Below are 576,716 nucleotides of genomic sequence, written 5' to 3' on the forward strand. Positions count from 1 at the left end.
GTCAATCCGCCATGAGGACGATTGGATAACTTATGGCCATTGCTCAATAGATTCTGAAATGAAATCAATAGATAATACACTTAACCCATATGATTAAATAAATGATCCAATTTTTTCCCCACAATGTAGTGTGGATCATTACAACCACGTCGACAGTTTTAATGATCCTAGTGGATCTGATAAACTGAACTGTCTCCTCACTGGGAAATCCAGTGGGCATTAATTACCTCCTCCAGAATTAACCAAAAAGAAAACTAAGGATCAAATCCATGGCAACCTCAGCACACAAAGGATCGTGTTTAACAGAGGTACAGAACTGCAGTGAGGTTTACCTCTTCCACTCAATCGAAACAAAAATATTGCTTTTAAAAATCACAATTCTGGGATGAACTGTGATGTATGAGGATAACATTGCCAAGTGATTGGCTTGAAATTGCTTTTGTATTTTCACCGGCTGCAAAATAGTCCAGTTCCCACACCACCCATAAAGTTCACTTGGTTATTCTCTACATTTAAACAAAATATCATTACTCTTTGTAACAATACCAGATGGCACCTCTTTAAGGAGACATTGAGGTGTGGTTGTGATTGCAGCAAATTTTCACTTCATGGACATTTCAGTGGCTTAAAGATTGACAAGGAAACTTCACTGGGCAATTCTCCAGCGTCTGGAACTTGTTCCACGATTGGAGATCCCTGAGCTTTCCCATTCACTTCAAGGTAAAAGTTGTTCAAGAAAGGTTAGAGGATTGAAGGTCTGTTCAAAGTTCTGAGTAACAAGTGAACTGAATTCCTGACTCAACCACTCACACCTCCAACTATACCCTGCACCAACCTCTTACAGCCTACACCTAGTGAAATGGCCCCACTACAATACCAAAAAGAAATGCAATTGCTGGAAATCTGAAACAAAACATAAATTACTGGAAAAGCTCAGCAGGTCTGGTGGCATCTGTGCAGCGAAATCAGGATTAAATTTTCATATCCAGTGACCCTCCTCAAAAGGTCAGTGGGTAGGAATACTCCTACACGTAACTCACCTTCTGAATCCCCAACTCCTGTCCAACATCTACAAGGCACAATTCAAGAGAGTGATGGAATGTTTCCCACTTGCCTGGATGGAGGCAGCTCCAGCAACGCTCAAAGGCAAAGCAGCCTGCTTGATTGGCACCATACTCACAAACCTCTACCCCCTTCACCACCATCACTCAGTAGCAGCTATTTTCAAGATGAATTGCTGAAATTCACCAAATATCCTTTGGCAACACTTTGCAAACCCATGACCACTTCCATCTAGAAAGATAAAGGCCGCAGAGATAGAGGAACACCACTTGCAAGTTTCCCTCCAAGTCACCTGTCATCCTGACTTAGAAATATATTACTGTCTCTTCAGTGTTGCAGGTCAAAGTCCTGGAAATGCCTCATTTAATGGCATCGTGAGTCAACTTACAGCATGTGGACTGCTGAGGTTCAAGAAGGCAGCTCAGCATCTTGTCAAGGGCAACTTGGGATAGGCAATAAATGCTGGTCAGCCAGTGATACTCACGTCCAATGAGTGGTAGATTTAGATAAGGAATAATGGCAGGAAAATCAACTGGAGGCTAAACACCAGCATAGACTATTGGGCGGAATCATTCACATGTGGGCAGTCAACTAAAACAAATAGATGAAGAACCAAGGATATAAGAAATCTTTGCTGTGAAAGTGGTCAGTACTGTTGATTTGGCTGATTAAGTAACTTACAACATCTGGTAGAAAAAAGCAAAATGGATTTCGCAACTACCTAAAATTTCAAATTGAGTTGCAGAACAGGTGTTGTCTTACCTCCAGCAGCAGGTGGCAATAGGGAGTTAGAGCACTGAGTAAAGGAGATTGAAAAGCCCAGTGACCTTAGTGGACAAAGGTGTCAGAAAGCAACTTCATAGAGAAAGGGAGAGACGAATAAAAGATTTCCTCAGCAAGACGTGAACCATAGGGTTAATTCCATGCAAGTACTCCTAGTTGAATGTTAATGTTCCTCTTGTTTGTAAAGACCTGATACCTAGTGGAATAGAATCCCTGCTTCACAATCTTCAGGCCATCTATATGGTGCTTATGTTACATGGAGGAGGCTGTTCAGTCTGTCATGTCTATTCTGGCTTTCTGCAAGAGCAACTCAGCTGGTATTATTTCCCAATCCTCCCAATCAAATTCTGTTCCCTCTAGTGTTTATCTAATTCCCCTTCGAAAGACTATTGAGCCTGATTTCATACAGTAGGATTTTGCAGGGTTCAGTAGAAATGCTTTTCTTGATACGTATTATTGACCTAGTTTAGCTTAAAGAAAAAGGTATCTCCTCATGATTTCTCTCCACTGATGCTGCCAAACTTGCTGACCTTTTCCAATGATTTGTCTTTATATCCTCATAGTCTTATTGGTTCCTGTGTCATTCAACTTTTATTGGTGTCCTTAAGTTCTAGACTCTTCCACTAGTGGGAACAGCTCCTCTCTATCCAGACCCCGCAGGATTTTGAATACCTCTATCAAATCTCCTTTAAACATTCTTTTCTCTAAGGATAGCAACCCTGTCTTTTTCAATCTGTCCACGTAAATGAAGTCCCTCGTCACTGAAACAATTTATCCATTTTTCGTGTACCATCTCAAAGTCATTCACATTCACATCTTTCCTCCAGTATTGTGCATGGAACTAGACACAATGTTCCACATAATATGGAGCAGTGTTCTATAAAGGTTCATCATAGCTTCCTTGCTTTTGTACTCTGTGCCTTTATTTATAAAACTAAGGATCCCCTGTGTCTTTTCTCAGACTGCCCTGCCACCTTCAATGATTTGTACATTTTCACCTCAAATTTTTTTGTTCCTGCACCTCTTTTGGATTTGTACTTTGTATTGCCTTCGCTCCTTCTTCCTCCCAGAATTTGTCACTTTTCACTTCTGGCCATTAAATGTTATCTCCCTCATATCCGTCTATTCCACCTACATTTCCATATCCTTTTAATGTCAATCACTATCTTTCTCACAGATCACAACTTCCAAATTTTGTGTCAAATTCCGAAATTGTGCCCTGTCTATATCAATGATCTGTGTCAAGCGTATCAGTGATCCCAGTACTGCCCCAGTGAACCCCACAGTACAGTTTCTTGGAGTCGGAAAAACAGCTAATCCCACTACTTCATTCAACTAACTTCATATCCAAGCTGCCACAAATCAACTATGTTAACCTAATCAAACCCCCTTGTTATCTTATCAGAAACCTCAATTAAGTTAGATAAATACAATTTGCCTCTAATAGATTTGTGCTGACTTTTCTTAATTAACTGACAATTGTCCAAGTGATTATTAAGTTTGGTACCTGATTATCATTGCTAAAAGCTTTTTGGTCACTCAGGTTTAACTGTGGTTGGTTTTGTAGTTATGCTCTTTTTTTAAAACAATAGCATAAGTGCACAGTATTGTGATTCCACATCATTTACATTTTTAAAAAACCCAATAGATTATAAGATAGCAAATGTGGAACCAGCTAAATCCAAAATTACAGTTTATGGTAGTTCAAGTCTCCCCTTTAGAGGACAGTACAAACCCTGGCCCTAAATAGTGACTGTAAGTTTATTGCTAGTGAGACATGGGAACGAACAGCCCTTTCATGTTCAGAGCCATTCAGCACTTAATCTCACCATAACCTTGGCTGAAACATGGACAAAAGAGCTGAACACTAGTGTTGAATTGACAGTATTGCCCTTAACACCAAGAAAGTATTTGACTAATGGTGGTATTAAGAACCCCAAGCAAAACAGGAGTCAATGGGAATTGGAGGAAAACTACATCAGTTGGTGTAATTCTTGGCACAGTGCAAGATTGTTGTTTGTGGTCCATGTCAGTTATTTCAGCTCCAGGACATCTGTGCATAGTCAACGATAGTGATTCAATTATTTTTTGAAGGTCGCAACTGAAACTGCTCCCACCACACACTCTTCAGTACTCTCCTGATGCTAACTACTCACTGTATTGAAAAAAAATCCTCACAGAACACTTAATCAGAGATAGTAATAACTGTCAATGCTTGAGTCTGAGGTAACACAGTGTGGAGCTGGAGGAACACAGCAGGCCAGGCAGCATCAGAGGAATAAGAAAGCTGACATTTCGGTTTAGGATCCTTCTTCAGGACCATATTGAAACAATATGACAAGAAAATAAAGTCAACTAGGAGCTCAGCCCCTTTGTGAATTATCATTGTTAACTCTTTAAATGTTAGTTTCATTGTTACAAAGAGTATAATGTAATACGAAACGTGTAAAGTAAACAGAGAACTTGCAGGAGTGTCCATTTCCACAGGCAGGAAAAGATGAATGAAATCACATTCTAACCACAATGATAATCATGTAGGTGCCACATGTGAAAAATATGTGCACATGCATGATGAAAGGTGTGCGATTTACACATGCCAATATCAAATCTTTTAGACTTTGGATTTTAAACAAGTATCAGTTCAGATGTCGTTCTGTATTTTAAAGGGGTTAAATAAAGTTTTGTAGTTCTTTCTAAACCATGGTTTTAAACAATGATGTGTTAGAATGTAGGTCTCTGGTGCCCTTGGCTATTAATAGAAATTTGCATTTATTAAGGGGCTTTATGACAGGAGAGAGAGGGCACTGAAGTACACCTGGGTTTAAAATAATGGAGAATTTATTTTAGCTTAGAAAAACCCGGAGATTAGGAAGCTTTTGGGCAGTTTGAAGGAGACACAACTAGATTCAGGAACAGGTTTACTTCTTCTCAGAAAAACAGATTACAGAACAGCAACTGTGAGACAACAAAGGTAGCGCTGTCTAAGGAGCCTTAATGAATTTCTGTGGTATTTCTTAAGATAGTGCATGCTGCTGCTACAGCATGTCAATAAGTGAGGAGAAGTCAGTTTTGTGGATGTGGTGCCAGTCAAGTGGGTTGCTTTGTCTTGATGATATCAAGCTTCTTGAGTGCTTTTGGATCGCATTGTGGATGGTTGCCAAGTTTGGCGAGGCAGGGGATGTGTTGCTGCCTGTAGGATTCCTAGCCCTTCTCTTGTAGCCATAGTATTTATATGCCTAATCCAGTTCCATTTCTGTTCAATGGCAATGCCCATTTAGCAATGATATACATTGATGGTCAAGGGATGAGGTTTAGATTCTGTCTTGTCAGAGATGGCCTATTCCCAGAACCTGTCTGGTGCAAATATTACTTGACATCAATCATCCCAAGATGCCTTTTAAATGTTGTAATTGTAATAGTCTCTGCCACTTCCTCTGGCAGTTCATTCTATACACACACTGCACTTCTGCATGAAAACAATTGCCTCTTCAGTCCCTTTTAAATATTACCTCTCTCATCTTAAACCTATGCCCTCTGGTTTTGGACTCATCTATCCTGGGGAAAAGACCTTGACTATTCATGCTATTCATGGCCCTCACGATTTTATGAACTTCTACAAGGTCACCCCTCAGCCTCCAATGCACCAGGAAAATAGCCCCAGTCTATTCAGCCTCTCTCTATAACTATTTGTGAGCTTTAATTGGAATCACCAACAATATTTGTACACAACTGATGGTACAAGCTAAAATAAACAGAATGAATATTCAATAAACCTAAGTATTGTGAAGTGAAAGGCAGAACACTGCTGTATGGCATCAGGTCTGAAAGGATTAATATTGAGGAATGCCTTAAGCACCACCCACTGAGATGATGTCATACAGATTTCTTTAGGGGCTTTCGATCTCAAAGGAGTAAGATCTATCAAGCATTTATGAAATATTCTTCGAAAGGAAAATATACCATTGCTGGTATTCTATCATCCCATTAATGGTGACTTTGAATTAATGCAGATATACTGCAATTTTACATGCTAGTTATTAATCTTAGGTCCCTGCAGTGTGAATATGTGTCCAGCTAGGGAAAATTGGAATGTGTTAAATGTTGTAATATAACATACTAGTTCTGATGAAAGATTAAAACCCAAAGTTGAAGCATTGAGATTTATACAAAAAGAAAAGAAAGACTTGCATTTATATTCTGTCTTTCACAAACAAGCAATTTCTCTAAATGCTTTAGAGCCAATGAAGTATTTTGAAGTGAAGTTGCCATCATGGTGTAAGAAATATTGCAGTCAATTTACACACAGCAAGCTTCCACAAATTACAATACAAAGTTGATTAGATCATCATTTTCTTTTTTGTGGTCTAGTTAAGGAACAAATATTGGCCAGGGCTGCTGTTTAACAAGTATCATTGGACTTTTTTACATCTGCCTAAAGCAGAAGATAGATTTAAATACTCAGTTCTCAAGGCAACACTGGAATGCCAGCTTTTTTGTTAGCATAAATCCTGGAGTGGGTTTTGAATCTAGAAACTTCTAACTGAAGATAAACATACTAACCACTCCATCAAAACTGACCTTGCAGACCTCTGTTATTGCTATTCCATCCATATCAGGCACTGCAATTTGTTTTGGCATTTGTGCACAAGATGTTGCTCTCAGTGTTGAGGAAGTTTTTTTTCCTGTTAATTTTAGGTGAGACTAGAAATTGAAGCCTGAACTTCACTTTCAGGAGGAAGTAAAAGACCCAATGGTATTATACTGAAGAAGAAGAGGAGAGTTACCACCATCGTACTGAAAAATAATCACAATCAACATTGCAAAAAGAAAACTGGTCATTATCGCATTGTTGTTTGTGATTGCTTACAGGGCTGAAGTTGGCTACTGTGCTTCTGACAGTAGTGATTATACTTCAAAAGATGTTCATTAGCTGTAAAGTTCTTTGAGATGTCCAGAGGCATGAAATTTTTATTTTATTCATTTGTGGGATGTGGGCGTCGCTGGCTGGCCAGCATTTCTTGCCCATCCTAGTTGCCCTTGAGAAGGTGGTGGTGAGTTGCCTTTTTGAACGGCTGCAATCCTCCTGCTGTGGGTTGACCTACAATGCTATTCAGGAGGGAATTCCAGATTTTTGACTCAGCGACAGTGAAGGAATGGCGATATATTTCCAAGACAGTATGGTGAGTGACTTGGAGAGGAACTTGGAGGTGATGGTGTTCCCATGTCATATGTAAGTACGAGTCTCTCTTTCTTTCTTTCTTTCGTCCTTCCATTCCATTATAATCACATATTTTGGCACAATGTTTTGACTAAGCATTGCTGTATCCATGATGTTGTGCTCAGGAGGTGGCAAATTGTGCTAGAAAATAACATGTATGTTCTGTTCATAAAGCGGGAAAGGACAGTTTATCTGAAATGGCATACATTGTATTTCACGGTATAATAATTGTCCAGTATATAATATTATATAGTAATTATGGAGTATTCATTGTGAAGTGCCGGTACCTAGTGTCTATTCCCAAAATATTACTCAAATTAAGTCTTCCTTTTGCCTGATTTCAATGGGTATTAAATACGACCAGAATATGACGCAAGCAATACAAAATTTTTACCTTATAATGAGTTCTAGATGTATTATAATGGATAGTGGAAAGATTATCATTTTAGAACTGTTAGTTTATTCCGAACATTTTGCTAGCTGTTTCGTTTGAGTTAAAATTTTACAGTTTGCATTAATACTGTAGCAAATTAAATTATGGGTCCAATACGAGAAAATCTTGGAAATTTGGAGTTAAAAATGAAAAGAGAACAAACAGTACAATGGTATACTTAGGACCCAAAAATGAAAGGTTGGCATCTCTCATTGATGGGTTTGATGAAAAGTCTCACCTGAAACACAACCTGAACTTACGCTCCAAGAAACTGCTTGGCTGGTTTATTTACTGTATCATTATGCCATAGAATAATTATTTAGTTGTTAGTTGTTGCAATGGAAAAAAATTCATGTCAAACCTGCAGGACTCTAGCGAATGCATATATTCTTAGATAGCAAATAATCAAGCACCTAGCTCTACAGCTTCTTTTGAATTGGATAAATACTCCAGGAAGGATTTCCATTCAAAGGTTTTTAGAAAAATATATAACCATTTCTAAGGAAAGAAATGCATTTTATTCATATAATACCTTATTATATTAACTGGATTCTCAAATTACATTGTACAACACAAATACTTTTTTTGGAAGAAGTAACAGCACATCTCTAGATCCTTTCATGACTTTAAGGCATTACAAAACATTTTACGTCCATGAGGCAATAGTTACAGATACTATCATGTGGATTAATGCAATATCTGACTTTTTCACAGTGAGGTCCTGCCAACAGCCAATGATCAATATAATCTCTTTTTAACCACACTACTCCATTGAATAATGACTCAGTGCCTTCATCAGAGTGGTATGGGCAGCAAGTAAAAATAGATAAGTTTTATTTAGTGGATGCCAGTCAAAAATCACAATTCATGTTCTTGAAACTGATGGCACATTCCACAAAATGGTACATCTGCAGATCTGCACTCTGTTAGACAGCCCAAACCCAACTTAGGTAAATGTTGAACTAAAATATGTATATATGAAGAACTGTTAATAAACTTGATGAATTTACATAATCACTCAGCTTGTGACCATGAGCACTATTTAGAAATAAAGGGGGGATGGTGATGACACTGCATTTGCATTCAGGGACTCGAGGCCCAGACAAATACTGTAGAACCATGAGTTCAAATTTCACCATGACAGTTGATGAAATTTAAATTCAGTTAATAATTCTGGGATATAAAGCTGGTCTCAGTAATGATAACGTAAGTCTATCACCAATTATCATGCAAAACCATGTGGTTGGGGAAGGAGATTTGCCATTTTTATTTGATCTGACCTATGTCTGATTCCAAACCTTCAGCAACATGTTTCTGCTCTGAACTTGTCCCTCAAGTCACTCAGTTTAAGAGAAATTAGAGGCAGGAAGAATTACTGTCCTTGCTAGTGATGCCGACGTCATATGAAAGGGTTAAAATGTTTTGCAAAAATTCACCAAGCTCCAATCCATAATCTCTACCATCGTGAAGAACACGGGCAGCTAATGCAATGGAAGATCAACCGAAGCTCACCTCTCAACCACACACCATCCAGATTTGGAACTGTATCGCTGTTCCTTCAGTATTCCTGCGCTACTCCCAAACAGATTTATGAGTATAGAGATGTCATGTGGATTTGAGTTGTTCAAGAAGGCAGCCCATCACCACCTTTTTAAGGACAATCAAGATGGGCAATAAATGCTGGCCTGGCTAGTGGTGCCGACATCCCAGGAATAAATTTAAAATGTTGCCACTTGTCTCATCACCTTAATTTGCTGCACTGAAGCAGTTGGATTGACTGTAGTTCCCTTTCGTGTCTAGCAAAGTTTGACTGGGGAAACTGTGAATGAAACATACAGTGGAAGAGCACCGTAGAGAACAACAAACAAGAACACATAGAGATAGCAAGAAAGTAAGAGACAAGCCAGAGCCAAGAAAATGAACAGGAATCATTTTAAGGTCAGAAAAGATTCAAGAAAAAAGATTCAGAAAATAAAAACCTCGACAAGGAACTTAAAAGAACAAAACAAATAGTTTAATAGATAACATGGTGTGAAGCTGGATGAACACAGCAAGTCAAGCAGCATCAGAAGAGCAGGAAAGTTTGACGGTTTGGGTCGAGACCCTTCTTCAGAAACGGGGGAGGGGAAGGGGATTCTAAAATAAATAGGGAGATGGGGGAGGCGGATAGAAGATGGATAAAGGAGAAGATAGTGTGAGAGGAGACAGACAGGTCAAAGAGGCCGGGTTAGAGTCAGTGAAGGTGAATGTAGGTGGGGAGTTAGGGAGGGGATAGGTCAGTCCAGGGAGGATGGACAGGTCAGGGGGCAGGATGAGGTTAGTGGGTAGGAGATGGGGTTGGGGCTTGAGGAGGGAGGAATGGTTAGGTAGGGAGGGACTAGCTGGGCTGGTATTGGGATGTGGCTGGGGGAGGGGAGATTTTGAAGCTTGTGAAGTCCACATTGATACCCTTAGGTTGCAGGGTTCCCAAGCAGAATATGAGATGCTGTTCCTGCATCTTTCAGGTGGCGTCATTGAGGCAGTGCAGGAGGCCCAGGATGGACATGTTATCCGAGGAGTTGGGGGTGGTGGGGACCTTGAAATGGTTTGCAACTGGGAGGTGTAGTTGTTTGTTGCGAACTGAGCGTAGGTGTACCACAAAGTGGTCCTGAAGCCTCCGTTTGGTTTCCCCGATATAGAGGAGGCCACAATGGGAACAGTGGATCCAGTATACCTCACTAGCAGATGTGCAAGTGAACATCTGTTTGATGTGGAAAGTCTTCTTAGGGACTTTTTGCTGCAACCAAAGCAAGTGCTACACCCACCCCTATACCTCCCCCTTTGCCCCCATCCCAGGCCCTAAGCACGCCAGTATTTGGCCCATATCCTTCTCAACCCTTCCTATTTATATACCCATCCAGATGCCTTATAAAAGTAGCGATGTGCTTCTGAGGCTTTATAAAGCTCTAGTTAAGGCCCATTTAGAACATTGTGTCCAATTTTGGGCCCCACACCTCAGGAAGGACATACTAGCCCTGGAACGTGTCCAGCAGAGATTCACATGGATGACCCCTGGAATGGTAGGTTTAACGTATGATGAATGGCTAAGGATCCTGGGATTGTACTCATTAGATTTTAGAAGTTTGAGGGGAGATCTAATAGAAACTTACAAGATAATGCATGGCTTAGAAGGGGTGGATGCCAGGAAGTTGTTTCCGTTAGGTGGAGAGACTAGAACCCATGGGCACAGCCTTAGAATTAGAGGGGGTAACTTTAAAACTGAAATGAGATGACATTTCTTCAGCCAGAGAGTGGTGGGCCTGTGGAATTCATTGCCACGGAGTGCAGTGGAGGCCGGGATGTTGGATACCTTCAAGGCAGAGATCAACAAATTCTTGATCTCAGAAGGAATCAAGGGCTGCGGGGAGAGTGCAGGGAAGTGGAGTTGAAATGCCCATCAGCCATGATTTAAATGGCCGAGTGGACTTGATGGGCCGAATGGCCTTACTTCCACTCCTATGTTTTAAATGTTGTAATTGTACCAGCCTCTACAATTTCCTCTGGTGGTTTATTCCATAAATGCAAACCCCTCAGCATTTTTAAATCTTTCCGCTCTCATCTTAAATCAATGCCCTCTAGCTTTTGACTCCACCACTCCAGGGAAAAGACCTTGTTTATTTACCTTATCCATGCCTCTCATGAGCATGAGTGAAGGCTGTAGGAAACATGTAGCAATCCTCCAGCAGTATAACAAAATGGCTAAATGAACTCAGAAAGAGAATATGTGTGAACTGTTCAATCATGGCACTGAACATACCTCCGACCTCAGAATCTGGTCTCATCTTTATCCGATACTTCTCCAGTAGATTTTTCTGCACAATGATAGGAACAAAGTGAAAGAGATCAATTACAATCTCCAATAATGCTTCAATGAAATTGTTGACAAATCGATTCAAGATCTAATCTGTTCTCTCTTCTATCTGTGTTTATCTTTCAAGATCATTTTGCTTTGTTGGCCAATGTTGTCTGTGCTATGCCTACTTTGCTTTTACAATCCTTTAGTTTAGGTATTCACAATTGTGGGGTTTCATGAGTCATGATTCTGCTGTAAGCTCTAAGGCAGCAATGGCTATCATAGAGATTGGACTAAATAGCAGCTGTGAGACCTCTTTGAACTCTCACCATTCTTTATGAGCTGCACTGACCAATCTTTGAGACCTGATAGCTGCTCCATAAATCCAAATGAGAGAGTGAACTTTTTTTTGAAGGTGAAACACTTTGCCTCCCCACTCATACATTTTCCTCCTCCCCCCTTCCCCAGCTTTTACAGATGCAATTTTCAAGCGTCATAATGGACTCCCAGTGAGAAAGAGACTGGGAATCATGATATATTTTGCAGAACCATCTGAGATGCCTTACGTATTATTACTGCCACCGATTCTTCTTATTAATATTAGTCTATGATACTGAATAGGACAAGGATATCCCCATGTAGTCCTTGACAGAAGAGAGTTGTTGAATGGAGTTGCTTTATCACAGGGTTAATATAAAGCTCAAAGATGGACATAAAATCATGCAAAATGACTACATTTTACAATTTCTAGCCTCATATACAAGATTGCTCATCTGGAGGTAGATGTCTGTAAATCTTCATCCTCAACTGCAGATCTGGAAGTCAAAGGTTGAGGATTGTGAGATGTTGCTTTGGAACTGACGAATTGAGTATCATCAAGGATGATAAGTTTTTAACATCATATTCAGCTCTATTGAGACTGGCAACAGCCAAATTGAGCTAAATGTGCAGGGATGTACCATGCAGTGCTGATGTTTGGTGCACATTTATTACTCTTTGCTGCAGGCCCACATTATTGGAATCATGGGTTGTAAAATAGAAACTGGATTTACAGTTCGCGTGTAGCACAGGGGTAGTGCCCCTATCTGTGGGCTAGGAGACCTGGGTTCAAGTCCCACCTGCTCCACAGATGTGTCATAACATGTCTGGGCTGCTTGATTAAAATATCTAGAAACCAGGTTACAGTGAAACTGCATTAACTGACAGAGCATTGATTGAGGACTACCTGCATAGGGCCAGTGGAGGAGAAAAAAGGCTATTCAATTGGATCGTGGTTGCTCAGTACCTTGTACTCCTTTATTATCATGAATGAACAACAGCTAGAGATTCTAATTACCAGTGCTCATGCAATCAAGGCAGAAACAGAAGAGCAAGTTATAAGAATGGTGAAAATAAACAGACTGAGCTGGATCATCGAGTCATACAGCACAGAATAGACCATCAAGTCTGTGCTGATCTATCTACTCAAATCTTACTTACCAGCACTTGGCCCATAACCTTGAATGTTCTGACATTTCACAATGCTTTTTTCTTGAAGTGTCAGATTTTTTTTAAGCTTTTTGTACGGTTTTTCACCCTGATGTCGAGCAAGTATTCTGACTGTTTCATCCCAAACTTTCCTCAATAACTATCTAGCCTGCCCTAATGATATCCCTCAGAGATAATGGGAACTGCAGATGCTGGAGAATCCAAGATAACAGAGTGTGGCGCTGGATGAACACAGCAGGCCAAGCAGCATCTTAGGAGCACAGAAGCTTTTTGAAGTTTCGGGCCTAGACCCTTCATCAGAAAAGGGGGATGGGGAGACGATTCTGAAATAGATAGGGAGAGAGGGGGAGGCGGACTGAAGATGGATAGAGGAGAAGGTAGGTGCAGAGGTGAGTATGGGTCGGGAGGTAGGGAGGGGATAGGTCAGTTCAGGGAGGACAGACCGGTCAAGGGGGTGAGAAGAGGTTAATAGGTAGGAAATGGAGGTGCAGCTTGAGGTGGGAGGAGGGGATAGGTGAGAGGAAGAACAGGTTAGGCAGGCAGGGATGAGCTGGGCTAGTTTTGGGATGCAGTGGAGGGAGGGGAGATTTTGAAGCTGGAGAAATCCACATTGATATCATTGGGCTGGAGGGTTCCCAAGCAGAATATGAGTTGCTGTTCCTGCAACCTACGGGTGGCATCTTTATGGCTCTGCAGGAGGCTCAGGATGGACATGTCATCTAAGGAATGGGAGGGGGAGTTGAAATGATTCGCGACTGGGAGGTGCAGTTGTTTACTGCCAACCGAGCGTAAGTGTTCTTCAAAGTGGTCCCCAAGCCTCCACTTGGTTTCCCCAATGTAGAGGAAGCCACACCGTGTACAGCGGATGCAGTATACCCCATTGGCGGATGTGCAGGTGAACATCTGCTTGATGTGGAAAGTCTCTTGTGATCATAAGAGGCTGCTTGGCCTGCTGTGTTCATCTAGCCCCACACTTTGTTATCTAATGATATCACTATTGCCTGATTCTAGCCTCATCTTTCTATGCCCTGTTTCCAGATCGACTTGTCATTCAGTGGAGATCCACTAAAGAAGTGGCATTCCTTATGCCAAGTGCCAGCTGGATGCCTGGATCTCGGTACCTTGGTGCGCAGGCCTTTTAAAGGATTTTTTTAAAGTTCATTTGTGGGATGTGGGTATCACTGGCTAGCCAGCATTTATTGCCCATCCCTGGTTACCACTTTCTCAAGGGCAACTAGAGACGAGCAATAAATCACAAATGATTAAAACAAACCTTTAAAAGGCCACTGTGTACCTAGACAAGCATTTGTAATCTGCCATTGCCAAGCTTTGCCCTTCAGTGGCAAGGCAATGACACAGCAGCCACAAAGTCATGCTGATAAGTTCTCGCATATGCAAACCCATACTCTCACCTTAGTCGCTTTATTACCAACAAACCGCACAGTTTACCTGTCCTTATTTATATTCTGTTTATACACTCTCTCTACTTCACTGTGACTCTGTCCCCAGTCTCCACAGTAGACCCACATTTTCTCATTATCCAGGAGGGAAGCATTACATATAGGCAAACAATTGGACAATTCACCTGGTTATCAGAAGGATATTATCAAGCTGGAGAGGGTTCAGAAGAAATTTACCAGGATGTTGCTGGGTATGGAAGGTTTGGGTTATAAAGAAAGGCTGGATGGGCTGGCACTTGTTTCATTGGAATGTAGGGGTTGGAGAGGTGACTTTATATAAGTTTATAAAATAAGAAGGGGTACATAAAGAATTAATAGTAATTCTCTTTTCCATAGGATAGAGGATTTCAAGACTAGAGGGCACATTTTTAAGGTGATGAGAAAGGTTTAAAAAACACACGAGGGGCAAATTTTTTTCACAGAGGGTGGTTCGCATGTGGAATGAACTTCCTGAGGAAGTGGTGAATGTGGGCACAATTAAAAAGTTTAGGAGATATTCGGATTAATACACAAATAAGAAAGGTTTGGACAGATATGGGCTGGGACCAGCAAGGTGGGGTTAGTTTAGTTTGGGATTATGTTCAGCATGAACAGGTTGGACCAAAGGGTCCGTTTCTGTGCTGTATGACGCTATGAGCTGATAGCCAGTAAAAATAAACAAAAACGAAAGCAAAATAGAGTCTGAAGTTTGCCTCCACAGTGAAAACCAAATGGTAGCAAAATGATGAATGACGATTTTACATCCCATTGATGGTCTGTTGAGTGAAGATCTTACTTAATGGAAGCAGATGTCAATGGAGTTCTGTCTGGCTTGTCGCACCCACCGGTGCTGAAGTCTGTCAGGCACAAGGAGAGCTTCTTACTCCCCGACATCCTTGTCTCCCTCCTCCTCCTTGGAGGACTTCTGCTATTTTCCCAGCTCCTCAGCGCCTGCCACACCAATTCAGTTGTGCAGAGCACAATGCTCCAAGATGATTTGGACTTGCTGTCTGGACTATAGTATAAAGCCCCCTCAGACCAATCCAAGCAGGAGAACTGTATCATCAGCAGTTCTACTGTCTACTCTATCGTAGACCTAATCAAAGCAGCAACGTACCTGTGCTCCACGTCAGTCATGGTGCTTTTAATGGTTTTGTTACCCATAGTCGCAGTGAGTTACCGTGCTCCAGTAACCAAGCCTGAAAGGCACTTGGACCCTCAAACACACCAGGTACATGATATGGATATGCTGATGTTGGACTGGGTTGGAGGTCACTACACTAGGTACATGAGTGTACTCCAGAATTTAGGAATCCTGGCAACTGCCAAGGTAACAGACATGATCCATCAAGAAAGAGTAGTGGCAATCACTGGACATTAATTGAATGGAACCCACTGTTATTGGTGAATTCAACAACGTTGTGATATGGCCCCCTCCATGTATGTGTGGAGTTAATGGCACACTGTACCCATCGGAACCCATATATGTTTCTGAATCCTATTGCCCAGGATGCAGGACTGACTTCATTATCAGGAAACAAAAAAAACTGCTATGATCTTACACAGATGGCATCAGTCACTATCACGATTTACTTATGGGTATTTTACCGAGGTATCCCACACAGTTCACCTGCGAGAAGGTGCCAACCACACAGAAGATCAATGGGGTTGTTACATTCACAGCCACCAGGAGAGGAAGAATGTACACTCTTGTCACCCTAGGGTCCTGCTCCAGCCTTTATCAACACTGTTCCTCACTCATCCTGAGAAAATAGAGCTGGGGGTGAGAAAGTTTTGTCTTTCTGTGGATCCCATACATCCTGACACCACTAGGTACAACACTGGAGCCTCCATGTTCTGTTTTATTTCACACTATGCCCCAAACAGCCCATTTCCACCTATCCTCCCCATGTGGACATCTATTACATTGAACTTCATCTTCAGATGTACATCTGCCCTCTGAACCCTGGCATTACATCTTCATGGTGCCACCCCTGTTCTCAGCAGGAAGCTACTGCCAATAGCACGCTCCCCTGTAGTCTATCATGCTGTCAGGCAGTCAGTCTCCATTTGCGCTATAGTCATCATTTCCCCATCCTCAATGATTAATGCATAGATTCCCAAGGACTGTATTCTCCCTAGACCTGGACTGATTTCAGTGAGAAGCCCCTAGGCGTGACTGATCAGATCCCCGACTGCTGCCCTTACAGCTCCCCATTGACGATATGCAACTCCTGACCCTATTGGTGCTGGTGCTATAGGACTGACTGTTACCCACTTCCTGGACGTCGAGACAGAAATAACCCTGGACTGTAACTGGACTGGGCAGATGACTGACCGTAGCTAAGCCCCTGGATTGTGCACAGGCAGTATTGGAACGGTCTGACTGATCTTGGCCCGGCCCCTATGACTGGCCGAAGGACTGGCCACCACCTTTTATCTGAATACGTGTGTAGTGTGTTCATCGTGCAAGCAACTGGCACACGCAGTGGGCTTTTGATTGATATCTTGTACCACACAGCAAGATGACAAATCCCCACTGCCAAGCATGACAGGAAGCCTGCCTGTGAGTCTGTACTGATAACCTTTGGCTCAGGCTGGGGCACCAACGAGTTAATGGGTATACCAAGACGAGGCAAGGCATGGACACTGCCAATACACAGTAGACAGTGAATGAACAAGCACTAAGAGAGCAAAAGAAAGAACAAAAAACAAAGAAAAATTACAGCATAGGACCAGGCCCTTTGGTCCTCCAAGTCTGCCCCAATCCAGATCCTCTATCTCAACCTGTCACCTATTTTCCAAGGATCTGTATCCCACTGCTCCCTGCCCATTCATGTATCTGTGTAGATACATCTTAAATGACACTATTTTACCCACCTCTACCGCCTCCGCTGGCAACGCGTTCCAGGCACACACCCACCCTCTGCGTAAAAAACTTTCCACGCATACCTCCCTTAAACGTTTCCCCTCTCACCTTGAAATCATGACCCCTAGTAATTGAGACCCCAATCTGGGAAAAAGTTTCTTTCTATCCACCCTGTCTATGTTTCTCATGATTTTGTAGACCTCAATCAGATCCCCCCTCAACCTCCATCTTTCTAATGTAAATAATCCTAATCTACTCAACCACTCTTCATAGCTAGCACCCTCCATACCAGGCAACATCCTGGTGAACCTCCTCTGCATCCTCTCCAAAGCATCCACATCCTTTTGGTAATGTGGTGGCCAGAACTGTATGCAGTACTCTAAATGTGGTTGAACCAAAGTCCTATACAACTGTAACATGACCTGCCAACTCTTGTACTCAATATCCTGTCCGATGAATGAAAGCATGCCGTATACCTTCTTGACTACTCTCTTGATCTGCGTTGCCTCCTTCAGGGCACAATGGACCTGAACATCCAGATCTCTCTGTGCACATCAGCAGTCCTGAGATACAACCTGATCCAAACTGTGAGCTGTGTGTCTTTCACAATCGTTCATTTAAATCCTGCTACTTAAAAAAAGAAAAATAAAGTAAAGCATTTTTCTGAAATAACAAGGTGTAGAGCTGGATGAACTCAGCAGGCCAAGCAGCATCAGAGGAGCAGGAAAGCAGACGTTTCGGGCATAGATCCTTCTTCAGAAATCCGAAACGTCAGCTTTCCTGCTCCTCTGTTGCTGCTTGGCCTGCTGTGTTTATCCAGTTCGATACCATGTTATCTCAGATTCTCCAGCATCTGCTGTTCTTACTGTCTCTAAAATATTTGCTGAACTAGTTTTCTATTCATTGTTTAAATTAGAAGTTATCCATGATGTCTTACACATGCTGTAACATTCACAAAGGTAGGAGATCCCACTTTGATTCAGGATAACAAAGTGTGGAGCTGGATGAACACAGCAGGCCAAGCAGCATCTCAGGAGCACAAAAGCTGACATTTTGGGCCTAGACCCTTTTGTGCTCCTGAGATGCTGCTTGGCCTGCTGTGTTCATCCAGCTCCACACTTTGTTATCTTGGATTCTCCTGCATCTGCAGTTCCCATTATCACCCACTTTGATTCAGCATTGGTTTCCATTGTACAGTTACATAGAACATAGAACATAGAACATTACAGCACAGTACAGGCCCTTCAACCCTCGATGTTGTGCTGACCTGTCATACCGATCTGAAGCCCATCTAACCTACACTATTCCATGTACATCCATATGCTTGTCCAATGACGACTTAAATGTACCTAAAGTTGGCGAATCTACTACCGTTGCAGGCAAAGTGTTCCATTCCCTTACTACTCTCTGAGTAAAGAAACTACCTCTGACATCTGTCCTATATCTTTCACCCCTCAATTTAAAGCTGTCACCATCCTAGGGGAAAGGCTCTCCCTATCCACCCTATCTAACCCTCTGGTTATTTTATATGTTTCAATTAAGTCACCTCTCAACCTTCTGTCTAATGAAAACAGCCTCAAGTCCCTCAGCCTTTCCTCGTAAGACCTTCCCTCCTAGTAAATCTCCTCTGCACCCTTTCCAAAGCTTCCACATCCTTCTTATAATGCGGTGACCAGAACTGTACGCAATACTCCAAGTGCGGCTGCACCAGAGTTTTGTACAGCTGCACCATAACCTCTTGGTTCCGGAACTCGATCCCTCTATTAATAAAAGCTAAAACACTGTATGCCTTCTTAACAGCCCTGTCAACCTGGGTGGCAGCTTTCAAGGATCTGTGTACATGGGCACCAAGATCTCTCTGCTCATCTACACTACTAAGAATCTTACCATTAGCCCAGTACTTTGCCTTCCGGTTACTCCTACCAAAGTGCATCACCTCACACTTGTTCGCATTAAACTCCATTTGCCACCTCTCAGCCCAGCTCTGCAGCTTATCTATGTCTCTCTGCAACCTACAGCGTCCTTTGTCACTATCCACAACTCCACCGACCTTAGTGTCGTCTGCAAATTTACTAACCCATCCTCCTACGCCCTCATCCAGGTCATTTATGAAAATGACAAACAGCAGTGCACCCAACACCAACCCTTGTGGACACCACTAGTAACTAGTTAATTCTATTGATTTCCTAAAGTATTGGTAGATCCTAGAAAGTTCTTCTAAGATTTAAGCACAAAAGTAGTTTAAAACCATTATGCAAATGAAAAAAAAATTCACATGATACTTGGAGAAGTGATATGTAAATCAATATTTTGACCATAATGCTGAATCACTGGTCTGTGACAATTTGAGCAATACAGGCCTGATATATTCCCAAAAGAAATTGGAGGAAAGGCAACTATTAACATTTCACAGGCACTGACTTGAAACCGTCTTTATTGAGTTGCTGAGGCATTCTGCCCGATCTTCCAAAATACAGTGGATGGATTTCCTGTGAATGCTGAAGAGAAATTGAGGTATTTCATACAATTTTAAAAAACGAACTGAGGAAGACCAATTCTGGCGGAGCTATATTTTCAGCCTAAATTGCCCAAAATTGCATTTTATTGTCTGTTGTGATCAGCATTTGAATCATCATAAGATGAGAGACCAAGACCAGGCAGATATTTTTTCCCTTATAAATTAAGACTTATGAAATACACTTCCTCAGCTTTGTTTATTATGCCAGTCAGTCAGTAAGTAAAAATCATGTTGGATTTAAAATTCTGCACCTGTGTTGCTTTTTTGCAATTCAGAGTCAACTAACTAGTGCCCTCAAGTGGCTGAAAAATATACCTACTGTTTTTGTACTTTGTAATCTGGTAAGCAGTTGAGTTTGTTGATCCAAATCATTGCAGTGAAGTTGTTGCAGTATGATTTTATGTTACTTTTTGTTGAGATATTAAAGCAAAGCCTTGTCACCATTTGTTAAGTTGAAGATCTTACGAGGAAAGTTTGAGAGAGCTCAGACTTTTCTCTTTAGAACAATGAAGGATTAGAGGTGACTTGATAGAGGTGTACAAAATGATCAGAGGTATAGATAGGATAGACGGCCAGAGAGTTTTTTCCTAGGGTGAAGGTAGCTTTTACGAGGGGACACAGTTTTAAATGAGTGGAGGTAGATATCAGGGAGAGATCAGAGGTAGGTTCTCAGAGAGTAGTAGGGGCGTGGAATGCATTGCCAGAGAGGGTAGTGGAGTCAGCCTCATTAGGGGCATTTAAGCGGCTATTAGATAGTATAAGGTAGGGGTGGAGGTTAGATAGACCTTAGCTTTCGGGTAAAAGTTCAGCTCAACATCATAGGCCAAAGGGTCTGTACTGTGCTGGACAGTTCTATATTCTATGTTCTAAGATAAAGAATTCCATGACACTATTCAAATGTTAGTTAGCAAGTTATTCTAATGTCATTTTCGTTTGATCATTATCACCAAAAATTAAACTCATTCACCATCTACCCACTGCCTGTTCCACTTTGAAGTGGTCTACATACATTTTTTAATCTCAATTTATGCTTTGACTTGGGGAAATATGATTGAATTAAAATGTGCACTGTTCTTTGAATGCAACTGTTTTTAGAGTACGTTTTTAAACGGGAAAATGTATTATTGCTACTTTTCTGACAATATACTATTCATTAAGGATTACTTTCTAATACTTAATGTTTTTCATTTGAGAATAAAAAGCAAATCTAATCCCTATTCATTCAGAAACAGGTTTAAAAGTAGAACACTTTGAAAATTATTGAGACTTGGTCAGCTCGGTTGGTAAGGATGCTAGGTTAGCTCAAATCGTAGAATATGAGCTGCTTGTTGCAGGGTTGTGGGTTCTAGGCACAGCCTGTTTAGGATTAGAGATAACAAAGTGTGGAGCTGGATGAACACAGCAGGCCAAGCAGCATCTTAGGAGCACAAAAGTTGACGTTTTGGGCCTAGACCCTTCAACAGAAAAGGGGTTGGGGACAGGATTCTGAAATAACTAGGGAGAGAGGGGGAGGTGGAACAAAGATGGATAGAGGAGAAGATAGGTGGAGAGGAGAGTATGGGTGGGGAGGTAGGGAAAGGATAGGTCAGTCTGGAGAGGACGGACATGTCAAGGGGCCGGGATGAGGTTAGTATGTAGGAAATGGAGGTGCGGCTTGAGGTGGGAGGAGGGAATAGGTGAGATGAAGAACAGGTTAGGTAGGCGGGGACGAGCTGGGCTGGTAACCCTATCTTCTTCTCTATCTATCTTCGGTCCGCCTCCCCCTCTCTCCCTATTTATTTCAGAATCGTCTCCCCATCCCCTTTTCTCATGAAGGGTCTAGGCCAGAAACATCAGCTTTGTACTCCTAAGATGCTGCTTGGCCTGCTGTGTTCATCCAGCTCCACACTTTGTTATCTCAGATTCTCCAGCATCTGCAGTTCCCATTGTCTTTGTTTAGGGTTAGCACTGCTGTCTCACAAAGCCAGGGTGGATCAATTCCACCCTCAGGTGACTTTCTGTGTAGAATTTGCACGTTCTCCCCATGTCTGCATAGGTTTCCTCCAGGTGCTCCAGTTTCCACGCACAAGTCCAAAGATGGGCAGATTAGGTGGATTGGCCATGCTAAATTGCCCCATAGTATCCAAGGATGTGTAGGTCAGGTGGAAGCTATGGTAAGTACAGGTTTACAAGTTAGGGGTTGGTCTGGGTGGGATGCTGTTCAGAGGGTTGCTATAGACTCAGTGGGTTGAATAGCTGGCTTCCACACTATAGGAATTCTACCATTCTATGACTGCTATCTTGTGGTCTTGCAGTAAGAGAGCATGCATGGTCCTCAGACAGGTTTGGGTTCATTCTGTGTGGCCTACTTAGCCAGCCGGGTAAAGCATTGAAAGTGAATTAGCTGTACACTCAGGTAAGCATAAAGGGAGAAAAATGAAAATAAATATGAATGAGGAAAATTATCACAAATACTTCAAATGGTGGGCAATATGAAAAAAAAACCACCAATGCCCCATGGCAGCTCCTCAGCAAGCAATAGTATTCATTGGTAAATTGAGACTTTATTCGGCATCATCAAACAGATGAAAGGCATTCAAAATGGGCAGGCTAACAAAATTAGTGTAAGGTGCTGCTGATGCATTTAGCATATCATGCTTTATTGTGTTCGTAAAATGCACTGAAACAGGTAGGAATTACATGTCATTTTTATACCAGTGATTTCACCAATGTGACTGCAGGACTGGAGGGGAAGCATAAATGAAATCCTGCTTTGAACTGTCATCAACAGTCAGGAGCATTAAAGACTGAATCCTGCAGATGTCTCCCTGGATACCAACAACCCAGAGATGGCTTAAATAGGAAGCATTTATTACTTGGCATAGTTTTCATTTCAACTTCTATTGATTCAGACAAAGCTAACAAAACTGCCTTTTGTGGAGAAGATTTTGCTTGAATGTCAATGGGTAAGCTGTGATCTGCAATTTGAGGGCAATATGTTTGCAACTCTTCCACATTTTCAAACAAGATTGAAATTTTCGGGTACCAGCTTTGCCTACACAGGAAAATGTTGTGTGCATTTATATTTGGCTAACCAAAGAAAACTGAGGAAAGATCATCCCCTAAGTCAATATGACATCAGATGCATTGTATGTGAGAAAACATTACTTGATGAAAATCGAAAATTTATAATAACATGGGATCTCATAAATGCTGTTAATTGGAAATGAATTATAACTTGTCATCACTGACAATGATGGACAAATGGTCATTATCATCCTCAGTAAACACTCTTTACTTGTCAAAGTTAGAATAAATCTGATAGATGGAAACTTAGATATTTCAATAAATTTGTGCAGGATGTGACCCACAAGGATCTGTGTGAGGGTCTTAAGTATTCACATTATTTATTAATGACTTGGGTAATGTTGTAGAAAGTCATATTTCGAAATTTTATGATGACGTAAAGTTAGGTGGTTTTGTAGGCAGTATAGATGATAGCATAAAATTACAAAGGAATATTGGTGGACTAGGTGAATGAGAAAAACAGTTGCAGATGGAGTAAAATGTAAGCCTGTGTGCAGTTACCCATTTTAGACCAATAAAGGATAGATCAGAGATAATGGGAACTGCAGATGCTGGAGAATCCAAGATAATAAAGTGTGAGGCTGGACGAACACAGCAGGCCAAGCAGCATCTCAGGAGCACAAAAGCTGACGTTTCGGGCCTAGACCCTTCATCAGAAAACCTTTTTCTGATGAAGGATCTAGGCCCGAAACATCAGCTTTTGTGCTCCTGAGATGCTGCTGGGCCTGCTGTGTTCGTCCAGCTCCACACTTTGTTATCAAAGGATAGATTAGGGGACTTTCTGGATAGTTTGAAGTTACAGTGGGTAACAAATACAACAGCTACCCAATGAGACATAAGAGTTCAGGTGCATAGATCTTTGAAATGCCACAAACAGATGCAGAAAATAATTAAGAAAGCTAATGAAATGCTAATCTTTATACCAGGGGGATTGTAGTAAAGAATGCAGATGCAATGCTGCAGTCACATAAAACCCTGACAAGATCCTACATGAAGCACTGTGAGCAAATCTAGCACCACACCTTAGGAAGGATATATTGACCTAGAAGGCCAATTTACAAGAATGATACCAGGACTTGAGGGTTTAAATTATGAGGGGAGATTATACAAATTAGGCCTATCTTCACAGGAATTTAGAAGGTTAAAGGGTGATCTGATCAAAGTCTTCAAGATATTAACAGGAAAATGCAGGATAGATGAAGATAAACTGTTTCCACTGATTGGTGATTCTAGAGCTAAGGGGCACAGTCTAAATGTTAGGGCCAGATCATTCACAAGTTTTGTTAGGATGCACTTCTATGCGCAAAGGAGTAGAGATTTGGAACTGTCTTCTATGAATGGTAGGTCAGTTATTAATTTTAAATCTGAGATAGATAATTTTTTGTTAAGCAAAGATGTTAAGGTGTATGGGCCAAAGCAAGTACAAAGAGTTAGGCCATAGATCAGCCATGATCTCATTGAATAGTGGAGCAGATTTTAGGGGCTGATTGACTTATTCCTGTCCCCATGTTCCAGATTCAGGCAGATACGTTTCAAAGTTATTGAAGTTAGATTAAATTAAAATCATAATATGTGTGCCTTACAGGGGAAAAAATAGGGCTGAACAGTTGTGAAAGGATTCCCAGTGTGAGGTCTAGCAGATGCTTTTGCTATATCTTATCAAACTTGGTTTTATTAACCACCTACCGCTCCTAATGGCATCTGTCATCTTTTGTTCCAGTTCCATCTTGCCATATGTCAATTATGGTACTCAGTGGATATTTCAGAAATCACCGCCATCCCTTGCATCTGCACCATCTTTGAAAGGCTGCCATGTACCTGGACAACCACTGACAATCCAGAGCTGTCCTGTATGTGTCAGATTTGGCAGAAAGTAGGAAATTGGTGCTACACTTTGAGAACATAGTCCTTGAGCTCCTGCTGAACAGGGTAGTGCAGAGGTGGGATTTTCTCGTACGTCTTCACTTCCTCCTTGCTCACCATCTGAGGGCCTAGACAATCTTTTCAGGTGAAGCAGCATTTCAACTGTACCTCCTCCAACCTTGTGTATTATATTCACTGCACCCAAAGTGGCCTACTCGATATTGGAGAAACCAAACGCAGACTGGGTGGCCTATTTACCGAGCAGCTCTGGTCCATGGGCATTACTTGCATGGTGGACAATGTGGATGTGGTGTATCTGGATTCCCAGAAGGCATTTGACAAGGTGCCACACCAACGGCTGCTACATAAGATAAAGTTGCACGGTATTACAGGTCATGTATTGGCCTGGGTAGAGGATTGGTTGACCAGTAGAAAGCAAAGAGTAGGGTTAAATGGGTGTTTTTCTGGTTGGCAGTCAGTGGCTCGTGGTGTGCCTCAGGGATCAGTGTTGGGACCGAAATTGTTTACAATTTTCAAAGATGATTTGGAGTTGAGGACTAAGCATGGTATGTCAAAATTTGCTGATGACACTCAGGTGAGACGTAGAGCAAAGTGTGCAGAAGACACTGAAAGTCTGCAGAGGGATATAGATAGTCGAAGTGAGTGGGCAAAGGTCTGGCAGATGGAGTACAATGTTGATAAGTGTGTGGTCATCCATTTTGGTAGGAATAACAGCAAAATAGGACTATGTTTTAAATGGTAAAAAATTGCTGCACACTGCTGTGTCGAGGGATTTGGATGTTCTGGTGCATGAATCACTAAAAGTAGGATTGCAGGTGCAGCAGGTAATTAAAAAGGCAAATGGAATTTTGTCTGCCATTGCTCGAGGGATGGAGTTTAAAAACAGGGAGGCTATGCTGCAGCTGTGTAGGGTCCTGGTGAGGCCACAGCTGGAGTACTGTGTGCAGTTTTGGTCTCCTCACTTGAGAAGAGATCTATTAGCACTGGAAGAGGTGCAGAGGAGATTCACTCAGTTGATTCAGTTGAGAGGGTTGGATTATGAGGGGATCCTGAGTAGTCTGGGATTATACTCATTGGAATTCAGAAGAATGAGGGGAGATCTTATAGAAACATATAAGATTGTGAAGGGAATAGATAAGGTGGAGGCAGGGAGGTAGTTTCCACTAACAGGTGAAACTAGGACTAGAGGGCATCACCTCAAAATCTAGGGAAGCAGATGTAGGACTGAGGTCAGGAGGAACTTCTTCCCCTAGAGCTTTGTGAATCTGTGGAATTCCCTGCCCGGTGAAGCGGTTGAAGCCCCCTCCCAGAATGTTTTTAAGGCAAGGCTAGATAAATTTTTGAACAGTAAAGGAATTAAGTGCTATGGTGAGTGAGCAGGTAAGTAGAGCTGAGTCTCAAAAATATCAGCCGTGATCTTATTAAATAGTGGGGCAGGCTCGAGGGGCCAGATGGCCTACTCCTGCTCCTAGTTCTTATGTTCTTATGTGTGCAAGCATGACCCGACCTTCCCATATCTGGTCATTTTAATACAGCATTCTGCTTGCATGCTGACTTGTCTGCCCTCAACATGCTGCAACACTCCAGCAAATCACAGTGCAAACTGGAGGAAAAACATCTCATCTTTAGACTCGTCACTTCTGGAATTAATATTTTGTTTAACACCTTCAGATACTGAGCTTGTTTCAATCCTTCCCTTTCTTTTAGCTTTACCCATTGCTTTCTCTCTCCCCTCCCACCCACACTAGTGGGATTATCTGCTCTTCCAAGTTTGGCAGTTAGACACAATGTTGTTCTGCCATTCTCACACTTTGTTCACTTAATGTGTACTATCAGCAGCCTCTCTCCCCCAGCAATCCACCCCCCAACCTCCAACCCCTAACTACAGCATAAATGCTTTTCCCTTCACACTTCATTTCAGCTCTGATGAAGAGTCACCTGGACTCAAAACATTAGCTTGCTTTCCCTCCATGGATGCTGCCTAACCTGTTGTGATTTCCAGCATTTTTGTTTTCAGGCCTCTGCACTCTCCCAATGTATGTGCCACCATCTTCTCTCTGACCCCTCACACCTACTCTACCTCTGCTACTGTACACACCTCCCACCACCAGATCGCCATTTTCCACCAGCCTAATAGCTGCAACATCTTCCCTCAATCACTGCACACAGCCCAAATCAAACACCACTAACTCCGCAAGTTCTGTACTGTTTGCTCCCTAGCTCAAGACACTTGCCCACCAACACCAGAAGTAGAAAGCTTTCCCGTCCTGTGTTACCTGCTTCTCTCTTACTCCGGGAGAAAAACAGGCCAATAAGGCAGTAAGGGTCTAGATGGTTAGTGGGGTCTTCAACATTCAGCTCATCAACAGTAAAGTGGACCTGTCTCAGGTTGCCCCTGGCTGACTGCCAGTTTCCAAATTAAGGCTCTGGTCTGGCATCAGTGGCTGCCTTTGACTTATTGTGCCAGGTCCCACTGAGCGAAAGCTATTCCCCCTGACTTGTCTGAGGCCTACTGATGACATGACATGCTTTCTTCCTTTGGGTGGGTGCTCTAAATAGTAAGGCAATACAGAAATAATATGAGCCTTGTTATCTCCGGTTAAGGGGTCAAAGTGCAAAATTGAATGTGTCAATGTTGTGACCATCCAGGTAGGCTTAGAATGAGGGGGAACTGCAAGAGCAAGTAAACTGGCTGGAGATGTAGTCCTGGTGCAATCCATGAGCTGGATGTTTGTCTCGAGTGCACAGAGTCCTTGCTGAAGCATTACAATAAAAGTTGCTGAAGCATTCTAAAGTGCAACATTGAAATATAGAAGCATCCTTCAAATGGATCTGAAATATGCCATGTGGGTTCTTAGAGGCTGGCACATGTTGGATGCCAGTATCTGTTGCTGTTGGGTGCATGTAGATAATGCCCAAGGAGCATGCCCTGAAAATATGGAACTTCATTGGGCAAGGCCGTGAATTGAATTTGCCAAATACCCGCTCTGGTTTCCATGTAAAGTTTCCTTGACATCTAGATTGTTTGGCAATTTTGGAAAAAAGAAATTGAAAATTAATGAGATGAGTTGGACCATCAAGGGGGCAGTTAACAAGCATTGGTCACCATCAACGGGCAAGTCAGACTTTTTAACAAGAAATTCACCACACCATTTACAAAAAAAAAAGACGATGGAACAAGATACTCCTGATGCTGGGCCAAACTTCTTGTCTGATTCTGCCAGAAATCATAGCGTAAACCTTCGTCACTCAGGCCTCTGTAAGGCTCAGTACAAGTGTATATACTGTCAAACAGTAGAGCCTGCTTATTAAGGACCTGTAGGCACAGTAACACACAAAAATCTACTGAACTCCAAGGTAACAGTCAGGGAGTGCAGAAATCTCAGGTGGACACAAAAGATCCCACTGCATTATTTTAAGGAAAAGCAAGGGAGATATCCTAGTGTCCCTGCTCATATGTATCTCTTGTATAATCTTACAAAAACAGATTTTCTGCTTATTATCATATTGCTGGTTGTGGGAACTTGCTGTGTACAATGTGGCTGCTGCATTTCCTATATTACTACAGTGCCTTCACTTCATTTTTACATCAGAGTTGAAATTTCCTTTAGGACACCTTGAAATTATGAAAGGTACTACATAGATGCAGAGTTGTTCTCCTTATCTGTTTGAAATACACTAAAAATATTGACTAATTTTAATGGCATCCAGTGCATTTGAGTAATGCCGCACATTTTCTTCCGTATTTTGTCAATTGTTATGCATGCATGTCATGCATATTCGAAAGTTACAAAACAATGCAGGACATTGATTAAGACAAGAGGGCATAGCCTCAAGATTATAGAGAACAGACTTAGGACTGAATTGAGAAGGAACTTCTTCTCTCAGAGGATTGTTAATCTATGGAATTCCTTGCCCAGTGAAGTAGTTGACGCTACTTCAGTAAACATTTTTAAAGCTAAAGTAGATATTTTTTGAACAATAAAGGAATTAAGGGATACAGTGAGAGTGCAGGTAGGTGGATCTGAGTCCCCGAAAAGATCAGCCATGATCTTATAGAATGGCGGAGCAGGCTCGAAGGGCTGAATGGCCTACTCCTGCTCCTAGTTCTTATGTTCTTATGTTCTTATTATGTGATTGAGTAATTGGCTTGTTAGTTCATCTTGTGACAATATTGTTAGCAAGTTGTAATGATTGTCTTTAAAAACAAAGCTGCCTATTTCAAAGTATAGTATGTTATGTATCATATTATGAACATCGAGCTTGTCTAGAAATGCACACATTTTGTGCTTTGAATATATTAGTCATAAATGAATAAAATTACATTTATAGTATCCTAACTGTTATTTGCTTGCATGTGCAGTCTTGGAAGAAATAAAGCTGTATAGCATTTAATAGGAAGATAAACTTGAGAAGTTTAGCTTTTTTTCAATAAAAACTGAAAGAACTGCAGATGCTGTAAATCAGGAACAAAAATCAAAGTTGCTGGAAAAGCCCAAAAATCTAGCAGCATCTGTGATGGTAAAAACTGAGTTAACATTTCGGGTCCGGTGACCCTTCCTCAGAACAGTTTGTTTTATCACTTGTGGGATGTGGGTATCATTGGCTGGGCCAACATTTATTGCCCAAAACTAGATGCCCTTGGGTAAGTGGCAATGAAGAGCCTTCTTCAACTGCTGCAGCCCATGTTTGTTCGGCAGAACCACAATGCCATGCTGGAGGGAGTTCCAGGATTTTGACCCAACAACACTGAAGGAACAGCAATGTGTGACTGAGTGACTTGGAGGAGAACTTGTAAATGGTGGTGTTCCTATATATCTGCTGCCCTTGTCCTTCTAGATGAAAGTGGTCATGGGTTTAGTAGATGAAAATCCTCGGTACATTTCTGCAGTGCATTTGGTAGACAGAACACACTACTGGTACTGAGCATTGGTGGTGAAGAGATTCAATGTTTATACATGTGGTGCCAATCAAGTGGACTGCTTTGTCCTGGATGATGTCAAGCTTTTTGAGTGTTGTTGGAGCTGCACTCATCCAGGCAAGTGGAGTGTATTCCATCACACTCCTGACTCGTGCCTTGTAGATGATAGACAAGAAGTGATTTAATCAGTGCAGAATGTGTAGCTTCTGACCTGCACTTTTAAGCCACAGTATATCTATGGGAAGTCCAGTTGAGTTTCTGGGCAATGGTCACTCCCAGAATGTTGATAGTGAGGGATTCAGTGATGGTCATAGCACTGAATTTCAAGGAAAGATGGTTAGATTCTCTCATGTTGTTGCCTGGTATTTGTGTAGAGCCTGTCAAGATTTTGTCATATTTGAACATGGAATGCTTTAGTTTTTGAGGAGTTGCAAATGGCAAAGAACATTGTGCAATCTTCAACAAACATCCTTACTTCTGACTTCATGATTAAGAGAACTCATTGATGAAGCAGCAGAAGATGGTTGGGCTGGGTGAATACACTGACTAATAGGGTGAAGCACCAGCTTAATGATATTATTGCTGTACTGTTAATCCAGAGACCCAGGAATATTTTCCCACTCCAGCTCCATTTTCATTTAGTCCCTTCCCTTTCTCTCTACCTCCCCCAATGGTTTGTATTGCCCTTAACTGGCTTTGCATGTAAATAATTAATTGGCTATATGGGTGTTTTATTGGTGGGGCTCAGTATTTATGAAGGGAAAACAAAACAAGAAAGAGAATCACAATGATTTTGGTGGTAGACAAGTCACTCAACTGTATGTGGTAGCACTTTTGGGTATGAACAAACACTGAGAAATGGGGACTATGGTGTTACACAGATAATGTCCCGAGCTCTAAGCCAAGAAGCCTGGGTTTAAGTCCCAACTGCTCCAGAGGTATGTAATAACATCTCCAAACAGGTTGATTAGGAACATATGTATTCCTGAGGAAGTGCAGTGATATTTTGGAACTATAGTGACTGACTTTCAACAACGACAATCATCTTCTGATGTGCTATGTGTGAATCCAATGGCAGAGAATTTTCTGCCTGTTCCCATTGATCCTAATTTTGCTCAGGCTCTTCAATGGAACACTTGCTCAAATGCAGACTTGATATGAAGTACAGTCACTCTCACCTCACCTCTGGAATTTAGCTCCTTTGTCTATGTTTCAACCAAGGCTTTGATGAGGTTAAGGTCTGGAATGGCCCTGGTGGAAACCAAAACTAGGCATCAGTGAATAGGTTATTGCTAACCCTGTGCTGCTTGACATCACCTTTGAAAACTCCTTCCATCACTTTACTGATGATCAAGAATAGACCAACGAAGTGGTAATTGTCTGGGTTGGATTTGTCCTGCTTATTGTGGGCAGGACATAACTGGGCAGTTTTCTACATTCTTGGGTAGATGCCAGTATTGTAACTATACTAAAACAAGAGGTGACAAGATTTTCTGAAGAAGGGCCCAGACCCGAAACGTCAGCCTTCCTGCTCCTCTGATGCTGCTTGGCCTGTTGTGTTCATCCAGCTCTGCACCTTGTTGACAAGAGGTCCTGCAAGTTCTGTAGCATAAGTCTTCAGTACAATTGCCAAAACATTGTTAGGGTCCATGGCCTTTCCAGCATCCAGTGCCTCCAGAAATTTCTTGATATAGTGTATGGAGTGAGTTGAGTTAGCTGAAGACTGGCATCAGCAATGCCAGGGCCTTTGGAAGATACCAATATGGAATTGTTGAGTATAATCGAAAAGAAATTCCACTTAATTCTGTCAGATTTATACTCATATGAATTACTTCCTTCAAGACTATGATCCTCTACTGTGGAACTAATGGACACTGTCGCCGATACGTTTTAACCCAAGCAGCCATATAATAATTTTATTGCTTAGTATTTAAAAATGAAATTTACTCATGTTTACTCATCCATCTCAGATCTTTTATTTAATTAGCTCACATGTCTAGGGTCTTTAAAAAGTAACTCCAGAGATAGTGGATGCATTGATTGTAAACTTCTAAAATCCTCTAAATCTTGGAACTATTCAAGCAGAATGGAAACCTATAAATGAAGTTTCAAGAGAGGAATGGGACAGAAACAGGGAATTGTGGACTAGTTAGCGTAATGCCTGTGATTCGGTATACACTAGAATCTATTATTAAGGAGTTAGTAGCCAGACTATCAGGCTGAGTCAGAACAGTCTTATGAAAGGGAAATTAAGTTGAACTAGTTTTTCAGATTTATTTGAGGATGTAAAGGTAGGGTTGATAAAGAGGAACAAGTAGATGTAACATATTTAGATTCCTAAAGTGTATTTAATAAGGTGTCATGTAAGGGTTTACTGAACAAATTAAGGGCTAATGGTTCTGTAAGTGGGGTAAGCATGTGTAGAAGATGGGCTAATTAACAGGAAACAAAGAGTTGGATATATTTTCATTTTCAGATTGGCAAGTAGTAACCAGTGGTGTGCTGCAGAGATCGGTGCTGGGGCTTCAACTACTTACAATCTATATTAATAACTTGGATGAAGGGACTGATTACATTGTAGCCAGGCTTGCTGATGATAAGAATATAGGTAAGAAGCAAATTGTGAAGAAGACACTTAGAGTCTGCAAGGGTACATTGATAGGTTAAGTAAGTGGGCAAAAGTTTGGCAGATAGATTATGAAGTGCTAAATTATGAGGATATCCCCATTAGCAGGAGGAATGTGAAAGCAGAATTTAATTTAAATAGAGAGGTTCTATGGAATTCTACGCGCAAAGTACTCTGGATGTCCTTGTCCATGAATTGCCAAAAGTTAGCACAGACAAACAAAATGTAATTATGAAGACCAAAAGACTTTTGGTCATTATTGAAAGGAAATGGAGTTAATAAGTAGGAAAATTTTGCTATAACTACAGCATATTGGTGACAGCAAACCCAGAATACAGCGTACAATTTTGGTCACCTTACCTAAAGGGGGCATACTTATGTTAGAAGTCAGTAAAGGTTCACTTGCTTGATTCCTGGGTAAGAATTTGTGTCATGAGGAAATGTTGAGCATTTTATGCTTTTATTCATTGACATTTATGAGAATGAGAGGCAATCTTATTGAAACATAAAAGATTCTGGTTTATGGGGTAGATAAGGAGAGGAAGTGAAGCCTTGCAGCCTCATTTTAGTATTTAAATGTCAACCCAGCTTCCTGCAAGTGTCTTGGTCACCTACCCCTTATACTGCCCCTGCTATAACTGGAATTTGGTGTATACAAGTTAGGCTTGACTTTTGTTTGATACTACTTGCATTTTAACCTCTTACATAATTGAAGCCCTTTCTGTTTTTGCAACTTAAAATTCAGCTCAAAATTTGAACAAAATTTGAATAGAATTTGTGAATGACTGATATCTCCATTGGATAACACATCATAGCACTAGAATTGTTATGTATAACAATGTAAGTTAGAATGTAACAATGCAGGCTTTTATGGTAATGTGGCAACATGTATCTCTAAAGAGACTTGAAGAATTGGTTTATTCATATTGATTCTACTTCACTTTATAATACAGACCCTGTGGTCATGGAGAAATCCTTTACAGCAAATTAATGATATACTATCCCAATCCTGTGCTTTTCTTGTGGTGAAAGTGAGCAAAGACCTTGAATTTAGGTTAATACATTTGACTTTACCAACATTTACCTTTCACCAATTACTTGCAAAATGACATATCAAGCATGCTGAAATGGATATGACCCATCCTGAAATGTTGTAGCCAAAACACAATTGTGGAAAGTGCTTAACACTGTGTATTTGATATACACTAACAATAACTCAATTTAACAGTTCCTTTAAATAATTTGTTAAAACGTTTCAACATATTTTTATTTACATATACCTATTATTCTCACATGATGTATAGCTTCTGCCTAAAAACCTGGCATTAATCAATATTTATAATCCTTACAAGGAACCACTCAGGTGATTTAAAAAACCTACACAACATATGACGTGCGCAAATTGTGAAGTGCATTGAGACCATTTTAATCTGTTGATGGTAGGATGATGGCAGAACTGTTGGCCCTGTCAATCAACAGTTTTAAAATACACTTGATCAAGCATTCCCCTGTCATTAAAATACATTAAATAATCAAGTACATTTGTGAGCCAGTGTTACTGGCCTAAAAGAAAAGCAATAATTAAAACTGTTTAATACAGTCAAATTCATCTGCAGACAAACATCCTGTCATTCTATAAAATGGATCCTAAATTACATCTTTGCTAATTTCAGGAAGGTAATAATCAGTTGCATGAATATGAAAAGAGATATTATTTAAGAGATGTATTCAGGCATGAAGGTAGCAAGAACTACAGATGCCGGAGTTGGAAACAACACAATGTGGAGCTGGAGGAACACAGGAGGCCAGGCAGCAACAGAGGAGCAGGAAAGTTGATGTTTCAGTTTGGGACCCTTCTTCAGAAATGGGGAGCAGGAAGGCAGCTGGGAAATGAATTGAAAAAGGAGAGTTGAGGCTAGGGAAGATAGGTGGGATGGTGATAGTTGAGTGCAGGGAAGGAATAGTTGGGATGGGTGGGAGGAAGAGTTGGGAGAGAAGATGGATAGGTTGTGTCAAGTCAAGGAGGTGAGGATAGGAGGGAGGGTTGGACATGGGATGAGGCCAGGGGTGGAGACATTTTAAAACTGGGGAATTCTATCTTTAGGCCATCAGGGTTTAAGCTCCCAAGGCGGAATATGAGGTGTTGCTCCTCTAATTTACGGGTGGTGTCATTGCGGAGGAGGCCCAGGATGGATATATCACCCAGGGAGTGGGAGGAGGAGTTAAAATGGTTGGAGACCAGAAGGTGTTATTGTTCGTCAGAGAGCAGATGCTGTACAAAATGGTTCCTGAGTCTATACTTCGTCTCACCGATGTACAGGAGACCAAAACGAGAACAGGAGACCAAATTGATGGATGTATAGGCGAGCCCCTGTCTAATATGAAAGGTTTGTTTTGGGCCTTGAATGGAGATGAGGGGAGAGGTGTAGTGGTGGGTACAGCGCTTCCTGCGGTTGCAAGGAAAGGTGCCTGGGGTTGTGGGGTAGTGGGGAGTGTGGAGCTGGCGAGGGAGTCACGGAGAAAGTGGTCCCTATGAAAGGCAGACAAGGGTGGGGAGGGAAATATATCTTTGGTCGTGGGGTCAGATTGTAGGTGGGGGAGAATAATAGGCTGGATGTGCAGGTTGGTGGGGTGATATGTGAGGACAAGGGGGATTCTGTCTCTATTTTTGTTGGGGGGGAGGGGATGTGAGGACAGAAGTGCAGGAAATGCAAGAAATGCAGTTGATGGCATTTTTGATCATTGGACGGGGTAAATTACGGTCCTTGAAATAGGAGGACATCTATATGTTTGGGAGTGAAACGTTCCATCTTGGAAGCAGATGCAGTGGAGGTAGAGGAATTGGGAGTAGGGGGATTGCATTTTTTCAGGAGGTGGATGACAGGAGGTGTAGTCCAGGTAGCTATGAGAGTTGGTGGGCTTGAAATAGATGTCAGTTTCGAGGTGGTTACAAGAAATGGAGACAGAGAGGTCCAGGAAGGAGAGGAAGGTTTTGGAGATGGTCCAGGGGAATTGGGGTCCAGGGAGGTTGGGGTGAAAGGTATTAGTAAAGTTGATGAACTGTTCAAGCTCCTCATGAGAACACAAGGCAACGCCAAGATAGTCATCAAATGCAGAGGTGGAGGAGGTGGGGTATCATGCCAGCGTTCCACTCCTGAACATCCCAAATGTCCTCCAATTTCAAGGAATGTAAATTCCTCCCTCTAGTGATCAAAAATTCCCTCAACCGCATCCCTTGCACTTCCCGCCCTTCTGCCCTCACACCCCCTCCTCCCAACAAAAACAAAGACAGAATCTAACTAGTCCTCACATATCACCCCACCAGCCTCCGCATCCAGCATATCATTCTCCACCCTTCCACCACCTGCAATTCCAACCCCATAACCAAAGAGATATTTCCCTCCCATACCTTTCTGCCTTTCATAGGGGCAGCTCACTCCTTGACTCCCTCATCCACTTTAAATTCCCCACTAACACCACCACCCCTGGCAACTTTCCCTGCAACCGCATGAAGCGCTACACCTGCTCCTACACCTCCACCCTCACCTCCATTCAAGGCCCAAAACAAACCTTTCATACCTGACAGGGGTTCACCTGTACATCCTTCAACTTAGTCTACCATATCCGCTGCTCCCGATGTGGCCTCCTCTACATCAGCTTTGTAGTGCATCTGCACTCTGTATGCAACAAACAGTAATACCTGAGATAATGGGAACTGCAGATGCTGGAGAATTCCAAGATAATAAAATGTGAGGCTGGATGAACACAGCAGGCCAAGCAGCATCTCAGGAGCACAAAAGCTGACGTTTCATGCCTAGACCCTTCATCAGAGAGGGGGATGGGGAGAGGGAACTGGAATAAATAGGGAGAGAGGGGGAGGCGGACCGAAGATGGAGAGTAAAGAAGATAGGTGGAGAGAGTATAGGTGGGGAGGTAGGGAGGGGATAGGTCAGTCCAGGGAAGACGGACAGGTCAAGGAGGTGGGATGAGATTAGTAGGTAGATGGGGGTGCGGCTTGGGGTGGGAGGAAGGGATGGGTGAGAGGAAGAACCGGTTAGGGAGGCAGAGACAGGTTGGACTGGTTTTGGGATGCAGTGGGTGGAGGGGAAGAGCTGGGCTGGTTGTGTGGTGCAGTGGGGGGAGGGGACGAACTGGGCTGATTTTGGGATGCAGTAGGGGAAGGGGAGATTTTGAAACTGGTGAAGTCCACATTGATACCATATGGCTGCAGGGTTCCCAGGCGGAATATGAGTTGCTGTTCCTGCAACCTTCGGGTGGCATCATTGTGGCAGTGCAGGAGGCCCATGATGGACATGTCATCTAGAGAATGGGAGGGGGAGTGGAAATGGTTTGCGACTGGGAGGTGCAGTTGTTTGTTGCAAACTGAGCGGAGGTGTTCTGCAAAGCGGTCCCCAAGCCTCCGCTTGGTGTCCCCAATGTAGAGGAAGCCACACCGGGTACAGTGGATGCAGTATACCACATTGGCAGATGTACAGGTGAACCTCTGCTTAATGTGGAATGTCATCTTGGGGCCTGGGATAGGGGTGAGGGAGGAGGTGTGGGGACAAGTGTAGCATTTCCTGATTTCGGATATCCAATTGAGGTGCCATAATGTACAAAGCTGGTTAGTTCCCTTTTGGCTGGCACAAACAGAACAAACTGATTGGCCTCCTATGCTACAAATTTTCTATGTTTCTATGTAACACACAAAAATAATTGAAATGTAAGTCAGTCTGAATAAAAGTCTTTTATTTGTATAATTCTTAAATAAGTAAAATTTTAAGAAAATAACCTTATCTTTAGAGGAAGACTGTATGCTAAATATTTTTTATACACAAATGCACATATAAATTTAACCAGACGTAAAACATATTTACCTGAGAAATACAATATTCTCCATATAATACTGTGTGAAAAACAAATCTTGGTGACTTGTACATAAAAGTGAAACTTGTTCTATTATTAAATAAATAGAGAGGAGGTGTGGGTCTGGGGAAGGTACGTGTGATGGTAATAGGTGAGTGCAGGCACGGAGTGCTGGGGATTGGTCAGTGGGAAGGGTGGGACGGATAGGTGGGAGAGAACATTGGCAGGTTGTGTTAGGTCATGGAGTTGGGGATGAGAGGGAGGGTTGGATATAGAATGAGGCCAGGGGATGGGGTGATTTTAAAGGTTGAACTTGTTTAATTTGAGCTTATAATATGGCCACATTTTATCCAGACCATGATTCTGGATCAAACAATGATAGGTCCAAAAGCAAAATACTGTGGTTGTGGAAATTTGAAATAAAAACCAAATATGCTGGAAAGACTCAGCAGAACAAGCAGCGTCTGTGAAGAATGAAATAGAATTAATTCATCAGGTTGTTTTTATTTTCCAGTACTGAAAATTGTACATGATGCCAATAGTTTTTAAGCAGGTATAGAGGCAGAGAAAGGACCGGGGGAAGAACTAAAAGGAAGGTCTGTGAAAGGGTGGAAAATAGGGAGAATTAAATTGTATAGGCTTTTGACGGTTTGATAACAAAAGGAAGTGGTAATGGAATAAATAGAAAAGAAAGATGGATGTAGGCAGATATAAATTGGAGTAGCAGGATCTCTAGCAGAAATAGGGGCAGTGTGTCTGAAGTTAAGTCATTGTTCACAGTGTTCAGTCCAAAAAGCTATAAAGTGCTCAATCAAAAGATGTGGTCTCATTCCTTCTATTTACATTAAACTTCATTGCAACAACGGTATGTTAAGTTGAGGACAGAGGGATCAGAGTGGGAGAGGGGCAAAGTATTAAATGCTCAGTGAGCATGAGTGTCAGTCTTCTGGTTGGAAATGGAGGCATTTCACAAAGCAGTGAAACAACCTGTATTTAGCTTCTCCAGTGTAGACGAGATCACACTGAGAGTGCAGATATGAAACTAAAAGAGCAAATAAATTGCTGTTTCACCTGGAAGGGGATTTTGGGGCTTTGGATTTTTCGATGGGAAGATGTAGCGGACAGCTGTTTCATCTCCTGGATTTGCAAAGAAAGTGCCAAAGGAAAGGGAGAGGCTGTTTCAGTTTACGGAGTGGATCAGGGTGTCACAGAGAGAACAGCACCTTCAGAAAGCTGGAAGTGGATTCTGAGTGGAAGATATGTTTGGTGTTGGCATCAAACTGGAGGTGGAGAAAATGATGAAGAATAATTTGTTGAATGAGGATAACGATGGAGTGAAAGTATTGGTTCACATGAACCCTATCATGCTTCTGTGAGGGAGAGAAAAGGATTAGAGTAAGAATGTGAGAAATAGACAGACAAAGTTGAGGGCTCAAGTGGAGAATCCTTGTTTAAGGAAAATTGAAGGTGTATCAATAACAGAGTGGTATCGACCAATGATGGAAACTGGGTGAATGAGACACGGTCCTTAGAGGAGGAGGATTGGAAGTGGTGTTTTCAAGGTGAGTGGAAGACAGTAGATTTATAATGGTTATTGGTCTACCCCCAGAAGTGGCAATAATGCAATTGAGGAAAGGATAAAGAAAATTGGAGAGTAAACAGTGAAACATGTAAAGGTAGCCAAAGGATGGAAATTGGAAGCAAAGTGGGTTTCTTTTTTCATTTCACAAAATGGTATGTCATACAGACATGGATGGAACAGCAGGTGAAAGATCCTGAGGAAGATGAGAACAAAGAATGTTCCATCTATCATATGAAAGAAAGTCTATGTAGGGACCAAATGAGTTATTCAATGGAAAAACTACATTGTCCAGGTGTAGGAGAATGGGGACCATTCGGGCCTCTGTTCAAAGCATAAGTGGAAGCATTCAGGCTGTTCTATATAGGATGGAGTTTAGAAAGGTGGATGCACACCGAAAGGAGATAGACACAAGAAAGCAGAAACTGTTAAAGTGGCAGAGCAACAGAAAAGTTACAGATGTGGATTGGAAGAGGCTGGAAAAGGGGAGAAATGTAAAGTTTGATTTTTAAAAAAATCAATGTTATGGGGCACAGATAGGTTGAAATGATGAGTATAAAACAGTGCTGTCAAATTTGTGGATCTTGGGAAGAGTAGAAGTCAATAGGCTTGGGAAAATGTAATTGCAGGTTAGACAATGAAGATCTTCAGAGGAGCTGAAATCAGTCACAGCTATGGAAATGATGGCTTGATGTTCAGAGGTGGAGCAGAGCTCCAGAGAAGATAGGAGAAACTGTCTTGAGATTATTTCACCAAATAACAATGGTGCCATACTTGTCAACAGATTTAATGGCAATGCTAGGCTTGGAGTTGATCAAAGGAGAGATACAAGCTCATGATAAAGTAACGTAGAGTGAATAATCACCAATGTCATTGAATCTACAGCCTGTCTTCAAAGCAAATGGCTATCTTTTCCTTTATTATCTGTGCAATTGTATAAGTAACCAAAAGTGCAACATTGAGGGTAAAGTGAACCAAGGCACTTTGTGGATCCCCCCCTTTTAGCTTTGAGAATATTTTGATAAATTGGTTGGCTCTAAAATGTACAATTAACCAAGCTGCCATTAGTATAGTTGAGATATTACAAAACATTCCCTTTGAAAAATGATTCCTACCTTCAGGAGATGAGAGTCTAACAGCAAAGTTATATGTCACAATTCTCTGAAGAAGTGCATTACAAAATGAATTAAATTTCAGGTGGAACGGCAACTGCATGCAGCTGCTGTAAGACATTGCCCATTCTTCCATCATTCCCACCAACATGGTGGATAAGTCAGCTGTTATGATCAGCCATTTGTTTTGAATCTGCTGTCAAAATGAACAATTGAAAACTTTGAGAGCAGCACATAAATCTACCTAACTTTGCCCTGTTCATCCCTAACTCGGTCCCCAACTAACTTAACAGCAGCAAAATAAAATGATCAAGACTTAGACTACAGTGCTATCTTTTCATTTCCTGAAATACCTCAAACTAATTTAAGCACACATAGTGCATTTTAATATAGTGTCACTCTAAATTGGAAAATAAACTGCAGTTGACTTAAATTTAGCAATACCTTTACAATTTAGATTTGTAGCAAACAATCTTCCTTTAAAATACATTCAGATTTATTTTCATAATCTATTAATGTAAGCAACATGTTCATTGCAGACAGATATTTCCCCTGTTATTTTAGCGCTGGAGAACAGGGTCTAGGATTGGCTGCTGCAAACTGGTGCTGATGTGTTGCGAAGGCCACACTGACAGGAGACACTGTATGCCTCTGCTCAGGTTACATCATGTGGCACTGGCCTGAGCGGCACACTGCTTTAGGTTGAAGATGCTGAGGTTCACCATTCCTGTCCCTAAAAATAACTGCAAGCCAGGTGCAGCTCGGCCCACAGTGTTAGATTTCTTTGACAGCACATCCTGAATCCGAAATTCACATTGTAAACATCACGAGTAAATAGACATCCTCTTCTGGACAAATCAGAATAAAATCCTGCTTTACAATAAATAGTTCATCATGTAAACAGTGCAGTGCAGCAAATTGGTTTTGTAATTATTCACAGACAGTGCAGTAGAAGTTGTGCATCTCATCCACTCGGATGTCCTCATAAACGTCAAACAGTAAGGTGCTTTTCCCCTTCTCTAAGCTGAAAATATATATGCATGGAACAATTATGCAAGGCAAGTTCCACCAAATAACACATTTTTGAAAAAAAACTCTAAAAAATTGCGTTTCTCATTTCTCTTATTAGAAATGCTGCCAATTCTTCAAATTTGAAGAAAATCCTTTATTTGTTCTAAAGAATGCAGCTATCAAAAGTATGGAGTCAACATCGAATTTCTATTCATTTTTAGAATTAAAATTAAATGGAAGTGATTCCAAACAGAACGTTCATAGGTTTGTTAAAGAGTTGTGAAGTATACCAATAATGTGATCAGAAATCTCACCATTTTCCTTTGATTGCTAAGGCAGAAGGTGCATATCGGTCTGGGCGCTGCAGTGTTTGCATCGCTATTGCTGCCCTGCATGACAGCTCGATATTTTAAACAGGGTTGTCCGTCCAGACAATCCTCTCCCAGGAGAAGGACGTTTGCCAGATGGGAAATATAACTGGAGGCCAAACGCAAAGTCTCTATCTTCGATAGTTTGCGGTCTGCGGGCTCGGTAGGAATGAGAGTCCTGAGAGCTGTGAATGCCGTGTTTACACTGTGGGTTCTGTCCCGCTCTCTTGCATTCGCTGCTTGCCGTTGTTTGTTAATACTGGTTGAGTGGCTCTTCCTCTTCCTTTTCCCAGTGCTGCCATTCTGGCTATTCTCACTCCCACTTTCAAGTTCCTCGATATCAGAAGCACCGGATTTTGCTATACATGGTTGGAGATTGGCTGTAGACTTCATTGCGCTTCTATGAGGGGGAGAAGCTGGGAATTGGGTCAGAAAGTGCTACCATTTCCAATGTTGGAAGCACCCGGTAGTTCCAAAAGAACAGCTGACAAACTTCAAAGCTCACTTTATCTCCGAGCAGTTCAGCTGGCCATTTTCTGAATGATTACTACAAATAGGCATAACCATGTGCCTCCTGTATAAGGTAAGGAGGTGGAGCTGTTAATCTTACAGGTCATTCAGTTAAAGCTGCAGCAATTCCAAGTTAACGGAAATATTAATTTCATAAATGGGATTGTTTTGATAAACTGCAGTTTACAAATAATTCACCCGTGAAGAGAACACGGTTTTTGAAATCCTGAAATATCGACCTCCTTCGTAGTATTCTCTTATTGTTATGGCCACTATCTTGAGCAGCACAGTGTTAATATGGGAAAGGATTCCCTCTGTGTGTTACTTGTAGAAAAAATATTCAATATACAAAGGAATCCTTCCATATTATTGATGCTGATTATTCAAATCAAAATAATGTACACTCAGATGAAAGAATGAAATAATGCAAAGAAACAGCCAGCTGATTGTATCTTTGAAGGTCAGGTCTCCTTTATAGAACATAGAACATTACAGCACAGTACAGGCCCTTCGGCCCTCGATGTTGTGCCGACCTGTCATACCGATCTGAAGGCCATCTAACCTACACTATTCCATGTACGTCCTTTTGCTTGTCCAATGATGACTTAAATGTACTTAAAGTTGGTGAATCTACTACCGTTGCAGGCAAAGCATTCCATTCCCTTACTACTCTCTGAGTAAAGAAACTACCCCTGACATCTGTCCTATATCTTTCACCCCTCAATTTAAAGCTATGCCCCCTCGTGCTCGCCATCACCATCCTAGGAAAAGGACTCTCCCTATCCACCCTATCTAATTATTAGATAATTCTAATTCTGATTATTTTATATGTCTCAATTAAGTCACATCTCAACCTTCTTCTCTCTAACAAAAACAGCCTCAAGTCCCTCAGCCTTTCCTCGTAAGACCTTCCCTCCATACTAGGCAACATCCTAGTAAATCTCCTCTGCACCCTTTCCAAAGCTTCCACATCCTTCTTATAATGTGGTGACCAGAACTGTACGCAATACTCCAAGTGTGGCCGCACCAGAGTTTTGTACAGCTGCAGCATAACTTCTTGGTTCTGGAACTCGATCCCTCTATTAATAAAAGCTTTAACACTGTATGCCTTCTTAACAGCCCTGTCAACCTGGGTGGCAACTTTCAAGGATCTGTGTACATGGGCACCAAGATCTCTCTGCTCATCTACACTACTAAGAATCTTACCATTAGCCCAGTACTTTGCCTTCTGGTTACTCCTACCAAAGTGCATCACCTCACACTTGTCCGCATTAAACTCCATTTGCCACCTCTCAGCCCAGCTCTGCAGCTTATCTATGTCTCTCTGCAACCTACAGCATCCTTTGTCACTATCCACAACTCCACCAACCTTAGTGTCGTCTGCAAACTTACTAACCCATCCTTCTACGCCCTCATCCAGGTCATTTATAAAAATGACAAACAGCAGTGGACCCAACACTAACCCTTGTGGTACACCACTAGTAACTTAAGTAAGTTAATATTACAGGAAAAATGAAATGGCAATTTTACTGGGATTTTAAACTAGTCTTTGATTCGATCTTGTAATGCCATTCAAATATGAGTCCACAGTAAAGATATTTCACTTTAGTCTGTACAACATCTCTGTCCGATATGAAGGCTACGTGATCCCTATTTGCTTCCCTGCAGGAAAGCACAATAAATTAGAAAGGATTTACATCTTTTTAGGGTGTGCAGCATAGATTCACTAAAATGATACCTGGAAACCAATGATTAAATGACAAGAGGAAAATAGACAAGCTGGGATCGTATCACTTGGAATTTAGAAGATGAAAGGATTCATTGTGGTTTTCAGGATATTAAGGGTAACAGTCAGGGCAGATAGAAATCTTTTCACTGATTGAAGACTGGGGAATGTAATCTATAAGTGTTCAGAGGGATTTTGGGATAATGCACAAGAAGCATAGAAACGGAACAACAGCTACAGCTAGCAATTAGGAAGGCATTCAGGAAAGGTTCAATAGGGTAGACTCTGGGAGTTTGTTTCTCTTGGCCATGAAATCCAGAACCAAATTGCGCAGTGTCAGGATAACAGTTAGTCTGTTGGACTAATATGAGGAGAATTATCTTCACTCAGAGGATGGTGAATGTTTGGAATTATCTATTCCTGAATGTGGTGGATGCTCCATCGTTGAATATATTTAAGACTGAAATGGAAAAGTTTTTGATCTCTCAAGGATATGGGGTCCAAATGGGGAAAATGAAGTTGAAGAAATAGATCAGCTATAATTGTATTCTTTGGTAGAAGAAACATAGGAGTTGCATTGTCTTCATTTGCACATATCTTTTTATGTTCTTAAAAATTTTAGCTGGACATTTTAAGAGTCTTTAAGGAATATGAAGAAAATAACATCCAAAAGGTGAAAATCTCTCCCATGAAAAGGAGTTGACGCTAGAACAATTGTTTATTTAAAGTCCAAAATTGCTAGATTTTTGTTAACCAAAGTGAGGGAAGGATACAGGGCCAATGCTGGTAGCTTGAATTCAGTTTGTTTTGATCTCATTGAATGATGGAACAGGACTAAGGGATTAAAAGTGACATTCACATCACTTAAGAGCCAGGCAATGACCGGCTCAAACAAGAGAGAATCTCACAATCTTTTCTTGACAATCAGTAATAATATTATTTCTGAATCCATTATCATCAATTTCCTGTGACTCAATATTAACCAGAAAGTGGGAGATAGCAAGAATCAGACACTGAACTGAAATTGCTATACGATTGTTACATAGCTACAAAGCAGGTCAGAGTCTGGTCGGCATGCAATAATATCTGTCCACCTTTAACAAAGCACAAGTCAGAAGTGTGATGGTGTACTCTCCAGTTGTCTGAAGTCAAGCCCCAGCAATACTCAAGAAGTTCAACACCATGCAGGACAAAGCAGACTGCTTGATTGGCATTCACTGGGGCGGCTATGTGGCTCAGTGGTTAGCACTGCAGCCTCACAGCGTCAGGGACCCGGGTTTGATTCCAGCCTCGGGTAACTGTCTGTGTAGAGTTTGCACATTCTCCCAGTGTCTGTGTGGGCTTCATCCAGGTACTCTGGTTTCCTCCCACAGTCTAAAGATGTGCAAGCTAGGTGGATTGGCAATGCTAAATTGCCCGTAGTGTGGGTTATAGGGGGGTGCATCTGAGTGGGATGCTCCAAGAGGCGGTGTGGACTTGTTGGGCCGAAGGGCCTGTTTCCACACTGAAGGGAATCTAATTCACTCCCTCCATCAGCGACAGACAGAGTCAGCAGTGTATGCCAGGTGCAAGATGCACTGCAGCAACTCACTAAGGCACTTTGATAAACACCTTTCAAACTGATGACCCTGTTACTAAAAGGTTAAAAACCTGGAATCGTCCTCTTAATAGCAATGTGGGGATATCTATACCAGGTGGACTGCAGCATTCCAACAGTTTGACTCATCACAGCCTTCTCAACTTAATAACGGATGGATAATAAATACTCGTCTGGATTGTGAAGTCCATGTGGTGAATTTAAAGAAAAGGTGCTCTTCTGTTCACTCAGCTTTTGATGAATGTGCCAGTGTTGGCCCTTCAACTTGAGCTGTCTACATTATTTATGTTCCTTTTTAGTGAAGTATCCAATTTCCTTGAAGGGGTGTTAATATTGCACTGTTTTAATAGTACAAATTTTGGTCTATGGCATTTCAAATTTGAATTCAGAGATCCCTTCAGACTGCAGGTACATTAACAAGAATTTATTTTCTTAGGAGCTTTCAATAGGGCTTTTATGGAATGATAGAAATCTAAAGGTCCAAAGTATGCTATAAATAAGTAGTAAAGACATCTTTTGTTTTTAGTTTTAACAAGTACATTCTGCCTTCCTCAACAGCAATTGTTAAGTCAGATACAGCAAGAAACATTAATAAGGAACTGATTACAGATTTAAGATTAAAACTCTAAAAAGTGATTGTAATCCTGCAAGAAACCATTTGTGTTGTGTAAGGGCTTCAGGACCCTGGAATATCTTTGTATAAATGTAACAATATTTCAGAGCCTGGTCTATAATTATCATGTATATCAGCATTTAGTAGCAACGTATGATAAGTAGTGTTATATAAAGACTCAGCCTGAAGATAGTTCCTGATTTTACCTTCTCCTCCACTCAACTTCCTTGAACCTAAACTCATAGTGTGGCATAAAATCGCATGATGAAAGAGTTTGCAAAAGTGTGTAAGAGCTCAAAAACTATTTAATTAATCCACTGGTTTCTACTTCCATTATCTCATGCACAGTGCTTTTTAAACACTGACATTTTGACAACAACTGCAGCCATCTAGCAACCTGCCCACGCCCAGCCTGTGAATTAAATCTTAGCTTTGTTGATGGTTAGGATTTTGCAGTCATGGCTGACTTGATGATGACTTTTGTGAACTTCCAGTAGTTATATAATGTTCGTTCTTGGTATGGATGGCGGGGGCAAGTGTTCATCATTACCTTACGCAGACAGTTGACCATTTAAAAGCAATTTTCAGTTAATTTATTAAGTTATTTAAGAAGCCTCAATTTAGATACAATATATTATTTGATTGAACAAAGAAAGGAAATGTACAATCCATCACAGATGAGAATGTTTTACTGATTCTGAAGCTATTCTGTGGAGTTGTAGAGTTTCAGCTATAATGTGTTACAATTTTTGGGGATAATCTTCTCTGGTAACATTCTTTATTCTTCTCTTGGGCTGATGTCGGGGATCTGAGTTCTGAATAAGGGTCACTGGGCCTGAAACAATGATTCTGCTTTCTCTTCACAAACGCTGTCAGACCTGCTAAGTTTCTGCAGCATTTTCTGTGTTTAATTTTAATGCAGAGGAATTCCCGATCTTGTCCGAAGCAAGTGATGCCTCACTCCCCTGGACCGTCTCTCTCACTCTCTCGCTTCCCACCTACCCCTGTTGATATGATTTATTTTGGAGGTTGTAAATCTATGCTGTGTCGATCATCTGTATGAACAAGAGGAGCAAGAGAGTAATGAGGGAGAGAGTAGATCCACTCAGACAAAGGAAGGAATTTATGTATGGAACCAGAGGAAGTGGGTAAAGTTGCTAATGACTTTTCGCAATCTCTTTGCATTGGTATTTGCCAAGGAGAAGGGAAAGGATGATGATGGTAAGTTTAGAGATGAGTATGTTGATATTCTGGGGCATGTTGATATTAAGGAGGAGGAGGTGTTGGGTGTCTTGAAAACCAACAAGATAGATTCATCACTGGAGCCTGCTGAGATTTTTCCCAAAATACTGAAGGAAACAATGGTGGAGATTGCCAAGGCCTTGACAGAGATCTTTGTTTCCACTTTAGCCACAATAAGGTTCCAGAAGACTGGAGAATAGCCCGTGTTGTTCTTTGTTTAAGAAGGACAACAGGGATAATCCAGGGATAGTGGGTACTGCTGATGCTGGATAATCCCTGATATAACAAGATGTAGAGCTGGATGAACACAGCAGGCCAAGAAGCATCTTAGGAGCAGGAAAGCTGATGTTTCAAGCCTAGACCCTTCTTCAAAACATTTCTGAAGAAGGGTCCAGGCCCAAAACATCAGCCTTCCTGCTCCTCTGATGCTGCTTGGCCTGCTGTGTTCATCCAGCTCTACATCTTGTTATATCAGGGATTATCCAGGGAATTGTGGGCCAGTGAGCCTTACGTCAGTGATAGGAAAATTATTGGAGATGACTCTTAGGGATACAATTTTCTCAAATTTGGAGAAAAATGGACTTATTAGGGATAATCAGTTTTGTCTGGTGTCAGCTTGCCACATAAACTTGATTGAGAATGCGATAAAGATGATTGATGAGAGTACACAAGTTGGTGTAGTCTACACGGACTTTATTAAAGTATTTTACAAGGTTCCTCGTGGTAGGCTGGTCCAATATATTAAATTGCATGGAACCCATGGTGAGTTGGCAAGTTGGATACAAAATTAGCTTGATCACAAAAGACAGAAGTTAGTTGAGGAGGGTTATATTTTCCACTGGAGGTCTGTGACCAGTGGTATTCCACAAGGATGAAAATATAGATGGTCTGATCTGTAAGTTTGTAGATCATATGAAAATTGGTGGAGTTGTAGATGGCGAGGAAAGTTATCAAAGGATACAGCAGGGTATAGATCAGTTGGAAAGTTGGACAGAGAAATGGGAGATGGAATTTAATCTAGAGATGTGTGAGGTGATGCATTTTAGAAGGTCAAATGCAGGAGGAAAGTATACAGTAAATGGCAAGACCCTTATGACAGTTGATATACAGAGGGATCTTGGGGCCCAAGTCCTTGGCTCCCTGAAAGTGGCAACATAAGTGGATAAGGTGGAAAAGAAGGCATACAGGATACTTGCCTTCATCGGACAGAGCATTGAGTGTACAAGTTGGCAATTCATGTTGCAACTGTATAAAACTTTAATTAGGCCACGCTTGGAATATTGTATGCTGTTCTGGTCACTATAGTAAAGGAAGGATGTGGAAGCTTTGGAGAGGGTGCAAAAGTGATTTATCAGCATGTTGCCTGGATTGTTATTAGACATAAGGAGAGGTTGGATAAACTTGGATTGCTTTTGCTAGAGCCTTGGAGGCTAAGGGGCAGTCTGACAGAAAAATGTAAAATTATGAAGGTCATTGTTAGCTAAAATAGTCGGATACTTTTTCCCAGGGTAGAAATATGAAATACTAGGGGACAGGATTTAGAGATAGAAGAGATAAGTTTAAAGGAGAGGTGCAAGGGAAGGTTTTACGCAAGTGGTCATAGGTGTCTGGAATGTGCTGCCAGGGGAAGTAGTATGGTCAAAAGTGAAGAAGGCTATCTAAGATTACAAAGGTATCTCGATCAATGAGGCCAATGGGCTGACAAGTGGCAGATAGAATTTAATTTGGATAAATGTCAGGTGTTGCATTTTGCTAAAGCAAACAAGGGCAGCATTATACAGTTGAGTGTAGGACCTGGGTGGTCTTGTTAAACAGAGGGACCCAGGAGTTCAAGTACATAGTTCTTTGAAATTAGCATCACATGTAGACAGGGTAGTCAGGAAAATGTTTATGTGCACTTGCCTTCATTGCTCAGACCATTGAGTGTAGGAGTTGGGACTTCATGTTGAGGTTGTACAGGATGTTGGTGAGGCAACTTTCGGAGTACTATGTACTCTTCTGGTCACCCTACTATAGGGAGGATATTATTTAATTGGAGACAGTTCAGAAAGGATTTAACAGAATGTTGCTGTGACTAGTGGGTTTGGATTATAAGGAGAGCTGAATGGGCTAGGACTTTTTTCACTGGAGTGTAGGAGGTTGAGGGGTGACCTTGTAGAAGTTTATAAAAGCATGAAGTGTATAGATAAGGTGATAGCAAAGGTATTTCCTCAGAATGGTGTAGTTCAAAACGAGGGGGCATATTTTTATAGTGACCGGAGAAAGATTTAAAAGGGACCTGAAGGGCAACATTTTCACACAGAAGCTGGCTCATATGCAGAATAAATTCCGGACAAAGTGGTAGATGCAAGTACAGTTCAAAATTTAAAATATGTTTGGACAGATATATGAATAAGAATGGTTTAGCGGGATATGGACCAAATGCAGACAAGTGGGATTAGTTTAGAGTCACAGAGTTATACAGCTTAGAAACAGACCCTTCAATCTAACTCATCTGCGCTGAGCAGAAAGCCTAACCTAGTCCCCTTTACCAGCTTTTGGTCCATATCCCTCTAAACCCTTCTGATACATGTATTCATCCAGATGCCTTTTAAATGGCACCTCCAGCACCTCCTCTGGCAGCTCATTATATTCACACACCACCCTCCACATGAAAATGTTACCCCTGACTTTTTAATCTTTCCCCTCTCACATTAAACTTGTGCCCCCCTACCTGGGAGAAAGACCCTGGCTGCTATTCACTCTATCCATGCCCTTCATGACTTTATAAACCTCTATAAGGGCATGCACCCACCCCCACCCCAGACTCTGATGCTACAGAGAAAAAAAGTGCCAGCCAAGTCAGCCTCTTCCTACAGTTCAAACCTGCTTAATTTGGGAAACTTGGTTAGCATGGATGGGTTGGACTGAAAGGTCTGTTTCTGTGCTGCACTTATCTATGAATTTGTAGGTAGATACTTTAGAAAAATTCAAGAAGCATTTAGACAGACATGAACAGGCAGGGAATAAAAGGATATGCACCATGTGCAGGCAGATGGGCTTAGTTTGGAATGGCATCATAGAAAATTGAGGTGCCTTTAAAACTGCATTTGTCTAGTATTTAACGTGTATCATGAGGTTTAACTTAACTGTTGTTGCAGCTCTAGACATGGTTGGCCTGTTCCTGTGCTGTTACTATTCTATGTTCTCTAATCCCTTTGGCAAATCACCATGGGTAACTACTCATGAAGCCAGTATGACCATTGTCCCTCTGAAGTTTAGTTTATCATTCTTTCCAAAAGCAAAAATGTCTTATTTTCCTAAATGATACCTTGATAATGGGCACTGCATATCACCGGATAAATTGTTTATACTAATTCAATTGTGCACCATGATCTCGATGAATCTTGTGATCTCTTTTGTTTCCACATGCTAGAAATCGGGAAAGCTAGCTAGCACAGTAACAACAGTTAAGTTAAACCTCATGATACACATTGAATACCAGACAAATGCAGTTTTAAAGACACCTCAATTTTCAATACTAGTTCTCAGGAGTAGGAACCCTTCCACCCATTCCTTCCCACTGAATCTCAAAATGTTGTGGTGAATTTTAGCAACTCTGTTGTCTCTCCAGTTGAAAGGAGCTAGTACAACATGGTATAGCTTCATGTAACACTATACAGTGTACATTCTCATTGAATCATCACTATTTTATCAAAAGCTGGAATGAGAATATCTCCAGAATCTCTTGTGGATTGACTCTTACTATTTCCGAACTTGTGTATTCTTTAAAGTCTGACCCACAGAGGTATTATATTCAAAAGCAAACTATTATAATTTTTAAAAGACCAACATAAGCTAATGGGACTTTTAAGGAAAGGTCGCAGAACAGTACATGCATGCTTGTGAGTGAGCAGTGCAGGTGTATTTATTAACCATGCATGCAGTCACTTGCTTGATTCCAATATACCATGTTTAGCCCATGTTAAAAATATCCGCCTACATTTATAACACTTGTAGTGGATATAGGGTTACTTCAGCATTGGACATTGTGATGTGGCAGCACTTCACTTCAATGAAAGCCACAAAAGTTTAAGATAAATGTTTTATCTTGAGATCTAATAAGTAGACAAATTTTAACTTCCAAGAATTTAAAGTAAACATGTACATATCAAAAAAAAACTGCAAATATTTAGAGAACTAATTTCAGTGAGTATGAATCCCTCTTGGTGTATTCATCTAACTGCTATTTTGATCTGTGGCAACAGCAATTATAAGCTGAGCAATCAAGCTTGAATTTTCCCATCCAAATAATAATAGCATTGGAGAAAGGGGAATGTTAAATGACACTGAGAACCTGTGGCATTAAACAAGCTTAGAGTTAACAAAGTGGATAAACAGCAGGCCAAGCAGCATCTTAGGGGCAGAAAAGCTGATGTTTCAGCCTAGATCCTTCATCAAAAATGGGGGAGGGGTGAAATAAATAGGGGGAGAGGGGGAGGTGGATTGAAGATGGATAGAGGAGAAGATAGGTGGAGAGGAGACAGACAAGTTAAAAAGGCAGGGAGGTGAGTGTCGGTGGGGAGGTAAGGAGGGGATAGGTCAGTCCAGGGAGGATGGACAGGCCAAGGGGGTGGGATGAGGTTAGTCGGTAGGAAATGGAGGTGCGGCTTGAGGTGGGAGAAGTGGATAGCTGAGAGGAGGAACAGGTTAGGAAGGCGGGGACGAGCTGAGCTGGTTTTGGGATGCAGTAGGAGGAGGGGAGATTTTGAAGCTTGTGAAATCCACATTGTTGCCATTGGGCTGCAGGGTCCCCAAGGGGAATATGAGTTGCTGTTCCTGCAACCTTCGGGTGGCATCGTCGTAGTACTGCAGGAGGCCCAGGATGGACATGTCGTCTGAGGAACGGGAGGGGGAGTTGAAATGGTTTGTGACTGGGAGGTGCAGTTGTATATTGTGAAACAAGCGGAGGTGTTCTGCAAAGCAGTCTCCAAGCCTCCGCTTGGTTTCACCAGTGTAGTGGAGGCCACACCGGGTATAGTGGATGCAGTATGCCACATTGGCAGATTTGCAGGTGAGCATTTGCTTGATTTGGAAAGTCCTCTTGGGGCCTGGGATGGGGGTGAGGGAGGAGGTATAGGGGCAGGTGTAGCACTTCCTGCCGTTGCAGGGGAAAGTGCCAGGTGTGGTGGGGCTGGAGGGGACTGTGGAGCGGACAAGGGAGTCACGGAGAGAGTGGTCTCTCTGGAAAGCAGACAAGGGTGGGGAGGAAAAAATATCTTTGGTGGTGGGATCGGAGTGCAGATGGCGGAAGTGTCAGAGGATGATGCATTGGATCTAGAGGTTGGTGAGGTGGTATGTGAGGACGAGGGGGATTCTCTTTTGGTGGTTATTGCGGGGACAGGGTGCGAGGGATGAGTTGCGGGATAGGCGGGAGACACAGTCGAGGGCATTCTCTTATAGGGGGGTGTTGCGGTCCTTGAAAAATGAGGACATCTGAGATGTACGGGAGTGGAATGCTCATCCTGGGAGCAGATGTGGCGGAGACGAATGAATTGGGAATAGGGGATGGCATTTTTGCAGGAAGGTGGGTGGGAGGAGGTGTATTCTAGGTAGCTGTGGGAGCTGGTGGGCTGGAAATGGAAATTGGTTTCTAAGTGGTTGCCTGAGATGGAGACAGAGGGGTCCAGGAAGGTGTGGGAGGTGTTAGAGATTGTCGAGGTGAACTTGAGGTTGGGATGGAAGGTGTTGGTGAAGTGGATGAACTGTTGGAGTTTCTTGTGGGAGCCGATATGGTCAGCAATGTAACGGAGGAAGAGGTGGGGTTTAGGGCCAGTGTAGGTATGGAAGAGGGATTGTCCACGTAACTTACAAAGAGGCAGGCATAGCTTGGGCCCATGCGGGTACCCATGGCCACCCCCTTTGTCTGTAGGAAGTGGGAGGAATCAAAAGAGAAGTTGTTGAGGGTGAGGACAAGGTAGGCTAAGCAGATGAGGGTGTCAGTGGAGGGGAACTGGTCGGGCCTGCGGGACAGGAAGAAGCAGAGAGCCTTTAGCCCATGTGCATGGGGAATGTAGGTGTATAATGACTGCATGGCCATAGTAAATATGAGTTGTTGGGGACCGGGAACTTGGAAGTTCTGAAGGAGGTGGAGGGTGTGGGTGGTGTCACAGACATAGGTAAGGAGTTCCTGGACCAAGTGGGAGAAAATGGAGTTCAGATAGGTGGAGATGAGTTCAATGGGGCAGGAGCAGGTGGAGACAATGGGTCAACCAGGCTTTCCATCTTCCTATGTTTTCATATCTTCATACCAATTGTTGAAGCCCAAATGAGATTCTGTTTTCTCCATCTATTCAAAAAAGATAGTCACATGTTACAGCCATTCATGGTTTCCGTCCTCACAATTACAGAATATCCTCAACATTTTTTTATGGTTGTAACTTAAAGCTCACATGATATATCTCCAAAACTTTAATTTCATTCACTGACAACTATTAATGCTTCGTCACTGGACTATCACTGTAGCTGACAGTTTTTCTACTTACCAGCTTTTTGGGATTTCCCATGGTTCGTCCATTTTATGAATGGAGATATATGCAGATAAAGTTCTTACCTCCATTAATTATATATTGTTGTAAAGCGAGGGGTGAAAGTGAAGGGTAAGAAATTATACTTGATTGTCTGAGCTGGTATACACAACTAGATAGATCAACTGCAAACCCCTGGCTGCAGCATTTCATGTTATTTTTTGGCAAGTCGTCATACACATGTATTTGCATTCTTTGTCATTACACAGGTTTGTGAAATTGTTTTAAACTTTTTTATTACAAATCTCCCATCCTTTGCAATTTCATGAAACCTTTAATTGCTCCTTATTAATCCAATCCATGTCCCTATTTTCCCTGGCAGCCCTGTGGTTAATGATCACATTGAGACTTTTCTCCCTCTCCCACTGTTTCTGTCATTTGCATTGGGTCTGTATGAATGCTTCTCACTTCCCCTGCAACCCCTTGCCCCAGTTCATGGAAGCCTTACCTCCATTAGTACTGAACCGAGGCCCTGAATGCTCTCAGGTGCTTATAAAAGATCATATGGCTCCATAATTCCCAGTGCATGGCCAACATCTATCTCAAACACGGAAACACAGGTCGTTACTACATTGCCTTTTTTGAGAGCTTGATATGTGCCCATGGACTGTCATGACTCCTACATTAAAGCAAAAGCAATGTTTCAAAAGTACTTCATTAGTGGTAAAGCACTTTGTGATATCCAGTAGCCTTGAAAGCTTCTACATAAATAGGAGTTTTTAATTATTTATTTCTTACATCTTCTGGTTGCAAGATCTGGGCAGACAGAAATAAAAGGCCCCAACTACTGGTGGTGCTTCCCTCACTCTACTCTGAAGATGCAGGTCTGGTTTCAAGTGGAGGCAGAATTTTATGTCCACTTCTTTGGTGAAGTGCAGATGCATAGCTCTTGCCGTACGTAAAAAATTAGTGAAGTGCTCCTGAAAGCCTTGGGGTGGATAAAGCCTTTAGCTGAGATTCCTTCACATCCTCCGCCTTCTGCAGTGAGCCACTTGTATTCTTAGTTGCCTTCGCACTGCTCATGCTGCAGCCTAAAGTGTTTGTTACTCCCGTGTTGGGGAGGAAATGGGGCACCCAGATCCCTTAGAGAAACAGGCAATGCCTTTTCCATACATGCTATTAGTTCCTGCATGTGCCACCTACTCCTCCAAACACCCAGAGCTTCACAACCCTAGAATTATTGGCACTAACTAATTGGACTAACTAACCTGCAAATAATTGATTAACTCTTCAAATAACCTTGGGCCGGTGGAGGGGGTTGCAGGGTGGTGGGTAGTTGCTGTGGGTAAGGCAATGTATGTTAAGCTATAGGGTTTAAGACAGGCTAACAACTAAACTTACAAGGTTACAAACCTGATAGCAAATAATATTTCAACCAATCACCCCACTAATAGTTCTGGCACAATATGTAACAGTTAGCAGCACTAATTCCCCAGTAAAAAGACGTTCATTGCAAGCCGTGAGGAAGTGGACAGAGTCCCCTTGAATACTGTCTACCTACTAAGCAGGAACCAACCAGCTCAATTTTGTGTTCTATGTCTGTAAGTTAAAAGGGTTGGTGAGTGGAGGCATAACTTGCTGGGTAGGGATGTTTACATGGTGACCTAGCTGGAACAAAAGTCTCTCTTTATTCTGTTCTGAGGAAGAGTCACCAGACCGGAAACATTAACTCTGATTTTTCTTCACAGATGCTGCTGGACCTGCTGGGCTTTTCCAGCAAGCTCTGTTTTTGTTCCTGATTTATAGCACCTGCAGTTCTTTTGGCTTTTGTTTTTAGAACAGAAGTCTGCCTTTATTTACAAAAAAAGCTTCCTTTGCTGAGCTTTTGCTTCCAAATGGTAAAATATAAAATCATTAAAAATTGACACAGGGCACACAACAAGAATGTTAGTTTATGACATCGTGGGGTTACTAAAGTGATCTTTGGTCTGCCTCCCTTTATTCTGTTACTCTATTTTTGTTTTCCTAATCCATTGCATTAAGAAGAATCAACGTTATTTCCTTCCAATGTTAATTGGAGATGTTTCTTGTGTTCATTCAAGTAGCAGAGCTAGTGCCTGGATTAGCTTGATGCTTGGAATTCCATCCTGCTGCACATGTTCGATCTCTTTGCATTAACAGATGGCCATCATTGACTGCTGAATGTATATTGAGAGTAGAAAACTTCAATTCATTTCTGTCAGCCTTCTGATAACATTTCAAAGTCTTGTTCTTTGTATTGGTGACTATGGATAGCTCTTTAGATTGCAGGAATAACTTTCTTTCCTATTTCCTTTCTGCGATCCTATAAGGAATGAATAAATGGAGAAAATTTTGGGGGTTCAAATACACAGGACATTATATTCAGCGACTGCTAAAGGTCCTCTTGAGCTGGGTAGAAAGCACACACACTCCTTACAAGATGGAGATCGTAAGAATTGCTGATGCAGGAGTCTGAGATAACACAGTATGGAGCTGGGGGAACGCAGCAGGCCCAGAAGCATCAGAGGAGCAGGAAAGCTGTCATTTTGGGTTGGGACTCTGAAGAAGCCTGCTGTGTTCCTCCAGCTCCACACTGTGATACCTTACAAGATGGAAGTGCCCTACTATTCACATGGTTAAATTTTGGTTATATTTTGTGTTCCTGCCTTGAAACAGAGATAAGTTCAAAGTTAAGGCAGTGTAGAGAAAAAGAAGTTGTAAAAAAGAGAATAAAATGTGAGGCTGGATGACCTCCGGATACAACGCATGATCCTCCGACAGTTCCGCCATCGACAATCCGAACCCACCACCCAAGACATTTTTCCATCCCCACCCTTGTCTGCTTTCCAGAGAGACCACTCTCTCCGTGACTCCCTTGTTCGCTCCACACTGCCCTCCAACCCCACCACACCCAGCACCTTCCCGTGCAACCGCAGGAAATGCTACATTTTCCCCCACACCACCTCCCTCACCCCTATCCCAGGCCCCAAGATGACTTTCAATATTAAGCAGAGGTTCACCTGCACATCTGCCAACGTGGTATACTGCATCCATTGTACCCGGTGTGGCTTCCTCTACATTGGGGAAACCAAGCGGAGGCTTGGGGACCGCTTTGCAGAACACCTCCGCTCGGTTCACAATAAACAACTGCACCTCCCAGTCACAAACCATTTCCACTCCCCCTCCCATTCTTTAGATGACAAGTCCATCATGGGCCTCCTGCAGTGCCACAATGATGCCACCCGAAGGTTGCAGGAACAGCAACTCATATTCCGCTTGGGAACCCTGCAGCCCAATGGTATCAATGTGGAATTGACCAGCTTCAAAATCTCCCCTTCCCCCACCGCATCCCAAAACCAGCCCAGTTCGTCCCCTCCCCCCACTGCACCACACAACCAGCCCAGCTCTTCCCCTCCACCCAAGGCATCCCAAAACCAGTCCAACCTGTCTCTGCTTCCCTAACCTGTTCTTCCTCTCACCTATCCCTTCCTCCCACCCCAAGCCGCACCTCCATCTCCTATCTACTAACCTCATCCCACCTCCTTGACCTGTCCGTCTTCCCTGGACTGAGCTATCCCCTCCCTACCTCTCCACCTATACTCTCCTCTCCACCTATCTTTTTTTCTCTCCATCTTCGGTCCGCCTCCCCCTCTCTCCCTATTTATTCCAGAACCCTCACCCCATCCCCCTCTCTAGACCTGAAACGTCAGCTTTTGTGCTCCTGAGATGCTGCTTGGCCTGCTGTGTTCATCCAGCCTCACATTGTATTATCTTGGATTCTCCAGCATTTGCAGTTCCCATTATCACTTGTAAAAAAGAGAGGTGACTTATTTCTGAACATTTTTATTCTTTGCTGCATATTGTGAAAATGGAATGTTGACATACCCTGACCATAATGTCAATTTACATAGTTAGTTTTTTTTGTTAGTTAACCATGGTTATGATAAGGAGATGCAAAAATGGGGTGTAAGGATTTTGAATAGTCAAAGAGGAGGCTGGATGTACAAAGCAAGCCAAGCAGCATCTGGAAGAATGGAGAAGTCAATCTTTCGGGTATTACTCTTCTTCAGGACTACCTATTTTTCCAGCTTCCTATTTGTTTTAAGAAGTCTTAGATTCAAGCGTTCTCCCCATTTCAGAAGTTAAATTAAAAGACCTATAGCTACCTGACTTTGGTCTATCTCCTTTTTTAAACAGTGACATCACATTTGCTGTTTTTCAATCTGCTGGAACTGCCCTAGATTCCAGCAAATTACCACGAGCGAATTTGCCATTTCCTCTGCCATTTCTTTTAGTACCCTGGGATGCATTTCATCAAGGCCAGGAGACTTGTTTACCTTTAGCCCCATCAACTTGGCTGACACTATGTTTGAGTGATAATGGTTATTCCTAGGTCCTCTCCTGCCATAGCCTCCTTGTCATCAATTATTAGCAAGTTATTTGTGTCTTCCATTGCAAAGACCAACACAAAATATCGGTTCGACACCTTGACCATTTCCTCATTTCCCATTATCAAATCTCCCTTCTTGTCCTCTAAATAACCAATGTCTATCTTAACCACTCATTTTTGTTTTTTCTATTTGCAGAAACATTTGTTAATTGCTTTTATATTCTGTGCTAGTTTACTCTTATAATCTATTACCTTTTTTATAGCTTTTTGTGGCTTTCTGTTGATCTTTAAAGTTTTAGCAATCCTCTAGCTTCCCACCAATCTTTGCCAATCTGTATACATTAGCTTTCAATTTAATACCCTCCTTTATTTCCTTGGTTATCCATGCCTGATTATCCCTTTTCCTACAGTCCTTCCTTTTCACTGGTATTTACTTTGCTGAGCACTGTGAAAAATTGTTTTCCTCAATTGTCCCACCACATAATCTTTGCTCCCAGTCTACCTTACCCAAATCCTCCCTTATCCCATTGTAGTCTCCTTTGTTTAAGCGCAATTGGTGTGTAATTTCAATTCAGCCATACTGTGATTGCTCCTTCTGAGAGGATCTCTAACTATGAGATCTTTAAATATTCACGTCTCACTACATAGGGCCAGATTTAGAATAACTTGCTCCCTCAGAGGCTCCCTTACATGCTGCTCAAGGAAATTGTGATGGATACATTCTATAAACTCCTCCTCAAGGCTGCCTTGACTGATTTTGTTTTACCAATCAATATGTAAAATAAAACTCCCAAGATGATTGCTGTAACATTTTTGCATGCATCACTTAGATAGAGAGAGAGAGATGTACAGCATGAAAACAAACACTTTGGTCCAACTCATCCATGCCAACCACATATCCAAAATCAATGTCAGCTCATTCGCCAGCATTTGACCCATATGCCTCGAAACTCTTCCTATTCATATTCCCATCCAGATGCTTTTTAAATATTATGTTTGTACCAGCCTCTACCACTTTTCCTGGCAGTTCATTCCATATATGCACCACCCTCTGCATGAAAAAGTCACCCCTTAGGTCTCTTAAATCTTTCCCCTCTCGCCTTAAACCTATGCTCTCTAGTTTTGGACCCCCCTGCCCTGGGAAATAGTCTTGACTATTCACCCCATCTAAGTCTCTCATGATTTTCTAAACTTCCAAAAGGTCACCTGTCAGCCTCCTGTGCTCCAGGAAAAATAGCCCCAGCCTATTTAGTTTCTCCCAATAGCTCAAATGCACCAACCCTGGTAACATCATTTTAAATTTTCGCTGAACCCTTTCAAGTTTATTTCTTTGTTTATTGCCAACGCCACCATGATATTATTATTTGGTGGTCAATAACTTACACCTATCATTGACATTTTCCCCTTACTATTTCTAATTTCCACCCACATTGATTCAACTTTTTCCTCCATGGAACCTGTTTCTGCTCTCATTACCACCCTGATATCATCCTTCAATATAAGAGCTCCACCACCTCCTTTTCCTTCCTGTCTGTCGCTCTGAGTAGTCTGATACCCCTGGATATTTAATTCACAGTATGGCCACCCTCCAACCATGTCTCTGTAATCGTCATTGAATCATACCCATTCATGATAATTTGTGCTGTTAATTCATTATTTTGTTTTGAACGCTACGAACATTCAGGTAAAGTGCCCTTAAGCTAGTTTGTATACCTTCTTTTTGAATCCTAACACTTCTACTCGAAGAACCTTTGTTTTTAAACATTCTTTTTCAGCCACTGCCTGGTTTCCACTCATCTTAGTGTTACACTGTTCAGCCGCTGCTTGCTTTTTATTTACTGATTCTCTTTTTCCTTCAGCTCTCATCTACTCTAGGTAATGCAGAGGCTCTGCTTAGGTTCCCGTCCCCTGCCAAACTAGTTTAAAGATCACCCTACAGTGCTGGCAAAACCACCCGTTGGCTGGACTTTCCCTCTTTACATTTAACAATGTGACATGGATGGGGTGCATCCATTATGTTTTAAAATACAAGTCTTGGTCAGAATATGAGCCCCTGTCCAAGGCAGGTAAGAGCTTTTGAGATTCTAAAGTGTGATCATGTCTTTCTGATCCTGAAGGTATCTTAACTTGCAACAACAAAGATGCTGATTGGCTGGGGTCTCCACAAACAGTGTTAGGCCTACACATCCTTGGAAAATACAGGGAAATTTACCACAGCCCATCCATCTAACCTGCACATCTTCAAACTGTGGGAGGACCCATACTGGTAGTCACCTGAGGCTGGAATTGAACCAGGGTCCCTAGGTCTGTGAGGCAGCCATACTAACCATTCTGCCACCATGACATAACCTCCCATACTCTCTGACCTCATTCCCTTCTATATGCTTGACTGTGTTCTATTCCAGAAAGTTGGTTGAATGAAAGATAGAACCTGAGCCAATCTTTACATGCCATTATATTTGTTGATAGAGTTAAGCATTGCAAACGTATACTTTGGAATCTACCAAAAATGGTTATTTGTTTATGTCCACTTAATTTTCACCGCTTGCATTATGGCTTGAAATCCTGCAACAGTAAATATAAGGGCTATCTTGTGTTATTTTTATTCTTCGTATAGATCAGACTCTCTCCTATACTGACTGCCAGTACCTGCTGCAGCTAGACTACACCTTCCTGTTTCAAATTGTAGGCTGTCTTTTAGTAGTGCAAGCTACTTCTAGTTGGTCCTGGCATTACATGAACTTGGGTCATCTGCTGAGGTATGCAAATACTTAGTAGTATGCTTAAGCCAGAATAATTTAAAATTGCAAGCAGCATAAAATTTGTGTGTGGCCTGCATTACTCGGAATGGACTTGTGACACTCATGTCACCAATCCCATGCCCATTTTTGATGGCACTCAAATTTTTGCTCCTTCAATTTTGTGTTAACATTTTGATTTTGTTGCATAATGCTTCAGAAGTAAATTCACAGCCTCAAATTAAACACTGAAGTGGGTAAACGCATGCTGAGTGAAATAGAAGCTATGAAATATAATGTTTAAAAGTAAATTGTATGTGGCTGTCTTAGAAGCAGGAGCATGCAATATATTCCCTCATTTTGAAAGTGTGATCCAGGAGTGGATGTTTAATCTTTCCCCTATTCGGCTGCGTTTGTAAGGTTAAATGGCCTGACTTCATTGGTGAGCTACTGTCATGGAGTTGAAATTCTCTGTGGGTGGTGGCAAGAAATAAGTGGATCAAATTGGCTATCTGTTATTGTCCTTGAAGGATAACCAGCTTCATTGACTTCAGTAGATCTGCACATCAAGTGAGGCGTATAACAGGCAGAAGCTGAATACCACCCCCCCCCCCGCATTAGGTCTATTATTTAAGATTAATTTTTACTTGCTTGTTGTTTAAAACAAAAGGATTGAAGTTGAACTCCCTTTCTCATTGTAATCAAAATTACAATTGTAAAACTGCCAATAGCTGGAGCAAGATGAACAGCTAAAATAAATAGGATTGCAGTGCACCCCAACTGCTCGCTTCCTTTTCAGTGCTGTTTTTCCTGTTCTGATATAAATCTGCCTTAAATTATAGGAATACGGTCTCCTAGTCTTCCCTTCAAAAAGCAACAGTTTCGTAAGCTGGTGCTCTGCTTTTCAGTTAATACAGTCCCAAGATAATGAGAACTCATTTATTTTCACTTCAAGAGTAATAAAAGGTTTATTTGATCAGCCCTTGGGATGCTTGCAATGACTTGTAAAGCACTGAATTATAAGGAGTCCATTCAGAGGAGCATAGGGAACATTGAAATATGTTTTCGTAATACCCCCTTGTCTGTAGAGTGAACTCTGGCTTTCCACACAAACGCTTTAGTTTTGAGGAAATGTTGATATCCTTCAGGTCATACAATAGGAAACCACAATTGGCAGCCCAAAAGACATTTTGAAAATCTCACATGCTTTTAAAAGTGACATGTTACATCTACTATTGTGTTAACTCCATTTTCAACCTAGACCATGGCTATTAAATTATCATGGAAAATTGTTTTTATGTGTATTACAGCAATCAAACAATTATTGTTCGCATGTACCTACTGACAGAATATTGTTTTTTTAATACCACAAGATGGCAGTAAAGGCAGGCTGTTTAAAAGAGTTGTTGCATTAGTTAATTCTTGTAGATCATTAATCATGAAAACCTTGGTTTACAACAATCATTGATTTTCGTTTCTTTTCTGAACATTATACATACAATGCGTCAAAAGAGATATTCCTGATGAACATCTCCTCTCCTGGGTGAGTGATTCCGAACATTCAAACCAATTCCGTGTACAAAATTGCCGAATACAATTACGAGAACACATGTAAAGTAAATTGAATTATATATGTGATATTCCATTAATTAAACTGAGCAGTAATCGTCGATAGTCCTTTTGCAAAAATAGATGTGAATTCTGGAAGGTTTTATATGAGTAATCTGAACATATGCTGAAAAAATGCACCCACTTCAGCAGAATTGATAGAAGAAACAATGAATTAAGGCACTGGTTGCAACTTTTTAAATATTTCAAATATTTGGAAATAAGCCTAGAACTAATTCTTCTTGATTTGACATATGTGAAGAAAAATAAAGAATTATAAAAAAGCCCTAATTTCTAATCCCTAAGTTTCTGTATTCAATGAGCAGCAATCACACTGAGCAAGGTCTAGCTTTGTCATTTATCAGCTGTATTTGGACTTTACTGCAGTGCAGGCTTTTAAAAAAAGGTCTATTCCCCATTTGATTAATGTTTAGCTACAGAAATATTTTACATATTTTAAATTTAATTTTAAAGGAGCCTAAAGCTAAATCATGAATGATATTCCTTTATAACAAAATACTGTGGATGCTGGAAATATGAAATAAACCAGTCATTTCTGGTAAAAACTCTGCAGGTCCGGCAGCATAAATGGCTGAAAATGCAGAATTAACTTTTCAAGTCCAAGATGTCTTCTTTGGAATTGTTGACTGTCCAACTTCTGACTCCATCTTCTCATTGTTCAATTTTCCTTCTTTTCAGTTCAGACCTCTGTTTAAGAGCAAACTGTCAAGATTCTGTGCATTTCACTTCTTTTCTTCCAACAATTTGGGTGAGCCCCACTTCCAGTCCTCACAAGATTTGTATCTCTCCCCTTACCACTCCTCCGTTAAGACCCATTTCTTTGATTTAACTTTTGATCCATCACCACCATTCCGTTGGCAGATAATATATTTTCCTCAAGCCTCTGGGCTTTGAGTATATCTAATGATTTGTTATAAATGCAAATAATTCTCACTGATGTTCAAACAGCCCCATTATATCCCATTCTACTCAACCCAACAAAAGCTGAAGCCCCGTCCACCCACCAGCCCTACTGTTTTCATTCCATGTTTTGGTAGCTCAAAATGAAAAAAAACAAAACTCTCTGCTCAACGATATCTGAAAGCTAATTTTGATGTAGTCTGAGGACTATTTATGAAGTTGTTTACAAAGTGATACCGAGGTGTCATGTTTACCCAAGACACACTCTGTGGAAGAGCAGGTGGAAATTGCAAAGGCAATGGCAATTTTAATCTTTTCCGGATTCTGGAGTGGAATAATTGGAGAATTGCAGATTCTACACCTTTGTTCAAAAATGGTTAAAAAGATAGACTCTAGTTGTTACAGACCTGTAAGTTTAAGTTTGGTGGTGAAGAAACTTCTAAAAACAAACAGGAGATTGGAAAAACACAGCAAGTAGGGCAGCATCTGGAGGAAGATAAATCATTGTTACAGGTAATACCCTTCTCTAGGAAGTCCTGAATCAGAATCCTGATTTCTCTTCCTCCAGATGCTGCATGGCTTGCAGTATTTTTCCAGCTTTCTGTTTGTCTACCTCGGGTCCCAGCATCTGCAGTTTTCTTTTTGTTTCTAGAAACAAATCTCTGGTTTGTGAATTAATAGTCATATAGAAAACTATAGATTGATTCAGAGGAGTCAGCATGAATTTGTAAGGGAAAAATTGAGTGTAATTAACTTGCTGGAGCTTTTCGAAGAGGTAGCAGGTAGTGTCGATGAGGGAGACAGCATTGATGTGATGTACATGGGACAACAAAGAAGGCACTTCATGCACTACAACTCAAAGGACTTTTGAGAAAAATTATGGGCCACGAAATAAAAAGTGCAGTAGCAACATGAGTATAAAGCTGGCTGGGGAATAGGAAATAGGAAGTAATGGTTAATAGATATTTTTCAGACTAGCAGAAGATTTATTATGGAATTCCTAAGTCACTTGCATTGGGATCCTTGCATTTCCTTGTATATTTAAATGGTCAGTTTCTTGAAAATGCAGGGTACAGTTTCAAAGTTTATACATTACACTAAACTTGGGAGAACTGTAATCTGTGAGGAGGACAGTGTGGAATGTCAAAAGGACATTGACACATTGGTGGAGCAGGTGCCTCCCTGAAATGAGATCCCCTAAGCAATTGCCCCTGACTGGAATGAGGCTTGCTGACACTTCTGGCAAATTCCTGTGTCTGTAATGAATGACTTGGTAAGACAGTAATACTCTGAGCCTGGTATCTCTGGGTGATGGGGCAATATGCAAAAAGGCAACACATCGTAGAGATGCTGCAAGTATCTGGGTAGGCTCAGTGTTAGTGAGTACCATGACGGTAAGCAAAGAGCCCAGTGATATAGCCTGGCTCAGTCCAGGAGCTGGGTGCTCGTCCCTGAGCACACAGGGTCCTTGCTGCAACATCACAATGATAGTGCTAGTGTCTTCAAAGGTCCAGCATTGAAGCGCAGAAATGTCCTGTAAGTGTCTAAAACAGAAATTGCTGCGAAAATCTCATAAGGTCTGGCGATATCTGAGGTGAGAGGGAGCACAGTAAATGTCTTAGGCCCAGTGAGCCTTATTCAGAGTCTGCAAGTGTTAAAACCTGTCCGGTAAATGATTGGAAATATAATGCCATGAGCATTCTTAGAGGCTAGCAGATGTCTGATGCCAATTTCCATGGATCTGGGGTATGTGGGGCTAGTGCCCATAGAATGCATCTGAAGCCAGGTGTACAAAATGGATGTATTTTGGAGAAAGAAGTGAGTTGAGTATATCTCTACCTGCTCTGGTTTCCATATCGAATTTTCCCAATGTCTAGCCAAAATGGTGAATTTGGTAAGATTTCAACCTGTGCAGAGTTGGGCTGTTAAGAAGATACTTAACAAGCAATAAGGAGGGTCATTTGGGAATTTGCAGGAGGCTAGTGAGAATACTGCCACAACTCTCAGTAAAAGTGATCACAATGCAACAAGATGATCTTGATCTTGAACAGCTGGCACACCAGCAAGTTGCAGGCAGACCAAAGAGCGCCTTTCACCGCATTGATGGTCCTCCAGGCGCAGTTGATGTTGGTCTTGGTGTGGGTCCCGGGAAACAGCCCGTAGAGCACGGAGTCCCGTGTCACGGAGCTGCTCGCGACGAACCTTGACAAATACCACTGCATCCCCCTCCAGACCTCCTGCGCATAGGCACAATCCAGAAGGAGGTGATCGACAGTCTCATCCCCACCCCGCAGCCGTCTTGAGGGCAGCGTGCGTTGGCGCAGAGATTCCCGGCGTGCATAAAGGATCTCACTGGCAGAGCCCCTCTCACCACCAGCCAAGCAATGTCCTTGTGCTTGTTTGAAAGTTCTGGTGAGGAGGCATTCTGCCAAACGACTTTAGCAGTCTGCGTGGGGAACCACACGATGGGATCCACCCTCTCCTTTTCCCGAAGGGTCTCGAGGATACTATGTGCTGACTACTGCCTGACGGCCTTGTGGTCAAATGTGTTTCCTTTCAAAAATTTCTCCACGAAGGACAGGTGGTACGGGACGGTCCAACTACTTGGAGCGTTCCGCGGCAACAAGGCCAGGCCCATCCTTCGCAACACCGGGAACAGGTAGAACCTCAGTAAGTAGTGACACTTGGTGTTTGCGTACTGAGGATCTACGCACAGCTTGATGCAGCCGCACACAAAAGTAGCCATCAGGGCGTGGGTGGCGTTCGGTAGGCCCTTTCCCCCATTCCCCAGGTCTTTGTACATGTTGTCCCTGCAGACCCGGTCCATCCTCGACCCCCAAATGAAGTGGAGGATGGCCCGGGTGACCGCAGCGGCTCAGGTCCAGGGAATAGGCCAGGCCTACACCACATACAACAGTACCGAAAGCCCCTCGCACCTGACAACCAGGATGGAGAGGGACCGGAGCGTCCACCTTCCCAGCTTCTGCTTCAGTTTGGTGATATGCTCCTCCCAAGTCTTAGTGCACGCCACAACTCCACCGAACCAAACACCCAGCACCTTCAGGTAGTCTGTCCTGACGGTGAAGGGGATGAAGGAGCGGTCGTCCCAGTTCATGTAGAACATGACCTCGCTCTTACCCCTATTGACTTTGGCACCCGAGGCCAGTTCATACTGGCCGCAGATGTCCAACAGCCTACTCACCGACCGACGATCGGTGCAGAAGACGGCGACGTCGTCCATGTACAGGGAGGTCTTGACCTGAAGGCCTCCGCTGCCTGGGATAGTCACGCCTTTCAGGCTCATGTCCTTCCTGATGGATGCAGTGAAGGGATCAATACAGCACACGAACAAGGCAGGAGAGAGCGGGCAGCCCTGCCTGACTCCAGATCTGACGGGAAAACTGGCCGATTCCCACCCATTGATCGAGACTGCGCTAACGATGTTGGTGTAGAGCAGCCGGATCCAATTGCGGATGCCCTCCCCGAACCCCAATTTGGAGAGGACGTCCCTCATGTAAGCATGAGAGACCCTGTCGAAGGCCTTCTCCTGGTCCAGGCTGACGAGGCAGGTGTCCACCCGCCTGTCCTGTACGTAGGCGATCGTATCCCTGATGAGCGCGAGGCTCTCAGCGATCTTCCTGCCCGACACAGCACAGGTTTGGTCAGGGTGAATCACCGACTCCAGGACAGACCTGACCTGGTTGGCTATGACCTTGGCCAGGATTTTGTAGTCCACGTTCAATAATGAAATGGGACGCCAATTCTTAATTTCTTCCCTCTCCCCCTTCCTCTTGCAAATGAGGGTGATGATGCCCTTCCTCATGGACTTGCACATTTCCCCTGCCCGAAGCGCACTATCGTACACCTCCAGCAGGTCCTGGCCGACCAGGTCCCACAGAGCGGAATACAGCTCGACCGGTAAGCCGTCGCTCCCGGCAGTCTTATTACTCTCAAAGGACTTGAGGGCTCTGGTCAGCTTGTCCATGGATATCGGCCGGTCCAGCCACTCCCTTGTGCCGTCGTCTAAGACCTCCGTGATAGACGACAGGAACGACTCGGAGGCCGTGCTGTCCGCGGGCTTCGCATCACACAGTCCGGCATAGAAGGATCTGCAGATCCTCAAAATGTCGGGCCGAGACGACGTCACCGAGCCATCGTCCTCCTTTAGCCAGCGAAGCACAGAGGTCTCTTTGTGCACCTTCTGAAAGAAGAAACGCGAGCACGCCTTGTCCTGCTCCATGGAGCGGATCCTGGACCGGAAGATTATCCTGGAGGCCTCCGCGGTGAAGAGCCAGGCTTGCTGGCCCCTCACCTCGCGGAGGTCCTCTGTGACATCAACCCCCATCGACTGCAGAAGGAGCAGGTTCTGCATCCTTTTCTGGAGTCGCGACAGCTTTCCCCGTCTCTTTCTCGCCTTCCGAGCACCCTTGAGGACAAAGAACCTCTTGATGTTCTCCTTCACCGTCTCCCACCAGTCGCCCGGAGACTCAAAGAGGGGTTTCACGGTTCTCCAACCGGCGTACTCCCTCTTAAGCTCCTCGACGTTCTCTGGCATCAACAGAGTCGTGTTGAGCTTCCATGTCCCCTTGCCGGCCTGCTGGTCGTCCTGTAAGTGACAGTCGGCCAGCAGGAGGCAGTGGTCAGAGAAGAACACCAGCTCGACGCTGGTGGACCTGACCAAGAACGCCTATGACAAACAGAAAGTCTATCCTTGAGCGGATAGACCTGTCTGGCCGCGACAAGGTGTATCTCCGCTGCGCTCCGTCTGCAGGGGTGCTGAAGACGTCGAGCAGCTTGGCGTCCTTCACTATGCCCATCAGGAATCTGGACATGACGTCCAGTGTACTCCCCCCACCCACTGTACCCATGCCGGATCTTCCATCTGCATCGATGATGCACTTGAAGTCCCCACCTAGGATGACCGGCCTGGACGTAGCCAGCAGGGGTGGAAGCCGCTGCAGGACGGCCAACCGCTCACTCCGTACTGCTGGGGCGTACGCGTTGATCAGCCTCAGGGGAGTGTTCCTGTAGGTGGCATCAGCCAGTAGGAGGCGCCCCCCCCACACCACCTCCTGAACTTGAGACATGGTGAAGTTGCGCCCCGGCAGCAGAATAGCCAGGCCCGAGGAGCAACAGTCAATACCCCCCGACCAGATCGAAGGCTCACAGGTCCAGGTGCCCGACCATTTCCCGTGCCTGCTGAGGTGCGGTATCGCGCGCTCCTGCAGAAACAGGAGGTCTGCCTTGACGGTGGTCAGGTAGGCCAATGTGGACACACATCTTGCGGTGGACTTGACGCTGCGCACGTTAACGCTCGCAAGTCGTACCCCCATTGTGGGCAGTGACCGCAGTACCCTCCCCGAGTCTAAGGCCCAGCCCCTCCATCTGTCCCTTCACGCCCATTGCCCGGGCTAACTGCTGGACGCTCCCCTGGCTCAGGAAGCCGTCCATGCTGCCCTCCGGGTGGCATCCTCCCTTCAGGGGTACGGAGGCAGGAGAGTCCGGCTCTGGATCAGGTTGGGGGCATGTTGTTTCCTGCCTCCCGCCTGCAGGTTCCCGGGGGCCCTACAGGGCCCCAGCAGCGTGTGACTGGGTGTCGGAGGGATCCTCAGGACACCTCCTGTTCCCTGGAAGCAGGGTGCTGCTTTCCTTCTCAGTGGAAATCTTCAGCTTCTGCTTTGGATGGGGTTCCTCCGGATCTCCCTCGCCCGAGGAGCTCTTATAGCCCCTCTGTAGCTGACTCTTCCTGCCTGATGGTTGCGGTGCTGGGGCCCTCCGGCGCGCCTTCTTCCTCGCCTTCCAGACCGTCGTCCACTCCCCTGGGTCACCTGTCACCTCCTCCATTGACTCCGGGTTGTCAGGGGGGAGCGGAGTCTTCAGAGGTGCTTTGCTGGCCTCGTGTCCGTCCTGCGGGGCTGGGCCCTCCTGCACACATGTCCTTCCTGCACACTAGGGGGGTCCTTGCATGGGCCTGGTGCCTTCCTCTCCTCTGGTGGGGCTTGCCCCGCATTGCCCCCGCCGGTGACCTTGGCGTAGATGGTCCCCTGCTGTGGGCATGCCCCGTAGAGGTGGCCCGCTTCCCCGCAAAGGTTGCAGCTTTTTTCTTGTGGGCAATTCTTTGCAAGGTGTCCTTCCTCCCTGCAGTTCCTGCAGATGGTGGCTTTGCAGTCGGCCGCCATGTGACCTGACCTACCACAGGTATGGCAGACTTTGGGTTGCCCTGCGTAGGTCAGGTAGCCCTTGCTCCTGCCGATCGCGAAGCTGGATGGTGGGTGTATGATGTTCCCATCCGCGCCCGTCCTCAGCGTCACCCTGACCTGCCTCTTACTTGTCCAGATCCCGAAAGGGTCTATTATGTCGGTTAGGTCCCCTTCCACCTTCACGCACCTTCCGAGGAAGGTCAGGACATCAACTGCTGGCACATGGGGTTGTACATGTGTACAGTCACCATACGGCTCCTCTGTGCTGGCATCACAAACAGCGGGTCAGCGGTCAGTACAGAGAGGGGGCCCGCACCTCCTTTCTCCTTGAAAACCTCCAGGAAGCGCTCGCAAAGCTTGGCACTCCTGAAGGTTACATCGTAGAAACCTCCTCCAGGGAAATCCTGCAGGCAGTAAATGTCCGCAGCAGCGAATCCACAACAGTCCAACAGGACCCTCTTCACGAAGAAGGTGCGGTCCACAGGCGCACCTTCATCCACCTTCTTCACGGAAACACGGATGGTGTTCAGGACCCCCTGACCCGGGGCACGAGCACTCGCCGCAGCCATCGTTGCAGGTTGGCTGCTCCCCTGAACCAGCGTTAGGCCGAAGCCAGCATTAAGATCCACTGGTTGCAAGGGTGCACAGCCAACCCGAAGTCTTCCTTCCAGCTCCAACACAGTCGCGCTCTCCTCTTCTCAGTCCACAAAAGAGTGGGTCTTTATTTTGTTCCGGATGTAAGCTGGTTCACTGGCCTATTCCCTGGACCTGCGCCGTTGCGGCCACCCAGGCCATCTTCCACTTCATTTGGGGGTCGAGGATGGACCAGGTCCGCAGGGACACCATGTACAAAGACCTGGAAAATGGGGGAAAGGACGTACCGAACGCCACCCGCGCCCTGATGGCTACCTTTGTGTGCGGCTGCATCAAGCTGTGCGTAGATCCTCAGTATGCAAACACCAAGTGTCACTACTTACTGAGGTTCTACCTGTCCCCAGTGTTGCGAAGGATGGGCCTGACCTCGTTGCCGCAGAACGCTCCGAGTAGTTGGACCGTCCCGTACCACCTGTCCTTTGTGGAGAAATTTTTGAAAGGAAACACCTTTGACCACAAGGCTGTCAAGTAGTGGTCAGCATGTAGTATCCTCGAGACCCTTCGGGAAAAGGAGAGGGTGGATCCCGTCGTGTGGTTCCCCACGCAGACTGCCAAAGTCATTTGGCAGAATGCCTCCTCGCCAGAACTTTCAAACAAGCACAAGGACATTGCTTGGCTGGTGGTGGGAGGGGCTCTGCCAGTGAGATCCTTTATGCATGCCCAGAATCTCTGCACCACCACACGCTGCCCTCGTGGCGGCTGCGGGGGGGGCGGGGGGGGGGACGAGATTGTCGATCACCTCCTTCTGGATTGTGCCTATGCGCAGGAGGTCTGGAGGGGGATGCAGTGGTATTTGTCGAGGTTCGTCCCAAGCAGCTCCATGACATGGGACTCCGTGCTCTATGGGCTGTTTCCGGGGATGCACACCGAGACCAACATCAACTGCGCCTGGAGGTCCATCAATGCGGTGAAAGACCCTCTTTGGTCTGCCCGCAACTTGCTGGTCTTCCAGCTGAAAGAACTGACCGCGACTGAGTGTTGCAGACTGGCGCACTCCAAGGTCCAGGACTACGTGCTGAGGGACGCGCTAAAGCTTGGGGCAGCCGCCGCCAAGGCGCGGTGGGGAAAGACCACCGTATGAAACCCCTCGTCCAGAATAGAAAAAAGGGCCCTGTCTGGTAACTGGGCCCAGCTGGCACCTTTCCCAACTGGTCAGGGGGCCAACAGGGGCTGTGTGGGGAGACGACTCCCGGGGTATTTTCTTTGCTTTGTTTTTTTTCTTCTTTGTTTTGTTTTTGCCTTTAGTTGGTGTACATACCCCCTGGGTAACCTGGAGTGGCTTGCATGACTGGGTAGGTGTATAAATTTTTTTATTTTTTGTACATTCTATGAATAAAGTATATTTATTCAAATAAAAAAAGTGACAAAACATCTGAAAACGAATGTTCCAGCTCAGCGAGCAAACTTACATCCAGAACCTCAACCTGCACTACAAATCTTCTCAAAACTCACCAGATGATCTTGATGTCAGGGTAGATCTCACTAAACAGCTCATCTGATTCTACCAGGTATTTCGCCATACCCGACATTGCTCAGAGGCTGATAAAATTCCACCCTATAGTATTAGATGGTGTACTATCGTTCAAGAAATATGGTCTAGAATCAACTGCAGTGCAACCATGGCTCAGGAGGTACAGTGCTTAAATCGAAAGAATGTTGTAATAAAGACTCCAACACCAAACAGATCAGATAGTAGGGAACATATCAATTAATCTCAATCTTGAATATGAATGCATTTCCTGACCTCAGTCTTTTTAAACTTATGGAAGGAACCAAATTAGTTGAAATTAGAAAATAAATAGTCAAACAGTCAGGCACAGAATAACAGGTCAAAGGATGACCTGTAGAATTATTCATTGGGTTCACTGGACTTATAGTGGAAACTAAACAATAATCAGAGTCCGAGATAATGGGAACTGCAGATGCTGGAGATTCCAAGATAATAAAATGTGAGGCTGGATGAACACAGCAGGCCAAGCAGCATCTCAGGAGCACAAAAGCTGACGTTTCGGGCCTAGACCCTTCATCAGAGCCTCTGATGAAGGGTCTAGGCCCGAAACGTCAGCTTTTGTGCTCCTGAGACGCTGCTTGGCCTGCTGTGTTCATCCAGCCTCACATTTTATTATCAATAATCAGAGTCCATTGAGTTTTAATATGTAAACAAAACGTATTTGTTTCATGCTGTAAGAAAGTTGGAAACCTGTACTGGACTGATGGAAATCCCTACTAGCAACACACCGAATTGCAAAACGGCAAGGTTTGAGAGAAAATGCAAGGAACCAGGTAGCCAATAAGCAGCATACCCTAATTCAGATAATTAATGTGTCTTCAACCGATATTCTTCAAAGCGCAACATACCTTGGTGAGTACATAATTATGACAGGTTCAAATATAATGTCAAACACTAGAGTGATTTGGAAGGCACAAGTGTAAACAGAAAACAAAGTTTGGAGCTGGATGAACACAGCAGGCCAAGCAGCATCAGATGAAGGGTCTAGGCCCGAAACGTCAGCTTTTGTGCTCCTGAGATGCTGCTTGGCCTGTTGTGTTCATACAGCCTCACATTTTGTTATCTTGGATTCTCCAGCATCTGCAGTTCTCATTATCACTATAAACAGAAAATTTCGTTTTTATCTTCCCATTACACTCAGTCCCAATTATCCATTAATTTGATACCTGCAGATCTGCATACTTGTGAGGTTGGCCCCAAACCCAATCTTTCTTTTTCCTGAGTAAACCAACTGCACAGCAAACAGGAGAGGTACACAGGAGTGGTGTCCATGCAGCGGAGGCAAGACGGACCCGGAAGACTGCAGCTAAGGTAAAGCAGTTTATTTTTAAAATTACTTACCGGTAGCGGGCAGCGGTGTTTTTTTTTCCTCTTTCAGAGAAGGAGCGGGAGCATCAGAGGAAGTGACGAGGACCAGAGGGGCAGCCGGGAAGGAAAGCAGTGACCATATATATCAGCAAGGCGGCTTAACCCGAGACTCTACAACTGTAGTGTCTCCCATCCGCCCTCCTCCTCTAACCTAGTTAATAAGGTGAGGTTCATTCTAAACTTTCTCTATTGAACATAAGTTTGTTATTAATTTGTTATTATTACTTGAAGTGAGCTTTCTGCTTTAGTATTGAGTGGGTGTTCAGATAAGTGGGGTATGGATGCTAGGGCAGTTGCTTGCTCCTCCTGCAAAATGTGGCAGTTGGGAGATGTGGCACACGTCTCCGCTGGCTACATCTGCGGGAAGTGCACCCAGCTACAGCTCCTTGAAAACCGTGTTAGGGAAATGGAGCTGGAGCTGGATGAACTACGGATCATTCGGGAGGCAGAGGGGGTAATTGAGAGGAGTTATCGGGAGTTGGTCACTCCTAAGGCTCAGGACGAGGATAGATGGGTTACAGTTAGGGGGAGGAAAGGGGACAGACAGACAGTGCAGAGATCCCCTGTGGGCATTCCCCTCAGCAATAAGTATACCGTTTTGGATACTGCTGGGGGGGTTGACCTACCAGAGGAAAGCCATAGTAGTCAGTTCTCTGGCACTGAGCCTGACACTGTGGCAAAGAAGGGAAGGGGGCAGAATAGAAAAGTACTCGTGGTAGGGGACTCGATAGTTAGGGGAATCGACAGGAGATTTTGTGGGCAAGATCGGGATTCCCGGAAGGTATGTTGCCTCCCTGGTGCCAGGGTCCGGGACGTCTCCGATCGGGTGTATAAAGTTCTGAAAGGGGAGGGTGAACAGCCAGAAATCGTGTTACATATTGGCACAAATGATATAGCCAGAAATAGGTTTGAGGATATAAAAAGTGATTTCAGGGAGTTAGGATGGAAGCTGCAGAGCAGGACGAACAGAGTAGTGTTCTCTGGTTTACTACCGGTGCCACGAGATAGCGAGGTGAGGAACAGGGAGCAGGCGCAGCTGAACACGTGGCTACGCAGCTGGTGTAGGAGGGAGGGTTTCAGATATGTTGATAATTGGGATGCCTTCTGGGGAAGGTGGGACCTGTACAAGAAGGACGGGTTGCATCTGAACTGGAAGGGGACCAATGTCCTGGGTGGAAGGTTTGCTCGAGTAGTTCGAGAGGGTTTAAACTAGTATGGCAGGGGGGTGGGAACCTGAGCTGTATACCAGAGGTGAGCGTTGATGCAGGTGAGGCAGTAGCAAGAGGTAGACCAGCTAGTGGGAAGGATTTTCCTGGGAAGGAACCAAGGGATCGGTTAAAGTGTGTTTGCTTTAATGCAAGGAGTATCAGGAATAAAAGTGATGAACTTAGAGCATGGATCAGTACCTGGTGCTATGATGTTGTGGCCATAACAGAGACATGGGTTTCTCATGGGCTGGAATGGTTGCTGGATATTCCAGGGTTTAGAACATTTAAAAAGAATAGGGAGGGGGGAAAAAGAGGAGGGGGTGTAGCACTACTAATCAGAGAGGGTATCACAGCTACAGAAGCTTCCATTGTCGAGGAAGATCTGCCTACTGAGTCAGTATGGGTGGAAATTAGGAACAGCAAGGGAGTAGTCACCTCGTTAGGGGTTTACTACAGGCCCCCCAATAGCAGCAGGGAGATTGAAGAAAGCATAGGTCGACAGATTTTGGAAAAGTGTGCACGTAGTAGGGTTGTTGTAATGGGTGACTTTAACTTTCCTAATATTGATTGGAACCTCCTTCGAGCAGAAGATTTGAATGGAGCTGTTTTTGTAAGGTGTGTTCAGGAGGGTTTCCTAACGCAGTACGTTGACAGGCCGACGAGGGGAGAGGCCATTCTAGACTTGGTGCTCGGAAACGAGCCGGGGCAGGTATCAGATCTTGTGGTGGGAGAGCATTTTGGTGATAGTGACCATAACACTCTCTCATTCTACATAGCTATGGAGAAGGAGAGGATTAGGCAGAATGGGAGGATATTTAATTGGGGAAGAGGAAACTATGATGCGATTAGACACGAGTTAGGAAGCATGGACTGGGAGCAGTTGTTCCATGGTAAGGGAACTATAGACATGTGGAGATGGTTTAAGGAACAGTTGTTGGGAGTGATGAGTAAATATGTCCCTCTGAGACAGGCAAGACGGGGTAAGATAAAGGAACCTTGGATGACGAGAGCGGTGGAGCTTCTAGTGAAAAGGAAGAAGGTAGCTTACATAAGGTGGAGGAAGCTAGGGTCAAGTTCAGCTAGAGAGGATTACATGCAGGCAAGGAAGGAGCTCAAAAATGGTCTGAGGAGAGCCAGGAGGGGGCACGAGAAAGGCTTGGCAGAAGGAATCCGGGAAAACACAAAGGCATTTTACACTTACGTGAGGAATAAGAGAATGGTCAAAGAAAGAGTAGGGCCGATCAGGGATAGCATAGGAAACTTGTGTGTGGAGCCTGAGGAGGTAGGGGAAGCCCTAAATGAGTTTTTTTGCTTCTGTCTTTACGAAAGAAACGACCTGTGTAGTGAATGAAACCTTTGAAGAGCAGGTGTGCATGCTGGAATGGATAGAGATAGAGGAAGCTGATGTACTGAAAATTTTGTCAAACATTAAGATTGACAAGTCGCCAGGCCCGGATCAGATTTGTCCTCGGCTGCTTTGGGAAGCGAGAAATGCAATTGCTTCGCCACTTGCGAAGATCTTTGCATCCTCGCTCTCCACTGGAGTCGTACCTGAGGACTGGAGAGAGGCAAATGTAATTCCTCTCTTCAAGAAAGGAAATAGGGAAATCCCCGGCAATTATAGACCGGTAAGTCTCACGTCTGTCGTCTGCAAGGTGTTAGAAAGGATTCTGAGGGATAAGATTTATGACCATCTGGAAGAGCATGGCTTGATCAAATACAGTCAACACGGCTTTGTGAGGGGTAGGTCATGCCTTACAAACCTTATCGAGTTTTTTGAGGATGTGACTAGTAAGGTTGATGAGGGTCAAGCTGTGGATGTGGTGTATATGGACTTCAGTAAGGCATTTGATAAGGTTCCCCATGGAAGGCTCATTCAGAAGGTCAGGAGGAATGGGATACAGGGGAACTTAGCTGCTTGGATACAGAATTGGCTGGCCAACAGAAGACAGCGAGTGGTAGTAGAAGGAAAATATTCTGCCTGGAAGTCAGTGGTGAGTGGGGTTCCACAGGGCTCTGTCCTTGGGCCTCTACTGTTTGTAATTTTTATTAATGACTTGGACGAGGGAATTGAAGGATGGGTCAGCAAGTTTGCAGACGACACAAAGGTCGGAGGTGTCGTTGACAGTGTAGAGGGCTGTTGTAGGCTGCAGCGGGACATTGACAGGATGCAGAGATGGGCTGAGAGGTGGCAGATGGAGTTCAACCTGGATAAATGCGAGGTGATGCATTTTGGAAGGTCGAATTTGAAAACTGAGTACAGGATTAAGGATAGGATTCTTGGCAGCGTGGAGGAACAGAGGGATCTTGGTGTGCAGATACATAGATCCCTTAAAATGGCCACCCAAGTGGACAGGGTTGTTAAGAAAGCATATGGTGTTTTGGCTTTCATTAACAGGGGGATTGAGTTTAAGAGTCGTGAGATCTTGTTGCAGCTCTATAAAACTTTGGTTAGACCGCACTTGGAATACTGCGTCCAGTTCTGGGCGCCCTATTATAGGAAAGATGTGGATGCTTTGGAGAGGGTTCAGAGGAGGTTTACCAGGATGCTGCCTGGACTGGAGGGCTTATCTTATGAAGAGAGGTTGACTGAGCTCGGTCTCTTTTCATTGGAGAAAAGGAGGAGGAGAGGGGACCTAATTGAGGTATACAAGATAATGAGAGGCATAGATAGAGTCGATAGCCAGAGACTATTTCCCAGGGCAGAAATGGCTAGCACGAGGGGTCATAGTTTTAAGCTGGTTGGTGGAAAGTATCGAGGGGATGTCAGAGGCAGGTTCTTTACGCAGAGAGTTGTGAGAGCATGGAATGCGTTGCCAGCAGCAGTTGTGGAAGCAAGGTCATTGGGGTCATTTAAGAGACTGCTGGACATGCATATGGTCACAGAAATTTGAGGGTGTATCCATGAGGATCAATGGTCGGCACAACATTGTGGGCTGAAGGGCCTGTTCTGTGCTGTACTGTTCTATGTTCTATGTTCTATGGAGCAGGGAGGGAGAAGTTGTGACCAATTGGTACCACCTGTGTGTGATCAATTTAAATTACAACATTGAAAAGACATTTGGACAAGTATATGAATAGGAAAGTTTTAGAGGGTTCTGGACAAAGCACAGGCTAATGTGATTAATTCAGTTTAGGAACTCTGGTCAACATGGGTGAGTTGGTTTCTGTGCTGTATGACTTTATCAGGGCAATTCTACCCAGAGACTGAATAAAAACTGAAAGAACTATGGTTGCTGTAAATCAGAAACAACAACAGAAATTGTTGGAAAAGCTCAGGAGATCTGGCAGCAGTTGTGGAGAGAAATCAGAGTTAATGTGTTGGGTCAGGTGATCATTTGTCAGAATAGCAATTTCTGTTTTTGCTTCTGCCTAGAGACTGTCTTTTGATTGACTTTTCAATTGTCTCCAGTTGCGTGGGCTCACAGGAGCTCAGCATAGCAACAATCTTTAATCGAACCAGCTTCAGTCCCTTTTAACAGGGAATGAAAACAAGAGAAGACAGAAGCCTAGAGGCTTGCAGCATCCACACTTGTCCCTCAGGTTCCTTGCACTCAAAAAATATCCCTCGCCAACACTTGAACAAAGGCAAAATACAATGGATGCTGGAACCCTGAAACAACACAGAGAATGCTGGAGAACTTCAGCAGGACTGGCAGTAACTATGGAGGGAAAAGCAGCATTCATTTTTTGAATGTGGGGTGACCATTCTTTAGAACTACTTCAATTGAGATTGAATAGGGTAGAGATATTCCCCAACATTTGGCTCTTCTACCTTTGTTTGAGATTATCCTGACTCTGATTGCACCAACTGGCTCACTAACTGTTTTCCAGCCCCTTGACTGTTATCAAACACTGATCTTGGCTTAATGTGGTGGGACCCCCTGAGCAAAGGCTAGCTCCCTTGTCTTGACTGAATCCTGTTAACAAATATTACATGTTTTTTTCTCCCTTTGTGTCTGTGCTTAAATGGGAAAGTGAGATGGATGAAATAATATGAGCCTGACATTTCTGGCTGAGGGTGCATAGTGCAAAATGGCAAACATAGAAATGTGGAAAATTGGAGTAGGAGTTAGCCATTCAGCCCTTCGAGCCTGCTGTACCATTCAATATGGTCATGGCGGATCATCCAACCCAGCACCCTGTTCTTGTTTTCTCACTATGTCCTTTAGCCCTAAGAAGGGCAGTGCAAGGCAGGGAAGCTGAGTGTGTCCAGTTAGGCTCAGATTGATTGAACATGATGCCAGCAAGCAAAGAACGCAGGGGTGACTTGTTCAATGCCTGTGAATGTGGGGTGCATGCAGCCATTGCTGTGGAGTGTGCCCAGTGTCCAACATGGAGGTCTTTTGGAGCGAGCGACAAGATAATTTGCCAGGTTCGCTCTGGTTTCCAATCATGTTTTATTGATGTCTGGTTTGTTTCGGCAAATGGAAAACTGAATTTTACTGCGGTCAACAAGGTGTTTAAAAAATAATAATTTCCATTTAATTAATGAAATACCTGCTGTGTCATTTGTCAAAAGCAGGAAAGATGGAGTGAGATACTTCAAATGTCTCACCAGACCTCTCATCTGGTGCTGGCATAAAGGCTATGTTGCTCCACTCTATAAGATTCCACGCACAATATTTGTTTGTCTGCTTTTCTTCATGTGTTTGAGTGTGAGCGCTAAAAACATTAAAGCTTAAGTCACTTAAATTAGAAGTTGTAATTCTTCAATGTTCTTTTTAAAGTGATACAATCACAGATTAGCAATTAATCTGGTTTACTCTTTGTCATTTGCTTAAAAAATGTGATTACTATAAATAGTTATGTTGTTGTTATTGGGAAAAACCTGGCATGCATATTCTTACAGCTGACTTAAACAGATAGAAGTAGACAATTTGATGGTTTAATGAAACTTTCACATTTGTGAAGTCTCAGGGAATGGTGGGATTTGATTTACAGCACATTATTTTCAGTGAGTCATGATAGCATTGGTCTCATTTTCAGGTGTTAATTGGGTGTAGATCAGGTCAATTTAGCATAATATCTACACAAATGTTAGCAAAACCAGTTGGGGGCCTTTTCTTACATTGCCCAGTCTGAAGTCTAAAATAAGCATCACAACCATCAATATGCAAGTTGGAGCCAAATTTTTTTTTGAAGGACTGCTTCCTGAAATTAGTCACCCAGTATGCGAGGTAGGCAACAGGTAGAAATTCATTTACATTTTGTTGAAGATTTGAGTATAAAATTAATCACTGAGGACTGTCTTATGAGGAGCAATTAAGATTGGATCTATGTTTATTAGAATTTTGAAAAGTGAGAGGTTACCTTATTGAACATATGAGATTCTTAGGGACTTGACAGGGTTGATGCAGAAAGCTTGCTTCCATTTGTTGGAAAGTCTGTGACAAGAGAGCATAATCAGAATAAGGGCCATTTATTTAGGACAGAAATGAAGGAATTTAATCCCTCAGAGGGTAGAGAATCTATGGAATTCTTTGCCCCACAGAGATGTCGAGGCTGGGTCATTAAGTATATTGTGGGCAAAGTGATGGCCTCGAGGGCATTATCACTAGACTATTAATCCAGTGACCCAGGTGATGTTCTGGGGACCAGTTTTTAGACCCAATCTATAGCAGATGATGGAATTTGAATCCAATTTAATTAAGAGTTAAGTGATTACCATGAAACCATTGACAAGTGTCAGGAATGTCTTTTAGGAAATAACTAGTCTTGACAATGTGTGACTCCAGACCCTCAGCAAACAGTCCTCTGAGCAATTAGGGACGGGCAATGATGGCCACATTCCCTCAATGATTTTTTAAAAAAATCAAGGGTAAGATAGATTTTTAATCAACAAGAGATTCAAGGCCTTTGAGAAAAATTGCAGGAAAAATGGAGTTTAGGATGATCAATCAGCAATGATCTCATTGACTGGTAGATCAGACTGGATAATCTGAATGGCCAACTTCTCCTCCTACATTGGTCCTTTCCTCAATGATTATACAAAAGTGTTCATTAGAAATCCTAACCCTCATCACCACATTTCTTAAGATGTATATTAAGCATCCCTAGCATTGGTCTATTCTAAATAGTAATGAGGAATCATACACTTGTGCTTTTGAAGCTATTGTGGAAATTAGCTCCTGTTCTGCTGATTGCATGTGTGTGGTCTTAATAGCACAGCACTGACACCCAGATATTGGCAGAAGCAGTGATACACAAAAATAATCCCATTACGACATTACTGAAAAGTCTTTTTGCGAGCCTTTTGTCATTAATGGTTTGATAGTTTCTGAGATTGATTGATTTTATTGTCACCTGTACTGAAATAAAGTGAAAAGCTTTGTTTACAAGCGGTACAAGCAGATCACAGCAAGTAAAGGATGTTCAGATCAAAAAGACTTGGAAACAGAAAGGTTACATTGCAAGCTATATTACTTGAGGTCAGAGTCCATTCAACAGTCTGATAACAGCCAGAAAGAAGTTGTTCCTTAATCTGCTTGTGTGTGTGTTCAGGCTCCTGTATCTTCTGCCTGATGGAAGAGGTTATAGAAGGTCATTACTGGGGTGCGATGGGTCTTTGGTAATGGTGGCCACCTTTCCACGACAGGCGAGCCTTGTAAATGGAGTCTATGAATAGAGGGTTGACTTCTGTGATGGTCTGGGCTGTGCACACCACCTTTTGTAGTTTCCTATGGTCCTGCACAGAGCAATTGCCATACTAGGCCCTTATGCACCCACAGAGTGCACTGTTAGAAGCTGGTGAGGGACCTCATGCATATGCCAAATTTCCTGAGCCACCTGGCTCAGATTGTTGTGCTTTTTTGATGTTGCATTTATGTGGGAAGCCCAGGACAGGTCGTTGGTTATGGAACTTTACGCTCTTCACTCTGTCAACCTCAATTCTGTTAATATAGATGGGGGCATGTTCTCTTCCTTTCCTTCTGAAGTCAATAATCAGTTCTTTCGTATTGCTCCTGTTGTGAGACAGATTATTTTCATTGCACCACTTCACCAAGCCATCTTTCTTCATTCTGTATTTTGACTCATCATTGTTAGATATCCGTCCCACTACAGTGGTGTCATCAGTGAATTTGTAGATGGCATTCATTTGGAATTTGGCAACACAGTCATAGGTGTACAGGGAGTTCAGTAGGGGGCTGAGGACACATCCTTGGAGGGCTCCTGTGCTGAGTTATTGTGGAGGAGGTGCAGTTACCTATCCTCACTGATTACAGCCTATTGGGTCAGAAAGCTGAGCTTCCAGTTGCAGAGGGTTCAGCCGAGACCAAGGTGGAGCAATTTTGAGATCAGTCTGGAAGGGATAATGAAGGCGGAGATGTAGCCAACGAGCAGGAGTCTGACGTAGGTGTCTTTGTTGTCCGGGTGTTCCAGGTATGAGTGCAAGGCTAAGGATACGGCATTTGCTGTGGTCGCATTAAATCCGTGGCAAAGAGTGTGGAACTGTTAGGAAGGCTGCACTCGGCTACCAGATGAGGCTAGTATTCAATCAGCTTGGGAGGTGTTTTTAAAAAATGACAGGGAATGCTGCTGAGAGGTCAGGAAATGTTTAGTATCATAGAATCCCTACAGTGTGGAAGCAGGCCATTCAGCCAATCAAGTCCACACTGATACTCCAAAGAGCTTCCCACACAGACTCACCTACCCCTGTAATCTTGCATTTCCCATGGCTAATCCTAGCCTGCACGTTCCTGGATACGACAAGGCAATTTAGCATGGCCAATCCACCTAATCTGCACATCTTTGGACTATTGTTGGAAACCGGAGCACCCAAGGAAACCCATGCAGATACGGGGAGAATGTGTAAATTCCACATAGATTGTTGCCCAAACCTGGGTCCTGACACTGTGAAGTAGCAGTGCTAACCACTGAGCTGCCATACTACCCATATTGACGCTTTGGCTGCAGTACAGAAAAAGCACAGACACTATAGAAAATAGAACTGTACAGCGCAGGAATGGGTCCCTTGGCTCTCAATGTTGTGCTGACAAGGCGCTAAATTAAACTAATCCCTTCCGCCTACCACTGGTCCATATCCCTTCATTTATTGCACATTCATGTGCTTATTTAAAAAGCCCTTAAATGCCGTCATCATATTTGCCCCATCGCCACCCCTGGCAGCGTGTTCTAGACTCCTACTACTCTGTGGTCAAAAAAAACCCCTCATATCTCCTTTGAACTTTCACCCGTCACCTTAACTCCCTCTAGTTTTAGACATTACAACTCTGGGAAAAAGATTCTGCCGTCAACCTAGCAATATATCTCATAATTTCATAGACTTCTATCAAGTCTCCCCGTAGCCTCCACTGCTGTAAAGAGTTTTTCTAGTCTCTCCGTACAGCTTATATCCTCTCCTCCAGGCAGCATCCTGGTAAACCTCTTGTGCACCCTCTCCAAAATGTCCACATTCTTTGTGTAATGTGGTGACCAGAATTGGATGCAATACTGTAAGTGTGGCCTAACCAAAGTCTTATAAAGCTGCAATATGACATCCTGAAGGTGAAAAGATGTCATGAAGTAGAGAAGGGCTGACGAGACATAATAAATATAATTCAGCCTAGAGGGCCTACGTCCGAAACATCAACCTTCCTGCTTCTCTGATGCTGCTTGGCTTGCTGTGCTCATCTTGCTCTACACCTTGTTATCTTAGATTCTCCGGCATCTGCAGTTCCTACTATCTCTGAAACCATTAACCTATGCAACTCATATTCCGCCTGGGAACCCTGCAGCCATATGGTATCAATGTGGACTTCACCAGTTTCAAAATCTCCCCTTCCCCTACTGCATCCCTAAACCAGCCCAGTTCGTCCCCTCCCCACACTGCACCACACAACCAGCCCAGCTGTTCCCCCCCACCCACTGCATCCCAAAACCAGTCCAACCTGTCTCTGCCTCCCTAACCGGTTCGTCCTCTCACCCATCCCTTCCTCCCACCCCAAGCCGCACCCCCAGCTACCTACTAACCTCATCCCACCTCCTTGACCTGTCCGTCTTCCCTGGACCGACCTATCCCCTCCCCACCTCCCCACCTACACTCTCTCCACCTATCTTCTTTACTCTCCATCTTCGGTCCGCCTCCCCCTCTCTCCCTATTTATTCCAGTTCCCTCCCCCCATCCCCCTCTCTGATGAAGGGTCTAGGCCCGAAACGTCAGCTTTTGTGCTCCTGAGATGCTGCTTGGCCTGCTGTGTTCATCCAGCCTCACATTTTATTATCTTGGAATTCTCCAGCATCTGCAGTTCCCATTATCTCTGAACCTATGCCACCTGTTGGATCAAGATTTGGAAAAACAAAATAAAATTCCCAAGGGCAATGTAGGTTATTCTGGCTCTCTCTTGGCACATTTCAGGCTGAAATGATCTCATCTCAGCCTGAACGCCACTTTCCTAACCATCACCAATACCCTTTAATCACTAAACATCTTCCTGATGATAGGCAGTATCTACTCAATTGGCTTTGTGTCTGCACTTAAAAAAAAAGGGCAATGCAAAACAGAGATGCTGTGAATATCAAAGAAAGTTCAAGGTGAGCAATTATGTAGTTTTGAGATTAACTCGGTCCTGCCTGGATGCTGGGTACCTGCCCCTAAGCCCAAAGTGACCTTGCAGCAGCAGAGAAACTGTAGTTGGTGACATGCCCAAAAGTGTAACATTGAAGTGCAAAAGTGTACAGTAACTAGAACTGAGATGTCCCATGATGGTGTGGAGAGGCTGGCAGATGTTGGATTGCAGCATCCACAGGCATGTGGTGAATGAAGAAACTGCCAATGTAATATGCCCTGAGATGTTGGCGCTGGGTATCTAAGATGTCAGTCCAGAAGAGCAAGTGGCATGCTGGAATTGCCTGGCACCCACTCTGACTTTCATGTCAGGAATTTTTGTGTTTAGATTCTATGTATCAGGTTGTATCATGGCAACCTGTATGTTGATGAGGTGAGATTTGTTGTTCGTGAGGGTTTTAAAGAGCAAAAATCCCTGTTAATAAACCCCTCACTGCCCCATAGCAAGAAATTTGCCTCAATGTCTGGAATTCTTTTCACAAATATAACTAGTTGCTCCCAAGATTGAGGAAGGCCTTGCTGGACCTCTCCTGGATTTCCCACCATAGCCCATGCTGTTCAGGCCCTTTATGCTTCCATCCTTTGAGCATTTTTAAAGAACAGGTAATTTGGAAGCAAGTGGGTGAAATGTTATTACGTGTCAGTGGGAATGTGGACTTGGGTTTATAGTCAGGTCAACCATGATCTTTTGAATGCTGGAGTCACCTTGAGGGACCAAATGACATACTCCAACTCCTAATATATATGTTCATATGCAGGATGTGGACTAATAGCTTAAGATAATTGAAATTTTCCATAAATCTTATTAGTATCAAGCCTGCAAGTGAAGATGGACTTCCTGATATGTTTGAAAAAATATCAATAATTCTACTCAAAATGAGATACTACTCAAGAACTCCATTAATTTTAAAATTTTAAATGTATCCACCAGGTATCTTTTCACTTCAATATGAGAGTCATCATGTCCGTCACAGAAGTTGATCCATTACTGCTAAATAACCCACTTTGAAAATTGCACAAGTCAATGAACAGCATTATAGTTACATGAAGGCTGAAAGAGTGGGAAGACAAAATTCTTGTCGTGCAACAGCAGCATCCTTGCCTCTTAGACAGAATGTCTTGGTTCAAATCCCATTCCAGGGTTCGGTGGTCAAACAAGTCAAGTGTCAAGTTCCAAATCCTGCCAATGCACAATAATAGGAGAGTTTCCAATTGAGCCATAAGATGGTAAGAACATTTGAACCTCTTTCATCATTATCCACAACTCCAGGCTATAACATGGGCATAAAAGTGCATGCTGTCACAACAACCTGGACTTTCTGGGGTGTGGGAGAGTGCTGGTTGGCTGGATGGATGGTATGTGTAACATTGGTGCCAACAGTATGGGGTTCAATTCCAGTTCTGGCTGGGGTGGGTTTAGGACCTTGTCCTAATCATGATTGAGATTGCATTGTCATGGGTTGGATCTGCCTTTGAGCAGAAAACTGAAAAAGAAGAGTATGAGTTACATCATTTTGCTTTTGTTATGGTTCCTCTTATCTTTTCAAATGCTTTGTTCTGAATGTAAAACATGCTGTGAGATTTTTCAGTGTGCATTGAGTTAGAGATTTTTATTATTTTGGGTTTGAACAAGGATAGAGACTGAAACCAATTATGACCATTATTTTGATTTTATACTTTATTTTCAAGAGCTTTCTGCACAAGAGCCATTGCATTTTTGTATAAATTGTGCAGTTTAACAAAATGTGCATGAGCACTTTCCAACTGCACTGTAAAGTGAGCCAATAATTTGTAAAATAGGTCTATAAGTATAAAAAAACAGATTCCGCAGCTCATCTCATGATATGCAAAGCATTCCCTTACCAGACCAGCAAAGCATGACAGACAAAGCAGCTGTGTGTGTTATCCTCATAATGTGAAAATCCATCCGTGTACAGCTATTTTGCTCTTGATTAGTTCCAACAAGCCATTTACCTCAGTCAAGGATGACCACATCATTTAATGATACAACTTAACTTTGAATGTAATGTACCTGCTATTGTATGTCTGCTTCTAGTCCTCTAAATGTGTGAGAGGGATATTAAGTTCATGTTAGAATTTTGTCATGATAGTAGCAAAATGGGAACTAACAGTTTTTTGACTACCATCATCTGATTTTAAAACCTGGGACAGTCACAGGTTAAAGTTGTTTTAAAAAGGAAATTTACTGACTTAAAATGGCCACGGCATCCTGCTGACCAGAGGTCAGCTCAGATTCATGAAATCAGTGTGACACAAAGTAAAACAAAATAAAATGAAGATCTGTGGATACTGGAGATCTGACACAAAAAACAGATATTACTGGCAAAACTCAATGGGTCTGGCTGTGTATGTTGGGACAAAGCAGAGTTAACTTTCGAGTGCAGTGATAAAATGTGATTTGGGATAAACAAAGACTGTCTGAGGCAAAATTAATATTAATATTTACAAAAGGATTTAAAACACAGAACTAGCTTTGCTATTTGATTTATACTTTTATGGAGAAGTTTCACAGCTTGGGGATGAAAAAGTCACCTGCAAGTTATCTAACTCAGAAAACAATGAGCCCAGACAGAGGAGTACATGAATGAATTATCCTTTTGCTGATCTGACAATCTGTTTGAGAGAAAAATGGAAATGTAACTGGAACTAGAGAAACTTTGCTTTCTCTCTCCCTGTTTGATCTCAACCTCTCTCTCAAAGAATATAACGCAAATTGAAAAAATACACATTCACCAAGAAGTCAGAGATCTGTGATATCTGGCACTGAAAAGCATAATCTCTGGTTAAGTCTAACACCGAAAGGACATACTAGGAACTTTTAAATCAGATGTTCCTTTATCTTCGAAGGAAAGCAAAATACTGAGGATTCTGAACATCTGAAACAATCACAGAGAATGCTAGGTTACTCGGCAGGTCTGGCAATATATGTGGACAGAAAATCAGAGAAAAACATATAAAACTGAGCTTTCGAATTTCTAGCATTGTCATAATCTCTTGCTGTTATTTTGGCAAGATATCAATAGAACACTAGGAGAAAAAGACCATGTTGAAAATTTTTCACCATTTCTGCAGGGATCCCAGTGATTTTGCACCTGAAGTGCTCTGAGACTATTTATGGAATAAATAACTACTATCCCAGACAAAGTCTGACTTGCTTCTGCTTCTTTCCTTCTGCTATTAAACATAGGTCATTTTCAGCTGATACATTCTGTTACTGTCATAGTTTCCAGTACAGTGAAGAGCCAAGAAAGCCTGGGTTCAAGTCTCACCTGCTCCAGAAGCATATCATAACACATCTGAACAGAGTGTTTTAAGAATATTTTAATGTGCCATTATCTATTGGGCTCTTGTGGTGCAATGCAGTTTATCCCTGGATAAAATGGAATAGTTTCACTACTTTGGATTTGTGCAGTTTATGTATTGATTAAAATATCCAGTTGTTAAATGGAATTACACACTGTAGTTAGTCTGCATTTATCGTTATCAACGTTTCCCCTAATTGATTGACAATCTTTTGCACAGCTCTCTGTGTTATACGATGGCAGAGCACAGGTGAACGCATCTCCATTTATGCCTTCAGGATGTAGAAGCAAGCACTGGGAAGCATGTGATTCTCTCACTATTTTAGGATTTAACAATCAGGATGTTAGTTTTAAGCTGTCTTTATCCAAGGACTCAAATAATCCGTATGCCAACGTTTAGTCACTAATTGGTTCAAAATGCTCATCATTCTCTCTGTTTTTGTTTGTTTATGTAGTAATTCTCCCTTAGGCCTGTAGAAACAGAAGATTCTCTGTGGTACCTGTAATTTGTTATCATCTTGCGCTTGGCAAGGAAACTTTATGTCATTTGGTAAATTGACAACAATCTGATAAAGTACTTCCTGCTTTTGTCAATAGGTTGACACACAATTTTACTGAGTTTTGATGCTTTCCAAATGATCAACAAAACAATGAAACATTGGTTTTAAATCCAGGAAGCTGTAGCCGATTACGAACTTATAATTATGGATGAAGAAGACAAATTTTTCATTCTATGTTGTCCACCAAGCCTGGTCCTAAACTTCCATTGCAATGTCTAATTGGTCTTGAAAAATTTGTAAAGATATTTTCTTGATTAGCTTCTTGCAGTATATTCATGTGCTTTTCACTCTTTCAATCACAACTTCCTGAGATGATAGCTAAATTCACATGGTATTTCTCTTCCAGTTTAATAATTTTCCAGCGTATCTTTATTCACAACACTTGGTACCTTTGTATATGCCTCTATTAGATCATACCCCAGACTCCTTTTCAGGAGGACTTTTTTAACATGCTTTTACAATATTTATATGAGTTTACCAAATTTGTTTCAGAAACAGTAATTATGACTAACATTGTGTGGGTCTGCTTTATCTTAAGTATTCTACAATTCTACAATACTGACAAAATTATTTTGGCTACAAGTGGAACTCTTATAAATGAGTTGTATAAATTCAGCAAGGTGAATGCAATGTGCATTTTCTATCTAATGTCAACTGTTAAAGTGGGTCAACACTCTTAATATCATTTTTGTTTTCAATGAGCTTATGTAATGGTATTTTTTTAACGTTGAGTTCTTGATTAATAATCTTCCAGAATCTTTAATACTTCTATCCAGCTGCCTGCTTTAAATTTCCCCACATGATGCTGAGTCACACAGATTCTAATATTCTCTGACACCAGTGCTGGCAACATTCCAGTGCAGTCCTGGAATCTGTAAGAATGACAGATTAATCTCTTGGAAGATGCTGTAAGTGACCCAGGAGAGCAATTTCAAAGGCATTAAAAATATGTGTGTCTTCATTTTCCTTGAGAAATTTTGTTTTATTATTTTAAAAATTAGTAGTGATGGAAATTAGTGATAAAATCAGGGTAGTTGATGTGAAAGCTCCAGTAATCTGGCGAACTTGAGGTGGCAGTCTTACAGACACCAGTTGAGCAGTTTAATGAAATGATCTATGTGGGTAAGTAGAATTTAGAACTGGATAAGTCCATCATGTCAATCAAATGTTTTAATATTATTCACAACCCCCATTAGTGCAGCTGGTTTCCTCAGAGTTGATCTTCTCAGTTGGCTATAGGTCAAATATAAACTTTACAGGACCCCTTGAGGGTCTTTCTGGCGGGTTGTTTCGGTAACATGCAGAAGTTATACATTTGTTGACTGTGCGAGGCCAAGCTGCAGCACTAGCTGTATTATGTGATTCCTATGTAGTTGTAAAAACAGATTCATCAGGAAACCTTTTCTTCTGGGCAAGCAAGGTACTGGCTTACAGAGATTAGTACATGGAGGCATATGAGTTGCCTTGATTCTTGTTTATGGTCGGCAACCTCCCATGATTGACAGGGATATACATGATTAGGGCATAGATTTATCAGGCATCACCTCAAACAGCCTGGGAAAACATTGTCATTTGAATTTCCTGAAATGGAAATACCTCCGCATCAGTGTAGCCAATGTTGCAATGTAGCATATGGAGCAACCAGTCAGCACACAGAAAGCTCAATAAACAGAAACATGGCAATGACCAGATGTGAGATGCTAATTGAAAGAAATATATTAGTCAGGAATGGGAATATTTGCATGTTCTTTGAAATCATACCATAGGATCATTTGTACTGGAAAGAGGGATTTAAAAAGGGACGTTGGTTTAACATCTCTGACTGTCAAGAAAATTTGTTGATATGTGTTTTAAAGATGGAGATATTTAGTATTTTTTCCATCCATGGGACCTGGACGTTTCTGGCCTGGCCAGCATTTATTGCCCAAACTGCATTTAAGAAGATGATGGTGAGCTGCTTACTTGTAGTACTGTGTGTAGTGATTGTATTGTGGTCAGCCAGGTGGACCGCATAGAATATGAGTTATCTGATTGCGGATATTAATCTGGTCCAATCAGGGATCTCTAGCTGACGGATAAAGATGTTTGCTCTGAGAGTTGGCTCTGAAGAAGCTGGATTAGTGTCAAGGACTTTGTGTAAATAAAAGATGACTTCGTGACAGGATACCAGCCTCTGTGTGGTTATTGCACTGTGGCCATGTGGTTTAGGAGCATCTCAGTGTGGTTCGGAAGTTGCTCCAGATTTTTGACCAGTGGCATTGACAATGTGGTGATATAGTTCCAAGTCAAGTTGGTGTGTGGCTTGGAGGGGTACTTGAAGCTGTTGGTATCTGCATGCATCTGCTACCCTTGTCCCTCTAGGTGGTGGAAGTCACAAGTTTGGAAAGTGCTATCAAAGAAGACTTAAAAAGTTGCTTCAGTGCATCTTGTAGGTGCTGTACACTGTTGCCACTGTATGTGGAAGAAGTGACTGATTAATGTGGTGGGTGAGGTGCCAATACAGTGGACTGCATTGTCCTGGATGATGTCAAACTTCTTGAATACTGTTGGAAGAAGTTGCACCTATCAAGGGAAAATTTGTGTTTCAAGAAGGACCAGGGACAGTATCATTCATTAGAAGAGTTTTTACTAGAGGTATTCACCTGTTTAGCAACAAGCTAGACTGGATTATGTCCCTCCAAAATACCTGATGATGTTGTCGTCTCATCATGTGACTGAATTCTTAAAGTGACTGTCCAATATACTTGCAGAAACACAACTGAAAGTATTCCATTACAGTAATGTCTTGCTGCTCCCAGTTGGCAGACAGACTTTTGGAAGTGGGATATAAGTAACCTGTTGCAAAGCTCTTAATCCCTGATGTTGATGATTGATGCCAGCAATTGTGAATTCTCATTGTGCTCTGTACCTTTTCAAAGATACTGCGTCACTGTTTATAAAAGTAATGTTGCCATAATCTTACCTAACTATAGGGCTGCTGTCTCATTAGAGAGAGAGATATGGCTGCTGGGTGGTTTAACCTGAGGATCACTGCATCTCAGGCAAGGGGTAAGATTGAGGACAAGGGTCCATCATTGTATCCTCAGCTGGTACAGGAATGAAACCTACAGAGTTGGCATCACTCAGCATCACAAACCAGCTATCTAGCCAACTGAGCTAACTAATGCCACCTCCATTTAAAACTGCTTCATAGCCTTATTCTCCTCTCCCTGTATGATTCCACTTGTCAGAATAATCAACATATAAATAATCTTTTTTGCTACTTCTCTCTCCATATTCAAAATCTTCCTCAAAGCTTTTCATTGTTGCACTTCCTGTTTACCATTCCTGATTCTTTCATTCTGCTGTTCAAATGTCCACTTCTTCCTCGTACCTCCTTTAGTGCAGTACAATAAAGGTACTTCGTCAATACAGGTTGTTATTGCTGAAGGAGCTTCTGCTTCTGATCTTTGACCACATAATCTTATAGTTTTGTCCTGAAGCCAAGGCAAAGCCTAAATTACTAAAGGAAGAACTGTAGATGCTAGAAATCTGAAATAAAAATGAGTAGGTTGGACTGTGGTGGATGTCGGGTGGGAGCTTGTGTAGAAACAAAGATAACATTGCAGGTCTGTGAACTTTTATTGTTACTACCTTGACAAGTGAATATCCTTCATCAGTCTCTGGGAATACAGATAGCTTTATTTGTGCTGTTCTCTGTACACAAATGGTAGTTGTTCAGTTGGTGAAGCTGCCATTTAACTGGGCTATTATTTCAACTCAGAAATGATTTCTGCTGTGTGCATTTGTCAAATGTGCTCACACATTAAAATTCACTGTCCTCTTGAACATCCCTGAACATCCCTTCCAAGCAACAAAAGATATTCCCTTCCCCTTAAAATGTGCTTTTCTTGTTTCCATTATCACAGTTTTCATGCTTCTCCACAACACATTTGGATTTACGAGCAATCCATGTCATGGGATCAAGAATCTCATTTCTTGCTCATCAATCTGCTGTTCTGATAGGGGGAGTACATTTTCACAAGGCTGGGTACCACGCTGCTATTGCCCAGTGACCCCTCTGATTCTTTTCTGTCTGCGGTTGTGTGACCTGTATGAAAAGCAAGACTGCAATATCTGAAAAGATATCTTATTTTGGCTCTTGCTGCTTATATAAACATCACAGAGGTCTTTTCTCAATGTGGAAAAAGAGAGGTTTGCTTCAAAAAGTACTCTTTATGAAAGAAAACAGTCAAGTCCAGATTATTATTGTATTCCAGTTTGATTAATGTGTGAATGTTTATACATTGATGAGTGGACAATGATGTTAGGGTATCATTGACGGTTAGCTGGTATGTTTTCCTTGTGATGTTTGGTTTGTGAGCTGTCTGGGGTATCAAGATTGTGCCATAATATTTATGGAGATAATGGGAACTGCAGATGCTGGAAATTCCAAGATAATAAAATGTGAGGCTGGATGAACACAGCAGGCCAAGCAGCATCTCAGGAGCACAAAAGCTGACGTTTCGGGCCTAGACCCTTCATCAGAGAGGGGGATGGGGGGAGGGAACTGGAATAAATAGGGAGAGAGGGGGAGGCGGACCGAAGATGGAGAGTAAAGAAGATAGGTGGAGAGGGTGTAGGTGGGGAGGTAGGGAGGGGATAGGTCAGTCCAGGGAAGACGGACAGGTCAAGGAGGTGGGATGAGGTTAGTAGGTAGCTGGGGGTGCGGCTTGGGGTGGGAGGAAGGGATGGGTGAGAGGAAGAACCGGTTAGGGAGGCAGAGACAGGTTGGACTGGTTTTGGGATGCAGTGGGTGGGGGGCAAGAGCTGGGCTGGTTGTGTGGTGCAGTGGGGGGAGGGGATGAACTGGGCTGGTTTAGGGATGCAGTAGGGGAATGGGAGATTTTGAAACTGGTGAAGTCCACATTGATACCATATGGCTGCAGGATTCCCAGGCGGAATATGAGTTGCTGTTCCTGCAACCTTCGGGTGGCATCATTGTGGCAGTGCAGGAGGCCCATGATGGACATGTCATCAAGAGAATGGGAGGGGGAGTGGAAATGGTTTGCGACTGGGAGGTGCAGTTGTTTGTTGCGAACTGAGCGGAGGTGTTCTGCAAAGCGGTCCCCAAGCCTCCGCTTGGTTTCCCCAATGTAGAGGAAGCCGCACCGGGTACAGTGGATGCAGTATACCACATTGGCAGATGTGCAGGTGAACCTCTGCTTAATGTGGAAAGTCATCTTGGGGCCTGGGATGGGGGTGAGGGAGGAGGTGTGGGGGCAAGTGTAGCACTTCCTGCGGTTGCAGGGGAAGGTATACAACCCTCCGGATACAACGCATCGTCCTCCGACACTTCCGCCATTTACAATCCGACCCCACCATCCAAGACGTTTTTCCATCCCCTCCCCTGTCTGCTTTCCGGAGAGACCACTCTCTCCGTGACTCCCTTGTTCGCTCCACACTGCCCTCCAACCCCACCACACCCGGCACCTTCCCCTGCAACCGCAGGAAATGCTACACTTGCCCCCACTCCTCCTCCCTCACCCCTATCCCAGGCCCCAAGATGACATTCCACATTAAGCAGAGGTTCACCTGCACATCTGCCAATGTGGTATACTGCATCCACTGTACCCGGTGTGGCTTCCTCTACATTGGGGAAACCAAGCGGAGGCTTGGGGACCGCTTTGCAGAACACCTCCGCTCAGTTCGCAACAAACAACTGCACCTCCCAGTCGCAAACCATTTCCACTCCCCCTCCCATTCTCTTGATGACATGTCCATCATGGGCCTCCTGCAGTGCCACAATGATGCCACCCGAAGGTTGTAGGAACAGCAACTCATATTCCGCCTGGGAACCCTGCAGCCATATGGTATCAATGTGGACTTCACCAGTTTCAAAATCTCCCCTTCCCCTACTGCATCCCTAAACCAGCCCAGTTCATCCCCTCCCCCCACTGCACCACACAACCAGCCCAGCTCTTCCCCCCCACCCACTGCATCCCAAAACCAGTCCAACCTGTCTCTGCCTCCCTAACCGGTTCTTCCTCTCACCCATCCCTTCCTCCCACCCCAAGCCGCACCCCCAGCTACCTACTAACCTCATCCCACCTCCTTGACCTGTCCGTCTTCCCTGGACTGACCTATCCCCTCCCTACCTCCCCACCTACACCCTCTCCACCTATCTTCTTTACTCTCCATCTTCGGTCCGCCTCCCCCTCTCTCCCTATTTATTCCAGTTCCCTCCCCCCATCCCCCTCTCTGATGAAGGGTCTAGGCCCGAAACGTCAGCTTTTGTGCTCCTGAGATGCTGCTTGGCCTGCTGTGTTCATCCAGCCTCACATTTTATAATATTTATGGAAGTGTCTTGATATTTCTGGATGAATGTCACCAACTGTGAACCACCCATACAAAAATAAAGAAGTCCAGCCATTATTCTGTATATATTTGAGTGGAATTAAGTTAAAGCAACTAATTCTAAGTGAAGGTTCGTATTTAAGAGCACAAAAAGGTATAAAAGCAGAAAATGCCATTTAGCCCAATCTTGTCAGCATGCAATGTACTTAAACTCCTGTTAGGGACTTGTCCCAAATGTCCAATAGTTACTGTGAATGCTCTTTGGAAGTTATGGCAAAATTCTATTTCACATGGATAAAAAAAAAGCCCCTTAATTCCTTACAAGTCATAGGTGAAAACATTAAATCCTCCCTGAACCGAAAATTTTTGAGAAAATCAATGACAACACTGCCTACAATGATTTAATCTTCGTCCTCTATTTCTGTGTAGATGGATAATAGGCAGGATTATTGCAAAACTACACAAAAGGTAGAGTTAAGGCAAGGTGCACGGTTTATGATAAAGAATTTACCTCTAGATGTGACAGGTCACAAATTAAGTCTTATTAGCAGGAAAGGGGCTAATACTGCTGAGTAAAAGTAATATGCTAAATTAAGTAACTTCGTACAAATGTAAATGGAAGTGAAAGCTTCCATTGGTTTAAATGTAATTGTCTTGATTCTCAGAATCAAAGGTTGCTTTAAGTTAGTTCAAATCCCACTGCCCACTTTTTATATGTTCTGTCTTGGCCCTTCTGAATCAGCTGGGAATTTTGATACTGTCCAGCAGGTGTATTGTTTAGAATTAGTGTTATGCATACCCCAAGATGATTGAATTTGATTTCCAAAAGTAACTGATGTCTTCATCCATCATTCCCTTGGCCTGTGATAATATTCCAAAGAGCTAGCCGGTAGAATTGTTTTCTTTGTATTTGAATCGTGCTTGTGTAGCAATATCTTGTGTAAGTCCTTAATTACAGGTTAAGTCAAATAACTGGGTAGATGTAATGTTAAACATCATGGTGGTGTCACAGACAATAGTGAGATATTACTTATTTATATCTTGATTTTAAAAATTCTCCTGAGCTGTTTCTGCATGGGATTAAAGTTGAACACTGCTCGTTCTCTGTTCTTCCATATAGTGGATATAACGACTTCTATTGAAGCTTCTTGTAAACCACAAGAGATTATGGATTTTTCTTTGAAGATGTTTAAATATTCTTTAGAAGAAATGCAATTAGTGGACATACAGATAAAGCAGGAGGTGTGGAGGACAAGGGGTTGGATTAGTGGGACTAATAGAAAAAAAATTCTGGTTTTATGATGTGCTTTGTTATAAGTTTACTTGTATTTATAATACGCCTAATTAAATCAAATGTCAGCTAAATAGGTAGAGAGATCCTCTAACCTTGATTGCTCCTCCGAATAGTTTCTTATTGATGGGAATGCTTAGTCAACAATGTTTGGTTTTCCATTGGTTCTGTTTTCATATGTATACAGGTTATAATCAGAAGGAAGAGATTTTGAACACAAAATTTAGTCCCATAGCTCTACTGACTTTGGTGCTGAGAGTCCAGAGTTCAAAAACAAGGTTGGGACTTTGTCAACAATGTGTCATTCCTGATTGTCCAACTGGAACTGTGCATCACCTTCACTTTCTCTCTCTTTTTGTTGCAAATTACAACTGAAATTCTAACTGCCAGCTGATGCATGGAAGGCCAGCGTGACTTTGGAGCTTTTCATTGGCTAAGCCCACATCACCTCACCAAAGAAAACAGTTCTAATTTCTCCATTCTTTCCTTGTAACTGATGTATCTCATCCCTGGAATCATTCTTGTAAACCTCTTCAGCACTCTGTCCAATGTGTTTGTATTGTTTTGATAGCATGGCACTCAGAACTGTATAGAATAAAATAAATAAAATAAATAAATAAAATAAAATAAAATAAACTGTATAGAATACTCCAGCTGAGGCCTAACCAGTGGCTTACATAAGTTCATTATAATCACCCTTGTGCTTGTATTCTATTACGAGTTATATAGCCTCGAATTCTACGTGATTTATGAAATGACCTCTCCATTTTTTCTATTACATTCAGTGAGCTATGTACATATGCACCCAAGACTCTCAACTCTTGAACACCCATTAGAATTGTATCTTTTGTTTATCATTTAAACTTTATCTGTCACTTAATTGTCCACTCCACCAACATATCAATGTCCTTTCTGATGTTCCACATTGTCCTGCTCAGTTTACAGCTCATCCAGGTTTTGTGCCATCCACAAATCACAGAATCCCTACAATGTGGAAACACGCCCTTCAGCCTAACAAGTCTACACTGACTCTCAGAGCATCCCACCCAAACCCATCACCCTATAACCCACCTAATCTAGACATTCCTGAACACAATGGGCAATTTAGCATGGTCAGTCCGCCTAGCCTGCACATCTTTGGACCGTGGGAGGAAAGCGAACTACCTGGAGGAAACCCGTGCAAACACAGGGAGAACATGCAAACTCCTCACAGACCGTCGCCCGAGCGTGGAATTGAACCCAGGTCCCTGGTGCTGTGAGACTGCAGTATTAACTACTGAGCCACCATGTCGCCCCAACTTTGAAGTCCCTTCACATGAAGACCTAGATCATGTATGTGTACTAGGAAGGAAAGGGACTTATGGGGAACCGCAGCCCAAACCACCTTCCTACCCGAAAAAACAATCATGAACCATTATTCTGTTTCCTATTTCTCATCCAATTTTGTGCCCATGTTGCTACTGTCACATTTATTCCATGATTTATAAGTTTTGTCAAGTCTGTGTAGCACTGTGTCAAATGTAGTTTGGAAGTCAATATACACCATGTCAATGGCCTTCCCCTCTGGAGTTTTCCATCTTATCACTTCAGAAAACTCCTGTAAGTTACTTGAGCACAATTTCTGTATTCATTTGCACATTGCAGTGGGAGTATTCCAGTCATTAACATTTTAGAGGTCCTGCTCCTAAAATTCCAATTGCATGACCACATCTCTCCTCCTACTTTTGTCCTTAATACCAATATGGGCCAGGGTATCTGGTTTCTTGCCTCCCCCAGAAGATTGTTATGTAGTTGTTCTGTGACCCCGATGGCCTTAGCACCAGGGAGGTGACAAACCATCCTGCTTTAATGGTTTTAGAATTGTCTGTGTGTATCCTTAACTGAAGGATCCCATGTCAAGACCAGCCTTCTGCTTTTCTACCTCTCTTCCTGTATAATTGGACCACTCATGGTGCTACGAGATTAGTTCTTGCTATTCTCCTACAAGTTCCATTGGCCTCACTTCTGTCCAGAACAGAAAATCAGTGATTGAGCAGGTCCTCTGGGATTACAGCACTACTTTCCTGTTTCTTGTGGACTGCCTTGTAGTCACAGATTCCTTATCTGCTTGCTTACATATAACTTCTGCTGTGACCAGCTCTCTGACCATGTTGTCCATGTAATTAGCTGCCTCAAAATGTAATCAAATGGCACAGCAGTCATGATGGAGCAAGTGGCTTAATTCTGCACCTATATCTTATGGTCTCATCATGGATTAATGGATCTTGATTATTGACGCTTGCTTCCCAGCCTCTGACAGTGCGATAATTCCTCTGAATGAGGGTGATGCTTGTTCTTGGCAAGGAACTGCATATTAAATCTTTTAAATTGGAGGCCGTGGCACTCTGGCTTTCAAACCTTTTGCAACAAAATGATTTGAAAGCTATTCAAATGTAACTTTACAGAAGCTATCCTGATACAAGCTTTACTGATACAAAGAGAGGATTAAGTTTGATTCCTGGCTGAATAGGATGTCAGGGATACCAAGAACATATTGATTACAATTGTTCTGAGCAGGTGAAATCTGAATAGGCAATTGTTTTGCTTGGTAGTGGAGTGTGAGATCTGTAGCCTCTAGTTCTACATCAGCCCTTGAGACTGCAATGTTATCATCCATGAGATAAGATGATAAACTGTGGTCCTATCTAATCAAAGCAAAAGAGACGACTGCTGGAGCCTGGAACAAAAGCAGAAATTTCTGGAGAAACTCAGCAGGGCAGGTCTGGCAGCTTCAGAATGAAAAAGGGTCACTGGACCCGAAACATTAACTTTGCTTTTGCTCCACAGATGCTGCCAGACCTTTTGAGCTTCTCTGGCAATTTTTTTTTTTGTTTCTAACTGACTGTCTGTATGGGCTAATGGTTCCGTGCTGCTGTTTGAAGAAAAGCAGAAAGTTTATTTCATGGCATCTTGGTTAACATTTTTGATATCTGAACGTAGATTAACTGATCATTTGTACAACTGTTTTTTTAGGATAGTGGATGCTATGTTTACCTACATACCTAGATTGTATGCTAAACAATCATTTTGTTGATATAGAGATAGTAGGAACTGCAGATGCTGGAGAATCTGAGATAAGAAAGTGTAGAGCTGGATGAACACAGCAGGCCAAGCAGCATCAGAGGAGCAGGAAAGCTGATGTTTCTGGCCTCGACCCTTCTCCAGAAAAAAATCAGCTCCTCTGATGCTGCTTGGCCTGCTGCGTTCATCCAGCTATACCCTTAGAACATAGAACATAGAACAGTACAGCACAGAACAGGCCCTTCAGCCCACAATGTTGTGCTGACCATTGATCCTCATGTATGCACCCTCAAATTTCTGTGACCATACACATGTCCAGCAGTCTCTTAAATGACCCCAATGACCTTGCTTCCACAACTGCTGCTGGCAACGCATTCCATGCTCTCACAACTCTCTGCGTAAAGAACCTGCCTCTGACATCCCCTCGATACTTTCCACCAACCAGCTTAAAACTATGACCCCTCGTGCTAGCCATTTCTGCCCTGGGAAATAGTCTCTGGCTATCAACTCTATCTATGCCTCTCATTATCTTGTATACCTCAATTAGGTCCCCTCTCCTCCTCCTTTTCTCCAATGAAAAGAGACCGAGCTCAGTCAACCTCTCTTCATAAGATAAGCCCTCCAGTCCAGGCAGCATCCTGGTAAACCTCCTCTGAACCCTCTCCAAAGCATCCACATCTTTCCTATAATAGGGCGCCCAGAACTGGACGCAGTATTCCAAGTGCGGTCTAACCAAAGTTTTATAGAGCTGCAACAAGATCTCACGACTCTTAAACTCAATCCCCCTGTTAATGAAAGCCAAAACACCATATGCTTTCTTAACAACCCTGTCCACTTGGGTGGCCATTTTAAGGGATCTATGTATCTGCACACCAAGATCCCTCTGTTCCTCCACGCTGCCAAGAATCCTATCCTTAATCCTGTACTCAGCTTTCAAATTCGACCTTCCAAAATGCATCACCTCGCATTTATCCAGGTTGAACTCCATCTGCCACCTCTCAGCCCATCTCTGCATCCTGTCAATGTCCCGCTGCAGCCTACAACAGCCCTCTACACTGTCAACGACACCTCCGACCTTTGTGTCATCTGCAAACTTGCTGACCCATCCTTCAATTCCCTCGTCCAAGTCATTAATAAAAATTACAAACAGTAGAGGCCCAAGGACAGAGCCCTGTGGAACTCCACTCACCACTGACTTCCAGGCAGAATATTTTCCTTCTACTACCACTCGCTGTCTTCTGTTGGCCAGCCAATTCTGTATCCTTGTTATCTCACTTTGTAGATAAATTCTAATTATCTGTTCAGAGATTCTATACTGCACCGCTGGAGCAGGCAAGACTTGAGCCTGGGACTTCTGACTCAGAGGTATGGGCACTACCACTAAATGTAGATTGTGTAACTAAGAAGGATCGCTGCCTTGTCTACTGTTCTCTAAATTCATCACTTTCAAATATTCTGTCACCAATTAACTCTCAAAAATTGCTTCTGCAGATTGATATACGCACCGATATTTAAATGAAACAATTTTACCAGCATTGTGGCCTTGTAAACATGCACTCCACAGTCTCTCACTTCCTCCAGCCCTCTCAATACCCAGTGCATTCTCTCTCAGTTCTCCAGATTGAATTTGATGACTACTTTTCCTCCCAGTCCATCAAACAATTGGCATCATTCTGCAGTTGAAAGCAGAAATGGAAAATAAAGTGCGCCCTAGTTAGAGTATTTTAAAGAAGTTGACCAATATCCATTGGTACATTTTAGTTAGAATTGCTGTAGACAGGCTGCTGTCCCAGATGGTATCAAGCTTTGAGTGCTGTTGATATTTCACCCATCTAGGCAGATGGGGAATATTCCATCATGCTCCTGACATGTCACTTGTAAATAATGGACTGGGGTTTGAGCAGTCAAGTGGTGAGTTACTCAGAGCAGAAATCCTATCCTCTGTTCTGTTGTTTCAGTGGCCACGGCATTTAGGTTGCTCCTCTAATTCAGAATTTAGTCCCTGCTAATCCCCAGGATTTTGGGGATCCAGTGATACTAAAGTTATACAATATGAACAGGTAAGAGTTGGATTCTTGCTTATTGGACATGGTCTTTGCTTGGCACGTGTGTGGCAGAAATATAATCACTTACCTCTTACCACCCAAAGCCAGGGTATTGTCCAGGTCTGACTGCATGTCGTCGTGGACTACTTCAGAGTTTGAGAAATTGCAAAAGGTCCTAAACATTGTGCAATCATGGGTGAATATCCCATTTCAGACTGTATGATTGAGACAAGATCATTGAAGCAGCTGCAGACGTTGAGCCTAGGACACAATGCTGGGGAACTCCAGTTGCAAGTTACACTTGAATTAATAGGCAAATTATACTTCAAATAAAAGAAAAAGTCAATTTCACTTTGTATCAACTGTATAAAATTGCAAGCAAAATCAAATTACATTCAATAAGAGCATGAAATCCAAAACTACATTCTTTAAATATTGGTGCTTATATTAATCTGCAGGAGCATTTTTTGAGTTAGTTGATGAGAGAATTGAATATGTCTTTGAAAGTGATGAATTTAGAGGACAGGACAAAGTAGTGATCCTTCTTGATTACCCAATCTACATTCAGGGATTTATGGACAAGCAATCCAAGGTCCTCCTGTACCTTACCATTGGCCCTACACCTTAAGTTGTATTATAAACAAAAATGAAAATATATGTTATTGCTAACTGTATTGAATTCATCTATTCAATCCTTCAAGTATCTTTAACACTGTTGGATTGACAGGGTAGGGTGGTCCACTAATAGGTTTGCTGGTGTTCAGACTTCCTTGCAGCTGTACGTGACTGAGTTAGCATGTCCACATGATGGGCGGTTAGACCATTTACATGTATTTCCATTGCACTGATCATTGAACATGGGAGGTACTGGTAGATACAGTAAATGACACTGAGATGCCTGCAGCAGGCAATTGCTGCTCTTTGCCTCACATAGCTGCCATTTTATAAATTGCTGTGACTAAATTCCCTTTGGGATCTTGCCATTCAAGGATGAAATATGTTCTACATAATTCATTGATCCAAAGCTTCAGTTTAATTTAACTAACTTGAGGTTGCATAGGTTATGGTTGGGCTTGATGGAGCAACACAGCTATATGTGAATAGATTGATTTCCAAAATGCTAGTGCAGATAGCTACTACTCATAGGGCAGAAACAAGGCTATGATGCACCTTGAAAATTGAATCAAACTGTGCAGTCGTCTGCTGACAGAAATTTTGATAAATTACATTTTAACTTTGACTCATTCTTTCATCTCCATCCTGTTGTAGGTCTCCATGCACTGTTATTAGAATCCAATAAGAGTATTGGCCTGAATTTTGCAGTATTCGATGAAGTGATGGTGCTTGCAACTGACCTCCAAAGAAACTTGCTTACAAATATCTACCAGTCTCTGTGGTGTAGATTTCTACTTTTCTGACATTAGTTTGAATTTGATGGAAAGCCAAGGGAATGTGTCCTACAGGAGTGGAATCATAAAACAGAGTAATCAGTTAATCACACTGATATAGTCTCAGAGGGAGGAACGTACCAAGTAAACCACATAGATTATCCTTCAGTTTTCAAAGATAAATTTATTGTGAGTAAAACAAAGATTGGGATATACAGATGTGATTAAGATGAAAGCAGAAATATCACAAACATAGAATTATAAACAATTACTAAGAATGTATATCACACATACAGACCATTCAGCTCAAGTGGCTAATGTCAACATTAATGTTCGACATGACGTTGCTCCCACCCTTCTCTTCATCTGATCTCATCCACATAATCTTCTTATTCCCACTTTCAGCATGTGTTTATCTGGCTTCTCCTTGAATGTATCCATTTAATTTAACCCAACTGCTTCTTCTGCTAGCAAGTTTCAAGTTCTAAGCATGCTGCTGTTGAAAGTAGTTTTTTTTCATTCTTTATTGGATGTATAAATGACTATCATATTTATAGCTCTTAATTTTAGTCTCCCACACAAGTGGAAACCTCTTCGGTATGTCAATGCCATAAAACCTTTCATTACTTTAAAGACTTCTATTCCATAGAAAAGAGCCCAGTCGGTTAGTCTTTCCTGATAGCTATCTTCTAGTAGAAACTTGGTCATAGAGTCATAGAGGTATACAACATGAAAAAAGGCCCCACTTGTTCAAGCTAACCAAGTTTCCTAAACTGCACTCGTCAAGGTAGGTATGATATTAGATCGGTATGTTATCGAAATGTAGCTATTCTTTGAAAGATTGTATTGTTTACTTCATTACTCTTAACAAACTGATATTATAAATATATATCCCTTGAAATACATTGACAGCATATTATTTTTGTCCTAAAAATACCAAAAAGTTTTGTTTTTGTTTTAATTGAAACATGTGATATTCCATAAGGTGAAAAGATTATTTTTAATGACCACTCTTGATACTCATCAGTAAATATGAACTTACTGCACTCTTAACAATCTAGTTACATGTTTGAAAAGGTAATCTCTAGAGGGGATTTGAAGAAAACATGAGTGTGTTGCATGTTCAAACATAACAGCAATAGAGGCAAGAACCATAATGACATTTAAAGAGCACTTGAAACATGATAGCATACCAGACTACGCAGCAACCACTGGAAAATGGGATTACATTGCTAGATAATTGGCATGGATACAATGGGTCAAAGGGTCGTTTTTTTCTTCAGTTCTGTAAAAGCTATGATTCAAAAGGTTTTTACAGCAAGACTAATTGCACAAATGATCAAATTCTTGGCACTTTATTGATTTTCTAATTGATTGCAGTCTGTGGAAACTTCACAGTAGAACTTATGATAAAACATGTGGTATAATTGTGCTCCACCATTAAGCTTTTATGTGTGGTGCCGATAAAATTCCTCAGGTAGCCTTCCCACTACCTCCTATCATCTACCCCAAACCCCCATGTCTACAATATTACGTGGGACAAGTGAGGCTGAGGGCAATCTTGCCCCAGTTCAACTCCTTTCCTCCTTCAATCTCGAAATTGAAGTAGCAGGAGGAGTTTGGGGGCGGAGGTGAACCATGGCAGCTCAATTTGTTCAGGCTTCAGATGGGGAGATGGGCAAGTCTACCACAAGAGACAGATAAGCTTTGGCCACAAACACTCGAGGGTCTAACCATGGGTCCTCTCTCCTCTCTCTATCCTAACCTTAGATCATGATTCCCACTCCCCTCTTCCCATCACCTTGAGCCTCTGCAATCCTCCCTGCCATAAAACACCTTTGTGTTTCCCTGGCCCTGTATGTGGTTCTGGTCCTGGGACTGTAGAGTTGCCTACCAATCAGATTGACAATTTTGGCTATTAGCTCTCTAAGGTAGGCCTTTCATCCTGACCTGCATGTGTGCACAGTCAGATGCTGAACTACAAACTATCAAAAGCACATTCACTGAGGCATATGAGAGAATAGGTCTCAGACTAAACATCTGGAAAACAAAGGTTCTCTACCAGCCAGCCCCAGTTACACCATACTGTCTCCGGGCTATCGAGATCTACGGTGAGCACTTGGACAATGTGGGTCATTTCCCGTACCACAGGAGCCTCCGCTCAGTGTGAGCCGACAGTGACCATGTGTACAAAATGCGGAGGAATGGAATCGTGGGAGATATAGCAGTTTGGATTGGAAATTGGCTTGCTGAAAGGAGACAGAGGGTGGTAGTTGATGGGAAATGTTCATCCTGGAGACCAGTTACAAGTGGTGTACCGCAAGGGTCGGTGTTGGGTCCACTGCTGTTTGTCATTTTTATAAATGACCTGGATAAGGGCGTAGAAGGATGGGTTAGTAAATTTGCAGACGACACTAAGGTCGGTGGAGTTGTGGATAGTGACAAAGGATGCTGTAGGTTGCAGAGAGACATAGATAAGCTGCAGAGCTGGGCTGAGAGGTGGCAAATGGAGTTTAATGCAGACAAGTGTGAGGTGATGCACTTTCGTAGGAGTAACCGGAAGGCAAAGTACAGGGCTAATGGTAAGATTCTTAGCAGTGTAGATGAGCAGAGAGATCTCGGTGTCCATGTACACAGATCCTTGAAAGTTGCCACCCAGGTTGACAGGGCTGTTAAGAAGGCATACAGTGTTATAGCTTTTATTAATAGAGGGATCGAGTTCCGGAACCAAGAAGTTATGGTGAAGCTGTACAAAACTCTGGTGTGGCCACACTTGGAGTATTGTGTACAGTTCTGGTCACCGCGTTATAAGAAGGATGTGGAAGCTTTGGAAAGGGTGCAGAGGAGAATTACTAGGATGTTGCCTGGTATGGAGGGAAGGTCTTACGAGGAAAGGCTGAGGGACTTGAGGCTGTTTTCATTAGAGAGAAGGAGGTTGAGATGTGACTTAATTGAAACATGTAAAATAATCAGAGGGTTAGATAGGGTGGATAGGGAGAGCCTTTTTCCTAGGATGGTGACGGCGAGCACGAGGGGGCATAGCTTTAAATTGAGGGGTGAAAGATATTGGACAGGTGTCAGAGGTACTTTCTTTACTCAGAGAGTAGTAAGGGAATGGAACGCTTTGCCTGCAATGGTAGTAGATTCACCAACTTTAGGTCCATTTAAGTCGTCATTGGACAAGCATATGGACGTACATGGAATAGTGTAGGTTAGATGGGCTTGAGATCGGTATGACAGGTCGGCACAACATTGAGGGCTGAAGGGCCTGTACTGTGCTGTAATGTTCTATGTTCTATGAAATCCAACATCAAATCTAACGTCAGAGATCGTAAGAACTGCAGATGCTGGAGTCAGAGATAACATAGTGTCTAATGTGCTAGTGCAGCTTTTGGAAACTTGAGAAACAGTGTGTTTGAAGTCTGAAACCTCCAACCCAGCTCCAAGCTAATGGTTTACAGAACAGCTGTGGTCTTCAGCTTCACATAGGACTGAAAGCATAGATCAGTACAGCACAGTACAGGCCTTTCGGCCATGAAGTTGTGCCAAATTTTTACCCTAAACCTAAGGTCTATCTAACCTCCACCCCACCTTATAATATCATCAATGTTCCTATCTAATAGCTGCTTAAATACCCCTGATGAGGCCGATTCCACTACCCTCTCAGGCAATGCATTCCACACCCCTACCACTCTCTGAATAAAGAACCTACCTCTGACGTATCCCCAATGTCTACCTCCACTCACTTTAAAACTCTGCCCCCTCGTAATAGCTACCTCCACCCTAGGTAAAAAAAAGTCTCTGGCTGTCCACTCTATCTATACCTCTGATCATTTTGTACACGCCTATCAAGTCACCTCTCACCCTTCGTCATTCTAAACAGAAAAACCCTAGCTCTCTCAACCTTTCCTCGTAAGACCTTCCCTCCATTCCAGGCAACATCCTGGTAAATCTCCTTTGTACCTTTTCCAATGCTTCCACATCTTTCCTGTAACGAGGTGACCAGAACTGGACACAGTACTCCAGCTGTGGCTGAACCAGGGTTTTGTATAGCTGGAGCATAACTTCACGGCTCTTGAACTCGATCCCTCTATTAATAAAAGGGAACACACCATATACCTTCTTAACAACCTTATCCACCTGGTTGGCAGCTTTCAGGGAACCGTGGACATGAACCCCAAGATCCCTCTGCTCCTCCACACTGCAAAGTATCTTTCTGTTAACCCTGTATTCAGCTTTCAAATTTGTGCTTCCAAAATGAATCACCTCACACTTTTCAGGGTTAAACTCGATATGATACTTTTCAGCCCAGCTCTGCATCCTATCAATGTCCCTTTGTAACCTAGAACACCCCTCCGCACTATCCATAACTTGACCCACCTTTGTATCATCTGTGAACATACTAATCTACCCTTCCACTCCTACATCTAAATCATTTACAAAAATCACAAAAAGAAGAGGACCCAGAACAGATCCTTGTGGTACACGACTTGTAACTGAGCACCATGTTGAATGTTTTCCATCTACTACCACCCTTTGTCTTCTAAGGGTCAGCCAATTCTGAATCCAATCTGCCATATTTCCCCCTATCTCATGCCTCCTTACTTTCTGCATTAGTCTAACAATGGGGAACCATACCTTACTTAAATCCATGTGTACCACATCCACTGCTCTATGTGTTTGGTCGCCTCTTCAAAGAATTCAATAAGGTTTGTACATAAGAAGCATAGACAATGCACAGCAGGCACCTCAAATCTCTGGAGAGTTATCAGCTGACACTGCCTTTGGAAAATTCTGCACATTCACCTGACAGGGTAGGCATACCAACATAAGCATGCTCTCCCAAGCCAATATCCTCAGTATCAAGGCACTGGTCAGCCGTGACTAGCTGCTATGGGTGGGCTACATTACCCAAATCAAAACACCTCAAAACTCCATGTTTTACAAAGGTAGAAAATCACTTAGGAGGGTAGGCAAAATGCCACTAAGACACTAGGAAACATCCCTAAACAAATGTACCATCCCTACCAACGAGTGGGAATTGTCTGCCCTAGAATGCACATATTGGAGCATTTGCAAAAGCACCAAACCCTTTGAGCAGCACTGAGCGGAAAACATGGAGGCCAAGTGTGCAGAATCCAGAAAGTCGCATCCACCCCACCCCCCACCTCATCACCCATAGAATATCTGCCCCACCTGTGGTTCCAGGATCGGACTATTCAGTCCCTGCCTGCCATGGAGTGGAAGTAGGTCATCTTTGAAGGTGCAAGTCTTGTCTCCAGATTTGTGTAGACCTTAAGTAGTGTTACCCTGATTAAAAGATGTGTATTACCACTGAATCTTCAGGTCAGGAAACACATCCATCCAAAAGAATCTTGCCCACTCACTGACATAAATTTCCAAGTTGAACTGCTTGTATGTGGTCTCTAGAAATTGCCATGATTTTCAAATGAGCAGTGAAGTCACATTCTGACAGTTTTACTGTCATTTCCACCCTAAAATTGAGAATTGTCTTGCCGTACACCTGACTTGTGTTGTTTATTGGTACGAGTTGCTGTATTTAATTTTTGGAGGCTGTTAAGGAACTGTTCATGCTGAAATTAATCTGAAATATTAGCACTTACTTATCAACATATTCAAACTGTATCATTACAAATAAGTTCACTTGAAATGGAGCTCACCTTGCAACTTTTATAGCTAATCTTCTTTTGATTATCGCTGCTCAACAAAAAAAGGTTGTTAGTTCAATCTTTATACAGATGAACTTGCCTGATGTGACATAGTATGGAGGGAGCATCATGCTGTTACAGCAGCCCTCTACAACAACATTAAACTGACTCTCCAAATAGTCTGACATTTCCCACCAATCATTGTCAAGTGGGGAATATTTTATTGGGTGAAATGGCTGCTGGGTTTGAGAATATAGCAGGGACAGCACCTGATATACACAATACCCTTTGGAATACTTGTACGAGCTGTCATATCCTTCTCATAAAAGACTAGGTGCTGAAGGCAGGCAACCCACTTGCCACGGAAGATGATGTTGGCTGGCGGTATCATGGTAATGTTACTGGACTAGTAATCCTGAATCCTGGGCGAATACCCTGGGGACATGGGTTTGACTCAAACTGTGGGAGAAGTGGATATTTGAATTTAATAAATATGTTGAATTTAAAGGTGACCCAATGACCACCATGTAATGATTGTCGTTAAAACCCATCTGGTTCATGAATGTCCCTTTTGATTTTATGAAAGATAAAATATGTAATCTTTACCTGGTTTGTCCTATGTGTGAATCCATATCCACAGCTGTGAGCTTGACTCTTAACTTCCCTTTTAAATACACCTAGTGAAACACTCAGTATGAATTCATGACCAATGGGCAATAAATGGTCATGAAAATTAGAACAAATTACAGTTGTATTGTCTTTTCTAGCTTTAGGATGGCGCAAAGTTCTCACACTCAAATTTAAGTATTTTTGAAAGAACACAGCAGGCCAGGCAGCTTCAAAGGAGCAAGAAAATTGACGTTATCATTCAGGACCCTTCTTCAGATTCCTGACTCGAAATGTCAGCTTTCCTGCTCCTCTGATGCTGCCAGGCCTGTTGGGTTCCACCAGCTCCACACTGTGTTGCCTCTGACTCCGGCATCTGCTGTTCTTGCTATTGCTAAGTATTTCTGGAGTCTTGTCATGAATGTAATGCTGGGAGCATGGCAACTGCAAACTTCCATAAACACCAATATGATAATGACTAAGCAATGGTTTTGGCTATCTTAATCAAAGGATAAATATTGATAGGACATGGAGATAACTCCTCTTCTCTGTAAATACTTCTATTGGAAGTTGTATGCCTCCCCAAGAGAACAAATTGTGCCTCAGTTTGATTTCACATCCAAAAGACCTCTGACAGTGTGGCATTCCCTCTGTAATGCGGTGGAGCGTCAGCCTAAATTTTTGTGCTCATGTCGACTGGTGTGGAATTTGATTCCTTCAAGTCACAGTTGTTACCATCATAGAAGGGATCACTAAAGCATTTTAATAGCTATAACTGGAAAGTGTATAATATTTCCACTGGCCTCGGAAGCAATATATTAGCTATTCAAATGAAAACATGAAGGTTTGCTTTACTGTACTCTTAAGGTTTATCTTGAACACATGGCTTTTTAAAAAAACACTTTTGATGGTTTATAGCCATAATTTAATGAAAGCATCTGGCCCGAAGATAGACTATATTCTGTTGTCTACAGATGTCATTGATTTCAAACCACTGTCCACCAATGTGTATTACTGAATAGACAATAACTAAAGCTACTTTTTTAACACATGATAGCTCTCTAACATTTGAACCTAAAGGTAAAATGTAATACAGTAGTGTGATGTTATCTTAAGGGCTGAGCAAACGAACCTCAGTTTGTTTTTATATTCACATGATTGTCCTCAGCCTATTCAGCACTTACTCCAGTGCAAACCATTAAAAATGCAATGTCAGTAATATGGAAAATTTAGACTCAGCTCTTTGACTGCTTTGTTTTTGTGTTGATTAGTGTACTTTTCCATAGTTCAGTAAGCATCAATTAGGGCCCACCGCTATCTCAAAACAGCCTTAAATAAATAGGCTCCATTTTCTGACCTCGCATTGTTTAATCCCAATTCTTTTTCCCCGTTGAAATTTTGAAAAAAACTGTTCGAAAATAGCAGTAATTTGTATAAGAGGTACCATGCAAATGATGATCCACGACATAAGCTATGGGGGACAATATTTTATCAGACCCTTGCAGACAGACTGAGTGGCAAGAAGGCTGTCAATGGGGCACCGTAAGTGTCTTTCCACCAAGATACTATGTAGATAGTGACAGGAGAACCTGCGAGTTGGTTTCTTGTGGGCAACTTATTGAGTCACTTATGCGGGCGTTTAAGGTCTACTTCCTTTTTCAAATGGCATTTTGGCCATGTTGGCATGAGAGGAGACTACCTGGTCAGAACTTGATGCTTTAGGGGCACTCCATGGCTCAGCTGAGAAGGCTCCCTAGCAACAATTCCATCCACCCTCAATGACCTGTTACTTCCAAACACCAGGGCAACCTGCCAGGTCCCCACTGTCCATGATCTCACTTCTCTCCCTCTGCTTCAAGGATGCCCAGCAATGGTCATGACTAGTGGCAATGCTGCTGAGTTGTCTCTTCCCACCCCACAATAATGGGGCCAGTAGCTCTTGGATGGCAGTGTTTGAGGAGTGTGGTCACCATCTTTAATAACTGCTACTGTCACTTAATTGGCAGCAGGCAAAATAAACCCCTCAGTGCAGGCATGGGCCACATTAGATACACAACCTGCTTTTGGCTCTGATGGTGAAACCTCTGCTCAAAAGTCTTAGGAAAAAGTCTGGTTACATTTTTGTTGGGATTCTCTCTTTTAACATAACATCACAATTATGTTCCGCTGTCTGGTTTGTTACTTCAGGATATTTGCTACAGCATGGTCAGAAACTGAAGCCTACAGCTCTACTAATCCCGTGACCATTGGCGTATTTGACATTTCTTGTACAATCAAAGACACAATTTTGGCTATTTATTTTCATTCTTTTTTTTTAACCCTCAAATTGTGACGGTGCAGTTTGCACAAAAGAAAAATTATCACCATCAGGAACGGAATACATTTCAGCATATAAAGTTTTTCTGCAGTTCTTTACCAAGCTTCTGGGCATATAGAATATTTCAATTCAGAGACAGGTAAATTGTTAGCTAGATTTTTGATGGGTAATAGGCTATTGTGGTCCCACAGAACTCTGCCTGTTTGCATCAGACAGGTGCTTGCTGAGAGAAAACTGATGGCAGAAAATGCTTTGAAAAGAATAACAACTTATTCTTTAATTCATTTTATTTCCTTATACGAAGGGTACACAATTATCTTAGCATGAGGTCTATATACATTCAGAAATCAATAGTTTTCTGTAATGAGCCAGAAGAAATGTTCCAAATATGACTTTACTTAACATATTTTGTTATTATATACAAAAGTTAATTGTACAAAACACTCCAACTAATATTTTCATTCAATCATTAATAAGTTAGTTATAGATACAAAGGAATGAAAAGTATGGAAAATTGTCCATGTATTGCTTTAGATCTTAGTAGTGGCTGATGAAAGCTGATGAAGCAATTGCATCAAATTCATGAGGTTTTGAGCTGAAATCGAACAGGGATCACAACCTGCACAATATGGGGACAGTCAACCAGGAGTGATTTATTTTTAAAAATCAACCTCTTCAGAGATGTTATCCATCGCTGTGGGGACTTGAATATGCACATCCTGGCTCAGAGGTTGTGACACGAACATTACACCACATTTTCCCTGAATTGGTCAATTCATAGCCAGATGGCCATCCAGTTAAGGACAGAAGGCATGGGATTTTGAAACTGGGGGAGAAACAGGAGGCTTTCCAGCTCAGCAACAGCTAGCAGTCCAGGTGTGTGAGTAAGACAGACAGGTTGCACTTGCATCTTGAAGTGTTCTATCTGCAAATTTTAGAAGTTTATCTGAACAACAAAAAAGGGTTCAACAGGAAGATCACCATAGTACAGAGGCACAGCCTATGGTCTGTGAGAAGGCAGAAGGGCAAGGCCTCAAAGCTTCCCTGGAATACCACCAGCAAGGTGCCTCGAAGAAATTGGACCAGTTTCCAACAGGTCCACAGGTCAGTTGGAGAATTCCAATCAATGTCGGACATGAGGCATTAATAGGCTATTAATCCCTTAACCAGTAGCCCTACCGACTCACATCCTGCCTCTGTGAAGGTGAACGCATGAGCAATAATGCCTTGTTTGAATAATACTGACATATTGTCTGTTGAAGGAAATCTCAGTATGGCAGTGTCGTTACGTGCATTGATAACAAAATGAAAATAAAACCCAATTTAAGCCTCCACACTTCAATGTAATTCCATGTTGATACCGTCATTTCAAGGACCTGAAATTTCTGTTGCCAGTGACAAGCGTTGTAAACACCTGACATTTACCTTTGTGTTAAATAACAAATATTGCCTTTTCCAGCCATAAAAAGACATTTGAAGGATAAATTTAGATTTTCATTTCTACATGAGAATGTCATGAATGCAATACTGTGGTACCAGATTCTGATAAATTAAATTCTTAGGTTGGCAGGCTGCATCAAAGTGTCATGGTGAAATCTAAGAGACAACACTATTGGCAGTGCCAAAGGAGTACTGAGAATTATCAGCCCAGTGTTTTTTGATGAAATGAAACATTGTCTCCAATTGAATTAGTAAATGTTTCCCTATCATTGCACCCTATATATTGGCAAAACTTCATACTTTCTTCAAACATTCATTTGGAGTAAGGAAGTTCAGTAGACAATAGGACCAAGCCGCCTGTGTCTGCTCTTTGAAAGACATAACAATTGATCACACTCTTCTTGTTCATTTTATATTGGATATGGATTAATTTTATAGCTAGAAACGGTTTTGACCTTTTGAAAAGGATGATGGTCATTGAGAATCTGGCTTTGCATGATTTAAACTAATCTGTAAATACAATTCATAAAACAATGTTTGATCAAATACACTATTGTATTTACATTGCTCAAATGGATAACATAAATTGACAGAAATACTGACAACTCAAATATTTCAAAGCTCCAATAAGAATTTATTTATCCACCCTTGCCAAACATAATTTGCATTCTTCAAAATGTGAAGTGTAGCCTCTGCTGATGAAGACATAACTTTCCAAAGTATATTTTGTCGACATCCAACTGAGGAATGTCAGTATGGGGGAACAGAACATTTTCTAATGTTGGAAACTGGTGTCAGCTTCGAGCAACTCTGGTCCAAGTGTGGCATGGGTCAGATACAGGAGTGGAGCCTGTAACTTTGTTCAAACAAATTGTGCCTTACTTCCGTTTCTCAATGCAGCAGGCTGACATTTCCACTTCTCCTTTTAGTCACTTTTGTTCTTTTTAGCTACGATTGTAAATTCGTACCAAATTATGAACAGCTTCATGTTATTGACTAACAGTCCATTAAGTCTTAAGGGTGCAAATCACACAGAGAGAATAACAAAACAGGTACATCCACTACAATGGGAGCTGCATTTTATTGGAATAAAAATCAGTATGGAGTTGCAAAGTATTGGCACCACTGCAATTAAATCAATGAATATAATGGTGTGATACACAAGTATATTGTAAATCAATGGTCAGGCATTCAGAGATACAACTAGTACACTGTGGAGTGTAGCTGTCTCAGTCAAAAACCTAGGTCCCATTAGAAAACAAAAAAAATATACTTACGAGGTAGTCAGACTACAAGAGAATAGTAGCAACAGAAATGTGGAACGAACAGTACAATCTACAACCTTGTAACATGACTTGGTGATTTAATTGATATATTTTATATATATATAATTTATACAATAACTTACAACAACATTTACGTCCTGCAATTATTGTTTTCAATAATATGCTGATAATTTGGTTTTGCAGGACATTTCTCTGAGATATACTGATATGAAATTGTACAAACACACTGATATTTTCTTCACCCAATTTCACTGTGCGATCCACCACTATAACCTATCGCAGGTCAGAATAAGCAGTTTTGACACTTCAGGCTCATTATCCTTGTCCAATTGGAAGCTACAATATATAAGAATGAAACTAGTTTCAAGTATTATATTAACACAGGAGGTAACATGTATGATGACTGATATGCAATCACACAGTAAACTGTCAGCAAACTGCTTGGATTGCTGAATGATGTTAGAGAGGTTCTCATGTGAATTTTAATTAACTGGTGAGTGCTACTGGCATCAGTACAGACACCAACTGTAATATCAGGTGGGGCTCTAAATAGGTTGCCTTTCAGCTTGTTAACTGGCATGGATGATTGGAAACTATGTTGTTAGATGTTTCTTTGTTGGGAGGGTTGAAATAAGAAGCAATCATTCCAGTTTGGTCAAGAAAAACCTACATGAAGTGGTTTACATAACAAGTTTCTTCCCTATATAACTGAATTTCAGCTTAAAGGTATTTTTCTTCCTGATTGATTTAGTAAGGATAAGCTGATGAGCAGATGCCAACTTCAAATTAGTAAATCAAAGAGAGGTGGGGAGGAGATAACAAGGTGTAGACCTGGATGAACACAACGGGCAAGCAGCACCAGAGGAGCAGGAAGGCTGATGTTTTGGGCCCAGATCCAATTTGTTTTCAATTCTGTTTGCTCATGGGAAATGGTTATCATGGACTAGGCCAACATTTATTGCCCATCCCCATTTCCTCAAAGGGCAGTTAAGAATCAACTACATTGCAGTGGGTCTGGAGTTGCATGTAGGCCAGGCTAAGTAAAGATGACAGATTTCTTCCCCAAAAGACATTAACGAAACAGTTGGGTTTTCACGACCATCAACAGTGATTACAAGGTTGCTATTCAGCCTATAAATTTCCTAATGGCACAATGTTAGGCATATTAAACATAGATAAATTAGGTGGAAAGGTTACAAAGTAAGTTGCTGGTTATTAGCACAAATTTCTTACTATTCAGGATGTATGTTATTCTTGGCACATGTACATCACTGGTGGGACTAGCACTTGTTGCTGGCTCTCAGCTGGTCTTGAGCAGGTGGAGTTGAGCTAACTTGTTGCCAAAAACATTGTTTTCTGTACATTAGTTATACTAATAATCAGCTGCAAAGAAGACAAATAATTTTCTGATGAGGTATTTCTGGGTAAAGGTTCTGAGAAAACTTACTATAAAAGAAAATTTTATTTTACGTTTCTCAGTATCTGGACACAGCAATCTCACCAAAATTGTGATTTAATTTGGCTTGGCGCTACTTGTACTCATTGAATAATACAGCATAGAAATAGGCCAATTAGCTGATGGTGCCAATGCTGGCTCTTTGGTAAAATTAAACAGCTATTCCTACTCCTTTGTTATTGTCCCAGAGCCCTGCAAATTTAACCCCTTCAAAATTTTAAGAGTCATTGAATCTGCCTGAACTACCCATTCAGTTATTACATTTGCTATTCTAACAACTCGCTGCTTTTTTGCCTATGTGGCACCTTGGATCTTTAGCTGATATGTGGATGAACTTTCAAAGCAACTACTGTCTTAAAGGGGGCATGTCTAAAAATCTAAATGAAAAAAAATAGATCAAACTCTAGTCATTGTTGGGCGGAGGTGATGGTGGTGTGGAATCTTAGGAAGACAAAGTAATTGTTCAAGGAAATGAATGAATCAAAATACCGATGCAATTACAGTGGTTCATTGCCAGTAATGAATATTCACAGCGTAGCTGTGGATTTTCTTAATTGTGCATCAGGGAATGATAAAGTGTAATCTTCACAGACAGATTATACTGAATTTCATAATCATGTTGGCAAAGTGTGGCATGCAACAAAAAATAATGTTAAAATTTTACTGCTCGGTTCTTTCATAAGAATTTAGAGCAACCCAAGTTTAAAATGGATTCAAACTCGCAACAAAGCAACAAATCTACCTTAATATAACAACTCAGTAGAAATTTCTCTGACAGACTTTTTCTATGGCAGGTATTTTGCTTACTGTGATGAAAGTTGTCAACTATATTTTAACTTTTGGATACATAAGAGGCATACAGATGTAGATCAAATCTGTTTTCTTTTAAAAGGTGGGAACATTATTTGGATAGTGATCTAAATAGATCATTTCTAAGAAAGGATGTGACTGCAGTTAAGTATCTGGGAGAACCCCTGTAGTGGAAATGGATGAACTGGTTATACTGTTGAGTTTATGACAGAGAATAAACACGTTAAGGCAACTAGTATAGCTTTGATAATAAAATGTGAGGCTGGATGAACACAGCAGGCCAAGCAGCATCTCAGGAGCACAAAAGCCGAGGCCTAGGCCCGAAACGTCGGCTTTTGTGCTCCTGAGATGCTGCTTGGCCTGCTGTGTTCATCCAGCCTGACATTTTATTATCTTGGAATCTCCAGCATCTGCAGTTCCCATTATTTCTGATATTAGTATAGCTTTGACTCTGAAACAGAAGTTTCAAAGTTTTAGTTCAGAAGAACTCAGATTTCGGTTCGGAAGGGGAAAAAAAATTCTTCTAGCAGGAAAACCAAGTTGTTCAGTTCAGGGGAACTAGTCATCTCAGGAGAAGTGGTTTCACGTCTGTGGAGTTTCTAAGCCAAGAGAGTTGAATTGAAAATTTCAAGTTGTTAGAACTGACAAAGTTTAGGCATCACAATTGTGAAGCAGGAAGAAGGATCCAGGAGGTACTGCTGGGGGAGCATCAGCCCTTGAACCTGTCTAACAGGTTTGAGATTTTTGCTTTTTGTGTGGACAAGAATGTGGGTTGTAGGGAGGATGAGCACGGTGATACTGGGAGCCATTCAAGAAGGGGGAAGAAAACAGCAACATAGTTGACTATGCAAACCTGATTACAGGGAAATAGACACTGTTCTCTGGGCCAGGATTGAGAGTCTTGAAGGTTGTGTTGTCTCCAGGTTTAGGATATCTCTGGGCTGTCCAGGAAATTGGAGTAGGAGGGGAAAAATTGAGATGTTGTGGTCCACGTTGGTATCAACAATTGAGGTGGAAAGGTGCTGAGGGAATATAGGCAGTTAGGGGCTAAATTAGAAAAGAGAATTTAAAAGGTGACAATCTCTGAATTACCACCTGAAGCTACTAAATGCACAAATTAGCACAGAGTCAACAAGATTAAGGAGGTAAACAAGTGGCTCAATGATTGATGTGGGAGAAGGAGGTTCAAATTCATGGGACATTGACATCATAGATGGAGGTGTCCTCATGGGATGGGCGCCACCTGCATCATGCTGGGACCAGAGTTCTGGTGAATCACATAACTAAGGCTGTAAGTAGGGTTTCAAACTACATAGTGGCTGGGGTGGGTTCAGTTGCATGGGAAATTGTGGAAAAAGGCAGGGAGATTAACGTTTTCAGAACAAGTAATAGGACAGAGAGTATGGAAGGGTCAGGAATCTAACTTCAGGCACAGAAGATGTGGGAACAACTATGAGAAGGGGTCAATCAATGCAGGACTCAGGGTAGCATACTTAAAGGCAGGCTGTATGTGAAACAAGGTAAATGAGGTTGTAATGCAGATTGAAACCAGCAGATATATTGTGGGTATCATAGAGACGTGACTGAAAGGGATCAGGGCTGGGAACTAAATATTCAAGGATACATGTCTTGTTCAAAGAAGTGGCAGATGGGGCAAGGTTACTTTGTTAGTAAGGAACAAAATTCAGTCAATGTCAAGAAGTGATATAGAGTCAGAAGGCATAGAATCTATGTCAGAAAAGTCAAGGAGCCACAAAGGCAAAAAAAAAGACTCTGAAGGGATTTGTGTACAGGGCTTTTAGCAGTCAGGACATGGGGAAAAAAATGAATCAGGAGATGGAAAAGGCTTGTAAGAAAGACACGATTATGATAAGCATGGTGGACTGGGAAAATCTGGTTGATAGTGGATTCCAAGGAATGGAATGTGTGGAATGTTGATTAAATATTTTTTACAGCAGTTTGTGGTAGAACCCACTGGGGAACAGGCAATTCGAGATTTAGTGATGAGTAACGAGGCAGACTTGATTAGGGAGCTGAAGGTGAAGGAACACCTCAGGCTCAGTGACCATAACATGACAGTTTGTTTGAGAGGGAGAAGATTGCATCAGATGTAACAATATTACATGTGAGTTGAGGAAACTACAAAGACATGAAGGAGGAGCTGGGCAGAGTTGATTGGAAGGGGAGCCTAGCAGGGAAGATGGTGAAGCAGCAACGGTTGGACTTTCAGGGGGGAATTTGGGAGGCACAGCAAAAATTCATCCCAAGGAAGAAGAAACCTACTAAGGGGAGGATGAAGCAGCTATGGCTGACAAGGGGAGTCAAGGTCAGCATAAAAGCAAAAGAAATTGCACATAATGTGGTGAAGATTATTGGGAAACCAGAGGATTAGGAAGACATTAAAAGCAAGCAGATGATAACTAAAAAAGCCATAACATGGGGAGAGGATGAAAAATAAGAATAAGCTAGCTAGTAAAAGAAGATTGGTAGGATTTTTTTAGACATCCAAAATGTAAGAGTGATAACAATGGACATTGCACTATTGAAAATGAGGCAGAGAACTAGCAATGGGAACAAAGAAAAGGTGGAAGAACTGAGTAGGTACTTTGCATCAGTTTTCACAATGGAAGACACCAGCAACATACCAGAACTTCAAGGGAGTCGGAGGCAGTGGTGAATATAGTTGTTCTCACTCTGGAGAAGGTGCTGGAGAAGTTGAAAGACCTGAAAGTAGATATATCATCTAGATTGGATGGACTACACTCTATAATTCTGAAGGAGATAGCTGAAGATATTGTGGGAACATTGCTGGTATCTTTCAAGAATCACTGGAGTTCAGCGAGGGTCTTTCAAGAGTGGAAAATGGCTAATGCAACAGCCCTTTAAGAAGGAAGGGAAACGGAAGTCAGGAAACCAAATGTCAAGGGTCTAGGCCCGAAACGTCAGCTTTTGTGCTCCTAAGATGCTGCTTGGCCTGCTGTGTTCATCCAGCTCCACACTTTGTTATCTCGGATTCTCCAGCATCTGCAGTTCCTATTATCTCTGTCAGTTAGCCTGACTTTGGTTATTGGTAAGATTTTAGAATCCATTATTAAGTTTCAGATTTCAGAATACTTGGAAGGACATAATAAAGTAACATGGCTTTGTCAAGGGGAGGTCATGCCTGACAACTCTGTTAGAAGAGTTAGACAAAAGATAGCCAATGGACCTGATCTATTTGGATTTCCAGAAGGCCACTGACAAGGTGACATACAGGACGCTGCCAAATGAGATAAAAGTACATGATGTTCGGGACAGGTACTGGCCTGGATAGAGGATTCGTGGAATGTCAGAAGGCAGAGAGTAAGGATAAAGGGGTACAGCCAGTGTCTAATGGAGTTCCGCAGGGGTCAGTGTTGTGACAATTATTCATGTTATATATTAAAAATCTGGACAAAGGAACTGAGGCCATTGTGTCATCTGCAAACTTAACAACAAAGACAGATGGAGGGCCAGGCAGTGTTGAGAAAGCAGGGAGGCTGCAGAAGGACTAGGAGAATGGGGAAAAAAAATGGCAGATGGAATATAATGTGGGAATGATTAAGGTTATGCACTTTAGTGGGAAGAATAGAGGCATAGACTATTTTCTAAACAAGTAGAGGCTTAGGAAATCTGAAGCACGAAGGGACTAGGTGGTCTTAGTTCAGGATTTTCCCACTATCGACATGCAGGTTCATTTGGTGGTTAGGAAGTCAAATGCAATGTGAGCTTTTGTTTCAAGAGGGTTAGAATACAAGAACAGAAATGTACTGCTTGATGGTGTATAAGGATGTGATCAGACACTAGTTGAAATATTGAGAGCAGTTTTGCACTCCTTGTCTAAGGAAGGATGTGCTGGCATCAGGGGGGATCCAGAGGAGGTTTACAAGAATGATCCCAGGGATGAAGGGCTTGTCATATGAGGACTCTCACTCTGTTTCTGATGGAGTTTAGAAGAATGAGAGGGGAGTCTGACTGAAACCTCCAGAAAACTGATAGACCTGGATACAGTGTACATGGAGAAGATGTTTCCTCCAGTAGCAGAGACTATGACCCGAGGGAACAGCCGCAGATTGAAATGATGACCCTTTACAATGCAGATGAGGCAGAATTTCTTCAGCCAAAGGGTGGTTAATCTATGGAACACAATGCCACAGAGGGCTGTGGAGGCCAAGTCGTTGACAGTATTTAAGACAGAGTTAGATAACTTCTTGATTAGTAAGTGGATCAAAGGTTAGGGGAAAAAGGCAGGAAAATGTGTTTGAGGAATATAGCAACTATGATTGAATAGAGGAGCAGACATGATAGGCCAGATGGTCTAATTCTGCTCCTATGTCTAATGGTCTTATGAAGCCTGCAGACTCAGCAAGGAATCATAAAAGTCTCAGCAGTCAGAGGGAAAGAAACTGGAAAGCTTCATCTAAGTAAACATTTAAGAAGCTGAGATGGGAGTCATCTGTCTCTGGGATCGAGTCTCTGTGAAAGATAGCATTGGGAAAGAGGCTGAAACTTTGTTTTGATGTTTGCCGTATGATCTTTTGAACTTTATTTGATTTATACATAGGAGAACTAAGAAAAACAAACAAAGCTATGTAATTAACTTACAAAGTGTTGTTAAGGAACACCTGCTTTGAATGTACTTCAGTGACTAACCACCACATCAACAGACTTCAAAAATTAAATGTATGATCTATCAATTGGAATCCGACTTGTTCATATTGCCATCAGTTGGAATCGTAAGAGGATCATGATCCTTTTATTTTCCCAACAGACTAACACAGAAAAAGAGTCAAAATTTTCCATCACTGTCCACTAAAGTCAGGACATGGTTCTGGGATTCTTGCAATTCTCCAGATGTACATTGGAAATGACAGGAATGATGCTTGGGTCATGATTAACTTTCTCCTAGGATATAGACATTGCTGGCTAAGACAGCATTTATTACCCATATCTAAATTGCCCCTCCAAAAATGAAAAAAAATCTCAAATGGGGAGAAAGCTGTTAAGCATGGTCTAGGCCCGAAACGTCAGCTTTCCTGCTCCTCTCATGCTGCTTGGCCTGCTGTGTTCATCCAGCTCTACACCTTGCTAAGCACGGTGAATTTGTTTTAATGCAATCCCAAAAGTGTTAATCAATCAATGTGATGGAGATTTTGTTTGGAGCTCTGATACCTAAACAACTCTTCATCATTTGATTTTAAGCTTTACCTTTCTGGCGCAGGCTAAACCCACGTATCCTCTCCTGCAGGCACACACATTTGGTCTGATGCACTTACTTCCAAACAAACATTTCTGATCGCAGATAGCTGGAAACATAATCAGGCATTAATATGAAGCCAAATTTCCACATTTAATATGGTTACTTGTCTAATGTGAGATAACATTTTCTACCGCATGCAACACCCATTCTACAATTGTCTTAGTACAGCACTCACTAAAGAGAGCCATTGACTGATATTCACTTCTGTGCTTTGGGTACTTTAGTTAATTGTGGTGTTTCTATCACTGCTTGGTTGACAAACTTATTGTCAAATATAATGATTGATACAATTAACTATTTATTTTGTAGAGATATTATGTTGTCTGGCCTTATAATCGTATACTTATTTATTGCATAGCCAAGCTGCTCTTCCATTCTAAGTTTGTTTATGCCAGTTGCAATTCTGAAAGTGGGAAAAGAATAGCACTGTTTCCCGAACAAGACGTTTTTGCCCATTTAGAAAAAAACCCTTCTCCTATTTAATGTTACTAGCATTAGCACTCATCAAAAATCTAGGATTTAAAACTAAATCTCCTTTCACATAAAACATTGTGAGTGGACAACAGAGTTAATCAATTTTAGCTATATGAAAGTGTAGGCATCATTCAGTAAGAGAGTGCTCACTTGAACGGCATTCGAAATGGGTCAGAACCTGGAATTGATTTATCAGTATGTGAGAGGGGTAATCAGGTCCTGTGCCAACATTTCATTGCACTCCCCTTACAACTCTGACAGTAGCATGAGGAATTATACTGCAGGAATATGACTGACACCGACAGAGTATCAATAAAGTTTAAGATGTGCCAGGAATGCTTTGCCAATAATGAAAAGTACATTATGGAAGAGAAGCTCAATGAGTTTCTTTATGGTGATAACTGTATTAAGTTGCAGAATATGTTTGAAGAAATCTAATGAAAATTCCAAAGAAATATTTTTATAAAATACTGCAGCCTGTGTTCTCTCCAGTCTATCACTACCCTTCCCGCATTTCACAATACCTTCAAGTGCAGTGATCTCTGCACATTTTGAAATTCTGCCCTGTATGCCCCTGTCACTAATACAGATCAAAAAATGTAATATTCCTCGTACAGCGCTCAGTTGCATAATATACCCACCTTCAGTCCTCAAAGCTAACTGTTCAAAACTACTTTTTTTCCCACTTAACCATTGAGTATAGGAGCAAAGAGGTCCTTCTGCAGCTGTACTGGGCCCTCGTGAGACTGCACCTGGAGTACTGTGTGCAGTTTTGGTCTCCAAATTTGAGGAAGGACATTCTTGCTGTTGATGGAGTGCAGTGTAGGTTCACGAGGTCAATTCCCGGAATGGTGGGACTATCATATGTTGAAAGATTGGAGCGACTGGGCTTGTATACACTTGAGTTTAGAAGGATGAGAGGGTATCTGATTGAGACTTATAAGATTACGAAGGGATTCGACACTCTGGAGGCAGGAAGCATGTTTCCGCTGATGGGTGAGTCTAGAACCAGGGGGCACAGTTTAAAAATAAGGGGTAGGCCATTTAGAACAGAGTTGAGGAAAAACTTCTTCACCCAGAGACTGGTGGATATGTGGAATGCTCTGCTCCAGAAGGCAGTGGAGGCCAACTCTCTGGATGTTTTCAAGAAAGAGACGGATAGAGCTCTTAAAGATAGTGGAATCAAGGGTTATGGGGATAAGGCAGGAACAGGATACTGATTGTGGATGATCAGCTAAGATCATAATGAACGGTGGTGCTGGCTCGAAGGGCTGAATCGCCTACTCCAGCACCTATTGTCTATTAGAACATAGAACATAGAACAGTACAGCACAGAACAGGCCCTTCAGCCCACAATGTTGTGCCGACCATTGATCTTCATGTATGCACCCTCAAATTTCTGTGACCATATACATGTCCAGCAGTCTCTTAAATGACCTCAATGACCTTGCTTCCACAACTGCTGCTGGCAACGCATTCCATGCTCTCACAACTCTCTGCGTAAAGAACCTGCCTCTGACATCCCCTCTATACTTTCCACCAACCAGCTTAAAACTATGACCCCTCGTGCTAGCCATTTCTGCCCTGGGAAATAGTCTCTGGCTATCAACTCTATCTATGCCTCTCATTATCTTGTATACCTCAAACCCGAGACTCTACAACTGTAGTGTCTCCCACCCGCCCTCCTCCTCTAACCTAGTTAGTAAGGTGAGGTTCATTCTAAACTTTCTCTATTGAACATAAGTTTGTTATTAATTTGTTATTATTACTTGAAGTAAGCTTTCTACTTTAGTACTGAGTGGGTGTTCAGATAAGTGGGGTATGGATGCTAGGGCAGTTGCTTGCTCCTCCTGCAGAATGTGGCAGTAGGGAGATGTGGCACACGTCTCCGCTGGCTACATCTGCGGGAAGTGCACCCAGCTACAGCTCCTTGAAAACCGTGTTAGGGAAATGGAGCTGGAGCTGGATGAACTACGGATCATTCGGGAGGCAGGGGGGTAATTGAGAGGAGTTATCGGGAGTTGGTCACTCCTAAGGCTCAGGACGAGGATAGATGGGTTACAGTTAGGGGGAGGAAAGGGGACAGACAGACAGTGCAGAGATCCCCTGTGGGCATTCCCCTCAGCAATAAGTATACCGTTTTGGATACTGCTGGGGGGGATGACCTACCAGAGGAAAGCCATAGTAGTCAGTTCTCTGGCACTGAGCCTGACACTGTGGCAAAGAAGGGAAGGGGGCAGAATAGAAAAGTACTCGTGGTAGGTGACTCGATAGTTAGGGGAATCGACAGGAGATTTTGTGGGCAAGATCGGGATTCCCGGAAGGTATGTTGCCTCCCTGGTGCCAGGGTCCGGGACGTCTCCGATCGGGTGTATAAAGTTCTAAAAGGGGAGGGCGAACAGCCAGAAATCGTGTTACATATTGGCACAAATGATATAGCCAGAAATAGGTTTGAGGATATAAAAAGTGATTTCAGGGAGTTAGGATGGAAGCTGCAGAGCAGGACGAACAGAGTAGTGTTCTCTGGTTTACTACCGGTGCCACGAGATAGCGAGGTGAGGAACAGGGAGCGGGCGCAGCTGAACACGTGGCTATGCAGCTGGTGTAGGAGGGAGGGCTTCAGATATGTTGATAATTGGGATGCCTTCTGGGGAAGGTGGGACCTGTACAAGAAGGACGGGTTGCATCTGAACTGGAAGGGGACCAATGTCCTGGGTGGAAGGTTTGCTCGAGTAGTTCGAGAGGGTTTAAACTAGTATGGCAGGGGGGTGGGAACCTGAGCTGTATACCAGAGGTGAGCGTTGATGCAGGTGAGGCAGTAGCAAGAGGTAGACCAGCTAGTGGGAAGGATCCAAGGGATCTGTTAAAGTGTGTCTGCTTTAATGCAAGGAGTATCAGGAATAAAAGTGATGAACTTAGAGCATGGATCAGTACCTGGTGCTATGATGTTGTGGCCATAACAGAGACATGGGTTTCTCATGGGCAGGAATGGTTGCTGGATGTTCCAGGGTTTAGAACATTTAAAAAGAATAGGGAGGGGGGAAAAAGAGGAGGGGGTGTAGCACTACTAATCAGAGAGGGTATCACAGCTACAGAAGCTTCCATTGTCGAGGAAGATCTGCCTACCGAGTCAGTATGGGTGGAAATTAGGAACAGCAAGGGAGTAGTCACCTCGTTAGGGGTTTACTACAGGCCCCCCAATAGCAGCAGGGAGATTGAAGAAAGCATAGGTCGACAGATTTTGGAAAAGTGTGCACGCAGTAGGGTTGTTGTAATGGGTGACTTTAACTTTCCTAATATTGATTGGAACCTCCTTCGAGCAGAAGATTTGAATGGAGCTGTTTTTGTAAGGTGTGTTCAGGAGGGTTTCCTAACGCAGTACGTTGACAGGCCGACGAGGGGAGAGGCCATTCTAGACTTGGTGCTCGGAAACGAGCCGGGGCAGGTATCAGATCTTGTGGTGGGAGAGCATTTTGGTGATAGTGACCATAACTGCCTCACATTCTACATAGCTATGGAGAAGGAGAGGATTAGGCAGAATGGGAGGATATTTAATTGGGGAAGAGGAAACTATGATGCGATTAGACATGAGTTAGGAAGCATGGACTGGGAGCAGTTGTTCCATGGTAAGGGAACTATAGACATGTGGAGACGGTTTAAGGAACAGTTGTTGGGAGTGATGAGTAAATATGTCCCTCTGAGACAGGCAAGAAGGGGTAAGATTAAGGAACCTTGGATGACGAGAGCGGTGGAGCTTCTAGTGAAAAGGAAGAAGGTAGCTTACATAAGGTGGAGGAAGCTAGGGTCAAGTTCAGCTAGAGAGGATTACATGCAGGCAAGGAAGGAGCTCAAAAATGGTCTGAGGAGAGCCAGGAGGGGGCACGAGAAAGGCTTGGCAGAAGGAATCCGGGAAAACACAAAGGCATTTTACACTTACGTGAGGAATAAGAGAATGGTCAAAGAAAGAGTAGGGCCGATCAGGGATAGCATAGGGAACTTGTGTGTGGAGCCTGAGGAGGTAGGGGAAGCCCTAAATGAGTTTTTTTGCTTCTGTCTATTGTCTACTTTATATTCACCATGTCATAGTCAATTTTTCCACCAATGTCTCTGGCACATTGTTGCATGTCTTTGAAAATCTGTATGCACCAGTATAATAGCAAGTCCCACATTCTAACTGCTGGCTTGGTAAGGGATTTTTTTCATAAATTTTCTGACTTATTTATTAGTAACTATCTGATGTTGATCGCTCACAGTCCCAGCATCGTCCACAAGTGGAAATATTTTCTCTATGTCTATGTATGAAACACTTTTATGATCTTCAAGACCTATGTCAGGTCATCTCTAATGGATCTGCTTCTCCTTCTAGTAAATGATAGTTTTACGTTTTCTCCAGTACCATTGTAACATTTAAATACAGTGCTCGGAAGCATTCACATTGCATTAAATTTGGTCTAACCAAATATACCTCTCTGAGGAGTGATGAGGAGATGTTCCCATTGATTACTCGGCCACAAGAAGTGGTCGAGGCAGAAAACTTTGCACGTTGAAGGTGGAATCGGGTCATATTTGAAACACAGAAAGGTCCTTTATAACGGAGTGCAGGACAATGTGATTAGATTAGGAACGTTTGGACACTGAGACTGTACGCACATGGTAGGCCAAATGAACCTGTTCTGTGCTATAACATGCTACAATTCTAAGGGTTAGATAGGCTCTGATCCACAAAAAAAGCACAGGCAGCTTCTCAACCATACCGCCTGCAGGGATACATAAAGTTTAGGCAGCCAGTTTTAAATAGGTTAAGTTTCATTTCTTCACAACACTAAGATATTGAACACATATGTTAAAGGGTAGGTAATAAAAAGGCAGCAACGCTGGTGATACAAAATAGGACAACATTGACTCTAATCTGGGTTCTGTTACTTACGGATTTGACACAGCACACCTTCCCAGCCAGGCTGACAGTGACAGGTATTCGCTCCCAAACATTCTCCACCATTCTGGCACTTTTGCAGACAGATTGCTGGGTACACAAGTGATAATAGAAAATCTATTCAGTGAAAATAGTGTATCAACTATCTAGCACACTCTGGGAATAGGTGGTGCTTGAAGAAAAAATTCATCCAATGTAAGGGATACAGCTCAATTGTTCCACCCATTCAGGTATTTAACAGAACTTTATGGTATCTTGATGGAGTTGAAATATTATAAAAGTTAATTAGTTACACTGCAAAACCACAAGCATGGATGGTCATGGTCTTAGGGAGCCATCATATTTTCAGGCTTATAAACATAACATCACTATCCAAATTATATTATTGATATTTGGGATACAGCTCATAAAAATGGAAAAGTTACACATGACATGTCAACCTTATGTAGTATATGTCATTAAAGGTCATAATGGTAGTTGAAGCTAATTTTGGAGGAAATGCCAGAGATTCTGGATGGTGGAGTGCCACATTCGAAGAGCGTTACTGTATAAACCTTTTGTAATGGTGTGAGGTTCCTCCAACAGGGTGTTTTACCTGTGATGATTATGTTATCTATTGTAACATACGAAAATGGGCATGGATATCACAAACTATTATGTACAAACATTTCAATCCTCAGGTACTTAAGTGTTTGGGTTAACATGAAGTTATCATGTTACAAAATAGAAGCCCGCTTCCATTTAAGTGTCATACTTTAAGTGTTTGGAGAAAAGATGAAACACAAGATCTTTATACCCTCAGGTCAACAGTAGACAAGAATGAAAACAAAACCTGAAAGATGCTCTCGGCAATCTAGACATTTTTTCACCGGTGTAGAGAAAAATAATGAGTGACTTGCAAAGGTCTTCAAGGCTGTGACCAGTGAAATACTGGTGCATTATTATCAAATGTTAATGAGGCTAAATTGACAGCTCACATGTTTTAAGATTGTCACAAAAGTGTAAAAGGTTAGGGGAATTTTGTTGCCATACCAAATTGTTAGATATGGAGCTCATTGCTGCAAAGTAATTGCAAATGCAGACTTTATCAAACTCCCCTCAAAATAATTTATAAAGGAAAAGTGCTAAATGGTATGCAGAATGAGCATGTTAGTTGGATTGAATTGATGGCTCATGTACAGAAATAAATTGGTCCAAGCCGAATAGACTGAAAGACATCTTTTCACCGGTTATTAACTTGCTAACTTTTCAAAACCAGTTTTTACCAAACCAAATGCAGGCTTGAAAATCTGATCTAGCTTAATCAAATTCCTTATCATTCCAAGGTGCGCTTACGTTGATTGCATCGCTTTCCTTTCCAGCCTGATGGACAATCACAGATATCTGGGCTCACACATTTCCCTCCGTTCATGCACATTGGTTCACAGACACCTGCAGAAGGGATAAATGTGGACAAACACTTCAAATTACAAAGATCAATGGCCTTCCACCACAGACCTTGGAGCTGCCAATCCTTTCAAACCTCTTATACTTGCCATATGATCGGATTCTGATCTGCACTGTGCTTACTAAATTGGAACAATGTTCATACAATGAGTGTCTCGAGTTGCTGGGGTCTGATTTTGTTATGGAAGATTGAAATTCTTACTTAAATTGTTTTAAAATTTTAAGGCTTTTGTTTTTTGTTTGCCTGTTTCCAGTCCAGCAATTTTGAGCCTGTGTGGTCATTGCTCAGCTGTTATATTTTTTTTAACTCCCAGTTCAATACTGCCATTAGTGACAAGTTAGCCACATGAACTTTTAATTTGATTTGATTTATTATTGTTACATGTGCCTATGAACAGTGAAAAGTTTTGTTTTGTGTGTAGTACAGACAGGTAATAACACAGAAAGATCACATGGCGAGGAATACAAGTTGTGACTGCAAAGGAGGAGCAAAAAGATCAAGATTTTAAAAAAATGATGCGTGCCTTCATTCATTTTCAAGTATATACCATGATTTGACAAATCACAAATAGATTATAAGAGCAAATAATGTGGCAGATCTCATGGTCCAGGTATAAAAGAGCTCCAATTAGAGTACATTGGCTGACAAATTGAACAAAGCCTGAAGTCACTAACCTATTCAAAACAAACCTATGGACATTTTGTGGCAAACTGCCATCAAAAAAATATGGTAAAGTAGCAGTCACATGTACTGCTACGCCATGGTCATCAATTGTTCATTCAGATAAATTCTTGTTTCTTGCATTGGAGTTGTGACTTTCAATAAAACTTTTGTAAATGTTCCATGTGAAACCACAGCCCAGTAGACCAACAGGAAATTCATGTGCAGTACAATTGTAACTGGAGTTCTCTAAAATAGTCCTCTGCTGATTTGCCATCTCTTTTACAACTTGGCAGTTGGAAGGTTAATACAGATGTCCAATGGAGTTCTGACTGATTGTATTTGAATATTATCAACTCCTATGTAATAAAATGTGACGCTGGATGAACACAGCAGGCCAAGCAGCATCTCAGGAGCACAAAAGCTGACGTTTCGGGCCTAGACCCTTCATCAGAGAGGGTCGACCAGGGCAGGCAGGTTTGTGGATTTTGGGAAGGAGATAGAAACAGGCCGTGCGGGGTTGGGGAACAATGAGGTGTGGGTGGGAGGTCCCCTGAGGTGATGAGGTCATGAATGGTGCTGGAGATGATGGTTTGGTGCTCGGGTGTGGGGTCATGATCGAGGGGGCGGTAGGAGGTGGTGTCGGAGAGTTGGCGTCTGGCCTCGGCGATGTAGAGGTCGGTGCGCCATACTAAATATCAGTGTTCCACTCTTTTCAGAACTTGCTGACTTGGTACAATGGATACCCTCATCCGCCTAGCCGAACTCGTCCTCACCCTCAACAACTTCTTTTTTGATTCCTCCCACTTCCTACAGACTAAGGGGTGGCCATGGGCACCCGCATGGGCCCCAGCTATGCCTGCCTCTTTGTAGGTTACGTGGAACAGTCCCCCTTCTGCACCTACACAGGCCCCAAACCCCGCCTCTTGCTCCCCAGAGGAGCTCGAACAGTTCATCCACTTCACCAACACCTTCCACCCCAACCTTCAGTTCACCTGGGCCATCTCCAGCACATCCCTCACCTTCCTGGATCTCTCAGTCTCCATCTCAGGCAACCAGCTTGTAACTGATGTCCATTTCAAGCCCACCGACTCCCACAGCTACCTAGAATACACCTCCTCCCACCCACCCTCCTGCAAAAATTCCATCCCCATTCCGAATTCCTCCGCCTCATCTGCTCCCACGATGAGGCATTCCACTCCCGCACATCCCAGATGTCCAAGTTCTTCAAGGACCGCAACTTTCCCCCCACAGTGGTGAAAAATGCCCTTGACCGCGTCTCCTGCGTTTCCCGCAACACATCCCTCACACCCTGCCCCCGCCACAACCGCCCAAAGAGGATCCCCCTCGTTCTCACACACCGCCCCACCAACCACCGGATACAACGCATCATCCTCCGACATTTCCGCCATCTACAATCCGACCCCACCACCCAAGACATTTTTCGATCCCCACCCCTGTCTGCTTTCCGGAGAGACCACTCTCTCCGTGACTCCCTTGTTCGCTCCACACTGCCCTCCAACCCCACCACACCCGGCACCTTCCCCTGCAACCGCAGGAAATGCTACACTTGCCCCCACACCTCCTCCCTCACCCCTATCCCAGGCCCCAAGATGACATTCCACATTAAGCAGAGGTTCACCTGCACATCTGCCAATGTGGTATACTGCATCCACTGTACCCGGTGTGGCTTCCTCTACATTGGGGAAACCAAGCGGAGGCTTGGGGACCGCTTTGCAGAACAACTCCGCTCGGTTCGCAATAAACAACTGCACCTCCCAGTCGCAAACCATTTCCACTCCCCCTCCCATTCTTTAGATGACATGTCCATCATGGGCCTCCTGCAGTGCCACAATGATGCCACCCGAAGGTTGCAGGAATAGCAACTCATATTCCACTTGGGAACCCTGCAGCCCAATGGTATCAATGTGGACTTCACCAGCTTCAAAATCTCCCCTTCCCCCACCGCATCCCAAAACCAGCCCAGCTCTTCCCCTCCACCCACTGCATCCCAAAACCAATCCAACCTGTCTCTGCCTCCCTAACCTGTTCTTCCTCTCACCCATCCCTTCCTCCCACCCCAAGCTGCACCTCCATCTCCTACCTACTAACCTCATCCCACCTCCTTGACCTGTCCGTCTTCCCTGGACTGACCTATCCCCTCCCTACCTCCCCACCTATACTCTCCTCTTCTCTCCATCTTTGGTCCGCCTCCCCCTCTCTCCCTATTTATTCCAGAACCCTCACCCCATCCCCCTCTCTGATGAAGGGTCTAGGCCCGAAACGTCAGCTTTTGTGCTCCTGAGATGCTGCTGGGCCTGCTGTGTTCATCCAGCCTCACATTTTATTATCTTGGATTATCCAGCATCTGCAGTTCCCATTATCACAAAAGAAACTACATAGAGCTTTTTGACAATACCATAAGAATTTGCATTATACTGGAATAAAAGCAAAATCTACAATTGGAATAAGTAGGTATTACCAGTTCAACTTTTCCTATTAGATTCATTGATACTTACAAATGTACAAGACCATATTTTTAATATTTCTGATGAATTAAAAAAAGCTGACTGAATCAGTCTCCGAAAAATGTTGACACAAAGAGGGGAACAGAACTCACTCTTCTGGCATCTTCTTCCTGTATAACCATCAGGACAGGAGCACACGTTGTTTCTCATGCAATGACCACCATTCTTGCAGGGGGGACTGCAAACAGCTACAAAACCGAAGATTGTATTTTAATATTATTATAAGCAACTCCATTCAGACACTTCCTTTTGTTGAAAAATACAAAGCAGTACTATTACACGATTATTATTTACACAAATTAAAATAAATCTCTAACTTTATAATGCAAGATAGATGACTTGAGTTCAGAATTGGTCTGGTATTGCTTGGGTTCAGGTTTCAATGATCCCTTTAAAACTCAGGGTTCAAATGCTTGGTGTGTTTGTTGAGTTGATTTTGAAATTCTGGAAGTTTGCTATGGTAAGTAGCAGGGTTAATTGTGAAGCATTAATGCTGAGCCTGATGACCCGTGAAACAGTTTATAAGCAACATCACCTACTTCTTAAAAAGTGGAAAGGTACATGCATTTCTACAGAGCTACTCAATGACTTATCAGCACATTTAATTCCCACTAGCACAACAATATTTGGAAGTGCTGTACAAGCTGTATGTTCTGAAACCTGCTGGTAAGAGGAAAAAAAATCACAAAAGGAAAGATAAACATATTTATTCCTTAACAGAAATGTAATTGGTTATACATTTCACAGAAAAAAGGAAAAAGACCCAGAGCTTGTGCTTGGTCACACTGGTTTACTTGCACAATTCCCCTGATATCAGCATTGGGTGCACAAATTTTAAGGATAAACTGTATTCAGTGCAGTTTGACTACCAGGAAGCAAGTCCGTCCTTCAGGTATATTGATCGTCACTAGCAATTGTCAGGACCATTGCTGATTCTTCATTATTTTAGTTTTTAAAATAAATTTTAGTTTGGTGGCTGTGAATTGAGCTGCAAGTTGATTGCAAGTTGGTTTCTAATCAAAGGATTCTACAGACACTTAAGCTCTGGGAAAATAGTATGTTTAAACAGACAGGAGATGTTTGGCTGTTACTGAGGTCAGTGCCTGGGAATGGTTGCCAGTAAGTTTGGGAGAGACCATGTTGGTCAAACAGGGAGAGAGACCAGAGCTTTTGAACTCTTTTTTGAACTGGGTGTTTCTGGCAGGAGGCATTTGAGTGCTGAAGCTATGGCGTGAGGATTTGAAAGCTCCCTGCCTAATCTCCCATTATCAACTACTGGAAGTTCAGGGACTGGAAGCTAAGTTATTAGTGTTACTCAAACAAAACAGAAATTGTCGGAAAAACTCAGCAGATCTGGCAGTGTCTGTGGAATGATTCTGAACAGGTGTCATTGGGCCTGAAACGTTAACTCTGTTTTCTGTTCACAGAGTTACGAGCCTGCTGAGTTTCTCCAGCAATTTCTGCTTTCCTTTCAGATTTCCAGCATGCAGAGATCTTTGGTTTTTGTAAGTAATATTGAATCTTCCTCAAGAGTAAACTGAAAAGGCAGCACTGATCAACATCCTCAGGAAATCATCCAAGAAACAATGATATATGCCTGCGGAACAACACATCATGAAAACGAATTAAGTAATCTGGCCAGTTTTGTTACATCTTTTTAAAGAAATTATCCTTTCATTATCCCTTCTGTCTGTCTGTCTTTTGTGTGAATTGGGCTGAAAACAGAACTTATTGACTCTAAATCATACACATTAACTAAATTGCGCTGCTGTTTAATTTTGTTCCGTTAAAGTTGCTGAATTGTTAATAACTTGCTAAATCTTTTATTTAAGCTATAATCTTCGTGTCTGGAATCAATTATTCACAAAGTCTGGGATTCGTCATTCACAAAGTCTGGTCAGTAAACCATTGGGGTCAATTTTGAATGTTTTTATTTTGTATTGCGAATGCAGAGGTGGGGGGGGGGGGTGATTTTATTTGGCTATATTGTATTGTAACACAATTTTCCCTAATTTTCATTGTTGGGCTTTTGAGGAAATTTTAAAATTTAAGATTAAGTAAATGGACGAAAGGATGCTACTATTTTAGTTTGTAATATTTTCCTGTACAAATTTATTCTTTTGCTACAGTTCATTATTGTACCATGACACAAGCAGAGCATTTTTTCCCAGAAGAATTGTTCTCATTTACTCAGTTTACTTACTTAATAGGTCAAAGAGTCATAGAGATACACAGCATGGGAACAAACCCTTCCGTCCAACTCACCCATGCCAACAAATACCCTGTATAAACCTGGTCCTATTCGCCAGCATTTGGCCCATTTCCCTCTAAGCCCTTCCTATTCATTTACCCATCCGGATGTCTTTTTACTGTTGTAATTGTACCAGCCTCCAACACGTCCTCTGGCAGCTCATTGCACAGAGGCACCACTCGCGACATGAAAACGTTGCCCCTTAGATCACTTTTGTATCTTTCCCCTCTCTTCTTAAACCAATAGCCTTTGGTTTTCGACTTCTCCACGCCAGGAAAAAGCCCTTGCCCCTTTTACCCTATCAATGGCCCTCATGATTTGAAAACTTTTATAAGTTTGTCCCTCAGCCTCCGACAATCCAGTGAAAACCGGCCCAGCCCATTCAGCCTCGCCCTCTAGCTTAAACCCTCCAAACCTAGGAACATCCTCATGAATCTTTTCTGAACGCTTTCCAGTTTCACGACATCCTTCCTTTTAGACAGAGACCAGAAATGCGTGCAATACTCCAAGAGTGGCTGAACCAACTCCTCTCCTCAACGCACTGTCCAATAAAAGCAAGGATACCAAATACCTTCTTCACTATCCTACCTATATGTGACTCCACTTTCAAAGAACTGTGAATATGCACTCCAAAGTCTGTTTGTTCAGCAACACTCCCCAGGACCTTACCATTAAATATATAAATCCTGTCCTAATTTGCCTTTCCAAAATGCAGTGCCTCACAGTTATCTAAATTAAACTCCATCTGCCATGCCTCAGCCATTGGTCCATCTGTTCAAGGTCCTTGGACTCTGGCTATCTCTTTTTTGAAGGCTTCCCATTTTCCAGCAATCCTTTTACCTGTGAACATCCGCCCCAATCAAGTTTTGAAAGTTCTTGCCTAATACCGTCAAAATTGGCCTTCCTCCAATATAGGACTTTAACTTTGAGATCTAGGTAATCTTCTTTCATCACTATTAAAACTATTGGATTATGGTTACTGGCCCCAAAGCGTTCCCCAATGACACCTCAGTCACCTGCTTTGCCTTATTTCCCAAGAGTAGGTCAAGTTGTGCACCTTCTCTAGAAGGTATATCCACATCTGAATCATAAAATTTTCTTGTCCACTCTTAACAAGTCCCTATCTATCCAAGCCCTGAACACTATGGCAGTCCCAGACAACTGAGATCTCCTTACAAATTTCTCAATTTCATTCTGACTATTGGGGGATCTACTGTATAATCCCAATAGATTGATCATCCCTTTTTTTATTTCTCAGTTGCACCCAAATAACTTCCGTGGACGTAGTGCCAGGAATATCCTCCCCATGTTCAGCAGTAACGTTACCCTTAATCAAAAACACCACTCGTTCTCCTCTCTTGCTCTTCTTTCTGTCCTTCGTATAGCATCTATACCCTGGGCCATTAAGCTGCCAGTCCTGTCTTTCCCTTAGCCATGTCTCTGTAATTGCTATGATATCCCAGTCTCTCATGTACCTAACCATGCCCTGAGATCATCTGTCTAACCTGTTGCATTGGAGCCGACCAACCTCCGGATGCAACGCATCGTCCTCCAACACATCCGCCATCTACAATCCGACCCCACCACCGAAGACATTTTTCCGTCCCCACACTTGTCTGCCTTCCGGCGAGACTACTCTCTCCACACTCCCCTCTAACCCCATCACACCTGGCACTTTCCCCTGAAACTGCAGAAAGTGCTACACTTGCCCCCACACCACCTCCCTCACCCCCATCCCAGGCCCCAAGATGACTTTCCACATCAAGCAGATGTTCACCTGCACATCCGCCAATGTGGTATACTGCATCCGCTGTACCCATTGTGGCTTTCTCTACGTTGGGGAAACCAAACGGAGGCTAGGGGACCGCTGTGCAGAACACCTATGCTCGGTTTGCAATAAACAGCTGCACTTCCCAGTCGCGAACCATTTTAACTCCCCCTCCCATTCCTTAGACAACATGTCCATCCTAGGCCTCCTGCAGTGCCATAATGATGCCACCCATAGGTTGCATTCCACTTTGATACCATTGGGCTGCAGGGTTCCCATGTGGATTTCACCAGCTTCAAAATCTCCCCTCCCCCCACTGCATCCCAAAACCAGCCCAGCTTGTCCCCGCCTGCCTAACCTGTTCTTCCTCTCACCTATACCCTCCTTCCACCTCAAGCCGCACCTCCATTTCCTACCTCCTAATCTCATCCCGCTCCCTTGACCTGTCTGACCTCCCCGGACTGACCTATCCCCTCCCCACCTCTACTCTCCTCTCCACCTATCTTCTCCTCTATCCATCTTTGGTCCATCTCCCCCTCTCTCCCTATTTATTTCAGAACCCTCTCCCCATCCCCCTTTTCTGATGAAGGGTCGAGGCCCGAAATGTCAGCTTTTGTGCTCCTAAGATGCTGCTTGGCCTGCTGTGTTCATCCAGCTCCACACTTTGTTATCTTGGATTCTCTAGAAACTGCAGTTCCCATTATCTCTAATTTATCAGTCCTGCCTGGTTCTCTGCTTTGCTTTGTTCCTGCCCACCCTGATAGGTCACTTCTACCTCAGAGGAGATTTCAATGATCCAAAAATATGAATCCTTCTCCCCTGCTTCAGCCCCTCGGCCAAGCATTCATCAACACTATCCTTCAATTCCTACCCTCAAAAGCTTGTGGCACTGGGAGTAATTCAGATATTATTACCCTCAAGGGCTTTTTAAAATTCCTGCCTAACTTCCTATATTCTCTTCTCAGAATCTCATCGTTTCCTGTTCCAATTAGGTCCAACCTGTACAACAACCTCTTTCTCCTTTGAGAATATTCTGTACCCTCTCCGAGAGATACTTGATCCTCACAAAAGGGAGGCAACACCCAATTTCGTTATAACAAGGTTCAGAGCTGGATGAACACAGCCTGCCAAGCAGCATCAGAGGAGCCGGAAGGCTGACGTTTCGGTCCTAGGCCCTTCTTCAGAAATGGGGCCCCCATTTCTGAAGAAGGGTCTAGGACTGAAACGTCAGCCTTCCTGCTTCTTTGATGCTGCTTGGCCTGTTGTGTTCATCCAGCTCGTCACCTTGTCATCTCAGATTCTCCAGCATCTGCAGTTCCTGCTATCTCTGACCCAATTTTGATATCTCATTTTTGGCCGCAGAAACATGTGTCTGTGCCTTTGACCAGAGAACCTACTGTCACAATCATCTGCTTTGGAACCTGGCATTTCCCTCGTTACATTACAGCCAGTTTCAGAACCAGAAACCTGGCTGTCGGTGCTACATTCCTCTGGGAGTCCATCGTCCCTACATTTTCCAAAACAGCATACTTGTTTGAGATGGGAATAGCCACAGGAGAGTCCTGCATCACCTGCCTCCCTCTCCTACCTTTTCTGGAGGTCACCCATCGACCTGACTGTATCCTCACTTTATCTCCCTTCCTGCAATTGCCATCCATCGCACCCACTAACTCCTTGAACTACTCATTGCCTCTAAACTGCCACTCCAACTGATCCAAGCGATCCGATAGGATTAGCAACCGAACACACTACTGGCAGGCAGAATCATCAGTAACATGAGTGGCATGGTGGCTCAGTGGTTAGCACTGCAGCGTCACAGCACCAGAGACCCGCGTTCGATCCCAGCTTCGGGCGACTGTCTGTGTGGAGTTCGCACATTCTCCCCGTGTCTACGCAGGTTTCCTCCGGGTGCTCTGGTTTCCTCCCACAGTCCAAAGATGTGCAGGTTAAGTCGACTGGCGATGCTAAATGTTCAGGAAGGTGTACATTAGGTGGATTATAGGGGGATGGGTCTAGGTGGAATGCCCTGAGTTTCAGTGTGGACTTGTTGGGCCAAAGGGCCCGTTTCCACTCAGTAGGAAATCTATGATTCTCCCAAATCTCCCACATCCAACAGGAAGAGCACAGCACTCCACTAAAGGGCATGTTTTCATCTTAACTATCTACACACCCAGAAAATAGAGCTGTTTTACTCTCAAAAACACTGCTCCAGGCTAACTTAGTACCTATGCTTTATATTTTTAAAGTTTTTTCAAGAAACAGGCCTCAATAAAAACATATATTCAAGAAGAACCTATTCTACTGACTATTGTAGATTTTAAAAAAACTAGCCACTTAGCTGCTCCCCTGCTGTGATCTCCCCACACAGATTTCTCCAATGTCAGCTATGAATTTTGCTGTTTTCATGCTGTGATTTAATATGTTCATGAAGAAGGATCACTGGACCTGAAACATTAACACTGCTTTCTCTCCACAGATGCTGCCAAACCTGTTGTGTTTCTCTAGCAATTTCTGTTTTGTTGCATCTTTTGGTGTGATATACCTATTCCCGGTTACCAATTTATCAAGGGATGTTTTAAAAGTAAAATTTCAAGCAAGTTTTAAATTGTAACACTGCATTCATTCAAGGCATATCTCCGTTGATGTGCAGCTTAACTTTGAGATGAAACCCAGGGAACAAAACATATTTGAAAACAACTGAGTATGCTTGAAGTAGAGAGCATTCGAGAAATGACCCTTGATTTTTGGAACAAAATTCCCTTGCTTTGGAGTCTGACCTAAATAGGTCCCTTGGACAGGATAGCTCAGAATTACTTATTCTGACCTATATTGAACAGGAAGCCGTGCAATGTTATTTACATGCATTTCTTAGCCATTAGATCATTTGCAGAAACCCAGTCATTGCCGAATAGTGCACAGTGCTAAATCATAAATAAAAGCCCTTAGGGAGAGAACTTACCACTCTGACAGTGAAGTCCATAGAAACCACGAGGACAGATACATATATTGTGTCGAACACAAATTCCGCCATTAAGACATATAGGGGTGCAAACAGCTGCACAAAATGAGAAATTAATCAGTGTATCAATTAAAAGTTATGTGCATTGCCATTAAGAGAAACAGAATAACTTCTGTTTCTTAGGTATTTGCTGTGGGTTGAGGATGACTTTGAGGAGAACATCATATTCGGTTAAACCTTGCAAAAACTCTCCTTGGACAGACGTGCAAAAGCTCGAGTTGACATCACAACCATAAGTTCATGTGCACACAGAAGTTCAATACTCAAGGTTCCAATCAATTTACCTGTTTCACAGGAGGGTCCCGACCAACCATCCTTACATTTACACACATCAGGGGAAATACACTTCCCGCCATTCTGACAGTGTCTATTGCAAACCACTGTAAATACAAAACAGTTGAATTCAACAGGTCCGCTGGCACAAAGAAATGAAGAACATCACAATTTCAACAGAACAGATATTTTCAAGTGATGTAAAGCCTAATTCCCATTGTTCTTTACCCACTTCTACAGCCCCAGGTTCTGCTCTCTATGGGTTGCTCCTCGCACAGCCATGGGAGGTTGGAAGTAGTACGTTGATATTGATAGGGAATTGGTTAATGGGCAGGTAACAGTGAATGGGGCTGAGGATTTACTATTCAGGTCGGTGATCTGTGGTCTATGGGGGTCCATGTGGATCAGTACCGGAACTACAACTGCTTGCAGTACATATGTTAATGACTTAGAGGAATTAAGAGAATGTACTGTAGCCAAATTTCAGACGATACAAAAATAGGTGGAAAGGCAAGTTGCAAGAAGGATACAAACTGTTTGCAAAGAGATACTGATAGGTTAAGTAAGTAGGGAAAAGATGGCAAATGGGGTTTCTTGTAGGAAAATCTGAAGTTGTTCATTTTGGAAGGGAGTGCAAAATAACTATTATTTGAATGGAGTAGACTGCAGAAAGCTGCAACATAATGGGACTTGGAGGTTCTGTGAAACACAGAAAGCTTGCACAACAGTGCAGCAGGCATTCAGGAAGGGTAATGAAATGTTGGTCCTTATTTCAAGAGGATTCAAGTAAAAGAGTTGAGATGTCTTCCTGCAACTGTACAAGATGTTGGTGAGATCACATCTGGAGTACTCTGAGCCATTTTGGTCCTGTTATTTAAGGGAAAACATTGTTTCAGTTGGAGGCAGTTCAGAGAAGGTGCCCTTGGATGATCCCTGGTACTCAGGAACAGCCTCATGAACAAAGGCTGAAAAGACTGGACAGTACTTACTGGAGTCTAGGAGAACGAGAGGTGTTCTTCTTGAAACATGTAAGATTCCTTAGGGTCAATGCTGACAGGATGCTTCGCCTCATAGTGGAGTGTAGGACCATAGGACAGAGTGTTAGAATAAAGAGGTGCAAATTTAGAACTGAGATAGGATGAATTTCTTCTCTTGGAGGGTTGAGAGTCTTTGGAATTCCTTGCTACAGAGAACTATGGGAACAGAGTTCTTAATACACTTAAGGTTCAGTGAGGTGGATTCTTGACCAGTTCGGGAATTAAGGGTTTCAAGGAAAGTGCTGGAAAATAGTTTTCAGGAATATGAGATCCACCATGAATGGTGGACAGGCTGAATGGCCTGCTCCTGTTTCTTTTTCTTATGATCTTATCGGCTTATTCAGTGGCCCTGCTTCCATCTATTCATCTCATTTCCCACTCCAGTGCCCATTCCCCCAAACCCCTTCTTCAAGATAAATGCCATCATTTCCCAGCTTCTTTTAGTTCTAAAGTATCATAAGATTCAAAATGTTAACTCTGTTTTCCCTCCACAGATGCTGCCAGACCTGTTGAGTTTGTCCAGCATGCTCTATTTTTGTTTCAGATTTCACAGTCTGTGAAATGACTCTACTATTTTAATCTTGACAAGTATTGATTAGGTCCTTTTTAAAAAGTATTAAATCATCTCAAATTGAACAATATTTTCAGGTGGTCTATTCCATATATCTGGTCAGCCATTGGACAATATCTTGCTCTGGCTTCAAGTTATATTGAGCAAATGACCAATATTACTTCTCTATTGAATCCTCCAGAACAGTCAGACGATTTGCCACACTGGAGCAGAATGATTCATATTTAATAAATACCAGGGTGCCAATTTTTCATGTAACAAGGATATAATTTGCACTTGATCCTCTCTTTAATAAAGCCCAACTTACATTGCATGAGGAAATTTTAAGTTTTTGATGTTCAGGATAATACCAAGCCAAATAGTATACTTACTTGTTTCACATCTTGGGCCCACAAATCCATAATGGCAAGAGCAGGTATTTCTGGTTATACAAGATCCACCATGTTCACAAGGTGGAATACAGAGAGCTTTTTTGGAGAAGAAAACATCATCAGTACACCACAGCATTGATATGCACGTTGAGTTGCCTTATACTTTCATATTTCATCAGTCTCATCAATTTCAGTACTGAAAACAGAACAGAAGCTGGATTGTAACTTAATGCCTTTTAGTTTCTGTTGAAATACCTATTCTCTGTCAATCATTAAGGGAATCAATTGGAGAACATCTTGTCACTGATTAAATATCAATAGAATAAAATAACAGATACTGTCAGATGAAGGGAATACAATAAAGCCCTTCACCAGTGAAAGATGAAATCCAGTTCCACATTTTTGCAAGAGTGAGACAGAACAGATCATTCCAAAAGATGTTAGGTAGCAATATTCAAAACTGCCCTCTGATAGCAACAGGGTTTGTTGCAAAGTTTTTGACAGGTCTTTCAGTACAGTTAAAAGGTTATTGAAAAGCAGTTTCAGGGTATCATGGATAGTTTGAGAAAGAGTAAGGGAGGTTATGCTGGAATGGTATAAACTGTTGCTTAAGCCACAGCCAGAGTGCTGTGCATAGTACTGGAATCTAGGAGGAATGTGACAAATTGTACAGACTGTCAAGGAGATTTACCAGCATGTCGTCTGGGCTGGAGAGTTTTAGTTATGAAGAGAGATTAGATAACCTGGGGATGTTTCCCTTGGAACAAAGGAGATTGAGAAGGATCATAAATGAGATTTATACAATTGTGATGGGCATAGATGGGTCAGACTGGAAGAAATGTCTCCCTTTGATGGAAAGACCAATGACCAGAGGGCATTGATTTAAGGCAATGGGCAGAAGATTTAGAGGAGATGTTAGGAACTTTATTTGCCTCCAGAGGGTGGTGGGAATCTTGAACTTGCTGCCTGCAAGGGTGGTTCAGGCAGAAATCCTCATTATGTTTATGAAGTATTTACGTTATACTCGCAAGAATATGGGCCAAGTGCTGGAAAATGGGATTGGGATAGTTAGCTGTGATAATGGGAGCTGCAGATGCTGGAGAATCCAAGATAATAAAATGTGAGGCTGGATGAGAAGGGTCTAGGCCCGAAACGTCAGCTTTTGTGCTCCTGAGATGCTGCTGGGCCTGCTGTGTTCATCCAGCCTCACATTTTATTATCTTGGGATAGTTAGCTGGGTGTTTTTGACCAGCACAGACATAGTGGGCTAAAGGAACTTTTTTTGTGCTGTAGATTCCTATGACTCTAAAGGGACAAAACAGACTCTATTTTAGGGGTGAGAGATAGTAGGAACTGCAGATGCTAGAGAATCTGAAATAGCAAGGTGAAGAGCTAGAAGGGTCTAGGTCCGAAACGTCAGCTTTCCTGCTCCTCTGATGCTGCTTGGCCTGCTGTGTTCATCCAGCTCTACACCTTGTTATCTCTATTTTGGGTGTGCTGATTTTGAGCTGCACAATAGGGAAAGAGAAATCAGTTAGAAGGCTCTATCATATTCTCCGTGACAACAAACTCAGGGAGAACTGCTAGAAATTAATAGGCAGCTTAGAGCAAGGCTTAGAATAGACGCAAGGAGCTGAGGAAGTGAGAAGACCACCAGGTCAGTGAAGGGGGATGACATGAGGAATTCAGCAGAAGCCTGTAAGGATCAATAGCTGAGTGTGGGAGTTGGAAAAGCACAGCTTAAAACATCTGAGGAAGGTTAGAGCTCAGTGAAAACCCTGGGGCAGTTTCAAGCTTGAAGAAATCTACTGTCAGTGAAAAGCTAGAATTGTGCCTATGAATACGTCCAAGAGGAGCAAATCAGAATAGGTGCAGTTGTTCAGGCTGTCTATGGTGAAATGGTTCTTGAGACAACGTATCAAGGCTGGATTGGCAAATAGAAAGAAGAATAATCCCTTATGAAGTTTAATGAAATTTAATGATCCGTCATGTCATTAAATATGGGGCACAGGGGTTGGATGATAAATCCATGGGATATGTCTCGACTGCATTTGCTATTTGATGTGCACCATGGGTCTGATCACTGTGTACTGCCTATATTTCCCAAGTTAATTCTGGATATTAAGAAATTAATTGAATTAGTGTCATAGGCTGTATTACTGCTGTCATTCGTACAGTATTATTTAGACCAGACTGACATGTTTTGTTATGATTTTTGTTATGATCCCAGGCAAGATCACCAAATTGTTACAATGCACCTTTCAAGAAAAGTAACCTTTAGTTTTAAAGTAGACAACAGATGAGATCTGGAGGACATACAGAGAGAACAAAGCCACAAGATTCCATGGTTTTGAACAAAGTACAACGTTCATGTTACACATTAGAACAGATATAGCCCCATCGCTATCACAGGGCAGAACAGTGCTTGTTGTTCCCTCACATCTTTCGGAATGCTAATGAAAGAGCCAAGTACTGGGGATGTGAAATAAAAACTGAAACTGCTGGAGAGACTCAGCAGATCTGGCACCATCTGTGGACAGAGATGTTAATGGTTCAAGTCCAATATGACTCTTCTCTGAAGACTGTTAATTCTGTTTCTTCCTCCACAGATGCTGCCATTATTTTTGGGAATGCTCTGTTCCCTGAATATTACATTCTCAGAATCTTGGGAATGGATTTCATCACAACTGATGCAGTAACAGCATTGTGCACTACCTACATAACAGATCTCAGCAAATCAAGTTTTTTTTTGACAGCATCTTTGGAAACTGTGATCATTGCGTCACTGTTTTAACAGTTAGGTTTGCGATTCAGCCAAGGGTGAAGATGGTAGCAAATAACCAAAATGTGCAAAGCTCAGATTTCTAAGCTCAGTGTTGGGCCAATACAATAATGAATCCTGAGGCAGGCTTCTCAGGCATGCCTTAAATGTCTGTCAGTGGGGAAAGCATTCCCACTTCGCTGCTGCTCCCTACAACAACCAGAAGAGCACTGATAGAACATCATGACTTAATGGTAGTGCCATCACTATGTGGAACATTAACATTTCAATCCAGTCCATTGAAATACATTTTAAACACAGTGCAAGGCATTTTACTTCATGTGGCAGTGTCAGCTACATCTACAGCAGAACGGTATTTCTTTCATCAATGGTAAGATGACTGTTACATAGGTTTGCCAGAATGGGAGTGGATTGTGCTTCTCAGTTTTCCAGGTCCTACTGTCTAATTTCATACAATCATCAAAAGAAGACTATAAGAGGTATATCCTAGAATTTAACCGGATGAGCCAAGTGTCAGCTCAGTCTGAAGAGACCGTGTTTGACATTGTTTCACGAGTAGCACCTTGGAGAACATTCTTGTGACATGTCTTGACACTAAAAGTTAGTAAATAAGTATGTCGCACACACAGACACAGATGATGGATTGCTAATGAGGCCCTATAATTGTGTGTTCAGTTATGAGGTTAAGATTTTTCATTACATTTCCTATGTGATGAAGCAGAACACAGAAAACATCTATATTGAATCATGCTTTTTAAAGAATGTTGCCTTTAAGAATGAGAGCTTTAAGAATTATATAGAATGGAAAACAGTTGTTGGAATTTAGTGAAGAGAAGGGTAAAGTACACCTTCAATGCAGTCAGTACATGCGGAGACTGAGATATTCCATTTAAGAATTGCATGAATCTGTCTTGGTATGGATATTCCTTTGCAACTTCTTCAGGTTGCTTCTATATCTCCAGCCAATTCTCATGAGGCCTTCGACATTTTTAACCTTAAACACAAACTTGAGCTAGTACCGGAAGATGTTTCCAGATCAATCGAGACAACAAGATTATGCCTTTGATATACTAACAATGTGCTTATTCAGTGGTGGGTGCATGGATTGTATTAAGATGCTCAAACATTGTAATAGGAGAAATCTTGATTGCCCAGGAGCTACCTTTTGTGATCAAAATATGATGCTATGTCATATTACTTCGAGATATTTTCAAAATCAGCTTGTTCACACATGTTATGACATACCCGTGGAGAAGATGGGACCTGAATTGAGGCCTTCTAGCCCGAAGGTAAGGACGTAACCACTGTACCACAAGACCCTGTGTCAACGAGCTCAATGTGCTCTCCAGGGGCAGTGTCACTATAACAAAAAATAACAAAAATCAAAGGAAACTAGGGAGGGACTAAATCAAATTAGTGTCAGAGAGGTGTTAGAGTTTCTGCTGTTCTCCTGTTTTACCAAAACAAAGACAGAATGGGAATCCATGGCTCTCTGTTAGGAAGAGAGAATTTGTGGAGGCAAGAGTTGTGCAGATTGATAGCTGGTCACGCAAGCTACAAGAAACCAACAGCAATTCTTGCAATGGCAGTCCAAATAATGAAGGGACGTGAAAAAGCTCGAAAAATGTATTTTGTAAATTTTACCAATATTTATCTTGGTTCTCATACCATGTAAAGACACTGAAGGTGTACAAGGAGGCAGCATGCAACTTATACCCCTTTTGTAGGTGGACAGGATGGAAATGAAATATTCCTACCATCTTCACAGGTCGGGCCATTGTATCCTTGGGGACACTCACACACATCTGGTTTGATGCATTTCCCTCTGTTTTTGCAATCAGGCCGACAGATTGCTAATAAAGACAAGTGAGCATAACTTTAGAGTCTGTGCCAATAAAATAGTCTGCAGTCATTCATTCACAGCCAATAACATTGCAAATTTAAACATTTCAAACAAGGACATTTTTTGCACAGAGTCTTTAAGCAAAGTAGAGTTCTTACCTATGTGACAGTTATACCCTGTGTAACCAGGCTTGCAACGACATGTGTTGGGAGCTGCACATTCCATATTCTTTCCACAAGGGTACCTGCATATAGCTAATAAATATCATAGTTGTTAGCTGGGGCCTATCTTTCTTTTCAAAAATGCCACACGTGACTGTTATTCCTGCAACATTTGTCTGAAAAGTAATTGGTAACAAGTGGCACAAGAACACAGCAGGATTTTCTGGTGAGAAAATAGGTGCAAAATCGTTCGTAGGAATATTTGGAAATGGGGTGTGTTTAAATGGAGGAGACAAAGTTGAGCTGCATTTAGTATCATGGATAGGCCAGAGATCATTCTGGACACAGAATTCAGATGTAGATGGGGAAGAGTAAGGCTTATAATCAGTCAACTATGATACGCCATTGCATAATCCATTATACTTTTTATAACTAAATTAGTTTTAAGATATGGACAATCTTAAGTCTCTCTCGTTTGCAGATACAAAAAAAATGTTTTGCATGTTCCAAGACACATCTCACAACCGAGCAGAGTGGGACAGAGGAAAAACTGGGATAATGCAAACACACTTGATGAGAAAACTTGTAATGGCAATGAGAATTTAAGCTGCTGAGAGAGAAACTGAGGAGGTAGGGAATCTAGTGTCTGAGGGTGGAGTTGCACGACATGGCCTAGACAAGTCACCAGTACTGTGAAGCAGAACCTTTATGGAGGAGTATACAAATAAAGATGTGAGATAAGATCAATGAAGGTGCACACTAAACGCACAATTTCTGAAGCAGCTATGTGGATTGAACAATAGTTGTACAGAAAGCAACATAACCAATACAATTGTGATCTATATGAACTCTTTTCGTAGTCAGTGCATTTACCTTTGCATGTTACACCATCACCAGTGTATCCAAAAGGGCATCGTCCACATTTAAAGCTCCCAAATTGTGTGGGCTCACAGGGAACTCCATTGAAGCAAGGCATGTCAGCACAGGTCATCTTTTTCTCAGTAGGAACTAACTCATTACTGATGCGGGTGATGGAAATGGCTTGCGATGCCGTCACAGCTCGCAGTGCAGAGGCTGCAGGTCTCCAAAACGTGGTTGTTTTTTTTAGAAACTTGGGTTGAACAGCAATCTGGGATACGGTTCCAGAGTTGAGGATTGCAGGATCTGTCATCATAGTGCCAACGGAAGATGATAAGCTTAAAGTCGTGTATGGCTTATCTGTCTTGAGAGTTGGAGGTGGTTTAGCTTTAGTAACTGCTTTCTCCATTGTCACTCCGCCAGCCAAAGGAGTCAAGCCAGGAGTGGTTTGTTGGCTCACTGGTGGCAGTTTAATTGGCCCATTGTTCATTCTCAGAGTGGGAAACCAATGTTGATGAAATCTTGACGCAACATCTGGGGAAACTAGAGGAACAGACATAAAAGTTTACAAATGCATCTGCAACAACTTCAAAAGCATCATCTGGTCTAGCAGCATCTCTGGAGGAGAAAACAGAGTTAACGTTTCGGGTTCGGTGACCCTTCCTCACAGCCTTCAGAAGGGTCACATTTATCCAAATTATACTGCATCTGGCATTGATTTGCCCACTCACCCAACCTGTGGCGATCATGCCGAAGGATCTCTGCATCTTCCTCACAGCTCACCCTCCCACCCAACTTGATATCATCTGCAAACTTGGAGATGTTACATTTTGTTCCCTCATCCAAATGATTAATATATTGTGAATAGCTATAAAATAATTTAACTGCATCACATTGTGAATTAGAACTCACTTTAACCCAACGATATCCAAGCAAAGACACAAGGGTATGATTTAATCGACAGTGAAGATTTCATGTTCTGTTTGCTTTCCCTATTTTGTGTCTGACTCACACATAAGCTTGTGTTCATTGATGGTCCCTCAATGATAGAACAAATATAATTTCATCTGTGATTTGTTTTCATTTGAAACTATTAAAAATTAATGTTCTACAGTTGTGGCCCAGCATATTCCCCAAACCTCAGTCTACCATGACTTTCATGAAATGGGATCAACTTGGTGGGCTACAGTCAGTATCTTGCCTGTCGCAAACAGCCGAAAGGATATGCTGTTTGATATGGTCTACCAGTCTTTATACACATGGCCTATTCACCTAGTATTAAAACAGCAGTGAAATGCACATACCATAAGACAGATTGATCTAAATACTGCACAATAATTTGTGGGATTCCAAATGACTTGTCTGGTTCTTACATGCAACGTAATGCCAGTAGGCCAACCGAGGCATACATATCAGTAAACCTGACAAACGAACATGAATAGATAATAAAATGTGAGGCTGGATGAACACAGCAGGCCAAGCAGCATCTCAGGAGCACAAAAGCTGACGTTTCGGGCCTAGATGAAGGGTCTAGGCCCGAAACGTCAGCTTTTGTGCTCCTGAGATGCTGCTTGGTCTGCTGTGTTCATCCAGCCTCACATTTTATTATCTTGGAATCTCCAGCATCTGCAGTTCCCATTATCTCTGAAACGAACATGAATAGTTATCCCTAACAAGTGTAACTGTATCATCAAAAGGGAGACCATTCTTCATGATGGGTCCAAATTGGTATTCATTGGACCAGCCAGTTTGCATGAGCAGACGTACTTACTTAGAACAAGTTTAAAATAAATGTTGCTTCAAAAACATAAATTGCTGGAAAAGCCCAGCAGGTCTGAAAGCATTTACAAAGGGAAATCCGAATTAATGTTTCGGGGTCTGGTGGCCCTTTCTCAGAACTTATAAATGCTTATAGGACTTACGTAAAAGCAGTGAGCTGACAGATCATATATATGATAATATTCATCCTCACATCTCACGGGGTCTGTGTATGTTTTGGCTGCTCATGACTGCTAATGTCCTTTCGTGCCCTATTTTATTTATGACCACTCTGCACAACATGAGCTGGCCAAATATGCAATTTTTGCAATCATTCAATGTGAAGGATTCCTGAGGAAGTTCTGCAGTTCTGAGGAAGGGTCACCAGACCCGAAGCATAAACTCTGTTTTTGCCTTGATAACAAAGTGTGAAGCTGGATGAACACAGCACGCCAAGCAGCAACTTAGGAGCATAAAAGCTGACGTTTCGGGCCTAGACTCTTCATCAGAGAGCTTAGGCCTGAAACATCAGCTTTTGCGCTCCTAAGATGCTGCTTGGCCTGCTGTGTTCATCCAGCTTCTCACTTTGTTATCTTGGATTCTCCAGCATCTGCAGTTCCCATTATCTCTTTTTCTCCTTCACAGATGCTGCCAGACCTGCTGAGCTTTTGCAGCAACTTTGTTTTTGTTCCTGATTTACGGCAACTACAGTTCTTTTGGTTTTTATCCTGGCAATCTACATCTGCCAACATTGTGTGAATCGGTTTACATTGAACTTATGAACTCAGTAACTTATGCATTTGAGTTCAGTTTTAATGACACAATGTATGGCAAAGTAGATTATGTTTCCTAAGAAACCTCACTAGTTCTAGCTGTTGCAGATACCTCTGGACTGCAACAGTTTAAGAAGGAAACTCATCACCGCCCTCTCTAGTGCAATTAGGAATGGGTAATAAATAATGTCTTGGCCACTGAATCCCAAATCCAACGAATGAATTTTAAAAAAGGCTTGTAAACAGATTCAGAGGTCTTTGTTCTCTGAGTAAGCTCGATACCATCCTGCAACATAATGGCTAGTCTGATCAGATCAGTTGTTGCTCCACATCATGCAAACTCCTGAACAGGCTGAAGGGCTCTCACTCTTGGTCCTGAAATGTGCCTGGTATAGTTTTCATGGTGTATAAAAATTTTGAACAGATGTTTCACACTGCTACTATGCAGTAACAACATGACAGGTTGTTGCCAATAACAGGATGCTGCCATCAACTTTCTGCCTTTCACACAAATAAGTAAGGTGATATGTGAATTTCAATGCTGTGTGATGCTAGCTAGATATACAGGCTTTAGGTACCGTGACACACCAGGGCATATCATATCAAACAGAATATCCACTTGGCTGTTCACAACAGGCAAGCTATTAATTGAACCCAACCAGCACATGCTTGTAAAACTCAAAACAGAGTCCAAAATTAGACATACTTTGTTAAATAGACAAACATTTGAGTTTGTGAAGAATCATGCAAACAACTAACCTAAGATTGTTAATTTGGCTTCCAGTGTGGTGTTTTGTACATACTGGAAGATACGTATATTAATACACATGGCCCTTTGCCCTCCTGATGGAAAGAACATGCACGCACAGTGAGATGGCAAGAACTGCAGATGCTGGAGTCAGAGATAACAAAATGTGGAGCTGGACGAACACAGCAGGCCAGGCAGCATCACTGGAGCAGGAGAGCTGACATTTCGGTCCGGGATCCTTCTTCCTCTTCCTCTGATGCTGCTTGGCCTGCTGTATTCCTCCAGCTCCACACTTTATTATCTATGCACACACACTAAACTTGTGTCAACTCCAGCTGTCACGACAGCTGTTCCCTAGTTCATTTCTCAGATCAATGCCACGCCCAAGTCAATCAACCTGGTTTAAATGTTAAACAAAATTTGGCAGTTAACTGTCAGTTATCATATTACTGTTGTATTTTCCTTAGCAAAGTGTCTATCAATTAGGGTCCACTTGTCAACCATCAGTGTTGGTTCCTCAGGCAGTATAAATGCATACTGTTGGGACCAACGCAAGATGAAAAGCTTTGACAGAATATGTCTTCTATCAGCAATGCTCAAGCTGTGTGCTACTAAATAACCATAATTGTACAAATTACTTTAAAATTTAGTACTATGGAGACATTTTCAGCTCAGTGTAACATATAAAACGCTCATGCTGATAAATTCCAACCGAAGCAGCAGAAATTTATTTTTTTTTTCCTTCATTCATAGGATAAGGGCATCGTTGGCTAAGCCAGCATTTATTGCCCATCCCTAATTGTCCAGAGGGGAGTTAAGAGTCAACCCTATTGCTGTGGGTCCGGAGTCACATGGAGGCCAGACCAGGTAAGGATGGCAGTTTCCTTCCCTAAAGGACATGAGTGAACCAAATAGGTTTTTCCAACAAAAGACAATGTATTCTTGGTCATCATTCGATTCTTAATGTGAGATATTTATTGAATTCAAATTCCACCAATTGGAATGGCGTTTGAATTCAATAAATATCTGGAATTAAGATTTGAACCCGGGTCTCCAGAACATTATCTGGGTCTTTGGATTAACAGTCCTGCAATAATACCACTTGGCCATCACCTCCCCTGAGGCTTATAAGAAGTACACGACTTTCAGCCACAGCCAAGGCACAGCAAGCTCGACAACAGAAACAGCCACTTGGCCATGACCAAACAGCTGTCTGTATGACGCAGACACATGAGGAAGGATGCAAGGTGTTCCCTGTCACTGGTGAACCTCCAGTGACTGACAACTATTCGCTTGTAATTCAACATTGCCATCAAAATTTGTCTGACAGGCGTCATGGATCCATGTTAAGAGTCTGCCACACTACTTAGTTGATTTCTATATGATAAGAGCCTCTAGATTCACACAGTGGGTTGCCTCTCTTTCATCATAAATTTTCTCTCTGCAAAATAAAAGTTGGACAGACTGCAAAACCGGTCTGCAGATGGTGGTGGGAGTCTGGAACATACTGTCTGAAAAGCTGATTGAGTCAGAAACTCCAGCAATGTTCAAGCATGACTTGATATTCACTTGCATTGCCATAGCCTCCAGCGTAATGGGGCTGCAATATAAAATTAGTGTAGTTCGATCTTTGTTGACTGGTATGGACACAATGGGCCAAATAGCTGCCTTCTGTGCTGTAAATGTCCAAGAGACAAAAATGAGTCCAGTTCATTGTGTTTTGCAACATTTCTCAATTACATATTTGTGTGTTTTTTTTTTGTCTTGATAAAGCAGTTGCACTGGGGACAACAATACATCAAACTGTTGAGCTGTGAGCAAAAAAAATGTTGGTAACAGCATAGGCATCTAACCCTGCTTGAGCTTCAGTGCCACGATTTAGTTCCTCTCAAGCTGCTATGAATATACTGCGCTCAGAGCCAGCACTGTATCTCATTATTGCAGGGACACAATATGTAGTCAATCATACATGGCATGAGCACTAACTGGATACCCGTTACTAGTCTAAGAGTGTGTCACTGCAGGAAATCTCTCAGAATGCTCAAAGATCAGCGTAAGCATGCAACAATGGATAACTGAGATCCCACAATCTTTCCTTCTTGGTTGTTTGTAGTCATTCACTGTACAGACTGACAAATTGAAACTAATTATGAGTTTGGATCCTCCAGTCATGGCAACAACAGTAGAAGCAAACTTGAGAGATGCTCCTTATTTTGCTTGTAACAGGCTCAGACAGAAATTGACCACAAGCTTAATTGACCACAATGTCCCTTAATCCTAATATCTCCAAATCCCATTTCATTTGCATGGAGATGTCTGATTTTGCAAAACATCATACAAATATGTACACAAATAATAACAGCATTCAAGAATGATGTGATTCACGGTTCTATACACCTCTCCAGAGTTCATTGTCCTCATGTCTTCCAAAATCTGCCTTGGTAATAACTCAGATATTGAGTCCTCATAGATATGGAACTGCTTCCTATCTCAGGCACACCCTCTTTCTGAGAGAGTCGAATATTAAGAAGCTTGTAATGTCTGAAAAGCTGATTGAGTCAGAAATTCCAGTAACATTCAGGCATGTTTTGATATTCACTTGCATTGCCATAGCCTCCTGGGTTATGGGGCAAGAGTTGCAATATATGTTTAGTGTAGTCAGATTTTTGTTGACTGGTGTGGACACAATGGTCCAAATGGCTGCCTTCAGTGCTGTAAGTGTCCACGAGACAAAATGAATCCGGGGATTTGGAGGGAAATCAAAGATTGTAAGGCAGTTTTTTTAAAAAAGGTAAGCAATGGGGGTGGCTATCCACCCAGTAGTGACAGATAGCCCATTATGGCAATTATCCGGTCACTTGGCACCAGATTGGTGCTAGTAAGATCTTACATGGTAATAGCCAGGTAGTCATTGGAACTGACCGTATATTGGCAGGCTGGGGAGAGGCGCCAAGACTTACTTTATCCATGAACTCAATCACCCAATCCATCTAGCTGCAGGGCCGAAACGGTGGAAGGAGCCCACTCAACTATGCCAATCTAGCTGTTTTGGCTACAAATAGTTCTACTAATTTCAAAACTCAGCAGGCCCACTGAGAGGGTCCACAGTGATGTCCTGCTGTCAGGCATGGTGGACCCAACTGCCCTATGTAGATAAAGCTGCCTCTATCTTGAGACACTCTTGTGTTCCTCTACATAGGGCAGTTGGGTCCACCATGTCTGACAGCAGGACATCACTGTGGACCCTCTTAGTGGGCCTGCTGAGCTTTGTACCCTTTTAAATGGATGGGACTGCAGGAATGGCCTGTACTTGTTCACTTCCAGGAACGTCACAAAAGAGGGTGAGCAGGCATCATCAGCAATGTCAACACTCAATTTTGTTCCAGAACTTAGAAACTCTTCAATGCTATTAAGATTCCACCAGGAGCTGTGCTGTTTTGTCAACTTTTATCTTTATCTGCATGAGCAAGGGGAAAGTGACACAGAGTTAATTGTAAAAACCGAAATAACCAAATCTGTATATCAGGAACAAAAACAAAGTTGCTGGAAAAGCTAGCAGGTCTGGCAGCATTTGTGAGGAAAAAAAGAGTTAACGTTTTGGGTCCAGTGACCCTTCCTCAGAACACAGTCCCGTTAACTGTGTTTCTTCCTTCACAGATGCTGCCATACCTGCTGAGCCTTTCCAGCAACTTTGTTTTTGTTATGACAGGGTTAATTGTGTAGAATTTACCATTTATAGTCTAGCCCCTTTCCCATCATGCCCTTTATACTGTAACCTGCATAATTCTGAGCTTTTCCAGCAATTTCTGTTTTTGTTTCCGATTTGTGGCGTCTGCAGTTCTACAGTTTTTTATTACAGTTAGTGCATTGAAGTTGGTTCCTACTTTTCAATTATTTCAGCAAATTAAATGAGCTGCTTGGCTGTACTTTCCTGCAGTTTCACGTTTGCATAATTAAACAAATATTTCTCCTACATTTTTCAAAAGCCCCATGTCTCATGCTTGGCATATTGTGATTTTTGTGCATTCGTTGTCAGCTGTGCTACTTGTATTTTGTTAAAGATTGCTATTTTGCTTGAAATTATTGATGCAATCCCTTTGGAGCAACTGTACATATTAATCAAGCGTGGAGCTGGATGAACACAGCAGGCCAAGCAGCATCTTAGGTACACCTAAGATGCTGCTTGGCCTGCTGTGTTCATCCAGCTCCACACTTTGTTATCTTGGATTCTCCAGCATCTGCAGTTCCCATTATCTGTGTACATATTAATCATGTCTGTAAACAGTACGATAGCTGCAGGGTTGAGGAAAAACCTCTGGCAGTATGGCTGCTGCTCTGATCCAATTCACATCCCTATTTTGTATCTGGCTATATTTTCTCTGGTTTTACTCAAATAACACTGAAGGAGAGAAGGATCCCTGGGTTTTCATGCCACATGCCTAACTCACCATCACTTTTTGAAGTCACTGAGATTATGCCTTCCAGGAGTATCCCTTGTCACCCATGAACCAGCACTTTCAGATTACTTATGGGGGCAAAACGTTCAGGGAACCTGGGAGCTGTGCACAATATCTGAATCGTGACAGCTACCTGGATGGAGGATAGATCTGCAAGAAGTGTTGTCTGTGGTCACAAATAAGCTGGGCTCTGATCATTCTGCACAGGAGCCTGGCTGGACAATGCCATGGTGCTTCCAAATGCCACAGACAGGCAGCTGCCAAAATCTACTGAATATACACTCAGTGTGCTAACCTCCTTTTCAAATTAGTGTAAATTATATTAACAACTATACTAACACCTCCTTAAGATGCATGGGATCCACATTGACTTGGCCCCTTGGATTCAGAATTGGCTTGCCCATAGAAGGCAGAGGGTAGGGGTGCAAGGGTATTTTTGTGGCTGGAGGTCCGTGACAAGTGGTGTTCCCCAGGGATCCATACTAAGACCTCTGCTGTTCGTGATTTTTATAAATTGACTTGGATGAAAATGTAAATGGGTGGGTTAGTAATTTTGCAGACGACACAAAGATTGGTGGAGTTGTGAATAGTATCGAAGGTTGTCAAAGGATACAGTGGGATATAGATCAGTTGCAGATATGAGCAGAGAAATGGCACATGGAGTTTAATCAGGGTAAGTGTAAGGTGCTGTACTTTCAAACAGCAAATGTGAAGGAAAAGCATACAGATAATGGCAGGACCCTGAACAGCACTGGTGTACAGAGGTATCTAGGGACTGAAGTCCATAGCTTCCTGGAAGTGGCTAGTGAAATAGATAGGGTGGCAAAGAAGGCATATGGCATGCTTGTCTTTATTGGTCGTGGAAGTGAGTACAAGAGTCAGGATGTCATGTTGCAGCTTTATGAGACTACGGTCAGGCCACACAGAGTATTGCATTCAATTCTGTTTGCTGCATTACATGAAGGATGTGGAGGCTTTGGAGAAGGTGCGGAAGAGGTTTACGGGATGCTGCCTGGATTAGAGAGTATGAGTTATAAGGAGAGACAAGAAAATATTCAGTTTGCTTTCTCTGAAGCAGCGGAGGCTGAGGGGAGACTTGATAGAAGTCTGTAAAATTATGAGATGCATAGATATGGTTGACAGTCAGAGTCTTTTTCTCAGAGTTGAAATGTCTAATACTTGGAAAGATACATTTAAAGTGAGAGGGGGAACGTTCAAAGGAGATGTGAAGGGCAAGTTTTTTTACACACAGATCTGCAGGAATGTGGAACATGCTGCCAGGGTGGTGGTGGAGGCAAATACATTAGGGGCGATTAAGGAACTTTTAGATTAGCCCATGAATATGTTAGGAATGGAGGGTCACGGACAAAGGGAAGACAGAAGGGATTAGTTTAATTTGGTGTCATTTTTAACACAACATTGTGGGCCAAAGGGCCTCTTCCTGTACTGTACTGTTCTATGTTCTATTGCACCCCAGTCCTCTACTTCCCAGCCCATTGATCCAGAATTCTAAAGCCCTTCCTCCTCTATCAACTCTTCATCCATGCATTTGTTTTAGCTGCCTATTGCGATATTCACTAACATGTGTCTCGTGACATTCTGGACTCTGGCTCCAGGAGGACATTATCCTGGAGTCATGTCTGTGTCTGCACACCTCACTGCTGACTTTCTAACCTTTATTGTTCTCCCTGTTTTTCTCCTTCCTCCTTGATCAGCTGGGCTGTGACTACATTCAATAGAAACCGTCATTTTTACCACTTTCAGACAAAGAATAATACACCACAGTACAGGCCCTTGGGCCCACAATGTTGTGCCAACCTATTATCCTATTAAGATCAATCTACCCTGCATACCCTACTTTATACTATCCTCCATGTGCCTATCCAAGAATCGCTTATAAGTCTCTAAAGTATCTGACTCCACTACCACCGCTAACAGTGCATTCCACACGCCCACCACCCTCTGTGTGAAGAACCTACCTCAGACGTCTCCCCTACACCTTCTTCCAATCACCTTAAAATTATGCTCCCTCATAACAGTCATTTTGGATCTGGGAAAAAGTCTCTGGCTATCCACTCTATCCATGCCTCTCATCATCTTGTAAACCTCTATCAGCTCTCTTCTCATTCGTCTTCATTCCAATGAAAAAAGCCCTAGCTCCATCAACCTTTCCTCAAAAGACCTGCCCCTCCACACCAGGCAGCATCCTGGTAAATCTCCTCTGCAGCTTCTCGAAAGCTTCCACATGTTTCCTAAAATGAGGTGACCAGAACTCAACAGAATATTCCAAGTGTGGTCTAACCAGAGTTTTATAGAGCTTCAACATAACCTCATGGCTCTTAAACTCAATTCCCCTGCCAGTGAAAGCCAACACACCATACACCTTCTTTACAGCCCTATCAACTTGGGTAGCAACTCTGAGGGATCTATGGACGTGGATTCCAAAGTGAATCACTTCACACTTTTCTGGGTTGAATTCCATCTGCCACTTCTTTGCCCAGCTCTGCATCCTGCCAATGTCCCCTTGCAACCTACAACAGCCCTCCATGCTATCCACAACTCCACCAACCTTTGTGTCATCGGCAAACTTACTAACCCATCCTACCACTTCCTCATCCAAGTCGTTTATAAAGATCACAAACAACAGAGGTCCCAGAACAGATCCCTGCAGAATACTACTGGTCACCGAGCTCCAGGCTGAATAATTGCCATCTACTACCACTCTCTGTCTTCTATTAGAACATAGAACAGTACAGCACAGTACAGGCACTTTGGTGCACAATGTTGTGCCAAACTTTTACCCGAAACCTCAGGTCTGTCTCACCTCCACCGCTACCTTATGCTATCATCCATATGCCTATCTAATAGCCGCTTAAATGTCCCTAATGAGGTCGACTCCACTACCCTCTCTGGCAATGCATTCCACACCCCTACCACTCTCTGATTAAAGAGGATTCACAGGCATCATATTGGACAGCCAATTTTGTATCCAGACAGCCAAATTTCCCTGGATCTCATGCTTCCTTACTTTTTGAATGAGCCTGTCATGTGGAACCTTATTGAATGCCTTGCTAAAATCCATATACATCACATCCACTGCTCTACCTTCATCAATGGGTTTTGTCACACTCTCAAAGAATTCAATAAAGCTTGTGAAGCATGACCTGCCCCTCACAAAACCATGCTGACTATTTCTAATCAATCTGCGCTTTTCCAAATAACCATATCTTTCAAAATCCTCTCCAATAATTTTCCCACCACAGAAGTAAGACTGGCTGGTCTGTAATTTCCAGGATTATCCCTATTCCCTTTCTTGAACAAGGGAATGACATTTGCCATGCTCCAATCTTCTGGCACTACTCCAGTGGACAATAAGGGCACAAAGATCATTGCCAAAGGAGCAGCAATCTCTTCCCTCACTTCCTGTAGAAACTTTGGGTATATCACATCTGGCCCAGGGGACTTATCTATCCTCATGTTTTTCAAAATTTCTAGCACATCCTCCTTCCTAGCATCCACCTGTTTGAGCATATCTGCCTGTTTCACATTGTTCTCACATGTTTCCACAACAGAAAAACTGTTCCTGAGTGAGATGTATACTGTGGCTTCCTTGATTACCTGTATGTCTCCCTTCTTCTTACTGGTAGCCATCTATTCCTTCTCTGCATGTGGTTCTTTAGTCTGTGGTGACTACATCCAAAAATATGATATCAACACAACTCTCAATCTCATGCCTCCAGCTGACACTCAAGCTGATCAAACCAATACTTCCTTTGGTCAGATTGTGGCTATCTACACAGAAGTTTTTGTTGCGAACACAATTCCCAATATGCCACAATTGTCTGCTGGATGGGCAACTGATGTTGGTCTTGCCAGTGGCTGCCATGGAAAAAAAAGAACTCCCTCAGTAGTATACTGCAGTATCAACCTAGATTTCGGCGTTCCAGTCCTGAAGATGGAAATTGAAATTACAACTTTCTGATTCAGAGTACTGTCAGCTTAGCCACATCTGGACGAGGATCAATTTTTCATTTGGCTGGACAGCAACATGGTAAAGAAGAAATGGTCAGGCTGTTTGAACTCAAGTAAAGTAATCCCCATTTTGAACAAAATCCGTGAAAATGTCAGTTTTTGTTGTTGACTAATGACTCAATGACAAAATTGGATCAATATGTGGCTTTGAAATGACTGCTTACTCAGCACATGATATCAATCATGAATTGGCAATTAGAGTAAGATCTCATTTTTTGTCAAAAGATTAATTTAATCCACAATTACAAAGTGTGCAGATACAATCTGGCGCAACCCATTTACGACAATCTGCAACTGGAGGTCCTTATGGTGGTCATTAAAAGCAAATTGCAAGATAGTGAACATAGATCATCGTGCCACAATGGATTTCACCAGTGACAACAAAAAGAATGTGTGGTATACAGAAATAAAAAAACCTCATAGTACTATAGTAAGTGGATTCAAAACACAGATGGGAAACATCTGTGAACAATTTATCCTGGAAGTTGGTTTTAATGGGTCCGCTGAGTGCGAAGTTTACATAGATTTGTAACTGTGGCATTTTGATACAACGTCCCTGGTTTATAAAGCTGTTAGTACTCAAAACCTTACCTGCACCGTGACTTTAGAAATCCATGCTTATCAGGCCATGAAAAGATTCTGTGCAACTATTTGAATTACATTTGTATTTCATGCATGTTTTACTATTGTAGCAGAAGGTAACAGCTAAGTGGTCAACGTGTCTTCAGGGGTATTTGTCAGATCTGACAGATTTGTTGACTATTCAATCTTGCCTGAATAACAATTTTGCTTTGGTCGTTCTCAGGATTTAGGTGTCACCAACAAATCAGACATTTAGTATCCTCGAAAAGATGGTGGGTGGTATATTGTCTTTTTCAACTTCACACCAAGATCTCTCAAAATAGGGAATGATTTCAACATTCAGATTAAAGGGTGTATGAAATATAAATTGACAGTGAATAGTGACAGACTAGCCATCCAAAAAGAACAGGATTAATTCTTGTTACAGAGATAGTAGGAACTGCCAATGCTGGAGAATCTGAGAGAACAAGGTGTACAGTTGGATGAACACAGCAGGCCAAGCAGCATCAGAGGAGCAGGAAAACTGATGTTTCGGGTCAAGGTCCTTTCTCAGAAATTCAGGATTAATTCTTGAATCAGTGACAAGCGGAAGAACATAGATTTGAGTCGAGATGAAGTAAAATGTAACATTTACTGAGCCATAAGGAAACAACACATGGCCATTTAATTTTTGGCAAATGTATTATGCTGTTTAGATATCTAATGGTACTTTTCTTTAATTCACAATTTCACATGGAAAATATATTTAACTGTGGGGTGTAAGGTTTGGCCCATTCAATATGTATTCAAATTCTTTGATGAAACTTTTTTTGTGTTTTATTTAAAGATGAAAATATTAGAAGAGCTTGTTTTTAACAGCACACTAGCTCAGATTAAGGTGGCTAATTCTTCAGTTATTACACACAGACAACTGAAATGATTATGAATACTGTAACATATTGTCACATACACTTGCTCTCAAAGAGCAAGAAAGCTTTCAGAAAAGATTTTTGGAAATGGATCCGGGGTGAGGGGCTTTAGTTCTGCAGGTATGATAGAGCAACCATGTTTGTTTTCCTTACTTAGAGAAGGTTGACAGGAATGATGGTAGAGATGTTCAAAATCATGAGTGGCTTACAGCAACTGTTCCTACTGGCCGAAGATTTGAGAACCAGAGGACATTGTTTTGAGGTGAATGGTCAAAGAACTAACATTATAAATTTTACGCAGCACTTGGTTAGGATCCGGAATGCACTGCCTGGGACTGTCGTGGAGGCAGATTCAATCAATCCTATCAAAAGGGAATTGAAGAGCAAGAATTTAAGGTTTTGGGAAAAGGGCAGATGAGTGGACTAGTTGAGTTTCTCTTGGATAATCAGCATGGTCCCAATGAGTCAAGTGGTGTATTCCTGCACTGTACCCATTGTATAATGCTGTGCCTTCTCCTGTTGTGTATCCACAGGTCTCCAGTGCTGAACTGTAACTCACCATGCCGCGGGATCTTCATACACGTTCGCCCAGTGCCAAAGAATCCTACAGGGCAGCGTCCACAAGCAAAACCAACAGAAGGTGGTTTCCGATCAAAGCACTGTACTCCTGGGAAGCAGGGTTTATTTGCACAAGTAATTGTGTTCTGTGGGACAGAGGTTAGGGCTAAAAAGAAAATAAAAACAAAAGTTTGGTTCAGAAATCAGAACAATTCACTTCATGGAAATGCATCAGTAGTCAACTCATAAAACCCACAAACAACTGCATTAAAAAGTGTTGATTTCAGTTATAAAATCAAAAATGGATGATAGTGTGAGCAAAGACAGATGATTAATCGCAACATGCAGAAATTTCTCTGTACGTATCTGCTCTATTTGAAGTACTCTATTTTGATCAGTCATACCTGCTCATTGTCCAGGCTCACTGGAAACATGAAACTTAGAACAAACAGGTTCCCAAGCATGTAGCCTGGAGCAATTGTGAATGTGAGGCTTTGATACACAACAAGAAATAGGAACTACTCGTAAGTGGTCTGATAAATAACAGCAGCTGCCTGTCTTCAGGGCTCAGCAAGGGTATGTACCAGGCTTAGAATCACCTTGCTTCAGGCAAAGGAAGGTAGTTCCAGCTCTCAGAAACAGGAAGCCTGTTGCTATTCTGAGCCGAGATGTTGCAGATACTTTTGACTGTTGCCTCAAGTGAGGTTTACTGGAACATATTGTTTCTGAGCTGGTAATCAAACATGGAGACTGGAGGCAGTCAGCTGCTCAAGCTGTATGTCTCCACTTGCAAGAGGGCCAGGCAAAAGAGGGACCCTGTGGCAGGCAGTCTGTGATACCTAGAGAAGCAGATGTAATAAGGACCCTGCAACAGGCCTACATATAGGCTCCTTTCAAGGAGCAGGCGAGTAGAGGCAGTGATACAGGTAGTCAGCATTACCTCCGGGATCAGGCAAGAAGAGTAACCCAAGATAGGCAATCCTAAACAGAAGTAAAGAAGGCGTATGGTGTGTTGGCTTTCATTGGCAGGGGAATTGAGTTTAAGAGCCGAGAGATTATGGTGCAGCTCTATAAAACTCTGGTTAGACCACACTTCTCTGTAGAAGAACGGAAGGTGCTAAACAACCTCAAAGCGGATCAAAACATCGTTATTCTACCAGCTGACAAAGGACGTATCACAGTCATCATGGACAAAGCAGAATACATCGATAAAGCAAGAGAACTACTAAACGACACAAATACCTATCGCTGACTAGAAACCGATCAAACCACAAAACATGCAAACAAAATTAACAAAACCCTGAAGAAACTCAAGGAACTAAACAAAATCACCAAAGAAGAACACTGGAGGATGAGTGCACGCGATTTGGAAGTTGCTAGATTCTACGGATTCCCAAAGGTACATATGGAAACAGTACCTCTACGACCAATTGTCTCACTTCCAAAAACACCAACCTACAATTTATCAAAGGAACTATGGAAACGGATGAAACATCTTATCAATGGATCCCCGTACTCAATTAGTAATGCGCAGCAATTCTTAAAAAAGCTGAGAAGCGTACAAATCAAGGAAGATGAGATAATGGTGTCATTCGATGTAACCTCCCTGTTTACATTAGTGGACCTCAACTCTGCCAAAGCCACAGTCGCCGACCTGTTGGACAGCATGGGGCCACGCATGGACCACTCAGCAAGGAAGATATCTGCGAACTCCTTGATCTCAGCCTAACAACTTTGAGTTCAACGGAGAGCATTACCAGCAACTGTGGGGAGCACCCATGGGATCTCCCATCTCGGGATTCATCGCAGAAGTCACAATGCAAAAACTGGAACAGATCATTCTACCGGAACTCACCCCCAAAACATGGGTTCGCTACATGGACGACACATTCACCATCATCAAGAAAGGCGAATTGGTCAGAACAAACGAACTACTGAACAACGTCTTTCACGACATCAATTTTACAATGGAAACCAAGACTGATAACAAATTGGCATTTTTGGATGTTCTCGTCATCCGAATACCGAACGGACAACTCCAAACCGAAGTCTACAGGAAGGAAACTCACACAGATCAACTTTTGAGCTACCACAGCAACCACCCAAACTGCCACAAGCAATGCTGTATCCAGACGCTATTCAAGTGAATCAACACATACTGCAATACCACAGAAGCCAAATTGAAAGAGGAGAAACGATTATATGAAGTCTTCACAAAAAATGGCTATCCAAGAAACTTCATCCGGAGGACACTGAGAATTTGCACAGTGACAATTCCCCCAAGACAACATGAAAACAGGAGAATCGTCCTCCCATATATCACGAATATTTCTGAGATGACAGCAAGACTATTTCGATAACATGGAGTAACCATCGCCTACCGACCCATGAATACACTCAGGAGCAGACTATCAAAACCCAAAGGGAAACTGGATGTGATGAAAAGAAGCAACGTGATCTACCAAATTCAATGCAACAAATGCTCCAAGCATTACGTCGGTCAAACTGGAAGAAAGCTGTCTACGAGAATCCATGAACACCAGCTCACCGCCCGAAGGCACGACCCAATGTCGCTGGTATCCGTCCATGAGGACCAAGAGAGACACCAGTTCGACTGGAACAATGTGAAGGTACTGGCACAAGGAAATACCAAACAAGAACGGGAATTTATCGAGGCATGGTACTCATCCGAAGAAGCAATAAACAAGCACATCGAAATTGATCCAGCCTACCAATCGTTACGGACAAGGGAACAACAAACTCGGGGGAACTGCGCAAGAGACCAAATGCCACGAACCCAAGGCACGCAGAAACGATTCAAACAATCTCCAAACAGCCAATCAAATGGCGAGTTGACAAACCATAACACAAACTTGATTTAGATTACCAAAAATATCTACCAATCAAAATCGAGAACATTAACTACTAAAATATCTACCAATCAAAATCGAGAACATTAACTACTCTTAGGCAACCTATATAAATGCGAGCACCAGAGGAATCACCCACTGACGCACTGATGATGTCTTCTCGAATGGAGATGAAACATTTGCAATTCATTTGCCAAGCTCGGTGAACAAACCAACAGCCAACACACTTAGAATATTGTGTTCAGTTCTGGTCACCTCATTATAGGAAGGATGTGGAAGCTTCAGAAAGGGTGCAGGGGAGATTTACCAGAATGCTGCTTGGACTGAAGGGCAAGTCTTATGTGGAAAGGTTGAGGGAGCTAGGACTTTATTCATTGGAGTGAAGAAAAATGAGAGGTAATTTGATAGAGGTGTACAAGATGATGAGAGGTATAGATAGAATGGACAGTCAGAGGCATTTTCTCAGGGTGGAAATGACTATTACTAGGGGGCGTAACTTTAAGGTGGTTGGAGGAAGGTAGAAGGGAAATGTCAGAGGTAGGTTCTTCACACAGAGGGTGGTGGGCATGCGGAATGCACTGCTGGCAGTGGTCATGGAGTCAGATACGAGACTTTTAAGCAAGTGGGTAGGCACATGGAGGACAGTAAAATGTAGGTATGCAGGGTAGTTTGATTTTAGTAGGATAATAGTTGGCACAACACTGTGGGCCGAAAGGCCTGTACTGTGCTTTAATGTTCTATGTTCTAAGTAGATTCATTGGAGCTGACTGGCAAGAGATCTTTTTCTGCTTTCTCATCCATAGTTTAAATTAAATAGTCTAAAAATAAGCTTAAGGCATAGCAGAAAAGATCAGTTAGATTGAATGTCTGTTCTTTGCCATGTGGTGAGTCATAGACCCTTCACGTAGCCAGGACAATTGCATGTGTGGGAAATGTCTGCAGATGCAAAGATATGAGCTCTGGGTTTTGGAACATGAGTGGTGGCTGGAATCACTGTTGTGCATCCACAAATCTGAGAAACACATGAACATTTACCGAAGTGGTGACACAACAGAATAAGGCCAGGCAGGAAAAGACAGGATGGGCGACTGCTAAACTGTATGGGAAGATCAGGCAGATAACTGCAGGAGTTCCTGAGCTTGATTCACTAGCTGGTTTTCTACTTGGACACTAGTGAGGGACAAAAATGATTGGTGATTCAATAGTTAGGAAAACATACAGGCACTTCTGTGGCTGTAGCCATCACTCCAAGATGGTACATTGTCTCCCTGCTGCCAGCATCAAGGAGGTCACACAGCAGGTTTTGGTTTAAGGTGAAGAGTCAGAATTTGTGGCACACACTGGAACCAAAGACATTAGGTAGAAAGAAGAATAAATTCTTGATTGTAGAATTAAAGGAGCTAAGGAAAAAATCTCAGGACTGCTCCCAGTGCCACACAGAGGGTGCAGAAATATGTGGGCAAAGAAACACATGGTTGGAAATGTGGTGCAGGAAGGGCAAGGTTTTAGATTTTATGGGTATTGAGACCACTTTTAGGGCAGGGAGGATCTATACAAGGAGGACAACTTACAGGAGATTTGACAGTGCAAATTCAATATGTTTATGATGTTGGGAAGGTTTTGCTCTATAGCCGGTCAGGAGACTGGGAGCCCATGTAGGAATTCAGATAGAATAAAAATAAGACTCATTATGAGAATTAAAACAACAGTAAATGGATGTGGAAAACAGCAGAAACAAATCATACAGTCAATGAAGGCCAAACTATAGAACAGTGTGAAGGTAGATAAAAGAATAAATCAAAATTAAAAGCTCTGTCTGATTGCATGCAGCATTCACAGCAACACAGATGAATTGATCGCATTAATGGTAAAGGAGTATAATTTAATTACCATTACAGAGATTGCAGGTGCCTAAAACTGGGAACTGAATATTGAAAGATATTTGACATTCAAGCAGGATTGGCAAAATAAAGGTGATGTAATGCTTATAATAAGGGGTGATCAGTGCATTAATGACTGGGGATCTCCAATGTGAAAAAAACAATGTAGAATTTGTTTGGGTGGAGCTAAATAACAAGCAAGGGGTAGCAAACATTGCTAACACTGGTTTATAGGCCACCAAATAGTAGCACTAACATTAGATATGGTACAAGTCAAGACAGTAGAGGTAGGTATGGCAACAGGAATGGAGTAATCATTGATAACTTTAGATTTACCCGATATATGTGTATATCAATGAGCACCAATGTGGTGAACGAAGAATTCCTGGGACGTGCTTGAGATAGTTTTCTGTCACAATTTATTGAGGAACCAATTAGGATACAGGTAATTTCAGATCTAGTATTATGCAATTAGAAAGGGGTCATTAAAATCTTATTGTGAAAACACCTTTAGGGAATAATGACCATGGGGGCTTGGTGAAACATTCGGTTGAGTTTGAAAAGCACGTACTTGAATCTGAAAGCAAGGTTAAATTGAAATAAAATCAATTATGAAAATATGAGGAAGATATTAGCTCCAGTGAATTGGGCAAACATACGTTAAAAGGTGTGATAGGCAATGGCTAGTATTTAAAGGCTCAATGCTTGTTTGGAAAAAATATGTATATTCCTTGAAGGCAATAAGACCCAACTGGAAAAACAAGGGAGCCAAGGCAAACAAGGAGAAGCTAAAAATAGTATTAAATCAAAGGAGACGGCCAATAATTGTCAAAAAGATCGTAAACTTTGGAATTAGGAGAATTTTAAAATTCACTGAAAGAGGACCAAGAAATTTATGAAGGTAAGAAACAGTAGAAAATTAATGCAAAATAGCAAGAAACATATAAAGATTGCAAAAGCTTTTGTAAGTATGTTAATAGGAAAAAGCTTAGGGAAGACAAATATGGATCCATTACAGACAGAGACAGGACAATTGATAATAGAAAATATGCAATAGCAAAAAAGCTAAATAAGTACTTTAGAGCATAGAGCATAGAACATTACAGCACAGTACAGGCCCTTCAGCCCTCGATGTTGTGCCGATCTGTCATACCAATCTGAAGCCCATCTAACTTACACTATTCCACGGACGTCCATATGCTTGTCCAATGACGACTTAAAGTTGGCGAATCTACTACCATTGCAGGCAAAGCGTTCCATTCCCTTACTACTCTCTGAGTAAAGAAACTACCTCTGACATCTGTCCTATATCTTTCACCCCTCAATTTAAAGCTAAGCCCCCTCGTGCTCGCTGTCACCATCCTAGGAAAAAGGCTCTTGCCTGTATTCAGTGAAAAAGACTCAAGATGTCTTCTTGAAATAATTAAGATCCTGGGGTTGACTGAGAACAACGAATTGAAAAATATTAACGTCTTCAAAAAAAGTTTGGAGAAATTAATGTTGACAAATCCCCAGGACCAATGCCCTTCTCTCTGGGATGTTAAGAGATGGCTGCAGAGATAGTGGATGCACAGTGACCATCTTTCAAAATACTTTAAATTCGACAATAGTGAATGCAATTGGAAATATTGTTCTCAATGCTGACAACTGGGGACTTAACAGTATAATTCTCTCCAGTCAGAAGAAAAATCCATTCACTCCAATGCACTGCCTCTGCCTCGTATCTCTTGCATTCCTAAACCATCACAAACCTTTTTAGTATCACACACTCATTTTTTTTCAAAAAAAGTCCATTATATGTTATCATGTACGTCAGAAGTTCGTAAGCATATAACCTCCATCAACCCTTTGTATCATTTCAACAAAGAAATCAATCCAAAATAAAGTAGACTAAAAGCTGTGAACAACCTGCAGTTTTACAAACTGTATGTCTCAAAACAAGTTTCCGAATATATAGTTGGAGATTAAATTTGTTATTCAACTCTAAAAACAGAACAGCTTCAAATAGGATCAGAGATAATGGGAACTGCAGATGCTGGAGAATTCCAAGATAATAAAATGTGAGGCTGGATGAACACAGCAGGCCAAGCAGCATCTCAGGAGCACAAAACTCTCTGATGAAGGGTCTAGGCCCGAAACGTCAGCTTTTGTGCTCCTGAGATGCTGCTTGGCCTGCTGTGTTCATCCAGCCTCACATTTTATTAGCTTCAAATAGGAATAACTTTTTCCTTTCCACAATATATGGGGCAAACTATGAACTTCTTATGGCTAAGATTCATGATGTAGCTTTTAGAAAAATTTTGAGGAATTTTGTAAAATTAGGTGTCAAAGTCTAAGAAGCATTATGAACCAGAATTTGTTATGAAGTGTATGAAACCAACCAAGAGCTAGATTTATGAAATTCAAATGCAGCTGCTTTACACGAGCAGGTTATTAGTAACAATTTTACAATTACACATGTGGAAAAGGGATTGTTTCTTAACCATATGCTTTCAATTTTACAACACAGATCAGAACCATCTCCCCACATCCCCTCTCTCTGAGGAAGAATGGTCAGTCCTCAGTAAAGGGCTCACCTTTGTCCTCCTCCACCCAAACATCAACGAATACCGGTCACGCATGGACGTTGAAGTTTTTCCGCCGCCTCCGCCTCCACCTCCACGCTTACTGCTTTAACCGTGAGCCTAACCCACCCTCTACTGACCCCTTCTCCGACTTCCAACACACCCCCTCCTCCTGGACACCACCCCAAGGTCTCCTAACCTCCCTCGACCTCTTCATCTCCAATTGCTGTCAAAATATCAATCGCTTCACCCTCTCTCACCCACTTCAACCTCTCCCCACAGAACGTGCAGCCCTCCACTCCAACCCCAACCTCACTGTAAAACCCGCGGACGAGGGTGGCGTGGTTGTGGTATGGTACACTGACCTCCACATCGTCGAGGCCAGAAGCCAACTCTCTGACACCTCCTACTACCGCTCCCTTGATCATGACTCCACCCCCAAACACCAAAATATCAACTCCCAGACCATCCACAACCTCATAACTTCAGGTAACCTCCCACTCACAGCCTCCAACTTAATCATTCCCCAACCCTGCACCGTCCATTTCTATGCCTTTCCCAAAAGCCGCAAGCCTGACTGCCCTGAACCACCCATTATCTCCGCCTGCTCCTGCCCTACCAAACTTATCTCTACCTATATCGACTCCATCTTCTCCCCCTTGGTCCAGGAACTCCCCACCTACGTACGTGACAGCACCCACGTCCTCCACGACTTCCGATTCCCTAGGCCCCAACACTTCATCTTTACCATGGACGTCCAGTCCCTATACTCTTGGATTCCCCATGCAGATAGCCTAAAGGCCCTCCACTTCTTCCTGTCCTGCAGGCCCCACCAGTACCCCTCCACTGACACCCTCATCTGCTTGTCCAAACTCGTCCTCATCCTCAACAACTTCTTCAATTCCTCCCACTTCCTACAGACAAAGTGGGTGGCTGTATGGGCCCAAGCTACATCTGCCGCTTTGTAGGATACCGTCTTCCAAAGGTATACTGGCTCTACTCTCACCTCTTCCTCCGTTATATCGATGACTGTATCTGTGCTACCTTGTGCTCCCACTAGGAGCTCGAACAGTTCATCCACTTCACTAACACCTTCCACCCCAACCTTAAGTTCAGCTGGATTATCTCTGATACCTCTCTCTCCTTCCTGGACACCTCTGTTTCCATCTTTGGCAACCACCTGGAAACTGATATCAATTTAAAGCCTACCGACTCCCACAGCTACCTAGAATACACCTCCTCTCACCTACCTTCCTGCAAAAATGCCATCCCCTATTCCCAATTCCTTCGCCTCCACCGCATCTGCTCCCGAGATGAGGCATTCCACTCCCGGACATCCCAGATGAACACGTTTTTTAAGGACCGTAACTTGCCCCCCCATAGTGGTCGAAAATGCCCTTGAATGCATTTCCCCGCAACTCATCCCTCACACCCCCTCCCCACAATAACAACCAAGCAGAATCCCCCTCACGTACGATCTCACCAACCTCCGGATCCAACACATCATCCTCCGACACTTCCACCATCTGCAATCTGACCCCACTACCAAAGACATTTTCCCTCCCCACTCTTATCTGCCTTCTGGAGGTACCACTCTCTCCGTGACTCCCTTGTCCACTCCATACACCCCAACAGCTCCACCACACTGGCACTTTGCCCTGTAACTGCAGGAAGTACTAGACCTGCCCCTACACCTTCCCCCTCACCCCATCCCAGGGCCCAAGAAAACCTGCCATCGAACAGATGTTCACCTGCACATATGCAAATGTGGTATATGGTATCTGCTGTTCCTGATGTGGTCTCCTCTACATGGTGAAACCAAGCGGAGGCTTGGAGACCACATTGTGGAACACCTATGCTCGGTTTGTGACAAACGACTGCACCTCCCAGTCGTGAACCACTTCAACTCCCCCTCCCATTCCTTCGATGACACGTCCATCCTGAGCCTCCTCGAGTGCCACAATGATGCCACCTGAAGGTTGCAGGAACAGCAACTCATATTTTGCTTGGGAACCCCTCAGCCCAATGGTATCAACGTGGACTTCAAAATCTCCCGCCCCCAAGTGCATCCCAAAACAAGACAAGCTCGTCCCTGCCTCCCTAACCTGTCTGTCCTTTCTCTCACCTTTCCATTCCTCCCACCTCAACCTCCACCCCCACCTCCTACCCACCAGCCTCATCCTGGCCTCCTCGACCATCTTCCCTGGACTGAGCAACCTCACCTACACTCACCTTTACTGGCTCCATTCCCACCTCCTTGATCCGTCCATCTCCTCGCCACCTATCTGCTCCTTCATCCATCTTCTATCCGCCTCCCAGCCTCTCTATTTATTTCACAATCCCCTTCCGCTCCCCCATTTCTGAAGAAGGGTCCAGATCTGAAATGTCAGCCTTCCTGCTCCTCTGATGCTGTGTTCATCCAGCTTTACACCTTACTATCTCTGAAAACAAGTGTTACCTTTCAAAAGTGTATACAATAAATATGCCATGTAAATTAATGCAGCATTCTGTTGTACCATCCAAAATAATGCACCATCCTTAATTTGATTATATTTGTATTTATCATTAGGAAAACTCAACAAGGTTATATGAGTTTAATAATAATGTAATCAATGGGTCGATGGGAATGCTGCATTTATGGTGAGTCAGATTGGTAAATTGCAGCATATGACCCAGCTTCAAATATCCGTGATAACAAAGTATGGAGCTGGATGAACACAGCAGGCCAAGCAGCATCTCAGGAGCACAAAAGCTGACATTTCCGGCCTAGACCCTTCATCAGAGAGGGGGATGAGGAGAGGGAACTGGAATAAATAGGGAGAGAGGGGGAGGTGGACCGAAGATGGAGAGAAAAGAAGATAGGTGGAGAGAGTATAGGTGAGGAGGTAGGGTGGGGATCGGTCAGTCCAGGGAAGACCGACAGGTCAAGGAGGCGGGATGAGGTTAGTAGGTAGGAAATGGAGGTGCGGCTTGGGGTGGGAGGAACGGATGGATGAGAGGAAGAACAGGTTAGGGAAGCAGAGACAGGCTGGGCTGGTTTTGGGATGCAGTGGTGGAAGGGGACGAGCTGGACTGGTTTTGGGATAACTTCAAATATCCGTGTTGTCTTCCAAAATCGGTGAATAGGTACCATAACTGGCTACCATTAAATTCATGTAATATGAATGACTAGTTTCTGATTTGAGCAAGGCCATTTGATTAATATCTTTTGTGGATTTTCCTTTCTGCACTGTCTCCCGAAGCCCTGACTAACCATTATTTTACTGAGCAGCAGTTCATGGCCTTTCATAAAGTGCCCTATAATGAAGAAATTTATAATAATAACTTTGGAAGTGGATGGCTAATGAAATGCAAAGATAAAGGATCTCAGAACACAAATACATCAATCATGAAAAGTTGTGCGAGGGTCTATGCCCAAAACGTCAGCTTTCCGGCTCCTCTGATGCTGCTTGGCCTGCTGTGTTTATCCAACTCTACACCTTGTTATCTCATGAAAGGTTATGCCACAGTTTAGCAGGACTTTCAAAAAGCCTATGAAGCAGAAGGCTGCATTTTGAGAAAGACAGAAGTGATATACAAAGAATTTATGCGGAACTTGGATTGAACAGGCTACCATGTATAAAATAATAAAATGGCACAAAAGAGGGTGCACAGAAGATTTGAAGACAACATGAGGAATGTGTGGGTTTATATCTGGGAAAGGATAGACAGGCTAAGTCCCTTTTCTCTAGTAAAAGGGTCAGGGGTGGTTTAATAGAGGTCTTTAGAATTACAAAGTGTTTGATCGAGTGGACACAGAATATTTCCACTTGTGGGGAGCAGCAGAGTTTAGAGTTGATCAATACAGAATAGTCGGCAAAAATTGGAAGAACATTTCTGACCCAAAGTGTGGTGAGTATATGATACCCACTACCATAGGAAGTAGTCAATGTTAATACCGTATATGTGAAGTGTTTCAAGGGGAACGGAATAGAGGAATATGATCAATTTACAAAACAAAATCACCGAACTGTTATTGTGCAGGAGGCTATTTGATCTGTCATCTCTGTGCTAGTTGTCACATCACTCCTGAAACTCCTCCCTGTAACCATCTTTTTCAGAAAATGATTCAACTCCCTGTGAATGCCATGATGAAACTGAGACTTGGTTGAGAGAAGGGCATGATTGGCAACTAGTTGTCCCAGGATATCGATGCTTCAGGCGGGATAGAGAGGGAGGTAAAAGGGGTGGAGGAGTTGCAGTAATGGTCAAAGACGATATCACAGCCGCACTGAAGGAGGGCCCCATGGAGGACTCAAGCAGTAAGGCAGTATGGGTAGAACTCAAAAATAGGAAGGATGCAGTAACAATGTTGGGGCTGTACTACAGGCCTCCCAACAGCGAGCGTGAGATAGAGGTGCAAATATGTAAACAGATAATGAAAAGGTGTAGGAGAAACAGGGTGGCGGTGATGGGAGATTTTAATTTTCCCAACATTGACTGGGATTCACTCAGTGTTAGGGGTCAAGATGGAGCAGAATTTGTAAGGTGTGTCCAGGAGGGTTTTCCAGAGCAGTATGTATGTAGGCCAACTCAGGAAGGGACTATACTGAACCTGGTGTTGGGGAATGAACCTGGCCAGGTGGTTGAAATTACAGTACGGAACTACTTTGGAAATAGCGACCACAATTCTATAAGTTTTACAATACTCATGGACAAACATGGGAGTGGTCCTGAAGGAAGAGTTCTAAACTGGGGGAAGGCCAACTATACCAAGATTCGGCAGGGTCTCGGGAATGTAGATTGGGAGAAACTGTTTGAAGGTAAATCCACATTTGATATGTGGGAGGCTTTTAAGGAGAGGTTGATTAGCATGCAGGAGAGACATGTTCCTGTGAAAATGAGGAATAGAAAAGGCAAGGTTAGGGAGCCATGGATGACAGGTGAAATTGTGAGACTAGCCAAGAGGAAAAAGGAAGCATACATGAGGTCTAGGCAACTGAAGACAGACGAAGCTTTGGAAGAAAATGGGGAATGTAGAGCAAATCTGAAACGAGGGATTAGGAGAGCTAAGAGAGGACATGAGATATTGCTGGCAAACATGGTTAAGGAAAATCCCAAAGCCTTTTATTCATATATAAAGAGCAAGAGGGTAACTAGAGAAAGGATTGGCCTACTTAAGGACAAAGAAGGAAAGTTATGTGCTGAGTCAGAGAAAATGGGTGACATTCTTAACAAGTACTTTGCATCGGTATTCACCAAGGAGAGGGATGTGACAGATGTTGAGGTTAGGGATAAATGTTTGCTTACTCTAGGTCAAGTTGACAGAAGGAAGGTGGAAGTGTCAGGTATCCTAAAAGACATTAAGGTGGACAAGTCCCCTGGTCTGGATGGGATCTATCCCAGGTTATTGAGGGAAGTGAGAGAGGAAATAGCCGGGCCTTAACAGATATCTTTGCAGCATCCTTAGACAAGGGTGAGGTCCCGGTGGACTGGAGACTTGCTAATGTCATCCCCTTGTTTAAGAAGGGCAGCAAGGATAATCCAGGTAATTATTGACCGGTGAGCCAGACACCAGTGGTTGGGAAGCTACTGGAGAAGATACTGTGGGATAGGATCTATTCCCATTTGGAAGAAAATGGGCTTGTCAGTGATAGGCAACATGGTTTTGTGCAGGGAAGGTCATGTCTTACCAACTTAACAGAATTCTTTGAGGACGTGACAAAGTTGATTGATGAGGGAAAGGCTGTAGATGTCATATACATGGACTTCAGTAAGGTGCTTGATAAGGTTCCCCATGGCAGGCTGATGGAGAAAGTGAAGTCACATGGGGTCCAGGGTGTGCTAGCTAGATGGATAAAAAACTGGCTAGGCAACAGGAGACAGAGAGTAGTAGAAGAAGGGAGTTTCTCAAATTGGAGACCTGTGACCAGTGGTGTTCCACAGGGATCTGTGCTGGGACCGCTGTTGTTTGTGATATATGTAACTGATCTGGAGGAAGGTGTAGGTGGTCTGATCAGCAAGTTTGCTGATGACACTAAGATTGGTGGAGTAGCAGATAGTGAAGGGGACTGTCAGAGATTACAGCAGAATATAGATAGACTGGAGAGTTGGGCAGATAAGTGGCAGATGGGAGTTCAATCCGGGCAAATGCGAGGTGATGCATTTTAGAAAATCTAATTCAATGGCGAACTATACAGTAAATGGAAAAGTCCTAGGGAAAATTGATGAACAGAGAGATCTAGGTGTTCAGGTCCATTGTTCCTCGAAGGTGGCAATGCAAGTCAATAGGGTGGTCAAGAAGGCATACGGCATGTTTCATTGGACGGGGTATTGATTACAAGAGTTGGCAGGTCATGTTACAGTTGCATTAGACTTTGGTTTGGCTACATTTAGAGTACTGTGTACAGTTCTGGTCGCCACATTACCAAAAGGATGTGGACGCTTTGGAGAGGGTGCAGAGGAGGTTCACCAGGATGTTGCCTGGTATGGAGGGTGCTAGCTATGAAGAGACGTTGAGTAGATTAGGATTATTTTCATTAGAAAGACGGAGATTGAGGGAGGACCTGATTGAGGTCTACAAAATCATGGGGGGTATAGGCAGGGTGGAGAGCAAGAAGCTTTTTCCCAGAGTGGGGGACTCAATTACTAGGGGTCATGAGTTCAACGTGAGAGGAGGACAGTTTGAGGGAGATATGCGTGGAAAGTTCTTTACGCAGAGGGTGGTGGGTGCCTGGAACGCGTTGCCAGCAGAGGTGGTACATGCAGACACATTAGTGTCTACTGAGGTATATCTGGACAGGTGCTTGGTTGGGCAGGGAGCAAATGGACACAGACCCTTGGAAAATAGATGACAGGTTTGACAGAGGATCTCGATTGGCGCAGGCTTGGAGGGCCAAAGGGCCTGTTCCTGTACTGTAATTTTCTTTGTTCTTTAAAATTGATTTCCAGGACACACGTAAGCAATGCATTCTAGATGTGAACCACTCACCACATGAAAAGTCTTTGTTCACAACTCCATCACTTCTTTTGCCAACTATCTTAAAATTATGCCCCTTTGTTCTTTATCCTTCTACGGGAACAGTTTTTATTTTATCTATTCCATCCTCATGACTCTGAATACCTTTCAGCCATCAACTTCTCAATCTATCTACGTAACTCTGGAGTTGCTAATTCTCCGAACTATTGTTTGTGAATCTTTTCTGCATTCCCGCTAATGAAACTACTACTGATTATTGTAAAAACCCATCTCGTTCATTAATGTCACTTCGGAGGTGGAATTCAGCCAGTCTTATCCATTCTGGTCTACGTGCAGCTCCAGACACACAGAAGTGTGGTTGACTTTTAACTGCCTCCTGAAATGGCCCAGCAAGCCACTCCGTTTGAGGATAATTTGGGATCTAGTGCAAATGCTGCACTATCAGCATTTGTGTACTCATTTAATAAAATGAAGCATTCACACTTTCCTGCATTTTATTTCATTGCAGCTTGTCCGTCCATTCCACCAACCTAAACCCTGTTGAAGTTCTGCATCATACACCTCACAGTTCAGAATTATTCTACGTCTTGAATCATCTGCGAATTTTGAAATTTCTCCCAGTACAACAAGAGTACATGCTGGGAGAAAGTTTGAAAGGAGTATGGATGCTAGCATGGACTGCTCGGGCTGAAAGGCTTCTTTCCATGCTCTATGTTCCAAGTAATTTTCCTCAGATTAACTTCCACTATTTCTAGCCAGAATTCCTAACATTTTCATTTAGACAGTCATATATATAAAATATTTTCACTAACTTGTCTAATACTCTGCTGCCTATATCTTAAAATGTATCACTGCATGTTCACCATTGTTCCATGCTTTTTGACCTACACTAGCTCCTGATCCAGCAATGGCCTCACCCCTTGCTACCTCTGAAATGTTCTCCAGTCATATAATCCTATGATCGCTTTACATTATCAAATCTGACCTCGAGTATTCTCAGTTTTAATTGATCTGAGGTGGGTCTACTTTCAGTTGGCAGGATCTGAAAATCCTCCCTAAATCTCTTTTGCTCACTCTCTTCTTTTCAGGTGCTTCTCAAAAATCAATCTCTTTGATTTTACTTATGAACATCTCAGCTAATATCTTTTTAAATGGTTCAGTGTCAAATCTTGTTTGATAACACTTTTCTGAAGCACTTGGAACATTTTAACAATATTAACGGCATTTGCAAATGGAAACATTTAACAAGGACTGCATCAATCATTCATTTCACATGCAGAACCTCAGCACTATAAACCAGCTCTAATTTGGGTAAAGCAAACCCTAAATCAAGCATTTTACATATTAGACATACAAACTCGATGGGAACAAGCATTCCAAAGACCTGCAAGCCTCAGGACAAAAATTCTCTTCAGCACTGTCTTCAGGGAGCCTCCTTATTTTTAAGCCATGTTCTGGTTTCTGTATCTGTGTTCTGGTTCTAGTTTCTCCCACAGGGGGAAATATCCTTACAGCACCTACCCAGTTAAGTCCTCTCAGGATTTTATACATTTCTGTAAGGTCATCTTTCAATCTTCTAAACTGCAATGCACACAGGCACATCCAGGCCAACCTTTCCTTAAGATAGCATAGCCCCTTCCTTGGTATTAAATCGAGTGAACCTTCTCTGAACTGCTTTTAATGCACTTACATCCTTTCTTAATTAAGGAGACCAAAAATATGTGCAGCTCTAAAAGAATGTAATATATTTGAATATACCTGGCTTTATAAAACCATTAGAGGATTTATTGTGCACAACTGATTTTCCAAATTTCACAATGGGGGATGGATTGATGGATAGCTACACCTGCTTATTGCTTGGCAACATTTATTGACTTAAAATTATTTTCGGTACTGGAGGGAGATGATTATGAACATGAAGTATTATTCTTAATAGAAATGTCTGTTAAAATATGGTTGACCAAATAAGTGACATGTTTGTTTGAATGAAGAACTCGCCCTTTGCAATTTCACTGTTAGATGTTTATTTTGTACTTGTGTGCTATTTTTTCCCCAATGCTGACACTCTTTCTGTCATGGCGCTTCCTAATTAGTCCTCGTGTTGGATAATAAATGAGTTGTAATAGAGAGCGAAGATGGGGAAAGTAAGCCCACAACCCCCAATGGAATATATATGAAAAAACAGCACCCAAGATCATCACTTAATCTCTACTCATCACTTCCACCCATCCCTGGAGATGTCAGAGGCAAGGCAACAAGTAGTAGCTTTTGTGATGCCACCCAAGAAGGTTATTCTTGAAAAAGGAAGTTTATTTCTCTAAGAAAGTCAAAAATGTCCACCTGGACTGACAACAGTTTAACAGGTTAGCACCCATGGGCAGCTCAAGAGAATCTGGCTCTAATTCCACAAGAGTGTGAATGATCTGTTGCACCTTGCCAAGCGCTACATCACTGTCGAATCAATGCCCATGCTCCTATGAGTGTGAGATAGCATTATAAGGCTGCTAATGCAGAAAACTGTCACATGGATTGGATGTCAGGTATCTCCATCAGATGTGTCATTCCACTGAACGTATGTCACTTTGTTGCCCTGAATGAGATTACATTGCTGGCACCACAGTGGTACGGTCTCTCCCACCTTCCAGGTTTCCTACATAAAATATAAAAGGAGCTACAAAACTCAGCAGCTTATGCACCATCAAGTCACTGAACTTTTGCCATCCAATAGCTCTTCCAAACACTTACATGGGACAAGCTCACAACCACAAAAAACATGTTCTTTCGAGTTCAGCCCTGCTGGCCTGTACTAATCTTGTTTTCTGGTGTCAGCTAGCATGGCTGGCTTACTTGACAGACTTGTTGGCCTTGTCAGGCTTCACCTCAGATACTGTTAGAGTTTAACACCACAAAGTGCTACACTGCATGTGACTGAGACATTGCATGAGCTGATCAACATGGAGAGGTTCATGCCCAATGAAGTAAGTGTTTGCATTAAGAAATGCTTTGGTTATGAAACAGCCATGTATCTGAGGATGTTTGTATTTACTGAAGATTTGGAACATAGGGAGTAGGCCATTCAGCCTCTTATGCTTGCCTCATCATTCAAAAGGATCACGGACGATCTGCGCCAGACCTCAACTCTTCTTTCATGCCAGATCACTGTAGCCCTTAAATTCCTAAAACTTCAAAAATCTATCTCCCTCCTCTTTAAATATTTTGTGATTTAGCCTCCATATCTCTAGGGGGTAGAGAATTCCAGACAATAACTACCACCGAGAAACGAAATTTAAATAAATTACATCATAGCATGCCTTTTCATTTTTCCTACCAAAGTACATCACAACATGCCCTCACATCTATTTTCGTATTATCAGCAAATGTGGATATGTCACACTCTGGCCCCTCCTCCGCAAGTCATAAATATAGATACTAAATAATTGAGGCCTTATGGCACTCCACTGGTTATGTCTTTTCAACCTTAAAAATGACCGAATAGTCTCGTTTCTCTGTCTTCGGTGTGGTAATCAACTCATAACTGAGGCTAATACATTGTCCTCAATTCTGTGAATTCCTATCCTATGCAATAACATTTTATGTTGCACTTTATCAAATGGCAGAAGAGTTCTACCCTGCCAGGTACAAGCCTTATAAATATATAACACACACACACACTAAATATACATGTTTCCTGTTGTTGGCTACCAAGATTACACCTACAAAAGTAATTTCATTCAAATGGCCTCCTTTATGTCATTCTTTGATCTGTGTTTTTTCTGTCAGGAGCTGAACAGGCTAAATACGAAGGATATGTACCATTATGTATATCCAAACGGTTTGGAAGTTCATGTGAAGGCCATCCACAATTAAATGTGAATATCTGAAAACTGCTGTCTAAATTATAGTATCCCCCAACAGCTTCACGAGAATGAGATCTTGCTGAGTGCCTCATCATTGAAATACACTGAATTTCACTAACTTACTATATTTGTGCCGGAGAAATGAACTTGTCACTTTAAATGCTAGCACTCTAACAATGTGCCAAGTGTTAATTAGTGGTATCTCTAGCATCAAAAATTAGCCATTCAAAATGTGCGGTTAAATTCCTTTGGCTATTAATTACATAGCATTATAAAAATAACATTTGTTATTTAGTTTTTTGCTGTTCCTTTCTTCTTCCAACCCTTAATCCCATCTGTTTCTCCTTCTCTTCCTCCATATCTAATGTGACACGGAATTGCCCAGTTAATTTATACTTTATTCTCAATCTTTGCCTGGCTGACTTCTCAGTCCTTCAATCTGGTTGTTTAAGAAAATACACAGAAGTTGCACTGCATTGTTCACTCGAGTCCCAAATATAGTTCCCTTCACTTTGTTGTTATCTGATCACCTTTTCAGTAAGTTGCCACATAACTGTTTGGAAAACCTGAATTTGCTGCAGCAATTCATAAGAGACATTTGACGCCGGTTGTACAAAAGAAATGTCGCCCAGCATATTGCAACCTCTCAGAAATGATTGAATAATCTGCTTGTTAAGCCAGTTCTTATGGTTAGTTCCTTCCGAAAATTAAACTTAATCTTCAAAGTGATTTATATGCAAAAATCATCGTAATTAGAGATTATTCAAATAAGTGAAAATGGAACCGTATAGGCAATACTTACGGAACTGGCAGATTATTTAAATGCAGAAGCAATCCCTGTAATATTCATGGTATAAAGCAATAATCATATGATTAACTATTCACATTGGAAAAATTCTAAAATAAATGTCTAAATGGCTGCTGGTAGTATCAAAGAATAAACAGTTTTCTTGATTGCTTTTCTAGTATTTCCAATTATGACGTGAAAAATAAATTTAAGAATTTTATAACACAGAACATTCTGACCGATACTCAGATTAAAGTTTACAAAAAAAACCAAAGTTTTGGAATTTGATATATATTGCAGGTGGAAGATACATATGGAGTTGCATTTTGGGAATCCAGCCTGCAACTACATTGTTGGAATTTGGTGCTGGGTGATTGTGAACGTACTCTATTGCATTGAAATAAATTGATTCATGTCAAAATACAGATATTTGCAGATGTTTGTGTAATGAACTAGGCCAAGGCATTAACGCTCACAAGGGAGATTATTTGAGAACCGTTAATATTGTATCCAGTAAACTGTCATTCATCTTTTGACTTGTTTCTTGGAATACATTCTTCAGTGAACAGCTTATTTTCACGCGTTTGATAAATGGGAGTTCATAATGTTGTGCGTTTTTGCTTCAAGTAGAAAAGAAGTTGGAATAGTTGAGTGCTGGCATTTTTAAATAATAAATATCTAATCTAAGTGGGTCTGATATAATTGACTCTCCTGAAGATGAGGCAACCCTGTTTAGACATGTCATCTCATTTTTTTTAATTGAACACATTTTAAATCATACATTTCAAGTTAACCACTCCGTATAACTACTCACCTTTACTAGCTTCCCCACTCCTGACCTCATCTCTAGATCAGCAACCCTCATCCCCGCCTCCTTGACCTGTCTGTCTTCTCTTCCACCTGTCTGCTCCTCCCACCTGACTGACCAATCCCAACACTACCTACCTGCTAGCACCGCCCCACCTTATTTATTTCAGAGGCTCCTTCCCCTCACCCATTTCTGAAGAAGGGTCCTGACCTGAAATGTCTGCCTTCCTCGTCCTCTGATGCTGCTTGGCCTGCTGTGTTCATCCAGCTCTACACCTTGTTATCTCAGATTCTCCAGCATCGGCAGTTTTTACTATCTCACTCGGGAAGGCTCATTGGTTCAGCAGAAATTTAAGTCAAGTACTACAGTTTCTTTTCTATTCATTCACAAGATGATGGCCCTGCTGGCTAGGTCAGTATTTACTGCCCATCCCTAATTGCCCAGAGGACAGTTAAGAGTCAACACTGCTGTAGGTCTGGAGTCACATGTAGGCCAAACCAGGTAAGAATGGCAGTTTTCTTCCCTGAAAGACATGAGTGAACCAGATGGAGATAATGGGAACTGCAGATGCTGGAGACTCCAAGATAATAAAGTGTGAAGCTGGATGAACACAGCATGCCAAGCACCATCTCAGGAGCACAAAAGCTGACGTTTTGGGCCTCGACCCTTCATCAGAGAGGGGGATGGGGTGAGGGTTCTGGAATAAATAGGGAGAGAGGGGGAAGCGGACCGAAGATGGAGAGAAAAGAAGATAGGTGGAGAGGAGAGTATAGGTGGGGAGGTAGGGAGGGGATAGGTCAGTCCAGGGAAGACGGACAGGTCAAGGAGGTGGGATGAGGTTAGTAGGTAGGAAATGGAGGTGCGGCTTGGGGTGGGAGGAAGGGATGGGTGAGAGGAAGAGCAGGTTAGGGAGGCAGAGACAGGCTGGGCTGGGTTTGGGATGCAGTGGGGAGAGGGGACGAACTGGGCTGGTTTTGGGATGCGGTGGGGGAAGGGGAGATTTTGAAGCTGGTGAAGTCCACATTGATACCATTGGGCTGCAGGGTTCCCAAGCGGAATATGAGTTGCTGTTCCTGCAACCTTCGGGTGGCATCATTGTGGCACTGCAGGAGGCCCATGATGGATATGTCATCTAAAGAATTGGGGGGGGGGTTGTTAAAATAGTTCGCGACTGGGAGGTGCAGTTGTTTATTGTGAACCGAGCGGAGGTGTTCTGCAAAGCCGTCCCCAAGCCTCCGCTTGGTTTCCCCAACGTAGAGGTAGCCACACCGGGTGCAATGGATACAGTATGCCACATTGGAAGATATGCAGGTGAACCTCTGCTTAATGTGGAAAGTCATCTTGGGGCTTGGGATGGGGGTGAGGGAGGAGGTGTGGGGTCAAGTGTAGCACTTCCTGCGGTTGCAGGGGAAGGTGCCGGGTATGGTGGGGTTGGAGGGCAGTGTGGAGCGAACAAGGGAGTCATGGAGAGAGTGGCCTCTCCAGAAAGCAGACAGGGGAGGGGATGGAAAAATGTCTTGGGTGGTGGGGTCGGATTGTAAATGGCGGAAGTGTCGGAGGATGATGCGTTGTATCCGGAGGTTGGTGGGGTGGTGTGTAAGAATGAGGGGGATCCTCTTTGGGCGGTTGTGGTGGGGGTGGGGTGTGAGGGATGTGTTACGGGAAATGCAGGAGACGCGGTCAAGGGCGTTCTCGACCATTGTGGGGGGAACATTGCGGTCCTTGAAGAACTTGGACCTCTGGGATGTGCGGGAGTATAATGCCTCATCCTGAGAGCAGATGCGGTGGAGGCGAAGCAATTGGGAATAGGGGATGCAATTTTTGCAGGAGGGTGGGTGGGAGGAGGTGTATTCGAGGTAGCTGTGGGAGTCGGTGGGCTTGAAATGGACATCAGTTACAAGCTGGTTGCCTGAGATGGAGACTGAGAGGTCCAGGAAGGTGAGGGATGTGTTGGAGATGGCCCAGGTGAACTTGAGGTTGGGGTGGAAGGTGTTGGTGAAGTGGATGAACTGTTCGAGCTCCTCTGGGGAGCAGGAGGCGGCGACAATACAGTCATCAATGTAACAGAGTAAGAGGTGGGGTTTGGGGCCTATGTAGGTGCGCAAGAGGGACTGTTCCACGTAACCTACAAAGAGACAGGCATAGCTGGGGCCCATGGCCACCCCCTTTGTCTGTAGGAAGTGGAGGAATCGAAAGAGAAGTTGTTGGGGGTGAGGACGAGTTCGGCTAGGCGGATGAAGGTGTCGGTGTAGGGGGACTGGTCGGGCCTACGGGATAGGAAAAAGCGGAGGGCCTTGAGGCCATCTGCATGCGGAATACAGGTGTATAGGGACTGGACGTCCATGGTGAAAATGAGGTGTTGGGGGGCCAGGGAATTGGAAGTTCTGGAGGAGTTGGAGGGCGTGGGTGGTGTCACGGACATAGGTAGGGAGTTCCTGCACCAAAGGGGAGAAAATGGAGTCCAGGTAGGTGGAGATGAGTTCGGTGCGCAGGAACAGGCTGTGACAATGGGTCAACCAGGGCAGGCAGGTTTGTGGATTTTGGGAAGGAGATAGAAACGGGCCGTGCGGGGTTGGGGAATAATAAGGTTGGAGGCTGTGGGTGGGAGGTCCCCTGAAGTGATGAGGTCATGAATGGTGTTGGAGATGATGGTTTGGTGCTTGGGGGTGGGGTCATGATCAAGGGGGTGGTAGGAGGAGGTGTTGGAGAGTTGGCGTTTGGCCTCAGCGATGTAGAGGTCAGTGCGCCATACTACCACTGCGCCACCCTTGTCTGCAGGTTTGATGGTGAGGTTGGGGTTGGTGCAGAGGGAGCGGAGGGTTGCCCATTCTGCGGGGAGAGGTTGGAGTCGGTGAGAGGGGTGGAGAGGTTGAGGCGGTTAATGTCTCGACGGCAGTTGGAGATGAAGAGGTCGAGGGAGGGTAGGAGGCCTGGGGATGGTGTCCAGGAGGAGAACTTGTGTTAGAAGCGGGTGAAGGGGTCAGTGGAGGGAGGGTTAGGTTCTCGGTTGAAGAAGTAAGTGTGGAGGCGAAGGCGGTGGAAAAACTGCTCTATGTCCAAACGTGACTGGTATTCGTTGATGTGTGGTTGTAGGGGGACAAAGGTGAGCCCCTTGCTTAGGACTGACCGTTCGTCCTCAGTCAGTGGAAGGTCTGGGGAGGATGGTGAAGATGTGGCAGGGCTCAGTGTGGCTGTCTCCTCTGGGGTTGCTGGCTGTGGAGGTCGTGGGTGGAGCGATGAAGTTTGTCGGCCGTGGGCGGGTTTCCGTCGGCGTTGGCTGTGGGCGGATTTCTGTCGGCGGTGGGAGAAGCGGAGTGGGCGGCAGCAGCAGCGGTGAGGGTGGTGTGTGTGGTATTGTAACTGGAAGTGGAGGCGGTGACTGCAGCAGCGGTCGCGTCCACGGTCCCGGAAGTGGTGTGCCCGACGGTGGCGGATGTGACGTCATCGGTGGGGGTCTCCAGCCGTGTCCTCGTGGTCAATGGCGGCGGGTGCATGGTGGGGGAGGGGCAGGGACAGGCTCGGGATTTGGGAGGTGCAGGATTCCTCTTGTGGGTGGCAGGGGCCAGTGAGTTTGTTGTACTTACGATTTTTGGTGTCCAGTAAAGCTGTGTAGAACTGGGTGTTCAGTCTGTGGATCCTGCGGAGGACAAAAAACAGCAGGGGTCCTTTTCAGGTCTGGGAGAGGGAGGCTCTGAGCTGGGGCAGGTTGGATTGCAGTGCCTGGAGATGCTGGCGCATGGCTGCAAGTGTCTGTTTCAGGACTCACAGGGAGAAACCCTTCTGAAGGGTCTGAATTTTCTGGGTGTAGAGGTGGTCACTGTTGGAGCCAAATTGGGAAGACTTGAATGTAGACTGTAGTCCAATGGGGATGATCCGGTTCTGTAGGCAGGTGCTGAGGAAGGTGATGTGACTGTGGTACCTGGTTTGCTTCAGGACATGGTCGAGCAGTTTCAAGGCTGAAGAGATTACAAGAGAGTTGCAGTGGGAGAGAGATTCCCTGAGATTGGTCCGGAGGGAGGAGGGTAACTTCTTCAGGTTAGGCATCCCTTCGCAGTGAGGTCCAGATGGAGTTCTCTCTGACAATCAGCAATTGATTTATGGCCGTAAGACTCTTAATTCAAGATGTTTTCATTCAATTCAAATTCTCCTATCTGTCATGCTGGGATTTGAATGTGGGACCCCAGAACATTACCTTGGCTTTGGAATTAACAGTCCAGCGATAATACCACTAGGCCATCTCGTCCACCTCTAGTTGGAACATTATTACTTCACAGAATGTTTAGCACATCTTTGACTTGCAATTATATATATTTACAGGGATTGGTGTGATAGCTGTGATTTTGAGGCATTAAAATGGATCTTTCTTTTTACGATTGTGGGTTGCTGTCAATGGCTAGATTTCATTAAAAACGGTCGCTCAGAGGTTAGCACTGCAGCCTCACAGCGCCTGGGACCCGGGTTGGATTCCAGCCTCGGGCAACTGTCTGCGCGGAGTTTGCACATTCTCCCCGTGTCTGTGTTGGTTTTCTCCGGGTGCTCCGGTTTCTTCCCACAGTCCAAAGATGTGCAGGCTAGGTGGATTGGCTAAATTGCTAAATTGTCCGTAGTGTTTAGGGGTGTGTGGGTTATCGGGGGATGGGTCTGGGTGGGATGCTCCGAGGGGCGGTGTGGACTTGTTGGGCCGAAGGGCCTGCTTCCACACTGTAGGGAATCTAATCTAATTAAATTGTGGACTGGTCAGTGGCACCTTAAGAGATCAAGTAGCAATGCTGGGGCAGCTCAGAGATCAAAGCTGCCACTTGGAAAATTGGTCCAAAATGGAAGAGCTGAGACAGTGGGTCTTGGGAGGATGTTTTGATACAAATGTGGAGTCGGGGAAGCTTTCCTGACTCTCTCAGTCACAAAAAAATCCTATATTTTAACACAACCTTCTGGGCCTTTTCAGCTGTTTCATTAGATTTTGCTTAATAGAGTTTGCAGCACGTTTTCATGTGTGCCTTAAAACTTGAAATGGTGTATTATGTACTTTATTGTGACCCGATCTGCATGGACTGAAGAGGCACTATTCTGATTCAGTTATGTTTATATATCACAAAGCTCACAGCCTATTTGAAATAGTACAGCAGCAAGTCCACCAATCTCTATTTCAACTTCAATACTGGTTTCTTTCTATTGAGACAACAAAATTAATACCTCCCCTTATACTGTAATAAGGACCATTTTCTCAACATCTGGATTTGAATAGATGTACCTTAGTATCGGATCTTCTTTATTTCTCAAAATTATTTTTGAAACTCTTTCTTAGTATTTCTCACGACCATGTTTGCATTCCTTGATCCTCCTTGATCTTTGGTCTTTTTTAAAACTTCATGTTTTAGGTCCAACATGGAGCTGTTTCTTTTCAAAGAAGACAGGGTGGCTAGGTTCTGACAGTCTCCTTGACCACATAGCTGCCAACACTCACTGCAGTTTATTTCACTGGATCATAGGAGTTTGAGAGGTGACCTTATTGTGGTTTATAAAATCATGAGGGGTGGAGATATGGTTGATGGGAGGTGATTTTTCCCTAGGATGGAGGATTTCGAGGCTAGGGGGTGTATATTTAAGGGGAGAAGAGAGAGATTTGAAAATTACATGAGGGACAAATATTTTTTACAGTGTTTTTTGTGGATGGAATGAACTTCCTGAGGAAGTGGCGGAAGCCAGCACAGTTATAAAGTTTAAAAGACACTTAGATAAGTATGTGAATAGAAAGGATTTGGAGGGATATGGGCCATGAGCAGGCAGACGGGGCTAATTTAGTTTGGGATTATGCTGGCATGAGCTGGTTGGACTGAAGGGTCTGATTCCGTGCTGTATGATCTGTGGTTGAAGTAACTGAGGGCTGCTGACTGGCTTTCTTCAGGAATTAATGCTTTCAGGAGAGGAAGGTTGACAACTGGTGGAAAATAAAAAAAGCAGGGCTAGTCATGCACCACTGATTTTAGTTGCCTGTACTTTTAGCTTTAGGCTAGAATTCCAATCTAGCTCAGGTTGACAGAATTATCATCATTCTGCATTGGGTCTGAGTGTACATTGTGTTCCTGTACCATCCCTTCTTCGCCGATTTCAAATCTAACTTGAAATGAAAGTTGTCCTTACTACACATCACTGCATTAAATTGTTTGAACCAGTCTGTCAATTAATTGCTTGTGAACACTGAGGTTACAAATGGCACACATGGCCAATTTTTCCTACAGAAATTATAAAGATATTTGGCAAGGAAAGTATCCTTGGTTGAACTATACCTGACGTAGGAGTGCTTGAAATGGATACCGGTTGAGTTACATATTAGACATTTAATGATGGAGTCACTGAAATGAAGAATGAATCATTTTTGTAAGGACCACATGATTCAATTTTACTGTTGTGTTGAGACTTGGAAAAAAATGTCAGCATAACATCATGCTGTGATATTATGGCTTGTTATGTTGTTGTTTGGTTTTAATTATTTTGTTTGCTTGTTTTGGCTATTTTCAATTGTGAGTTTCTACAGAGCTTTTCATTTCTCCTTATCTAAAGAAAACAAACAGAGCTGAAGTAAAGTTGGAAACTCTAAATATCAGACTGTGAGACAGCATGGTCCCCAAACATTAAAACAATAAACCTGGGCTTTCACAGAGCTTGAGGTGACAGCACAATGAGGAGTTAGCCTTTACTGCCAATCTGGAAATTCCTTATAAACTGCAGAGGAGTGCACACAGAGAATCACCACTACCACGTGCTTTGCAGATCCCAGTCAGCCCAACATAACCAAACGAAACACATCCTGATCCGTTTTCTGAGCGGACATCAGCAGTTAGTCCCTGTACTGGTTAGACCATTCATACTTGATACAAATTGGCAGAAAGAATGCGTCACAGGCTTTGTCGACTTGGACCTGAAAATTGCAATCAGCAGTCTATTCCTGTACTTAGTCCCTAACGAGGAAGGTGAATGTACAATAGCCAAATTCATGGATGATACAAAACAAGGTGGGAAGGCAAGTGTTGAGGATGACACAGAGATTCTGCAGAGGAGTAGAGACAGTGAGTGGGCAAAAACTTGGAACAATATTGTAGGAAAACATGAGGTTATGCGCTTTGGCAAGAAGAACAAAAGAGCTGAATATAATTCAAATGAAGAAAGATACAACATTGAAGGCTCTGAGAATCCTTGTGCATGAAACACAAATGGCTAGCGTTTAAATTCAGCAGATAATAGGGTAGGCAAATGAAGACACTGGCCTTTATTTCAAAGGGAACGGAGTATAAAAAATAGGGAGGTTTTGCTAAAAGCATACAAGGTAGTAGTCAGACCACAGCTAGAATACTGTGAATGGTTTTGGGTTCCTTTTTTTCTAAGGAAAGGTACAATGACATTAGAGGCAGTTTATGCAGGTTTACTAGTCTGAAACTGGTGTAGTGGGGGGTGGCTTAAAGGGAGTTGAGTACGGTGGGCATGGACTTATTGGAATTTAGAATAATGTGAGGCGACTTTATTGAAACACACAAAGTTCTTAGGAGATTTGACAGGACAGATGCAGAAAGGTTATTTCTCCATGCGGAAGAGTTGAGGACCAGAGGGCATAATCTCAAATTAAGGAATTGTCTTTTTTAAGATAGAGCTGAGTTGAAATTATTTCTCTCAGTGCGTGGTAGAACTGTGGAATTCTTTACTGTAGAAAGATGTCGAGCTGGGTCATTAATTGTGTTCAAGGCTGAGACAGACTGATTTTTACTTAGTAAGGGAGTTAGAGATTATGTGAAAAAGGGAGGAAAGTGAATTTGAGGATGAGCAAATCAGCCACGATCGCATAGACTGGCAGAACAGACTCAATGGACTGAATGGCCTACTTTTTTTCCTATGTCTTTTGGTCTCATTTGTGCATTGCTTCTTATCCTAATTTATTTTTAAGATAAGGAGTACTGATCTCTCCATTCTTTAAATATAAGTGCAATTATTGGGTAGGATCAAAATTCTGTGGCCAGAGGACAAATTTGTCATTTGTTATGAGTGTTGTTTGCAGTTGGGCCCTGAGACATTCAGGGTGAGGCTGGTCTATAGGAAAAGTGCTTGCAAGTTGTGAGCAATGTCAATGAAGCTGAATACTGTCAAAATATGCATAAAAATACAAAATGTAACGCAAACTGTTGCCACCTTCCTTGTTCCATGTCTCTGATTTGTAAAAGATTTCACTGCTTTGAGTTCTAGCAACTCAAGACTGAACATCCAGTAGGTGCCCTGGGCTATCAACTGCAGCAGAATCACACTGAAACACAAGCTACAACCACGTGCCCTGAAATATTACCCACTATACTGTTATCTTCAAGCGAGGTGAATAACCCTGTTTTAATGAAAAATGAGGTGTCAACCGGGTGAAGCTACACCACAGGGCTACTTGCATGTCAAACAGCATAAAGCACAGGTTTGGCACAACATCGCGAGCCGAAGGGCCTGTAATGTGCTGTACTGTTCCATGTTCAATGTTCCGTGTTCTAGTCATGAATGATAGCGGACAATCGTACAAATCACTGGAAGTAGAGGTTGCCTTAATAATGGGGTAGACAAACAAATCAGTTAAAAACAAAGCGGAAGCATTTGCAACAAACTTTAGCCGGAAGTGTCAAGTAGATGATCCACCCGGGCCACTTTATGAGGTTACCAACATCACAGATGTCAGTCTCCAGCCATTCGATTCACTCCATGTGATAACAGGAAACAGGTGGAAGTACTGGCTATTACATTCCAGCAATAATACTGAAGATTTTGCTAAAATACCCTCAACAACATCCTGAGGTGCTCTTTGACCAGAAATAGGAGTAGACTAGCTATAAGCACGATGGTTAAAAGAGCAGCTCTAAGGCTGGGCATTCTGCAGCTCTCTCTCTCTCTCCCCAGTACCTGTCCATCATCCAGAAGGTATACGTCTGAAGTGCTATACAATATTGAACAATAATAAAGTTGCTGGAAAAGCTCAGCAGGTCTGGCAGCATGTGTAGAGGAGAAAACAGAATTAATGTTTTGGGTCCGGTGACCCTTCCTCAGAACATAGAACAATCTCCACTTGTCTGAAATGGTACAGCTCCAACAATGCTCAAGAAATTTGACACTAACCCAGGACAAAGAAACCTGTTTGACTGGCACATTATCCAAAATCTCTAACATTCAATTCCTTTAGCACCAATACATAGTGGCAGCAGTGTTTGCCATTTACAAGGTTTACTGCAGTAACTCACCAAGGATCCATGACACAACCTTTCAAATCTGTCACATATACCACATAGGGGCAGCAAATATGGGGACACAGCCACCTTCAAGCCACACACCTTCCTGGCTTGGAACTACATGGCCATCCTTCATTGTTGCTGTGTGAAAATCCTGGAATTTCTTTCATAAAAATACTGTGGATACACCTACAACCCTCATTGTGCAGAGCTGTTCCACTCTTCTATGGCTTCTGGGACCCCCCCAAACTGTCCTGGCTGACCTACTGAAAACCTTGCACAAGTTCATTGTGACTTGGAATTGAATCAAATTAATATTTTGGAACAGTTAAATGCAGTGAATCCCTAAAACATCCTGTTCCTTAAATGTAAATATTTTCATAGATTGCACACTTACCTCACAAACTGCATGCAAAGGTCCATTACAATGCAATTTTTATACATAAACATGTCTATTTTTCACTCTCTAAAGAGTAACAGATCCAAAGGGGTGCCTTCCCTCTCCAAAGTAGCACCCTGACTATCCAAAGGAAATGTACTGACAAGAGACCTGTTCTAACCTGGTCTAACGTCCACATTCTATTGATTCCAAAATCCATTGCCGTGATGCATTTTCCCTCAATTAAAATTGATGTGGGACCAACTGATGATGTGGCACCAACTGGGCACCAAAACGTACTCCACACCCAGGAAAAAAAGAGGCCCCTTATTTTAAATGGATGGAACAAGAGTAAGTCACTTGTCCCTTTGAGCCTGCGCCACCACTGAATGAGATCATTGCTGATCTGATTTTGACCTCAATTCCACATTTCTGCATGCCCCCTATAATCTTTCATCCCCTTGGTAATCGAGAATCTACCTACCTTAAAAATATTTTAACATTCTGCATCCACTGTGTTTTAAGGAAGGGTACTCCAAAGACTCACCATGTTCTGAGAGAAGAAAACATTTCCCTGCCTTTTTTTTTAAATGGGTGACCCTTTATTTTTAAAACTATGGCCCTAGATGTAGATTGTCCCACAAGAGGAAGCATTCTTTCAACATCCACCTGGTCAAGTCCCCCAGGATCTTAAACCTTTCAGTTAAGTCAACTCTGGCTCTTCTGTACTCCAGAGGATACAGGCTAAGCTTGGCTCGCCTTTCCTCATAAGGCAATCTGCTCATTCCAGATATAAAATATTAAATGATTGCTTTCTTTCCCCTTTAACAATGTTAGATAGAGTAAACTAGTGTCAAACTTTGAATAAGCCCACTAGTCTCAACACTGCATTTCTCTAGAAATGCACATCGGGAATTGGGTCTTGAATGAAGCAGGATTAGTGCATCGGGAAGTATTACACCAGAGATGTGCTGATGTAATTCAGATCCTGCTGTAAAATCATATATTCAAATCTCAATTCTTTGTAATACTTTCTAGTATTGGTAAATAATAAAATTTACAACAGATTGAGCAACAGAAAAGACTGGAGAAAAGGGGCTCCTCTGTAGTAGAAGCCGAGCTGCCTAATATTTAAAAAATTCCTCAGATGGAAGGGTGTAATTACCATGTGATATCTTCATGTAGGCAGTTTCCATCATAAATATTTATACTAGGATACTTTATCCAACAAGATTTCGCAAAGGAAAACAAGAACAATGCGCCTCCCCTGCCAGTAATAAAAGAACAGGAGGTACGATTTTCTTAGAAACATCTTTACTCAAAGCAAATAAATCACAAGGGTAGGACATCGTTGGGACAATTTTCAACTGAACCGCCTGGTGAAATAAAATGTCAGCTTGTTTTTTTTTTCTTTATTCATTCACAGGATGAGGACGTCCACTGGCTAGGCAGCATTTATTGTCCATCCCTAATTACCCAGAGCGCAGTTTAGAGTCAACCACACTGCTGTGGGTCTGGAGTCAAATGTAGGCCAGACCAGGTAAGGATGGCAGCTTCCTTTCCTAAAGGACATTAATGAACCGGATTGGTTTTCCCAACAATCGACAACGGATTCACGGTTATCATTAGATTCTTAGTTCCAGATTTTTCTCTTATTGAATTCAAATTCCACCATGTGCTGTGGTACGATTCAAACCTGGGTCCCCAGAACACTATCTGGCTCTCTGGATTAATAGTCTAGCAATAATACCACTAGGCCGCTGCCTCCCCATATTGTTGAGTAATTTACAAAAGAAATGTATACATTTTGGACAGTATGAAGTTCAAGGGATATGGGGATTGTGTGGAAAGGTGTAACTGATATGGAAGATCAGCTATGATCTTACTGAATGGTGCAGCAGCCTCAGATTGAATGGAACTACTTCTGATCCTATTGCCTTTATTCTCATTTTGTACAATCTGGGCCATTTCATTCCGTAAAAAGCATGGAGATTGAAAAGTGGGCAGGTTCCACAATGCTGGGCACTCTGCTTCACTAAGGTATAATCAGAATAAATTTGTTGAAAAAAAAACCCAGCATGTCGTCCAGAATATTGAGAAACTAGTGACGAGACTGGCTTAGGCTGGCAATTATTATTGCCAAGTCAATGAACACTGAGGAAATAGGAGTATATTGGAGTGAGGCTAACTTGGATCTGCTTATTTAAACAAGGCTGGCATCACAGATATAACAGATGTGTGCTATAGCTCTTAAAATATTACATTTTTAAAATATCAGCAAGCTGAAACCTTCAAGTAGCAAGTAAGAGAAAACTCAAATAGTACATTAGGTACTGGGTCAACCTGATCGCAGGGTAAGAAAGAATTTGAAAAGCATCGCAAGGTATTCTAACTTGCAGGAAATTGACTTTTTGTACGATTTTCAACAATAGCACAAATTGTCGGTGACACAGATAAGAAGAAAAATATAGATGGTTTGCGGTTTGTCCCTGTAAATTGTTAGGACTGCACTAGTACTTGGATGAAATTATGCCAATACGTCAACTGGCCACCAAATTAAATTTGCACACCTCACCCTCCCAACCCTGCCTGATATCAGGGCTGTTGGTGAGACCACTTCAGCTGGATTAAATTCAGGCAGATCTTTCTTACAGAATCTAACAACAGGACTTTTGGATGAAATAACCAGGTCTATCTCAAGGGAAGACATCACCTATATTTAGAAATGTTTGAAAGCTTTCACATACTCTACAGCCCAAGGGGAATTGTATCAATTTTCTTTCATGCCACTGTTCAGTGAACAATACTGAACAAAATGTTCAAAGTCTAAAGATATGCAGGTTAAGTGGATTGGTCAAGCTAAATTGCCCATAATGTCCATGAAGGTGCAGGTTAGGTGGATTGGCCATGGGAAATGTAGGGTTACAGGGATTGAACAGGAGTGGGTCTTTTCGGGATGCTTTTAGGGGAGTCAGTGTAGACTTGATGGTCTGAATGGCCTGTTTCCACAATGTAGGGATTATACGATTCAACGAAGTGTTATGTTATATGGGATAAACCATTAATTATTATGCATTAAATCCTTTGCCTCCACTTCTAATGGATTTTCATAATGACTCACTGTTAAAGATAACAGAATTGTCTCCATAAGTCTGTCAATCTCTGTAAATTAGCTGCTAGAACTTCCTTCCTAACTTATAAAAATAAAGTCACCTGCTCTTTCTGTAAGGTACCTAGTTTTCCCATGCAAACAGTCTGGGTGCCTGTGGAGAGATAAATCCTCTAAAGTCAACACTGGGTCAGATGGCCTCTCCTTAGTTTCAGCAAAGCAGATTTGAAGGCAAGCCAGGAGCCCCTATGGAGCTGTTGGGCAAAGAATTTATTATACTAGCTCTGTTTTAATTTGAATTTTTATGCACTTGGATCAAGTTCCCAAGTTCTGTATAATTCAAAAGGATCACTGAGGCTAGGTACGGCAGTGAGATGTTTCTTTAGTCAAACTGACGATCTGGGAAGTCTTTGATCAGTGAAACTGAAGAGTCATGGTCAGATAAGAGGCTGTTCAACAGGAAATTGCCAGCTTCTTGGAGTCACTTTTCTTCTCTTGAACTTCACAGCTTCCTTTCTGCTATGCTTCCATGGTGCAACATGGGGGCATCTCATGCAGCTCGACATTGTACCTGACAAAAAGGGTATCACTGGCCGTAGGAACAGCTCCAGCATCAGAAGCAGGAGCACAAACTGTTTTTGCTTCATTGATATGCTGTTTCTCAAGGCAGAAGTGATAGACAGAGGTACAGTTCCATGGAGGCTAGACCTTTTTTTGCAGCGCTGAAGGCTTCCTCTCTTATTTGAGCATTATTGGCTCAGAAAACTGGGGCATTTACTGCAGATCATTTCTGATATCTGCAGCCTTTTGGAACAGGGCTTCCTTTCCAGATGACAGGAATTACATGGATTGCCAATTTGCTTTCAAAGAAATTGTCAATAAAATCTCTACCACTATTCCCCCCAACCCTGAATCTCCGTACCCCTCCAAAGTTGTGTACACTCTTGTCCTGTAAGGAGAGGATTATAACTGATACCAAGGGCTTGTGTGTCCAGCAGAAGAGGACAATGTCTGTAGTTGATAAATGTGTGATTTGGGGTACAAGAGAGCAGTAGCGTAAGGATTTTGAAGAGTACAGAACCACAGCAATGGAGAAGAGTTTTACAGAAGCTGCACCTGAGCACTCTCACTCTTTACCTGGAGGTTCAGCTGAAGGATATGAGGGGCTGCACAAAATGAGCTCTTCCAAGAATGAGAAGAAGATGACAGGTTTTCAAACTAAGATGACATGAATGGGAGTGACCAAAGAACTCAGCATTAGGACGTTGATACCTCTAGCCTTGAAAATTTCTTTCACGCCAATTCTCACCCAAAATTAATTTTAAGTGTCCAGTGGAAAAGAGACATTAGCTACTCTCCCTGCAGATTGGAGGGTAGCTATTGCCATTCCAATATTCAAACAGGGAAGTACAGAGAAAACAGAGAATTATGGCCCAGAAAGCCCAACATCATCAGTGGGGAAAATTCTCAAATCCATTATCAAGGACTTGATAGCGGAGCATTTAGAAAGCAGAGACAGGATCAGACAGAGTTAGCATGGATTTATGAAGGGGAAATCATGCTTGACAAATCTGTTGGAATTCTATGAAGATATAACAAATAGAGCTGATATGGGGGAGCCAGATGATGTGGTATATTTGGACTTCAGAAAGTGTTTTAAAGTCCCACGTAAGATATTATTGTGCAAGATTAAAGTGCATTGGGTAGAGGGAAGTGAATTGAGAGGGATAGAAAGCTGATTGGCAGACAGGAAACAAAGAGTAGGAATTAACGGGTCCTTTCAAGCCGGCAGGCAGTAACTAGTGGGATGCCACAAGAATTGGTGCTGGGACCCCAGCTATTGCCAATATATGTTAATGATTTGGATGAGGGAACAAAATGTAATTTCTCAAAGTTGGCAGATGATACCAAGTTGGGTGGGAGGGTGAACTATGACGAAGATGCAGAGATCCTTCAGCATGATCTCAACAGGTTGAGTGAGTAGTCAAATCAATGGCAGATGCAGTATAATGTGGATAAATATGAGGTTATTCATTTCAGAAACAAAAACAAGAAGGCAGATTACTACCTGAATGGATGTGAATTGGGAGAGGGGAATGTGCAGAGGGACCTAAGTGGCCTTGTGCACCAGTTGCTGAAGGTAAGCATGCAGGTGCACCAGGCAGTAAAGAAGGCAAATGGCATATTGGCCTTCATTGCGAATGGTTTGGAGTACGGGAGCAGGGAAGTGTTGTTGCAGTTGTACAGGGCCTTGGTGAGAACACACCTGGAATATTGTGTGTAATTTTGGTCTCCTTTTCAGAGAAAGAATGATCTTGCTTGAGGGAGTGCAGCAAAGGTTTACCAGGCTGATTCCAGGGATGGTGGGTCTGACGTATGAGGAGAGATGGACTAGGTTGGGATTGATTTTGCTAGAGTTCAGACAAATGAGGGGGGATCTCTTAATGACTTATAAAATTTTGACAGGACTAGACAGAATGGATGCAGAGATGATGTTCCTGATGGAAGTTGTGTCCAGAACCAGGGGTCCCAGTCTGAGGATTTGAAGTAGACCATTTAGGACGGAAGTGAAGAGACATTTCTTCACCTAAAGACTGGTGAACCCATGGTATTCATTACCACAGGAACTGGTTGATGCTAAAACACTGAACATATTCAAGAGGTGGCTAGGTATAGCACCTGAAGCGAATGGGGTCAAAGGTTATGGGGAGAAAGCAGGATTAGGCTGTTGAGTTAGACGATCAGCCATGACCATGAAGAATCGCAGAGCAGGCTTGAAAGGCTGAATGGCCTCTTCCTGCTCCTATCTTCTATGTTTCTATGAACTCCTGGATCCATTATTTTCTTTGACTTCCTTTAAAAAGGTCTGCTATTCTCAAATCTGTCATTTGACATACTAATTTCTTGTCAATTCTTTGGAATGCCACATCTCCCAGATGTATAAACATTGCAGTAAAACTCATACCAAACAGCAACAGACAGTGTATCTGCATCAGTCAGCTGCGAACAAAAGAAACCACTGAAAATCATTGTGGCTGAAATGGTGCAAACAGTCTCACAGCTGTCCCCTATAACACATGATGGTTTTGAAAAAAGATACCAAAACCCTCTCAGAATCTTGCCACGTAACTGAAATTTCTAGCTTCTGAACAGCTTTAATTCTACAGCTCTGAACTCTTCTCACAGACTGCGTTTTTAATATTTAAATGACAAGAAGCAGCTCTAGTTTCAGCTAAAGACCGAGTTTGGCGTCAAACTCTTTGGAATCCTGATTTCCAGAAAGAAAGCTTCTCCATTGAAAAATGAACTAACGGCCAGTGTACAGGAATCATAATACTACACTTTCAAATGCAACCAAGCTCTGTCAGATCAACGAACTACAAGAAACTTCACTGAACATAACGCTATAAGACTGTTAGACATAGGACCAGAAGTTAGGCCAGTCCATCGAATCTGCTCCGCCATTCAATCATGGCTGATAAGTTCCACCAGCCCATTCTCCTGCTTTTCCCCATAACCCTTGATTCCCTTGAAAATCAGGAACCTATCAATCTCCATCTTAAATATACTCAATGACCTGGCTTCTACAGCCTTCTGTGGCAATGAATTCCATAGATTCACCACCCTCTGGCTAAAAAAAGTTTCTCCTTATCTCCATTCTAAAAGGTCTTCCCCTAACTCTAAGGCTGTGCACTCAGGTCCTGGTCTCTTCCACCAGTGGAAAAGTCTTCCCAACATACACTCTGTCCAAGTCGTTCAGTATACTGAAAGTTTCAATTATATACTCCCTCATCCTTCTAAAATCCATTGAGTATAGACCTAGAGTGCTCAAATGTTCCTCATATGTTAAGGTTTTCATTCCTGGGACCATTCTCGTGAACCGTCTCTGAACCCAATCTAGGGTCATTACATCTTTCCTGAAATATGGAGCACAAAACCGCATACAATACTCCAAATGTGGCCTGACCAGAGCCTTATAGAGCCTCAGAAGTACATCCCTGCTTTTATATTCAAGTCCTCGCAAAATAAATGCCAAAGCTGCATTTGCCTTCCTAACTACTGACTCAACCTGCAAGTTTACCTTGAGAGAATCCCGGACTAGAACTTCCAAGTCTCTTTGCACTCTAGAACATAGAACATAGAACATAGAACAGTACAGCACAGAACAGGCCCTTCAGCCCACAATGTTGTGCCGACCATTGATCCTCATGGATGCACCCTCAAATTTCTGTGACCATATGCATGTCCAGCAGTCTCTTAAATGACCCCAATGACCTTGCTTCCACAACTGCTGCCGGCAACGCATTCCATGCTCTCACAACTCTCTGCGTAAAGAACCTGCCTCTGACATCCCCTCTATACTTTCCACCAACCAGCTTAAAACTATGACCCCTCGTGCTAGCCATTTCTGCCCTGGGAAATAGTCTCTGGCTATCGACTCTATCTATGCCTCTCATTATCTTGTATACCTCAATTAGGTCCCCTCTCCTCCTCCTTTTCTCCAATGAAAAGAGACCGAGCTCAGTCAACCTCTCTTCATAAGATAAGCCCTCCAGTCCAGGCAGCATCCTGGTAAACCTCCTCTGAACCCTCTCCAAAGACTTTTGAATTTCTCCTCAATTGCAATATAGTCCATACATCTATTCTTCTAATCAAAGTGCATAATCTCACACTTCCACCGTTGTACTCCATTTGTTTCAAATATTGATTCATGTGAATTAATGCCTCTTATTTTAAAAAAGAAGTCATAATTGAAATTGGTCTCTTTTTAATTTCCTATTTTTCTGTTTCTTCCTTAAATGATTTCATGTTGTGAAAATGCATCTCCTCAGTGTGGATACCTGAATAAAGCTTGTTTTAACGTTAAAGATAGTTTATTGTGGATCATTCAAAAATTGGACTTCATAAACAGAAGATTTGAAGATAACACTATGGCTTATTTTGAAAGGGAAAACAAAATTATGTATAAAAAATATAATCACTCGGTTATGGACAGAGCCGGCAGACCATAAAATAATTCTATTCACCCTTCCCTCTTGTCCATGACATTTAAGAAGCATCCTCACACTCCCCTTTAGACTGCCTCAATATTCTTTCTGCAAGACAGAGACCAAAACTGAACTTAATGCTTCCAAGGCAGTCTCAAAAAGGTTAGACACAGATTGAAAATCAACTTCTTTTACTCATAAAACACATTTGTAAACAAACATCCGAACATTTTCCTTCCTTCATTGGTATAAACATGAGTAAATTGTTTTAATGACTGAGCTACAAACCCATTACAACTCTTTTCAATACAATAATAATCCCATTAAACCAGAAAATAAAACTACTAGACAAGAAAGAAGTTCACTTCATTTACCTTTCACCAACCTTGCATTAGCATGACAGAATAATTATAAAGTCTGACTAATCATAGCAATCAATTTTGTGCTCAACACTTTCAAATTTCATGGCTTTGTAATAATTTGAGTTAAAACTCCGGCTGCCAATATCTGCTTACTGAGCTAACCTTTACAGATTTTCTCTTTTCTGCTTATTGCACCCGATTAGCATCATTAGCCAACACAACTTTGTTGGCATCATATACAAAATGAAGATATTAAAACCACATCCTCTGAGTCATTCATTTAAATTATAAGCAACAGGGCTGCTGACACTAACTCAGTGGTACTCTACTTATAGCTGACCTGCTCTGACAACAGTCCACACATTGTGATTTCTTTTGCCTACTTCTCAGGCATTCTTCAATTCATTACCAATATTTCATCTATTCTGAGCATAGACCTTGTAAATTAGATTGTAAATCAGATGTGCAAATGCTTCTGGAAAATTTATGTAGATTCATGACATTTATAAGCTTTGTCATTAGCTTAAAAACATCTGACAAATTGGTGAAACACAAGCTACCTTTTATCGGCCCATATCCAGTCTCCCTAATTGTCTGATTTCACCAGACGATTCCTGACACTATTCCTGCTCAAAGTCTAAACACTTTCCTTACAATTGAAGTAATGCTCATGAGTTTGTACCTGCAATTTTCTCAGACACCTCTACTTGCAGGGTAAATGTTAGACCTTGAAGATTTACCTTAAATTTTCTTTTGTTATCTAATGTGTCTTTTGGTCTAATGAGCATGTTAAGTCTCTAGCCCTAGATATCCATTTATTAACCACTGGAAGCAATTATTCACCAATTACAAGCCCTCCACAATCTTTCATAAACTCAAAAATAGCTAATTTTGTGCATATAGATTTAATTTTTCACTGTCCATATAGCGTTAGCACAGAGAAGCCTTTCAAAGTTGTGTGCAGATGTTGTGCAGATGTTATACATCGGATAGGTTAAGAAACAGCAGTCAATCTAAATTACAGTTACAGCTCTCACATTTATGTCATGAACGTGATTACAGGAACCAAAAGAATTTGGATGACATCCTCCCTACAAAAATGTCAGCTCTTTGTGAATTTCAATTAATCAGCACAATATGATACTCACGTTTGCAAGATCGGCCATCACCTTGCATTTTCCGTGGGCAACTTCCACATTTGTAAGATCCAAAATTATTGAAACAAAGGACTCCAGGAAAACATGCAGCTTTTTTGCATTCGTTAACATCTTCTTGACATGCAAATCCTGCAATACAATGTAGAGCAAATGAGCAAGAAAGTATTTGACATAAAAGAAGAAAAAAAAATCACGAGTTATTATTATTGCATTGACACAAATTTATTGAAGTCAGTTACTTGCCTTGAATAATTAATCATATTTGCTGGGAAATACATTGTATGTTTACCAGTATTTATGGATTTATGTATTTTTCATGTATTTTGTTTGCATCCTATTATAACTCTGGTACTGAGAGGGTTTTTTACTTTTAAGAAAGAAAATTCAAAATATTTTGGATGATGAAAATCTGAAACAGAAACAAAAATTGCTGTGTATACTCTCCATCAGTTTGTCTCCATCATTATATTTGGTTAGGTCTTCGATCTTCTCTTCCCCTATACTTTATCCAAGTATCACCTTATCATTAGTGATTATAATCTTCCTCTCAATTCCATTTTGTGTCCCTTCTAATATCCCACATCCATAATCTCAGTCTGTTCTTTGCAGTTTTGCTACTCCAGAAACAGAGCATACCTTCTCATTGTCTTTCAGCTTTTGATTTGATTTGTTTTATTATTGTCACATGTGAGAAGTATCGTTCTGTATGCTAACCAGACAAATTATACCTTACATAAGTGTATCAGGGTAATAGAATAGAATGCAGAAGACAGCTACAGCATGACAGAGAAGGTACAGAGAAGATCAATTCAAATATATGAAAGGTCTGTACTTAAATCTGATAACAGAGGGAAAGAAGCTGTTTTGAATCTGTTGGTACAGGTTTTCAAACTTTTGTACCTTCTGCCTGATGGATGAGGATGGAAGAGAGTATAACCAGGCTGAGAGAGGTCTTTGATTGTGTTGGCTGCTTTCCTGAGATGAAGTGTAGACGGAGTCAACTAAAGGAAGGCTGCTTTTTGTGATAGACTGGGCTGTGTTCACAAATCTCTAAGTTCTTGTGATCTTGGGCAGGGCAGTTGCCATACCAAGCTGTGATGCATTCGCACAGGAAGCTTTCAATAGTGATCTACAAAAACTGGTAAGTCTATGAAGTCCTCCTTAGACTTCTGAGGAAATGGAGGCATTGGTGTACTTCTTGGCTGTAGCATTGATGTAGATGGACCAAGATAAATTGTTGGTAACATTTACTCCTAGGAACTTGAAGCTCTCAACCTCGACCTCAGCATTGACACTGGCAGGGATGTGTTCGCCACTCTACTTCCTGAAGTCGATGACCAGTTCCTTTGCTTTGCTGACATTATGGGAGAGATTGTTGTCTTTACACCAAGTCACTAAACTCTCTATCTCCTTCTTGTACTTTATCTCATTGTTTTTTGACATCACTGGATCTCTCACTATCAACACTATCACTCACCAGAAACTCAACCGGACTCATCACCAAACACATTGGCTACAACAGCAGGCCACAAGCTAAGAATATTGCAGTGAGTAACACACATCCTGACTCACCAAAGCCTGGTCAACCAGCTCAAGGCACAACCAGTGTGATGGAATATTCCCCACTTGCCTGGATGAGTGCAGCCCCAACAACACTCAAGAAGCTTGACATAATCCAGGACAAAACAGCCTGCTTGATTAGCACTACATCCACAAGCAATCTCTCCCTCAAGTACCAATGCTCAGTAGCACCAATCTGTCCAATCTATAAGATGCACTGCAGAAATTCACCAAAGATCCTCAGATAGCATCTTCCAAACCCAAGACCACTTCCACCTACAAGGACAAAGGCGGCAGATATTTGGGAACAGCATCACCTTCAAGTTCCTCCCAAAGCCACTCAGCATCCTGGCTTGGAAATATATCAAAGTTCCTTCACTGTCACTGGGTCAATATCCTGGAATTTCCTCCCTAATAGCATTGTGAGTCAATCCACAGCAGGTGGTGTGCAGCAGTTCAAGAAGGCAGCTCACCACCACCTTCTCAAGGGCAACTAGAGACAGGCAATAAAAATGTGGCCAGCTAGCGACTCCCATGTCCCACAAAATGAATAAATGAATTAATAAATCGAACCCACTATGGTAGTGTCATCAGCAAATTTGTAAATGGAGTCAGAGCTGAATTTGGCCAGTCAGGAGTGTATAAGGAGTATAGTAAGGGGCTGAGTGTTCAGCCTTGCGGGACAGTGGGGTTGAGGGTTATTGTGGTGGAGGAGGTGCTGTTGCCTATCCTTTCTGATTGTGGTCTGTGGGTCAGGAAGTTGAGCATCCAATTGCAGAGGGGGAAGCAGAGTCCTAGGTCTCATAGTTTGGAGGTGGGTTTTGTTGGCATTATGCTGTTGAAGGTAGAACTAAAGTTAGTAAATAGGAGCCTGAATTAGATGTCCTTATTATGCAGATGTTCCAGGGATTACTGTAGGCCCAAGGAGATGGCATCCGCCAGGGGCCTAATAGGATAGTAGGTGAATTGTGGAGGATCAAGGCAATCTGGGAGGCTGAAGATGATGTGTACTATTACTAACCTCTCGAAGAACTTCATAACGATGGATGTCAGAGACACTGGGTGAGCCAGTAGTCATTAAGGTATGTCGCCTGATTTTTCTTTGGCACCAGGATGATACTGGTCTTCTTGAAACATGGGGGAAATTGTGCATTGTAGTAAGGTGATGTTAAAGAGGTCTGCAATTGACGCTCAAAATCTGAGTGCATGACTGGGGACTCCAAACAGGCTAATCATTTTCCGCGGGTTTACTTTCACAAAGGCCCATCTGCTGTCTGCGGTGGGTAACTGTGTGTACAGGTATACCTGAGGTTGACTGGCAAGTGACATTATTTCAATATCACTGACCAAGTCTTTGGCAATCTTAGCTTTGCTGTTTGAAACTTGTCCATTAAGTCCTTATGTTTTTTTTTGCTTTTAAAAGATCACCATAAAACATTTAATAATGCTTTTAATTATCTCTCCTCACAATCCTCTACTACTTGTAATTTGTTTCTTCGTTATGATAATGTCTTCATTGTTTGAGATGCTATATAAATTGAAGAGATGGTTGTTGTGGTCCAGGAATAACTGAGTATTTCCTCGAAGTTCCCAGTATACTTTGTCATCATGCATTCGAATAATCAAAACGGAGCTGATTCAGAGCAGAGATAGCCAGGTGTAGAGCTGGATGAACACAGCAGGCCAAGCATTTCTGAAGAAAGGCCCAGACCCGGAACATCAGCTTTCCTGCTCCTCTGATGCTGCTTGGCCTGCTGTGTTCATCCTGCTCTACACCTTGTTATCTCAGATTCTCAAAAATCAGCAGTTCCTACTGTCCCTGATTCAGAGCAGTATTTTTCTTGAAAATAACTTGTCTAAAATGACAGATATCAAAACATATCAACTTAAAAAAACTTATCACTTAAAATTACCAATTTTGAAAGAAACTCAAACTGGCAAGGACTTGCAGCAAATGCAAAAAACTGTTCTGTAATTACCACGGACACTGAAAAGATTTCTAGCATACTGTGCACATTATTGCTAACCCGTTCATGTTTTTTTTCCAAATACCAATTACTCCCAAGTTACAGTGCAATCTTCTCACATTGACAAGACCATGCTATGCACAATTAACTTCCACTTCTGATACTGATGCTGTCAGCAGAGATCAGTCAACTTGGCCCAGGTTTTGTTCAGTGGAATTCCTGGTATGGCTCCACAAAAGTGGAAGCAATCATCTCTTAATAATGTATGAGGTGCACACTTTACAATAGTTTCTGCTCAAAATAACTAATGGCATTGTAACTGATTACGAGATATTGCAATGGTTTGCACCACTTATCCAATTTAAACATGAGCAGTTTAAGTGCTAAAACTGCATTTATATTTGAAAAATTTCCTATCGTGCATTAATCCCATTACCTATAGCAGCCTTTCCCAAACCTTTACAGCTTGTGACACACTTTCAATGTCCTGTACTTCTCACAGCACACCAAATCATTTTAATATAATCAGCATTAACATTGCAAGAAATAACATCTCTTTTGAACAGAAACTACATTATTAGTGAGAAACATTTTACTTCACTTGATTTGACTAGAATTTCAATGTGAAATGTGAGGCTTTAATCAACTAATTTAACTGTTTAAGATTTGCTTCAAAGCTACAAAGAGCCACACAAAGCTCCTGGTCCATGCTTTTCAAACACAATCTCTGCTGAACAGAGTCATTGAGCCGCACAGCATTGAAACAGACCCTTCGGTCCAACAAGTCCATGTCAATCATATATCCTAAATTAATTTCGGTCTATTTGCCAGCATTTGACCCATATCCCTCCAAACCCTTCCTATTCATATATCCATTCAAATGTCTTTTAAATGTTGTAATTGTACCAGCCTGTGTCACTTCCTCTGGCAGCTCATTCCACACACGTATTGCCCTTTGCATGAAGAAGTTGACCCTTACATCCCTTTTAAATCTTGCCCCTCTCACCTTAAACCTACACCCTCTGGTTTTGGACTCCCCCACCCTTGGAAAAAGACCTTGATTATTCACCCTATCCATGCCTCTCATGATTTTACAAACCTTTGTAAGGTTATCCCTCAGCCTCCAAGATTCCAGGGGAAACAGCCACAGCCTATGCAACTTCTCCCTATTGCTCAAACCCTCCAACTCTGGCAACATCCTTGTAAACCTTTACTAAACCCTTTCAAGTTTCACAGTATCCTTCCAAAAGCAGTGAGACCAGAATTGCAGGCAGTATTTCAAAAGTGGCTGAAGCAATGTCTTGAGAAGGGACAGGGGAGAGAACAAATTTCACAAAGGTAGGTGAATGAAAATGACAGCAGAACAAGCATTACTTGATTTGTGGTCAAGGTATATTCATTTCCCACCTGTTGCTCAAATTGATCCAATAGAATCTCTATAAGTTGGTGTTTGAGGGTGCAATCACTCTTCAGACCCAGGAATTCTTCTGTTGTGCTTCAAAGTGAAGCTCACAGTTGATTTTTCATATTGTACATTGGACATAAAGCCTTTCGCATTCCCTGTCATTGCAGCTGTACCATGAGTGCATCCACTAATGCAGTTCTGCCGTGCAAATCCTTTTGTTCAGAAATACTCCTCGGTCACATTCTGAATATTTCTCCTCCTGTTGTTTTCTGTGGACGTTGCTTGCAAATAAATAATACTCTTACGAGTTGTCCTCCCCAGCAATTCAAACAACTGCGATCAGCCATGCCTAACCATCAAATCTATAGATTCAACACTCTGCATGGAAGGGCCCTTGAATTTTCTGGATGTCTCATGACATGTCTTTAAAGCTCCTGCTAAAGGTATTATTTGAAAGTGGAATTCTTGCCACATCTTTGCTGCTTCCGTGCCAATCAGAGTGCTGACAATATCTTGGCAAGCAGGTAGAATGTGAGTTGCAATGATGGCATGAAGCTGTGGCTCTTCACAACACTAAACCAAATATCAAACAGTTACATTTTTTGAAACAACTACACATTTCACATTGAAATCCTAGTCAAAAAAGTGAAGTAAAACATTTCTCATTAATATCACAGTTCCTGTTCAAAATAAATGCTATTTCCTGCAATGTTATTTTAAAATGTTTTTGTGTGCTGTGAAAGTGTGAGACATTGAACATTTTGGTTTTGGCAATCAATCCGGAACATTGTAGCTGACTTTTTGTGCATGATCCATGCTTTTACTGATGTTCTCATTGAGAGACCTTTTGCTTTGCATCCTGTTTGGCAACTTGTTGAAGTAACTGATATCCTTTTGGACGTGGGTGGGGTGCTTGGTGAAGACATGTTGATTCAGTTTGCACGGAACCATAGCTTCATTTGATAACCCATCTTGACAAATCAATGTAGATCGAGGAGCTGTGGGATTATCAAACCAGACTAATCCAAATGGCTGGGCCCATCATGGTACTGACTGTTTTGTACCTTGGTCTTCTTATGTTCTGACTCATTGCCGATGCTGTTGCTGACTCTGACATCTGATGTGACTCCGTCTTCAGAAAGATGTCTGTGATTGTGGGTTAATTTTTGCATCTAAAACTGGTAAATGGCAGGGAATCTTTAAAGACTGCCACCGGCACATAAAACATGAGATGAACCTAAAAATTTAAATTCAGACTGTCCAAACTATGGCCCAACAACATTCTCTACAGCCACGATCAACAGATTGTTTCAGTTAACGAAGTGTGGAGCTGGATGATCACAGCAGGCCAAGCAGCATCTCAGGAGCATGAAAGCTGACGTTTCGGGCCTAGATGCTTGATCAGAGCCTCTGATGAAGGGTCTAGGCCTGAAACATCAGCTTTTGTGCTTCTTCACATATTCCGCTTGGGAACTCTGCAGCCCAATTCTATCAATGTGGACTTCACAAGCTTCAAAATCTCCCCTTACCCCACTGCATCCCAAAACCAGCCCGGTTCGTCCGCTCCCCCCACTGCATCACAAAACCAGCCCAGCTCGTCCCCGCCTCCTTAACCTGTTCTTCCTCTCACCTATCCCCTCCTCCCATCTCAAGCCGCACCTCCATTTCCCACCTACCAACCTCATCCCACCTCCTTGACATGTCCGTCCTCCCCGGACTGACCTATTCCCTCCCTACCTCCCCACCTATACTCTCCTTTCCACGTATCTTCTCCTCTATCCATCTTCGGTCCGCCTCCCCCTCTCTCCCTATTTATTTCAGAACCGTCTCCCCATCCCCCTCTCTGATGAAGGGTCTAGGCCCGAAATGTCAGCTTTTGTGCTGCTGAGATGCTGCTTGGCCTGCTGTGTTCATCCAGCTCCACACTTTGTTATCTTGGATTGATCATTATATGTGCTGATTTGTCATGGTGTGGCAATACCTGTTGCAGTGATCAAATGATAATAGCAGGGAGAGTGGAAAAATCCAGCTAAACTAGGAGCAGGTTCACATTTCGGAGCATAACTGTCTTTCTCCATTATTAAATAAAACAACTCCGTTTAACATTAAGCTAGTGAATCAAATTAATTCACAGCCATGCAGAATCCGAGCACCAAAATATGGATGATGGACAACTTAACTTTGGCCTTACAGCCCTTCACTGAACTGATCAACATGTTAATCTGCGGTGTGGTTGAGATAAAGTGTGGATGTTCCCTGGAGGGAGAGAAGACATGGGAGTGGGGATTTCCACTTGACACGATTTTCCAATCTTCCCCAGATTCCACGCTCCACAATGTTGAGTTTGTTCTTGCACTGGTGCAGGTGAAGCAGTGTTTGGACTCCATCACCCAGAGATTGTGAGCTGATTGCCTCTCAGTAAACAGAGCTGGCATCTGAGCAGCCTGCCTCCCCATCTCCTGAAGGTGCTGGAGTTGCACCTGTATTGGAGTAGCGGGCAAAGGAACAGAAAAACTTTGTAGGTCATAAAACTATACATCTCCGAAGATGGCATTTGACAAATTACATTGCCATGTTTATGTTGGATTATACAAAAAAAACCCACATTATTTTTTACTGTTGCTTGGTTGCTGAGCAAACACCTTTTCAGCCACTTACTGATGAATGGAAAATATTCATGACAATTAATGGGGGAGGGAGCAGGAAATGGAACATGGGTATAGGAGTGGGCTATTCAGCCCTTCAAGTCTATTCTGCTATTCAGAGAGATTATGGCTGATCTTAGGCCGAACTCCATTTACCTGCCTTTGACCCACATCCTTTAAGATCTTTGGTTAACAAAAAAAACTATTGATCTCATCATTGTTTTCCTGTTCACTGGAATCATCTACAGATTGCATGTGCATCTGTTACCTTATTTCTCCTGAAGCACCAGAACCTCACTGCTACAGAGTATTGTGCAGTGCTCAGCACACCTCAATCCTTTTGGAAGCTCCACCTAGACAGGGCTGAAGGCACCTAAAGATCTGTCCACTTGGCTGGAGCTTATCGCACGGCCATTAGTCACAAGTGCAGAGGAGGCCATTCAGTCCATTCAGTTTGGTCCACCGCTCAATGAGAACATGGCTGATTTAATAACCCTCAACTCCACTTTTCTGGCTTTCCTCCTTAACCCTTGATTCTTTAATGATGAAAAGACTATCCCAGCCTTACACAGAAAGTAAAATCTTGTGATGATATGGCTAATATTGTTTTCATGCCTCACTAGTCAAATTCCTCACAGCTGCTGTCTCCCAGGTTTTTACTGGCTACCCTTTGTCTCTTAACAACCATTCCTCCGAGAAGGGTTAGGAGCTCGGACTAGCTCAGGATAAAAGCATCAAGGGAGCTGGTAGAAAACACCTGCTAAAGCCATTTCCTGGTGCTGCATAAACTCCTAATATTGCTGGGAATGTTCCTCGCAGTTTGTGTCAAATCCTGGTGAATCAGACTGCCACGTGCATGAAGTTAATGACATGCTGCACTTGCGGGAAACCAGAGATGCAAAACTGAGGGACAGCTCATTCTGAGCAGCATCAGTGCAGGCAAAGTTGATGTTAACCGCTGACCCTTGCAAATAATCTCATCACTTGACAAATCACCGTGTCTATGTAATATTTACACAGGAAATCCGAGAAATCTTCCTGGTAGCAGCCTGAAAGAACTGAGACGCAAAGAAAGTTGAGGACAGTCGTCAATTTCCCAACGGGTATTGCACAGATATCTGGTCCAGGATAAGGAGGCTTTCTTCTCTGTCTAACGTGATAGTTTTAGCAACATCAAAACACACCTCCTGCAAGTGGTCAAATGCAGACCTCCTGCAGGTTTCTCAACAGCAGGTCGCCACAGATTGACCGCTCCGAAAAGCTGGGAGGTTCACTAACTCACAAGTACAAAAAATAGCCTCTCAGCTAAATCTTTCTCAGCGGATCAAAGAGATCAACTGCCAGCACTGGGAATTTATCAGCACTCGTAACCTTCAATCGGCCCTTGTGAATTGCCTCACTTTCCAGTCAACGGCAACTTTCAAAAAGCATCGGAAATCTGTAAATTTGAGGTTGGCTTCAAATGAAATCTCGCTGAAACTGAATTTAAATTTCGTAAGCCGGAATTTTCCCCTCGAGAGAAATTTCCACACGTGCACCAAGACAAGATCAAGTTAACCCTCAAGTCACAACATTGCCGCTGCTGTTTTGGACAATAATAACACCCTAAAACATCAACACACACGCTCTTTACAATTAAAATTCAAATTACTTCCCCCACCGCCTCCACCCAGGTATGGAGGAGGTAGAATATCTGTTTTTGTGCGCAGACTGTATATGGGAATATGCATATTGAGATGGCGTACAAGAGAATAATGCAGGTCCATTTTATAAAGTGCAGGTTTCAGAGGATGCAAAATATTTAAAGTTAATTACTGAAGAATGGCTCCAGTTATGCTTTGCAATTCCTAACTTCTAAAAGGCATGCTTAGGAGTTTGCATTTCGCAATTATATTTGATTCTGTATATTTGGAAAGCAGCCTTGGTGTTTTGCCAGAATAAAAGACAGTAAATCAATTAAACTGAAAGCAAGCATGGGCTCAGAATTTTATCCTGGGCGTAATACCCATTGGAGGTTGTTGCATCCTTCAGGCTCACTTTGGTTTCGATATAACTGAAAATATATGAAGTAAAATCTTCCATTTTAAAATGAAGTTTTAAATCCACATATTTCGTGGAGTATACAGGAGGTTTTCCTGTTACAGTCAGCAAGACAGACAGCATTGATGGGGAGGTTATCAGAAGCATGAAACTTTTGAAAAAATAAATAAGAAACTCTTCTCCCCTACTAATTGGGAAATTACTAACAAGCACAGCCTTAATAACACTGGAAAGTGCCCAGGCAAAAGTTAAGGAGATACCACTCACACACACAGCTATTAGAACCTGAATACTCTAAACACAAGCAGTTACTGAGACAGGAAATATTCTCACATGGGATGGAATCCATCAAATCTTTGAAACAAAAGAATCTAAAAGAATTTGTGGAAGGAAATAAGCACACAACAATAACTAAAAAGATTTAGAATGAACAACTTCAACTAAAGAGATAACAACTCGGCAGGTAGCGTGAGCCTCTTTCTGTATTTCACCCACCTAATGGGACACTGCAATAACAAATCCTATTTTAATGGCTGTGCAACCACTGGGAAACTCGGCATGTCCATACAGACTCTTATCAATTTGTATAGATACACCATATAAAGTATTCTATCTATCTGCCTCACAAATTGGTATGGCAACTGCTCTGCCCAGGACCATAAGAAACTATAGCGAGTTATGAGCACAGTCTAGTCCATCATGCAAGTCAACCTTCCATCCATTGATTCCATCTATGTTTCTTGCTGCCTTGGAAAGGCGACCAACATAATCAAAGACCCCTCCCAATCAGTTATAATCTCTTCCAACCGCTTCTGTCAGACAGAAGATACAAAAGCTTAAACACACTGGCCAACATATTTAAGAACAGCTTCTTCCACGCTGTTATTAGCCCTCTGAAAGGACGTCACAAATTTCAAATTTAATTGATCTCACTCTTTGTGCACCTTCTCTGAAGCTGTAACATTGTATTCCTCACTCTGTTCTATTACCCTCATGCACTTTGTATGGTATGATCTGCCTGTACTGCATACAAAAACAAAACTTTTCACTGTACCTAGGTGCATGTGACAATAATAAATTAAATCAAATCAAAACGGTTATTCCAAGATTATTGTCAGTAAAGTTAATAGATATTAGGATACTTCAGGTTTAAAAGTGGCAGATAAGAGTGAACTTACAGAAGTATGTAAGTTATTAAGTGGAATAGGAAATTTAAAGCCAATGTAATTTTTCCAAAATAAGCTGGGACGATAGGACAAAGGAATGTGGATAAAAATGAGTAAAAAGCAAATTCAGTGCTGATGGCAGGGAGCTTATCATTTTAAAGAATGATTAATATCCGAGAGGGGACCTCTGTATGGGGTGCTGGATATAGACACATTGGAATAATTTAAATGGCAGTTAAGTGTTGTGGCAAGGGAATTGTATATTTCAATGTAGGGATGCGTTAGTGAATCGAATGGTTTGCCTCATCTGTGCTTATTTTTCAAAACTTTTTTTTTCCTTCCAGTTATGGCAACAGAAGAAAATACACTTCAGCTTTACTGTTCTAAACATAAATTTTAAAAAAAAATTCTGGAACTCTGGCAGAAAATGATAAGTCAACCTCAGTCACAGCAGACAATTGCAAACAGACCGAGCAGCTGTTAACAGTTTTAGAAGGGTCTGAATGAATTCTCAGCTGTCATCTGCTGCTACAGGTCTCCACATGTTTCAGAATTCTGTCTCAGATTATTTCATTTTTAATAAGGGCTAATTTCAATCCAAATTCAGGGATCTGCAACTAATATCCAAAACACCATTTAGTCTCTCCAATTCTGCCAACAAAGCAGCTCCCCTCTATTTTGTCTTCAGGTACAGCTCATTTGGTCTAAGTATAGGCTCATTGAGTTATATTATCTTTGTCAAAAATATTTTGAGGCGATTGTCTGCCAAATGAACACTTTCTAATATTAAATTGTTTTTGATCAATGTATTGTGAATTAGCAGTCAGATAGAAACAGAATAATTCCCATTAAGTGGCAAACAAAGGTATCCAATCCATACATTTACTGGATTACAATTAACACACCAAAGTGGGTAGAAAAACAGAACTACTCAATGAAAGTTTTCAACCATGCAGTCTATTTCCCAGAGGCTGCAGAGGTAAGCTCCTCTCATTTCTGGGAGGGAATAATAGCCAATTGAAAGGGCTTGAGATATGATCCCAGAAAGTGCTGTGATGATGAAGAATAGAAGCATAGAAGATTTTGTGTTAAACCAAGAGGTTAAGGGGCGCCTTGCATCACCATTACCAAATCCGCCACTACCAACATCATTGTGTGTGTGTGTGTGTGTGTGTGTGTGTGTGTGTGTGTGTGTGTGTGTGTGTGTGTGTGTGTGTGTGTGTGTGTGTGTGTGTGTGTGTGTGAGACAGTCTCTGAACTGGAACAACTGTAGAAACATTGTGGCTATAACAGCAGATCAAAGGCTGGTAATTCTGCAGTGAGTACCTCACAAAGTCTGCCCACCATCTTTGAGGCACAAGTTATAAGTGTGAGGGGGTATTCTCCACTTGCCTGCATGGATGCAGTTCCAGCAACACTCAAAGAAGCTTGATACCATTCAGGATACAGCGGCCTATTTGATTAGCAACCCATCTACCTCCATCAACATTCAATCCCTTCATACACTGGCAGCAATCTCTGGTCTGTCAGAAACTGATGGAATGGATGGCAGTTTCTCAAATGTTTCCTCTCCAGTCTGAGCAGCCTTGGGCAAAAGATTCCCATGCGACACTGACTGTGACTTTTCTCAGGGAGACTTTGAGGATGCTCTTGAACGGTTTCTCTGACCTTCTGATAACCACTTACAGTGGTATGGCTTAGAGTAGAGAGAGCTCGTTTCAGAAGTCTTGTGTCAGGCATGCTGACAATGTAGACTGTCAATTGCAGCAGATGAACCATAACCAGTGCCTTGGTGCTTTGGCCATTAGCCTGAGAGAGGACACTGATACTGGATTGCTTACCCTGCCACTGGATTTGTAAGATTTTGTAGAGGCACCACTGGTGATATTTCTTGAGGGTTTTGAGGCACCTGTGGTATGTTGTTCACATCTCTGCTTCATAAAGGAATGCAGTTAACACTGCTGCACTGTAGTCTGAGCTTGCTGTCAGGTGTGAGGTCTTTGTCATCAGCAAATGCTTTGTTCTGAATGACAACAGCAGAATAATGGCTGAACGGCTGTTTGAAAACATAGGGACAGTGGCTGTGAACTGAAATTCTTGAACTCAAAGCCCTGTATGGCTGCTGAGATAAAGACAAGATTCATTTGTTCAGAGTTAGTTGGAACTGCCGGTGCTGGAGAAACTTAGATAACAAGGTGTAGAGCTTGATGATCACAGCAGGCCAAGCAGCAACAGAGGAGCAGGAAGGCTGATGTTTCGGGGCTGGACTCATTTCTGAAGAAGGGTCCAGACCTGAAACGTCAGCTTTCCTGCTCCTCTGATGCTGCTTGGCCTGCTGTGTTCATCAAGATCCGTTTGTTGTTTCTTTTCAGGATACTAATTCTTTTTGTCTTGTAGCATTGCCATTTTTGTCATTTAATTTTTGCCCTTTTATGTCCTGTCAGTGACCCTCCCTTTTGCTCTCCCCACCCCTTTCTTAATTTTCCTGTCTCTGTACTTTAAAACCTGTTAAATATTTAACATTGTCTTGTTATGATGAAAGAAACATTTCTCTCCACATCTTTTGCCACAGGCCCAATGAGTAATTTTGTTTTCATATTGATTTGTCAGCATCTGCAGAATCTTGTATTTGTACACGATTTCTCTGCTACTCGAGTGTGATTGCAAGATGGTGGAAATTGAGCTAGCTCTACAAAACAGTCCCACCTTGACAGGTAGAACTGAACTGTCACGTGGCTACTGACTCAAGGGATGCTATTAAATCATTGTAATCTTCAAAGGACGTAGTTTTTGTGATGTTAAGAAGTTCTGCACAGAATATAAGGTACTATATACTCTGTAATAAAGTATATACAATGACCACAAGACATAACTAAAAATTTATATTTGTACCTAACAATTGAATTGGTATCTGCTTCTTTCATTAGAATGTTTTTGTGCAGATTGTTTAGAAATATAAATTATCATAGAATATCTATAGTGTGGAAACAGGCCCTTCGGCCCAACACATACACAACAACCCTTGAAGCATCCCACCTGGACCCATCCCTCTGTAACCCATCGAAGCTACATATCCCTGAATACTATGGGCAATTTAGAACAGCAAATACATCTAGCCTGCGCATCTTTGGACTGTGAGAGGAAACCCATGCAGACACTGGGAGAATGTGCAAACTCCACACAGACAGTTGCCCGAGGGTGGAATTGAACCCAGATTCCTGGTGCTGTGAGGCAGCAGTGTTAACCATTGAGCCACCATGCCGCCCTATTGCATTTGTTATTGATGGTGATAAATTAAGGACTCTCAGTTTGCAACATCTATCATCTTATTTCAATACGTGGAACTTTTCATGGACTGCAATGGTTTTTAAGAAAGTAAAAATGCTAATCTAAGATAGCTAAGATAATAAAATGTGAGGCTGGATGAACACAGCAGGCCAAGCAGCATCTCAGGAGCACAAAAGCTGACGTTTCGGGCCGAGACCCTTCATCAGAGAGGGGGATGGGGAGAGGGAGCTGGAATAAATAGGGAGAGAGGGGGAGGCGGACCGAAGATGGAGAGAAAAGAAGATAGGTGGAGAGAGTATAGGGGGGGAGGTAGGGAGGGGATAGGTCAGTCCAGGGAAGACGGACAGGTCAAGGAGGTGGTGAGGTTAGTAGGTAGATGGGGGTGCGTCTTGGGGTGGGAGGAAGGGATGGGTGAGAGGAAGAACAGGTTAGGGAGGCAGAGACAGGTTGGACTGGTTTTGGGATGCAGTGGGTAGGGGGGGGGGGGGGAAGAGCTGGGCTGGTTGTGTGGTGCAATGGGGGGAGGGGACAAACTGGGCTGGTTTAGGGATCCGATGGGGGAAGGGGAGATTTTGAAACTGGTGAAGTCCACATTGATACCATTAGGCTGCAGGGTTCCCAGGCGGGATATGAGTTGCTGTTCCTGCAACCTTCGGGTGGCATCATTGTGGCACTGCAGGAGGCCCTTGATGGACATGTCATCTAAAGAATGGGAGGGGGAGTGGAAATGGTTTGCGACTGGGAGGTGCAGTAGTTTGTTGCGAACTGAGCGGAGGTGTTCTGCAAAGCGGTCCCCAAGCCTCCGCTTGGTTTCCCCAATGTAGAGGAAGCCACACCGGGTACAGTGGATGCAGTATACCACATTGGCAGATGTGCAGGTGAACATCTGCTTAATGTGGAATGTCATCTTGGGGCCTGGGATAGGGGTGAGGGAGGAGGTGTGAGGGCAAGTGTAGCATTTCCTGCGGTTGCAGGGGAAGGTGCTGGGTGTGGTGGGGTTGGAGGGCAGTGTGGAGCGAACAAGGGAGTCATGGAGAGAGTGATCTCTCCGGAAAGCAGACGGGGTGGGGATGGAAAAACGTCTCGGGTGGTGGGGTCAGATTGTAGATGGCGGAAGTGTCGGAGGATGATGCGTTGTATCGGGAGGTTGGTGGGGTGGTGTGTGAGAACGAGGGGGATCCTCTTTGGGCGGTTGTGGCGGGGGCGGGGTGTGAGGGATGTGTTGCGGGAAATACGGGAGACGCGGTCAAGGGCGTTCTCGATCACTGTAGGGGGAAAGTTGCAGTCCTTGAAGAACTTGGATATCTGGGATGTGCGGGAGTGGAATGTCTTATCGTGGGAGCAGATGCGGCGGAGGCGGAGGAATTGGGAATAGGGGATGGAATTTTTGCAGGAGGGTGGGTGGGAGGAGGTGTATTCTAGGTAGTTGTGGGAGTCGGTGGGCTTGAAATGGACATCAATTACAAGCTGGTTGCCTGAGATGGAGACAGAGGTCCAGTTTCAAAATCTCCCCTTCCCCCACCGCATCCCTAAACCAGCCCAGTTTGTCCCCTCCCCCCACTGCACCACACAACCAGCCCAGCTCTTCCCCTCCACCCACTGCATCCCAAAACCAGTCCAACCTGTCTCTGCTTCCCTAACCTGTTCTTCCTCTCACCCATCCCTTCCTCCCACCCCAAGCCGCACCCCCATCTACCTACTAACCTCATCCCACCTCCTTGACCGGTCCGTCTTCCCTGGACTGACCTATCCCCTCCCTACCTCCCCACCTATACTCTCTCCACCTATCTTCTTTTCTCTCCATCTTCGGTCCGCCTCCCCCTCTCTCCCTATTTATTCCAGAACCCTCACCCCATCCCCCTCTCTGATGAAGGGTCTAGGCCCGAAACGTCAGCTTTTGTGCTCCTGAGATGCTGCTTGGCCTGCTGTGTTCACCCAGCCTCACATTTTATTATCTTGGATTCTCCAGCATCTGCAGTTCCCATTATCTCTGAATCTCAGATAGCTGTAGTGATTGCGCAGCACAGTGGCTCAGTGGTTAGCACTGCTGCCTCACAGCACAAGGGACCTGGGTTTGATTCCATCCTCAGATGTTAGTGTGGAGTTTGCATATTTTCCCTGTGTCTGTGTGGGTTTCCTCCAAGTGTTCCAGTTTCCTCCAACAGTCCAAAGATGCGCAAGCTAGGCGGATTGGCCATGCTAAATTACACAGTGTCGAGCGGTGTAGGAATTCTATGAAATCACCTGAACTAGGTCACTTAGTCTTTACAAAACCATGAATGATTAGGATCCAGTCTGAGCTGAAATTAATAAATCTTCAAATTTACTGAGCTAATCACTTAGATTGATGTCTCCTGTTTGATGTACTCCTGCTGGAAGTTTATTATGTTCGGTTGGAACCCCGTTAAAGATTTTCCAGCTTGAAAAGAAAATGAAGCTAGACATGGGAATACACAAACAAACCATTTGTTCGGTGACAGATTTTAAACCGAGAGCGGGGAGAAATGTATTTGTAACAACAGAACTAGAAGACTCTTTCCCTTGATCTCTCAAAAGTCGGTGCCTCATGAGAAAGGAAGATCATGAAATATTGATTAACAGAGAACTCAAAAAGATACCGACAAATTTCCTTATAGTGGAGGATACAAGTCATGACTTAAACAACCAAGGTCTCAGGTTAAACCGAACATTTTAGAATTATAACGGCTTTTTAAACCTACATTCTTTTTTGTCACAGACATTTATCCCTTTTTAAACTTTATCTACATATTAGTATGTGTGTTTGATGTTGCATTTAATTATTTTGTGAGGTTAATAATAAAATCCCTCTTACTTTCACTCAATGAAACCCTGTAATTCGCTTCTTAACTTTGAACTAGCAAACCGTATTATAATCAAAGTTTAATAGAACTGCATACTGAATAGAATTACAAATCTTTGTTGCAGACTTAAAAAGACAGGAGCAAATTCACCCTTCTCACTTGTCATACTGCAGAATTACATCTGCATAATTCTGAGACTTAAAATATTGAACTGGGTTAAAGCTATTAATACTGAATTAAACAGATTAAACTTGTGGAAATAAAGCGTAAATGGTATCAGTCCACATTTAATCTGGAAAGCTTCTGCAAAAGAAATGTTGTTATACGCATGATTGATATTTCATATCAAAATCAACAGTGAATGATGTCAGGTGATGGTTTACTTGTTGATTTACTGTTTATTTTCCTGCAAGACAGTAATTTCATAGGAATATATGAATAGTAAATTATTATTCTATATCAAAATGGCAAGACAGCGCTTTTAGCAGGACTAATCTTTGATGTAGTTTGGGAATAAGAACTTTGACGGTTAGAACAACGGACAGAAAATTCGAGATAACAAACTGTGGAGCTGGATGAACACAGCAGGTCAAGCAGCATCTCAGGAGCACAAAAGCTGACGTTTCGGGCCTAGACCCTTCATCAGAGAGCTAGGGTCGAGGCCTGAAACGTCAGCTTTTGTGCTCCTGAGATGCTGCTGGGCCTGCTGCGTTCATCCAGCTTCACACTTTGTTATCTTGGATTCTCCAGCGTCTGCAGTTCCCATTATCACAGAAAATTCGAAGATCATTTTCCAATGAGTTTCATAGAAAACAGATACTTCCATATATGGCACCTTTATGAAAGAGACCATCCAAAGACTAAATCGCAATAAGGTATGGAAAAAAAAGGCCAAATTAAAAGAGGGAGAGGTTCAAAAGAAATGAATGACAGAAGGTGAGTGTGGGAGAAATGAGCTTCAATTCATGGGGTACTGGCACCAGTACTAGGAATAGTGGGAGCTGTACAATTGGGAGGACCTTTACCATGCTGGGACCAGTGGTCTGGCACACTGTATAACAAGGGGCAATAAAGACAGCTCTAAATCACACAGTGGGAGTGAGGGATCAAGTAAGGGAAGACAGGATAAATTAAAGAAAGAGATCAAGCTAAAAAAGCAATGTAACTCGCAGGGAATTGATAATCCAATTGTGTGGCATGAACACAGAAGTACATAAAGATAAGAGTCAGCACATGAGGCTAGATGTAGTGTAAATAATAGAAGTGAGTCATGAACAATGTGGGTAATATGCTGAAAATCAAGCCCCACTACTCCGAGAGACATCACAAATATGAAAAGCTTTTAGGCAGACTGTCCAAAATTCCAAACATTTGTCTAACTCAGATTAAAACAAAACATTCATCAGTTTTCTGTATGTAACAAATCTTTTATTTGGTTAGAATAAAAAAACTGTCTTTAATCAATGACAATTAAGAAATGCGAATTGTTAATTTATAACTCTACAAGCTAAACTCCAAGCCTTCTTAAAATCTCCATTCTCATGGAGACAGACGTACAAAGACAGAGAAGGCATGAATATCGTGGGTGTGCAGAGATACTCTCAACTCTCTCATTCATTGCTTGAGAATTTGTTTTCACTGTCTTTAAACATGCTTCAATCCTCATTTGACAGGTATTTGCAGTGAAAAATGAGTGGTGCTGTTTCCATATGATGCACAACAATCCTCAGCTAACCTGGTGCAACTGAAGCCTCACCTGCCCTTTCAACTGAATGTAAAACATGAATATGGCATGAGTTTGAAGAAGAACAAGGGAACTATTCATGGGTCCTAAGGGCCGTGTGCCTCTGAACACTATCTTGTTGTTGTATGTGGGTTTTCTACCTAATTGGCTGTAGTACATCCTAACTTATAAACAGTGAGTGTACTCAAAATTAATTAACTGACCGCAAAGCCCTGCGGGTATTCTGCAGCCACAAAAGGCTCTATATAAATGTACTTATGCCCCTTTTTTCTTGCAAAAATTATTTCATATATTTACAACATACCAAAGAAATCCTTAAGTCCAGAACTTACTGTAATGTGAAAGAGTTAAAGTTAGTTGTAGTCATATTTCTGATTGCAATTCATTTTACAGAAGATTCAACATATTCATATTCTTTCAATTTTAACCTGACTTGTAATTATATCTACAGTATTATTTATATAAAGTAATACAGGTTCTTACCTGTGAGACCAGCTGGACAGTTGCATGTGTAGTTGTTGACGCCATCCACACAGGTGCCAACACCACATGGATTTGCTTTACATTCATCTATATTTTCTTGGCAAAGCTCTCCTTTAAAACCAACAGGACACACACAGAGGTATTCACCACTTCCTGGGGGGAAATTGATATTTGTAACACATGTTCCAAAATTAGTGCAGCCACATGGCTTCACTAAAACCTATAAAGGAAAATAAGGAACAGTTGAGACAGCTTAGGCAGCAGAGTAGTAACACACCATCACAATTATAAACACGTGTTGTTTTAATGACACACATAAGCAGCACATTTGGTTTTTGATCACCCTTGTAAGTTTTGTGTTTGATTTTTGTCATTTTCTTTCCCTTCAGAGTTGCTGGTACTACTATGGTAAGTGTGCCAATGGCTATTCAACTTTTGTAAAGTCCAGGTCGAAGACACTCAAGTTCAGTGACCCTGACCTACACGGAAAATCCGGGTACGATCTTCACAAAACCATCGGGGACACCAAGAGACAATACCAGACTAAAGTAGACTAACCACACAAGCACACATCAACTGCGACAAGCTTACAAGATGTAACAGGCTACGAAGTGAAAGCCCGACAGAATCGCTGACTACAATGTAACCCTCCCTGATGTGTTCAATGCATTCTTTGATCGTTTTCAGCAGAAGGTAAGTGAAATGGTGTCAGCTGACCTGGCAGCCACTGTAGATGACTAACTGGCCTTCTAGAGAGTGGTTCCACAGAAAGCAACTGGCTGGATGCAATCCCCAACCATACACTAAGACATTGTGTGGTTCAGCTGGTGGGAGTACTTGCAGACATCTCTAACCTCTCCTTACTATGATCTCAGGTTCCCACCTGCTTCAAGAAGATCACTACCATCCCGGTGCCAAAGGAAAATCAGGCACATGCCTTAATGACTGCTGCCTGGTAGCGCCAAAATGCATCGTTATGAAGTGCTTCAAGAGGCCAGTAACGGAACACATTAGCTCCAGCCTCCCAGATTGCCTCGATCCACTACAACTTGCCCACCATCGCAACAGGTCCACGGCAGATGCCATCTCCCTGGCCCTACACTCATCCACACAACATCTGGATAACAAGGGCCCCTATATTAGACTCTTATTTATTGCTTTCAGCTCCACATTCAACACTATCATTTCCAGCCAAACTCATCTCCAGACTCTGAAACCTAGGGCTCTGCTCATCCCTCTGCAATTCTCGAACTCCTGACCCACAGACTACAACCAGTAAGGATAGGTGGCGACACCTCCTCCACAATAATCCTCCATATCTGTGCTCCACAAGGCTGTGTACTCATCCCCTTACTCTACTCCTTATACACTCATGATTGTGTGGCTGAGTTCTGCTCGAACTCCAGTTACGAGTTTGCTGATGATAACACTGCAGTGGGTTGGATCTCAAACCATGATAAGACAGAGTACAAAAAGAGATAGCTTAGTGGCACGGTGTAAAGACAACAATTTTTCCCTTAATGTCAGCAAAATGAAGGGGCTTGTAATCGACTTCAGGAAGCTGAGTAGAGGACATGCCCCTGTCTGCATCAATGATGAGATGGTCAAGAGCTTCAAGTTCCTAGGAGTAAATATCATCAACCATCTGACCTGCTCCATCCATGTCAATGCTGCAGTCAAGAAAGCACACCAACACCTCTACTTTCTCAGAAGGCGAAGGAAATTCATCATGTCCACAAAGACTCTTACCAATTTTTATAGATGCGCCATAGAAAACATCCAATCCATATGCATAAAAACTTGGTTTGGCAATTGTTCAGTCCAAGACTGCAAAAAACTACAGTGAGATGTGAACACTGCCCAGACCATCATGTAAAGCAGCCTTCCATTTATGACTCCATCTATGCTTCCTGCTGCCTTGGGAAAATAGCCAACATATTCAAAGAACCCCTCCCACCCCGGTTATGCTCTCTTTCACCCTCTGCTGTCAGGCAAAAGTTTGAAAACAAGCACCAACAACTTCAAGAACAGGTTCTTCCCTACTGTTATCAGGCTTTTGAACAGACTTCTCATATATGAAAGTTGATCTTTCTCTGCATCTTCTATCCTGTTTTCTATGGTATTAACTTGAATGTACTTATGTATGGCATGATTTGCCTGGTTAGCATGCAAAACAATACTTTTCATTGTATCTCAGTACTTGTGACAATAATAAATCAAATCAGACCTGTGAGCAATGAGACTAAAAATGCCTGAGGGTGAAGTAAAAAGAAAGAGAATCATTGTGAGTTATATTGGGAACAGCAGTCAGTTTCTAGTAAATTCGAAGGAATGTACTCAAAAACAAATCAAAATATTTCAATTAATGGCCTTATATTTAGGAGTCTTTCTAAAGGCCCAGAAATGAGTGTGACAGGCAAAAAGTTACAATGGTGATTAATTCATCCTGGGAGCAACACCAGATCTGCTTCTAGCATTTTGTTTTAAAATGTGTGCAAAAAGTTCACAGAAAATCAAGCTGCACTGAATGTAATGATCTTTTAAAATCCTGTGACTCTTTGCTCCAGTACAGAGACTTTCACAAAATTCCACCTAAAAGACCAGAAAAACCAGGTTTAGAATATAGACTGATGTAGCTGTTGCCCAGGCTTAACAGAGGCATGAGGTGGTCCATGGATTAGACGCGCACCGGATCCATGAGGAATTTTTGGCCTCGTCCTCACAGATAAGGTTGTTTGTTAACCTTGACATGTTTGTTCTTTGCATTACCAATTGGTCACTGTTTAATTAAATATTTCCTACATAATAGCTGCATGGTTTAAGTCGTAAAATTTAATGAGGTCACTACTTTGCAAAATGCATTTTCATTAAGCAACACAATATCAGTTCCTGCTGCAGGCAAATTAGTGGCATGTTTAATAGCCCTGGTGAAAGTAAAACAAGTGTGCTGATATCTTGAGGGACCCCAGCAATTTTAACCTAGTATTGCCAGACAGGAGACCAATGAAATTGGACAGGATAATGATTTTACACACCAGTACCATTTAACATTACAATCATTTCGGTGGAGAGTTAAATTGGACTAGTGTGTAACAAAGTGTTGCATTTGATCCTGTTAGTTTCCCAATGGGTGAGTTACTTGAAATTGATCCTGATACACTTCACTTCACAGTGCAGTCCAAAAGCCTCCATGCTAAAGCTTTTTATTAAGACCTTAATATTCCGTTGTATTGAAAATTGTGCATGAATGTACAGGACTGAAATCAAACCTAATATATCTAACCATTGAATGTGTACTATAGTTATGTATCTAACTTATGACTTTAATAGGAATATATTATCCATGAATTCAAAGGAAATATTACTGTTCTCCTGTACTTAAGAACACATGCCTGTAACAAGTACCTTTCTTTAACAATAAAGCAGATGTATTGAAGTGGCACAGTGGCTCAGCGAATAGCATAGCTGCCTCACAGCACCAGGACCTGGGTTTGATTTCAGCCTGAGGTGACTGACTGTGTGGAGTTTGTGTTGTCTCCCCGTGTATGTGTAGGCTTCTGCTGGCTGCTCTGGTTTCCTCCGACAGTCCAAAGATGTGCAGGTTGGGTATACTGGCCATACGAAATTACCCATAGTGTTCAAGGACATGTGGTTAGGTGCCTTAGCGTGGGAAATATAGGGGATGGGTTTGGGTAGGATGCTCTTCAGAAGGTTGGTATGGACTTTTTGGGCTGAATGGCCTGTTTCCACACAATGGGGATTCTATTAAAAGAGCAATTTACATTAGAAGTCAGTTGCACTTACTGATTTGTAGCAACGTTCCTGGCTATTATTGTATATAGCCTACCTTTATTTGAAGCTTTACCTGCGAGAGACTATTTGGTAATTAAAAGTAAGATAAAGTCATCATTGTCTTACCAGAGAATAAGGCCGTTTGCCTATTAAAGAGTGACACAACTGGTGGTGGTTTAACCCAAGGGTCACCACACCTCAGGTGAGCAAAGAGGTGGAGAAATAGAGTCCTTCATGGTAACCTCAGCAGGAATTGAACCCACAATGTCAACATGACTCTACATCACAAACCAGCTGTCTAGCCATCTGAGCTAACCAATCCCCATGGATGGTCACATGTTGCAATTCCTGCTGATTTCTTAACATTAGTCAACATAAGCTGGAGTTCCGTTTGCATGGAAATGTTTTAAATTGATGTAGGTCATGAATAAAGAAACTTGTAAGAGTTCTTTAGGTTAATAGGCCTTTCTGAACTCACCTGAACAGAATATGTGCTTTGTGCATTGCATTCATCAGCTACAGTAAAGCTGAAGTTGCCAGACTCTTGAGAATTCACTTTCCAGATCAGAAGACCTGCAGGTGATAGGCTGCCATTCTGTGGTCCAGATTCCAGCAAGAATAGGACTGCTGATCCTTCAGGGTCCACAGCCATGAACTGGTAGACAAAATTTTCACCAAAGAAAGTCTGCAGCTTAGCTGTGGACGACTGGTAAATTGGTGGCTGATTGTCTTAAGGAAATGCAAAATTGAAGTTAATTAAGAATAAATCTAAACAAAGCAATTGCTCCCCCAATCTTCTCTCCAGAACAAACAAATAAATTCCGCTAAATCAAACACAAAAAAGCTATCAATTTAAACTTACTTTCATTTATAGACCAGGTGAATTTGGATATGTCAGGCCTGCAATGTAAACAAAGGCTTGTTGGGTTTGTGTCTCCTTCACCATAGCATAGGCCGTCTATATTACAGGTCTTTTCCTATGGATAAGAGTGATATTTGAAATGCACACAAGGATCAACAAAAAGAATCACTCTAATTGAAACAGAAAATGGTGAAAATATCCATCAGACCTGACAGCATTTACAAAACAAGGAACAGGGTTAATATTCTCACTGCTAAAACTGTGCAGTGAAAAAGGTAATTGACCTGAATTGCTACTTTGGTTCCTCTCTCTACAGATGCTGCCGAAACTGCTGAGCATTGCCAGAATTTTCTCTTTTTATTTCAGATTTTCAGCATCAACAGTAATTTGCTTTTAGTTACTATAATAATTGATGACATTCATCATAAACAACAAGTGTATATAAATCATTGCACTTGTCTAACCATGTGGAAATTGGTGATCTTTGTGGCAATTTAATCTTTATAAAATGACTTTACTTGCAAACTGATTTCATACTTCTAAAGTAAATTACTGCTTGGAATGCACTTTTGGATGTCTTGAGTCATGAAGGACATTATATACAGGCAGGCTTTTGTTTTTAAAGCCTAGCTACCAAATCCTTGTATTCCTGTTTTTGTTTCTTATCACAGATTTGCAAGCAGTGTTTCATGTTTAGTTGCTTTCCCTACTCTTCCCTTACTGGCTTTTACGTTAAGCATCTGATTTATTATTTCTGCAGGCAATATTGTTACTCCAATGAAAATAACTATCGCATTCTGAGCAATGTACAAAATCTGTTCATTTAAGTAAATAACAAACAGATCCAGCTCAATTAAGGTGTATCGATTCCTAACTCCCTTTCTCACACATCATTCAAAAGTGACCAAGTTGATTATTCTTCAACATTCATACAGGCCGTCCTCAAACATACAGAAGGTTGATTTGGTGCAGTAGGTCAGATTGCTGCATCTAAAGTTAACTCTGCTATTTACATCTACTAAACAGTGACAGGATGAAGGTAAGACATCAACAATCTGAACGCAACTATGCAGTTAGCAAAGGTGAGCAAGGAGTGCTTTGGGATGGGTCATGCTTATTCTGCAGTGAGAAATAGTGCCCTAAAGGGAATTGCAACAGGTTGCAGGAAGAGGAGGAAGTTATAAGTCTGTCCACCGGGACGCACACTAAAATAAACATCAACTGCACCTGGAAGGCCATCAATTCAGTGAAAGATGCTCTTTGAAAGCCTGTAACTTGTTAGTCTTCCATAAGAAGGCAGTGACCCCGAATGAATGTTGCAGACTGGTACACTCCAAGGTCCAGGACTATGCACTGAGCGATGCACTAAAGCTTGGGTCAGCTGATGCCAAGGCGCAGTAGTCAAAGACCACTGTTTAAGGTCTTTCTGCTGAAGGTAAGTAGGTCTGTTCAGTTATCAGACCCTCCGAGCCACAAATACACGTAAATATTAGTAGGCAGAGATAAGAGGAACTGAAGATGCTGGAGTCAGAGACAACATAGTTGGAGCTGAAAGAGCACAGCAGGTCAGGCGGCATCAGAGGGGCAGGAAAATTGACGTTTTGTGTCATGACCCTTCTTCAGAAATGGGGAAATAGAGAGAGGGGTGGGGCTAGGGAAAGGTAAGTGCGATGGTGTTAGATGAATGGAGGTAGTGAGTGGTGGAAATTGATCAGTGGGATGGGTGGGGCAGATAGGTAAGAGAGAAGATGGACTGGTTGTGTCTGGTCAAGGACATGGGAGGGAGAATGGGTCATGGGAACGATAGGTGGGGTGGTGATAGGTTGGATGCATTTGAGGGGTTGTGGGGATTCGTAGATGGGAAGGGTAGGGCAAAAAGGTGGAGAAGAAGATGGACAGGTTCATAGAAGATCATACAAACTCTACAGTGTGGAAACGGGCTAATCGGCCCAACAAGTCCACACCGCCGCTCTGAACAGCATCCCACCCAGACCCATTCCCCTACTCTTTCCTGTAACTTAGCACTTCCCATGTCTAATCCACCTAATTTATACAGCCCTGGATACAACAGGTAATTTAGCATGACCTATCCACCATACCTGCACATCTTTGGACTGTGGGAGGAAACTGACATAGACACAGGGTAAACGTGCAAACTCCACACAGGCAGTCGCCTGAGGATGGAATTGAACCTGGATCCCTGGCACTATGAGGCAGCAATGCTAACCACTGAGCCACCATTCCACTTGTGTCAGGTCAAGGAGGCAGGGGTGGGAGGGAGGGTTGGATGTGGATGACGCCTGGGATGGGGAGGTCCTAAAACTGGTGAATCCCACGTTAAGGCCTTCAGGCTGTAGGCTCCTGAGGTAGAATATGAGGTGTTGCTCCTCCAGTTTACATGTGGCGTCACTGTGGCACTGGACGAGGTCCAGGATGGACATGTCAACTGGGGGGTGGGAGGGGGAGGGGGTGTTAAAATGGTTGGCTACTGGAAGGTACTCTCGTTTGTCTCATACAGAGCACAAATGCTCCACAAAATGGTCCCCAGGTCTATGTTTGGTCTCACTGGTGTACAGGAGGCCACATCAGGAGCAACAGTTACAGTAGACCAAGTTGGAGAATATACAGGTAGACCCCTGTTGGATATGGAAAGGTTTGCTCTGAGCCTTGGATGAAGATGAGGGGGTAGGTATAGGGGCAGGTGTAGCACTTCCTGTGGTTGCAGGAAAAGGTGCTAGGGGTGGTGGGGCTAGTGGTGATTGTGGAGTGGATGAAGGAGTCATAGAGAGAGCAGTCCCTACGAAAGGCAGACAGGAGTGGGGAGGGAAATATCTCTTTGGTTGTGGGGTCGGATAGTAGGTAGTGGAGAATAATACGCTGGATGTGGAAGTTGATGGGGTGGTACATGAGGACTGGGGGAATTCTGTCTTTATTTCTGTTGGGGGGATGGGGTGTGACGGCAGGAAGTACAGGAAATGCAAAAGACGTGGTTTAGGGCATTTTTGATCGCCGGACGGGGTATGTTGCAGTCCTTGAAATACGAGGATACTTGGGATGTTCAGGTGTGGAATGCCCCATTTTGGGAGCAGATGCGGCCGAGGCAGAGGAATTGGGAGTAGGGGATCGCATTCTTGCAGGTAGGTGGGTGAGAGGAGGTGTAGTCCAGGTGGCTATGGGAGTCGGTGGGCTTGAAATAGATGTTGATGTTGAGGCAGTTGCCAGAGATGGAGATGTAGATGGAGAGGTCCAGGAAGGGGAGCGACGTATCGGACACGATCCAGGTGAACTTGAGTTTGTGGTGAAAGGGGTTAGTAAAGTTGATGATCTGTTGAACTGCTCCCACCCATCCACCTCACCCATTCCACTGACCAATTCCCACCACTCCCTACCTGCACTCACCTATCACCACCCCATCTACCTTCCCTAGCCCACCCCTCCTCTCGCTATTTATTTCCCAGCTCCCTTCCCTCTCCCCATTTCTGAACAAGGGTTCCAAACCAAAACATCAATTTTCCTGCTCTTCTAATGCTGCCTGTCCTGCTGTGCTCCTCCAGCTTCAACTGTGTTGTCTCTAAATATTATTAGTGTTTATATCAGAGAGGTCTTTGTATTTTTGGATAAAGACAAAGTCCATTTCTTTTTTTATAGCACCAACTGCCATATACTGGAAGGTACTGACTAATATACAGTGAAATGCTTTGGAAAATTAACAGCTTTGCACAACGTTAATAAACAAATCAGTTAATGGGTGAGTGAATGTTTACGTGTGTACATAGTAGGATGTGTGAAGTAACCAGACAAATGGTAGGATGGGTCAACCATGAGGATAGCTTGACAGATGGGTGTGGTAACAGCAAGGGTAGGGTAGGCTGCCAGCTGGGTGAGGTGAGTAGTTGGTTCAGGAAATGTTGAGAGTAAAGCAGCCATGTGGGAAGGGATACTTTTCAAATTAATAAATTCTGACATCAAGTCCCATAAGCAGATAGTAGAACCAGTAAGGCTACATTTACATTACCAAGTGCAGTTCTGGTCACCCTACTATAGAAAGGACATTATTAAACTAGAAAGAATGAACGTAAAGATTTACAAGGGTGCTACTTGAACTGGAGGGTTTGAGTAATAAGGAGAGGCTGGGGCTTTTTGCCCTGTAGTGTAGAAGATTGAGGGGTGACCTTATAAAGATTTATAAAATCATGACAGGCATAGATACCCAACTGTTTTTCCTCATGGTAGGGAAGTCTAAAATTAGAGCGCATAGGTTTAAAGTGAGACGGGAGAGATATAAAAGGGTCCAGAGGGGCAATGTTTTCACACACAGTGGTGAGTGTCTGGAACGGGCTGCCAGAGGAAGTGGTGGCAGCGAATACAATTTCAACATTTAAGAAATATTTGGACAGGTGCATGGATGGGATAAGTATGGAGGGATATGGACCAAACACAGGCAAATTGGACCAGTTTAATTGTGAAAACTAGGCAGCATGGATGAGTTGGGCTGAAGGGGCTGTTTCCATGCTGTAAACCTCTATGACTCTGTGACATTACTGAAAGGTTGGCCACATGTGGACTATTTCCACTTTGTAATGATTCTAGCTATAGAAAAGAAACTAGCAAAATTTAGGGAGAGAATTCCCTAACATAAGAGCTGGGCAACAGAATGTACAGACAGCAATGATGTAGGGATTAATACCGAAGAAGTGGAGATACCTCAAAAATTGTGATGGTTGTAGGAAGTTACTGAATCAGGGAGTGGATAGGCCTTGAATGGATTTGAAAAGAGGGTGAGAATGTTAAAATCTAAGCATTACCAGATCAGGAAGCTGCAGGTGAGCAAACACAGGAATGTTGGTAAAAAGGAATTGGTGTGAGTTGCCATATTGTCCATAAGATTTTATGTTTATTCTCTGCATGAAACTCGCAGCAAACTGCTTATCTATCTCATTATGCATATTAAGTAAAGGTTGGTATGGAAATCAAGATTCCTAAAAACAGCTCTTTACAAAACTTGAGCTCTTCTGTCCTAAATGAGATATTAAACAAAGGCTGAATAGGCTGGGGATGGTTTCACTGAAGTGACAGAGGCTGAGGGGCGATGTTACAGAGTCTTTTAAAATCACAAGGGACATAGATAGGGTGAATAGCTAAGGTCCTTTTCCTAGGATGGGGAGTCCAAAATTAGACGGCATAAGTTTAAGGTGACAGGGGAAATATTTAAAAAGGGCCAGAGGGGTGCCTATTTTTTTTTTACGCAGAGGACGATGCATGTTTGGAATGAGCTGCCAGAGGAGGTGGAGGTGGATACAAATACAACATTTAAGAGGCGTCTGGATGGGTACTTGAAGAGTAAGGGTTTACAGGGATATGGACCAAAGGCTGGCAAATGGCACTCAGTCAGATAGGGATGAAGAGCGGATGATTTGGATCGAAGGTTATATTCTGTGCTATATGACTCTATGACTGGGACTCTGTCTGCTCTCTCAGATGGAATGAAAAAGACCCATGGTATAATTTAGAAGTAGTGCAGGGAGTTAATCCCAGGGCCCTGGTTAATATTGATTCCTCGATTAACATCACGGCTTATTCGAATTCCTGTTTGGAGGTGTTTGCTGTGTTTGTTGCTGGTTTTTGACATTATGACCACAAAAGCTGAGAGGAAATACAATTCATTGTCTGTGAAGCAATTTGGGGCATCCATGTTCATGAAAGGTGCTTAGCGACTGTACATGCTAGGCTACAATACCCAGTAACATACCAAGCTGCATGATTTGAAAGAAAAAATGACTGTGTTGTCTGGGATACAACAGCTGGATCAGAGTTACACGAAGGCCAAGGAATGCAAGTCCTGAAGGGTAGGATGCCCTTTTCTGGGCAAACAGTATGCAGTTAACCAATGGCCAAGTTCAATTTCAGTTGGATAAGCTATAACCCCAGATACATTTGAGAGTCCCTACACGTCAGTCGTTAATAATTTCGGATAAGTACTGTGCATTCCTATAGGTGACAATTTCTCACTTTCTGACAGAGAAGCCAACTTTATTGCATGTGTTTTTCTCAATGGCTTGTTTCGGAAATCCTTGTTATATTAAAGGATCTTTCCAGGTGGTATGCTAACTCCTAGCTGACCAAAATCTCAAGTTTAATCATCGACAAGCTCAATGTCAATTCTTTTCAAGCATTTTGCATTTGAAACTGCAAGATTATACCGATAATTCGAATTTTCTGTTGAATCAATATTTCAAAAACTGAAGTTACCTTCAACTTACAAATTCCGTGAGGCATGTTGTCACAGATTTGGCAAACCCCATCATAGAGCGTTAGGACTTTTGTATTACTAAACAAGGTTCCATCATTTGTAATCTGCCAAATTAAAAAAAGGTATTTTCAGCAAAATAACTACATATTATTTTATTCAAGCATTTAATAATTGGAAATTTTTATCTGGAAAGTTAAAAATAAATCTCACCCTCAACTTGAACAACAAGGAATTCATGAAACCTATTTCTTAGCAGGTCATTAGCAAGGAAAAGAGCAGTGATTTCTTCCCTCGTGCGTGGTCTAATTGGTACCCTGGTAAAGGCTCACATGCAGGATTTTTAGAAAAATTTGAAAGCAGCTACTGCTTTTGGATGGACCACAGAATTCAGTGTAGAATTCAACCGCAGTGGGGAAGTCGTTTTCTTTCCTATTACATTGCTCTGTCTTGTAAGCTGCTTCCTATAATACAACATTGCACAGGAACAGGCCCTTCGGCCCACCGAGCCTGTGCCCATTCCTGATCTTTATTCAGACCTGCTACGCATTGCCCCATGGACAGTTACTATCCCTCTGTTCACCTCACGTTCACGTGTACAATCAAGATACATCCTAAACTTTGCTAATGTGTCTGCTTCCACCACCTCCACGAGCAGCATGTTCCAGGCACCTAACAAAGTTAATCCACACTCCTCCCCTAAACTTTCCCCCTCTCACCTTGAACCTGTACCCTCTCACAGTTGACCCTTCCACCCTAGGAAAAAGCTTCTGACTACCCACTCTATGTTTCTCATAATTCTGTAGACCACTAATGGTTGACCCTCAGCCTCCATCCTTCCAGTGAAACGATCTGAGTTTAACCTCAGATAAAAACCTCTCCTCATAACTAAAACCCTGCCGATCAGGCAAACCTTTTCTGTACCTTCTCCAAATCAGCCACATTCTTCTGGCAGTGTGGTGACCAGAGCTGCATGCAGTATTCCAAATGTGGCCTAACTAAAGTTTTGTACAGCTGTAACATAACTTGCCAAAATTTATATTTGCTGTCTCAGCTGATAAAGCATGCTCTATGCCTTCGAGACCACCTTATCTTCCGGTGTTGCCAAGTACGCCCAGATCCCACTGTATGTCAATGCTGTTAAGTGTTCTGCCATTTCTTGTATAATTCATGCCTGAATTTGATCTTCTGAAATCCATTACCTAGCATTTTTCCAGGTTAAACTCCATTTGCCAATTTTCTGCCAAAATCTGCAATCTATCTATATCCTGCTGAATCCTCTGCCAAACTTCCTCACTATTTGCAACTCTGCCAATTTTCTTGTCAACCACAAACTCACTAATCATACCACTTACATTTTCCTCCAGATCATTTATGTATACATTACAACCAACCAAGGTTATTCTTCAAATTTTTGTGGATTCATTTTTAATCCAAATCATGTAGAATGAGCTGTGACAATGGCAGCTAATATCGGCACTGAGGAAATTATAAGGAAATAGGTATTGTGGGCAGTAAATGTTTGGAAAGCAAAAGATGCTGGCAGAGAAGATTTGAAAAGTAACTAAAAAGAGAAAGCAGACAGACGAATGTACAGTAGCATACTGCTGGTTGTAGTTGAAACAGGCAAGGCTTTCAAATGTCGGACTGTATTTCCTAGCCCCTGAATGATGTGAAAAGTTGATTGGGAAAACGTAGCCAGATGTAGAAAAATTGATTGTTGGCATTGAGAAAAATAAAATCCAATTTTTTCACCTAAAATGTGCACAGTTGCATTGAGAATCTTGCTGTTGATGCTTATTTGCCTGTTTTTATATCTCATTAATATCTGATCTCACCTCACTCATGTCAATTTCCTAATCTCTCACACAAACTTGACAGTGGCAATTCCCAACATGAAAATCAGAGCGGGTACTTGGTGACTTCGATTCTCTACTTCCTCCTCCCGGCCAACATCTAGGCCAGCAGTCCCCAACACCTCAGGGCATGCTCCATGTACAGTGACCATCTGCATTCTCCCTTCCACAGAGATTGGCTTTGGACATGTAACAAGTTCATTGATTCACTCAGAATACAGATATACACGTCACAATGCCACTGGGTGTCAAGTGATCAAAGTGAGACTCTCTCTTGTTGGGGATGGTCATTGCTTGGCACTTGTGTGGTGCTAATTTTTCTTGGCTACTGTCAGTACAAACCCAGATATTGCCCAGGTCTTGCTGAATTTCAACACGGTCTGCTTCAGTACCCGAGGAATCACAAATGGTGCTGAATGTTATGCAGTCATGAGTGAATATTACAACTTCTGACCTAACGATGGAGGGAAGGTCGCTGATGAAGAAACTGAAAATGGGTGCGCCAACAACACTACCCTGAGGATCTCCCGCTGAGATGCCCTGGAGTGCAAGGCAGCAGAGAATGGCTGGTGACACATCTTTACGGAGGGCAGAAGATCATTAACCATGCTCCTGCACTGCTGGGCAGTATGCTATACCATAAATATTGCACTGGCCTAGGGTCTAATTTCAGACAAGGTTGTCAAGCTCTAGTGCCATGATCTCTTCTGGCAAACTTGAGGAAATAGCCCTCCTCTCTACCACTCTACTCAACAATACCTCCACATCCCTGTCAAAAAATCAACTGCCAACTTGTCTTTGTTTGCCACTTTTGACAACATTACTGTGAATGGCAGTCCCTTGCTGGCAGCTGGTGCACAGCTGGAGTTTGAATATGGCATTGGTAATGGGAATCCAGGGCGAGTGCACTTTCTGCTGATAAGTGAGATAATGCAGAAGTGGTGCCACAGAGGCGTGGTGTATATATAATGAGAGGAGCATTGTAAATTTAGAAAGCCTGCCAGGGCTTATGGCAAGAAACCTGCCATGAAACTCCCTGAAATTGACATTTAGCCATTTTTGTAACGTTCGACCTATAATGGTGGATTTCCCAGTGACCAGTCGCAATGGGTCATCTCACTTGAAAGTACTGAAAGCTTTGAGTCTTACAGATCAGAAAATCTCCACTCCCTATATTAATGATGTGCTCTCACACATTAAAATGATAATATTCATAGACTGATATCTATCTGCTGTAAGGATGGAAATTTGATAATTACTACTGGTGGCAGTCTGTGTCGTTTGATGTAGAGAAGGCTGAATAAAAGAATAGGATTTGCTGAGTGAAAACAGACCACAACACATTAAGGTTGCCGTTAACTACCTTGGTGATTGTCTTATGGGATAATGGTGTTGTTGATGAGTTCCTACACATAATCTCTATGATTGGTAGTGTGTTTTGGAGACCATCTGTCCAAAGTTACCAGTTCTTCTCAGAATGCTAAACTCACATCAGCATGTATTGGAGACTCAGTTCCCTATTGTGCCTAAGAAATTGGCTCCACAAATACCATCATTAAATACCAAGCAGTAAATGATAAAGAAACCTACAAACCCAGAAACCTATAAAATTCTAACAGCTTGCCTTCACTGGTCAGTGCATTATAAGTATGAGTTGGCATGTTCAGGTCATTGGTTAAGCCACGTTTGGAATACTGCATTCAATTCTGGTCTCCCTGCTATGGGAAAGATGTTGTTAAACCCAAAAGAGTTCAGAAAAGATTTACAATGAAGTTGCCAGGATTGGAGGGTTTTGGCTGCAGGGTGAGGCTGAATAGGCTGTGGCTTTTTCCCTGGAGTATCAGAAGCTGAGGAGTGACGTTATAGAGGTTTATAAGATCGGGGGGGGGGGGGGGGTGGCATGGGCAGGGTGAATAGCCTATGTCTTTTTTTTAGGGAAGGGATGCCCAAACCTAAAGGGCATAGGCTTAAGGTGAGGGGGAACAATTTAAAAAAGATTTGAGGGACAACCTTTTCACACAGAGGGTTGTGCATATATTGAACAAACTGCCAGAGGAAATGGTAGAGGAAGGTACAATTACAACATTTAAAAGGCATCTAGATGGGTACACGAAGAGGAAGGGTTTAGAGACATATGGGCCACATACTGGCAAATGGGACTAGATAGCTTAGGATGTTTGGTCGGTGCGGACAAGTTGGATTGAGGGTCTGCTTCCTTGCTCTATGATTCTATGTGACCCATTGTCAAACCAGTTACGAAAAAGGAGACCAGAAGTTAATCTTCACTCAGTTCTAGATGCAGTCACAAAGTAAAACATAAATGAACAGCTCCTAACTCTGCAATCCACCACCAGTGTCAATTCGTCTTGTTTTATTTGTGTGCATGTAATTGTCAGAAAGTGCCACCATCTGAATGCACTTCACCTTAATTTATACAATTAATATAAATTACACGTATACTGCACCAAACAAAATCCTGAAAGAAATCTATAACTACAATTAGAATAAATCAATACAAACTGTATCCACTCCAACCTCAGCAAGCCTATAGATTACAGCTTGCTCAGTGAAATATTGGTAGTGCAGATTTGTTTTGAATTTACATACCCCATCAGCAAAAGGTCATGCTCCCCAACTGAGCTACTCTAATGAGTGACCAGAAGAACCTTGCATATTCAGCACAGGATTAATGAAGGAGAAAATGAATTTGGGGGAAATAGTAACAGTTTGTTATTCAAACCCAGTGTTAAACACAAACAATTCAATAACTCCAAAATCAAGTTACAACATCAAAGTATAGTTTGAATTTCAGTTTAGAGTATTTTAGTCTTCGGAGTTTCAATGCCTTACCTTTATTTGCCACCTGGCAAAAGGTTTATCTGAAAACATGAAATCCACGGTCTCAGTGGCCAAACTTGTCAGTGCTGGAATTTGGCAATCAACAGCTTTGGTACTCAGGAATGTTGCCTTTGTTATTAGCGTAGCTCCCAGAATCCATTCTTCATTCACGTACTGCTCTCCACATTAACAGGAAACAGAAAGCATATATTCACATTGTGATCTGCGCAAGCCCTTTAACCACCACAGAAGAAAGCAACAACTCAAAATTAGAAATCTTGACCTTAATTGTTTCTTGCAACCAATTAATGATTGCCAAAGCCACCCTTTGCTGTATGGGCATAACCTCTGGTGTACAGGTTAGTGATGATGTGAAGGTGCCAGTTTTGGACTGGGGTGGACAAAGTCAAAAGAAACATAACATCAGGTTATAGTCCAACAGGTTTATATGAAATCACAAGCTTTCCGAGCAAAGCCCATTTGTCAGGTACACCTAGGTCCCACTGGACAATCACGGCAATATTTCTCCAATATGAACTGGTAACAGATGAGGTTCCTTCATATGGTATTAGAATTATAGCAAGCTTCACATTAGACTGTGGTACTTCCTTCTGTTTGAAACTGCAATCAAATATTTGAAACAAAGATATTTTAAAATATTAAAGATTGTTGTATTGCGTCAATATAGTCTCACCAGGCCACAGGCCTACTCTCTTATTATAGAGACAACCAGTGGTAATTTAACCTGTGGGCCACCGTACCTCAGGCCATGGGAGAGGCTGAGAGGGAAAGGCCTGCATGGTAACCTGAGCCAGTGCAGAAGATTGAACACATGCTGTCGGCATCGCACAGCTTCACAGACCAACCATCCAGCCAACTAAGCTAAACATTTCATTCTGCAGGAAACCTATCTCCAATGTATGATTCGTGACAGGTTTGAAATTGACAGCAAAGACAAATAACCTTGTTCAAGTATTCTTTGAATAGGGCAAATGATTAGGAACAACTTGGATTCCCAGGGTAAGCTTCATGAATTTCTGCCAGATTCTCTAATTTTGTATATGAAGTCACTGATGCGGTAAAAAGTTTGGTTTCTGACTAGTTCAAAGCAACAAAACACAATAGACAATAGGTGCTGGAGTAGGCCATTCGGCCCTTCGAGCCAGCACCACCATTCATTATGATCATGGCTGATCATCCACAATCAGTATCCTGTTCCTGCCTTATCCCCATAACCCTTGATTCCACTATCTTTAAGAGCTCTGTCTATCTCTTTCTTGAAAGCATCCAGAGAGTTGGTCTCCACTGCCTTCTGGGGCAGAGCATTCCATATATCCACCACTCTTTGGGTGAAGAAGTTTTTCCTCAACTCTGTTCTAAATGGCCTATCCCTTATTTTTAAACTGTGTCCTCTGGTCCTGGACTCACCCATTAGCGGAAACATGCTTCCTGCCTCCAGAGTGTCCAATCCCTTAATAATCTTATACGTCTCAATCAGATACCCTCTCATCCTTCTAACTCAAGTGTATACAAGCACAGTTGCTCCAATCTTTCAACTTATGATAGTCCAGCCATTCTGGGAATTGACTTTGTGAACCTACGCTGCACTCCCTCAATAGTCAGAATGTCCTTCCTCAAATTGGGAGACGAAAACTGCACACAATACTCCAGGTGCGGTCTCACTAGGGCCCTGTACAGCTGCAGAGGGACCTCTTTGCTCCTATAGTCAATTCCTCTTGTGATGAAGGCCAGCATGCCATTAGCTTTCTTCACTGCCTGCTGTACCTGCATGCTTGCTTTCATTGACTGATGTACAAGAACACCTAGATCCCTTTATGTTTCCCCTTTACCTAACTTGACTCCATTGAGATAGTAATCTGCCTTCCTGTTCTCGCCACCAGAGTGTATAACCACACATTTATCCACATTAAACTGCATCTGCCATGCATCCGTCCACTCCACCTAGCCTGTCCAAGTCACCCTGTATTCTAATAACATCCTCCTCACATTTCACCCTGCCACCCAACTTTGTGTCATCTGCAAATTTGCTAATATTACTTTTAATGCCTTCGTCTATATCATTAATATATATCGTAAACAGCTGCAGTCCCAGCACCGAACATTGTGGTACCCCACCGGTCACTGCCTGCCATTCCAAAAGGGACCCGTTTATCACTACTCTTTGCTTCCCGTCAGCCAACCAATTTTCAATCCAACTCAGTATTTTGCCCCCAATACCATGTGCCCTAATTTTGTTCACCAATTTCCTATGCGGGACTTTATCAAAGGCTTTCTGAAAGTCCGGGTACACTACATCCACTGGCTCTCCCTTATCCATCTTCATAGATACATCCTCAAAAAATTCCAGAAGATTAGTCAAGCACGATTTCCCCTTCGTAAATCCATGCTGACTCTGACCTATTCTGTTACTGCTATCCAAATGAGTCGTAATTTCATCTTTTATAATTGACTCCAGCATCTTTCCCACCATTGACGTCAGGCTAACTGGTCTGTAATTTCCTGTTTTCTCTCTCCCTCCTATCTTGAAAAGTGGGACAACATTGGCCACCCTCCAATCCGCAGGAACTGATCCTGAATCTATAGAACCTTGGAAAATAATTACCAACGCGTCCACGATTTCTACAGCCACCTCCTTAAGTACCCTGGGATGCAGACCATCGGGTCCCGGGGACTTATCAGCCTTCAGACCTAACAGTCTATCCAACACCATTTTCTGCTGAATATAAATACTCTTCAGTTCGTCCATTACCCTCGGTCCTTCAGCCACTACTGCATCTAGGAGATTGCTTGTGTCTTCCCTAGTGAAGACAGATCCAAAGTATCTATTCAACTCATCTGCCATTTCCTTGTTCCCCATAATAAATTCACCCGTTTCCGCCTTCAAGGGCCCAATTTTAGTCGTAACCATTTTTTTTCTTTTCACATACCTAAAAAAGCTTTTACTCTCCTCCTTTATATTTTTGGTCAGTTTTCCTTCATAGCTCATTTTTTTCTCTGTGTATTGCCTTTTTAGTTATTCTCTGTTGCTCTTTAAAAGCTTCCCAGTCCTCCGGCTTCCCACTCATCTTTGCTATGTTATACTTCTCTTTGATTTTTATACAGTCCTTAACTTCCCTCGTCAGCCACGGCTGCCCCCGCCTCCCCTTGGGATCCTTCTTCCTCTTTGGAATGAACTGATCCTGCACCTTCTGCACTATATCCAGAAATACCTGCCATTGTTGTTCCACTGCCATCCCTGCGAGGGTATTGTACCACTGAACTTTGGCCAGCTCCTCCCTCATAGCTCCATAGTTCCCTTTATTCAACTGCAGCACTGACACATCCAATTCTCCCTTCTCCCTCTCAAATTGCAGATTAAAACTTATCATATTATGGTCACTACCTCCTAATGGCTCCTTTACTTTGTGGTCCCTGATCAAATCCGGTTCATTGTACAACACCAGATCCAGAGTTGCCTCCTCCCTGGTAGGCTCCAGTACAAACTGTTCTAAGAATCCATCTCGGAGGCACTCTAGAAACTCCCTTTCTTGAGGTCCAGTACCATCCTGATTCTCCCAGTCTACCCGCATGTTGAAATCTCCCATAACAACTGTAGTGATACCTTTGTGACGGGCCAATTTCAACTCTTGATTCAACCTGCACCCTGCCTCCTGACTACTGTTTGGGGGCCTGTAGATAACTCCCATTAGGGTCTTTCTACCCTTACAGTTTCTCAGCTCTATCCATACTGACTCTACATCCCCCCTCGCAAGGGACTGAATATCATTCTTCACCAACAGGGCTACCCCACCCCCTCTGCCCACCAGTCTGTCCTTTCGATAGCACGTATAGCCTTGAATATTCATTTCCCAGGCCCTGTCCACTTGAAGCCACGTCTCAGTTATCCCCACAACATCATACTTGCCAACTTCCAACTGAGCCTCAAGCTCATCCACCTTATTTCTTATGCTTCGTGCATTCATATATAATATTTTTAATTTGTTTCTCCCCTCACCCTTCCTATCAATCCCTATTTCACTTGGCCATACCGTACGATCCCTTCTTGAGTTTTCTGCTCTGTCGATTCTGTTGTCCTCCTTAACCTCTCTTATTCTCACTTTCCCATTAACTTCTGCCATAAGAGATCAATGGTCATGCTTTTGAAAGGGACTTATCTATAAATCCTATGCTATGATTTAATAAAATTCATGAATCAATCAATAAAGCTGAATAAAATAAATGTTTTGAAATATGTTGTGTTTTTTTTGGCTCATTGCAGTATGCCATGGCAGTGGAAAGAACATTTTTCCTATTTGTCTGTCTGTCTGACTGACTGACAGTCAGCCAGTATTAAATAATGCATCAACAGAAAGTCTGAACCCCAACTTCAGAGAAATGCATTACATTCGCATGCATTTATACCATCCTTAGAGGAGGATTTTTCCCTCACATTTCCTAACCCGACCATCAAGCTAAGCCATGGGTATAAGGCCCATTGGGGGAAACCATCATTACAATTCTCCCCAGGCCACCCAATTAATGGTAAAAGGCAGGATCCTTAACGCAACAGGATATGGAGGCCCCTGGCAGTGAGGCACTGCTACATAGAGACTGCATATCTTTGCCCTGATTTTGATGCTGCTCAAGTTTATTGACACACACTCTGAATGCGAATGTAAGTGCCAACAATAACGAGAACCTCTCATTCCAGCCTAACCCCCACAGCATCCAAGAGAAGCAACAGGCCTGTAGGATAGTAGTATGGCCATTTTACTGTCCAAGGTGCAAAGTGATCGGCTCCGACACTTTGTGCAGTTTATCCAACTAAGGGAGACGGAGAGATCTGCAAAGCTGGAGAACCAATGTGTGGCCTTCCAGTTTGAAAGGAGCAGGAAGTGGTAATGCAAGTGAAGGGAGAAGGTGCTTCAAACTGAGCAGGCTGTGTGCACATGGCAGTTCGGAGCCAGGAACCTTCAGGAAGGCCACTGGAGTTCTTTTTAACTGACCATGGTAGGGGCCAAAAATCAAGCTCCAGGTCTTGTTATTCTGTAGAATTATACTGAATACAAGATATAGAAACAGGCAGTGGGATCAGCGAGTTAGCCTAAATATCACACACTTGGCCCTTCGTTGAAAAGAGGGAAAATCACAGCCTTCAACTCAGTTGACTGCTCATTGTCCCAGCCATGTGCATTGATGCTTCTGGTGCTGTTAGGGCGAGGACCACCCCAGCCAAGTATTGCTCTTTGGAATGTTTACTGGTTACAGGAAAGTCAGTATTGCCTGCAAGACACAGCCATCAACTGCTCAACTGACAGAATGGGAAACCTTTCTAACTAAAAATCCTGGCCCTGGTGTCCAGAAGTCTTTCCATTTGTCGTCTAACTGTCTTCAATTTCTTGACTTTTCAATTCTATCGCTATAGAAGTTAAGTACTTTCCCTGGTTAAGATGTACCTGAGAATAAATGTGGCACCCGCATGGGCCCCAGCAATGCCTGCCTCTTTGTAGGTTACGTGGAACAGTCCCTCTTCCGCACCTACACAGGCCCCAAACCCTACCTCTTCCTCCATTACATTGATGAGTGTATCGGCGCCGCCTCTTGCTCCCCAGAGGAGCTCGAACAGTTCATCCACTTCACCAACACCTTCCACCACAACCCTAAGTTCACCTGGGACATCACCAGCACATCCCTCACCTTCCTGGACCTCTCAGTCTCCATCTCAGGCAATCAGCTAGTTACAGATGTCCATTTCAAGCCAACTGACTCCCACAGCCACTTAGAATACACCTCCACCCACCCACCCTCCTGCAAAAATTCCATCCCCTATTCCCAATTGCTCCGCCTCCGCCGCATCTGCTCCCAGGATGAGGCATTCCACTCCCGCACATCCCAGACATCCAAGTTCTTCAAGGACCGCAACTTGCCCGCCGCAGTGGTCGAGAACGCCCTTGGCCATGTCTCCTGCATTTCCCGCAACACATCCCTCACACCCCGCCCCCACCACAACCGCCCAAAGAGGATCCCCCGCATTCTCACACACCACCCCACAAACTTCCGGATACAATACATCATCCTCCGACACTTCCGCCATCTACAATCCGACCCCACCACCCAAGACATTTTTCCATCCCCACCCTTGTCTGCCTTCCGGAGAGACCACTCTTTCCGTGACTCCCTTGTTCGCTCCACACTGTCCTCCAACCCCACCACACCTGGCACCTTCCCCTGCAACCGCAGGAAGTGCTACACTTGCCCCCACACCTCCTCCCTCATGCCCATCCCAGGCCCCAAGATGACTTTCCATATTAAGCAGAGGGTCACCTGCACATCTGCCAATGTGGTATACTGTATCCACTGTACCTGGTGTGGCTTCCTCTACATTGGGGAAACCAAGTGGAGGCTTGGGGACGGCTTTGCAGAACACCTCCGCTCGGTTCGCAATAAACAACTGCACCTCCCAGTCGCGAACCATTTTAACTCCCGCTCCCATTCTTCAGATGACATGTCCATCATCGGCCTCCTGCAGTGCCACGAGCATGCCACCCGAAGGTTGCAGGAACAGCAACTCATATTCCGCTCAGGAACCCTGCACCCCCATGGTATCAATGTGGACTTCACCAGCTTCAAAATCTCCCCTTCCCCCACCGCATCCCAGTTCGTCCCCTCCCCCCACTGCATCATACAACCAGCCCAGCTCTTCCCCTCCACCCACTGCATCCCAAAACCAGCCCAGCCTGTCTCTGCCTCCCTAACCTGTTCTTCCTCTCACCCATCCCTTCTTCCCATCTCAAGCCGCACCTCCATTTCCTACCTACTAACCTCATCCCACCTCCTTGACTTGTCCGTCTTCCCTGGACTGACCTATCCCCTCCCTACCTCCCCACCTATACTCTCCTCTCCACCTATCTTCTTTTCTCTCCATCTTTGGTCCGCCTCCCCCTCTCTCCCTATTTATTCCAGAACCCTCACCCCATCCCCCTCTCTGATGAAGGGTCTAGGCCTGAAACGTCAGCTTTTGTGCTCCTGAGATGCTGCTTGGCCTGCTGTGTTCATCCAGCCTCACATTTTATTATCTTGGATTCTCCAGCATCTGCAGTTCCCATTATCTCTAACAAATGTGGCCTTACTGGTTTTCAGTTCATACTTCATGCTGTGCAGCAAAACATACTCAGCAATTTGTATGTCCTTGAAAAAAAATCCATATCATTTAATATCCTATAAATCTTTACAGAAAGAATGTGAATAGTTTTTTTTCTTAACTAAGAATCAGATTTTTGCCTGCAGATGATTCACAGTTATGGTAATTTGTTTAAAAATGCGTTCATCGCACTTTAACAGCTCACAGTATCTAGTTTATGAGTAAGATGGCAGTTCCTTTTGCTGTCGAGTTATCATTAGGATTTCATTTGACTCAAAGGATAAACGGTGTATAAAAGGGACAGTGAGGTAAAGTTCATCACATGACTTCAATACTGCTCCTGCCACACAAAGAATTAGTGAGGGATTGCACCCACTGAGGAGTTTTCATTACCTGGAGACAGGATGTCTGTGGTCTTGACGGTTAAGCCAGTTTGGAGTGTAGGGGGATGGAAGGAGGGGGATGTTGATGGCGCGTCAGAATTTGTGCGTCTTTGTGAGTGCATGCCTGTCTCCTGCAATGTGGAAAAGACCTGAGGACTGAGCTGGGTTACCTGCCCACTTTCCACCGGCCCTTGAACGCTTCCTGTCAGCTTTAGGTTGAAACTAAAATACAAGTTGCTGGAAAAGCTCAGCAGTTCTGGCAGTGTCTGTGAGGAGAACTAACGTTTCAGGTCCACTGACCCTTCCTTGTAAGTGTTAAACGGAGACTGAGCAGGAATGAGGAGATGGTGGGCTGGCTGCCTTAGGCCTCACCAGCTCCCCATAAAATTGAAGGTAGTTCGAAGGGCCATCTGGGGAATTTTATAGACCCTCAGCCTGCAAAGGAATGGCAGGGAATGTACAATTCTGTTAAATCATCCAAATCAGTGTTTCCCTCTTACCTTTAGAGTAGTAGCTTCACACTGGAGACTGGGTGAGTCCCTGAAGCCCAGACCAAATACTCGGATGCTGCTGCACTCATAGATTCGAATATCACACAGGCCACCATTCTCCAGATCGGTAATCTCAGGAATCTGATCTTAAAAAGGGGAAAAAAAAATTGCAAGGAACGTTATTCTGGCAGCAAACAAATTGTAGTCATGCATTAAAAAACTTAATTTTGTGAAATTAAAGGCTCATAACATCATAATACAAGCACATAACCTAATTTTTAACCGTCTCTATTTTGAACTCTAATTTTTCTGAATGATCACTGCTCTAAACAAGCATTGCACGTCTGCCATACAAAGGAGAAATAAAGCTTGTGACATGGTGGGTAGTTTAATGAAAATCTGATAACTGGTTTAATTTTAAGGGTCTAATCATGAAGTCCAGATCAGAAACTGTACATAACATCTTGTTCTGTATATGACAGCTTACCGTTACACTCTTGTGGCAGTAGAAGAGTATAACAACCAAGGTAACGGGGATGCATCAATTCCTAAAGACTTTTCTTCACTATTTTCTTAATTATTTCTATTACATTCATTTATTACAAATAAAACTTAAACAAACATGCAAAGATTGCTGACAAAAAAACGTTTTAGACAGTGCAAAGATGGATATGACTTGTACTCTAACATCCTGAAGTAAACAAGGGACAAATATGGACAAGAGACAAACAACATCAAGCAGCAATTCCAACTGAGACAGATCCCACGGATTTCTCAGCATTCCCCCAGACATTAGCTACAATGCGGGCCACTACATAATTTCATAAAGGACTCCAATTGCACCTTTCGATGGTCTGGCCTTGAAATTCCCTCAAGAGCTGCCATGAAGACCACTCAGCTTCTGGGGGTCCACTCCCTTTCCAGGGACTTTGCTTCCTGCATTCTGGGAAGTGCACTTAATCACCAGTACAACTCCAGCTTTTCACAAACAATAGCATTCGTCAAGCCAATATTACCCCAGGCTTGTTACCTGAACTGCAATTTGGGTTAGTTTACAAAGCAAATGCAGCTTTAGTTTCAGAGATAATGGGAACTGCAGATGCTGGAGAATCCAAGAAATCGAGTGTGAAGCTGGATGAACACAGCAGGCCAAGCAGCATCTCAGGAGCACAAAAGCTGACGTTTCGGGCCTAGACCCTTCATCAGAGAGGGGGATGGGGTGAGGGTTCTGGAATATATTCCGCTTGGGAACCCTGCAGCCCAATGGTATCAATGTGGACTTCACCAGCTTCAAAATCTCCCCTTCCCCCACCGCATCCCTAAACCAGCCCAGTTCGTCCCCTCCCCCCACTGCATCATACAACCAGCCCAGCTCTTCCCCTCCACCCACTGCATCCCAAAACCAGCCCAGCCTGTCTCTGCCTCCCTAACCTGTTCTTCCTCTCACACATCCCTTCCTCCCACCCCAAGCCGCACCCCCATCTACCTACTAACCTCATCCCACCTCCTTGACCTGTCCGTCTTCCCTGGACTGACCTATCCCCTCCCTACCTCCCCACCTATACTCTCCTCTCCACCTATCTTCTTTTCTCTCCGTCTTCAGTCCGCCTCCCCCCTCTCCCTATTTATTCCAGAACCCTCACCCCATCCCCATCTCTGATGAAGGGTCTAGGCCCGAAACGTCAGCTTTTGTGCTCCTGAGATGCTGCTGGGCCTGCTGTGTTCATCCAGCTTCACACTTTATTATCTTGCAGCTTTAGTTTGTTTCCTTCACCTTCATTCACAGCTGCAGTAAACTATCATTGGCTTCTTCTGAAATCTAGCAGCTCTCAGGGCTTTTCCTGCACCTAAAGCCCAACACATTGTTGTGCCAAATGACTCCTAGAATTGCGACCTTGGTTCGCACAGCCTACAGCATTGCAAATGCTCTTGACATCTTATTGAGGTCCAATATATTATTAACCAACTGACCTCTGAACACCTAACTTTGGCTACACATAACCTGTGGTCATAAGTCATTTCTAAAAATCTTGATACAGCACTAGATTCCTAGTGTGAAGTGGGGGAAAGGACGGAAAAAATGGAAAGGGAGGGAGGAAGAAAAGGAAACAAAGAAAAGTCATTAAGAGTCCTCATTAGTCTTATTTCCAGATAAATATTCTGTGACTTTTTCATTTACTTGGGCACATTTTCTTTAATTCATTCATGGGATGTGAGTGTCACTAATCAACATTTATTGTCTGTCCTTCACCACCCAGAATGCAGTTAAGAGTCAACACACTACTATGGATCTGGAGTTACATATAGGCCAGGACAGCTATGGACAGCAGGTTCCTTCCCTAAAGGACATTAGTAAACCATTTGGGTTCTTCTGACAAACAACAAAAATTACACAGTCATCATTTGATTCTTATTTCCAGATTTTTATCAAATTCCACTATCCGCCATGGTAGGATTCGAGCCCAGGTCCTCAGGACATTACCAAGCTTAACAGTCTAACAATATCATTGGGTCATGGCTCCCCTAACTGCTGTTCATACCATGGAGTAGAAATTCGTCTTGGGTACTATCTTGGTGCTGTTATATGCCCAGTCACTGGCTTCTATAGAAATTAATGTGGCCCAGTGATTATAAAAGGTCATCAATTTGACACTGCACATTTTTGATTGCTGCTAAGACCAATTTCTTCATCCAAAACTTTTCGTATACTTCTTTGGCAAGCTATCACAAACATGATCAGTAAATAAGGGTAACCAAATAGAAATAAATTACAAAACCTTTACTAATTACTTCATTAGCATTATTGGTGTACATTTCAGTATGGCTTAAAGTCAAACTTTGAAATCTATACTTTTTAATAATGTTAAATCAGTATTTGTTCCCAAAAAATTGCAGTCAATTGTCGGATTGCAGAAGTATTTGAGGCCTAAATGAGGCCATAAGATTTACGAACAGAACTATGCCATTTGGCTTAACAAGTCTGTTTGGTCTCTGCTCTTGTATTCTAGCCCTCTTGAAATGAATGCTTACATTGTAATTGCCTTCCTACTGCCAACTGAACCTGCATGTTAATCTTAAGGGAATCCTAAACCAGGACCCTCAAGTCCCTTTGTGTTTCAGATTTCTGAAGGCATTCCCTGTTCAGAAGATAGTCCAAACCTCTATTCTTCTTACCAAAGTGCATTACCTTACACCTTCTCATATTGTATTCCATCTGCCACTTCTTTGACCACTGTCCTAGCCTGTCCAAGTCCTTCTGAAGCCCATTCCATTTCGATTCCTTCAACAATACCTGTACCTCAATCTATCTTCAAAACTTACCAGCAATGTCCTTTGCAGTTCCTTCATCCAGATTGTTAATGTAGAATGTAAATAGTTGTGGTCCCAACACTGACCTCTGTGGAGCTTCACTAGTCACTGGCTGCATCCTCAAATAGACACCTATACCCCCACTCTCTGCCTTCTAATACCATGGGCTCCTATCTTATTTAGCAGCATTTGTCAAAGGCCTTCTGGATATCCAAGTAGATCACATTCACTGGCTCTCCTTTGTCTGATTTGTTCATTATCTTCTCAAAGAATTCCAACGGATTGGTCAGGCATGACTTCCTCTTCATGAAATGGTGCTGAATAACCCTATTTTAATATGCACTTTAGCAAGTACTCTGCAATCTCATCCTTAATAATGGACTCTAAAATCTTAGCAATAACGGAGGTCAGCCTACAGTTTCCAGTCATCTTCCTCCCTTCTTAATTAGGTGTGTTATATTAGCCCTTTTCCAGTCCTCTGGGGCTCTCCCTAACTCCATTAATTCCTGAAAGATCAACACAAATACCTCCACAATCTTCCCAGCTATCTCCTTCAGAACCCTGTGGTGTAACCCCATCCAGTCTGTGTGATTAATCTAGCTTCAAACCTTTCAGCTTCCCCGGCATCTTCTCCTTAGTGATGGCCACTACTCTCACCTCTGTCCCCGACTCTCTTGAAGTTCTGTTTTGCTGCTGGTGTATTGCACTGCAAAAATGGATGTGCAGTGCCTATTCAGTTCCTCTGCAATTTCTTTGATCCCCATTATTTATTCTCCAGCCTCATTTCCTAGTGGTCCAATGTCCACTCTTGCTTCTATCTTATGTTTTAGATTTAAAAAAACTCTTGCAATTTTCTTTTAAATTACTAGCTAGCTTACTCTTGTATTTCTCTCCTTTATTTCCTTTTTAGCTATTCTCTGCTGGTACTTGAAGAATTCCCAAACCTCTGGCAACCAACTAAACTCACAAAATATGCGTCATCTTTTGCTTTTCAGCCATTACTAACTTGCCTTATCAGCCATGGTTGCCTCATCATCCCCTTAATATACTACTTCTTCCTTGTGATGAAATCCTGCTGTGTCTCCCAAATTACCCCCAGGAATATCTGCTATTGCTGCTCTATCATCTTCCTTGTTAGACTCCGCTTCCAATCAACTCTAACCCTCATGTCTTTATAGTTATCTTTACTCAACGGTAATACCACTGAATTAGATTCCAGCACATTTTTCCTCAACCTGTCAGGTGAATGCTATCATATTGTGGTCTTTGCTCCCTATGGTTCTCCTTTACCTAAAACTCCCAGATCAGGTCTGCATCATTATGTATCACTCAATTCAGAATTCCCTGTTCCCTCATGGACTCTATCGTAAGCTACTCAAAAGCTATCTTGTGGACATTTTGCAAATTCCTTTTCCTGCAAGCTGCTACCAACCTGATTTTCCTAGTCCACCTGCATATTGAAGTTCCCCAAGGTTATTGTAACAGTGGTTTTCTTACATTCCCTTTCCATCTCCTAATATATTTAATATCCACATTCTGACTCCTGCTAGGAGGCCTATACGCAGGTCCTATCATGATCTTAGGTAATGGGAACTGCAGATACTGGAGAATCCGAGGTAACAAAGTATGGAGCTGGGATGAACACAGCAGGGTAAGCAGCATCTTAGGAGCACAAAAGCTGACGTTTCCAGCCCAGACCAAGGGTCATCATCTTCCAATCATGACCTTTTCTCTTTTGCAGTTATTCAACTCTCCTCACACTGATTCCATGCCTTCTGACTATATATCACTTCTGGCTACTGAGTTAATTTAAATTTCTTACTAACATGGCAACCCTGACCATCTGTCCTAACCTTTCAATAGGATGTGTACCCTTGGATAATCAGTTCCTAGCCCTAATCCACTGACAGCCACATCTGTGATCCCCACCATATTGTACCCGCCAATTTCAATCCGTGCTGCAAGTTCTTTTTTTTGTATATTGCATGCATTTAAGAATAATACCCTCAGTCCTGCATTGTCTGTCCCTCCATCTCATAGACTTCTCCTTATCTGATGTTCCTGAAGTTAGATTCCTGACCCTTTGTCCACACTCTGTCTTATTATTGGTTCTGGAAACTTAAATAACCTCTGCCAAGCTTTTCCCCACCTTTGGTTTTTCCATAATTTTCCATGCAACTGTGATATCAATCTTTTGTGCAGGGGCCAAGATCCTGGGCTTCAATTTATATTGTTACAGAGACTTGACAAACTATGAGCTGTAACAACGTAAGTGAAAAGCACCTCTTCCCATCTGCACTGTCTTCAAATTCCCTGAACTATAAACTTACTCAAGTTGTGTCTCACTTGAATCAAATGTCAAGAAAAATCTAGTAAACAGTGTCTGTACTCTACAAAATCAGGTACAAAACAGCACAGTGAATTGCTAACAATGAATTGTTTGTAATCCAGCCAGAGACCAGATTAGAGATAATGGGAACTGCAGATGCTGGAGAATTCCAAGATAATAAAATGTGAGGCTGGATGAACACAGCAGGCCAAGCAGCATCTCAGGAGCACAAAAGCTGACGTTTCGGGCCTAGACCCTTCATCAGAGAGGGCCAGATTATCTTGTTCTAAGTGAGGACTTCCAGTGAATGCATTAATCTGCAGAAATTTCACATGGATTGTAGTTTTAAATTAATATCTCATAAATAATTCATAAGCGAGCAGTAGATTATACAAATAAGTACGTAAGCTTCACACAAAGTACACTGTTCCAAATAGATCAAGTCAGCAAGAACAGAACAAAGTGAAAATGTAAAGACAACTCACAAAACTGCACCCAATAAACTGTGAAATGTTAAAACACAAACACGCTCAAAAGAATACACTAAACATTGAGCACTTTTGAAACAAAATGCTGTTTGGTTCAGGATTTTGTTGGGATTTAAAAATGTCTGCTGTTCGCTTCTTCTGAATGAGTAGTCAATTTTGTTGTATTAACACAGTTGAGAAGCATTCCTGGACAACATCCACATCAAACACCATTTTTTAAAAATGTTAGAATTGGCAGTATTGTGGTAAATGCATTATTCAGTGTGACTGTTCACAGCTGTTATAAAACATTGCACAATGGCTGACCTGTCTGCTGTTTATTGCTATGAGTATTTGCAGCTTTTAATGAACATGCTGGACCAGGCTAAAATTTAGTCAAATGACCTTCCTGATGTGTAATTACCTCGTGTGATTTTGTAAATTTGCTTTCATGTTTCCCTACCTCTAATGGATTAAATGGAGTCACACAGCAAGTCTGCTTAAAGTTACAATATACAGATTCCTTGTGAAGCTTATTACCTGAATTACATAGCATGAACAAAATGTTGTGCCTTTAAAGACTCAGATGAAAGGCAAAATTATTCAAGCACTTGTGTACTTAAGCTCATAACTATTTGTCACTAAAATACAACAGGGTAAATCTGCCCTGAAGCATCGAAAAGTCCTCTTAGTGACAAGGCAAACAAATCAGAGGAAGTCCGAAATTATTGCAAAGGGGACAAACAATGAATGCACTGTCCTGGAAAATTTGGCTGAAGGAGATCTTTGACCTTTGAAATTCAATGCAATTTATGGGATAAAAATTTTGGGAAACTGAAATGCAAAAATCCAGACTATTTACAATCTTGATCGGACAACGGGCTCAGAATACATCAATTTTTTAATGTATTCATTCATGGGCTGAGGGCATCGCTAGCTAGGCTGGCATTTATTTCCCAACCCTAGTTGCCCAGAGGGCAGTTAAGAGCTAACCACATTGCTGTGGGTCTGCAGTCACAAGTATGCAGTCTTCACCATCCCCCCAGGCCTCCTCCTTACTGAGGACGAATGGTCAGTCCTCAGTAAAGGGCTCACCTTTGCCCCCCTCCACCCACACATCAACAAATATCACTCACGCTCGGGCGTTGAACAGTTTTTCTGCCGCCTCCACCTCTGCGCTTACTTCTTTAATTTTGAGCCTAGCCCTCCCTCCACTGATCCCTTCTCCCACCTCCAACACAGCCCGTCCTCCTGGACACCACCCCAAGGCCTTCTACTCTCCCTCGACCTCTTCATCTCCAACTGCCGTTGTGTCCTTCTCTAACTCCTCACCTACACCCACCTTTACTTGCTCCAGCCTCGCCTCTTTGACCTGTCTGTCTCCTCTCCACCTATCTTTTCCTATATCCATCTTCTATCCGCATTCCCCTCTCTCCCTATATATTTCAGAATCCCCTTCCCCTCCCCCATTTCTAAAGAAGGGTCTAGGCCCAAAACATCAGCTTTCCTGCTCGGCCTGCTGTGTTCATTCAGCTCTACACCTTGTTATCACATGTTTGCAGATGACAGTTTCGTTCCCTAGGGGACCATCTTTCCTCAACAGTAAACAATTGTTTGATGGTCTTCACGAGACTCTTAATTCCAGATTTTTACTGAATTCAAATTTCACCATCTGCTGTGGTGGGATTCAAACCTGGGTCCCTCCAGCATTACCTGGATTAACAGTTTAGCAACAGTACCACCAGGCCATCATGTTGATTGTGTTGATTTGTCGGATGGCCTAGAAATAGAATGGGTATTTCAAGCTGAATCCACAAAACAGAAGTATTCAATTCATCATGACTATTAATAGGTTAAGTAAATAAACAGGCTATATTGAAAAGTTACCAGCTCAAATACAGTGAAAAATTCTAAACTGCATAACTCTGTTTGAATTGTTGGCTTGTCCATTACCACTTAAAATGCAGTGAAGTGGAATGCATGTTCTGTCACAAAGGAGCCTATTGGCAAAGAAGCTTAAAGCATAAACTGTCACTTTAGACTTTATGTAGAATGAGCTGAGACACAATATTTAGTAGCATATCTCTAATGATAAGCTTTTCACAGCTTGTCATGATTGGCAGTCACAACAAATCTTTAATTTTGGAGATGGAAAATATCACATTGTCATATCAGAGAACAGTTTTGAGAAGCTACAACTGAGGCTTGTCATTATAACACACCAGATCAGGCTTAACAGCATACAGCCAAGACTTGGGGTAAGATTGTCGGATGTCCATGGGTTAGGATTTGAAAGGACTCGTAAAATCATGAGTCGGTTCAGTGTTACAATTCCGACCCATTTTTGTAGAGGCCAGATTGGGATCAGGTTGGAATTTCCAGGTGGCATGCAGATTTTACACACTGGTTAAAACACAACCAGTGAGTCAATGCACCCAAATGGCAGAAGCGGGGTGGGCCTTGATTAATCCTGTGATGCCACCCATCATGATTGCCAGGCCACAAATATAGCAGCTGGTTCTCCTGTAGAGGGGCTGTGGCTCAATGATTATTGCAAGTTGCTGCAATAGTTTTAATTTTTTAAAAAATATGACCTTTACTTTAGAAGACTCCTCCACATTGAGATGCCCTCTCCCTTGCCAACAATATCTGCTGGGGGGCCTTCTCCTAACCATCCTGTCTTCTAAGCCCCCTTGTGTCCTCAATCAGACAGCAAACTGGTTCAGTGGCCACGAACTGTCTGACACTTTCTAATTTGAGGTGACTTTATCAAGAAAACTGGTCTTAATGGTAGGCTGTAAGCTCGGAATGGAAACCCAAGCCTCATAGACTATAATCTCATGTTAACAAGACTAACTGAAAAAAACGAAGCAAAAAGTACAATCAATTTGTTCAACAGCATTCCAACAGATGCCAAATGGACACTTTTAAACCAGTAAATGTGACCACACAGGCAAAATCAATATTATCTAACTTATCAATCAACTGACTGAAATTAAACAAAAGACTATCTTAACGGAATCCCACGGATTTAAGAAAGGGTTGTCCGTGCTTACATGGAGTATGTAGAAACCAGTTAAAAGGCGGGGCTGTGGGGGCAGAAAACCCGTTATCCAGAGATACTAGTCAAACGTAGGCCGGCAGACTCTAGGCAGAGCTAACGGCAATGCCAGTGTCAGCACTGGCAATAGCTGGCAATATATGCATGCAGAAAGAAATCATTCAAGGTTTCAACAGAATGGGAGCCAGGTCTCTGATGCCAGGTTCCTTGGATGCTAGTGTTGGTGGTGGGGTGAGGTGCTTTAACAGAAAATGAACTGGCAGTAGGGTGAACGGCTTTCCACGAGATTTTACTGCTGGCCAGACCTCTATGGTACATGTATAGCAGTCGCTTCCAAGCCAATCTGCATGCAAATTGATGTGCACAGAGCTTTTGAGCAACACCACAGCTCAGAGGGAATGTGGCCTGTATTCCCACAAAACGTGCTGGGTGGCACAGGAGCTCAGCGGTTAGCACTGTTGCCTCAGAGGGTCAGGGATCTAGGTTTGATTCCACCACTGGGTGACTATATCTGTGGAGTTTGCACGTTGTGCCCGTGTATGCGCGGGTTTCCTCCAAGTGTTCTGGTTACTCCCAGAGTGCAAAGATGTGCAGATTAGGCCATGCTAAATTCCCCATAATGTGCAAGTTCAGTGGGTTAGACATGGAAAATGCTGGGATAGGGCAGGGGATGGGTCTGGGTGGGATGCTCTTCGGAGGTTTGGGATGGACATGGTGGGCTGAATGGCCTGTTTCCACACCATAGGGATTCTATGCTGCTCCTGTCCTTCTTGTTGGTATAGTTCACTGGTGACAGAACTATTTGTTTTACGCAGTAACATGTTTGACACTAACTTCCAATTTCTCATTTAAAGTCTGACCACGTTGCCTTTCAGCAGACCTGCAGATAAGAGATTTCCTGCAAGGTACTGAGAAAGCATTGTTGGTGTGTGGGAAGAAATCTTTAACTATCACAGCTTTTCAACAAAAGAGCTGTAAGCAAGGAATGAAAACAATGATTCATTGAGCAGCAGGTCATGATCAACAGTCTTATCTAGAAAGCACAAAGACTTACAAAAGCAGCTCAGGGAACATCAAATTTGAGTGAACAAAATATGCACTGTCCGAGGCTGCTATATTTCAATGAAAGGAGGCAGTTTAGTATTTAAATTGAACTTTTTCAGTATGTTTCTACAAAGAAATCTAAATCACCAATACATTTTCTTGTCACATCTATAAATGGAAAACACATTTCTTATTCTGCTGGTTTCTTATTGAACTTGCTAAGACATAATAATGATGCTGCATTTGGTCTCAAATCCCCTTAAAAATGGAATAAAAGAAATCAGCTGGGGTTCCTTGGTGGGATTGAAGTCACGCAAACATGAGAATTAAGTTTAGATATTGAATTTGGTTGTACGTCCTCTGGTCTTATAGATCTCACACAATTATATACAATGAGAAATTATAGCCATCATGGTAAGAACAGCAACTTGGCAGAGAAAGGATCCAGGGTAGAGGCAGGGATGGGCAGGCTGGTTTGGTAACACCAGGGTTTTGTATTCATACAGAAATTTGTGGTGTTGATCCATTTATAATTCGAAACAGAACTCTTGGCCCAATGCCACTCGACTAGAGAATATACACTGCGTTACTCTTGTCAAATCATTCACTGGCAATTATGTTCAGTGATCACAATAAAGTTTACCTTCACTCACAGTCAATTAAAGAGGGCTGGATTGCTTTTAATCCTGAATTTGATTGATATTGATTAACGTATTTGAGGCTCACTTTTCCCAGTTATTTTCCCTGGCTGTTTGTGCAAGAGTAAACCAGATAAAATAACAACGTCAGTACTGGGCATGTCCTAAGTAGGAGAATTTTAATAAAAAAGACCTTTGTCAATAGCATAACAATTAACATGCTCTACTTACTACATAGTCACAGGTAAAATTTGTCTGTGTTTTAACTGAGCTTCCTTTTCCAATGTTGTTAGGAAAGCTGGACTTTATGATAACTGCCCTCTCGTTTTCAAAGCAAATTAACTAGATTGGAGAAGGGGTTGTGAAGTCCTGCAAAACCTGCCCACATGGCTTCAAGAGATGGGCCCATGTGACCTGCTTGTCAAGGAGCCAGAAACTTAGAAAAGGCCTTGTGTGTTTATTTTTGATTGTGGATTTAAAAAATGAGAAAAATAGACATGGCTTTAAAAGGAGAGAATGGGTAAGGACTGGTTTGCACTTGCGGAAGGTAAACAAGAGAAGCTGACACATATGAGACAACATTTCTACTTGGGTGCATTCAGTCCAGATGAATTGGCACCATGTATTATGGGTTCAGAAGAACTCAGCATGGTAACATAATAAATGAGAATGGAGGAATCAAGGAATCTTCCATAAGTTGGCTGCATCAATCTTTCACTCTTTCTCCTATTTTTCAAATCAATCCCATTTTTCAAACCAATCGTTGAAGAATTAAAGGGATTGTGAAATAATTTTTTTAAACAGCAAAATACTACAGATTTTGTAAATGTGAAATAAAAACAGAAAGTTCAGGAGAAACTCGATAGGTCTCGCAGCTCCTGTCAAGACAGAAACAGAATGAACAGAGTCCGAGATGATCTTCTTCAGAAATAGTTTATGATCTGAACTGGTACGGAACTTCTGACTTTTTTTCCCCTCCAATATTTGTGTTTTGACTGTTTCTGCTTCAATGTGTGTCTGGTTGTGGTGGGGGAGAGGAGGGTTGTGGGGTAAGAGATTAAAAGGGCTAAAGTTTAAGATAGGTAAATTAGGAGTCCTTAACTTCCAAATAGAAAGGTGAAGTGCACTTCTGGTACACTGTTTCAGTTAGTCATGACAAATTCAAAGCAAAACTAACTAAAATTAACTTCAAGTGTTAACATCTGGACACAAAAGGTGAGGTGGTTGGTGTGCGTATTCATAAATTCTCCAAGGAAGCCAGACAGAGAAATGTCGGTAAAAAAACGCATAACAGCTGTGTCAGGCTGAAGAAAAGGGCTGTTTTGGGTTAATCACAAATGACGTTACTGGTAAGGATAGATTCCTGACTCGAAGAAACCAGCTTTCTGGAGATTTAAAGATCAAGATGTTGACAGTGGGTGCTGTGCTACTGGAAGTTTATGTGATTAGGCTCAGAATTTCATGTGAAGCAATGTTGTGTCAAAACGATATGAGCAGACTCACCCTGTGGGCAGAGAAAACAGACCGCATTAAAGCTGGAAGAAGTTTGTGCCTTTATACAGAATACAACATTCCTGAGAGGATACTGCAGTGCACAACTGGGGATTTTGGTTGGGGTACGAAATAAACGGGAAATTCCTTTCCTGTAATTCATTGTATTATTTGTTTGCTAAGGAATGTTTAGTCAACATAGATTTTAGTCTATTTATTATCATGTACATTTTAAAATGTGGAAACCAATTGTGAGTCTTTACATTGGTCACACTGAAATTCAAATTTTTAAAAACTTCTTTATCGATCTCTACAGCAGCAATCAACAATGCTTCTGATATTTAAAAGATGGCTAGTTAAGATGTCAGAAACTCAGCATGAGGAGGAAGTGTATTCACACCTAAAGGCTTGGTTTTCACTTTGGCACAAAGAGATGGAGAATTCTCCCCCATACCACAGAAGATTTAAAACTGAATCAACTCTGGCAGCATGTAGGATTCACAATGTTCACTATTGTTGACCATTAAACATTACACCAGCATTAGACTGTCATATGTATGTAAATACCCAACACAGTTCCCAGCTCTCTCCAGTTTTACAGCCAAACAAGCAGGCAGCAAAATGTGACTGACTGTAAGACTAGAAATATTGGTTTCTTCAGTCGACACATTTGTTCCCCACTTCCTCCTGTCTCTTCACTTATATCAACCACTACCACTAGCCACTTTGTTTTCAAGATAACAAAGTGTGGGGCTGGATGAACACAGCAGGCCAAGCAGCATCTTAGGAGCACAAAAGCTGATGTTTCGGGCCTACACCCTTCATCAGAAAAGCTTTGTTTCCATCCACTATTGTAGCAGTATTATTGATCTGACCTTCACAGCTTTGAGAATAACAAACCACGCCATATCACACTGTCAAATTCTGACTATGTGTGTGCTTGAAATAAATCTGCTTCACAACATGAGAATGATCTGATTTCTGCTGAGTAGTGATTATGCATATGTAACATATACATTAAAAGTTTAAAAAGTGTAGTCTATATATACTATTGTAGTGTATATCTAAACAGAGCTTATTCATATTGAGCACCCACAGAGCTACTTTTGCCTTTTAAATATGGTAAACCATCAGATACACCATTCGCGAATCCTCAGACATTGAAGCAGTCCATGTCCAATTGCAACAAGACATGGACAATATTCAGGCTTGGGCTGGGTTCTGGCTGGACAGACATTGGTCAGGCCACTTTTGGAATATTGTGTGCAATCCTGGTCCCCCTCTTATAGGAAGGATGTTCTGAAACGAGAACGGCTGCAGAAAAGATTTACAAAGATGTTGTTCAGGTTGGAGGGCTTGAGCCACAGGTAGAGGCTGAATAGGCTGGGGCTATTTTGCCTGGAGCGTCGGAGAATGAGGAGTGACCTTACAGAGGTTTATAAAGTTATGCGGGGCATAGATAAGGTAAATCAGCAAAGTCTTTTCCCAAGGGTGGGGGAGTCTAAAACTGGAGGGTAGAGGTTTAAGGTAAGAGGAGAAAGACATAAAAGGGATCTAAGGGGCAACTTTCTCATGCAGAGGGCAGTGTGTATGCGGAATGTGCTGTCAGATAAGCGGTGGAGGCTGGTATGATCACTACATTTAAAAAGCATCTGAAAGGATTTAGAGGGATATAGGTCAAATGCTGGCAAATGGGGCTAGATTTATATAGGTTATCTGGTGGCATGACAAGTTGGACTGAAGGGTCTGCTTCTGTGCTGTATGTTTTTCTAACTCTATGATTCAATATTGCATTGAACTGTTGGGATGAGTCTCAAGATTCTGTTCCTGAGATGAAAGTGAGTTGGGCCATTTTCTGATCTTGCAATTCAGTCTCCTGGTCTAGTAATGATCCAATACTATTTTTATGATGGGTTGGTAGGAATACAATCTTAGAATCCCTACAGTGTGGAATTTGGCCCAACAAGTCTACACTGGCCCTTTGAACAGAATCCCACCCAGATCCATCCCCTACACTTTCCCTGGAACACTGCATTTCCCATGTCCAATCCACCTAACTTACACATCTCTGGGCACTATGGGCAACTTAACATAGTCAATCCACCTCACCAGCACATCTTTGAACTGCGAGAGGAAACTGGAGCACCCAGAGGAAACCCACACAGACACAGGGAGAATGTGCAAACTCCACACAGTCACCCAAGGCTGAAGTCGAACCCAGGTCCATGTGTTGTGAGGCAGCAGTGCTAACCATTGAGCCACCATGCCACCCTGGAGCTGAATTTGGGGCCGCCATTTGTAGAAGCAGTCCTGCAGTGAGAAAGGAGATAGGCAAGTGGCAAAGATTGCAGTTTCGAAATCATACCTCCATAGCTCGCTTATCTACTCATATCTAAAATGCCGTGAACCTGCTGTCTCAACTCCAGCGTAGGACTGATATTCCCATGGAGTAAGCATTGGTGGGATTGACATATACACTCTATCCTGGGGAGATTAAAAAAACAGTAGGTATGGGGTCAAGAATCTTGGAATCGGGTCTTGCCCACCATTTTTCAGTCCTGGCCTCTGTCCTGACATGGATGGAGGGACAAAAATGCCGATTGAGATCTTGTGTATCATGTGAACGATATTGAAGGGAAGCTCAGAAGTGAACACACATTTCATGAAGGGTTAAGATTCTTATAAAATTAAGCCAAAATGCAGACTGTATAATTGAATTAGTAAGGTGTTCAAATACCATCTGTAGTGACAGTTGACCAATAGACACCTTAGAAATGTTAATTTTTCCTGACATTAGTGCTGCAAAATTATAAAAGAGAATTAGTGAATTATTGCATAAAGTGCATGAATACAAAGATGATTCAAATTAATTCACACATTTGATGAGTACAAAACAAGTTCCCTGTGGAAATGCTCTAATTATGTGGTAAATCCTGTTTTGATATCCAGAATAAAGAATTTGATAACACTTCCAAAAAAAACTTTTAGTACGGGAATAGTAAAGCTGAATTATCCACATGTACTATTTCTTGTTTAATCTTGTGATCACTTGAACAGTGAGACAAACTACATTTTATTCCTTCAAACATGTCTTCTGCATGGAGAACTAACTTTAAGACACTGTATTCATGCTACTAATCTGTTGCTCGTGGCAGGGTATACCACATAAGATTATGATTTAAGGGGATCATCTTTAAAAAAATTACACAGAATAAAGTAAACTAGTTAAAATACAAGTGTCCCCGACATACGTTTGTGCCAACAAGCAACAAGTTCTACTGACTGCATGAGAAATGTAAAGAAAGACTCCCAACAATCAGAATGTATGAAGAAAAGATTTGCTAAGAAAATAATGAGTCACATAAATATATACGTTGATACAATTGAAAATGGATTGTCCTCTGCACACATTCATGCAATTCTTTTCCTTTAGTATAAAAGTGGTTGTGTTTTATTTTACACTGATTTTTCATTAATGCAGTTGAACACAGTCTATTTGCATTCTGAGATGGGCAACTCATCCCAATTTACTTCTGATACTCAGAGACTGTTTCAAACTTAATCACATTATGTGTGTTTTGCTGGACATGTTTTACTACAAATCCATTTCACTTGTGAACAGTGCCACTTTAAAATTCAATCTTGCCTGCAAAAAAAGTTCTTCCTAAGTGCGTTCTCCCAAATTGAATTCCAAATAAATAATTAAACGTTGTGTTAGGTGCAGATTTACAAAGCGGCACTTTTTTTTCTTCCCAGGAGGAATTTTAATCAAATCAATCTGGCAGGAATGTGATGTGATATGATATGATATGATAGACCTCACCATTCTTACTTTCAGTGTGCATTGATCTTGATCCAAACAGAATTTTAAAAAGTTGCCATCACTCATTCTCATTTTATGTTAATTAGTGTCCTCAGGCCTCAGTACTTGTCACAGGAAATGCCACGCTTGTTAGGACTTTGGAGCTGATACAATGAATGGCTGTTGAAATGTCTGCATTGCTAATGTGACACCAGCAGTGATATTTATTTTGAAGCTCAAGGCTTGACGAGATATTTTCTAACCAACCTGTTCAGAGATGTTATTACACATATCTGGAGCAGGTGGGATTTGAACCTGGGCCTCCTGGATCATTATCACTGCACCACAGGAGGCCTTTTTCAATACTCTACTAAATGCCCTCTAAGCTTCTTACAGTGAACCTTCCTTTCCCAGCAAAAAAAACCTCACCTGTACACTGCTCAAGCCCTCGTCAGTACTAAAAGTGAGTTGTTGATTGACTAATCCTTCCATGTGTGATGAATAAGTGTTTATTATTTCCTAAAGCTTTTCAAGGTCAAAGGTCTGTGGAGCAAAAGCATGACAGGTTCTGCACATGCTTCTGCTACTTCAAGAATTCTACACTAACCAGTTGTTCCAAGACATGGGCCCACTAGTTGGTATTCACCTTAGAATATTCTAAGAATTGGAGAACGAATACAGCAAAATGAGTTGGTGATGATGGAGAAGGAGTAGAAGAAGAGCTGGAAATCAAATCCACTCCAGGTGCTCAATCTGAACCACAGGATCAAAAAAAAATGAGATGTCAGTGCTCCAGTAAGGATGTACTCACTGAAATTTGCCAGCTGCTACAGCTGTAGAGCTAGGCTAGGACTACATTGCCAATTTCTGTGAACGTGACTGTGGCAATTAACTTTCTTGCATCTGATTCTGTCAGATGTTGGAGTCATTTGCAACATCTCACAATTTGCCATTGATGTTGCATATGTGAGGTCAATGAGGCGCTCTATTCAATTATTTTAAAAATTCCATTCTCTCTTGCCAGCATCAAACAGATGGAGTGCGCATGTGGTTTTGCTAGGCTGAAGTCTTCCACAGGGTACAGAGTGGCATGAGCTGAAAACACATCTCTTTGCTGCTTGTCAACACTGTTCTATGCCAAAACCCTGATGGATTCCTATCTCTCAAGGTTCAACTGGCATGTGTCCATAGGTAGAGCAACATGCAGGTTACTGCCTAATATCCTAGAAGGACCCCAGCACTTTAATTCTGTAACAGTCCCTTGCCAGTTACAGTTGAGTCACCAGATCAAACTGAAGGGTAGGGACGGTTTGACGGGGTTATCCTCTAAACCACAGGCAGTCCGACTTTCTGACCCACTCACACACCCCAACAGAGTTGAAACTGACAGATTAATCTCTGTCCTTGCATATTCTTGAAAATGAAAAGCACAAAATGTGTCTGTAGTTTGGAATGTAATTTGCAGGCACTAGCCTGCTATTAAGCAAGGGTTTGCCTCACTATTATTACCCTTGCAATTAGTTACAAGAGATCACAGTCCAAGCCATTTTAACTTGCTTCGTCACTGCTTTAAGGGCTGTAGTTTGAAGTCCTCTTCATATCTGTACACCTGAAATTCCATGGGTCTCTCCTTCTCTAGTTATACGTTTAAATTACAGCTACAATCATGTTTAACCATATTAACTTTCTTTTATAGAATGCATTGTAGAATTATAAGTTAAAAGCGTCCACAGTTCTAACCCAAAGTGGAGAGCGGGGATGGGTCCCACCAATTTTCAACGCTTCACCAATCATATTAACTTCCTGCATAACTCTCAGAATGTGCTCCAGCCACAGTACACCTTCCTTGTTAGGTGGTGCAGGATAGTCTTAAAATCGACAGTGTGCTGAGTGCTGGCTGAACATTGAAATGATTTCAAATAGCATATGCTGTGAAGTTAACATGCCTCAATAGTTTCACTGAACGTGCATGGGTTAATTGTGAACTGCAATCCCAGCACTCATTTTTCAGTTTATCCAGTTCAATTCCAGGCTTCTCTTGGCAAACCAAGTATCCATTTCTCAGGATTTAAAACAGTTCCTATTAAATCCCCTGTTCAATAAATCACTGTTGGGATTCAAGACAATTTACTTACTTGACACTTGAGGGTTGCCTGCAAATTGCCACATCATTCACAGTGGCAAACAAAAGTTCATGCTTGGAACAGGTTTTATTGGGCCTAATGTCCTACAGATAGCGTGATGGATTGCAGTTTGTTATAGAATACTCTACGTCACAGTATCTCATTCCACAGTGAATGTGTTACACACATGGAACTTCATCAGCATGCTTTACATGTCTCCAAGTGACTGAAAATCCACGTCAGTGAGACTTTTAACTGCTCAATATGGAGCAGATATTACTCTCCACAAAAACTCGTCTCATTTATCTAAGGCTGGAGTGATTCAGTGTCACCGAGCCAGGCGGAATTGCTGGCATCGGCAGCCTGTTGACAGCTTCGCCAGCAAATAATTTTCCAGCTATTTTATTCAGCTAGAAGAACCCTGACCAGGACTTTGTTTTCTGGTTATCTGGAAGTGAATATGAAACATCTCAGCATCATGACAGGTTCCATTAATGGCCTCTTTGATCAATCATCAACATTTCCCCATTTGCACTAGATCTGCTTGGCTCAGATTCATATTTCGAAGTCTGCCTGATAGACTCATTACAAAAAACAGAGTAGATAGTGGCTCAATTAATAATTTCAAACCTGAAAATGGCTGATTATTATTAGCCAGGGCTATTGAAAGAATATAAAGCTTAAGACGAAGCTGAGAAATATTCAACCACATCTCAGAGAATGATGGGACAAGTTCAAGTGGCTGAACATTCCATTCATGTTCCAATGATAAGCATCAATAAAGGGAAGTGAACTGAAGTAGAGATAGTAAGAACTGCCGAATCTGGAGTCAGAGATGCCACAGTGTGGAACTGGAGGACTGCAGCAGGCCAGGCAGCGTCAGAGGAGCAGGAAAATTGACATTTCAGGTCGGGGCCCTTCTTCAGGGACCCTTCCGAAGAAGGGTCCTGATGCAAAACATAGAGTTTCCTGTTACTCTGATGCTGCCCAGTCTGCTGTGTTCCTCCGGCTCCACATTGAATTGAAGTAGAGTCAGTCAGCAATAAAATATGTACCAGAAGCATTTTTGGTGGGAGGAAAATAAATGGCTCCCTTGTTGTTATTACTTTATATGGTCGGAGCAGGCTCTGAAGGTAAGACTTAAAACTATTCAAAGGCAAGGGGAGAGATACCTAGGACTTCATCCTCTTTCATAATCTTACTGATTATCAGGTTAGATAGCATTGGAAAATCATGAACTCCGGGTGAATCATTTTGGTAGTTGATATGTGCAGGCCCTTCACTAGTGTGCATTGTCATGATCGTTAAGGGTCGCCCTTTACCCTATAACTGAGGATGGCGACTTTGCCTATGAGCTGATTTCCTTCCTGTCAGTCCAGTGTAATCGCTGTATTCTGACACCATCATGGGAAGTTGCTGGAACAACTTGAGGCTCCCCCACAGAGTCAAGATTATGGTAACTCCCTAACCCTGTTAAAATTGCACAACACCGAAGGTGATCATTTCATTTAGTTCCACACTACTGTCCTTTCCATTTAATCCAACAAAGGTTTCAGTTTCAAATATTTATCCAAATCCTTTCTGAAATTTATTAAACCAGTTTCTACTTCCCTTTCAGGCAATGTGAGTCCCAATCATGACTCCCTGCTTCAAAAATGGTATTACATTATTGCTGGTTCTTTTGCCAATGAAGTAAATCTGCCTCCTTTGCTAAATGACCTTTTTATGCTGGAAATACATTCTCCCCATTTATGGGCGCAAATCACTTCAAGATTTTGAATACCTCCTTCAGATTTCCTTTTCACCTTTTCTGCTTTCTTCAAAGAGCAGCACATTTAGAATCCAAGATAATAACGTGTGAAGCTCGATGAACACAGCAGGCCAAGCAGCATCTCAGGAGCACAAAAGCTGACTTTTCGGGCCTAGACCCTTCTTCAGAGAGGGGGATGGGGTGAGGGTTCTGGAATAAATAGGGAGAGAGGGGGAGGCAGACCGAAGATGGAGAGAAAAGAAGGTAGGTGGAGAGGAGAGTATAGGTGGGGAGGTAGGGAGGTAGGGAGGGGATAGGTCAGTCCAGGGAGGACAGACAGGTCAAGGAGGTGGGATGAGGTTAGTAGGTAGGAAATGGAGGTGCGGCTTGAGGTGGGAGGAATGGATGGGTGAGAGGAAGAACAGGTTAGGCAGGCAGAGACAGGCTGGGCTGGTTTTGGGATGCAGTGGGGGGAGGGGATGAGCTGGGCTGGTATTGGGATGCAGTGGGGTAAGGGGAGATTTTGAAGCTGGTGAAGTCCACATTGATACCATGGGGCTGCAGGGTTCCCATGCGGAATATGAGTTGCTGTTCCTGCAACCTTCGGGTTGCATCATTGTGGCACTGCAGGAGGCCCATGATGGACATATCATCTAAAGAATGGGAGGGGGAGTTAAGAAGGTTCGTGACTGGGAGGTGCAGTTGTTTATTGCCAAACTCCGGATACAATGCATCATCCTCCAACACTTCCGCCATCTACAATCCGACCCCACCACCCAAGACATTTTTCCATCCCCACCCTTGTATGACTTCCAGAGAGACCACTCTCTCCATGACTCCCTTGTTCACTCCACACTGCCCTCCAACCCCACCAAACCCAGCACCTTCCCCTGCAACCGCAGGAAGTGCTACACTTGCTCCCACACCTCCTCGGGGTGGTGTGTGAGAACGAGGGGGATCCTCTTAGCGCGGTTGTGGCGGGGGCGGCGTGTGAGGGATGTGTTATGGGAAATGCGAGAGACGTGGTCAAGGGCGTTCTCGACCACTATGGGGGGCAAATTGCGGTCCTTGAGGAACTTGGACATCTGGGATGTGCGGGAGTGGAATGCCTCATCCTGGGAGCAGATGTGGTGGAGGCGGAGCAATTGGGAATAGGGGATGCAATTTTTGCAGGAGGGTGGGTGGGAGGAGGTGTATTCTAGGTAGTTGTGGGAGTCGGTGGGCTTGAAATGGACATCAGTTACAAGCTGGTTGCCTGAGATGGAGACTGAGAGATCCAGGAAGGTGAGGGATGTGCTGGAGATGGCCCAGGTGAACTTGAGGTTGGGGTGGAAGGTGTTGGTGAAGTGGATGAACTGTTCGAGCTCCTCTGGGGAGCAAGAGGTGGCGCCGATACAGTCATCAATGTAACGGAGGAAGAGGTGGGGTTTCGGGCCTGCGTAGGCGCGAAAGAGGGATTGTTCCATGTAACCTACAAAGAGACAGGCATAGCTGGGGCCCACGCAGGTGCCCATGGCCATCCCCTTTGCCTGTAGGAAGTGGGAGGAATCGAAAGAGAAGTTGTTGAGGGTGAGGACGAGTTTGGCAGGGCGGATGACGGTGTCGGTGGAGGGGGACTGGTTGGGCCTGCGGGATAGGAAGAAGCAGAGGGCCTTGAGGCCATCTGCATGCGGAATACAGGTATATAGGGACTGGACGTCCATGGTGAAAATAAGGTGTTGGGGGCCAGGGAATTGGAAGTTCTGGAGGAGTTGGAGGGCGTGGGTGGTGTCACGGACGTAGGTAGGGAGTTCCTGGACCAAAGGGGAGAAAATAGAGTCCAGATAGGTGGAGATGAGTTCGGTGGGGCAGGAACAGGCTGAGACAATGGGTTGACCACGGCAGGCAGGTTTGTGGATTTTGGGAAGGAGATAGAAATGGGCCGTGCGGGGTTGGGGAATAATAAGGTTGGAGGCTGTGGGTGGGAGGTCCCCTGAGGTGATGAGGTCATGAATGATGTTGGAGATGATGGTTTGGTGCTCGGGGGTGGGGTCATGATCGAGGGGGCGGTAGGAGGTGGTGTCGGAGAGTTGGCTTTTGTTCCCAGTTCTTTTTCTTCCTGTAGTCCTTTAAAATTGTAGCAATTTTCTCTCCCCTCATTCTTCCTACCTAAACGAATCCTCCTGTACACCATTATCACCCTCTTCATCGATTACTACATTTTGAGCATTGTTCCATTTTCAAAGTTTAAAATCATACTATGCATCTCCAAGTAAATGTTACTAATATATCCAAAAGATCTGTGGGTCCAGTATCAATCTTTGGGACAATGCCAAGTCACACTTCACTTCAGTCTGGAAGCTAACATTCAGCAGTACTGTTTGCTTCCTGTCCCTTAGTCCTCTATGTATCCACTCAGGCATTAACCTATTAATCTTACAGACTTGTTAGACTTCAAAACTGTGGTGCTTTCTGACATCTATGCATAAAATACCGAACACAGCATCTAACAACAATCTCCTTCACTTCATCTAAGAAAGCAATCCAGGTGATCATTATTAGCACCTCATATTTTTCCCAGGTTGTCAAATATCAGTGTCCAGGACTAATGTTTCAAAGCTTTCCCATCATTGACGTGAAAGGGCTGTGGTTACTGATTTTATCCCTCCCCAGTTGTGGGCAATGTAAATCGGGACAAACAAGGTTACTGGCCACAGAATTAGAAGCTTTGTGGCAAATGGTCTGAAGGAGAGAGGGTAACCTGGTGACTGAGCATAGAAATAGGAGCAGGAGTGGACCTGCTCTGTCATTCAATTATAGCTGATCCTTCATCTCAACTCGAGTTTCCTGCCTTCTCTCCTTATGTCTCTCAATTCTCCGAGAGCCCAAAGATGTACCTCAACTTTAACTGTGTTCAACAAATGAACTTCCACAATTTTCTGTGGTAGAGAATTCTAAAGGTGCACATCTCTGAGTGAAGAAATTTCACTTTTCAGTTCTAAATGATCATCTCCTTTATCCTGAGACCATTGACCCAGCATTCTAGAATCTTTAACCTTGATTCATCAGGTGAAATAACTTCTGAAATAACTTCTAATGTCTACTCTTTTAAATCCCTTCAGAATTGTGTATGTTTCAAATGCATCATCATATATTTTTCTAAATTCTTGACAGTATTGATCCAACTTACTCACATCATACCCCAATTTTCTTATCAAAGTAGCCAGTGTACTGAAGCATTGCTACATAGCTTCATAATTAATTGCAACCTTCTTTTTATACAGAGACAAAAACTGCCACAGTGCACAGGCATTGTCATATCAAAGCTTTCTATAACTGTAGTAAGACATCCTAATACTCGTTCTCTAGTTCCCTTGTGATAAAGGGCAATATGTCATTTGCCCAACTGCTTGCTGTATCTGAATGTTACTTTTTACTCGACATAGATCCTACTTAGAGGTGTCTTACATGTCTATAGCCAAGTCTCTCTCAATGTGAGCATTTAGAAGTTTCATTTCTATTATTACTACAAAAGTGAATTATCTCAAATGATAGACTTTGAATGAATATCAATGTTTGTCTCCTTTATGCTGCTACAACCATAGCTACGGACTGTGGTCCTCCCATTTGCTTCAGCCTGCATTGTTGTCTCTTCATGGATTCTATCTATCATGGATTCTCTTGGGTGTTGGAAGCCTGAGCTGCACTCTTTGAGGCTGCTCTATTCTATCCTTATCTAAAAGTAACTCTCTCTCACCTCAGTAAGTCCAATAGATTCCTTATCGAGATATCTTGGCTGACAAATTTATTAGAAATCTCTGAGGACCTAATAAGCAATACCAATAAAAGGAGAAGCAATGGATGTAACATAGTAGATTTTCTGAAGGTGTTTGAAAAAGCACAACACATTAGGCTACTTATTAAGCTAAGAGCCCATGGTGTTGGAGGTAGAGTGCCAACATGGATAAAGAATTGACAGAGTTGGGATATGATGGGCATTTTCAGGAAGGCAGCATGTGTGCCACGGAGATCATGACTGGAGCTACAATTACTTACACAATATATTAATAATGTGGATGAGGAAAGTGAATGTTCTATAGCCAAGTTTGCAGATGGCACAAAAACAGGTTGGAAGGCAAGTGCTGAGAACACCACAAACAGTCTGCAGACAGATATAGACAGGTTAAGTGAGTAGGCAAATACTTGACGGATCGAAGATAATGTGGGGAAATATTGTGTATGCACTTTGGCCTGGGGAAGAGTGGAGCTGAATGTTATTTAAATGGAGAAAGACTGTCGAAAGCTACAGTACAGAGGGATTTCAGAATCCTTGTGCATAAGTCACAAAAAACTAGCATCCAACTTCAGCAAATAAGGAAGGCTAATGAAATGTTAGCCTTTACTTGAAAGGGAATGGAGTATAATAAGAAGGAAATCTTGCTAAGACTGTACAAAGCACTAGTCAAACTACAGCAGTAATACTGTGAACAGTTTTGGGGCCCTTAACTCAGGAATTATATATAGTCTATACTGATATAATGCATGTTTCTTCAACACAGATTGGCCATAATGTGATTGAAGAAAAGGAGAATGCTATTTGTAAAACACAAACTTTCCCTACCTGTGTTGCTGCAACATGATTCTGCCCCATCACTAAGTGTCACAGTTATTGCACCATTTTCTATAGCGTGAGGTCGAGCGAGAACTCAACTATCCCATTACATCAAAACCGACTGTACTAGCATTACAGGCAGTCGAGAGAAGGCTTACCAGGCTGATTCTGGGTATGGAGGGAATGGTTTATGAGGAGAGGTTAAGTCGGCTGGGCCTGTATTCATTGGAATTTAAAAGAATGAGAGGCTACCTTATTGAAACATGCAAGATTCTTCAGGGACTTGACATCATAGATGTAGAATGTTTATTACCCCTTTTTGGGGCCAGACAGCATAATTTAACAATAAGGGGTTGCCCTTTTGAGACAGAAATGATGAGGAATTCCTTTCCTTAGCAGGTAGTGAATCTGAGGAAATCTTTAGAGCAGAAGACTACAAAACCTGGCTCATAGGTAGGAATGTGGAGTTGAGGGTTATCAGATCAGGCATGACTTCAGTTGAAAGGCCTGCTTCTGCTCTTGCACCTTATTGGCCAAATCTCCAATGGTTGTTGATGATACTATATAAATACAAGTGTTCCTTTTCACTCTATTGGCTTCCCTTTACTATTTACATCCTCAAGCATCTTTAATAGGATGATGCAGTCATAGAGTTGTACAGTGTGGAAACAGACCCTTCTGACCAATTTGTCCATGCTGGCTAGATATCCTAAATTAATCTAGTCCCATTTGCAAATATTTGGCCCATATCCCTCTAAACTCATATAACCATCCTGATCCCTTTTAAGTTTTCTAATTGAACCAGCCTTCACCACTTCCTCTAGCAGTTCATTCCATACACTCACCACCCTCTGTGTGAAAACATTGCCCCTTCGGTCCCTTTTAAATCTTTTCCCTCTCACCTTAAACCTGTGCCCTCTGGTTTTGGACTCCCTAGTCCTGGGGAAAAGGCCTTGGCTATTCATCCTATCTATGCCCTTTTATAAACTTCTTGATGTCACCCCTCAGCATCCGATGCTCCAAGCAAAATAGCCCCATCCTATTCAGCCTTTACCCTACTTCACAAACTATCAAACCTTGGTAACATCCCTGTAAATCTTTTCGGCAGCCTTTCTAGTTTAATAAGTGATAATGGGAACTGCAGATGCTGGAGAATCCAAGATAATAAAATGTGAGGCTGGATGAACACAGCAGGCCCAGCAGCATCTCAGGAGCACAAAAGCTGACATTTCGGGCCTACACCCTTCATCAGAGAGGATATGAAGAAGGGTCTAGGCCCGAAACATCAGCTTTTGTGCTCCTGAGATGCTGCTGGGCCTGCTGTGTTCATCCAGCCTCACATTTTATTATTTTGTCAAATCATTTGCCTTCTATGAAATCTGTTCATGCTAGTCACACATTTTTTAAAACTGCATTGCTAAGACTTAATAAATAGATTCCAGTATTTTCCTAATGCCTGACGTCTGGCTAATTTCCCTGAAAATCAATGTTTTCTTTCTTTCACTTTTCTTGAGTAGCATTTTTATATTTGCTAACTTCCAATTTGCTGGAATTGTTCTCTAGCCTGGGATATTTTGGAAACTTCTGTTAAAGTCACTGGAAGTAAGCCACAGGCCCTGGGGGTGTGTCAGCTTTCAGTCCCTCTAGTCTCTGAAATACATTTTCCCTGCTGATATTAACCACTTTAAATTCTTCACTCATATCAATGTTTTCGTCTGGACGTGCAAGTTGTTCCAGGAACCACAAATTATTTCACTGCTAAGATCCAGCTGGATGGCAAGTTTGAGCTTAGTGCCCTGAAGCAAAGTCATGCTCTGTGTCTGCAGCACTTACATATACAGTGAGGGCACCAGAGACACCAGAAGCCTCTGCATTAATCTAAAGCTCATAGACTTGGCGACACAATGATTTCCTGTCTTCTGAGTCTATTACATCCAAGTGACAGTTTTAACAAAGTCCTTCACTCAAAACATTAAAATCAACCACAAGGAATTAAACATGATCTCGACCTGCACATCTCATATTCAAACCAAGTTCGTAATTGAGTTGTCCAGGCATACGCTCCAAATAAACACTCTTTATTAAAACCTTTCACTAACTGGGATTTGCTACAGACAAAGTGTCCATATATATCTTTGGATAATTTTACTCCAAAGGTTCTTGTATGAAGTAACAGATAAACATGTTAAATAAAAGACGGCTGTTCATTCAATTGCGTCACTTTACACAACATATTGACTTTTTAGCTGCAATATTACAGTCTTTGTTAAATCATCTGTAGGTATTGAATTACTCTTGCTTAACCTCTTTGTTTGTGTAAGAATTTTTACACATTAAATTCATGCTTTCCTTCTCGGCTTCCTGAAGACTACAAGGTGGTACATTGACTGAATTTTTGAGCACCTGTGCAGCAGTAATTGCCTTGCACCAAGTTCCCTTGAAACAGTGAGAATCCCACTGTGAGCCTGTCAGACATGAAAGTCTAAGGTATCTAATATAAGCACACATCATTGCTTTCCTAAATCTAGAGACAGAGAGAGCAAGGGAGTGGGAAAGAAGGAGTGAGCGAGTGAGCAAGAGTGGAGAGAGAGAGAGAAACAGAGGAAGAAAACCATAGGAAAAGTATAAAGCTATGGGAGGTACATGTTCAAATCCTACCAGTGGTAGGATCTATACTCAGTTAAAAACAATGGAATATAAATTATCTCAGTCATGGCAGCCACCAAACAATTGATTCTTACGAAAACCTATCCTGTTCACTAATGTTATTCAGGGAAGGAAATTTGCCATCCTTACTTCGTCTGGCCTACTCATAACTACATTGCTGTGGGTCTGGAGTTGAGTCTCAACAGCTCTCTGAAATAGACATGGCAATCCAATCAGCTGAAGGGCATTTAGAGATGAGCAACAGTTGTTATCCTTATCAGCATCACCGACATCCTATTTAAAAACAAAATCCCATTACCCAAATCCCGACCTATCCCGTCTTTGACCGCCAGTCAGAACATTTCAAATAAAAACTGAGTAAAGGTGAAAATATGAGTTTTCCCAAGCACAAATTACCGAAAGCAAATCAGTTTGCATCATTTGGGAAGGAGCCAGGTTTTTGAGGCATTTGAGCTGCGCATTAACATTTCTTAAAAGTCACTTAACCAACACCAGCTGCGAGCTTTAGAAAAACCAGAAATAACTTAGTGTAGCTGAATGTATTTAAAGTCTTCAATGGGAACTACTGCCCAGGTATCAAATAATCTCGGGTATAATACAAATATATAATATGACAACATCTGTTCTATTCAACAGAGATCAAATGTTTTACTGTTTGCAAGCAGTCCTCATAATTATTTCCATTGTTTGTGTTGGTATACTGTTTCTTCATCGTAACAGATTATAGCTCTCTCTCCTGCCAGTAGATCATTAAGCCAAAACTATTCAACTGAGCAGATTTACTTTAAAACACAAACTGACAATGATGCTAGACAAAAGATTTTCCAGTACTGAGCGGTGCCTCTAAACATCTGTTGTTCAAATTTGTACAATAAGATTCATTACACCCTAAAATTCAAACTTTTTTTCCAGGATGTAACATCATATGTAAAATTTGCCTTTTCTTTGATTACGACTCTAAGTAGTGTTTTGCAATCAATCTTCTTTGATTCTTCTGTTTGAGACTTTTTGTCTTATATCCGGTCTTTGATGAGACGCAACTTCCTCGGATTAAACACGGGAATGGCAGGAACATTTTGTTTGGCTTTGATTCAACTTGGATAGTCTAGTGTCAAATTTTAATCCAAACATTATATTCTTTTTGCCCATTAACTTTTTCCTTTGCAACCAAAATTTAGTGACCATCCAAAGTACAGATTCCTCCTAATAGATAAATACTGAGGCGCGACAGGGCTAGAAGCGAAGCTGATTCTCTGTACCATACTGACGCAGCTGAAAACAAAATGCACATTATGTGCCATAGTAGGAAGTAAGGAGAAGATAAAACATAGGCCAGAATTCCAGCCTGATCTGAAATCAATGCAAAACAGTTAAACAGCTTTGGTATTTATTCACATATGGCATTGTAGGAAACCAAATTTTTACCTGTCCACAGAGCTAATCTGCAGGATTAGTGATTTGTGATCTGCGTATTTTAGCACCCTATATTCGGCTGTTTCTCCTATAGCCCTGGAAGATGTTTTTTTCTGAACGGAGCCACGAGAACATCTGTCCACTACAGTTTTATTTGCATTGTTGCTTGCAATTGATTGTTCCAGTAAAACAAGCAATTGAAAGAGCTGGTTTGTCAAAGCGGAGTAAACCTTCAACAAACTTTTAACTTCTGGCGCATAAAGTAGTACTTTGAAGACCATAATTTTGTCCAAGAAGTCACAACAATTAAAATAGCTTTATGCTTACCATTAGCAACACTGCAGTCATGGGAGCTGTACTCAGCAAAGCACTGGCAGCCCCATGCTGTACATTGCCCATTCCCACTGCATCGATTTGGACATCGGAGAGCTGTAACTATTTCTTCAACATCTGTTCCATGGCCCCATTTATGTCTATTTTCCAAGAGCTTTCCTTCACACTCATTGTCAAGAAATGCCAGCAACCCTTCCTCCCAAGCAAGATCATCTTTAAGTTGCAAGTCTAAAATGCAGAGGTCCACAGCTTCAATAAGCTTTCTTCCTAGGAAGTCTTGACATACCACACCAATTGTGGAATTTCTAAGGGCTTGCTGACAAATCTCAATGGCTTTAGCTGATGTCAGTCCACTTGGAGTTGGCCATGTTGGCTGCACACTAGGCCGGTTTCCAGACAGATGGTCTTCTGGGAAAAAGTAAGTTAAGCTTTCTAGATCAGTTTGACTTAGGCTCTGGAATGTGAATATTGGTAGATATTCATAATAATCTTGCCTTTTTACTCTACGTAATGTAATCTTTGGTTCAACAAGATCAGTTATGTCTGGCCATCGGGAAGTTCCCACCGACTGACCGGTAGAAATAAACAGCTGGCTTTTGGAACCAGGTGCTTGAAAGTATTTTTGCAAATCTGTATGTCCTTCTGAATTTTTAGAAGACTCAGTTACATCACGCTTTTTGAACATGGACAGTTCTGGATTGTTTATGTATTCTGCAGTAACATCCAAAAAAGGAATCACTGAAGTCAAATCCACATTATCATATGCCTGGCAACTAGACGATAGATGAGAATGACCAAATTCAGTGGTCAGCTTATTGAACGAATGGAGAGACATAGCATATTCCTTTCGACAACCACAATAATTTCTTCGTTTTTGTCTCTCAGAGGATGGTGGTGTCTTGTCAAACAAACTTTCTCCTGGATGTACTCTATAACAAACACAGTTAAATGATAAATATTATTTTCAAACTACTGTTCTGAACAACATATAAACATGTGCCTTGACAGTAGGTGCTCTATTATTCCAATGTTACAATTTGTCTTGTTATTTTAGATTAAATGTGAAATTGTTACAAGGCAAAAGATTTTCTGCCTTAACTGTAAAATCAATAATGAAAGGTACATTAGCACAATCAGATCTTGCATCGATAAACACTGCACAACCATAAAGGAAGATGAAGCATCATTGCATAGATGAAAGTGATCTCAACATTCTGTAATCAAAGAATCTTAACATTTTATTTTTAAATAAAAGCACAAGCAATATCAAATAACTCCAAATAGTCCAGCAGTCTATTTAATCTTTATAAACAAATCAAAGTACCAGTTAATAAAAGCAAAATACTGCTGATGATAGAAATCTGAGGCAAACACAGAGAATGCTAGAGAAACTCAGCAAATCAGGCAGCATATGTGGAGAGATGGAAACACAGCTAACATTTCGAGTCTGATATTCTACTTTGGGACACTTCTAAACTGACTTGTGGAGTCAGGCATTTGTCCCTTGAGGACAGATTAAGTAGACCATACATTTACACACTAGGGTTTGTAAGCACGAGAAATGGTTTACTTTAAATTTAAAATACATTTGAGGGCCATTTGGAACAGATTGTGGAAGATATTTTCATTGGCTGGAGCACTTCAAAGTAAGTGTCACAATCTCAGAAGACTGAATGACCAGGTCATTTAGGAATGAGTTGGGGAGACATTTCTTCATTTAAGCTGTTGTGGGTCTTTAGAAGCCTCTGTCCTGGAGAACTATGGGTGCTTAGATGTTGATAAAGAAAGTGTTAGTAAATTACTGGAGTGTTAGTAAATTACTAGTAAATTAACAAAGGATTGAGAGATATGGAAATAAGAAATAGGAATCACCAGTTTATTTCTGATACAGAATCAATTTTCTAAATGTACTTTTTGTACATTTCAGAGATGATGAAGGGTCTAGGCCTGAAACCTCAGCTTTTATGCTCCTGAGATGCTGCTTGGCCTGCTGTGTTCATCCAGCGTTACACTTTGTTGTCTTAGAAGGTAACCACAAATTGTACATGCCTCACACAGCCAATACGAATCTAATCATGCAGTGTCTGGACCAGAATTCAGAGATACCAGTGGTTATACTGTACATGTGATTTGGAAAGGGTTAATAAGGCCTTATTTTCAGTAGTACAGTGTGCAATTAGTAGAATGAGGAATAATTTTGGAATATTCAGCACCCAGCCATCTGAGGATTGGTATTGTGTTGTGAATCTGTTGACGCCACATGCCTTGTTAAATGTCATTTCCATCGGGCTTGTTTTGATAACTTAGTACATTTTTGAACCTTGTTTACCCACACTCATAGCTGGGGGTTTCGCATTTTGTTGGATCCTGGCTCTTACAACTGATTTTGAATTGGATTTCAGAATCCTACAGAGGGAAGGCTGAGTTGATACAGAAGTTCAACCATGATTCTATTTAAAAGTGGAGATTGCATTAACAGTGAATGGCTTCCCCTTGCTGCTATTTCTCAAGCCATTGCGTTCTTAGTAGAAAAATGAAAAAAGTCTAAAAATAGGGTTAGTATTTAACTGAAACTTTTCAAAATGAAAGATACGTCTGGAGCAGGCAGCATATAACCACAAATTATTCTTTATTGATGGTTTGATTATTTCCAGTAGTGGTTTTATTTTTAGGTTTTATTGGTAGAGGGACTGAGTTCTGGAGCCGTGATGTCATGCTGCAGCTGTACAAAGCGTTAGTGCGGCCTCATTTGGAATATTACGTGCAGTTCTGGTCGCCCCATTACAGGAAGGATGTGGAAGCATTGGAAAAGGTGCAGAGGAGATTTACCAGGATGTTGCCTGGTCTGGAGCGCAGGCCCTATGAAGAAAGGCCGAGGGACTTGGGTCTGTTCTCGTTGGAGAGAAGGAGGCTAAGACGGGATTTAATAGAAACATACACACTGATCAGAGGATTAGATAGGGTGGACAGTGAGAGTCTTTTTCCGAGGATGATGACTTCAGCTTATACAAGGGGGCATAGCTACAAATTGAAGGGTGATAGATTTAAGACAGATGTCAGAGGCAGGCTCTTTGCTCAGAGAGTGGTAAGGGCGTGGAACGCCCTGCCTGCCAATGTAGTTAACTCAGCCACATTAGGGGCATTAAAACAGTCCTTGGATGAGCATATGGATAATGATGGGATAGTGTGGAGGGAGGGGCTTAGGTTAGTTCACAGGTCGGCGCAACATCGAGGGCCGAACGGCCTGTTCTGCACTGTTCTATGTTCTATGACAAGGTGGAACAAGTCAACAACAGTCAGTTTCCAACACAAGTAGTATAATTCATTGCGTTATACTATGTCAACCTCCATTTCCCATTGACATTGCATTATTTTTGCGAAATCAAAAATGGTATTTTGGACTAATGCATACCTCCATTCCTCGATGAAATCGTCAGGGGCATTATTCCAATGTGCAGCTGCCAGTGGAATCCCATCGGCACCATGGAAGTCATTATTGCTGTTTCGGTCAAAGATTCCACAGAGACCTCTTGTATTGTTGAAATCAATGCTGGGAGCTCGTACTGTTATGCTCATTCCCCAGTCACTCACATCTGAACGAACAAATGCTCCTGACGGGAACATGATCTATTGAAACAGATACCCAAAAAGTCAAAATAAATAACAAAATATGACTTAATGCTTTAAGTACATTAGCTTATTTAAAAAAATGGAAAATACATTTGGAAAATGTGAACACATTGCAGTTTCTAGTTTAATACTTCAATAATATTAAAAGAATGAAACCACTTTTTAGTCAAATGTCATAATAGAGTTCCCTGAAATTTCTGTTCACTGTTAAAGGATTGTTTTCTTCCCACTTTGTATCTAATCACAAGTTGTGAATTAGTAGAAAATTACAGCTAATTCTTGTTAGAGCGGACTGTACTATCTTCTGGAGACTATTATGTGGTGTTATGGACTAAGAATATTTAGTATATCCGTTGGGTTGTATGCCATTTGAAAAATATACAAGAGTAGCCGACACATTTCTAGGATATAAAGGCCTTAAATATTTATTAAAATAGATTTGCTATTAATATTCAATCATAGATAAATGTTAACTTCTTTCAACTAATTAATATTCCTCACTGCATTTTCTAGCAGAAAATACTCTTAAATTTTGAAAGAAGTTAAGAAATTTTTGGTCAAATTTAAATTTTATTAAATTCGAAGTGGTATTCCTGTTATTTTTAAAATTCACTGTCAGAATTTGTGATATAACATTTGAAGTGCAAATGAGTTATCAAACTGCAGTCCGTACCGATACTTCTATGACTTTTCATTCACTCCATAAATAGTCTTTATACTCTTTGCATTTGCTTTTATAATGAGATGCAATTTCAGACTTCCATTCAGTTTAATGTTGATCAGAATAGAGTCCAAATAGACAATTTTTTTTAACTCTTCTTTGTATAGGGCGTCAAGAAATTACTTTAATTTTACCAATTTAATCCGAGTGTCATGTTATGGCGGTATCTATTAGACTAAATTAGTTTTGCAATTTTAAAAGGTGTCATAATGCCCAATAAGGAGATCATTGTGTAACCTAAGTAGTAAATATGAATTATGTACTGGAAGTGCTAACTATACTTACTTCATTACAATCTAGAATTAAAGACATAAACAATAGGATAAAAAATGTCACAAATAATACAAATTTGATGGTACGCAATTGTAAATAGCAATTAATAGTTATTCCAAATGTGACGGTTTACAAATGGAGAAAAACGGCTGAAAGCTACAACTCTCAGGGACTTGGGTGTACTTATGCATGAAACACAGTAAGCTAACACACAGATGCAGCCATTACTCAGGAAGACTAATAGACTTATTTCAATAGGGGTGGAGTATAAGAATAGGGAAGTCTTACTGCAACTGTACAAAAGTGCTGGTGAGGCCACATCTGGCGCACTGTAAGCAGTTCTGGTCCTTTTATAAATCATTTCATTTCATTTCAGGCAGTTCAGAGAAGGTCCACCAGATGATCTCTGGTATGGAGGTTTGTCTTTAGGTTGGGATTCCACTCACTAAAGTTTAGAAGAATGAGAGGTGATCTCATTAAAACATACAGGATTCCGACGGGGCTTCACATGGTAAATGCTGGGATGATGTGGCCCCTTGTGGGAGAGTGTAGGGCCAGAAAGCAACAGCTTCAAAATAAAGGGGCTCAAATTTAAGGCTGAAATAAAGAGGAAATTCTTCTCTCAGAGGGTTGAGAATCTTTGGAACTCCTTGCCACAGTGAGCTGTGGGATCCTTGTCTATATATAAGGCTGAGATAAATTGGTTCTTGATAAGTGGGTGAATCAAGCGTTGTTGGAAAAAAGCCGGAAAGTGGACATGAGGAATGTCAGTGATAATGGGAACTGCAGATGCTGGAGAATCCAAGATAATAAAATGTGAGGCTGGATGAACACAGCAGGCCCAGCAGCATCTCAGGAGCACAAAAGCTGACGTTTCGGGCCTAGACCCTTCATCAGAGAACTCTCTGATGAAGGGCCTAGGCCCGAAACATCAGCTTTTGTGCTCCTGAGATGCTGCTGGGCCTGCTGTGTTCATCCAGCCTCACATTTTATTATCTTATGAGGAATGTCAGATCAGTCATGAACTATTGAATGGTGGAACAGACTTGAGGGGCTGAACAGCCTACTCCTGTTCCTATTTCCTAATGTCTTCTAGACGACGGCAGTAAAAGCATGGTAGCTAAATTTGCCGATGGCACCAAGATAGTGGAAAGGATGTTGTGAAGAATATGTAGGACATTGTAAATGATAAGGGAAAGATTAACTGCATGATTTAATTTTCACTCTGAGATTTAAGTGACTTTGCAACTTTCTGCAAATAGAGACAGAGTCATTAAAGTTTGTTGCGGCATTAGGTATTGTTTTGCAGGGGACATCAAAGATTGTCAGTGATAGATGGGAATGTGGAATTCAAAAGACAAACTAATGAAGTCTTGATATTATAGAACGGGAGACGCAGGTTTGAGGACGCTGCAGTTTTGTTTATATCTAAACAATAAAATCAACAGCACATGAATAACAACAATTGAGTCACGATATAAAACTGAAGTACACACAGTGATCTTCTTTCCTTGGTGCGCGTCCATTATTTTGATACGATGTGGTTCTGGTCCACTGCTTTTCACTGACAAATGAGGCCTGGTTTCTTGAAAGTGTCCGTTGCACATGTCAAATGCAATGATGTCATCACCCTCCCTGGCAACCACTCCACAGTTACATGATACAGCATAGTGGCGGCTGCCACAATCCCACTGACGCACATGAACTTCAAATTCTCGCAAAAGGCTCTTGTACAAAATAAAAGTCCCAGTTTTATGGTTGTCATAGCGTCTGCAATAAAATAACAAATGCATTAACCCAATGGATGCCTCCCTAAATTAATACAAATTAATAGAATGTTAACAATCTTACAACCTGCTGATTTGCATACTTTGCATACTTGCAGACTTTAATTTGAAGTCAAATTAAAAGGTCACGTGACCTGTCCTGAAGTCTGCCTTACAGCAAGTCATGTTTAAAGGGCTGTCCGGGCTGTTCTTCCAGAAGGTGTTACCACTTGAGTGCAATAGCATCAACCTGTGCGCTAACAGTGTATAGAATCTAAATCTCCAAAATGACAGTACCATCAAAATTGTTTGGTTTTAATAGTTATATTTTATTCTGTCCTTTTATTTCTGCAATTAAAGATAGTTAAGCACAAGAATGTCCAATCTGCATTTCTACTTGGATACAACAGATACAGATGGATACTCGAAATTGGATGGAAAAAGGAGAATTTTGAGCAAGGTTTGATCTTGAGATCCAAGAGCAGAAGTAGCTCAATCAGCCCATCAAGATTGCTGCACCATTCAATGATCTTACAGACTTCAGCTTCACCTACTTATCTTTTCCCCATTACCCTCGGTTCCCTTACTAATTAAATATCGGTCTCTCTCAGCCTTGAGTATTCTTACAATCTAGCCTCTACAGCCCACTGTAATCAAGAAATTCACAGACTTATTTTTTTCTGAAAGAAGGAACTCCTTCTCATTTCTGTCTTAAATGCCTCTTACATTGAGATTGTGCTCTCTGGTTCTCGACTCTCACACAAGAGGAAACAAACTCTCTTTGTCTAACCTGTCAAGCATGCTTACATTTTTATATTCTTGTGATATTTCAGTAAGGTCTCATTCTTGTGAACTTCAATGGGTGTAAGCCTAACTTACTCAACCTCTCCTTATAAGAAAATTCATCCATAGCCAGGAGCCCTGTGAATCTTTAGTAGACTGCTTCCAATGGCAATACATCTTTCTTTAACAAGGGGACCGAAAATATTCCAGGTGTAATCTGACTAGTGCCTTGTATAATTTTAGCAAGGTTTCCCTGTTTTTATACAGTACTGATTACCATACTTATGGAAGGACATTAACAATTTGGAAGCAGTTCTGACAAGGTTGACTTGACTGATACCTGGAATGAGCCTTAGGAGGTAAAGTTAAGACAGGCTGGGCTTATATTCCCTGGAGATTAGAGGAGTTCAAGATTTCTGAATTGAAAAATATAAGTCATGAGGGGACTTGATTTGATGGATGTTTACAGCATGTTTTCTCTTGTGGAAGAATCTAGAACTAGGGATCATGGTTTAAAACTGGGATGAGAAAATTTCTTTTTCTCTCAAGAAAGTTGTAAGATTTTGGAATTCCCTTCCTCATAAGTGCAGCATTTTGAAATATTTTCAAGGCAAAGGCACGTAGAATCTTAATTAGCAGGGGATGAAAAATTATCAGGGATATACAGGAACGTACAGTTGAGGTTAAAATTAGATCACCCATGATCTTATTGAATGGTGACACAGGCTGAAAGGGCCGAGTGGCCTATATTTGATTGTAGGTTTGTATACTCCATTCCCTTGAAATAAAGGCCAACAGTGCATTTGCTTTCTCTATTCCTGCGGAATTTGGGAGCTAGCCTTTTGTGATTCATGATGGAGGACCCCCAAAACACTCTGTGCTGCAGTTTTCTTCAGTCTCTTGACAATTAAATAATATTAATCTCTTATAGACCTCTGTCAAATTGCATTACCTCTTGTCTTCCAACATTATATTGCAATATGGCATTTTTTTTACCCTCACACAGCCTGTCTACATCCCTCTGCAGATTCTTTACAATTATTCCTTCTAACTGCCATTACACCTATTTTCATGTCACTCATAAACTTGCTGTTAGTACATTCACTTCCCTTGTCATTTAAATATAAATAATTGTGGTCCTAGCACTGGTCCCTGTGAACTCCACTAGTTACAGGATGCCATTACCAAAACACCAACTTTCTGTCTTCTATTAGTTAGCCGATCATCTATCAATGTGGCTATACCTCCTTCAACACTCTTATGAGCTCTTATCTTATAAGTAGCCTTATTTGTGGTAACTTATCAAACGTCATTTGGAAATGTAAATATATTACATCTTCTGACTCTCCTTTATCTATCATGCTTGCTAACTCCACAATGAATCCAATCAATTTGTCACTGGCACCAGGGAAGAGTAGGCTCTGAGTAAAAATCAACATTTTCCCAAACCTGTCAGTTTTCCCCATTGAGTGGGCTATAAAAACCAGCATTCTCTCTGAGCCTGTGGGTTCCCACAAGGTGACGAGTTAAAATGGTCCTCGTCAATGTTATTTCTCTGTCTCTCATGTCCACTGGAATCTGATATATGAGCAATCTGAACCATTGCTCACAATAAACTCTTTATTATTGCTTACTAGATTCATTGTGGCCATCTTGTTCAGTGTGGGGATCTACAGGGCTCTATTCTTCTCATGTAGTCGAGGAAAATCAGTTGATTGTCTAACCAGGATGTTCTGAGGAAGGGTCACTGGACCCAAAATGTTAACTCTGTTTTCTCCGTCACAGAAACTGCCAGAACTGCTGAGCTTTTCCAGCAACTTTGTTTTTGGTTCTTGGCTTAATTAGTTTAGTGTCTGATAGCAACAAGGTAAAAACTCTTTATCACTATGTTTATGTATAAATACACAAGAAAGTCCTCTTTGAGATCCCAAGCTGGTACCTGATAATAGTGGTCAATGCATAAGACACTCAATCATACAGTACAGAAGATGCTTTTCGGCCCATCATGTCTATATCGCAAAAACTACACCGAATCTGTACTATTCTCATTTTCCAGCACTAGGCACATTGCATTGAATGTTATGACATTTCAAGTGCTCATCCAAGTACTTTTTAAAATGTTGTGAGATTATCTGCCTCAACTCCAAGGCAGTTCATTCTAGACCCTCACCACCCTGTGGGTGGGAAGATTTTCCTCAAATCAGTTCTAAAGCTCGAGCCTTTCGCGTTAGGAGTGTATCACTTTGGTATTGATCCTTCATTTAAGGAGAGCCGGCACTTTATAGCTACCCTGTCCTTCCCCCTCATAAATTTATATACCTCTCTCAGGATTCCCCCCAACCTTTCCCAATCAAAAGAGAGCAACCCAAGATTATACTGTCTCTCTTCATAGCTAAAGCACTCCATCCCAGGCAACATGACGGTGAACATTCTCTGTCACTTCACTGAAATCCCATCCTTCCTACAGTGTGGTGACCAGAATGACACACAGTACTCCAGCTGTGCCCCAACCAAAAGTTTTGTACAACTCCAAACAACCACCCTGCCTCGACTGACAAAGACAAGTATCCCGTATGCTTTCTTAGCGATAGCTATAAACCTGCCTGCCACCTTCAGGACTCTGTGAACCAACTCCCCAAGATCCCTCTGTTTTTTCTGAGATTCCTAGTGTCCCACCATTCATTAAATATTTCATTGTTTAGTTATTTTGCATTAATTCACCTTATAAGGATTAAATTGCCTCTGCCACTGATCTGTTCATCTGACTAAACCATTTACATTTTTCTGTAAGTGTTTCCTCACTGTCAACCACCTAACCAATTCTCGTATCATCTGCAAAAATATTTATCATCCCTCCCACATTCTCTTCTATATTATTTAAATTTATCGCAAATATTAAGGGACCAAATGCTGATCCCTGCAATCTGCCATTGGACACCAATTTTCAGTCAGACAATCAGTCTTCAACTATCACCATCTGTCATCTATCACAAAGCTAATTTTGGATCCTACTTGTCAAGTTCCCCTGGTTCCCCTGGTTCCCCTGTGGGTTTATCTTCTTTATTAGTTTCCCATGTGGGACCTTGTAGTTTACATGGATTTCAGCAAAGCCTTTGACATCAACTACATTATCCTCATCTATACACCAGGACACATCCTCAAAAAAATCAACCAGATGTGTTCAGCATGACCTCCCTTTGAAAAAGCCATGCTAACTATCCTTCATCAAATCTTGCCTCTCCAAAAGAAGATTAATTTCTCCTTCCGAATGTTCTCCAATAGTTTCCTTACCATTCTGTGGTCTGTAATGCCCTGGTTTATTTCTAACACCCGTCTTGAGAAGTTTAATCACATTAGACATCTTCCCGTCATAGAATCACAGAATCCCTACAGTGTGGAAACAGGCCATTCAGCCCAACAAGTCCACACCACCCCTCCAAAGAGCATCCCACTCAGACCTATTCCCCTACCCCTGATTTCCCATGTCTAACCCAACTAACCCAAACATCACTGGACACCACAGGCAATTTAGCCTGGCCAATCCATCTACCCTGTGGTAGCGGCGCCCATTCCTCAGCATTAACCTTTTCAGACCACTGCCCTCTTGTGTAAGAGTATCTGTTTCTCTCTACCCTCAGTGTCATTCCTGAATTTTAGTTGCTTTTGCAAATGAAAGTGAATCTGGTCCCAGCACTGTGCATGCAGGGACTGTTTTCTTGAGAAATCCCAGCTGCTGCACATCACATTGAACAGCAGCAGCTCGACATTGGTAGGGATGAGAGAGAAAGCAAAAAGAATTTTGTCCTCCAGACTGTTAGCAAATCTGACTTTCCTACCTTGTTATATCCATCATGTGATGTGTAAATTCTGCTACAAAGATCAGTAATAAAATCTTCTGACAACTTTATATACCCATGTCTTGCAGTTTCTCGGCAACTTACATCAAGTCTAGCTTTCAGTATCTGCTTCTTCACTGCGTTCCCAGCTGAACCCTTACACCAGCAATTCCCTCTCTGATAATTACAATTTAATCTCTGGCAGACATGTCACTACCATACTAACTTTTAATACTTTTCAAAAGAAGAGTAGCCATGGGCAAATCTTTTAACTGGGTATATAGCCATTGTAACATTAATTCCTGCTTCCCAAATTTTCCCCTGAATTCCACTAATATCCAGAGTTTAATTGAATGTGCAGGACCTAACACTCCTGATTTATTGTCTGGCTTGCTGTTTCGTTTACCTACTTTTTTTTAAACTGTAACATAATTCACCCTTTTTAAGCAGTTCTTTCCACCAATGTCGCCTTCTTAATTGTTTCTCCAAATAAATGTTTTGAACAAACTGTGTATTTTTCTTCAGCAGGAGAAGGATTGAAAGTTTGCATGTATAATGTACTGGCAATCACTTGCTCACAAGTACGTTGTCCAGGTAGCAAATTCTGTGTCACTGGTCCTGGGTTCTGTGGATCGAGAGCTACAAACCTGACCACACATTTGACAGGCGTTTCTGAGAGGTGGAACTGCTTCTTGGCATTGAAAGCGCATACATTCCTTTCTCCAAATTCTTTTCCCTACTTCTTCTTGCCGGCAGCTGTTCTTGAAGAATTGTGTCCCATCATACTGGAATTTTCTCCAAGTCAGTTTCTTCTGAGTGAGGGTCTTCCAGGCTTTGACGTCTATATTGCATTTCTTGAGCTAAGCCTTCAGGGAGTCTTCAAAATGCTTCATTGATCCTCCTCTCATTTAATGGTGTTCCTTATGCTGGGTGAAGAACATTTGCTTTGACAGTTGTAACTCAGGCATCCTAGGCATGTGGCCAGCCCAGCAGATTCAGTTGGATGATCATGTCCTCAGTGCAGGTGCTATTGGCTTCTCCAAGCATGCTGATGTGAACATGCCTGTCCTCCCAGCTGATGCGGAGAATCCATTTCAAACAGCCTTAAAGCATACATATATGCACACATGCACAAACATAATACATTTTACACACTTGCTCACACATATTACCTATAATCTTTCTCATCAACATCACCAAAGAAATGTCCATGAAACTGTTGTCTCTTCCCAAATAGTTTTACATTTTGAATGAATTCATCATGGTCTAGAGAATCTGGTATATATCTTACGCAAAATTTCAGATATGAAAATTATTAGCCCTACTGCTACCAAACTGGATATAAGCAGATTAGAATGAGCTAAGAATATTAAGTAAAAGTAATATATCAAATGAAGTTCAAAGAGTGAGCCCTTTTATACATCAGGCTAAAGATTCACAAATTGAACTCAGACAGAAATAACAAAAGGTGAGATTTTCCCAACTGAAATAGTAAAACAGTGGTCAATGAGTTTCATGGTATGGTTTCCACCATGGCCTGGGTGAGTTAGTTCGAACAATCATAAGCTTCTCTCCTCAATATTTCTGTGAGTGAGATGTTGGACTTGTTTCTCATTAGATCACGTCGCAAGTGGAACAGATGTGTTCACTACTGCTGAGATATTCCAGGCTTTGCAGCCATGTGTACAGTCCAGCTGCACAGCTATCCAGGCCTTATCTGGAATTAAGAATCTAATGATGACTGTGAATCCATTGTCGATTGTTGGGAAAAACCCATTTGGTTCATTAATGTCGTTTAGGGAAGGAAACTGCCATCCTTACCTGGTCTGGCCTACATACAACTCCAGACCCACAGCAATGTGGTTGACTCTTAACTGCCCTCTGGGCAATTAGGGATGGGCAATAATTGTTACCTAGCAAGCAACACCCTCATTCCATGAATGAATAAAGAAAAAAAATCCCTGCACAATAGTGTTTGTCTCCAAACTATAATCAGATGGCAATGAATAAAACTCCGCTTTATCCTCATTTCATGGACAAAGATTTCGAGTGTGGATGGAGTGGTAGAGAGAAGGTCAGTCCTCTGGCTGCAATAAGAATCCACCCCTCTCCCACCCCAGATTTAACCAGCTTGGACAGAGCTGCCAGTATGGCTCAGTGCTGTCTCTACTCTGAAAAGGACCATCCAGTAGTGCAGAAAGAAGCTGAATGATCTCTGCTCCAGATATGGCATTGTCTTCTTTATGCTCGCTCACTCACACAGGGCCATCATTTACTGTAAACTTGCCTGTGAACATGCTTCTCACCAACGGTGATGGACTACAACATTCAGCAACACATACATCATGTTTACGTCAGGACTTGTAATCACCACACCTTCTGCAAATACTAACAATTCCTTTTACACTTCCTACTCACACACGATCAATAACAACTCTTGCATCAGCTTCCACCATACTCTATCCTTCTTTTTCTGGCGTTGCAGGGAAACATGGTCCACAATTGGGCCAAAATGTCCCAATCTGGCTGGAAGAGATTGGTAGACATTTGAATTCTCATTCCCAAGAGTAGAAAATAGCATAATTGGTCTTCCCAGGAAGAGTAGGACTCTTCATGTAGTGAAGGGAGGCAAAAATGGACAATCAACACAGTAAGCTCCACTGAATTGTGCTGCTCTCCCATTATCATTAGCGCTAATTTATCCAAGGTCTCCTAAAACTTGTATCAATTTTCTCTAATTGACAGTCTCTCTTCATAGAATTGTACAGGCCTTTTGGCCCACTGAGTCAGTACCACCAGAATCACACTAAATCTGCACCAGTTCCACCTTCCAGCAGTAGGTTGGTAACCTTGAATGCTATGACATTTGAGGCGATAAACATGTAATAATGCAAGTTTTTCAGCTTACCCAATTAAACTCCCCTTCCAGGCAGTGCATTCCAGACCACCACCAGTCTCTGGATGAACAAAAAATGCCTGCCTGCAATTTAGTGCTAAAATTCCTGTTGAGATTGAGGCTTCTCCCGAGCACCAACTTCTAGCTACCAGCATCCAAGTCCTGTAATCTCTCAACTCAAAGACTTTAAAGACCTGAAATCATGGCACAGTTGGGCTGAGACCAAGTCTGATGATGTTGTGAAGCTTAACATTTTTCAATGCTGAACTGCAAATGTGATTGGCCAAGTACAGCGTGATCATTCACTACACAGGGCCTTGGAAAGAGGAAGCTGTTCCATGTTAAAAAATAGCCAAATGGCTGGCATGGTCATTTCTCATGCTCTAACTAATGCTGATGAGACAAGATGCCAGGTACCTGCTCTATTTTACTGATCGTGTTTTTATGCCATCAGGTTTCTCAATGGGGGAGAGGAGAGTTATCTATTGCTAAGATAAGTTGGGGTATTAATAAGCTTTAAATGCATGAAAATAAGCTTCACAGTACAACACAAGTTTCTGAACTCATCTGGATTGGGAGAGATATACTTGACATTCAGGATTTGATTTCTAGACTCTTGCCCAATTAAGTCATCTCACTCACCACTCTCGCCACCTCAGAGAAGGGATAATTCCACCCAGAAGCCAAACCTTTTAAGTTCATGTTAGATTAACGCTTCAACACAAAGTCACCGATACTAATGCTTACGGACCCTACTAACAGAGTGGCTTGACACTACAATTACCGCCAGTAAATATGGGCTGCCTATCTAGAAGTCCCTAACAGAAACGTGGCCAATAACTCATTGTAAAACAAAATGTTCCTTTACCCCATCATTCACATTCTGCAAATCCTGTGGAATGCACGGGAGTTAATTAGTGTCTGACTAACTGTTTCCATTAACAGGACACCATCACTAGGCTTTAATGTTATAAAATATCTAAAGCAGCAACTCCTCCAGGGGAGTTTTGAACCTCAGTTGATGACAGCTAACAGCTAACACCTAACAGCTGCGACAAATTACAGTATTATCACAGTCTAAATCTAAACAGCTTTGCTATTTTGAAATAACCCAAACCAATTATTCATATCAGCTCTGTGCTACAATAGCACTGGGGCGATGAAATTGAACTGAGAGTGGAATGGCGAGGGGCACGGGGTTGTTTAGGATGATTGGGAGCAGCATTACCTCTAATTTTCTTTCCAGTTATGAGGGCCTCCCAGGGTCCAGGCATGGCAGTGGTCCTGGAACCAGGAGTCAACGCTGTGACGGCATACTAAAACCCACCACTGTAGGTGGAACCTCAGAATGGCTGTACACACGCACAGCCATGCAGCTTTGAGAGAACTTTGTGGGGTGGGGCGGGTGGTGAAGTAGATTTATTTACATTTTGGAAGAACAAAACAATTTGCCATCATGGGCCTTGAGGCTTAAATTGATCAAAATCCATTCCTCATTGCTCATGCAGTTTCTAACCTATCCACCCATATCATCAAGCATCACCTGCTCCACATCTAGCAGGGTCTTCAAATTATGAGATTGGATTTATCTGCTATCTCACAGCTCATTAAACCGGAGTTGAATCTCAAAGGACCATCAAGAAGGAGACAGTCTAGCAAGGCTCTAAAAACTCGAGAATACTGAAGAACATTGATGTACTTTACAGTTTTCTAAATCCTAACGTAAACCATAATCAGGGTTGTAATGGGTCAGAAATGTGGAAGTTTATTCACAACTGATTATGTAACACTAATAGGGCTGCTCAGACTTGCATATTCAGCCTGGGTTATATCCTTAATTACTATTACATACATAGTTGACTGCCTGACTAACAGATTGACTAGCACACTGACTACCAACTGAATGTACACAGAGTAAGATGGAGACCTCTTATACTGTTGTTCACATATTAACTCATCTAGCTGTCTTAAATATAGAGTGCCTTTCTGAGATCTGTGCAATAATGCAATAACCCATTTTTTTCCCTCTCAAGGACAGGAAATCTGTTCTGATTAATATGTAGAAGGATGTACATTAGCAACATGTCTTTATGCATTAAGATAACTCTTTGGCAGACATACAACACAACTGAATGTAGTCCTTATACGATGATCATCACTTGACTATCTAGTTTCACTCTGCAGTGTACTTTGTTGTGAATGAACGTGCATCATGCATAATAGCTGTCTGGTTAATGTTGGGTCTGACACTTTTAGTATCAGACTCATCTGTTAGGATGGATGGTTTTGTTACATAAAACCCAGATTTGTCATCAGTTTCATCATAGGATTTAACCAGTATGTGTGACAATGTTTTATAATCTAGGCAGTACATCATGGTATCTTTCTGTAAATCCATGTACTCATAATGTCTCAAACTCTGATACGTTGTCCTGGTTCAAATTAGAATAACTGTTCACATGCTCGTTGATCATGCTCTTGTATCATTTTCTCTGTTCTTTCCAGGGATGCATACTGTACATGTGGATTGTTGGGACAGTTTATGAATGAAGAACTATGTAGATCTATCCTCCAAAAAGGATAGACCATTGCTGTGAGGAAAAGCACAGAGGCTTAGCAGGCTATCTGACAATTCTGGTATGCAGCTTTGTAATCAATGATTACAGGCTTGAGGATAGGGAGGAGAAAAGGTAATGTGATGAAGCCCCTACTTCCTGAAGATCCTGGAAGATTTCACAAGTATATTGTGGACACAACATGCTTAGAAACACCAAATATTGAATGTGGTGAGTTACGTGCCAACAACTGTTGCACTATCTTTGCTTCGCCTCACAGGAATTGGGAAAAGTCAGTTACCATGATGTAGACATGGAAAATGTTGGTTGTGATCTTGCATCAGAAGGAACTGGATGTGGAATAAAAGGTTCTCTCCAAGTTGATGGAGTTGACGTTTCACACAATTTCAGCTGATCAATGTCTTACAGATACCAGGCGAATAGACAGATTCACCTGCTAATCCCTTGAACTTTCTGTGCCAATGTCACCTGTATGTACATGATCAAGCATATCTCCAAGTGGAGCTTACGGAATAATGACTTGTTTGGCTTTGAAAATTATATTCTTGCTTTTACGAGCTCTAGTTTTTCTCTGATTGACCTGCAATATGTTCACTGAGCATTGTGTTCAATGTGTTTGGATCACTCTGATGATGCTCTTCTTAATCTGTTGCAGCTGGACCTCAAATGACCTAGTTTGTTGAATATGCTCTGCTTGGCTATGACCAAAGTGAATGAGATCGATGTGAAGACTATCTTCAGACTTGATTCAATAATATTCATTTGTAAATCTAAAGAAACAGCTTTGTTTCTAGGTAAACCTGAAAGTCATCTGAGAGCCTAGTGTGTATGGCATTTTGAAACTCTATCCTTGGATCTTCACATGTAGCTGCTGTAGTCAGGGTGGCATTCTTATGAGAAGATTTTGACAGATCATTTCCAATTGTTTGTAGTCAGTATGAATAAGCTAATACATGCCAAATAGGAATGTGTGGAAGCTTTGTACATCAAAAACTAGAGTGAGAGCTTTTCTTTTCATGTTGAAGGAGTTTGTCTGAGCTGTAAAGAGGTTAGAACCAAATAACAAGATTATCATCCTATAATAGAGGCTTTTGTGGGATACATCTACTTCCAAAGATTAAGCCTGGAAGGATCATAATAGTGAAGAATACTTTTTGCTGGAAGATAACAATCAAAGATTGTTAGGGGAGGTGATGGCCTAGTGGTATTATCGCTGGTCTGTTAATCCAGAGACTCAGATTTGAATCCTGCCATGGCAGATGGTGGAGTCTGAATTTAATAAATATCTGGAATTAAGAATCTAATGATAACCATGAATCCATTTTTTATTGTAGAAAAAAAACAAACAATCTGGTTCACTAATGTCCTTTAGGGAAGGAAATCTGCCACCCTTACCTAGTCTGGCCTACATGTGACTCCAGACCTACAGCAATGTGGCTGACTCTTAACTGCCCTCTGGGCAAAAAGGGATAAATGCTGCCTATCCAGCGACACCCTCATCCCAGGAATGAATGAGGAAAATAAAAAATAATGCTGGATATCAAGGATTAAATAATATATGGTCATCTTCCTACCAGATGCATTATATAGCTTTGTAAAACAAACCTCGAATAAGAGATACATTGGTCCCAAAATTCAGAATATACAGGGAAAAAAAATGGAAGAGAACGGGTTACCATTGTAACTCGCCTTTGTCTTATTTTGTAGGCATTTTGTCTTTTACTTCAGTCGGATCAGATCTAATTTATTGATCAAAAAAATTGATGAAAGTCTGTCCAGAAGTGGTTTTCAAAAGGATTTGATATATGGTGACACAATGACCAGCTCTATCAGCCATTCAGATAAATCAACATCGATCTGAATCTGTTTGTTTCTTAGTTGATTCTCTGACAAACAGATATAGCTAATTATCTTTGTGTATACAATGTATGAACTAGTCCCTTACACTATTACTGCAGATACTGTTTGCTCAGGCAAAATGAACATTAAAAGGCCCCTGATTACTGTATGACTGTTACAAGCACTTGTATTTCCTGATTTATGCTCTGGCTTACAATTCAACTACTATTAGATAGCTCATAAAATCGTGCACTATTTTCTCTGACCTTGTACTAACCTGATTTCAGTCAAAATACACTTAAATTTACGAAACCCAGGCCTTTTCTCTTTAATTAGACGGCTTTTAAATCCATCCTTCATTACCAGGCTACTCTCAACTTTCTTCTATGTTGTTTTTCTGATCTAAGGTGTAAGAATCCTGTAACATTTAATTCCCAATGTTGTTACTGTGCAGCTATGTCTCCACAATAATTGTCAGATCAAACTCGTTAATTTCTGACTGTGAAACAAAACTCATTCTGGTCTGTAAACATCAGCTCTGTTTCTCTTTCCACAGATGCTGCCAGACCTGCTGAGATGCTCCAGCACTTTATTTTGCTTTTAATTATTGTTCATTTCTACCTCTATTATTGCTTCATTAGTATTGTTGTGAATGTTTTGCACCTTCAACATAGTGCCTTGAGCTTTATCTTTCCTTTCTGATGTCACCTTGAAGGTGAAGATACATAATTGTGGCAAGAATCGATTGCATAACAGCAGCTGTGTTTTCAGATCATTTGTTTCTTCTCACTGCTACTATCCGAGCTGATAAATAACCTTGTGATTTGCGATTTGTTGCAAATACGTTTTGCTGGAGCTACAGAAAATTGGTTTCACAGGACAATTTTCACACAGCTCTGGAAAATGCCTGACCTCGGCTAGTGCAGGGTGATAACAAGGCAGCTAGTCCAACAGCATCTGCATCTGGGATAAAAGCAGATTTGCCTCAAGACAAACATGCATCTTCCAGCAGCTCGAGTGCGAAACTTGATCATATTCCTGACTCTGACTGAATCCTCCGGAATGATTTTCAATTGCAAATCCAGGGATATATCTTTAATGTTTACTCAAAAACAATCTTGGAACCAAAAAAAATTGACTGTGACTGGTTGCCCAAAATCTTCGTATTGCTCTTGCCCACCTTTTGTTTTGGCTTCAACATGCTTTTCTCTTCGGATTTTCCTTTGCAGAAAAGCTCCACCTCATGCCGACCTGACCTATATGAAACAGTAAAACTGCTGGTGGCAGACCCAAGGTTTAACTTGCTGCCTCTAATCAATGTAAAGTTGTAAAAGCCTTCAATGGCTCCTGACAAGATGAGTTACAGTTTTTGATTGGGCTGTTTGGACACGTCAGCTACAGTAGAAGAGTGTAGACATTCTAAGGAGACACATATCAAATGAGGCCAGTTCCACACTCAGCTTCCACTGCATCCACATTAACCTTCAGCTATTCAGCCTTGGCAGGGACATCACCCCAACCCTCCCCACTGCCAACACACACAGTGCCATACAATCCCCGACACTCTGGTCACTCACTTGCAAGGGGGAGTGACAAAAAGGAGAAAAGCTGAACAGATGGGGTTAAGAACACTCGCACATGTCTTCTGGCCTGGCACAATGGTCTTTCAGCCCAACGCGGCCTCAGTGGGGACATCCGATGTGATTCCGAAACAGTCTCCCAGCCATGACAGTCTCGAGGTGAAGCCCAGGTGTCTGAAGTCAAGGTCTGGTACAACTGGAGGCGAGGTGCCAGCAAGGGCTGGGTTGCAAGAACTGTTGTTTTGAACTTCTTATTTCCAATTTCCTAATTTATTCCTACAATCTGCAATGTTGGACTTTTTATTTCTTTATTTTTCTCATTTTTTTCCCCGAAGAACTTATACTGAGGAATCTGTACCTAGGTACTTTGCAGCTAAGATGATGCTGTAAACCTTTCATTGAGCTTATGTGACCACATGGGACATTTCCGAAGGAGGGTCTAGGCCCAAAACGTCAGCCTTTCTGCTCCTCTGAAGCTGCTTGGCCTGCTGTGTTCATCCAGCTCTACGCCTTGTTAAGTCAGATTCTCCAGCATCTGCAGTTCCTACTATCACTGTACTTTGAGCCAGTTTGCAAAGGCAGAAGTGATTTAAAAGCACCTGACCGATAAGTTGGGGTGTCTGGCTCTTTGAGTGATCTCAGGGCAGGGCCTCTCTTGCTGCTGAACACTTGCTCTTTGTTAACTGAAAAGAGAATTTGTCCAACCGTGCTGCGTAGGCCACGTTGGGAAGTCGGCGATCAAACAAAAGTGGGGCCAGGCAAAACCGTGACAGACTTCGATTGTTTCCAATATAAGGAAATGTGCATGAGTGTGTTCCCACAATTAGGTCCATATAAGACACACCAAAGGTTGCATGCACTACTAGGAAGATGCTCTGTTTCTGTAACACTATCTTCAGCAGCAAAACAACAGTACTTTCCACCCAAACACGGTTATTCTTAAAAAAGAAAATGAATCATGGCATCATTATCAGGGTTTCCTCCCGGTGTTCTGATTTCCTCCCACAGTCCAAAGATGAGCAGGTTAGGCGTACAGGCAATGCAGAATTGCCCCATAGTGACTAGGGATGCACAGTTGACATTGGCTAGCTATGGTAAATGCAGGGTTATAAGGATAGGGTGGGGTTCTGGATGGAATGCTCTTTGCAGGGTTAGTATGGATTCATTGAGCTGAATGGCCTGCTTCCACACTGTAGGAATTCCACGGTTCTATCAGAACAAATGTGATCTAAATCTCTAGACTAGTTCAACTTTGCCCTATTCCATATTCTAAAAAGACTGAAGTAAAACGTGGTGACAAATTAAATCCAGCAGGCATAAAGATGGTAACTATATATCTAACATTTTATATATTAGACTACATTGGTCAAATAGACATCTGACAACTCAAGACAGTCTCAAAATAAATATTGTAGTGCCTTACAAAGTTATATTCATAACATTCCTGATTGAAAAGAATAAATTTTTGGTGTAGGCAATTTCAGTTCATAAAAGGAGATACGCAGGCCAGATGTCACTATGAAGTTGTGGGCATTATTTTCCCAGCTGCCATCTAGATAAATAAGATAAACAACATGTAAGCTGTCAACTGCAAAGAATAAATAATTCTTCATTCACTCAACACATCGAAAGTCTACTGCTGTGCAATAGATAGTTAATGATATCAGGCAACAATACATTCCTGACACAAACTGTGTTTCAAATTAAGTTCGGCTTTTCACACTGCAAGGTGGCAGAGTGACTAATAGCAGTACTTCCAAATCTATAAACAGGAAAGTCATTACAACCTTCAATATATAATGCAGTTTCTTTGCTAGTCCAGTTTCTTTCTTTAAACAGACAACTGTTCTCAGAAGTGGATGAAAAAATGTGGAAATTTAGCTGGTGCAGTGATGTGAGGGGTATTTTCTCAATGGAACCAGATTTCCATCCACCTCAAATCAGAGAATAAAACCTCTCAGCTGGCAATAAATTGAACTTTTTTCTCAGCACACTAAAGCCAACTGGGGCTAGAGGGGCTTCCCGAGACAAGCAACTCCCTAAACTGGAAGTTTTCAAATGCAATCAGGAACTGGGAATGTGTTGGGAGGCCCCAATTTAACTTTATCTCTGCACGCGGTTACTGTCTCTTTGGGTGTAATTATATCTGAATGAGCTTCTAAAACTACCTTCTTTACAAAGGCTATCTGTTTGTGTTTCTTTAAACTTATCCACCTATTCCGGAACTTAGCTTGTCTGTTCCTTAAACCTTGATTCACACCCTCGTCATCTTTGAAACTCTTGTCACCCTCTACTTTCTGTAAATCTCAACTCAAAACCAAAATTCTGCTTTTAATGTTCCATAGCACACCAAGCCTTTTTTGCCAATCAGCCCCATTCTCAATGACCTACACCAGCTCCCAGAACATCAGTTTGAAATTCTTGCCTGTAAATGGCTGCATGCCATTACTCGCCCAGCATTGTATTGTCTCATGGTCCGTTCACAGTCAGACGCTGTTTCTGTAACTTTGGTTTCAAGAGTATTCTTCCCTCTTTTCATCCCACAATTAGCAGCTTTGTTTCCAGCTGCCTATGCACGCTGTACTCCAGAAGCACCTCCCTAAACCCCTGCACGCCTTTATCTATCTCTTCTCCTATAACATCTACCTTAAAATATTCACTAAACTCTTAAACACTCCTCTTAACGTCGCCATCTTTCAGTCAGTGTCCATTGTTTCCCTTACATTTTGATCAAGCACTTTGGTACATTGATGTTGTTGGAAGATTTAAAAAAAATCAAATGTCTTTTAATACGGGTGCTGTTCTGAATCAATAGTACAATGGCAAGGACTTCACTTTTCGTGACAAAAGTGGAGGCATGCTGAATTCATTTTAAGAAAGACTCCAGATAGTGATTTCTGATCAAAAGATGAAAAACAAACCACTTCTTTTGTTGTGCATGTTCAAAGCGTTCCTTCTCTAACTATCATGTTGAAGCCTACATCAATACAGATAGCGGGCATTTCCTGTAACTCAAATCCAATTATCTACTGTGTATGTTTTGCTCCATCCAGCTGGCAGCTGTACTGTTAAGTTAGATCTCCTCCATCTCTTTATACATTCCAAATGAATACTTCAGTTGCTGTAGGCTCTACAATTTGCTCTGAGGTGTAAGAATCATAACAACTTGCATTTATATAGCTCCTTTAATGTAGATAGAATGCTTTATGAGGGAACTTCAGTGGAGAGATACAAAAATAATCTGACACCAAGCCACATAGGGCAATGTTAGGACAGGTGTTCAAAAGATGGGTCAAAGAAGTAGCTTTTAAAGAAACTTTTAAAACCATGTAAGAGATGGAGTTGTGGGAAGCTTTGCTGAAGGAATTCCGAGATAAGGGATAAGACCGTAAGACATACAAGTGGCAGTAAGGCCATTCGGCCCATCAAGTCCACTCCGCCATTTAAATCATGGCTGATGGGCATTTCAACTCCACTTCCCTGCACTCTCCCCGTAGCCCTTGATTCCCTGTGAGATCAAGAATTTGTCGATCTCTGCCTTGAAAGCATCTAACGTCCCGGCCTCCACTGCACTCTGTGGCAATGAATTCCGCAAGCCCACCATTCTCTGGCTGAAGAAATGTCGTCTCATTTCAGTTTTAAATTCACCCCCTCTAATTTTAAGGCTGTGCCCACAGGTCCTAGTCTCCCCGCCTAACAGAAACAACTTCCCAGCATCCACTCCTTCTCAGCCATACATTATCTTGTAAGTTTCTATTAGATCTCCCCTCAACCTTCTAAACTCTAATGAGTACAATCCCAGGATCCTTAGCCGTTCATCATACGTTAAACCTACCATTCCAGGGATCATCCGTGTGAATCTCCGCTGGACACGCTCCAGGGTCAGTAGGTCCTTCCTGAGGGGTGGGGCCCAAAATTGGACACAGTATTCTAAATGGGGCCTAACTAGAGCTTTATAAAGTCTCAGAAGCACATCGCTGCTTTTATATTCCAACCCTCTTGAGATAAACGACAACATTACATTCGCTTTCTTAATCACGGACTCTACCTGCAAGTTAACTTTTAGAGAATCTTGGACCAACACTCCCAGATCCCTTTGTACTTCTGCTTTACGAATTTTCTCACCATTTAGAAAATAGTCCATGCCTGTATTCTTTTTACCAAAGTGCAAAACCTCACATTTACTCACATTGAATTTCATCAGCCATTTCCTCGACCACTCTCCTAAACTGTCTAAATCATTCTGCAGCTTCCCCACCTCCTCAGTACTACCTGCCTGTCCACCTATCTTCGTATCATCGGCAAATTTCGCCAGAATGCCCCCAGTCCCCAGATGAGGCAGTTGAGTACACAGCAACCTAGGTTAGAGTGATGGAAATCAGAGATGTGAAGCAAGCCAAGGTCAATCAGCACAGACCCAAGGTTATGGAAGGTACAGGGTCAGAGTCTGGGCAGAAGCAGGTCTTATTGGATCACATTGTTTAATCCAAGAAAAAAAAAGATGTCTGCAAGTAGGATAATCATTCATTTTGAGGGCAAACACATTTGAAATTTCAGAATAATGAACTAGTACAGAATTTTGGCAGTGGAAGTTTATTTCAAAGACTTGCAATTGAATCATGAGCCAGAGAGAAAACCTAGTAAAACAAAAACAGTAATACTTGAAATGAACAAACTGGAGCTTCTCAATGAAGCAAACAAGACAAGTCAGAACAGTTTGTGTCATTGGCTTCCCTTTCTGGGTAGGGGAACACATGTACAGAAAAAGAAAATCCAAATTGTCACTCTGTAGCCTGACCTTTACACACACTCACGCACATTCACAAGGGCATGCTGTTCAGGTACCCTGTGCCAAGGCCTGTTACCCTTCAGGTGAATGAGCCTCCCTGTAAGCTGTGATCTCTCTCGAAAGCCTGTTTGCAGCCTCACTCCCTGTCCTGGACCTGCCTGAGAGCCATGGAAGAGTGTCCCACTTACCATCCAAATCAGGCCCATACTTGGCACTTAATTCAGGGACAGGCTATTGTCCCAGCGGTAGCCACCAGTCCTATTGGTGCTGCTGAGGCTAACCAGCTGGTGCCAACTGCTTGGCCAGTGGCTCTTGTAGGTGCACATCCTCCCACATGACAGATGAAACTTACAACCCCGTGCTTAACACCTTGCATCCAAAAGATCCAGCTATGGCTTCCAGACCAGAGGAAGAGAATTCACCCTGATTTTGCAACCAGTAACTGGGCGCTGTGACTCCATGTAAAGCCCAACCACATGTGTCTAACCTTCATTAGAAATGAACACCTAAAATAGCAGAACCTAGTAATGAAACTGGATGCTAAAAGAGACAAAAAAAATTAATTCTTGGCACTAGCATCTGATATTTCGTTGCACACAGAATTCCTTTTAATATAACAACTTTGATATCATTAAAAACTGACCTGCCATCAAAAGTGATAATATGGGGATCAGTGAAAGAATAACAATTTCCTGTTGGGAGGTCTTGAACGATCACCTAGGTGAAGAAAAAAAAATAAAAAGACATTATAGCACAGCCTGTTTAATAACAGTACCTATTAATTTCCATCTCTCATTTAAATTTACTAATGTCACAAAAAAATGAACTACCAATATTATCACATTACAAAAGGATCTGCAAGTAAATAATTATTCAATGTGAGATACTGATTCTTTCATAATTCCAGTTCTTTCATCAGGAACACAATTTCAAACATATTAATGGAATGCAATCTGCTTCAAACTACACCCAGTTTTAAAATTACACAGCTCACGCAACTAAGCACATGGTTTTTACTCTTACAGGCATATTGTTTCATATAAACAAATTACTGCAGAGCTGCTCGGAAAAATAGTCACTGGTAGTTCTTGGGTATCTCATTTTTGTTGTTTCTTTACAGATTAAAAACCTTGCAACAAACATGTCTTGATCTAACACTACTTAAGTTAAGTGTGTTGGTGTTCCTGTTTAATGTGTTTCAGGCACCGGTTAACACAGCTCATTCTGTTAGATGCAATAAAAGCTCTCGGTTACATTCTTATTCAGCTCGGCAACACTTTTAAACATTTACAGATTCCACTTTAAACAGGAGCATTATGTTTTCTGAATAATTAAACACCGTCTGTTTACAACTAAGATGCTGCGGGGCCTGCTGTGTTCATCCAGCCTCACATTTTATTATCTTGGATTCTCCAGAATCTGCAGTTCCCATCATCACTGAAGTAGCACCTATTGTTTTTAATGTCAAATCTGTCAAATGCATAGATTAGTTTACTGCCCAATTTAAGTTGGCAAGAACGATATACAATTAAACAGGCTTCATTACTTCCTTAGTGAGTTAATGCAAGTTTATAATTCTGCTTCAGAACCTTAGCCTTAGAAGTGCTCCTCCTGAATTGAGACAAGTCAAAATCATTTCCCATGCAATAAAAGTCATAAGGACATCAAATACACAGCATCAAAATTTAAGGTAATTTGAACCAGAAACTGAGATAATAAAGTGTGACGCTGGATGAACACAGCAGGCCATGCAGCATCACAGGAGCACAAGAGCTGACGTTTCGGGCCTAGACCCTTCATCAGAGAGGAGGATGGGGTGAGGGTTCTGGAATAAATAGGGAGAGGGGGAGGCGGACCGAAGATGGAGAGACAAGAAGATAGGTGGAGAGGAGAGTATAGGTGGGGAGTTAGGGAGGGGATAAGTCAGTCCAGGGAAGACAGGCAGGTCAAGGAGGTGGGATGAGGTTAGTTGGTAGGAAATGGAAGTGCGGCTTGGGTGAGAGGAAGAGAGGAAGAACAGGTTAGGGAGGCAGAGACAGGCTGGGCTGGTTTTGGGATGCAGTGTGTGGAGGGGAAGAGCTGGGCTGGTTGTGTGATGCAGTGGGGGCAGGGGACGAACTGGGCTGGTTTTGGGATGCGGTGGGGGAAGGGGAGATTTTGAAGCTGGTGAAGTCCACATTGATACCATTGGGCTGCAGGGTTCCCAAGCAGAATATGAGTTGCTGTTCCTGCAACCTTCGGGTGGCATCATTGTGGCACTGCAGGAGGCCCATGATGGACATGTCATCTAAAGAATGGGAGGGGGAGTTGAAATGGTTCGCAACTGGGAGGTGCAGTTGTTTATTGCGAACCGAGTGGAGGTGTTCTGCAAAGCGGTCCCCAAGCCTCCGCTTGGTTTCCCCAATGTAGAGGAAGCCACACCAGGTACAATGGATAGAGTATGCCACATTGGCAGATGTGCAGGCGAACCTCTGCTTAATATGGAAAGTCATCTTGGGGCCTGGGATAGAGGTGAGGGAGGAGGTGTGGGGGCAAGTGTAGCACTTCCTGCGGTTGCAGGGGAAGCCGGGTGTGGTGGGGTCGGAGGGCAGTGTGGAGCGAACAAGGGAGTCACGGAGAGAGTGGTCTCTCCGGAAAGCAGACAAGGGTGGGGATGGAATTTTTCACCTCCTTGACCTTTTTGTCTTCCCTGGACTGACCTCCCTACCTCCCCACCTATACTCTCCTCTCCACCTATCTTCTTTTCTCTCCACCTTCGGTCTGCCTCCCCCTCTCCCTATTTATTCCAGAACCCTCACCCATGCCCCTCTCCGATGAAGGGTCTAGGCCCGAAACGTCAGCTCTTGTGCTCCTGAGATGCTGCTTGGCCTGCTGTGTTCATCCAGCGTCACGCTTTATTATCTTGGATTCTCCAGCATCTGCAGTTCCCATTATCTCTGAACCAGAAACTGGTCAGGCTGGCAGCCACTGGTCAGGTGATTAACTTGCCAAGACATCCCTACCGGTAGCTGACTGGACTCCTTTTTAAATACGCAGATAAGGGTGAGGTCACCATATGAACTGATTTCAATTTTAACTGTGGCAAAAAAACACGTTCTGGATTGGTGAAGACAGTAGAAAGAAAAGGCTCACACAAAAATGTTTACTTAACATGTTTTGTTCGGTCTTGACACAATTAGTAGAAAGAGTACCCAATCCACAATTCTCCTCCATATAGACAACTTTCATTAAGTCCCAGCCAACAGTCTTGTGAAATCCTGATCCCTCCTGCTATTCTCTACCCATTGTGGATTGGCTGCTGATCCGAAGAATACAGAGGATGCCATGAAATTAAAACTGAACAGGCCGTACTGATGATCAGGGGTTGGAGGAGGAGCTGTCTAGTGCAAAGGGGTGGGCTACAGGGCAGAATATGCTCTTTGTCAGATCAGGATACCAGAGAGGCTTAAAACCAATGAATTATTTCTGAAATTGTGTAACCATTGTAATGTGCACAGTCAACTCTGACAAGGAGCAAACAAGCAGTTCACCCATTTTACTGATGGTAGAAGAGAGTTAAATTGACAGTGTGACAAAGTGTATGATGTTGGGGGGTGTGGGGCAGCTGTTGGAAGTGCGGGAAGGGGGTCATGACTAATTATGTTGCCTTCCATACACAGGTGAATTGCAAATGCACACTGCAAATTGAAAATGGCTGCAACTACACCCAGTGTCAGCAAAATAAGTCTCTTTGCTGCCTGAGCACAGGGTTCTACTTGTGAGTGATGGGAGCCCCTTCAGGGGGAAACAACATTAATCAGGCATTTTCACAGTCCAGGTTGAAGTCATCTTGGCCCTCTGATGCTGCCTGGCCTGTGTTTCCCCAGCTCCACACTGTGTTGTCCCAGGGTTTAATGAATACCTGGTTACAATCGATGTAAGCTAGGTGTAGGTCATCACTCAGTGAATGTAAATTTATTGCTGCTTGAAAGGCAAGCAGCCTGTTTCCACAGCAAATGGAGATTTTTGTTTGTGTTTCTCTTTGCTTCTCCTGTTGCCAAATAAAAATGAACCTTTTCATCCTCCTAAATGTGTTCCATATTGAATGAAGGGAAATATTATGCTGGACCGAATGTTGGGAAAACAGTAGCACTCACTTGGGTAAGTTTATAAAACAGATTGACACAAAGGGAGGGTAACCTGGGTAGCTTGGTTCTTAAATAGTAATACATTTATGAATGTGTACTTGAATTTGCAACAAAGCGTCAGTCATGCCACTCACGGGCCCCGAGGAGTGTTGATTTTATTTGCCTCCCATTAGAGCTATAAAGTCATAGAGTTGTACAGCATGGAAACAGACCCTTTGGTCCAACTCATCTATGCTAACTTGGTACCTTAGTACCTTAAATTACTCTAGTCCCATTTGCCAGTATTTGGCCCATATCCTTCTAAACCCGCCCAACTGCACTGCTTACTAATAGTACGGTGAAGAGTCACTGCCTGCCTGCAGCGTTTGACCTGGTGCATGGTTGGGCTTTGGATATGTTGCAAACACCAGGATTCCCATAAGGTCTCAGCAGAGGCATGTACCAACTCTGGTGAGAAGGAAGATAGGAAGATAGGAGCACCTTGGAAGTGTCTTGAAGCAGTGGAGAATAATGAGAGAAAACTCACTAGAACTAAAGGGAGAGAAACCCTCCACAAATGCTGCCAAAATTGACACTTACTTGATTTCTCATAAAATGCAGCCCCTGGTGTTGCCTATTCACATTGATTCCCCAGGGATAGGCAGCACAGGATCTTGGCTAACATTGTTGAACAATGCAACATGGTTTAACAAAGTACCTGCCACTACACAAATTAATTTCTCCCACCAGTGTGTCCAGTGGGAGAAATAAAAAAGTGGAAAAAATGCTAAGTATAGGTAAAATACAAAATGGAAATTAAACTAAATCACAGGATTAAACCAGGCAACTCACCTGGGGAGTTACACCAACATTGCCTGAGAATTTATTTCTGTTTATAGTGTTCACTGATTTCATGTGTAGAGAAGACAAGAGGACCCATTTCCGACATCTCTGAGATTGCAAATGGTGAGTAACGTTCTATTTCAATTGTAGTACATGATTCACAATTTCACACATTGATATTCAATGAGTATGCTCATGACTTTTGAGAGTGAAATATGGAACAATCATCTGTTAAAGCTACTAAAATGTTTTTTTTGATACTGACCTTCATTTCCTTAGGGGAGTAACCCCGCCAAAGGAGATGCTTTGATTGAATTGGCTCAATTCTAATACTGCTGACACGATTTCCATCGCGTGCAAAATCAGTTACAGCCATCACAGAGAGTGAGCTTCTTGCACAGCTGCCACCCGTACAAGCAGGCATCTGTACCAAATCCACCTGGCATGAGGATAGTGCTATGTTCAGTGTTGTGGAACTCACACTATCTGAAAGCACATCAACAAATGGAACTTTTGAAACCCATAGAACAAGTGTGAGCCTGTATTTGCAGATGGTAAGGTATAATACAAAACATGTTCAATATTTAATCTAATAATTCCAACATTTGAAGCAGGATAGGGTCAAGCTAATTCTCCAATTTACTTTCTTTCTACAAAAGTTTCTGTTCCAAACCTTCTCGTTTCATGAAGATCTGTTAGAAATATGTGTTTCTGGTAGCTACTCCTTCTTGTCTTATACACACAGATGGTGGCTAATAAGTTAATGAGTGGGAAAAGTTTAAGGGAGATATGCGTGGAAAGTTCTTTACACAGAGGGTGGGTGGGTGCCTGGAACGCGTTGCCAGTGGAGGTGGTAGAGGTGGGTACGATAGTGTCATTTAAGATGTATCTACACAGATGCATGAATGGGCAGGGAACAGAGGGATACAGACCCTTGGAAAATAGACGACTGGTTTAGATAGAGGTAATGGGAACTGCAGATGCTGGAGAATCCGAGATAACAATGTGTGGAGCTGGATGAACACAGCAGGCCAAGCAGCATCTTAGGAGCACAAAGGCTGACGGTTTGGGCCTAGACCCTTCGTCAGAAAAAAAGGGTCCATGCCCGATTTCTAATGAAGAGTCCGGGCCCAAAACATCAGCTTTTGTGCTCCTAAGGTTTAGATAGAGGATAGAGGATCAGGATTGGCGCAGGCTTGTTGGCCAAAGGGCCTGTTCCTGTGCTGTAAGTTGGTTTGTTCTTTGTTTGTTCTAGTGGCCACCATAAAAACAGCCAATAACAATCACAGTTGAGGTACAATACTTCAACTTTGAAAGGAATATGAGTAGCACATAGGCACATTTTTGTTTTTCAAGATGAAAACTACTGACGTCAAGGGAAGCTGCTACGTAGAAACAGGCCATTTTGGCTATCAACTCTGTGCTGGCTTTTCATCTATTAAACACTTAGCCTAATCCCATTCACCTATTTGTTTCAATTATGGTCTAAAAGAACTTATGGTTTCAGTTTCAAGAACTGTTTAAGGCAGGGAATTCCATCATTACAGTACTCTCTTGGATTTTTCTAACTTCCCTTGTAGTTATTTAATGCCAATCTTAAATTTGTACTCTTTTGTTAGTCTCACTGTTCAATGAGGCTAATCTACTACTTGTCAGCTATCAGAATGTTACACACCATTTCAGTTATCCTATGTACATATTCATTCCAACTTTCATTTTTATTGCCTAGCATGGGGGCACTACTGTTTCTCAGCTGGATATTTAATCTCACTCATCTATTTGCCCAAGGACATTCATTCTCGGACAAATGTCTTTTGTAAAATCTACAAACACCTGAATTACTATCCTTTCCAATTCTTTGAACAGTTCTGACTTACAATCGTATTTGTCAAATTTCATTCTGTATTAATGTACTGTCAGTTTTGTTTTGCAGCCGAATTCCTTCTTCCTCAACTTTTTTGTCTGATTTTACAGAGAAACGAACATACCGCTGTTAATTTTACTTGCATGCCCCCCTCTACTTGTACACTATGTCTACTTGCTTCACTTTATCTAGAACAAGCTACTTTTGTCCAGCCATAATGAGCCAACCACATTCTGACTAAGCTAACATCTCTTAACATGCTATAAAAGGCACCATTTTCCACTCAGAACATTTTTCTGCGTCAGATTCTCTTTTCAGCAATTTGGAACAACTGATTTTTGCAATTGCAGTCTATAAAGTGAATGCTACTTTTTTTTGCATTTTATATAACTACTTGAATTCTTCTTTATTTCCCTACTTCTTTATTTTCTACTTTATGCCTAAGATTTTGTACCTAAGTACGTTTGCATCTTAGATGACACTCAGAATGGTGACTTTATGTACTTTTTACTGTATTCCTGTACCGCTGTACTATCACACTGTACATGACAATAAAATCTAACTCATTAATTCAAAAATACTTTAGGTTATATTGATGCCATGATAGGCTCTTCATAAATGCAAATTCCTTTCAGTAATGTTGAATTTTTACTGCTGTCTCAGTCTCAGTAGAGCAAACTGTGCACACTGCAGGGAATCCATTCCAGTCCATTATCCAGCCATTTAATTATTTTACTCTTGAAGTCAGGATGTGCTCAAGTGATCTTTTGGATCACAAAGGGAAGTTTAGGTCCCTCCTCTTTTCTAAACCATGTCAGTCATCCTGTCCATGCTTGGGCTCAACAGGTGCTTCCCAGCCACCTAACTTTCCATCGTTTTCCAGTTGATGTGTTTGGGTAGCAGACCAGCAGCATTTTTTCCAAGATATTTTGTGCTCCAACGGATATTTGCCAAACCAGATTTGTGTAAACTGCAGTTAAACCTTTGTTTCATAGCCTAGGTAATCACGCATTCAAAAACCAATCTAAACAATATCAGAGCTGTGGCTAGAAATCATTTTGCACAAAGGGCTTGGTCTTCCAAAGCACAAAAGCTTGTCAGATCACTTATTCTCTTTGTCACATAATGTTCAAGGCATTAAAAGTAAATACTGAGATCAGTTTGAAAATTTTAAATGTAATTTCCATCATTGGTTCTGGAATTCTACAGAGTTGATTTGGTTTGATACAATGGGACTTACTGCTCGAATCGGATACTTATTCAGCTGGAGTTGGCAAAAACAACAGCAGTGTTAATAAACATATTTCAAAATCTAACAGCTCTGTTCCTTTAAATACAAAGCGCAGCAAAGCAAGTTAGAAGGCAACAGATGTGATTGCAAAACATGAGTTACCAGGCTTGAAAAGCATATTTAATTTTGATTTTGCAAAAACATAATTTGCTGTGGTAAGTAACATCATGGAACAGGAACAGGGATTACTGGAGTTTGCTATTTCTGGCTGAGGTGCAGAATGAGCCAAGTGCCAAAGTGCTCATTTCAGTACATTATATTTTTCTGCCTTTGAGCTGATATGCCTGTGCTTATTCTCTGGCACAAATTAAATTTTGTTGTCTGCTGGGTGATCTCAGCTGTCAATGTTTCTTGCTTGTAAATGAGAATTGATGTATAAACGTTCTTGAGAAATAATACCGAGGACTCTGCTTTCTTACCACACATTTTAATGGCTTCCCAACATATGGAATTCTTTCATATTTGGAAACAAAACAATGAGAAATTATAAATCTGGACAAGCTAATTCCAATATCATTTCTAAACTGCTAAGTAATTATAATAATCTGCACAGTCATATAACACTTGCAAGACATAGTTTTGTTTTATTTGTTTTTTATTATTGACTTTTGAGACTTAATTCAAAAATGGCAATCAGATCTCCACTTCACTGTCATTAGTAGTTTGCCAAATAAACTATAGCTGGAGGGACTAAAGGAATAACAAAGAACATTATACCAGATTAAAGGAAGCAGTCATGAGTGGACTGTTTCAGTAAAATATTGACTGGGGGATGGGAACAGATTACTTACTCATTGTCTCATTCAAACAATGCTACATTACCCAAGGTCCCTAAAGGACAGAGGTGCAAAATTATCCCATGCAATCATCATCTTTGAGAATTTCATATATTTCTATGAAATTTCAAATTGATTGTTTCAACAAATTGCTTAGCCTGTTTATTTCAAACCAACAGATTTTGCAGATTTGTATATTATTATTTCCAGTGTGGATAATGTTTCGGCTATTTCTCTGTTGTCAGAGATACATAATGTGAAGTATTACATTATTTTTATGCAGCCATTTGATATATTAATCCTAAAGTAATGGCTGAACTTCTACATTAGATTAAAATAAATGAGTTTTCGCACACAAGTCATTAAAATCACAAAGTAATTTGAGCAATTTCAGAGAAAGCGAATGAGTTTTAACATGTTAAATGATGTTGTCCAGGCAGTGATATTTTTGATAACAACTGCTTAAAATACATATGCCATGAAAAATGAAAACTAGCACAAAATATTCAGCATATTCTTGATTTTTCACTCTCAGATATTTCAGTTGAGTATCAGAAAAGAGAATGAGTTAACCATTTCTGCCAAGGGTGGGAGGTAGGTAAATGCATCAGAGATAACGAACAAAGGAAATGTGTTGCTTAGTAAAAACAAATAAAACAATTTTTTTTTATTTAAACATCTGGGCACACAACATCTAGTAATTATTCTATTTTAAATTAGTAGCTGGGTTTGATTGGCTGCTTTACTAAACACATGACACGTAACACATAAACACATTGACATAAAATGTACAATCCTGGAGATTCAACACAAATTTAAAGTCTTACCTGAATCATTGATAGTGAGCTGAAGTGCTATTTTACAACTGTTCACATCCTGGCCTTCTTCCAGGCAAGCGATAGGAATGGTACTTTGGATCAACAACGTATGTGCTTTACCATCTTCTGTGATTTGCAAAGACACTGGGTCAAACTGTTTGAAAGTAAGAAAGAAATTTTAAAAAGCTATCTTTCCAATGTTTGAAAAATGTTTCAAGTTAAAACATTACAAGCCATTCCAGTTATAAACGTCCCTAGTTACTGATTAGCAAGACAATCTTTTTCCCACTTAATTACTACAGAGACTGGCTCCAAAACTACATTTTTAAAAGCTCTTCACGTTCTTTCCAGGAGCAATTTTACGAGAGTAAGTTTGTCGGCAGCAACAACTCGAACCTACAAAACACCATGAATGCAGTTATAAATTCCATGGTCATTCACAGGAATATTATCAAAATGGACATTTGATAACAAGTCCTGTAAGGAGGTTGTTTAGACAACTAGTTTAAAAAGTTAGGTAAATGAGGATAACTGTGAGGTTAGGTCACAAAAGCAGACACATTATCTGAATGGCAACTGGGAAAAGCAGATGCAGTCAGACCTGGGTGGCCTTGTGTACACAAGTCGCTGAAAGTAAGCGTATGAGTGTTGTAGGCAGTGAAGGCAGCAAATGGTCTGTTGGCCTGCACAGCAAGTAGATTTGAGTACAGAACAGGGATATCTTGCTGCAACTGTACAGACTCTTGGAAAGACTTTTGGGGTACTGTATGTAGACACTGTCTCTTTATCTCACAATGGATGTCCTAGCCTTGGAGAGAGTGCAACAAAGATTTACCAGAGTGAATCCTGAGATGGCTAGACTGATCTATGAAGAGATACTGGACAGGCTACGTCTATATTCACTGGAGTTTAGAAGAATGACTGGGATAGGAGTGGCGGGGGTGCTGGTCACAGAAATCATTAGAATTCCCAACAGCACAAGACAGCGTTAATGCAGGTTGATTGTATCTGTTATTTGATAAGTCCAGAACTAGGGGTCACAGTTTACAAGTATAGGGTAGGCCATTTAGGACTGAAGGAGGAGAAATATCTTCACCCAGAGACTGATGACCGTGTGGAATTTTCTACCTGTTATAAAGCAGAGGTTGATCCTTTCGGAGAACCAAAACCGAAACACCCGAAGAGAAGCACTTCACACTATAATCTGTAAATGGAATGTAAAAAGTGGTGTAACCTGCCTTTCAGCAACATCTAGTGGTTAACTAAAAGAAATCCCTGACATTGACTTTAAAATCAAGTAACAGATTATTTATCTAACTCTAACAGCGAACAAATTAGATAAACAATTAAAAAACTGAATAAACTCCTTCCAATTACTAACTATTCCTGAATAAAACAAGACTGCAACGGTGTGCTGTTCCAGTGAATAAAAGTCCCATTTATATAAAGTAAAAAGTAGAATTTATTCTCTTGACATTACAACCAGGTTATGCGTCTTCCAGAATGTTCTGTGCCTTCTCTATCAATTGTTCTGTCAGGAAGATCTTCTCTATCGATTCCTCTGTCAGGAATATGAACTAATTATGCTGTAAGTACCTTTGATTTAGATGGTGCTTTCTCTAAAACTTAGAGGACACAGTGAGAGCCAGTGATTCCTCCTGACAGCTCAGAGCTGTTAACTCGGGCAGATGGCAGTTTGCCCTCTTGTCTTTGCGCAACTGCTCCTTCTTTTATACCCTTGATGATATATCAATTTCTGACAATAGGATTGATCCTACATTGACAAAACCATCAGATTTAAATTTAATTAATTTTGGTATCTAAGTGCCTGTTTCAAATTGATTGGCTAGATTCAAAGCTTTGTTGTCTTGGTAAAACTGTAGCTTGGCCTGCTAACTGAGTAGCATTTTGATAAAAATAGAACATAGAACATAGAACATAGAACAGTACAGCACAGAACAGGCCCTTCAGCCCACAATGTTGTGCCGACCATTGATCCTCATGTATGCACCCTCAAATTTCTGTGACCATATACATGTCCAGCAGTCTCTTAAATGACCCCAATGACCTTGCTTCCACAACTGCTGCTGGCAACGCATTCCATGCTCTCACAACTCTCTGCGTAAAGAACCTGCCTCTGACACCCCTCTATACTTTCCACCAACCAGCTTAAAACTATGACCCCTCGTGCTAGCCATTTCTGCCCTGGGAATGTTTCAATTCAAGTGCTTTCTGTGTACCTGTAAACCCAGAAGCTGCTGCCCACAGATATCCTTCTGGAACTCTAAGCACAGAAAAAGGACATCATCTTTTAAAGAGACCACACACTACTTTCCCCTAGCATTTTACAAATACCAAATTCTAACTTACTACCTTCCAATCCACAAGTACTGTATCCAACTTCACAACATACCAAAGACAGCGAATGAGAGCCAAACATTGAGGGAGTTAAGATGCAGTTCTTAAGGTTAAATGGATCAAAGGACATGGGGAGAAAGCAGGAATGGGTACAGAGTTTGATGATTAGCCATGATCAGAAATGCATGGCAGAGCAGATCAAAAAGCCTAAGTGAATAATAAAATTTTATGTACAAAAGGAGGTTATTTGACCCATTGTGTTTGTATTGGCTTCTGAAAGAGTTAGCCAGCTGGTCTCAGCGTTTAAACTTTCAAACTTATATCCAGCACTGTTTTCAAACCTTATAAGGAATCCCCATCCACCACTCTCTCTGGCACTGCATTCCAAATCAACACACCTCTCTGAGTAAAGATGTTTTTTCTCATCTCACTCCTAGCTCTCTTGTTGAGATACCAACTAGTGGAAACAGAATATCCTTCTTTACCCTGTCAAAATTCTTGTACCATTGAGGCTGTATCGTCTCTCTAAGTTTCTTCCACCAAAATGCATTACCTCATGTTTCTCTGCATTAAAGTTCATCTGCCATTTGGCAAAGTTATCAATGTCTCTCTGAAATCGGTGAGCGTCCTCCTCATAATTCACTGTTCTCTCTCGTCAGAGAGTCATACAGCACAGAAACAGACCCTTCATCTAACTCTAGCTTAGTATCATCTGCACACGTAGAGATTTTGCCCTCAACATCCATGCCCAAACCTTTTATACAAATCAGAAAAAGCAAGAGTGCATCAAACCCAGGGAACACCACTTTCAGCTCATCTCCAATCTGGGAAATGCCCATTTTTTTTTTGACTGACACTGTTTCTTATCTCTTTGGCAACTCAAGAATGCAATCAAATTTGTCAGAAATGACCTGCACTTGACAAATCCATGTCGATTTTCTGGTATTAACTGATTTCTCTTTAAATGTATCCAATATTATGGCCTATAATGACCTACTCCTGCTCCTATTTTCTACATCACAATGTTAAAGAATGCTTTAATAGAGAGAACGGTAGAGCATTAGGGGCCAATGGAGGGAATTTAGGAGCATTTGGTTGCCAGGGCTGGAGTGATTGCAATAAAAGTTGTGTGTAAGAGACCAGTATCGGGAAAGCATTCAGGTCTTAGAAGGTTGTAGGGCTGGCAAGATTACAGTGAAAGAGAGGGTCAAGACCTGTGAGGAACCTGAAAATAAGAATCAAAGTTTTAAAATGCACTCTATACCTACTTTAGTAAGCAGTAAATTTGTCTTAATTAGTTCCTTCTTTTCTTGATGATTCTGAGTTCTAGCTACCAACTCACCAATGTAAAGTTTCTCCAGAACTATTTCAATCAAAACTTCATATAATTTGGAGAACCTGTATTAGATTACTGTTGAATGGTAAATATTTTAATAAATCCAATTTCTCTAGTCTCTCCTCATAACTAAAAAAGCATGGCATGTGTAATTTCATTTTAGCCACTCTCTTTCTTCTCCTCTTCATGATTTTGATATCTTTGCTAAAACAAGATGCCCTAAGTAATAAAATATTTAAATAGTAGCTTAATTTGCATAGGTTTAGAATATGAGGCTGATACTTAAATTGGATTGGATTTATTAGATTTAATGGTTATTAGCTGTTTCTGAAAGTCATCTTGCTACTTTAGGGGATAATTTTTAAAAAAAACTATTTCTGCAAAAAATGGAGTTTTGAAGAAGCTTGTGTTAAGCTAGACAATTACCTGCCTTCCCTATAGACTGAGCTGGTAAAATATTTTGTCCACATGTTAGAGGGTTGTAGGGCTGGCAAGATTACAGTGAAAGGGAGGGTCAAGGCCTGAGAGGAACCTGAAAATTAGAATCAAAGTTTTAAAATGCATTCCATACTTACCTTAGTAAGCAGTAAATTTGTCTTAATTAGTTCCTTCTTGATGATTCCGAGTTCTAGCTACCAACTCACCAATGTAACTCTCCAGAATGTTCTATGTTCTATAATGTAGGGTTACAGGGAAAGGGTGAGGAATGGACCTGGGTGGGATGCTCTTCGGAGGTTCGTGTGGGCTTGTTGGGCCAAATGGCCTGTTCCTGCACTGTAGAGGTGCCATGGATTCATAATTGCTTGAGTGAAAGTCTTTCTCCTCACCCCAGTCCTAAACGATCGCCCTGTTATCATGAGACTGTGAACTTGTAATCTCCTATATTTCCCCATATTACCTGCATCCAGGCTGTATGGAGACTCAGAATATTATCTCTCTTACTTATTGAATTAAACCCTACAGTGTGGGAGCAGGTAATTCGGCCTATTGAATCCAAAGGGGCCCTCTGAAGAGCATTCCACCCAGATTCACCAACCCCTACGCTATCCCTGCCACCCTGCATTTCCTGTGTCTAGACCAGCCAGCCTGCACATCTGCTGGTAACAGTTATCTTTCCAGAAACATTCTTTTCTCTCTTTAGCTTATGAAAACAATTCAACAGCACTACTTTTTCTGTTCTTCGAGTGACTTTCTGCATTGACTTTGCAACTCCAAACAGAAATAGGATTAAAGTAAAATTTTACCTGAAGGATTTCCACCAGAAATTGAAAGTAGCAAATTATATCACATGATGGGAAATACCTTTACACAGCTAGACTTAATTCAAAAATCCCAATGCATCTTATACTACAGAATTGCTCGCTAACCCTTCTGATTTACATCAAAACATATTAGAGAATATTTCCTCTGTATCTGCATTAATTTTAAATTTGCTGAAGAGCATCTTTTACTTTTCATATCAATGTGCAATAAGATACTCAGTCTTTTTAAGTAATACATTTAATATTCCATATTAATTAAATACTTTTTTACATTTACACATTTAATTCACCTTAATCCCAGCAAAGAATGGTTTACTATCCCTGGGAAAAGTACGTATGTCTGGAGAACCCCTCAAGAAGGCGGATACACTACAGTAAACCTGCAAAAAAAAAATTAAAAGTTGCAAAAAAAGTTTGACAAATTAATTTGACAAAACATTTTAAGTTAGTGCTATTTAGGATGGCATTGTGATGGCCCTTCTGGCTCAGGAGGAGCCCATTTGACCAGTCATTCATTAAAAAAATCGAGAAAAATCAAAGACAGTGATCCCATTAGGAATGGCAAAACCCTCCTCCACGTTACAACTTGGACTACAAAGTTATTTATTCATGTTCTCAACAAAAAGCAGCTACTATTGGCAAGCCGGCATGTACTATGAACCGAAACGTGACCGTGCACGTAAAACATCTGGCATATCACTAGTGGGTTCACAATGAATCCTTTACAGCACTGTAGTACATACTGGAAATAGCACAGGATGTTACCATACACAAATGATCTTTTAAAACCAACAAGCAAGTTACATTCATAAATCAAGCAAAGGCATGCTTCTGTACAAGTTAATTAGCTGGTAAAATAAATAAAATCATGCTGATAAGCAATAATCTACCTACTTTATCTATTTACTTTTTCTGGAGGCATTAACCTGTTCTCAGGGCCTAATATAAGGAAACATTTTGAAATTTTTAGACTTGGTTAAGGAAATGGGGGCAATTTTTACTTTAAGCATAAAGAGCAGAACAGAATTTGTTCTGAAGTTGTCCTGGCTCCAAACCTTCATACCAGACTTGAAATGTTAATTCTATTTCTCTCTCCCCAGATGCTGCTCTACCTGTTGAGGTTTTCAGTGCTTTTTTGACAGCAGAATATCTGGCCCTCACAACTTTGCATCCATTCCTATTATGCCGGGTTTCTGCCAATTTTTTAATCACAATAACGCGGGATATTTGACCAAGCTCTGCAAAAATTGCCAGCATGAATAATGTCTGTGTAAATTATTCATTAAGGGTGAAGGCATTTTGCTGTGTGTGTGACAGGTCACCTGCCCATTGAAGAATACCAAACTCAAACCTATCTGTTGAAGGAGTTGGAAGACAATAGTTGATGATTCCTTTCAACAGATTGGCCTTTTTGTAGATGTAAGTGAGATGCAAGTAGAGAAAAAACATTAGCTGCGTGATCTTCTGACTGATTAAAGCAACAACTATGAAGGAAGCAAAGTAATGCAGCACATTTGGCATTTTGAGCCTGTGTTGGTTCTTTGAAAGTGTTGTCCATTTTAACCCAAACCCAAGGTTTTGCACAAAATCTTGAAAACGGGTCCTCATCCAAGGATATGTCCAATTATAGGAAGATGTTTTGTTTTTTGTAAATGAGACACCAAAATGATGGCTAAAATTGAATTAACACCCACAGTTAGATCACAAAAAAAAACAGTAGGATTAAAGTATGGAACTTTTTATGCCAGCTAACATTCAGTCAGTTGCTCTACTGGCTCAGATACAGGGTCAGACACTTTAAAGCAGGAGTGAGCAACAATGTTGTGAACACTTTTTATTCCAGTGGCAGCTGTGAGATTGTCTACCTTAACTTCATTGAAGGATGTTTGAAAAACTGTTTGCACACACTCTGTGTCCTTCTGAAAGCCAGCCAGCTTTAACTCTCTGTCTGAAAGTCAAGATGAAGTCTGACTTGAACATACAAAAATCTCTCCTAAACAAAGCATAACGAGTTCCTCACTCTCTGACTTACAGCAACTATTTCCAAGGATTAAATATAGAGTTTAAAATTCCACAACCCCTGTAACAGGGTGCAGGGAACTGAGTGTACAATTACTCTGTTCTGGTGCTTCCAGAACAGGGTACACAGCAGGCAGCCAAGGAGCAGGAGAAACAGAAAGAGAAGAGACTTGCCTTACTACCCCCTTCTGGCTGCATGTTCATAAATAACTAGCACAATAAATGCAACCCAAGTTCCTCCTTCACCAAACATTCCCACCCTTTGTCGCTGACGTGGTCACTTGATGTCGATACAAACATAACGACCAAAACGAAACAAACAATTCCAAGCCAAAATTATCAATCTCAACATTCTACATTTCACAAAAAAGGCTAATTCCCCTTGTATATATCCTTCCTTCCAGTCTTCCATGTGCCTTTGCCTGCCCTAGTCCTGCCCAGTAACTACTGCATGGTTGACGGGAGGCTGCCGACTTTCAATCGGGACATGAGGATGCCTTTGGATAATGTGCAACTCTGGATTCACAAGGTCTGATTTTGTGCATGTATGTTCTATTCTATGCAATCAGGCAAAATGGTGGCAAGCCTGAACCTTGCTGCCTTTCCACCTCCACCTGCATTAAGGTCAAGGACAACATTTCGGTCCCTGCTGCAATGGAATCAATGTGGGACCTCATTCAGCTGCTGCTGCCATGCAATGTCCTCCAGGGAGGCAATGGCCAAGTGGTATCGTCGCTGGGCTATAAGCCCAAAGATCCAGACAACATTCTGGGGACCCGGGTTCAAATCCTGCTACAGCCGACGTTGGAATTTGAATTCAATAAAATACCTGAAATTATGAATCTAACAATGACAGTGAATCCAATATTGATTGTTGGAAAAACCCATTTGGTTCAGTAATGTCCTACAGGGAAGGAAACTGCCATCCTTACCTGATCTGGCCGACATGTGACTCCAGACCCATGGCGATGTGGCTGACTCTTAACTGCCCTCTGGGCAATTCAGGATGGACAACAAATGTTCCCTGGCCAGCAACACCCTCATCTCACGAATGAATAAAGAAACAGAAAATGTGTGCAACATAAGACAGGACCATGCAGTCAGCTCAACACCTCTGCTGGGGTGGGGCTTGGTGAAGGTCCCAAAATCACAGGTGTTCAGTGTCTCATCAAAGGCCTGAACATCAGGAATTGGAGTCCTGCTACAGCCATAACCCTATTCCCTGCTGCCAAACACCATTATTCCTCCTGCAAAATCCTCCACCACATTACTTAACTGTGACCTGGGTTACTCAGCAGATACATTGGTGTTGCGAAGTACAGTGGCTACGAGCCTCTAATTAGCAAAGCTACCATCCCCAGGGTTTTGTCCTGGGATAGTCCTCCCGAGTCGCCTCAACACTGCCTCTCTGAAGGACACATGCTACCTTTTCATTGTCTACCAGCCTGTAAGAGGGTCCTCCAATACCTCCCCTTTTGTTCCAGCTCAACAGAAATTCACTCATTCAGAATTATTGACACCTTCGTGATTTTGGTAATAGATTTTGAATTAGACCCCTCAGTGTATGGTGGAACAGAGTTACAATTTTTGTTTGTTTTTATTCACTTGTGGGACGTGGGCTTCGCTGGCTGGAGGCACATTTATTGCCTGTCCCTAGTTGCCCTTGAGAAGGCAGTGGTGATCTGCCTTCTTGAATCACTGCTGTTCACATTCCACAATGCTGTTAGGGAGGGAATTCCATGGGTTTGACCCAGTGACAGCAAAGGAATGATGATTGATTTCTAAGTAAGGATGGCGAGTGGTTTGGAGCAGAAATTGCAAGTGATAGTGTTCCCATACACCTGCATATTTTGCAAGTTAACTCTCGAGTATTTTGCATTCAATAACATGGCAAATCCATTCAAACTGACTTTTGTACAGACATCTAAAAATCTCTTTAACTGTCCACATCAAGGATAAAAATACATTGGCATGGTGTCTCTAACAACAAATGTTATTATTTCCAATTAATTAGGACGGATGAAAATTTATTATCCAACAGACTGTACATAAATTATATTACTAACAATAAAGGTTTTACACATTTGAAATTCTAAACATTATTTTAAGCTAAATGTTCCTTATGGACTTTGCACTTGTAATGTTTTTTATAACTATCATAGCACAGAAATGATACTTGCTCATTACTGGTCTAAAAGCATCCAATTTACCAATTATTAAAACTTCCAAGGGAATTCAAGTAATTTCAGTTTGAGCATTACAAATCTCTCAATTTCAAGAACTATAGTATAAATTCATTAGCCCCATTCCTAAGGAAGGGCATGTTGGAAACAAAATTAGATTCTGAAAGCCACAGTTCATAGAGCTGTGACACAGGGGCTTACACCACAGAATCTGTAACTTACCCATATAGCACATAATAGATATGGTTGACCGAGGCCCTTAAATTGACTGCATTTATCTGTCCTGAATTTAATAATCCAACAATCAGATTTTATCACTTGCATTTACAGAATGAGCGCAGGTAAAACGATACAAGAAGCTGAATATCCTACGTGTACGATGCACATTAAAATGTTGCAGTTGAACAACTGCAATGAAGAAAAACTGTTGATTAAAGTAAAAGTCAAGGCATTTATATGGAAGCAAATCCAGGGGTATGTGAATTCAAAACCAGCAGCAAGTTGAATGGAGAACTGTGCCAAAAACAGAGCAAAGATTCAATCTATAGGGCCACAAGTTTTACATCCAAATCAAAAATACTAATTCCACAAACTTGATTCAGGACAGAATGCCTCCTACATGATCTAATTTTACTTCTGGGGGTGGGGGAATGGAAATTAAGAGGAGATGTGCCCATTTTCAACCAGGAAAATGAAGAGGTAGTCACAGCCTGGTGTTGTAAGGCTCACGCATCTATAATTTTATCCCAGCTGCAAAGAAAACCCTAATAAATAATACCTTACCCTGATTATGGGATGGTCCAGAATTTAGGGGTCACAGTCTAAGGATATTGGGTAAACCATTTTGGACTGAGATGAGTTATCTGGATGAGTGCAGTTCCAACAACATTCAAGAAGCCTGATACTATCCAGGACCAAAGCAGCCTGTTTGACTGGCAACATATTCACAAACATCCACGCACTCCACCATTGCAACTCAGTACATAATGCTGCTACCACTTACAAGATGTATTGCAGAAATTTATCAAAGTTTCTCAGACAGCTCCTTCCAAACCCACAACCCCTTCCATCTAGAATGGTAAGGGCAGCAGATATGTGGGAACATAACCATCTACAAATTATCCTTCATGTCACTCACCATCCTGACTTAAGAAATTCATTGTCATTCCTTCACTGTCACACAGCCAAAATCCCAGAATTCCCTCCCTGACAGCACTTGGGTCTATCAATAGTACATGGAATGCAGCAGTTCAAAGAGCTAGCTCATCACCATCTTCTCAAGGGCAACCTGGCAGGGCAATGAAAATGCTGGCCATCCAGCGATGCCCATATCCCACAAATGAATAAATAATGGAAAAGGTCTGTAACCTAGAGCTAGGTGAGCCTATAGAATTTCCTACCGCAGAAAACAATCTAGGCCAAATATGATTTCAAGGAGTTATATATCGCACTTGGCACTAAAGGGACTGAAGAATATGCGGGATAAACAGGAGAAGGCCATTCAGTTGGATAATCAGTCACAAACAAATTAAATCACAGAGAAGGCTTGAAGGGCCAAACGGCCTGCTCCTGCTACCATTTTCTATGTTCCTAAGTCACATCCAAAAAATAGACAGGCTCAAGTTCTGACCATGTGCATGCTTCTCAAATACATGTTAATGTTCTTATGGAGGAAATCATTGATCTAGGTCATGTCAATGAGATAAGGTCTTCAGGGTGGAAAGGATATATTGGTGATTTTCATCTATTTCCTGGCAGCTCCCTTCAAATCAGAATTTGTAGACCATCAGGTAAGGGCAGAAATCTCACCTTTGTTGCAAGACTAATGATTGTGTGTTGGATGTGAATGTATTTCTATTTTGTTACATGTGAAGAATCACTTGACTTCAAGTATGCAATTTAATCGTGATATCACACTGAGAAACTTGAATAAGAATTAAGGAGATGTTCACATGATGGAATGCTGGCCTTTTGTTTCAAGAAATCTGTAAATCATTACCGTATCGCCCAGTTTTAAAGTCATCCCATCCATCTCCACAAACGAGAACAGTTGACGGGTTGTGTCTCTCTTTATCTCTTCCTTCCTGTTAAGTGGAGAAACCCGTGACCACATCACCACATACGCTACAGTACTGTTTAAAGCAGATTTCATATAGCTGCACTTCAGGTGGATGCTGGTACCCACTAACTCTGGAGTTATCACTGGTCTGTCAGGTAGATTGGGAAGCTTAGCTGCAAAAAAAAAAGCACATGCTTCAAATATAAAGCCAGCAAATTAGGTTCATATATACACAATTAAAATTAGCCCCATACAAATTGTCAACATTTCACACTGTCAGGGAAGTCAAAGATGAATGTGTACAATTGCTTAAAAGTATACAACTAGGACAAAATGGCATGCTAACATTTTCAACAGTTGTTCTGGCATTACACCCAACCCCAACATGGATTTTCCAGTATCAAAAGCAAAGTACTGTGGATGCTGGAGATCTGAAATGAAAACAAAGCACTGGAGAAACACAGCAGGTGTAGAGAGAGAAACAGGGTTAACACTGGAGTCCAATTTAGATTTCCTTGGGAACAATTCAAGAATTATATTTTTTACACCATTGATGACAGGGAGAAGGAGGAATTAGAACAAATGATCAGTGTTTCCAGTGTAAAAGGCAAAGGCAGTGATGGAGGTAGAGGAAGAATGAACATGAAGAATGGGGGTGCTAACAGTAGGCATTAATCATGGACAATAGGTTATCTCGGCTGAGAGCAAACACATACAACAAAGGGAAAATAAATAATGACATCTTGAGAAATGTCCATATTACACAGCAGGTGGTGCCAGATGTCTTAAAATGCATAAAGGTGGATAAATCCCTGAGATCTGATCAGGCGTACCCTAGAATAATGTTGGAAGTGAACGAAGAAATTTCTGGGCTTCTTGCTGAGATATTTGTATCATCAATAGCCACAGGTGAGGTGCTGAAAGACTGGAGGTTAGCTAACGTGCCACTATTTAAGAAACGTGGTAAGGAAAAGTCAAGGAGCTGCAGACTGGTGAGCCTGACATCGTTGGTGGGCAAGCTGTTGGAGGGAATCCTGACAGGCAGGATTTACGGATATTTGGAAAGGCAAGGACTGATTAGGGATCATCAACATGACTTTGTGCATGCAAAATCACATCTCACTAACTTGACTGAATTTTGTTAGGAAGTAACAAAGAGGATGGATGAAGGCAGAAAGGTGGACGTGATCTATATGGGCTTCAGTAAGACATTGGACAAAGTTCCTCATGGCAGGCTAGTTAGCAAGGTTAGATCACACAGAACACAGGGAGAACTGACAATCTGGATACAGAACTGGTTCGAATGTAGAAGACAGAGGGTCGTGGTGGAGGGTTGCTTTTCGGACTGGAGGCCTGTGACCAGTGGTGTGCCACAAGGATCATGCTGGGTCCACTGCTTTTTGTCATTTATATAAATGGTTTGGATGTGAAGATAGGAGATATGGATAGTAAGTTTGCAGGTGACACTAAAATTGAAGGTGCAGTGGACATGGAAGAAGGTTACCTCAGAGTACAATGGGATCTTGACCAGATGGGCCAATGGGCCAAGGAGTAGCAGATGGAATCTAATTTAGATAAATGTGAGGTGTTGCATTTTGAAAAGGCAAATCAGGGCAGGGCTATGCACTGGGGAGTGTTACTGAACAAACAGAACTTGGAGTGCAGATTCATAGCTCCTTGGAAGTGGAGTCACAGGTAGATAGGACAGTGAAGATGATGGCTGGTACGCTTGCCTTTATTGGTTAGTGTATTGAGTGTAGGAGTTAGGAGGTCATGTTGCAGCAGTGCAAGACATTGATCTTGTTCACTTTTGGAATATTGTGTGCAATTCTGGTCTCACTCCTGAAGAAATGATGTTGTGAAACTTTAATGGATTGGGGAAAAATTTACAAGGATGTTGCCAGGTTTGGAGAGTATAAACTGTTGGGAGAAGCTGAATAGGCTATTTTCCACGGAGTGTCAGAGGCAGACGGGTGACCTTATGGGGGTTTGTAATTTCATGAAGTGTACGGATAGGGTAAACAGATAAAGTCTTTTCCCTGGAACAGGGGAGACCAAAACTAGGGGGCATAGGTTTTGGGTGACAGGGGAAAGATTTACAAGGGACCTAAGGGGCAACTTTTTCACCCAAAGTGTGGTGCATAGATGGAATGAGCTGCCAGAGGAAATTGTACAGGCTGGTACAATTACAACATTAAAAAGACATCTGGATCGGTACATGAATCAGAAGGTTCAAAGGGATATTCTGGTAAATGGAACTCAATATATTTGGTACCTGTGGTTGGCATGGATGAGTTGGACTGAAGGGTTTGTTTCTGTGCTGGAGAGCTCTATGACTCTCTGATTTTCTGGGGTGGAATGGGGGAGGTGGAACAGAGATCAGTCGCACAGAGACCTTTGATCTTTCTTTTATACTGTGCCTTAGCTTTTTCAGGAACTGTCTTATACTAATTAACTGTTAGCCCCAGTATAATTATACAAGCTACAGCAGCCCCACTTACTAGATGTGACTATTTTTCTGCTTCTCATCACTAAAAGAGATTTAACTGTCCACCCTTAAGAAGTATACTCTATGAAACTATTAGTGGTTTTAAAGAACTAGCAGCAATTACTATTAGAATCTACAACAAGAGATTAACTCTTAAATTCCCACATTTACTGAATGGCCACTGTCAAGTGTTGCTGGTGGACCTGCTGAGGTTGTCCATCACTTTCTGGTTTCCTTTCAGATGTCCACCATCTGCAGTATGTTGCCTTTATTTGAAGCTTAACATGTCAATCTTCAGGGCTCTGTGTCCCCTCCCTAAACCAATTATTCCTTTTAGTACTAGCCAGCACCCTCTTTTTTGTATGGATCTAAAAGCCTAACCTGAATGATTAATAAGACACAATACAGGAAGATGGGTCAATGTCAAGTCATTTCAACACATTGAAAGGATGGAAATGTAACCTGTTCTCTACCAATACCACCCCGTGAACCACCAACTACTCCTCCCCATTCCTTCTTCACTCTTCCAGGTCAAGTACTGACCAGTCCCCATGCATTCACCCAATGCTCTTTACTTATCTCAAGGCTGAATACAGTCATTTTGTTCTTATGGTGAGTTGTCTGTGGAGGCTAGACATACGTCTACAGATTGCCCCAAAGTGCAGAGGACTAAATACTGCCTATGCCCAAGCTTCGTTATTCGGACACACACTGCCCTCAATAAACAGGGCCAGAGCAAAATCTGCACTTGTGCAACTTTACTTAGATAATGTCAGATGGGAAGCAGTGGTGTAGTGGTAATGTCACTCGGCTGGGAATCCAGAAACACAAGCTAAATATTCTGGGGGCATGGGTTTAAACTCCACCATGGCAGATGGTGTAACCTGAATTCAATAAAAAGATTCTATAATTTTAAAAAATGCGAACCTAATGGTGACCACGAAATCAAATCAGAGTGGTCATTAAAAACTAGCCTACTCAGTCATGCCCATATACTGTGAATTAGTAAAAAAAAGTTACCAAAAAGTAATTAAGTGCCAAATGCAAGTTGCCCTTTAAGTTGCAACAATTTTACAGCAAGTTGCAGATCCAACAGGAGATTTTAGATAATTTATTAAATGCAACTTAGTTAAAAAAACTCAAACTTATTCATGGTCAACTTTAAACGGACAAAAATTTACTGCTTCCAATTTTTAGGCAGGCACTCTGTAATTCTGTCAAATTTTTGTTTGTCCCCTGGATGATGCAATGTCTTACTGCCCATTGTACAAATCATAGGTGATTGTTTAAATAAATATAAAACTGACTTTTAATTTTATCTGGAACATAGAACTATAACAGTATTAGACTGAGACCACTTGATGCACAATGTGATTCACAGTCAGTAGTACTTCAAGTAAATTAGTATGAACAACTCTCAACACACAGAAGAAAGGTATATTGGAGTGTTCTGAAGACCTGACTGGCTTTCCTTAATTTTTTTCCAAACATTAAATTAAAAAACCGCACTACGCAAGTCTAACAGTATTCAAAGGCTGTCTGAAGCTCATGCCACTCGGAATTATGGGACATGGTGTCAGAGTTCTTGCAATCAAGCAGAAGAGGCAGTATAACTGGATAGTGGGAACTGCCAATGCTGGAGAATCTGAGATAATATGATGTAGAACTGGATGAACACAGCAGGCCAAGCAGAGTCAGAGGAGCAGGAAAGCTGATGTTTCGGGTCAAGACTCTTCTTCAGAAATCTGAGGAAGGGTCGCGACCCGAAACGTCAGCTTTCCTGCTCCTCTGATGCTGCTTGGCCTGCTGTGTTCATCCAGCTCTACACCATGTTATCTCAGCATAACTGGAGTTGAGTTCATTACTTTCATTTAATTTTGTTCACTCTTTGAATCAAGAGTAGATAGCACCTTATCACAATCTCAATATGTCCCATTAATCCTTCCTTTTGGAAATATAAAATTAATTCGGTAAACACAGCAATAAATGTGTGCAAAGCAAAGCCTCACAACTACCTGGGGACAAGGATAACAGTGAGGAGCTGAAGGAACACAGCACAAATTCTTTTTTCTGAAGAAGGGTCCCGACCTGAAACGTCAACTTTCCTGTTCCTCTGATGTTGCCTGGCTGGCCATGTTTCTCTAGCTCCACGCTGTGTTATCTCTGACTCCAGGATCTGCAGTTCTTACTATCTCTACCTGGAGATAAATTTGCTTTTCTGGAGGTGGTAACTGAGAGATGAACACCAGACTGGACAACTGGACCTTGGTGAACTGCCTGGTTTTAACCACACAGTGTCATGGTGTCTTTTTTATCCACGTGAACAGATAGACAGATCCTTAGTTTAATGTTTCATTGAAATGACAGTATATTCAATAACGCAACTGCTCCTTATACTTCACTAAAGGAGTGGAGATAGAAACTTTAACCTGTCAATCAAACTGTGAACTCAAGTTGCTTTGCTGAGTTAGTCCTAACTTTTTGAAATCAACAAAAATTCATAATGAAATAATAGCCGTTTGGGACGTGTCAACAAAGCGCAATACTAGAATTGCTATACAGCTGCTAATGTTTTTATTACAAACCTACAACTTTCAGTCCATCTGGCAGAGAGTATTTTTTTAAATGCTCTTACTGACAGCTACAGTCTTTGTTTATGTTTATACAGCAGTGGATTTAAAGAACTTAAGATCATGACAGTTATACAAACCTAATCCATTCTTCAGTTACTTTTCTATCTACTCATATTCATGACTCCCAAAAGGCAGGTTAAGGCCCTTTGCAACAACCAAAATAAGGTCTTTATCTGCTGTCAATAAATTTTAGTGGGCCACAGGATTTGTGATTTATATCTAAACAAAGCATGTTCTGCCCCCTTCCTTGTAGGTAAAAGTTGTTTCATTCTGAACACAGAGGAAAGGATGGCTGAAACTGCATCCCACCCACCATTTCAAAAGATTTGCTGAATCAGGATACTCAGCTAAAAAATCAGCCGATGCTGTCAAAGCTTGATTATTCTTCGCTGATTAACCTTAAACACAGTGCCTTATAAGCGAGTTAACACTTCTATGTCAGATCTCTGTGGTAGCAATACGTAAAATAAGCCCATACACGGTCAATAGCAAAAAAAAACAGAAACAAAAAGAACATGCAATTCAATCTTTTACCTGGCTCCAAATTACAGCTGTAAATTTGTCACAATGAAAGGAGTTAAAAAATGAAGCTTCGTTGTCAGTGCTCTGAGACATGGAGGATAGAACAAATTCTGATCCAGAGAAATATAACACCAATTGAACTTATTATCTCTGTTTTCATTCCCAAATCAAAGAAAGGTATGGCATTTATCCAGGTATAATTTTTAAATAGCCCAGTTGAACTCATAAAAAACAGTCTGATCTTACTTCCAAATCTACTTTAGTGATGAAATAAACCAAGCAGGATTTACAAATGTATTACTTTGGCTATTTATTTAGCATTTTTTTTTAAAAAGTAACAAATGCAGCAGTATAAAAATCAACCTCACGTACTATCAAATAAAAATCTCGTGGTGAAACCTCCATGTGAAGGAAATAAATAAAACAGAGAAGGTTCCACAAAAGCAACATCAATTGCATTAATGTTACAGTCTCTGAGCACAAGGTTAGTTTCTTACAAGAGCTGTTTACTTGTTTTCTTTTAAACCAAAATCGATTTTAAAACAAAGTGAGTCGGAAGTTGAACCCTTTGATTCGCATGAACAATTTAATTGACCTTCTGAATGAAATAGTCAGAAAGTTCTATACTTTTTCAAGGATGTGTTACAATGTCAACTTGGACCCAGTGCGTACCAATATCTGTCAAAGTTCTGAAGTAGTATCAAAAATGATTTTGCAATGGTAATTATTTTTTATCTTTCTTGAAATAACTGCACAAAATCCAGTATCCATTTACCAAGTCATTCTTTATTGACACATATGTTGTACTTGACGCTGGTCCTGCTTCCTCAGGATCAGCTCTTAGTGAACAGAGCCTCTGACATTCCTAATTATATTGGTCAGCTCGGGCTCCCTCTTTGGACCAGGTTAAAAACTCCAATTAGGGAACTCATATTTGAGGAGGTTGGCAGGCCTCATTACAACAACTACATTCCTGGTCTTATGATGCAATGGAAAGGTGTGGTGATGTGATCACTTACTACCTGATGAAGCATGACATCTACACAAGACCCTGTGATACATGTGGGCATCAAAATGGAAACAATCGATCATTTCAGACAGAAATAGGATGGTACTTGAAGGAAATAAAGTCATGAGATCAAGGCGATATTTAAACGAGTGAGATTGACTGGAATGGTCCACAGATAGCAATCATAGACTCAATGGATCAAATAGCATTCTCCTGTGCCTTAAATGACTCTCTCTCTCTCTCTCTCTCTCTCTCTCTCTCTCCATCAATGCTATGTGTTCAATTCAAGCACCACAGATGTCAGCATTTAAGACAGAATTTGAAGCCAGGATAATTCCCTCCTGGTGCATATAAAATTAAGCCACTGGTGCTAATGTGGATGGTTACCACTTTCAATTCTGATTGGCATCCAATGTAAAGAGTTGGCAGGTCTTAAACTAACATTTCTTTTCAATACAGCCTGTACCTGATCACTTGTGCTTAATCTAAGGTGCCAGTAAATAAATCATGCATTTGAAAATGAAAGGTGACTATCTACGCAAATAGAACGTAGAACATTACAGCACAGTACAGGCTCTTCGGCCCTCGATGTTGTGCCGACCTGTCATACCAATCTCAAGCCCATCTAACTTACACTATTCCATGTACGTCCATATGCTTGTCCAATGATGACTTAAATGTACTTAAAGTTGGCGAATCTACTACCAATGCAGGCAAAGCGTTCCATTCCCTTACTACTCTCTGAGTAAAGAAACTACCTCTGACATCTGTCCTATATCTTTCACCCCTCAGCATATTACAGCTGGGAACAGAACTTGACTTAAGCACTCAGTACTTCACTACTGAACTCTCTTTATTCTCACAACAGTATTAGCAAATATGTGTCCTAATATATAACTTGAATCTGTCCTGTTTCCATTGACAACTCAGAGGCCAACCCATCTACTTAGATTTATTTTATATCTCTTTTTGTTTCATTTCTTTTTATTCCTCCAGACACCTTTCTCCAAGCATCATGCTTCCTGTCATTTCTCCTATCCCAAATCGTCAATGCTCCTTGACTTTCCTATTTTACTGATGTCATGCCAAGATTGACTCCTGCTCAGACACACCAATGCTTCTCTCTGTGCCTTTAGGCATGTTCCCAAAGCCTCATCTAAGCAGTCATTGCTGCCTCCCTATCTTTCCCAGTTAGCTCCCTCCACCGAAAGATCAGCTATCACTCGTCCTTCATATGTCACCTTCTGGAATGTAAGCGCACATGAACAAGGGCTTGCCATGCATGAAGTTATGTTGGCTTTGATGAAAATCTGGCTGAGAAGGGTGACATCTTCATCCCCAAATGAAGCCTCTCTGTTTGGTCATACATTCCACCATTTCTGCATTCAGACTGTTGCAATGGCAGGGTAGCTCTCAACGCCAAATCATATCTTTGTCTCCCTCTCTCTATACCTCTGTCACTTTCTTCTCATAGAACATAGAACATAACAGCACAGTACAGGCCCTTCGGCCCTCAATGTTGTGCCGACCTGTCATACCAATCGTACCCATCTAACCTACACTATTCCATGTACGACCATATGCTTGTCCAATGACGACTTAAATGGACCTCAAGTTGGTGAATCTACTACCGTTGCAGGCAAAGCATTCCATTCCCTTACTACTCTCTGAGTAAAGAAACTACCTCTGACATCTGTCCTATATCTTTCACCCCTCAATTTAAAGCTATGCCCCCTCGTGCTCGCCGTCACCATCCTAGGAAAAAGGCTCTCCCTATCCACCCTATCTAACCCTCTGATTATTTTATATGTTTCAATTAAGTCACCTCTCAACCTTCTTCTCTCTAATGAAAACAGCCTCAAGTCCCTCAGCCTTTCCTCGTAAAACCTTCCCTCTATACCAGGCAACATCCTAGGAAATCTCCTCTGCACCCTTTCCAAAGCTTCCACATCCTTCTTATAATGTGGTGTCCAGAACTGTACGCAATACTCCAAGTGTGGCCGCACCAGAGTTTTGTACAGCTTCACCATAACCTCTTGGTTCCGGAACTCGATCCCTCTATTAATAAAAGCTAAAACACTATATGCCTTCTTAACAGCCCTGTCAACCTGGGTGGCAACTTTCAAGGATCTGTGCACATGGACACCGAGATCTCTCTGCTCATCTACATCACTAAGAATCTTACCATTAGCCCTGTTCTCCATTTAGTATCTTGCGTTGTTCCATGCATTTCTGTTAAAATTTTCATTCACTACTGCCCATGAAACTACGATATATATTTTCTCACTGGTATATTTTCAGTGCTCTACTTCCCTCAGAGAGTGAACATAATAATAGTATTCAACCCCTCAGGCCTGCCCCAGCATCCAGCACACCCACGTAAGTTTATATGAGTCTTCGAACCACTCTTTTCTCCTTCACACTGGATGCTGATTTCACTCTTATCTTCACTATCCAAAGGGGTTTCTATACTGAGTTCATTTATGAATATCAAGTCCAATTTCACCCTGCTCTGTGGTCATTTCCAGAACACTTTGTTTTAAGAAATTATCTCAGTGGCATTCTAAGAGCTCCTCATTAAGGCAACTATTGCCAGCAGATTTTTCAAGTTGTTGGATGAAATCAACTAAGATTATGAATGTCTCTTTATCAAAAACACTCAATACTTCTTCTTACACTGTTGTCACTGTTCAGGAGCCTGTGGATCAATCCCACTAGTGACGTTCTTCACTCACTGTCCTTCATCTTCACCGAAACCAATTCTACATGAATCTTCTGAACCAAGGAACCAGGTCCTTGGGTCTTTGGTTCCTACCACACTCCATTCAGTAACCACCAACTCCAGCTCTCTCCCTAGCAACTGTCTGAATCAAGCCAAATTTCTGCAACATTTATACCATATTTGATCCCAAGATGAATCCTAGCGCAAATATGCCCCGTCTTTAAGACCAATTCAAACTTTGCCTGGCTCCAAACCTATCAAGCTCATCAGGTGCTGAAACTTTCAGCCATATTTTTACTGCCTTTGGCCTTAACAATTCCAACATTTTCTTGACTGCTCTCCCTCATTCTTCTTATCTGTAAGCAGCAGATCATCCAAAACTTTGTTGTACCTTGTCCCATTCACCATCACCATCCCTGGATTCGCTGATTTGGCTTGGCTATCATTTAATATAAGCGTTATTTTTAAAATTCTCGTCCTTGTTTTCAAATGTCTCCAGGGCCTCACTCCCCTCAACTCTAATCTTCTTCAATCTGATAATTCACATCAATACCTGTACTTCTCCAAATCAAACCTCTTTAACAACCTCATTATAGGAAAGATGTGGAAGCTTTCGAAAGGATGCAGAGGAGATTTACCAGGATGCGGCCTGGACTGGAGGGCAAATCTTATGAGGAAATGTTGAGGCAGCTAGGGTTTTTCTCATTGGAGCGAAGAAGGATAAGAGGTGACTTGATAAGAGGTTTACAAGATGATGAGAGGCATAGATAGAGTGGATAGTTAGAGACTTTTTCCCAGGGTGGGAATGACTATTACGAGGGGGCATAATTTTAAGGTGACTGGAGGAAGGTACAGGGGAGATGTCAGAGGTTCTTCACACAGAAAGTGGTGGGCATGTGCAACGTGCTGCCAACAGTGTTAGTGGAGTCAGATGTTTTATAGACCTTTAAGTGACACTTTGGATAGGCACATGGAGGATAGTAATATATAGGGTATGCAGGGTAGGTTGATCTTAGTAGGTTACCAGGTTGGCACAACATCATGGCCGAAGGACCTGTACTATGATGTACTGTTCTATGTTCTATGCTCTATGTACCATTAGTTGACGTGCCTTTAGTTCTTGTAATCCTAAGCACTGAAATTTCCTCCATACATCTCTCCTACTCTTTTCCACTTTAGAATGCTCCTTAAAACCTACCTCCTCGTCCAAGCTTTTTGTTATTGGTTCTAATATTACCATTTGAGATTCAGTATGAAATTCAGAACCTTGTGACATTTTACTACATTGTCAATCAGGTGACAGCATGTAGTATATCCCTACAATCTCTCCTGACCTCGGAAAGTAACGACAGATTGGGCAAGTCTGTAACTGGATAACTACACTATTTGAGGTGAGTCTGCATAATTTCCCTGCTTATTATTTCACTGCAATTACCCTCCACAAAAAGATAATAAATCTCAGTAATGGAAAATAATACAATATTTTTCACAACTTTATAAAAACCGTTTCGCAAAAAAATTTGATTATATCTGGCACTTCCCAGTAAAAACCCTATGTCAAACCATTAGTACTATAAATTTCTACCAGTAAATATGTTGCTGCCATTTGTCAGACATTGATCGAGTAATCAATACGACTGAAGCTCAAGTCCATATAATAGATCATTATTTTGTATCTAATTTGCTTTTAAGTAGTGCAGTGAGCATCACAGTGCAAAGAAGGGAGATAGGTTTCCAATCCCAAAATAGTGAGTTTGTTCATTAACTTAGGTTTCCTTTTATTCCTTTGGCTTAGTTCTGGGCTGAAAAATCAATATAAATGAACCCCTACAATAATACCTGTCTGAAGACAAATGCCCTGATCAAAATCACCACCCTTTCCTTTCAGTACAAGTGCAATACTCCAGGGTACTAGAAATGGAATTAACAAGGTGTGCCAGCACTCAGATTGTAGGTACACAATGTGATCCAACTTCACACACAACTAAAGCTTTATATTTGCATATTAACTGCTGGCAATGTAATGTTACCAAGGGAAGAAATATGTGAACCAATTTTACAAGTCATCATGCCTGTGTAATTCACTGTATATTAGGGTAAATGAGCCAACACTCAGGCTGAGCAGACTAAAATAAATAAAATGGCTCACATGCTGGATAGTTGGCAAAAAATGTGTTTTCCTCAAAAACATTTCCAGATTTCTTCAGTTTAATTTTCCTTACTCTTGAATAAAACATTTTATTTTTAATCAAATTATTTGTTGACATGGATTATTCTCGAAAAGTACTGTGTTCTGAGGAAACCATAAGCATATAAGACTGCAGTGTGATGAAACATCACAGATCTGAAATGTTAACTTGCATTTGACAGGTGCTGCCAGGCCTGCTGAACATTCCCAGAATTTTCCAGTTACATTTCAGATTCCCAGCAAATGCATTATTTTGCTTGTGTAAAAATGAGGAAATATTGATCAGGCCCGATTTTACCACAGGATGGGACTCAACCTGGTCGCAGGATCTACCAACTTATATCATCTTCTGAGGAATTTGCAATGTACAGCAATTCTCAAACATTTACTTTTAAGAAACATGTATAATGATTAACACCGCTGTTTTGTACAATTCTGTTGAATACTTCAAAATGTTTGTTTTTGTTTCCACAGCAAATCAAGGTCAATAAATAGAAAAGGAATCAAGGTTCTTCATCTTAGATTTTTGTAACTTGGAATGTAAAATTCTGTCTGTAATCATCATCCCCTGAGAGTAATGAAACTATGTTTACACATCAGCAATTAGACTTTTTCATTTTAAGCAGAATCTACATCTTAGCAGAAAATAATGTGCGTAATATACCATACATTCCTTCAATTTTTCTACTGCAGAGTATCATTTACTTACCACGAGCAGTCTTGACAGATCCCACAGTTGGACTAATCTGATAACTCAAAATTTACATAAAAGAGACTTCTGTCTGCTCAAGAGATGATGTTAATAAATTCATAAAATCCTTCATTACCTTGACAGGTTCCATCTATTGTTACTCCCCATGGAACGCAGGACAGTGACTTTGTTTCTGCAACTGCTATTCACAATTGGAGTGGGGATAAAGAGTGAAGCATTTAGAATGAGCAGCATTAAAAGAGAGAAATTATCCTGAATTCATTTATTTTCAAAACAACAGAGGTTACTTAAGTGACTAAACTACAAATATCTTAAACACTTTTCTTCATCTATCAACAAGCATAATTAATACAAAGATCACTCCAGCTGTTATAATAGAAGGCAGGGAGAGTTCTGTCAAAGTGGTCTGTCCCCACTGCTGTCTATGAATTTGCATATGTCAAAGGATTCTGCAATCTTCAGTCCTTCCTTCTGAAAAAGTGGAAAGCATCCGTGATTGCTACCAGAAAAGAATTTCAAACTGTATCCAAAGGGAAACTTATTTTCCAGGGGTTGGCAATGATCATGGTTGGCATTTAATTCTAATATGTTAATATTGCCCGTACCACATCATGATCCACAGAGTGCTGGTTGTTGGAAATTGGAATGCCTTGTCGTCTGCAAATAAAAGATCAAGCTATTTCAATACATCTAAGACACATTCTTAATAAAAACTATTTGTTACGTTGGCCTGCAAACTATCTTCTGTGTTATGTCCTGAGATAATTCCAAATTGAGCATGTCCAATTTGAGTAGCAGCCAGCCCTTTCAATTTGAACTTTTAAAGCTGTGTACTGAAAGGTCTTCCTGATGGTTTCAGTCAACATCGGTGAGTCAACATGGAAATATAAAAGTTTGCATGACAGAAGAAAGCCACGTAACACACTAAATCTTTGCAACTCTTCTGTTAAAACAATCCAAGACAAACTATTCTCTCTCAATATTCCTTTGCCTCAAATGTTTATTTAACATCTTGCCATAAAAGTATGCAGTGATCTTCACCTTAACGAAACAAAGGAAATCCTGAATAATTTTCTTCATAAATAACTTTGTTCTTATTGTCCTAGTTAATTTGTTATAAAACTGATAAATAAATGTCCAACTAGTATTTTCCTATTGACTATAGTTAACCAGTCATTTAGTTTTCTAAACAATAGCCCATTAAGCTTTCTCTTAACCTTTTCTAGCTCTGAGGGAACAACTATACTCATTGAGTCATACAACATGGAAACAGACACTTTCGTCCAACTAGTCCATGCTGACCATGGTTCCAAACTAAACTAGTCCCACCTGCCTGTGTGTGGCTCATATCCCTTCGAACCCTACTTATCCAAATGTCTTTTAAATGTTCTAACTGTACCTGCACCTACCTTTTTCTCTAGCAGTTCACTCCACACACAAACCACTCTGTGTAAAACAAGCTGCCCCTCAGGTCCTCTCACTTTAAACATATGACTCCAGTTTTGTACTCCCCGACCCTAGGGAAAAGACCTTTTTCATTCACCTTATTTATGTCCTCACAATTTTATAAACCTCTATACGGTCACCTTCAACCTCCTACATTCCAGTGAGAAAAGTCACAGCCTATCCAGTCTATTTTCATAAGTCAAACTCTCTATTCCCAGCAACATCCTACTAAATCTCTTCTGAACCCTGTCCAATTTAATATCCTTTCTAAAGCAGAGTGACCAGAACGGCACACTGCAAAAATAGACTCACCAACATCCTGCACAACCTCAATGTGACATCCCAACTATGCTCAAAAGGTCTGAGCAATGAAGATAGGGGTGCTAAACACGTTCTTATCCTGTCTACCTGTGATGCAAATTTCAAACAATTATATACCTGATTCCCTAAGTCTCTCTGTTCTACAACTCTACCCAGGGCCCTACCATTAATTATATAAGTCCTGTGTTTGTTTGTCTTAGCAAAATAGAATACCACACATTTATTCAAATTAAACTCTATCTGCTATGCTTCAGCCCATTAACCCAATTGATCAAGATCTCTCTGTAATTTTAGATAACTTTCCTCCTTCTCCACTATATCACCAATTTTGGTGACATCTGCAAACTAACCAACCATACCTCCTATACTCTCATCCAAATCATTTACATAAATGACAAACAAATATGGATCCAATATTGATTCGTGTGGAACACAATTGGTCTCAAGCCTCTAGTCCAAAAAACCCTCCACCACTTCCCTCTGACTCCTATCATGAAGCCAATTTTCTATCCAATTGGCAAACTGACCCTGAATCCCATGAGATCTGAAACAAAAACAGAAATTGCTGGAAAAGCTCAGCAGGTCCAGAAGCTTGCGTTGAGAGAAATCAGAGCCAACGTTTCAAGTCAAGGGTCCTCTCCTCAGGCCCATGTGATCTCACTTTACTAATTAGACTACTTACAGAACCTTGTTTAAGGTTTTACTAAAGCTCAAGTAAATAACATCTGCCCTCATTAATCTTTTTGGTTACTTCATTTAGCAAGTTTGCTAAATTTTCCTCACACAAAACCATAGTATCTCCACTTTCTTCCAATGATTATAAATTTAATCTCTGATATTATTCTGGTGAGTTTTAGTGAACAGTGTCATCCTATGGAGCATTCCCAAGCCTTAATTTTGCTGTGACTTGCTTTGTATGGTCTCACTGATAAGAGTGGCAATGAGAAGATTTACAACTGCCTAAAATAAAAGAGGCTACATGCTTGTCATAAAACTTCACCATTTTTCAATTGTTAGGAAGACAGGTTTTGATAAATTGCCCACTTGAATGTTTAAGCCAATGAAGGATGGTTAAACATAGGATAAGACTTCACAGAATGGTTCAGTCAGATTGACATGTCTCCCTCCTTACCTTTCGAAGATTAGCTCATTTGGGTCATTTCAGATTTAAACATATTGGGACAGAACAACAACAGGAGGCCAGTTAGCTCTTTAGCCTGTTCTGCTTTTCAACGATATTATGACTGATCTGTGACACAGCTCCATATCTCCTACATTTCCCCTTTATTCTCTAAAAGCCTTAGTTATCAAAAATCAACCCATCTTTGATTTAAAATTAAGAGTTGAACAAGCGTCAATTACCATTTGCAGAACTGAGTTCAAAACTTTTCCCTTTACGTAAAAGGTTTTTTCCAAAGGTTATGATTTTGACTTTGAGATTATGGTTCCTGACCTGCAAAGCTAACTTCTATATACTTTCTCTATTATCTTTAGTATCTTGAAAATTTATTTTCTTTATTATTCTTTAGAATATTGATGTCACTAGTTAGGCCAGTACTCACTGCCCATTCCTAATTGTCCTTGAACTGAGTAGCCTGTCACACCATTTCGGAGGACAGATGCGTCAAACACATTGCCGTCTGTCTGGAGTCAAAGAAGGACAGGCGAGATAAGACAGCAGATTTCCTTACCTTAAGTGAACCATTTAAGTCTTCTCTTAAACTGAGAATCAATTTTTTTTTATAGTCAGCAATATAAATGAGCTTTATATTCCAGATTTATTAAGTGAATAAATTCCACAAGCATCTACTCCCTACAAGACCGATGCTCAGTAACAGCAGTGTGTATTATTTACAAGATGCGCTGCAGAAATTCACCAAAAATCCTTAGACTGCACCTTCCAAACCCACGACCACTTCCATCTAGAAGGACAAGGGCAGCAGATATGTGGGAACACCAACACCTCCAAGTTTCCCTCCAAGTCACTCACCATCCTGACTTGGAAATATATCACTGTTCCTTCACTGTCACTGGGTCAAAATCCTGGAATTCCCTTCCTAATAGCACTGTCAGTCAACTGAAAGCAGAACTACTGCAGCAGTTCAAGAAGGCAGCTCACCACCACCTTCTGAAGGGGAACTAGGGATGGGCAAGAAATGCTGGCCAGGCAGTGATGCCCATGTCCCACAAATGCATGGAAAAAAATACACTGGTATGATGAGATTTAAACCCATGCTCCTCAAGTGTGGGCCTAGACCCTGATGACTATACCACCACACACCCAAAAACTCATGTAATCCTGTATTTTCATGAAAATACAATCTAAAGTTATATATCCCTCTTTATAATTTAATTGTTCCCTACCAGTTACCAGGCTGACAAACCTGTATTCCATTCCCTCAAATGCCAGTGCAGTCTTCCTAAAGTACAGTATCCCCAAAGTTCCTGAAGTGAACTGTAAGATATTGCTTGACACTTTCCCTTAATGACGACCAGATTAAAGGTTTCGCATCCAAAAGAAAAATGCTTCCATTCTCCAGTTGGCAGTTGCACCATTTCTGCAGTACTATGATCAAGAAGTGTCTGCATTTATCAACCACTTCCAAAGTGACCTGAAGTGCACTCATTCAGAGGTGTACTAAATCAATAACTTCACCATCCGATAGGTGATAGATAAGGATTAGAGGCAGTGGTTAGGTTGATCTTTTATCATAGAGGTGGAGCTTTCTTTATAATCCCTCACCCCAGAGTATTAGTTCAATGTCATCAGAGTCCCCAAACACAAAAAAATTGAAGTATCCTCACATAAATGCATTCAGCATTTCAAATGTAATAATCTTGAAGCATACTTCTGTGACTTATTCGGCTAATCTACAGTGGTCAGAGAATTTGAACAGATTGTGGCATAAACAGAATCCATGTTAGCAAGCATGAACTTACTGCGTGAGTGAAGATATGGTTTACCTTGTAGTTCAAAGCTTGAAATAGATATTACATGAAAACTAGCTAAGGTTCAAAGCTTGAAATAGATATTACATGAAAACTAGCTAAGCTCTTATTAAAACTGCGCAAGATTGATGGAACAGATGAGATGGTATGAATGTTGGTGCTGGGAAGATATTTGGAAAAGTATTGTACAAACAAGGCAAGCACTGCCTGATAACTTCAGTTAGCGTGGAGTCAGATTCTCCAGATTCCTAGATAGTAGCAGAAGGCTGTCTGGCAGGCCTAACAAATGCACCTAGCATCCGGGTGCACATCTTAGTCTGCATTCACATGCACGTCACTCAAAACAAAGGCACGAAAGAAACAGAAAAACTCATAAATAAAACATCCTGGTCCAAAACATCTTTTATACTTAAGAGGTAGAGCTCCAATATAATCATTATATTCATTTCTAACTGTTAATGTTTTTTTTTTCTCTACAGTCTCCCATAACAGAACGCATATCCCTGTCCTTCAGTGAACTGGCCCAAGAACTATCCTTGATCCATGCACGCACTGTAGCCCACTTATACCTCGTGTCAAACCATGTACAGATCCTGACATTCTACCAGCCTCCTTTACATGTGCAGTGCTAGCATCTGAGCTGGTGGGGCTGCAAGTATCAGATCCAGTACTGATGGTGCTTCATTAATCCTGCACCGTTGCTCTCATTCTTCTTCCTCACTATGCTATAGCTGGGAAGATAGATGCTTGAGTGCCTGAATGCTGGAAATTGGAAATGGAGAGCTCAGGGTGAAGGATGTCGAGTGAAAAGGAAAGCAAGAGATGCGTGATCGCACCATGTGCGGCTTGCTCACCATGAGGCAGAAGAATAAAGGTGAACTAGGAGTTGTGAAAAGGCATAAGATTTTTTTTTACAAAGAGTGGTAGATGCCTGGAATGCGGTGCCATGGGTAATGGTGGAGGCAGTAACGATAGAAGTGTTTAAGGTACTTTTGGATAAGCACATGAATAAGCAAAGAATGGAGGGATATGGGCCATGGGCAGGCAGGACCAGTTAGTTTAACTTGGTGTCTTGTTTGGCACAACATCGCGGACCAAAAGGCCTGTTCCCGTGCTGTACTGCTCTATGTTCTATAAAGAACATATAATAACGATCAAGATCCACAGCAACATCAGCACACACACACGTTCTGTTGAAGGTAGCCACATGTTCAGGACAGCCATCTTCTCTGTAGGCTGTAGGAGATGCGAGAGTCCTTATTCCCCACAAGTTCTGTGCTGTTGATACAGGTGTCTTTGTCCTGCAAAAGACTGTGTTGCATCGTATTTCGGTGATCAGTGAAAGGTAGACGTATAGTGAAGCTGCCAAATCTGGGCGTGAGGTCGGCATAATTGGAATTATGTGAAGGTGGGGTGGGATATATTAGCAGTGCGACTTGATGCTGATGGGTGTGATCTGATGGATGCGTGACCACATTTTCGTACGACGCTATCTCCAAGTTCACTGATGACACCACCGTTGTAGGCAGGATATCAAACAAAATGATGAGTCAGAATACAGGAAGAAGATAGAATGCTTGGTGTCATGGTGCAAACTCCCTCAATATCAGCAAAACTAGATAACTAATCGTCAACTTGAGGAAGCAAGGAGGAGGACATGCCCCTGCCTACATCAATGGAGCTGAGGTGGGGAGGGTCGAAAGCATCACGTTCCTGTGAATGGCAATCAACAACAATCTAATCTGGTCCTTCCATGTGGATGCAATGATCTAGAAGACATAACAATGCCTCTTGTTCCTCAGGAGGTGAAGGAAATTTGACACGTCCATAAGAATCATCACCAATTTTGACAGATGTGCCATAGATAGCTTTCTATCTGGGTGCAACACAGCTTGGTTGGCAGGACCATAAGAAACTACAGAAAGTTGTGAACACAGCACAGACCATCTCACAAGCCAAACTCCCATCCATTGACTCCATATACATTTCCTATTGCCATGGAAAGGCAGCCAAAGTCAAAGACCCCTCCCACCGTGCTTATATTCTTTTTCAACCTCTTTTGCCACACAGAAGATACAGAAGCTTAAGCACACTTAGCAACAGGTTCAAGAACAGCTTCTTCCCCATTTTTATTAGACTGCTGAATGGGCCTCTCAGATTTCAAATCTAATGTTGATCTTGCTTTTATGCATCTCCTGGGCAGATGTAACCTTGTGTGCCTCGCTCTGTCTAAACACCCTCTGATCTAATTGTCCTTGTTTGCTATGAACTATTGGTACAAGCAAAACAAAACTTTCCACTGTACTTAGGTGCTCGTGACAAGAGCAAATCAAATCAAATTGATAAGTTTGGTGTATTGAACTGAGTGAGGAGAAGATACTGTTGTGATGAGTAAAGGATCCTTTGAACATCACAATATGTTATAGAACTCACTGGAGACGGTTTCTACTGGGGTCGTAAATAGCACCCATTATCTTTGCAACCTCAAGAGACTACTGTTCAGTTTCTGTACTGCATCTTTGAAGTGTCTCTATCTGAATCTCCTAGATACACCATGGGTACAGTACTTTCCGTCAGTGCCAACGATAATCCACAGGGAGCTTTTCTAGACACTAAATTACATTCTCAGTCAGCTTTGGCTTGTACTCTATTTTAAGGCCAAAATGTTTTCTTTTAAAGCTGTCTTACCTAGAAGTTCAATATGGTCATAAATAATTTGGGATTATGATCGGTCATCATGCATACTGGAAGCCATCACATTTGTATACAGAACTACAAGTCTGTGATGTGCAAAGGTGCCAGTCTTTTTTTTTTTGGTGGGATTGTGGTAGATTGGATTTACCATAGTGGCGTACTGCGAGAATTTTCGTTCCCAGCGTAGCATGAATACTTTACTGGTGCAATGCATATTTAAATTGGGTGTCATTCCTCAGTCTTTTTTTATTGAAAGATGACACGGACCTCCTTGAGAAGCCTTCATGACATATAGTTAGGACAGAGTATGAGGCTTTCTTGCTAAGGTGAGTGCTCAGGGCTTCTCTTACAAAATGGCATTCTCTCTCTGCTATTCTCCACAGATTTTCAGCTTACCCAGCCTCACACAGAGATTGCCAAGGCTGGAGTCATTATGGTGTTGTCCCAAATGTGAAGACAATGTAGTAGGAGGGAGTAATTGCAATGTCAACAGCAACCTCCAATCGCTGCTACACAGCCTCCAGAAGAAAAGGCAGCAGGAAAAGTTCTCTCAAGGAGGCACAGTAGAATGATGCAGTTCCACATCTACAGTCTCCGCCATCACTTCCTGCAGCCTTCAGAAACACAGTGCAAGCACCAATTAGGAATGTCTCAGTCTATTATCATCCAGCTGGGTCAGCTGCTAAAACAAGGACTTGGGTTCTGAAGGGCTACATGACAGAAGAGAGAGCATCAGTTGTCTAATACGAGTAAACATTTGTGCAGGTGAAGATTGAATTAGTACTGGTGGTAACGAGGAGCAGCGTAGCACAGTTCAATGAACCTCATTGGGTTGCTTGGCCATCAAGATCTCCCCATCTCCATAAGAGTGAGGGTGCTCTGCTCCAATCAGTTTCAGAATTTTGCATTCTACGGAGTCAGGAGCCTCATGTCTCTCACCATCTCCCACCTCCACACACCCACCCCTTACCCCTCACCCCCATCACCAGTTTCAGTGCTGTCAGCCTGGCCGTGGGCTAATTTCCCCTGAAATGAGACTAAAGCAAGGCATTGACTGTCGTCAAAGTGGTAGGAAGAGCAGTTAATGGTGATGGGGGAGCAGGAGTGATGGTGAGGTGTTCCGACTGAATGAGTAAGAAATACAGCAGGCAGAACAGATAGCAATTTAGGAGGAAGAGGTGGGTGAAAGCCATTGAATGCAATAGGACCCTGAATGCAATAGTGAGAGTTGTAGTACTTGGGTCTTGGTGGAAGGTATATATAACGGCAGAGTGGAAGTGATTGGTGGCCCCATGCATGTGAGTAACAGATAGAAGATAGTGGCACTTACCCCTGCAGAGCACATCAATGACCTTCCTTCTGCACTGCTGTGCATCACATTTTACAGAGGGCACAGCACTGACCTAGGCAGCTATCTCAGTCCAGGCTGTCTGGGTCTCGACCCTTCATCAGAGAGGGGGATGGGGTGAGGGTTCTGGAATAAATAGGGAGGGGGAGGCGGACCGAAGATGGAGAGAAAAGAAGATAGGTGGAGAGAGTATAGGTGGGGAGGTAGGAAGGGAATAGGTCAGCCCAGGGAAGACGGACAGGTCAAGGAGGTGGGATGAGGTTAGTAGGTAGTTGGGGGTGCGGCTTGGGGTGGGAGGAAGGGATGGGTGAGAGGAAGAACAGGTTAGGGAGGCAGAGACAGGTTGGACTGGTTTGGGGATGCAGTGGGTGGAGGGGACGAACTGGGCTGGTTCAGGGACGCAGTTGGGGAAGGGGAGATTTTGAAACTGGTGAAGTCCACATTGATACCATTAGGCTGCAGGGTTCCCAGGCGGAATATGAGTTGCTGTTCCTGCAACCTTCGGGTGGCATCATTGTGACACTGCAGGAGGCCCACGATGGACATGTCATCTAAAGAATGGGAGGGGGAGTGGAAATGGTTTGCGACTGGGAGGTGCAGTTGTTTGTTGCGAACTGAGCGGAGGTGTTCTGCAAAGTGGTCTCCAAGCCTCCGCTTGGTTTCCCCAATGTAGAGGATGCCACACCGGGTACAGTGGATGCAGTATACCACATTGGCAGATGTGCAGGTGAACCTCTGCTTAATGTGGAATGTCATCTTGGGGCCTGGGATAGGGGTGAGGGAGGAGGTGTGGGGGCAAGTGTAGCATTTCCTGCGGTTGCAGGGGAAGGTGCCGGGTGTGGTGGGGTTGGAGGGCAGTGTGGAGCGAACAAGGGAGTCATTCCTGGGATAGGGGTGAGGGACTTTCCACATTAAGCAGAGGTTCACCTGCACATCTGCCAATGTGGTATACTGCATCCACTGTACCCGGTGTGGCATCCTCTACATTGGGGAAACCAAGCGGAGGCTTGGAGACCGCTTTGCAGAACACCTCCGCTCAGTTCGCAACAAACTACTGCACCTCCCAGTCGCACACCATTTCCACTCCCCCTCCCATTCTTTAGATGACATGTCCATCGTGGGCCTCCTGCAGTGCCACAATGATGCCACCCGAAGGTTGCAGGAACAGCAACTCATATTCCGCCTGGGAACCCTGCAGCCTAATGGTATCAATGTGGACTTCACCAGTTTCAAAATCTCCCCTTCCCCAACTGCGTCCCTGAACCAGCCCAGTTCGTCCCCTCCCCCCACTGCACCACACAACCAGCCCAGCTCTTCCCCTCCACCCACTCATCCCAAAACCAGTCCAACCTGTCTCTGCCTCCCTAACCTGTTCTTCCTCTCACCCATCCCTTCCTCCCACCCCCGCACCCCCATCTACCTACTAACCTCATCCCACCTCCTTGACCTGTCCGTCTTCGCTGGACTGACCTATCCCCTCCCTACCTCCCCATCTATACTCTCTCCACCTATCTTCTTTTCTCTCCATCTTCGGTCCGCCTCCCCCTCTCTCCCTATTTATTCCAGAACCCTCACCCCATCCCCCTCTCTGATGAAGGGTCTAGGCCCGAAACATCAGCTTTTGTGCTCCTGGGATGCTGCAGGACCTGCTGTGTTCATCCAGCCTCACATTTTATTATCTTGGATTCTCCAGCATCTGCAGTTCCTATTATCTCTGTCTGGGTCTGTTGGCATGAGCTCCTTTGGTGATCAGCAGGAAAAAGTACTGCCCACCTCCTCAGCACCCAAACCCTCTGGGTCGCTGTTGGTGAAACAGCATGTCAGATTTCTTTTCTGGGCCATCTATTCAGTCACAACAGTCCAGCAGCAGAGCAGAAGGACCAGTTCTGGCTTGTAGCTGATGAGGTGGTTTGCTTCTGGGCTTTAAGTACAGCACCAACAGTGTGAACGTCGCAGCAGTACATAGCACATCTGCCTCTCCTGTTGTGCGAACCCAGGCCCCAGGCCACAGCAGGGTGGGCACCATGAATCTGGTGAGTCAGAGATTTTGAATCTTTAAAAAGCTTACCTCGAGCGTCGGTGCCTTCCATTTCTGGTTGCAGCAGCAGCGCGAGCGGGAGTTTGGACCAGGGGCCTGTCAGGAAGCCGGTGAGACAGAGATTTTGAATCGTTAAAAAGCTTGCCTTGTGAATAGGCGGAGCGTACGCTGAGCAGGAGCGGACACGGGACTGGTGAGTAAGTGAGGTAATATCTTTGTGTGGCTGCGTTACCCGAAACACTACTCGGGTAGTGCCTCCCACCCATCCTCCCCCTCTAATCAAAAAAAAGGTTCTATGCGACAGAAGATAACTAGTTTATTTTTTATTCTTTATTTTTGAACAGTCTCTTTGGAAATTTAGAATAATGGCAACGTAGGTCAGGGCAGTTGAATGTTCCTCCTGCAGAATGTGGGAGGTATGGGTCACCACTAGTGTCCCTGCTGACTACATCTGCGGGAAGTGAAACCAACTCCAGCTCCTCAAAAACCGTGTTAGGGAACAGGAGCTGGAGCTGGATGAACTTCAGATCATTCAGGAGGCAGAGGGGGTTATTGAGAGGAGTTACAGGGAGGTAGTCACTCCTCAGGTACAGGAAGAAGGCAGATGGGTTACAGTCAGGGGACGGAAAGGAAACCGGCAGGCAGTGCAGGGATCCCCTGCGGCCATTCCCCTCAACAATAAGTATACCGTTTTGGATACTGTTGGGGGGGGGAACGACTTACCAGGGGTAAGCAGCGGGGCACAGGTCTCTGGCACAGAGTCTTTCCCTGCTGCTCAGAAGGGAAGGGGGAGAAGAGGAGCAGACCAGTAGTCATTGAGGACTCCATAGTTAGGGGGTCAGATTGGAGGTTCTGCGGGGACGAGAGAGGCTCACGGTTGGCATGTTGCCTCCCAGGTGCCAGGGTGCATGGTGTCTCTGATCGTGTTTTTGGGATCCTTAAGGGGGAGGGGGAGCAGCCCCAAGTCGTGGTCCACATAGGCACCAACGACATAGGTAGGAAGAGAGATGGGGATTTAAGGCAGAAATTCAGGGAGCTAGGATGGAAGTTGAGAGCTAGGACGAACAGAGTTGTTGTCTCTGGTTTGTTGCCCGTGCCATGTGCTAGTGAGGCGAGGACTAGGGAGACAGAGGAGTTGAACACGTGGCTACAGGGATGGTGCAGGAGGGAGGGTTTTGGATTCTTGGATAATTGGGGCTCTTTCTGGGGTAGGTGGGACCTCTACAAGCAAGGTGGTCTTCACCTGAACCAGAGGGGGACCGATATCCTGGGGGGGAAATTCGCGAAGGCTATTCGGGTGGGTTTAAACTAATTCAGCAGGGGGATGGGAGCCAAAATTGTAGTTCGAGCAGAGAAAAGGTTAAGAGTAGGGAGGTCCAAAATAAAGTTTCAGGGTCGCAAGTTGGCAACGGCAAGCAAGAGGTTGGTTTGAAGTGTGTCTACTTCTATGCCAGGAGCATCCAGAATAAGGTGGGTGAACTTGCAGCATGGGTTGGTACCTGGGACTTTGATGTTGTGGCCATTTCAGAGACATAGACAGAGCAGGGACAGGAATGGTTGTTGCATTTTCCGGGATTTAGATGTTTCAGTAAGAACAGGGAAGACGGTAAAAGAGGGGGAGGTGTGGCAGTGTTGGTCAAGGACTGTATTACAGTTGCAGAAAGGATGTTTGGGGGCTCATCAATTGAGGTAGTATGGGCTGAGGTTAGAAACAGGAAAGGAGAGGTCACCCTGTTGGGAGTTTTCTATAGGCCTCCGAATAGTCCCAGATATGTAGAGGAAAGGATAGCAAAGATGATTCTCGATAGGAGTGAGAGAGACAGGGTTGTTGTCATGGGGGACTTCAACTTTCCAAATATTAACTGGGAACACTATAGTTCGAGTACTATACATGGGTCAGTTTTTGTCCAGTGTGTGCAGGAGGGCTTCCTGACACAGTATGTAGACAGACCAACAAGGGGCGAAGCCACATTAGATTTGGTACTGGGTAATGAGCCTGGCCAGGTGTTAGATTTGGACGTAGGTGAGCACTTTGGTGATAGCGATCACAGTTCTGTTATGTTTACTTTAGTGATGGAAAGGGATAGGTGTATACCACTGGGCAAGAGTTACAGCTGGGGGAAAGGGAATTACGATGAGATTAGGCAAGATTTAGGGAGCATAGGATGGGGAAGGAAACTACAGGGGATGGCCATATTAGAAACGTGGAGCTTATTCAAGGAAAAGCTCCTGTGTGTCCGAGATAAGTATGTATCTGTCAGGCAGGGAGGAAGCTGCAGAGGAGGGGAGCCATGGTTTACGAACAAAGTGGAATCTCTGGTCAAGAGGAAGAAGAAGGATTATGTTAGGATGAGATGTGAAGGCTCAGTTAGGGCGCTTGAGGGTTACAAGGTAGCCAGCAAAGACCTAAAGAGAGAGCTCAGAAGATCCAGGAAGAGACATGAGAAGTTGTTGGCAGATAGGATCAGGGTAAAACCTAAGGCTTTCTATAGGTATTTAAGGAATAAAAGAATGACGGGAGTAAGATTAGGGCCAATCAAGGCTAGTAGTTGGAAGTTGTGTGTGGAGTCAGAGGAGATGGGGAAGCACTAAATGAATATTTTTCGAAAGTATTCACTCTAGAAAATGACAATGTTGTCGAGGAGAATACTGAGATACAGGCTACTAGACTAGGTGGGATTGAGGTTCACAAGGAAGAGGTAATAGAAATCCTACAGAGTGTGAAGATAGAAAAGTTCCCTGGGCCGGATGGGATTTATCCTAGGATCCTTTGGGAAGCCAGGGAGGAGATTGCCAAGCCTTTGGCATTGATCTTTAACTCGTCATTGTCTACAGGAATAGTGCCAGATGACTGGAGGTTAGCAAACGTGGTTCCCCTGTTCAAGAAGGGGAGCAGAGACAACCCTGGTAATTATAGACCAGTGAGCCTTACCTCAGTTGTTGGTAAAGTGTTGGAAAAGGTTATAAGTGATAGGCTTTATAATCATCCAGAAAAGAAAAATTTGATTAGGGATAGTCAGCACGGTTTTGTGAAGGGTAGGTCGTGCCTCACAAACCTTATTGAGTTCTTTGAGAAGGTGACCAAACAGGTAGATGAGAGTAAACCGGTTGGTGTGGTGTATATGGATTTCAGCAAGGCGTTCGCTAAGGTTCCCCACAGTAGGCTATTGCACAAAATGCGGAGGAATGGGATTGTGGGAGATATAGCAGTTTGGATCAGAAATTGGCTTGCTGAAAGAAGACAGAGAGTGGTGGTTGATGGGAAGTGTTCATCCTGGATACCAGTTACTCGTGGTGTACCGCAAGAGTCAGTGTTGGGTCCACTGCTGTGGGTCATTTTTATAAATGACCTGGATGAGGGCGTAGAAAGATGGGTTAGTAAATTTGCAGACGCCACCAAAGTCGGTGGAGTTGTGGATCGTGAAGAAGGATGCTGTAGGTTACAGAGAGACATAGATAAGCTGCAGAGCTGGGCTGAGAGGTAGCAAATGGAGTTTAATGCAGACAAGTGTGAGGTGATGCACTTTGGTAGGAGTAACCAGAAGGCAAAGTACTGGGCTAATGGTAAGATTCTTGGTAGTGTAGATGAGCAGAGCGATCTCGATGTCCATGTACACAGATCCTTGAAAGTTGCCACCCAGGGTGACAGGGTTGTTAAGAAGGCATACAGTGTTTTAGCTTTTATTAATCGAGGGATCGAGTTCCAGAACCATGAGGTTATGCTGCAGCTGTACAAAACTCTGGTGCGGCCGCACTTGGAGTATTGCATGCAGTTCTGGTCACCGCATTATAAGAAGGATGTGGAAGCTTTGGAAAGGGTGCAGAGGAGATTTACAAGGATGTTGCCTGGTATGGAGGCAAAGTCTTACGAGGAAAGGCTGAGGGACTTGAGGCTGTTTTCATTAGAGAGAAAAAGGTTGAGAGGTGACTTAATTGAGACATATAATGAGAGGGTTAGATAGGGTGGATAGGGAGAGCCTTTTTCCTCGGATGGTGACGGCGAGCACGAGGGGGCATGGCTTTAAATTGAGGGGTGATATAGGACAGATGTCAGAGGTAATTTCTTTACTCAGAGAGTAGTAAGGGAATGGAACGCTTTGCCTGCAACAGTAGTAGATTCGCCAACTTTAAGTACATTTAAGTCGTCATTGGACAAGCCTATGGATGTACATGGAATAGAGTAGGTTAGATGGGCTTCAGATTGGTATGACAGGTCGGCACAACATCGAAGGCCGAAGGGCCTGTACTGTGCTGTTATGTTCTACGTTCAAAATGGGAACTTTTAACCACAGTCTCTCATTTCCTATCACCACCAATAGAAAGCCTTTATCCCTAGTTGTCCTCTGGTCCTTATGTGCAGTGCTCATGCAAAGCCAGAGCCGCAAACAGCTCCCTTCAATTGAACCGTTTTGGATAAAAAAAACAGCAAACACTTGGCTGCACGAGTGACTTATTGCATGGTGCTCAGGAAGCCAGCAACACAGACTCCTCTTGGGCCAATGCTACCATCGTGCAAATAAGGAGGCAGCATCAGATTTGTATATTCTGACCCCAAAGGAAACAGGTGGGTATACATCATGACCCTTCCCGACCTCAACAGCCAAAAACGGACCACAGCAGATTTTCAGGTCAGCAAATGGCACATCCATACTGACAACGGACACACAGTCTGCATGACGTTGTCAGCCTTTCACAAAAGCAGATATAATGACACCGCTATCAAGAATCCAGAACAATCTGAACAGAAATTACTCCGCACAGTAAAAGAAGGGGCAAGCATCATGTAACAGCCCAAAATTTTGAAAAGGCAAATGCTTCAAATCATTTCTGTTGTCAGCTGCAATACTTCCAAATCATTTCCCTATGACATGGAGAAGGAAGAAATCGCTTTCAAAATGCTTCCAAACCACGCCAAAATGAGCAAATACAAGAGGAACCTTCTCAAGCATTGCGTTAAATGAGTCTTCAAAGTGTAGTTGTGACTAAATAGCGTGCTGAGATAGGAAGAGGCTAATGCTGACTAAACTGTGAATGCTTAGTCAAACATTCCACACCACTGATAGAAATCAAGCCAAAGGACCAGACAGATCATTAAGGGGATCATAAAGATATCCTGCCTTATCTGAATCAATGACATACTCTGTGCGAACAAAGACACAAAAGGTTCTGGTGTAAACAGTACCAATGCTTCATTGGTGGCCCCCAGGATATAAAAACATAGATCAGTTCTTGCAGAGGAGGTCATTCAGCCCTTTATGTCGGTGCTGGTCATCAACCAGTTCCATTATTCTGCTCTTTGTCTGCGGCTCTGCAATTTTTTTTGCTGTAGGTGCTAATTCAATTATCTTTGAAAGCTACAAGTGAATCTTATCCATTATACTGTCAGTCAGTAGAATCCACATACAAAACACTTGCTGCGTATGAAAGTTTTAAATCATATCATGGGTTGATTTGTTTGCCATTCATCTCAGTTGCTGTCCTCTGCTTCTTCGCACTTCCTCGAATGGAAACATTTTCTCTCCATCTACTTTATATAAACTTTCAAATTTTGAGCACCTTGATAAAATCTCTTCTTAACTTTCTCCTTTCTAAGGGGAAAAATGCCAGTGTCTTTGAATATATCCAAGTTAATTGAAATTCCAGAACAAAAACAGAAGTTGCTGGGAAAGTTCAGCTGGTCTGGCACCATCTGTGATGAGAAAAATCAGAGTTAACATTCGAGTCCAGTAGCCCTTCTTCAGAACTGATGGAAGCTGGGAAAATGTATGTTTATGTACAAAAAATAGGGAGGGGAATGGGGTATGGAGTAAACGATAGGATAGAGCCTGAAGAGAGAGAAGAGCTGTTGGACAGACAAAGGAGGTGACAACAATCTGGCTGGGAGGGTGAATAGTTGTTAATGGGGATTGTTAGTGACTAACAATAGGTAGTGTGTGGTGGCACCCTATGTGATAACAAGGTCTGGTGTGTGGGGTAGGAAGCTTGGACATGTGAGAGTTTACACCCTGAAATTACTGAACTCAATATTGAGCCAGGGGGCTGTAGGGTCCCCAAGCAGAAAATGAGGTGTTGTTCATCCAGCTTACGCTGAGCTTTGTTGGAACACTGCAGAAAGCCAGAGACAGAGATGTTGGCCAGGGAGCATTGAAGTGACAGGCAACAGGTAGCTCAGGGTCTTTTTTGCAAGCAGAACATAGATGTTCTGCGAAGCGGTCACCAAGTCTACACTTCATTTCGCTATTGTACAGGAGACTACATTGTGACCAGTGCATGCAGTAGATTAGATTCTGGGAAGTGCAGGTGAAGTGCTGTTTCACGTGGAAGGTTTGTTTGGGCCCTTGGATACTGGGAAGGGAGGAGGTAAATGGGCAGGTGTTGCACCTTTGCTGGTTACAGGGGATGGTGCCGTAGGGCCGTGGGGAGGTGTTGGGCATGAAGGAAATGTGGAACAGAGTGTTCCAGAAGGAATGGTCCTTGTGGAAGGAGGACAAGGAAGGGGAGGATAGTATGTGTCTGGTGGTGGTATCTCACTGGAGGTGGCTGAAATGGCATCTGATGATCTTCTGGATGTGGATGCTAGTGGGATGGTAGGTAAGGCAAGGGGAACCATTTTGCTGTTGTGGGAGGGGCGAAAAGGGGTGAGGGTGCAAGTGCAGGAGATGGGTTGGACACAGTAGAGGGCCCTGTTGACAATGGTGTTGGGGAATCCTCAGCTGAGGAAGAAGGTAGACATTTCGGATGCTCCCATGTCGAAGTTAGTCTCGTCTGAACAAATGTGACAGAGACCGAGGAACTGAGAGAATGGGATGGAGTCTTTACAGGAAGCAGGGTGTGAGAATGTACAGTCCAGGTGGCTGTATGAGGCAGTGGGCATTAGTGGCCAGCCTATCCCCAGAAATGGAAACAGAGATTTTGAGGAAGGGGAGGGAGGAGCAAGAGATAGACCAGGTGAAACTGAGGGCAAGATGGAAATCGGAAGCAAAAGTAATTAATTTTTATTATGCCGGATGAGACAGGGAAGCAGCACCAATGACATCATTGGTGTATCGGGGCCAGAACAGGACTGGAAAAAGGAATGTTCCATAGACAGTACACAGAACATAGAAAAGTACAGCACAGTACAGGCCCTTTGGTCCACGATGTTGTGCCGTGGATTAGTCCTAATCCAAAACTAAAATAACCTAACCTACATTCCCCTCAATTCACTGCTGTCCATGTGCGTGTCCAGCAATCGCTTAAATGTCACTAATGACTTTGCTTCCCCGGCGACACTGGCAAAGTATTCCATGCGCTCACAACTCTCTGGATGAAAAACCTCCCTCTATACCTTCCTCCTAACACCATGTTCCATGTACCCCACAAAGAGATAGGTATAACTGGGGCCCATGTAGGTACCCAAGGCAGCCCCTCTGACCTGAAGAAAATGACAGGGCTTAAAAGAGAAGTTATTGAGGGTGAGGACAAAGCTCAGCCAAGCAGAGGAGGGTGCTGGTGGGTGGGGATGGTTCAGGCCTTTGCTTCATGAAGAAACAGAGAGCCCTAAGACCCACCATGTGTAAAGGGATTGCATGCCCAAGGTAGAGAGGAGGCTGCTGGAACCAGCAAACTGGAAGTTTTGAAAAAAAAGACAAAGTTGCTGGAAAAGCTCAACAGGTCTGGCAACATCTGTGATGGAGAAAAGAGTTAACGTTTCGGGTCCAGTGACGCTTCCTCAGAACTTCTAAAACCAGTGTAAGGCGTCAGAGGAACCATGGATGTACATGGGCAGAGACTGGACCAGAAGAGAGGGTCGGAAGAAAAACAAAAACAAAGTTGCTGGAAAAGCTCAGCAGGTCTGGCAGCATCAGTGGAGGAGAAAACAGAGTTAACGTTTTGGGTCTGGTGATCCTTCCTCAGAACCAGACCCGAAACGTTAACTCAGTTTTCTCCTCCACTGACGCTGACCGACCTGCTGAGCTTTTCTAGCAACTTTGTTTTTGTTCCTGCGGATTTACAGCATCCGCAGTTCTTTTGGTTTTTATCAAGGTAGGAAGAGATGAGTTCTGTGAGGCAGAAGCAGGCTGAAACAATGGCTTTGCCCCGACTATCGTCTTTGTGGATTTTTGGAAGGAGGCAGAAGCGAGCTATGTGGGCTGGGGGACCTGAGTCTTGACAGGAAGTAGGCCACACACACCAGGCCTTGTTATCACATAGCCTGCCATTATATACTACCTATTGTTAGTTACTAACAGTCCCTATTAATAGCTATTCACCCTCCTAGCCAGATCGTTATCAACTCCTTTGTCTATCCAACTGTTCTTCTCTTTCTTCGGGTTCTATCCTATTGTTTTCTCCCTACCCCATTCCCCTCCCTATTTTCTGGAGAGAAACTGACAGTTTCCCAGCTCCCATCAGTTCTGAGGAAGGGTCACCAGACCCAAAAAGTTAACTTTGGTTTTTTTTTCCTTCACAGCTGCTGCCAGAACCTGCTGAGCTTTTCTCGCAACTTGTTTTTATTCCTGATTTACAGCATCCACAGTTCTTTCAGTTTTTAATGGTAATTCTTCCTCCCTGGAATCTTCCTGCATCTTTTCAAAAGACCCCAGATCTTTTCCATACGTCATTGCTCTGAATTGGACAGAGCCCTCGAACTGAGGCCAAATCACAGTTTTGGAAAAGTTACCTTCTTTGCTATTGCACACAGTTCCTCTATTAAAAACAATCCCTTAAGCCTTTCCTGAAACCAGTCACCTGGAACAACTTCTGCATCCATTTTACAACTGCATCTCTTTTGCTTTCTGTTCCTTTCTTTGATTCTCCTAATAAAACAAATCACTTCACAATTGTCTGGATTAAAATTCATTTGCCAACCGTCTGCACATTCAATCTGTCTATATTCTTGAAGTCTATCACTATCCTCTTCATAGTTCTTAAAACTTCCAAGTTTTGTGTCATCTTTAAAGTGCGATATTCTGAACTGTGCATCGAAGTAGAGTTCAATGTTACATCTCAAGAATGCAATGATTATGGTTCTGATCTCGGGGAACTTCAACGCATTTCTCATTTCGGTTTGAATAATAATGTTTTCTTCTAGATTCTAATTGAATTGTTACTTCTTGTAATAAAACACATGATGTCATAAAAATGCTCCAAGTCTCAAACATACATGCTTTCAAGAAGTTTCGCCACACATATACAGGTTAGTTACAAACAGGGAGTGTAGATCCCATAAGGCCATGAGAAGACAATAAGAAATAGGAATAGGAGTAGGCCATCATTCAATAGAGTTATGGCTGATCCGACATTCCTTAACACCTCTCATTCTTTGAAACTCAATTAGTTCAGTCCCAACCTGTTTCAGCCTTTGCTCATAACAATCCTTCCTGTAGTAGGGATTACCCTCGTGAACATTGTCTGAACTGCCTCTAATGAGATAATATCTTTCCTTAAATTAGGAGAACTAAATTGCTCACAGTACTTCAGATGTGGTCTTACCAACATTTTGTACAGTTGCAGTAAGACCTCCCTACTCTTTATACCAACCCCTTGGAAAAAGGGCCAACACTCCATTAGTCTTCCTGATTACCTGCTGCACCCATATGCTAGTGATAATGGGAACTGCAGATGCTGGAGAATCCAAGATAATAAAATGTGAGGCTGGATGAACACAGCAGGCCCAGCAGCATCCCAGGAGCACAAAAGCTGACGTTTCGGGCCTAGACCCTTCATCACCTGTATGCTAGTTGTCTGTGTTTCTAGCACAAGTACGCCCAAACTGTATTCAAACAATATTGTTATTTTGTTCTCTCTTCCAAGATGATCAACTTCACATTTTCCCACATTATACTCTATTTGCCAACTTTTTGCCCACCTACTTAACCTATCAATACCTCTGTGTAATCTGTTCTATCTCTTTCACACCCTGCCTTTCTTCCTTTTAGTGTTATCTGCAAATTTAGCTATAATACACTCACTTCCTTCGTCCATGTCTGCATTGTAAACATTCATGGTCCCAGCATTGATCTCTGTGGAACCTGACTTGTCAGGGGTCACCAATCTGAGAAGAACCGCTTATCCCACTGTTTCCTGCCCACTAGCCAATTTTCTATCTGCACCAACGTAATACTTCCAACAGTATAGGTTCTAATCATAAGACTCAACCTTTTAAGGTTCCTTGTCAAATACCTTCTGGCAGTCAAAGTGCCACTCCGCTGGTTGACTTCTATCACTGGTTGAGATTTCCTCAAAAAACTCTAATAAACTATTCAGATACAATTTTCCTTTCATGAAGCCATGCTGACTTTGCTTGATTAGCTTATGACTTTCTAAATGTCCTGCTATCACTTCCTCCGTAATTGATTCCAATACATTTTCAACAATGGATGTTAGGCTAATCAACCTCCTGCCTGCTTTCCTCTTTGAATATAAAGTGGTGTCACATCCACAATTTTCCAATCCTCTGGAACCTCTCCAGAATCCAATGAATTTTTAAAATTAGAGCCAATGCATCCATCATCTCTGTAGCTTCTTTTAGAATTCTAGGATGCAGGCCATCAGGACCAGGGGGCTCCTTGCCTTTAGCCCCATTATTTTGCCTAACACTATTTCTTTAGTGATGGTGATCATATTTAATTCCTCCCCTGTATTCTTTAGTACAAATGAAATGTTTGAAATATTTTTCACCATAAAAATTGATGCAAAATCTGCCTTTAACTCTATGGCCCTATGTTTACTTTTATTTCTCTCCACCTTTCTATTAATTTGAAGAAGCTCTTGTTAGTTTTTAATATTCCTCACCCGTCTGCCCTCAGTTTATTTTCTCTCTCTCCACTATCGTTTTAGTCCTCCTTTGCTGGATTCTGAATTTATCCCAGTCTTCAGTCTCCATAAGTGCTTTTCCTTTCAACTTTGTACTCCACTTAACTTCCATCGTTGGCTGCGGTTGGTTTATGCCTCTCTTAGAATCTCTCCTCCCTACAAGGATGTATTTTTGCTGACTGTCAAGGATTATCTCTTCAAATATCTTTTACTTTGAGGTCATTTATTAAACTTGCCTCATTACCAGATCCAAGACAGCCTGCTCCCTAGTTAGCTGCATGACATGTTGCTCTAGGAAATTATACGCAATGTACTCCATCCCAAAATTAATCATGTTCTGGACCTTGTAAATTGATGACTTGGGTGGATTAATGCTGGGTTTGATTATATTTCCAAATTCTGATTAGAGATGATTTAAAATTGTGGGCGATCTTGGTCTCTATCCCATGGTATCAGCAACTGTTTGCTTTACTTCAGCAACGCAGCCTGAGGGGTTCGATTGATCAGAACGGAGGCAGGGCACATGCGTGAGAGTGCGACAGGGAGCTACTGCCAATTCTCTCTCCTCCTACTCATGACTTTTGTGTACACAAAGGATCAGTTTCGTTATCATACAATTCAAGTGGCCAGTTAGCTACTAGTCATGGCAGACTGAGAAATCCTTATTCCAGATTCTTCGTTTGAAGTAGTGATTACTCTACAATGACCATTTGGACTATTGTCCAAAGTGACCGAATCAACAGCTTGATCCACACCCACCTGAAGACACAGGCTTTCCAGACGTTTACGGATTAGCAGTGGATGTTTTGCAAATGGTTCAGGAGGTACATTATTCAGACTCATTTAAGTTTTAATCGTTTATCTCTGATGTTGTTTAATTGTTCAGCCAGCCCAGTTCGTTGCTGATGATTTTGTAAATTGCCAGATGGTTTAATGGAAATGTTCAGATATTTTGAAACCTGTTATTTCAGTCACTTGAATCTTTTATTGTAACAAAAAACCTTCAACCCATTCAATAAAGTTTTTTTTAATAACAAATCTCTATTAATCAGAACTCATACCCAACGTTGTGGTGTTTCCCTCATCCTCTCAGTCTTAGCTCTGCTGCAAGCCTCACATTCACAGCTCATAGTTTTCTTTCACTACCAGTTATATAATCATGACAACCACGGCAACCAAATACATTGCACAACCATCACTGATGCACCGAATTTTGAGACCCTACTCTTCTGTAGGGTCTCAAGAGCCGTCCAAGTAGTGGAAGTATTATTGAAACACCTTGCTTTATCACATTTTGTTTTGTACTAGGATTTATATTGCTATATGTTACCCACATGAGCATGGTTTGTGTACCTTAGTCATCAGGTTTTGGTCAGCAAACATTCTTATCACCCAATAACCAGCTTCACAGTAACTGTACCGGTTTAAATATAGTAGACATAATACACTTCTGTAAAATGAAGATATCATAACAGCTGTCAAGATACTGGACATTGAAGATAGGATTCTCTGTGCATGGTCACACACCAGCTAGACATAGAGAGATTGGAATCCCTTCTAATTCCCATACAGGGTAAAGTTGGTATGAGGCACATGCATAGGAATGTGCATACAGTCTATAACACTCTGCAACATATCAAGACCTGCAATCTTAATAAAGCTACATGCTTCCCCTGTCTATTACTCTTGGGAAAGAGACAAGGAAATGTAGTTTGCTCAGACTGAGTACCCTTCTCTTAAGTAACAATGGATGGTGAAATACAAAGTACTGCAAATATCTCCAGTTCCAGCTTAAAGAACTTCTGACGTATAAAAGTTCAATGCTACAGCTATCCTACAGCTAGTGAGAATGTGGCTCATGCCTAGCAGCTGCTCTGATATTAAAGTTGCGGCTGCAAAATAGAACACAAAGAACTGGCATATTGTTCCTTGCTAAAATTCAGGCAATGAGAATAAAAAAATTCAGGTCAGAGAACTGATCCCTGAAAACCCCAGACAGTAATGTCCTCCTTCAGACAACTAAGGGCAGCACGGTGGCTCAGTGGTTAGCACTGCAGCCTCACAGCGCCAGGGACCCGGGATCGATTCCCGCCTCAGACAACTGTGTGGAGTTTGCACATTCTCCCGGTGTCTGCGTGGGTTTCCTCCAGGTGCTCCAGTTTCCTCCCACAGTCCAAAGATGTACAGGCTAGGTGGATCGGCCATGCTAAATTGCCCATAGTGTTCAGGGGTGTGAGGGTGATAGAGGGATGGGTCTGGGTGGGATACTTCAAGGAGCAGTGTGGACTTGTTGGGCCGAAGGGCCTGTTTCCACACTGTAGGGAATCTAATCTAATCTAAACTCTCTTTTGTACTTCACCCAGCAGTTTGCCCTGCTGCATGTAGCCTCTTTCCAGTCTTTTCGCTCTATTTACCAGTATACCATGTCCAGAAGCAACTGGCATATGCAAAAGCCCAAAATCAGCAAAAAGCCCTGAAGGAGCTAGCTCGCCATTTCTATTGGCATTTACATCACCACTCAAGTGGAAAAAGCAATAACATTCATAGAAATTGAAGAAAAAGCAAAAAAAAATCAAATGGCAACTAAATTGTAAGTAGTCAATTATCACTTGTAGGATATTTACTGCTGCAGAATCAGTTCAACATGTGAAAGCATTAGCTGAAACCTTGGGCTTCAAAATGTCCCCAGTTCCATTAAATTAAGGTAATTATCTGTGCGGTCTTCATACTTTTATAAACTGGTCAATGTATACATGCTCTCACGAGAGGTACCTAACGCAAGGTACTTCAAAGTGTGCTCATGTACAATAGACACTGCTTGGAAAGTCTAGTGACACTGGTAACGTACAAGCAATCTGATTTCGAACAGTCTATAAAACTAGTCAAAAGACAGCCTCTGTAATAGTGTTAAATTATCAGTCATCTAAAAAGAGTCAAATCGTGAGACAGCAATTTTAGATATTACTCTCAATTGTAAATTAATATAAATTAGCACGTAACAAATGCTGAATTGCAGGCATGTCTGCTATCACACGTCTCGTTAACGTGAATTGGCCATAACACGATTGATGAAAAGTGAATGCTATTTGGATAATGCAGACTTTCTGCTGTACAGGGATAACAATTTTCTATCGTGATTTCTGCATAACGTGATTTCCTGTGGTGATTTTTCTATAGAGTCATGTCATACAAGAACGCAATTACGGCCTTATAGGATAAATACTTTGGAGTCACTGAAATGCCCTTATAAGACTTGTCTATTTACTCAATTAACTTAGGAAAGACGTTCTTGATGGCGGAACCAGGAGTCACAGTATAAGGGCATGAGGTGAATCATTTAGGACTCAGATGAGGAGAAATTTCTTCAACTAGACAGTGTGAGCCTGTGGAGTTAAGCAATTTAGGCCAAAATTTTGCATAATTTAGATATTCGAAATCGCACTTGGAGCCAAAGGGATCAAAGAATACGGGGGAAGAGCAGGAACAGGCTACTGAATTGTGGAGTAGGCTCAAAGGGCTGAATGGCCTACTGCTGCTCTTTTTCTTCCTATGCCATCAGTTAATTATCTGCATACTCAATGTTTATTTATTTTTCATTATTTTCTGTGGTTAATAGGTCATTATTAGTTCTAAATTTTGTTACGTGGCTTCATCTTTGATCATTGCTAAGAAAGAGCCAGAAAAAGAGAGAATAAGTACTTTTCCAGTCATCCCAAAGTGCTTTCAGGATTTAAGTCACTGATGTAATACATGTAACAGCAAGTTTCCACACAGGCCAATGGACAATGATTAGGTAATATCTGTATAAACTGATACTGATACCAAAGATAAATATTGGCCAGTACACCCGGGAAAAGTTCCAAATAAAGTTCACCCACACTCAAAATATTAACTCAGTTTTTCTCTCTCCACAGATACTGCCAGACCTGCTGAGTTTTTCCAGAAAATTCTTTTGTTTGTTACAAATCCCCTGTTCTTTTCCCACATCTTTCATGTTCACCTGAAAGGATATACGGTGTGTAGATCCTTATGGGAATTTGGAAGCTTAAGATGATAACACAGTCTGAACTGCTTCAAGGAAGACGGCATGACAAGTCAAATATTGATTTGATAATATACAGGCCTTGCCTTGGAGATAGATTCTAAGGTTAATGATTCATCTAGTGGCCTTCTTTACTATGATTTAGCATGTGGCAGATGAATATCATTGTCCGAATATTGATCCCAGTAGTCTGACTCTCTTTCAGACACTTCAGACATGCTCTAAAATAAGAGTTTTGGTTCAACTAAATTACTTTATGTGAGGTTATGTGTGGTTATATCTTAAAAAGTTAATTATATCTTAGAAACATCTAAGATACCAAATTGCAATTAGATCTTCAAATATGTACTTTTAAAAATCTATACTGGATAGTCAGTACTGAACAGGTTAAAAACTTTGATAACTTATCTACTAACCTTCAGTAGCACAGTAGCCCATGCATCCCTGAGTAGGCTGAAGGTAATAAACAAAGAATGACCCACAGTTCCTGAGAGATACAGGGATCCGAAATAAACAGCAGTCTTTGATGCTGCCCATGAAGAACTGCCACGTAGCACAGGCTGTAAGTTTCTTTACTTCACCAGGGCGAGGCAACGAGTTGGAGTCTTCAAGAGAAAGCCAAACTGGAGCTTGTGTGCCACATTTATTCATCTGAATTCATAGAAATTGTTACAATCAAGGTTCAAAGTTACAACTTAGACAGTATATGCTCTTGAAATAACTTTTTGAACTGTAATACACTCAAGTAATTTACAACGTATGAACAATTTGTTGCTAAAAAAAACTTCAAGTTAATTGAAACTTATCATCTTGCATTCGCAGGACATCTGCAAGAACAGCAAATTTTCAAGTGGGGAACACCTTAAACTCATTAGAAAAAAAATGATAACTGCTAATTTGCAGATTGGTGAAGGTGTTGGATGGCAGGGAACACCTGCCCCTCATAAAACTGAAAAATACACAACGCCAGGACATTTTACTTCATCATACAGAGGACAGATTCTAGTATATGAATATATGTAGATACCAGCAAGCATCAGTGAGTTATATTCTGAGCCCAAATGATTATCTTCAATTGGATGTTAGTGTAAATCACGTCACAATCAGGAGTATTTAGCAAGCGTTGTTCAATCACCGAATCTTATCTGTTGTTAGACATTATGTTCTAAGTTTCACAAGCAATGACAGTATGCTGGTTATTTCAATTCCACAAATGAAGAGCAATCAAAGTCACCTTACTAGCCAATCAGCACCCTTCTCCCATGCTGCATAAACTTTTGCTGCCTTTGCAATTTGGCATTCTTACATCCTTTCGGATGAGTGCAAGGCAAAAGCCTTTCGTAACACATCTCTTAACAGCATTTAGCATGTTGTTTTCCATGGTACTGATTCTATAATAAGGATCTACTAAGTCTAAAATTATAGCTCTATAGTAAAAACTGGCATGTTCAATTTACTAGGATGACAATTTTATTAATATTCCACAAAGTCTTTTGTTGTACAGCTTTTCAACTCAGGTTATTATAACATATTTTTAAAGATTAGATAGAGTTTAACCATTCTACATAGTTTTGGAATCTGAGCACAGATGCAGTCACACAGACTTGTCCAAGCTATCTACTCTAACAAGTGAAGCAGATTCAAATTTATTTTTTACCCATTCTTACAGAAATTGGAGAGCAATTTCCACCTCACAACTCCCACTGACATCGGATATACGAGGACAAGAGAAGGTCATCATCTATTTTGTTGATTATGTTTACTGAATTGGAAACTGTGGAATCAGCAAGTGTTACTCATCTAGTCCGGATATTAACTCTGCCAAAGACTTCTCTCCAAACAGCTAACTTTTACAAGTTCTCTGAAAACATAGGATTTTGAAGAGTCAATACTCCATAAATAAATAAATAATTTGGTCGAATTTTTGTCAGATTACATAATTTATTGGAAGGCAATTCTCATACTCACAGCAGACCATTTGCTTCCTTGCCATCTCATCTAACACCAAAGTGAGCTTCCAATCCACATAATGCTCCATCTCAAGTCTTACTTAATTTCAGCTACTGTTCAAAACCTCATTTTTGACTTTGTTTCAATGTGGCTGGTCTTTTCAAGCAATCTCTGACCATTCTGCCCCATTTCGCTCTGCACAAATTTCAACTCATCTACCACTCTGCTATCAATATCCTCACACACTAAATGCCATTCGCTTGGCACCAATGTGTTCACCTGCCTAAACTGGCTTGGCTTAATTTGTCAAATTTAAAAGACAATGTCTCAGCTTCCAAATGTCTGTGTGATCTCACCCCTCATTATCGTCACAAACTTAATCTCCTCCAGCCCTCTCAACTTCCAAGATCTCCATACTCACTAGTGGTGACCATGCATTCAACTGTTTATCTAGCTTTCATCAACTCTTATAAGATGCTCCTTACCTCTTACCTCTACCTGCCCTTATAGTGCCTTAAGTGATTCTGATTATGCTCGTGCAAAGTTCATTGGAACTTTTTATTATTTTAAAAGCCCTAATTGAATGCAAGTTATTACTGTGGTTGTTATAAGTTGCTACATAATTAAATGTTGAAAGCCTCACAAATAAAACCTTCCAGGCTGACTAATTAAAACATAAATCTGTTAAAATATTTATAACTTCCTTGTAATTATGTATATGTCTTTTTGAAAGAAGCTGAAGCTACAAAACAATGTCGAGAAAGCTTTGACAAATTGTTGTTGGAACGCAAAGACAGCTTAAATACGTAATTGGGAGACTGTCATATTTTTCCCATCATAGTTGAAAAAACAGTTCAAAGAGAAGCATAGAAATGATACAGCACAGAAGGGGACTATTTGGCCCATCTTGTCCATGCTGACCCAAAGATACTCAGATGCTCTTCCTAATCCCGAGAATTGGAACTGGACCAGATAACAGAATCAGGAAGCTTGGTAGGGTGTACTTCCAACTCTGCCAGGTGGAGGTATGCTAAGGTTGAATGAAGAGAGAAAAATCAAACAGGAAAATCAAATGCCTGTTACAAAACCTTCCCAAACTGACAAGGTAAGACTGAGTCACCTAATAGCAAATCTTTCCTTAGACAGAGATGACTGGTGGTGATTTAACCCGAGGGTTACCATGCCTCAGGTGAGGGGAGAGGATGAGAAGGAGAGTCCCTCAAGGTAACCTCAGCAGATCAGGAATTGAACCCATGCTTTGGCAAGGCTGTGCATCACAAACCAGCCATCCAGCAAACTGAGCACCTAACTAAATTAATAAATGGAAGTGCAAGTTGGCTGTCTGATAGGAAGGCAATGTTCTCCAACTAATTTTTCAATCTGTCCATGTTTCACCTACAATGTTCAAAGTTACTAAACATGAACGGTTAAATAATGCAAACAGTTTGGATAAATTTCTACAATTCACTTTCTATATTGCATTTATGTTTAGGCTATGCTTAGAAAACAAATGTTACACATACTACTAACTTCAATACATTTGGTTGGCATTTCTGCTGGCTGATCTCCAATCATGAAGCGGTACCATCCCGGTGTCAGGGAATGATCACATATCAGGTCCTGGATTGCAAACTGCTGTAGCTCAATTGAATCAAAGTGAATGCTGCGCTGAGAGTTCTGAAGAATGTGATATCCTCCGGGGTAGCATTCTGGGGCTAGAGGAAATTGAAATTACAAAATAGCAATGAGAAGAAATTTGTTCCACTGCTCTTCCAACAGCATATCCAGCATGAAAAATTACAATCAAAACTTGTTAACTGAAGCAGATGATAAAGTCTTTTCATGTCAGGCGTTGACCAATAAGCACAACCAGTGTTAATGAAATAAATGCACTTATAAGAACACACTATGTCATAACTAAATATTACTATTAATCATAGTTTTACCATCTTTCCCAAACTGCTCCGACAATAACAGAGATAACAAGGTGTAGAGCTGGATGAACACAGCAGGCCAAGCTGCAGAGGTGCAGGAAAGCTGATGTTTCGGGTCGAGACCCTGAACAGAGGTGACATTAAATTCCCCCATTTTACATTGCTTTCACTTAACCCAAGTGTTTTATCAAGGTGAAAGGTAAAGCAATTGACTAACATACAGGCATCTGACAGTGCAGCTCCAAAATTGCCATTCAAGACATTCATGAGAACAGGGGCCTGAATTTTCCACTGGTCAGGCAATCGCTATTCCAGTAATAGGAGATGAGTGTGGGGATGTTGCAGAATCCCCATCATAGTCGACACAGTAGGAATTGTCTGGGAAGTTGAAGATTCTGCTGGGCAATTTGACTATCCCTCATAACCTCTAAAAATCTTCATTAAAATCTGAGAGTTTTAACGGTTCCAATGAAATTAAGTAAGCAGTTACTCATGAGAAGTTAGACTATTAAATACGTAATGCAACAGCCCGAGTAACTAGTCAACCGACACCATATTTACTTCACACACAATCAACTACACCGTCTCCAGTCCATTTGCACTCCCACCTGTGACCCGACAGCCCAGGATGCAATACACCTAACACCCCTTCACCTGCTCCTAGCCTGATCTCTGTTACTCACCACTCCAACTTGCCCACCCCTGTTCCACAATCAGAACCCACTTCACGCAACAAAGGAATCAGTTCCCTTTCATCTGAGCTCATTCCTTCCCCCACTTGGGCTCCACAGCCTCATTCCTTCCCCCACTTGGGCTCCACAGCCTCATTCCCAGGACTCCATGCCCACATCACCCTGATAAGACACCTAGCTTCCCCTGCACACACTGAGTTAGATTGGTCCTACCAACAAGGACCTACCCACAGCACTGCATCGCTTACCTGGCCCCTTTGTCAGCCTGCATCTGGCACCTTACACCTTAGGCACCCTGGCATCGTGCCCATTTGGCAGCCTAACCTCTCGCATGCCTTATATACTTATCATTTAACAGCATCCTGTCATAAATGGCTGGTTGCGATTCGGGGACTTTTAAATTTCAGAATATGGCAGCTGACAGCTGTGAAAAGGGGTCAAGGCTTACCTTCCCCTGATAGTTCTACACTACAAAAGGGCGTACAGAACAGAAGCATGGCTTTGCACTTTCAATCTAAATAAAAATGTAAGTATAGCCATAACATCACAAATTCACTTAGAGTGAAGTTTACCTAACCCTGATCATTTTTGGGCAGTCTGAGGAAGTTTCCAGAAAATGCTTCCATTGAAATTACTTTGTGAAGCTTGTTAAAATTTCAAATATACACAAAGTTAACTTTTTGCATTCCAGACAAATGTCTTTCTTACACATGACACTGAGTTCACTCTGCAGAAAGGTTGGGCCAAAGGATCTGCTTCCATGCTGTATGATTCGATAACTCGAGGTGCTGGTGAAAAAAAAAGTCAACTGCCCTACATCATAGAGAAAATAATAATTAAACACAAGGGAAAAGAGGCATTGTAAGATAATTGGTCAATTAACCCCCAATGTTCTCAAGCCTTTGGAGAGTCTTTCAATATCAAGAGCCAAGTCTTTCCTGTTTGCAAGAGAGATCTCACCAACTTGCAATGGCCTCCTACAGAAAGTCTGTCACTGTGGTCGAGCTCAGATCACAAATGAAAGTTGAGGGAAAAAAAAAATTCCTAGAGCTTTTCTTTCCCTTAAACTGGCTAAAAGCTTTGCACTGATTTCTTTTTCCCTTTTCCAGGCAAGTGAGGGATGGGCTTGGATGAGGTCACAGTCTGTAGGAGAGGAGGCTTAGTGGACTAGCTGGCTTTTCCTTTCACATATTCTGATGACAGCCATGTCAACAGCAATGACAAATTACTGCAGTACATCTTATAGATGGAGGTACTGCTGTCAGGAGTGAAGGGAGTCAATATTTTATGTGGCAGTTGAGATGTCAAACAAGTAGGCCATTTTGTCCGGGATGTTTTCATTTTTTAACAGAGTATCGAAGCATATAGAATTTTTTTAAAAATCAAACAAACGATATACTGAAATCGTCACAAGGATTGTTTCAATTCTCTGAAAGATGCAGCTGATGAGTGCTCTAGATAGAGATCAATGTAACCTCAAAACGTTTACAGCGTATGTTTGAGCTGAGCAGTCAATATTAGGGTGTTTCCATTCTCTATAATATTTCCCATAACCTATGAAAAAGCAATTGCTGCTAAGCTGTCTTATTTGTACCCTATATATGGTTCTGTTTCTGGACAGCCAAGGTTGAAATCTGACAAATTGTTCCAGCAATTTTCATGCAAGGCTTTGTCATTTGCAAAAGATTTCAAATGTTTCATATTTTCACAGCTTTACCATGTGTCTTATTTCCTCCTGCAACCCCTCAACAGAAAATCTATGAATTTTGACCCTTGACTTGGGTCTGTAACTTGGCCAAAACAGTGTACATTCTACCCAGCTATCACCTTCCTGTATATGAGCTCCAACCAGAAAACTCCATATTGTTCACCAATTACATCGTGCTTCGTATGCATGAACAGAGTTTCTCTAACCATCTCATGTTTGAATGCCTACTGGAAGTCAGAAATGAGATAACAAATTATCTGCTGTCCCAGATGGTTATGGATAACAGCTTCATTAACTCTGCGGGTGAACTCATTAATGTAACAATCTCCTTTTTGTCTCATGACATCAGGCAATCTTCCTCTCACGAGTTAACAGCAAAGAAAGTGCATCCTTCAGGATTAACCTTCAAGAATCTTGAACTTGACTTCCAATCAGAAATGCATAATTCATGACAACAAATCCTGTCAGATCAAATTATAAATGATCCCTAGTCATGACAATAAGATGAAGCTAGGTGAACGCTCCACATTTCTAAGAGTATTTATTCAGACAATAGGAATGTGATCAGAAACCAGCATTTATTCCCCATTTCTAATTGTCCTAGAGAAAGTTTTCCTAAGCAAACTGCATGAGCCAGCATGAGCCACTGCTGTCTATGTGGTGTTGGAACACGCATGAGATGTCAGGGAGTGAGTTCCACAATTTTGATCCAGTTGCAAAGAAGTATTAGTGGTATTGTTCAAAGTCAGGGTGGTGTGTAACTTGGAGGGGAACTTTAAAGTGGTGTTGTTCTCACGTGTCTACAGCTCCTTTAGATGGTAGAGATCGCAGAGTCTGATACAGGCTATCGGGGCAGCTCAGGAACATTACTGCAACACATCTCATATATGGTCCATACTGGTGTCAGTGATGGAAGAAGTGAGTTGTTTAAGATGGTGGATGGGATGCCACTGGTCAAGCAGCATGTTGTTGATCCTCTTGAATATCACTAGGATCACACTCTTCCAGTTGAGTGCACAGTATTCCATTGCACTTCTGACTTGTATTTGCCAATGAAAGGAAGACTGTGGGAAGTCCGGAGGTGAGTTAGATGCCACAAATTTCTCAGCATCTTTCAGTCATCTATTTATATGGGCGAATCAATTCAATTTCACCAAGATGCTGATGGTGGGAAAATGATTGACAATAACCCTGTTAAATGTCGGGAGACATGGTCAAATTCTCTCCTATTGGAAATACTCACATTGAATGTTACTTCTTGTGCCAATCATGACTGTTGTCAAACTCTTGTTGTATCCAGTCACAGGCTGCTTAAGAGTCTGAGTAGTTGCAAATGGTACTGAGCATTGTTCAATCATAGCAAAAATCCACATTTCTGAAATTGTGATGAAGGGAAGATCATTGCTGAAGCAAGTGAAGAAATTTCAGAAAAAGAAACACAAACATGGAACACCAATCAAAATCAAGTTCAATAATTTTAGGGCCTGAACACTTCGTATTCTTTACCCATCTCCACAACCCTGGCTACGTCAACATATTGGGCTGGCTGTGATGAAAGAAGCCACTGTGTCCCACTAATGCTCTTTATTATTACTTTTCTTCCTTTCTCCATGGCTCAGAACTATCTATCCCTTTGTCTACCCAACCTCTGTTCTCTCTGGTCTCCATCTCCACCTATTGTTTACTCCCTTACCACCCCCTCCATCCCAACCCAACTCCTGTTTTCAGCACTTATACCATATTTTCCTAGTGCAATCAGTTTTGAAGAAGGGTCACCGGACCCAAAATATTGACCTTGCTTTCTCTCCACAGATGTTGCCAGACCTGCAGAGTCCAGAAGTTTCAGCCTAGGTCACTGCTTGGGAGAATTACAACAGAGAAGTCATGGGGCCAATAATCCTCCAATGACCAAAACATTTCTCATTTTCATTGAGAATTTCTAATTTCCGTGGACCCTTGTTTTCTTAGGGCTCCTTGATGACACACTCAGCCAACTACAGTTTTGATGTCATGGGCAATCAACTCTCTTGTCAACTCTAGAATTTAGCTCTTTTGTTCATGACTGTAATGAGGTTCTGAGTGCAATGGTCCTGATCGAACAGGTCATTGCTGTATAACTCCTGCACTACCAAAGACACCTGCATCACTTTGCTAATGATTGACAGTAGATTGATGGAGACATAATTGGCCAAGTTGGATTTGTCTTGCTTTTCACATACAAAACATAACTGGGTAATTCTCCCCATCATTGGGTCAATGCCAATGTTGTACCTGTGCTGGAACAGCTTGGCCAAGAGTTCAGCTAGATCAGGAGCACAGGTTTGTCAGATGTTGTCAGGGTCTATAGGTATTGCTGTATCTACTACCTTCAGTCATTCCTAGATTGCACACAGAGTATATCAAACTGGTCAACAATTGGAGTCTGTGATGCTGTGGGTCTCAGAAAGATGCTGAATTGGATCACTGGTCCACTTCTGGCTTAAAATTCCAGCCACTGATCTGCTAGGGTCCCTCAGCATCGAGCACGAGGATGTTGACTCACAGTTGGATATGGCATGACCACTGAACATTGATCTGGTCCAGGCACGAGGGGCTAAAGGCCTACATCAGCTCTTAACATTCACTAAGCTGATCTTAGCATCAGAGATGGGCATCATGCTCTACACTTCCTAATCCATCTTCTCCTCCCTCTGTTAATCTCAGGTATGCAACAGTGATGAACAATGGATAAAGTTTAAAAAGAGTCCTCTGCATCTCCAGCAACGCTCACCCTGTCTGGACCCCAGATGCCTGACAATGTTCACCCATGGGTGGTATTGGGGGAGGGACAACGGAAAAAACTGAGTAGTGCTCAGAATGAGTGACAGGGATATTTCGTAACTCTGCATGTCAACAAACTGAAGACAGACCACAGCTTTGCTTTTGTTGCACTTTGCCAGTCTGCCTCCGCACTCTGCTTATTGATAGATCAAAAGGTCCAAAGGCTCCATTGTCAAAAGTGAGGGTGCATTGTTAAACATGATCAGCACGTGTACTTCTGCTCAGCTTGTAAACTAAGATGCAGACCACTAATTATATCCGTAAGCCTGCATGTGAGACTGACATCTTAAAAGGTTCTCACAATCATGTTGTGAATATAGACTGCGTGAAATATTAGCCAAGTTCTTTACGCTGCTCAGAAATTACAATATGGAATAAAGGTACCATAGCTTAACTATTCTGTGTTCTGCTTATACAATTGGTGAACACTAGTCAAATTATACCAGCCCACCCCATTTCCATATTCCTTTGACAACCGGCACAGCCTTCACCTTGCTTACTCCACCCCACTCCCCACCACCACCACCTCCCTACCACGCCCCCATTAGCATCCAGCCCACATCTACCTATTTTTAACGGTTGAGTTGAAAAATTTCAACCAAAATCAATGGGTGGGAAATGCATAGGAGTGAATGGCTTAATATGCCACTCGATTTCACAACGCACCAACAAATCATGAAGGGGTGATGCAGGTTTCAACTGATGTCATCAGGTTAGGCTTAAATTATCCCTATGATTTCTGTTCTGTTTACTATCTCAAGTTGCACATTCCATAGCCTCATAGTTCTCAGCGTAAAAACACTTCTTTCTGCTCTGCATCTCTTACATTTCATTTTATTTCTATGTCCCCTTATTTCTGGCTGCTCAACCACACTCGAATTAGTCCATTTTCAACTATCCTGAACTACAACTTGTAATTTTAAACTGCTCATTCAAATCATGTCATAATCTCTTGTGTTCTAATGCTTTCCTCATTTTTGTGTTTCCTGATACAAGACAGCTTCTTAGTCAATGTGTTCTCCACATCCATTGTTTCTACATCCTTCCTGTTGTGAGGAGCCCAAAATTACATTTAAACTTTGAATCTGTCCTTACTTAATATTTACATAACACAACCAGAACATTCAGACTTTTATGTCTCATGGGCAAATTTAATAGGGGCCTGAACATGTGGGCCATGCAAAGATTTCTCACAAAAATCACGAGGAGTCAGTTTTCTGTTTGACTGTTCATGGTCAAGCTATATGTTTGACTACAGTCGAGGGAGCAGACAACGGTCAAACCGGAACTTCTGGGAACAATAGTCAAGGAATCTCACATCGTCAGTTAGGAAGCTGTGAAGACAGTGGTCACATTGTGGGCAGTCATATTTAGGGGCTGCTTGAAGCTGTGCAGAGGTCTACGATAAATACAGTAACTGAGGAGGATGCCAGGAAGTGGGAGAAATGGAGGGATAGGAGCTATCATCTGAAAAAAATGGACAGCATAATCAAGGCTGGGGGTGTAGAACCTATGTGCTGGGGTGAGGACAATGATAGTAACCATGGGAAACACAAGATATAAGGTGGAGTACTGGGCAGGACTGCATCAGAGGGTATGGTAGGTTACAGGAGTGAGGTGGAGAGGTTATTAACAGTGACTGCCATCATGGCCTCACAAGAGAAGCTAGAGGTCCTGTTCTGGTCTATATGTGACTCCAAACCTGCAGCAATGTAGGTGACTGTTAAATGCCCTGTGGGCAATAAACGCTGCCCCAGCCATGACGCCCACATCCTGAGAGTGAATTTAAAAAGATTGCAATTACCTCAGCAAACGTGAAGCACTTTTAAAAATGTTAAAGTTCTTTTCTATGAAGTGCAATTTTTTTGAGAAAGTGTACACACGTCAAATACAGGGTCTTGCACGGTTACATTTTGTTTCTATACATCAAGCTCAAAACATAGGAGTGCCAGCTGATCTGGTGGTGATTGTGTTATATCAGGAGAACAGATATACAGGGAGTCCAGAATATTCAGAAGCACAGCTTGGGCAGTGAAAAGAAATTAAGAGAAAGAATGGGATAACTGCTGGAGTTAAGAATTTGCTCATTTCAATGAGGAATTGTAGATGAATTATCTATTTAGCTAGTTAATCCTAAAGTGAGTTTAATGTGACTCCAATGAAATATCTTGGAGAATTCTTTTGTGATGACATTTGACTGTGTGGATTTTTTTCTGCAGTGAAATATGTTTGGAGAAAAATGTCAACCATGAAGAAATATAATTGCAATATGGAAAATAAATGTATTAACTGTTAGAAACACATCAGCACAAATAGTTTTTTTTATGTATTCATTTGGGGGAAGTGGATGTGAACATCGCTGGATGGGCCGAACCACTGCAGTCCATCTGCTGTAGGTTGACCCACAACGACATTAGGAAGGGAGTTCCAGGATTTTTACCCAGTGACAGCGAAGGAACAGCAGTATATTTCAAAGTCACGGGGATGAGAGGCTTGGAGGAGAATTTGAAGGTGGTAGTGTTCCTATATGTCTGCTGCCTTTGTTATTCTGGATGGAAGTAGTTGTTGGTTTGGAAGGTGCTGCCTGAAGATCTTTGGTGAATTTTCGCAGTGCATCTTGTAGATAGTACACACTGCTGCTACTAAGCGTCGATGGTGGAGGGAGTGAATGATTGTGGATGTGGTGCCAATCAAGCAGGCTGCTTTGTCCTGGATGGTGTCAAGCTACTTGGGTGTTGTTGGGGCTGTACTCATCCAGGCAAGTGGGGAGTATTCCATCACACTCCCGACTCGTTCCTTGTAGACAGTGGAAAGGCTTTGGGGTGTCAGGAGGTCAATTACTCGCCACAGTATTCTTATCCTCTGATCTACTCTTGTAGCCACTGTGTTTATGTGATAAATCCAGATGAGTGTCTGGTCAATGATAAACTCCAGGGTGTTGATAGTGAGTGATCCAGTGATGGTAACACCATTGACTGTCAACGGGTGGTGTTAGATTGTCTCTTATTGTTGATGGTCATAGCCTGGCATTTGTAAGGCGCAAAAGTTATCTGCAATATTGTAGTTTATAACAGACATGGTGTGCTGTGAATGTAATGTGCATTGACATGTTGCAACCTAAAAACAAATGCAATAAAAAGGAGGTAAACACAAAAGCTTAACTGAAGTACCTAACACAGGAGATGTAAGAAAATTGGTGGATAAATATGTAGATGGTGTTTCTGATAATCGTCTGCATTAGTTTCAGAAGCTGTGTGAAGAACATTTAAGGATATCCCTTGGATAGATATTAATCAACATCATTTAACAAATACCCATGCCAGTGCTTGTGAATAACATCCTTAATATATTGGAAGTACACTTCCTTTTTTGCTCTGGGATCTGAAAATACACCCCAAAGGGGTGGGTAAAAGTCTCCTATTTTTTCTGAATGTAACAGTGAAATGAGATTGGGTAATTTGAGCCTACTAAGAGTTAATACAGGGATTGTAGATTTTATCTCACATCCATCATCTCCCTTGTACACTATACCTTTCCGTATCTATCATTCAGACCTTCATGCATTCATGTCAGAACAGCACTGTGTGCAAGTAGTGCAAGACATCAGTCATGTAAATATAATCAAGTTTCTCAAATTATATTCTTAGCCATGAGATTAAAGGTAATAAATTTGAAAAGTTATCAAGCTAAAAAATGATAAGGACTGAATTTTGCTTTCCTTATTGAGCCTGCAAGTTGCATACAGTTGTAAGAGGAAAGCAAGATTTAGAATTTAGATTTATGCAGATATGATGAAAATCTCATGTGAACAAGATAGCCCTGTGCTTTGGAAGCCATGCAACTGTTATGTGTGGAAGATAACTAGACAATATAGGACAGAATAATACACTATAAAGTTATATCCTGAAATTTCTAGCACATTGGATTTGGAAATTACAAAATTTATAATTTTTTCTCAACATTGCAACTTCACTTTATCAGATGAGGAAAGGATAGATTCTATCAAGTGCCTTTTCTTTGAAAAAGAGTGAACTTCAGTAACTTTTCTTTTGCTTGTGTGCATTTTTAACAGTCTGTCCACATAAAAGAAAGGCTTGTATTGATCTGAAAGTTTAATGACTATCCAAAGTCTCAAGGCACATTAGAGTCAATAAAATGCTTTTAAAGTGTCATCACTGTTGTTACTTTTTTAAGTTCATTCGTGGGATGAGAGCATCACTGGCCAGGCCAGAATTTATTGCCCATCTCTAATTGCCCAGAGCGCAGTTTAGAGTCAACCACATTGCCGTGGGTCTGAAGTCACACATAGATCAGACCAGGTAAGGATGGCAATTTCCTTCACTAAAGAACGTAATAAACCAGATGGGTCTTTCCAACAAATGGCAATGGGTTCGTCGTCATCATTAGACTATTAATTCCAGATTTTTACCAAATTTAATGGCAGGATTCAAACCCGGGTCCCTGAAACATTACCTAAGTCTCCTGATTAACAGTCTAGTGATATCATTAGGCTGTTCCCACCCTGCAATGTAGGAAGCGTTGCAGTTAATTTATACCCAGCAAACTCATACAAACAGCCATGTGATAATGACTAGATCATTTGTTTTTGTGATGTTAATAGAGGATTCAAATCACAAGAAAAGTTTAAATCCAGTTCTGAGGAAGAGTTACTGGACCTGAAATGCTAACTCTGATTCTCTCCACAGATACTCCCACACCTGTTGAGCTTTTCCAGTAATTTCTGTTTTTATTTTTGAAGGTATGGATTAATATTTTCCCTCCACTCTCAAACTAACTTCCAAAGTAAACACACTAAGATTCTGACAGGAATTATGGTCAGAAGGGAATGTACTTTTTATAAATTAAAATTCGCTCTCTGGCCTGGCAACCTTTCTTGGAATTCTTTACAGTTGGGGGCTGCTTCCTCAAAAACAAAAGGAGGTGCCACATGAAATCTATCAAAGTTTGTAGCAACAACCATCGTTCATTTATGAGCACCGAGGAAGTGAAATATTCAAAGTCAGCTCAGATATGAAACTTCTACTAGAGAAGTAGAAATACTGGAGTTTGGATAAGGTGAGTAATAATTTAGTGAGATAACAAGGTGTAGAGCTGGATGAACACAGCAGGCCAAGCAGCAATAATTCACTATTTATTTTGTACAATGTCATTTATTCATCCATAAATTAATGATAACATAAAATCTGTTACAGTACAATTTTAAAGGTAGGTTCAAGCATTGGAGTAGGAAGCTAAAGGGTACCCCTCCAAAATGGAATCTCTAAGTTGAAAGTTTCCAATAAAACTTGAGAAAATTTGAAAGCTGTGAATGCCACAACATCTGGCTCGAGTCAGAATAATAAGCTTGAATTAAACACAAACACAAAGTTGCTGGAAAAGCTCAGCACGTCTGCCAGCGTCTGTGGAGGAAAAAAACAAGTTAACAAGTTAACATTTTGGGTCCGATGACCCGTCCTCAGAACTGGTGAGTTAAATTAATTCAGATTGTGCTCAACACTAAAACCAAATAATCATTCTGAAAAGGACGATACGTAAAGCCTGGAGTCCAGATAGTGTTTTTTTTAAGCTGTTAGCGGAGGGAATTTGTAATCAGAGTGAACAGTCTCATGCACTGGAGGTAATCATGACATAAAAAAGCTGAACAAGTATTCTTCAACAAAATGGAAAACAAATATGCTTGAAGCCAATGGCAATTGCAAGAGGAAAGTTAACTTAGCTTCAGTATCTGCCAGAGTGCAAAAATTGCCAAAGAATATTAAGTAAGTTTGAACAGCATTGATGTACAATCATATCTAATAGAATAGAGAAGTTTGGAGGGGCTCAATGGTCAATTCCTATTTCTATGATTTTTTTAAATTCGATTTGATTGATTATTGTAGTATGTACTGAGACACAGTGAAGAGCATTGTCTTTCATGCTAACCAGACCAATCATACCTTACCTGAGTGCACTGGGTTACAGAACAAAGTGCAGAATGTAGACTTACAGCTGAAGAGACAAATAATTCCCCATCCTTGTGTAGTCCAAGAACAGAATGCAGGTGAAGATTGATCCAGTTGAGATTATCCAATTCTAAGTGCATAACCAGGTGTGGCCAGATATCGAAGCAGGGTGAAATCCGGACCTCAATCTGTGTCGTTATAGCAACTCTGTTGTAAATTTACATTTAAAAGGCCTGATTGGCCACAAAAAGTGGGCTGGGCACCCAATTAGAGACACAGGTTTGACCAGAGAAAAGAAACCATGTGTCTGGTGCAAGGTGCAAAGCTAGGTATGGTCTTTTCAAGAGTGATGGCTGTCTTGTACTTTACACTAGGCCATTGGTTAGGAGGTCAGGAGTTGGAGAACTGAGCAAGTAGCCATTCAAACAAATGTAAGGTACAGAGCTGCATCTAGTGCTGTTTGGTCCATCATCCATCTGTTTTTAACAAACAGCATTTTAACTGTCCCTACAATGAGTCCAGCAGCTCAGCACATTGTAATGAGCATCAGACTTTTCCAGTTGGTCAAAATAAAGAATGTAAAGTCATATTCTAACCACACATGACCCTTAACAGACTCTTAAAGAAGCTTAACAGCCCAGTAACGGGGGGCAAGTAGATCATCCAAACCATCAACATCCCCATTTTCCCAATTACCCTCTCACTGAAAACGTCAATCTATCCCAGAGGCAGCAAAATACACTGACTTCCTGAAAAGTGACAATTTTTGAAACATCCATACACTGTTACCATCCCTATCAGCAACTGAATGTTTATCCAGTCTTCCCTTAAAGACAATCATATTATTTGCTTCAAGCATTCACAAACAAGTGATGAAACAAATGATTAGATTGTCACCCCTCTTTGATATTATGCTACAATTTTATACAATAAATCCTTTTGATTTTGCCACAACCTGTAAACTTGTGCTTCAACATATATCCCTGACTCTAACATTGCCATCAAGTCATATTACCAACTCTGATTCAACAAACAGCATGCAAGTGTAATGGTGGTTCTGCACCAGGTTTATGTAAAATGGAAGCATTTGTAGTATTAAGTAATGGTTCTGAAGGGATTAATGTTCATGCTATATTGGCACCACCCATTCTATAGATGCCAGTCTTTAGGTGACGACAAGACGTTCTACTCTAACATTCAGAGGCTACAGATGTATCATAACCCGTTGCCTGATGTACTACTAATGATGCCTGTGCAAACATACCTGCACTTATACCACTGTAGATAGTCTACAGAAGACACACATTGGACAACAAGAAGGTTAATGGTACAGTAGTAATATTCTCGACCATTAATTACCAGGTCACAAACAATCTCACTGAATTGAATCTCGGCAAAAATCGTTTGTCAATTCTCACAATTTTTATGGATGGTTTCTCTCCCCAAGGCCTAGTGAGTTTTCACATGCTATCATCCCAAACTCATCTCATAACTATGTGCCATGCCCCTGTGAAGCCTGCTCTCCTATTCTGTCACTCATCGTTGGCAGAAATTCTGGCTACTGCTGGGATATTCCAGGATCCCCGTTGCCATATTTGAACCTGCTTTGCACCTGGTCAAGCGTTGGCAGTCCAGATTTTACCTTCACCATGAACGTAGTGCGGCTGCAGTGATAAACCAATGCTTCTTATGGCAGATGGATGGCATGGCTTTCATTCCATTGCGCGTATAACAGGACGTGCCTACATCTATCACTGTTCAAGCTCCAAGCTGTACAACATTCCAGTCGGGAGCCATTCATTCCATCTACATCAACTGCTACACTTCGCATAATGCAAACTTGTAGCGCAATATCTTACTATCGCTTAGTGCGAGGCTATTCCATATAGGAAGCCTTGAAAACAATGCAAAACATTCACTTTTATTCAGCAATAGCAAAAATGAACCAAAAAAAGAGAAAAACGGAACCTCCATTTGTCACTTAGACACTTCGAACAGATACAGACTGCTGTCTTTTACAGCCAATGAATGATCACTGCATGCAGCTGGGATTTACTGGAACCGTGTGTCAGATCAGTCCTGTCTGGATTGTGATGGTGCCAGATGCTCTATCATGTAGAAGATGATATTCCTCTAGCTCAATGGCCTCATCTGTCTCCTGTTCTTGCTCCTGCTCTCCCAGCCCATCCGCCCCAATCGTATCGCCTCGTTCCTACTCGGTTTGAACTGAACACCATATGTTAAGACTACACAGCACAGACTGTACTGCAAGACCCCCTCAGACAAATCCAAGCAGGGGAACCTCACCTTCAGGAGGCCTCAGTCTACTCCACCATGACCCTAACTGAAGAATGAGCCGCATAATATCAATGCTCTGCCTCAGTCAACTGGTTGTGCAATGGCATCATCAGCTAAGGTTGCAGAAGGTAGCTCTTATCAACTCATCCCTTTAGGAACCACCTCTACAAAGTACTGCACCCTCAAATGCAGCTGCAACATGATAATTCTCAAGAATATGGACTTCATGGCAGCCTCCAAGCTATCTAGCGTAGACTCCTTAGACATGATCCATTTTAGATACTATCGATGGGAATGGCCTCTCAGCGGATAACAACAGCTGCCAAATTCATGGCACCATGAGGGAGATATAGGCATAGAAATGTTAGAGCTAAAGAGGATTCAATCGTAAGGAGAATAGATGTTTCTGTGGCAGCAAACAAGAGTCCAGAATGGTGTGTTGTGTCACTGCTGTTAGGGTCCTGGATGTCTCGCAGCGAGTGCAGGACATTCTGGAGAGGTAGAGCAAACAGGCTGTGGTCATGATACACATTTGAACAAATGACATTAGGTTAATAAAAAGGATGAGGTCCTAAAAGCAGAATATAAAGAACTAGGAGGGAAGTTTAAATATAGGACCTCAAGAGGTAGTTATCTCAGGATTACTACCAGTACCACGAGCTAGTCAGAGTAGAAACAGCAGGGTATATAGGATGAACAAGTGGCTGAAAAGATGGTGAAAGGGGAGGCTTTCAGATTCATGGGGCATGGAACCAGTTCCGGGGGAGGGGGACCTGTACAAACTGGATGTATTACACCTGGGTAGGACCAGGACTGAAAGTTGGTGGGTGATGCTACTTGGTAGAGTGGTTGAGGAGGATTTAAAACAGTATGGCAGGGGGTTAGGGCCCAGAAGAATAAGACAATAGATGCAGAAATTGACGGAGACATACAAGGCAAACATGGCTAAGAACAGGCAGGGAAATGCCATTGAAAAGAGCAGGCGAGGTGGTCAGTTACGCATGTGTTTCAATGCAAGAAGTATAATATGCAAGGAAGATGAACTCAGAGCATTGGTTAGTACTTGGAACTGTGACATTATTGCACTTACAAAGACTTGACTGAAAGTGGGGAATGTCCCAGGATTTGGATGTTTCAGGTGTGATAGAAAGGAAGGCAAAGGGGTTGGGGAATTGCATAACTGAAAAAAGGAGTATCTCAGCTGTACTGAGGGAGGATACATCAGAGGACTAGTGCAGCAAGGTCATGTGGGTAGAAATCAGGAATAGGAAAGGTGAAGTCACAATGTTGAGGCTTTACTACTGGCCTCCCAACAGCCAGCAGAAAACAGTGGAGAGAATGTTATCAGATTTTGAAAAGATGTAAAAACAGCAGGGTTTTTGTCATGGGTGATTTTAACTTCCCTTGTTTTGACCGGGACCCAGTTTGCGCTACGCGCTTAGATGGAGCAGCATTTGTAAGGGCCATTCAGGAGGGTTTCTTGACACAGCTTGCAATCTGTCAAGCCAGGAAAGGGGTTATACCAGACCTAGTTTTTGGGAAATGAGCCCGGCCAGGTAAGTGACATTCCAGCCGGGGAGCATTTCAGCAGTAGTGACAATAATACCGTGAGTTTCAAGTTACCCATGGATAGAAATAACAGTAGTCCTTGGGTGTAAGTATTAAACTGGGGGAAGGTGAACTACAACATCATCAGGCAGGAACTGGAGAATGTTGATTGGTGTGGCTGTTTGAGGGTAAATCCACATCAGACATGTAGGAGCATTTCAAATAGCAGTTGATACGTGTTCAGCAGCAGCACGTTCCTGCCAGAATGAAAGATAAATATGACACATTATGTGAACCTTGAATGACCAGGGATGTTATGACCTTGGTCAGTAAGAAAAAGGAAGCAGACATAAGGTCTAGGAGGATGGGAACTAACAAAGCCTTTGAAGTATAGAAGGAAAGTAGGAAAGAACTTAAGGAATGAAGTAGAGGGGCTAAAAAGAGGTCATGAAAAACAATTAGTGAACAGGATTATAGAGAATCCCAAGGCTTTTTATACATACATTCAAAGCAAGAAAGTAACTAGGGAAAGGGTTGGGCCACTCTAGGAAAAAGGAGGGAATGTATGTATGGAGCCAGATGAGGTGCTAAACAAATACTTTCTATCAGTGTTCACCAAAAAGAAGGAATTGTTGGAGGCTGATATAAGGGATGGAAGTGTCGAGTTTCTAAGCCAAGTTGATATTAAAAAAGAAGCGGTGTTCTGCATCTTAAAAAGTATTAAGATGATAAGTCCCTGGGGCCTGATGGTATTTATCCCAGAATATTGAGAGAGATGAGAACAAATTGCTGGAACATTGACAGACATCTTGGCCACAGGTGAGGTCCCCGAGGACTGGCGAATAGCTAATGTTGTCCCATTATTTAAGGACGGTAACAGGGATAATCCAGGAAATTACAGACCTATGAGCCTCACTTCGGTGGTGGAAAATTATTGGAAAACATTCTCAGGGACAAGAGCTATAGGCAATTAGAAGTAAACAGACTGATTATCGATAAACAGCATGGTTTTGTGCAGGGGAGGTCATGCCTCACTAACTTGATTGAGATTTTTGAGGAGGTGATGATGATGAATGAAGAACAACAGTAAAGCTTTTGACAAAGTCCCTCATGGCAGACTGGTACAAAAAGGTGAAGTCACATGGTATTAGGGGCAAGCTGGCAAAATGGATACAGAACTAGCTTAGTCATAGGAGACAAAGTGGAGCAAAGGATACAAAGGGACAAAAGGATACTTTTCAAAATGGAGGGCTGTGACTAGTAGTGTTCCACAGGGATCAGTTCTGGGACTTCTGTTGTTCATGATCTACGCAAATGATTCGGAGAACAACATAACTGGTCTAATTATTAAGTTTGTTGACTCCTAGAGGCTGCACTGTCCCCAAGTGACAGATGAAATACTATTCTTCAAGCTTTCACTGAGCCTGGCTGGAGCACTTCAGCAGGCCCAAGACAGGAATGTTCGCAACGGGAGCACTATGTGTCAAAGTGGAACTGAAAGCTTGGGATGTTTACAGACAGAACATCATCCAGTCTGTGATTCATTTCTGCAGCATACAGAAAACCACACTGTGAACAGCGAATACAGAAGACTAGATTGAATCAAGTGCAGATAGATTGCTACATCACCTGGAAAGTATGTCTGGAGCCTTGGGTGGTGAGGTGGTGACGGTAAACAGACTGATGTTATACCTTCTGCTATTGCATAACAAGGTGCCTGGGATTGCAGGCAAATATTGAGAATAGACCAGGGTGTCCCAGAGGGAACAGTCCCGGCGGAATGCTGACAATAGAGGGGAAGGGAATGAGTGTCTGGTGGTTACATTCTCACCAGAGGTGAAAGAATGACAGCTAATGATCCTTTGGATGTGGATGTTGGTGGGGTGTTATGAGAGGGTTAGAATGGCATCATTGCGAGAGGTTTTGAGTACAGGAGCAGGGACTTGTTGTTGTAGTTATACAGGGCCTTGGTGAGGCCACACCTGGAGTATTTGTGCAGTTCTGGTCTCCTCTTCTGAGGAAGGATACTCCCTTGCTCTCGAGAGATTGCAGTGAAGGTTTACCAGGCTGATTCTGGAAATGGCAGGACTGCCATATGAGTAGAGGTTGACTAATTTAGGATTGTTTTCGCTGGAGTGCAAACCCTGAAAGCTGCCCCCCAGGTGGATAGAGTTGTTAAGAAGGTGTATGATGTGTTGGCTTTCATTAATGGAGGGATTGAATTCAACAGCTGAGAAGTTATGCTCTAGCTATACAAAAGCCTGGTTCAGCCACATCTGGAGTATTGCATCCAGTTCTGGTCACCTCATTACAGGAAAGATGTGGAAGCGTTGGAAAAGGTGCAGAGAAGATTTACCATTTTGTTGCTGCCTGGAATGGAGGAAAGGTCTTACGAGGTAAGGCTGAGAGAGCTAGGGCTTTTCTCTTTAGAACGTCAACAGATGAGAGGTGATTTGATAGAGGTATACAAAATGATCAGAAGTATAGATAGAGTAGACAGCCAGAGACTCTTTCCTAGGGTGGAGGTAGTTTTTATGAGGCGACATAGTTTTAAAGTAAAAAGAGGTAGATATCGGGGAGACGTCAGAGGTAGGATCTTCACTCAGAGAGTGGTAGGGGCGTGGAATGCATTGCTAGAGAGAGTGGTGGAGTCAGCTTCATTAGGGGCATTTAAGCAGCTGTTAGGTAGGCATATGGATGATGGTGTAAGGTAGCGGTGGAGGTTAGATAGATCTTAGTTTTCGGGTAAAAGTTCAGCACGACATCGTGCTGTACTGTTCTATGTTCTATGAATGAGGGGGCATCTCATAGAGGCTTATAAAGTTCCAACAGGACTGGGCAGGGTAAATGCAGGGAGGATATTCCCGATCATGGGTGTGTCCAGAACCAGGGGACACAGTCTGTGGATTTGGGGTAGATGATTTAGGACGGAGATGAGGACATGTTTCTTCACCCAAAGAGTGATGAGCCTGTGGAATTCATTACAGGGAGAAATAGTTGAATATTGAATGTATTCAAAAGTCAGCTAGATATCGCACTTGGGGTAAATGGGATCAAAGGTTACGGGGAAAAAGCAGGGTTAGGCAGTGATTTGGACGATCAGCCATGAACATGATAAATGGGCGGAGCAAGTTCCTATGTTTCTGTGTTTCTATGTTCCTCGTTCCTGTAGGAAGAAAGAGAAGGGGTGAGGGCAGAAATGCAGGAGATTGGTTGAACACAGCTAAGGGCCTTGTCAGCCATGATAGCGGGGGATCTTCACCTTTCAGAAAAACGTTGGACATTTCCAAGGCCCTCCTGTGGAAGGTGGCATCATCAGGAGAGATGTGACAGAGACAAAGAAACTGGGAGAATGGGAGAGAGAACGATATGGTCAATACTACTTCTGACCACCGTTTGCAGCCGACACAGTTTTACACTGCATAAATTTTACTGGCAGAACTATATAATTACACATATCACTGTGATCATACAATGCCCTTGACAGACTGTACTGGGACCTCCTCACTGACAGCAGCCTCCATAATTTGAGAGATGATTACTTCCCTTCAACTTTTGATGTGGCCATTTGGTTGAAGCACACACATTGACTACTGGCACATATTATTGATGTAGGATTGACATAGCACTGTGCCACACAGAAACACGTCCATACTCTTGACCAAGGACTGAAGACAACCACAGCTGATCACTACTGACAAGCACAGTGAGCTGTCTGATTTTGTGTGTGTGCTAACCTACAGAGGAACAAAGACATACTGCAAGCCTTCACATTGTGGTTAAAGGGGGAAGCATCAAAAGGCAAAGATTTTGTGAGCATCAAGCTCGGTGCTAGGTGATGGACAGATTAGTCCTGAGATGTAGCCTGGTCCAGTCAACGAGTTCGTTGCCCAGCTCCGCATTCAAAGTGTCCTTACAACAGCACTGTAATTAAAGGCGCGCTTCAAAGTGCAGCACTGAAGTTCAGAGCTGTGTTAGAAGTGGACTGGAGATGCGCCATGATGATGTGGTGAGGCTGGTATGTGTTGGATGCCAATGCCTGTGGATATGAAAGCATTCAGCCACTGCCTGTGGAGTGTGCCCTGAGATGTTGGAGGTGGGTGTCCAAGTTGGAGATGCAGAGGAACAAGTGATGAGCTGCAGTTGGCAAGGTAATCTCTCTGACTTGCACAGTTAAAACTGTGCCCAAGCATGCAAACAGGCCACACTGCTCACTAGCAAGAATCCAGTCTTGACATGCAACACTAAGATGAAAAATGCAATTTCTTTCTCTCAATGTCAAAAGCTCCTCACTGGACACATCACAAATTTTCCGTACTTTCCAAACCTTCGCACCATGGTCCATGTCAATCAGAAGAGCGGCATGGTGAATCAGTGGTTAGCACTGCTGCCTCACTGCGCCAGGGACTTGGGTTTGATTCCAGCCTCAGGCAACTGTCTGTGCGGAGTCTGCACATTCTCCACGTGTCTACGTGGGTTTCCTCCAGGTGCCCTGGTTTCCTCCCACAGTCCAAAGACATGCAGGTTAGATGGACTCGCCACGCCAAATTGCCCATAGTGCCCAGGGATGTTTAGAGTAGGTGTGTTAGACACAGGAAATGCAGGGTTAGGGGAAAGAGTCTGGGTGGGATGCTCATTGGAGGTACAGCGTGGACTTGTTAGGCCAAATGGCCTGTTTCCACACTGTTGGGATTCTATGATTGAGAGACTGGCGAGATTCCACCCACTAGTTAATAGACTCATGTCACTTTTGCATCCTCCCTTTGTCTCACCACTGGCAACCACGTTTTCAGCTATTGGGCACCAAATTATACACTTCCCTTTGCCTCACTACATGCTATTCCAAAAGACTTTCAAAGCCAACTTGTTTGACAAAGTTTTAGCCACTCTTCCCAATATCTCCTGCTTTGCCTCAGCATCCATTTTTGCTTGACACTGCCCGTGTGACATACCTTGGGATGTTGATGGTACTATATAAATTAAATCATGTTGCTATTCTTACGTCGGTGAGTCTTTTGAAATTTGTCCTCTTGTTTTCTCATTAAGTGGAAATGTTTTGAACAAAACATTTGCTTTTGCTTCTAGCTGCTATGCCTCAGCTGCATGAATAGTATTGATGCTTTCTGCAGTTGTGAAAAATTAATAGCATTTCAGTATTATAATGACTAAATGCTTAGAAATGTCAGTCATCAAGGTGGGAACAACATATGGCAAGAACAGAACAATGCTTGAGGGAAATATAAGTTATAAGTTATTTGGTTAATCAAATGTAGTGCCCAATTATCTAGCTTTTCTTTCTAATGATTTGGTTATTACTGCTTTTCTTAATTTTCTGAATTGAAGAAAATAAACTAAATGCATTTCAATGATTAAGTTGTTGTCTAACTGAGTAAGTGGAACTGAATTCAACAAAAACTAAATGCTATACAGATTAGAAAATTGTCACCATTATTCTAAATAGCGCCAATTTATTTTAGTTGCAATATGTCCCGCTTTTGTTAATACTTGTGGTTTTTTTAGAACAGCTTGAAATTTCTAACTTGAAGGCAATCATTAAATTTCATGCTGTACTGTAACTTTTTGCATGTTGCATCTTTTATTCTGGCAAGAGCCTATAACATGGCAAGTCATGAGCTGGAAGCACTCTTCATCTCTTTAATATATTCATCCCAAAAATTGCGGACAGCATGCACCTCGTAGAGAAATGTGAAGAAAGTCTCTGATAAATTTCCAAAGTATGCACACTGCGTTTCAATTAGGTTTTCTAGTAGTGGATAGATAATAATAGAACTACTTCTGCATTGCAAACCACAATTATCTTGCAACACCCAACAGCTCAAAGTTTAATGCTCCCAGTGGGGAGCTAATCAGATGAAATTTCCTAAAGCATGTAGAAAATATTATCTAAAAAGTGACTGACAATTTGAATTTTTTTATTTTTCACAAATTGCATCTTCATCAGCAGGAAAACAGTTTCTGCTTATTTTTATAATCTCTGGTTTATGGTTTGTTCCAAAGTAATGTCACAATGAGTAGAATTAAAATGAAATAACAGGCATCATGAAGGGAAAGCACATATATAACTTACATGTGCATGAAACAAGCACAGGTCTGTCATGTTAAACTCATTAACACTGCTAATTTCTCTTTCTGTTCTTCAGCTGTAACTTCATACAATATGCCATATGATTTTCACCTTTTCTGCTTTCTGCAGCAAACAAAAAGGATAGGACTTTTACAATGTTTTTAAGCAGCATATTGTTAACATTGACATGTACTGCCTCAAAGATGGTGGAACTGGATTAACTCGAGCCCCCTCAGAGGCTGCATACTTGAAAAGGAAAAGAAAATGAAGGACTGTTGGAAAAGAACAGGAGAGCAGAACCAAGAGCAAGTAAGAATCTCCCATGCTTTAAAGAAGTTCTAAGCATCAATCAGGCTTCCAAACCATCACTAATATAGGACATTACAACTACAGTCAGTGGAAGCTTAGAATTCAATGGAAGCACTGTAAGGTTGCTAAATACCTTCAACTGATCACAGACATTTTTTTGCATGCATATCTGCCAACATCAGAACCTGGCAACAAAAATATAGTTGAGACAGATTTAAACAACATGCTAATATAAGCCAAGAAAATGCTATACTTTTCATTTGATAAATAACTGGAAAAAAAAAGTCAGAAACAATCCTACAAACCAAATGTAACTTTCTAACTGATGTGGAATATGACCTACAGCTGAAGTGAAGCATATGCTGGCGCGCACCTACAAACAATGTTGACAGAAGCAGTTCTGCAGAAACGAGGGACGAAGGAAAAATATTGCTATCAAGCGAACCCCAGCAAAAAGACACAGTACAAGCTTAGATGAGAACTTAATTGGGCTTGGCTGAGATGGTCCTATGTTCTCGTGGCCCCATTCCAGAAGTTATTTGCACAATCTAGGTTGACAATTCCATGCAGCTCTGAGCAAACATTATACTGTCAGAGATGTTGGGACGGATTTGATGAGGACTGGAAATTATACAAAGATTGCCATGCTGCTTCTTTTTTTTTCCTGTTAGGAAGAGTTCTACATTCCTAACAAGAAATTCTGATCAGGTCCCCTTCGGGGGAAGAGGCAGCACATGTAGTTCCCTCATCCAAACCATTAACATATTTGTGAACAGGTGGGGTCCAAGCACTGATCTTTCTGGACGCCCAACTAGTTATCCTTTACCACTCAGAAAAGGACCAGTTTATTCCTACTCTTTGTTTTACGTCTGTTAACCAATTCTGTATCAATCCCAATACATTACCCCCAATCACATGCACTTTAATATTACATGCTAACCTCTAATGTGGTATCTTATTGAAAGCCTTCTGAAAATCCATATAAACCATATTCAGTGGCTCTCCTTCATTACCTCAACGGGTTACATCTTCAAAAGAACTTCAGTAGTTCCAGAGTCTATACAATGCTGGAAAATGACCACAGATGCATTCACTATTTCTGCATCCATTTTTTTACAATACTCTGAAATTTGGATTATCATGCTCTGGGAATTTATTGGCCTTCAATCCCATCAGTTTTCCCCAACACTATTTTTCTACTAATACTGATTTTCTCCTGATCCTCCCTCTGAATGAACATTTTGTTCTCTAACATTTCAGGCATGCACCTAACACCTTCAAACACAGAGACAAAGTACATACTTAGTTGGTTTGCTTTCTATGCATCAATGGAATTCTCTTCCCCTGAAATGATTTCAGGCTGTGTTAGGTAGGTTTTTGAGACACAAAAGAATTAACAGTTGTGGGCTGTGAGACCACAACCAGTTCAGCTTTAATGTTACCAAACAGCAGATCAGGTTCAAAGGGCCACGCTGCTCCTGATGCTTTGTCTTGAGCTTAATACCAAATCTGATACCAGCACACCAGCATGCCAGTCTGGAATATCCTAGGTTGTTGGTCTCTACACGTACACTGTCAGCAAGGTTCCTTGTTCCTTGTCTGTAAGTAAAGCTCTTCAACTCCTTATATACTGTAACAGGCCTTTTATATCTATAAATGGTGGGTTTTCAAATACAACTCTCTAGTGCCATGTTGAAGACTTCACTCTGCACATGGTGATTCTGAAATGGTGTCTTCTCTTTCACTGGTAACAGATCACATGGCTCAGTTATATCTTTGTAGTTTGCATGAATCTCATTATGCTACAATTAAATCCCAAGTTCTAATGTACTATGTTCTAAGAAATAATTTATTTAATGGAAATAAATCTATGGTGCTTGGTGGGGTTATATTGGAGTGTTTCTCCCCGCCACCTACATCTCATTGCCTAACTTCACACACAATGAACTGGTACCTGAACTAGGTACTAGTGGGCTGCCAGGTTTTGTGAAATTTTGCCCTTACTATCTTTATGGGATGCGCAACTGTATTCCATTTGGGCCAAATATGTTTCTGTGAAGAGGACACAGGGAACAACTTTGTTGAAAAAATTGCTGACAAAATCCACACATGCCTTTTATTAACATTCAAGCTACACTGCTGCAGCATTCAAAATCCCAAGGTACCGCTCTGAGCAAATCTCCTCCACTCTCATTCCTTTAATCATGTTATGCCATTTTGAAAACCTAAATAATTGTAACTGTGCTTGGGGAATTGTAAACCTGTTAATCTCGAAGATGTGAAATATAAAGGGGCAGCCTAATTCTGTCTTTGTATTTTGACTGAGCTTTCCTTCTACTTTTCAGTTCCTGATCTGTAAGGGGCACAGACCAAACATTATCAAGAGAACATGATCCTCACACAGGACTCTCTTGCTGCTGCTCTGAAATTCTGTTCAAAGCTATCTCGAAGCAGTGCCAGTTCCGATGGGATTGAGAGGTAAATGGTGCAGGCTTTAAACTGTACTGTCAAGTACGAAAGCATGTAAAACACTTACATAAAATACTGAAGGGAAGGTTAGAAAATAGCTGCGGAAATGTAATTGTGAAACATATTGGGTAAAGAAACTGCTGGAAAATTCTATGGAACCTTTCCCATTATGCGTATAACGGTTCCCAGCACAGTTTTGGTGAAGAATTGTAAGAGCTCCCCAGAAACATGAGCAGATAGTACTGAGAAGGATATTGAAACATGAATAGCATTGAGGTTACTGCAGGACTATGATTCAAGTTCAAGGATTGTTAAAAAGATCTTCATCTATGGGCAGTTATTGCTAAAGTAGAATCAGGCAATAAAACAGATCACCCAAATGAGTAACTGTTCAACTATCCATTACAATTTCAATGAATTGAAAACAAGTTTGTAAGGTGAGAGCATAAGACAACTATGAAACATTTGAATTCATTTCTTATTCACATCCTGCATGCTTTTATATCTCATTTCCACAACAACCACCTGCTTCTTTGGCATTACATACTTGTTGTGGCAAACTCACTCAAATTTTAATGCAGCTTCCAACAGCTCCAAGCACACAGCATTACTACCGGCTTGTCAGTGACCATAATATTCCGAGTGACCATTACAACACAATCCCACCTACATCAAACTGTAAACAAATTTACATGGACTGGGCAAGGTTTAGGGTGGACGTCACAGTCAGTGCCAAAACAGTACTCTTCAATCATCACCAAGAAAGCTACCTGCAGAGATCTAGATATATCTGTAGCACAGTTTTACCTCACCTTGATATCACTTTGAAACAAATTAAGGGGATCTCCAAATATGCAGTGTTTCCAAGCAGCGTAATTAATCCAATCAAACTCAAGTATTCTCTCACACAGCAAACCAGGAGTTAAAATGGTATCATATATTTTTTCTGAATTACATTCTACCAGAGCTAAGTAATTAACTGAGACACACACTTGGGTTAAAGTGAAAAAGAATGGGATTTCATAAGACTTCAAAATTAAATAAGCAATTTTTTAAAATCATATGGAGAAATTTGATATTCTGCAAATATCAAATTACTTTTCTCAGATGACAGGGGTTTTGTAACAACAATTATTAGCTCAGTGGGCGATAAAAAGTTACCCCTTTTTCAACAGTGATAACCTTTTCAAGAGCTTTTACTGCAGGATTAAATAGCATACAATGGCAACAGCTTGGCATTTTAGTGATTTCAACTTGACTGCAGTCTGAGACCATTTCAACAACTCAACTAAACAGGAAGTATTGGATCACCAATTACAATTGCAAAATTTCCACATTTAACTGCACATTGTCTTGATTTCAGAAGTTACAGGCAATTGCAGGCAGTAACAGTCACAGTACAAGCAGAAAGCATTGACAGCTTCACCATCATTACAACCCCATGATCCAGACCATAGTATTAACTTAGCAAGATAAATGTCCAGTTATGACAGGTTGGGGATTAAATTTTGGTTTTGAAATGTCGTCAAATTTGTACCAGATTTATTCTAGTGGGTACAATGTTGTGGGTATCACAGAGACATGGCTGCAAGGTAATCAGGCCCAGGAACTAAATGTCTAAGAACACACATCCTATCAAAACATCAGGCAGATGGGCAGGATTGCCTTGTTAATAAGAAATTAATTAAATCTATCAAAAGTGACAGAGTCAGAAGGCACAGAACCTGTGTGGGTAGAGGTGAGGAACTGCAAAGGGAAAAAAAACCTATGATGGGAGTTGTGTACAGGCCTCCTAGTAGTCATTGAGATGTGGGGAAGAAAATAAATCAGGAAGCAGAAAAAGCATGCAAGAAAGGCTCAGGGGACTTCAACATGCAGAGGGATTAAGAAAAATCAGGCAAGTAGTGTGTTCGAAGAAAATGAATAGAGGCAGAGGTTAGTACTAGTGGCCATCACTTAGAAAAAGGTGCTGGGGAAGCTCAAAGTTCTGAAGGTGCATGAATTACCCAGATCAGATGGACTACATTTTAAAGGTTCTGAAGGAGTTAACTGAGGAGATTGTGAAGGCATTAGTAGTGATCTTTCAGGATTCACTGGAGTCAGGAAGGGTCCCAAAGGAGCTAATGTAACACCACTGTTTATAAAAGGAGGGAGGCAGAAGACAGGAAAACTACAAGCAAGTTAGCCTGATCTTGGACTCGAAAATCCTACCAATGGCTATTGTTAAAGATGGATTGCAGAGTACTTGAAAATGTATGGTAAAATAGGATCAGAGATAATGGGAACTGCAGATGCTGGAGAATTCCAAGATAATAAAATGTGAGGCTGGATGAACACAGCAGGCCAAGCAGCTTCTCAGGAGCACAAAAGCTGACATTTCGGGCCTAGACCCTTCATCAGAGAGGGGGATGGGGAAAGGGAACTGGAATAAATAGGGAGGAGGAGGCGGACCGAAGATGGAGAGTAAAGAAGATAGGTGGAGAGAGTATAGGTGGGGAGTTAGGGAGGGGATAGGTCAGTCCAGGGAAGACGGACAGATCAAGGAGGTGGGATGAGGTTAGTAGGTAGATCGGGGTGCAGCTTGGGGTGGGAGGAAGGGATGGGTGAGAGGAAGAACCGGTTAGGGAGGCAGAGACAGGTTGGACTGGTTTTGGGATGCAGTGGGTGGGGGGGGGGGGGGGGGGGTGGGGGGGAGAGAGCGCTGGGCTGGTTGTGTGGTGCAGTGGGGGGAGGGGACGAACTGGGCTGGTTTAGGGATGGAGTTGGGGAAGGGGAGATTTTGAAACTGGTGAAGTCCACATTGATACCATTAGGCTGCAGGGTTCCCAGGCGGAATATGAGTTGCTGTTCCTGCAACCTTCGGGTGGCATCATTGTGGCACTGCAGGAGGCCCATGATGGGCATGTCATCTAAAGAATGGGTGGGGAAGTGGAAATGGTTTGCGACTGGGAGGTGCAGTTGTTTGTTGCGAACTGAGCGGAGGTGTTCTGCAAAGCGTTCTCCAAGCCTCCGCTTGGTTTCCCCAATGTAGAGGAAGCCACACCGGGTACAGTGGATGCAGTATACCACATTGGCAGATGTGCAGGTGAACCTCTGCTTAATGTGGAATGTCATCTTGGGGCCTGGGATAGGGGTGAGGGAGGAGGTGTGGGGGCAAGTGTAGCATTTCCTGCTGTTGCAGAGGAAGGTGCCGGGTATGGTGGGGTTGGAGGGCAGTGTGGAGCGAACAAGGGAGTCACGGAGAGAGTGGTCTCTCCGGAAAGCAGACAGGGGTGGGGATGGAAAAATGTCTTGGGTGGTGGGGTCGGATTGTAAATGGCGAAAGTGTCGGAGGATGATGCGTTGTATCCGGAGGTTGGTAGCGTGGTGTGTGAGAACGAGGGGGATCCTCTTTGGGCGGTTGAGGCGGGGGCGGGGTGTGAGGGATGTTTTGCGGGAAATACGGGAGACGCGGTCAAGGGAGTTCTCGATCACTGTGTGGGGAATGTTACGGTCCTTGAAGAACTTGGACATCTGGGATGTGCGGGAGTGGAATGTCTTATCGTGGGAGCAGATGCGGCAGAGGCGGAGGAATTGGGAATAGGGGATGCAATTTTTGCAGGAGGGTGGGTGGGAGGAGGTGTATTCTAGGTAGCTGTGGGAGTCGGTGGGCTTGAAATGGACATCAGTTACAAGCTGGTTGCCTGAGATGGAGACTGAGAGGTCCAGGAAGGTGAGGGATGTGCTGGAGATGGCCCAGGTGAACTGAAGGTTGGGGTGGAAGGTGTTGGTGAAGTGGATGAACTGTTCGAGCTCCTCTGGGGAGCAAGAGGCGGCGCCGATACAGTCATCAATGTACCGGAGGAAGAGGTGGGGTTTGGGGCCTGTGTGGGTGCGGAAGAGGGACTGTTCCACGTAACCTACAAAGAGGCAGGCATAGTTGGGGCCCATGTGGGTGCCCATGGCCACCCCCTTAGTCTGTAGGAAGTGGGAGGAGTCAAAAGTGAAGTTGTTGAGGGTGAGGTCGAGTTCAGCTAGGTGGATGAGGGTGTCGGTGTAGGGGGACTGGTCGGGCCTGCGGGACAGGAAGAAGCGGAGGGCCTTGAGGCCATCTGCATGCGGAATGCAGGTGTATAGGGACTGGACGTCCATGGTGAAGATGAGGTGTTGGGGGCCAGGGAATTGGAAGTCCTGGAGGAGGTGGAGGGCGTGGGTGGTGTCACGGACGTAGGTGGGGAGTTCCTGGACCAAAGGGGAGAAAATGGAGTCCAGATAGGTGGAGATGAGTTCGGTGGGGCAGGAGCAGGCTGAGACGATGGGTCGACCAGGGCAGGCAGGTTTGTGGATTTTGGGAAGGAGATAGAAACAGGCCGTGCGGGGTTGGGGAACAATGAGGTTGGAGGCTGTGGGTGGGAGGTCCCCTGAGGTGATGAGATCATGAATGGTGTTGGAGATGATGGTTTGGTGCTCGGGTGTGGGGTCATGATCGAGGGGCCGGTAGGAGGTGGTGTCGGAGAGTTGGCGTTTGGCCTCGGCGATGTAGAGGTCAGTGCGCCATACTACCACTGCGCCAGCCTTGTCTGCGGATTTGATGGTGAGGTTGGGGTTGGAGCGGAGGGAGCGGAGGGCTGCCCGTTCTGCGGGAGAGAGGTTGGAGTGGGTGAGAGGGGTGGAGAGGTTGAGGCGGTTAATGTCTCGACGGCAGTTGGAGATAAGAGGTCGAGGGAAGGTAGGAGGCCTGGGGGTGGTGTCCAGGAGGAGGACTTGTGTTGGAAGCGGGTGAAGGGGTCAGTGGAGGGAGGGTTAGGCTCCCGGTTGAAGTAGTAGGCATGGAGGCGAAGACGGCAGAAAAACTGCTCTACGTCCAATCGTGACTGGTATTCGTTGATGTGTGGTTGTAGGGCGACAAAGGTGAGCCCCTTACTAAGGACTGACCATTCGTCCTCAGTCAGTGGAAGGTCTGGGGGGATGGTGAAGATGCAGCAGGGTTCAGTGTGGCTGTCTTCTCTGGGGTTGCGGGCGGAGCGATGAGGTCGTCGGCCGTGGGCGGGGTTCCGTTGGCGTCGGCTGTGGGCGGGGTTCCATTGGTAAAATAGGGCTGAGTTAGCATGGCTTCATCAAGGGGATGTCATGCCAGATAAGTCTGTTAAAATTCTTTGAGGAGGTAACAAGTAATTTAGACAAAGGAGAGCCAGTCGACATGATCTATTTGGATTTCCAGAAGGCCTCTTACAAGGTGTCACATAGGAGGCAGCTAAATAAGAGCTCATGATATTAGGGGCAATGTGCTGGCATGGACAGAGGATTGTGGAGGGCAAGTCATTGAGTGTATATAAAACAGAGAAGGATAGGTTCTCGATTGGTAAGGGTTTCAACAGTTCCTGGGAGAAAAGAGGAGAACAAGGTTGAGAAAGAAGTAATGACAAATCGAATGGACTATTGAGCTGATGTTCTGTGCCCAATCCCCAGAACGTGCAAAACTACTTTAACAAAGGAGGATATTCTTCAAATTAATTGAAGATTGTTGCCCTTGCAGAGCATTAGGACTATGAACACTTGACCAGTCACAAGGTTGAATGGTTTCTTGAAAGCACGTAAGTCAGAGCATTTCACACTCTCTGCCTGACAGATTATATAATAAGTTGATTGATGTACTGTGGTTCTCAAGCATTTTTAACACCAAATGAAATACACAGAATGATTCTGTTACATGTGCTGCCAGTTTACAAAGAGAAGCAACTTTTTAAAAAAATAGCTACTGCAGTGATTGGAACGAGGTTGACCTCATTGACTATGAGGTCATTGACTGGATTTACTGAATGGCCACAGCCAATGTACTGTGCGTAAGTAAAGGGTGATTTGGTGATAGGATACCGGCCTCTGTGCAGTTATTTCAGCTACCTAACATGGAATTTACTCGCAAAATTTCAGTCAACTAAGCTTAAATGACAAATCAGTGTTGATGCATAACAGATACCTACAAAATGAATTCAATGTCTATGAATTAAATCGTACAGAGCTGCATTTATAATGCAAGGTCAGTTCCAGACAGTTTTACACTGCAGTGGCCTTAAAATCACATGAGACTAGAGACAGTGGAGAGATGTGAAATGCACTGAAGGATATTTTCTTACTCAATTTTGTCTGACTCAGTTTTAGTTTTAATATTTGGTTTTTACAAACATATTGTAAAGTTGAACTGGCTTTGCATTAAGGCTTACTTGTGTGGATTAAACGTAGTCTGAAATTATATGAAATACAAGGCTGGGTTCCCTCAACACCGCACAATACAATAGAAGTTTTTGTTTCTACATTCTCATTTATACAATTATGTTAGCACCACTGACAATCTTCTATAATGGTGAGAAAACCAGATACCACTGATCTGGTCAGAAAGGCTTGGAGTTATGCGACGTAAGTTTAACATCAATGCAAAGCATTGTAATTAAATAATGTGTGAAATAACCTGCCAGGCAGGGGAACAGAAATGCTGGACATATACATCTTAACTGTTGTCATGACCCAAAGGGAAAGATGAATTATTCTTACTGTTCTCTTCTGTTGCTAACACAGAGGTGGGCATTAATTTCTTGTCTTGCTTTCCCTTCCCTTTAAGAAAAAACAGGCAGTGATGTGTTTCGTCAAACTCTGTTCATGAATTCCAATTTAAAATTTACCTACAGCAAACTCCTTTCAGAAACAAAACCCAAAATATGACTTTTAATGCATTCATAACCAGAGGCAGTGGTTCACAACACATTTTCACATGTGCATATTCCAAGGAAGAAAAAGAGAAAGGAAAGAAGAGAATTTCCAAATTACTTAAAAAGTAAAGACATCAACATTGATTTACTGGATTATCTAATTCATGAATTGACGTCCAGTCCTTTCAGTTGGCTATGCACAGATAAGCAGCGCCAAATGCAATTGAATTGTAGTTGAAGATGCAGCAGTTAACACTTGTCAACTGATTCACTTTGCCGGTAAAATACAAGATCCTTTCACGACATCAGACTTTTCTGACAGACGAAGATCAGAGGCAGGTATTAGTCAAGTCTATAACTGCTATTGTTCCTGTCATCTGGTTTCACAAGCAGATGAAGGACTCTGCTTTCTCTCCACGGCTGCTGCCAGACCTGAGAATTTCTTCATCAAACTGTTTCTATTTCAGATTTTCAGTATCAGCAGGTTTTGGTTTAATTTTGCTATCCCTTTGTATTGTTTTGACTGGATTTTCATACAAGTGAGAAAAGATAAAGAGTTAGTCTTTATCCAGGTAACTGTTGTAAATTTCAAGAAAGAGCCAACCTGCTCATTCTGTGTTTGATAGCAGCAATTGTGATTGAGCTGTCTAATATAGTTTTTACTGAAAAATCACTAAGTATATCTCGAAGTGCATTACAATTGGTTTTTCATCCATTCGTAACACTATTGCGCACTTTTCTTTTTCGCATTGTCGGGACTGTGCCAAAATAACAGTAGAGGCATCATGATGGCTCAGGGATCAGAACTGCTGCCTCAAAGTGCCAGAGACCAGGTTTGATTCCAGCCTTGGGCAACTGACTGTGTGGAGTTTGCATTTTCTCCCCTAGTCTGCATGGGTTTTCTCTGGGTGCTCCAGGGATGTGCAGGTTGGATGGAGAAGTCATGGGAAATCCAAGGGTACAAGGATAGGATGGGGGAAGTGGGTCTGGGTGGAAAGCTCTTCGGAGGGTTGGTGCGGCTGAAGGTCCTGCTTCCACATTGTTGGGGCTCATTGATTCATGAAGAAATAGCTGGACAAATTAGGAATACCATTGTATTGCTTCAAATAAAGTCTTGTAAATATGTTCTAATTACATTAATAAACCTTGTGACGCATACTTATCTAGCCCACATTTATTAGTAACGTGCAAAGTACATGATTTTTGCTATATGAAACAAATCATGCAGAAAGTGTCTCACATATTTATCCATTTGGAAACAGATTTTTCTGATTATCACAATAGTGATCATCATTACTATTATCATTATTCATTTTCAAATTCTGTCATCCAACTGTAATGCCTGGGATTTCCACTGATTAAATGGTTTTCAGATGCAAAACCACTGCTTTGACATAGCCATAGCAATCAACTGCCCACACACAGGCTAGCCATGGTTCATAAAACCAACAAGGCATAAAATAATTGGCTGAACTGAATTTTTTAATATCAAAAGCTGAATCTAATCCACATAGTTAGAAGAAGCCCCATCTCCTATTTTCATTTAAACCAGTATATTTTTCAGATATGGAAGGCAACATCTGCATTATTGAACTCAGAGGCAAGGTACACAGACATTGGAATAGATAAACCAGTTGTATTCCAGGGTTGGAAACATAGTGCTGGAGAAACTCAGATAACACGAGGGGAAGCTGGATGAACACAGCAGGCCAAGCAGCATCAGAGGAGCTTTACACCGTGTTATCTCAGATTCTCCAGCAACGACAGTTCCTATATCTCTGCTGGAGAAACTCAGCTGGTCAGCAGCCTCTGCGTCCATAGAAACAGAGTTAACTGAGTCCAATTGGACTTTTCAATTTGTATTTCAGAAGGTTGCATTTTGCAGTGCCGAGGAGCTGGGTTTGTGACTGCAAACAACTGGACAAAGTACTCTTTCGACATTTCAAGAAGGAAACATAGTGAGTCACAAACTGATTAAAACAAAATAACAGAACTCCAAGTGCTCCAATTGATAATTTAATATTCTCTACAACTGACAAGATATTAATTAAACAGCCGTGGCCTCAATTTAAAATCTCTGTGCCTCAAAGATACTCTAAAGGACTATAATCCGTAGTTTTTTTTATTTTAATTTTGTAATGGGCTCTAGCCTTTTTTTCATTTTGTGCCTTGTGTATGTATGCTTGACTTCACATCTTGAGTATTGCTTTCACAATTAGCAAATAATAAAATTACTCTTTCACTGAAGAAAGAACATTAGAAAAAGAAGTATGAGTTGACTACCTGGCCCACTGAGCCTGCTCTGCTCTTCAATAAAATAATGGAAGATCTTTTTGTGGACCCACCTCCACTTACCACCCATTCATTATAATCCTGAATTCCTTTATTGTTCAAAAATCTATCTCTAAAAATATTCAAGGAGGTAGTCTCAACTGCTTCATTGGGCAAGGAATTCCAAAGATTTACAAACCTTTGGGTGAAGAAATTCCTCAACTTAGTCCAAAATCTGTTCCCCCTTATTTTGGGGCTTTTTCCCCAGTTCTCATTTCATCCACCAGCAGAAGCAAACTCTCTGCTTCTATCTTACCTATCCTTTTATTCCCACTCTTTGCTTTCTGTTAATTAATTAGATCTTCTATCCATGCCAAATATATTACCCAAAATGCCATGCATTTTTTATCTTATGCAGCAGCGTTTTGTGAGGCACCTTGGCAAATGTCTTCTGGTAATCCAAATACACCACATCTACCTGTCCCTTGTTGCCCACTGCGCTCATAACATCTTAACAAATTCCTCAAAGGCTTGTAACTAGCTCCGTACTTACATTTTCAACATTACTTCTTTTAAGTACAAATATAACTCTCTGGTGAAACAGCATTTTCTTTTATTAAAGCATCTTTGTTGTAGCCATACAAGAAGATTAGAAATGGAGGAGCTGACTCACTCTGCTCACTTGTTTCTAACTTTATGGCCCAGATCTTCCATTAGCAAGACAGACATTGCAGCAGTTTAGACAGGAGCAGGTCATTGGGATGATGCAGATGTCTCAAGGCAGATGACTCCCTAACAGTTTCTCTAGAAGTCGAAACCTCTGACGGGCAATTATCTGGCATCTGGAAGTCTCCGAAAAATCCACACCAATTATCATCCAGGAATGTTCAGCAGAATGCCTGGGTCAGTACTGAACTGAAAACCCCTAAAACCCACAGCTGACATCCTTTCGACACTCCACAAGTAAGTGACACATGTGCACCTCCAAACCAGACTCGGACACCCTGACCTAACCCAAACTGACTCCCTTGCTTGTATCTGAGTTGCTTAATGGCCTTTAAATCCTGGAAAATGGCAGAACTGTTGTGAGAAATAGGCATGGATCCCTTGCCAATCCACTTTGCATGGATTTCTGGCCCAGATTAGACTGTTTCAGCTCAAAAGATTCTTGATCCAGAATTTTACATGGAGAATTCCTTTAAGTCTTTATCTTTTGTTCTTATCTCTCCTTGATCTGTACCACAAAATATACGGTACAGACCTACAGCAATAGAGATGTTGTGCAACATGCAGCATTGACTTTTGCTATAACAATTGCATGTTCTCACAAAATGGAAAGTAAAATCCCACCTATTAAAATGATTAATACACTTCAATGGTAATCAAATTGAAGTTCTAATGCACTGTTCTTACCATTCCCATGAGTTTTACTTCTTACACAACAGAAATAACTAACATTGCACTACAAGCATATATATGAATGACAAAAACAGTTGTGCCAGTTCTCACGCTTTGACAACTAAAGAGCGTTTTGTTTAAATTCAGTGTAATCAATATGGAATATATTTTGCAACAGTAGACTATATTGTTACTCATATTATTAGCTTCTTAAGGTATCCTTACTGTTTACTCAATAAATTGCTTTTACCATTGTTCATCGCTTTTGATTTTGGAAGGAGTTGTTATGCATCCTTATAGTTAAAAGGAAAACAGTCATTTTCCCATACCATTTTGGAAATCATTCAAATGACTCACAAATGAAGGAGCTATAAAACTTTGTTTTCTCAGACCCACATTAAATCGATGGTTGTTTTAATTCACTCTTCATACATGTGTATTGCTGGTTGGCCAGCATTCCATCGCTAGTTGTCCTTGAGAAGGTGGAAGTGAGCTGCTTTCTTGGATTGCTACATTCTATACGCTGTAGGTCCACCCACAATAGGCTTTGGAAAGAAATTCCAGGATCCAGACCCAGCAACAGTGAAGAAACGGCAAGAAATTTCAAAGTCAGGATAGCGACTGACTTGGATGGATTGTTGCAGGTTGGTGTCCCCGTGTATCTGCTGCCCTTGTACTTCCAGATTGGGCATACGTTTGGAAAGTGCTATCTAAGGATTGCTGAAGAATTTCTTCACTGCATCTTGTAGATAGTACATATTGCCATCACTGGGGATGAGAGGACTGTGGTGCCAATCAATGAGCTTTGTCCTGGATGGTGTTAAGTTTCTTGACTGCTTTCGCAGCTGCACTCATCCAGGCAAGTAGAGAGTATTCCATCACACTCCTGACTTGTGCCTTGTAGGTGATGCACAAGTCTTTTATTTGGTGGAGGTGTCGGGTAGTGTTACTCACCACAGTATTCCCAGTCTCTGACCTGCTGTTGTAGCATGGCAAGTCCAGTTGAGTTTTTGCTCAAAGATTATCCCCAGGCTGTTGACACTGGGGAATTCTGTTGTGATAACATTATTAAATGTCAAACGGTGGTGGTTAGATAATCTCTTACTGGGGATGGTCATAGCCTGGCATTGTGTGGCACAAAAGTTACTTGCCGCTTGGCATCAAAGCCTGAATACTGTCCAGATCTTGTTACATTCGAACATGGGCTGCTTCTGTATCTGAGGAGTCACAAATGGTGTGGAATATTGTGCAATCATTGATGAACATCTTCATTCCTGGCCTCATGAGGAGGGAAATGTCATTGATGAAGCAGCTGAAGATGGTTGGGCACAGGACACTACCCTGAATTCCTGCAGGGATGTCCTGGAGATGAGATGATTGACCTCCAACAACCACAACCACCTATGTGTCAGGTACGAGTGCAACCATTTGACAGTTTGTCCCCTGGTTCCCATCGGCTCCAGTTTCACCAGGGCTCCTTGTTGCCACACTCGGTCGAATGCAGCCTTGACGTTAAGGGCTGTCACTACCCACCCCCCCACCCTCTGGAATTTGGTGTTTTGTCTATGCATGAATTGAAGTCAAGGGCTGAGTGGCCCTGGCAGAAACTAAACCGGGTGCTACTGAGCAGATTGTTGCTGAGCAGGTGCTGTTTGATCACACAGCTGACAACACCTTCCACTTTACCTGATGATCAAGGGTAGCCTGATGTGGCAGTAATTGGCCTGGTTGGATTTCTCCTGCATTTTGTGTACAGGCTATACCTGTGCAATTTCCACATTGTTGGGTAGATGCCAGTGTTATAACTGTACTGGAACAGCTTGGCTTATGGAGCAGCAAGTTCTAGAGCACAAGTCTTCAGTACTATTGCCTGAATGTTGTCAGGTCCCATTGTCTTTGCAGTATCCAATACCTCCAACCATTTTTGATATCATGTCGAGCAAATTGAATTGGCTGAAGATTGATATCCATAATGTTGGGGATCATTGAAGCAGGCCAAGATGGAACAGCCACTTGGCACTTCTTGCTTGGATTGCTGTAAATTCTTCAGCCTTATCTTTTGTGCTTATGTGTTGGACTCTTCCATCATTGGAGGATGGGGATATTTAGGAATCTCCTCCTCCGCGGACCTGTTCAATTGTCAACGCCACTTACAACTGAATGTGTCAGGACTACAGAGATTAGATCTGATCAATTAGTCATGAGATTGCTTAGCATTAGAAACAAGTGACAGATAGGTATGCCTGATGCTGCTCCTGGCATGCCCCCTTGTACTCTCAACTGAACCAGGGTTGATCCCCTGAATTGACGGTATGCTTGAGTGGAGGATATGCCAGGCCATGAGGTCACAGATTGTGCTGGAGAACAATTCTGCGCTGTTGATGGTTCACAGCACCTAATAGATGTCCAGTCATGAGTTGCTAGATTTGTTCAAAGTCTGTTCCATTTAACATGGTGATAGTGTCACACAACACGATGGAGGGTGTTCTCAATGACAAAGCAGGATTTCATCTTCACAAAGACTGTGCAGATGTCACTCTTATCCAATAATGTTGTAGACAGTTGCATCTAGAGCTGGCAGACTGGGAAGGTGAGGTCTTGTGTATTTCCTCTTGTTGGTTTTCTCACCACTTGCCACAGACCCAGTCTAATAGCTACGTCCTTTCGGAACCAACCAGCTCATTCAGTAGTGCTGCTTCTGAGCTACTCTTAGCAATGGACATGGAAATCCCTCACCCAGAGTATGTTTTTCACCCTTACCACCTCAGTGCTTCCTCCAAGTAGTATTCAACATGAAGAGTACCAATTTGTCAGTCGAGGGAGTATGACATGTGGTAATGAACAAATTTCCTTGTCAATGTTTAACCTGATGCCATGAGAACTCACAGGGTCCAGAGTCAGTGCTGAGGACCCTCAGAGAAACTCCCTCCCAACTGTATGCCAGTGAGCCACCACCTCTGCTGGGTCTGTCCTGCCAGCTGGTAATGGTCATGTCTGGGACACAGTCATGCTCTCAGAATCATGTTACAGACAAGGTCAGGCCATTGCTTGACTACTCTGAGACACAGCCCTCCTAATTTTGGCACTCGCCCCCAGATGTTATTAAGAAGAATATTGTAGGGTTGACAAGGCTGCTTTTTCAGTTGTTGTTTCTAGTTCTTAAGTCGATGCCAGTTTGTCTGGTTTAATTCCTTTGTTAATTATTTGTAGTTATTGATACAACTGAGTGGCTTGCTAGGCCATTTCAGAGAACAGTTGAGTGTCAACCATATTGTTGTGGCTCTGGAATGACATGCAGGTCAGATCAGGTGTGGATGGTAGATTTACTTCCCTGAAGGACATTAGTGAACCAAATGAGTTTATCCAGCAATCGCCAATGGCTTCGTAGTCATGATTCTTAATTACAGAAGTGCTTTTTTAGATCCAAATTCCACCATCTGGATTTGAACCCAGGACCCTGGAACATTAGCTGAGTTTCTAGATTAATCATCTACTGATAATGCCATTAGGCTATTGCTTAGCAATTTATGGTTCAAAAATTACTTGTATATAGATCGCAGAATCCCTGCAGTGTGGAAACAGGCCCTTCTGCCCAACAAGTCCACACTGACCATCAGAGGATCCCATCAAGACCCATCTCATATAGCCCACCTAATATTCATATCCTTGAACACTACGGGCAATTTAGCATGGCCAATCCACCCAGCTTGCACATCGCTAGACTGTGGGAGGAAACTGGAGCACCCAGAGGAATCCCACACAGACACAGAGAGAACGTGCAGACTCCTCACAGACAGTTACCAGAGGGTGGCATCAAACCCGAGTCCCTGGTACTGTCAGGCAACAGTGCTAACCACTGAGCCACCATGCCACTCCAGAAAATGGCTTGCTGTATACTCAGTCTGTAGTTCAGCAACATTAGTTTTATTTGAAGTGGTTAATTGTTTAAAATTCTATTGATTTGTCATTGAATTTTCTGCACAACTTAACAGTCCTGAAGACAGTACATCATTATACCACTGGATTTACATTTGTAATGTGGTCCTAACAAGCTGCAAGCTAATTTTAAATTGGCTCTTGACAATTTCAAATCAAAATCAGTATTCTGAAGGGAATATTGGGACAAATCAAGAGTGGCTCCTCATAAAGCTAACTTTATTTTAAAAAATAGCAAACTAATGATCAATTTTGATACAATCATTACCAGTAAAGTTGACTTTCCAAGACTTACATTCAGCTAAAAATGGGAGGGGAAGGGGCAGGTGAAGCAACGTTTCGACAAGTAACAATTCTGAGATGTTCAAATCCAATTTCTCAAAACAGCTGACTGTTGCAGAGATTTTTGCCCCCTGTTGCCAGTTCAGACACCATTCCCACAGAGCCCACCCCTCTTCCCATGCCCTCCCACTAAAGGTAGCATAAAAAAGGAGGCAACGGGCATTTTTATTACTGAATTTTTTATCAATAAGTTTCAAGTTATTGATCCGTCTGGATTCTATTTGCTATTTGAGAGTGGTGGGGGAACATGATAGCGAGATACACCACTGAGGTATTAGGGTCAATATCACGTATTTTGATGTGTGTAGACAAAAGTGGAATGGCTGCCTTCAATGGTGTGCTATTCTGCGATTCTATTGATGAGTGGCTTTGCAGCAGGGACAATCTGACTTCAACAACGAGCAGGAGCGTGTACAAAGACTCTGGGCTTTTAGCTGTCAGTCAGGATTTAAAGTGTACAAGAGATATTTGTAAGATAATTCCTTTTTGGATTAAGTTCGGTGCATTTTTTACACAAGAATGACCATTACTCAAGTAAGTATAATATACATAGCCATTAGCTACGAATCTTGATTAAAATCTCTCAAACCTTGTTGCTATGTAGAAAACCGCAGCACAACGCAAGGTCTATTAATAAGAAATGAAATGAAGAACTGTTTAGATTTTTGAGGCAGTGGCCAAGGATACACAGAGGAAATATTAAGTAGTACTGTACTTTTGTTTCATACCTACCTGGAGCACTGGATCATGGAGGCTCTGAAATCCATGCCTCATTTGAAAGATGTCACTTTAAATAATACTACACCCCCTCAGTATCACACTTTTCTAATGTAGCTGTTTGCTTATGGAATGCAAGTGTTACTGACCACACCAGCATTTATTCCCTACTCAGAGTCACCATTGGAAAGATGGCTGAGAGTTGCTGGCAGTGAGTAGTGGTACTACTGGGCAAATCCTGGTGATCAACATGGCTATCTACCAGCCAGCCCACATTGTGTCCTTCTGTCTAAGACCACACTAAGTACCCAAATTAGCAGTACAGCATGGTTCTAACAGCCTTTGAAAAATGCTAACTTATTACAGTTATTCCATTACTCTTTTATTATTGTGTTCTATACACCTTAAGTGATCATCTTACAATTAAACATTTAAACAATGATTTTTAATTTGACACAGCACACAGTACGGATGAGAAATTTCCATCTCGGCAAAATTCTCACTCTTTGATTGTGGAATTCGACCCACTGAATCTTTCTCTTACCTCCATCTTTCCATAGGTCTTTGCTCCACTTTTAACAAACAGGCACCATGCGTTTAAAGCACACTTGAACAACATGTTCTCATTTTTGTCACTGACGACTGAGCATATTCAGTCTCCTTTTTATAAACAAACTGCTGCTTCACCAACTCCATCCAGCTCACCGGTCCTCAAATCAATCTTCCCACTCGATGCCTCTCCCAAACACAGTTGTATAATATCTCCTGGTCAGTACAACTTTCAGGGACATGTTTATGATATCATCACCGTATCACTGCTTGTGGCCTGCAGATACATAAAGATCTCAGCCTCCATCTCACCTCTGCTCACTTGAAGCATGAGATTCTATTGAAATCATGTTCATCAGTAATAAATGAATAGCTTTTAATATTAGCCCAGATGTTTATTTCTGAAAGAATTGTAATTTTTGTTCAAAAGAGTTAATTGTAATAAATGTTTGTTGAATTCTTCAATGCCACATGATTCCCCTGTCTAGGTTATGTTACAGGAGATAACATTAGTATTGCTGCATCAGGTAAAACACCCTATTGGAAGGAAGTTCTCATGACTTGTTACTGCCTTCATTAGACACACCAGTTCACTATTTCTCTTTCCAATCTCTTGCCTACACTCCATCACGGTCCTACCTCCTACCATGAACACTGGATGGGAGTTACTTAGTGAACAGAAACAGGTGTGCAGGCCCAAATCTTCCCAATTCCTGATACCCATCTCCTAGACAAAAAATCTGGTCCTTAAAAAATTTAAGAATTTTTACTACTTTAAAAGAGGAAAGAAGATGGTTTTTGGCCTGGTTCGGTTGAAGGCAGCTAATAGGTTTTAACATAAAAGTTATAGATCAGAAAAGTAACTCCTTCTTTGTTGCACATTTCCTTTATGGAAAGATGTTTTAACTTAGCACCTTGTCCTTTAGGAACACCTTAGGAGTGCCGAACAAGGTATAAGTGTACATAATTCAACAAAAGAATAGACTTCATCCTGTATTATATGCAGCTACTGCATTGAATGTTGAAACGCAGCTCACTTTGGTGATTTGGGATAGACACTGGTCTAAGGTCTTGACTATAATAGAAGCTCACTAAAGAAATGCTAATGTTTCTGCACAATTGAAATCTAACAATTCCAGTGATTTGAATAGGCTTCAAAGAACACGCATTTCACTACAAATCATTAAAAAGCACTATAATTATCCCACCGTGCATGTTCCAGTGGCTATGTGTACAATTCCTTATCATAAAATAATTCAAATTTTTTGTCCTTACCTATTCTCAGCCTGGTAAGTACTTTCACCATGGTTTTAATCACTGAAAGCAGAACCTCAATGGGCATCCATGGAGAGACAGCTAGCTAACATTTTGAGTCTGAAATGATTCTTCACCAGAGCTGATGAAGAGCAATCTAGACTCGAAACATTAGCTTGCTCTCTCTCCGTGGATGCCCATTGAGGTTCTGGCCTGCTGTGATCTCCAGCATTTGGTGTTTTCAGTACAAATTCCAGCATCTGCTGTAACTTGCACCTCATCAATGAGACTGTCCCTCAAAGGTGAAATACTTACTTATTCAAAAGCTTTAACTTTCAAAACTCTGTCTACAATTTTAAACAATAAAGATTTCTGAATTATAGTAAGTATAATGATAGATGGGAGAAAGAAAAAACAGCAAAAGCAAATCCAATATAAAAGTTATAACGGTAAGAATAAACAAAATCAAATTGGATTCCTGCTTTCAGAGATAATAGGAACTGCAGATGCTGGAGAATCCAAGATAATAAAACGTGAGGCTGGATGAACACAGCAGGCCAAGCAGCATCACAGGAGCACAAAAGCTGACGTTTCGGGCCTAGACCTCTGATGAAGGGTCTAGGCCCGAAACGTCAGCTTTTGTGCTCCTGAGATGCTGCTTGGCCTGCTGTGTTCATCCAGCCTCACATTTTATTATCTTGGATTCCTGCTTTATTGTCTTGTGATCATTTTAGACTCTAGCCCAAGCATAAGGCACTCTAAATTACATAACAAAGATTAAATTATCTGGGCTTACAGAGAGAAGACAGGAAAATGGGTGAATTGCCAGTTTGGAGAGCTGGTACACATATGATTGGCCAAACTGCCTCCCGAGATGAAGCATTTCTGTGATTTTGTGAAGAAACTTTTGAAGGAAATGGAATGATCATCAAACATTAAATTGTGCCCTTGCTTCCACCTTAGCATCTTACACTGCAACAATTGTCAAAAGGGTACCTTCCTTCAGAAGGAGAAATTTCTGTCCTGGAAGTCCTGGACAAATTTTCATCTCCTTGCCAACCATATAATCCACAGAACAGCCACTGTTCTTCTCATCTATTACATCTGTCCCTAGATCAGAGAGCAAAACAGATATAAAGGAGAATAAGAATTTTACTTCTTTTTCTTGCATTTCAAGAGACTGGGATCTTGAGCCCTGGAGTCTTCTCCTTTGAATTTATTTATCCTTGCTTGTTCCTCACTGCTGATACAATCAAGTCTTGGTGAGTCAAAGCTCAAAGGTGAGCCCTCGTCAGAAGCTATCATTCCACTTCAACATTGTGCTAACTCTCCAATGACATGTCATGAAAGCACGTATGTCCTACTCATTCTTTAAGAAAACCAGGAATGCTACTGCAGATTAAAGTAAGGGGTAAAGCCTCCATTGTCCTGTCAGGCCATATGGCTGCCCTCTCATTAGAGGAGGGAGATGACTGGGGGTGATTTAACCTGAAGGTCACAACACCTCAGGTAAGAGAGTAGGAGAAGGAGAATTGAATTAACACTGTTGGTATCACTTTGCATCACAAACTAGCGTCCAACAAACAAAGCTAACTGACCTCCCACATTGGAGATTATGCCTTAAGCAGAAGAGATTTGTGGATGGGGGCAAGAGTGGAGTGAAGTGCTAAATATTCAGTTGAAATGTTAATGGTAAAATGAAATACCATAAAAAATAAGTGGATGAAGATGCACATTAAACCAGACTTTAACTCTGGATATAGCTAATGATCACATGCAAACACACTGATGTGGTAGTGACCTGAGATCACATGGGAAGTGCAGCTGGGTCTGAAGGGCTCTGGATAGGATGTCCTCCCTGAACGTCGTCTTTATATAAAAATATGTTCGATGAAACCTGTTGCTGCAAACTCAATAGTGTAGATCTCTCATTACTATAATTTCTTTTTGTCTCTCGGCGAATTTCAGACCCACCCTTTTGTTTACGAGGGCTTCAATCAGACATAGATCACGATACGGACTGTTTCTATAAAAAATGAGGAGGCAAAGGAAAATTTAGCATTTCTGATGAAGGGTCTAGGCCCGAAAAGTCAGCTTTCCTGCTCCTGGGATGCTGCTCGGCCTGCTGTGAGCTGTGCCCTGTTGTTACGGATTCTCCAGCTTCTGCAGTTCCTATTATCTCTGCATGTGTGGTGTGTGTACGAGCTAACTCTTTCAGTTCTTCTGCTCCCTTCAGCTTGAGGCAGATCTTAATAATATAGTGATATTTTTACTGCCAACCATATCAAAGCCAGAAATAGAGGCCAAGGGAGCAACCAGATCATTGGATAAGATTTTGAAAACCTAAGCATCTGTGGTTCTAGATGAGAGATGAATCTAACTTACCTGGCTGACTTACTAAATTTTGTGTTTCTTTGCAATTGATTTGAGTCCCAATTTTTTTTTAAAGATGCCGTGATCCCCAACTCAACCTTGTCCACTAAGGCACAACATTTAAGATGCAGCATGACATTGACATGGGTAAATCAGAACCTATGGTGTGGTGGCTCAGTGGTTATCATTGCTGCCTCACAGTACCAGGGGCCTGGGTTTGATTCCACCCTTCCTTCATGGAATTTGTACATTCTTCCTGCTTGTGTGTGGCTTTTCTCTGGGTACTCCAATTCCCTCCCACAATCTGAAGATGTGCAGCTCAGGTGGATTGGCCATTGAAAAATTGCCCATAATGTCCAAAGATCTGCAGGCTAGCTGGATTAGCCATGGGAAATTCAGGATTACAGGAATAGGGTGGGATTCTATGGGGGGGGGCGGTCAGTATGGACTTGATGGGCCAATGGCTTGCTTCCACACTGTAGGAATTCAATGGTTAGTTAATCAGTCAGAGAAGACTGTAGTTCTAAATCCAGCTTAGACTTTAATCATGCATAAGAAAGTGGGGTGCACGTCCCGCCTTTCTGTTAATTATTCCTTATTTACCAAAGAATTTTTAATACCAATTTCTTCAAGGTGGGTGAATTGGTATTTATTGACCATCTCTAATTCAACTGAGTGCATTAAATCATCTGGGGTTGGAGTCACATTAACTTGAGCATATTTGTGATAAGTTGATACCTCTGAAGGGTCAAAAATCACACCACACAGGGTTATTGGGTTTATCTGAAATCACAAGTTTTGAAGCGCTGGTCCTTCATCAGGTGCAATGAGAGAGGGCACACAGACACGGAGACTCTGCACAGACAGATCAAAGGATCATACTGCTGCATCTTAATCAATTGAAATTTGCGAAACCTTTCTAACAAGTCCTCCATCGGTCATTTTAGGTTTGTTCACTCCACTCACACCAACTGTACGCTCCTTTGATCTTTCTGCTTATAAACTCTGTGCCTCTGTGCCCTCTCAAAGGTGCACCTGATGAAGCAGCAGCACTCCAAAAGCAGGTAATTTCAAATAAACCCATTGGGCTATAACCTGTCGTATGATTTTTGACCTTGTTCACCCAGTCCAACACCAGTGCCTCCGCATGTCTGAAGGGTGTCACTGAAACAGGTGGATTTCATGGTAATTCTATTTGGTGCCAGCCACAAACATCAAGATTTAATGAATTCAATTTCTCGACTTGCTCTGGCATCAAGTATTAATTCAACAGCTTCTTTTTTTAGGTCAATTTTTTTAGACTTGTTGGTTAAGGAGTTGTACAAAACATCAAGCTTATGTTAGAGACAACCTAGGTATGAAAGGCAATGAAATCTTATCCAGATTTATTCCATGATACCAGTGAACTTCACTTACATCTGAACAACTGTGTAAAGTTAAGCATATTGACATGTTCAGGGCTTAGATGACTTAAATTTGTAATTAAGCATTATCTAATGTGTCAAATGGGGATAAAAGAGGTGGTTTCGGTAAGATGCAATAGGTGATTGATGTCCTGTTCAGTCAGAAACGATGTCTAATATTTTCCTACTAATTCGTGCAATCTTCTAAATAATCATCTTTCAATGTGGTACTTCAATCTTCACATAAAACATATTTAATAGTTTGTCATGGTACATTGTCAAAATCCTGTTGACTGTAACTAATTGTCCACTTCTTCACTCTATACTAAGCTTGGTGACCAGTTACAATAAGCTATTGTTAAGAGTATCCTGAATGTTAGATCAAGGTACAATATTCAAAAATAAATTTCTACCTTTTCAGCTCATATCTTCTCTTGCCATAAATGCCTATCAGGCAACCGTAGACTGGCAAGTCAACTTCCTTTCCCGCAGACTCCTGTCCCACAGGCCCGACCAGTTTGCCTCCACCGACAACCTCATCCGCCTAACTGAAGTCGTCCTCACCTCAACAACTTCTCTTTCGATTCCTCCCACTTCCTACAGACATAGGGGGTGACCATGGGTACCCACATGGGCCCAAGCCATGCCTGCCTCTTTGCAGGTTACGTGGAGCAGTCCCTCTTCCGCACCTACACTGGCCCCAAACCCCACCTCTTCCTCCGTTATCTTTACTCAGACAGTACTAAGGGTATGGAACGCTTTGCCTGCAATGGTAGTAGATTCGCCAACTTTAACTACATTTAAGTTGTCATCGGACAGGCATATGGACGTACATGGAATAGTGTAGGTTAGATGGGCTTAGATCGGTATGACAGGTCAGCACAACATCGAGGGCCGAAAAGCCTGTACTGTGCTGTGATGTTCTATGTTCTATATGTTCCGTTACATTGATGACCGCATCGGTGCCACCTCTTGCTCCCTAGAGGAGCTCGAACAGATCATCCACTTCACCAACATCTTCCCAAGTTCACCTGGTCCATCTCCAACACATCCCTCACCTTGCTGGACCTCTCAGTCTCCATCTCAGGTAACCAGCTAGAAACTGATGTCCATTTCAAGCCCACCGACTACCACAGCTACCTAGAATACACCTCCTCCCACTCACCCTCCTGCAAAAATTCCATCCCCTATTCCCAATTCCTTCGCCTCCGCTGCATCTGTTCCCAGGATGAGGCATTCCACTCCCGCACATGCCAGATGGCCGCCTTCTTCAACGGCCGCAACATTCCCCCCCCACAGTGGTCGAGAACGCCCTTGACCGTGTCTCCCGCATTTCCCACAACACATCCCTCACAGCCCGCCCCCACCCCTGCAAGAACCGCCCTGAGAGAATTCCCCTCGTCCTCACGTACCATCCCACCAAACTCCAGATACAACGCATCATCCTCCGACACTTCTGCCATCTACAATCCGACCCCACCACCCAAGACATTTTTCCATCCCCACCCTTGTCTGCCTTCCGGACAGACCACTCTCTCCGAGACACCCTTGTCCGCTCGACACTCCCCTCCAACCTCACCACACCAGGCACTTTCTCCTGCAACCGCAGGAAGCGTCACACTTGCCCCCACACCTCCTCCCTCACCCCCATCCCAGGCCCCAAGATGACTTTCCATATTAAGCAGATGTTCACCTGCAAATCTGCCAATGTAGTATACTGTATCCACTGTGCCTGGTGTGGCTTCCTCTACATTGGGGAAACCAAGCGGAGACTTGGGGAACACTCGGTTCGCAATAAACTACTGCACCTCCCAGTCGCGAACCATTTTAACTCCCCCTCTCCCCATCCCCCTCTCTGATGAAGGGTCTAGGCCCGAAACGTCAGCGTTTGTGCTCCTAAGATGCTGCTTGGCCTGCTGTGTTCGTCCAGCTTCACACTTTGCTATCTTCCTTTCCCCCATTCACTTTTATGGGTAGAAAATCCATGATTCTCAGTATGAACATTTTCATTCAGCCTCAGGATATGCTTATCACTAACAAGACCAGCATTTATCACCCATTTCTATTAAGGCAGCATCAGCAGTCATGGTTAGACCAGAATTAGTAAAGGTGAGGAGGGTTTCTTACCAAAAGAATATTGATAAGCTGATTTAATTCCCAGAATAATCCATTATTTTTATTGATATTTTTCATCTTCATTTCCAGAAATTTGAAACTGAATTCAACTTCTCAAACAGGTACAGCAGCACCTTGATCCATCAGTACTTTTGCTTAAAGATGACGTTTGGAGTGCAGATGCAGCCACACGGCAGCAGGACTGTATACGCTGGACTGGTTGGTTCATTTGTATATTGTTGCCGAGCTACATGTACCATTCGAGGCCCAAGGTAACACATCGCTTGTCACGCAGCAAGATCGGTCACCTCAGACCCTAGCTAAGGATTGCCTGATTGGGAGGGGTCAAATTGATAACCAATGGCAGCCCGAGTATTATTGGCAGGCTGTAGTAATTCCTTTAGGAACAGTCAGTTTGATTGCTGCGCATAACATGTGTTACTGTGATTTGTTGCCTAATTTTTACAGTCTTGAAACAAACATTATAACTTTAGTTTTATTTGCAGTCATTTAACTGCACCAGTTTCAGATACACATCCACGACACCTACTGATGAGTTCTAATTGATGTGTTGTATGGGATGCATGGAAATGAGTGCAGCCTCGCTGTCCATTGCATTGGATACTTAGGGACCTTGTGACTGTAAATGACCAGTATAGTCCGATTTACAAAACCACATTCACTGCTTTATTGATTAAGGACCATAACCACTTCACAACTGTACCTATATTTCTTGATATGCAATCCTGATCGATGAAGCTTGAGCTGAGATAAACAACTGGAAAATTTACCCTGAACATTTTTCCAAATCATCTGTCTTTTGTACAAATGAACACATTTTACACAATAACTTTTCTTCCAGCCTGGATCACAACATTGCCTAGCTCAACCAAATATTGCAGTGAAATCAATGTAGCATTGAGCTGGTCATGAAGAGGCTGCCCTTTTCATATGCTGGTTTGCGGCACTGAATTACTTCAATTTGTAACTGGAGGTGGACCAATAACCTGTCAGGCAGATTTGCTAGTGTTGCAAGGAAGGGTTTAAACTAGATTGGCAGTAGAATGGGATCCTAAATAGCAGGGAGGCATGTGCGGGGATGGAAGGAGATAGAGTAATCAGAAATAGCAACTTGGAGAGGCAGATCAGGCTGGAACAGGACAGGAAGTGAGGAAATGCCTTGTGGATTAAATTGCATCTATTTCAACGCAAGAGGACTGACAGATAAGGCCAATGAACACAGGGCGTGGAAAGGTACATGAGGCTGGTATATTATAGCCCATTACAGAAACATGGCTAAGGGAGAGACCGGACAGATGTTTTAGGCAGGACAGAGGTGGAGGAAAGAGGGGAGGGGGAGCTGCATTTTTGATTTAGGGAAGTATCACAGCAGTAGTCATGGATGAAATAACTTCGGGATCATTCAGTGAGGCTTTGTGGGTGGAGCCATGAAATAAGAAGGGGATGGTGATGTTATTGGCGTTGTACTACAGGCCCCCAAATAGTCAACGGGAATTAGAAGGAACAAGTATGCAGGGAGATTGCAGAGACTTGCAGGAGAAATACGTTTGTCATAGTGGAGGATTTTAATTTTCCTAACATAGACTGGGACTCCAACAGTGTTAAGGGTTTAGATGGGGTGGAATTTGTTAAATGTGTTCAGGGAAGTTTCCTCAACCAGTACATAGAAGGGACACAACTTCACCTACCCTTGGGAAATAGGACAGGACAGGTGACTGAGGTGACAGTAGTTGGGGGGAGGCACTTTGGGACGAGTGATCACAGTTTTGTTTCTTTTAAAATAGTTATGGAGAAGGACGAGACTGGTCCACAGTTTCAAGTTCCAAACTGGGGCAAGGTGAATTTTGATGGAATTAGACAGGATCTTGCAGGGGTTGAGTGAAGTAGTTTGTTTGCAGGCAAAGGGACCTCAGGCAAGTGGGAAGCCTTTAAAAGTGTGATAGCTAGAGCTCAAGGTCTGTTTGTTCCTGTAAGGATGAAGGGCAAGGTTGGTTTTATGAGGGAGCCCGAGGTGACAAGAGATATTGAGGCTTTGACCAGAAAAAAAAGGAGGTATGGCTCTGGAACAAGCAACTGGGATCAAGGGAATCCTTGGAGGTATATAGGGAATACAGGTGTTTACTGAAGAAGAAATTAGGACAGCGAAAAGGGTGCATGAGATAGCTTTGGCTGAGAAGATTAAGGTGAATCCAAACAGATTCTTTAAGTATATTAATGGACAAAGAATAACTAGAGAGAAAGTGGGCATGTATGTGTGGAGCTGCAGGAGATTGGCGAGGTCCTCAATGAATATTTCTCCTATGTGTTTACTGTGGAGAAAGACATGAAGACCTGGGGAAGTTAGTGGCAAAATCTTGGGGACAGTCCACATCACAGTAGAGGTGGTGCTGGAAGTATTAGAATGGAAGTATGAAGGTGGATAAATCTCTTGGTCATAAGCAGATATATCCAAGAGCCCCTCAAGAGGCTAGAGAAGAAGTTACGGGGGCCTTGGCTGATATTTTTTTTCTATTCATTTGTGGGATGTGGGTGTCACTGGCTGGCCAGCATTTCTTGCCCATTCCCTGTTGCCCTTGAGAAGGTGGTGTTGAGCTGCCTTCTTGAACTGCTGCAGTCCACCAGCTGTAGATTGACCCACTATGCCTTTAGGGAGGGAATTCCAGGATTTTGACCCAGTGACAGTGAAGGAACAGTGATATATTTCCAAGTCAGAATGGTAAGTGACTTGGAGGGGAAATTGGAGGTGGCAATGTTCCCATAAGTTGACTGCTCTTGTCCTTCTAGATGGAAGTGGTCGAGGGCTTAGAAGGTGCTGTTTGAGGATAGTTGATGAATTTCTGCAGTGCATCTTGTAGATCATACACGCTGCTGTTACTGAGCATCGGTGGTGGAGGGAGTGGATGCTTGTGGATGTAGTGCCAATCAGGCGGGCTGCTTTGTTCTAGATGGTGTCAGGATTCATGAGTGTTGTTGGAGCTTTACTCATACAGGCAAGTGGGGAGTATTCTATCACATTTCTGATTTGTGCATGGTAGATGGTAGACAGGCTTTAGGGAGTAAGGAGGTGATTTACTCACCACAGTGTTCCTAGCTTCTGACCTGCTCTTGTAGCCACTGTGTTTAGGTGCTGAGTCCAGTTGAGTTTCTGGTCAATAATAACTCCCAGGATATTTATAGTGGGGCATTGAGTAATGGTAACACCATTGAATGTGAAGGGATAGCGGTTAGAATGTCTCTTATTGGTAATGGTCATAGTCTGGCATTTGTGTGGGGCAAATGTCACTTGCCACTTGTCAGCCCAAGCTTGGATTTTGTTCAGATCTTGTTGCATTTGAACACAGACTACTTCAGTATCTGAGGAGTCACAGATACTGCTGAACATTGTGCGATCATTGGCGAACATCCCTGCTTCTGAACTTAAGACGGAGGGAAGGTCATTGAAAAAACAACTGAAGATGGTTGGGCTGAGGACACTACCCTGAGGAACTCCTGCAAAGATGTCCAGGAGCTGAGATGATTGACGTCCAACAACCACGACCATCTTCCTACACGACAGGTATGACTCCAACCACTGGGAAGTCTGTTCCCGATACCCTTTGATTCCAGTTTTGCTGGGACTCCTTGATGCCACACTTGGTCGAATGCTGCCTTAATATCTAGGGCTGTCACTTTCACCTCACCTCTGGAATTCAGCTCTTTTGTCCATGTTTGAACCAAGGCTGTAATGAGGTCAGGAGCTGAATGGCCCTGGTGAAACCCAAACTGGGCGTCACTGAGCAGGTTATTTGCCGAGTAGGTGCTGCTTGATAGCACTGTTGGTGGCACGTTCTGTCACTTTACTGATGATCGAGAGTAGACTGATGGGGCGGTAAATGGCTGGATTGGATTTGTCCTGGTTTTTGTGTACACGACATACTTGGACACTTTTCCACATTGTCGGGTAGATACCGGTGTTGTAACTGTACTGGAACAGGTAGGCCAAGGAAGTGGCAAGTTCTGGAGCACAAGTCATCAGTCCTGTTGCCTGAAGGTTGTCAGGGCCCATAGCCTTTGCAGTATCCAGTGTCTCCAACTGTTTCTTTATATCAAGTGGAGTGAATCGAATTGGCTGAAGACTGGTATCTAGAATGCTGAGGATGACTGCATGAGGCAGAAATGGATCGTCCACTTGGCACTCATGGCTAAAGATTGCTGCAAATGTTTCAGCATTATCTTCTGCACCAATGTGCTGGGCTCTTCCATAATTGAGGATGGGGATATTTGTGTTGCCTCCTCCTCCATCATTAGCCACGGGTGAGATCCCAGAAGACTGGATGGTAGAGAATGTTATGCCCTTATTCAAGAAGGGCTGCAAAGAAAAGTCTGGGAATTATTGACCAGTAAGCCTAACATCTGTGGTAGGTAAGTTATTTGAGAAGATTCTGAGGGATAAGATATATATATACATTTAGAAAGACAGGGCTTGATTAGGAGTAGACAGCATGTCTCCACGCATGGGAGATCACACTTCATAAATTTGTTCGAGTTTTTTGATGAAGTAACCAGGAAGGTCGATGAGGGCAGGGCAGTAGACGTAGTCTACATGGATTTCAGTAAGACCTTTGATCAGGTTCCACATAGTAGGCTGCTCTGAAAAGTTAGATCGCCTGGAATCCAGTGAGAGCTGGAAAATTGGATACACAATTGGCTTGATGATAGGAAGCACAGAGTAATAATGGAAGGACGCTTGTCGGCTGAAGGCTTGTAACTATTGGTGTGCCTCAGGGGTTGGTGCTGGGCCCACTGTTGTTTGTTATCGATATCAATGATTTGGATGAGAATGTACAAGGCATGATTAGTAAGTTTACAGATGACACTAAAATTGGTGGTATCAAGAACAGTGAGGAAGGTTATCAGAAATTGCAGCAGGATCTTGATCACCTGGGCAAGTGGGCCGACAAATGGCAAATGGAGTTTAATATCGATAAGTTTGAGGTGTTGCATTTTAGAAAGTCAAATCAAGGTAGGAATTTCATGGTGAATGGTACAGCTTTATAGAGTGTAGTGGAACAGAGGGACCTTGGAGTGTAAATGCACAGTTCTCTTAAAGTGGAGTCATGGGCAGACAGGGCAGTGAAGAAGGTATTTGGCACACTAACCTTCATCAGTCAGCACTGAGTACAGAAACTGGGAAGTTATATTGGAGTTGTACAGAATGCTGGTGGGGCCACACTTAGAAGTATTGTGTTCAGTTTTTATCACTTTGCTATTGGAAGGATGTTATTAAAGGGGTGGCACGATGGCTCAGTGGTTAGCACTGCAGCCTCACAGCGCCAGGGACCTGGGCTCGATTCCAGCCTCGGGTAACTGTCTGTGTGGAGCTTGTACATTCTCCGCGTGTCTGCGTGGGTTTTCTCAGGGTGCTCCAGTTTCATCCCACAGTCCAAAGATGTGCAGGCTAGGTGGATTGGCCATGCTAAATTGCCCATAGTGTTCCGGGCTGTGTGGGTTATAGGGTGTGGGTGGGATGCTCCAAGAGGCAGTGTGGACTTGTTGGGCCGAAGGGTCTGTTTCCACACCATAGGGAATCTAATCTAAACTGGAAAGTGTGCAGAAGAACTACACAAGGACGTTGCCAAGACTCAAAGGACAGATTAAGAGGGAGAGATTGGACAAGGGAGGATCTTTTCCTTTATAACGTAGGAGACTGAAGGATAATCTTATAAAAGTGTATAAGATCATGAAAGACATGGATATGATGAATGCACTCAGTCTTTTTCCCAAGGTTAGGGAATTGAAGAGTAGAGGGCATCAGCTTAAAGTAGGGGGGGGAAGAATACATGGGAATCTGAAGGACAACTGTTTTACATTGGATGGTATGCATATGGAATGAACTGCCAGCAGAAGTGGTTGAGGCAGGTATATTAACAACATTGAAAAGGCATTTGGGCAAATACATGGAGAGGAAATATTGAAAAGGATATGGGCCAAGTGCAGGGAAATGGTGTTAGCGTGGATGGGCATTTTTGTCAGCATCGACTCATTTGGGCCAGAGGGCCTATCATTGTGATGTAGGACTCTATGGCTCTATAATATAAAAACAAACCTTGGTTTACATCAATGGATGGGCTGGAGCTGAAGTGTATGGCACAGCAGGTCTTTTTGCAGTGTATTAATTTTCTACTCTTTGTAGCAGATACCAAGATTCCATTCCCTTCTCTTTTGGGAAGTCTCACCTAATGATGGGGACAGTGAAGCAATTCTAGCCATCATATTCTGTCCAGGTAACGAGTGAAGTACTTTCTTCTGCGTCCCTGGCACACTTGGGATCTACAAAGCATGAATCCATCTCACAACTCCACTATACCCCTTCACTCACCCCAATTTTCCTTCTAGATATCTTCACTATCTTACACCCTACATCATATATTACTCCTGCAACTGAAGGCATATAATCATCGGATAGTTACAATACACAAGGAAGCCATTCAACTCATCCTATTGGTTCTCTGTAAGGACAATTCCACTCAGCCTACTCATTTTGATTGCTCCCCATAACCATACAAATTCTTTCCCTTCAGTCAGATCTAATTTCCTTTTGAAAGTCACCATGGAATCAGTTTCAAGCAGGAAATTCCAGCTCCGAATCACTCGCCATGCAAACACCTTTTACAGCATGCTGTGCTTGATTCGCTTTACCCATCTCCCAGAAACCAGCGTCCTCTGGTTCCCAACCAATCCACCAATAGTGACAGTTTCTCCCTACCTACTCAGTCCATAACCCTCAACATTGAATACCTGTATCAAATAGCCTTGCAACCTTCTCCACTAATTTAACCCTATTACTGAAGTCCCTCAACCCTAGTCATTGTTACAAACCTTTTCTGCACCCTCTCTAAAATTTTTACATTCAAAAGTGTGAACTAGACTCATGATTTTGCTTTAATAGTACTATGTTTTATGAAAGTTCACTAACTTTTTTTTGCTTTTATACGCTTTGCATGCACAGTCTGTATAAAACACAGGATCCTGTATGTTTTATTGAACTCTATCTAAACCTACCCTGCCACCTTCACCAATTTTAGCACATTTATCTCGAAGTCCCTCTGGAATTTTCTAATCAGTGGCAGTAGATCCTTAAATCTGGCTTCCCAGCAAGGTCATCTCCAGAATCAAAGGTTCAGCCTTTGCTCCACTTTCTTGATCAGTAGGTTCTCGTTTAGCAATTTAATCCACAAAATGGGACAATAGTCTGCATGTGTACTAAAGTCATTCCATTTCAACTCAATTGACCACTCCTTAGGCTCTGTGATATCAGTTTGCTTCTTCAAATCTAATTTTAAAAGGGACCCAGCTTCCTTTAACTTTCCAAAGTGATTAAAATAGATATCTTAACACAAGTTCCACATCTTTCCCACCAATTCCGTGCCACACCCCAGCCACTACCACAGGCTGATACATATTGTTCACAATACTGACATCCTTTATGATCTAGATTTAGATCTTAATGCATGTTTACTTCATCATGCAGGCCACCTAGCTTTACCTTTTAGCACTGTTGATTCTTTCCTTGGCACAACTGCTCTTGAAACCCTCAGGTCTGTCCACATTCCACTGTTCAATGTTCCCTTGGCTGAACTCCCAGACTCCACTCTCTACCTAGTTACTGATAACATTGGCCTGGTCTTGGGAGCAATGACATTCACCACCATTATTTTTCTGAAACTGAACTTCTGCAGTCTGCTTGTGAGCAGTTAAGCAAAGAAATCCAGAATTTGCAGTCAGTGATTCAGTGCATTCCCATTGTGTGTAATCATTTAGAAATTAATAGACTGATCACAATTTGCATTTTTGCATTATTAGTCATGTTGTAAAACCCTTGAAAAAGTTACAATTTGTTAGATGGGGTGGAACTGGGCTTTTATGGTACTATACTCATAACTATCATTTTGTATCTAAGAAACTTGCATTCAGAAAATATCAGAATTGATAACGTCCCCAGTGTGGAAACAGCCAATTGGCCCATCAAGCCCACAGCAACCATCCAAAGACTATCCCAGCCACACCCACCATCATTTTACAAAGTGTGTAAGACAAGACATTATTGTTTTGACAGCGCTGAAAAATGTCTTCCTACTCCTGTAACTCTGCATTTCCCATAGCTAAGCTACCCAGCCACACATACATGGAGAATTTAGCATGGCCAATCCACCTAACCTGCACATCCTTGGACTGTGGGAGGAAACTACAGCACCCAGAGGAAACCCACGCAGACATGGGGAGCACATGCAAACCCCACACAGTCACCTGGGGCTGGAATCAAATCCCGGGGTCTCTGGCACCGTGAGGCAGCAGTGCTAACCACTGAGCTGTTGTGCCTTGAGAGGTGCGTTGAAAAATATATATTTTAAAGCATTTTTCAGTTTATGATATTTCAGCTTCTGCTTCAATCTCTTCTGAATGTTTGAATCATCTTATCACACTTTGTAAAATGATATTAAGAACTGTTTCATAATCAGTGCCTTACCTTCCTGATTTTAGGTTTGTGCAAATACTTCTGTGTGATTAGCTACTTACTATTCTTGATGACATCATTGCTACTGGCTCCCCTGACATCTCAGGACTTGGTGTCAGATTCAAATTAAAGTTGGGAATCGGGAAATCCACAAGACAGAGATCTTTGAGGGCAACTTTTTGAGACCAACGGCAAGCACCAATCCGTTACCACAAACAATGTTGTCCATTAGCTTTATAAACTATTATGGATTATCATAAACTGACCTTTCCAAAATGTTTGTATTTCATTCTGTGGTCAGACAGGTTTTCTACTCAGTGAAAGCTGGAAGCAGGAGTATTTAGCAATCACCAATTTATTTCCTGGCTCTATTGAAGCTTTCCATTTCAACTCAAACAATCACAAATCTGATAACTTTAATATTTATCCTATCTCTGCATTTCTGATTAATTCTCCTGTGTCCTCAATCACTGTAATTTAGCAAAAATGTTTAATTTTGTTTCTGTCAAAGAGCATCACATCATTGCTACTTCAGTTGTACTCAGTTTATGTTTAGTTGTCCAAGCATTAAATCCATTCTGAATATCTATTCCCCCCCATTTTTAGATACTATTAAAATTTGTCGTAAATTGTCATTGCCTTTCCATTTACAAATCCAACAGATGTGTCGAAGTTAGCTTTGAATTAATGAATTTCTATCGTCAATGGAACTGGATATGTTTCAGTCACTGATCAGCTGTGTTCAACTTTTATTATTATGGGGATATTTTCTGCAGTTAGCTGAAGGCTGCACTATCTTCCAAAAAAAAACCCTGAGATTCCACAATCAGAATCATGGACCGATAAAGTCATGCTTTTGTTTTTTAAAATCTACAATCAACCAGTAGATGTGCCTTCTGTGCTACGTCCGCTCAGAATACCAAAAGAGAGTGAGTGTGTAGCAAGCTCTCAAGTTTAATCAAAAGTTTGCTGCAGCAGCAGTAAACACCTTTTTCCTTTTGACAGCGCTGATAATTTCAATTTAAGAAAGGATTGACTGTACGTTTAAGGGATTCATTAAGAAAATGACTTCAAGCCTCTTGAACGGGTGACTTAGACTTTATAACGTTCACAACACTGTCAATACTACACTTTAAATTGGTGCCTGCGGCGATTAATATTGCGCCTGGTCCACAACTTCAGAAGCATGCTGACTTTGTTTTGGTTCTAACGTTGCAATTTGGGGAAATTCAGTGAATTTCTTCCAAGTCAATCCTTCTAAGAAATTAAATACATGTGCACAACCGGTCATAAAAATACTATAGCGGATAAAATGTCCTGACCCAAGAGCATGATAAAAGTAGCACCTTAATTGTATGGAGTGTGCTTTATCGTAAAGCCACATTCTCTTCAACGCATTTTACGTATTTTTAACTCCACCCGCCCCAGCCACACACCACCACCAAAAAGTCCCTGTCGTGTGCAAGTTATGCCAGCGACCTACCAAGATTTAGGCACAACAGACAGCCACAAAACTGCCTTCAACCTTCACACAATTGACACACACTCGTCGTCTTAAAGTAAAACAGCAGAATGTAGCTGCCAACTCTTATAATGCAGACTGATTAGGCACGAGTTCCAACATCAATGCAACATCTTTGGACAAACATATTAATCAACTCTCACATTTCCATCTAATAATAATTAATGCGCAAAAAAATGCCTAAAAAGACCACATGTGCAAAAGTTGCACTTTCGCCCTTTAAAAAAAAACTTAAATCTTACCAAACTGGGCAAGAGATATCCACACGTTGAGCAGAAAAAGCCCAAAGAAATGATAGTAACCAGATGATGCTGGCAAAAGGAAAGGATTCGGGAGACCCATGGTGAATTCAGCGTTGCATTTGCGCCACGATACTGCCCCGAACAGCTGAGTACTTGCTGACTCCGTGCAGGGTCTCCATCAAAAAAAACTGCAGAAAGTCAGCAAGCGTAGTCACTCGGCGCCATGCAATCCCGGGCTGGTGTCAGATCGCAATAATCCTGCAGAGGGCTCACAGCATTCCCACATTAGCATTTCCGAGGCAGGAAAAACGTGCTCGAGTCCCAGCCTGTAAAGATCTGCAGGAACAGATATGGTTAAAAAAAAGCATACCTCAGTGAACATTGAAAGGCAGGAAACGTATGAATATTTAACATTACCTGCTGTTCGAGTTGGGTAGATCTCATTATGTTAATTATTTTAAAGATCAGATAGGCAAATTCGGTTAATTATGTTGAAACAGATTAAAGGCGCTCTGCACTGTAATCAAATTCATTCATCAACCGATTATCTTGTTGGAAATTTTGCCTGCTGTCTAGTTCTACACCTTAACAGACAGGACGATATCTTTTTACTCCAAAGCATTTTCCAAGTATTATATTAAAAAACTACTTAAAAACAACCTCAGTTTTAAATTATGCAAATTATATTAGCTAATTCCATCAGTGACAATGAGAGGAATATTTCCCCCCACAGTGGTCGAGAACGCCCTTGACCGCATCTCCTGCATTTGCCACAACACATCCCTCACACCCCGCCCCCGCCACAACCACCCAAAGAGGACCCCCCCCTTGTTCTCACACACCACCCCACCAACCTCCGGATACAACGCATCATCCTCTGACACTTCCACCATCTACAATCCGACCCCACCACCCAAGACATTTTTCCATCCCCACCCTTGTCTGCTTTCTGGAGAGACCACTCTCTCCGTGATGCCCTTGTTCGCTCCACACTGCCCTCCAACTCCACCACACCCAGCACCTTCCCCTGCAACCGCAGAAAATGCCACACTTGCCCCCACACCTCCTCCCTCACCCCTATCCTAGGCCCCAAGATGACTTTCCATATTAAGCAGAGGTTCACCTGCACATCTGCCAATGTGGTATACTGTATCCATTGTACCCGGTGTGGCTTCCTCTACATTGGGGAAACCAAGCGCAGGCTTGGGGACCGCTTTGCAGAACAACTCCGCTCGGTTCGCAATAAACAACTGCACCTCCCAGTCGTGAACCATTTCAATTCCCCCTCCCATTCTTCAGATGACATGTCCATCATGGGCCTCCTGCAGTGCCATAATGATGCCGCCCGAAGGTTGCAGGAACAGCAACTCATATTCCGCTTGGGAACCGTGCAGCCCAATGGTATCAATGTGGACTTCACCAGCTTCGAAATCTCCCCTTCCCCCACTGCATCACAAAACCAGCCCAGTTCGTCCCCTCCCCCCACTGCACCACACAACCAGCCCAGCCCGTCTCTGCCTCCCTAACCTGTTCTTCCTCTCACCCATCCCTTCCTCCCACCCCAAGCCGCACCTCCATTTCCTACCTACTAACCTCATCCCACCTCCTTGACCTGTCCGTCTTCCCTGGACTGACCTATCCCCTCCCTACCTCCCCACCTATACTCTCCTCTCCACCTATCTTCTTTTCTCTCCATCTTCGGTCCGCCTCCCCCTCTCTCCCTATTTATTCCAGAACCCTCACCCCATCCCCCTCTCTGATGAAGGGTCTAGGCCCAAAACATCAGCTTTTGTGCTCCTGAGATGCTGCTTGTCCTGCTGTGTTCATCCAGCTTCACACTTTATTATCTTGGATTCTCCAGCATCTACAGTTCCCGTTATCACTTCTATTTGTAATAACTCGTTCAGTAGCAGGGTCCATACGCATCAAGACATGCGTTTTAAGTGGATGTTCAAGTGTTGTGGCAACAACCATCCAAGCGACTGGTTTCGATTAGCCCTGTAGATGGAGGATGCACTGGAGGATCAAGATTTATGCTCTTAATGAGGTTTTAATAAATATCACGCTAGGTTTCATAATCTAGCTGTGATGTGCATAACATACACCTGAAATGAAAACATAAATTGCTGCAAAATAAGACGTTAACTCTTGATTCCTCTCCACAGATGCTGCTCGACATGCTGAGCTTTTTCAGCGATTTATGGTTTTGTTCTGATTTCCAGCACCAGCAGGTCTTTCAGTTTTTATATAGCTGAAATGGTTCAGCAACCAGAGAGTGTTTTACTTATGATGCCTAGTTTGAACTTAGTCGAAGTTGATCATATATGATAGTTTGTGCTTTTGACCAGTTCTATGAACTGCTTATCACCACACCACACTAAATGTGGCTGACTCTTACCTACAAAGGAACAGACCCAGGGAGTATCAGCTAACTGAAGGTGACCATCTAATTAATTCCACTTTCCACTATAGAGGAGAAAGCTTTAGAGCTAAGCTGGGTTTCAGCCTGCCTGGCCATTGGAGATGGTGATGTGGGAAATTCCCAGAGACCTGCTAACTGATTTAAATATCAGCTATGCGCTGGACAACATTCACCCATATTGGGGAGAGTAGAAACTGCTGATGCTGGAGTCTGAGGTTACAAGGTGTAGAGCTGGCTGAACACAGCAGGCCAGTCTCCTGCTCCTTTGATGCTGCCTGGCCTGCTGCGCTCAGCCAGCTCTACACCTTACTATCTCATTCAACCATGTTGCCCTGCTTTCAGCAGGCAGTAAAAAATGTGTAATGTGTACGGTGATGAACTTGAACCCTCGCATACCTTGTCACTTCTAATGCTAGCTCTCACTTCCACAGGTCCTTCAAGCATCCTTCAGGAAGCCATTCATTTCTGTGACTGTACTGTTAGAGGAGTTAAACCCATCTTCCAATAGCTCAGTTAACCACATCACAGTGATAATTGGGTTATCACATGGTGGATTACACTCCACAAATAAGCAGCAGAAAATGATGGCAATAAATGAATAATTGAAAAGGAGCTATTGTCAGGAAGAAGATCCTCTAAGTTTGGCTCAGCTGCTATAGATGCTGAGCATCAAGGGTGTTGCTAAAGAAGATTATTCTGGAGCCACAGCAGAAAAGCTTTGTCAGCATATACTAGCACTGGAGGGGGTGCAGAGGAGATTCACTCAGTTGATTCCAGTGTTGAGGGGGTTGGATTTATGAGGAGAGACTGATTATATTCATTGGAATTCAGAAGAATGAGGGGACATCTTGTAGAAACATATAAGATTATGAAGGGAATAGATAAGGTGGAGGCAGGGATGTTGTTTCCGCTAGCAGGTGAAACTAGGACTAGAGGACATCGCCTCAAAATAAAGGGAAGCCAATGTAGGACTGAGGTCAGGAGCAACTTCTTCACCCAAAGGGTTATGAATCTCTGGAATTCCCTGCCCAGTGAAGTGGTTGAAGCTATCTCACTGAATGTTTTTAAGGCAAGGCTAGATAAATTTTTGAACAGTAAAGGAATTAAGGGTTATGGTGAGTGGACAGGTAAGTGGAGCTAAGTCTCAAAAAGACCAGCCACGATCTTATTAAATGATGGGGCAGGCTTGAGGAGCCAGATGGCCTACTCCTGCTCCTACTTCTTGTGTTCTTATTTCCAGGTGCACTGCACTTGATTGGTAGAGAACATCTCTAGTACAAGTGTCATAATGTCTCAAGCATTGGCACTGATGCCCACATCCATGCAAAGAATATCCATTTACATGGACTACCAAGTGCGGCACTCGACCACATGTAGGCTGAACTCACTAATAGCCTGCATATTCAGAATGTCACTTTGTTGAATTATGAGAAAAATCTCAAATTTCACTGAAATGTAGCCTTTTAGCTCTTGACAACCTGGGAAGTGCAGGCCATGAGACAAAAGATGGGAAAAGAGATCTTGCAAGCAAGTGATCCCCTTTCAACCCCTTTCCACATCCACCTTGCAGCAGCCTCCCCCACCGCTCCCCCCCCCCCCCCCACCCCCGTATCATCTCCTGACCAACTGGTGAAGTCTACCCTTGCACAGCTGTTTGGTGGGTTCTTCTTGATCTCCAAAACATTCAGACATTGGCAAGGTACATCAGAACAGCCAGAGCAGTGATTATTGCAACTTCCACAAAGGACTTTCACCGTATTAAAGCAGTAAACAAATGGAAGCTAAAGGATTTGTTGTTGAAATGAAGCATTCACTTGTCTGCTGAACACGGTATTACATTGTGATATATCTGTTGCAAATTTATATACTGTGAATTTATTTTATGCTCCATTGACCTCATTTTCACATTTCTGCCTTATGGAAATTAGCAGGACAAGAATTAAAGCCAAGCAAAAAGTGTCTTGAAGAGGACTTAATTATTGGCTGTGGGTACTTGTGCTGCATTTGAAAAGCCAATTGAGATCATAATTTTTGCAGTAAGCACAATCAGCGTGTCTTCAGCATCCCTGAAATATATATGCAGCCACTTGTGACCATAGCATGTCATTTTTCCTTTCTTGTTACTGATGTCAGCAAATACTCCCATCAGCTGGTCTGCACAGGTTCTGAGTGCACGGCCAGGGACTCCATCCGAGTGAACCATTTTCCATGGGTTCACTCTCAAGAAGGCCAATCTAATGTCTGCAGTGGTGACTGTGTATACAGGTGCATCCGAGGCTGCTGGGATAGGTGACATTGTTTCATTGACCTTCTGCTCAAAGCAAGCATAGAATGCATTGACCTCACTGGAAAGGAATGTATTATTACCCGCGATTCTCTTTGACTTTGCTTTGTATCCCTTTATGTGATGTAAGCCTTGCCCCAACTGACAGGTATCCGTGTGATTAGTATGGTTCTCGACCATAGTTTGGTATTGCCGTTTTGGCATCTCTGATGGCCTTATGAGGGTTTTCTGTATAGGTCAGTACTGCCTGACTTGAACATCTCAGATCTGGACTTTGGTAGAAAGAGAATGTCCTGGTTCTTCCATTGTTTCCGGTTTCAGAACATTTGGATTAACTTCTTCAGCGTGCAGTCATCTACCTACTTACTAATGAAGACAGTAATAGCAGTGACTGAGTTCTGGAATATGGACCAGTCCACTGTCTCTAAACAGTCTCACAGAAGCCCTTCCATTTCTGCGGCATACTGAAAAATGCATTAAAATGGGATCTCTACATAAAACTATTTTTCTGGTTTGCTGATAAGGATTAACGACTTGGAGCAAAATTAAACCTAACAGGTCATTGCCTCTACATAAAATTATATGAAATATCTCAGACCACGCAGAGCTCTTGTTGTTATCAAAAAAGACAAGCCCATCCTATCTTTGTCCGAAAGTCTCAGGGAGAGATTTAATCATATCATTGAGTTTTTATGCATCTACAAATGTAAAGGGACTAAAGCCCTTAAAATGGAATACATTCTGATACAATTCCTATGGATTTGCTGCACCACAAAATTTAATGTTTGAGTAAATATGAACTTCTAGTTAGCAAAAGGCGGAGTAACTCCCACACTGAAATAAAAAGCTGTAGGCATGAGAAATGGTACAGCAATGTGAAACTGCGGAAACAATGTGGATACATTCCTTCAGGGAATCTTGCTGACCACCATCTTCATAAAGAAGTTAACATACAAATGTCTAACTACCATCAACAATATGTACGGCAGTTAGATTAGATGCCACAGCTGCCTTTTTGGGGCTCCTCATTTCGGCCAATGTCCCCTTTTAAGGTTGAAAAGATGACCATGACATTAAACACATGAAGAAACAAAGATCATGAAATACTTCGAAGCTAGTCTCTGGAATACTTCTGCATATTGGAAAGGTCCATTATGGGAATGATCTCTTCGCTAGTGAAGTACTGTTGATGGTGACTTAAAAACTTGAAAATAAGCCAGTTGCTTCACAATATGGGTGGCATATTAAGATTTCATCTTGACATTGAACATTAACACGGAATATGCAAAGACAGGACAAGCTTGCAAGAAAACAGAGAGAGGTGGACAAGGAAGAGGAATGAAGTTTGCAATGCACATGTTCCCTTTTCACCCAGATGTGCACGAGTAAATAATTAATGAGCAATACCAGCAAAACAAGCCAAATTCTTCATTGTCAACAATCCCATACTCATACCCTTTCTCTGTCACTGTGCATCATAATTCCCACTTGGCCACAACACAAAATTAAAATTCAACAAAAAATAAACATTTTAAACAGACTTCATAAATTAAATCATACTGAAATACATGCAAAAATCAACTAAGTACTTTTTTCAATTCATTTGCTGGATGAAAATAGCAAGGACAGCAAATCTAAAGGCATGAGAGCAATAAACAGTTCTATGGGAAACAGTGCAAGCTTCCTCACATGCATATCTAAGTGTTTTGTAAACTCAATGAAAGTTTCTGCTTTTTCACACAGAGTGATGGTTGTTGAATAGATGGGAATAGACAAGTTAATTTCTTTGGAACAGATTAGACTGAAGGAGATTTAATTAAGGTCTATATAATTCTGAAAGGCTAGATCGAATCGATAGGAAGAATCTACGTCCACTATCAAATAGATTAACAACCAAAAGACGTCAATTTGAAGTAATAGGTGGTGGAATTAAAGGGGAGTTGAATAGTTTCACCATTCTTTTAATCAATAAGTTACAGATCAGCGTAAGCCATAGGAGCATAATAGGCCATTTAGCCCTTTGAATCTGCAAATAATTCAATTAGATCATGACTGATCTGGTAGTCCTCAATGCCATTTTCCTGCTTTTTTCTGGCATGGTGGGTCAGGGGTTAGCACTGCTCCCTCACAATGCCAGGGACCTGGGTTCAATTCCACCCTTGGGTGGCTGTCTGTGTGAAATCTGCTCGTCCTCCCACAGTCTAAAGATGTACAAGTTAGGTGGATTGGCCATACTAAATTGCCCCATTGTGTTCAGAGGTGTGTAGGTTACGTGGATTAACTAGGGGCTGTGCAGGGTTAGAGGGACATAAGTATGGGGGTAGATCTGGTTAGGATGCTTTTTAGATGGTTGGTGTGGACTGAATGGGCCAAATGACCTGCTTCCACACTGTACAGATTCTAGCTGAAAAAGGTGCTTAAGCAGGAGGTAACCTATGTTATTTTAAAAATAATTCATCAGCGATGTTATTACAGTTTGTGGATAAGATATTGACAAAGTTAAAGAGACTTAAAGAGTGACACTTTAAGTGTCATCTGAATTATGATGTAAATTCAGTTGCAATGCCAAGAAGGGTCCCGAATGAAACATGAACATTCCTGTTCCTATGATGCTGCCTGGCCTGCTGTGTTCCTCCAGCTCCACACTGTTGTCTGTATACAAAAAAACTCAGTGTTTAATAAACACGAACTTTTGATAATAAACCAATATTAATAGACAAGATACATTTTTGCACTACATCGTTTGATGCTAAATTATCATGTAATTCATTTGAAAAAATAATCAGCCAAGTGGAAACATGGCCCACAAGTTGGCTCTGCCTTCAAAAAGATTATGGCTAAACTTGGTCAACTCCATTTCCCTACCCTACCCCCATATTCCTCGATTTCCTTATCATCCAAAAATCTAGCAATCATGAATAAACTCAACAACTAAAGATCCAAAGCTCAATGGAGTCAAAATTTCTCCTTACCTCAATCCTAAATAAACAATCCCTTGATTCTGAAATGTGGTCTCTAATTCTAGGCTCTCCTGTAAGGGGGAAACTACCTCTCAGCATGTACTCTTTCTGACTGATTAAGAATTTTATATTAATTTTAGGTAATAAATGAAAGAGATCACCTTTGTTACTTTCAAAGTCTGAAAAACAGAAGGAAGCTGTACTCAGATGTCATCCTTTCTTCCCCGAATTCAATTTTAAAACAAACTGCCTATAGGGCAAAGTTATTTTTCCTTGGTAAGGAAGTCAAAACCGTACTCAGTATGCTAAGCGTGGGCTCATAAAAAATCGATATTTGTAGCAATATTTTGTCAGTCTTACACTTCAACTGTTTTGTAACAACGGCTTATATAGCAGTTGTGTTCCTAATTCTTTCTTTCCAGCATGGAATTTCCTAAGATTCATGTACAGAAGTATTAAGTTTCCCTGAATACCAAAATAGCTTTTCAACAGCCTCTTGAAAGGAAAAATAATCCACATAATGAGAAATCTGAGAAAATCAGGTGATATGTCCAGCAAGGGCTATCTAGAAGTTAAGAACAAAACATTATATTTTTTAACCAAGCCTTCCACGTTGAGATAAGTTTCTTGTGAAGGAGTGATGAGAGGCCTAATAGATTGAATTATCACTCATTCTCATCCTCGTAAATAATCTTGCCTCATTAATATGCAGTCACCCATTCTCCCAAATTCCAGATAAAAACTCAATGCTGAGAATTCCTGTGATGCAAATCGGAACAGTATTCAGTGACTCCAGTTCACTGCTTGCTCCTCTGGGCCTCCATCTTGGACACTCAGCAACAGCATGTCAGAGCACACCCACACCATGGGCAACAAATGCATGCAACTATTTCCAAAGATATTGACTTTCGACACTTACATGCCTTTCTGTGTCATCATGGCACATGTCTAATTCGCTTACAGTGTTTCTGCACTTTAATGCTGCACACTGCAGCTCACCAGCACCTTTGGTTGCAATGCTGCTTCAAGGACACTTTGAACGCAGGGACAGGCACCCAGTTCAAGGATTGGACCGATGAGCTTCTCCAAGCAGTTTGCTTACTCTCTTAGCACACACTCAGTTTGTGCGGAGCTGCATCACCGCATCACAGCAATGTGCAGCAAATAATTCAACTCTTCATTCCACAAAACCAGAATAAGACCTCAAACAGATCAGTGTGCTTTACCTACACAGCCAGACCTTAAAGACTCAGAGTATTCTTGTCGAAGGCCAGACAGGTTGTCAGGGATGTCATCAGTCATCTGTCAAGAGGGTGGACAGTTTTCTATACAGCATTGTGCAATATCAGTCTCACGGCATGTGGTGGCAGCTCACATGGCAAAAACACTTCATGTGCATTAACCAAATGTGCATGACTCAAAGTTGAAGTGGAGTAGACCTCAGTCAAGTCAAAGAGGTTGCCATTATCATAGAATCCATTTGGCCTGGTGAGTTCACAGGTGCCCTCCGAAGAGCTGACCACCCAGATCTACCCTACTTCACTAGCCCTGACACCCCACATTTCTCAGGCTTATCCATTTAGCCTGCACACCATGAGACCATAAGACACAGGAGCAGAAATTAGGCCACTCAACCTATCGAGACTGCTCCGCCATTCAATCATGGTCAATAAGTTTCTCAACCACATCCTCCCACTTTCTCCCCATAACCCTGATTCCCTTGAGAAGAATCAATAACCTATCTATCTCTGTCTTAAATATACTTAATGACCTGACCTCCACAGCCTTCTGTGGCAGTGAATTCCATGGATTCCATGGATTCATCACTCTCTGGCTGAAGATGTTCTCTTTATCTCCAATCTTAAAGGCCTCCCCTTTACTCTAAGTTCCCTCAGGTCCTGGTCTCTCCTGCCAATGGAAGCACCCTCCCAACATCCACTCTGTGCAGGCCATTCTGTAAGTTTCAACTAGATCTCCACTCATCTTTCTAAACTCCATGGAATATAGACTCATAGTCCTCAAACATTCCTCATATGTTGAGCTTTTCATTCTTGAGACAATCCTCATGAACCTCTTCTGAACCCAATCCAGGGCCATTACATCTTTCCTGAGATATGTAGCCCAAAACTGCATACAATACTCCAAATGTGGCCTGACCAGAGCATTATAGAGCCTCAGAAGTACATCCCTGCTTTGATAAACTAGCCCTTTCAAAATAAATACCAAAGTTGCATTTGCCTTCCTAACTACTGACTCAACCTGCAGGTTTACTTTGACAGAATTCTGGACTAGAACTCCAAAGGCTCTTTGCATTTCAAACTTCTGAATTTTCTCCCCATTCAGAAAATAATCCATGCTTTTATTCTTCTTACCTTCTTTGCACTTCAGACTTCTGAGTTTTCTCCCCATTTAGAAAGTAATCCATGCTTTTATTCTTCTCACCAAAGTGCATGGCGTCATACTTTTCCATGTTTTACTCTATCTGCTACTTTTTGGCCTACTCTTCTAACCTGTCCAAGTCCTACTGTAACCCCCGTGCATTCTCAATACCACCTGTCCCTCCATCTATCTTTGTATCATCTATACACTAAGTCAGAAGTCCTCAGTTCCTTCACCTAGACAACTAATGTATACAGTGAAGAGCTGTGGTCCCAACACTGAACCTTGTGGAACACCACTTGTCACCCGCTGCCATCCTGAGAAAAACCCTTTTTACCCACTCTGTGCTTTCTGCCAGAGAGCCAATCTCCTACCAATGCTATCACCTTGCCTCTAACACCATGGGCCCCTATCTTACTCAGCAGCCCCCTCTAAGGTACCTTATCAAAAGCCTTCTTGAAGTCCAGGTAGGCAACATCCATTGGTTCTCCTTGGTCTAACCTGCATGTTACTTCCTCAAAGAACTCGAACAGCTTTTGTCAGGCATGACCTCCTCTTGACTTTGCTCTATTTTACCATGCACTTCCAAGTAGTCAGAAATCTCATCCTTCACAATGGACTCTAAAATCTTACTCACAACTGAGGTTCGATTAGCTAGCCTAGACTTTTCAATCTTTTGCCATACTCCCTTTTTAAACAGGGGTGTCACATTAGCAATTTTCCAGTCCACTGGGACCCTTCCTGAGGCTCGTGATTCCTGAAAGATCACAACTAACGCCTCCACTATCTCTTCAGCTATCTCCTTCAAACTTCCAGGTGTAGTCCATCTGCTCCACCTTCGTATCACCAATGTATCCACCTTCGGGCCGTTCAGTTTTACTCCTTGGTCATGGCCACCATATACAGCTCTGCCCCCTGACTGTTGAATTTTTGGGATATTACTCGTCTCTTTCGCTGTGAAGTCTGATGCAAAGTAATTAATCAGGCCCTAAGCCATTTCCTTGATTCCCACTGCTATCTCTTCAGTGCCATTTTCCTGTTACCCAATGTTCACTTTTGCCTCTCTTTTGCCCTGTATATATCTAAAGAAATTCTGACAGCCTTCTTTTATATTAATGGCTAAATTACCCTCATATTTAATCTTCCCCATCCTTATTTCTTTTCTTGTTGCCCTTTGTTGGTCTTTGTAAGCTTCCCAATCCTTTGGTTTCCCGCTGCACTTTCCCACATTATATGCTTTCTCTTTCGCTTTTATGCTATCCCTGACTTCCTGAGTCAGCCATGGTTGCCTCATCATCCCTGCGCCATGCTTCTTTTTCCTAGGGATGAATTTTTGCTGTGGCCATGAATTACTCTTAGAAACTCCAGCCGTTGCTATTCCATTGTCTTTCCTGCTAGGGTCCTCTTCCAGTCAATTTTGCCCCGCTCCTCCCTCATGCTACTGTAGTTACCTTTATTCAACTGTAACACCATTACCTCCGATTCTATCTTCTCTCAAACTGCAGAGTAAATTCTATCATATTATGGTCACTGCCTCCTAAGGATTCCTTCACCTTAAGCTCTCTTATCAAGCCTGTCTCATTGCACAACACTAAACCCAGTATTGCCTGTTCCTTAGCAGGCTCCACCACAAGCTGCTCCAAAAAGCCATCTCGTAGACCTCCCACAAATTCCTTTTCCTGCAATCCATTTCCAGTCTGATTTTCCCAGTCCATCTGCATATTGAAATCCCCCATGATCACTGTTACCTCTCCTTTCTTACACACCTTTTCTATCTCCTGGTGTACCTTGCGCCCCAGCTCCTGACTCCTGTTTGGAGGCCTGTGCATAATTACAACTATGATATTTTACCCCTGCAATTCCTCAACTCTACCTACACAGATTCTACACCAGGTCACCCTACTACATTTCTTACTATGATTTAATTTCATTTCTTACTAATAAGGCAAACCCAACCTCTCTGCCCACCTGTCAATCTTTTCGATAAGATGTGTATCCTTCAATATTCAGCTCCCAATCCCGATCCCCTTGCAGCCATGTCTCCGTGATGCCCACCACGTCATAATCTGCCAATTTCAATCTGCATCACAAGCTCATTTACCTCCTTTCTTATACTGTGTGCATACAGATATCACACCTTCAGTCCTGTATTAACCGTTCCTCTTCACATTGTCTCTCATTTACCAGTGTGCTTGAAGTTTGATTCCAAACACTCTGTCCGATTTGTGCCTGTATTGGAGACTTTAATAATCTCTCTTGAGTTATCTTTTCCTGTCATTTTTTTATATATTTCCACTCAATGGAATCCATTCCTTTGGATGTTAACCTGCTCCTTTGTTCCCCACTAGGGGACACTTTACCCTTCCCATCCCTCTCCCACTTTCTCGTTTAAAGCCCTGTTGGCCACCCTATTTACCCTTTTCACTAAACATTGGTCCCAGATTAGTTCAGGTGGAAACTATCCCAGCAGCACAGAGCTCTCCTGTTCTAATACTGATGCCAGTGCCCCATGAAAATGAACCCCTCTTTGCCACACCACTCTTTTAATCACATGTTTGCTTCCCTTATTTTCATGTCCCTATGCCAACTTGCACATGACTCTGATAGCAATCCGGAGATTATAACTCTTGTCGACCTGTTCTTTAATTTCATTCCTAGCTCCTGATAATCCTTGAACAGGTCCTCTTTCCTAGTCTTGCCAATGCTGTTTGTTCCAATGTAGACCACAACATTTGAACCCTCACCCTCCTTCTCCAATATCCTTTCAAGCCTGTCAGAGTTATCCCTTACCCTGGCACCAGGCAGGCAACACACCATGCAAGTCTCTTGTTCTTGTTTACAAAGGATACTATCTACACTCCTGGGCACGATGGACAATTTAGCATAGCTAATCCACATAACCTGCATATCTTTGAACTGTGGGAGGAAACCGGAGCACCCAACGGAAACCCACACACACACAGGGAAAATATTCAAACTCCACACAGTCGGCTGAGGGATTTTTTTCTATTCATTTGTTGGATGTGGACGTGACTGGCTGGCCAACATTTCTTGCCCATCCTGAGCTGTCCTTGAGAAGGTGGTGATGGTGAGCTGTCTTCTTGAACCACTGCAGTCCTCCTGCTGTAGGTTGACCCACAATGCTATCAGGGAGGGATTCCAAGATTTTGACACAGTGACAGTGAAGGAACGGCGATTTATTTCCAAGTCAGGATGGTGAGTGGCTTGGAGGGGAACTTGGAGGTGGTGGTGTTTCCATATGTCTGCTGCCCTTGTCCTTCTAGATGGAAGTGATCGTGGGTTTGATGGGTGTTGTCTGAGGATCTTTGGTGAATTTCTGCAATGCATCTTGCAGATAGTACACACTGCTGTGAGGGAGCAGTGCTAACCACTGAGTTACCAGGCCACCAAGTCAGGGGTCCCTGTTACAGTCAGCATCCACTCACAGTTCAGGGGTTTGATCCAAATCAGCCATTTTCTTGGGATAGTCTGGATCAGGGTCCATTTCAGTATATCTGGGAAGTCATCTGCGGCCAATGCAAACAGTAAGGGGATTGGTGTACCATCAGTCAGGGATATCTGCAGACAGAGTTGTCAAAGGACTGGTCAGTTATTAGTCTGTCTGTTCAAGTCAGTCAATCAGGTTGGGCCAAAGTCCCTGCGGCCAATAGAATTAATATTTGGGGGCATGAGAGAATTCTGTTGTGGTAGGGAAGAGTGTAGACTCAGTACTGGGAATTGAAGGCAGCAACCTGGGATGTAGAGAGGACAATCTAGTGAAGAGCAGATGAGGGTGGCAGGGAAAGTTCATTATATAGGGGAAGGGAGGTGATAGTGCACGGGAGGACATATGATTCTGCGGCTGGGGAGGAAGCCACCAATGTGGCCTCGACAGGGAAAGTGTGCATCACATCTGGACAGTCATAACTGTAGAGATGGATTTTGTGGTTAAGGATGAAAGTTTCAGTTGTAACTCCAGGGAATGCCTGGTGGAAAGAGACATGAGGGTTCATGAGGCTGCAACCGTATCAAGAGGCCAGAGTCAGTGCTTCCTTCCTGTGCAAAATTATGGGTCTTATTTCTGAATGACTGGAAGCCATTAACGGAGCAATTGTATCAATGCAGAGTGCAAGTCTGAAGTCATTGACAGGCATACCATTGTGTTGTGCATAACCCTATGGGGTACAAATAGTGATCACAAGCAAATTGGACAATGTCAACCATCCTTATAGATTGATGTCTCTGTGAAGCAGAAATCATCCTTGATAACCTTAAAGGGAGTCACCAGCATGTCACAATGTACAAATATACTACAAGATCTCATGTAGGAGGGAAGAACTGACTTCTTGTCACCTTGAACAGTAAATATAATACAATGTGAGTTTAGAGGTCATTGTGCCCTTTGTCATTGATATAGGGCTAGGGGGAAGGTGTCAGCTGTCATGCAGCTACTGTCCTTTTGCAGCATGACCAGCAAGTGCATTCATCAGAATAAGGCCCAATGCCAAAACTCTATGTAGAGTCATTCCATGGCCCTCCTTGTTGGAATAATCCATGTCCATGCATGTGGAGTAGTATGCTGAGTTGCCATTAGTGAGTGATGTTAAAAGATCACATTGCTAAGGAGCTGTTCTGTTTTCCATGATCAGGCTGTGCAGGTTCATTGGAAAAGTAAGGAATGGATCCAAGACATTTAGAGTTACCATTGTTGATGCTGTGATGCAATGGAAATGCAGAGAAATAGAAGAGGAACAAATGCACCAGTAAGCCCAGGGCCAGCAGCAACTTCCAGTGAATGCTGAACAAGCCTCCACAGGAAGAGGCTAAGGCTGGAGGGCTGCTGAGAATGTGCAGAGAGTACAGGAGGCTCACAGTCTTATTGTCCTCTGTGTCATTACTTCCAGATAAGTGAGGTTCGCTGTCACTACAGGCTAAGGATATCCCCAGTACACTATCACAGAATGATGCCAACTACTACAGTGGGACCTGTGGCATGAAGGAATGGGTGACTATCCTATCCCAATGGCCATCAAGGTGACAGCTGTCTTAAATCTTTATGCAAATAGATCTTCTCAAGCATCATTAGGAACATGTGTGGGATCTATCAATCATCCACCCACAAATACATGACAAAAGTGACTAATGCCATTTGTAACAGATCACATAGCTGTCATATGGATGAGCAGTGCTCCAGGCTGAACAGTCAGTTTCAGCTAGATAGCTGACTTCCCCCAGGTGTAGGCTGTACAGACTGTGCATTCAGAGAATGCTATGTCATAACATGCTCATCAATAGAAATGATTCCATTCCATTAATGTGCACGACTTATGTGATCATCATTACCGTGTCTTAGAGGTTCTCGCTCTGTGATGTGGGAACTGTTATGATGCTCAGATGCTTGAAACTTTCATGTTCCTGATTCGTTTTAAAGGCTAGATGCTTGCAAGGATGGTTATTAGGAAGGCAGGGATATTCTTTCTGATCACAGCTGATAACCATGTTATGCAACTCCCTGATCAAGGCAGAGTGTCGATAAACTGCAGCCCATTCTTAGATCAAGGCCATGATGGTACAGATGATAGGCCTCTTGAAGAGGCCTGCTATCAACTGTTTTTGTTTTGGTCTGTGGGTGCCATACAGTGCTGTCCAGACAGATTGTGCCGATAACCCGAGCATCCTGTGTTCATCACAATGTAGTAGGCACGGGGAGGGAACATTTTTGAAGCTGATGACTTGGGAGTGCTGAAGAGGTCTTCCAAGGAGGATGATGAGAACATTGAGCAGGAGAAACATCACCTTCTGCATGATAAAGCAAAGCAGCATCAGATGTTGCAAGCCAGATGGGACGCAATTGACACCTGGTTCTGGTAATTGAGAAATAAGTGGAGTAATCAGTCACAGACTATAAATTTGTTGTTACTCGACATGCATGGGAGTTCATTTCTGCACCAAGAGGAAAGTGCAGCTTTTCTTTGTTTGATTTATGTTCAATTTTAGCGTTAGTAAACAAAAGTTACTGCTTTGAAATGGTTGAAGGCTTTCCTGTTTGCAATGGTCCCGCATTGAACAATAAGATACTGGGCATTGTGTAAGAGGAGCAGTGAGTTGGAGACAGTTGCAAGATGTGGTAAGTTGTGTGGCCAGTTGGTTAAACAGTGATTAGGGTATGAATATCGCAGGTTTGCAGGTAAAGAAGTGTCAGTGGTGTCAGCGATATGCTGTGAAAATCGTTGGTGTGTGGTTGCTGTGTTACTACACTAGCAGTGAAAGATAACTCTGGACTGCCAGCACTTGGTCAGATGCATGGCTTGGGTCAAAGAAGTTGCTAGTGTCATGGATTCTAAGATATCCTGACAGTAGCAAGTATTTCCATTAAAAGTGAATCCCACAAAGGAACAAAGACCTGGAAGGGAGTTCTTTACCGGCTCCTGAGCAGTAGTGAGGGTGTGAGGCAGAAAATAAATCAGGAGATTGAAAGGGCATGTAAGAAAGGCACTATTGCAATAACATGAGGGACTTCAGTCTGTGGGCGGACTGGGAATTTCAGGTTGCTTGTGGATTCCAAGAAAATAAACTCATGAAATGGCTGCAAGGATTTTTTAAAACCAATTTGTGGTAAAGCCCATTAAGAAACAGGTTATTCTGGATTTTGTGATGTGTAATGAGGCAGACATGACTAGAGCGCATAAAGTGAAGTAACCCCTCAGGGCAGTGAGACCATAATATGATAGAATTCACCCTGCAGTTTCAGAGGGAGAAGATTGAATCAGATGTTACGGTATTACAATTAAGTAAAGGCAGATAAAAAAAAGGCAGAGTGAGGAGCTGTCCAGAGTTGATTAGAAGGGAGTCAAACAGGGAAGATGGTTGAGCAGCAATGGTTGGAGTTTCTGCAAGTAATTCAGGAGGTACACGCAGAAAATTATCCCAACGAATAAGTATATAAGTGGAAGATGAGGCAACCATGGGTGACAAGGGAATTTAGGAACAGCATAAAAGCAAGAGAAAGACATACAGATGACCCAAAGATTGTTGGAGGAACAAATAGTGATGAGGAAGCACAGCGGCTGCAGAAGGACTTGGACAGACTGGGAAAGTGAATAAATCCGGGAAAGCGTGAGGTTATGCACATTGGTAGGAAGTAAACAGGCATAGATTATTTTCTAATTGGAAAAAAGACTTCAGAAATCTGAAACACAAAGGGAGTTAGGAGTCCTAGTTCAAGATTCTCCTCAGATTAACATATGGGTTCAGTTGGCAGTTAAGTAGACAAATGCAAGGTTAGTATTCATTTTAAAAGGGGTAGAATACAAGAGCAAAGATGTGCTGCTAAGGCTGTATAAGGCTCTGGTCAAACAGCATTTGAAATATTGTGAGCAGTTTCAGTCCCTGTATCTAAGGAGGGATGTGTTTATCTTGTTGGTGCTCCAGAAGAGATTTTCAAGAATAACCCTGGGGAATAAGGGTTTGTCATGTGAGGAGTAATTGAGGACTCTGGGATTATACTTGATGGAGTTTGAAAGGATGGGGAGAAATTTAATTGAAAATTACAGAATACTGACAGGCCTGGATAGAGAGGATTGAAGAAGATGTCTCCACTAGTAGGAGATACTACAATGCAAAGGCAGAGCTTTGAATTCAAGGGATGACCCTTTAGAAATGAAATGAGGAGGAATTTCTTCAGCCAGAAGAAATCTGTGGAACTCATTGTCGCAGAAAGCTGTGGGTGCCAAGTTACTATGTGAATTTAAGAGAGCGATAGATAGGTACTTAATTAGTGAGAGGATCAAGGGCTTTAGGTAGAAGGCAGGGGAAGGTGTTGAGAAATATATCAGCCACAATTGAATGATGGAGCACACTTGATCAGCCAATGACCTAATTCTGCTCCCAAACCGTGTGGTCTTACAGTGAGCCATAGGGTCATGACACATAAGTAATGAGGCAAGTTTGGGATGATTGTGAGGCCTTGAGTTTTCTTGCAGAGAGAGAAACATTTCTGGAAACTTGTGGAAACTCATACTTAAATGACATATTTTCTGATAAAATTCAGAACCCTGTTTCACTCCAAAGTTGTTGTCTAACCTGCTGAGTATTTCCTGCACTTTCTGTTTTCAGTTTGCATTTCAAACATCTGTCGAACTTTGCTTTTCTTTTCCATTACTCGCTGCCTATGTTTTACGTAATAGCCTGTTTTACTGTTCTTCATTTCAAATTGGATACTTTCACTTTAAACCCACTGTTCCCCACTAGCTACCTTCTTGCCCACTCCCTGAACTTATCTGTATTCCTTTCTAGACTCTTTGTATCCTTCAGTGAGGAGAAGGTGAACTTCAACAGGTAGATTCACAAGTAACTTCCAGATAAAGTCAGTGATTCAAAAATTAAACTTTAAACCTTTTAAATCTCACCATAGCACTATAAGCTGGCTCCTAACAAAAAAAATTGCAGCCAGCCTCACCTACCCTTTTTGCTCTGGTGATGTGTATTTCCCTTACAAATGAACCTACCAATCACAGCCTTGAATAAACTCAACAATTGATCATCCAAGGACTTCTGGTGTAAAGTATTCCACAGTGCCACAATCCTGAAACTGAAGAAATATCTCTTTATTTCAGTCCTGAGCAGCAGACCACTGTATGTGACTGTGATCCAATGTTCTCAGCTCTGCAATAAAGAAGAGCAGCCTTTAAATATTGCGATGCCAGTACAGTGTAACTCAAGTTTGTTGGCTCACTACCATTCTAAAAGGATACATACTGCACATCAACGTGCAGAATTAATGATTAAGTTACAAATTAGATTTTAGTACAGTTTTATTTTGGTCAAATTTGTGTATTTCAAGAGTTAAAGAAAAGTAAAAAGGAAAACAAATTGTAGATGGTATTATCAATAAACCAAGATTAATCTGACATTTCAACATGAATACTGCTTAGCAGAAAGGAGGATTAAAATATGAGCATGGCCAGTTCTTTTGATTTGAATTAAGCTGTTTATTAATGGTAGAATTCTCATGGTACATTTAGTGTTCTAGATGAATGAGAAAACTGTTCAGCCTTAACTTCCTAAGAGCCAAGACAAAGGTATATCAAATCCTCATCATTGATATGTTCTACATGGATAACGCTGCAGTAACATTCTAAACAGAGGATTGGAGTGACAAATTGACAGACTCACTCATTTGTGTTAAGAATTTGATTTGACCATCATTATCAGAAGTAGAAAGTTATGGTCAGAGGTGTTGCCACTATCATCATCTGTCAGCATTTACAGTGATGGTCAGCTTATGATATTGCCACGTATCTAGGCTTCATAATTACAAGCATTCCAGAACTTAACACTGTAATTAACTACATATGACAAAATCTATAATTGCTATGTGTAGTTGAGAACGAATGGACTGTTGTACAAATGAATAGTTTTGAAGGTATTCATGTTAATGGTACATTGGTTGATGTCACACAGAGCTAATGGGAACTGCAGATGCTGGAAAATTCAAGATAACAAAGTGTGGGGCTGGATGAACACAGCAGGCCAAGCAGCATCTTAGGAGTACAAAAGCTGATGTTTTGAGCCGAGACCCTTCATCAGAAAAGGGTCTAAACAGGCTATTTCTGATGAAGGATCTATGCCCGAGTACTGAGACGTCTTGGCATCATGGTAGCCCACAAACCCACCAACACACTTAAAACAGGAGCTAATGAACTTAAAAGACCCTATACAGACTACAAGCAAAATGAACGTCATTTACAAAATACCTTGCAAGAACTGTGATGAACACCACATTGGACAAACAGGCAGAAAGCTAGCCACCAGGATTCATGAACATCAACTAGCCACAAAAAGACATGACCCGCTAACACTAGTATCCTTACATACAGATGAGGAAGGACACCACTTTGATTGGGACAACACATCCATCCTAGGATAAGCCAAACAGAGACATACATGAGAATTCCTAGAAGCATGGCATTCCAACCGGAACTCCATCAACAAACACGTTGATTTGGAGCCCATCTACCACCCTCTGAGAAAAAGAACAGGAAATGACATCACCAACCCAAGGAAACCTAAACACATAATGGAAATCGGGTCATAACACCAGCGCTTCACCGGAGGCTCACTGATGATGTTACCTAGAATGGTGACAAAACGTCTGAAAAAGAACCTTCCAGCTCAGCGAGAAAACTTACATCCAGGATATCATCTATAAATCATCAGATTATGCTCCAACTTTATAACACTGCAACTAAGATTGAAAATGTCTTTGGATTTTGATAATCTGTTTAAATTTATACGATGAATGACATCTCATGACCAATCTGATTAAATGCTAAAGGAAATTTAATGGATTCCAGCAATCACCCTCAGGTTGTAATACCTTGGCTATGATCACCCAAGATATACATCAGCTCAGATTGATTAATAGGATTCTTGCATATTGTTGCAGTTAAGGTTCAAATACTGCAAAGTCTGTCTAAAATTCTCACCCAATGAAATACAAACCAGACCTTTACTGCTAAATGGATAGGTGGAGGCATATCATGGGAAACCCAGAGCATGGATTACCCATATGTTTCAGTTTGAATGATCTTATACGAACAATTAGATGGTCAAAAAATCTTGCATTAATATGGTACCTGTAGCTGGATAAACACATATCTGATTGGTATTAGCGTGCACCTCTTTCGCTGTATGAACAGCATAGACAGGAGAATAATCTTCGCTGAGTAGTGCTACTGGCTCCATCTTTCTGCTTAGCTTCAAAAACTTCTCCTAATCTCTGTACTTCCTACTTTTTGTTAAATGAAATTAAGTTTCAATAATTTAGCAGGACAATGAGAGGAAACACACTTTATAACTCTTTAAAAAAATCATGCGTTTGTTTTAATCACATTTTTGCTCTAACTTCTACAGCTCATTTTGAGGCATAAAAATAATACCAGAAGAAAAATCACATAGGTTGCTTATAGGTATGAATCATCCCTGAAAGTCATCTCAACTTCAGTCAAGCAAAGTGGTTGATTTTCTTATTTATTGTAGCTCTCAACACGGAGAATATGCGTGAAGATAGTTCATGTTTGGGGAAAGTTGATAAAACAAATTAGATAACTTACGAGCACTTTGAAAGGGAATCAAAAATATACTGGAAGTAGGCAGCTTCTGTAAAGATAAAAGAAGTTAACACTTTTGATCTTTCCTTTGATCAGAAATATGAATGAGTGCTCCCAAAATTTAAACTTCTACTTTCTTTGTATGGCTATTAACAGACAGTGCATTCCTAGCACTTTCTGATCTTGTCAAAGATTTACCACATTTGCAGCTTTATTTTTCTTTCAAAGCTTTTACTTGTTTCTGTGTTAATGCAGGTATGTCTGTGAATGCTCGACTGACAATCAATGAAAGTGATCTTTTATAGTAGACAATATTTTGTGTTAAGATTTCAGAAATGATGTCCCACATGGGAAGTATCACAGTCTACACTTAGGCCATTGTGCCTTTTCACAAGAAAGAACAAAGTTTGGACCTTGCTCAGTTGAAATTACCCTGTGTCATAGTTTGATGTACTAGATTTGTTTTGCTTCTGCTTAAACAATAACAATTTACTGAGAAGCTTGTGAAAATGAAACAGTTACCGTTAACTATTATCTATAACATTGAAACATGTTACTGTGTGTTGCCATAGTCTTACCAGACCATAGGGTTGCTCTCTCATTAGAGCAAGAGAGACAACTGGTGAAATAACCTAGTGTGAACACAGCAGGCCAAGCAGCATCTCAGGAGCACAAAAGCTGACGTTTCAGGCCGAGACCCTTCATCAGAGAGGGGGATGGGGAGAGGGAACTGGAATAAATAGGGAGAGAGGGGGAGGCGGACCGAAGATGGAGAGAGGAGAAGATAGGTAGAGAGGAGACAGACTGGTCTAGCTGAAACTGATGTCCATTTCAAGCCCACTGACTCCCACAGCTTGAATACACCTCCTCCCACCACCCCCCTGCAAAAATTCCATCCCCTACTCCCAATTCCTCTGCCTCTGCCGCATCTGCTCCCAGGATGAGACGTTCCACTCCCGCACATCCCTGATGTCCACGTTCTTCAAGGACTGCAACTTTCTCCCCGCAGTGGTCGGGAACGCCCTTGACCGCGTCTCCCGCATTTCACACAACACATCCCTCACACCCTGGCCCTGCCACAACCAGCCCCAGGGGATCCCCCTCATTCTCACACACCACCCCACCAACCTCCAGATACAACGCATCATCCTCCAACACGATATTTTTCCATCCCCACCCTTGCCTGCCTTCCAGAGAGACCACTCTCTCCATGACTCTCTTGTCTGCTCCACACTCCCCGCCAATTCCACCACACCTGGCACCTTCCCCTACAACTGCAGGAAGTGCTACACTTGCCCCCACACCTCCTTCCTCATGCCTATCCCAGGCCCCAAGATGACCTTCCATATCAAGCAGATGTTCACCTGCACATCTGCCAATGTGGTATATTATATCCATTGCACCCGGTGTGGCTTCCTCTACATTGGTGAAACCAAGCAGAGGCTTGGGGACCGCTTTGAGAACACCTCCGGCCTGTTCGCAACAAACAACTGCACCTCCCAGTCGTGAACCATTTTAACTCCCCCTCCCATTCCTCAGACGACATGTCCCTCATGGGCCTCCTGCAGTGCTACAATGATGCCACCTGAAGGTTGCAGGAATAGCAACTCATATTCCGCTTGGGAACCCTGCAGCCCAATGGCATCAATGTGGACTTCACAAGCTTCAAAATCTCCCCTACCCCACCTCATCCCAAAATCAGCCCAGTTCTTCCCCTTCCCCCACTGCATCAGACAACCAGCCCAGCTTGACCCCTCCCCCCACTGCATCCCAAAACCAGTCCAGCCTGTCTCTGCTTCCCTAACCTGTTCTTCCTCTCACCCATCCCTTCCTCCCACCTCAAGCCGCACCTCAATTTCCTACCTACCACCTCATCCCGCCTCCTTGACCTGTCCTTCTTCCCTGGACTGACCTATCCCCTCCCTACCTCCTCACCTATATCTCCTCTCTATCTATCTTCTTTTCTCTCCATCTTCGGTCCGCCTCCCCCCCTCCCTATTTATTCCAGTTCCCTCTCCCCGTCGCCCTCTCTGATGAAGGGTCTCAGCCTGAAACGTCAGCTTTTGTGCTCCTGAGATGCTGCTTGGCCTGCTGTGTTCATCCAGCTCCACACTTTGTTATCTTGGATTCTCAGCATCTGCAGTTCCCATTATCACTGGTGAAATAACCTGAGGGCTATCACACCTCGGGCAAGGAGGTAGGTTGAGAAAGAGAGCCCTTCATGGTAACCTCAAGCAGTGATAAGAACTGAGTCCATGCTATCGCCATCACAAAGCTTTGCAAACCAACTGTCCATCCAGTCAACTGAGCAAAACTAACCCCCAAAACAGTTGAACATATATATTGTTAGTAGATAATGTAAGGGAAAAACATGGGATTTTTTTGCATATACTTTGACAGGATGAGGGCATGCCATTTGTTCCCCATCCTAATTATTCTTGAACTGAATGGTTTCCCAAACTATTTCAGAGGGCATATAAGAACCAATTGCATTGCTTTTGTCTAGAGTCACAGTTAGGCAATACCAGATGATAGATTTACTAATTAAAGGTAGCAGATTGGTTTTCACAATAACTGTATAACTCGCGATCTAAAATTTTCTGGATTGAAATTCTATTAGCTATGATGATAGGATTTGAACTTACGTTCCTGAGTATTAACCTGTGACCTGGGAATCCTAATCCAGTGACAAAACCACCACTGAAAGGCACTGCTGATAACAAGACTGAATGACGAAAGGGTTAGGTACACAATAGTTTTTAAAGAAGAAAGTTAGTTCAAATTGTGCTAATATCGATGTTGACCCAGTGACAGTGCTGATACTTCTAAACCAGAAACCTCAAACCCCACTTCAGAGACTTAAACACACAATGCTAGCATTTCAATGCAATACTATTAATGCTTTATTGAGAAAAAATTAAATTCTTGTCATTTTCTCATACAAGTGGATACAAAATGTCATGGGTATCATTTAAAGAAGAGCATAGCAGTTTTCCTGGCAATATTTATCCTTCAAATAACATTGTTGAAAACCATCTGGTGATTAATCTCAAGAACACTTGTGATAACTTGTTGCGCCCTTCATTGGGCAGCACTGGATGGCAATAATCAAAGTTTCACCTGTTGATTGAAGAGCTGTTGCAAGCCCCACATCACCTATTAGGTGTCATTCAAGCTCTTAACTGCACCTTCCATCATTTTAAGACACTGGGAGTGGATAGCTGACCCACCTTGAGCTGCTGACCCATCAGAAGTTTGCACTTCTATGGAATGGTGGTGCCATTTGGATTACAGTGGCTGTTGCCAAAATAGCATATCCTCCTCATGCCAAATACTATGGAATCCCAAGCCTTAGGTAAGTGATGGCAGCATAGAGGCCTGGGAGCAGGGGATAGATCTTAGTGAGTTTTGAATGGGGGAAACCTTGACTGATGGCCTGTAAGCAACATGCATGTGTTTGCAACAGGCATTAATAACCCTAGACTTAAGGGACTCATTGAGAGTGGATCAGGATTCACAGGCCATCACACTATGGATGGAATTCAAGTGAAGATAGCAATGTGGTGAGATTCAAATCTTGCAATAAGGAATGACATGCAATTCTAGGCTTTGCTGCTAAGCTTCCCCATGTTATAATGTAAGGGTACTTCTTTCACAATGAAAAGATTCAGCACACATTGGGGTCATTTTTGGAATTGTACTTTCTTCACATCAAAAATATGCTCATTAGCCTCAAATATTTTGACCTGTTGTGAAAAGTCAATGATATTTCATTTTTAAAAGTTTTGATATTTAAATAGCTTTGGATAATGATAACTAAATAGACTTTACCAGTCAAAACACAAGCAGAGATAATGGGAACTGCGGATGCTGGAGAATCCGAGATAACAAAGTGTGGAGCTGGATGAACACAGCAGTCCAAACAGCATCTTAGGAGCACTAAAGCTGATGCTTCGGGCCTAGACTGTTCATCAGAAAAGGGGGATGGGGATGCTGCTTGGCCTTCTGAGTTCATCCAGCTCCAAACTTTGTTATCTAAAACACAAGCAGAGCAGCCTTAATCTTATTGAATGGCAGAACAAATCCAACTGGTTGAATGGCCTACTGCTGCTGCTTTTCATATCCTCCAACAGCTTCTATTCTATAAAAAAAACAAAGTTGCTGGAAAAACTCAGATAACAAAATATAGACCTGGATGAATACAGTAGGCCAAGCAGAAACAGAGGAGCAGGGAAGCTGATGTTTTGGGCCTCGATCCTTCTGGCAGCACCTGTAAAGAAAAAAAATAGAGTTCATGTTTTGGGTTTGGTGACCCTTCCTCAGAACTGATTAAATTCCCTGGTGGTGGTCCAGAGGAAGGGATACTGGACCTGAAATATTAACTCTGGGTGTTTTCTTCTTCAATGATGTTACCAGACCGGCTGAGTTTTTCCCAGTAACTTTGTTTTTGTTCCTGAGTTACAGCATCTGCAGTTCTTTCAGTTTTTATTTAGCTTCTATTCTATGTTTCCTAGTCAACCTATTCTAAGAAGTTATTTACATACTTCTGAAGCAGGTGGGGCTTGAACCTAGAACTACTCATTCTAGGGGTAGGGACACTTCCACTGCACCACAAAGAGATCTTCCATAGTGAGAGTCTCAGCTGGCAATTAACAGGTTTGGTTAGTATAGGAATTGAATGCATAACCTGGTATTATTAGCACCATGCTATATCTATTTGAATTAACTAACTAGTAGTGGTTTCGGCAGCACAGTGGCTCAATGGTTAGCACTGCTGCCTCACAGGGACCTGGGTTCAATTCCAGCCTCAGGTGACTGTCTGTATAAAGTTTACATTTTCTCCCCATGTCTGTGTGGGTTTCCTCCCACAGTCCAAAGATGTGCAGGCAAGGTGGATTGGCTATGCTAAATTGTCCATAGTGCCCAGGGATGTTTAGGTGAGGTGGCTTAGAAATGGGAAATGCAGGGGTGGGGGAATGGATCTGGGTGGGATGCTCTTCAGAGGGGCAGTGTGGACTTGTTGGGCCAAATGGCCTGTTTTCGGGAATTCTATGATCTTCCATGATCACGTATGTTGACTCTATCAATTATTAAACCCACACTGCAGATTAAAGCCCTTGCAATGGCCAAAATGGGATATAACTGAACTCAAGTCTGAATTTAAATTGCCTTGTTGAGATGTTGTCCCTTTATGTGTGTAAATCCTGCCAGCAAAAATTGGATCTGTCAGAAGTGGGGATGAAATTCCAGCATGCTAGGTCTACTCACAATTTTTGAAGGCCAAGATATAAATTAGCATAATTGTGAGAGATGCTCCTAATTAATCTCTGGTTGCAGAAGAACGCCTCCCAAATTATTTGAAGAGCTGATGAGTTGAAGTGGCATTACCAGCAGCAGGATACCCACTAGGTTTATTAATGAGACCCATTATTCCTGCATCCACTGCAATTTACTGGTGCCTTCGGGTTTTAATGGGAGGCACACAAATTACCTGCACCTTCAGAGAGCTACCCTGTGGAGTTTTCCAATAGCATCTGGACAGGGGCTTTTGTTATCAGATACTAATTACCCAATAAAGGGGAAAGACAACTGTACCGCTCCTTTTGTTTCTGACCCCCATGCCTCCTACTTGCAATCGCCTCCTCTTGCAACTCCCATCCTGAGCTTGCTCACCTTTAAAGTATGGACTCCCAACATATTTCTGGGCGTCTAGTAGATGCATTGCCATCTGAAGCCACTGTTGCTGCTGGTGTTGGCACAAAGGGTTACTATAGGCCTTTGATTAATCTGCAGCTCATATTGGCTGGGATTTCTGCCACCAGGGAATTTAAGCACAGGATTAGCATAAATAGTATGCATTTGGGCATCCTCCACAACACCTTTTAGTGTATCTTGCTGGTTTGCAGACCGTTCACAGCATAAAATCCAGCTGATTATTTTTTTTCAAAGCTGGGTAAATTGAAATGCAAAGAAAGTGGATAGATATTCAATATCTATTCACCATAAACATCCTGAGGTTTACTATTAACCAGCAACTGAACCAGACTAATCACATGAATAGTGTAGCTACATGAGCAGATCAGAGGCTAGGAATTGTGATGAATAACTTACTTCGTGTTTTAGCCATGCCTAACTAACATCGCAATGCTCAAGTCAGGGTGAAACACTGTTTGCCCGCCTGGTTCAGTGCAGCTCCAACAACATGGATTGATTACGCTTGGTGCCAACCAGCACAAAGAAGCCCACTTGACTGGCACTCCATTCACCATATTTAATTCATGATTCTTATGCCACACGTGCACAGTGGCATCAGTGTATACCACTTATAGGAGTTACTATGTAATTCACAAGGCTCCTCAGATAGCACTTTCCAAACCCTCAACCTCTACCACCTCAAAAGATAAGGGCAGCAGATACATGGGAACAACACCACCTGAAAGTTTTTCTCCAACCCACACCGTCCTGACTTGGAACTATTTCATTGTTCTTTCAGTGTCACTGAGTCAAAAATCCTGGAAATCCATTCTTAACTGTACTGTGTGTATTTCCGTACCTCAATGACTGCAGCAGCTCACAATGGCAGCTCATTCCCACCCTCTTGAAGGCCATAAGGGACGTGCAATAAATACTGACCCAGCCAAAACACCAATTCAATGAATGAATAAAAAGAATACTTTTTAGCATACCATTTCACAGTGCCAACCCCAAAAAGATGCTGTCAATTTACAAAACTAAAAAGGAAATATCCACATCTCCAGACAAAAATTTGTTTCAAAAGTAATAAGGCACCAAATTTACCATTTTATTCCTAAAAGATGTTCTCACATGTATAGCATGAGTAAGCAAATTGGACCTGACTTATTTACACTTCAAGGCCCCTGAAGGCTTTGAGTTACTTTATTGTCAGTCCATAATCTTTATATAGACAAAAACAATAAGTAGGAGAATTAGATATATAGACTCAAATTGTATTTTTTTGACACAGCTGGCCTGCTTGCCTAAAATCAATACAGGATATTGTACACATTTGCAAAACGTGGTCTGCATGAAAAATATGTTTATTCTATGTCTCTGTTTGTTTCGAATGTGTCAAGCTGAACGAGTTTCACAATCCAAGAGAATAATGATCCATGAGACATAGCTGGCCCAGGAGACTGAAGTAGCTTGTTGCACAAAAAATTGTTTAAAAACCATCAAATCATAACAAAACAACTAGTTTAGAAAATAAAAATGAGAAGCTACTTTGTACATTTTATACAAAGTAATATATGGGGTCTGTTATTAAAACAATGGGATATGTGAGAAATTTAAAGGACAAATGATAGCAGGTGTAAAATGAATATCACAAACACCTGTTTATTTTCAAGCATTTTAACTTTCTCAAATTCTTATCCCATAACTTTAACAGCATAATTACATCATTAGCCATGACAATTTTTATGGATCATTTTTTTTTCTGCCATTAATCTCTGTTATGGCAGGATTATACAGTGTATGAAAACAATCAAATCCTCCACTGTTTTTCAAACCTCAGTGCAGCAGTACTTCCATCTGCTGGCCTCAGTCACCCACCTTGCCCAAATTCCTGAAGTCACAGCTATTTACAAAAAAAAATTGAGTGCCAATTCAAGAGCTGCACTGTTGGATGTTTACCAGGTAAAGTCAGCAAACCTCAGGGACTTGTAAATGTATTGCCATTCCTTCATAGATGTTGTGCCATGTTCTTGAAACTGCCTCTCTAAGAGGAATTGAGGTATCGTCAGAAAAAAATTACGACTGATTCATGAAGTAGGGTTAGGTTTGGCTGGGATATACTGGGGAATCATTGGACAAGATGTGCCGTAATGACTACCTTTCTTTCACTTGCACGTTTGTTGCAAGGTGATGCCACATTAACGTATTATTTAAAAGAAGTATTGCTTTTCATTACCTCAACAGATTTTCAAAACATGACAGCAAACTGAGACCAAGAATAATAGAGTCACCAACTTCCCTAGGCCAATTAGGCACAGGCAATAAATTCTATACTACCATTAATGTCTACATCCCATGAATACAATATCTTGGGCTTTATCAATAGGGGCAAGAGCAAGGAAGCAAAACTTAATTTGTATCAAACACTTGTTAGGTCCCACCTACTGTTTTTGTTCTAATCCTGGATGCTACATTACAGGAAAGATGTGAAAGCATTGGAGTGGATGCATAAAATTGGTTGCTGGATTGAGAAACTTCAGTTATGATGATAAATTGGAGAGGTCGAGACTGTTCTTCTTGGAGGAAAGAAGGCAAAGAGGAAATCTGTTACATTTCACAAACATGAGGGGCTGGATAGAGTAGATAGGGAGAAACTACTACCAATTGTAAAAGGATCAGGATGAAAAGGGTACGGATTTAAAGTAATTTGCAAAATAAGCCAATGCAAGTAGAGGTAAAACACTTATTCATATGAACAGTGATAATGGGAACTGCAGATGCTGGAGAATTCCAAGATAATAAAATGTGAGGCTGGATGAACACAGCAGGCCAAGCAGCATCTCAGGAGCACAAAAGCTGACGTTTCGGGCCTAGACCCTTCATCAGAGAGGGGGATGGGGGGAGGGAACTGGAATAAATAGGGAGAGAGGGGGAGGCGGACCGAAGATGGAGAGAAAAGAAGATAGGTGGAGAGAGTATAGGTGGGGAGGTAGGGAGGGGATAGGTCAGTCCAGGGAAGACGGACAGGTCAAGGAGGTGGGATGAGGTTAGTAGGTAGGAAATGGAGGTGCGGCTTGGGGTGGGAGGAAGGGATGGGTGAGAGGAAGAACAGGTTAGGGAGGCAGAGACAGGCTGTACTGGTTTTGGGATGCAGTGGGTGGAGGGGACGAACTGGGCTGGTTTTGGGATGCGCTGGGGGAAGGGGAGATTTTGAAGCTTGTGAAGTCCATGTTGATACCATTGGGCTGCAGGGTTATTCATATGAATAGTTCAGCCTGGGTTGCATTCCCTCGAAGAGTGGAGGAGGTAGGTTCAACAGAGACATTCAAAAGGACATTGAATGATTATTTAAATAGTTGTGGAGAAGGCTGGAGAATGGCACTAAGTTGTTTTGCACATTAAGATAGCTGCTGCAGACATGATGGACCAAATAGGCTCCTTCTGCACCATAGCGCTCTTGTGTTCCTGTGAATTTCTTTTCAAAGAATAAATTTAATGGCAAAGGTTCATGCTAAGATGGAACTCCATTGGAGCCATTGGTATCTCCAGGATAGACAATAGCTTCACAACCACTCATCAAAGCAAAGCAGGCTTAGTACATGTCACGTTGTCCAAGATGTAGCCTTGATAATCCACGTTAGCTGAAGTAGTTGAGCAATTTTTTGGTGTAGAAGAGCATCCAGGAATTCTCTTTCTGTGAATATAATGTAATGATTTAGTCCTGAAGCATCTTTCATCGCTATAATCTTAATGTAGGTTCTCTTTTCCTGGCAGGAAGAGAGAAAATTTGATAATACAAATTTGTAATTTTGATGCATCTTCATTGCTTTTTCATGTTTTCATTGATTGTCTGGGATATTGCAATGACTTTACAACATGACAGTTCTCTCTTCCTGAAAAATTTGGGCCAGAAACATCACCAGGATTCAATTTATAATTAATCTTCATCCAATAAAAGTTGCACTCGTTGCATTAATTCAGTGAATTTTGTTTGATTCATTTTTTTTTGTATAAATGCCTTAGGCTGTTTCTCCTTTTATCGACACTTCACTCTTGTACTGTGAATTTGTGTTTGTTGTATATCTGCTGCACTTTACAGACACCTGTTTTAAAGACACTTTGGATAAAACATGGTAAATTATTTGAGAGAAAAAAAAGATAACAAATAATTTCTCTCTTGTGCTGCAAAGCAGAAAATGTGCATCAAAATACAATAAACAACAGATGTGAAATGCTGCTGATTTTTAAAAAAAGTCATTCATTACATTCATGTTTATCACAACAAATCATTTCTAGCTGGAACAAATCCATTTTATTTCCACAATGTCAGCTGCTAGAATTTGTAGATTACAGATGCACATACAGTGCAGATTAGAGAAATAATGACACTGAAAATTTTATCGATTCATCTGAGTAATTTAAAAGTAGAACAGACTTCAGTGCTTGTAATCAAGAGTTTTAGTGATCAAGTCATGGGCGTGATGGGCCAAACTGACTTTCCACTGTAACCATCCTATGATTCTGGAATGATCAAAGGCATAAGTCAGAAGTTTGATGAAATGCACTCCAGTTAGGGAGGGAGGGATCTCCAATGACAGTGAAGGAACAGCTGTGTAGTTCCAAGTCAGGATGGTAGTGGAACAGAGAGTAAATTGTAAGTTGTGGTGTTCCCATATATCTGCTCAGCTTGTCCTTCCAGATGGTAACTGGGAGTGTGGGAGTGTGTGCAGAGGGGCTAATCTTGGTGAATTTTTGCAGTGTATCTAGAAGATAGCATATGTTGCTGATATTGGAGGAAGTGGATGTTTGTGGATGTTGCTGATCCAGCAGGCTGCTTAGTCTTGGGTGAAGTCAAACATCTTGAGTGTTTTTGGAGCTTTAACCACCCATGCAAGTTGAAGGTAGTTGGGCCCAGGGAACCTGTAGGAACTCCTGCAAAAATGACTGAAAGCACATACCTTGGGATGATGATGACATTGTCACTAAAGTTTAAGGAGCTAGAGAACAATATATACAGAAAATATTATGTATTACACTATTTTGTTTGCCAGATTTTAGGTTGGGCACTTTGGTCAGTGAGCAATTCAGGCCAATCTACATCATACGGAGGGGGGAGCAAGGGCCACTTGGAGCACAGGATTAGACTAGCGCACATGCAGCAAAAATGATAATAACTTTGTTACTGTGCAGCACCTAGCTGAGTTGTGCAGGTCAATTAGTTTTGATTGTGTAAAATAAGGAGATGAAAGATAGACTTTCTCAGAAAATTTGGCCTGGACATACCTGGATGCAAACTGTTAACTCCTCTGCGGAAAAAACTCATAGGGCTATAGATATCCATCAAAAGGGAAGTTGTGGGAAAAGATCACTGGAGCACTCAATTACAATTTGTGTACTGCATAATTGTGCAAGAGTGGGATTTGGTTTAATGTCATGTGGTTGGGTTTATGTGTTCCATTTACTTCTTGGAGCAAAAGACCCTTGATGTAGATAGAGGTATTAACCTCGATAACCACGAGTCATTGGAGCAGTATAATCTGGAGGTGGCAACAGGAGCCAACAGAATGATTCTGAGTCTGTGGGAATTGTCCAGAGAAAAAATCGCTTGGGTCTGGAACTCTCCAAAAGAGTCTACTGAAGTCAGAGAATTTGGAAGTTTCTGACTTAGTTAGCTTGATAGTTCCTCAGAAAAGGTTAGAGGAGTAAGGACCTACTCTAACTCCTAGTTAGATCTTAAACTGACCCTGCAACTGACCTTAAACTGAACCATATTCCCATCCCTAATCCATGACAACCACCCTCCCCAGACATGGCATCTCCTCACCCCCACTAGGCTAACATGTCTCCCAGGCTTGACACACCTCCTCTGCCACCAGACCTGACAATGATCCTACCCAACTCCCAATGAACTCCAAACACTCATTAATTCACCTGACACTCCACCCTGTGACACACTACACACTTCCCCTTCAGGCATCTCACCCACCTGGCACGTACTCGCATTGCCCACTTGATACACTGCTATCCTTCACCCATCTGGCAATCTGATCTCACAAACAACTGCAATCATAACTCCATATTTACCCAGAGATAATGGGAACTGCAGATGCTGGAGAATCCGAGATAACAAAGCGTGGAGCTGGATGAACACAGCAGGCCAAGCAGCATCTTAGGAGCACAAAAACTGATGTTTCGGGCCTAGACTCTTATCCTTTCACAAGAGCTATCAAATTGGTTGGCCGTGTTGCTAGACATTTAGATCACAGAACCTGGCATTCTGCTGTAAAAGAGGGATTGGTTTGTCTGAAGATTTTCTTCACTGTTGAAGGTTCGTCAGTAAGCGGATGTGCCTGTTCAAGAATCTCGATGGTAATAATGTCTAAAAGTAAGTGTCTAATTTTTAATCCAATCGAGGTGTAAAGTAGGGTTTCAACAATGATTAGAATTTTGAGTCATGGAGCCATACAGCTTCAGCCCACCATGTTTATGCTCTTGAACAAACTATACTAATCCTATTTACTTGCACCCTGATGCATAGCTGACTGTTCCCACTTTTTAAGCGCTTATACAGATCCTTCCTAAACATTGGGAGAGTACCTGACTCCACCACCCTCGCAGACAGCATGTTTGATATTTCCCCCACCCTGTGGGTGAAAAAATATCTTTCCTCAGTTAACCTCTGAACCGCTCACTGCTCACCTTAAACTTATGCCGTCTGGTCTTTGGCATGTCTGCTGGAGCGAAAAGATTCTCACAACTTACCCTCTCGAAATAGCTCAATTGGATTGTCCTGCCCTTCAGTCTCTTCTGCCCCATGGAAAACAAACTCAGCCTCACTAATCTGATTATTGTCTTGCTGTTTGTGAGGGCAGCTTTCTTCTCACCCAGAAAACACGGAAACTAGAAAGCAAACCTTATCACATCACAATGTGTTGTTAAGATTGCAGAGATTAGATACCTAATAAAATATTTCTTTCTCTACCATAGAGAGTGACAAAAATGAAGGAATAACTGATGGTTACATCTCTATCCAGAGAAAAAGTGAGTAATGTTTAAATATTGGGGGTGTCAAGACTTGATGAAACACAACAATTATTTGAAATTAGGAAATCATACCAATCCAAAAAATTAGGAAACGAAACACCTTCAGCCGCCTGCTGCAATGGGGAAAGATGTAACAGGTTCAGTGCCAACTAAGAGAACAGTTGACACCTGCTTCCTGTTTTAATTAGTTGTCTATGATCTATTTTAAACAAAACCTGCTGGATCCACTATTATAATCACAGGCCTGTGTTTTCAAGCCAATCTTTCAATAACTTAACTAAACATGTCATAAACGCACAGAATTTGATTGAGTTTTTTCTGAAACAGTATTGAGTCATTCCAAAATGAAGCAGCTAAAGGCAATGTATGCATCATGTTTGTTAGTCAACTTGTATTTTTGTCCCCTCAGCATGTCCTAAGTATTCATTCACCAGGCACTTATTGTCTGGCCTCAGCTACCTCTTGCCCACTCAATTTCTCCCTTTGGTCGTTTCCATCACTGTATCCCCTAGACTGGGTGCAATCCCAGCAATAACCATCATTTCCTTCAGGCCAGCTGAGGTGGAAAAGCTGCCAGCATTCCAACTGGCCAGCAGCTCTCGAGATGGACTCCTACCTCTTAAAGGCTCAAGAGCCCTCATAACTGCCCATTGGCTGTCAGATAGGTCTAAAATGTATTTAAAGTACAATTATGTTGTTATATTCAAAGCTGTTTTACCTTAAAGATAACCACTACAACTATGACTACTTCTCTCACTTTTGTGAAGTCAGATGTGAGTTAGTTATTACCCTTTTGAAGGAGGCCAATCAGCCCATCAGGTCCAAGCTCATTCTCTATTAAACAATCTAGGCAATTCCTTTCCCAGCTCTATCACTGGAACAAGCTTATTTCCCTCAAATATCCATTCAGATTCATTTTCACATTATTGGTCATCTCCGCTTCCACCTTCCTCATAAAGAATAAGGAAAGTTGTTGCTACTTACAATGTAAGAGATTTCTTCCTCTTTTCGCTTATATGTCTATGACCCAAAATATTAGAGATGCGGCATGTAGTCCTTATGTCGTCAGTTAATGACCAGTTTCACTTTTCTTAAAAAGTCTGCCATCATAGTGTACATGCCCACCAGATCTCTGTCCCAGTCCTTTGCTTCAAGGAAAACAACCCAGCTTCAACCTAACCCTGAAGCTGCAATCCTCTGCAAACTGTTGGGGAAATCATTTTTGCACTATCTCCATGAAGCTCAAGATCCCACATACCTTGTCCACTGCTCTCTAAATATGTGCCTTCAAAGATTTATACACATTAACGTATTCTGCTAGCTTATCTGAATAATGTTTTAATCAATTAGTATAATCATTACTGTTTGTCATACCCCAAAGTTTGGTAACATTGGCAAATTTTACTCTGTATTTCAGAAAATTTTATATGAAAACAGTCTTAGCACTGACCTTTTGGGGAGAATCACCATCCACCATCCACTAGTCTGAAAAACATTCATCTACTAAAAATATAGAAACATAGAAAATAGAAGCAGGAATAGGCCACCAAGCCCTTTGAGTCTGCTCTGTCATTCAATACATTCATGGCTGATCATTCAACTCAGTACCTTGAGCCTGCTTCTCCCTACATGTTTTGAAGCTTTTAGTCATAAGAGTATATCTAACTCCTTCTTGAAAACATTCAGTGCTTTCTGGACAGAGAGTTCTACAGGATCACCAATCTCTGGGTGAAGATATTTCTCCTCATCTCAGTCCTACCCTGTATTCTCAGACTGTGGCCACCGTTCTGGACTCTGGTCATTGGGAACATCCTGCCTATTACCCTGTTTATTCCATTAGACTTTATAGGTCTCTAAAAGAACCCCCTTCATTCTTCTAAGCTCCAGTGAATATAGTCCTATCAGATCCAATTTCTCTTCATATGTCACTCCTTCTATTCCAGGGATCAGGCTGGTAAACCTTTTGCAGCGTTATTCCATAGCCATACTACAGCTGTTTCCTTTCCTTAAGCCATTGCTAAAATTCAGGCTGACATTCATCGTCCTAGAACATGAAACTAAATTTTGTAACCAAACGTTTATGTGATTATGTTGTCAAAATGCTTTCTTTAAATCCATATAGGCAAGGGTTGCCACATTCCCTTCATCAACATGCTCTGCACGCTCTGCGAAGCTATCACATCTTTCCGGTAGTATGGTGACCAAAACTGCACACAATACTCCAAATGCAGCCATTTCTACATGCAGGACTAACATGCGTGCTGAAAGTGTGTCCAGCTGCAGCTCCGTTTTCAGAGCCGGAACGTGGTTGGGCACACAATAGAGCATCTGCATGTCTGGCAGCATTGTTGATAGCTTGTTTAGAGACATGGTCATACAGCAGAAAAGATGGCCTCAGACATGATCAGTATGTTGTAAATCTGTAATGCTGTTCCTTAACTATCTCAATCCTCACCAAGTGGCTGTTCTTCCCTGATTATTGTTTCTTAAATCTTACCCACTTGTCTACTTACCCAATGGCAATTATTAAAAATGTCTTCAAAACTTTTCTTGAATAAGGACATCACATTTGTTACTGCCTAATCCTTTAGCACCTCCAAATCATTTACAAAATATTTTAGAATTACGGCAAAACCTTCTGCTATGTTTATTCTGTTCTGCTTGGAATTTGAGTATGTTTAAGGTAGAAATTGATGGATTTCAGATTACCAGCAGCACACGGGGTTATGGAGATGGGGTGGGTAAAAGGCATTGAAGTATTACATCAGCCATGATTCTACTGAATGGCAGGACAGGGTCAACAGGCCTACCCCTGTTTGTATGTTCCTATATCTCTACACTAATAAAAGATCAGCGACTTTCGGGCACAATAATCAAATATCTCTTCACTCTCACGGCATAATTGAATGAATCCTTTAGCCAACAGCAAATGGAAAATGAATTCCACAAGGATATATAATGCAAGACTAATAAACTTAAAGTAGACATATTCTGGTTTATAAGCATTACTGACATTTTAATACAATCTGAGACAGTAAGGATATGATCCTCTGGGAGGTCAGTTATTGGTACTGCTTGCGTTTTGGAATAGATTGGAATGCTTTTTACATCATTTTCTAATCATTTCAATCATATAATAATTTCAATACGCACTGAGTGTATATCCATTTTACAATATACTTTGTGATGGGAAGCTCAAAGATAATTGCTTGTAAGGCTTTGAAGAATGTTTTGATTAATTGATTCAAATATATAAAAAGGTCAAATGAATTCAAATACATAAAAATGAAACATACTCATCAAGTTTCTTCAGTGCCACTCAGTTTTATAATAATTATGTGGAAATCATTAATTCTTTAGCTGGAAAAACATAAAATATGCTGATCTTCATGATAATTGCTTGTTTAAAAAAGTGGATCAAATAAAAGAGAGCATCACTTGGAGAACATGATAGCATGAACTGTAAATAGCAGATATGACGGGAATGATTTTAAATTCTGTCTCGTAATGGAATTGAAATACTCAAACAAGCCACTAGAGGCTTATTCACCAAACTGATTCAAAATTCCTTGTTGTAAATGATGTTGCATGCGCTGGACGGTCTCCACCACAGGGATAGATTTGACAGGCTGGGATTGTTTTCCCTTGGAGCAGAAGAGGTTGGGAGGGGGCTTAGGAGAGGTAGACTACATAGGGCTGAAAGGGGCATTGATAGAGTGGCACATGGATGGATAGGAAGGCACTTTTTTTCCATGAGTAGAAGGGTCAATTACCAAAGGATATACATTTTAAGGTACAAGATGGAAAGCTCACAGGAGAGTTGAAGAGAAATATTTTCATCTAGAAGGTGGTGGGAATCTGACACTCAATGATTTAAAGGGTTATTCTTGTAATATCAAATCACTCTGATGAAGGGTCTAGGCCCGAAACGTCAGCTTTTGTGCTCCTGAGATGCTGCTTGGCCTGCTGTGTTCATCCAGCTTCACATTTTATTGTCTTGGATTCTCCAGCATCTGCAGTTCCCATTATCTCTGATACTATTTAAATATTGACTTGCACTGTCATTGTCTCCACAACTATAGGCCCAGAACTCGAAAATAGGCGTAGTATGGTCACATCTTCATTGGGTGACATCAACGGTGTGGCTGAATAGCTTTATTCTGTGCTGTAAAAATCTGAGTCTATAATTGTTGAGAGTAGATTTTTCATATGCTGAAACAAATAAAAACATTCTTTAAGTGCTATCAACAGATAGTATGTTCTGGTATGGACATTTATTGTTGGGCTTAAATTCATTGAAATTAAAAGAAACAATTTGCAATCTCATTGCAATGGATATGATCCAGGTAGATCTACCATTAAATGAAGTCAACTGTAGACTTTCACATTGCAGCAAACTGCCAACATTACACAATATAATCTAAGCTAATCTACCAATGAAAGTTCATATGATGCCTTTAAAGTAGGAAAATATCCCATGATATCTGGCAGGATGAACAGACAAAAAACAATATAAACTGAAGCAGGAGATTTGAGCAAATGTGACTACAAGATTGCTTAAAGCGTCTATTTTGAGGACAGTCCAGTGTCAAATATTGGCTTAATAGTTTTATGCTAATATCTAGGCGCCATCAGCAGAGATGTCAGATCACATGGAACTAGGACTCAAGATAATTGGATTCTGCTGAAATCCTGCTGGACCATGTCTCTTTACATAGTGTAAAAAGTTAATAAATGTTCATCAGTTTACACTCATAAGGGATCTGATCTCCATCTGCCTGAGATTCCCAGATATTATTAGGATCCCTGACCAGATCACCACATTTATGTTACTATCTGACATGAGACCAGTAATCTTTCCTTTAAACTGAGGTTGAGAGGGTGAAGAGCATCAAGTTCCTTGGAGTGACAATAACTAACGGCCTGTCCTGGTTTCCCACATAGATGCGACAGCCAAGAAGGCACAACAATGCCTCTTCTCCCTCAGGCAGCTCGGGAAATTTGACATTTCCATATGGTCCCTCACCAACGTCTACAGATGTACCATTGAAAGCATTCTGTCCAGGCATGTAATGGTCTGGTATGACAATTGCTCTGCCCAGGACCATAAGAAACTAAACAGCCCAGACCATCACGGAGGACAACCTTCCATCAATGGACTCCATTTACATCTCTCTCTGCTACAGAAAGGCAGCCTACATCATCAAAGACCCATCACACCCCGGTAATGATCTCCTACAACCTGTTCCATCGGGCAGAAGACACAGAAGCCTGAATACACGCATGAGCAGGCTTAGAAACAGCTCCTTCCTCACCATTATCAGATTGATGAATGGACTCACTAGCCTCAAATTGCGCTGATCTTGCTAATGTTGATCTCACCTAGTGCACGTCCTGTGCAATGTAACCTATTTGCCTCTGTCTAAGTCATAATGATCTGTACATCCTTTGGTTACCCTATGGTCTGCCTGTACTGCTCATAAACAAAGCATTCCACTATGTTTCAGTACACGTGACAATCAATCAAACCATCAGTCAAACTGGGTGAGATCCCAACTAAGAAAATAAAACCACAAGATTACCTTGTTTTGAGCAAACATCAATAAACTTTATGAGACAAATTTAAACAGTAACACAATCTTAAATACAGTTCCAAGTTATATTCTAACATTCAGAGTCAAACAAAGAGAAGAGTAACAAACAAAAGTGGTTCACGACCCCATGCAGTTCAAATTGTAAATACAGCCACGACAGTAGATTTCTCAGCCACTCTCCTTCCCCAATGTGAATGACATGACAGGTTGTCAAATCTAATTATCTAATTCTTTTCCATTTAAGACCTTGCTTTGGAATTCTCTCTGAAGCTGTACTGTCATGGATAACCTCAATGCCTATTCAGATTTCACTTTCCTTCCCCGTTGGATTCTGGAGTTCTCTCCTCTAAAAGGCACAACGAAAGGTTTTTACAGACTCACCAAGCCTCACCAAGTCAGTATTTCTCTTGTATCAGAGATAATAGGAACTGCAGATGCTGGAGAATCCAAGATAATAAAGTGTGAAGCTGGATGAACACAGCAGGCCAAGCAGCATCTCAGGAGCACAGGAGTTCATCCAGCTTCACACTTTGTTATCTTGGATTCTCCAGCATCTGCAGTTCCCATTATCTCTGCTACAATTTTAACCTCACTGCGAAGCCTTTTCCAGGGATGCCTAACCTGAAGAAGTTACCCTCCTCCCTCCGGACCAACCTCAGGGAATCTCTCTCCCACTGCAGCTCTCTTGTAATCTCCACCTATCTTCTTTTCTCTCCATCTTCGGTCCACCTCCCCCTCTCTCCCCATTTATTCCAGAACCCTCACCTCATCCCCCTCTCTGATGAAGGGTCTAGGCCTGAAATGTCAGCTTTTGTGCTCCTGCGATGCTGAGATGGCCTGCTGTGTTCATCCAGCTCCACACTTTATTATCCAATATTTCTCTAGTGTTGTTTTCCTGAGCAACAATCCTGGTTAATTGCACCAACAAATACTGCTTCTGGGCTTTTCAAATTTCATTTTCAGTTGGGATCAATTGTTTCTTCAGAGGACCTTATGGCTTCAATGACATTCCTGTGTCCTATCCCCCAACATTTAGCTGTGCCTACTGTGTCAAATTCTAAACTGCACAGTGTCACTATCACTATCATTCAAGTGTCACTGTCCACTTGCCCGTGAGCCCCAACTGCAAAGAATCAGTTGCCCTCTCTGTAGCACAGTTTAACAACAACATATTTCTGCTTGGAACCTGCTTCTGTCTCAATGGAAGACCAGTGAGGATAACATTGCAATAGTCAAGCCTAGAAGTTGTCAAGGTATATGCAAGGTTTTCTGCAATATATTGGCTTTTTCAGGAAGTTATCACAGTTGGCTGCAAGAACAGCCAATCATTGACCTCATTTATGAGACAGCTTATCAAATGCCTACTGAAGGTCAAAATACCAAACACTTTGCCTTCTTTGGGATTCCAGCCCCATGGCTCAATAACCATTGACAGAGCACAGCAAAAGTCTTTTACTGATGTACTTCCATTTCTTCTTTGTCTGTTACATGTAACCCAAATCTATTTGTAATTTGATTGCTCACTCCGAAAGATACACTTTAAGACCTTGCTGTGACTTACTTTCCAATTGCTTTACTTGTTTTTTTTTGTTATTTTATTCCTTGGAGGGAGGAAGTGATTGACAAAATCTTTAAGAGGAACGGGCTTTAACAGAGAGAAATTAGAAACATAATCAAATGAGATAACAACCAAGTGATGAGAAGCTACAAACAAATATAACGAATGAGGACATGAAACCAAAAGGGAAATGAACAGAAATAAAGTGCAGATAACAATTGAAAATGGCAGGTGGTCATAATAGAAGATATATCCAGTGAAGATAACATGATAATAATGAGGACAAATAATTAAGTGGGGAGAAGACATAGATAAATAGAGAAAAATCAAGACTGAGAAGAGCAAACAATTAATTAGGATCTGAACAAAACACTCAGGCTGACAGGCAAGTGAATTCATATTGTGAGCAGGACAAATAACTGGAGATTGAGTCAGAACAGTGAAAAGGAGATATTTCAGAGATTAGAATTAATATAAACTGTGAGAGAGGCTGATGATCAAGGGGAATATTAATGAATGTAGTAAGAAAGAGAGATAACTAAGTGAGGAATAAATAATATCACTGGAAAGAGTAATAACCGACAGGAAGCTGAATAGTAAGCTTGAGGACAGATAACCAGATGTGAAATGAAAAGAGGAAGAAAAATGGACAGTAGATTGGTTGCTTCATTCTTCGCAGAGGCTTTACAGTTAGATAGCCAACAGGGTTTGTTTGAGAAGGTGTTTGTGGAACCTGCATGTTTCTTCCAGTTAAGTGAAATATTAATATTGTGATCATAAGATTGATGATTCTGGAAACGCGTTCCAAATATTGTCTGGTCTGCAGATTAGCATTTTAAGATTTGAACCTTTATTTAACTTTAATTGTCTAGTCTACTTTTTTAAATGTGATGTGAGATATCAATTATGAAGTGGCGAAATCCATGCTTTATCTAGCAGCCCATCAGATTAGAAATCAAAAATGGTGCTTTTTTTAAGAATTAGAATTAGGATAATTGTCACATGTTCTCGCATGAATGCAGTGAAAAGTTTACAAAGAGAGATTACAAAGTTGCTATTTATGACACCATCTTAGGTACAAAGGTACCAAGGTACAGAATCTAAGGAGTAAATTAGAAAAATAAAGAAATAAAAGTTTCACCATTGCTATTCTTCAACCAGACCACACTGGGTTGCAACTCCCGGAAATGCCAGGCCTCACCTCCAATTCAGTCCAGGTCTTTCCTACTGACCACACCAGGCCTCACCTCCAGTTCACGCTGGGCTTTTCCTATTGACCACACCAGGCCTCAACTCCAGTTCAGCCTGTGCCTTGCCTACAGAATATGCCGGGCCTCTCCTCCAGATCACACTAGGCATTGCATTAGTCCATGCTGGGCCTAGCCCCCAGAATATGCAGACTTCCAGTTTTGACTAATCAACTATTTGAAAATCAACTTTTCTCAATAACTAAATCATTTAAAATTGCATTTTCAAAGTAAGTAAACATTTTGTTGATCATTTCATTCAAAGATCAACTATTATTCAAGGCCTATATTATTATGATCAGGGGTCAGAGTTACAAAGTTTAATAGATATTTTTAGCTTGTAATTCTGAATGTGTTATTTTTAAAGAGGCTGATACAGCCAAAATTGGATGTGCATCCAACTAAAGTGCCTGTGCAGAGAGACCGAGAGTGACAGACAACATCACACCTAAAGCGAAGGGAGCTTCAAATAGCAACACTTCAGACTGTGAAGGATCAACTCAAAACAGACTGGACTGTATTCTCTTGTGGCTACAAAGATAACAAAGGAGCTGATGACCCCTTGGTCAACAGACAAACAGCAGAATTTGTCCCATATTGCGGACATATTTGCATTTTCCGTTTGAAGGATACACCAAGACAAGGGTTGAAAAACTGGTTTCAACTCTTAAGCAAAAATCTGAAAGAACTGCAGATGCAAGAAATCAGAAACAAAAAAAACAAAATCAGAAGTTGCTGGAAACACGCAGCAGGTCTGGCAGCATCTGTGGAGAAAATCACAGTTATCGTTTTGGGTCCAGTGACCCTTCATCAGAACAGTTTCAACTCTAATTGGGTGCGTTGCTGGGGCTGCACACTTGTGTGCACCAGTGGGCTATGATTCCCAAAATCACTTGCCTGGGTTGGAGTGCTGGCTTGCTGTAAGGATCACAGTCGAAGATTATTGCCTAATCATATAGTATCAACAGTAAAGGAGCTCTCCCATCCCGAGTATAAGACAAAAAGACACAGGGCAACAAAAGGACTCATCCTTTACCTGAAACCTGGAAATTATTAATCGTCAAAAGGGATCAGAAGATCAGAATCTCAAGCAACCTGCAAAACAAAGAATCTTGAAATTGATGACAACAAAGTGTGGAGCTGGATGAACACAGCAGGCCAAGCAGCATCTCAGGAGCACAGGAGCTGACGTTTTGGGCCTCTTCCCTTCATCAGAGAGGGGGATGGGGAGAGGGAACTGGAATAAATAGGGACAGAGGGGGAGATGGACCGAAGATGGAGAGAAAACAAGATAGGTAAAGAGGAGAGTTTAGGTGGGGAGGTAGGGAGGGGGTAGGTCAGCCCAGGGAAGACGGACAGGTCAAGGAGGTGGGATGAGGTGGCAGGCAGGAAATGGAGGTGCAGCTTGAGGTGGGAGGAAGGGATGGGTGAGAGGAAGAACAGGTTAGGGATGCAGAGACAGGCTGTGCTGGTTTTGGGATGCAGTGGGGGGAGGGGACGAACTGGGCTGGTTGTGTGATGCAGTGGTAGGAGGGGACGAACTGGGCTGGTTTTAGGATGCGGTGGGGGAAGGGGAGATTTTGAAGCTGGTTAAGTCCACATTGATAACATGTCATCTGAGGAATGGGAGGGGGAGTTGGACGTCCATGTCCATCATGGGCCTCCTGCAGTGCCACAATGATACCACCCGAAGGTTGCAGGAACAGCAACTCATATTCCGCTTGGGAACCCTGCAGCCCAATGGTATCAATGTGGACTTCACAAGCTTCAAAATCTCCCCTTCCCCCACCGCATCCCAAAACCAGCCCAGTTCGTCCCCTCCCCCCACTGCATCCCAAAACCAGTACAGCCTGTCTCTGCTTCCCTAACCTGTTCTTCCTCTCACCCATCCCTTCCTCCCACCTCAAGCCGCACCTCCATTTCCTACCTACCACCTCATCCAGCCTCCTTGACCTGTCCGTCTTCCCTGGACTGACCTATCCCCTCCCTACCTCCCCACCTATATTCTCCTCTCTACCTATCTTCTTTTCTCTCCATCTTCGGTCCGCCTCCCCCTCTCTCCCTATTTATTCCAGTTCCCTCTCCACATTCCCCTCTCTGATGAAGGGTCTAGGACTGAAACATCAGCTTTTGTGCTCCTGAGATGCTGCTTGGCCTGCTGTGTTCATCCGGCTCCATACTTTGTTATCTTGGATTCTCCAGCATCTGCAGTTCCCATTATCACTAATCTTGAAATTGACTTGGGGTAGTCAATATCATTAGCAATAGGTATTTCAATTTTATCCTCCATCTCAATGGTTCAACTACCTGCTCTTTGTGAACAATTCCTAGACTGATTTTACATTTTAAAACACTTCCATATCTTTGGACTCATCTCTTACTTCTAATCTGTGTGCATGTTTCTTGCATTTTTAATTACTCACCCTCAGTCAACTCAAGAGGGCATGGTTAAACTGGCTCCTTTTTATAGTGGAAATTAATCAGATTTTATATAAAATATGAGAACAGAATTAAGACGACAACTACAAGTTAGTACTGTAAGGCATGTTTTAGCAGGTATGAACCTTTTAAATATCCTAATGGTTGTTGCCAGCAGAAATAACTGGATATGAACTTTGCACACCCTTGGCCTATACCAATCTTAGGAGCAGAGTAGAGAGTGTAAACAGATTCCTATGGACAGAATAACTGAAAGACTTATAATGGGGCACATCTTTTTTATTGTATAAGAATGAACATGGAACAATGTACATGTATGTGATTGCAGGGACAATAAGGTTGATGGTTTTCTATATGTATGAGACAGAGATTGTACAGAGGTTGGACAGAGATCAGACAGAGGCTGGCAGAGCCAGAGTATTGTACAATGCAATACAGCACAGGAACAAGCCCTTTGTTTCACGAAGCCTGCGACGATTCCTAGTCCTTATTTAGATCTGCTACTTATTGCCTGTGCGCAGTTTCATCCTCTGTTTGCTTCCTGTTCATATATTTATAAAAATTGGTAAAGAGTCCTTGTGGACATGCCAAGTTTCTTTAGCCTTCTGAGGAGGTAGAAGCGTTGGTGTGCTTTCTTGACTGTAGCATCATATTGGCAGCCAATGAAGGGATTAGATGAATAATAAAGGAGAGCCAATTCATCCCTTCTCACCTGTGCCTTAGTGATTTGGTGTTTTCCGTCTGGAACATGAACAAATTGGGAATGTTTTCCTCTGTCTGGCTTAACAATGTACACCAATATCAAAAGTAATCTGGTAAAATAAGAATCAGCTAAACTTCTTACTAAATTATACTTTTTACTTTGGCCAGGCACATATTCCATATCTTTCAGAGTTATGTGCTTTGAGAGTGAAAAATTCATCTGTAATTAACTGGTGTTTAGTAATCAATGTCTGATCAATGAGTTCCCAAGATATATTTTATTGGTTGTTTCCCTATCAAATAAAGATCACCAGTTTGCTAGTATGAACAGCCAAATTAATCAGAAATAATGGAAAACATCAGCTTCACAAGGTCAAGAATGAACTACCCTTATCCAGAGTGAGACACAGTCCAAATCAATATTTATTTAAGGGAATTTGGAGGCAAAATGGGAATAGAATTTGTCAACCTTTATTTTCTTTTTTCATTTTAAAAGCTTAAAATTCGGTAGTCTAGCGAAAAAGTTAGTAAGGTACAGAAACAAAAACAGGTTCAGAAGGGTCTCGACCCGAAACGTCAGCTTTCCTGCTCCCCTGATGCTATTTGGCTTGCTGTGTTCATCCAGCTCTATCCTGTGTTATCTCAGATTCTCCAGCATCAGCAGTTCCTACTATCTCTTCAGAAGAAGAATCACTGAATGCATAACATTCATTTTACTTTCTTTCCACAGATACTGCCAGATCTGCTGAGTTTCTCCAGCAATTTCTGTTCTTGTTTTAGATATCCAACATCCGCAGTTCTTCTTTCTTTGTTTAGAGGTGAATAAGGTAACTGACTTAGCTGACTGAAGGACAGTCATCAATAAATCACTTGAAGCCTACTAGGGCCTAAATAGGTGCTAAAAACAACAAATGCTATTCTGAAACAAGAGATAATGGGAACTGCAGATGCTGGAGAATCCGAGATAACAAAGTGTGGAGCTGGATGAACACAGCAGGCCAAGCAGCATCTGAGGAGCACAAAAGCTGACTTTTCGGGCCTAGACCCTTCATCAGTAAAAGGGGATGGGGAGAGTTTCTGAAATAAATAGGGAGAGAGGGGGAGGCGGACCAAAGAGGGATAGAGGAGAAGATAGGTGGAGAGGAGACAGACAAGTTAAAGGGGCAGGGATGGAGCCTGTAGAGGTGAGTATAGGTGGAGGAAGGGAGGAGATAGGTCAGTCTGGGGAGGACGGACAGGTCAAGGGGGCGAGATGATGTTAGGAGGTAGGAAATGGAGGTGTGGCTTGAGGTGGGAGGAGCGGATAGCTGGGAGGAAGAACAAGTTAGTGAGGTGGGGACGAGCTGGGCTGGTTTAGGGATGCGGTAGGGGGAGGAGAGGTTTTGAAGCTTGTGAAATCCACATTGATACCATTGGGCTGCAGGGTTCCTCAGCAGAATATGAGTTGCTGTTCCTGAAACCTTCGGGTGACATTGTGGCACTGCAGGAGGCCCAGGAGGGACATTTCATCTAAGGAATGGGAGGGGGCGTTGAAATGGTTTGTGACTGGGAGGTGCAGTTGTTTGTTGCGAACCAAATGGAGGTGTTCTGCAAAGCAGTCCCCAAGCCTCCATTTGGTTTCCCCAATGTAGGGGAAGCCACAACAGGTACAGCAATGCAGTATACCACATTCCCACCCTTGTCTGCCTTCCAGTAAGACCACTCTCTCAGGGACTCCCTTGTCTGCTCCACACTCCCCTCTCTCTTCAGGAGGCTCTCCAGAAGAGGTTTACAAAAATGATCCCGGGGATGAAGGGCTTGTCAAATGAGGGAAAGTTGATGACTCTGGGTCTGGACCCAACGGAGTTTAAAGGGATGTGGGATGATCTGATTGAAACTTACAGATTATTGACAGGCCTGAACAGAGTGCATGTGGAGAAGATGTTTCCATTAGTAGCAGAAACTAGGACCCGGGCACACAGCCTCACAGTGAAGGGCCAACACTTTAGATCTCAAATTAAAGGCAGAGGGTTACATTCATTAAAGCTCACTACGTTTTAAACAAATAGAAACAAGAAAAATAATTTGAATAAATAAAAAACTGAAAAACTGTAGATGCTGTAAATCAGAAGCGAAACAGAAGTTTCTGGAAACGCACAGCTGGTCTGGAAGCACCAATGGAGAGAAATCAGAGTTAAAATCGGGTTGAGTGACACTTCCTCAGAGCATTTCTTTTTCCCTAGCTACCATCAGTTCTGCGGAAGGGTCACTCAACCTGAAATATTGATTCTGATTTCTCTCCATAGGTGCTTCTAGACCAGCTGACCAGCTGATGGTAGCTAGGAAAAAAGAAATGCTCTGAGGAAGTGTCACTCAACCCGAAATTTTAACTCTGATTTCTCTCCACAGATGTTGTCAGACCTACAAAGCTTTTCTAGCAATTTCTGTTTTAGTTTTTGAGTAAAGTTCTATTTTCAAGTCAGGGCTCAACTAAGTATGATAATCTAATGAAATAATTCAATACTAAACTCTGCTAACATAGACAATGTAGTTGTACTACAAACACTACGCCTCGATTTTAACTTGCCAACTGTCGAATGATGATATGTCTACACCATCACAGCCCCTGATGTTCCAGTTTCATGTGATCTTTTTCCAGTATTACATGGCTCCTTACACATGTGCTCAATAGTAAGAGAAATTCAGAATCAGCCTTTAGTTGCACAACACCTCAAGTTCTTTTATTCTTGTAATATCAAAGCCATGCTAATTTAACACTTACGCCCACTCCCCTCAAACCCTAACAATTGTTTTTTTTTGAAGCCTTAATCTCCGAACAACTCTTTTGGAGGTTGTACAGGGTCTCTGTGCTCTCTTTTGATTATTGGGGAAGGAGGTGCAGGCATGGAGTAGGATGGCAGCTTCTCTGCACGTAAGAGTGTTTTTTGTAAGTATCAGAAATTAGATGTGTATCGTGATCAATAAGGATGTAGACTCCTGGACAAGATCAATTAGAAAGTCTTGCATAGCACTGTGGTCTACAGGCTGAATGTCAAATTAGGTTACCTGTCCACATCTCTCTCAGCTCTTGTCTCAAAAGATCATCCTCGTTTTGTAGGTGACCTTGTAATTAAGAAATGCTTGGTTCTCATTAACAGCCTTCTACTTAGACTAATATTTTTGTTCTCAAGAATTAACTTCAAAATATGACACAATCACTCAGTCATTGTAATTTTTGTCAGCTAGTCATTCACAGTGACTCTGATTCTAGAAGGGAGAGACATTTTCCTCCATCATTGAATCTCTTTGTCAGGTCAGTTGTGAGAACTGTGCTGTCTCAACACAAGACGTGTGGAAATTTTTAGTAGAGTTTGAATTCTCTGCTTCCAAAAATTAATTTTGTTGTATCACTGCTAATAACTAAGCTTGAGTACGTCCACCCCATATATCCAATCTAAAATTAGTTTTCTCACTTATAACCACATTCTCCACATAATCAGAATTTGTCTTTGGGTTTGCACAATTGGGGAGCGAATTACATTTTGTAAACTTGCCACAGCTGTTAGAAACCCCTCTGAGTTCTCTAAAGCTGTATTATTGCGGAGTGCTGTGATTTGTGTTCATTTTTCGATGTTGCTGCAACATGGTCTTTCTCTGTTTTGGTACTCAAGCCCCTTTCTAAGTCAGGCTGGGTTAAACTGCTGTTGGTAGGCATCAGCTATATTTGTTGGTTTTTTGCTGCTGGTGAATTTTCTGAGTCCTCATTTCTTCTTCATACCTGTAAGTCATTTCATTGTTAACAAAGTGTGGAGCTGATGAACACAGCAGGCCAAGCAGCATCTCAGGAGCACAAAAGCTGACGTTTCAGGCCTAGGCCTTTCATCAGACCATTATCACAGTCATTTCATTGATATCGTTTTATTCTCTGGGGCCAATTTCTTTACAGTCTGCCTTGTTCTCTACACAAGGCCTTCCTGTTCTTTTTCAGCTGTTCTGTGTGCAAGTCAGCCTTAAGGTTTGCAAACCATTATTTCTTGTCGCTGCTGTGCTTCTCTTCAGGCTTCTCCCCCATTTCTGTGTTTGGATTGCTGGGCTGGCCTAGTCCTTCATCTGTATCACCATAAACTTTTCATTTTGCATGTTGCTTGTTACATACTCAAACCCATGGGCCTGGACACTGCCTGCAGCCATGTCGTAAGGTGAAGTCTACGCTTATCTGAGTGAGCACTAATAGACTTTAGTAACATAATTATTGACAAGGCATGGTCAAAGAGGACACCCTTCTTGAATTCCACAGACTTAATTTCCAATTCCATGTGGTCTGATAACTACAATGACATAGATCCTTATGCATATGGTCAAAAGCTGTTAGGATAAAACTATAGTTTGCCTTTTAACCTATAACGCTACCCAACCCCTTGAACACTCCACACTAGAATCTCAAACCTAGACCCCTATCCTGCTCACTAAGACCTGCAAATGCCCCGAATTTATTTGAAATCTAGTCTCCGTTAGTTGCGCCTTTTTGGAGACTCTCTGTAGTCCCAGTCATGGAGCTGCTTGAACCTGGCATTGCTGGACCACCTGAAAGAAGAATGGAAGTCTGAATTTGAGCCAGTTAACACCCCTGTCAAAATTACCATGGATTCTTCAGTTGACGAGGTGGGAAACCCCATCATCTGAAAAACCATGCCCCAAGTTGCTGTCCTCCAAGTCATGCATTACATTGACTGCAAACTGCCTTGTAAAAGGCTTGAACATCAGACTTTTTTCTTGCAGTGGATTCAAACATATAAATGCATGTTGTTTCTATCAAGCGTAGTGTCGTAATAGAGTGGCCTTTTTGATGGAAAGGATATGAAAGGTCAGAGTCTTACCTGACTGTCAAAGGGATGAATAGACTGGCTCAGCAAGCGACATATTTGTTGCAGAGATTAGAATGGCGGCTAGGACACAGTTTACGAAGAAGAAATAAAACATACTATAAATAAAGATCCAGTTAATGGATATTCCCAATTAGGTCAAACATGCAGATCAGACAGGCATCTTAATGGGAGCAACTGAACAGACAACAGTTGCAGTTTATCAGAGCAGCTACTCACTGTGTGTTGTATTGGAAATAGATGGGTTTGGAATCAATTTTGCTGATACCTGGAACAATGTGAACTGCAAATGTTGCAAAGTTCAGGATAATTGAAGCTCCTGATGTTAAAAATCAATAGCATTTCGTTGCTTCTGTAAATCTTTAAAGACCAGACTAGAAATGATTGGGGTAAATGCACCGTTATGTAAGATCATTTTAGTAATTGCTTTTTTTTCTCACTTTCCACAGTTAGAAAAATTTTTGTCCTAATGTTCCACTTCATGGTTGATTTCCACAGATTTTGGGGGGCAATCAGTATGACTAAACACTCTTAGTACAGTATTGATGATCAGTTCAAGTAGATTTAAACATATATCAGTCCTAAGATCTTACAGTAGACCAAATCACTATTTAATTGGCCCATAATGAAAGCATACTACATGCTAAGTGTCTCTCAGGTTCTTTACTCAATTGTCTCAATGGTCAAAAACCTGACTGTGAGTTTTTAAGCAAAAGTAACTGTGAAAATTTGGACTGTTACAAAAATTCTTTCTAACTGACATTCAGTTGACCTAGTGGCAGTGTACTTAGGTGTCTGACCAACTTGTAAACCATCTAGCATTGTCTTGCAGTAGAAATTCCCACTAAAATATCTTTATTTAGACATTCATGGGCCTGGATTTTCTGATGATCAGACAGTTATCATTCCTTCTTGGATGGGAATTGTATATAGGGCTTCTGCACAACTCCTGTCATTGTAAAATCTGAAGGAATTATCCAGGAAATTGAATTTTCTGCTGAGCAATTGCTGTTAACTTGGAGCCCTTTGAATGTCTCCATATAAGTCAGAGTCTTTGAAGTGTTCCAATGAAATTAAGCAACTTAGTTACTCAGAAAATGTTAACTATTAAATGCATAGTTTAACTTCTGACTGATACTCCAATCAGTATTCAACTGACTCTGCACTTATATTTCAAGATGGCAGGAACAGTCAGCAACATTCGGCTCATGAGCCTGGGCCCAGCCTCTCCTGGGCACCATTCAGCTGTGTCAACACCCTTTCACAATTCTCTCAGTGCTGTAATGGTTTCATTAACTTTCCTTGGTTTTCCATGGGTTAAGCGACTTTTGGGCTCAGGGTCCAGCACAGACACATTGAGGCCAGGCCGCCAGGACTCTGGCAGCAGTGTCTGGAGAAGTGTCAGATGGGGAGCAGGTCCATGGCTCCAGCTCAAATGGATGGTTGCAGTAGTGGTACTAACGGTGGAGATGGACCCATGACCAAGACCCTGGAGCAGGGACCTGGTTGATTTCAAGCAGCATCTGCAGGAGCATCGGCAGAGGAACCACAGAAAGAGAGAAAGATCACCTCTATTAAATCTTGCCATATCTTCAGTGTTTCAAGATTGGCTTGGAGCATGGTGGTACATTTAGGCTCATCACTGTATTTTTCTATACACATGACAATCAATCTAAATCTAACACCCCCCCTCCCCCAACTCCCCCGACAATAAATACACCTGCCCCAGAATACGGACCTGGCACCCCTCTACCACATGGGACTGCTGTGCAAACTCACACTCCCACCCCTCCACAGGATCTGACCTGATTCTTCCCTTGCCTTTGGACCAAACATGACCCAACCTGTACTCCACCATATCTGATTTCTTCCACTCATCTCGTAATACCTGAAACATTGTATCACTTATCTTGCCACCTTCTAACCCAGCACCCTATCCATGTAGTATCACACCCATCTGGCACCTGTGCCCCTCCCCAGCTGGCATACTACACAGTTGACACTCTACCTACCAGCTATCCCACCTCCATCAGCCTGGCGTCCCACATCTGCCGCCCTAGTTTTGCACTTACATTACGGCTTGACAACAGCTTTGAAAATGACAGTGATTTTAATTTAAATTTCAGATTATGAAAACTGACTGCTGTGAAAAGAATGGTTTGTCTGTTGGAATGGAAGCATAGCTGTGTATTTATGAGGAAACCCAGATTGGAATCTTCTGGTAGAAATTTGGATCTCCCATCTTTTGTGAGAAAGGAAGGGATGGAGTGGCAATTGGTGTAAGATTGGCCTGTTGCAGTGTTGTTCCATTGGTAAGGCAGCATAAATAGTCAGCAGTTTGAGTAAACCTCATTACAATTATAATCTTATAATAAGTGTAGAAGTTTTCATCGACTTCATTGCTTTGTTTCTATACCATTCAGTTTTTGGCTGCCTGGAATGTTTTAATTTGGTGAGTTTAAAGGAAGAGTCTATTAGTAAATTTACTTGCTAGTCAGTGTCCAGTCAGTGCCCATAGAGGATATGTAGAGGACGAGAGAATGTGATGTCTATGGAGCTGACAATCCTAAGGGCTATGGAGTGGGAATGATGTTGGTTGTGAACAAAAATAACAAAAGATAATGAAAGCCTAATAATAATGTTATCATGCATGGAGAATTTGTTTCCTTGACAAGTGGGATGAGGATTGAAGAAATGTGATGGGCGTTTGAGATGGACAGAACATCATTGGGTGGGGATGACATTGGAGGGGAGGCTGAAATGTTAGTGATAGTTAGTTGTGGCAAAACAGTGAGGACCGTAGTTATTTTACGGCCAGAGATTTGACGCTACATAAACATGGACTCAATGAAAATGATTCATAATGTAAAAATGAAACATTAATTCTAAACCAGTACTTTGTCATAGAAGAGGACTGGGGCTTAGAAAATTGTTTTCTTTGATAGAAACTGAACATCAGTAAAGTGCCATCAAAGTGCTGTTAACTAGCAATGGCTCAGCACTAAGCTGAACACATTGCCTAGTTTGGGTTCTGCTAGGGCCGATCAGTTCCTAATCTCATTACTATCTTGGTTCAAACATGGACAAAAGAGCTGAATTTCAGATGTGAGGTGAGAGTGAAAGCCCACGACATTAAGACCACATTTGACTGAGTGTGAAATCAAGTAGCTCTAGCAAAAGAGGAATCAATGGTTATAAGGGAAAAACTCTCCATTGTTTGGAATCACACCTGGCAGATAAGAAGATGGTTGATAGAGGTCAGTCATCTCTGCTCCAGGACATCTCTATAGGAGTTCCTCAGGATAGTGTCCTAGACTCAACCATCTTCAGCTGTTTCATCAATGACCTTTCCTCCATCATAAGGTCAGAAGTAGGGATTGCTGATGATTGCACAATGTTCAGCACCATTTACGACTCCTCAGGTACTGAAGTGGTCCATCTTCAACAACAACAAAGCCTGGACAATATTCAGAATTGGGCTGACAAGTGGCAAGTAACATTCACACCACACAAATGCCAGGCAATAATCATGTCCAATAAGAGACAATATAATCACTGCCCCCTTGACATTCAATAATTTCACCATCTCTGAATCCCCCACTAACAACATCTGGGAGTTACCATTAACCAGAAACTCAGCTGGATCATATAAACACAGTAGCTACAAGAGCAGGTTAGACAATAGGAATACTGCAGCAAGTAACTCACCTTCTGACTCCCCATGGCCTGGCCACCTTTTACCCGGCACAAGTGAGGAATGTGATGGTGTACTGTCTAGTTGCCTGGATGAGTGCAGCCCCAACATTTCTCACAAAGCTTGACACCATCAAAGTCAAAGCAGTCTGTTGATTGGCACTACATCCAAAGCATCCACTCCCTCCACCACCGAAGCTCAGTAGCAGAAGTGTTTACTATTTACAAGATGCATTGCAAAAAATCACGAAAGATCCTTAGATAGTATGTTCTAAACCCACAACCACTTCCAACTGGAAGGACAAGGGCAGCAGATACGTGGGAATGAATATCACCACTCACCAGAAGATCATAAAGTCCACATTGAGACTTTTGGGTTGTAGGGTCCAGACCTGAAACTTTCCTGCTCCTCTGATGCTGCCTGGCCTGCTGTGTTCCTCCAGCTCCACACCTTGTTATCTCTAATTGCTGTAGTATGTAAATTTAAGAATTTATTCCCCTAATAATATTAAACCTATCAAAGCTAAACCTGCCTTTCTAACTTAGGAGAAAACAGTCCTTAATTAGATTAGGTTAGAGCCTCGTCAATACTCGTATTTATATTCCAAGGCTTATTTTTACATATGCACAGCTTTATGTCACTTTTTACAGAGGAAGAAGTTCTACTCCTGTTAATATCTTTGGTGAAGTAACAACAATAAATCCTGCATTTAAAGAAACGTCATTGCAATAAAGATAAAAATTTGACTGCAAGCTTTTTTGCAGGTCTCTGCTAGGTGTACATATTATTGAATGGCTTATGCATCAATGTTTTAATCCAGACATGCTGATCCAGTGTGACACTGCTCATAGTTAAAATTTCAACAAATAGAGATAGTCCTAGGTTGACAATTCTAGGTTAGCTTGTTTGTGAATTGACTCGCAAACTCGCATAAACTAGGATTACTGCTTAACTGAACTCTTCAGAATGGCTTTTCAATACTAAGAATTATTTCAATTTGCAAGTGATTTTGACTATCAGCTATGTGCTCATGGTGACACTTGACTGGCTTACTGACTATTTTAATGCATCAGAATATTGTAATACTATTTAATTAATATCACATTTCCTGTCTTATTATTTACGTTTTATATGTAATCTTTGAATAATTTACCCAAATGAATTTCCCCTCGAGCAACAAAATGAAATGGAATTCAATTGAAGATGGCTGAACTGGCACTCAATAAAGACGGCAAAGATACGCAGATGCTGGAATTCAGAAACAAAAACTGTAGTTGCTTGCAAAACTCAGCAGGTCTGGCAGCATCTGTGCAGGGAAAACAGAATCAGCCTCTTGGGTCCATGACCCTTCTTCAGAACCAGCTGAATTGTCACAATTAATTTGCTTTTGGATATTGCATTAATGGTGGCCTTTTGAAAGAGTCGACAGCCAAGGTATGCAAAATAGTATTCCAGAGTCACTCCTTCAATATTTATTGGTGGTTAAAAACTTTGCTGATTAGGTGTGAGTAGATGTGAGGTGCTTTTTTGTCAACTTTCATGGACAGACCAAGGTTCCGTAACATCATTACATCTGTGAAAGTGTTCTCACTCATACATTGCTTCTGGGGCTGCAATCTTGCTGAGACATGTAAAAGGCATTTACCATGTAAGTCTGTCAAAGTTTTGCCCACAGAGTAGGAGCAGCTTCATGGAATATCCAAGCCAATGGTAAAAATCATTCTGGGATAGCGGGAAAGTCAACTGAGGAATTCAAAGTAGAAGTAGCCAAGCCTTAATAATACACAAGTTAGCATCCTGAAATTTTAGTTGCCTGGAATTGTATTTTCTGCATGAAATTAAATGTATTAATCACAGTGCAGAAAGGTATAAAATGCTAATAGCAGATTCATAGGCAGAATGGGTAATTATGAAATGTTGATTCTTTCTTTGTCCCTTAATGTTCATCCTGCTTCAGAGAATGATTACACCCACAAGTGTTCATTATTATTTTCTATATGTTACACATTTTCCCATTGAATTTATTCCAAATATTGATTACATAGAGCTGTCTTGATGGGTCGATTTGACTTTAATTGCCATCTATTTTCTCATGTTCAGTAAAACAGATAAGAACTAGCGTTGGAAGGTGATGTGATAAAGTTGTCTTTCCTGGACTGAGAAGCATATATCAAAGTAAATTAGATTCCAGATACTGAATTTCATATGGATAATCTGAAATCTGGCCCCATATGGTAGCTACACTTCAGCTGGAAACAAAGTACTACAGTTTAACGCTAAGCATTCTGTACCGCTAAGCATCATAATCAGGACAACAGAATTCTTTTGATTTTGAAAGAGGGTTTGATGTTCATCTCCATTCCAATTCCTTTGCCCCCAACAATGTAATAAAAGTCAGAATTCACTAACGTGACTAATTTGAAGGAGACTTCAATTCATTTCCCCGTCACTTCCATCTGCTAACAATTTTGCGAAAGCAAAGCCTATTACACAAAGGTCAGCCAGCAGCAATGTGTATCTTGAAAAGGACATTCTTCTTCAAAGCAGAAATTTTCCCCAAATAGAAATATGGTAAAACAGAGCTGCAGTAAGCAATTTTAGAGAGATGCTGTGAATTCTAATTAGTCTTAATACATTCTGGGCAGTGGCTCAAGTTTCCCTTTGGCTGATCCAAAAATGAAATCTTTGTGAATTTAACAATCTGGTATTTTTAGGACATATCAAAAACATGAATGAACACTTCAGTTTCCTTCTTTTGCCCTACCATTAAATGCCAATTTATTCAAATTTATGTCTGTCTTTCTATTCCTCACTCAGCTGCACTTTTTACTCCCAATATTGAATCATTACTATTTCATGCAAATGAATTCTAAAATCACAATAATAGGGGCAATAATTATTGGTGTAATAGCTTTCCTGAGATTATGTTTTTATAGATACTTCACAGGTGAGCAAATGTACATAAAAATATTTCCTCACATAGCAGTGTCCAATGGTAAGCAGTAGAGAGCAGCAGCGAACAATGGACAAGAACATGACTTCTTCAGCGGTCAATCATCAGCTTTCCTTAATTGCTGAATATGAAAACTTTCTGCAAAATGCAGGGACTAAGTGTTTCAGAATAATCAATGGTACAATGTTTTACCAAAAGTTTATTCTTGATAGAGATCTTGCTTAGCACTATACTGTATTTCCATCTCAATGTGGTTTCTGGCTGGCTGGGTTATGTGACTTTACTATGAAGCATACACTGCAGGCACCCAAAATACATTAGTTCAAAAAAAGACACAATTCAAACTAGACTGTTATCCTGTGAGCTCATAACAGCTTCCAGACTTGCTTGACAATGCCCATGGACTGTATTTAAACACATAATGGGCAACTCTCAGATTGTCCATTTAGTGCACATCAGCTGCAAAGCATCTGCATTAATTTCCCATTTTTGCATGGATAGTTTTTGGGAGCTTCTATTTACAACTCCCATGTCAGCTGTGGCTTGCTGGTCACCCAACTTGGCTTGGAATCTAAAGGTTGTTAGCTGAATTACCCCTCCAATTAGTTGACTGCATTATTTTAGTTGTCAGCACAGTAAATAAAGAAATGCTGCAATGTTGGAGGTCACATCTTCATTGAAGAGTTAAACTCAAAAGCCTACTTTGCCTCATAAATATATATAAAGGATTCAATTGAAGAAAAGGAAAGGTATTCTTCCAATGTCCCAGCTTTTGTTTCACAGTACCAACAACTATAACTTTGTTCTGTGTAAATTGTCTTTACACAGTGTTTTCTATATTACAATGATGACTATACTTCAAAGATATTGCATTTGTTATAAAGCACCTTGGGATGTTCTGAGAATATTCCTGATGACTACAGAGCCCAGAATCAGAGGTCACAGTTTAAGGATACAGGCTGCACCATTTAGACGAGAGGAGAAGAAATTTCTTTACTCAAGAGCCGATGGAATTCTCTGTCACAGAAAGCAGTTGAAGTAAAAGCATTAAATATTTTCAAGAAGGAGTTAGTTAGAGGCTGTCCCTAGGCTGCGAATGTGTTCGGTTCTTGAGACCGTTCACAAGCCAATTTATGTGAAAGTCAGAACACAATGGAGGAAAATATAAAATAGCTGGTCATATGTACAGGAAATGTTTAAAATTATACTCTTTTACAGGATTGCATTTCTAAGTATGAGTGCTCACAAGACGAATGTTTATAAATTGGAAACTATCTGTTAATTCTTCAGGAAAACGGGGCAAAGGGTTCTTGGGACAAAGGGGGAACAATGCACTGAGTTGGATAATCAGCCATGATCATATTAAATAGTAGAGCTGGCTCAAGGGTTTGAATAGCCTACCCTTCAATTTTCTGTCTTTCTATATAAATGCAAGTCTTTAATTCTTTCTAATTTTTCAAGTTCAATGCTCTTTCACTTCAAGACTTCAGATTATCATTTTTTTTAGGTGCTTAGGACCCTAGAGAACAGAGGAAACTCACAATTCCTTTCTCCAGGACAGTCTCCTTAAGTGATTCTTTTGCCCCTTAAACCATCACCTCGAAGAGCAACTGCCATTCATACAGCTGACTCTGTGACTTCAGTAGCACAGTCTTTCTCTTCATTTACCAGATTAAATTTCTTTTAGCAACTTTCCTTTCATAGTCTTAGAAGCCTGCTTCTCTTTCATCTCCTTCAACCCAATGCCTGCTCTGAGTTCAACTCATTGTGGATTCTGGAAACTATTTTTTAATTGATTTTTTTTCTGATATGTTATAACACTCCCTGTGACAGGTAGGACTTAAACATCTGGCTCTGAGGCACAACACAGCCACTGCTCCTCAAGTGCTGCTCTCAAGGAACGGTTATCAGCAGGATTCCAGCCTAAAGCAGAAACCACAATGGATTTTTAATCCATCATGCTAACCACTTGGCAATGACTGCAGTGCAGTACTCATGGGACTGGGTTTTGACTGCTATGAATAGGATCTGGTGCTTATCATTTCTTAACCAGCATTTTATGTGTACATTTTTTTTGAAAGGATACAAAAATTAATTCTTTGTTCTTGGCAATTGTACAACTTCCTGCTATCTATTATTTGCTGCACATTTGGTTTTACTCTTTCCTAGATTGACAATAAAGTTCATTTTGATTCTACAGTCAATTCCCATTGAAGTAGATGCCTCTGAGAAGCTCAGTGATGACAAATTATCCTTGTTGCCAAATGTTCCCTTTTTAACTTAAATTTAGAAATTAGTATTGTAAAAAGGCAGGAAGTATAGTGCTTAAAATGTTAGGAGCTGACATTTCAATGAGTCTTATCCCTTGCTTCTTGAAATAGTAACATTTCATGAGCCACCACGCTGGTAATATTTTGCAATCTCAGTTTGTAGGAGTGAGCATAGATTCTACAAATCAAACCATATCAAAATTTTATGTTCTCTTTGATAAGCAATTAAACTATATTTTTTAATGTTCTAGAGATAATGGGAACTGCAGATGCTGGAGAATCTGAGATAACAAAGTGTGAAGCTGGATGAACACAGCAGGCCAAGCAGCATCTCAGGAGCACAAAAGCTGGCATTTCGACCCAAGACCCTTCATCAGAAAAGGTGGAGGGGGAGAGGGTTCTGAAATAAATAGGGAGAGAGGGGGAGGCGGATTGAAGATGGATAGAGGAGAAGATAGGTGGAGAGGAGACAGACATGTTAAAGAGGCGGGGATGGAGCCAGTAGACGTGAGTGTAGGTTGGGAGGTGGGGAGGGGATAGGTCAGTCTGGGAAGGTCAAGGGGGCGGGATGAGGTTAGTAGGTAGGAGATGGGGGTGGGGCTTGAGGTGGGAGGAGGGGATTGGTGAGAGGAAGAACAGGTTATGGAGGCGGGGACAAGTTGGGCTGGTTTTGGGATGCAGCAGAGGGAGGGGAAATTTTGAAGCTTCTGAAATCCCCCTCTCTCCCTATTTATTTCAGAACCCTCTCCCCCTCCCCCATTTATGATTCTGCTCTAGGCCCGAAAAGTCAGCTTTTGTGCTCCTAAGATGCTGCTTGGCTTGCTGTGTTCATCCAGCTCCACAATTTTTAAATGTTCTATATCTTTGATTTTTGATAAGATGTTGATTTAAATTAAGCAACTTAAAAGGTGACAGCCCAATAAAGGGGCATGCAGCAAAACAAAACTTCAAAAGGAATTTTCAAAATGAAATAGAACATAGAACATAGAACATAGAACAGTACAGCACAGAACAGGCCCTTCAGCCCACAATGTTGTGCCGACCATTGATCCTCATGTATGCACCCTCAAATTTCTGTGACCATATGCATGTCCAGCAGTCTCTTAAATGACCCCAATGACCTTGCTTCCACAACTGCTGCTGGCAACGCATTCCATGCTCTCACAACTCTCTGCGTAAAGAACCTGCCTCTGACATCCCCTCTATACTTTCCACCAACCAGCTTAAAACTATGACCCCTCGTGCTAGCCATTTCTGCCCTGGGAAATAGTCTCTGGCTATCAACTCTATCTATGCCTCTCATAATAAAAATGTAATTTTGAGGACGATAATGCACTCCAGGCACTCTGGGTCCCCTGGTTACAGAAAGTCTTAAGAATGACAGTCAACACCAGGTACGTCCTCTCCAGGGATATGAGGACACAGATGAAATGGGTCTAACAATCCTCTTCATTGTCTACTGCCTAGACCTATTAATAGTTTCCATGGAAAGCCTGGGAGCAGGCCAATTTAGGTGGTCTTCCAACCAGTCTCAGACCCTCTAAACTGGATGGCCAAACACCAGAAGGGTGGTGCTAAGCCAAACACCAAGGCTGTAGAAAATATCAGTGACCCGGAAACCTGTGAACTACCTAAACCTTCTATCGAAGAGGACAGTCGTGTGCAACAAATCCCTGATAGCAAAATGGAGGACTCCCACATGGCGACTCTCCTGCTGGGGACTCCAACTTCTCCATATGGCAAGGTGAAATGCCATGCCATGGCTTTTGAGGACAATTGACAAGGATGAGAAAATTGAAGGCTTAGTCCAACACATATACAAAAAAAAAGCCCTCTGTGCTGAATGAAAAAGCATGGAAACACCTTCTGCAAAGCTTCTCAAACTGTGGGATGTGATTTCCCGAGGGATGTTTTGGTGCCTGGGGCCAAAGCAAAATTGCATCCTAATGGAGTTGGCTCAGCAGGGAGGCCACTACATGCTCAAGGCACTCTGACACATGAGTTTGTCAGTGCCAAGCACCATGGCTTGAGGTTATAGGCGGCATTGGCCACAAGCTAGATATCAATGGATGCATGTTGCTTAAATTCTTGCGGCATTAACCACCCCTCTCCTCTGTCATCGAGAACTTCTCTGACTTTAGTCACAGGATACATGGAAACAGGTTTTTGCTCAATGTTAGCTTTATTTGTTTATTGAATGCTCAAACACCTCAGGAAAACTAATTATCTTTTTGGTTTGATTGAAACTTACAATCATCCATTGTAGTCAGAGGTTTCTGATGTTGCGAGTAGGCTTGTATCTATAGAAAACCAGTCTGTGTCCTCGTTGTCTTGTCTGTTGTGAACACACTTTGATACTAACCCTTTTATATAGAAAACAAATCTCATCTTCACACACCTGGGCCACAGACATGGCTTCTGTCAACATTCTGTTGCTCCTTGCATCTCTACCTCAGCCTTTTCAGTGTTCTGGCCTGTGTGAGATGAGATAGACAATTACACAATAAGAGTTAATGTGATCCCTACCCTATGGTGAAAGAAGTGTAGCTTAAAGCTGATTGAGTGTAATTGCTCATTTCATCCCTGGTAGGAGCTATTCATACTTTGCTATTGCAATTGTCTTGAGCCACTGTCCATGAAATTGCTCTCTCAATCAAGAGAGAGAGAGTTGAATTTAGCATTCTCCTCTGCCTGTTGGGGTTAATATTTCCTGTCCTTACAGTTTGGGAAGTTATATCCTACAAGCACTGTGGTTTTGAGATTGCAGATGGCATTGGTTATGATTTAGGTACTAACAAATGCACAATGGGTTGGTTTTTGTTGCATTAATCAGCTCACATCTCTGCCATTCCGCACATTACTGACTCTGGTCATAATTAACCATTTTATATTCTCTATATTCATTCATGTGATGACAGCACTGTGGGCTGGGCCAGCATTTACTGACCATCCCATTTGATGGACTGCAGCATTTCAAGAGGGAAGTCCATTTGATGGACTGCCCACTGTCTACACCATTAAGCCTGTCCCACCATCTACAAAGCACAAGTCAGGGATGTGATGGAATACTCCTCACTTGCCTGGATGAGTGCACCTCCAACAATACTCAAGAACACTCAGGGCAAGCAGCCTGCTTGATTGGCATCACATTCTCTCCAATACTGACACTCAGTAGCAGCAGTGTGTACTATTGACCAGCTGCTCTGCAAATATTCACCAAAGATCCTCAAACAGCACTTCCAAACCCATGACCACATCCATCTAGAAGGACAAGGGCAGCAGATACATGGAAACATCATCACCTTCAATCCTGTATATTACTGTGCAGTTAATCTGCACTGTGCATGTGTGCTTTTGAAGTCCTTAATCTTCAGAAATAGTTCGGTTGATGTGAAATTTGATATTTATGCCATTAATCCTACGCTTAAAACCTTGATAAATTTTACGTAAGATGTAACCAAGTTCTTAATACCTTATTAAGTACTACTGAAAAGTAGCTACGGCCCTAAAAAAACACTAATGTTAGATTTGTGGAATACCTGATAGAGTCATAGAATCCTACAGCACAGACACAGACCCTTCAGTCCAACTCATTGGCATTGACCAGATATCCCAATCTGACCTAATCCTATTTTCCAGCATTTGGCCCATATCACTCTAATCCCTTCCTATTCATATATCTACCCAGATGCCTTTTAAATGTTGTAATTGTACCAGACTCCACCACTTCTTCTGGCAATTCATTCCGTACATGCACAACCTTCGGCATCAAAAAGTTACTCTATTGGTCTTTTATAAATCTTTCCCTTCTCACTTAAAACCTATGTTTCTGTAGTTTTGGATCCCCCACCTAGGAAAAAAAAGACTTGGCTGTTCACTCCATCTATGCCCCTTACGATTTTATAAATCTATAAGTTCATCCCTTTGTCTCTGACACTCCAGGGACAAAAAGCTTCAGCCTGTTAAGCCTTTCCCTATAGCTCAAATCCTCCAGTCCCAACAACATCCTTGTAAAACTTTTCTGCATCATCTCAAATTTAACAACATTCTTAATATAGCAGCACAAACAGAAATTTACACAGTATTCCAAAAGTGGCCTCACCAATATCTTTTACAGCCACAACATGACCTCCTAACTCTGATACTCAATGTACTGACCAATAAAGGCAAGCATGCCAAATACCTTCTTCACCACCTTGTCTACCTGCTACTCCACTTTCAAGGAGCCATGAACCTACATTCCAAAGGTCTCTTTGTTCAGCAACACTCCCCAGGGCCCTAACTTTAATTGTATAAGTCCTATCCTGGTTTGCTTTACCAAAATGCAACACTTCACATTTATCTAAATTAAAATCCATCGGCCACTCCTCAGCCCACTGGCCCAGTTGATCAAGATTGTATTCTGAGATAATCTTCTTCACTGTCCATTACATGGCTTACTTTGGTGTCATTTGCAAATTTATTAACCATACCTGCGACATTCACATCCAAATCATTTACACAAATGATGAAAAGCAGTGGTCCCAGGACTGATACTTGTGGCACACCACTGGTCATAGGCCTCTGGTCTGAAAAAGTTCTTTAAGTCAGCCATCTGAAGTGGCACTACACTGAGATATTGGAAGCCTTCTGTCAAAAGATTCTGTGATAGCTGCCATCAGGTTTGCGTCACAGTTGGATTTGGGATTACTGAGTTGGCCACAATTTTGCTGATGGGAAGTGTGGCCTCCAAGATCAGCACGATACCTGTGCTATATTGGAGCAGCAGTACTCCCATGCTCTTTAACAGGGACAAGAAGCTGCCCAGAAACCTGTTCAGAAATTATTTGGAAACCCATCCTTTGGAGAGTTGGCAAAAGAACGATTCAATCTCACCTGCTTTGCGGTCCATCCAACCCCAGTCACTCCATCCATGTGACCATAGACTTTAAAGTATATTCTTTATGTCTGTATTCTGACCCAATAAGTTGCAGTTTTTGGGTCCCTGAAAACAGAAGTAAACAGGTGGGCGTTTAGGAGGATTGTTGGAAGGGTAAGCTGGAAAGCAAGGGCCAGTGGCCACAGTATAGGTAGTGAGATGAGAGTGAATATTTGAAAAGGAACAAAAGGCATATTGCCTTGGAAGTGTCAGATACAACTGCCTGTGCCACAGCTTGTCTCATGATGAAGAACAACTTCCTCCAGGCTTAAGTGATGCAGATCTGCCCATTCCGCAGTTATGCATCATCTTGCTCTGTGATTGGGACAAATGTCAATAATAGTGCAGTATGGGTCATGTGCTCAGCACAAGCCAGATGGATATATGTGGAAGTAACAAGAAATGGATATGACGGTCAGGGTGCTGTGAACATTTGAATTTCAGACTTTGCGCCCTGCTACCAGGGACTGCTGAAAGGGGAATGTTTTATTTCGCGGCATAAAACATTCTGGCGTAATGAGTACAAGATATATGATATGGATGCTTTCACTGATCATGACTACCCATATGAGGTCATTGAACATCCTCAGGACAAGACTCCATAAGACCGTATCATGTAGAAGCAGAAGAAGGCCATTCATATCTGCTTTGCTATTCAATAGCATCTGGTAAGCCTCAACTCCACTTTCTTGTCTTTTTTCCCATTACCTTAGATTCTTCTGCTGATTAGAGATATAATGTACACAAAGACCCCGCCTCAGCAGCCCTCTGTGGTAAGAATTCCACGGATTCTTCACCTTCTGAGAAAAGAAGTTCCTTTTCACCTCTGTCTTAAATGGATGACTCCTTACTCAGAGATTATGTGCTCTGCTCCTAGACTCTTCCATTTCATGAACTGAGTTCCCTGATCACCAGTTTCAATAACTTTTCAGGGTAGTTTGATGGCTTTCTGGCTGTCCTCAGAAACATGGACTTTTTCTTTACTGACCTCAGGTTTAGGGTCTTGAGCACTCTGTTGAAGAACTTCAGAGTTCTCCTTCTCTTTCCTGTTGCTACATTGTTGTGTATTTTCTTCCAGTCTATGCTCGCAGAGGCATTTAGCAGAAATCTCCCATCCATAAATGCAGCTTGTTTAAGAGGGACAGTCTGTCTTTCACTGATGCAGTTTAATTGGAACTTATGCTAACCATGCCTTTTTCTGGGCCTCCTGTTATGTAGTCAACATCATGGACAATACACAGTTCAACACTACAATCATGGAAATGAGGTTGCAACATCAAATTTGTCTGCCTCAATGAATTTTCAGGACTAGATTACAAAGCATATGACCTATGCCCAAAATTAGGAGCAAACCCATTTTCAGTCATTCAGTTTTCAGCCTGGATCATAAAAAGTCAAGCTGTAACAAATCTAATAAGTTTAGATTAATTTGAAATTTTACAGGTTTACTGTCAAGTCTGAAGCTATACTAAACTTTCAAAATCTTTAGACTATTGGAATTAATGTTGCACTACTGCAAGGAAATTGAAAACATTACCTTTTGGTGACATTAAGGAAAGATTTGTGCTGATAAATGTAACAACATAGTTGATTTCTCCAATTAAGCACACAACATGGAGTGCACTACCACAGAGAAAAAAAATTGTTCTGAGATTGTGGCTTACAATCAGTAACATTTTGCATATTAATCACACAGCAATTGAGTCAGACAGCATGGAAACAGACCCATTGGTCCAACTCATCCATTCTGATCAGGCACTTAACTAGTCCCATTTGCTTGTGTTTGGTACATATCCCGCTAAACATTTCCTATTCATATACCTGTCAAAATGTCTTTTACATATTGTAATTCTACCCACCTCTACCACTTCCTCTGGCAACTCTTTCTATACACGCACCACCCTCTGTGAGAAAAGGCTGCCCCTTATGTCCCTTTTAGATCTTTCCCGTCCCACCTTAAACCTATGTCGTCGAGTTTTGAATTTCCCTACACTTGGAAAAAGACCTTGGCTACTTATCTTATGTATGACCCTTGTGATTACATAAAACTCTTTAAGGTCATCCCTCAGTCTCTGATGCTCCAGGCAAAACAGTCCCACCGTATCCAACCCTCCTTGTAACTAAACCCCTCAGTCCTGTCAATAACCTTGTAAAATTTTTCTGCATCCTTTCTAGTTTAACAACATCCTTCCAACAGCAGGATGACCAGACTTGGCCTCACCAAAGTCTTCTACAGGATTTCCTGATTAGTATGCCTTGCAAATATCAGAGCTCCAAATACCTAATTAGGAAATCAGTCTGAACATGTCTAGCCACTTCACACTCAGTGCCTTCTAGCTTGAAGCTTTATTCTTAATTTTTAACCTTCTTAAAAAGTAATTAATTTCAGTACTACATCTGAGAGACTTTGTTCAATCCATTTATACACATATTTTCCAAGAATTTCCAAATTTGGTTTTGTCTAAATATTTTGCAGGGAGTTCAGTATGGGTGGAAGGAGGGACACATTTAATATTGTAGCTGTTGGGTTATGGAGAAGGAGATGAAGACAATGATTTGATAGTAGAATCTGCTGATTTTTCAACTGTTCCTCTCTGGATCTAATATTACGGCAGTTCAGCAGCCTCCACAATAGATTCTTAGACTGCCATTTCCAAAAGAAATAGCTATATATTTCATGTTTAACACTTTGAGATGCACTACTGCATTTTGACCAAGGCTTGCCTGTTTTCCTTTCCTCCCATGGTTAATTAAAGGACTACTTCACAAAATATTCTGCCCATTACAACACTGAATGTTCTGTCAGTATCCTCCTTTCTGTTGAAAAGAACAATAATTTGTAATTGCTGTCATGTAACAGTAAGTGCTGTTTCATTTTATTTAACTAATCGTCTAATGCTATGTTCACCACATTTAGAATATTGCGATCTCTCACCATATTTAACACATGATTTAATATTTCAGCAATTAACTTTAATACCTAAGTCATAAAATTCCATCTGGATACCTAACTTTGTGTAAAGTTGAAAGGAAAAAGAATAATCTCCATGTTTGATATGCAGAAATAAGATAGCAGGGCTCTAAGTATGTATCTCATATATTGACTCTTGGTTAATGTTGACAAGTAACCAAGATAGATGTGAACTCTAAATTTTGTTTGACAAAACATCTGTCATGTGTAACAAAACTGTTGCACACCATGTCTGGTTTAGCTGATATGGTAGATTTCACTGTAACTTAGCTCACTGTCAACTTATTTTGTAGCTTCCTTTATTCAAAGCTCTGGTTTTATTAAGAAGTTAAAATGTTGTTTCCCTATCATTTGAAAATGACGTTATTGCCCTTATGTTACATATGCACACCATTTTAATTTTTTTCACATACACTAATGATTTAGATGCTTACTTTTTGGAACTTGGTTTGCCATGTCACAGCAGTCATTTGCAAACTTAAATCTGAATGGAATATCTATTTAAACTCTCTGGAGCATTATAATAGCAAGTTGTGAAAATAAGGAGATGACTAACAATTTTCTATTGATTCCATTCTCAATGTTCATTTCTCTTTGAGCATAACTCCAAGGAAAATTATTATCATGCTGATCTGAATCCTTTGAAACAGACAAGAGAAATTCAAAATAGTAAATACTTGGGGAAGTTGGAAAAGAGAAAGGATACAAGATAGTCTGTAATCTGCTGGAATTGTGCTTTCATTGCAGTTCTCAGGAACTTCTTGCACCCTGTATGTATCTATAATTTTAAAATAATGATTTGATGCAAAAAGTCAATTAGAATTGGTAGTTCTGTGCCTGCTATGAATTATTTAACACTCTCCGAGAGATGCAATCAAAATAACAAAATATTTAACTCCTGAAAATTGCTATTTATGCTCAAGGAAAATATACCACCAGCTGTGTGATACTTGTTATAATCAAATCTCAGGCAGACGTTTATCACTGCTTAGGTTCTCCATGTTCCCTAAAGAGGAGATATATGGAGGAAATATGGGTCAACACAATGCCAACAGCATCTGCGTCATGCTGGTCTTTGTGTGGAAACTATCATTGTCCTCTTATTGCAGCAGATGACACGGGCCCATTACAGGCCAATCAATAGGGCCCCAACATCAAAGCACTGAAGCTTGCAAAACAGAAGGACCCAAGATTGGCAGGATCACAGTGTGGCCGCATAATTGTGATTGGTGAGACTGGAGTTGCAACCCAAGAGCATGAAGAAGCACCAAAATCCAAGTTTTAACCTCAGGACATAAGGTGAGACATAGTAGGCGTGGATAGATGGAGGATTTGTGAGGCATTTAACCTGTAATGTTTTGTATTTTCGTATGCAGACAAGGCTTATCAAATCGAGAAGTAGCAGATAGGTTGGAGGCTTGCAGGCCACGTCTGAGGAATGTGGGAAATCGCAAAGCCAGCAACGTCACATCATTTCCCTAACCCCCACTTCACATTCCATCAGTGCAGGTAGGATCTCGGTGCAAAGCAGGAAGGATGAGTGGCTTTTCATACTTACAATGCAGAAACTGATGGAGATTCATGAGGAGACCAGGATAAATTGGAAACAAATGACAGATGGAATAAAACGTGGAGGCTGTCTATTTTATCAGGAATAACTTTTAAAACTATTGTTATTTAAATGTAGATAGTTTGCAGAATGCTGCCGTCCAGAGGGGTTTGGGTGGCCTCCAAACGTGAATCACAAAATATTAGCATGAAAGCACATAGTTGGTGGGATGGTGGGTGAGTGAGGTTGAGCTGGACATTCGCCCAGAGGTGGCCTGCAAGCCTCCAACCTATCTGCTGCTTCTCTATTTGATAAGCTTTGTTAAGAAAAAAAGATATGTCATTCATATGCAATCTCACTGAAATTCCCATTTACTGTTGTGGCAAGATCTATCTTTCTGAAATTTGCTTGCCTTCCCCAGAAGTAAGAGAAAATAATGAAATGGGGCTTTGATGTTAGAGAAAAACAATTCAACAACCCTGCCCTAAATTATTAATGGAATCATCAGATAGACAGAAACTGCATTTATTGAGAATTAACTGCATAAGCTAAGCATTGCCTAGTAAATTTCTGGAATTAGTTATTTATGGTAGATTTTTGGAAGTTATATATAAAATATTCTCCACTTTATTTTAATTAGTCTTGACTTTTCTGTGGTTTCTGGGCAACAATACAAACTTTTTTTTAAGAGCTGCTTTAAATTACAATGGTCGTTGACATCCTCAGATTTTTGTAGCACTTTCAAAAATTTTGTGAATATCATACAAGCCACTTGTATCATTTGTGTTAGTCTTACAAATTAATGAAACATGTGAAATGTAACTTGTAATAGATTTCACTGAGAAAATCAACAGCGAACATTGTGGATGTCAGGTAATATGACCCTTGGTTTGTCAACGTGCTTCCCAGTGAAACTAAAACAGCTACCAACATTTCAGTATATCTTTGAAAAAGATATCTTCAGAAACTGGCTTAGTTGGGAGAAGAGTGAATATATGTTTCACAATGCCACTAAAATCAGGAGCATTCTTTTATTTTTCATTTTGTCAAGCTACTGTACAAAAGGTATAATTTTCATATAGATTTAACAAGAGCTTACCTGACTTGTACAATGAGACAGATAGTTTTGCTTTCATTAAAAATGATTCTGTTACTGATTTATTACCAAAATCACTCACCTTTGACTTATCAGTTGGAGAAGGTGTCCTGTACCAAAGTGGTGAAGTATTTAATGAAGAAGAAATCCATTATATAATTACACTGAATGACAACAATCTCAAACACTGGATATACAATAGTTTGAAAGAATTTCTTCACTCTAACATGCCAGCATTTCTATGTGTGTCTGACCTTTGTTCGTATAGAATAATTCAGTGCAAGCCCTTTGGCCCATTGAATCTGCACCACCAAAAGCTATTCTAAATCTCCAGTGGTCCTACTTTCTAGCATTTGGTCCATATCCTTGAATATTATGACATTTTAAGTGCTTATTAAAGGTTGTGACATTTCCCACCTCAACTACCATCTTGCACAGCGCATTCCAGATTCCTATGACTTTCTGGGTAGAAAATCTTTTCCTTAAATCCCCTCTGAAAGTGCTGCCTTTCAACTAATTATGCCCCCTTGTCATTGACCCTGCAACTGAGGAGAACAACTGCTATCTACTTACTCTGTCTATGACCTTCATAAATTTATACACCTTAAGGTGGTCCCTCTTCAGCTTTCCCTGTTCTGAAAAAAAAATGCAAGTTTATCCCTCAGTTATAGGAACGATATTATTAAGCTGGAGAGGGTTCAGAAGAAATCCACTAGGATTTTGCTGGGTTTGGAAAGTTTGAGCTGTAAAGAAAGGCTGGATAGGCTGGAACTCTTATCACTGGAGCATAGGATGTTGAAAGGTGATTTTATAGAAGTTTATAAACTAATGAATGGTATAGGTGGTGTGAATGGTAGCTGTCTTTTCTCTTGGATGGGGGATTTCAAGGCTAAGGAGCACATTGTTAAGGCGAGAGAAATGAGGTTTAAAAAAAGACATGGGACAAGCCTTTTATACGGAGAGTGGTTCGTGTGTGGAATGAATTTCGTGAGGAAGTGCTGGATGTGGGCAGTGTTACAAAATTTAAAAGGCACTTAGGTAAGTGTATGATGAAGAAAGGTGCACAAGGATATGGGCTAGGAGTAGGCAGGAGGGGCGAGTGTAGTTTGAGATTAAGGTCAGCACAGACTGGTTGGACTGAAGGGTCTGTTTCAGTGCTGTTTGGCTCTATGACTCTACGACTTTGATTATACAGCCTCTCTTCATAGCTAAAATGATCCAAACAAAGTACCATCCTTGTGAAGCTTCTATACAGCCCCTATGGTACAATTACATCCTTTCTGAAGTGCAGTGTCCTAAACTGCAGACAGTCGTCCAACTGTGGCTTAACTAAAGTTCTGTGCAGATCCAACGTAACTTCTCTGTTCTTATAAGCTATGCCATGACTGTTAAAAGCAAGTGTCCTCAGTGATTTCTTAACTCCCCTATTAACTTGTTCAGCTGCCTTCAAGCACCTCAAGATCCCTTTGTTCCTCTGAGCTTCCTAGTGTCTTGCTGTTCATTGAATATTCCGGTCCCATTTTGTTCTATATCATTTGTGTATCACAAACATTAATGGACCTAGCACTGATTCCTGTGGTGCGGCACTGGACGCAGGCCTCTGATCACATAAACAGTCTCTAACACCACACTCTGCCTCCTGTGACTAAGCCAAGCTCAGATGCAACGTGCCAAATTACCCTGGATCTCATGACCTTTTATTTTCTTTATCAGTCTCCCATCTGGAAATTTGCCAAATGCTTTGCTGAAATCCATGACATCAATGGCAGTACCCTCATCCACACAGCTGATTACCTCCTTGAAAAATTCAAACAAGTTGGGTAGGCATGACGTCCCTCTGCCAGAGCCATGATGTCTATCCCTGTTTAAATCTTGCCTTCCCAAGTGGAGATTAATTCACTCCTTCAGAATTTTCTCTGATAGTTTCCCTAGCTCTGGCATGAGACTCATTGATCTGTAATTCTCTGGCTTCTTTTTAACACCCTTCTTGAAAAGTGGAGCCACATTAGCTATCCTGCAGTCCTCTGGCATGACTCTTGTGGCCAGAGGGGAATTAAAAAATTGTTTCAGAGATCCTGTAATTTCCTCCCGCATCACCCATGCTAACCTGGGATTTATCATTCTGGATCTGGGGATTTGTCAGCTTTTAAGCTCTTTGAAACCATCAATGTCTTCTGAATCCCTATGTCAAAATGCTTAAGAACCTCACTAGCCCTCCCCTCCACCAGAATTCTGTATCTACATTCCCCAGCTTCCAACTAAAGATAGATGTGAAATATATATTTAAAACCTCGCCAGAGCCATCTGGTTCGAGATTGACCCCTGGGTCTTTAGTTGGCTCTGGTCTTCCCATTGATACACTTATAGAATATTTGGGATTCTCCCTAATCTTTCCTACTAGTGATATTTCATGACACTGTTTGCTTTCCTCACTACTTTTTGAAATTCCCCTCTGCACTTTCCATAATCCACACAGGTCTCCCACAATTTGCTCATTTTATACCTGTTAAAAGTCTCTTTTTCCCTTTTTATCTGTTCCTGAATATTCCTAGACATCCGAGATTCTATGGGCTTGTTACTGCTACATTTCACACTAAAGGGGACACATTGGATTTGTACACTCGCAATTCCTTTAGGAACATTCCCCTACCTCCAATGTTCTGCTGTATGTTTACCAAAAAGATCTGCTCTCTGTGTACTTTAGCCAGATTCTGCCTTGTTTTAATAAAATCTGCCCTCCCCAATCCAAAACCATATTTAAAGATAATAAAATGTGAGGCTGGATGAACACAGCAGGCCAAGCAGCATCTCAGGAGCACAAAAGCTTTTGTGCTCCTGAGATGCTGCTTGGCCTGCTGTGTTCATCCAGCCTCACATTTTATTATCTTGGAATTCTCCAGCATCTGCAGTTCCCATTATCTCCAAAACCATATTTTGTGGCCCATCTTTTTGCTTAACAACTTTAAACTATATCACTATCATTAAACTGCTGCCTCACTGTGGCCTTGAACACTTGTTTGGCTTTGTTCCCCAGAAGGATCCTCAACATCATCCAGGAAAGAACAGTTCACCTGCTCAGCTGCTGATCAATTAATTTAAACATTCACTGTCTCCAGCAACTCGATACCATTGATTCCGGTATGTACTAATTACAGGATGCAATGCAGTAATTTGGCAAAGTTCCTTTGACAACGCTCTTCTACCTGCAAACACTATTACAAAGATGGACAAGAGCTACAGGTGTACATGAACAACACTATGTACAAATTGCATATCGTTCTGATTTGAACATATATCATTATCCCTTAATTGTTGCTGAGCCAAAAGTCTGTAACCTGTCCATAACATGACCATTAGAGAGGCTTCATCACAAAGACTGCTGAGGTTCAAAATTCCAAGTTATTTTTAAAAATATGTGCTACATCTGGCACAATTTAACCAATAATTATTTTAATATTGCAGCAAAATGAAATCATTCCATTAAAAATTATTACGGGATTCAATCAAGTATGTGCAGAGAAACTATTTCTTCTGTTGGGCTATTCTGGACAAGTGGGCTCAATCTAAGTTTGGGGCTTTGAAGCAACAGGTTATTTCTGCACTTGTTATTTCATTGTTAGGGATAGGTATGCTACTCATGAGGTGTCAAATGCTACATTGATGTCATAAAGGAGTGTAAATAGCAAGATGTGTAAATTGCTTTTTTAAACAAAAACTTTTAGGAACCATTCATGACCTGTTGAACTGATACTCTCCAGCTTTGCAGTCTCTTTGGAGCCCTCCAGTTTTGAACATCTGGTCCATAATTCATGGAGAAACTGACTACCAATTGCTGGTCTGGAATGGCTTGGCAAGGAATTATTTGTAATCATGTTGTAAATCTAGAAAATTCACAATTGTGTATAGTTTGACAGGAAGACTCATAATGCAAACAAACTCATCTTGGCTTCAGCAATGCGAATAGTAATGTAGTGCAAAATATCCAAAAAGTGGTGAAGAAGCAGAATGTATGGTATTATTTCATCTGTTGTGCAAATTTATGGGCTTTTTTAACCAATTAATAATGACAGGTGGGGCATTTGACTGATGCAGCTTCTCAGCTGTTGCTGACTTAATGTGCTTTCTCGATTGGTAACCATTTCTGAAACTTAAAAAACTATCATTGCATAGAATCATCGTGAATTATACGGTTATTCATTCTATCAGAATTTGGAATCTGCACACAGGTCTACAGCTGAGACTGGTTCATATTTGCTCACCTCGATCATTTGTACACAAGAAGTCATGCTATCTTGGATAAATTAACTTTAAGATGTGCAATCTTGCCTTCCTATTACATGTCGGTAAGTGTATACGACACTGCATTTTTATTTGAGCTATCAGTTCCTTCAGCTTGGAAGACTGCCAGGAATAATGCAATTCCTAACAGCCTAAAAGAAATAATTAGTACATTTTTAAACCTTCTGGATGGGATCTATCTGCAGTGGGATTACAATGCAATTTGAGCACTGCGGAAAAAATTGTATTTGGTTCCTGAATCAAAATTCGATGGAACAGGTATTACAATGTGCTGCTATTTATTTTGCTGTAGGTTGTACTTTTATGAGTTTAAAAGACCAGCAGTAAACAGACATACAATTTAGATGTTTGCATAGTGAATGTGAAACTTGAGAAGTTATGGAAATTAAAAAAAAGTTTCTGAATTCTGAAACTGTCATTAATAACAAATGTGAATGAGTTTGAAACTGTTGTTGTTCAATGATATCTATATAATGTCATAATCCCCTTCGTTTTTAAACTTCAGTTTCTTCTCCCACTGGAAAAGAGATTACAATAGTTAAGTACTTGTTTTTGACCAGCACAGACTTGATGGGCAGAAGGGTTTTAGTTTTTTCTGTGCTGTTAACCTCTTATTGTATGATATGAAAGTCAGAGCAGTTATCTGGCAGCTTCAGCTCACGTTTGCTCCTCCAGATCCCTATCTTGACAAGCATTCCCAAACATCTCGTGATATACTGCATGAGCAGTAAACGGCTACAATCCCATCCATGGACATTTGCATCAGACACACAACAGCCTTATTACATCATCATGGCAAATCTCCAACTCACTTATGTTACCGTTCATTATTTTAATTATGCACTTTGGACCTCACTGACACCATTCATTGCAATGCTGCTGCCAGGCCACTTTGTGCATAAGGACAGGCACTCATCTTACGCATCAGAGCACAGTGCATCTCCATGTTCTTTGCTGCATATATCATACTATGTCAATTCCACATCAACACTATTTGAAAGAAATTTATGTTGTAAACACACTGACCATAAAGACCACATCTAAAACTGTAGGGGAAATAGTCCTCAGTCATAGAGCCATACAGCACAGAAACAGACCCTTCAGTCTGCCATGTCTCTAACAATGGTCAAATGCCAAACTATACTAATCCCATTTAATCAATGAATACCACTCACGCTTGGACGTTGAACAGCTTTTCCACTGCCTCTGCTTCCTTTAAACACAAGCCTAACCTTCCCGCGACTGAGCCCTTCTCCCACTTCCAACACACCCCCTCCTCCTAGACACCAACTCAAGGCCTTCTACCCTCCCTCAACCTCTTCATCTCCAACTGCCTTCATGCCATCAATTGCCTAAACCTCTCCACCCCTCTCACCCACTCCAACCTCTCCCCTCGGGAACGTGCAGCCCTCCGCTCCCTCTACTTCAATCCCAACCTCACCATAAAACCTGTGGACAAGGGAGACACAGTTGCAGTATGGCGCACTGATCTCTACATTGCCAAAGCCAGGTGCCAACTCTCTGACACCTCCTCTTACCGCTCCCTTGATCATGACCCCACCCCTGACGACCAAACCATCATCTCCCAAACCATCCACAAGCTCACCACCTCAGGTGACCTCTAACCCACAGCCTCTAACCTCATCATTCCCCAACCCCACACCACCCACTTCTAACTCCTTCCCAAAACCCACAAATCTGACAGCCCCAGCTGACCCATTGTCTCCGTCTGCTTCTACACCACTGATCTTATCTCCACCCGTCTCAACTCCATTTTCTCCCCCATGGTCCAGGAACACCCTACCTACGTCTGTGACACCACCCACGCCCTCCACATCCTCCAAAACTTCAAATTCCCTGGCCCCCAACACCTTATCTTTAAAATGGATATCCAGTCCCTATACACCTGCATTCCCCATACAGATGGCCGAAAGACCCTCCACTTCTTCCTCTCCCGCAGACCTGACCAGTCCCCCTCCACTGATGCCCTCATCTGCCTATCTGAACTCTTGCTCGCCCTCAACAATTTCTCTTTCGATTCTTCCTACTTCCTACAGACAAAGGGGGTGGCCATGGGTACCAGCATGGGCCCAAGCTATGCCTGCTTCTTTGTAGGTTATGTGGAACAATCCCTCTTCCGTTGATACACTGGCCCTAAAACGCACCTCTTCCTCCGTTACATTGATGACTGTATCGATGCCGCGTCATGCTCCCATGAGAAGTTTGAACAACTCATCCACTTCACCAACACCTTCCACCCCAACCTTAAGTTCACCTGGACCATCTCTGATACCCTCTCTCCTTCCTGGACCTCTCTGTTTCCTTCTCTGGTATCTACTTTGAAACTGATATCCATTTCAAGTCCACCTACACCTACAGCCACCTAGAATACACCTCCTCCCAACCAGCTTCCTGCAAAAATGCCATCCCCTATTCCCAATTCCTTTGCCTCCACCACATCTGCTCCCAGGATGAGGCATTCCACTCCCGTACATCTTTGATGTCATTGTTTTTCGAGGACTGCAACTTCCCCCACTCAGTAGTCAAGAATGCCCTTGGGTGTGTCTCCCACATTTCCTGCAACTCATCCCTCATACACACTCCCTGCAATAACAACCAAAGCAGAATCCCCTCCTCCTAATGTACCAGCCCACCAGCCTCCGGATCCAACACATCATCCTCCGACACTTCCGTCATCTGCAATCCGACCCCACCACCAAGGATATTTTTCCCTCCCCGCCCTTATCTGCTTTCTGGAGGGACCACTCTCTCTGTGACTCCCTTGTTTGCTCCACACTCCTCTCCACCCCACCTCACCTGGCACTTTTCCCTGCAACTGCAAGAAGTGCTACATCTGCCTCTACACCTCCCTCCTCAGCACCATCCTCGGCCCCAAAAAGACTTTCCACATCAAGCAGATATTCACCTGCACATCTGCTAATGTGGCATACTGCATCCGCTGTATCCGTTGTGGCTTCCTCTATACTGGGGAAACTAATCAGAGACTTGGGGACCACTTCGCAATAAACAACTGCACCTCCCAGTCGTGAACCTTTTCAACTCCCCCTCCCATTCCTCAGATGACATGTCCATCCTGGGCCTCCTGCAGTGCCACAACGATGCCACCTGAAGGTTGCAGGAGCAGCACCTCACCTTATGCCTGGGAACCCTGCAGCCCAATGGTATCCATGTAGACTTCACAAGCTTCAAAATCTCCCCTCTCCCTACTGCATCCCAAAACCAGCGCATCTTGTCCCCGCCTCCCTAACCTGTCCTTTCTCCCACCTATCCCCTCCTCCTGCCTCAAGCCCCACCCCCATCTCCTACCTAATAACCTCATCCCGCCCTCTTGACCTGTCCGCTCTCCCTGGACTGACCTATCTCCTCCCTAACTCCCCACCTACACCCACCTTTATACCCCCCTCTTTGACCTGTCTGTCTTCTCTCCACCTATCTTCTCCTCTATTCATCTTCTATCCACCTCCCCCCCTCCCTATTTATTTCAGAACACCCCCCCTCTCCTCAGTTTCTGATGAAGGGTCTAGGCCCGAAATGACAGCTTTCCTGCTCCTCTGATACTGCTTGGCCTGCTGCGTTCATCCATCTCTACATCATGTTATCTCAGATTCTCCAGCATCTAACATCACTGTTATCTGTTGGAGCAGTACTTGTAACTGAAGAGAATTAGTAGTCATTCTATTCTAGTGGCTTTTAGGATAAAGCTACGTTAAATTTTAATGCAACTAGCTGTTTCAAAAGATTCACTAAAGACTTGTGTAGGGTCTATCAACCGTCAATCCACAAATGCGTCACAACTGTTACTGATGCAACTTCTTCTCGCCCCTGCCACTCCATTTTGGTTTCACATGATGAGGTCAGTGTTGCAGTCCAGGGGCAGTTCTCTTTCAGCTGCAGGGCACTATCGATTGTACAAGTGTTGTTTTGACAGTGTCATATTGTAATGTGTACCATTAATCAACAAAAAAAAAGTTCCATTCTGTTATGTACCAGTCATCTGTGATCGTCAGTACCACATTTTAGTTGTTTGTGTCAGGTATACGAGAAGCTATTATGATGTCTGAATCCTTGAGAAGACTGATGTTCTTCCTTCATTTCAAAGGCCAGATGCCCAATAAGACTGGCTACTGGGAGACAATGTTGTCCTCTTCAACAATGTCTGTATGGCTCTAGCTGTGGCCAAATGTAGATATAATGTAGCCCATTCTTCCATCAGAATTATCATGGAGTAGACATTAGGCCTCCTGAAAGTAGAGCTACGGGAAATTGGACCTTGCAATATATTCCCGGTAGTGTATTGCATAATCCTTGCATCTGTGATCTGCACAACTGGAGCAGGCAAAGTTTGGATGTGATTGACATTGAAGAACTAGGAATGTGGCAGAAGTGTTCAGAGGAAGAAGATTAGGAGAAATGTCAAGTTGACGAAGACAGAGATGTGCATGATCAGGCACAACAAGTCAAACAGGACATAATTGACACCTGGCTTCAACAGATCTAATTTGGCTGAAATCATCATTTGGTCACGGATGCAAAAGTAGATTATTTTTTGTTTGTTTTTACTTCGCTTTTGCTGTTGTTTAACGGAGGTTAATGTTCTCAGGTGTCCAAAGACCTTCCAAGAGGTGATGCTGCCACATTGAACAATGACAAGATGTTATGTTACACTGGGTTTAGTGAAAGAATAGCACTGCATCAGACTGGAATCTAATAGGGGATCGTGCTAAAGTTTATTAGCCGGGAGTGACTGATTCTTGTAATTGCAGCCACTATGACAATGATCAAGCAAGTAATGATGCAAGCTGGAAATATATTTTCAAGTGTGGGATTCTGTTTGTTATGAAGTGTCTCAGGAACACCTATATTCATACAGAAGCTTTTTTTTTTGTCTTGCTCCCCCCAACCAACATGGGTTTGTGGCTACACAGCTGGGCTTTAAATATGGCACTTGTGGTGGAAATCTGGGAAGGTCCTAGTCGTGGCAAGTTCTTCCACTGATAGTGAATGTGCACAAGCAGTGCTGCAGAGGTATGGTGCCAAAAGAATGACATGAGTAGCAAGTGAGAAAACTTAATAGAGCTCATTGAGAAAAATGCCTCTATGAAACTCACTGAAATTGTTGCTTAGCTGGATTTTGTTCAAATTCAACCTATTATTTCTCTACTGACTCTTGCTGGAACAATCCAAAACTAATCACAATGCACTGCTCTTTCCCAAGGCGTGCATCTTTTCTGCTTCCAGTGTTTAGCTGTGTTTCCCTAAAAGTAATTATAATAGTCTTTGACTGCGATACGGTTAGGGTCAGGATTAGGAATAAACTTGAACAAATCTTCACACAATGGCATTTTTTTTCTAATTTATCTCCTCATTCTGATATTAATCATTATTGTATTGATCACTCAATTCAAAACCAGAGGACATCTGCCTCTCCCTGACATCTTTTAAGTGCTTCAGAATTTATAAATCTCCACTAAGCCTCCCTTTGGACTTTTCTGATTTTTTGAAAATAGTCCAAATATTTTGTGATAATGGGAACTGCATATGCTGGAGAATCCAAGATAACAAAGTGTGTAGCTGGATGAACAGAGCAGGCCAAGCAGCATCTCAGGAGCACAAAAGCTGACGTTTCGGGCCTTGACCCTTCATCAGAGCATATTTAGGTCTCTTTTTCATTTCATATCTCTGGTATCCTCCTGGTGAATTCATACTGTATGGTTTTTTTTTGACATAAGTCTTTGAACTATTACACACAGTATTCCAAATCTGGTCATTCACACATTTATCTTCATTTCTTTGCTACTGTATTACAATCTCTTATTTATTAAAAAAATCCAAAATGCCATTGGCCAATTTTTTTCTACCTACTAATTCTTGCAATTAAAGGAATTATCGTGTTGAATCTTTAAGTTAGTGTGCTTCTGTGCCTTTGTATTTTCTTTCATAGTTATTTTAGTTGAAACTATGAACATCTTAAAAAAGATAATATTTTCTTGGAGAAATGTTATAACTTCATGATCATCACTGAGATAATAATCAAGCCACTAAACCAATTATCAAGGTTCTTACATGAAATGATAAGGTTAATGTGCATTACCTTTTGCGACTTGTAATTAAGTCTAGCATTCAAAATGGTTATCTTTCAGATAATATGTTTGAATTCCGGAGTGTAAATAAAGTCAAGGACAAAAAAAATTCTCCTTCATGCAATTTTCCTATTATGCTGTCTAAATGTATTTTAATATCCATAATGTTTTGTCTCAATATTACCTTACATTTTGTTGCAAATATATATCAGCTGCGTCTTCTTTCTAGTACTTTGTTTTAATTAATTTTTAGGAATTGAAAATTTATATCTTCTGGAACAGCAAAAACAGGTACATTTTTAACCATTATGTTCATACAATTTATTGAAAAATTTTAATATTAAGAAGGCTCCATCATATTCCTCATGCCATACTTACTTCATTTACTTATTCTGTTACATATATAGGTTTGGATGATTTTGATCAATCTGCTTTTTGATTCATTTTCAGGAACATGGCAGTTTTTGATTTAGCAATAATGACCATGCCAATGTGGCACTGTGGCACAGTGGTTAACACTGCTGCCTCACAGCACCAGAAACCTGGGCTCATTTCCAACCTAGAGTAACTGTTCATGTGGGGTTTGCTCACTCTCCCTGTGTCCATGTGGATTTTCACCAAATGTTCCAGTTTCCTTCTACTGTCCAAAGACGTTCAGGTTAGGGAAACTGGCCATGCTAAATTGTCTGTGGTGTGTAAGAGAGATGGATTAACTATGGGAAATGCAGGATTATAGGGTAGGGGGCTGTTTGTGGGCGGAGTGCTCTTTGAAGTTTCAGTGCAGGCTGAAAGACCTCTTTCTGCACAGTAGGGATTCTATGGTTGTACTCTATGAGTAAATAGGTTAATTGCATTTGTGATTCTTCAACATTTTAGGAATTTGTGAATGTCAGTGGGAAGGTTAAGATTTGTTACCCTTTCTAATTGAGCCTTGAAGTGAATGGCTTGCTAGTCTTTTTCTGAGTGCAGCCAGGAGTCAATTACATTGTTGTGGCTCTGAAGTCACATGGAGGTCAGACAGATAAGGACAACAGATTTACTTTCTAAAAGAATTTAGCAAGCCATTGGATTTTTACAACATTGTCGATTGTTTCATGGTCACCTGTACTGAGAGCAGCATTCAATTTCATACAATCCCTTCTGTATGGAAGCAGTCTATTTGGCTCAACAAGTGCACACCAATCCTCCAAAGAGCATCCTACTCAGGCCCAGCCCCTGCTATATCCCTGTAACCCTGCATTCTCCATGGCTAACCCATCTAACCTACACATCTCTGGACACCATGGGCAATTTAACATGGCCAATCTACCTAACTCAGACATCTTTGGACTGCGGGAGGAAACTGAAGCACCTGGAGGAAACCCACACAGACACAGGAGGGAATGTGCAAACTCTACACAGACAGTCGTCCTGGTCCACATTCCACTAACTGCCATGATGTATTTGAACTCATGCCCAGTCCATTAGCCCAGCCCTCTGAATTGCAAATCCATTCGTATACTGCAATATTACCATCTCCACAATTTAAAATATTGCTGGCCATAATTTGGAAGTGGATTTCGTTTAAAAATGTCAAAAAGTTATTAATGTGTATTCATCACAAGCTTGTTTTGATTTTAGAAACTACAGAATGTTGTCTTGACTGGTATATTGCAAAGTTGAGTCTTTGCATTTGGGTGCTGCCCCTACTGGAGGGACTGTGGGGTAACATGGGGTGAATTAATCAACTTTGAAATTTGCCGCTTGCCTTGCAAAACAATAGCATAAAATAATTTGGAAAGGGATCATCTGAATACCTGAAATTGTCTCTCAGTGATCAATGAGCTTAGCCACCATAAGATATACATTGCTCCAAGGCAGTTTTCTCATCAGTAGTCTGATTATTGTTCAGTTAATACACCAGCGATTGGAGATCAGCAACCAGATGAAACGCAACGTCTGCATATGATTGAAGACACCAGGCAGTCCAACATTCTGCAATTCGTCACAACATTTTGCAAATCTTAGAATAAACTTGTACATTTAGAAAATAAATTATCATGATGTATTGAGAAATAATGAAAGCAAAAAAATCACAAAAAGCTCACATCTTTATGTACTTGAACTTCACAGACTGGCAGAAAAATTGAAAAAATATTTTCTTGTTATAAGATATTTAACGACTGCATTATATCTGATATCCAGTGACATTCTTCAGGGTAGTCGGTCAGTGGAATATAGGTGTGATGTTTAGTCGTTCAGGTGCAGCTGTATTCAACAAGGTCCAATGTTTACAGTCACTGATCAAATACTCCATATAGGGAACTACTCAAAATTGAAAAATATGGGCAACTGCAGCTTGATAAAGTACTTTTGAGATCAATTGGTGGCAAAGTCGTAGCTGCTTGAAAATATCTAACTTCAGCTTAGAAGAACCTACCTGGGACTGGTTGTTTTTCTTTCCCTGCAGATTATTTAGCTTTTAAACATACGGCTGCTGGTTGCAGTGTGTATCTTATAGCACCTCCATACTATTGTTTATAAGAGAGTCATTGGAAGAAGTCCTGTCTATGGGAGTGGGGTAAAATAATTTCGAAATCCACTCGTAAGTGAGAATTTTTGTTTTTGGTTAGTTTCCAGAAATTAAATAAAATGCAGTTCTCAATCCACAAGTGTTATGGCAAAGCAAGAAATCTTTAAAGTTGGAGTGGGGCGTGGATTGTGGCAGTGTGAACATTTGAAAGCTGAAGCTGATGCTTCCAGGTGAGCTTGTCTCCAACAATGGTTATTTCGTCTCCCATATCACTAGAATACAATTGTTGGGAATTCGACAGACAGTTATCACAACTAGCAATTATGTACAAATATTAAATCTTCAGGGATTTAGGAGTCCGGCTAACATGGAACCACTAGGTTAAAACAGAAGAATAGGCTTCCAGCAGAATGTCATATTTTAAGTGATCTGAGATAAGATGGAGAGTAGCGTCTATTTACTTTCAGGTCCCATGTGATGAGTTGTGGTATTCATGAGCATTTTTCTTACTGATCGTGAGACATAACATAACATTCACAACTCAAAGATACTGAAGAGATCATGGGAACTGCAGATGCTGGAGAATCCAACCACCCAGCCCCCTGCAAAAATTCCATCCCCTATTCCCAATTCCTTCGCCTCCACCGCATCTACTCCCAGGATGAGGCATTCCACTCCCGCACATCCCAGATGTCCACGTTCTTCAAGGACCGCAACATCACCCCCGCAGTGGTTGAGAATGCCCTTGGCCATGTGTCCCGCATTTCCTGCACCTCATCCCTCACACCCCGCCCCCGCAATAACCGCCCTAAGAGAATCGCCCTCATCCTCACATACCACCCCACCAACCTCCGCACACAATGCATCATCCTCTGACATTTCCCCCATCTACAATATGACCCCTCCACCCAAGATATTTTTCCATCCCCACCCTTGTCTGCCTTCCAGAGAGACCACTCTCTCCGTGACTCCCTTGTCTGCACCACACTCCCCTCCAACCCCACCACACCCAGCACTTTCCACTGCAACCGCAGGAAGTACTACACTTGACCCCACACCTCCTCCGCCACCCCCATCCCAGGCCGCAAGATGACTTTCCATATTAAGCAGATGTTCACCTGCACATCTGCCAATGTAGTATAGTGTATCCACTGTACCTGGTGTGGCTTCCTCTACATTGGGGAAACCAAGCGGAGGCTTGGAGACCGCTTTGTAGAACACCTCCGCTCAGTTCGCAATAAACAACTGCACCTCCCAGTCGCAAACCATTTCCACTCCCCCTCCCATTCTCTAGATGACATGTCCATCATGGGCCTCCAGCAGTGCCACAATGATGCCACCTGAAGGTTGCAGGAACAGCCCAAGGTTATCAATGTGGACTTCACAAGCTTCAAAATCTCCCCTTCTCCCACTGCATCCCAAAACCAGTGCAGCTCGTCCCCTCCCCCCACTGCATCACAAAACCAGCCCAGCTTGTCCCCGCCTCCCTAACCCGTTCTTCCTCTCACCTATCCCCTCCTCCCACCTCAAGCTGCACCTCCATTTCCCACCTACCAACCTCATCCCGCCTCCTTGACCTGTCTGTGCTCCCTGGACTGACCTATCACCTCCCTACCTCCCCACCTATACTCTCTTCTCACCTATCTTCTCCTCTATCCATCTTCAATCTGCCTCCCCCTCTCTCCCTATTTATTTCAGAACCATCTCTCCATCTCCCTCTCTGATGAACGGTCTAGGCCCGAAACATAAGCTTTTGTGCTCCTGAGTTGCTGCTTGCCCTGCTGTTCATCCAGCTTCACACTTTGTTATCAAAGATACTGAAAGTTGTTCTACAATGTCAGCACCGCATAATCAAAATGAAATCCAGGGCATTCACAGGGCCCAAAATCTCATTTCATCATGAGAAAACACTGCTTAACAGATGTCAGCCGCCTCAACGTTTTGACCACTTTGGAGAAGATGGTGTTGGCCTCATTTGGGCAGGCATTCTGAACCATGGCCATTTGACGGATCAGCAGTGAATCCCTGCAGTCCTAATATTCCTCTCTTTCCATTGCTCCATCGTGCAAAAATCACACCTGACTCTCAAGCTGCAGATAATATAAGAGTGAATTTCTTACTTTCTCCAGTGCCCTCATCACAATCCAAATCTTGTCTTATTTTTAAAATTTTAGATATTTAACCGGAACCTTCTTAGTCAGAGGCATGATGGCTTGATTTAATGCTCAGCCATAACCAGGTCAAAGACTGTAATGCAAATACTTTGGAGTGGAGGATGTAACTGAAACAACCTCCATTAATGCTCTGACTGTTACATTGGAATCTCAGATGGTTCCTTGCAAGTTCATACTGCCAGAATCATCAAAAACCCACGTAATTCATCAATATTTTCAAAAGATGGCCAGGATTGCTGAGGCAGAGCCTGGAGAGTAGTGGTGACTCAGTGGGACAGAAACCTGCTCTCCTCTGAGGATAAAAGTACTCCTGTTGCAAACTCTACCATTTTGTCAGTATTTTTTTCCCCTGCTACCTCTCAACCAATTAGTCTGGACTGATGGAGCAAGAACCAAGTTAGTGCAAGAACCAGTAAGAATGCAATCCTCTAGGTTTAGAATTTCTAAGGCCCTCCTTTCATGGCAATCTATCATTCTTCACTTGCCCTTCTTTGATGCTGAAATGGAGGCTGTGAATCTTGGGAGGATTTTGCTTGTAACATATTTTGCAAAGCAACAACGTCTCAACCATGAATCCTTCTGAATGTTTTCTTCTGCGCTTCCATGGGACGTGAACATCACTGGATCAGATTGCTGGCAAAAGTTGTTGCCCATCTTTAATTTCTCTTGAGATGGTGGTAATAAGCCACCACCTTGAATGACAGTAGCTTCACATTAGTATTGTACATAATTCATGCCAAAATCCTGTTGCTCTATATGTGGTCATTATGCACATAGATCCATAGAGCCATAGAGCTGACAGCATGGAAACAGACTCTTTGGTACAACCATTCAAAGGCCAACCATAATCCCAAACTAACTAGTCCCATCTGCCTGCACTTGGCCCATATTGCTCCAAACATTTCTTATTCAAGGGCTTTTCCAAATATCTTTTAAACATTACAACTTATACCCATATATGAGCAAACAAAGTGTGGAGTTGGATGAACACAACAGGCCAAGCAGCAACTTAGGAGCACACAAGCTGACGTTTCGGGCCGAGACCCTTCATCAGAAAAGGGGGATGGGGAGAGGAACCATCCACGACCTCATCACCTCAGGTGACCTCCCACCCACAGCCTCCAACCTCATTGTCCCCCAACCCGCACCACCCGCTTCTATCACCTTCCCAAAATCCACCAACCCGTCTGGTCTGGTCGACCTATTATCTCCGCCTGCTCCTGCCCCGCCAAACTCATCTCCACCTATCTGGACTCCATTTTCTACCCCTTTGTTCAGGAACTCCCGACCTACATCTGTGACACCACCAAAGCCCTCCACCTCCTCCAAAACTTCCAGTTCCCTGGCCCCCAACACCTCGTTTTCACCATGGGCGTCCAGTCCCTGTACACCTGCATTCCCCATGCTGATGGCCTAAAGGCCCTCCGCTTCTTCCTGTCCCGCAGGCCTGACCAGTCCCCCTCCACCGACACCCTCATCTGCCTGGCCAAACTCGTCCTCACCCTCAACAACTTCTCTTTCGATTCCTCCCACTTTCTACAGACAAAGGGGGTGGCCATGGGTACCCACATGGGTCCAAGCTATGCCTGCCTCTTTGTAGGTTATGTTGAACAATCCCTCTTCCGCATCTACACTGGCCCTAAACCCCACCTCTTCCTCCGTTGCTTTGATTACTGTACCGGCAACGCCTCGTGCTCCCAAGCGGAGCTCAAACAGTTCATCTACTTCACCAACACCTTCCACCCCCACCTCAAATTCATCTGGGCCATCTCCAACACATCCCTCACCTTCCTGGACCTCTCCGTCCCTATCTCAGGCAACCACCTAGAAACCAATGTCCATTTCAAGCCCACCGACTCCCACACCTACCTCGAATACACCTCTCCCAACCACCTGCCTGCAAAAATTCCATCCCCTATTCCCAATTCCTTCGTCTCCACCGCATCTGCTCCCAGGATGAGGCATTCCACTCCCACATATCCCAGATGTCTTCCTTTGTCAAGGACCGCAAGACCCCCCCAGCAGTGGCTGAGAACGCCATCGACCGAGTCTCCCGTATTTCCCACACCTCATCCCTCACTCCCCGCTCCTGCAATAACTGCCAATAGAAAATCCCCCTCGTCCTCACATACCACCTTAACAAACTCCGCCTACAACGCATCATCCTCCGACACTTCCGCCATCTACAATCTTACCCCATCACGAAAGACATTTTTCCATCCCCACCCTTGTCTGCCATTCTAGAGAGACCACACTCTCTAGGACTCCGTTGTCCACTCCACACTCTCCTCCAACCCCACCACACCCTGCATAGCCGCCCATGTGGTGTACTGCATCCGCTTTGCAGAACATCTATGCTCGGTTCGCAATAAACAACTGCACCTCCCAGTCGCGAACCATTTCACCTCCCCCTCCCATTCCGTAGACAACATGTCCATAATGATGCTACCCGAAGGTTGCAGGAACAGCAACTCATATTCCGTTTGGGAACCCTGCAGCCCAATGGTATCAATGTGGATTTCTCAAGCTTCAAAATCTCCCCTCCCCCTACTGCATCCCAAAACCAGCCCAGCTCGTCCCCACCTCCCTAACCTGTTCTTGCTCTCGCCTATCCCCTCCTCCCACCTCAAGCCGCATCTCCATTTCCTACCTACTAACCCATCCCACCCCCTTGACCTGTCCATCCTCCCCGGATTGACCTATCCCTTACCTCCCTCCCCACCTGTGGTCTCCTCTCCAACTATCTTCTCCTCTATCCATCTTCGATCCGCCTCCCCCATCTTCCTATTTATTTCAGAATCCTCTCCCCATTCCCCTTTTCTGATGAAGGGTCTAGGCTTTTGTGGGTCCTTTTGAAAGGTCAGCTTTTGTGCTCCTAAGATGCTGCTTGGCCTGCTGTGTTATCCAGCTCCACACTTTGTTATCTCAGATTCTCCAGCATCTGTAGTTCCGATCATCTCTGTACATGAGCATATCATTTTACTCAGCTGGTTCGCTGCCCACTTTCCAGTTAAAAGGTGGGCACCCATATTTGAGGCATGTAGCACCTAAAAGATGGCAGCAAACTGGCCCAAATTAACTATGAGAAGATCTAGCAATTTTTTACCTGTTATTTTATCTCAAAAACATTGCAGTAATATTCACTTACCAAAATATTCCCCTTAAATGTGCATGTTTAACTCAAGTCTTTGATGAGAACTCCCATTTATCTCAGACAGCTCAACATTCCAGGGCATAGAAGTTTCAGGCATAATGGAGGAGATGTAGAAGAGATGGGGGCATTACATTATTGTTAGAGGAGACTATTACTTAAGTAATGAGACATGATGCCTGAGAATGCTCTTCAAATGAAGCCATCTGAGTAGATCTTAGAAATAAAAAAGGGCAATCACTTTGCTGGGATTATACTGCCGGTCTCCCAACAGTCAGTGGGAGATAGAGGAACTGACATGTAGGCAATTTACAGATAGGTGTTTAAGGAATAGGAATATAGTAGTAGAGGATTTTAACCTGGCTTTAACTTCTTAGTTTGAAATGAATAAATTGGGTGGAATTTTTAAACTGAGAGCTTTTTGTGCCAGTACATTCATAGTCCTACAAGAGGTGGGACAGTGCTAGGCCTAATCCTAGGAAATGAAGTTGATCAAGAAGTTGAAGTGTCAGTAGGCAAGCATTTTGGGAATAGTGACTGGGGTGGATCCGTGGTTAGCACTGCTGCCTCGCAGCGCTAGGGACCTGGGTTTGATTCTCGCCTCAGACAACTATTTGTGTAGATCTTGTATGTTCTCCCTGTATCCAGTTCCTCCAGGTGCTCCAGTTTACTCCTACAGTCCAAAGATGAGCAGGTTAGGTGGATTGGCCATGCTAAACAGCCTACAGTGACCATGTGTGTGTAAACTAGGTGGCTTGGCCAAGGATAGAGTGGGTCTGGGGGGGATGCCTTCCAGTCAGTTGGTGTGGATTTGATGGGCCAAATGACCTCTTTGTGCACTGTAGGGATTCTATGATAAGTCTGTAAGGTTTCAAGTCATTATGGAGAGGGAGAAAGATAGTGCACAAGTTAAGTGTTTAAATTGGGGGAAGGACAATTTCACTATCATTAGAGAGGATCTGGCAAACATAGACTGGGAGCAGCTACTTGCAAATAAGTCCACATTTGGAAAGTGGTGCTGTTTTAAAAGTAGCATAGTGAGGGGTTCGGGGCCAACGTGTCCTTCTAAGAGTGAAGGGCAAGGGCAGGAAGACCAGGATACTCTAGATGTCAAGGTATAGTGAGAGTTTGATCAAGAAGAAGAAGGAAGCATGTGTTAGGTACAGAGCATCTTCTGTCTAAAGATGAAGTTGAAGGTGAAGTCACAGGGAGATAGGTTTAGTAAAGAAGACGTTTGGTATACTTGCCTTTATTTGTCAGTACATTGAAGATAGGAGTTGGGATATCATGTTGCTACTGGACAGGAACATTGGTTAGGCCACATTTGAGAGACTACATTCAATTCTGGTCTTCCTGTTATCGGAAAAGATGGTAAGTCCCTCCGAGTACTAAAAAAGAAAGGGACCTTGGTGTACGAGTCAATAGATACCTGAAGGTGACAGCACTGGTTAATATGGTGGTGAAGAAGGCATACAGATGCTTGCCTTCATTAGCCAGGGCAGGGAATATAGATGCATGGAAGTCTTGCTGCAACTTTTTAAAACATTGATCAGGCCACAAATGAAATACTGTGTGCAGTTCTGATCGCCATAATACCAGAAGGATTTGATTACACTGGAGGCAGTGTCCTAGGATGGGAAGCCTCAGTTAAGAGGTGAGACTCGTTTGTGTTCTCAAATCAGAGGAAATTGAGGGGGTATCTGATTGAGGTTTAAAGAATTATGAGAGGCAAAGATCATCTTGATCATGAGATTCTTTGCCCTATTGCAAACTCATCTAAGGCCAGGCAGCATAACTTTAAGGTGAGGAGTCAGTGTCTAGAGGGGATCTGAGAAATTTTATTTTCACCTAGACAGTGGTAAAAATATGGAATGTGCTGCCTGAAAGAGGTGGGATGGGGATTGCGGGGCGCAAGTACTCTTGCAACATTTAAGAAGCATCAAGATGACCACTTAAAATACTGGGGCATAGTATGGTATGGACCAAATGCAGGTAAATGGGATTAGTGTAGTTTAGTGGTTGTTAGTCTGCATAAGCAAGGTGGGTGAAGGGGCTGTTTCTATGCTGTATGACTCAATGGCTGTATCTCAAATTGTGGTAAAATTCCTCCACATTTTGCGTTCACATCAAGTCTGAAACATGCGACCTGAATTACCTAACACTGAATATCCATTAACTTTCAACTATATTATACATGCATTGATCGCATTTTCTATTTAAAGAACTGTAAAATCATAATTCCATTACTATCAGGATGACAAGATAGTTGAGTTGTCTTCTCAATACAAGAATAATGTAAATATAATTAGAATAAATAATCTAAACCTTTTCAAGTATTCTGTTAAGGATTCCCAATTGCTAAGCTTGCACTCAAGTAGAACCTATAAAATGTTAACCTTTGCATAAACTTTGCGACTGAAATGGGACACTAGATGTTTGAATGACAATACTGATGGAGATTTTGGAAGATATCTCTACCATTAACATTCCTGATTATATATTCAACTGCTATTAAATTTGAAGTGTAGGCTATTTCAACTTCCACAAAAATTAGAGATGACAGAAAATTTCCTTATATTGGGCAACAGCTGGCCGTTGATGCTCTAATTTCTGAAATTGAATGTTGAGCTAATCTTCCTTCCAAAGATGTTTTGTTGAAGCTTTGAAATATATTCGGTGTGTTGGAAAACAATTTTTATTTTGCCTGTTGCAGCAGAATTTTCAATTGAAGAAGTAAATAACAGTTTAAAAAATCCATCTCTTCCATCGTTATTTGTTGACGACACAGGATGGCTTTGTTTTTTATTTGTCCCTTTCGATAACTGTGCCACTAAACTGTGACATTGAGGTGACATCCACAACATATAGAATATAAATGCTGAAAAGTCGTAAATTATACATGGATTCAGGGAATGTTGCTTCAAACCAAATTTAATTTCCCAGAAGAATACATGCATTCAAATGATATCCATAACTGTAGATTTGATGACTGTTGGAGAAATGTCCTGTGAAATATGTTCTTGAAGTTAAATTAGACTGTATTAATTGCTGAGAAGGGGAAGAGTAATATTGATTGAGCAATAGTAGCCAACACAAAGAAAGGTCATTGCTATGTCCGAGAAAACAAAACTATCAAAATCACAAGCTTCCATGTGACTCATTAAACAGGGGCATAAAAATCTTGCCTTGTTTGGAATGCTTGATGATTTTATGAGAGCAAAATCTGAGAAGTTTGACCAATGCACAAGTTTGATTCAGATATTGATGCTTTATTGATCAAGCGATACCGAAGGATGGTCTGGAATCTTTAGCCGCGATAGAAGAATTCGTCTCAGATGCCTTTTTCAGCTTGGTCCACAGAATCGGAAGTTGGAATTCTTTGGAACTTAGGGATATATTACAGTTGGATGTTTTTTTCTCAATTCTCAATTTTCCATCTTTAATCCTTAGATTAGTTTTATTATTTTAATAGCTTTCTGTTAAAAGGAATAGGGTGTCTATAGCTAGTATATAGAAAATGGAATAGCATCCCTACATAATTCAAAAATGTAACTCCTATAAAGAGATGGAATAGTTAATATATATATCAGTAGCCAAGTGGAGAAAAGGGCAGAATCATCCTCATCCTTACTCACAGTGGTGAGTTGATTGGTAAAATATAACAAGAATGGAAAAATTAGCTTCTTGACTTTGAGAAAATAAGTTAGACCTTCCACCCAAGATTTTAACAATTCAATAAGAATCTTACTACTGAACAGCAAGAGGCCTATTTGCGTACGTTAATATGTCATTACTACCTAATCTCACCTCTTGGTTACGCAGTTTGCTATTTCACTGAGCAGTGGAGAGAAACTAAAAGGCAACAATTACAAACATCTGGATGGGAACTTGCTGGAGCCAGGTCACTGCTTCTCCTCCAGGTCTCCATCCTGGGTTAGTATTGCCCAACATCTCCTCATCAACAGTAACCGCCAGCAGTCTTCATCTCCAAAGGTTGGCTTTTGAGATGCCACCAGCCTTACCACGTCATTATGGCACATAACTGAGGACCTTATAATGCAATTCACCATCTCAATAATACATCTCAGAGCGCACTGATACCTTGTATTGTCAGGCTGAATGTGACTAATGGGTTCTTTAAGGGCTGATCAAAATTAATACAATGGTTTGGCCACATCTGGAGTATTGTGTCCATTTCTGGTCACCTCATTACAGGAAAGATGTGGAAGCATTAGAAAAGGTGCAGAGGAGATTTATCAGGATGTTGCCTGGAATGGAAGGAAGTTTCTTACAAGGAAAGGTTGAGAGAGTTAGGGGTTTTCTCTTTAGAACAATGAAGGATCAGAGGTGACTTGTTAGCGGTGTACAAATGATCAGAGGTATAGACAGAGTGGACAGCCAGAGACTTTTTTCCGAGGGCAGAGGTAGCTATTTTCTTTTCATTTTCTTTGTGCAGCAGCAGCGCGAGCGGGATCTTGGACCAGGGGCCTGTCAGGAAGTGGGTGAGTCAGAGATTTTAAATCTTTAAAAAGCTAACCTCGAGCGTTGGAGCCTTCCATTTCTTTGTGCAGCAGCAGCACTTTGGAGCAGACGTTTCTGGGAAGGAACAGACCTTTTTTTTACATCCCTCAGCTATATAAGTGATCGTTGTGTAAATCCGAGACCCTACCCTTGTAGGTCCTCCCACCAATCCACCTCCTCTAATCTTTTACGCCAGGGACAAATCAAGGTAAGCTTCTCTCTTTTCTTTTACTTTCTGTTTAGGGGATTAGCAGGGATGGCAGTGCAGGTAGAGGAATGTTCCTCCTGCATGATATATGAGGTGAGGGACGCCATTAGTGTCCCATCCAAATACGTCTGCAGGAAGTGCACCCAACTTTTGCTCCTCCAAGACCGCGTTAGGGAACTGGAGCGGGAGCTGGATCAATTTCGGATCATTCGGGAGGCAGAGTCAGTGATAGACAAGAGTTACAGGGAACTATTTACTCCTAAGCATGAAGAAAGCTGGGTAACTGTTAGAAGGAGGAAGAAGCAGTCAGTGCAGGGATCCCCTGTGGTCGCTCCCCTGAAAAACAAGTATACCTTTCTGGATACTGCTGGGGGGGGGGGAAACGACTTACCAGGGGAATGCAATAGGGTGCAGGTCTCTGGCACGGAGTCTGTACCTCTTGTACAGAAGGGAAGGGGGGATAGGAAGAGAGCGATAGTCATTGGGGACTCAATAGTTAGAGGGGCTGATAGAAAGTTTGCCGGGAACGAAAGAGACTCACGGTTGGTGTGTTGCCTCCCAGGTGCCAGGGTGTGTGATGTCTCGGATCGTGTCTTGGGGTCCTGAAGGAAGTGGGTGACCAGCCCCAAGTCGTGGTCCACATAGGCACCAACGACATAGGCAGAAATAGGGATAGGGATGTCAGGCAGGATTTCAGGGAGCTAGGGTGGAAGCTGAGAGCTAGGCCAAACAGAGTGGTTATCTTTGGTTTGTTACCCATGCCATGTGATAGCGAGGTAAAGAACAGGGAGAGATTTCAGCTGAACACGTGGCTGCAGGGATGGTGCAGGAGGGAGGGCTTCAGGTACATGGACAATTGGGGCTCATTCTGGGGAAGGTGGGACCTCTACAAACAGGACGGCCTCCACTTGAACCAGAGGGTCACTAATATCCTGGCTGGCAAATTTGCTAGTGCTATTCGGGTGGATTTAAACTGGCTCAGAAGGGGAATGGGAAACTGAGGTGTAGTCCTAGTACACAAGAGGATGAGCGTAGGGAGGACATGGACAGGATCTCACTGTCACAGGAGTGTGCTGGCAGACAGCAAGCTGGGTTGAAGTGCATCTACTTTAACGCCAGGAGTATCCGGAATAAGCGAGGTGAGCTTGCAGCTTGGATAGGTACCTGGGACTTCGATGTTGTGGCCATTTCGGAGACATGGATAGAGCAGGGTCAGGAATGGGTGTTGCAGGTTCCAGGGTTTAGAACTTTCATTAAGGTCAGGGAAGATGGTAAAAGAGGGGGAGGTGTGGCTTTGTTGGTCTAGGACAGTATAACGGTGGCTGAAAGAAATTTTGATGAGGACTCGTCTACTGAGGTGGTATGGGCTGAGGTTGCTGAGGAAGGTTTATCGACTGAATCAGTATGGGTGGAAGTTAGGAACAGCAAGGGAGCAGTCACTTTGCTGGGGGTTTTCTACAGACCCCCAAATAGCAGTAGGGAGATCGAAGAACTCATAGGCCGGCAGATTGTTGAAAAGTGCAAACGTAGCAGGGTTGTTGTTATGGGTGACCTCAACTTTCCCAAATAGATTGGAACCTCCTTAGTGCAGATGGTTTGGATGGACCTGTTTTTGTCAGGTGTGTTCAGGAGGGTTTCCTTACTCAGTATGTGGACAGGCCAATGAGGGGGGAGGCCATTTTGGATTTGGTGCTCGGCAATGAGCCAGGACAGGCGTCAGATCTCGTAGTGGGAGAACACTTTGGGGACAGTGACCACAACAGCCTCACATTTACCATAGCCATGGAAAGGGAAAGGAGCAGTTACCAGGGGAAGATATTTAACTGAGGAAAAAGAAACTATGACGCTATCAGGCAGGAGTTGGGAGGTACAGATTGGGAGCAATTGTTCCACAGAAAGGGCACAACAGACATGTGAAGACTGTTTAAGGAGCAGTTGTTGCGAGTGATGCATAAAGTTGTTCCTCTGAGACAGGTAAGAAGGGGTAAGATTAAGGAGCCTTGGATGACGGGAACAGAGGTGCTTCTTGTCAAAAAAACAAAGGCAGCTTACGTAAGGTGGAGGAAGCAAGGGTCTAGCACAGCCTTAGACGATTACAGGCTTGCTCGGAAGGAGCTCAAAAGTGGACTGAGGAGGGCTAGGAGGGGGCACGAAAAAGGCTTGGCAGGAAGGATTAGGGAGAACCCGAAGGCATTTTACTCATACGTGAGGAATAGGAGAATGATCAGGAAGAAGGTAGGGCCTATCAGGGATAGCGTAGGGAACTTGTGCGTGGAGTCTGAGCAGATAGGGGAAGCCCTAAATGAATTTTTTGCTTCGGTTTTCACTAAGGAAAGGGACCTTGTTGTGAATGAGAGCTTTGAGGAGCGGGAAAACAGGCTTGAACAGATCAAGGTTGAGGAAGTTGATGTGCTGGCAATTTTGGCAGACATTAAGATTGATAAGTCCCCAGGGCCAGACCAGATTTATCCTAGGTTGCTCCGGGAAGTGAGAAAGGAGGTTGCTAAGCCGCTGGCGAAGATCTTTGCTTCCTCACTCTCCACGGGAGTCAGACCAGAAGATTGGAGGGAGGCAAATGTTGTTCCTCTTTTCAAGAAAGGGAATAGGGAAATCCCTGGAAATTACAGTCCAGTCAGTCTTACATCTGTGGTCAGTAAGATTTTGGAAAGAATTCTGTGGGATAGGATTTATGACTATTTGGAAAAGCATAGCATGATTAAAGGGAGTCAGCATGGCTTTGTGAGGGGCAGGTCATGCCTCACAAATCTTATTGAGTTCTTTGAGGAAGTCACGAGACAGGTTGATGAGGGTCAAGCATTGGATGTGGTGTACATGGACTTCAGCAAGGCATTTGATAAGGTTCCCCATGGCAGGCTCATTCATAAAGTCAGGAGGTATGGGATACAGGGTGGTTTAGCTGGGTGGATTCAGAATTGGTTGGCTGACAGGAGGCAGAGAGTGGCTGTAGGTGGTATGTATTCTGCCTGGAGGTCAGTGCTGAGTGGTGTCCCGCAGGGCTCTGTTCTTGGGCCTCTGCTCTTTGTAGTTTTTATAAATGACTTGGATGAGGAGGTTGAGGGGTGGGTTAGTATGTTTGTTGATGACACAAAGGTTGGAGGTGCCGTTGATAGTATCGAGGGCTATTGCAGGCTTCAGCGAGACGTTGACAATATGCAGAGCTGGGCTGAGGAATGACAGATGGAGTTCAACCTGGGTAAATGCAAAGTAATGCAGTTTTGAAGGTCAAACTTAAATGCTGAATATAGGATTAAAGGCAGGATTCTCAGCAGTGTGGGGGAACAGCGGGATCTTGGTGTTCAAGTGCATAGCTCCCTCAAAGTTGCCACCCAAGTGAATAAGGTTGTTAAGAAAGCATATGGTGTTTTGGCTTTCATTAACAGGGGGATCGAGTTTAAGAACCATGAGGTTTTGCAGCAGCTCTACAAAACCCTGGTGAGACCACACTTGGAATATTATGTCCAGTTCTGGTTGCCCTATTATAGGAAAGATGTTGAGGCTTTGGAGACGGTGCAAAGGAGGTTTACCAGGACGCTGCCTGGGTTGGAGGGCTTGTCTAACGAGGAGAGGTTGACTGAGCTTGGACTTTTCTCACTGGAGAGAAGGAGGAAGAGAGGTGACCTGATCGAGGTGTACAAGGTAATGAGAGGCGTGGATAGAGTCGATAGCCAGAGACTTTTCCCCAGGGCAGGATTGACTGCCACGAGTGGTCATAGTTTTAAGGTGTTAGGAGGAAGGTATAGAGGAGATGTCAGAGGGAGGTTCTTTACACAGAGAGTTGTGAGCGCATGAAATACTTAGCTGGACATGCACATGGACAGCAGTGAATTGAGGGGAATGTAGATTAGGTTATTTTATTTTTGGATTAGGATTATTCCACGGCACAACATCATGGCCGAAGGGCCTGTACTGTGCTGTACTTTTCTATGTTCTATGTTCTATGTTCTATTATGATGGGACATGGTTTTAAAGTAAAAGGAGATAGATTTCAGGCAGACCTCAGAGGAAGATTCTTTACTCGGAGAGTGGTAGGGGCGTGGAATGCATTGCCGGAGAGGATAGTGGAGTTGGCCTCATTAAGGGCATTTAAGTGGCTATTAGACAGGTATATGGATGATGGTCTCAGGTAGCGGTAGAGGTCAGATAGGTCTTAGGTTTAGAGCAAAAGTTTGGCACAATGTCGTGGGCCAAAGGGCCGGTACTGTGCTGTACTTTTCTATGTTCTATAAGAAGACACATGCACCTTAATATGAAGCAAATTTGTTAGCTGAATCTACTTAGTATATATTTGAGACATAGGCAAACTAATGAGTGAATCTATTAACTTAAATGACATATTACACATACATATATAAACAAGAAAGTCTCACACTGCCTTCTGTCCACTGGGACTTTGACAACGTTGACAGTTGAAGATCTATCTCAGATTCTATGGCACCGGTCTCATGAACTCCAGCCTAAGGGTGGAATGGGCAGTGGGGAAAAGCCCCTGATTTTAATACTATTCTGATTCGAAAATTATGTGCTGAATCACCATTTTATAATACTTTCAGTACTTTTCCAGACATTCCATTGTGCAGAAAATAACTTGGAAACATCTCCAGGAGGCTCTCTGTTAACTGCATTTTAAAAAAAAAATTCCCACAGGCTATCAAGGTTAAGTAGTTTCCTAACAAGCCTATTTTTGTACACATATTACACATATATACATGTTTTCATGTTTTTTTCCACTTTACTTCAATTGCTCATTGTCATGTCCAATTAACCCTTAACTATTAACCCTTAATAGTCTGGCGTGAAGGTATTAGTTTTTAGCTCAACACAAAGTACCTCATATTGAAACATTGTTGCCGGGCTGCTTTATGAATCAAAGTAGGCTTTTAGTGCTCTTAGGTTATTTTTCCTTGTTTTCACTTGATTTTCAATTACTTGCATGCAGCTCTGCCTTGCCTTGCTTTGATCGCAGGATCATAGCATTTCTTCCTTGCCTTGTCTTATCTTGCCTTTTAGCACAGAAATAAATCTCGGCAGCCTGTCACGGTTGCCAGCAATGATCAGTCAAGGCACTGGACACTATTGCTGTCTGGTGTCAATCTCACACTCAACTCATATCAAATGCATTGAACGTGTTTCAACAAAATGGCTGTATAAAGTGTGCAAGTCCTCAGTCAGGTCAAGGGTCTATTATCAGCCAGAGACTTCCAGCCACAGTAAGTCAAGCGAATTGTACAATCTCAGTCCAGAGGCTTGGACATGGTCAGTCAGTTACTTGGTCCTAAGTGAGGAGGTCTTTATCATTACAATCTATGGAATGGGACATGATCAGTCCTGCACATCCAGGAAAACCAGACTGAGGGGTGTTAGTGCTAAGTCAGCCAGGGAGCTTTACAGAGATCAATCTGAGCTTTGGTCAGTCATCAGCTAAGCAGTCTTTCCAAGTCATCCAGGGAATTAAGCCACAGACAGTCCAGAGCGAAATTCATGGGAAGGTTATGAGGGGCTACTAATGTGGCATAGATATTTGGTCTCGGTATCGTCAAACCTGTTCATGGTTACTTCCCATTGAGGCAAAAATTCTCCTCTCATAGGGGTTAAGGGGTCAAATGTCAGGTACCTCACCAATCAGCTTGCATCTCTGCCCTGTTATGCGCTGTTTCACCTGAAGAAGACGAAGGGAAGGGTTGATTGAAATAAAAGTGGCTCTCACAGCTGTTAGTGCTGGTTGCAGCAATTAATGTTGAAACGTTGCTTCTTGGACACTTTACACACAGAGACAGGTACCCAATCCATGCAGTGGACTAGGTAGAATCTCAGAGTGGCTCCCTTGCACGATTACTGCTTACCTACATGCAGCATTTATGCTTTGCCTGGTGGGAGAAAGGTGTGGAGGTGTGCAGCATGGAAATGTGTGAGATATCTTACTGGAGCTCATGACAAAACCCTTCCATGGAAATTCCTGAAATTAAGACTTAGTTAATTTTTGTTAAAATATAGCCATGACATTTTATTTTATTCATTGAGAGGACATTGATGTCACAGTTTAGGGCAGCATTTATTGCTTGTCCATAATCCCCTTTAAAAGGTGGTGGTGAGCCACATTCTGTAATGGCTGGAGCATGGTGATTTGAAACAACTGAATGGCTTGCTAGGCTACTTCAGAGGACAGTTAAGAGTCAAATATGTTTTCATAGTCTAAAGTTACATTTAGGCCAGAAACTGTGGTTGGAATCTTATAGGAGCCTGAACAACATGGGCTGTGATGTGAAATTTAGCAGAATAGTCTGAGGTGCCCAAAGAGGTCTATCTTGATGCTAGGATTAATTCTCCACACCCTTCAACTAGATTCCAGGCATTGAAGCATGATTCTTACATTGCCAATGGTGAGATGCCTATTAAAGGAGGTTATCACTTGTTAATGATCTTCTCAATTGTAGGTATCATTTCATTGTCTATGATACTTAACATGAAACTTTTTAATTGGATAAGAGAGAGGCTGAGAGAGGTGGAAGTGTCTGGCACAGCAGTTAATGCTAGTGCAAGTGGGTAGAAGATGATGTGTTGTCCCAGGTGAGCAAATTGTGTGAGTGTGTGAGTGTGTGAGTGCGTGAGCGAGTGAGTGAGTGCGTGAGCGAGTGAGTGCGTGAGCGAGTGAGTGCGTGAGCGAGTGAGCGACCGACCGACCGACCAGAAATGAGAGTAACTGTGGGAAGATGTTGAATGCTTTAGTTAGAATGAGAAAGCATGAACCTTGGTAGGAGGTAAGTGCAACAGCAGAGGTAGAGTGAATGCGAAGTAGCAAGGGGGAGTGTCATGCATTTACCTTGGTAGAGTGGAGAAGACCAGTGAACTTCTTTCAGTACTGCTAGGTGTGGTGATCATCTTGTAAGGGTCTGGTGGTACAGCCTTTTCAGCAGATTGTGTAGGAAGAAGATCTTCGTGCCGTGGACCACCCTGTTTTCAAGAACCTCAAGGTTTGTGTTGGAGAATTGCTGAACTATGTTTGTCGTTGTCAACACTTTCAGAACAACAGCCCATCATCGAGAATTGCAACCCTGAAAGATGGCACAGGTGTCAGCTGTACTGGTCTTTTGGCAGCTACCCATTGATTAAGGAGTTCTTCTGGTAATGGTGGGTGGTAGAATGGGGCTAGGATCAGGCAAGAGCAGTGCCATGAGACAGAATGAGTAGTTAATGAGATATGCTCAGTAAAGAATGGTGAAAAAAAAACCCTTGTCCTCTCTGACAAACATTATGAAACTCACACTTGATGAAAAAATGTAAGACTCAGCACAAGGACTTTGTTTTTCTAAAATACAATCGCAAACCAGCTGGCTATATATGATAATCTCAGAGATAATGGGAACTGCAGATGCTGGAGATTCCAAGATAATAAAATGTGAGGCTGGATGAACACAGCAGGCCAAGCAGCATCTCAGGAGCACAAAAGCTGACGTTTCGGGCCTAGACCCTTCATCAGAGAGGGGGATGGGGGGAGGGAACTGGAATAAATAGGGAGAGAGGGGAAGGCGGACCGAAGATGGAGAGTAAAGAAGATAGGTGGAGAGGGTGTAGGTGGGGAGGTAGGGAGGGGATAGGTCAGTCCAGGGAAGACGGACAGGTCAAGGAGGTGGGATGAGGTTAGTAGGTAGCGGGGGGTGCGGCTTGGGGTGGGAGGAAGGGATGGGTGAGAGGAAGAACCGGTTAGGGAAGCAGAGACAGGTTGGACTGGTTTTGGGATGTAGTGGGTGGGGGGGAAGAGCTGGGCTGGTTGTGTGGTGCAGTGGGGGGAGGGGATGAACTGGGCTGGTTTAGGGATGCAGTAGGGGAAGGGGAGATTTTGAAACTGGTGAAGTCCACATTGACACCATATGGCTGCAGGGTTCCCAGGCGGAATATGAGTTGCTGTTCCTGCAACCTTCGGGTGGCATCATTGTGGCAGTGCAGGAGGCCCATGATGGACATGTCATCAAGAGAATGGGAGGGGGAGTGGAAATGGTTTGCGACTGGGAGGTGCAGTTGTTTGTTGCGAACTGAGCGGAGGTGTTCTGCAAAGCGGTCCCCAAGCCTCCGCTTGGTTTCACCAATGTAGAGGACCCGGTGCGGCTTCCTCTACATTGGTGAAACCAAGCGGAGGCTTGGGGACCGCTTTGCAGAACACCTCCGCTCAGTTCGCAACAAACAACTGCACCTCCCAGTCGCAAACCATTTCCACTCCCCCTCCCATTCTCTTGATGACATGTCCATCATGGGCCTCCTGCACTGCCACAATGATGCCACCCGAAGGTTGCAGGAACAGCAACTCATATTCCGCCTGGGAACCCTGCAGCCATATGGTGTCAATGTGGACTTCACCAGTTTCAAAATCTCCCCTTCCCCTACTGCATCCCTAAACCAGCCCAGTTCATCCCCTCCCCCCACTGCACCACACAACCAGCCCAGCTCTTCCCCCCCACCCACTACATCCCAAAACCAGTCCAACCTGTCTCTGCCTCCCTAACCGGTTCTTCCTCTCACCCATCCCTTCCTCCCACCCCAAGCCGCACCCCCCGCTACCTACTAACCTCATCCCACCTCCTTGACCTGTCCGTCTTCCCTGGACTGACCTATCCCCTCCCTACCTCCCCACCTACACCCTCTCCACCTATCTTCTTTACTCTCCATCTTCGGTCCGCCTTCCCCTCTCTCCCTATTTATTCCAGTTCCCTCCCCCCATCCCCCTCTCTGATGAAGGGTCTAGGCCCGAAACGTCAGCTTTTGTGCTCCTGAGATGCTGCTTGGCCTGCTGTGTTCATCCAGCCTCACATTTTATTATATATGATAATCTGGTGGCTTTATGGTCACCATCCCTAATACGAGATACTTTAACGTAACCAATTTCTCTCTGAGAGATGTCATTACACACCTTTGGAGCAGATGGGGCTTGAATGTGGGCCTCCCAATACACAGATAGAGATACTATTGCTGTGCCACAAGAGGGTTCTTTACTTGATGTTTTGTTCAAGACTTCATTTAATAAATGGAATTTAAAATTCCCAATTGATGATTCAGAATTTCATTGTTAGCTCGGCCGTCAGGATTATCATTATCATAACAGAATGTTGCTGTAATGGATTTATTTAGATTTTTTATCTGTTCGTGGGAGATGGGTCTTGTTGCCATAGTCTTATAATTGGCCTTTTCTTTTTGACTAGTAGTACATTTTAATTGAAGTGTGATATAGCTGCATGCTAAGTAAAATTAAAATCTCTGACAGCCTTTTTTCTAAATCTTTATTATAATAGGAGTAAAATGATAAGAGCAACCTCATCTGGTAGCAACAAAATTGCAGCCTTGGATTCCCAGATCATTTTATTAGATAAATTAAAAAGCTGTTGTGGGGAAATAAGTTGTTTCTTCAAAAGCGCTTTAAAGAAACTGCTAAAATTTTTTCTTGGATTTATAAGATTAAAGTGCTATGATGAACTGGGGTAGCTAGGCACTTACAGATAGTATTCCACCCAAAAGCCAGGAAAACAGAAATTGCAACTCAGGCTGTGATATATCTTGAAAGAAAGGAATGTTGAATAGCAGAGATGTGAATTAGAATCCCATTGAAAGAAATGGAACAAGTATTCCAGAGAAAAGAAAGAAGTGAGACGGAGACAACAAAAGAGAAAGGCAAGAGAGACAGAGACAAGAAAAAAAGAGAGAGAGAATTCCAGGAAAACTAAGAGAAAAATGAAGACAGCTGAAGGTGAAGAGGGACAATCCTGGACTTCACAAGTTTTAAAATCTCCCCTCCCGCTACCGCATCCCAAAACCAGCCCAGCTCATCCCCGCCTCCCTAACCCGTCCTTCCTCCCCGCCCCCCAACTCAAGCCCCACCCCCATCTCCCACCTACTAACCTCATCCCGCCCCCTTGACCTCTCAGGACTGACCTATCCCCTCCCTACCTCCCCACCTACACTCACCTTTACTGGCTCTAACCCCGCCTCTTTGACCAGCCTGTCTCCTCTCTACCTATCTTCTCCTCTACCCATCTTCGATCCGCCTGCCCATCTCTCCCTAGTTAGTTCAGAACCCCCTTCCTCTCCCCCATTTCTGAAGAAGGGGATAAGCCTGAAATGTCAAGCTTTCCTGCTGTGATGCTGCTTGGCCTGCTGTGTTCATCTAGCTTTGCACCTTGTTGCCTAGAAGCCTAATGAAGGCAACTCTGGCAAAGGAACTATCACTGTCTCAGACTTAAGGGCTGAAGTTTTGATGTTCATCCATTTAATGCCAACTTTAATGAAGAGCAGGTGGAAGCCTGTCACATTTCTTTCAAGGGTCAAGCACAACAGCTGAAGTAGTCAATCCAACATTAGACACTGCTGTTGCAGAGCATGCTCACTAGAAAAACTCACTAAGTTTACTGTGTCATATCCTGTGCAGTGGACTATGACACATTAAAAGAGGTTTTGCTATGTACACACCATTTGGTGCCAGGGGAGTCTAGGCAGAAGGTCTATGCCCTCTTGTCACAGCCTGACCAGGCATACTTAGAATCTGAACAGCTTAAGCAGCTCTTACAATTGAGTTCACATGTGAAAAAAAAAATTGAAGTAATTCTCCTAGAGGTTTAAGAAGTTAGGAACAGGAATAAGCAATTCAGTCTGTCGAGCCTGCTCTGCCATTTAATATGATTGCTGATCAGAACCTTTAATGCCTTTTATCCACACTAACCCTGTAACCACTTACACTATTAATAATCAAACTCTTATCAGTCTCTACCTTAAATATACTCAAAAACTGAGCTTTCACAGCCCTCTAAGTAGAGAATTGCTAAGGATCACCACTCTGAGCAAACCAAATCTCCTCAGCTCAATCCTAAATGGCATCCTCCTTATTTTTAAATTGGGCCCCTGATTCTGGGCTCCCCAGCCAGGGGTAACATTTACCTACATCTACCTAGGCTATCTCTTTAAGTATTTTGTGAGTTTCAATAAGACAACCTAACATTCTTCAGTCTGGTGAACGTCTGTTACGCTCCTTCTATGGCAATCATATATTTCCTGATTTGAGCGAACCAAGACTGCACATTGTCTTGCAAGTGTAGTCTAACCAAGCTTGTGCACAATTAAAACAAGACATCACTACTCCTGTACTCAAATCCTCTTGTGACAAAGGCTAACAGTGTATTAGCTTACTAACAACTTGCCAAACAGCACTTAGACTTCAGTGACTTATTGGCAAATATACCTAGGGCCCTTGCACATCTACACTTATCAATGCCTTGAAGTGCACTCTGTAAAGTATTAAAGATCTTTTGTACAAAGAACATTGAAGGATGAGATGGAAGGAAGCCAATAAACACTCTTCACCTAGTCATAGCACAGACTGATAGACATAGAAATATGTAGCACAAAAACAGACCATTTGGTTCAACTCATCCATGCTGCCTAGATATCCTGAATTAATCTAGTCCCATTTACCAACATTTGACCAATCTAATCCCTTCCTATTCATATACCCATCCAGATGCTTTTTAAATGTTGTAATTGTACCAGCTTCCACCACTTCTTCTGGCAGCTCATTTCATGCATGTACTACCCTCTGTGTGGAAAGGTTGCCCCTTAGGTCCCTTTTAAATCTTTCCCCTCTCATGTTAAACCTATAGCCTCTAGTTTTGGACTCTGTTACCCCGGGGAAAAGACCTTGTTTATTTAACCTATCCATGCCCCGCATGATTTTATGAACTTTTGAAAGGTCACCCCTCTGCTTCTGATGCTCCAGGGAAACAGACTGAGTCTATTCAGCCACTCCCTATAGTTCAAACCCTCCAATCTTGGCAACATCCTTGTAACTCTTTTCCAAACCCTTTCAAGTTTCACAATATTCTTCCTGTGGCACGATGATCAGAGTTGCACACAGTATTTCAAAAGTGGCCTAACCAATTCCTGTACAGCTGCAATATGACCTCCCAACTCCGATACTCAATGCACTGTCCAATATAGGCAAGCATACCAAATGCCACCTTCACTATCACATCTACCTGCGACTCAACTGTAAAAGAACTATGAACCTACACTTCAAGGTCTCTTTGTTCAGCAACACTCCCTAAGATCTGACCATGAATTGAATGAGTCCTGCACTGATTTGCCTTTCCAAAATGCAGCACCTCCCATTTATTGAAATTAAACTCCATTTGCCACTCCTCAGCCCATTGGCCCATCTGATCAAATTCCTGTTGTGCTCTGAAATAAACTTCTTCACTGTCTACTATACTCCCAATGTTGGTGTCATCTGCAAACTTACTAACCAGACCTCCGATGTTCACATCCAAATCATTTATATAAGTGACAAAAAGCAGAGGACCCATAACCAATCCTTGTGGCATACTGCTGGGCACAGGCCTCCAGTTTGAAAAGCAAACCGCCACCACCCTGCAGCCCAATGGTATCAATGTGGACTTCACAAGCTTCAAAATCTCCCCTCCCCTGACCGCATCACAAAACCAGCCCAACTCGTCCTCGCCTCCCTAACCATTCCTCCCACCTCAAGTCCCACCCCCATCTCCTACCTACTCGCCTCACTCTGCCTCCTTGGCCTGTCCATCCTCCCTGGACCAACCTATCCCCTTCGTGACTCCCTACCTACACTCACCTTTACTGGCTCCAACCCTGCCTCTTTGACTTGTCTGTTTCCTTGGCACCTACCTTCTCCTTTATCCATCTTCTATCCATCTCCCCCTCTATCCCTATTTATTTCAGAATCCCCTTCTCCTCCCCAATTTCTGAAGAAGGATCTAGACCTGAAATGTCAGCTTTCCTGCTCCTCTGATATTGCTTGGCCCACTGTGTTCATCCAGTTCTACACCTTGTTACCTCCACCACCACCTTCTGTTTTCTACCTTTGAGCAAGTTCTGTATCCAAATAGTTAGTTCTCCCTATATTCCATGTGCTCTAAACTCGCTAACCAGTCTACCATGAGGAGCTATGGTGAACGCCTTACTGAAGTCCATAATTCCAATTAAAACAAGATCATGTTCAGTTTTAAGTATGCTAGGTCTGAAGGTGAATTTATTCAGAGGGAGACAATCCATGAAGAATGTATAGTGTACAGACAGACTAAAGGCTCACTAATTTCACATTTCAGAAGGCTAACAACCTTCTCCCAGATGATGGCAAAGCCTCTAACCAGTTGATGTCAACTCATAAAGAAAATGTTCTAGAAATTCTATCAATGTTGCAAGCAGATATACTTTGATCTTTTCTGTACGCAGATATTTTTCATGTAATTAACTTGTCAACAATCAAAGGGTTATAATCCTAAATCAATTTCATTTTATATCAATATCCCTGACGCTGATCTCAACTCAAAATTTATAATCAGCACATAGTTAATGGCATTTTACTGTAAGTAACCGAGCTTCCTTTGTAACCTTGGCCAATTATTTAATGAAGTAAGCTGTCTATTAATTAATTGCATATTTGCTTATGAGTGATTCCAACACTGATTCAACAGTCAATGAACAATTGTTAATTTTTGACTTTGTAGGCTAATGAATCTTTACAGATTAAACAAAATACTTGGAAATTTGACAAGAAAAGCTTCAGTATAATTTTCTTCTAATTTTTATTCTTAATTTCTCAATAAAGCTGAAAATTAAAGCAAGAGTGTAGCAGAATTTAACCCACCACTCTAATACAATGCCAGGCATGAATCAATTTCCTCTGGGACCCAAACTCAAGATTATGTGTACTTATTGTGCGTACTTATTGGAAGAATCAGAAAAAGAAGACAAAGACTTGGTATTTTGAACATGAAAATAGTTGCAGTCATAAACACTTGGGGACTGTAACTGTAATAATATTGGCATATTAATGCTTAAAGTGAAATTCCTTCTGCCCACTATTCTAATATTAGCATGAACTTATTTGAAGCAAAACTAGTTAATACTTTTGTTATAATAATAGGGAATAAAGATATGTCATATAAAATCATTAGGGTTTTAGCTGCTAAGTGCTTCCAAAAAGAAATTCTGGGCTTATAACCTTTAAAAGTCTGCAACAATAACATTTTTCTGATTCCTTTTCTCTGTAGCAAAATTACTGAACCCAGTGGCTAACAGTTAAAAATATGAATAAAATTCCATATTTGTTGATTAAAAAATGAAAATCAATTTTGTAAACCTTTTTATTACATAAAAACTTCTTCATTAAGACAGTGCTGCTCAACAGCTGTCCTTGCTGTATCATCAGTAATCTGCCAAAGTTTTACATTCACATATCCTAAGAGGCCTACCTGGGAAAGCTTACTAGATCTGATATCATGAGGCAATATAAACTCCTGTGCAGACTTTCCCCATCTGTTTTCCACCAGCTGATCACTAATCATTTTAACATGTAATATTTGACTGCTAGAGTAATGAATGATAGAATTCAATTGTACCTGGGATGTTCCTTAAACATAGGATGTGAGGAAAGTTAACCTATTACGCTAAATTTGCCTGTGAATGGAAAGCTCTATAACAGCTAGGAACGATACATTTAAGTATATTTGTTTATTATATTTTGAAAGCAAAGAGGGGTACTTAATGAAGAAAGCAAAAGTATTGCATTTCTGTAGAAGATGTTCGAATGAAGATTAGTTTCTGGCATTTTCACTCTCAACTGTGGTGAGGTTGCTATGAAGTACGATTTTTCCTTGGAAGGATCTAATAATGTAACTTGAAAGCAAAGCTATAAGATCCTAGGAAATCTCTGACAAGGCATTAAATGCTTTGCTTATTCCTGGTCACAATGTTTTATAAAACTTGCAATATTAACTTATTTGGTCTGAGTTCATACTGCCATTAAAGAAGAAAAGATAAATCTGTTACAATGTATTATTAGATTGTAAATCCAAAGAGGATTGTGACCTATGCAAATTGTGACCAGTGTGAATGTTAGCCAATTTTGTTATTTTTCAGGATATTGCAGTTAAATGGGCTGGTAATTATGTTACCTTTACATTACTATTGTTCTGATAGCATTAACTACTGGGGGAAAACAGGATGACAAATGATAAACGTCTGGTGTCAAATTAATTGAGTGTAATTAACAACTGAAGAAAGAGGTGAGCATTGATCAATACTTTTCGGAGATTTATAACAATAGCAACTTACAGGAAATAAACTTGAGGATTCAAGTATAATAACTATTTTGCTAAACTTTAAGAAAGGAACATAGGGGCTAAGCTTGCTCAAGTCATGAAAATCTTAAGAAAATAACAAATATTCAAGGTCTCCTTACAAGCTACTGGAATTATTTTAAACAAAATATCAATATTAGTTGTGAAGTTAAATAAAGCAGCACTAACCCATCTCCATATTGCAGAATCTAGGCCCGAAATGTCAGCTTTTGTGCTCCTAAAATGCTGCTTGGTCTGCTGTGTTCATCCAGCTCCACACTTGGTCATCACAGGAGATAAATTTCTGTTTCCAGTACAGTTTTCAAGGAAAGCATTTTTTACAGTTTAAAGTTGTTGATGCCACCAAACTGTGTAATAAGGTTATTAACAGATGCAGCATTGTCAGATTTAAAAGACATCTAATCTAATTAGTTACTTGTGCTAAAGAATTGACAAAGGCAATTTATTATGCAAAATATAAAGTAGAGCAGGATCTATATAATTTGGATTGAGAAATAAGAGCTGGTTCTTTGTGTCATCTTTAACTGAAACAGATAAGCAACTGAGAAACTGAGATTTGCTTTTCATGCACTGCTGGGTTGGCTGATCTTAGCTGGGTAAGTGAATTAATATTCTAGTTGACTCCAACAACATGACGTCAGGAAAGGAAAAGGAACATTTGGAATTGCTGTCCTCAAAGGCTATTCAGCAAGTCAATACAAAGTGGATTTGACAGCAGAATTCTATAACAAACGTATCTTAAGTATAATGCTGCAACCAATATTTCTCCCTATGTTAGTTTAGGGATTTTCTAGTAGGCGGTTGTGAAGTTCGAACCACAAGCAAGTCTCAGCAGAAGAAGCATTAATATTCAGTAAAAACAAAATAAGAATTATTACCTGTAAGAATCTATAGACATTTCTAATCAACCTGTTCAGCTCTGTTATGCGAAACCTCTGAAGTAGACCAGACTTGTACCTCACCTCCTGGCCCAGAGATAAAGAAACTACTGCTGTATCCCACGAGCCCTTCCAAGTAACTGTGTAAAGGTTTAATTAATTCTGCAGGTATTAACAAGAGGTAGGTAATGCATGTGTGACCCCATGGGAAGACAGGGTGAGGTTCCAATTGCTGTCTGCAAAGTTCAAACTACCTCAAAAAAGTTGGAGCTGCATCTCAGCGCAGATTTTGCATTTTCTATTCATTACCATTTATAGCATTTGCCCTCCATAAGCTCATTTTTCCTCACTTAACCTGTTATACAATGGTATAAAAAAGGGTTATAATGCCACTACCTCTCCTTACAGCCCAAAAAATTTGTCCATTCAAGCAAACTAATAACTTGACAGTTCTTTCAAAATGCATTTATTTCAGACTTCAACAGTCAGTATATTGGTGGATCGAGGATTGTTGACCTTGATATTATTCATGCCTTTATTTACCTTTGAAGGATTCTTTATTACATTAATCTCTTTTACTGAGGAGTTGGTTGACCATCGGTGTTGGTGTTGTTGATGGTCCAATAGCTTACCTGGAGATCCTTTGATTTCTTGAATTTCCTTTTTGAAAGATACTTAAAGGTAGTTTCATCTTCATCATCTGTGGCACAGTGGCTCAGTGGTTAGCACTGCAGCCTCACAGCGCCAGGGACCTGGGTTCAATTCCTGCCTCGGGCGACTATCTGTGTGGAGTCTACACATTCTCCCCGTGTCTGCGTGGGTTCCCTCCGAGTGCTCCGGTTTCCTCCCACAGTCCAAAGATATGCAGGTTAGATGGATTGGCCATGCTAAAATTGCCCGTAGTGCTCAGGGGCTTGTGGGGGATGGGTCTGGGTGGGATGTTTCAACAGATGGTGTGGGCTTGTTGGGCTGAAGGGCCTGTTTCCACACTGTAAGGAATCTAATAATCATGCAATTGTTACGTGACTGGCCTCTTTCAAGGTGTTGCATGTTTTGCACATCTTCAGTCATGCCTTGCGTTTTTGTACCTTGCAGAAAATTCTTTTGCACCAGTGTTGTCAACGATATTAACTGCTCTGAATTACCATCATGTGTAGTAGACTCTGTGCTATCAGTACTGAGGTGATCTCCAGTGAACAGTTTTGCTTAACTTTAGCAGCAGCAATTAGTTCTTACTGACAGTTGTTCTCTGAGGAATTTTTTAGCGACACCAGAGATGGAAAACAATTCATGTAGCTTCCTGGAATCTCTGGCTTCTTCTGAGCTGGTTGTATGATATCTCAGACTTCAATGTGTGATTTCTACGTGGGAAACTTCTTTTATGTTCAATTATTAATCTTAGAAAGTCTATGAGGGCTTTCACTGTCGTCTTTTCCTGGGTCGTTTAACAGTAGTTTTCTAACGAATTGGTTGAACTGCATTAATGATTTGTGGCATATTGAGGCCAAAACACATATATACTCAAGAATGAGCATTTGGGGTTCTGGATGATGTATATGTTTTAAAACATTTATGATGTGGTGCAACACATAATATTCCTTTAACATTAGGGTTGGTCCACTTGCGCGATGTTATTCTAGTTCTAGACATACAGTCACAAAGAATAGTGACACTTGTTTCTGGAACAAACTTAAATTAAGTAACATGTCCATTAAGTTAAATAGATAAAGTCATATCGCATTGTGATGCATCTCCTTTACCCCGTGCAATAGGTATCTCCTCCAATGGAGGTATATCTTCAAATATGAGGATTTCTTCTACTGGAGTTGGGCAATCCATTGTGTGGTGTTCGTAATTTATGTTCCCAGTAAAGCGTCCACTATTTTGGAACTGTTTCTGACTTTTCAACTCTTTGGAAGAGGCCCATTTTGTTACAGAAATAACACACTTTTGTTACAGCTGGACATTGTCTTAGCCTGGTTGTATTATTGCACGGCACTGACACTTTGCCAGAGATAGCAACAACTGCAGATGCTGGACTCAGAGATGGAGGAACACAGCAGGCCAGGCAGCACCAGAGGAGCAGGAAAGTTAACATTTCAGATTGGGGCCCTTCTTCAGACATGGGGAAAGGGAAGGAAGTTCTAAGCTCTCTTCCTCCTCCCCATTTCTGAAGAATGGTCCCGACCCAAAATGTCAACTTTCCTGCTCCTCTGATGCTGCCTGGCCTGTTGTGTTCCTCCAGCTCCACACTGACACTTTGCCCTCTTCTTTTGTGTTGGCGTGTCATATGCCTGTTTAAAATTATATACCTTATGAAGTTAATAGGCTCTATTGCTCTTCTCTGGTGAGGTTGTTTCTTCTCTTGCAAGGTTTACTGATGATTTTTCCTGATCTCTGCTTCCAAGATATTTTGGACAACTTTTCCCAAAGTTAAATTTTCCCTGGACTGTAAATGATCTGATAAGTTCTGTATGTTATGCATTCTGGCTGCAAGATTCCATTTACAGGTTTCAACTAACCTGTAGAAGTCATTAATAGAATTGCCTATAAATTCACCTGGGATTTAACACTTCTGTTTTAATTTGACTTGCTCTAGAATTCTATTTCTCCTTAAATTTAAAGTAATGGTTGAAAGGTTTTGTCATGAAAGAAAAGTGTATATATCTTATTTTATCTGCTAATTCATAACGTTATCAGCCACAGGACATTGTATATTGTAATGTATTAATGTGTTCTACTTTTGAATTTGAATTTAGTTTTGAAGCAATTCTGTAGAGTCAGGAATTGTTTTCTCCATGAAGTCCAAAGTTGTGCTCTGTTAACAAAATCTCTGATATTGAACCTGCTAGGAAGAATGATAGGATCTTTCATTTTGATTTAGTGTAATGAGCAATCTTCTGAGATAGAGTGGCTCGGTGGCTAACACTGTTACCTCACAGCACCAGGAACCTAGGTTCAATCCTGACCTGAGGTGACTATATGTGTGAAGTTTGCATGTTTTGACTAGGTATTATGGTTTCTTCCCACTGTCCTAAGTGGATTTGTTGTGGTGAACAGGGAGTTATCTGATATGGCGGGGAGACTGAATTTGGGTGGGATGTTCTTCAGAAGGTTGGCTCAGACTTGATGGGCCGAATGGTGCTTTTCCGCACTGGAGGGATTCTGTGACCTTAAGGTACTGTATTTAAGCCTATATGATTTCAATGTCATTTTAAACCTGATGTTCTGTATTTTTTGTATTGAGGAGTGCAACTTCATCTGAAATGAATACAAAACTTATTGGAACCTTTACAACTGTTTCTTTATTATTATTTTGCCTTTGTTAATCCTTTATCATTGTCTTATGTCAAATTCTTCTAATAAAGCTTTAAGTCGTTTTAAATAGAGATGATGGGAATTGCATATGCTGGAGAATCCAAGATAACAAAGTGTGAAGCTGGATGAACACAGCAGGCCAAGCAGCATCTCAGGAGCACAAAAGCTGACGTTTTGGGCCTAGACCTTTCATCAGAGAGGGGAATGGGGAGAGGGTTCTGGAATAAATAGGAAGAGAGGGGGAGGCGGATCGAAGATGGATAGAGGAGAAGATAGGTGGAGAGGAGATTATATGTGGGGAGGTAGGGAGGGGATAGGTCAGTCCAGGGAGGACGGACAGTCAAGGAGGCGGGATGAGGTTAGTAGGTAGGAAATGGAGGTGCAGCTTGAAGTGGGAGGAGGAGATAGGTGGGAGGAAGAACAGGTTAGGGAGGCAGGGACAAGCTGGGCTGGTTTTGGGATGCAGTGGGAGAGGGGGAGATTTTGAAGCTTGTGAAGTCCACATTGATACCATTGGGCTGCAGGGTTCCCAAGCGGAATATGAGTTGCTATTCCTGCAACCTTCGGGTGGCAACATTGTGGCACTGCAGGAGGCCGATGATGGACATGTCGTCTAAGGGATGGGAGGGGAGTTAAAATGGTTCATGACTGGGAGGTGCAGTTGTTTATTATGAACTGAGCGGAGGTGTTCTGCAAAGCGGTCCGCAAACCTCCGCTTGGTTTTCCCAATGTAGAGGAAGCCATACTGGGTACAGTGGATACAGTATACGACATTGGCAGATGTGCAAGTAAACATCTGCTCAATATGGAAAGTCATCTTGGGGCCTGGGATGGGGGTGAGGGAGGAGGTGTGGGGTAAGTGTAGCACTTGCTGCGGTTGCAGGGGAAGGTGCCAGGTGTGGTGGGGTTGGAGGGGAGTGTAGAGCGGACAAGGGAATCATGGAGAGAGTGGTCTCTCCAGAAGGCAGACAAGGGTGGAGAAGGAAAAATGTCTTGGGTGGTGGGGTCGGATTGTAGATGGCGGATGTGTTGGTGGATGATGTGTTGTATCCGGAGGTTGGTGGGGTGGTATGTGAGAACTCGGGGGATCCTCTTACAGCGGTTATTGTGGGGGCAGGGTGTGAGGGATTTGTTGCGGGAAATGCAGGAGATGCGGTCAAGGGTGTTCTCAACCACTGCGGGGGGGAACAGTAACTCATATTCCGCTTGGGAACCCTGTAGCCCAATGGTATCAATGTGGACTTCACAAGCTTCAAAATCCCCCCTTCCCCCAATGCATCCCAAAACCAGCCCAGCCTGTCTCCACCTCCCTAACCTGTTCTTCCTCTCACCTATCCCCTCCACCCACCTCAAGCCGCACCTCCATTTCCTACCTACTAACCTCATCCTGCCTCCTTGACCTGTCCGTCTTCCCTGGACTGACCTATCCCCTTCCTACCTCCCCACCTATACTCTTCTCTCCGCCTATCTTCTTTCTTCTCCATCTTCAGTCCACGTCCCTCTCTTTCCCTGTCTATTTCAGAACCCACTCCCCATCCCCCTCTCTGATGCAGGGACTAGGCCCGAAACGTCAGCTTTTGTGCTCCTGAGATGCTGCTTGTCCTGCTGTGTTCATCCAGCTCCACACTTTGTTATCTTAGTTGTATTAAATAGTTGTTTTGTAATCGTCTAATGATTTAAGCTCCTTTTCTTTCTCATAATGTGCTTGTGTTTTGAAATTGTTTAGAGTTTTAAAAATCTGCCCTGTAACAATATCCTTCCAACTAATCTTTTAAAATTCTTTTAACTTTTCAAATACTGTAAATTCATCTATTGATACTATTTCTCTTTTCTGAAGTATTAGTATAACTATGGTTTTAGGTATCACTATCATGAACTACCTCCTTTTTGCATCCTCTTGAGAAATTTTCAGTTGTCTTGTACGAAAATACAGGATTCACACTCTTCTTCCTTCTTCCTGGGATGAGTCATGACTTTTTTTTCCTAACAACATTATGTATTCTTGTTCTTTCCACCATTCAAATATTTTCTGATCTTATTAAACCTAGCAAAACATTTTCTTGCGTCTGAGATGCTTTATTGGTCTTAGTCTTCTTTTACAGTGGATAAAACAATAAGTTAAATTCGTTGCTGAATAATCTGATTTTGATATTGTAGTCATGGGTCCATTTTAAACTTTGCAGCTATGTCTCATGGCAATATTTGTGGCTTTAGCAATGCTTATTTCCTGAGTAACTACTCCTGGTTTATTTCTCCAGGCTCCCAGCCTTGGATTGTATTTTTCAGATAGGCTTTTTAACCTTTTCTCGTGTAAATCCAATTTACTGCCAGAGCTCTGAGCTCCAATATGCCTTGAAAAAATCATCTACAGTCTATATTGGTGATTTCAAAACTTCTTCTCATAGGTCTACCTTTCTGTCTGTCTTGGAGTACAGCTGCTGTTTCCATGAGCCTGGGCAACTGACATCTGTTTAAATGTTTTCAGCTGCTGATCAACTAGCTGAGTCTTTCTTCAAATAACTATGTTTTTAAAATGGCAATTCAGTTGTTGACTAAATAATGTTCTCTTCTCCATTATGTTTCTTTGGGCTTTTTCTCCTTGTGATTGGGGTCAGATCAGTACCATCACAACTGTATTATAATATGATGTGATGCCTCTTTACCAACCATTCTCAGCTTGCTTTTATGGAAAGGGAGATGCAATCATTTTTCCTTTCTATGTAATTCTAGACTGTGATGGAGGATAGGCTACAAATTAGTCTTTGAGGAAGGGTCACTGGACCTGAAATGTTAACAATGACTTGTCTTCACAGATGCTGCCAGACCTGCTGAGCTTTTCCAGCAACTTCTGTTTTTGTTTTTGATTTAAAGCATCTGCATTTCTTTCAGATTATACAACTAAATCTTAGCAGATAGGGTTGTATCAGAGATAATGGGAACTGCGGATGCTGGAGAATCCGAGATGACAAAGTGTGGAGCTGGATGAACACAGCAGGCCAAGCAGCATCTCAGGAGCACAGAAGCTGACGTTTTGGGCCTGGACCCATCATCAGAAAAGAGGGAGGGGGAGAGGGTTCTGAAATAAATAGGGAGAGAGGGGGAGGCAGATCGAAGATGGATAGAGGAGAAGATAGGTGGAGAGATCCTTGATTTTAGATAACAAAAAGTAATCCATTGTATCAAAGTAATTCACAGGCATATTAATAAATACTAACATCTGCTGATGAAGACACATATGCATCCATCAGGAGACTGTGCCAGAGCCTAACCAATTGATTTTTCACCCAGATATTATATGATATTATCTTACATTAGCTGAGCTCAGTACAGCTCAAACATTAAACTCTGTCAGAATCATTATCTTAAATGATTCAAGCATGATCAGCTATTGGACCCATTTAATATAGTATGGGGTGTCTGATTTACAAACGTCCTACTCACAGTCATTCATACTTATGAATGTGATCCCGTACAGAGGTGTAATTTTAAAGATCCAATGTATGACCATTTCTTGTACTACAAACAATTTAAATTTATCCTGCACTATATTCTGACTTGCGAACAAATTGACTTGCAAATTGTCTAGAATGGAATCTGTTCGCAATCCAGTGACTGCCTGTAATATACTAATGTGTCCTACTCCTGGTTTCACATCTAGTCTTGAAGCAATTCTGTACAGTTAGGAATTGTTTTTGCCTTGAGGTCCAACATTACATTTTGTAAGGAAAATCTTAGGAAGGATAAAACAAATAAAAGATGCTGGAAAAGCTCACATAACAAGGTGTAGAGCTGAATGAACACAGTAGACCAAGCAGCATCAGTGGAGCAGGAAGGCTGAGGTTTCGGGTCGAGACCCTTCTTCCATTTTCTCAACCCGCACGTCAGCTTTTCAGCTCCTCCGATGCAGCTTGGCCTGCTGTGTTCATCCAGCTCTACACCTTGTTAATTTCAGATTCTCCAGCATCGCCAATTCCTACTATCATGTCAATTTAAGTGTTGCTGTTCAAAGTCTCATGGTGAATTTAGAAATAATCAACTTCTGATTCAGGCAGAAATGCTACTAATATGCCAAGCTGAAACCATGTGTTAGTTTTATTGCTGCCCCTCACAATGGGAAACATGGCAGCCAACCCAGTCTTTTAGCTACAACAGAAGCAACACGCACACACAAACCTCCAAACCTGATCAAATTTGAGAATAGTAGGGCTGACACAGGAGTGTTGGTCACTGGTGAAGTGCCACCTAAGCTAATTAAAGATCCAATTGATATCCATTATCCACAAGCCCACCCTAAATTGGGTTGGCCAACAAATCAATTGGAGACTGCACTTCGTTCCTATGCCCTCAGGAGGACATCGAGCAGACCTTGCTTGGCTCCATAGCATCCTGGGCAGAGAAAGTGTTCTTCTTACTATTAAACGTTCTACATCCATTTGAGGGACCTGTCACTGGGTAGCCACTAAAAGTCAGCATTCTGTCTTATCGCCGACAAGCCTGTCCCCCTTGTCCCACAGTTCTGACTACTTAATCCTGATCCTGCCTTCGCTTACTTAAGGGATCTGGGATTCCATAAACTCCTACTGGCAGTACGAGGAACTGACTTCCTGTTCATTGTGGGGAGAACCCAATAATTGTCATTAAAATGCCTGGAGGGCATTTGGCCATTAGGCTTAACCATGAAGCTGATTGAGATTCCACGCCAGTACTCCAATCAGTGACCAAGAACACTATTAACTAATGGGATCTTTTATGCTATTATGGTTAAGCTTCAATCTATTGTTGGAGAGTACAATTAGCATTACAGGTCATGCAGCTATTATACAATGCATCCACATTGTCAAGGGCTGCATTATGATAGCATTTGGCATTCACAAGAAACAGTGTGAAGCACTTCTGCCATTAAAAACACTGTTTCAGAGGCAGTTGCACGAGAATACCTATTCTGATTACTGATGTAAAATTCTGTTGTCTGCGTAGTTGAAAAGTTAATGGAGTTTTTCTTGTGGCTGTCAGAAATTGCAGGAATTTCTGGACAATGTCATGTCACTACAACATTTGTGAACAGTAATGATGCTCAGAAATAAATTTTGTTGGACCTGAGCCTCCAGGATATATTGCTGATAAGGACAGTAAGCTATGTTCCTGTATTGCCTTTGCTATATGCTCTTTGATATTTCTGTTTTCTGCTATCAAACCAAATAAATCTCCCAAGCCTAGATTTACCTGCACTGGTGCTTGCAACTGATAGTGTGATGCAGGAGACAAAGATGCGCTTGTTCTTTTCATTTTGTGGGCAGTTGTGTTGGTTTTAGATTGTTATTGAAACTGAAGATGAAGATACATTCAATACTGGTCATGAAGCAATCATTCTCATGGTGGTTGGGTGGCAGTTCATTACATTTTATGCTTGAATATATGCCTTTATGTGACTTTTGAATGAAGGAAGATTTTCTTTTGTCAGTGCACATCTACTCCCCAATGAGTGATGCAGACAAAGCTGTATCTAAGAAGAAGAAGAAGAATACAAATAAAAAAAACTGCAATAGCAAAGTGCAGGCTTTAACACAGCATCTCCACAGATAACCTTAACCACCAAAAATCCAGAGTAGAAAACTCTATCTTGTGTAATTTATTCTCTTTTCCAAATATTGACCAAGTTTGGAGTTCTCATTTGTGTCTTTAAGCATTTATGATAATCTAAACAAAGATGCAACATGACAAGCTATATGAAACTATGAATGTTGCTTCTGTGTTGCTATACTGTGCAGTTTAAAAACTTTAAAACATGAAAAATAAAACTGCATTGTTTTGTACAGAAGTAGAAGTCTTCACGGGAACGAGATTATAGCAACACTGAGATACTTCTTTAGTGTTATTCTGTAATTTGTGAAATTAGACACTCGGAAGGTAATGGGGTAATGTAGACGTAATTATAAATGTACAAACTACAGGAAAGTAAAACCCAAAGTGAGATAAATGCTGAATGAAGTAAAGCCACATTCAACTTGATGATGCCATACAGTCTGGGTGACAAAATCAGGAGATTAGCTCTGGATCTCAAAGAATCATAGAATCCCTCCAGTGGGGAAACAGACCATTCAGACCATTGAGGTGAAGAGCAACTCACCCAGATCTACCCCCTACCCTATCCCTGGAACCCTGCATTTCCCATAGCTAATCCTCAAACTTGGGTCTCCCTGGACACTATGGGCAATTTAGCATGGCTAACCCACCTAACCTGTACATCTTTGAGTTGTGGGAGGAAACCAGAGCTCCTGGAGGAAACCTATGCAGACACGGGTAGAATGTGAAAACTCCACACAGACAATTGCCGAAGGCTGGAATTGAACCCAGGTTCCTGACCTGTGAGGCAGCAGTACTAGCAAATGAGTCACCGTGTCTGAAAGTGTACAGATGCATCATTGATTTCTCCCATATTCTTAGAAAGAATATTTATCTTATTAAAGCAACTGGTTACTATCATGCAATGAAGTATGTGTCATTGAGGCCTTCTTATGGCACAGTGGTAGTGTCCTTATGCCTGGACAGGAAGGCTTGTGTTCAAGTCCTGCCTGCTCATGTGGTGTGTAATAACATCTCTGAACACGTTGATTGGAAAATAGGTCAATTTTTAAAAAAATCTTGTTAAGATACATTAGTGGCTGTTTGCCTACCATTATAAACAAATAGGCATTTAGGCCCAGTTAAGGAAATAAGTATGGTAGAAGCAGCCTTCATACTACAAAACTATAGAAGCCAGGAAAAGTAACAGAAAAATAATGTCAAAGGTAACAAATAAAGCCATGAAATATGTAGAGACAGCAAAAACTGCCGATGCTGGAGTCAGAGACAACACAGTGTGGAACTGGAGGAACACAACAGACCGGGCAGCATTGGAGGAGCAGGAAAGTCAACATTTCGGGTTAGGACCCTTAAATTCCAGACCCAAAACATCAAGTTTCCTGCTCCTCTGATGCTGCCTGGCCTGCAGTGTTCCTCCAGATTCACACTCTGTTGTCCATGAAATATATAAACCGGAATAAACAGAAGTGATTTCCCCAAACCATGCAGTAAGACCTTGGGACTTCAAATTGGTATTTTCCATTATCAGCCATTGGCTGTGATGTTAATCTTTCCACTTTCTTGAGGGAGAATGTCGTACATTATTTATCTGTGGATGAGAGATTAAAATTATGTTAAAATCTATTCTTGAATGTTGCACCCATCCTAGTATAAGTACAGCTTGAAACTAGACTCAGGCCTTGACCTAATGCCAAATGAATGTGAGTAGCGATAATTCTGGGAAGATGTTGCAACACTTCACTCGCTTTGGAATTAGCTTGAGTCCTGACATTTTATCGACTGTAAAAATTTAAGACCATATGACCATAAGACATAGGAGTGGAAGTAAGGCCATTTGGCCCATCGAGTCTACTCCGCCATTTAAATCATGGCTGATGGGCATTTCAACTCCACTTCCCTGCACTCTCCCCGTAAACCTTGATTCCTTGTGAGATCAAGAATTTGTCGATCTCTGCCTTGAAGGCATCTAACGTCCCGGCCTTCACTGCACTCCGTGGCAATGAATTCCACAAGCCCATCACACTCTGCCTGAAGAAATGTCTCCTCACTTACGTTTTAAATTTACCCCTCCTAATTCTAAGGCTGTGCCCACGGGTCCTAGTCTCCCCACCTAACGGAAACAACTTCCTAGCATCCACCCCTTCTGAGCCATACGTTATCTTGTAAGTTTCTATTAGAGCTCCCTCAACCTCCTAAACTCTAATGAGTACAATCCCAGGATCCTTAGTCGTTCATCATACGTTAAATCCACCATTCCAGGGATCATCCGTGCAAATCTCTGCTCGATACTCTCCAGGGCTAGTATGTCCTTCCTGAAGTGTGGGGCCCAAAATTGGACACAGTATTCTAAATGGGGCCTAACTAGAGCTTTATAAAGCCTCAGAAGCACATCGCTGCTTTTATTAAATTATCAGTGTTTTGCAAGAATGTTAACGTTGCAGTGTTGTATGCATGCTGCTTACCGTTGTAATGGTAAACTTTTTAGAAATTTGTTATCAAGACCACCAAAAGCTGTCTTATTCACCAACGTGACAGCGTAATAATTATTCGGATATGCACTGTGAACACATTCTTTCCTGAAACAATGTTTTAGGTTCTTCTGAAGGATGTAGTGCAACATTTATCATCCCGGTAAAGTATAGGAGAACGTAACAGGCTTGTGATTGTCATGGTCTCCATTGGAGCAGAAAGTATAATCAATTTAATCATCTCCTGAAGAAGTAGGAAGACCTTGATAGCTCTTGACTGCACCTTGCTGTTTTTCCTTTCTTCCGAGGACTTTAGTGTGCAAATTCATGACTCGAAAAGGAAATCTGGTGCCTTTCCACTATTTGTTAAACATAATCTGTCCTCAGGTGCTGATAGAGTGAAAGAAGTCATCTTTCAGCAGAGAATGTATTAGTTTGATACTGACCTGAGCAAAAGTACACCATTTTATTGCAGGTATTTTCTAATCCTTTGTTAATCCAATTCTATTCTATTCTGTTTCAAGCTTGTGTCGCCCTGGATAAATATGGCCAATGTGCACAACTGATCCTCAGAATCAAATCCTTTGAATTTAAGTGTACTCTTTCATTTTCTTTCGAATGCTGCAAAATTGTTTTCTTCTGCTGTGTCCAGAATGGAACTGAATGCACAAACTCAATTGCACTCATTCAAAGTCTTATAGCAGGCTTTTGATCCCCAGGTTGTTTTAGACCACGTGCATGTCCCACTTAAAGAAATGTGTCATTATGCGATGGGACAATGTGGCATAGCTAAAGAAACTGCAAAAGTAACTTCTCTGACTGTGGGATGTCATTACCAAAACTTTATGAAGCACAAGTGAAAACCACAGCTGCATTTAAGAGAATGTTAGTTCTTTGAGAAGGTGACCAAACAGGTAGATGAGAGTAAACCAGTTGATGTGGTGTATTTGGATTTCAGCAAGGCGTTCGATAAGGTTCCCCACAGTAGACTATTGTACAAAATGCGGAGGAATGGAATTGTGGGAGATGTAGCAGTTTGGATCAGAAATTGACTTGCTGAAAGAAGACAGAGGGTGGTGATTGATGGGAAATGTCCATCCTGGAGACCAGTTACTAGTGGTGTACCGCAAGGGTCGGTGTTGGGTCCACTGCTGTTTGTCATTTTTATAAATGACCTGGATGAGGGCGTAGAAGGATGGGTTAGTAAATTTGCAGACGACACTAAGGTTGGTGGAGTTGTGGATAGTGACAAAGGATGTTGTAGGTTACAGAGAGAAATAGACAAGCTGCAGAGCTGGGCTGAGAGGTGGCAAATGGAGTTTAATGCGGACAAGTGTGAGGTGATGCACTTTGGTAGGAGTAACCGGAAGGCAAAGTACAGGGCTAATGGTAAGATTCTTGGTAGTGTAGATGAGCCGAGAGATTTCGGTGTCCATGTACACAGATCCTTGAAAGTTGCCACCCAGGTTGACAGGGCTGTTAAGAAGGCATACAGCATTTTAACTTTTATTAATAGAGGGATCGAGTTCCGGAACCAAGAGGTTATGGTGAAGCTGTACAAAACTCTGGTGCGGCTGCACTTGGAGTATTGCATACAGTTCTGGTCACTGCATTATAAGAAGGATGTGGAAGCTTTGGAAAGGGTGCAGAGGAGATTTACTAGGATGTTGCCTGGTATGGAGGGAAGGTCTTACAAGGAAAGACTGAGGGACTTGAGGCTGTTTTCATTAGAGAGAAGGTTGAGAGGTGACTTAATTGAGACATATAAAATAATCAGAGAGTTAGATAGGGTGGATAGGGAGAGCCTTTTTCCTGGGGTGGTGACGGCGAGCACGAGGGGGCATAGCTTTAAATTGAGGGGTGAAAGATGTCAGGCAGATGTCAGAGGTAGTTTCTTTGCTCAGAGTAGTAGGGGTATGGAACGCTTTGCCTGCAACGGTAGTAGATTCGCCAACTTTAAGTATATTTAAGTCGTCATTGGACAAGCATATGGATGTACATGGAATAGAGTAGGTTAGATGGGCTTCAGATTGGTATGAAAGGTTGGCACAACATTGAGGGCTGAAGGGCCTGTACTGTGCTGTAATGTTCTATGTTCAATATATGAGTGATAAATAAATTGGAAATGTCCCGATAAGGTTAGTTGAAGTAGGGTGGGAGGGGTGTAATTAATTGAGCATGAACCTTTGTCCAGGTCTGTTGGGCTGGATGGTTAGAGAGATTTTCTTCTCTCCCACTGCTCTTGAGGAATGTAAACGTTTTCAATTGATATTGGATAGAGTCTGAAGACTACACATAGTGTGTAGTGGGCGAGTGGCAATTGAAATACTAAGGGGAAAAAGAATGGTAGGCATGATCTGAGGGAGGGATGGGAAAGCATGGGGTGGGTGAGTTTGAGGAAAGTGAGGAGTTTGTTAAAAGATGGAATACTGTGTTGGAGAATTGAGGTGGCTCTTCTAACTGGTCTGTTTCTGTGACCAAAATCCTCAAATTCTCCAAGGCAGTTTACGAAATGCAGTGCAAGCCCAATCCTGAAAAGATAAAAAATGTATGTAACATCCAGTATGGGTCAGATTACGAGCTGTTTAAGAACACATTCTGCCTTCTCAAGTCTTGTCTTCTTGTTTTACAAACCTAAATGATAAAGGCAATAATTAAAATATGTATTAATTACATTACATTCAGTTGTCCTATTTCTTTCACAGCAATCATGTTGGCATTTCCTCCTGAACAAGCCTGAATACCCCTCGCTGCTTACTGGACATACTCCAAACCAGTTTCATTCGTAAGTTAGGCTGAAAGATGTGGAATACTGAACCATTTTGGATTTGTTTTCTGATGGGAATCAAACTCCACCTTTCAAGAACTACAGTCAAGGTTTGTTGAGAGTCAAAGGGGAAAAAAAACAACTTCACCTGGCAAATTGATAAGTAACCAAAGATCATCGCTGGAAAGTAATTGATAAAAGAATTATCATACAAAATTTAACAAATGATTTTCATACCTGAGATTGGAAAGATCTAAAGTGCATTACCTGAAAGAGTGTGAAATTAGATTCAACAGGAACTTCTGGAAGCAATTGGATATGTACTCAAAGATGAATGATTCGCAGAGAAAGCTTTAACTTCGGACTATAATGGACATCTCTTCAATAAAAATATTGCAGGTAATGGGCTAAATTGCCTCTCGTGCTATAAGGCTCGATGATTACAAATTCTAGAAAATTCAATGAACTTTGAATTTTTATATAGTGTTATGTTCAGTTAGGAAGATCAAACTGATTCCATTTTATGTCCCAGTAGTCCACTAGTCAGAAGAAAACTTGAATATAAAAAGTGAGTAATATTGCCAAGTAATATTGTCAATTATATGGAGATCATCATTAGAAATTAGTCAGTTAAATTCCCTAATAAACAAATAAAAGCTAGTTTATTGCAAACAAAACGTCCTCAAGTAAAAATGTAGTTTATTAAGGAAAGCTTTAGACTATGCATGTATGCAGCTATTCTTAATGGAAAGGAACACAGACGTACTACATCCCAGCCAAGTGAAAAAGAAAAAAAAACTGCAAAGTAAATTGAAGATGACAAAGTGTTAAACTGGATGAACACAGCAGGCCAAACAGCATCTCAGGAGCACAAACACTGACGTTTCGGGCCTAGACCCTTCATCAGAGAGGGGGATGGGGAGAGGGGTCTGAAATAAATAAGGAGAGAGGGGGAGGCAGACCGAAGATGGAGAGAAAAGAAGATAGGTGGAGATGAGAGTATAGGTGGGGAGGTAGGGAGGGGATATGTCAGTCCAGGGAAGACGGACAGGTCAAGGAGGTGGGATGAGATTAGTAGGTGGGAAATGGAGGTGTGGCTTGAGGTGGGAGGAAGGGATAGGTGAGAGGAAGAACAGGTTAGGGAGGCGGGGACGAGCTGGGCTGGTTTTGGGATGCAGTGGGGGGAGGGGGAGATTTTGAAGCTTGTGAAGTCCACATTGATACCTGCAGGATTCCCAAGTGGAATATGAGTTGCTGTTCCAGCAACCTTCGGGTGGCATCATTGTGACACTGTAGGAGGCCCATGATGGAGTTGTCGTCTGAGGAAGGGATGGCCATGGGTACCCGCATGGGCCCAAGCTATGCCTGCCTCTTTGTAGGATATGTGGAACAGTCCGTCTTCCGCACCTACACGGGCCCCAAACCCCACCTCTTCCTCCGTTACATTGATGACTATATCAGTGCCACCTCTTGCTCCCAAGAGGAGCTCGAACAGTTCATCCACCTCACCAACATCTTCCACCCCAACCTCGAGTTCACATGGGCCATCTCCAACACATCCCTCACCTTCCTGGACCTCTCTGTCTCCATCTCAGGCAACCAGCTAGAAACTGATGTCCACTTCAAGCCCACCGACTCCCACAGCTACCTAGGATACACATCCTCCCACTGACCCCGCTGCAAAAATTCCATCCCCTATTCCCAATTCCTTTGCCTCCGCTGCATCTGCTCCCAGGATGAAGCATTCCACTCCCGCACATCCCAGATGGCCGCATTCTTCAAGGACCGCAACTTGTGCCTCCAGTGGTTGAGAATGCCCTTTACCGTGTCTCCTGCATTTACTGTAACACATCCCTCACACCCTGCCCCTGCTATAACCGCCCTAAGAGAATCCCCCTCGTCCTCACATACCACCCCACCAACCTCCGGATACAACGCATCATCCTCCGACACTTCCGCTATCTACAATCTGACCCCACCACCCAAGACATTGTTCCATCACCAACCATGTCTACCTTCCAGAGAGACCATTCTCTCAGTGACTCCCTTGTCTGCTCCACACTCCCCTGCAACGCCACCACACCCAGACCTTCCCCTGCAACTGCAGGAAGTGCTACACTTGCCCCCACACCTCTTCCCTCACCCCCATTCCAGGCCCCAAGATGACTTTCTATACTGAGCAGATGTTCACCTGCACATCTGCCAATGTAGTATACTGCATCCACTGTACCCGGTGTGGCTTCGTCTACATTGGGGAAATCAAGCGGAGGCTTGGGGACCGCTTAGCAGAACACCTCCGCTCAGTTCGCAATAAACAACTGCACCTCCCTGCCGTGAACCATTTTAACTCCCCCTCCCATTCCTTAGACAACATGTCCATCATGGGCCTCCTACAGTGCTCCAATGATGCCACCTGAAGGAACAGCAACTCATATTCCACTTGGGAACCCTGCAGTCCAATTGTATCAATGTGGACTTCACAAGCTTCAAAATCTCCCCCTCCCCCACTGCATCCCAAAACCAGCCCAGCTCGTCTCCGCCTCCCTAACCTGTTCTGCCTCTCACCTATCCCCTCCTCCCATTTCAAGCCACACCTCCATTTCCCACCTCCCAATCTCATCTCACCTCCTTGACCTGTTCATCCTCCCCAGGCTGACGTATCCCCACCCCACCTCCCCCCCTACACTGTCCTCTCCACCTATATTCTCCTCTATCGATCTTCGGTCTGCTTCCCCCTCTCTCCTTATTTATTTCAGACCCCTCTCCCCATCCCCCTCTCTGATGAAGGGTCTAGGCCTGAAACGTCAGCTTTTGTGCTCCTGAGATGCTGCTTGGCCTGCTGTGTTCATCCAGCTTCACACTTTGTTATCTTGGATTCTCCAGCATATGCAGTTCCCATTATCTCTGCAGAATAAAACGAAACTACTTTGGACAAGTCACTGTTAAATTCAGGAAACATAACTATTCACAACTTGTCCAAGTGTTGGTTTGTAGCCAAATTCACTTTGAATGCAAATTGCTGGCACAGGCCTGTCTTCCTCGATTTGTCTTTCTTGGATACAACATGCTTTTCTTCAGGCAGTGGTGTAGAATATAAATTCCCTTTTAGGAACTTTGCAATTACCACGGGTTTTGAACTCACAAAATCTGTTGAGAGTGGTTTTAGAGGAAACAGAAGGATGGCAAAGGCTTTTGCTCCCGGCAAGTTTGCTCTCTAAGCATTAGCATTCAAATTTTATAGTTTTAATGCACCAACATGACCTCTTCCTGAAAGCATTCTAGACTCAGTACCTTCAGCCAAATAGCTTGTCATCTTTTCTATATATAAAGATATGTATTATATAGATATATATATTAGTCAATTATATTCTCAACTAATGACATAGCATCATAATAGCAATATTTAATTTTAGAAAAATAGGTTCAGTGACACTGCTATAATGAATATAATTAGAGCAAGTGACTGGACAATGGCATTGTACTTTCAACACAGTTCAACTACGGTCACACTGCTGTAGTGCATTGCTGAAAGTGAAACTCCATAGTAGCTATGCCAGATATGAAAGATCATGAAAGATTTGCAAGGTCAGACTGAGTTCAAATAAGACAAAATGTGACAGTATTCCATTTCAAATAATCCTGCTGAATACTCAGAATTTTTCAGATTTACCATCCAGTCTTACACAAACATGAAAATAAAACAGAGAACTGTGTATGCTGGAAATCAGAAACAAAAACACAAACTGCTGGAGAAACTCAGCAGACCTGGCACATCTGTGGAGAGGGAAAGAAAGTTGACATTTTGCGTCCAGTGACCCTTCTTCTGAAGGGTTCTGATCAAGGGTCTTTAGATTCGATATTTCTCTGTCCCCAAATTTGCCAGACTTGTTGAGTTTCTCTAACAATTTCTGCTTGTGTTTCTTACACAACTGCTGTGAGTATAAACCTTAAGGTATTTAATAAATTAAACAAATTTTCAGAGAATTACAGTCTTTCTTATTAAGACTGTTCCTTTAGTAGTGACAAATAATTGTTTTCCATTCATTCCCATGAGCAAGTTTTTATGTTTTGTCTGCGGGATCAAGTCTCAACGTAATTCTGTGCTGCTTGAATTATGTCAGTAATTAATTTTATCAGCTACACATTGTCAATCCTTAACCTTTTAACCCCAAGTTCTCTTCTAATAATATATTGACGTTCTTTAGGTCATAATTTGTTTCCTTAAAATGAGATTATAATTGGACTGATTCTGAGCAAAAACACGGACTCTCTCCCTCTCTTCCTGTCACTTGCGCTCTCTCTCTCTCTCTCTCTCGTGTTCTCTCTCTAAAGCTTTCAGATTCCTCAGGGCTCAGAGCATGATATTTTCTTGAAGTAACTTCACCAGTATATCAGTGATTAGTTTAAACTCTGTTTTGATGCTGGAGTATTATTTTGGCCAGGGTACCAGTTCTAGGTCAGACTGTACCTAATTTGATTTTAGGTTCTGGAATAATTACCCCAAATTTAAAGTAATATAAAGGCCTCTATCATTGCCACTGTTTTCTTAGCTATGATGATTAAAATCCACTCTGACTGGTCTCCTTCATTCACCAATCACACATATAAATATACCTAAACTTCCATCGTCATACTCAGGCACCATTCTTGTACTTACTGACTTACATTCCTCCTTTAAAACTTTTATTCCTAAATACTTTCATGCTTTTGCACTCACCATCCTTTCCATCTCTTCCTGCCATCCAAAGCTTTGTATTCTTCCAGTTCTCATATCACAGGTATCTCAAAAATTTAAATTGATCCACCATTGATGATCATGCTATCAGTTAAATAAGCTTTACGCTTGGTAATGCCTTCTCTAAACGTCTCGTGCATTCACGCCTCTCAATGACCGCCTACAAAGACAACCTAACAGCTCGCTCTTGTTTGCTGTTTGTGAAACATCATTGGACATGTCACTGAATCTAAATGTTCCAGTTATTTCAAACTTCAAAGTTGAGATTTAACTTGTATATCACAGAATCAACTTCTTACCTGCAGATTCAAGTAGCTCAAGAATCCCTCGATTCTGATCTCAGATTCTGATCTGTCGTCAATTATGTCTGTTGACCACTGGGAGTAGGAGCAAAGAAATTGATTTTGGTGCCCCTGGATTAGAGATAGGAAAATCAACCAAAGTTTCATATGTTAAATAATGTCTAGTTATTTCACCAGAAGTGTCCTTGTATGAATATTAGGCGGGGATTTGATCAGACTGTTCTAGTTTTTTTTTAAATCAACCTGTTCAAGCACGTTATAAAACACATCTATAGCAGGTGAGGCTTACATCTGGGCTTTTTGACTCAGAAATAGGAGCACCAGCATCACAGCACAGGAAACCCTTTAAAGCCAGGTGAAACGTTTTCACCTTTTTATTGATTAAGTGAGATGGAGAGTCCAGTTCACCATTTCACCTATTCAGTTTTAAGGACCATGTCATTTTGTTGTGGGCTGAAATGGGAAAAGTATTATTTTTAAAAACCAAGGAATGTGGAAGGGATTGCTGCACATTTTAAAAGGAAGATACCTGCATTTATTGTAAGCGCTGTTTACATTGTTGCTTGTTCAACCATTGAGGGAATGTTTACTTGCAGATGAACTGGCACCAGGGAGCGCGTACAAAATAATCTTCAACCGGCAATGGCTCCCAGGTAACTGAACAGCTTGTGAACAAGATAGTCAGAAGTCATCAGATATCCAGAAAGGAAAGCGCTGTCCTTTCTTTTGAAGTAAAAAATAAAGGACCTAAAACATAAAGAAAATCAGTTTATTTCCTTTCAACTGTTGCTCTAAGCTGTGGCTTTTAACCAGAAAGGCAGGGACGCTATAACTTGTGAACCAGCTGATGTGTGCCTCCTGGAAAGGTGTGTAAAACATGTGTGGGCAGGGATCATTGCACCATCTTCCTAGTTTTATCCTCCATTATGTAACACCAATATTTATTTTTGTGTCTTTCTGCATATTAGTAATAAATAGTTATGCTTGTTGAGTACAAAAACCTGCTCCATGCTTTCTGTCAGCCTGGATTTAAAAAGACATGTAATTTAGTGAATTTTGTATATTTTTATAAATTCTGATTTGTGTGATGATGCAGGGAATACTGGCACTCGATTTCCAGATCCCTGCCCCAGTGAGGTGAAATATAGTTGACTTCCAGTGTTATGTAATGAGAATTTAGTTATGTTCCCACAGCCACAGCATTGTAAAGTGATAGCTTCAATGGAGATGATGTCTAATGTCTTCAAAAAGAAACTTGAAACACATTTATTTAATCTTGCTAATCAAAGAAAAACAAGATGAAAGATTATTAGGGATAGACGGGAATACAGATATAAGGTTACAATCACAACAGGCATGATCTTATTTAATGGCAGAGTAGGCTTGAGGGGCTGAAAGGCCTCCTCTACCTCCTAATTCATGTGTATCTTCATATGATAAGGATGCAATCTGTTGACCAACTGTGTCCTGTTTAAATTGCTTAATCAGTTCTCTGCTCAAAGGCAGTTATGAACCATAGCGTGACAATCTTCAGCATGGATTAAGCAAAAAGCTACACTTGATATCTACCCTATTTGGCATGGGGATGGAAGCACGTGCTGTTGGCACCATTCTCCTTAACAAGTAGTGCAACTCCCCCACTTCTTTTAGATCCCCTTGCATCCCGTCAGAAACATCAACATCCTGGAGCGTTAACCTGCCAATCCTGTCCTTCCCTTAAGCATGAGACAACCAGCCCCCAAATTGATCGTATTGGTTATGTGTTAGGGGGATTGTCATTTAATCCAATGTTTTCACTGATGCTAGACAACTGATCAATCACACTATTCCCAATACAATGAATATTCAATAACATTGACACAACTAATTATTCAGTTAAACAATGACTTAATGGAAAATGGTTGCTGGTCACCTATTCAGTATAGAAAATCCTATATTAAGATGTTGCATTATACAATTGCAGGTACAATTTCAGAGAATTCATAACACAAGCAGCATATTCAGCTCCAGTGACCAATGATCATGTTTAAATTTTACAAGAGCCTGCACTTATATTAATTAACTCGCCTCACTCTTTCCCCCAATATCACTCTATTCCCATTGCCTCATGTAAAATCAAGCTTTGAAATGTTTTGTTTCAACAACTGAATGTGACAATCAAACTTTCACTACACTGCGTAGAACTTACTTCTAAATTACTCATTTGACCTGCCAACATTTTTCTCAAATTTGAAAAGGCACAATTATCTTTGAATCCACTGCTATTTGGAGAAGGGAGTACCACATTTTTGTTACTCCTTTGTGGGAAAAGAATTTGTGCTTCAAATACTGATAAATATCAAGCATTCAAGGGCTGTTTACTTTTGGAAAAATGTGGATAAATAGAGTGGTCTTTAATATAATGAAAGACACAATAGGATAAAAATAATTTGTGACAGAGGAAAACCTCCCTCACAAGGAAGGAAGGAAAACTATTTTAAATGGTTTATTTGTTGATTTGTAGTTACATTATTCAACAATGATTTAATTCTGCAAATTACACCCTAAAACATATGTCTTTTTGCAGACACTAATATGGTGTAGATTTTCTGTTTTTGTAATAACAATCCAACAAATTTAGACTAGAAGTCTAAACTTTGACCTTTTTATTCTCATTTGTTTTAATTGTGTCTCATTTTTTCTTCACTCTACACTTGAACCATTAAAATAATTTCTCCATTGATTAATTGAATAGAGTCAATTTGAGTTTGTACTGCAGTTAAAGTTTCATTTTCAATTGTATGAAGTCAAAACTTGTCCTTTATAGTTCTTCCTAGGAAAGAGCTATTTTTCTGTCCGGCTCTCCTTTAATTAGTCAACTACTGCCTACAGGAATTGCCTTTCCTGTAATTGAAAGGAACAATCTTGAGTATTTTAGAACTGCAGGAAAGAATAAGTTGTAAGTCCTCACTTGAATGTCATCTCCCATCTGTTCCACACTCATTATGAGGCCTTCAATTCTAGCAACATCTCTTTTTCACTGTCAACTATACTAATAATTTTGGTGTCATCTGCAAACTGAGTCACCACACACTCTAAATTCATATCCAAATTGTTAAAATAAATGACAAATAAAAGTGGATCCAGCATCGATCCCTGAGGAACACCACTGGTCATAGGTCTCCAGTCCGAAAAACAGCCATCCGCCACTATCCTCTAACATGTACCGTAAAGCCAATTATGCATCCAATTGGCAAGCACTCCCCGAATCCCATGTGCTTGAACTTTACTAGTTAGTACACCATAAAGAACCTTGTCAAAGTTTTACTGAATTCTGCGACAAGAATGTCTACCATTCTACCCTTACCAATCTTTTTGGTTATGCCCTCAAAAATGTCGATCAAATTTGTGAAACACTATTTCCCATGCACAAAGCCATTGCTGTCTATCCCCAATCAGTCCTTGCCTCTTCAAATGCATGTAAATCCTATTTTAGACAAAGTACCAAATTAAGAATGTGATCTATTCGTCTGCCACAATCTACCTGATAGGGAGGGAGACTGGGAGGGGAGACCAGGGAAGGGAGATTTGAGGAAGTGGGTGAAGGGAAAACATTCTGAAATGCAATTTTCCACATTTAATTCTTACTTCAGTGAAATTATCCAGTTTCCTATTGATTCTACAAAACAGTAACAAAAATAAGTTTTAACACCAACTTCTGTAGTGCCTCACCTCACAAGGGATTTTTAATAACCAGATATCAGACTGACTTTCCTGAAATTACCGTGTTAGCAAAAACAATGCTGCAAGATAAAATCTGAGTTGAGTCCAATAGGATATTTCTGGATGCCAAGCAAGTCGCTAAAATAAAATTTAATTGAGTTGCTGGAAAGAGGTTTGTAGAATTTACTGGAAATAGCAAAATCTACCATTCAAACTTCCAGCATTTAGGAAATTCCTGTTATTTCAATGAACTGTTCTAACTTCAAAGAACAGAATTATGAATGACATGTAAGTTGCATTTAAAAAAGTTTGACTCCTTTAAAAGTTGCCTCAAATTCCATGTAAAGATTTGAAAATTCAAAGAAAAGTATCAGGCGAGGCAGGATTGGTCTTGGGTCTTCAACTCAGTCAGAACATGGAAATTGAGATAATCAATGATGCACAATTTAAACAGATTAATGTGATGATAATTATTAAGCATCCGACCGATGAAGGTTTGTTGACAGTGACGACTGAACCAAATGTATACAGTGGGGTCAGGTTTGTTGGAAATTTAATAGCGGCTTTAAGTTGACAGAAGCTCTTGCTATCACAAAGCTTCCACGCATAGTCATTAATGTAATTATTTCAACACTTAACCTACTCTTATAAGTGAACATAGATTAAGACATTGCCCATGATGGCTGGGAAATCAGATGCTGCCTTCAAAATGACAGCAATTTGTATCAAACCACTTGGTTGTGTTATCAGTTGATTGGCAATCTTTCCCCTATTTTAAAATTTGACAGCCAGAGTAAATTTAAACTACATGAAAGGGAAATATAATGTCCGCAGATTTTCCTTTTGGTGTGTTTTCCTGTGGTTAACTTTCATTCATAGATATGGGAGCACTGCAAAAGCTAGTAAGTTTTGTTAATTCTCAGTTCCTTTTCCTGGTTTCTCTTGCATTGAATACCCCTGGGCCACTACAAAAGGCTGTAGCTCCCACTAAACTTCAAAGCAACCCAATAACCATGTAATTGGTATTTAAACAGGAGATTTCAATGCTTGTTTGATTAAAGGGATGATTTAAATTATAGCTGGCAGCAGCATTACGCAGTTATTGACACAAAGTTGTAATAAGCCACTATTACCAGTAGCATGTGGCATTTGATAAAAGTTCAGTATGATTTGAGTCATAGAAAATCAAAATACAATAGTTGTTGGAGTCTGAAATATACATCAAAAATGGTGGAACTATTCAACAGGTCAGAGAATTAATAGGCAAAAATAAAACATTTTACTGCTGGGACAATCCTGCTGAGGTAGAGTGTCTTCCATTTACACAGCCCAGGGACAATTGCGTTCATGTGCTATGGATTGGTGGCTGCTCACTCTGCCATATTGCACTCTGATACCCTACCCACTTGGAATCCCATCTAGCACCCCTACCGAACTTGCACCATAACCCCTATGCCCTGGCACTTTCCCTGCCTGGAAACTACCCCCTAACCATTTGGTGTCGTATCTCCTGGCATTCTACACCTGCACAGCTGGGACCCTGCTTACTTTGAACCTTAATTACCTGGCACTGTACCCCCTACTCAAATGGCACATTACCCTCCCAAGCACCCGAAAGTGATACTTCGGGTGCTTAACTATCTGATTCAGCTGTCACAGTAGCTGTCTGTGATGATGGACCTTTTTACTTTCAGGATATAGCAGCTCACTGGCGTGAAATGGGCCATGATTTGTCTATGCAAGAACTGTCACAATGGAAGCCCAGCTCCGCATTTCTGATGGAGCCTTCATCAGTATCTCCACTCAGAAATGCAAGCTCTCTCTGAAAAAAATAACTCTACAGAGTCTGGTATCTTGTCACCAAGTCACCCTATGTGTATGTATCAACGGTCCTTGACTTTACTACTGTTTCATCGCAGTCAGCTGTCAAAGTAGCGGTAGCTTTAACACTCACTTCCAACGTGTCAGCCAGAGTTCCCTGATTGGGGCTATTAATCTGGTCCAATCAGGGAATTTATTCCATGAGATCCAGCTGGCTGACCTCATTACAATCACTGCACTCTTCTGTAAAAAAGAAGAGGTAGACTGGCAGCTTACGTTAAGATTGCCACTTTTCGGAAACTCCAGACAACACTTTCACTGCCCTTATCTTGGAGGGAAGTTTCCATATTCTCTTTGGTCAAAAAAGACAAGAAAAAAATGTTCCAAAATGCTGTTCAAAAAATCTTGAAGGCCACCAGGGATAATGGTGACACACAAAACCTGAGAAGACCGAGTGGTACAGAGACTTCTAGAAAGTGACAATGAGAAAAAGTATTGAAAACAAATAGTACAGAACCTGCAAAATCAAATATCAGTAAGAACAGGAGCAAAGAACAAAGACAAAAGGTATGGCAGAAAATAATTTCACAGAAGTAAAGAAACATCTTTATTGGAAGAGAAGATGCAAATATTACCTATAAAGAATGACACATTGGGCCCACTATGTAATATCATGTTGTGTTATGTAATATACTTTCAACATTGAAGAAATAGAGTATTGTCTGAATGACTTTGAACAACACCATGGAGGATCTGCTAGTACTTGCAAAGTGTAATTCATGAGAAAAATTCATGAGAAGGCAAGGATTTGGCATCACAGGAAAACAGATTGATGTCAAGCCTGAATAATTGATTTCAGTCTAATGTGGAATTAAAAGCATGTATCGCTTTGAAGCTAACAACATACCGCGATTTCCAGTACTGGCCATATGTATCACAAGCCAGAGACTCTACAAATTAAATGCTAAGCATTTTTCCTATAGCTGCCGAATCATTTAAACTGAACTAGGCCCGAAACGTCAGCTTCTCCTGAGATGCTGCTTGGCCTGCTGTGTTCAGCCAGCCTCACATTTTGTTGTCTTGGATTCTCCAGCATCTGCAGTTCCCATTATCTCTAATTAAAAATCAGTATCTGTGTATCAGCAGTAACAGTTCTACACCAACTTTTGTCAAAAAAAAATTAACTTGCATTGAAATAACTAAATGAGACCTTTATTTTAGACTGGATAGTGCAGAAAAATAACATTTTAACAATGTGCACCAGTATTAAAGTGAAAATTAGTTAATAAGATCAGAAGATGAAGAGCTGCATTGTGAAATGTCCAATCAGTTTTGATCATTTGTCCTTGGACTCTAAGAGTCAGCAAGCAAGGGTAGCAGTTATTTCCCATCCAGATCTGAAGAAACATCACTGCACCCAAAACAATAACTCTGCTTTCTCTCCAAAGATGCTCCCCATCCTGCTGAGGTTTCCCAGCATCTTCTATTTTTATTAAAATAAGCCTCCATGTCATACCATGTTTAGGCACAGCATGAAATTTCATTGGGAGGCCTTCCTTAAATAAAATCATATTATCTTTCTGACATTCCCCACAGATTATCTGCTCCCATATTTCTCATGGACAGTTGTGGCTGGTGTCTTTGTGACTTTTTTTTAAGTTGAAAGGCAAAGTAGAAGGAGAAAGAAGTAATAAATTAATCAGAAGCCCAACAAGAACAACAACTTCCAGTAGCTGCTGTGGGCCATGTAGAGGGTGAAGCAGAAGATGAAGATTCGTCGAGGAGGTGAAGGATAATATTGAGACCCCACAACTACAAGCCTTGTTGTCATTTTCCTCAACTCTCTGAAAGACAGGGCAGGCATTATTTAAGCCCATCATCACTGATCTGTGGCATCTGCGGGAATTGAACTTGAGCTGTGAGCAATTGGATAGCAACCTCACCCAAGTGGCCATCAAGGTAACATCTGTTGGTTTCAATGAAAGGTTTAACAGTTCTACACCAACTTTTGTCAAAAAAAATGAACTTGCGTTGAAATAACTAAATGAGACCTTTATATTAGTCTGGATAGTGCAGAAAAATAACATTTTAACAATGTGCACCATTATTAAAGTGAAAATTAGTCAATAAGGCATCTGTCAATCCCCAGCCTATAAATGTATCTGGGATGTAAATGATACCATTTTAGAGTCATAGAGTCATAGGAATGTACAGCATGGAAACAGACCCTTCGGTCCAACCTGTCTGTGCCTTTCCAAATATATGTAAATCCTGTCCCTCAGGATTCTTGCAAAAAATTTGCCCACCACTGACGTCGGGCTTACCTGTCCATAGTTCTCTGGCTTTTCATTGCTATGTTTGTCAAATAGTGGCACCATATTAGCCAATCTTCAGTCTTCTGGCACCTCATTAAAGGCAATCATTGATACAAGTATCTCGGCAAGAGGCCAAGTGATCATGCCCCTATGTTCCCATAGAATTCTAGGAAATACCTGATTAGGTGCTTAAGATTTATCCACCTTTATGCATTTTAAGATGTCCAGCACCACACCTCTATAATTTAGACATTTTTTAAGATGGTACTATCTATTTCCACACATTCTATATTTTCCATATCATTCTCCACGTAAATTCTGTTGTAAAAACTCCTTTAGTATCTGCCCCATATCTCCTGTGGTACCACACATAGTCAGCCCTGCTGATCTTTAAGGGGCTCTATTTCTTCAGCTTACAGCTATTATCTGTCCCACTTGCAGAGGAGTGTTAAGCAGTTGAGGTGGTGGGATTGGATTTCCGCAGGGAGCTATTAAATGTAGCCATGTTGCTTTGAGACTGTCTTATCACTACTGGCAGAGTTTGTCAACAGGAGATACATCCAGTCATTAGTGTTCAAATTGTATGCCACTGTGCCAGATATCGTGGAAACTAGCTTAACTCTTACAAATTAGAGAACTAATTGTTCCTCCATCCTCCAAAGTCCTTGGCCAGCTAGGGAAGGCAGTTGGGAGACAGGGGATATCACTTTCAAACATAGCTCATGACACATTATGAAACTCTCAGACTGATGCAGTAGGAAGATACAACAATAAACAAGTTTCCACCAGGACCATCATGCAACAGACAACAGTCTTCCTTAAGCTGAGTTTTCCACGCCTGCGCTATTTGCAACATAGCCTTGAAAGGGTATGCGCCATTGAAGCATATTGTACCCTTTAGAACTGGAGGGGAATGTCTTGGATGGAGATAAAATGGGAGAATGAAAACAATCTTCTGAAGATGTTGATGAGATTGGAGATCAGGACATTGACAGGCGAGCTGTCTAATATGGCATGACAGAGCAATATGTCCTCGGGCCCAAGACATCAGTGATAAACTAATTGAAATTTTCTTCCAGGCTGAATGAATTAAATTTTACTGTTTAACATTCTTTTGGTAACCTCCTAAGTGGCCCTATTTTACACACAAAGACATATGGACTATTGCAAATCTTCACATTTTCTGTTTCTAAATAAATGCCTTATTATTTATCTGGTGGTATGCTTGATATTTTTGAGCGATCCCAATTTTGAGTATCTATTCACTACACATCCAATTGACTGTTAGGGATTAAAACAGCAGTCAGTGTGACATTGAACTAACACATGACATGGCATGAAAGTTTGCTAGCTCTTTATGCTTCAGTCAGCATTTCCTATGCGACTTGTGCAATGAAGTCACTCATGAAAGTCAGCAGGTTAAGGAGATCTTGAGGCAAGTCTTGTTGACTCTTCCATTATTTGTAATACTTCAATGGAGGATGCTCATAGATTGTTAAATTGCTCTGAAATGCTTAAACATCTCTAGGACAGCAATAAACCTGTGAGTGGCAGCTTTTTGTACAGCTGATCTTGATAGACCAATGCACCATGAAGGATAATGAATATATGGGGTGAATTTTTATCTGTAAATACATTTTATTTTGTTCAAAAAGCATGTGATTTATAGACAGTCAATCAATATAACATTTTATAAATTCCTACTTTAGAAATAAAACGAATCTGACTCCACACCAAAACACAAACAGATTCTAAACAAAGTCTCACACTTATCATCCATCACCTATTTAGGTCTGACCTCAGGTGTCACCTCTTCTTTACACTGATAAAACCCTTGGTTCTCTCAGGACTGTGACTTGAAAAGAGTTCTGGGATCTACATATACATATTAATCAATTAAAACATTCTAACTGATTAAAGATTTAACAGCATTTTAGATTTGTTTATGACACCATCATCAATGATGTGAACCATTGATCTTTTACTCATAAATTCTGTGTCTGATACTGCCTCTGCCACTAACACTTAAAGAAGGACTGAGGCTCCGAAAGCTTGCGTTTTCACATAAGCCTGTCAGACTATAACCTGGAGTCATGCGATTTCTGACTTCGACTAACTTTGAATGGCGGAGCACCCCCTTTAAAAGTTGACAGATCGAGTGAGCCTTGCTCCGCAAAATCAGATGGAATCATCACTGTTTCTCGACAACAACCTCAGTGCAATTGTAAAATTAAGAGTGAGGACCGGAGCCTAAAACAATCTCTGGAAATTGTGTTTACCCTCAACATTAAAATACAATGCATTGATTGCATTTTTCATAGACAGTGTACAAGAACCTCTACTGTCTGAGGCTACCAGCAGACAAGGAGTTTTTCGCTTGTGAATGATGAGCACTGATTGTGCATTTCAACTTCTTTCATCTTTGTGAGTCTGAAGAGGCTGCTCATCTCTCACAGTGTGCAACTTAACTGGTTTGACAGTGAAAATTATACCCAAGCAGATTTTTTAACCATACAAGTTAATATCTATTTACAAAAATGAGAGGTCATTTATGATGATTTTTCACACATGCCATCTCCGTGCACTCAATACTTTATTCTGTCCTTACTCTGTCTCCCAGGATGCCTTGACTTGGCAGGCTTGACGTGTTCAGTTACGATGGAATTTGGACCTCCAGGCCTTTCTGACCTGGAAGATGCAGGTGATCATTCTGTGGTAACTTTGTACCTGATGGACACAGGCCTGCTGGGCGTGCCTGGCCCAGATGCAGGATCACTCTCTTCATCTTGGACACCTACAGCCTTTTCAATCGCAGGCAGGGGGAAGGTAAAGAGGCCAGGCACCTCTAGAGCATCCTGAGAAGAACCTATTAGGGATACTGTATATGGCTCCTCCTCTCTATTGGAATGTGCTCTCACCACTTTGTCTCCCTGAGAGACAGGAGCACCTTAGTGGAGTTAAAGATCCTTAATTCCCTCTCATCTGTCATTAATGCTGAGTACTTATGCCCAAAATGCTGAGTGTGTTGGACCTGTCTCTCCATGGCAGTCACCAACCTATCCATGGAAGCATCAAGGCACATGCCAGAGCCAGGGTAGTACTGCTAATGTTGGTGAACTTCTCCATCTTTCAATCCAGCTTAGTAAATGCATTGTAGTGGTTGTCTGCTGTTCCTGTATCTCACTGTGCTTTTAGACTATGTCATTAAGGGCTAGATTATGGATCATCTTCTTTCTGGGATTGAACAGGGACCTTTTCTCTGGTCACCCCTTCATTGCCAGAACCCAGTGCCATTTTTATCTCAATCAGTTGTGGAGATACATCAGTGATGTGGTCACCAGATTATGTTCTCAAGTAAAGATGTGCTGAACTGCCTACTTCTGTTTCTGTACTTACGGCCTTTTGGTTATAAACTACTGATTCCTCAGCCCACAGTAGGTAGGAATCAGCAGAAGGTTTCCTTGCTGCTGCCACAAGTGTTCATTAGATCTACAGTCTTTGAAGAAGCTCCAGGGCAACACATTCCCAACTATATTTGACTGTTCTACCACCTTTTTCCATTGAGACTGGACATACCTAAATTTGCTGATGGTGGGGAGTGCAGACTTTGTAAGATATGATTCTGTAACCATGACTATGTCAGGCTGTTGTGCCACTAGCTTGTTGGTAAGTAGTGCCAATTTTGCCATATGTCATCAGATGGTAGCTAGGAGGATTTGCAAGATTGATAGGACAGAGTTTCCATTGTCGCTTAGTGCCAGTGCCTTGGTCAATGCCAAGTTGCCTTCTGGTTTCATCCCTTTCCTTCGGCTTTTTAACAGTTTGTCATAACAGAGTGGCTTTTTAGCCCATTTTCACAGGTCTTTTAAGATACATGAAATGGCTATGAGTCAAAAGTTACATGAGGGACAGACAAGGCCTGCGTACTTACATCAGAGATGATAAGGAATTTCTTCTCTTTGAGGATGCCTATGAAATTCTTAACAGCAGAGGAATGTCGAGGCTGAGTCATTAAGTATATTCATGAATTGAGGATTATCAAATCAGCAGGATTTTATTAAGAGACAGAGCAGACTTTGGTCAGAATGGTCCACTTCTGCTTTTAAGTCATGCTGTCTTCCAAGGATAGTGGATTTCCTTGTCCAAAGGATGATGGTAAACCAGATGTGTTTTTGCTTCAATTCAAATTGGTGTTATGGGCATCATGAGATGAGCTTTTAATCTGAGATTTTTCAGTTGCACTCAAATTTCAGCATCTGCCCTAGTGAGATTTGAGCCCATGTCTGCATGCAGTAGCCCTGGTCTCTGGAATAAGAGGCTAATTATGTTTGCAATATGCCACAGCCTCCCATTGTTGCCATTCCTTATCCAGGATCTCCAAGAACTGTGGGGGCCTTCTTTTCTATATGTTCCAGTCCCTCACTTAGTGAGTTATGCTCCCACAAAGTGCTTGAGAAATCCAGAAAATTGACATAGTAGCAATAAATTAACAGTGATGTATTTGCACGTCTGGGCTGTGTGTGATTTACAAAGTCATTATTAATGTTTGTTCATTTGAATCACTGCTGGCGCTGTCAGAATGCATCTGCTTCCTGTTAAGGGATTGTCAATGTTTGCTGCTAAGGAAAAGTGTATGTGGAGAAAAGAAGGAACAAGTAATTCTGCAAATGTTCAGAGAGGGAAAAGCAGGTTAATATTTCAGATTTAATCCTTCATAAGTATTTTATGGGAGAAGGATCCTGATTGAACAATTAACTGAATTGTGCTTCTCTCTTTCTGATGCTGACCAATTGGTGTATACTTCCAAACTTTTTATAATTTCAGGAATTCCACCATTCACCATTTACCCCTATTTTTATCACTCCTTTCCTCTGGGGCAGAGTGGACATGTTGGGCCGAAGGGCCTGTTTCCAGACTGATGGGAATCTAATGTAAAAATCTAAAAATCTAATCTTTGATGTAGTCCTTGCTGTTTTCCAGGTTCACTTTCTCAAAGCTCCAATACTTCACCTGAGCAGACATTTTTCATTCACCAAATATTTACAATGCAAAAGCAGAGTTGGAGCAGTAAACATAAGCAACATAAGCATTTGGTTGCTGAGCAGTAAGACATTCAACGATGCTTTTGATTGCTATACTTTGAACACTGCACATGCCTAGCTTTATAATCTGTACCCCGTCCAATATCGTTCATGGCTTTAGATCTATAGTGTCAGCTTCTTTAATCCTGCTTCTTTTGCAGTGCCACTGGTCGGCAAATCATTCTCTTCTTAGATAATCCCCCAGGGTCATGGATGACTTTCTCCAACTCTGATGCCTTTGGTCCTACGATGACTAAATAGTCCAATACTGGATCCACAAGTGGGTGGTGTTTGATGGTACACTTGGGTTTTCATATAATCTTTGCACAGTTGTTTTTTCAATCTACACCTGGGCCCGTTGGAGATATTCAACATCCTTGGCACCTTGGTTTCTTCCACAAACTGGGTGGTTTCAGGCTAGAGATTCTAATGAGTCAGTGGGGATATTGTATATTTTTCAGGGTGGATTTAAAGATGGCCCTGAAGTGTTTGCTCTGTCCTCTTGGTAACCACTTGATGTGCTGAGGTTTGGAGAAGAGGGCTTGTTTTGGAAGTCTTGTGTCAGCCATATATTATTGATGTGACATGCCCACCCAAAGCAGCAGATTAATTGTAACCAGTGCCTCGATGCTGAGGAGAACACTATCATTAAGCATTTATACTGTTTGTGGATTTGCAGGGTTTTGTGGAGGCATTGCTTGTGACATTTCACTGAGTCTTTGAAATATCTGCTGTACATTGCCTACATCTCCAACATGCACAGAGGGGCCAGTAACATTGCTCCCTATAAACCATGATGTGGATGTCAGGTTTGAGATCTTTGTCATCAAACAGTTTGTTCTGCAGATGTCCAAAGGCTGTGTTGGCACTGTGGAGATAATGTTAAATTTCCTTGATCATGCAGATCATCAGTGAGAGAAAGCTGCTAAGGTCTGGGAATTGATCAACATTGTCCAGTAGTTCACTTTGACTTTTGATCATTTGGCAGCAGCAGTGTTGTGGATGTTTTCTGTATTCCAGATGTTGGCCTAAGACCAAAACGTTCATATGGCTCTGTTAGTGAATGAACAATAGTTCAGAGTTTTACCTCTGAACATACACACATAAACATGTTTGCATTCAGCACTCAATGACAGAGGATAAGCTGTTTTCTTCTGGAGTGGATGTGATACAGGTTGAACAGATTTGTGCTCATCCTTTAGATTAGCTTCACAGCAGTGGGATGTCTCATGAATCTTGGAATACTGCGTCCAGTTCTGGGCGCCCTATTATAGGAAAGATGTGGATGCTTTGGAGAGGGTTCAGAGGAGGTTTACCAGGATGCTGCCTGGACTGGAGGGCTTATCTTATGAAGAGAGGTTGACTGAGCTCGGTCTCTTTTCATTGGAGAAAAAGAGGAGGAGAGGGGACCTAATTGAGGTATACAAGATAATGAGAGGCATAGATAGAGTTGATAGCCAGAGACTATTTCCCAGGGCAGAAATGGCTAGCACGAGGGGTCATAGTTTTAAGCTGGTTGGTGGAAAGTATAGAGGGGATGTCAGAAGCAGGTTCTTTACGCAGAGAGTTGTGAGAGCATGGAATGCGTTGCCAGCAGCAGTTGTGGAAGCAAGGTCATTGGGGTCATTTAAGAGACTGCTGGACATGTATATGGTCACAGAAATTTGAGGGTGCATACATGAGGATCAATTGTCGGCACAACATTGTGGGCTGAAGGGCCTGTTCTGTGCTGTACTGTTCTATGTTCTATGTTCTATGAATAAGCTGCAGAATGAGTGATGTGACAAGAATGATAGAGATGGGTGTTTCTACAATGATAATGCCTTACTTGAGCACAATTTGCAAATGTATTGGGTCTGTGCTGGATCCATTGGTGAGGATTACATCTTGTACACCAACATGCAGCAGGATGAGGATGCTCATAAGTTTTTGTGGGCAATCAAATTAAAGGAGAAAGCTGTACAGTTCCGCTTGTTTGACTGATTCAAAGGACTTTGTGAGGTCTCTTTGTTGCAGCTCTCTACAATTTTCCTAAAATTGTTTTTCCGTGATGATCATGTCTATGGAATGTCTACAGTGTGCCTCTTGATGGAATCCGTATTGTGACTCCAGGATGGGTTTTACAGCCACTGAAAGAGGATGATTGAGAAGGATTTTTGCCAAGATCTTCTCTGTGGCAGATGGTGGGACACCCCTCTGTAGATACCTCAATTTGTCTTATCTCATATCTTGAAGATGGTCACAATTACAACATCTTGGACCTTCCTGATCATGCTTTACTTATTCTAGTAAAAAGGAAATGAGGCTGTGTATATGAATCCAGAATGCTTCTTCATTGTCTTTTCGTATTTCAACATGGATTCCATCAGCCTTGTTTGTTTTCAGCTGTCAAATAGATTTTTCGATCTCATGCAGGGATAAGATTGTGCTGAGTTGGTGGCAAATAGCATGTGATGAGTTGTAATCAGTTTCATGACTAAATCTCTGTTGAGGAGGTCCTCAAAATGCTCCTTCCAACAAGTGCTTGCAGCCTCCCTGTCCTTGATGAGTAAAACTCCATCATTAACTCTCAGTGGGTTTAGGCCCTTGGCTGGTTCAGCCTTAACTGCAGATGAAGCATCTATGTATGTCATGACTCTCAGTGCGTTTAAGTCAGGATTTCTTTTGTTAGATCTTGTCTTCATTTTTCTGAAGATCCATGATTTGCCTCAAGTGTTGGAAGGGTTTTCAGTTCAGGAATACAGTGTGCATGTGATTTTAGTAGCACTTGTCCAGCTGTTCTGAAGCAGGATCTCTGGATTCGAAACATTAACTCTGCTTTCATGGATATTGCCAGATGTCTTGAGTTATCTCCAGCAATTTTTGCTTCCATTTATGACGGACTTAAGGATAGACCTGTGGACATTCTGTGGTTCATGCTTTTTTGAGCGTCGTCAGGTAGAATCCAGTGTTAAGTAGTCCCTGTCTAGTTAATCCTCCACCCACTACCAGATTAATACCAGAGATTGGAATTAGTTGCCCATTTAAGGGCCTCAATTGCAGCAGGAGAGGAAGGTTCTCCAGGGATTTCTGCCATGGGCTTGATCAGGGTGAAGGTGGGAAGGCAGTGGGCTCCTGACTTAGTGTCCCCACTTACTTTGTTAAAAGCATCCACCATCAAACTTGCCACAGGGGACGATAGTAGGTTACACACAGAGGAAGATGCACAAAGAGCAACTATGAAGTGGTAAGTGGAAGTTGCGCAAGAGGAAAAGTAAACAAAAACTGAGGAAGGGTCACTGGACCCGCAACGTTAACCCTGATTGTTTTCTTCACAGATGCTGCTAGACCTGCTGAGCTTCTCCAGCAATTTCTATTTTTGTTTCTGATTTACAGCATCTGCATTTCTTTCAGTTTTTATTTAGGAAAAGTAAGCCACTCGCTTCATGGCAAGATCATTTTTGTTCGCAGCTGAAGAAGTAAATTGATGTTCCATGTAGCAGGAGTGAGTCTGTCACATATCCTCCAACTACACTCATTAGAGATTTATGTTTGGATGCTTTAAATCTCTCCTTGTGACTTTGCAGAGATCATCTGCATATATGAATCATAAAGAAATTGTAATTAGTCATTTGTGTTAATATTAAACAGCAGTGATGCTAATCTTGGATGAAGATTCCTGGAATAGACCTATTATTACAGTTTTAATCAATTACATTTGGATATATTTACATTGCTGATGTAAATTTTGCAATATTTGATTGTGAGAGAATGCAAAAAGAATGGAATTAGAGAGAAAACAGAAAATTCCAATATTCGCAGACTGGTTAAGAATTATTCTTACTTTTCCCGTTACCTGTTTGGGTTTCTTGTCTTTCCACATTCACTAATTTGCTGAGATGACCCAGAATGTATATAAATCTTGTGAACTGGTTGAACTTAGAGAGGCATGTTGTGCAACACAGGAACAAGGCGCACATTACGCTTACCTGAAATTATTCAACTCTGGAATTTTCCCAAACCAAATGATCTCATGCAGTCAGCATCAATACACACAGGGATAAAATTTGCTATCAACTTGCTTTTCAGGTGCCAGCTGTGTTTTGGAATTTGTGGAGATCTATGGGAATGTGTGTGGGATACAGGAAATCTTCATAAACATGTCTCTGTAGTCACCACAAAATGTCTTTTCTCAAGATGAGAAAGGCATGCTTTTAAAAATTGTATGCATTGAAACGGCATTAAAGATTCAGAAGAGATTTACATAAATCACTTGTGGTCTGATCTAGATTGGTACATTTTTATTACATGATAAATACAATTACTTGAATGTCACAACATTTGTTTCAAATATTGTAAAGTGAACCAACAGCAGGATGAGGTAGCTACTCCGCTTTGTAGCACAAGGGCATTACTTTGGTTGAAAATGCCATAGGTTCTCGACATCCTTTTAATTCATTTTATAACACAATTCCAACTAAATGAACTTGTTTGCAGCCTTGTGCAGTCTGAGTAATCTCTAATTACTCTTGTAACATTAAGTGGCACTATTTGTTTATAGTTATGATGCATTCCTTTGCGAAAATTGCTGGAAAAATAATCACTTGTCATTCTACATGTGTTACTCTAATTTCATTTATATTCTCATAAATAAGTGCATTGAATTGTCGTAGCAAACTGTCAATATCTAAAATTTGAAGAAATCTGTAACTGTTAAGGATTTGAATGAAACAGATTGAAAATCCAAAAGAAACTATATTTAATTATTTTATATCAATTTACATCAACCCAAAGCTGGACAGTTTTAGGTCTAGATAAATAAAATAGCCCACTTCATGGCATTTCTTCTTGTGATCTGTCATTGTATAAAAATAACCCTAGTTTATAGGTTTTGTCATAGACTTTGTGAATGTGTAGACATTGCACCATGGCCTTAACCGTTAGTTCGCTGGAGTTGTTTGGGCAATACTTGGACAAGTAAGAATTTGACCAAGGAAATACATTCCCATTCAGCTGAACAGTGGCACTAAACCTTGGGTTTTTGCAAAGGAAATAATGAAATAAATGAAAAATTTACAATATTGGAGCTTTATTGAGTCATCATCTTAAAACAAAACAATTAGCACAGAATTTGAATGTCTGCCAAGACCAAAGTCATAAGACACTTTTCAGAAAAGGTGGAAAGATACAAAGGACGTTGCAGCTCTAGCACCTCAGAACTGTGAAGTTCAAAGCCCTGAAACAACTTCCATGAACTAAACCCCTTAAAATTATTTTGAACCATCAAGAATTCTCCTTTTTCACAGCACATGTAACAAACAGCAGCAGAAAATGTCTTTATATTATCCTTTACAAGTAAATAATGGCAGAGCAACCATCTTGGTCACAATCAGAGTTGAGTTCTCTCATAGGGAATCCATGTCAAAGACTGAGGCAAGCTGAAAACTTCAAAATTTGACTTGGATTGTGAATGTGTTCTTAGTTTAAATATTTATTTGTATATCCTACTCATTTCTAGGTGTTTTTGAACAACTTGTTACACTTTTAAGTGAATTGGTTATTTTACATTTCTTTCTAGGCAAATGCATGTAGCCAACATTACTGTTAGGCATACTCATTACTCTGACAGATATTTTCATAACTTAATTTTTCCATACCCTATGGTATTAAAACCATTATTAGAATCAAATCTAGGAATGGTGCCTCAATAATATTTAATTATTAAAATCCAGCCCAGGATTGGAATTTAAGAATTAAATATTATGGAATCATCATTCTAGAGATTGTGCACACACTTGTTGATTTAAAGACCCACAAACAGAAATGATCACAATTTCTTAAACTAGGAATTGTTTGTACTGAGTTGATTATCTCAGGTGAGTTAACTCTGCTGCAATGTACCGAATAGGTACATTTCATTCTGTGAAATATTTGACAGTCTAAAAACTCTTGCGAGTATGAGCATTTGATAGATGATAAAGTTGACGAAGTTTCTATCATAATTTAGAACTGCACCTAGTTCAGGATTAATGTTACAAATAAGCTCCATTGAATAAATTTACCTTTGCTTTGGAGTAAAGATGGTTGAACTAAAGCAGCCTGTGACTAGGGACAGAAATACATTCCTACATACAGCAGTATCTCTTACTTTTGTTCATTGTGTTGCCGAGATTTGATCTGAGAAAGCCTTGTATTAGTTCTTGAAACTCAGAGGCCCACCTGCTATCCTCAATGTGAAGCATCTTCCACAGGCTGATACATACTTGGCCACCTTTTAAACTTGTTTTATATCTCCTGTAGCCAGTGTTTCTAGATTCCTGGTAATGGCTCAGTGGTTAGCACTGCTGCCTTACAGTACCAGGGTTTGGGGTTCAATTCCACCCTCAGGCAACTGTATAAACTCCATGCTGACATTCTTATTGTGACTGTGTGAGTTTTGCTCCAGTTTCTTCCCACAATCCAAAGATGTGCAGGTTAGGTGTGTTGGCCATGCTAAATTGTCCAATGTGTGCAGGTTAGGTGGGTCAGGCTTTCAGGGATAAACAGCAACTGATACAAACAGATGTAATTCAAAACCATTCATAATTATGGAAATGTGAGAACTGATTTATAATTCAACGTCACCCATGTGCGCTTAAAACATTATCTTTTCTCCCCTTTCCTTCCACTGCACTTGAATGTAGTCCCTGGGATTGCAGCTGGCACAAGGGGAGAATGCTGGCAGTGGAGTTTTTCGGCCTTCAAGGTTTGATTGTACGAACTCGAGGGTGTTTTAGTCTAAGCAGCCCAGGCATTTGAGATATTGGGAACTGCAGATGCTGGAGAATCCGAGATAACAATGTGTGGAGCTGGATGAACATAGCAGGCCAAGCAGCATCTTAGGAGCACAAAAGCTAATGTTTCAGGTCTCTAGACCTTTCAACAGAAGGTTCTAGGCCTGAAACGTAAGCTTTTGTGCTCCTAAGATGTTACTTGGCCTGCTGTGTTCATCCAGCTCCACACTTTGTTATATCAGGCATTTGAGAATCTCCTTGATGGAGGCAAATGACTCTCCTCAGACTGAACTTACACAAGCCAGAAAGGGTCAGGCAGGGTGGGCCTGAACGATTTAGCCACATTTGAGTATCCTGAGTGGAGACTTCAAAAGGACTTGTAAGTAGCTTGTTCTTGCTGGGTATCTTCTGTCACCACCTTGTCTCTTTATGTGGAAGTGGGCACCTGGGGTGAATGGCAGATCCTCTATCCCACCGTCCAACACATCTTTAGTTATGAGGAACAATAGCTGGGGTGATGGAGTGCAGGTTTATGCAGTTCTCCAGCACACCCTGTGGGAGTTGGGCCTTGCTCTTCATGGCACCTGTCAGCCTGTCCATGAAAGTGGCCAGCAATCACATACTTGAGGCAACTGAGTGCCTGTAACATAGCTGCATCTTGAAGCTTCTGAGCTATGAGGGCCATTGCCTCCCACATGCCTGCCTGCTCCACCTGTTCCTCCGAGTGCATGTGGAAGAAGTTCCTGATTGCCAATTCCAAAGATTTCTCTCCTCCCTGAGGCTGAGCCACTGCCTGGTCTCTGACAGTCCTCTGAGAGCTAAGGGCCTGCGGAAATGTCTCAGTGAAGTGCTCACCAAATCATGGTTTCTAAACCTGATGTTCCCACAAAAGAAATGTGGAGGTGAGGCAAGATTCTGGTGTGGGGTTTGGTTAGCAATAATAGCAAGTAAGAAAGATATTGTGTGCAATAGTGATAGAGACAAAGCATGAACCTTGGTAGGAGGTAGGTGTAATGACAGAAATACAATGAGTGTAAAGTAGCAGAGAAAAAAAGCATGGCATTTACTTTAGAAGAGCAGAGAAGATCATTGATCTTATTGGAGATAACAAGGTGTAGAGCTGGATGAACACAGCAGGCCAAGCAGCACCTTAGGAGCAGGAAAGCTGACATTGAAGGGTTTAGGCTCGAAATGTCAGCTTTCCTGCTCCTATTATGCTGCGTGGCCTGCTGTGTTCATCCAGCTCTACACCTTACTATCTCTGATTATCCAGCATCTGCAGTTCCTATTATCATTGATCTTATTGGCACTGTTGACCACTCATCCAGACAGTAGAAACAGAACTGACCTGGGTGGTGATCTCTGACTAGGCTGACAGAGTCTGGTGATGTGGCCTTCTCTGTTGGTCCTCTGGGAAAGGAATGGCCAGCCTCTGGACTAACCCATCCGCCAGGACCTCCAGATAGCTATCAGAGAATTATGATGCTGTTTTCCGCTTCTCCAACATCTGCAGGATAACTGTGCTTTGACAAGCAGGGTAACTTCAGAATGCCAGTGCTTATCTGGATTCATAAAACTTTTTAAAGATGGTGTGAGCATCAGGGCTGTGGTCTTTTGACAGGTTCCCACTGGTTGATAAGTTATTCCTTGGCAGGGGGTGGAATAGGGCTAGAATAGGGTGAAAAGGGCAACATATTAGCAGGACATGTAATTAGTGATACGGGTTTAATAAAATGTGGCAAGAAGTCTTGCAGAGAGAATACCTTCATGAAACTCAATGAACCCAAATGTAAAAATGTTTGATTCATCTTAGGTACTAAATGGTTCATTTTGCTATCAGTCAATAACATGTTCTTCTTCAAAGCTTTAACCTAATAGGAGAACAGCAAACACTACTTCTTTAGTACATAATCATGTGACTCAAAATCCAACCATTAAAAGGAAAATCACTTTAAAACAGATAGAGTCATGTTTTACTGCATCTCTTGGTTTCTTAAACAGCAAGCCTTCATAGCATTAAGCAGTACAGAAGAGGCCCTTTGGCCCGTCAATTCTGTACTGCCAGAAGTATACTACTGTCTATATTTGTACCACTTTCCCACATTGGGCCCATAGCCTTGAACTTTATGAACTTCAAGTGCTCATCCAAGGACTTTTTGAAGTTTCTGAGGTTTCCTGCCTCAACAGCCTCCCAGGCAATGCAGTCAAGACCATCAGCTAAAGAGAACTGCAAGACATATTTAACTTCTTATTAAGCAACACTTAGTCAACCAAAATATATTCTACTTTCAGAGTGTTTTTATATCTCTCTGAATATGAACTGCAATGTATAACATTGATACATTATTGCATTAAATAGATGACATATGATAAGCAGCATATTCCAATGGATTATTTGAGTTTGTTCTGCAATGAATAGTTAAATAAAGAATGCTCCTATCCTCTAAAGGGTTTTGTCATTAAGTCTTTGAATAGGGCAGCCTACTGACCTTATATTACTATTTCCTTGCATGGAACAGCAACGTGTTAAATATCACATCCTCCTGACGCTGATTAAATGCCAGATAAGGTAACCACCAGTTCCACTAAACAAAATGTGCCGGGGTCAGGATTCACACGGAAGAAACTGTGGTGTAATCTGCAAATGGTTGATTCTGTTGCCATTTAAGGTTGTAACTCACAGCAGGGATCAGCAAATAAATTAATTTCTGGTGAAGTTGCAGCAGGGCCAGCACAACTGATCGTTTTATTAAATTGAATGCTGTTGGCTTCTTCAGAAAGGAATTACTTGGTCTTTGCCCAGAAGGCTGCATTTAAGTGAATACATGAACACTATCTAAGGACATATACATTTCCCTGGGAGCATTCAAGCTCAACACAACTTCCAGAAGGAAAGTTATCAAACATATTAATTGCATCATTTATTTTGCTTAGCTTTTCAAATGCAGTGCACAAGAGGTAGCTGAGGAAACAGATTAGCGTTTTCTTTGTGTTGATTGATTTCCCAGGAAATCCATCGAAAATAAGTCAGTTGTTTAAAATTAATGTCTGAAATGTAAAGCTGCCTTTGACAAAAAGATATTTTAGTACTTGTTCATCATGTAAAATTCCATGGAGGTCATTTTATGTGTTATATACAGATTCATTTTAAGGATGGTTGTGCATTTGAATGCATTTATTTTGCTTCCAGAATAAAACATTTTTCACAAGCATTAGAGGAAGCTAAGGATGCTAATGCAGTTTATCAGGTGATTCATTTTGCTCCTGGCAATTTACATCTTACAATAAAGCTATATAACTTAGCCTGGAAAAAGAGGTCATTATTTTTACTGAAATTTGTTGAGGGTTTTGGGGGAGACCAATAATAGCTAACAGAGCTATGGATGCCAGAAGCCCAGAGATCCTGCTGAATTGAACAGCAGGATATCATTGTGCTCTTTAGAACACTCCCTGCCCAACTGCTGGTGAAATGGGTAGTTAGGTGAGTGGTGAAAAGGAAAAACCAACGGTTGGAGCCACAGGTCCCAGGAAATCAAAAGAGGCAGACAGATCACAATCATAAAGGCTGGAGGAAGTTGGCAAACTGGAGAACTGAAGATGGGACCTGATGGAGGCAGCCATTCAGGACTGGGGTGATCAAAGGCCATTGAAGAGTAGGGAGAGGAGCTTACCTGATCCTCCTGGTCCTCAATGAGTGTAATAAACGCACTTGTTGAGCAGGCAGCTTTTGCCTCTCTTTTATCATCATTTCCATTGTAGAAGCCCAAATTAAAAGCTAACTCCCTTCTCTCTACACACTCTAATGACCATCAGAGTGGTGGTGATATTGAGCTTGACATGTTGGGTTCAGGTTTCCTTACAGGACCCATTCCCATCAGTAGTGTGAGGTTCATATGGAGTCTGTGATCTTATAATGTAACATTTCTGCACTTGTTAAAGCAATCATTGGAAGTATCACATACGTAGATTTCATAGAAATCCGACAGTATGGAAACAGGCCTTTGGCCCAACAAGTCCACACCAACCCCACACAGATACAGAGAGAATATGCAAACTCCTCACAGAGGGTTGCCTGAGGGCAGAATTGAACCTGGGTTCCTGGCACTGTGAGTCAGCAGTGCTAACCACTGATCCACCATGCCACCTCAGTTTGCTCAGCTTGAGAGGTAAGGACATTTCATTCATGAAACACATAAATCACACTGCATAAAGATTGCCAGATTTCATTTCATGAAAGGTACAGACCTGCTTCCGTACACTGGATTGTGGTTCTGAACAGTAAGAGTTAATTATAATATCTAATTCCATGTTCCTCTTCTACCATAAGAGAGAGATTGGGAGCTGGCAATTGTGGAGGACAAAGGCAGGATGAAATGAATACAACTAGTCAAGACTGAATGATTTGATTGCTTAGCATCTGCTTCTCGAAGAGTTGATGGACCCGGGTAATTTCTGAGATTTTAATTAGTACCGACTGCCCACCTCTAACTTATCAGAGAAGAAGCATGTAATAGGTGACAGATTCTATATTGTTCTTTCCACAATCCCATCAATGTTAAAAGTTTTTATATATAACTTTTGTTTTGTATGTTGCAGAACTAGAACAAACAGAAAATGCCAAGTCAACAGTGCAGACTTTAAATTGTTGGAAATGTTCTTACTCAGCCCATAGCACTTAATTAGCTTTCTACTTGTTTAGGCTGATTGTTATTAGTTTTGCAATAATTATTGTTCAATTTCCAGGTATTTCAATTTGTGAAACTGAGAAATAGACTTTTAATAGGAATGAATGCCATCTGAAGAGAGAATTTCAATCATAACTGACAACAAGGATGTAATTTTAAAATAAATTAGTAACATTTACGACCGTGCTTTGTAGCTTGACAACTTCAATTTTTTTTTGAGTTCTCTAATTTTAATGCAAGCAGTAAGGGTCCAGGCTTGCTGAGTCTTCTTTAAGCTCTTTTCTTTTCAAGGATTATGATGCATGACCATGAGGATATTATCAATAATGAGGTCACTGCCATTTCATTGCTGTGCATTAACTTGGCTTCCAAGTGCAATGCTCCTCGAGTTACTTTGAACAAATGTCTTGCACGTTCTGATACTACTCGGATCAGCATTGCTTCACAGGTCAACAATTTTATTTGTATATTTGTGGTTAAAAATGCATGTGCAATCTGTTCTTCTTGATATCTTCTGTTAAAGTCATCATTGCTTTACAAGTTAATAAAAGAAAACATTTATTTCTATATGAGAGATATTTATTTCTATATGCTGTGTGAATGAAACCATTCACTGTGATGTTTTTGTAAACTTGCAATTTATTTATTGGGAAAATGTTTTCTCCCTTGTTAATTATCAACCTTGGAGTTCAATCCCATATGCCAGACTGACACCTTTTGAGTTATGGACTTGCTGCAGGGAGTTCTGACCTTTTCTTTGAAGAAAAAGGTTCATTTAAATATTCTATTTTCTGGTTCATTGCAAATGCATACCAAGTCTTTTATATTCGATATTGCTACAAGAAACAAGGTCTAGTAGTTGTGGTCAACTGTTGAATGGCATAAAAGTAACTGGTTCTGCATTACACGCTCCTTCTAGTAGTGGCTTGAGATATAGACATTCTTATCTTAATACTTCCATTGCTGTATATTTTAATCCATTTTTTTCATTCACACATTCCATTTTAAAAGGTTATAATCAAATTTATGAAGCATTATATATTTGTGTGGGAAATGAGCTGAGTTTTAATATGTGGATGCCCTTCATGCATGTGGAGGTCGTAGGAAAACTTTCAAAATATATTGCTGTTAACATTTGTTTGTTTTCCTAAGAAACGAAATCTTTCTGTGTCATTGTCACCAGTGAAAGAATTATAGGTTTTGAATACTGCAAGTGGTATTGCATTGGTGTGTCCCTAATCCCTTTATATTTGATCCCACCATGAGATGATCAAAGCACTTCGAAAGGAAAGATCAGCCAGTTCAATAAGTAACTGTGCAGCGCAGTGAGTACTATTAGGAAGGAAATTTTGACAATATAATCCCACAGCAACAATGAAATGAAGCACTAATTAATCTGATCACAATGGTAAGTCTCACAAGAGTTGTTTGGCTCAGGATATTAGGAATTTCATCATGCTATCCCATAACATCATACCTGAACTGTTGCAATTACCTAAAGATCAGAATTAAAATTTACTTGCTTTTAACATAAAAGGATTGAGTCCCTGCATAAAATATGGCAGACATGGGCTTCAAATTAAACAAGCCATTGGCACTCCGCCCTTCCAGCACCGTCTGTGATTACTATCGTAAAACTTTCTTGTTCTTTTCAATACGTGAATTTTTCAGTCACTGAATAACATCACATGCTCTGTCTTGATCTTACAGTTACTGAAATATCTTTAAAGAATGAATTATCACAATCTTGATGGTGGAAAGGGTTCGGTCTGAAATAAGTAGCATTCTACCCAAAATTCCTGGTATGTTTGTCACCACAATTCTCACCTTGCCAAAAATATAGACATATATAGACTGTAGAACATAGTTAGTTGTGATTTGTAAGATAATAAGAAGTCTGAGTAGATCAATCTTCTCATCAAATTTTTAAGGTAGATTTTCTACTGTGGGCTGTCAAGTGTCAAAGAGCATGGTGCATTCCTCATGAAAATATTGACATTGACAAATCTGAATTTTCTAATTTCTTTAGTTTTTTTGGGCAGTTTCATGGAGAGTGCCCCACATTAGCACATGGTGACTTTTCTTATGCAATCTTCCACAATGCACCTTATTAAATATGATTTAGGGCTCCATGTCCCCATCTTGTTCAATCCTATGACAGTAAAAGTGGGCATGCTCAGTGCTGCCAGGACCTTGTGCCACTTTACTGCGAGTGCCATATTTCAGCCTCAGTTGTATACCCCTTTAAGTGCTGTATGCCAAGAGCTGCCCTTTCATTACTCTACTGCTTTGTCATTCTTGTGAATGAGATGTTGCAGAAAGGAAAGTTGGCACGTCACTCGGGAAAAGGCTGCGGGATGCGGTGAGGGAGACAAGGGCCAGCGTCTATCTTGTGAACAATCAAAGCAGGCGCAGAAGGCCTGGGCCGAGATAATGGCCCAGGTCAGTGCTGTTTCATAAACAGCACCATGACAGGACTGGAAAAAGCTCCAGAATTGGAAGTGCCACACCCTCTTTCTGCTTTATCATACTGATTCTAATGCTTCCTTGCTCTCTGTGCTTCTCACTCAGGACACCTCACCACCTCTGCTGCTCTTGCACTGCCACCAACAGTTCCTCCATCTGCTTGCATTGCACTCAAACCATCTTTTTGACTCATTGCAGGAGAAAATGCCTCCTTCAGGCTGATAGGGAAAAGACGACCCTCAAATTGGCTGGACAGGAATGAGGTTGCTCAGCTTGTGACACAGAGACCTCTACGTCAAGGTAACCTAGAAAGCTTCATTACATTGTGCTGCACAGCCCTTCATTTAACTTGTTCTCAAGATATTTGAGCTTCTACAATTATCACACGAACAGCGACTTCTCTTTTCATACAGAGACAATTAGGACCATCAGAGATGTACTGACATGGCTTTCTCTTGCACCTTCCATCAGATCAGGGACTTTCACCTCAGTGGGTTCTTGATCTAGGTTGGTCTCAGGAGGACAATTTATTTTACACGCTATTGGCATATCTCCTCATCTGGTCAAGGAAGAAACACCCCTTTTCACCAGAGATGGGGCAGCTGCTCAGTTCAATGCAGAAGATAACCCCATGGTGTCAGCAATTAGAAACTTTGTTGAAAACGCATGGACTGTCACATGAATCATAGAATTCATGCAGTCTGGAAAGAGGACATTCAGCTCCTCAGACTGTGGGAGGAAACCGGAGCACCAGGCAGAAACCCACACAGACATAGGATGAATGGCAAATTCCATACAGTCACCCATGGCTAGAATTAAATCCAGGCCCATGGTACTGTGAGGCAGCAGTGCTAACCACTGAGCTACCATGCCACCCTCAAAGGGGCAGCAGGCGGGGTTGTTAGAGACACGCAACAAATTGGATGGAAGTTTGGAGGAGTCCACCAATGTTATCCATACTCTCCTTCCTCCAGCATGCATGCATCTGGCTATATTTATGGACAGATCAATAGCTGCCATACAAAGTCAGGTGTCACAGAGTGCCTATTGGCTGCCAGAAACGCATGCAGACCCACACTCCATCATTTTAGCCATTGACCCTGATCGTCAGTGACAAAGCAAAAGGAGACAAAACAAGAATCTCACACAGAATTTCCCATTGGAAGATTGCTCTCAGGGTCCTTCGGAAGTGTGACGCACTTCCACCTCCAGCCCGTTTGTAGAAATTACAGCCAAGAAAGATAAGCCTAGAACCAGACAGGACATTCTCAACATGTTGAGCCCTCTAGCTACAAAGTCTTCCCGAGTTATCTGAGGGCACATTTTGGCATGGGTGACACTATAATTATAAATTTATTCATTATAAATGCATTTCACATCTATAACTATATATGGACTCTCAATCTCCACATCTCTGACTGACTGTCATTTTAATTGTAGGACTTGCTTATACAGCTAGCATGTCACAATTCAGCTGCTTCTTCCTGCATACCAAGGACCAGCAGCTTTTAAGCATTATTCAACCCTAGTCATTGAACTTAGTTGCCTGTTCTCCATTGTCTCCATACCCTATGATTCCTTTAGCTTGAATAACTATATCTATCTCATTCTTGAAACCATTCAATGTTTGGACTTCAACCACTTTCTGTTGCATTGAAATCCATTGGCTCTACACTTTCTGGTCAAAGAAGTGTCTCCTCATCTCAGTCCTAAATGACTTATCTTGTATCCTTTGACTGTGAACCCTGATTCTGGGCTTTCCAGTCATTGGGAACATCCTTCTCGTCTGTGCTTACATGCCTAGTCCTGTTAGAATTGAACATCTCAGTAGAGACAAAGTTCTGTTTTCACATGGAAGACGTGACACTACCATTGAATAAAATTGACTAAAGCCTGGCAGCTTTGACACTGGGTATTTCAGCAAGAAGCAAACGTGGATCATCCACTTGGCTGAAAATGAGTGCCAATACTATAGCTTCATCTTTTGCACTGATGTGCAATTTTTACCACCATTGAAGATGGAGATATTTGTCAAGCAGCCACCTTCAGAGAGTTGTTTAATTGGTCCTTCACCGTTCATGACTTTTTGAGGCAGGACTGCAAAGTTTATATCTGATCTGTTGGTTGTGGGATTGCTTAGCTCTGTCTATAGCTGCTTTCACTTTTTAACATGCAGCACAAGGCATAACCAAAAATGAAGTTTTATTTGGTTGAAGCAACTCTATGTTGCTTCAGCCAAATAAAACTTCATTTTTGGTTATGCCTTGTGCTGCTCCTGTCATGCCTTCCTGCATTCTTCTTGCATGACACTGGATTGATGCTAGAATGGAGAATATGCTGGGCCATGAGGTTACAGATTGTTGATAAATACATCCTGCTGGTCCTGATGGCCCACACAGCTTAACGGATGCTCCAAGTTTCTTGAGTAGCTAGATCTGCTTAAAACTGTCCCATTTAACATGGTAGTAGTACCACGAAACATGATAGAGAATGTAAATTGATACCACAAGACTTCATGGGATCCAGAGACAGGTTCATTGTTGAGAACTTCTAGAACAGCTCCCTCCTGACTGTACTTCACTGTGCCTCTCCCCCTCACCATTCTGGGGCCTTGAAAGTAAGGTATGATTCCATGAGTATGACAATGTCAGGCTGCTTTAATAGTCTGAGGGTCAGTTCTTCCAATTTTACTACTGGCCTCCAGATGTTAATAAGGAGGACTGGATTTGCCATTTTCCTTTCTGGTACCTAGGTCAATGCTGGTTGGCCCATGCAGTTTCATTTGTTTCTTTAGGCTTTGGTACACCTAAGTGACCTGCTCAGGCCTAAAAAAGACAGCAGCAATGCTGTGGATTAGGAGGCGCATGGACACCAGATCAGATAAGGATGTCAGATTTTTTTTCCCAGAAAGAGATTACTAAACCATTTTTTTACAATAATTGATAATGATTATGCGATTGCCATGAAACTTGATGAATTCTAAAATTTTATTGAAGTCAAATTTTGACACATTACATGGAGGAAATCTAACCCTTGAGCCCTGAGAATAAGCATGGAATACCCATTCAGTGACATTGCCCTAAGACCACCAAGTGCCCTTAGAAGTGTGAGCACACACTCATAATATTCAACTCTTGAAAAGTAAGGTCTATACATGTACAACAGCAATAATCAAAGTTCAATGATCATTGATATTTTGCCTATCAAGTTCAATGTTCCCTTCCTCTATGCTGCACTTGGCCAACGAGTGAATAAGAGGAAAATCTGTGATTTTTTTACATTGATGTCAATCATTTTTATCTCTGTAGGGGATTATAGTAGATCATGCTTAATATTTAAAGGCAGAAATTTGTGTCACTACTATTATTTTCTTGTGGAAAAAGGGGACCCAAAGTTATGAATTTTAAATCTGATTGTATAACAAGATTCATTATAACTCACAATTTCAAAGTAATAGCAAAAAGTGATGAGAAATTAAGTTTGGCTGAAGCACTTGATAAAGTTTTGGGGCGATAACAAACAAAAGTCAATTATCTTGTAACAGACAGGCTACGTTGAAAACATCTCAGAGCATTGCAAACAAAAGAAACCGACTGTGATGAAAATAGCACAGGGCACCTCAAGGCCAATTTCAGCTTTGTCTGCTGGAAGGAGTGAGGGCAGACGTCTGCCATAATCTTGTTGAATATTGTAACTAGCTTGAGGAATTGTGTTTTTGCTCTTAAGTGCAGAATAATGTGAAAATATTGCACACAGTTTAACATTTTCAGATACTAGCAGTCATAGAATCAAGTGATGAAAGTTGTTTGAATTGAAATGCAACCATGTACGAAAATGTCCCTCCTTGTTTGGCATAATCATGTGACCTCTAAAATAAGGCATACACATTATAGGCAGACATCATAAGCTTGCTTGACTAAAGGCCTCCTGTTGAACACTGTTGTGTTGTGTGCTCACAACATGGAGTCAGAAGTGAATGAAGTGATTCTTGCAGATTTGTAGGAAAGCTTAACTACCTGCAGGGGAGCCCAGGTACTTGCGGAGCTGTGATGCCCCACTAAGGAAACCAATGAAACCAGCCATAATTAAAACACCGATTAAGGTAAAATGGCTGCAGTTTCCCTCCTATCACCTTCTGTACACAATGACAAGGGATATGAATCAATATTTGGCTTTCTCCTAGGTACAAGAGTAGAATTATGAGAAAGCACTAGATTGGTTGAGAAAACTAGAACAAATATAAATTGCTACACCTTTATTGCTGTTGGGAAGAGACTATTTCAAAAAATATTTCAGCCTAAAACTTACAAAGATCAGAAAAAAATACATGCATGGCAGAAGGTTTAAAAGCATTGTAGTCATGTTTTGAGCACCAAGTGCATGCTATGTATTCAATATTAAGAACCAAAATAGAAAATAGTCCATTGATCAGTGCACAATGTTACGAACTAAGCTTGCAGAAGCTTATGAATTTGCATAATTAAAGAATGATCTATCCAAAGACAGGATTGTATTATAGACGAGGGATCCTGCGGTAAGAACATGCATACTAATTGAAGAGAAACTCACATCCAGGAGAGAAATTGATACATACACAACTACTGAGATTGTGAATCAGCAGCTAGAGCATTTCATGGATGAACAGACTAGGTCATGCATTATGATGAGAAATGCTTCAGACATACAGGGCAGAATAATCAGATACAAATGACCTAATGTAAATGTAAATAAATGCAAAAAAGAAGAGGCATGTCCAGCAGGAGGAAAGCAGTGTTCTCACTGCAAAATAAAACTGAATCCTTTTGCACTCTGGTGTCTGATTAAGAAGCACATCAAGTAGGGACAGATAGTCACTGGATAGCTGTTGGCTGAGGGCTCTGATGAATCAATTTTGACAAAAGCTTGGTTTGGTCAAGTCGATAGGTGAGACCTGGCTTGCGATTGTTGGAATGAGAACTTCAGAAGAAGAATTTCAGAACAACATTGTGCCGCATGTAACACATGGCATTCACATGCCTTTGTAAAGTGGCTCAACATGTCAATGCAAAAAATGAGACAATGTAAGTAAAACGGTTAAGGCTACATACATAATGGTGTCATACCTCTGACAAGGGGACAGATTATTCTATAGCACATTGCAACAACATGAATAAAGGTTTGGTGTTCTAACTCATAAATGGAAAGCAAATGCTATTCACATCAGCTGGGGAAGTCTAAAGCTTGGACTGGTGACATAGAATGTGCCAAAAACGATTTGCAATGTATCACAGCAAATGAAATTGTGAGGGTGGAACAGATCCTGGAGGAGAATAATTATACATTTCCAGAGATAGGATGTTCTCCAGAAGAATATCATCCCTATATAGATGAAAATTTAAAACCTGTTCAGCATCTGCTGAGGACATTCCTAGCTACTTTCAAGGCTAGGCTGAAATATAGAATCAAAGGACTGAAAAAGATGAGAGTAATCAAGAAAGTGACAACTCCGACAGAATGCATCAGTTACATTGATATCTTTGAAACTACATCAATTGCTGAGAGTATACATCAATGCAAATTATACATCAAGGATGTTCACTAGTAAATGAAGCTGAATGAAAGCAATGGTTTTCAAACCATTTCTGGATGACTTCAGTGACATTGATAGTTGTGCATCCTGTATGACATTTCTCTGCTCCAGAAGAACACATGCACAGCATGAGATGATTACTGATCTTCCTGGATTGAACCTGTAGTGTCTGATTCACCAGTTTATGGATACAGCGATACGGTGGACTAAGTCTTTACTGACTGCATGCAATACCTAATGTGACCTCTTGACAGAACTCACCAGGAGAACCTAAAGCTGAACAAGAAATAAATCGTAACAAAAATGTCCTAAGTCAATTATATAGACTATACACTGACAGCCAAAGGTCTTTACCCAGTTTTGAAAAGAAAATGGAAGCTATAGCAGTAATGCAGTGTTCAACAGGTGTAAATGCAGTCAGCAATTTATTTGTCAACCATTTAGAAAGATTCTTGCTCTTTTTGTTATCAGAGTATGAACCATTACACCAACTCACTGCCAAGAATGGTCAGTAGTGTTCAGGCACAGAACAAGAAGTAACATTCACTGAAATAAAACAACTAATCATGACAATGCCAGTGCGGAAATATTATCTTGTAAGTGATGAAGTCAGCCTATAATATACAACTTTGAGTAACCTTAATGCAGCAAGGACAGCCAGTTACATTGTATCCAGGGCATTAAGGCAAATAAAGCAAGCTATGCTCAGATCAGGAAAATGTGTCATTGTCTTAGCTTGTGAATCTTCCAGAAGATGTGAAATCTTCCAGATTGAATAGGAAGGCCTTCAAGTATCTCAGGCTCTATTGAATAAAGCCCTCATGTTGAACACACTGCTCTGTTTGCACTCAAAGCAAATATTATTTAGAAAGCTATTAAGCATAGAAACTCTTTTCAATCACTTGTCTTCTGTGTGTGATACTAAAGCCAAGGACAAAGAGATGGATGAAAAATAGTGACAGCTGCAATGCCTGTAAAATCAGTGGTAAATGAGAAAAAACAGTTCAAATTCGATGTACATTGATTACACTGTTTTATCTGTTTCAAGACGTAATAATCAAACTTTGTTGGAGTTGCTTCTTCAAAGATTCCTATATCATGACCATACTGTGCGTACAGGGTTGGGGTCAAGAACAAAATATCTTTAGACTTTATTCTGGGTGAATAGTGTTGAAAACAATTTGTCTCACCAGTTTTCTCTATTTCTGCCTCCCTGACAAATTTTTTTTTATTATTAGATTGCAACTCGTTAGAACAGTCAATCACATTTTCTTCATGACAAGCTCTGAAATTTGAACTATTTTAATGCAGTTATCTTAACATTCCACACTATCCCCAATCAGATGAAAAGATAGGAGCACCAATGAAAATTGCGTGTATACAAGAAGTAAACATACTGAAGATATCAGAGCTGTTGTTAAATTACAGGATTTTTTGGATAATTCAAAATAAATACATTAATGTTTTTTTTGTATATAACACCATAAGACCATAAGACATAGGAGCAGAAATTAGGCCATATGGCCCATCGAGTCTGCTCCACAATTCAATCATGGCTGATAAGTTCCTCAAACTCATTCTCCTGCTTTCTCCCCATAACCCTTGATCCCCTTGTTAATCAAGACCCTATCTATCTCAGTCTTAAATGTACTCATTGACCTGGCCTCCACTGCCTTCTGTGGCAGTGAATTCCATAGATTTACCACTTTCTGGCTGAAGTAGTTTCATCTATCTCCGTTCTAAAAGGTCTTCCATATGGGGGAAGGTAAAGTTGTTTCATTATAAAGACTTACCTTGTGCAACAGTGGCCTTCTTGCTTTCAGCGGTGGGTGTGTGGAGAGAGTGCGAGCCGGGATGGAACGAATATATCTAGGCATTGCCTAAACCTGAAACACTACATGTGTAGTGTCTCCCACCCATCCTCTTCCTCCAACCCAAATAAAAAGACTGTTTGGGGG

At 41.9% G+C, this 576,716-nt stretch overlaps 1 protein-coding gene and 1 long non-coding RNA gene across 6 annotated transcripts; one reads left to right on the forward strand and one right to left on the reverse strand.

The window, feature by feature from the left end:
* Positions 1–72,488: 72,488 nt before the first annotated feature.
* LOC132209825 (uncharacterized) lies at positions 72,489–159,271 on the forward strand. The gene is made up of 5 exons (XR_009445959.1): positions 72,489–72,842; positions 84,387–84,682; positions 132,195–132,258; positions 149,329–149,442; positions 159,088–159,271. It is a non-coding gene; the product is annotated as an uncharacterized LOC132209825 (long non-coding RNA).
* Positions 110,384–414,649, reverse strand: LOC125454026 (von Willebrand factor D and EGF domain-containing protein-like). Of its 5 annotated transcripts, none has more exons than XM_059647437.1 (31): positions 414,434–414,649; positions 356,818–357,002; positions 353,754–353,988; positions 327,818–327,880; positions 315,369–315,601; positions 309,458–309,547; positions 304,221–304,365; positions 299,728–299,948; positions 295,157–295,230; positions 275,945–276,218; positions 273,237–273,451; positions 269,819–270,753; positions 240,816–240,952; positions 232,804–232,965; positions 228,100–228,204; positions 221,851–221,965; positions 221,467–221,717; positions 217,197–217,416; positions 198,068–198,205; positions 159,114–159,278; positions 145,312–145,839; positions 144,436–144,531; positions 144,192–144,287; positions 139,653–139,748; positions 137,685–137,780; positions 137,341–137,436; positions 130,455–130,550; positions 127,063–127,158; positions 125,722–125,817; positions 120,269–120,366; positions 110,384–113,112 (listed from the first exon to the last, which is right to left on the reverse strand). In XM_059647437.1, the coding sequence occupies exons 1-31, from the start codon at positions 414,531–414,533 to the stop codon at positions 113,092–113,094; spliced, it is 5,478 nt and encodes a 1,825-aa protein (XP_059503420.1). In that variant the 5' UTR covers positions 414,534–414,649; the 3' UTR covers positions 110,384–113,091. The 5 variants fall into 5 exon arrangements, with proteins under 5 accessions (XP_059503420.1, XP_059503419.1, XP_059503421.1 ...); XM_059647436.1 differs by having other exon boundaries at positions 327,818–327,883; XM_059647438.1 differs by lacking the exon at positions 327,818–327,880.
* Positions 414,650–576,716: the final 162,067 nt, after the last annotated feature.

This window comes from Stegostoma tigrinum, chromosome 7 (genome assembly GCF_030684315.1).
Source record: "Stegostoma tigrinum isolate sSteTig4 chromosome 7, sSteTig4.hap1, whole genome shotgun sequence".
In the NCBI taxonomy this organism is placed as follows: Eukaryota; Metazoa; Chordata; class Chondrichthyes; order Orectolobiformes; family Stegostomatidae; genus Stegostoma; species Stegostoma tigrinum.

What these genes read in the sequence shown, in the direction of transcription:
- LOC125454026 (XM_059647436.1), bottom strand. Translation starts at nt 414,533, where the DNA reads ATGGGTCTCCCGAATCCTTTCCTTTTGCCAGCATCATCTGGTTACTAT. An exon ending in GATTTCATCGAGGAATGGAG is followed by an intron (nt 270,754 to 273,236) that starts GTATGCATTAGT and finishes TGTTTGTTATAG; the next exon opens with AGTACATCCAGGAGAAAGTT. An exon ending in TGATGGCCGATCTTGCAAAC is followed by an intron (nt 159,279 to 198,067) that starts GTGAGTATCATA and finishes TTTTCTTTTTAG; the next exon opens with CCCTAACCTCTGTCCCACAG.